Source organism: Sphaerodactylus townsendi, linkage group LG06, assembly GCF_021028975.2.
Source record: "Sphaerodactylus townsendi isolate TG3544 linkage group LG06, MPM_Stown_v2.3, whole genome shotgun sequence".
Classification (NCBI taxonomy): Eukaryota; Metazoa; Chordata; class Lepidosauria; order Squamata; family Sphaerodactylidae; genus Sphaerodactylus; species Sphaerodactylus townsendi.
The window spans coordinates 34,649,799-35,226,514 of NC_059430.1; the positions used below are offsets into that span (position 1 = coordinate 34,649,799).

At 42.1% G+C, this 576,716-nt stretch overlaps 2 protein-coding genes and 1 long non-coding RNA gene across 3 annotated transcripts; 2 read left to right on the forward strand and 1 right to left on the reverse strand.

Moving 5' to 3' along the window:
- Positions 1–9,633: 9,633 nt before the first annotated feature.
- LOC125435106 (general transcription factor II-I repeat domain-containing protein 2B-like) lies at positions 9,634–11,685 on the forward strand. The gene is made up of 2 exons (XM_048501153.1): positions 9,634–11,451; positions 11,540–11,685. The coding sequence occupies exon 1, from the start codon at positions 9,792–9,794 to the stop codon at positions 11,445–11,447; it is 1,656 nt and encodes a 551-aa protein (XP_048357110.1). The 5' UTR covers positions 9,634–9,791; the 3' UTR covers positions 11,448–11,451; positions 11,540–11,685.
- Positions 11,686–60,521: 48,836 nt separating this feature from the next.
- Positions 60,522–465,618, reverse strand: LARGE1 (LARGE xylosyl- and glucuronyltransferase 1). The gene is given in 16 exon segments (XM_048499683.1): positions 60,522–62,146; positions 70,106–70,301; positions 78,977–79,123; positions 89,814–90,092; positions 99,182–99,255; positions 99,257–99,349; positions 117,842–117,997; positions 129,466–129,591; positions 134,404–134,516; positions 158,314–158,418; positions 239,606–239,777; positions 259,381–259,504; positions 283,623–283,705; positions 292,879–293,180; positions 358,305–358,491; positions 465,600–465,618. Coding segments are annotated over 15 exon segments (2,274 nt in total). The 5' UTR covers positions 358,411–358,491; positions 465,600–465,618; the 3' UTR covers positions 60,522–61,948.
- A 29,666-nt stretch (positions 465,619–495,284) lies between these two features.
- On the forward strand, positions 495,285–524,278 carry LOC125434182. The gene is made up of 4 exons (XR_007244744.1): positions 495,285–495,377; positions 499,359–499,508; positions 500,655–500,705; positions 523,427–524,278. It is a non-coding gene; the product is annotated as an uncharacterized LOC125434182 (long non-coding RNA).
- Positions 524,279–576,716: the final 52,438 nt, after the last annotated feature.

Genomic DNA, 576,716 nt, shown 5'->3' on the forward strand with positions numbered 1-576,716 from the left:
GCAAGGAAAGTGTTGCCCTGAGCAGCGCGGTAACAGTTGGGGGCTCGTCCTTGGGATTCCCTGAACCTACGGGGGGAACCAGTATTGCTCTCGAGGAACCGACCCGACCGGCGGAGCGCAGTTCCGAAGGACGGCAGTGGCTGCAGTGGTTTGGAGATCGGGGATCTCACTTGCTTGGAGGTTGTGGATGCCCTCTGCAGGACAGGTGAGACGGATCTTCGAAGGGGAAAGGGACGGGAGATCCCAGAGAGAGAGAGAGAGAGAGAGAGAGAGGGAGGGAGGGAGGGAAAGAAATTCTTGGCAGCCACAAAGAAGGAACGGAGGGCCTCGGCGTTAAGGGGTTGGTCCAGGAAGGACAAGAAAGAACCCAGGCCAGGTTTAAACCCAACGTGTCCTTAGGCTCAGGAATCAGGAAATGGGTCCAGGGAGGATTGGAATGGAAGCCCAAGTCAGAGCGCAGTGCTTTGAGTAGAGTTGTGCTCAGTTTTGCAAGGCAGAAATGGGAGTCTGTGGATCTAAGAATGGAGGTTCCCAGTCTCTGCCTGAATCAACCCCACTGGCTTGTGTCTTGTATAATTGGGACAGGCTCGGACGCAAGCCCCCTGTGTCAAGGAAGAAGTTTGAGTCTTGGTGCAGGGGAGAATGGGTCAATTATAATTTGTCGGCTGGTTCTTGGGTGGCAACAGGTTCCTTTAGTTGGCCCATCCTCCAGAATCTTTATCAGGCTTTGAGGAGTACCAGATTGAAGAAGCAGGCCAAAACATTAGATAGAACTTTTATGGAAATATATAGAAATCCTAAAAATTATGCCTGCATTCAGGGAGCTAAGATTGTGTTAGTGGTGGAACCAGGAGTCCACGGAGAGTCCATAGTTTCAGGAGCCACCCCCTTGAATATTCTGCCCCCTCCCCCAGACAATTTGCTGGATTTTCCTGTCCTGCGAGCATGGCCTCAGCCCTCTCGGGCCGGCCATAGTAACAGGGATTCATTAGTTTCTGGTCAGCCACCCGCCTTCTCCCCCAGCATAGTCAGCAATGGAGGTTCCCAGGTGGTGCCGTCTGCCCCTCCTCCAGTGGAAGATGGACCCCCTTCCCCCGGTCCCACAGCCGATGTGCACCCTAGTACTTCCTCACCTTTCCCCAAAGGGGGGACTACACCTCCTCCCCCAGCTAGGGAAGGAACCCTCGAAAGCTCTCCTCCTTTGACCCCAGAGAAAGCACACTTAACTCAGATGCTAGAGGAGATGGTCTCACGGGTAAAGAACATGCAGTCTGCCCTTAGGAGTTCCCCAACGTTGCAAGCATTGCTCCCACAGTTGAGTGCTTCCCCCTCGATGGAATCAGTAGAGACCCCGTCTCTCCCGTCCACCCTGTCTACCAGCTCGGAGAATGGCGGCCGCTACCCGTCTAGGGTGCATGCCCCTCCCAACCGCCTTCAGGTCGGAATTGAGCCCAATGCCCAGGTAGTGCCAGCAGGCATGTATCCCATCCGCACTCAGGTGGGGATGGCCCCAAATGGCGAACCCCGCTCCCTGTATGTTCATGTCCCTTTTACTACCTCAGATTTGTATAACTGGAAAGAGAGGTCCCTTCCGTATACAACTGATCCCTTGGCTATGACCCAGCTGGTGGAGTCTATCTTCGCTACTCACTTGCCCACTTACGCTGATATCCAGCAATTGCTGAGACTTCTTCTGCCTGGGGAGGAAAGGGCCCTAGTTATGCAAGCAGCTAAGATGGAAGCCACCCAGTATGTAGATGATCACCAGGAAGGTGCAAACCCCGCCACGCTGGCCCAGGTGTTTCCCGCTGTAGACCCAGGGTGGAATGTAAACTTAGAGGCAGACCGAGACAAGTTAGGGAACTACCGGCGCTTTATATTATCAGGACTCCGAAATGGCGCCCCACGCCGCCATGATCTTTCAAAGCTCCACCAGTTAGTCCAGAATAAGGATGAGTCACCCGTAGCTTTTATGGAACGCATCCGTTCCGAGTGCCGCAAATGGACACGGGTAGATCCCACAGATCCGGTCTACCGCCCCCTGCTTAATAGTGTGTTTATTGGAGGAAGCTCCCCAGATATCAGGAAGAAGTTGAACAGGATCCCTGACAATACCCTTAAGGACCCAGCAGATCTCCTTAAGACTGCCAATAAGGTGTACTTTGAGAGGGAGGAAGTTGCGCAGGAAGCGAGGGAAAAGGCAAAAGAGAACCGCCACCGCCAATTAGTGGGAGCCTTGCAGGCAGCTGTGAGCACTAATCGGGACCCTGGGGTCGAGCCACATTATGGGAATGTACCCAAGACCGCCCCCTACATTCCGATGGCACCAGCCCTAGATCAGATTCAGAATTCTCTGCAGGAGGTTGTAGGAGCACTGAGAGCCACTGTGGGTGGGAATCGGGATTTTGGCAGGAGCCTGGGTTACCAGGGACTCTCCCGCAGTCCACCCCCGGCCCCGCGTAATGCCCCTTTAGATAGGGACCAATGTAGCTATTGCCACCAGCGCGACCATTGGCGCAGAAATTGTGCTGCTAGGTTGGCATCAGAGGGTCGCCAAGCCCCGCAGCGAGGAAACAGCTGCCAGCAGGCTTCTGCCCTGGTTCTCTGGCCTCAATCTCCCTACTTTAAATCCCAGCCGCAGTACTCCTCAAACCCCCGCTGGGACAGACCGGGTTTTCTCTTCAGGCGCGAGCCCCCCCATTTTGGGTTGGGCACCCGGACCTGGAGACCGGAGCAACAGGCAGGCTCTGGGATCTTTGGGCTCGAACGAACTGCCAGCTCTCCCCCTCCCCGGGTTGAGAGCGCTCCCGCACGCTTAGAGCGTTCCCCTACGAAGGCTCAACAACGGGCAGCTCAAGCGGAGTCTTGCCGCCTCACGCAGATCTTCACCCAGCCCGCTGCTGGCGGTGCTCCCCAGCCCGTTTCCGAAGCCCCTGTCCCGACTCCTGGCGCCCCCGCGGTGGTTGCTGGGGTCCTCCAGCCCACCCTGGTCCCAGAGGCTGCCCAGGCTTTTAGTGCGCCTCTCGTGCATCCGAGGTGCCCCCCGCCGGCTCTGGAACTCCCTCCCGTGGCTGATGCCCATCCACGGGATGCCCAGCCCTCCTCTGGTGCCTCAGAGCATGCACAAAGTTTGCCTCCTGCACCCGTCCTCCTCTCTGCTCCCTCGGATGGTTCATCCACCCCGGTAGACCTGGATGCGGACTCGATGCCTGTGTCAGAGTCGGTGGCGGAAGCCTCTGCTGCCCACTTGCTGGAGGGGGATTGCCCTGTGGTGGCTCTGGTCGCCTCGCTCTCCCTATCTCCCTCCGACCCGGTGATTCCTGTATTGGTGGGGGGCCTCTCTATCCCCATGTTGGTTGATACGGGGGCCTCCTATTCTGTTCTGAATTCTAACGTCCCGTTCCCACGCACGGGAGAGGAGGTGCACGTCGTAAGTGCGAGTGGCGAGATGCAGCTTGTTCCCCGCCTCGCTCCAACCCCCGTCTCCGTCGGCCCGGTGGCGGTCGAGCATTCCTTCCTCAACATGGAGGATTGCCCGGTCTCACTTTTGGGCCGCGACCTGCTCTCGAAATTGAATGCCTCCCTTTCATTTTCCCACTCTGGCTGCTCGTTGACTTTGAGACCTGAATTGGAGGGAATTTCGGCCCTCGTCGGCCCTGCCCTGGCTGCCCCTGTCACGGAATCAGTCCTCAGGACTGCAGACCCGGCTCCTACTCCCGAGGTGCCCCTCGCCGGCGTCTGCATGACTCCAAGTGCCCACTCAGCGCGGCACGGACTGCGTTCCTTGGCTCAAACGGTGTGTCGGAGTTTGCGACCTGCCCTCGCTCACCCTTTGAGTTTGGGAATTGTGTCATGTTCCCCCCCTCTTTACACCCCGCTCCGTAAAATGCACGGAGTGATGGTTGCCCACTGTATGCTTGCTACGTGTGGGACGGCGGCCTCTGAGCGTGTGTGGAATTCCCAGCCTGTTTTGACTTCAGCCCCGTCCCTCCCGTTGCCTTGGGCTGGCCCCGTCTCCCCTGCTACTGTCGGTTCACTCTCTGACTCCACACTTCAGGTCACCAAGCCCCCCTGCTCTGCCCTGTGTTCCCGAGCCCCATTTTCATATGCGCTGAGGACAGCCGGCGTGGCGATTCAGGCCCCCACTGCCCTCGTTCTGAAGGCACACTCGAGCCCTGTTTTCCTGCCAGCCCGACGACGGTTCTTCCTTTTCGACCTCATGGTTTGGGTCGGCTTGCCGCTCTCCCTGGCCTGGCGTGTGCCTGTGGGTGGTCTAGCTCCCCGCCTCCTTTTTGCCTCCTCTGTGCCCTTTCGCCTCCTTGCTTCTTTTGCGTCCCCTGGCTTTTTGGGATTTTTGCGTTTCGCGGTTGGGTGCTCCTGGGCCCTTGCGTTGTCTCTGAGATATTGCCTCCAGAGGGGGGGGTGAGAGAATCCAGACCACATTTAAAATGGATGCAATATCTCCGATCCAACCAGTCAGTTTTTTCTTTTTTCGGCCTTTCAGAGACGCTGCAGCCTCAGAGCATACGCAGAGTTTCAGTTTCGGAACCTCAGCTACTCCTTTAGACAAGGGACCAGTGGCAGTGAGTCCCCCGGTAGGAACAGATCCCAAGGCTGACACGTGTTTGGATTTGTCAAAATCTGGTACCTCAGCCTCCAGCCCAAAGATAGAGCCTCCCTTGTTAGACGCAGTTAGACTCAACAAATCTAAACAGAGCTCTGCGTATCCACAACGCGCTAGGAATATTGGCAAAGCTGCCACTGAAAACCGCCTAATGGGGACGAGAGGTCCATTTCAGGGCGCCACTGGGAACGAAGGGGGGACAGAGCCCACTTACATGTTACTTCTTATGTTTGGGTGTATGTTCTTGTTTGCGACATTTGGAAGGCTCACGCCAGCACTAGACCCATTTTGTCACCCGGGTGCTCAGGTTTTCTTGTTTTATTTTTGGCTATTATATTTTGGCCAGGTCTTACAGACCCTGTTTTCAAACCGGACCTTCCCTGCAGTGAAAGCATCGCTTGTGGAACGGAGGGTGGGTGCGCAAGTGGGTTGGTGTGATCTGTCATTATGGCCCTACTTATTGTGGCATAGGTCTCCTGTTGCGATTCCTAATGTCCCCCTTCTGTTAAAATCCATCCTCTGTGTAGGTGCTCCTCTGGGTTTTGATTCGGTCCTTTGCCAGCCCAGGTTGGTAGGCAAGTCCAGACACCATGGAGCCTACTCACGCTATGTACCTGAAGCTGCCTCACTATACGTTGGCTTGCCCTTTTGCCTTTAACTTCTGCCTTGATTGGATGCCTCCTCCCCTTCTCGGGTTCGCTTGCTGTTTTACCCTTGCCAGAGTGTAAATTGTATGTTTCTGCTTAAAGTTGATTTATAGAATGTCTAGTGTTTCCCCATGCAAAGATCGTTTCGCAAGTTACATGGGAGGTCTCCAGGCACTTTACACCCCTCACAAATTATGGACTTTGGGCGGCCCGGCGTAATGGGACCCGATTTGGAGTTTTGACAGCAATAGATCTGGACAAGCCTCATTTTTGCGTTCATGCTCCGGTGCGCTGGGATGTTTTCCGAGAAGGTCGCGACCTGGGATCGATGCTGCTCGCCTCTGGTGATGAGGAGCCTGGCGAAAGATGCCATTGACCTACTTCATTGCCAAGATGTGAAGAGCGGTGCCATGCTGGTTGTCAGCCACCCCGGCCTCAGAAGTACCAAAGGGGGGAGCTGCCCCCATTGACGCCTAGATTTTTCATCCATCATTCTGTGCACGGTGATCCCGTACCCCCGAGTCGGTCTCTACGGGGATGCCGAGGATTCTACAGAGCGCAAGCCAGATTCCCTGGACTGAAGCGTGTGTGTGTGTGTGCGTTTGGGCCTCGATGCCGAGCTACGACCACCAACTGTCTCTACTACTGATCCTCACATCAAGATTTCCATCCTGGGGCCTGACGCCCCTGCCTTCCGTGTCACCTCCACCCAGCTCTTTTGGTCTCTCCGGTTGCCAAGAATAATTCCAAACGCCTCCGCCTGCTAATTCGGAACGTTTCGAAGAGTGCCTGGACTACCCCCTTTGTTCCTTTGCCAATTGGGTTTCTGTGTATGGTTCCCCTGATTTACTGGTGTGTTTTTGATGCTCTGTTTTGTATGTGTATGATATGTTCTTAAAGGTCCCAATGCTCCCCGCTGTCTGCAAAGAGCCTCTCATGCTCCTCGCACCACTGGATTACCCAGGGCATCCAGGGCCCCCTCCCCCGTATTCCCAGGTTGTGCAATTGTCTGGGCATCCATGCCATGATGGCCATGGCATGAAAGCCCAGAAAGGGGGGAAATGATAGCGGAGCCAGAAGTGAAATTCCTCCACTTCTGGACTGTGTTCGCTTTGAGTTTGGGAATTGTGTCATGTTCTCTTACAGCCCCCTCGGGCCCGTGAAATGCATCGGAGTGATGGTTGCCCACTGTATGCTTGCATGGGCCTGCGGTGGGATCATGGGCGGCCTCTGGAGCTGCAGCGTGTGTGGAATTCCCAGCCTGTTTTGATCTTCAGCCCCGCCTCTCCTGCTGCTGTTGCCTTGGCTGGCCCCTGCCTCCCCCCCTGCTACCGTCGGTTCACTCTCTGACTCCACACTTGTGTCACCAAGCCCCCCCTGCTCTGCCCTTCTGTGTTCCCGGAGCCCCATTTTCATATGCGCCAGGACAGCCGCATGCATGCATTCAGGCCCCCACTGCCCTCGCTCTGAAGGCACACTCAGCCCTGTTTTCCTGCCAGCCACTCCATCGTTCTTCCTCGACCATGGTTTGGCCTGCTTGCCGCCTCCTGGCCTGGCGCAGCCTGTGGTGGCTCTAGGCTCCCTCCTTTTTTTGCCTCCTCTGTGCCCTTCGCCTTCCTGCTTCTTTAAGGCCCCTGGCTTTTGGGATTTTTTATGCTTCATGGGTTGGTACCCTGGGCCTCTTGCTGTCTCTGAGATATTGCCTCCAGAGGGGGTGAGAGAATCCAGACCACATTTAAAATGATGCAATATCTCCATCCAACCAGTCAGCTTTTTTCTTTTTTCGCCTTTCAGAGACGCTTTGCAGCCTCAGAGCATACGCAGAGTTTCAGTTTCGAACCTCAGCTACCTCTTTTAGACAAGGGACCAGTGGCAGTGAGTCCCCTCGTAGGGAACAGATCCCAAGGCTGACACGTGGTTTGATTTGTCAAAATCTGGTACCTCAGCCTCCAGCCCAAAGATAGAGCCTCCCTTTGTTAGGACGAAGTTAGACTCAACAAATCTTAAACAGAGCTCTCATGTGATCCACAACGCTTAGGAATATTGGCAAGTTGCCACTGAAAAAAAAACCCACCTAATGGGGACGAGAGGTCCATTTCCAGGTTTCACTGAACCCATGTATTGTGAGCCCACTTACATGTTACTTCTTATGTTTGGGTGTATGTTCTGTTTGCGACATTTGGAAGGCTCACGCCAGCACTAGACCCATTTTTGTCACCCGGGTGCTCAGGTTTTCTTGTTTCATTTTTTTGGCTATTATATTTTGCCAGGTCTTTACAGACCCTGTTTTCAAACCGACCTTCCCTGCAGTGAAAGCATCGCCAGGAACTTGAGGGTGGTGCTAGTACAGGATCTGTCATTATGGCCCTACTTATTGTGGCATAGGTCTCCTGTTGCATTCCTAATGTCCCCCCTTCTGTTAAAATCCATCCCTCTGTGTAGGTGCTCCTCTGTTCTTGATTCGGTCCTTTGCCAGCCCAGGCTGGTAAGGCAAGTCCAGACACCATGGAGCCTACCACGCCATGTACCTGAAGCGCCTCACTACACGCTATTTGCCCTTTGCCTTTAACTTCTGCCTTGATTGGATGCCTCCTCCCTTCCTCGGTTCTGCTGTTTTACCCTTGCCAGAGTGTAAATTGTATGTTTCTGCTTAAAGTTGATTTATCGAATGTCTAGTGTTTCCCCACGCAGAGATCGTCCAACAAGTTACATGGGAGGTCTCCAGGCACTTTACACCCCTCACAAATTATGGACTTTGGGCGTCTACGTATCGGGACCCGGGATTTGGAGTTTTGACAGCAATAGATCTGCACAAGCCTCATTTTATGCTCATGCCCGGGAAAGCGCTGGGATGTTTTCCCGAGAAGGTCACATGCTGAACACCTGGGATCGATGCTGCTCAGCTTCTGGTGATGAGGAGCCTACGAAGATGCCATTGACCTACTTCATTGCTAAGATGTGAAGAGCGGTGCCATGCTGGTTGTCAGCCACCCCGCCTCAGAAGTACTACAAAGGGGAGCTGCCCCCATTGGACGCTTCTAGATTTTCATCCATCGAGCCTGTGCACGGTGATCCGCACTCGAAGTCGGTCTCTACGGGATGCCGAGGGATTCTACAGAGCTAGCCAGATTCCTGGACTGAAGGCAGGTGTGTGTGCTGGGCCTCGATGCCGAGCTACGCACCACCAACTGTCTCTACTACTGATCCTCACATCAAGATTTCCATCCTTAGGGGCCTGACGCCTTGCCTTCCTCGTGGTCGCTTCCACCCAGCTCTTTGGTCTCTCCTCCGTTGCCAAGAATAATTCCAAACTCAAGCACTGAACGCTTCAAGAGTGCCTGGACTACCCCTTTGTTCCTTTGCCAATTGGGTTTCTGTGTATGGTTCCCCTGATTTACTGGTGTGTTTTTGATTATCTGTTTTGTATGTGTATGATATGTTCTAAAAGGTCCCAATGTTTCCCCGTCTGCAAAGAGCCTCTCATGCCCTCGCGACCACTCGGATTACCCAGGGCATCTCAGGGCCTCCCCGTATTCCCAGGGTTAGAATTGTCTGGCATCCATGCCATGATGGCTATGGCATGAAAGCCCAGAAAGGGGAATGATAGCGGAGCCAGAAGTGGTACCCTCCACTTCTGGACTGTGTTCGAATTAAAGGTTAAATCTGTTTTAGTTTTTTCTGTGTTAGCTAGGTAGAAATCAAATTGTATTAGCTAGAAAATAGGATTTGTAAGTTTTCTTTGTGTTTATGACATATGGAACCTCCTTGGCCCAAGGCAGAGAGCCATCTCCGCTCCACCTGGGCCCATCCTCTATTCATGTGTAAAGTTCCGATACACGCTGACAAAAGGAGATCTCAGCCTAAGTGCTCACTGCCTAATCCCCGGGCCAGCAGGCAGAGAAGGAAGCTCTCGGCCATCACTCTTCGCTTCCTGACCCTGGACACCTGGGGAAACCTTTTGTGTTTTCCCCGCCACTGACACGCTACCGCCTCTACTCTGGCTAAACTCAAGAAGGGGACGCTTTATCGGACTCCTGATTGGTTCCTGCATGTTGCAAATGAATGATTGGTTGTTTTGAATTCTGTTAATGAATGGGGGTGGGCTGTCTCTCACGCTCCCGGGCTCCCGGCGGGAGAAAGTGTACTTAAGGTGCTGTAGGGCTGCTAGGCAGCAGGAGTTGTTGCGTGGAGCGGAGGTGCTGACACTTAGGTCAGCATCTCAATAAATCACTTTTATTTTATCCAAGCCTTGTCGGGTCTTGCTTGGGTTCCTGGGCGCTGCTGAGAGCAGGATACTCTAGAGCAAGGAAAGTGTTGCCCTGAGCAGCGCGGTAACACTACCAGTATGCCTAATTTGTGGAGAGAGACTGGCTAACAATAAAAGGTCAAATGTCGCAAGACATTTCCAAAATAAACACACAGCCTTTGCTGAAAAATATCCGGAGGGAGAGCAGAGAAAAAAAGCTGTTTTGGAACTGATCCGGAAGGCTGATCTGAGGAAAAATCAATTCAAGAAGTGGATGAAGTCTGCACATTCAACAACATATGCAAGTTTTGTGGCCGCTCAGGAAATAGTCAGGCATGGGAAGCCATTCACAGACGGAGACTATATTAAAGAGTCATTCATTAAGATTTCAGAACACCTATTTGCGGACTTTAAAAACAAGAGAGAAATTGTGCAGAAAATCAGAGAGATGCCTCTCTCTGCGAGGACTGTCAAAGAAAGAACAATAAAAATGGCAGAGAATATCACAAAACATCAAGTTAAAGACATCAATGCAGCTGCAGCGTACTCTATTGCCTGCGATGAGTCCGAAGACAATACTGACATTGAACAAATAGCTTTGTTCTGCCGATATGTGAACTCTGCTGGGCCACAGGAAGAGATGGTTGATCTGGTACCACTAAAATGCCAGACACGGCGGGAGGACATCTGTGAGGCTGTGCTTGATTGTTTAAGAGCCAAAGGAATCAACACAACCCACCTAGTGTCAGTGGCTACTGATGGGGCACCGAGTATGACTGGAGCGCACAAGGGCTTTGTGGCCTTGCTGCAGAAGTCACTGGACAGAAAGCTGCTGACGTTTCACTGCATCCTGCACCAAGAGGCATTGTGCGCACAAACTTTTCCTCCAGAATGCACAGAGGTCATGAATCTTGTCATCCAGATCATCAATAAAATAATAGCAAAAGGTTTAAATCACCGTCAGTTCCGTTCGTTGCTGGATGAGGTGGACAGCACTTACTCTGATCTCCTGCTGCATAACAGAGTCCGGTGGCTGTCCAGAGGAGAGGTGTTGAAACGCTTTGTTGCCTGTCTGGAAGAGGTGAAAACTTTCCTGAGCAGCAAAGGACTTGCCTTTCCTGAGCTGGAACAGCCAGAGTGGCTGGAAAAGCTGCACTTCATGGTGGACATGACAGCGAACCTGAACACACTGAATACAACTCTTCAGGGGAGAGGAGGCACAGCGCTACACATGCTGGAGGAGGTGTTAGCGTTTGAGCGCAAACTGACAGTTTTTGCCAGAGATTTACAGAGAGGCACACTGTCTCACTTCCCCTCTTTAAAGGAATACCAACAAGCTCACGAGGTGATAAATTCAGAGTATTTGCAGTCTGCAGTCACCACAATGCAAGCATCGTTTGGGAAACGATTCAGTGAGTTCAGACAGGAAAGAGCCACATTGTCCTTCCCCATCACTCCTCTGACCATCGATCCATCCCTGTTAAATGTGACTGCATTTGCAGGTGTAAGTCACCCTGATCTGGAGCTGGAGCTGGCTGACATAGCTGACAAAGATATGTGGGTGACCAAATTCAAACGCTTGACAGAGGATCTTGAAAATGTTGCCCGTCAAAAGGCCACGCTTGTTCAGAATCACAAATGGAGTGATATTGAGAACCTTCCAAGACCGGACAAACTAGTTTTTGACACATGGAATGCCATCCCTGACACCTACATAAACATGAAAAAATATGCATTTGGAGTCTTGTCGATCTTCGGATCCACATACGCATGTGAGCAGCTATTCTCCACCATGAACTATGTTAAAAACAAGTACCGCTCACGTCTCAAAGATGACAGCTTACAGTCCTGCTTAAAGATGAAAGTGACATCGTACAGTCCCGATTTGCAGACGCTGTGCGCAGAGGTTCAGGAGCAGAAGTCCCATTAACCAGGTAAAATAAATATTTATACAGATATTTTGCAAATATTTCTTTTTCATTATTTATAGTGATTTTTTTCCAATTTGTTTTTTAAATTCAGGTCAAGGCTCTGTTACACGCTTTGAAGACCCAAAGGCGATATGAGGATTTGAAAGAGACCTTCAACTCAATGTGTTTTTTTTATTTTTTTAAGAGTTCAAAATGTTAAAAGTGTGTTCTTTACATAAATAAAATATATTTTTCTCAGTAACACTTCATGGATTTCATAAGCAACACACCATAATTGCTTTATACAAAGCGTAAAGGTAAAAAACCAAAATACACAGTGCTATCTTCATTTTAAATGTCAAAAAGTATCTGCGGCTCCATGAGTTTTCTTTTCCGGGGAAAATGGGTCCAAATGGCTCTTTGAGTGTAAAAGGTTCCTGACCCCTGATCTAGTGCTATCCTGAAAGCTGAAGGCAAAAACTCTGTGTGGCTTGTAAAGAGCATGGGATTTTGAAAAGTCATTGTAGGTCAACTTGCATGACCACTACTTGGTTGACAAAACTAAAAGTGCCTTTAAAGAGACCTTTTTGTTTTTCACATGTTCAATGTGCACCAAAAGTGGGTGAGAAGGGTTAAGAAACACTATAATTCTGTTGAAGACCTGAAAAGAACTATTGCAGCAATTTAGTGGCTATTGCTATGGAAGACTTCTAGCACCATCTAATGGTTAGAGTTTTGTAACTGCAATGCATTAACTGCAATTCTAGGCAGTTACACCCTTCCAAGTCAATTGAAGTCAAGAAACTTAGGCTCATTCCACACATGCAGAATAATGCACTTTCAAACTGCTTTCAATGCTCTTTGAAGCTGTGCGGAATGGCAAAATCCACTTGCAAACAGTTGTGAAAGTGGTTTGAAAATGCATTATTTTGCGTGTGCAGAAGAGGCCTTAGAATTGTGTAACTATGTGTAGGATTGCTGTGCACTGTGTAGAAATACAGTGAAGTCTTACAGCAGACGTGCTTATATAGTCCATCTCAGTTTTCGATTGCATGTGGTCCAGAACAGGTGAAAGGAAGAATACTATCTCCAGAAAACAAAAAAAAGGCAACAAAAACCTAGCTTCTAGAAAACGTTCACAAAATGGCAGATTATTACCAGTGGGCAGGGAAAGGGGAACGGTGGGAGATAGCATTAATCATTTCACTGCTGAAAACACATTGTGGCTAAGTGAAAACTTATGCTCACAGCAGATACTAAGAGTATGCAGATACTAAGAGGCTGCTACTGGTATCGTAAAAAAATGCTCATCACTATACTCTGGCCCCTTCTGCACACGCAAAATAATGCGTTTTCAAACCACTTTCACAACTGTTTGCAAGTGGATTTTGCCATTCCGCACAGCTTCAAAGAGCATTGAAAGCAGTTTGAAAGTGCATTATTCTGCATGTGTGGAAAGAGCCTCTGTTTCACATAAAGATGCTAGTAGATTATATATTCCTCTGCCACAGAGCAAAGCATGCTGGACCTTTGTTATAGAATGTTCTGCCTGGGCCCTAGTGCCTACCTAGCTCTGCTCTCCACCCCACATCCATTTGAAAGTTTGAAAGTAAAAAACACATTTTGGCATAAATGCTCTAATATCAAAGTACTGTTTTCAATAATGCACAAAACAATGGTTTTAACAAAGGCAGTGCATAAAAATGAATGATAATTCTCATATTGGTTCAGGATTATGTTCCAATGCAGAAGCATGTAATTTTCTCAACCACTGCATCTCAACTGACCAAACTAGTATCTTTATGTGAAACACATTATAACTTACTACCGTACAACACACACAGGGAAAAAAATCAATTTATGTCTGTAAAAAGCATAGCATAGCAATCACAAGAATGAAAAAAAAATGGATTCTGTTGGGGAGTATCACATTTTCTCCTTAGCACACAATATTATTTATGATTTCTGGCCTTTTTCCCCTTTTAGCTATATGGAAAATAGGAAGCCCCTGCTTGTTAATCACCCTACAAGCTTTTTCATTGCCCAAGACAGGAGGAAAATGTAAGGAGGGTTTAGTGCCAGACATTAAATGTACATTAGAGCCTCTATTCCTCCTCCCTGGATGGTTCCATAGAAGCACTTGGAGAGGGGGGGAACCCCAGATACACAGACTTTGTCCATGTATCTCTGGTACACCATGATATTGAGAAGAGGATTCTGCAAAGTCTTTGGAGACCGGAGGGATTTAAAAATGAGGTAAATATTTGCATAAATGTGGCTAGCAGTCAGAATGGACTGAATACATTCACTAATTGCTAAACTAACAGTATTTCCAAAATATATACAAGAAGCTTAAATCGTCAGCTAGTTTCCCCTTCAAGGAGTTACACAGTCTACATCAGACTTATCTTGTATTGTAACACTTAAGTCAATGTCAAAAGAGCAGGCTCATGTTTGCCTTGTAGCAACAGGACAGGACTATCAGGCCACAGTAGTTACCAATCATATTCTAATCTGCTTGAAATGATGAAATTTGTAACAAAGTGCCTTTATCAGTGCCTATATATGTAATTTAAGGGTCCTTGAGCCTTTTGTTCTTAAACTCATGCGTATTAAATAAATGTTGTCTTTTGTTTTAGGGAGTTTCTGGTTTGGGTGTGATTGTTTCCAGGTAAACCTTTGGGATAACCTGGTATACCTAAAAGAAATTCCAGGGCACAAGGCAATGGTTGTTTTCATATTGAAGTCAGCTATTTACTAATTCACTGCACAGTTCATTTCCCAAGACAATATCTGGGATGCTGGATAAAATAACCTAAAGCATAATTTTAAACCCAAATAGACACCAGGCAATTTATAATAAGCCAACAAAAGAAAACAATGACAGCAGAACTAATGGCTAAACGCATGAGGCCAAGTTATCAGGGCAAACTCCTTCTCTGGTGCACTAAAGAGATGCTGGCCATGGGACCTCTTCAAGGACTTTTCTGCAAGAGGGGAGCTAGATAAGAGCCCTGAAATGAGATACAGGCCAAGACTCAACTCAGAAACTCTAGGAAGTTCACGGCTCCCCCCCACACCTATGCCCCTTGGCCAAGCTATTGTCTAACTTTATTTGTGGTGATCCATATTCATGATGAATGAGCTGCAAACTTTTTAGATGTCTCATGTGTATTTGTGTATATATATATTTGTGTGTGTGTATATATTACAACCTGATGGCAACCCTCCCACTATAACTTTTTATGATAGCCTTAACAACATTGCAACAAAGGGTCCCAATGACTGTGGTTTTATGCAGCTTCCTGCAATGGTCTTACTACTCATTGGGGTTCTAGGCCTGGAAAGGTTGGAGAACACTGCTGTGTGCTTTGAGGCAGACTATCAAATCTGAAAAATAAAAATATACACGGACTGACTATTTTGATTTAACTTTGGAGCATGAAGAGAGGGGAAAATTAAAGATTTTTCCATTGGTTGTGAATTTAACTGTGGGGTAAGGTATCCTTTTTCTGTTGACAGATTTGTAGAAGCAGAAGGCCATTGCTTTCTCATCCTGCATGTGAGCTCTCAAAGGTGGGCCTCTGCTAGTAGCAGAGTGCTGGACTAGATGGACTCTGATCTGATCCAGCAGGCTCTTTCTTATGTTCTTATGTAGAGACTGAAAAATAACTTTCGTTTTAGCTGACATCTTCAACTCCATCTGTTTATTTAAACACAGTGCTAATTTTTTTTAGAGCTTTTGGCTTTTAACCATTTTTTGTGAATGAATCTTTTCCCCAAAAAATAAGATTAATATATTCCAAATATGACATACAGCATAGAAGTGTTGCTAACCAAACAACTGCAGGGTATTTTGAATAGAAAGCACCTTTCCAAGGGACTTTCAAAAAACTCTCTGCTCTGACATACAGTTCAGTGTTCTTTGAACTGATGCATTTTTCTCTTTAGTTGTATTTCAGGTGTTCTGTGAGCATCTGGCATAACAAACCTTCCACGAAAACCTGGATCAATGGGCACAAAGGGTGAAAGAGAAGAACCAGGTCTCAGTGGACTTCCTGGGGTACTAACCCTAACCCTAACCGTAACCACAACCAAAATCAACGGTTGCTAGAAAGCTGAGCAAGAATGATCCAGAACCTAATCAGTCCACTGTGTTGCACATCACCTACAATGAACAGCAATATTTTAGTGAGACTTCAGGGATCAAATCTTTGGATACAACATGAAAGCACATTAGAATACGAGTGTTATACTGGTCAAAAGGATGCAAAGATGCTGTAATCCTATCAGGCTCTCTCTTATACGTGGATTCTGCTTGGGCCAAAAACAGAGGTGTGAAAACAGTGGCTGTTTCCACACGGGTAGAATGCAGCGCCCCAGGGATGGCAAAAACACTGTCCCTGGGGAGGAGTTCACACAGCGAGGTTTTTCAAAAGAGGTGCCTTCCACCCGCTGCCGGGCAAACAGCAGCGGGTGGAAGGCGGCTTTTTCCTCCCACCTTCCCCACCCGGTTTACCTTCTCCTGCTGGCTGCCGTCGCGTTGTGGAGGCCAGGGGACATGCCCCTGGCCTCCACAACTTGAAGGCAGCCAGCAGGAGAAGGTAAGCCAGCTGGGGAAGGCGGAGCCTGTGCGAAGGCTGTGCCTTTGCCTTCGCCCCTACTGGGACCATCTGTGCGAACGGTCCTGGGTGTGTGTGTGTGTATGTGTGTGCATCGGCATAATTTATACTGATGCACCCCCACTCGCTGGCTGTGTGGAAACAGCCAGTGTAAAATGGTTTAAAGCAGTGTAAAAGGATTTAAACCATTTTCACACCATTTTCACACCGCTCTTTTTGGCCCATGCGGAATCCGCCATAGAGATGCTTATGTTGGAAAAGGGGTCTCAATTTGGTAAGGAAAAACAATTGCAATGGAGTTACAAAAGTTTCTTCTAGGGCTACGTCATATTTTAATTTTAGATTGTGCTGCACTCTAGGTCCAGGCTCAGTGGTCTGGAATCAATCTTGTGAGCAATTATGTAGCTCTGAATGTATTTGCATTGATTTCTTACTATACAACACTCAGAATGCTAGACTGACTTACTCATAATTAAGGAAGATCCTTTGACTTACTCCTTCATTAATATGTCTCAGATCACACTGCACACATCCAAACGTTTAGTGTTCATGACTGGTTCAGAGAAATCATTTTGTCATTTCCATAAAAGAGAAATGCATAAGGGCTTCCACAATTCTTTAAAAAGTAATGTGAATTTCTTCTCTTTTTACAACTGTACACATTTTACAGCATATGTTCACACATGCCATTATTTCTTTGAAATTAAAGGACTGCAAGATAAAGCAAGTGGCTTCGTGTTATGAGTTCAGAGATTTGTATGCTAATATCAGGAAATAACTTTGAAGATGTTCAGTATTTACACAGTGTGACAAACTAACATTTCTGAAAGATCAAATCTTTAACTCTTGTCTCTCTGGGCAAAGTGATCCACAGAGTAATAGCAGAACAGCTCCGTGTCTTCTTGGAAAACTCATCTACTCTGGACCTTTTCAAGTCTGGCTCCAGGCCATGCTATGACAAGAGATGGTACTCGTGGTTTTAGTTCATGGCCTCCATCTGAATGTAGACAAATGCCATATCTCTGTACTTCTATTGGATTTATTTGCAGTCTTTGATAGAGTGGGCCATGCCACTGTGCTGAGGATTTTGGAGGTTAAAGCAGGCAAGGGTGTGTGTGTGTGTGTGTGAGTTTGCTGTTGCAGACCAATTATAATTTGTCCAGTGGATTTCCCAGGGCATAGTCGTATCCCCTGTGCTGTTCAATCTCTATGTAAAGCCCTTAGGACAAATCATTCATAGTTTGAGAGCTCACAGTCATCAATATGCTAATGACACCCAATTTTGTATCTCCTTATCCAAATCTCCTACTGATATGGTAGAATGCCTGAACAACTGCCTGGCTGCTGCTATTAAATGACTAGGAATAAGCAAATTGAACTAAATCCTGAAAAAACAGCGGTAATTCTGACTGGGAAGGCAGAGGTTTTGAAGGACATTGGGCTTCATGTGGTTGTTCTTCTGTGCATTGCAACTGTGCATGCACAGGCTGGCTACGAAGAACTTCCTAGCTTTAAAGAATTGAAAGCTGTCCCCTCCCTCTCAGAGTGTGAGGCGATGTTTCCCTCCTCAAAAAACCTTTGCGCACTGAGGGGCAGGGTGCTCTTTCTCTCAGTTCTCCTGAGCAGCTGTGAGGAGATTTTTTTCCCAGTACAAATCATTTTTCTTTCTGCAGAGTTGGTTCTTTGGATTTTTCTCCCTTTATTATTGCCTTGATGGCATAAAAACTTTTTTCCAAGAAATGTGCTGAGCATAGCACTAAAGTGACTCAATTGGATGAACATTCTTCATGACCTCTGTGCCTGGGTGACTACCATAACGTGGAGTTCTGTCATTTCTGTCAACAATTCATTCCAAAGACCAGGCATGATAGAGCCTTGCGTCTCCAAGTAGCTCTTTGGAAATAGCACTAACTAGCTCCGATACCCCAGCAGCTAAAAAATCTGCTGTGTGGGATCTTTGTCTACAAGTGGATTCCGTACCCTTTTGTTGCTCCACTTTGACATCAGATTTACCTCGGCACTGATTGAAGTCCCCAGTTCCAGATTCATGCAGTTCCTTGGACTGCCACCCAAAAAAGGTAAGTCCAAGACTAAGAATTTGGACAAGCCTACTCACTGATCTAAAAAGAAGAATGTGTCTGCACCTTTGGTTCCAGAATGGATACCTTTGGAACCAATATTTGTTGAGGAGAATTTGCTGCCTTCTCTGATGCTTTCCCTTCATCTACATGAACTTGATGAAGTCTTTTCTGAAGATGAACTCCCTGAGGGACCACCTTCACCTCTGGTTCCAAAGAGATCTATATCTCTTCAGCCTTGTCAACCACCTTCTTGGCCAGTGTGCCCACTTCTGAATAGCAATTGAAGGGGAAAACACAAGGTGTGCATAGAGGGTTTGGCTTTATTCCTTAGGGTTTTATTGAGGCATCCAGTTGGCCAGTACAAAATAGAATCCTGGACGACATGACTCTTTGTTGTGATCTAGCAGGGTTTTCTTATATTCTAATTGATATAAAAAGTGGCAACATTTAAGATGTTTTGTTAGCATATGAAGGCAGTCTCCACTTTAGTTAGGGGGAATTAACTTGAGGCAGAGAGCAAGAGGGGGGTATCTGGGATTGATAATCTGTGTATACCGGGATGAGCAAAAACTCTCAAATGATCAACCAGTTGTACAATTAAAAGTGGTTTTTATTAAAGAATAAAAATAGTAAAACAAACATATTTTAAGCACTAAACATAAGCACATGAAGGATGTAAGAGCTGACTAAGAGAAAATGGAGGAAGTTGGATAGGGTTGCAGGGTTGGGTGATAGTTACCAGTCTTGAAAGGACATCAAGGGAAAGCAGCACTGAAGTGGAAATCAGCAATGTTTCCAGGAGCAAAAGGAAGAGCTCACAAGCAAGTTGGGGTACATGCACGGATCCAGAACACACACACACACACATACACACACACACACACACACACAATGAATGACAAAAGGACCAATATCTATGCCCCAAAATGGGTCCTGAGGCTGTATGAGGAAAGCTGGCAGGAAAGACAAAGAATTGATTGCCTTTTTGGAGTTTGAGCAAAAAAGATAGGAGAGACATGATGAGTCATCAGGATTCAAGAGAATGTCTGGGCTATTGTTGGGATGTGTGCAGATAGGGGAAGTAAGGGTCTACTCAGAGTACTGATTGGATCACCTTAGAGTGACACAATGGAAATTACCTAGTCCCATTGTCCAGCCAGGCACAGAGCTAGGGGAAAACCTTTGCATCCAACTGCCTTCCTGCCCAAGTTTGACACACAAGATGAATCCCAAAACCCTCTGAGAGGCATCAATTTTGTGAGTAGCTCTTGCTCTTATGCTAGTCTTTGACCCCAGTGCCTTTGTGACACCCTTTAGTGGGAGGAGGGGTTCAACTGCTTACATTTTGAGACCACTGAAATAACAATTTTATTGTATGTATTATTTATGATTCTCCTCTGCATTAAACAAATGTACCTTGGGCAATGCACAAACACATGCCTTCTAGCATTTGAGTTCAGAAACTTTATTTGTGTTCCATGTTTGTTACAGACTCATTAACTTCTCAGATACCTGTTATTGCTGGCTCTTTTTATGCCGCTTTCTGAAACCAATTTACCTCACAGGCTATTCTGTCTTGTTTCTCCTCCCTCCAGGGCAAAATAGACCTCTGGGGACAGATTGGGAACTACCTCAGGCTGCCAAACAGAACAATTCAGTCGGAAGATTGGGAGAACAGCAAGGGAAAACGGCTACTCTGCATGGTATCCCATAGGCTCATGTAGCACTAATACAAAAATTCCTCCCTTGCAACAGCATAGTGAGGGGCCAATTTCCAGGCAGTTGGAAAAGTAAGATAATTCTGACCCCTTACTACCATTTCCCCCTAAAGCTACCACATGTGCAAAATACCATAACTTTACTTCTGTACTTAGCTGCAGACCCTACCATTTCTTAAGTACAAATCACCCTTGAGCCCACTGCTTAGAACAGAATATTTCATCACACAAAGATATACTGTAACATATATTTAGGGTCTTGGGATATTTTGAGAAGCTGGGAAATCCTGGAGCCCCTGGCTCTCATTTAAACAACTTTAAAACAAAATGGTTTTGCCCTAGGAAAATTTGTGCGGTATTTTGAAACTACAGTAAATCATACGGTAATACTGGTTGGAAACATCTCTACCCAGAGAACTGCAAGTACCTTAAAAATGTATTGTTCTGAGGGACTTTGGCTTTGAGATATATATCAATATTCGTTTTCTTGTTTTCCTTCAGATATTCTTGTAGGACATGTGAGGCTCTCTGGAAGACCAGGATCACAAAGGCACAAAAAAGCTCTCTGGAGGGGGCCCCACCAACTGAAAATCTAATTTTGTTGCGATACTGGGCAAAAATCCACCAAAATCCAAATACTGCATTACATTTCACAATATCCTAGACAATAAACAGCACTATTTTGATAAGGCTCCAGGCATTTCTCCCTGCCAACCCTTTGGAGTCTATTTCATTGACTACAAAATGGAGGCACATCTTAGCTACCTCAGGTTCTATTCAGAATATATCAGGAAGAATAGCTTTTAAAACCGGAGAGAGACATCATGGTATATGTAAGAAACATAATAATGTGATAATAGATACATTACTTTAGGACTATCTGATATATCCATCTTAGACTATGGCACACTCCTGATCAATTTATGGCTTTGGAATCCATCTTTTAGGCAAATATCAAACTAGTTGTGAAACTAATTGTACTGACATCAGTGGTTCTGTGCAATGCAGCTTCTTACATGCAGAACTTACCCAATAAGTCTGCTGAGGATCCCACTGTATTTGAACAATCAGTTAAGGATCATGACTGGTCCAGAGAAATGATTTTATTTTATAGAAAAGAGAAAATTGGAGGTAAGATATGAAAAATTAGAAGGGGCTTCAAGATTTCTGGATTTAATAAAAGTAGCATTTTTTCACCATTTTCACAACTATGAATTGCATATGTGAACACTTGTAATCCATCATTTGCTTGAAACTATTGATCACACCATAGATTCAATTATTTTTGTGATATTGCTCATGTCACAGATTTGGGCTTTAATACTGAGGAAATGACAGTAACCAAAATTAGGCCGCTCGCAGACGGCGGAAGCTGGCCGGTCGGCGTTCTGACGCCGACCTGATTCAACGCTGGGACCGTCCTTGCGGATGGTCCTGGAAACAACCAGGCAGCCGGTACCGCTGACGCTAAGCCCGGCTGACTTCCTAGCATAATGGGCCTCCGGCGTCGCCGAAGGCCTGGGGACACGCCCCCCTGGCCCTGCGCGCCTGCTCCAGCGGCGCAGGGCAGGGGGGCGTGTCCCCAGGCCTCGGCGACGTGCCGGAGGCCTGGGGACAAGGTAAGTGCCGGGTGGGGGAGGCGTCGAGAAGCCGCTGCCGTTCGCTCAGCAGCGGCTTCGAGGCGGCGTTTCCCCAAAAAGAGCACTTCCAAGCTCCGCAACGGGCGGGCGGCGCGAGGGCGGCGTGGCTGCGATGCAGCTGCGCCCCCTGTGCGAATGGCGGCCTGGAGACGGCGTTTTTACCGTCTCCAGGCCGCCATTCATTGCCCGTGCGGAAACGGCCTTAAAGAACTGCGAATGAGGAGGAGAAATGTATACTTCTCTTTAGTAACCTCTCTTTATTTTACCCTTGTGAAATAAAGAGTATAATCAGACAATCTAGATTTCACTTGTGAGATGACAAACAAATAAGCCACCTAAGATATCTTCGTATTAACCAAAAGAGATTTGTGTGTGTATATGCTGTCAAGTTGCAGCTGACTCATGGTGACCCCATAGGGCTTTCAGGGCAAGAGATATTCAGAGGTGGTTTGTCATTGCCTGTTTTCACATAGGCCGAGAGAGTTCTGAGAAAACTATGATTGGGCAAAGGTCAACCATCAGGTTTCATGTGGAGGAGTGGGGAATCCGCCCCAGTTTTTGAGATTAGAGTCCTGCCGCTCTTAAATACTGCAGCACGCTTGCTCTCTAAAAGAGATTTGCCATACGTAAGAATCTTACCGTCTGATAAGGGTGTATGCTTCCTGGTGTTGGGGTGGGGACCAATGATAAGCTGACAAATCCTCAAACAGACTATAGTGCAGGACTCGTGAGCAGCCAATTGGCTTAATAATTTTGATCTTCTTGGCAACAAAATGAACATAAGCAGAAGTTGAAGGAGGCAGAATCCACTAGTTCCTTAGGATGCAGAAAAATGAACCTACATGCCTTCTAACTGAAGCAGGCCAGTCTGTGAAGTCTATTGGCTGTTTGGAATGGATTTTGGAGCTTGGTTAGGAAATGTAGGAGGCTAGACCAGACTGGCAGTCTTTAGCAATCCAGAAATCTGGGTCATTCATAAGGCACAAGGTTTCCCAAAGGTCAGAAAAGGGAAGAAGCAAAAATCAGGTGAAAGAGAAGCAAGGAAGTTGAGCATGGTAGTCACAGCCAACAAATCAGAAGCACTGTGCTCATTGCTTCCTTTCCCATTGTCAATGATATTATTTATATTAATTAATAGTACAGTAAATATGAATTAAAATGACACATGACTGTGTCATTATTAAAATTAAAATGACACATGACATAAATGACATTATTAAAATTAAAATGACTGAATTAAAATGACACATGACAGAAAGTCATTGCACAGGTAGCACGGCACAAGGTTTAGCTAAAGCCCCCAAGAACTAGAGGGAAAGACTGTATTTATCACCTGCCATTCCCATTTCAAAAAGTCAGTGCACATTTTGTAAATTTCACTGCACAAATCTGCCGCCTGAAACCTTATTTTAGGCCTTCTATTTTACCTGCTGCTTGGTGACAGATAGAACGCTTCATAAAAGCAGAAATCTCCCCATCAGGCATAACAGTTGAGAAAACAGACTACGCCCCCCCCCCCCATGTAATAAAGAGCTGTCAGAACTGAACCCCCCGCCCTCCCCGAACAAAAGTTAATGACAGTTCCTATGACCAATGGCCTTGGTTTCAGTTCTAGAACATAAAAAATGACATTAACCAACAAAATGGCACTGACACAACTGGAATGGGTATTATTCACTTGGTGTTAAATAGCAGCGGGAAAATGTGGGTTTTCTATTTCATGATGTGTCTTCCTTGCTTGACATTGACTTGATTTTTCCCCTCTGGTTCCCAAGGTGATTATTTTGATGAAGCATTTCAGGCAGGACTCTAATTGATATAGAGGAAGAGGAAAAAAGCTGGAAGAAACCTGTGCTGCGGCAAAAACTGAAAATATATGAGACCCACTTACAAGCACAGGTGAAAAATTGGAGAATAATGGCACCAGTTTTACAAGGGATTTGATGTATAGGTCCATAAGTCTTAAAATCTTGGCAAATGTGCCCTGAAATGACTTAGAAATATGAGAAATTTACTGCACACTGTCTTCTCACTACCACCAGAGCTTCCATCCCCCAAAGAAAGAAAGACCCCCTTTCTTCTTCCTTCTCTTGTTCTTGCCATTCGTCACTCAGAAGAGGAAATTTACAGAGTGCACTTAGAAAAAATATGCTCTCTTCTGTAAGTTTGACACCTTATTCTACTTCCTGCTTCAGCAAAGGTTGATTTACATTAGCAGCTGATCAGACAGCCTGATTCATGTGATAAGGGCAGCATTATGAGAGAAAGAGAAGAGGCTGTGAAAAACAAGATATCATATTGGGGAGAGGACAGAAGAAAATAGGAGCCTGATGCATCTGGTCCTTTCACATTTCTATCATGTCCCACATAGAGTTCCTTCTTCTTGTCAGGGCTGCCTGAGGGACAAAGTCCCAGGGGGTCACTCTGGGGGTCTGGGTGGGTTAGGTCTGGATAGTATTGGGGAGTTCTTTGGAAATGGGATTACTGAGTTGTGGTCGTATGTGAATGAAAGTGTATGAACATGAGTTATGAGAGGATACAAGTGGCAGGATATAAAAATGTTGTGAGTGTTTTGTGTTATGTGAGAATTCCACTACATAAAGCTCTAGCATGTATAAGAATTCAATATATGAGTGCAAGAGTTGTGCATACCTATATGAGGCAGGGAGCAAGATTTGTGCGCTGGTGTGTGTATGAAAGAGAACAGACTCCATAAGTTGAGAGTGAGCAGTTTTCATGAGAAACTGTGTGTAAACAAGATGCATAAATGAGATACTTTACAAACCTTGTGGCATTTCAGTGGAAATTGTTCCCAATAGTAGGATTTCTTTGTGAATATGAAAAGGAATTACCTGTAAGTTCCAATTCATTATATCCAAGTTGTTGGTTATCTCTCTGGGGAGAAATACCTTAGCATTACAAGCAGAGTGCGCGGTGGCAAAGCACAGTGGAGCATCCCCAGAAATCTGTGTGTTCATTGGCATAAAGAAAAGTCAGAGTCATTCTTAGTTTCTAAACCAGTGTTTCCCAACCTTTTCGACATCACGGTACCCTTGACCTCACTCTTCATATCTCACGGTACCCCTGCCATCATCCCAACTTCCCCTCCCAGTGCCCCTGCTTGCCACCCCCCCACCTTCCCCTCCCAGGGTGAAGGGAAGCACTGGGGGGTGCAGGAATTGGCTGCTGACTTTGCGGCAGGCCCTGCCTCCTGGGGCAGCTCCATGTCCTTGCTGGCGCTGATGGGAAACACCATAAAAGTGAGGGGGGCCGGTAGCGTTGCTGCGGTACTCCTGGGACATGCTCGTGGCACCACAGGGTACCATGGAACCCTGGTTAGGAATAGCTGTTCTAAACTAATGAGAAGAGTATTTATTAGTGAATTCCATTCAGGATAGAAAAGTGGAAGGATAGGTTCTCTATCCTAATTTATCTGGCTAGTTGGGGATGGATGCAGATGGTATCCCTGTGCACACATGGTGCAAGATGGAGAGGTAAGAGTGGTGTGGAGAGGAGGAGGAAGGAAGTTCCTTAAGAGTATCAATCTACACATCAAAGAGATAGTGTCAGCTTGATAGAGAAAAGGTGTCAGAAAAAGGACCCTCTCTAGCTATCTAACTTACTGGTAAAACCCCCTCTGTGTTTGAGGCAGGAAACAGCTTACAGTCCTTCACTTCCAACACAAGTTATGATGAAATAGTTCCCCTACCATTTAAATTACAGTTAGCACATTACCTGCAACTTCTTGGGGGGGTGGTATTTCCCATATTCCTAGCCCCACTAGTTCCTCTTTCCCTTTCCTGGCAGGTCCCATAGCTTTCCCCCTTTTCCTGCTTCCTTCTCTTCACCCACCAGCCAGCCAACCTTTATCTGTTCCCATGTTTTCAGTTTTTCCTCCTTCCTTCTGCCTATCAGCTCCTCACCAGGAAAAGTCTGTTTGAGTTGTATGTTGACTGTCATTATGTCCAGTTGTGCTGTGCCCGACACTGTGCCAGCCCAGACTGAATTGTGTGGATAGTGAGTCTCTGGTGGTTGCCACCAGGCTTGTTAATAGTGAGTCCTTCTCCATCAAGGACTCACCAATTTTATTCATAATCTGCCTTAGTTTACTGCTGTCTTCTTTCTTGTGCTGTACTACCAGGTACCACCCAGTGTTTCTTCCTCTTTGTATTTCCTGCATTCATATTCTCTATAACGTCCATCTCTCAATCTTCTTCTCAGCTAAGTTTCACCTCTTTACTCCTTGAATCTGTTGCCCTTTCAATTATTCCTACTTTTTCATGCTATTTTTTTCAACATTTTGAGAAATTATATAAGGATCCAAATAGGGCGATATAATATGCAGAGTAAAACAGTAAAATGAAATGAAACTGATCAATCAGTTGAACAACCCCAACAGTTCTTGAATTCAAATTTCATCACTTTTTTTTTTGCTGGAACTCTAAGAGTGGTATTGCCACAAATATTCATATTTGAAAGGAAGAATATGAAAAGCTCAGCTGTATAATGGCTCCATTAATATAAACTAAAGGAGTAAAACTTAAATGGTTTCTAAATTGGAGAATCTTCCTCACCCACAAGTGATTTAAAATGAAAACCAGATGACCATGAGAATTTCAGGCTTTAATCCAAAGTTACTGTTCCCGTTCTGCACTCACAACAGGTCCAACTCTTCAAAATTCAGGCTTTGTTCTCTTCCCCACCTCCTTTTAACATTTCCACCCATAATATACACCTCTCATTTTTTACAACTTTATTCTTTCTTCGTTGCAAATAAGAAGCTGTTTCCATGGCAACAGGCTAGCATCATATTCTGATTTTTCGGCATTGAGATAAGAACAAATAATGAGTTAGCCGTTAGGAATCTTTTTGGTGCAACTGAAAGTTGTCGGGAAATGGGCTGAGGAAGAAGTGTTGTCAAGCCCTGCAACAAAGCCCCAATGGCCAGTTCTAGCAAACAAAGCTACTTTGGGAAGAGGTGAGCTTGTATGGAGAACTGGTGAAGGGAAGGTAGGCTTAACAGGGCTGAGGTAAATGCTCAGTTACAAACATTTTCATTATGGAAAGGGTTGATGGATGTGTGAACTTTTAACAGAACCAGTCAGCTACCTCAGCCTGTCAGAGTAGTGGTGAGCAAGAACTTGGGAGTAGAAAGGTGGGAAAGATCAGGACTCTTTTCTGACAAGAGGCCCCAGGGCAAGGCAGTAATGCAGGGTTGCCAACTCCAGGTTGAGAAATTCCCAGAGATTTGGAAATGGAGCCTTTTACTGTTTAATAAAGCACACAGGTGTTTTGAAAAGCCAAATACACCTGGGGCTGGTGTATTTTCATCTTTTTAAACCTCCCTCCTACTTCCATTTCCCAAGCCCACATGGACTTGGGAGCCAGAAAGCAGGCGGGGGGGGGGGGTGTCTCCATGCTGAACAAACTCCTTCAGGGCTGGTAGGGGCAGTCCCCCCCACCTCTGCTGTTTCCCAAGTCCCTGAAGGCTTTGGAAATGGGTGGCGGGATATCTGAAAAATGTGGGGTTCAGTTTTTCTTTAACCTGAACATTTTAAGGAACAGAAAATTTCTGGGAAAACTCCTCCCAAAATCTATTGATAATTTTTATTGGTGCTTTTGCCTACTCATGACTAATTTTCTCCACTGGTTTAGATCTGTTAATGATGAAATTTAGCCTGATAGGGACCATTCCTTTGGAAGAGCAATACAGAGTTCATCAGGACATTGCAAGTAAATATGTTTGGATCTGAATTACCGAAATTAGAGTTATAAATCGATATTAGTTAATAAAAAGGAATTGTGATCAATTACAATTTATTTGGGGATGACTCATGCATGCTGCTCTGCAGTGGCGGCTTGGATGGAACTATAGATCATTTACCTGTTGGCAAGTATCTCTTGGAGAACAAATGGGAAGATCGGATTCTGTGGGAAAAGAACTGATTGTAATCAATAGGTTGAAAATTAAATAGCAATAGACAAACTTTAAATTACTAAAGTATAATGTAAGGATGAGAAAAGTTAGTAAGGAGAAGTTAATGTTTTCCCAGTTCTAAAGAGCAGGTTTCCATGGAAAAACCCATTAGCTATTTAAAATGTGTTGATTTGCATATTTCCCATTCTTCACAAGTTCCTCAACTGTTCACTTCAACTTAGATCTCAGAGAATGTCATACATACAGTTTTCATTCAGGGTCATGCTGCTTTGTGGCCTTAACAGTGCATAGGCATTCACTGGCCTTGCCACAGGAACATTTCGTGTATGGCCGCTTGGCATCTTGGGTTCAGTAAATGGCTCTTCCTTCTAACTCAGAAATGGGGAATAAATCCTAAGAAGCTGGCGAGGAATTGGGGTTACAACAAGACGTGGCTCAGAAAAAAGTTTTCAGAATATGATAAATAGGCCATCTTCATTTTGCCCAGGGGTCTGCAACTTGCGGCTCTCCAGATGTTCATGGACTACAAATCCCATCAGCCCCTGCCAGCATGGCCAACCACATCTGCAGTGTTTATAGAATGCTGGCTATGAGTATTCATCTCTACAAATATGGGACAGAAAGCAGTCAGCAAATAAGGCTGCGTGAAGTGGTCATAAGCTTTTATTATTTCTCTCAGTTTAGCCTTTCTAATCCATGCGTTTAGAGTCAGAGCTCTTATCTAGCTCTCCTCTTGCAGAAAAGCCCTTGCAGAATTCCCACAGCCAGCTTCTCTTTAGTGCACCAGAGAAGGCGTTTGCCCTGATAACTTGGCCTTGTGCGTTTAGCCATTAGTTCTGCTGTCATTGTTTTCTTTTGTTGGCCCATTATAAATTGCCTGGTGCCAATTTGGATTTAAAATTACACTTTAGGTTATTTTGTCCAGGATCCCAGATATTGTCTTGGGAGTGGAGAAGTGCAGTGAATTAGTAAACAATGGCTGGCTTCAGTATGAAAACAATGGTCTTGTTGGTTGCTAGATACAGCTGCATGTTACTTGTTACCATTGCAGCTACGTGCTGTTGTTACGAACTTTCTTGCTTGTGTCTTGCTTATTTGTTGCTCATTACGTGGTGTAATCCCCTCCCATGCTCAGTACCAACCTGGCTGCGGACCGACACAGTTTAGACCTGGTTTTATTAACTCTGGCCGGAGCCACGGCGTTCCTCCAAGTCCTCCGCTCTAGTAAGCACGACCAGAACAGCTTGGTTCTCGGCATCTTGCAGTGGAGCAACTTCAAGTCATCCCTCATGGAGTTCTGCAACGCTACCCCTTTGGAGGCAGAAATGTCATTTTCGCCCAGTTGGATCAGAACTGCATCAGGGAAGCCAAATTGAAGAACAGAGTTCCGCAACCGGAGGGGTAGAGCAGGCCACATCATGCCTCGCCTCGCCAGCCAGCGAATCTCCACGAAGGTGTCCAGACCCAGGTGTTCTCCCCAGCCAGACTTCTTTGCGTAACGCCCGGCCCAGTGTACAATACTGTGGCCTACCAGCCAAACTTGGTAACGACAGGCCACCGGAACTATAAAGAGAACAAAGTTACAACGAAAGGTGAGGCCGGACATACACACGATAGGCTAAAGACCTCCAGCGGCCTATAGCCTGGATCTCGGCTGCAGAGTGACCCTCCTGAGAGGCCGAGGTTGCCGCCCCAATTCGAAAGGAGTGGGAACCAAACTGTTCAGCAGGGAGGCCCAAAAATTGCAAGCAATGTCGCAGAACCGCTGTAAATTGGTATCTGGACACTGCTAATCCATCACTATGGATAAATAGCGGGCCCTGCCCATCAGGACGGACAGCCAAAAATGCAGCCATGCGAACCACTGGACAAGGGGCCACAGGTGGGGAGGGGGACAATGTTACCCTCGTTCCCCTACGACGCTGGTCAGTTTTGGACCCTGCCAGCCATATGAGCAAATTCCCATCGACCAGGGACACATCGACCCTTTGTAGAGCCATAGGAGCCGATGATGTGGTGGACGGGGCAACTAGCTCACTACACCGAAAGGCCCCATAAAAAGCCGAAGTAAATAAGGCTTGGAATAGCGTAGCCTCATAGGCAGAGTCACAAACTGAGTCTGTGGCATGAAGTAGAGTTCCCAGGAGCTCCCTCGTAATGGGCCTCCTGCTGTCTTGTGGTCTGGGGGAAACGCGCTGCCATCCGGCCACGGCTCTTCGAGCTTCAAAACAGCGGGAATGGTCAGTGATTCCCAGGGCCTGGCTAAAAAAGGAAATGGCCGCCAAATGGACCTTCATAGTCCGGGCAGCCATTCGACGGTCCCTTAAGTCAACCAGGTACCGGAGCACCAAGTCCTTAGCAATCTCCTGTCGGACAGGCTCATCGATGGATGCCGCAAAAGCAAAGAAGGTGCCCAGAGCCCCTTCATACGCGCGACGTGTAGCAGGAGCCAGTGACTGCAAGACACCTTCTGCTATTGACTGCCGCCAAGACGCCACAGATGGTCTGGACACTTCTCCGGAAACTGGCTGGCTTCGGGAGCTAGGGAGCGAAAGCGGCTGACCTGATGACGAGATAAAGCGTCAGCTATACTGTTAGTTATACCCGGCAGGAAAACAGCTTTAAAAGAGATGTTGTTAGACAGGCAAACCAGTACAAATTCCCTTACTAGCCGCATCACACGCTCAGACCGGCTGGACTGCCGGTTTACTACCCTGACCACCGCCTGGTTGTCACACCAGAACTTAACTGCATGGTCGCGAAACACATCCTTCCAGATGTGAACCGCAGCCACCAGAGGGAACAACTCCAGAAAAGTCATGTCCCTCAAAATTCCGGTCTGAGCCCATGCTGGTGGCCACTCCCCTGCACACCACTGGCCCCTGAAATAAATACCAAAACCTATAGAACCAGCTGCGTCGGTGTGAACCTGAAAACTCTCCTGAAGCTCCCAAGGAACTTGCCAAAAGGAAACCCCGTTGTAATGCTCCAGGAAACGTAACCATACCCCTAGGTCTTGACGAAGACCCGAAGTCACCCTAATGTGATGATGTGGGGCTGTGTAGCCTGCCATGGCCCTGGCAAGGCGGGAACAAAAGGCCCTTCCCGGGGAGACCACCCTACAGGCGAAATTAAGATGCCCAAGCAGGGACTGTATCTCCCGCAACCTGCACTTCTTTTTTGCAGAGATTGCACCAATCAGTGTGCGTAACGCTGTCAGCTTGTCAAGGGGCAGGGAAGATGTTCCTGCTATTGTGTCTAACTGAATTCCTAGGTAGGTTAAGCAAGACACGGGCCCTTCAGTCTTGTCAGCCGCCAAAGGAACCCCTAGCTCTGCCGCCAAATCTTGAAATGCTGACAACATCACTGCACAGTCATCAGTGCCGGCTGCACCTACGAATAAAAAGTCATCAAGATAATGAGTAACTTTTGCTGATGGCATGCGATGCTTGATCGCCCATTCCAAAAAGGTGCTAAATTTTTCAAAGGCTGCGCAAGCTATAGAGCATCCCATAGGCATGCATTTGTCGACATACCAATGTCCCCCAAATTGAAAACCTAAGAGTTCAAAATCCCTGGGGTGTATAGGCAGCAGCCGGAAAGCCGATTGTATGTCACACTTGGCTAACAGCGATGCCGTTCCCACCTCCCGGATGATATTCACTGCCTCATCCAATGTGGCATACCTGACTGAGCAAATGCCCGGATCGATGAAATCATTCACCGACCCCCCTGCGGGGTAGGACAAGTGTTGTATCATCCTATACTCACCAGGGGCCTTCTTGGGGACCACACCAATGGGGGAAACCCTTAGGTTGGGCAATGGAGGCTCTGCAAAGGGACCTGCGATTCTACCCGCCAAGCATTCCTTTGAAATTTTGGCAGCCACAACTGCAGGCATCTCCCTGGCAGACTTTAAGTTGGGAGCTGAAGTTGCCACCCTGCTCCCGACAAATGGGATTTGAAAACCAAATTGAAATCCGTCCCTTAAGTATAGTGCGTCTTCCCGACGCGGGTACCTGCCCAGCCAATAGCATAAAGGTTGCACACGCACCGGGGAAGGGGCGAGACTCTGCAGAACCTCCGGGACTTCAGGCCTTCTGCACGGGGAAGGCTCCTCCCTGGCCGCCACCGTCCTTCTTAGAGTTGCCGGAGCCAGGGTTCCGGCCACGTCGAAAGGGAGGCCGAGCCAGTTGTGGGCATTGAATCCTGGTGTGGGATCCAAAACACCGTGAACAGCTGTGCTCAAACCTACACTTCTCTTTTCTGCAGGAACCTTGGTTAAAGGCCCAGCAGGCTAGGCGGGGAGGATCTCGCTGACCTACCCCTTTTTTCTTCGGCCCATCCGTCCCACCAGTATTAACTTTAATTACATTTGTCATCCACGTCTGGTCGTGGATGAGATCCCACCTGCGCCCAGGACGATGTGATGCACTCTTACGAAATGCTTCATCGTACTTTATGGCTGCTGCATCCCCTGATAGGGAACGGGCCTTCAAAACATTGGCCCAGTGAGCGGCCAGGTGCCAAGCCCTTAAAGGGTAAGAGGCTCCTATTAGGGCCATATATTCTGCGAACCCCTTCAGCCAGTTGTCGAAGGAACGCTCAACTCTTTCTGGGCGTTCCCTCTTCTTTCTGGCCGAACGGGAACCAGACTCCTCTGGATCCTCTTCCGGCCGCAGAACCGTAAAGATATCCACGTAGTAGCCGTCTAAGGCTCTTTCACGTAACTTTCTTGGCAAATGGGAGCCTGGAGGGTCCCCAGGATCCCATGCCGAGCAGAAGTCAGCAGCCCCGACATTCCCGGCACTGTCCTCTACTGCAAGCTCCCCTTTCCTCCTTTTAGTGATCCACAGGGGAAGAGCTGGTACCTTCTCCCCTCTCTCCCAGTAATCCCCTGCTGCCTGGGCGGAATCCTCATCCGTAGACTCACCCGATGAGGACGAGCTAGGGGAACGATGAGAACGACGAGAGGCCTTCCTTCCTCTGCGTCTTGTTCCGGCTCTTGCCCTCCCAGCCTGGGTGGAAGGGCCTGCTGACTCAGAACCCTGGACTAAGGGGCCCGCAGCCACCGAGGGAGCCGAACTTCCTGAGGGTGCTTGGTAACCCAAGCTCTGTTGCACCTGAGTCCCCACGACAGGAGGGCCAGAGGAACCCAAGCCCTGTTGAACCTGATTCCCCGCAACAGGAGGGACAAAAGAGCCCACACTCTGTTGCACCTGGGTCCCCGCAAATAAAGGTAAGCAGGAACCCAAGCTCTGCTGTACCTGATTCCCTCCAAAAAGGGGTACTGGAGAATTGTGCCCTTGAGGAGGCCAAGTGCAGGTGGGCACCTGTTGGCTCCCTAAACCGCCACCAGACCATTGTCCAAAACCAGGTGATGGAGCAAATTGACCTGGCCAACCCATGCCTGGATTCATGTTCATGCCCATATATGGAGCATATGGATACGGACATGGCACGAAAAGAGGACTTGATGGCATGGGCATTCCACTTTGAGTAAGAGAAGTCATAAACCCTGTGGGATTGTTTACCCCACTCCTTGTGGACGGCGGCCGAGCCGGTCCCGGAGTACTAGGCGTTGCTTGCGCCCGCGACCCCAAGTTAAGCTCGCTTCCCGTCCCTGTTAGTTCAGGCAGGATTTCTGTGGGTGCATCGAGCCTCCTTGCACCGGAAGTGGTGGCAGGCGGTCCCATCTGCACCCCGGCGTCGGGCACCTCCCTGATAGGCTGGGGCGTGCCCAATTCAGTCCTTTGGATGACCACTGGGATGACCCCTGGGGTGGACGCTGCCTGCCTTCTTTCAAAAGCCTGTCCCTTATCCTGAGCCCTCTTCTTAGTGCCTTTTGGCTTCGGGGCCATATTCTAGAACTATCGTAAAAGCAACTAAAAACTTGTAAAAAAATTTTTTTTAAAATGCTAACAAATAAAAAGGCGGTGAGTGCACAAGGTGGTGACTTCAAAAACTGACCTCTCCGAGTCTCCCACCTGTGCCCTGTCTAAAAAGGGGAGGACTGAGACTGTGTCACAGTCCGTCAAGCGCACAGAGGAGGCGCTGGCAAAATGGCCGCTGGTCTCTTCCCCTTTGACTGGTTTTAAAATGGTCGCAGAAAATCCGCCCTGTAACCGCAGGACCCAACGAAAATTTTTTGGGCCGAGAGCCTCAGTCTGAGACCCCCAGGCTGCAGGAGTGAAAGCTCCGAGGCAGCTCCAACCTCCCTAGCCCGCGATTCTGTGCCGCCCAATCACGGGCAGAAGGAAGGGGTTTTGCGGCTGAATGCCGACAAAATGGCCGCCGCCTCGCAGAGACGCTAGGGCGGAGGCGCAGAAGAGCGAAGCCTTTCACTCCCGCTGACTCGGCAGCCGACGCGCCGCCGGCGCGCAAACGGGCAGAACAGGGCCTGCCTCCCGAGCCCAGAACCTCTTTGCCGAGACGCTGGGGAGGAGGCGCAGAAGAGCGGAGACCTACGCTCCCGCTGGCTCTGCAGCCGACGCGCCGATGTGCCTGCGCGCGACTTGGAAAAGCCCCAGCAACCGCAAGCCGAACGGCCACCAAGCGGCTGAGGAGCGCCCGTTCAAAGAAAAAACGGCCGTGTGGAGGCGCAGGAGATTGAAGCCTTTCTCTCCCGCCGGTCAGCATCCAGCGCGCCGAGGTGCTGGCGCGCTAACGGGCAGAAGCCCCCCCTTTCTCTCCCGTCCGCCCGGCTCTGAACAAGGCCGCGAGGAAGCGCTGTACGCTGCCTTCCTTTGAAACCTGCCGGCCTTGCAAAGAGGCCGGTCCCCGCCGACGCAGCCCTTTATAGGCTGCTTGGAGGCCCCCGTCACGTGCCGGTACCCGGCCACGTGACTGCCTCACCGGCCGGCGGGGAGAAGGTTTCCATTCTTCCTCCCCCCCTGCAACGTCGTCCCAGGCTGAAGCCCGGGACGCGATTTACCATTGCAGCTACGTGCTGTTGTTACGAACTTTCTTGCTTGTGTCTTGCTTATTTGTTGCTCATTACGTGGTGTAGTCCTGAAAAATTACTTACCTGTATGATACTGAAGCAATTGCAGAACCACATCTTCAGACTATACTTACCCGCATGGAATTTCCGCTAATGTAAACCTCTATATATTATGAACGGACTATCCCCATTGATGTATGCTTAATGCACTTTAGTTTGTGAATGAGCTATTCCATTGATGTATGTAGGATGCACTTTATTTCATGTTATTCACCTTAACAGTATAGGATTTCTCACCTTCCCTTGTTGTTGGACAAGTAATTGGATCTTGGCCGATCTTGTTGCTTTGTTTTGAATTTGCCTTTATCTCGCTTGTCATTTGCTTTTGGTGCTAGATATAACAACCTGCTTGCTCCCCTGCAAGTGAGCAGTTCGGTCTATAGGAACTGATGTCGATGGTGTTCATTTAGGCTAAGCTTTGAGAAAGTGGTATCAGAGGAAATAATTAACATTGTGTCATGCTCTTTCCCCTGTATCACTACGGAATATCCCACAAAGATGGGAAAAGGCAGAGCGGGTTCAGCCTGCACAATCAAGGCTGCAGTCTTCTTCTTTTTTTGCCGTCAAGTCACAGCTCACTTATGTGGCAGGGTTTTCAAGACAAGAGACATCCAGAGATGGTTTGCCTTTGCCTGCCTCCATGGCACTCCTCAGGTATTCCTTGGAGGCCTTCCCTCCAAATGCTTGCCAGGGTCGAGGCTGACAGTATGTAACTGGGCCAAGGTCACCCAGCAAGTTTCAGAGTGGGGATTCGAACCTGGGTTTCCCAGGTCCTAGTCCAACACTGTATCCACTGCATCACATGGACACTCCAAAATGCTTGGGACTGACTTCATGGACACCCCAAAATGCTTCTGTGTACGTTTGGGAGCATTCAGCTTCTGCACTCATGAGGAATAGCTTTCTCGATTAAACAGCTTCATTAGCAACTTGCATTAGAAGAAGAAGAGTTTGGATTTATATCCCCCCTTTCTCTCCTGTAGGAGACTCAAAGGGGCTTACAATCTCCTTGCCCTTCCCCCCTCACAACAAACACCCTGTGAGGTGGGTGGGGCTGAGAGAGCTCCGAGAAGCTGTGACTAGCCCAAGGTCACCCAGCTGGCATGTGTGGGAGTGCACAGGCCAACCTGAATTCCCCAGATAAGCCTCCACAAGCGGCAGAGCTGGGAATCAAACCCGGTTCCTCCAGATCAGAGTGCACCTGCTCTTAGCCACTGCTCTTAGCCACTATGCCACTGCTGCTCCAATTAGTTGTGTAGGATAAAGTAGAAGAAAATAACACTAAAGCTCTGTTTACAAAAGTAGATCACATGGTAAAGCAGACCTGGAGATTTTGGAGATCTGGGATTATTTCCTTGGTTTTCTTATGTGGCTCTGGCTTGGGGAGGTTCATGTCTGAAAAAGTGAGGTAGAGGTAGAAATATAATATGATTGTATTACCGATGCTTTTTTACTCATAGGGCTTTTGAGAATTTGTTGTGTAGTCTCAGGCAGTTTTCATATTTCATTTAACCTTACAGAAACAGAAACAGGATTGCAAGTTTATTACAGTCACACATTTTGCCTGGCTCCATTGGCTTGTAAATTCACAGACACACAAACATCTGACAAAAGGGAGCTTTGACTCTTAAAAGCTGACACTCTGAAAAGCTTGTTGGTCTCCAAGGTGCAACTGCAGATGTCTCTAGCTGTACTATTGTGGATCAACATGGCTGCCCTCTGAAACAGACACACAGAGGTCCAAAGTGACCTGAAATGAAAAGCACTTCATGAACTCTGTTCTTGAGCTATCTGCTAGTATCAGTCAGTGAGTGAAACAGTTCTTGAGAACAAAATCCACCACAATCAGTGACTCCACAATATCTCTTACCTTTTGAAAAAAGACTGATTCATAGACTCAAGGGCCATCAAGTCCAACCTCCTGCAACGCAGGAACACACATTCAAAGCACTCCAGTCAGATGGCCATCCAACCTCTCTTTAAAAACCAACGAAGGAGACTCCACCACACTCCGAGGTAGTGCATTCCACTATCGACCAGCTCTTACTGTCAGAAAGCTTTTCCTGATGTTTAGATGGAATCTCTTTTCCTTCATCTTGAACCCATTACTCCTGGTCCTAGTCTCTGGAGCTGCAGAAAACAAGCTTGCTCCCTCACCAACATGACATCCCTTCAACTAACTAAACAGGGCTAACATGTCACCTCTTAACCTTCTCTTTACCAAACTGAACAGACCCAGCTTCCTCCTCATAGAGCATGGATTCCAGACCTTTTACCATTTTGGTTGCCGTCTTCTGGACCCATCCCAGCTTGTCAATATCCTTCTTGAATTGTGGTGTCCAGAACTGTACACAATATTCCAGGTGAGGTCTAACCAATTCAGAATAGAGAGGTACAATCACATTCCTCGATCCTGACACTATACTCCTATTGATACCGCCCAAAATCGCATTGGCTTTCTTTATGACTGTTCTGAAAATTAGGACAGGTTCCATGGGAAAGGGAGAGGAAATGTTTAAAGCTTTTCTCCATATCCATAATTACAGCTGCAGTAATTTCTATGGAGGGGGGGAAACCCACATATGCACCTAGTTGATAGTTTTCAGAGTGAAATGCTGTGTCTAAGTGGCTATTTAAATTTCTGAAGAGGCAAGAGAGGAAAAGGTTAATCCCTCGCACAAGAAATTGTCCTTGATCTTCCCAGCCCAACGTTCCCATAATTGGAGCTTTCAGTTAGCTAGTGACTGATTAGGGAGGGAAAGGGGTATGGTATTGTCCAGTCTTATCCGATCTTGAAAGCTAAGCAGGATTTGCACGTGAATGAGGGACCACCAAGAAAGGCTCCGAAGAGGAGGGCAATGACAAGCTACCTCTGTGTCTTGCTTACCTTGAGAGTCCCTTGCTGTGGTTGCCATAAGTCAGTTGTGACTTGATGGTATGTACATGATGAGCCCTTTTGGGATAGGGCGGTATAAAAATCTAACTAATAAACAAACAAATAAATAAATAAATAAATAAATAACTGTATAGAGATTTGAAACAGGAGATAATGACGGTCATGAAGTCTTGACATTCTGATCAACATGAACCACGTACACAGTGCTAATAATTTAAATGCATAACAGTAGAGGGCAGTAAAACAGCATGTAGAACAGAGCGTAAAACAAGCTCCCTTGATATCTTTGCAGTGCAGGAAGTGTATAACAAGCTGCATACTTTGTACAGTTTGTTTTTAAAGCCTTAAAAACAACAGTTCCTTGAACTTGATCATTTAGTCACCTACACGAGTGTAAGAAGTAAACAACCAAATTATTTTAGACAGTGGAAAATTGTTCGAGAATGGAACCTTCCCCCCGATTCACACTGCTTAAGGCTTTTCAATATCTGATAATTTACTGAATGAGTATTTCTTGTTATAAATGACATTTAATACATCATTTGAACATTTATATTAGTGTGGAGAATCACACATTAATCTCTGTGTGCCCAAGGGTGCTTCAGAGCCACCTCTTCTTGACAGTTGCTGCCTGCACATTGAGGCACTTCCACAACCATTATCCAAGTCAATGCACACAGCTATAGACTGGAGGTGGGGAGGGAAATGAGAAACTCAACCAGAAGTAATGAACCTGTTGTTCACTTGGATGGATCCTGGTCAGTGTTTAAGGCATCGTGGAAGCATAGACTATAGTATGAACTTGGCAGGAGGTCTCCTGCTGGCAGCCCTCTGTTCCCAAGTGGCAGTGGGAGATTTTTTTCTGTCAAAAACCTAGAAGAGATGTAGGGTAGGTCTAGGAATCACCACGGAGCTTTACCATAAAGATTCTGGTAATTACAATAGCTACCCTACATCACTTCTAGGTTTCCCTAGAAGTAACATAACAACAATGCACAAAACCAAGCCCCTGCATCCCTACCCCCAATTTTCCCACCAGTTGTCAGGCTGTACATGGCAGCCCTATGAAACAGACATTCTGGACTAATATGCTAGATGTGATAAGGCTGAGCTGAAATTATGTGCATAACAGATGCCACATATTTCATAGTGAACATGTTTAGCAGGCAAACAAACCATGTTCGACAGCAAGCTCACTTGTGAGCTGAGCATCAGATGCCCTTATCTTGCCCCTAACTGCGTTGAACATCTGTTGAACCGCTTTGCAGCAACTGTGAATAGAAGAATTTAGTTTCTCTGTTTCTTCTGACTTTGGTCAACTGCTCAACCCATGCTGCTTGACATCCTGGAAAGGCTGAGGAAAGGGAGGCATCTGCCTTGCTGGACATGGCACAAGGGATCCAATCTCGCTTCTAGGGCAGAGAAGGGACTTTCACTGTCACAAACATGAACACTCTGGCCAATGAGATTAAATCTGCTGGGCCACAATCAGATGGTTGCAATTCTACACACAATGCGTCTTTCAGCACATGCGCCTTAGCACACCCTGCCCTCCTCCACACAGGCAATTACTACTTGATTATTGATACTGATATTCATAGTTTGGACAATGGAATCCAACCAAATTTTGGGGTATAGGGTGAGTCAACATTGTTTGTCCATTTAGAGTTTCTGCAGTTTAACTCTCAGGGCTGTGTTTCTCAGGAGATCGTGGTGTTTGAGGGGACAGTGAAGAAGGCAGAGAAATGGGACAAAGAAGAAGAGTTGGATTTATATCCCCCCCTTTCTCTCCTGTAGGAGACTCAAAGGGGCTTACACACTTTTCCCTTCCCCCCTCACAACAAATATCCTGTGAGGTAGGTGGGGCTGAGAGAGCTCTGTCTAGTCCAAGGTCACCCCGCTGGCGTGCGTTGGAGTGTACAGGCTAATCTGAATTCCCCAGATAAACCTCCACAGCTCAAACGGCAGAGCGGGGAATCAAACCCGGTTCCTCCAGATTAGAGTACACCTGCTCTTAACCACTACGTCATTGCTGCAATAATATAAAATGTAATGCATTGATGTTTTTAAACATGATGGAAATACACTAAGAGTATTTTTTTCAGTAAGATTAGCAGATATACTTAAACTTTAGCAGTCTTTAGACTCGCTTTCAAGTAACACCACAAAAATAGGAACAAGGACGTGGACAATCAAGAGTGTTGCAAAGGTAGTAAGACATTTACAATTAGGGACACTTGAGGAAAGATGACATCTGCAAAACTAACATTGGTGTTGATCTCTGAGTAACGCACCATTGAAAGTCCAGATAAAGCTTGCATGGCATGAAGTCTACCTGTGCCAACATCATCACAGATTGACACATCAGGTTGTTCGATATGGTTGCACATCAAAATAATGAACACGGTGTCATATGGATAAGCTCCAAACATCAATTTCTAATGTCAGCAAGCCACAGGATACGTACAGGAGTAGAGAAATATGCTTTCCTTGCTAGTGGTCATCAAAGCTCTTTTTAAAATCAGGGTGAACTCTTTACAGATAACAAGCCATGCCTAAATAAACAGTGATGAGAATGATATCCGTTTCCAGGGCATGCACTTCCTAGCACAGAAGAGAGGGGAGGGGGAGGGGCTACAGCATCTGCTTGGGATGCAGAAGATCACAGGATGAATCCTTGGCGTCCCCAGTTAAAAGGACATGCTGGTAGGAACAGGCTATGTGAGCAAGTGAGGGGCACTCTCTCTAGAGGTGTTTAGCAGGCACTGCAAGGTTACTTTCACTTATCAGGGCTTCAGGGGTGTATTCTGCAGACACTCCTTTAAACGTATGGGTTTTTTCATAGAGGGCAGTGAGGTGCCTCATGGTTCACCTGCAAGATTGTCAGTGGCAGTAAAACAAGGGTCTGCCTTCCATGGCTCAAGAAAGGAGCCTCACACACAAACCATCTGTCAGTCAGAGCCACTTTATTAATGCCATTCATGTTGTTGCAGAGTATCCAGGTTTTCCTCCACTGCCATCCCCCAGGCATGTCAAATCAGTGCTTTTAATGCCCTTCCTAATCACCAGCCCCGCCTCCAGAATCTCATTCCCTTTCCTCCCTCAGCCCAATCTGGCCCATGCATAACAATGCTCCTACTCTAAAAGGACAGCGGAAGCCATAATTCAGCCTTGACCAACAGTATACATATCTAGCCACACTGGCCCTCTGTCTCTGGCAAATACCTACCTGTGGTCCCAGTGCCCAGCCTTCTCCGGCACCACCAATTGGTCATGCTGTCCAGTAGTCTGAGGCCCCTGACCCATTCAAGCTGGCCCATCTTGCCTGGCTGTCTATTTTAAATTTGAGTTTCGGGGAAAAGCTTTGAGCTTTGGGGAAAAGCAGGATATAAACAAACAAACTACCTATTCAGCCCCTTGATAGCGAAGCCTGTGGTAACATGGTGCTGGGAAAGGTTGCACTCTGGAGAGCCATGTTGTTGAAAAGAAGCTTGTACAACAAAACAGATGTGTCGTATTATTCTTTTCCCTGTAAGGTTTCTTCACACTGAGGGGGGGGGGGGAAGGAAGAAGAGGGTTCACAGATAGTTCAGGCCGCTAGGTAGCTGCATAATTTTAAAATTTAAATTCTTTTGTGAGATATACCCAGCAAGGAAATGACAAACATAATTTCATGCACCATTCACCAAAAGGGTCATGAAACTGTGGGATCTTTCCCTGAAGAAGGTAAAGCCACATGTGTCATAACTAAATGGAGAAAGATTCAAATTGAGCCACGCTTAGAAGAGAACACAAAATGTACCTCCTCCTCCTTTCTTGCAATGCCTTTAACCCCCAAGTATATGGTGTATTATGTTGTATTACAGATGCTGCCTTTATCTTCTTCAGAGCCCATATGGCAAAGTCTTTTTTGAAGATTTCAGTAATGTCCTTCACAATAACCTTGTTTTGACTACTCTCTCTCCCGAAGTACATCCTCATGTGTTCCAGAAGATCTCAAATGTCTGACAGTGACATGCTAATGACTAATTATCTTTTATCAATCACATTTCATACATCTGTTGTTTTTGTTGTTAGCTTTGGCTAATTATTTGAAACATCCAAAGCCCTTTCTTAAACAGGAAAAGAAGCAGAAGGAAATTACTGCACTCTATTGCAAACATCACTCAGTTACGTGGGATTAACAGTAAGCTCAGATATTTTGTTGAAGCAAAAGGGCAACTAACTCATATATTTTCTTCCCAATTTTTCTATTTCCCCTATTTCACAGAGCTTCCTAATGGCCCTAGTGCTGCTTATACAACCAATACTGGATGCAATATTGCCTTCACGCTAGCTCAGCGGCAGCCCCATTCAAGAGCTGAGTCGTCATGGCGCCGCCATCACACCTGCCCAATGCTCCCAAAGAATCTTAGCAGTAGCATGGGAAGGCTTGAAAAGTGAAAAGGCCTTCCCACCGTCAAGAAATTGGGCTTAACAGACTTATGGCACCATTTTAGGTGCTGTAAGTCTAAAGTCCCAACCACCAGCGTAATGCCGCAAATGGCCAGGAGGGAGCTGACTAAAGTTGGCTCCTCCCTGGTCATCCCCCTGGCCCACCCCCACTACACCGGCGGCAGTGGCGGCAGAGGAGCTTGGACGCTGATACTGCATCTAGTGCCACATCCAATTGCTCAGGGGCAGCAGCTACATGCTGGTGGCTTCATCCCTCCACCAGGGTAAGTGCAGCTGTGTACCACTTCAACTGGTGGATTCCTTCCCCCTCTAGATGGGGCGCTCAGACTTCCAAAAATAGCAGTAAATTTTAAAAAATCTTTTAGCTTTAGATTTGCAAAATTTGTGACATTCATGTTTCCTGTTATTTGCATTGCTATATAATATACCTTTGAGATTCAGCATAGTGTGGTGGTTAAGGTGTCGGACTAGGATCTGGGAAGCCCAGGTTAAAATCCCCACGTGTCATGGAAGCCTGCTGGGTGACCTTGGGTTGGTCACACACTCTTAGTCCTGATCCTGGCTAATATTTGGATGGCAGATCTCCAAGGAATATCAGGTTATGACACAGAGGCTGACAATATACAGCTACCTCCAAAGGTTTTTTGCCTTGAAAGCCCTGCAGGGTCACCATAAGTCAACTGTGATTTGAAGGCAACCCCCCCCCCAACCCTTTGACCCCACAAATGTGCAAGAACCAACCTGCTGGATCAGACCAGTAGTCCATCTAGTCCTATATCTTGTTTCGCACAGTGGCCAACCAGTTGCCCTGAAGGGAGCACCAACAGAAGAGCTTGAAGAAGATGTCTGCATTTATACCCTGATTTCTGAACTGTAAGGAGTCTCACAGTGGCTTATAATCACCTTCCTTTTCTCTCTGCACAACAGATACCTTCTGAGGTAGGTAGGGCTGCGAGGGTTCTGAGAGAACGGTGACTACCCAAAGTCACCCAGCAGGTTTCATGTGGAGGAGTGGGGAAACAAATCTGGTTTCCCAGACTATACCACGCTGGACATAGAAGCCAAGGCTGATGCTGCCTGTTGACACTTTTGCTCATGTCTCTTTTTCATTTAATGCTTTAATCTGTTATTATTCTGGAATTTAGGATACCAACGTACCATGTTCTTTTTCACATGGTGATGTGTAGTGTAATCCTAAGCAAAGTTACACCATTCTAAGACCATTGACTTCAGTGGATTTTGAAGTGCAGAATTTTCCTTAGGAGCGTACTGGTACTTTCTATTCTATCCTTTGTAAAATGTATAAAAAGTACCTTTACTTCTTTCTTTTAGATCCTCTTTGTAACAAAAACGGTTTGTTTCCACGTAGAACTTGTACTGTTTTGTTTTTAACGTATGTGAAAACAGGCACTCTGAAGGGAACGCTGAGTCTGTTCGCAGCGATTGTAGTGTGGGTTGCCAAAGCATTGTCATTTCACACTGCAAGGCAAAGACTTGCTTCTATTTTGCCATTTATATTCAAGAGAAAGAGTGTTTCATGTTGCATAAGCTTATGAGCCGTTCTTGATAGTGGCAGAATTATTACATTCCCTGCATGTTTTAGAAAATGGCACTTAAAGCAAGAAGGAAGTGATCAAAATGAAATTATTTTATTAAATTTTTGTTTTAAAAAATACATAGTGAAGGCTTAACTACACCTTATAGTATGCCTGTATTCATCGTCAAATTAAGATGTGAACTGTCTACTTAGATCAGTGATGGCGAACCTTTTTGAGACTGAGTGCCCAAATTGCAACCCAAAACCCACTTATTTATTGCAAAGTGCCAACACAGCAATTTAACGTGAATACTTAGGTTTTAGTTTAGAAAAAATGGTTGGCTCCAAGGTGTATGTTACTTGGGAGTAAGCTTAGTGGTAGTTGGTGGCTTTGCTTTGAAGCAACCGCGAAACTCTTCCAACGGGTGAATCACGACCCTAGGAGGGTTTACTCAGAAGCAAGCCCTATTGCCAGCAACCACGCTTTCTCCCATGTAAAGGATCATGCTTTAGCAGGCTGACCACCTTTAGCAGGCTGACCACCTTCAAACAATTTGTGACAGGGCGGGAAACGGCAATGCCCCAGAAGGCCATGAGCTCCTGCGACTGCGTGTGCATGCGCGCGCATGCGCGCAGCCGCCTACCCCCGTCTTGGTTCACAAAGGTGACCATCTGGTCACCTTACGCTTTAGTTCTTCGCATGAAAATCAGTGGGCTTAACAGCGCTTAACAGGGTTACCTACACTGCTTTCCCAAAACTAGGTTTTAGGTTTAATGCTAATAATCGAGCCCAGTGGCCCAGGCCAGCCTAGATGTGTGTGTGTGTGTGGGGGGGGGGGGCACTCTGTTTGCACGTGCCCATAGGTTCGCCACCACTGACTTAGATGTTCATCCATGATTTCTTACGCAACTCATCTATTGCAATTTGGAAAGCTCTTCCTGGCAATGTTTATTTGCATCTTCCTCTCAACCAAAAGCATGCTGGGGGTTTTACCTGAATATTTGGACCATGACTAGGTGGAATGAGTGGGTTTGGATTGGAGTCACTTTGCATCGGATTACATTTTAACAAGGGTTCTTTCTTAACTGAAACTGGGAATAGGCTAGTTCATGCAGATGGAATAAGTATCTCTTCTGGAGGAATATTCTAGTCATGAAACACACACCGAATGTTTTTTCCTTCTTTGAGATGAGAATGGATGTTTTCTGCTGGTTACTTAATTGGCATATATCCTTGTTCTTGGTCTGGCTACCATTTTTCTATGCACTACAAATAATAAGGAGATGATGTCTGGAATTTTAATTCAGAGGGGGGGCGGGGGGGGGTTAGGACATGGTGTTAGCCAAATCGGCATACACGTGAAAGTCCTGTAACTTGTAAAGGCTCTTGTTGGCACTGTACAAACATATGTATTTCTGGGTTTTTAAAAATTATTTGCAATTTTTACCCTGTGAATACCAAGGTCAAGGTTCAGACCAACAGTTAAAAGAATGAGAGGGGGAATATGTTTTCAGGAACAAAAGGGTTTTTATTCATTTAACAGAAAAGAAACCTAATTAGGCTATTGCCAGAGCTGAATAAAGATTTAAAGAAAAGAAAAACACATTAAAAAAACAACCCTAAACCTTTCCCTAATAAACTACCTACCTATAGGTAAAAACTGAAAGGGAAAAACAAGAAAAGAACCTGGCTTCGGAGATGAGGAGGAGGGGTCCTGGGTGGTCTGTGGAGTGAGATGATCCAAATATGAGCAGGTTCAAAAATAAGGTATTTGTTTGCATTGTGAAGAGGAGTTTTCCATATTTACATTACACGTATAAAAATGCTCCCTTGGGGAGGTTTGGAAATTAGAAGTATGGCTGAGTACTTGACATGATTAAGGAAGGGCAGGAACCTTACTGGTTGATGGTTAAGATATGGAAGAACTAGCTGGAATCAGCCTGTTAGTGGATCATTCGTTCAGACCAAATTATCTGAAAGGAGGGTCCGAGGGAATGACCCTTGATTGAATCTATTTGGGGGGGTGGGGGCTTTTGCATGATTGATGTAGGAGCTGCCCTGAATTTCTGTACAGTGTACACTCTCAGTATGACTCACTGTCACCTGATGCTAGTTCAATACAGGCTCCAACTATCATTCCTAGGCCCACAGTGATGTGTACACCTGAATAAAATGTGGGTCCTCATGAAGAGATAGCTCCAGGGGCATCAGGAGTCACCTTTTTGAGCAGTTTCCTCACATAAGGAACTCTCGGGGTGTGTAAACTAGCATAGCATGAATGGGGTTCTGCTAAACTATTCCCCTCGAAGTTCTACTTTACTACTGGTAAACGCTGGGAGAATTCAAAAAGATGACCTGCCTGTACTCCAAATTGGCACAATCAAGAATTCTATCCCTTATTTTGTGCAGTTTGCAGTATGGCTCTAAATCAGCTGCCACACCGTTGTTGGATATTGTACTACTGGATTGTCCTTCCCGAACAGAAAATCATTGTGAATGTTTGCAAGAGCACAGAAATAAGGCAATAAATATCCAACAAAAGGTCCCCCTCCATTCTTCTAAAATTGTCCACACCCTGAATTTAATGCTGATCTTGCAGTTCAGAACCAGCAGAAAAAGGATTAGTAAATGGTTGGGGTGGGGGATTAAGGGAAAGGGATTGTACATACACAAAAAGGAGTTAGATTGCAAACAGCAGACCAAGCTGTGGACATTAGTACCTAAACTTTGTAGCAAATGAGAACTTGTCTAGACTCACTAGAAGCAGCCACTGCTTTCTCTTCCGGTCAGAACATGTAGGAATGTTCAGCCACTGGAGCTGGAGTTCACAATGGAGGCTTTGATGTGCAAATTCATCTCTGTGTAAATGGTAGCTCCTCCATTCACTTCAATGCCACTTAATGCTCAGCCATGCATTTACAACAGTTAAGCACCTCTCAATCCCATTGATTCTCAATGTCATAAGGATTCACACTGTGAAAGGTCTAAAAGGGCATTACTTATTTGAAGTAATGAGCTTGCAAGCTGGTCATTACAGAGGGGAGAACGCTCCTTTGCCGTGGGTGGATAATATTGTAGGTTTTAGGGAGTCTGTTTTCTTCTTTTTTCTAATTCTTCAAAAAGGTAGGTGCTGAAATATCACTCACTCTTACAGGAACTGACCGTATGTGTTGGAGGAGAGGAACACATTTGCTCCAACATTTTTATCAGTGAAAACAGTAATGCATCTGTAGCTTGTCTACTTTCAAATAAATGTCACTCTCAGAGCCCCCATTTTGTTTTGCTGTTATATGATACAATTTTATTTTTCCTGCTGTATTCTGTTAGGCTTTAGTAGTCACAGAATCATAGAATTAAAAAGATGGAAGGGGCCTAAAAACATACAGTCCAACCCCCTGCGCCAGGAAGGATGATCTAAAGCAGGGGGCCCTAACCACCACTCCTACTGGCCAATTATCCAACTCATTCCTTGTCCACCTAACCATTCTAATCTACAGCCCTCTAACTTGTGATGGGGTACATTATCAAATGCTTTACTAAAATCCAAATATCCAATATCAATAGCAGCCCTGTGATCTAACAAGCCTGCCACCTGATCAAAAAAGGAAAGAGATCAGTCTGACCAGACCTATTAAGGACCAATCCATGCTAACTACTTCTTATCGCCAAGTTACCTTATAAGTGCTTATAAATAAGACCTTTTACAACCTGCTCCAAGACTTCCTCCCTTTTTACACATTGGGAATCTCCCCCTTTTAAAAATCATATATGTTTGTTGCCTTTTTGATTAAAAGGATAATTGTCTTACTGCAGTTCCAAATTCTTACTTTCTCCTTGAGAGCTTGTGGTAGAACAACCACACTCTGATCAGTAGCTGTTCCATCCAGCCCTACAACACTTCTGGGTACTAGTGGCCATCTGAGGTCCCTGCCTGCTACATGCCACCCACCTGGCTCTGCCAACACTAAGGGTGGTGGTGGTGGTGGGGGTCCTTCTCCCTTTCCTGGTTAACCACTGCCACCACTTGGCCTTTGTAGGAACTGCCCTCTGAGAGGATGAGGACTCCCAGCTTTCCACAATTCCAAACCCAAACCATGTTTTGTTCCTGGGTTTCCCACCACCCAGCATTTAGTTACCACAGAAACACTTGTGCACCATAGTGGGGGGGGGGGAGTTGTCACTTGCCAACTCACTGCCCTTCCCCTTCTTCCTGACATTCCTCTTAAATTAGTGTACCCAGGATGGTGGAGGTATATGTGGTCCAGAGATCCATTACCAGCATTAAAAGTTATAAAACATTTATTAAAAAGAAAATACCTACATGCACAGATTAGCAACAGATTGAGCAAGGGAATAAGAGGAAAAGTAGATGTTGTGGGTTTTCCAGGTTGTACGGCCGTGTTCCAGTAGTATTTTCTCCTGACGTTTCACCTGCATCTGTGGCTGGCATCTTCAGAGGATCCTCTGAAGGTGCTAGCCTCTGAAGATGCCAGCCAGAGATGCAGACAAAACGTCAGGAGAACATACTACTGGAACGTGGCCATGCAACCTGGAAAACCCACACCATCCTAGTGATTCCAGCTGTGAAAGCCTTCAACAATACAAAAGAAAAGTGGTGTAAACAGGCAGTTCCTCCATCCATTCCTCTGGACATGCCCCAGTGGATGTTAACCTAAGCCAGGCTCTTTACCGTAAAAGTTTCAGTGAGCCTAAGGAATTTTCATTGCCTTGGAGCCCCTGTTCAGGCCTGAGTTGTTGCACATGGGAATGGCTGATTTCTATGTGAGAGCTGTCTGCTTCAATAAAATCATTACAAAAGAGCCCCTCCTTGTGCCAAGGACAGCTCACACCTCTCTTTTCCCACCCCTTCAGGAGGGGGAAGTCAAAGAAGCCCTTCCTGAAATCTAGCATTTTACACCTCCAAACTCTCTTCCCTGCTGGATGTCACCTTTCTCACTGGAGGATTTGTGTGTGAGTAATCAGCATCTCATTGTATCCAGCCGGACCTTCCATTTGCACCTCTAAAACTTTTGTTGGGTGAGACTGGAGAGCACTGAATTCCCATCCTTGCCTGTCCTCTGCCAAAAGACTGAAAAACTTTTAAAAACTCAAGGTGACGGTTTTTCTCAATCCAAACCTCCAAGGAAAAAAGCATTTCTCCACACAGCTCAAGATGCTGTGTATAACATTCTCAGGCAGTTCTCTGTCAATAACCAGGTGCTTAGTATCCAGACAATGACTGCTTCATAAGCAATACTCCAGACTCTATGTTCCACTACAGTGCGTTAAAACATCAAGCTGTGCACAGCATGGTGTGGTGTCGTGCTTGGAGCGTCAGAGTGGGATCTGTGTTTGAATTCCCACTCTGCTATGTAAGTTTGATGGATGACCAAGTGCCAGTCGCTATCTGTCAGCCTTGCCTATCTCATAGGGTTGTAAACAGCCTTGTGTCTATGTTAGGTAGAAAGGCATGGCATAAATATCTAGATAAATATTCATATTCTTGCATTTCAGTTCATTTTCTCAAGAGATAAGATGCTACAGCTACACCATTTACAGATTTAACTTTTAGAGACGCTGGAGAAGGTTAGTCATTAAGAATGAACATTCTAGCATTTCATGTCAACAATTTACTTTCTTTACAAATAATATTCTTCAAGTTTAAAGTAGAGAAATGTTTTCACTTAAAAAAGAGAAATGCCAAGAAATAGGGACCGCTGATGGTCAGTGGGGTGCAAAGGCATATATAGGGTGGGGCAGGCAGGACATAAGCACCAGGTGCTGCCCCTTGAAGAAGGCGCTGAACCACCCCTGCAGCCTCTGGAAAAGAGAGGCAGATAAAGGTAGCAGCTTAGGCATAAGAGGAAGACCCCCATTGAACTGTGCACCCTGCTTCCAAACTCTACCAGGGCACACAGTACAAGTGCACAGTACTCTCTAATTCCATGTGGAGTTTGGGGTGGAGCATGCTGTTTAAGACTGGACTTGGCTGGGTTCAGTTTTAAACTGCAGGCTCTACCTTGAAGCCCACAGGTTAAAGCTGAATTCAGTCAGCAGGAGGTCAGCCTTGAACTGCAGCCCACTGGGATGACATGGAGTGAAGGGAAAACATTTTGGGCTCAGTGATCTCCTTGATATTTTCTGTCTAACAGAATGAGATTGTTAGGAACAGCTGAAGAAATAACATGCATGTTATTTTTAAAAGGTGCAAACATTGATTTAGTTAACAGATTGAATCAGGCTGTTTACCCACACATTTTATGGTTACCATAATGAATATGTTAAATTAATCAAGAATTCATAAGGAATTTTGTCAAATGTATTTTATAAAACTTGAATGCCATTTACAAGCACTGACTTTCATTTCTTCAGGCCAGTTCAGATAATTGTGAACCGCAGAACCTGTACCTGCTGAGTAATGATCCCTTGAAGCCATGGAATTGTTTACAGAGTCCCATTACGCATCTAAAATAAAATGCATAATGCATAACATACACAAATGTTACTTTGTGTGGTCAGAATACAAACGTGAATGAGCCCATTTTCCAGTTTGTGACCTACTTCACAGAAAGATAGTATGATCATAAGGGAGAAACCTTTCTGTCACATCTCATTTCTAGAAGCTTCTGGCTTAGGTGTGCTCATTCTGGAAAATCACCAAATACCATCAGGATCATTTGACAACATGAAGAAGCTCCTCATACATGTTTGGAAGAAGGCATGGGACTTGCAGTAAGGTGAAATCAGAAATCATATGTGGGGAATAAATAATTCATTGAGGCAATCATGGCATTTATCAGATACCCAGCAAATACCAAATACTAGAATGTAAACATAAAATCTGAATATTCTCACACATTGTGCACTGAGTATTACTTGAGAAGACACAATCAAGAGGCTGAGAAGACCCAAAAGCTGAAGAACTATCAATCTTCCTGCCTGGGAGGCTCTAGGAAAATTGTTCTGCTTCAGAGTAGGAGGCTCCACAATGCTTTGTCAACCAAAATGTAGAGGTTAATCTTAAAAAGGAAGAACAGCAGTTCTAAGCATGGGAAAGTACCCCAATTCAGGGTACCTAGTGAAGCAGATCACGAGCAGAAGTTGCCTGGTCCCCAAAACAATGATCCAAGGAGATGTCAAAATGGAGATCCAGAGGAAATGTGAAGCAGGCCGACATAATAAAGTGATGATACCAGCAGCTATGCGCAGATATTTGGATTTGAGGAAAGACTCTGGTTCCAGTTATAGGGCTCGAAGTTCAAAAGGAAAACAACCCTTTGCCTAAGTTTGGGAAAAGGAGAGATAAACTAACAGGACTGCTCCTTGAGTGGCTGAGGCTGAGCAGCAGGATGCTCTCAGGACCTGGAAATATTTCCAAATAAGGGAAGGGATATCTTGTGGGGAGACAGTTGTGTGTGTTGTGGACAGTATTACTTCTCTTATTATCTAAAAATCTGAGATGAAATTCCAGCTGGCCCACACTGGGTTAGTATGAATGGAAAACATTCTTGCCAAGAATGCAAATGTGAGTCTAGATCTTTGAGGGCTGGAACTTAATACAATGTGTTCTTTTGTGTCTAAATGTACTGTTACTAATGAATTACCGGGACATCCGGTAATTGGGACATCCTGACTGAAGGTCAGAGGAGCTAGGCAAAAAGTGAGGCTAATATCCTTGAGCCTTCAGCCTACCATTGTCCCAAGACAGCATGATGTGATTTTTATAGAATTAGATCAAATCCTTGTAACATGACACCAAATTTGGGCCTCATGTGACTAGCAGACTGGCAGAGAAAAGCTGATTTTAGTACCCAAGAAGAAAGAGGAAGGCATTCAAAATGAAGGTTTGATAGCAACATACATACTCGCTTGCATACAATTTTTCTGGGTTGATTCTTGTAGACTAGGTATATGTGTGAAACTCTGCATCACATGTATTCATTGTATACAATGGAAGATGGACACCTGGACTGAATACCCCACCATACATACAGAATTTCTGACAATGATTGTGTGAACTGGCCATTTGAGATCTATTTCCCATTCTCTTTCCAAACACGAACACACTGGCCAGCCAGAAATGAAACTAAAAAATTCTTATTAAAGTTTTCATCCTAAATAGGACATCCCAGCCCCCAACCACTAGAATTGCCCTTTTATCCCCTTTAAAGTGCTATTTTTTGGGGGGCGGGGAAGGTAGTTCAGTGATTAGAACTGTAGACTATGAAAGATTTCTAGACTGGAGCCAGAAATCTTTCACAGTCTACAGTTCTAATCACTGAACTACCTTCCCCGCCCCCTAAAAAACAGCACTTTAAAAGGGATAAAAGGGAAATTCTAGCTGACGTTATGGATAACCAGGTCTGGGAAACAACTGGCAGCTCTGTTTGTCTGAAAAGATACATCACGATGCAAATAGTGATGTGCATCAGCAATCCTCATGGGACAGTGTTTACATGCATGCATTTCTCTTGCCTCGTTTGAATATGTTTATAAGTCAGTTTTAGATGCATCTTGCACAGTTTAGAAAGGTTTTAGCATGAAGCACTTTAGCATTGATTTTTTTCTTCAAGAAGAGTGCATATAATGCCTCTGCTGGTTTAATCTTTTCTCTTCATGAGCTCAAGAGGGGGCCTTAGGCAAGTCACACTTTCTTGGTCTCAACATGAGGATAATATTAATCTACCTTACATGAATGGTGTAACTACTGCTATAAGAAAACGTATGTGCAGCCTTGTAAATACTAATTTATATTACTTCATAGCTTTTACTACATTGAAATATTGTTCCTTTTTTCCTGCCTGAAACCCTTACTTTGCCAAGTTGTACGTCTTGCTTTACTTTTAGAATGTATGTTAATTGCTTTTGTACTGTTTTATTTCACTGTTAATTGATTTGTTGACAATTTATGTGCAATATTATCTTTTGTTTAAATAAAATCACACTATATTTTTCCTGCACATTTTGAAATATTCGTGTTTCACTACTATCTAATTCCTTTGTGACACGCGTTTTGAAAACCCCAACCTGGAGTCTTCCAGGTTATTATAGATATGAAATCTGTATGAAGCAACTAGAACTTCCCACAGCATTGTAAATGTGGATGTGGCACAGATTTTCAAAATAGAAACTGAATCATGCTCTTTTGAATCCCTTTCCTAACAATTGCTAGCTCTGCAGCTTGCTTCCTGAATGACAACATAGAACTATGACAGCTTCCAGTGAGAGGACATTCCCCAGATGTTGTGCCACCACTAAGACGTCCCTATTTCAGATTTATTTTTATCACACCTTTCCTCAAATAGAAAATCAAGGTGACTTACAAAACAGCAAGTATCAAACTTCAAACACTGAGGCTGCAATGGTATATAGAGGGATAGAGAGGAACCTCAGAGCATTCAGGCAGGTTTATATGGAGGCCCCAGATTGGTTAGGGCTTTGAAAGTCTAAAGAAGTATCTTGAATTATGCCAAGAAACCAGATGGATGACACTGTAGATATTTCATTAAAGCTGATGTAGCAGGTGAGAAGCTTGCCTCAAATAATGATGTGGAAGCCATATTATGGACCAGTCACAGATAATCATAGAATTATAGAGTTTGAAGAGACCACAAGGGCCATCCAGCCCAACCTTTTGCAATGCAGGATACACAATCATAGCATTCCCAACAGATGGTCATCCAGTCTCTGTTTAAAAACCTCCAAGTAATGAGACTCCACCAACCTCTCAGTCAGAATATACCACTGTTGCACAGCTCTTACCATCAGGAAGTTCTTCCTAATGTTTAGGTCAAATCTCTATTCCTGCACCTTGAATCCATTACTTGTTGTCCTAGTCTCTGGAGAAGCAGAAAACAAGCTTGCTCCCTCTTCAACATTACATCCATTTAAATATTTAAAAATGGTTATCATGGCACCCTTTAACCTTCTCTTCTCCAGACTAAATGTAGCAAGTTCCCTAAGCCTCTCCTCATAGGGCATATAATTCTGACCTTTTACCATTTTGGTTGCCCTCCTTTGGACCCGTTCCAGCTTGTCAATATACTTCTTGAATTCAGTTTGCAGGACTGGACACAGTATTCCAGGTGAGGTCTGATGAATGCAGAATAGAATGGTATTATTATGTTCCTCAATCTAGAAGACACTATACTCCGATTGATGCAGACCAGAATCATACTGGCTTTCTTAGCTGCTGCATCACATTGTTGACTCATGTTCAGTTTCTGGTCTACTAAGAGTCCCAGATCCTTTTCCCATGTACTGTTGTCAAGCTAGGTATGGCCCATCTTATATCTTTGCATTTCATTTTTTATGTCTAGTTGTAGTATCTTGCACTTATCTCTGTTGAAATTCATTTTGTTAGTTTTGGCCCAGGTCTATCTATCCAGGTCACTTTGAATTCTCTGGGGTATTAGCTACCCCTCCTAATTTGGAGTTATCTGCAAATTGGATAAGCATGTACTCTATTCCATTATCCAAGTCACTAATAGAAATACTGAACAGCAGAAGCCCCAGGACAGAATCCTGTGATAACTCATTAGTCACTTATCTCCAGGATGAAGAGGAGCCATTGGTGAGTATCATTTGGATTTGGTTGGTCAAGTAATTACAATTCAAAATAACGAAACTAATGTAATAAATATAGTCAGCCCTCAAATGTTAGCCTCCCCAAAACCCAGTAATAATATTATTAAGACTGGTAGAAAAATCTAAACAGCCAAATGTTTAGCAACAGCAATCTCCAGAACAGATCTATGCCTGCAAAAGAACATTATATCATTTCTCCACTGATGTGCCTATATGCTCTGAGGCTTCCTCAAATATTTCTAAAAAAATGCCTGAGTTAAAGGCAAGAACTATTAATTAACTACACTAACACTTTCTAATAGGAAACATTTTTTTCTCATCCATAGACATTTGAAGTTGGGGCTATTTCTTAGAGTGACACATGGCTGGGGGTGGGTAGGGTATAAATAAAATACTACAGATCTGACATGTCAGAGTTTTGCTTATAGACTGATACTTGTCATTTTCAGTCCAGTCCAGCAAAGCTGAAGGCTTACCTGTTTTCAGAGGCCTTTGCACACTGATCATCCCTCGACCAGAACTTGCAGTTTGAAATCAGCTGACTGAAAAGAACCCAAAGCAAACCAGTAGGGAGAACCAATTTAAGCACTTCATGATCCATTGCTCAGACTGACAAACCAAGTGAAGGTCAGCAGCCTTACAGATGGAAGAGGAACCCTACTGGTTCCTTCTCTCATTAGACTCTTCCTGAGTGCAACAGTACCATGCTCTGGTCATTCACAATAGTAAAACTGAAGCACAGCAGAGAGCAGATCAGCAGCTTCTTCCTCTAACCAGCTGCCATGGCAGTACTGAAAGTTTTCCTGTATCCTGCTTCCAGAGACCTTTTCTTCTTCTGCATTCCCCAATCTTTTTTTACCAGGCAGGACCTTATCTACATTACTGATCATCACTTGGCTCTTAGTTCTTTAAAAATATTACTGTCATCATTTCTAAGTCCCTTTGACTACATTTGAAGTGTTAACTAATTCTGGTTTTATATTGTTGCTGTACACCACCCAGAGCCCCTTGGGGATTGGGGAGTCTATCAGATAATAAGAATAACAATTTATGCAAGAATTGCAACATAAGAACAGCTAAGAACTGGTGGTAACATTGTCCAGAGAAAGTAATGGAAAATGAGAAGGTCAAGATCCTATGGGACTTTTGAATCCAAACGAACAAAGTGTTGAAACACAATACACCAGACATCACTGTGATCGAGGACAAGAAAGTGACCATCATTGAGACAGCAGTCCCTGGTGGCAGCAGGGTCACTGAAAAAGAACACGAGAAGGTCACTAGGTACCACGATTTAAAAATTGAGCTTCAAGGTCTATGGCAGAAACCAGCTAAGGTTGTCCCAGTGGTAATCGACACACTGGGTGCCATCCCGAAAACACTAGGGCAGCACTTGAAACATCTTTGAATTGACAAAATTAACATCAGTCCAATTCAGAAGGCAGCCCTGCTGGGATCCACATGAATACTACGCCAATACATTACAACTTCCTAGGCCTCTGGGTGAGGCTTGAATTGTAATGAAGGCCAACAACCAACTAAATATCTGGCAGCTGTGTAATCTGCAATAATGACAATAACAATAATAATATCTTTCTGTTGAAATCAGTGGTACTTAGAAACACTTAACTTCAGCTGTGTTGTGCCCTTTATTTACAGAAACTTTTCTTGTTGTACTTTGTATTTATATATTCTTAAACATTCTTATTCTTAATTGCTACCAATGGTAAATGGCTAACTTAATTTTTGTCCAGGAGAAGCAGATGCCATCCATCTGTAGTAAGAAAGTATTGCCTGCCGTGCAATGAATTGGACTAGCTTCTTTGCAAGAATGTATATGAAAACTAATTATTCAAAGAGTGGAAGAGTAAATTACTGTCATGGTTTATTAAACACCAGCTAAGAGTAGGCAGAATCAGTGTTCAACGTGGCCTGAAGCATGTTAGTTGGGGTCCGGTGCTGCTGAATACATTTATTATCAGGGAAAGCAGTAACACAAAGCTCTTCTGATGGAGAAGAATGAATTCTCCCATTAGTCAGTCAAGTAAGTGGCTGATGAAACTAAGTCATGTTAGAAGGTAAAACATAAGAGGCAATGTGGTATAGTAGTTAGAGGCCATTTCCACATGGGTTATTTGTCCTGGGTTCAATGCTACTGAGAAGTGGGTTTTGCTTTCTCACAGCACTGTGGCACCAGTTTCTCCCACTTTTGTCAAATCTGCTATGCTGCAGTTTTGGGGAAGACTCTCTTGAAGCTTCCCCTTATGGGCTAGCATGTGGGTGTGAATGCCTGGATTTTCTTGCCCACATGGCAGCCTATTTTCATGGCACTCTCTCTTGTGGTGGCCACTTTCTTCCCCAGCCACCATGAGGCTTTTAAAAAAGTCAGTGATTGGATATCTCTTCATCAACATGCAGTTAAAAGAATGAGTTAACAGATCCTCTGAATTCTCATTTTTCAGCAAGTTTCTAATTCCTTCTGTTGCTGAGACAAGTATAAGGGGAAATCTCTAAAATGGAAAAGGCTAAAGATTTACTTTTTTAAAAAAAAAGAAACCTGGGTACCCTGTTTCACTGAAAATAAGACAGTGTCTTATATTAATTTTTGCTCCCAAAGATGCGCTATGTCTTATTTTCAGGGGATGTCTTATTTTTCCGCTCCACAGCTGCATGCTCTGGTTGACGGGCATGCTTCCAAACAAAAACTTTGCTACATCTTACTTTCGGGGGATGCTTTATATTTAGCACTTCAGAAAAACCTCTACTACGTCTTATTTTCAGGGGATGTCTTATTTTCGGAGAAACAGGGTAGTCAGAGAACTTATTACACATATATTCATAATGGTAAATAGACATACAGTTGCTGCTTAAAAGCATTGAGAAAGTCCCTGTAGTCTAGGGTAGGGGTGGTGGTGGCCACAACTGGGGCAGGCAGGGAAACCTGCCGTATGGTCGAATCCCCACTACCGTCTTAGCCAGGTTTCAGTACACAAACTAACCAGGTTTGAGGGACAACCTACCCATTGCTTGCGTGGCAGATTCCGTTTCTGGCGCTCGTTCTCCCCATTAATCCGCGTTCCAGCAGGACCTGTTTGCAAGTGGCATAGACCCCATTAACACAGTTCAGAGCTGATCCGAGGGGAGGGATGAGGGTTGAAAACCTGACTCGTTTCCCGCCCTGGAGTGTGATGCGGAATTCGGGCAACCGATCAGCGCTGCGATGCGCGTGCAACCTTTCCTTGGTTTTGTTTCCACTTTTGTGATTGGCCAGCAGAAGGGGACACAAACGTTGAACAGTCAAACGTGTAACTTTGAATCGTTAATGGTTTACACAGGTAATGAGTAACTGTTTGCACAGTTAAACAGTTAAACGTTAAACTTTTACACGCTGGGTTTTTTTATCATGCCCCTACAATGTACGTTTCCACAGTGGGAAAAGGTCCCGCCCCATCAAGGCATGCCAGCCAATCAGGGGAGACTGGCAAAGCGAGCTCGCCTGGTAGTGGGGATTGCTAAGAGTTCTGCAACCGGATGTGTCTGTTGTGTGCTTGCTGCGGTGGGGAGGGAGAAACTCCGATGAAGAGGACACGGTTTCATAACGAACAGGTTTGGATCTGCGTGCAAATAAAAATGGGGATTCGACATATGATAGTTCCATTGCTGCTGTGCTGTATGAGCAGCGCGGATACCATACAAATCTGTCTGCATGTGGTGTCAGACTAAGAATGAGCTAGACTTGAGCTCCATTTCTCTTTCAGCCATGAAACATACTGAGAGAGTTATTCTCTTTCTCAGTTTAATCCAGCTTAAATTATTAGAGGATCTTGCTCTGTGTGGTAGAAAGAGGGGGAAAGAACAAAGTACTACACTGATGTTTGTTTAACCAGTTTATTAGCTGGTTGTATGTATTAATCTGACTATGGAAATGTCCCAGCCAAAGTGAAGCACTTTCAAATTCCATTGACTTCAATGGGAAAGCAAGGAATATGCTTAACTCTTTCCTATTAAACTGAACCACACTTGAAAGTGCTTCATGCCTTCAATTTACACTATTCAAGCCCTCAATAAAGGTTTTTAAAGGGTCCTGAATGGAGCAATCACTGAAGTTTGTGATTACCTAGGTCAGAATATGAATCTATCCCACTTGTACTGCTGGGTGTATTATAAATTGAGCGCTACTGTCCCTGAAGTCCTTTTTTAGGACATAAATCAAATTTTGCTCATACCTAATCAGTTACTCTGCTTGTGTAACCTTGTAGCTGTATACGCAGATGTTCTTTAATAGTAACCCTTTATCTCAATTAAATTCTTGATTGTGATGAATCATGTGACTGAGCCATCCAGCCAAAAAGCTTTTTCTTGGATCAGTTCTCTTGCAAATGTTTAATTGTGTTCTCCAGCTGGTCCCAGTATTGTTCCATGGTGTGTTTATTTTAGCACAGGTAGTGGTGGTTAAATTTTCAAGTCACTCTCCATGATGGTTGGTGCTAAAAATGAAAACACCCAGGGGCAATATGATAAGATGCATGCACTCAGTAGCAACAGAACATGCGTCAATTCTATAAGAAACGTTTTCTTCTGATCATCTGCAAATTCCAAATCAAATAGTCAAAAAGGGTTAATTAGACAAATCTCAAAATACACACAATTAAAAAAAACTGTAAATGAGTTATAATTATTCATAAATTACACACACACTAAAACAGAACAAAACCAAAAAATCTCTCTACTAAACATATGCAGGTGATCAAAGAATATGAAACAATAACAAAAAAAACCCCAAAGGCGTTTTGACTAACTGCCTTCCTCAGTGGTACAATAAAACAGCTTCAAATGAATACAATAATCATCAGGCAATCACTACATACAAATGTATCCAAATATCTCATATATTGGAAAGTTTCCTCATGTTTAGTATATATTATAGACTTGTAATCTAATTGAAGTGAGAATAATTTGTTACCTTCATAACAAGGCTTCGTTGAAGTCCTAACATAAACATAAAGACATAACCCAAACAAAAAATGTGTAGGATAGTGTTTGTAGTTGTCTTGAATGCTGCTGGACCGTTCAATGTTATTTTACCCCTTTTTTATTGCACCATTGAGGAAGGCAGCCCGAACAAATGTGGTGTTTTTGAGTTGTACCATATTCTTTGACCAACTTCATATATATAGTGCAGCATTTTTGTAATTCGTGGATAATTAAAACTCGTATTTTTTTTAAATAAAAATTATGTATGCTGAGATTTGCTTTATTATCCTTTTTTGGTTACTTAATTTAAGGATTGAATCCCCTTCCCTTTTTTTTAACCTGCAAATACCAAGCCAATTCAAAGCCAAGCCAAAAAGTTTTCCAATCACAACAAAGAATGTGAAAGTGTAAACTTTTGAGACAAAACTGCTCTTTACACAATTTACTATATAATTTATTTCATACTATTGCCTATGATAAAAAGCAGGTTTTTTAAAGCCTAGGAATCTGCCTTTCATCATCTGTGAAGAATACAACACTCTTGTACTCTTTTATGTGTGAATTTAATGAGCAATTCAACACTGCAGGAGTGGACTGTTGTCTGCTTCTGATCTCTCAGCCAGTCGATGATGACTTTTGGCAAATTAGCTTGCTACCAGTGATGAGCTCACCCTCAATGCCAGTCTTTAAGCAACAGCTGGACGGACACTTGTCACAAGTGCTTTAGACTGATCTTGCAGGTTGGACTAGAGAGCCTGTATGGCCCCTTCCTACTCTATGATTCTAACAACAGAGTAAAGAGATGGGTGGTGGCTTGTACCCCATGGTGGTGTGATGGTGCCCTTTTCACAGGATACTGATGTGGTTGGAGTTCAGGGTGGGCCTCTTCATTTGGATTTTGTGTTCTTTCATTTGAGAACAGCCATTTTTGAAGCAAAATCTTATTCCGCAATGCTAAAGATTTTCCCACCTGATCAGTTCTATAGTGTTAATTGCCCTGGGTAACTGAAACATGTTGTCATATAAGTGGTTATTAACTCAGGCCTTGCTTATTTAAAGATTCTAATCCTCACCCATATTTTGTGGCATACAGCTTTATGTACAAAGTAGTCAGAACGAAACAGATTTAGTTTTTGCTCAGTTTCTCACCAATGATTCACTTTTATACACAAATGATGTAAGGCTATGTTCCGAAGGGGGACATACATACCTCATCCCAAAACTGATTCTGTGATAGATGTGCAGATTATTTATCTGCCACCTACTAGTGAAGGGTGTATGACCTTCACTAGCAGTAAGGTTTGTGGACACCAAGAAGACCCTTTGGACTTCATGGATCTCTCTGCAGGGAAGAGATACAAATCGGTGAAATATAGCAGATGTACATTTTATCCGTAACAGAAAATTCACCCAGACTTTTGGACTTGTTTGGGAATGTAGCTTTGCTTTCCTAAATATAGTCTTCACAGATCAGCTTCTAATGTGTAACTCGAAGAATATCATCACAATCCACTGCTGCTAGACAAGAGGTACTGGTGAAGCAAAGGAGAAATGTGGGGTAGCCAGTGGCTGATAAAGAAACAAGGCCAGAAAATACAGTGAATCATGAAGACCACAAGCAGCAGCAAGACTCTTAGAGTTGTTAGGGGGAAGGAAGAGAGACATGTTTCTCATTTATTCAAATCCTGTTCTCTCAATAACATTTGCAACCAAATACAAGTAGCCCTAAATCAGGGTAGTGCATTAAACCTCATCTCCTCCATCCATGTAAACACAACATTAATACTGAAGAAATAACGAAAATAATAAAATGTCCAGTGTCCAGATTTGTGTATTTTTCTCTGTTCTTCTCCAGGTCTATGCTCCGCCTGTAAACCGAACCAGTTCACATTCAAGCAAACACGACAACAACTCCCCAAAACATTCTCTCTCCCCCCAACTGAAATGGGGAGTTAATTCCTTTTAGCTTTGTTCCTTTTTTAAATAAATGCCTTTATTGAAGGAGTTCTCAAGAGTCCGTAGCACCTTGTTGCTACTGAGGCCTAGTGGTTGTGTTTCAGTTCCTCGGTTACTGCAGATGTCCACATAACAGCCAAAGGCACAAAGGCCTTCACAGGTGGGTGTGTAGCAGAGCAGCCATTAGTCTGTTATTTTTCCTCAATAGAAAAAATGACTTCTGTATGCCAAATACTGAACATTGACTTAAAAAACCACAACTCCAATTTGGCCGTTGGTTGCACTGGAGACACCTGAACAAAACTCTCAGGCAAAAGCAGACCTTAAGTTGACAGGTGCTTTCAGTGCACAGTAAAAACAAAGATCTTCTTGGGTGAATTAAAAGAGCTGGGGATGAACATGAAGTGCAAAAGGATGTCAGGCTGACAAGGCGGGACATGGCCAGAGTAAATGGCAAAAGTGGGGAATCTGAGGAAAGGTGTGTCTTATTTTGGCGGTAGAGAGAAACAACCAAGTGATGCCACAGAAATGCCTGCACCAGTAACACTGTGTTATGTTCTTAATATACCAAGCCACAACATTCTGTATGTTAGATGTACCTTTCCTTTCATTTGACAGCAAAAACCTGGTTCATCCTGCTCTAGAATTGTCCCTCTGTAGGCGGACAACAAATATGTGGGGCCTTTTAAAAAAAATTCAGTCTGGAGATCTTCTTTCAGAGATTAAACAAGATGTGGAATTTTTAAGTAATGACATGAAAGCCTATACTTCAGAAGATCTGGTTTTGCTGTGCAATTTTAAGAATAAACATTTGCTTTCCCCTTCATGTCCACCACCCTGTGAGCCATCAATGGATGTGGGCACTACTCTTCCCCCACCATTTACTCACACTATGTAGGCAATAAAACCAAAGGCCTGGGAGTAAAGGATTGGTGGTGGCTTGGGGGCACAGTCTGGAGACAACTTGTTCCAAATTCTACCATTAGAACTGCTTGATGTGGCTTAGGAAAACAAAACCAAAGGCGTCTCTTAGTTCCAGAACTGAACTGCGCCACACGGATTAAATGGCTCCTCCTTGCAGTCTTAGTTTTTTTTGTTACAGTCCAAGTGGTGCTAGCTATTGTTCTCTGCCGTGAGATATTTCAGTGCTGCAAATCCATAGCGGCGTGACATATCCTGTTGAAACTCCTCCTTGAGGGTCTTGAGACAAATACGGTATTGCTTGTTGGAGCGGAATTTGGTAATGTCGAAGCTAGGAGCATGCGGCATGTGGATCATGTAGGCATTGGGCAGTACTGTGAATTCATACTCCTGAGGAAGGAAGATACATTGAAAATGAAATGCACTGCTTAAGGCTGTTGAAGTAACCCCCTGTCTCTTTTGTATACATACTTGGTCCTGCCATAGCTTTAGCGAAATAACTTTAAAGGCAGATGCACTTCCCTGCTGTAATGGCCCTGCCTTCCTCTTCACCAGTATAGGTAACTCTAGCAAATATCTGTGCATCGACAGACAACAAATTGGAAAACGTTGTCATGACTGTCCCCAATGAACACAGCAGCATTGCTGCTGTTCTCTCCCAATCCAAGTGTAGCTATGGCTTGCTGTGACTTAAGGACACCAAATATATGTTACAATGTGGTTGTGATCAAACCCTTAAAGAAGTTGTAAAAGAAGCTTGCCTTAAACAGAGAATCTTGTTCAACTGATAGATTAGGAATGAATACTGGTTAATTCATTCCATGTGTAGCCTTTATGAAGATTAATTTCTCCTTCTGCTTGTAGGGTTGTGGGCTTCAACTACCAAAACCCTCCTGTTTACTCAGCAGTGTTGCTGCTACACCTCATTAACTCCACCTTTTCCAGGAGCAGTTCTTTCTTTCCATTAGCTTATGCATCCTATGGAGAAAATTTCTCCTTTGGAGAAATATCCTCGGGGGTATTTAAAGACAGTCCACACACACACACACACACACACCCGCCCCCGGAACTATCTGATTTCTATAAGATTTCTGGAAGACACTGCAAATTAGGTCCTCATTCTAAAGCCAATAATACTCCTGGCAGATTTAGGAGGACTGTTTTTGTCTCATCTGTAAACCTCTCCTCCTGTGGCAAGATATGATCAGTCTCACATGCAAGGTTTTCACTTCTGTTTCCCTAGACTTCCTGAAATACTGTTTCTTCCATGTACACAAGTTCTGAAGGAGCTATATGATTCCTGTAAGAAACTCACAGACATATATCAACTGAAAACATGGCAAGAATTACCAGATGACCATCCAAAACAAATCCAGGACAAATTTTACATGACACATGACAACATGGAGAGGCTACATTCTGACATTCAAAAAATGGAAGATCTCCTTTCTTTGCAAAAGGACAGTTAGCATTTTATAAATAAACTAGCGGGGCCCGGCCACGCGTTGCTGTGGCAATTGTCCTTCTCATCACAGTCCACATCCCACACGGATAGCCTGGTCAAATGGAATCCTTCTTTCCCTTTTCAATTCACATTGTTATATGGTGGTGTCTTGTTTTTTTAGTATAAGGTAACCCTTCCCGTTCCACAACGGAACTGTCCAGAGTGCGAATCCTGCTGTCCATGGGTAAGGCAGAACTGGGGCAAGCAGGCTATCCCAGTCAGGCAGAAGAGGCAGGGTGGTGAGGTGCTCAGATCGAGGCCAGCTCCCTGGGTTCGTAAAGGGCCATGTGCAAAAGAAACGGAGCCAGTAGTGTTGGTTTGCCCCCACCCCACAGATTTTCTTAGAAGAAAAAGGCAAATTCCAGCTCGCTTTTAGTAAAAGAGAGCTGTGGCGAATATGGGTGAGGAAGTGGGTAAGTGGTGGTTGGATGTGAGGGAGGGCAGAGTGAGGTGTGTGAGGATGAGCTGGATGTGAATGAGAGTGTGTGTGTTGTGTGGTAGCAGTGGGTGAGGCACAGAGAGTGAAAGTTACCTGCGTGTGAGGGGGGGAACCGCATTTGACGTCTCACAAGGCAAAGTGTGTATGTGTTTCCCTTCCACTTGTATTACCTAACAGTATTACCTATTTACTGTTTTAACTGCTCATCTCTGGCCATCTGCACGAACATTCTAAGGGCATACCAACCCCTCAGGCCACAGACAGACAGGCTGCACGAACATTCTAAGGGTGACAGTTAAACACAGCCAGCTTCATGACCTGGTGCGCCAGGAAAAAGACGTTTTACCTGGCTCAGGTATGGACCTTCAGTGATTTGAAGGTCCGATTACCTGTCCTCAACCGGGGGAACGTCATGTGAAAATTTGGGGGCAATCCGTCTAGCTGTTTCGGCGTTAGGGCATGACTAACAAAGTCGCTGTTAGCTTTTAATATATATAGATAGATTGCAGGGGCTTCCAGGCATAAGGAGTGTGAAACAAGATGACACATTGACAGAGAAGATTAAAATTGTCCTTCTCTGATAACAATTCCCCAGGTTGGTTTGAGTTCTGAAACAGCTGGGAAATAGAAAGTAGGAAGGAAAACAAAATGAATCATAAAATCAGGTTTGGAGTTTATGGGTCAGATTGACTGCTAGGCTCAAAATTCAAGAGCAAAAAAAATCATCAGCAAAAGAAAAAACTTGTCATCTGATTGAGACTTGGCTTGTTTCTTCTGCCTGCTACATTCTTTAAGTTTCAATATGAAAAGTTCTGTATGAAATTTCTCTCTCACTAGATTCAATACAACACCTTAGCTGTATAACACAAGACTGATAGAACGAGCTACGTTTGACTGGATCAAGAGCCATTGTGAAATCTGAGTGCTTTCTTTTGGGGGCTTAATTATGCCCAGAACTCAGGACAAAATCACAGACCACTTGCTAAAGCCAAATGCTAAACATAATAATTTAGAACCCCAGAAATATGGTCAGTGTTATACTCCAAGCAGAGGAAATGGCAGGATGTGTAGAAAATGTTGATTTTTATTCCTTGAGAACACACCTAAATTAATTAAAACGCTTTCTGAACCAAAATCACTTCGGCACTTCAGTTTGGTAACTGCCATTTTGAACTGACATTGCAATTACTCAGAATGCCAACATGATTCAATCTTAAAAGAACAGTAGCATATAAACAATCAAACATAAAACTTACATCCATTGTTAGTCCTTGTCACATCAGCAACAATTCAGGCTGCACTTGAAGTTATGAAATAGTCCTATACTATGGGACCATTGGTCTCTTTCTAATCCAATTTAACCTATTCCAGCTGTTTCGTATCTAGCTTTGATCTGTTATGAGTACTACCCCTTAACTGCAGATGCCACAAATTAAACATGGGTTCTGCTGCATATATATTGTGTACTTTACCACTCGTCTGTGGCTTCTTTTAACCCACTGCAGACTAGCTCTATTAGTTTCAAAGTTATGTTGACTAACTCCTAATTTTGCCACAGGCCTAAGAAGGCCAAACTGGTTTTAACCTATCAGTTTCTAACCAGAGGCGTAGCCGGGGGGGAAATGGTGCCCACAGCAAAATGGCGCCCCCATGACCCATGGTAGCTACGCTCCCCCTGCACCCCATGGTAGCTACCCCTCATGCCACACTTACCTGAGCCGGTGGTGGTTCTGGGCAGCCTGGCAGGGTGAGGCCAAGGGGTGCTTGGCTGCGGCCCCTGCCGGGCGTGGCTGAGGGGCGACCTGTGGTGACCCCACTAGGCTGCTCCTTCAGCCTCCACCAGCTGAAGGAGAAGCCTGGCAGCACCAGGCCTGGCCGAGGGGTGGAGGGGGGTGATTTTGCACTGTGGGTGCCATCCCTTCTTCCCCTGCGCCAACTCAGATGAGCCAAGTCGGCGCAGGGGAGGAATGGGGAAGCACAAAATCAGCCCCACAACACACCCCTCCTCCCCCAGTCGGCACAGGGGAGGAGGGGTGTGGGGGTGACAGGATGGCATTCATCTGGGGACATGTGGGCCCACATGTCACCGTGGGCATTCCGCCCCTGTTTCTAACACATTTTTTGTCCTTGCAACTTGTTGCTTTGTAATAAACCTTGAGTGTAAAGAGACAAAGCAAGGCATATATATTTAAAATAATTAAATACCGTAAGACTGGAGTGCAGATTCTCTGCTACTCCATTACTATTCCACTACTGATTCAATCCTAACTATGTCAATCCCCCTGTCTTTTAAGTGCTTCAATTACCACAAGTAAGTAGGTAGGCACTTGAGAGGTTTACCATAATTTAGGTTACAGTCTAATTGGGCAATGTAGTTCACATTTCAGAAATCAGCAGGTCATTACCACAAGAATATTCTGAGGATATGTTTCATTTGGATATGGAAATGATTCAAAGAACTTTACGACTCTTTAGAAAGACTTTTATCTTTAAAAGTGCTGGGCCTTCCTTTTTTAGAAGAAACTTCTCTCTCTGCAAATGCAGTACTATTTTTTATTTTTAAGTTGCTCTGCTGTGCTACAGCAAACCTTCTGCCCCCAAACACCAGTCCCTTGACAAGCACTGACTTGTTCATGATTGCTGGCGCCTTTTCTGGCATAAAGAAATTTCTCAGTTGCTTTCTGTAGGAGCAGTGAACTAAAGCTACTTATCAATACCCTGAGGAATTCCAAGGCTTTGAGGGCAGGAGGTTATATTCCTACATTGACTGGGGGTCAAATTAAAGGATTTTGATGTCCAAGACTATGCCAGATTTGTGATCATCCTACCAGGCAGCCCTCATAACTTTTCTTCTTCATCAAAAGAACCTTTGAGATACATGGCTGGAAATTTTGATGGGATTTGGAGTAGATGATTAGAATTAGGTTTCTTTAAATGAAAAGTCTGCTAATGCAAAATGAAAACCTACTTGAATCCGCTGGTATGTTTTGTTTCATCCATGCTGGAAAAACTGAGATTCTAAGAGAAGGGTCCGTAGATCAGTGGTAGAGAACCGTTTGGGGTGCACAAGATCGAGGGCATTTCCAGTGAAAAGGATCAGATAGTAATTATGTGAAAAACTATGCTTGAGACCCTGGAGAGTAGAATATTGACTGTGACAGACTCACATTTTATTCAAGTATATGGAAACTTCATGTGTTCGTGTGAAGAGGGGACCTTTTCAAAGTACTTTATCCTTTATTATCATCCACTAGATTGCCCTGAACCTGCCACTGACTCCATTCTCCAGTGATAGTTCCAGCCTTGTAACCTATCACCATCATACATCATTTTCATCTTACACTCTAACAATGAAGTTGGCCAGATCTGTGGATACTTAAGTCTGATGACTGGAGCTTTCCAGTCTTTCCACAAACCTGAAAAGGCAGATCTTTCCATAAGCAGATCAAGGCAGATCTTTCCACAAATCTGAAAAGAGCCCAGAGTTGTAGAAAAATGTGAAATCGTTAACAAAAAATTAGGGGTTTAAAAATGATGCAATGAGTGCATATAATGTTATGCAATGGATTCCCTCAGTGGTTGTTGTTAGGCAACCACAGATTCCACGTTTGGTTCTATCAGCAAAAAGCAAGGGGAGGGGACATGGTCCTTTCCAGAAGCATTTTAGCTTTTGAAGGAAAATAATTGGGGCTGGGATGCCAGCTGCAGGTTGGTAAATTCCTGGACATTTTATGGATGAATTCAAAGAGGACAGAGCTGGAGGAGGGAAGAAGCTTCAGCAGTGGCGTAGTGGCGTAGTGGGAGCAGCAGTGGCGTAGTGGCTAAGAGCAGTGGCTAAGAGCAGGTGCACTCTGATCTGGAGGAACCGGGTTTGATTCCCAGCTCTGCCACTTGAGTTGTGGAGGCTTATCTGAGGAATTCAGATTAGCCTGTAAACTCCCACACATGCCAGCTGGGTGACCTTGGGCTAGTCACCGTTCTTCTGAGCTCTCTCAGCCCCACCCACCTCACAGGGTGTTTGTTGTGAGGGGGGAAGGGCAAGGAGATTGTAAGCCCCTTTGAGTCTCCTACAGGAGAGAAAGGGGGGATATAATCCAAACTCCCCCTCCCCCTCCCCCTCCCCCTCCCCCTCCCTCTCCTCCTCCTCCTCCTCCTCCTCCTCCTCCTCCTCCTCCTCCTCCTCCTCCTCCTCCTCCTCCTCCTTCTTCTTCTTCTTCTTCTTCTTCTGCTGCTGCTGCTGCTGCTGCTGCATATAATGCCCTAAAGTCCACCCTCCAAAGCAGATATCTGTCATCTGGAGTTTAGTTGTAATTCTGGGAGATTCCCAGGACCCACTTGGAGGCAGGAAAACATAGGCATGGCAGCAACCTCTGAGTGACTTGATACCATCCAACTTTCATGATTCACCTAGGCCTAGCTGCTTGCTTGTAGTATAGCAGTTAGGCCTTTTGAGTAGGGTCTGCGAACCTCAGGGTCAACTGACCAGTCTGCAAGGGAAGCTCACTAGCTGATGGTGGGCCAGTAACATACCTCATAGGATTGTTATGAGGGGGCGGAGAGGAGCATGATGGAAGCTGCTTTGATCGCCAGTGTGGAGAAAGGCAGGGTATAAGTGAAGTAAATAACTAATAAATATAGCTGAAGATGGGAGGCATATAAAACATAGGTTGGTGAACATCTGAGGAGAAAATAAGGCAGGATATAGTGAAAGGATATGAGAGTTGCCAAGAGAAGAGAAAGCAGAAATAATGTGGGGAGGGGTATATAGGAGAAGGTGATGTACTCCCCGCCCCACAAGTCCTTGTGGGTTCCGCATCATGCAAATGGGCCTGGCCCAGCAGCCAGCATTACACAACTGGGTCATAGCTTTCCTAGGTAGACAGTGACAAATTGGGGGGGGGGGGCTGAATTCAGAGAGGAAGATAAAAGTAGCTTGGCTAAAACAGGAAGAGAGGTTATGAGGGTCTAAAGGGAGGCAATGAAGGAAAGGGAAATTAGATGCCCCTGCATGTCCTTCAGGGTTCCTGTGAACTTTCAAGTTACATTTCCAATTAACTCACATTTATCAGCTTGTTCTCCATGTGCAACAACTTTTGACCAGATTGTTTATATTTAGGGCTGGAACTAAAAAAAAGGATCCTGTGGAAAAGGAACATGGATAATACCACACGGACAGCCGTGTCTTTGCTTCCTATCTACATGGTAAATAAATAGGAGATGAAGCTGACAATGGACTTGTGGCAATGTGCGATAGTTTGTATGAAGCATTTACATTAGTATCTCATATTAGGTTGGTGAGAGCTGTTTTTCTACTTGATCAGTGCTGTGGATCAAGGAAGTCCCAGCTACTAATAAAGGTTGTCCCTTATCAGTGATTCTTTTTTTCCTGATTAGTGAGGAGCGACTGAAGTGGGGATTAGGAATGTGCTGTCGGATATCGCTGACCTGATATAAAATCTGATATTTCCTGTAGCAGACTGTATTGGCAATTTCTATTATTGTGAAAGGCTTTCCCAATATTTTCCAATTCTGCTGTTTTTCTCCTGATAAACATGAAAATATTCACTTTCAGTTTGCTGGAGTGTACTGCTTCAGGCTTTGGGAGGGATCCTGAATGCTCCCCCCACATGTACAAAACTGTCTAGCAGATGGGTGTAAGCCTGAAAAGAACTGAGCAATCATCCAGTCAGTATTCTGAAAGTAACTGAAGTGAGAAGAGACTTGGCTATATCTTCACACAACATCTGTAAGCAGAGATGCGTTATAGCTGGAAGCCATCAGGAACAAGTGATGAGTAGAGATTGCAATGTACCCCTTGCTAACTATAGTGCCTTCCTAGATGTGACATTCATAGCTCTTCCTTTTATATCCAGAGAATTCTAAGCACCCGTGTTTCTCCTAAAAGTTTTCACAATTAAGGGTGATACAATATGGAAGGGGAAAAATCATTTAAACACTCTGTATAAGAACATAAGAAAGAGCCTGCTGGATCAGACCAGAGTCCATCTAGTCCGGCACTCTGCCACTCGCAGTGGCCCACCAGGTGCCTTTGGGAGCTCACATGCAGGATGTGAAAGCAATGGCCTTCTGCTGCTGCTGCTCCCAAGCACCTGGACTGCTAAGGTATTTGCAATCTTAGATCACAAGAAAGATTTATACCAGGGGTCTGCAACCTGCGGCTCTCCAGATGTTCATGGAACACTATTCCCATCAGCCCCTGCCACCATGGCCAATTGGCCATGGTGGCAGGGGCTGATGGGAATTGTGGTCCATGAACATCTGGAGAGCCGCAGGTTGTCGCAGGTTGCAGACCCCTGATTTATACGATCTGAAGAGAAACACACACACATTATGTTGGAATAGGGCAACTCTGAAACCAACTTCATGGCAACATTCTCCTTCTCACCTGTGCATCCAGTTCCATGATGTGAGCTACTTTGTTCCAGCCAAATCCAACAAACCTCCGATCATACTCTGGGCAGTCCTGCCTTACCACGACATATGGCTCAAAGTCGGCTTCCCACTCAACTCGATATGGGGTAGTGGCTGTTCTCCACTTGGCAAAGTTTGTTGGTGCATGCCCTTTTGTCCAGACGTGATACCTTGAACAGACAGCAAAAGTCATTGGCTGTAAGGAGGAGGGATAAAACTTGAAAGCCACTTGATATTTGGTTGCCAGGGGAATACATGATGTCCAAGCTGACGGTTCCATGGCTTCTATGGATTTTTGGAGGGCATATGATGGAGAAAGGAATGTTTTCTGCCATTACAGCTTGGTAATTCTATCAAAAAAGGTATTCTTGATTGATTAGGAAATGATGGCATGGCACTCTTACATTCTGACACTTCAGTTCAAGTTTGAAAAAGAGTGCCAATACTGCAATATAGCTGAGATGCTGCTTCTCCAAGAAAAGCTTTTGAAACTGAGCTCAGCACTGTTTCCATGGATGATAATGGCTTATTATTTTTTTAATTCTGAAGCCTGTTTTGAAGGCATGCAGAATTTTGAAGTGGTGTTTCTTTGTTATTATGGTGGAACTCGGATCAATAAATGCATTAAATAAAGGGCGAGATAAATTCTTTCAGTGCCACTGCAGCTATCATTTTGTTGCCATATGCCATTCTACACAATTCCATCTAAGACAATCAATTCCGTTTACAGGAAAGGACCTTTTTATATGTTATTAATCTTATTCATGTCACAGCAGAGCCCATCTAAGCACAGCTTGGGCTCACCCCATTAAGACAACGATCAATAATCGCCTCTTGCACTTAGGTTCCTCATGCCATCCAGAAATCACTGACAGGGGCTCTTGCCTCATACCAATTGGTTCAGTCAAGAAACAAATATATAACAAGCAATATGCATTACAGTGTGTTGAAATATTTATCACAACAACCAGTGTATCCAAGTGGACAATTTTGTACTGACAAACACTCAGGATACCTTGTATCCACTCTCAGCTCACTCATGAATTCCCTGGAATTGATGAACCTGAACACAGATTCAGTATATTAACCTTGACACTGTATAGCTCATTTGTACATTCATAAGAATATAAGAAGAGCCATGCTGAATGAGATCACTGAATGAGACCATTCTTTTTCAGCAAGTGGCCAACCAGATCTCCTGGAGAGCGAACAAACAGGGCACAGAGGCCGAGGTTTTCTTCTGATGTTGCCACCCAGCCCTGGAATTCTGATGTTCGCAGCCTCTGCATATGGGGAAATATCTTAACTCACCATGACTAGTGACCATTGATAGACCTACCCTCCATATATCTGTGTATATCTTTAAAGCCATCACTACATCCCCTGGCAGTGAATTATACAATGCAATTATTTAATGAATCCAGAAGTGTTTTCTTTGGTCTGTTCTAGCATATTGTCCATCAACGTCATTGGGTACCCACGATTTCTAGTATTATAGAAAAGAGAGAGAAAGCTCATTCTATCCACTTTCTCCACCTCATGCATACATTTATAAATCTATCATGTCCCCCTTAGTCATCTTTTTCTAGACTGAAAAGTCCCAGACTCTTCAGTCTTTCCTCATAGGAAAGGTGCTGTAATCCCTTATTCATCTTGGTTGGGATGTTAAGTGCATTTCCCAACTCTGCAATACTCTTTTAAAGATATGGCAACTACAGCTGCACACTGTGTTCCAAATGAGGCCACATCATAACTTTATATACGGGCACTACAACACTGGCCATTTTGTTTGTAGTCCCTTTTCTAATAATAGAGTTTTCACTGCTGCCACATACTGGGTGATTCTACAGATGTACTGAATACAAATTTTTCTCCTTGCACTTTTGGATAATACATGAGGGCTCAGGGTTGGAGCAGGGTTGGTGGTGGAATACTGTGTTCTTATAATATACATGCACCTGGAATCATGAAAAGCCGTGTGTGGAATGGGTGTAATGACCCACTGAATGGTTCCTCCCTCAGTCTTGGTTTTTCAGCTATAACCTAAGAATGACACTGACTTTTCTCAAAGGTTTACCAGAGTGATGAATTAGATAAGTAGCTACATCTGCTCTATGCCTCAAGGGACAAGGTAAGCTCCAACTTAATAAGTTACCATGTCCTGTCAAGGAGTGTTCAAAATTAGAGTTAAAATAGTTGGTTCATTCTCTGTGTTTATTTTAGTCTTGGGGGTCCCAGTCTAAACATTTAGTAAAACAACTGTTAGTCTATTGCAGAAAAACAAATAGAAGTTCAGTTTGCCATTGTATCTGAAGAAGTGAGCTCTGTCTCACAAAAGCTCCTACTGGAATATTGGTTTTTAGTCTTCAAGGTGCCACTAGATTTCTGTAGATTACACAATATATTATTAGCAGGGGATTTTTTTTTTGCCTGGCCATGTTTTGTTTGGAACAGAAGAGGTAGCACCTTTGAATATTTCTAAATGAAGATTTCTTTTCCAAACCATCATGATATTTTCAAGAAAATCGTAAGAATCACTGTAACAGAGGTCTTTGCACTGTGATGGTTTGAAAGAAAGCAGCATGAGTGGGAGTGAGAGGTGACAAATCTCTTCTTGGGTTCATAACCACAATTTTGGTCTGCATGATGATGATCACCCAAAGAAGCCCTGAACATGGAGAAACACCGGTTTATAATTACATGACAATCATGCCCTTAGGAAGCAAGGCAGAAACTATGTTTTACATATAAATATCCTAGGATTAGAAAATAAGTGTAGAAGCATACACTGTCTATAACCCCCGTAACCCTTTCAACAATGTAAATAAATAATATGGAATGACTCTGGACCAGTGAGGAGGCAGCACTCTAGCACCAAGGAGCAATCCCACAAGTTAATGAGCACACTGGTTGTGGCTCCAAGAGTGAAAGTGCCACTATTTGCATGGCTAGGCTTTACTGCACTAATGAGACCCCAGCACCCGAAGGGCCCCTTTAGCAAATCAGACCTTGGTAACCTTGCATGACACCGAACACACAATGCAGTCATATATTATTTTTTGTCAGGAAAGATCTCATGCTCAGAATATCCCAGCAACATTTGCTGGGGAGGGATATGGGGAGGAGAGAATTTCCAATTGAGAACTACACTGTATTTTTGAACTGCCCAAAGGCAGGAAAGGTCACAGTTTCAGGAAAGAGGTGACAAAAGCAATTTTACTGAGGGGAAAATTGCAATCTAGTTCTGGTGAGAAGGCCTGGGATGCTGTGGGTCTGATCAGCAATCACCATCACAGCAACCCTCGCCCAACAACCAGGCCTCTGTGGTTACTAAAGGCTTGTCAAACTGGTTTGCAAATGGAAGTGGAAATGATCAGCTGCTCGGGAGTGCTGGAAGGTATTACATGGAAAATGTATGAAATCGAACTGTGCAAAGATGAGAATCCCTACCTTCACACTCGGTTGTTAATCAGAGAAAGACAAGTCTCTAGTGGGAAACAAATGCTATGCATGTAAACAAGTTGATTGATGATGGATCATAAAAGAGAGGTCAACACAGGTTTTATTTCCCATTAGATTTCCCTTTAACTATGAAAGAAGTCGTTATTTTCCTAATTAAAAATGTCTAACAGCCCATTCCTAAGGAGAGTAGATGGGTGGTGGCCGGGCACATTGCAGCCCTGCTGCTCCAAAGAGGATTGTGGAGCTGCGGCAAGCAAGAAAAGAGGGAAACATCTCTCACCACACTGCAGGCTCCTATGCAGCCCAATAGGCTGCGATTGCCCTTTAACAGGAATAAGTGAAAACTGGCAAAAGAGCCAAAATGGCTCAGGAAGCCAACTAAAATTGACTTGGTCGCTGGGAATGCCCCCTTTGTTGCTGTCGCAAACTCCTGCACCAGAGGAGTATTGGTGTGTAGCCTAGGCATTGCATAGCCGTGCAGCTCCCTGGCACTGATATGTGCCCCCACACCTTTGTAGATGCTACTTACAATTATGTGAGGTGGCATCTATGCCGAAGCAGGGGTCACACCACTTCCAGAGCCCTTTCATCCCTCCTCAGGATTACGCTGTATCAAAAAACACCCTGAAGTGGTGGAATGTTATTGCCTCACATTCTTTTCTTTTGTAATGACACTGTAAGAGTCATGTGGTACAGTGGATAAGAGCAGCAGACTCTGATCTGAAGAACCAGATTTGACTCCCCACTCGTCCACATGAAGCCTGCTGGGTGACCTTGGACAAGTCACAGTTCTCTCAGAACTCTTTCAGCCCCACCTACCTCACAAGGTGTTTCTCGTGGGGGGTGGCAGCGGTGGCGAAGGAAGGGTAATGACAAGCTGCTTTTAGACTCCTTAAAGGTAGAGAAAAGTGGAGTATAAAAACCAACCCTTCTCCCCCCTTCTTGGCTATTCAGTTTTTGGGCCTGTTACTTCTGTGCAGCAAAAGCCATGTAGGAAGGGAACAAAAGCCCCCAAACACAGGAGCGAAAAGCACTTATTGAAGACTGCACAGCAGAGATGCTGATGGACTTCACAAAACATGTTTTTATGGTCAGTCTTCATAAATTAAAGTGACAATAAGAGTGGTTTTCTTCAGCTTTCTTGCTGTCGGAGAAACAATTTCCTCAGCACTTCAGGGGCACTTTCAAGAATGCTTCACTGCTTTTCATATTACTGGAAATATGAAAAGTGGCATCATTCATTGGGTGCTGTTCTCCCAGTGGTGGGTCTGAACGATTGCTCTGCAGACAGCTAGTTATTGCCTCTAAGGCATTAATTCTGGAGTCTGGTATGTACATACAATTGTTTGTACTGAAAATGGGGCAGGCTGTAACTCTCAAGATGCAATGCACAGCGTTTGCAAGGGAAAATTGGAATCCAACCAACAGGATTATTGTGAAAGGCCGTACACTTGCTGCATACCATCTCAGGGGGGCCTCAGCAAGCCTCAGGCCAGAATGGAGAAGGAGTTAAGTTCACTCAGCTCCTCCTCTTCTGCTCCCAGTGCTCTCTCCTGGCTTTGGCTGGTCAGCGAGAGCTGGAGCTGGTCCCAGGGCTCTTATGAGGCCAGTCTATTGGGATGCACCCACCCTGCCTACCTCTTGCAAGGGTTGCAATCCCTAAGAGCTGATCTCTGGGCCCAGCTGCAGCCCTGGCCAGCCGGGAGTGAAGATATTGGCTTCTCTTGTCTTCTTCAGATTTATTTACTACATCTTTATATATCACTTTTCTGTCATTATACTCAAGGCAGCCTGAAATTATGAACAACTGCTCTCAATATAATGCTAATAGCCCTAAAAGAAAAAGGGTACAGAAAGGTAGGAAGAAAACAAACTCAGATAGAAACTCTCAGATAATTTCTAGAGCTACTGCATCATGACCAGATGGACTATCTGCAGAAAGATTCTCTTAAAGAGTTATACTCCTACAGGTAGGGTCCTATCAGATCCGTAGGAGGCAGACTATATAACAAAATTGACTAGAGACTGCTTCTAGAAACATCACATTGTTCTCCAACACCTCCCAGAAGAATGGTTCCAAACCATTAACCATTAACTCATGAATATAAACAGCTTGGGGGGAAAATCACCCCAAATCGTTGTGGAAGACAGAACAACAGACATCTTACAGCCTCTGCTTCTGGCAAAAAATCTGCAGGGCACTTCTGAGCCTTCCGTATTAGGTGGGCTGACCTCATCACAGCCCTATTCCAGGGAGTATCAAAGAGTTTGTCTTGAGTACTGTTCCAATCAATGTTGAATCATTTGTTGCTCAGACATTGTTTCCAGTTATCTCATACTGGGTTTCTCCTTGTCCCTTTTGTTCAAAGTCCTTCTGGGAACAATCTGTAGGCTTGACTCTGAAGCTCAGACAGTGCCTCCTTTTAGCTCCTGTTTGCCTCTGGTTAAGAGTAGGGAGGAAGCAGAAGATCTGGTTTGCTAGTTCAGCTCTGCTTTCAGCAGTCAGCTGCTCCCAAGGAGGCTGGAGGGAATTCTTATATCTCCACTGGTCTTGATACAGTGGTGTCAGTATAGGATCCAGCTGATGACATCATATTCAGTTCCTGTGGCTCCAACATGTAGTATATTAGCAGCAATTAGATGTGATGTCACCAACTGGACCACTTCCAACTGGATCAACATACCAGCTGTAGTAAACTTCTCAGTCCCACTCTCACATCATGAATATCACCCCGAGCTCTGTGAGGATATGGCAGGATAAAAATGTGATAGATAAAAGATGGGGCGGTATCATACAAATATGGATAACAGAACCAATTGGTGTGTCCAACATTATGCTCCATATCTTATACCTTGCTGCCATATCTGATCATGAGTCTTTTGCCACAAAATGGTTTCAGTGTACAACCCCAAAGTTCAGGATCAGGCCCACAAGGTTTAGTCGTGGGAACAGCTATGCTGATTCTGGTCAAGATCTCTGTTTGTAAAGGAGAAAAGGTGGCCATTGTTTTGAAGGACTGAGGGATTGCATCTTAATGTACTCTTGGAGGAATCTTCTCTGTCCATCTCTCAGCTGCAAGCTTGATGCTGTCTTGAGCAAACAAGAACCCATCATTTTCTGTTTAGGCATATGATGTCAGGGGACTTGCAGGGAGGGAACTTAGAAGCAGTTTCTAATTCATTTATGATGTGCAATCTCCTACTGGCTTAAAAGGAATAAAACTCATCTTGCAGAGTGACATTCGAGACAATCAGGAGGAAGAATTACTTAACCACAGCTGCTGCAATTTTAAATGGTCCTCTGTGCTATCCCATGTAGGAAAGCACAATGCACTAGCTACACTGCTGAAAAAGTTATTGACTAGAATAAAAAGTAGTAATGTTTAAACAGAATTTACTCAGTTTGATTCCGGATATTGCTCCTTTGCTGCTACATTCTGTGGTGACAAGAAAGAAACTCAGTAGGAAGGAACAGAGCAGACGACAGGATGTTCTTTAGCTAAGGCATACTAAATTTCCTGTTGGAGTTCAAGATTGCTCTATACTGTAGTACTGAAAAATATAAATATCTTGAGGAAGCACCCCATAAATGTCTCTTTCAAGAGGGAGTAGCCATATTAAACATGAAGTGACTCAGCTGCTGACTGCCTATATCAGTGATGGTGAACCTTTTTGAGACCAAGTGCCCAAATTGCAACCCAAAACCCACTTATTTAGCGCAAAGTGCCAACACGGCAATGTAACCTGAATATTGAGGTTTCAGTTTAGAAAAAACGGTTGGCTCTGAGGCGTGCGTTATTCGGGAGTAAGCTTGGTGAAGCAACTGTGCAATGCTTCGAACGGGTGAATCACGACCCTACGAGAGTTTACTCAGAAGCAAGCCCCATTACCAGCAACCGAGCTTACTCCCATGCGTGCCGTAGGTTCGCCACCACTGGTCTATATGTTTACAGTAGGCCTAAGTTGTAAGACTTGTGTACATAAGAATGTCATAAGAGACCTACTGGATCAGACCAGTGGGCCATCTAGTCTAGCATCCTGTTCCACACAGTGGCCAATCAGGTGTCATGGAAGGCATATAGGGGCTGAGGCCTCCCTGTAATGCTGCTTCCTAACAATGGTATTCTGAGGTTTCCTGCCTATCTGTATAGGAGGTACTTCAGTGGAGAGGCAACATATAAATATTTAAAATAAATAAATAAAGGGATTTTTAAAGAAGAAAAACTTTCATCAGAAGCAGCAAAAACAAAAAAGCCTTCACAGACAGCCCTGTTTTATTAGTTGGCAAGAAGGAAATTGTCCATTCATAAGGGCAATGCTGATCCATGAAGGAATAAACTCACTTTCAGTTGCCTATGTGTTGTTGCCATATAGCCAGTTCTGACTGAACACACAGCATCATGGCATTACCATGTTCACTATGTGATCCCAGTTGGCTATAATCCGTATTCCCCAAAAGACCTTAAGTTTAAAAAGCAACAGCAGATCAAAGGAAGTACAAACAGAAAAGTTTCCAAGGTATTTTGTGTACATGCAAAAAAACCCTCAGCCCCCTAATAGCACATTTCCTACCTCTAACCAGTGGATAAACATTTGATGCAGACCAACATTAACAATCACTGATGATAAATTCAACACAATTTGTAAGGTTCTGAATAGCATGTGAACTCCATACTACAGTCTTGCTTCTTCCTTGTATTTTACTGCTATCTCCAAAATACAGCACCATCATCACAATATCATCAATGCACCAAGTAAACTGAGAAGACTGCATAACTATTCAAAGGGATCATTCATTCCACAGTCATTAAATCTCCCATCTCTTCGCCCCCACCCAAAAAAGATCTTCCAAAACAGAATCACCTGAAGGAAGATTAGATTACCTAATAAATGATGAATGAGAAAGAATTCACATAAATCTTAACACAAGGTTGCGTAAGCCTTTAATATATGTTTAATATGTTTTAAATCTGTGTTATTCAGCACAGCGTACTCCGAGGAAATAATCCTTAGGACGGGTTGCTGTGTGGTTTCCGGGCTGTATGGCTGTGTTCTAGCAGCATTCTCTCTTGACGTTTCGCCTGCATCTGTGGCTTCTCTGAAGATGCCAGCCACAGATGCAGGCGAAATGTCAGGAGAGAATGCTGCTAGAACACGGCCATACAGCCTGGAAACACCGCCCGGAGCCCCTCGGGGATAGGGCGGTATAAAAAATCTAATAAATAAATAAATAATAAATAATATAAATCACACAGCACCCCAGTGATTCCGGCCGTGAAAGCCGTCGACAATACAAATCCTTAGGATGGTTACCCATATATGCTTTCTTGAGAAAGAATGGGATAAAAATCATTCAAAAAAGAACAAAACTGCAGTTCAGTACCTGAATGTGAAGAGGGTTCCCATGTCCAACATGGACAACAGCTCTGCTTTTGACTTAGGAAAAGAGAGGCGATAGCGAAGGGTCTCAAAGGCAGGGACAATGAGAGCCTTTTTTGTATTGGCCAAGTCCAGCTGGACAACAGATTTCCTGGCAGGGGGGAAAAAAAGCAGAGAACAAAGCATGAATTTAAATTTCTCAAAGTAACCAACAGATATAGCCCCAAATGTCCAAATTCCAGGTGAGAATGTTTGTAGTTTGTCATCTTTTAAATCCATAATTCTTATTTTCTTAGAGCTTGTTTTGCACACGATAGCAAGTGGCCAGAACAGGAAGAAAGATAGATGGGTGATTCAAGTTTCTCATATTTCATTGTTATGTCTGAAGAAAAAACACATCTCTGCTTATAAGGGAAGATTTTTTTTAAAAAATGTATGTAATGTGTGTAATATTAGGGCAAAAGGAGGTAGGAGAATTGTTAAGGTGACAACTCCTAAAAATACATAAAATTGTTTTTTTCCTGCTGCCTTAAATAACAGTAACAAAATACCAGAGTGTTTAATATTTATAACACATACATACCAGTCAAACTCATTCTTAAACAAAGGTCTTAACACAAAAAATAATTTGCTATATAACCTTTTTAAACTGATATTTTGACTGTTGCAGAACACAGAACAAAGTAGTCCAGAATTCTTGCACACATTATACTGCACACAGCCACACAATGTCAGTAATTCCTCCAGTATGGGTCTGAGACATCTTGCTGGTATCAAATACCTGACCACCTCCTCCCAGCTGTTGTCCACAGGGTTCAGTATTGAACGATTAGGCGAGAGGAGTATAAGTGATTGTCTGAGGACTAGCAATACTGGTGAAATAAGTTCTCTGTCAGAATTTGAAGTAGGTGGGAGAAGGGATTTGGTCATTTTTTGTATATGTCCACATCAGAGTTTCTAGAGACCGTGCTCTGATGAGATGCATTTCCACATCTGAAATTTCTTCCTGTGAAGTGCTGTCAGTCTCAAAACTGTTGAAGAGGCTCTGTTCTCATTGCTACTGGTTTGGTTCAACCTAGCTTAACACATCACCACTGGTTAGAGTGTGCTGCATACTTCCAGCCCATGATGCTGCATACTTCCAGCCCAAGCTTGGTGAAAAGATAATATGAATGAAACATCATTTTTCTCCAGATCCAAAGTTCATATAAATATATACCACCACATCTGTATCATTGATAATATCACCACATATTCTGCACTGTGTTTGATTCCCTAGATTTCGTTGGGTACTATGCAATAAGTAGTCTCCTTAGCATTGCTACTGATTTCTTTATCTCCATCCTTTTCAGTGATATCTGTGTTATCAATGACCATCCCACTTGCAATAACAGCCATGTGTGCCTTTCTGGAGGGCAAGTAGCAAAATGGCGGCTCCAGATAAATGGCTGTCTATACCACTAATATAATAGTGTATTTGCCTTTATCAACCTCAAAAACATATTTTGACACCAGTATGAGTATCTTATGTGAATTTTAAATATCAGTTTTAAATATCTGCCATCTTGGAAAATGGTGGCTACAGGAAAAAGATCTCAAATTCAGAATGTCGACCCAAGTACATTTTAAAGCAATGGTGCCCTGAAGCATACACAACCAAGATAATGCATGCTCTCTCTCTGTTGTACACATGTACACATACACTCATATTGGCAAATGCACACACACAATCAAAAACATCTGTGTGTGTACATCTGTGTATATGTGTGTGTGTGTGTATGCGTGCGTGCATGCAAGTTTATGTATATATGTACAGTTTGTGGGGATTTATTGTGGATCCAGGACTACATGGTAGTTTTAAAAAATCGAGCATATTTCTTCAGTCTTTATTGTTTGCCAGGATCGGAGTTGTTTTTTGAAATTGTTATTTTGTATAGTTTCCTCTCTGATGATCTTTGTACAACAGTCACAGAGAGCATGGGGAATGAGGATGCATTACTGATCAAACTTCGTCTTGTACATTTCTAACATGTTCCCGTTTTAGCTCAGTGAGCTGCTACTTCATGGTCAAGCTCGTACAGAATACAGATTGCGAGACGGAAACTTTAAAAGGCAGACTGCTGACACCATCTGATCCAGGTTTCCTACGGCTGATCCCCCTACCCTGAATTTGGACTAGTTTTGCATCCCATAATATAAATCCACCCACAAGCCTTTGATCCTGGTTATCTGGCTCCTCTCCTCTGGAACCTGGAAGCCACTCCTGCATTAGACAGTAAAGATACCATAAGGGAGTAAGGTGCCGTAGGAGGGGGTGAAGTACAGCAATATTTTATTCTAATTTAATACAGCATAGACTAATATGGGAGGCTTTGTTCAACCTTCCCTCTAATATGTCCAGCCAAGAGGCTCTTGATCGCAGCCACCCCCTTCCAGTCCATTAAGTCATTTCTTCATTCCCATCTGCCGCCTCCTTGTCTTCAGTGGTGGGTTGCAGCAATTCCTTTGGGCTTTCCAGCTCCATTAGCCAACATTTGTTTTCTTTCTCTCACTCTGGCCCTCTCTCTTCCCCACTGCCTGTCTCACTCTCAGCATTCTCATCCTGGCTATGCTCTACCCAGTTTTGCACTCCCTTCCTCTCTTCTGGCACCTTATGAGCCCTTTTAAATAGCCTGCCCTCCTCTTGCCAGCCCATATGCTAAACACTCTGGTCTCCTCATTCATGCCTGTCTAACTCCCCAACCCAAGTGCCTCCTTCTCAGACCTCCCACCCTGTCTCTGCAGCTTTTTCATTCATTTGCAGCTCTGTTTTCATTTCAGCCAGGTTACTAAAGGCCTGATATCCTGACCAAAGGCTCACATAGAGGGTGTTTTACTGACATCTTTGCACCTGGAGGCCAGCATAGGGTAGCTCAGTCAGGTATTACAGAACCATATTTCTGCATATGCCAAGCCAGAATCCCTTGGGGAAGAATCGAGGCTCCCAGACCCTCGAGGCTGAACCTTACAGAGGGGATTATTACCAGAGAAAAACTCACAGATATTAAACTTTCAGCTACATTCTGAAATGCAGAATCAATGGATATGCAGCTGCTGAACTGCTTTGGAAACCTGGATTCCAATGGTTGATACAGATTTTGTTTCAGCCAACTGAATCTCACAAATAACTGTTCATCCAAGCTGTCCACTCACATGAGCAGTGTAAACAGTTGCTCATAGAAGAAATAGTTCACATGCATGCAACCCTCTGCTCCCCTAACAAATGATGTTCATGGAAGAGCCTGTACCAATGACCGTGAGCTTTTTTTGGATGTTATACAACTTCTACATAGCTGCTTGACAGAACATCTATATAGCCCTCAGTGCTGTTGTCAAAAGAAATATGTTTGCGCTTTTCTTCTTTTTAAGAAAGGCTTTTCTTCATGTCAGATCCTGCTCTCCTTATTGGGACCAACTGTGATGATGTAGTGGGCATCTCAGGACAATCTTAGCTAGAAGTAAATTGTCTTCATATTTTGTGCGCTCATTACCATCACAAGGATTTGCTTCCCAAACATCTCGCAGAAAAGGAGGAAGAGAGAATTGCTGCTAGACTGACCTATGGTGGACCAAGGGGACCTTGTTTAGAATACAGTGGCATCTCTACCACCTCAGCCAACGCTTGGGGTGCCTAGGAGTGAAGTGCCAAAATGGGTGCCCATTCCTTGCACTGGCTCAGGGCACCCCAAGACTATGCCTGGACTTGTCTCCCTTCCAAAGCAACTTGCACAATGCTTCTCTTACATCCTTCCTGACAGAATTAAGTCAACACAAAGACCTTACCATGGAGAGAGATTCCATTTCCAGCCCTTGACCATATATTGGGCAAAGACAATGGATATGCTAATGTGCTTACCTGCACAGTGTTGTACTAACGAATGTTTCTTCCTCTAATATCTTTATCGACCACCTCATTTATATTGTCGTTGTTTTACAGCTGTAACTTTATCACCTAACTTCCCCCTTGGAGATACTCCCAAGGCTGGAACCTAGGGCTGATGTCTCAACTCATTAGACCAATGATCCAACCACTAATGTTGATGTCTCTCTCTTGTACTTCCCAGGAAAGGCAGGAAATTTCTTTGTCTAGAGAGATTAAAGATCACTCTGCATAACCCTGAGGGTCCATTTTTCCTATAAGAGGCCCACACTCATAATAGTTGGTGTTCAATATCTCTGGATATCTCTCTGTTTGTGATACTGTTCCACAGTGCTGTTCTCCTAGCTAAGCACAGTTCTGTTCCTTGGACTATTCTGCTCCAAGATTAGGTGACTTTACCTTTTATTGCCCTATCCCCTCAAAATCATCTATATCCTGGAATTGTGCTTGTGTTCTGCTGTTTTTATTCTTTGCTTGTGTGTCCCCATTATCCCTTAAAAATTGTTAAACTTTATTCGCTCTCCTGCAAGCTTCTTGCGAAAGCTGACTCACGTATACATAGGCAATCAAGGTCTCATGTTGCCCAGCCTCCAGCTGAAGTCAAAAGTCTGCTCCTGCTAATTCCTCACTCTAAAAGGGAACAGAACTGAACACATTTTAAGATCTGGGCATTTTACACTGGTTTTCAATCAAAAATTTCCCCTCAAGCTTTTGTGTGGCTGTTTCCTAAAATGATATAATTCTTAGGAAACTTTCATGTTGTTTGAAGAGCTTGTGTTACATTTCCCTGAGAGTGCACAAAGGTTACTGAATTTGATCAGTCTCCCATTATAGGTTTGAGTACTGCTTCCCCCTTTTTTCTCATTCCATCAGTTCTAATTGACCAAGACATCTGCTTCTAAATAGCAAGTTCCTTTACATCCAGTCTTTGCCAGATGCCAGAATTATCCAGTTTTCATGACACTTAATGATTCCACCCACTGCTTTAACTTACACCTTCCCTGTGTGGTTGGCAGGGGATTTGGTGTGATCCACGAAGTACTGAAGCAGGAAGAAAAGTGCACTGAAGCCATTTGTGCCTCATTAAAAGCAGTGGGGCTAAGCCTTTCAGTTGGCTTAATCTGTAGATCATTTTCTCAAGTTTTTCTGCTGTCACAGCAGACTTCCTGGTCTGAATCCTTCTCACTGCAAACAGGAATCAGAACAGTTTCAGAAACAGAATCAGAACTGTTAGGAAAATTGTCCTATGAGTGGTGGTATAGAGATTAAGTAACTTCAAAGAAAGACATTTTGCAGGTCATTCAGCATACCTGAAACCCACCTGTTATGCGGGGCCTGTGCCCTGATTACTGTGTTGTGGCCACTGATACTCCATATCAGGATAAGTGCAGTGTGTGTGTTTTTTGGTATAGCTGGATCACCTGCAATACTGTCTGTCTTGAAGTGATAATATCAATACCAGGACACATGAGAGAATTCTCCTGATCATGGTGTGGCAAGATCAGAATGAGTGGAGCAATTAAAATAGCAACGACAACACTCCACTAGATGGAGCCTTCTCTTCACATCCTTCCACTTTATCCTAACAGCATTAATCAGTCACGGATAAAATAGCCCTCTGACCCTTTGGAAAGCAAAAAGCAACTTGTATTTGGATGACATTTGTCTTTTCTGTACAAATACGAGAAACTGAACCTCCTTGCCCTGTTTCTACGAGCTTAGTTTAACAATGTAAGGGGGGGGGGCATAAGAAAGAGTGGGAGTGGGACTACTGATGTGGCAGTTAAATTGCTACACAAGGCAGGTGCACAATGAAGATTATCTTATGATGAGACGATTAGTATAATAAAGACATGGATGTAAATTACTGCCACTGAATTATTTAATATTGGTAAAGCTTTTGTCTAATGCAGCAGTAATACTGAATCTTGGGATTTACTTTAAACAGCGGTGCCTTGTCTGTGAACTATGTGACTGCAGTAAAAGCAAACAAACAAACCACAAGAGCAACAAAAACTGACATTTTAAAGAAGTGCACGTAGAGCTTCAGTTCAGACAAAGTGGTTTATTATAACAACTAGTGGTACCCCTGGTCCTGCAATGATACGGCTGGCCTCAACCCGGGCCAGAGCCTTTACGGCTCTGGCCCCCGCCTGGTGGAATGCCTTACCTCCGGCTGTGCGGTTCCCAAGGGACCTTAACGAAGTTCCTCAGAGGGGCCTAAAAAAGACAGAGCTTTTCCAATCGGCTTTTGGGGAGGCCGTCGCGTGGATTTACTGCCCCCTACCGATACTCGAAATTGACATATCGTAAACTGAGACCGGGGAGCCGCTCCATCTTATTAAAGCTGGGCCTGCCCTTGCCTTTATAAATTCCATCGCAGGCCCCTGCCCACTTCCTCCCCTTTTTTCTTTCTTTCCTTGGCCTTCAGCGGGGCGCCGGTCTTAAATAATTTATAAATTGGGTTGTTTAACCTATAGTTTTGTTGTAAACTGCTGCTTAGATTTTAGGTTTTAATGATTTTAGTATTTTATGCTGTTGATTTGCTGTTGATGTAACAGCCATATTGGAAGCCGCCTTGAGCCCTCCGGGGATAAGGCGGCCTATAAGTTTAATAAAATAAATAAATAAATAAATACCTGGCCATGCGTTGCTGTGGGTTATTGTGGTGAAATGGGAAAGGAACAGTAGCAGCAAATCAATTGCAGAGGCCAGCAGTACGTGCTCATGGAAACACGCAGCTTGATACTGTGCGATGTCATTGATGTGTGTGCCCGCATTCCTGGGGGGGGGGGGAATGGAAAGGCACCCCTCCCACACATCTAGGCTGGCTGGTCACGATCCTTTACCTGGGAGTAAGTTTGGTTGGTGGCAATGGGTGTCGCTTCTGAGTGTTGTGCGACTCAGCCATTCAAAATATGTCATGGTTGCTTTACCAAGCTTACTCCTGAGTAACGCGTGCCTCGGAGGCAACCTGGTTTTCTAAACTGTAACCTCAGTATTCAGGGAATCTAGGCTGGCTGGCCCCTCCCTGCCCTCCCTTGCATGCCACCCCTCCCTCTCTCCCCTCCCTCACATCTCTTCCCTTGCATGCCACCCGTCCTTCCCTTCCCTCTCCCTTCGCTAGGGTGGGTGGGTCATATCCAGATGCTGGGCCCCCTCCCTGCCCTCCCTTGCATACCACCCCTCACTCTCTCCCCTCCCTCACATCTCTTCCCTTGCATGCCTCCCCCTCCGTCCCTTCCCTCTCCCTCTCTTCAGTTATCTTTTACACTCAATCTTGTTCAACATGGGTGTGGAATATGGGTGAGGACATAGTCAAGCAGGTTGGATGTGAGGGAGGGCAGAGTGAGGAGTCTGAGGATGAGCTGGATGTATATGAGAGTATGTGTGGTGTGTGGTAGTAGTGGGTGAGGTACGTGTTTCACTTCCACTCGAGTTATTACCTATTTACTGTTTTCACTGCTCATATCTGGCCATCTGCATGAACATTCTAAGGGCATAGCAACCCTTCAGTCCACAGACATGCTGCACGAACATTGTAAGGGTGACAGTTAAACACAATCAGCTTCATCGTCAGGAAAAAGATGTTTTACTTGGGCCAGGTGTGAAATTTCAGGTATGTGAACATCTAAAAACACTCTCACCTGGCTGACTACAGTGGCTGGGAATCTTCAAAGGAGCTGGCCCAGCAGTTCCTGTGCTAGACCATTGTGAACAAACTCACGGTTTGCTTTTTATATATACAGATTGTGACAAGAGGTTTGGGTTTGCAGCAATCATTCAAGATGCTTGTTTGCTATAACAGATGCTGCATTTATCATCCCCAACACTCCCCCCACAGAGCCCTGGCTGGTCTCCTGGACCCACTGGCCAAGGCAGTGACAGGGAACAAGCCAGGATGTAGTCAGAGTTGGTTAAATTGAACCATGGCTCTGTATAATATCTGAATGGAGCCAATGTGTGCTTGGGCCACCAACTCTGAGGGGAGTCTCAAGGAATCTACCAATAGGCAGTTGTCCCACCCACCTCCATGATGCCTACTTCATCTGCTCTCAGGCAACCGTCCCTCCCTAATTTCTGATAAACCACTTACAAGACATCTCAGGAAATTCAAAAAGATCTGCAAATTCCTGTAACCATGATGAATTGTACAAATGTGCATCTGGATTGCATGACAAGCTTGAATTTTATAGTCCTGCTTACAAAGTGATATATCTCCACTATGGGCTTATAACTGAGATTTCTTCCACAAAGGAAATTTTGGGAACTAGTTCTCTGAGCAACAGGGTAGGAATCAGGAAGTTAGAAGGCATTTCAGAAATGGTATGGAAATTTCCCGTCGGTTATGGGGACTTTGTGATGCCCAAGAGCTTTCTGGCGCCCATATAAGTCAGAACTGGTTCATTGCTTTTTATTTTTTTAAACTATCTTCAGGCTCACATAGGGATGTTCTATCCAAATCTGAGGTATTTGTACTGAAGAGATTTATGAACTTGTTCAGCTGATTTTCCTTTTCACCTTGTACAACATTTCCATTTGATACATTTTGCTTGATACCACTACATACACTGAATATATAGCCTTTTTGTAATTTCACATAGCTTTACTTTTAAGAGTATTTTTAATTTATGTTATTGCTGCAGTGACTGAATTAGAAAGATTTATGCAGCTGCTGCGAGAAAGAATGTGTAAGTAATATAGAGCAACTGATGAATCTGGATATATCCTAGAATGTTCCTTTTATACAATTCCTCAGAAAATGATTTCATGCTCTACACATAAATTTAAAGCTTCCAGTGGCCTCCTGCCCTCCTCAAACTCTGAAGGAAACCATCTGCAGAAGCAGTTTATGATTCCTTCAAAATGTTTTAAAGTATGCTTCAAATAAAGTTTCTACGCATGGGACAAAACTCCAGATGAGAAGGGAGACAGTAGAGGTATAAGAGGGGCAAAGGCCCATGTCTCAGTGGCATGCACAAGGTCTCGAGCACAATCCACAGATGCCTAAGGCCTTGGAGACCAATGCCAGTCAGAGAAGATAATGCTGGACCAATGGATTCAGACAAGACAGCTTCCAAAGTGCATATGTTCATTTAAATTTTAAAAGGTTGAATTATAACTTTTAAAAATCCCAGTCTTTCTTGAACTATGGCATGTTTTCACAATAGGGCAAAAGTGGCAGTCAATGTCATCACAGTGAAAATGCAGGGCATGTAATCACCACATCCCACTGTATGATAAAAGAGAGGTAGAAAACAATCTCCACCCTCTACAACCAAAAGAAGCTTCTGGGATTCTCAGTTGCATGAAACATGCTTAAATCTAAGACTGTCCCTCCTATTGTGCTGCAATTAGATAGCTCTGCCAGGAGGAAGGCAAATGTTCCATGGATGTATTAAGCAAAATCTGCCTAGAGAAATGCCGGTTCTGTTAAACTAAATCAGAGTATTGCACACTTTTCTATGGCAGGCTGGGATGGGGAAGTAATAATCTGGGATAGCAGGGATCCCAAGCTTCCTGATGCCTGATGTCAGAAAGCGAATAAGGGACGTTTAGTATACCTAACCAATATCATTGAGACAAAAACAATTCAGCTTTGTGATATTTCCCCCATAAAGATAGGAGATACAGAGCCTGTGACAAGCTATGTGGTAGTAAAAATAGGCAGAAAAAACCGGCTGGTAAGAGTGGAAAGAAGTTGGAAAGGAAAAAATGAGAAAAAACAATCCCATACAAAATAGACAGCAAACTATGAAAAATCAAGAAAGTTAGATCCTTTGGCTGACCACAGGGTGTCCTCATAGCTCCATGCAGTATGGGTAGGAAAAGGAAAAAAACTATCCATTTAGGGAGGCCATGTACATGGAGCAGAGGTCTGAAGACCATACAACCCAACTCGTTCACATCCCTTGCTAAACAATATCCACTGAAGCCATACCTCACCCAAGCCCAGTGCAGTAATTATTCTGTCTTGACAAGATCTTATCTTTCAATCACTTATCTAACCTGCTTGGATCACACCTCCACTTTCAAGCACTGAGTTAACAGTATGTCAGAGAGATAACACCTTCAATAACGTTTTCCACCCCCCATTTCCTCTGTTAAAGACATCCACAGATGGGAAGAGGATATGATAGAGATCTTCCTCCTCCCTACTAACACAGGAACATTCTAGCAATTTATTTTCGAGAAAGAGAATAGGAAAACAGAACACCAGCAACTCAGTTCCAGTCATCCATGCAGTGCTTCTGAGCAAGTGGATAGTACACCACACTCAAAAGTACTGCTCTGTTGTCCACTTAACAGGTTTTGCAGGGGTTGGGGAAGATGTTCTAGAAAGTTCCTAAGGAACACTGATGGATCAGGACAGGTTTGTGTCCCTGAGACTCAAAGTACCACCTTTGGTATAGATCCAGCTATCTCACACCTGACTTTATTTCCTGCTTCCTATACCACTTTGGAGATGAGAACACTTGCCTCTTCTTTCTGGCTAACTCCTCCTCCACAGTTCTGAACTCTAGAGAATGAAATTCCACCCTCAGGTGTAAAAAGAAGAAGAGTTTGGATTTATACCCTGCTTTTCTCTCCTGTAAGAAGTCTCAAAGCAGTTTACAAATTCATTCCTTTCCTCTCCCCACAACCAACACCCTGTGAGGTAGGTGAGGCTAAGGAAGTTCTGAGAGAACTGTGAGTAGCCCAAGGTCATCCAGAAGGCTTAATACATAGCAGTGGGGAAACAAACTTGGCTCTTCAGACTAGTGTCTACCACTACGCTTGGCAGATTGATGTTTACACACTATGCTTATACTATGAATCTGTATGTGTACACTTCCCATGTTACCTGAGGTACTCGTAGATTCCATACATAGGCAAGAAGTCATTATACTATGAATCTGTATGTGAACACTTCCCATGTTACCTGAGGTACTCGTAGAGTCCATACATAGGCAAGAAGTCAATGTCCGACAGGAACATGTAGGGTGTGCTGATATGTTTCATTGCCACATTCCGCAGGAGATTCACTGGGTAGAACTGGCCCTCTTTGTATACTATGTGGTACCCAACATTGTGCCGACTCATGAGGACTTCGGAGCCTTGGGCATAGCGCAGAAACTGCTGGGCCTCAGCATCGGAAAGATAGAGCGCCAAGCTGATTGGTCCTTCCCAGTGTTTGCAGATGGCTTCAAGCATCTGAAGTCTACAAGAAGAAAACGGGGTCAGAAAGGAAACCTTCTAATCTTGCTTCCTCCAACGTGAAGGTATGTGCAGCTACCCTGAAGACAACAGACTCAGAAATACAACACTAACTTTCTATGGATTTTGTTACAAGACTGGAACTCTGAAGGCCAAGCCTGAAAACCAAAAAAAGATAGAAGGCATTCTACATTTTCTGTCGTAAGAAACATATAGATTTCAAGATTCTGTACCTTAACAAGCAGAGAATAAGGGGAAGCAAAACAAAGCAAAAACCAGGAGCACACGATATCATGGAATGCTAGGAGAGGCAAAATTCCCCTTCAATACTTAGAGGCAATGAAAACATTTCAGCCACAGAATGGGACTGGATGAGTAGCCACTCCATTGTTTATTATGTCCACAAACTAAGCAAATGCAATCTTTGACCAGTGTTGTGAAAAACCCAGAGCAGGTAAAATCAGAAGGTGAAATAAGTCCTTTTCGCTTAGATAGCAAAAGTTCTTCTAACAGTCAGCATGAGCTTGTGAAATGAAAGATTAACAATCCAGAACTGTGAATCACAAATACCTCAAGCAGAAAAAAAAAACCATACACAATCAAAACGTGCTCTTTTAATGACATCTCCAAGAGAAGGGTCATGGATTTTGTTGTTGTTTCAAACGCGCTGCAGTTAATTAACACTCCCACCACTTAATCTGAGCACCTGCTTAGTTCCCCCAGAAACCATCTCCACTCTTATCAGACTCATTTAAAAGGTCTGCTTATGAAGATCTAATGCCTTTGAACATTCAGATTATTTTCAGTGCACTTGCATTATTCAGCTAAGCAATCAACCCTCCCCCCTTCCATTCTCTTCTCTTTTTTTGCTTGTTGACATCAAGTCTGAATCTGCTAAGGAGCCCACTGTTTGCTAGCTACCTTGTCATTTCAGAGTTACTGATATGTACTCCACCAGCTCCCTATGTTCAAGTTCACGATTCACTTTTGCAGAGATATGTGGCCCCTTCCGTACTCCAGCGGGATTAGACCAACTGCAGTGACTTGCCACCTGCTGCAAACTCCCACCTACTACGATGCATGCCCAAATATTTACCAGTATACTTGCAGGTGTGACTGAGGGATTTTTTTAAAAAATGTGTTGTTACTCCATAGATTCCTGAGGGGTTTTTTTTAAACAATGAAAGAATTCTTTCATTATCCACTTAAAGCGATTATTTCGTTATCCTCAGCTGCGAGTGAGCTGCAGTTCTTCAGGGAGCCCTAGTTAGGTTGTTAATATTTACTTAGGACATTTATTGGTTGTTATTAACTGGGAAAATTCACACGGAGACAAATTTATATTGAATATCTGTTTCAACATTCATACTGGCAGTTCATCACTGATTCACTATGAGAACTACAGTTAGATGTGTCCCTGGTGTTGTATAGTTCACACTTGACTGGTCACAGCAGGATGTTACAACAATGCTCTCCCTTGAGAGGCATGGGATTTCTCTTGAGATGCCTAAAAAGTTAGTGAGACTCCTTGGGCAGAGGGCAGGCCAGAAAATGTACTGGAGAACATTCTTTCCCAAGGCAGCATCCCCTATATTTCCTTTCTTCTAGGCAGATTCTAGGCATGTTTCCTTGGAAGCAAGTGACAACAGGTTACATGAGTTCATGTCCAATGAGTGCAGCATTGGTGCAAAGAGTATGAGATGATGATGATTTAACATTTAAGTAAGAAAATCTAATTAAGAAAATCCTAAGCATTCGGGGCAATGTAAAATATAGAATAATACATGTTTAAGATTGACATTAAAAACTATACCACAGAACTCTCAGGGGGCAGCCCAGAGAAGTGTTTGGAAACTTCAACTGGTGCAGGATATTGCAGCTGGGGTGTTGACTACAGTGGGTTGTGGGGATCATGTGACTCCAGTATTGACCCATCTAACCTGCTTCCTATTTGTTCCCGGGCAAAATTCAAGGTGACCGTTGAAGCCCTATATGGCTTGGGACAAACATAACTGAAGGACTGCCTACTACCTTATGAACATACCCAGTCCAGGAGGCCGCTTCAGGTGTCCCTGCTTTCTGAGATTAGGCCAGTGGCAAGCTGGGAAAGGGCATCTCAGGAGTGGAATCAGAACTTTGGAAACCTCTCCCCAGGAAGATTTGTCTGTCCCTTTTCAGCTGCCATCTTCTGACAGGGGGAAAAGACTTTTTTTTTTTAAAAAAAAATATGGTTTCCTCTGAGTGATTTCTTCTTTTCTGCCCAATTGTATTATTTTATACTGTATTTATTTTGGCTTTGGTTTTAATTGTTTTAAAGATTTGGGGGTGGTTTTAAAATGTGATCTTATTGCATATGTTTTAATTTGCTAGCCAGTTTGGGGGAAGAAATGTGTATGTGTGTGCGTGTGATTTTGCCACCAAGTCACAGCTGTCTTGTGGTAAAGGGCAAAAGATGTTCCAAGGTGGTTTGCCATTGCCTGCTGTTGCACTGGCTGAGAGAATTCTGAGAGAACTGTGACCAGCAAGCTTCATGTAGAGGAGTAGGGAATCAAACTCTGTTCTCCAAAGTAGAATCTGCTGCTTTTAACCACTACACTGCCCTGGATCCTGAGGGCAGAAGTGTGGGCAATGAATTTAGTAAAATAAACTAGGAAATATCCTCTTAAAAATCTGTACAGCAGCAATGACTAGAAGTAATTCTGACAGTGTAATCCTATGCAAAACCATTCCACTCTAACTACACTGATTTTGAGGATCTTAGGCTACTGGCGTTATTGTGCACAGGGCTGAATTATAATCCTGGCATAAACATGACTCCATAAATGTGAAAGAAATTCTTATCTGCAAATGAATGCTATAGGGCAAGGATGCAGTCAACCATTTGAACAAGGTCTTTCCACAATACAGGCACCACAAGAAAGAAAGCACTGCTCTACAAAGTAGTGATTACATGTCTTCTCATGAAGATGTAAAGGAACAAATAGGATAACGTTAATCTACGCAGATCTAGCTATTGAAAAGTAGTGAACTGTACAACAATTGATGTTATTGTGGGCTTAATCTCCTGTTGGTTAAAACCAATATGCATGTGGAGGCTCATGAATCAAACCTACCTTCACTCCCTTTTGTAGTGCGGAAAGCCCCTCAGTTTCCAACATGGAGGTTGTGGAGAAAGTGGCATTTGTACCAGAAGAATTTGCTGAAAGGCAGGGCCAATGGGGAGGGGATTAGGGGAACAAAGTTCCAGAGGCCCTGGTTATGTTTAGGGTCTGTGGAGATGAGCTAGTCATGAGATTTATTTCACAAGATATTTGGGCTGGGGCTGGGTAGAGACCTGTGATCTGGTGAGAATCTTTCTCTTGGGTCATTTGGCAGTTCTCAGCAACCCAGTTTGGCAAATCGATGTAGAGAGCAGCCGCTTCATTCCCTCTTTAGGAGCTAGTTGCTCAGTGAAACTAACAAGGCGAAAGGCAAAGAATCATTCCATGGGTGAAAAGAATGTACTGGGCTACCTACATTTGTCTGCAGTTAAGGGGGCTCTGTTGTACACACAGTTGAATGGTGTTTTTGAAGCAAAATGAAAAACAAACAAAAGGCAGAGAAGAACATTTGTTCATGTGCATTACTGACTCAGTTCCCAAATTCAGCAGAGACAATACCTAGAGGAACGAGAAAGATATGAACAAGGGCTTACTAAACTAAATCTCAACTTTCACTAATCTAAAGAGAAAGAAGAAAAACAGAACTCGCCAGATATTTTATTCTCAGATCAGCAAAGAATAGTCAGCAGTCAGATCGCCTTCCCTACCTCCCAAATTCCAGTTACTAGATCTTTCCCTCATTAATATTTATATGAAGTACCGGAAATTTTTTTTCATCATACAAATCAAAGAAAATCATAATTTTTCCTCTCCCACCGTCTCTCCTAAGCTGTGCAGTAGAAAGAGACAACATGTTCAAACCGGCAAATATAAATTCCTATTTCAACATTAATAGCTTTCCCGTGCAGTTCTCAGTGATCCTGATGACATCCCAGAAAGTATAAAGCTTTTCTTCCCTAGATACCAGAGATTACTTTTGCTAGTCTATACCTGCATCATTATTTTCTTTTTTATCTATTATTGAAACAAAGATTATTATCGGGTGTGACATACAGTTAAATTAGAAACAGGGATCAATAAAAAAAAAATCTAAAGGGCATGTGAAAAGCTTTGGGCAACTGATGACTGGAATCATAAATAAAACATATACTGCTGTTAAGCAATACAGAAAAGAAGAGCGGGTTTCTCTTTCCTCTTACGCAACAGAAATCAATCAATCAGCATAGGTGGGCGAAACTGAATTCAGATAAAGTTCACAGATGCCTCGTTGTGAACATGAGATAGTTCAGTAGAGTCCCTAGGTATTTTAGGGCATTTGAAATATTATAACAGATTGAAGGATATAAGGATGTCACTTGATAGGGCAGATTGCTGGTACAGATACTATAAAAGTCTGTATCAGTCCATCAGTCATCTCTGTTCCTCATGGAGCAGAGCAGTGAGATAAGTGGCAGTTGTCAGCACTGATGGTCTGGAGGGTCCAGAATCAGTTTTGGATCCCTCTTCCTATGTCTAATCAGCCCTATGATTGGGGAAGGAGTATGCTTTGCATTCATAATTTTTCAGGTTCAATGCTGGCTTCTCAGGTAGCAGGTGCTGGAAAAGATCTCTTCCTGCCTGAGATGCTGGAAAGTTGCTGATGATCAGAATAGACAATAAGCTAGGCGGGACCAAGGATCTGACTTGGCATAAGGCACCTTCATATTTCATTATGATGGCATTACTTCTGGGGGAAAATGTTTCACAGAATGGTCTCTGATAGGGCAGGAAGGGATGGTGGGACTCAGACCCAGTGTTCTTCCCCAAGCAAAAATATTTGTGCTATGGTATTCTTTCTGATTATTTATTTCTTTATAGTCACTGCTCTTCTCAGTTTTTTAGTCCAACCTTATACTTGATTAAAGGAATAGAAAACTTAACCTACTGGTTCATCCTTCAGACTGGAAACAGGTGCAATTTGAATAGATACTGTGACGTGCACCAGAAACCAAGTATGGCAATATTTCAGAGACAAGCAATCCCTCTCTAATCCTAGCCAAGATTGACGCCTGTTTCATAGGTGCAGAACTAATGATGCAATCAAGAAACATTCAAGGGAAGACACAAATAGCACCAAGAACAAACATAAACACCAATGTATGAATCTCATCCCCGGGAACATTCTCTTTCTAGAACTCTTAGCCCTGTTTTGCTGCCTTGGGCCCTCTTCCGCTACCACCCTCATAATGTTAATGTATCTGAAGAGAGTAGATATTGGGTTTTTTCTCTTTGAAAATTTTCTCTTTCCCTACTATAGCAATGGTGTCTCAGTCAGCCTACCATACTCACTATCTCACAAAAGATACATCCACTCCAAGATAATGTTGAATAATGCTCATTTAAAAACATTTCATACCCCACCCCTCCAACGAGTTGACCCTCTTCAAAAATTTGGGTCTTACAGCTCTTTTATCAAAGATTACATCTGCCTTAATTCTCCTAGGAAACCATCCCATAGGGTTTGGGTGGCTTTTTATTGATTAAGCAAGTAACAGAGTGGTGAATACTGCAGGGTTGAAGCAACTGCTGAATACCATTTGGGTCACCATCATTTGGACCCATTCCAGGTTGTGAATATCCTTTTTGAATTTCAGTGCCCAGAACTGGACACGATATTCCAGGTGAGGTCTGACCAATGCAGAATAGAGAGGTACTATTATGTCTCTAAACCTAGACATTATACTCTTATTGATGCAGCCCAGAATTGCATTGGCTTTCATGGCTGCTGCATCACACTGCTGACTCATGTTCACTTTGTGATCCACGAAGACCTCCAAATCCCTTTCACATGTAATGTTGTCAAGCCAGGTGTCACCCATCCTATATCTGTACATTTCATTTTTCTGCCTACGTGTAGTATCATGCATTTACTGCTGTGGAAATTCATTTTGTTAGTTTTGGCCCAGGTCTCCAATCTGTCCAGGTCATTTAGAATTTTGACCCTGTCCTCCAGGGTATTAGCTACCCTCCCTAATTTGGTGTCATCTGCAAATTTGATTAGCATGCCCTCTGTACCATATCCTCACCAAGTCACTGATAAAAAATATTGAATAACAGAGGGTCCAGGACAGAACCCTTTGGCAGCCCACCAGTCACTTCTCTCCAGGATAAAGATGAGTCATTGGTAAGTACTCTTGGGGTTTGGTCAGTCAACCAATTAATAATCCATCTAACAGTAGCATTGTCTAGCCCACATTTTACCAGCTTGCTTGCAAGAATGTCATAGGGGACCTTGTCAAAGGCCTTACTGAAGTCAGTGTATGCTACATTCAGAGCATTTTTTGAATCTATCCAACTTGTCACACTATCAAAAAAAGAGAGATAAGATTAGTCTGGTGAGACTTGTTTCTGAGAAACCCATGTTGACTTTCAGTGATTAGAGTATTCCCTTCTAAGTGCTTACAGACTATCTGTTTCTTGGCCTGCTCTAGAATCTTTCCTGGTATTGATGTCAGGCTCACTGGGCAGTATTGTTTGGGTTCTCTTTTCCCTCCTTTTTCAAAACGGGGACAACATTAGCTCTGCTCCAGTCTGATGGGACTCATTCTGTTCTCCAGGAGTTCTCAAAGATTAGAGCAAGTGGTTCTGAGATTACTTCTGCCAGTTTTTTTTAATACCCTGGGATGTAGTTTTTTAGGCTTTGGAGATTTGAATTCATTTAAAGTAGCCAGGTATTCCTGTACTACCTCTTTATTTATTCTGTGCTGAATTACCTTGAACTGTATCTTCTGTTCCATTTCCCCCTGGCTGAGCACTATTTTCCTTTTGGGAAAAGACCAAGATGTTGAGTAGTTCTGCCTTTTCTCTGTCCCCTGATAGCATTTTGCCATCTTCTCCACACAATGACCCTATCAAATCAAATCCTTTCCTTTTGCTATGGACATAACCAAAAAAGCCTTTTTATTGTTTTTAACTCCTCTGGCAAGTCTGAGCTCATTCTGAGTTTTAGCTTTTCTGACTTTTTTCCTATACATTCTTGCCATTTGTTTGAATTCCTCTTTGGTAATTTCCCTTTCCCTTTCTTCTACATGTCCCTTTTAAATCTCAGCTCAGTTGAAAGTTCTTTAGACATCCATCCTGGTTTCCTTAGACATCTCCCATTTTTCTTCCTCATTGGAACTGTTTGAAATTGTGCCTTCAAGATCTCACTTTTAAGAAACTCCTATCCATCATGCACTCCCTTCTCTTTTAGTATTCTTAACAATGGGATCACACCCTTTTGTTCTATAATCTACTTCAGTTCAATGGTGCATTTTTGGGAAAAAATCCTCATGAGAAGAAGATGATTGAAGTATTAATGGGATACAGTTTTGTGAATTTAATCACCTTTAGGGGTTCCCTTCTTAGCCTGGAGCATCTTGAATACAGTCACTCTAGGCAACTCTCATATGGCTTTTTCAGTGGGCCCTGTCCCTCTTTCTGTTTCTCTCAAGAACATTTTTTTAGGTCTAAAAAGCAACTTCTGTGATTTTCTAATTAAAAACTTGCAGCATAAAGTTCAGCAGCTTTTCTGATACAATCATATGGGGTCTCCAGAGAGAGTGGGGATTTTTCAAATGATGGCAAATGTTCTAATCCAGGCTTCTTTCACTGAAGCCTCTAATGAAAATAACATATACTGTAGCCTCATGTATTATTGCTATTTGCACCTGTCCTGACCAGTGACAATAATGCACAAAATAGATACAACAGCTATGGGAAGAAATTAATAAAGAAAATGGTTTTAAAGAATATTGCAAAAAACAACTGAACACCGCAGGAGGAAATAAAATAGCTAAACCCTTCTTTTGTGCTTTTACAAAAGAAGGTTAGGGTTATTATTTATTGATGTTTTTAGCTGAAAGAGAAAATCTTCAACCCAAATCAATAAACAGCAACAACGTGCCAATGGTGCATGGAAAGATTATTGTTCTCATCAGAGTTTGACCAGCTTCTGCTTTCTGAATAAAGATGGGCACCCCCAACTTCACAACATGTGCCCCTGCATGAATCCAAAAACTGAAACAGATGCTCACGTGCCGCATAGTTGCCAGCAAAACCGAACTGAGCTGCAGTTCATTCCTCTGAATTAAAATCCTGGAGGGAAAACATGCTCATTGGCTTTACTAATTTGTTGTGGCATTCACACTGAATCGGAGGCTCTTTTTATTTTCTAACTTGAAACGTTTATGTAATACATGTTCCCAAAATGAAAGATCAATAAAAGTTGTGCTGGTAAGCATGGTGAGTGAATGTTTGGGGTGGTAACCCTGGGCATCAGCTGCATACTATTGTGGGTTATGTTAGCTTACGCTTGTTTCTACACCAGTTGGCTAACATTTAGCCAGTTTGAATTGTAAGAGTCACCCTGTGGAGAAACACTGACCTCTCTATGTAGTCATCTGGAAAGACAATGGCACTGTACATGTCTCCTGCTTGACAGATAAAATTGCTAACTCAATACAACCTCAGCTCAAAGGAAGTTAAAGTGCCCCAGCAGAAAATAGGGGCAGAAATGGACCACCATGGACAGCAAGAAAAAAGAGCAAATTCAGTAAGATTTACTAAAATGAATCATCCAAAAGAATGGTGTCAAATAATGCAAAACAAGGAAGAAAGGAAAAACTCTCAACAAAAAAATCTCCTTGAGTCACCACAGTGTTATTGTGATCCTTCTCCTTTCTAACAGTATAGAAATTAACTGAATCACAATTGTAACAATGAGGTCATTTTTGAGGATGTAACTACATTGCAGTTTGGCACTGATGTCTCCTATTCTGAGATTGTTGTTTCAGTTCCAGCATGGACAACTGTTGATGCTCCAGAAGATATGGAGAACTCTTGCTTACTGTCAAAACATCTGAAATGATCTGTCCCCGGTGAGATATGAAACCAAGGAGTTCGCTTGAATTCCTTAGCAGAGACTAACTGTTCTTTCCTGAGTTCCCTGTGAAAATAAAACACCTTATCTTACCTGTCCATTGAGAGCTGAGCCACCAGTGTGACATCTGTGTTGTCTGGGGCAGATTCATATTCGTAGTGTCAGAGAGGAGTACAAGTGAGTCCGGTGAACAGTGAAACGCTCCCGTCGAAATTCGTAGCACAAGTCATCTTCATCTAGTTCAGATAGTTGCTTCTGGAGCTGCACAAAACCCCAAACCCAACAGGATACATTTTGAGGCTCTTTTCAATTAAAAAGCAGCATCGTCATAAGATCCAAATAATCATGCAATGTACTGTAACACTTCTAGACCCAAAGGTTACGATTTCATTCATTCATTCATTCATTCATTCATTCATTCATTCATTCATTCATTCATTCATTCTCACCCTCCCCAGACAAGCTGGGCTCAGAGGGGCTTACATCATAACCACAATTAAAACAGACTTCATAAATCAAATCAATACAATAATATGCTAAAATGCAGGGATATGTGTTGGTTTCAGTCTGTTTCCTTCTTTAGGGCCCTGAAATGAAACAAAATGAAGTACTACTTTGCATTATACCTGTGAAAGTACTTTGTCAAGAACAAAGTAATGGCAATGATAATGAAACTGGAATACCCTGATGATAGGTCCTTTGGTAATAGATATGACAGATAAAGGTGTTTAGTCAGAGAGATGCTGGGTCACCATTATGGCTCAGTTGTGACCTACATCGTGACATCTATCTGTCAACAGTTGGATCAAACGTTTAACTCAGTTCCTATACTCATATATAATTTATTGGCAACAGCTCTGCCTTTGTATATGCCTACTGGATCAAGGTTTCCTGAAGCTCTAAGCCTTAGATGTGGTCAATGACATTCCTGGGGTTCAAGGTACAGCCTAAAAGTAGCTGACCTCGTTTTTCTAGCATCAGGGACAGTGGGTGGCACTTGGGGAGAGGATGTCCCAGCAGTGCCCTTTGCTTTGTGGAGTACTGCAGGGGGCAATCCTCTCTCCAATGTTATTTAGCATCGATATGAAACCCCTGGCACAGCTGGGCTGGAGCTTTGGGCTGGGCTGGGCCAATGACACACAGCTTTTCTATACATGGAGGACCAGTTACACACCTCTTATATTTTGGCTAAGTGTCTGGAGGCCATGGTGGGGTGTTTGAGGAAGAGCAGAATGAAGCTTAATCCATCAAAGACAGAGGTCCTGTGGTTGAAATGAGGGGTGGACGGGGCGAGAGGGGTTCCAACTGCCCAAATTGGATGGAGTGCCTTTAACATCTGCCTCCTCCATCAAAAGCCTGGGTGTGATTCTGGAGTCCTCCCTTCTATGAAGACCCAGTCATACATATGGCCAAGGTGCCCTTTTCCCATCTCTGCTAGGCTAGACAGCTGTCCCATTCAGACCTGTCACAGTGATCCATGCAATGGTCACCTCCAGGCTGGATTACTGTAACTCATTCTATGCTGGTCTGTCCTTGAGATTGCTCTGAAAACACCAACTGGTCCAGAATGTGATGGCAAGGGTTCTTACTTGGACTCCAGTAAGAGCACACATTTGATCTGCATTCTGCCAACTGCACTGGTTACCAGTGGAATCCTGGATCATGTTAACCTTTAAGGCCTTGAGTGGTCTGGAACCTTCATATCTTTGGAACCTCATCTCCCCATATTGCCCCTGGAAAGCACTTCTCTCTACCATTAGAAATCTTCTGGTGGTCCTTGGTCCCAAGGATGTCTGACTAGCCTCAACCTGGGCCAGGTCTTTTGCAGCCTGGTGGAACTCCCTCTCATCTGACACCATAATCCTGCAGGATCTTAGTTAATTCCACAGGGCCTGAAAGACAGAAATGTTCCACCAGGCCTTTGGTGGAGGCAGCCATGGTTCCTTTCCCAACTTGCTGGCCTCCCAATACTGTCTCCCTTTCTCCTGCCCCAACTGCTGTAAGGCTGAACACACTCAGACAAAGCTAACTTTAGAAAAGGAACTTTATTGATTTATGTCACCCTAACTACAGGGTGCTGGAACTGAGGATTCGTGTCCTCAGTTCCAGTATTCACTTTATTCAGAACTCAACAACAACCAATCAGCTTTCTCTCCCTGCCCAGTCTCTGGCCTCTCATTGGCCGTGAAGCTCTGGTGGGATGTAGCTTCACAGCTTACTTTCCCGCTCTTTTTGGAAAAAGGCGGGAGCCGGTGCATGCTGGGAGTTGCAGTCCTGACAAATGCTATACATTACATTATAATGGGTGGGGGTTAGAAGAATTTTTAGTCTATATTGGGGCCCCTTTAAGAGTGCCCTAATAATAATCTAAATTTGTTAGTTGCCATAATTGATACAATTTGATGTTAGTGTTTTAATGTTATTATTATTATGACTGCTGATTGTTCAATCTAATTTTGATATTGATACACTTGATTATGTGTGTTAGCAGCCCTGAGGGCAGCCTTTGGCTGGAAAAGGGCGAGACAGTAATTTTTTTTTTTAAAAGAGTCATCTGCATGGCTGTCTTTGCAGTACATCAAATTCTCTGGTGTCTGTGGCGCAGAATCCACAAAACCACATCAGGAAGATTCTTACTACCAAATGCCAACCACAGACTAATTTTTTCTAAAGCTCCTTCAAGGAGGTTCTGCAAATGTGAGTGCTAAGCAGTTCAGTGGGCTTGAATGCACAAAACACTTTGAGTGTCACATGAGACATTTTGCATTAGAAGTCCCTGAATACCCAAGCACAACGCGGCTGACCACAACAGGGGAAAGAACAAAAAATGAAAGAGAAGTAGGTGTGTTTTCTTCCTACTTCTCATATGTTTTCAAATACAAGTTAAATATGAAGTATGTTGCTTTGGATTGATTATGGGGATTTTTGTGGCACACGCTACCATTGCTTGACAAAGTATGATGGGACACAGACCACCCTCTTTTGCTTGGTTTTGTGTTGGGGTAAAGATTAACGTCTCTAAATTCAGTAATTTACTTTCAAGCATATGAGTGACTGTGGGGAAAGACTACTCATTCCTGGCTTAGTTTTTATTTTGCATATACATATGGAGGTGGGGGTGGTTCTGACAAGCTTTCTCATTTATGCACTACCTAGCCAGACTGCTACCCAGATGGTTGTGTTTCAACAAGGGTGCTGAGTCAATGTGTACTCAGAGCATTTTGTGGGGCATTCTCAGAGATAAGAACATGGGTGGTCTCTCTCTGTTTGCCTCTAGTAATGACAACTGCAGATTATTAATCTATCTGCATAGCCTTATATTGAGAAGTAGGTTCCATTTTATTCAATAAAGCTTACCTCCAGACAACAAGAATTAGTGCTTTCAGTTACCAACTGATGGCATGCTTGATCTTTTAACTTTTAAAATATTTGGCCATATGCTGCAAAGCCAGTGATCAGACATTAAAGAAGATTCTTTTTCCCACTGTCTTTACACAGACTGCTCTTCCTTCCTTCCTTCCTTCCTTCCTTCCTTCCTTCCTTCCTTCCTTCCTTCCTTCCTTCCTTCCTTCCTTCCTTCCTTCCTTCCTTCCTTCCTTCCTTCCTTCCTTCCTTCCTTCCTTCCTTCCTTCCTTCCTTCCTTCCTTCCTTCCTTCCTTCCTTCCTTCCTTCTTCCCATCCATCCATCCATCCATCCATCCATCCATCCATCCATCCATCCATCCATCCATCCATCCATCCATCCATCCATCCATCCATCCATCCATCCATCCATCCATCCCTGGCAAAATATCCATATTCTTAAAACCCTTGCTCAGTTTGTTGTGTTTACCTATGCAGTGCATGCTTTTTATTTACTTGCTAAAATTATTTTCATTTTAACTATGTTTGATATGATTTTGTAATCTAAATTAAGCTCAGAGGAGAGAGCATCAGTCATCCCTTTAGCAATATGTAGGGGTGTGGGGTGGAGGAGAGAGAGAGAGAGAGAGTGTGTGTGTGTGTGTGTGTGAGAGAGAGAGAGAGACTCAACTTTGGGAACAAAGGTCTTTTAGGAGACCAAATGTGAGAGAAACCTGAGTGCAAATCCTGAAGCTGGAGACAACCTCTGTTAACTTGGCTGCTGGATGCCACAGTGTACCTTGAGAAAAGTGAAGGAAGGAGAATCTTGTGGTTTAGAGGCTGGGAAACCTCCTTGTTCCCCATGATGCAAGAATTGGTCCTGGCAGAATGGTCTCACCCCATTTACTAATCTTTACTGTATGATGGGGAAGTTGGGTACACTTGTTAAGGCTTCAATTTCTCTGATAATTATGGTTACAATGAGCACAGCTTTGTAAGATTGGTTTATCTTCTGAAAGTTCATACTGAAGATGATATTCTTCATCAAATTTAAGATAAACTGGTCTTAAAAGAAGCAAACATGATTACATTTCAGAGTGATCACCATTGAAAAGCAGTGCTGATCATGACCTCATTCATTTCATTTCCTCTAAAGTATGAATTATGTTCCATACATTACAGATACAAATACAGCCAGATATGGTTAGATGAAACACCTTAATTTGGTTTCTTGGGGAGACATTAAAATTTCCTTTGTCAGTCCTATTCATCAGCCTATGCATGGGTGGTTAGAGAAACTGTACCACACACCACTGGTTTGAGATACTACAGTCTCTCCTGTTTTTTATTTCATAAATAGCTAAACTATACATTTGTAATTGCAAAACAGCCACTATCAAGGTAGCCACTGAGTGATTATCAGATTACTTCAGGTGTCTAAACTAAAAGGATCTAACAGCTTAATTATGAGTTATGGAATAAAGCTATGGACTAAACGAGGTCTCCAATTACTATAGAGGATCAGGGCAAAGCTTATTTTATGCTCTGGTATTTTAATAGCAAAATTTTTTAAAATACCAGAAGGGCATAAGTGCAACTTTAATATTTTTGTGATATTTTTACAGGGAAAATGTTATGCTATAGACCAAAGATGGCCAGCTGCTCTGTTCCTGGGGTCACTATATTACCCAGAGAGTGGCTCAAAAGTATATTTTGTCACATAACTGTAAGGTTGTGGTCTGACCTCTTCATTACAGGTTAAATTTCATAGCACAATAGGTACCATCTTGCATTATGGAGCACATGTGGTTAGAAAATGTCAGGCCATTACAAATAATATCAGAGTTGATATCCTAGACCTAGATAAACAGTCATCAAACAGAGATAAAAAAATCTCTTCAGGATCACACTGAAAATATGATTGCCATATAGTCAGGCATAATCAGGTGTTTGTAAATAAACTTTTTTGTTCACTTGAAAACTTCTCCTCCACACAGGTGGTACACTGCAAGATGCTTTTGTCTTCATCTTCCACAGTTTCAAAGGTGGCTGGTTGTTAAACCTTGTGTGGGGAGAGGGGGATGCTGTGCTGAGTTCTTTGAGCCCTGCGTGGCTTTCTAGATTGCTTACAACTGACAATTAAGAAGACTACATTTGAGTTACAAATATTGTTATTTTCATGCAGATGCTTCACATGTTTGCAACACAAGTGCGTGATGAGCCAAAACTGACATAATCACACTTGACAGTCCTATTCTGAACTGTTAATTCTACACATGGCAACCAGCTTCCCATGTGTCGGTGGATAACCAAGAAATGATGATTTTTTGGGGAAACATAATAATACTCTTGAACGTTGCTTGATTTCCCTCTGGCATCTAAGGCTTCAGAACATTCTAAATATTATACTTTGAAATTTCCAAACAAGTAAGTCTAGACATTTTTTAAATCAAACCAAGAGTTTTTCAGGTGCATTTTTTGGCTGTGGTTTACTCTGCCAAACAAGTTCATTGGTTTTTCTTTAAATTATCCAAAAGAGCAAGTAATAATGCAACTCATATTTCCAATTATTACTGTCATCCATTTGAAAGATTCATGTAGTTAGTCTATATCTGCAACGTGTCTGCACCGTAATTAAATTGTAACGTATGACCAGCAAACTGGCCAGATCTGAATAAATCTGTAGAAATAGATGCAGGTTAGTTACATATCCATATTATTACTGAAATATAATCCATGCAACTTTCATGTATGTTGAAGTGTATTGGGGCAAAGTTGTTCATACCTGCTGCCCAGCATGGTAAGTTGAAGAATACTTGCACTTTAAAATAAAAAAGCCACATGAAAAGTAAACTTTATAGTGGTGAGATAGCAACTTTTTTCTTCTGTTTTTTTGGCATCAAGTGAAATCTGACTTATGGCAACCCCATAGGATTTTCAATATAACATTCAGAGGTGGTTTGCCATTGCCTGCCTCCATGTCACAGCTCTGATATTCCTTGGAGGTCTCCCACCCAAGTTGACCCTGTTCAGCTTCTGAGATCTGATGAGATCATGCTAGCCTGGAGCATCTAGGTCACACTAAAAGGTTCTTGTCTGTGTGCCATCTAGTCACAGCTGATTTATGGCGACCTTGTAGGGTTTTAAGGCAAGAGACAATCAGAGGTGGTTTGCCATTGCCTGCCTCCTTGTGGACAGTGAGAGTTCTGAGAGAACTGTGATTGGCCCAGCAGGCTTCATATGGAGAAGTGGGGAATTGAACACAGTTCTGCAGATTAGAATCCACTCTTAACCATTACACCATGCTGGCTCTTACTAACTGGAAATATTAGAACAAAAGTATTCTTTTACATGCCCCTCAACTTCCGTTTGCCACTGATAGATGGGAAGTAAAATATCCAGGGAAGGTCTCCTTCAAGTTTAATATCCACATTTCTTTTTTCTATGTGTTAACTGCTTCTCCTCCACAGACAGCGACCAGGGTGTGAGTACATTCTGCAAATACTGAAATTAGGTTTGGAACACTGTAGGTCTCCAGCAAAGGCAAGCGTGTAGAAGGCAGATAAAGAATCACCAGAGACAAATTTCTAAAACCTTTAAAAATCCTTGCTAAGTTTTGCCTGGAAGCAAAATGCAGCATGTATCCTGACTTCAGATCAAAAGAACTGGCCTTTGAGGCTGGTCTAGTCTGACAAGAACAAGCTAGCTCTGACAGTTGCTTCTAAACTATTCCTTGAAGTCTGTTATAAACCCTCTTAATTCACAAGATACAGATTCCCATAAAATATATATCCATTACTAAGAACTGGCTTCCTGTTCATGTAATATACTGCAAAGTGATCTGATCATTCATCATTGGCTGCCAGAGCCCCTCTGAATGTCCCTTTATCTTCCCTGAACAGTATTCTGTTGTTACTTTCTGCTATCTCTACTCCTTTTCTAACAAAGCACTTGGGGGAGGGGATTCACTCTCCAATTTGTTCTGTCAGCTTCCTAGAGTTTCTGCAGTTTCAGAGAAAAAAATAAGCTGACTCAGGTACTGCTTAGACCATTAGCCCTTGTGGTTTGGAGGCCAAAGCAGGGATGGAGTTTCACCTGTACATTCCATCTCATCAGTGCAAGGACTGATGGGTGGGAGAAGGTTGTTGCTTAGTTAGGCCCTGTACAGGTGCAGTGTACATGGCCTCATGATAACACTACACTTGATTGGTTTAGGTCATCTCATTAGCAACATACCTGATTGGTCAAGTTACATATTTCACTATTCATTTGATTGGTCAACTGGAATCATGCCATCATGGGTTCCTTGGCATAAAGAAATGTCTTTCATTCCAGTCTTTGCCCTTTGTCTGGATTTCATCTGTCTTTGAGATAGCTCATGTTGGCTGGAACACTTGTTTTGGACTTTGAAACTCTGCTGGTCTCAGTGTTGTCAGATAATCCTTGTTAATGTGCTTAAATTAAAAATTTAGATTTCATTATTTTACCATTGCTGTTCCCTGCTCTTATACAGATATATCCATACATTCCTTTAATAAACCTTAGTAATTATAACTTTGTCGTGTTCTTGGGTTTTGGGCTTCTACCAAAATCCAGTAATTTTGTTCTCTTAGTACAGCTGCCAGAATAATTTTTGGAACTTTTTTGTCTCTTCCCTTCCTTTGCTGACTGCTTGATCTTAGAAACAGTAGAGCTAGAGACTTAATCCCTCAGTCTCTGGCAGGAGGATGAGTTAAGCAGACTGCGGGGAGCACATTACACTGGGGTTGAGAGGATTCACACTTCAGCAGTTTGTGGTTTTGCATTTGACCAAACTGTCAGCTGCTTCGAGAGCAAAAAAAAACACATGCAGACTTGGGAATCTGCCTACATGGACCAACTTGGAAGGTAAAGGAAACTCTCCCTTCAGCACACTGCAAATCCAGATTTTTACTAAGAAGGAAAACTTTAATTAGGGAAAGGAAAGTTTGGGAGCTTCCTGCAGCATTTCACCAAAGTCACAAAACATTCTTCTCTGAAGCCAGTGATGTCTGTAAAGTGTTCGTCGTTATAGTTGTCATAACTGTTGTTATAGACTAATATGGCTCCTCCTTTTGATGTTATGTGGTTTATAATCTAAGGAATTGGGTCTGGGGTTGGGGAGGGAGAGGATTCTGCAAAATTTCACCCCCAAGATTCTTCACATGCTCTAGGATTTGCGCAGAGTGATTTTTTTTTGCTTCCTCTTTAACTGACACACAAATACTTTAACATTCTGATTCTCTTCTGGAGTCTTTTCACCTCCTCCTCAGGTTGCTTTTTGATTCTTTCTTTACTTAATTTGCAAAGCTCGTATCTTGAGCACCCCCAAGCTTATAGACACCTTGTCAGTGGGTCTCCCCATTATGTTGCTTTTGTGACCAGTTTAAGGGGAAGGAACAGCCAGCTTACTAGGACAGAGTATTTAATTCCATTGCTAAGTCGCTTATTTTAAGATGCCCAAGCAAAAAAGGGGACAGGGGCCCGCTAAGTCGCTTATTTTAAGATGTCCAAGCAAAAAAGGGGACAGGGGCCCGCTCCCCACTCACCATAAGCCGCGGGGTCACCTCTTTATAAGACATGGGGATCCTGGACGTTCCCCACTTCACCAGCAGCCACTGCGCAGCTGCCCAGAATATGCCGCTCTCCCACCTCCTTGGCGCGTGTCAAATTAGGTCCTCTTCAAAGAGCAACATTTTCCAAAAACGCGGGGTGGTGGGGAACCTCGGCTGTTTACATGTGGTTGATTAGCTGTGACGCACAGCTTCCCAGCCAATCAGGAAAAAGGATCCTCCATTTTGTTTAGGGAAGGTGTCCCCGTCAGAAAGTGGGCGACATGAAGCTACGTGATGATGTAGACTATCGGTGGGAGATCGTTAATTGCACAGCATAGCGTGCCAACATTGCTCCCTTTGCTCGAGCTTTACGGCTTTGCGAGTGAACCTATCAAAAACAACTTCTCATGTCAGCCAATCAAAATGGAGGCCCGCCTTTGGCTGGCCGCCACTTCCACGTGTCCATGATGCACACGCGTGCCAGCCAATCAGAACGCTCGATTGCCACGGAACTCCTCCTCTTGCTCCCCCGCGTTATTTCCTGAATAGCAAATGAGTGGGGAACAAATGTCTCCATGGTCAAAAGCCACGGAGGCTTTTCTACGCGGGGTCGCTGTGGCGTTGCACTTAGAAGAGGTAAGTGGGGAGTGGCCCCAGAGTTGCTTAAGTGTTAACAGTTGTGTACAAGAGGAATTTTTGGCAAAGCACCTTTTTAAATCCCTAAGACGTATGGCAAGATAAGCTACATCTTCTGACACTTTTTATTCCACACAATTATGGGCCAACTACACAGTATCCCTACTTCCCATTTAGTTAAGTCACAATGTTCCATATAGCGCTGAAACATCTTGCCTCTATGGAGTGCTGAATGCAACCATTAAAAGTCAAAGGAAAGCTCACAAATAAGAGAGCATGCGGTGTTTTGCTTTTAGGGCTTTCACTCAAAGCTTCAACTTTAGCACAGAGTTGCTGTGACTCCTCCAACTGCTTTGTAAATGAACAGTTCTCCAGTTAGGAAGGCAAGCTAAGGGGTTCATCACCCACAGAAGGGAGGGGTGGTTGTCTAGTCTGTTGATATTTACTTTCTTATTTTTCATTCTGTATTTTCACAATTCCTAAATCCAATCTTTGGCTTGCAGAAGAAAAATATGCGATTGGATCAGTTGCTGTCTTAGATGCATGCATGCGAAACTTTAGCAAATCTCCCTTTAGTGGATTTTTTCTTCATAGGATAGTCCAGGAAATACATTTCCATTAAAGAGGAGATGTGGCGGGGGAGATGCACAATCCTTTTTGAACTTAAAAGAGCTGTTGACTTCCTTTTGCTTTGCTTCGCTTTGTTTGCTTATTGTCCACCTTTATCATATGGACTCAAGGCAGATTACACACAGTAAATCAACACAATCAACAATACAGGGCATTCGGTAACCAATGCATTAGGATTGTAGAAAACTGTAGACTAACCAGACAAAACCACACTGCGTAGCATAGTATTAACCGGGCATATTAAGTGATACAACAATACATAATAGGATCCCACTTACAGAAAGCTATACAGGTCATGATAGACCACAATCCCTAATCATTTATGCAAGTAAGCTTGAGAACTAGTTGTTGTGGGTTTTCCGGGTTGTAGTTTGGTAATTTTAACTTCAAACATTTTGCGCGATCTATGGTTGGCGTCTTCAGAGGCATGTCACAGAACCATAACATGCCTCTGAAGATGCCAGCCATAGATGTGGCCAAAACTACCAGACCACGTCCACACAGCCCAGAAAACCCACAACAGGAAGCTGATTCTGGACATGAAAACCTTTGACAAGATTTCAAGTTTCAGAACCATTCTGTATAATGCAATCCTATTACCTGTGCAAAAAAGACTCTCTTGAATCACTCAGTTTTGCAAAGTTTGTGGAAAAGCAGGAGGGTGGGACTGAAATAGCAGTGCTGGACTCTCTGACACTACTCCTTCCACCTAAACCCCTTCTCCTCCAAAACAGCTACAGGTCCCATGGCACAGGGATTATAAGTACCAGTACTGGCCCCATATTTTCCCAGCATAGGGTATCAGCAGTTGGAAGACTTGCCATGGCATAGGGGGACATTAAACACCTATTCTATCAGCACATCTGCTCCAATCAAAATCACCTTTGCCTCTCACCAAGTGGGTAGAACTTTGCCAGCCTCCTCTTACTGTGTGTGTATGTGAAAAGCACCGCCAAGTTAAAAGGCAACTTATGCCAACTCAGTAGGGCTTTCTAGACAAGAGACTAGCAGAGATGGTTTTCACTGCCTTCCTCTGCACAACAACCTGGGTATTCTTCAGTGGTCCTCCAGCCAAGTACAAATCAAGGCCAACCCTGATAAAATCTGATGAGATCAACCTGGCTTGGGCCATTTAGGTCAGGGCCCTACCCTTACTAGAGAAAATTAAGAGCTACTCATTTCAGCAGGGCTGGCAGGGTGAAGCCTGGTTACACCAGGGCATGCAGCTAATAACATGCTAGTTCTGTCAACCATGACACTGTTCTCCCCAGGACCACACCTTTTATTACCCCTGCTCAGCACCTGGTCATATAAACACAAGAGTTACTAACCATACTCATAACTCCAACAAAGCTGTAGCTGCTGAGAAAAACACTATGATGAATATGAGGCCCTGACTACAGAACTGTCTTGCAGCTTTTGCAGTGAAATCGCAAGTGGGTATACTAAACATTCTGCTGAAAAATTCTGCACTTTCAAGTAGGTCCTTTGATAATGAAATAGTGGACATAAACATTAAAGGCTGTTAGAAGGCTGATAAATCAAATATGATGGTATGCTGTGCCTTTATAGCTTTCTGTGAAAATTTGCTCTCTCTGCTAAAATAAGAGGGAACAGCAAAGACAACAGAATTAGGACAGCAGGGAATGCAGGTTAAGAAAGAAGCTGGCTGAGATGACCCAATGCTTGAGCAAAAGGTCGCTACCAGCCCAATCCAGAGTGTGTGGCAGCCAGGGACGTTACTGCTGCTGCGCCACCATGCTGCCCTCAAAGAGCTTCCAGGTGGCACAGGAAGAGGGGGAAAAAAAGAAAAGAAAACCCCATGCCCCCTGAAAATCACCCATTAAAAAGAAGAGTTACTCTACACTTGCAGGTGGCATAAATATATAGCTGGGGAGGAGGTATTCCTGGACTGAAAGCCTGGTGGAAGCTGGCTACAGTCAGCTCCCAGCTGCACTGATGAGGCCTTGCACATCAGTGCAGCTGTGAGGCAGAGAAGTCCTCCAGGTTTGGGTGCTGTGGGGCTGCGTGGCACCCATTTGATGATGTGGGTGCCCTCTTTGCCAGAGTGTTTGCCCCTTACGCCAGTGGGGAAGGCACCCACATTTTTGTGAACTCACGGCACATCTGCAACTCCATTCCCCCCATGGATTGGGCTGAAATTTTTTTCCAATTACTTGGTTCTTCCTGCTGCATATTTGGTGGGGAGAGGATGTTTTTTGAAACTTACAAAAACCCTGGCTCAATCTGCTTATTTTTTAAAGCACCTGCTAACACATATGGCATTTGAAATACACTACCATTGGTCAGTTTTTCTCGCCTTATCGCCCCCCATTTTAACCAGGCGCCCGCTATCGCTTTGGCAAGAATTCTGCCGGCGTATAGAGGCGGAACATTCGCCTTGACGCAAGCATGCGGGCTGACCTCAGAAGGCAATGAGGCCGGACGACATGCGGTCCTCGCGATGGAGCAGCCTCTGCCAACCAGCACTTCACTCTCCTTGTCCGTTTCGTCGGCCTGCTGGCCTCCGAAGCCCGCCCGCTGCCCTCCGACCTCCAGGGTCGGAGGACAGTGAGGAGAGACTTCGAGGCAACTTTCTTGTAGGCCGTAATTCCACGGGCACAAGGTGCTGTGGGAAGTGGAAGGAAAAGCACAAATCTTCAGCGATTGCTGTCACGAAGCATCACGGAAACGCTGTTCTCTCAACCACAATGAGATAGAGGCTGACCTTCAACAATTAGGGCGGCCTGACGCTCTGAGGGAGGGGAAGGGCAGCCGAATTAGAAGTGGCTGCTGCGAATTTCAGCAAGCATGCATACGCTGTCTGGCAATGACGGGCGGCCTGGGGCGGCGTTTTAATTTGCCCAGGCCGCCGTTTTTGGCCCATGCAGAAACGGCCCTTGAAAATTTCTACACATTGGCTGTTGTGGGCTTTTCAGGCTATGTGGCTGTGGTCTGACATTTTTGCTCCTAATGTTTTACTCACATCTATGGCTGGCATCTTCATATGTCACAGCAAGATATGTGTGGCAAGGTATATATTTTGTTTACCTCACAGTGGGGTGAAGCACATTTGCCAGCCATAAATAAAGGAAAAAATGTTAAGAGCAAAACTATCAGATCACGGCCACACAACCTGGAAAATTCTGGCTGAGAAAGCCTTTGTCAATACAATTTCTACACAGCATAACCAATTCAGAGGACCTTGGTGGTTCTCATCAGGGCAGAAAGGTGGGGTATAAATCTTACTACTTCTACTAAAAATACTACACATTCATAGTTTACATTTTACAGGTTCCACTCTTAAACTGAAGGAACATCTTTCCACACTAGCAACTTTTCTGTACCAAGTACACATCCTACTCTTTTATGCCAGCAGTAATAGTAACTGAATCTCTTTTCCCACAGCTGTCCAGACTCATGCACCTCAAAGTTCAGTTGTATGAAGGGAAATAAAAGGTGAATTCCCTAATATACATCTGCCTTCGCTGTGATAAACAACTAAACAGAAGGATAGCTGTAAACAACTACAATAAAAACTGGAGTTTATAATAACAAGGATTATAAGCTGTCACCAATGAACTATTCCAGCATCTCATCTTCAAAGCCAAGTACACCAAGATCACAGGTTCTTCCTTTGAAAATCATGGCCATCTGTGCACTTGACATAACTATGCCCAGATGATCTGCATTTCTAGCCATTTTGGCATATTAACCCCCACTTCTCCATCTCTTTCCCTTGCATACACACAGATAACAAAATCCCCTAAATCATATTGTAACACCTTAAAAGCTTGACGCTCAAGTTTTCAGGGCTAGGAAAGTTAAATGTCAATAAATCTGTTAGCCTTGATGCTGCCAAAGGGGATTCCTTTGGGTCGCTACTGCAACAGACTAGCACAGCTTTGCCAATGGATCTGACAGCTTCAGAGGGAGATGTCATTCTTGAACTTCAGTAGCTGAATTCCTCCTCCTTGTAGCTGTCTCTCTGCATGTATTCAGCACCATGAAGGAGTTAGTCTTTAATGACCTGGCTTTAAATATTTGCATTTTTCTATATAAAAAGCACCTGACTGGGAAACTGATTCAGATCAGCACCGTGTGGCCGCGTTTATGTATGTGAACCTTTCTCCTTGTGCTTTCTTCCCATTATGAATCAGCCCAAGAAATCTATTTGAAATGTTGCAGCAAACATATGGACATTTTATGTATCACCTGTATCTTTGCACGTAGCACTTACTAAAATAGTACCGATTTAAGATCAGGAAAACCTGAAATATAGGTTCCATACCCTTGATCCAGATCTCCTGTTTACAAAGAAGGAATGTTTGGCAGGTTCAAATGTTGAATCCCCCACTTCTTATCTAATTTGCCCTCAGTTACTATGAAACACCAGCCCTGGTCGCATTCAATACCACAAACACCTCCAATATTATAATATCAAATGCAAAATATAGTAAAATAATTAACCTGCAAAGCACAACTTACACACGCGCGCGCACACACACACAGAGATGACAATGTATAACGCATTGGATAAATATGTTACTCTGTATACAGGCAAGAGAGAAAAAAACCCAGAGCATAAGGCAAAAGCTATCAATCTAATTTATGCTCACTGTAATGCCTCTTCTTAACACTAGCATCGTGTAATGAGGCCAAAGCATAACTGAGGGCAGTATAAACCTAGTGAACTCCATTAGATATTTAACAGATATTTGCATTCCAAACAAGCTCTCTTAATTACAAATTAAATTCTAAATGCAATACCTCTAATAACATGAAGTTGCTAGGTTGTAATAGCTTACATATTGAAACAACCCCTTGAGGGCACATTCTGACACAGCCAGATTGCAAGTGACAGGCAAAAGCCATTGATCTTTTAAACAATGAAAGCTACCACTCAGTGAGCTTTCAAACTATCAGAGGTAGGGCTGCTTAAATCCCATCCCACTCTCTTTCTTCTGTGCTGACGGCTGGCCCACTGGGCAAATACAACATCCCAAAACCAGACTGCTCAGCAGTTTGTCTGGAGAAAACTGACAACATCCAAGTCTGCTAATGCCACGTCTCCTAGCCACGTAACTGATTATCTCCTCTGCTCCAACTATGTGCACTGTATTTGGAAATAGGAAGTCTCCCTTCCCCCACCCTTGTTTTTAACAGATGATCATGGGAGTTCCGTGCTTGGAACTCCCATTTTAAAACTTAATTTTCAGCGACATAGTGATGGCCACGAGTTTTGAGGGCTTTAAAAGGGGATTAAGGAGGTCCTGTGATATAGAGTGGTAAGATGCAGCACTGCAGTCAAAGCTCTGCTCACAACCTGAGTTAGATCCCAACTGAAGTCGATTTCAGGTAGCCAGCTCAAGGTTGACTCGGTGTTCCTTCTTCTTGAGGGTGGTAAAATGAGAACCCAGCTTGCTGGGGGTAAAGTGTAGATGACTGGAAAAGGCAGTGGCAAACCACATGGGAAACAGTCTGCCTAGTAACTGTCATGATGTGACTTCATCCCATGGGGCAAGTAATGACCTGATGCTTGCACAGGGGGACTACCTCTACTTTCAAAAGAGGATTAGGTGCTTCGATTGCTATTAGTAATGATGGGTAAGCGTTCAACGTGGTGTAGTGGTTAAAAGCAGGTGCACTCTAATCTGGAGAATCGGGTGATTCCCTGCTCTGCCACTTGAGCTGTGGAGGTTTATCTGGTGAACTAGATTAGCTTGTGCACTCCAACACATGCCATCTGGGTGACTTTGTGCTAGTCACAGCTCTTCAGGGCTTTCTTAACCCCACCCACTTCACAGGGTTTTTGTTGGGGGAGGGAAGGGAAAGGAGATTGTCAGCCCTCTTGAATCTCCTTACAGGAGAGAAAGGGGGATATAAATCAGTATCCTATGAATACTGAACAGTAGTGACTGGGCCAGGCAGGGGGAGGGGGTGCTCTTTGGCTTCTCTAAGCCCTCCCACCCTAGCTGATGGCCCACCCACCCTAGCAGAGGGAGGGAAGGGGAGGGAGGGGTGGCATGCAAGGGAAAGGAAGGGAGGGAGGGGAGGGAGGGGTGGCATGCAAGGGAGGGGAGGGAGGGGGCCCGGCATCTGAACATGGCCTACCCATTCTAGCGGAGGGAGAGAGCGGGGAGGGAGGGGAGGGAGGGATGGCATGCAAGGGAAGTGGAGGGAGAGGAGGGTGTGAGGGGGGCATGCAAGGGAGAGGTGGCATGCAATATATTATTTATATTAATAAAATAAAATAATTTATTTTATTACATTAAAATATTTAATTATTATTAAATAAATAATAATAAGTGTTGGAGTTCCTCTGAGGCATCTGTTTTCCCATTGCGAAAAAAAGGATGATAGACTAGTTCAATCATGGATCTAATCAAAAGGAATGTTTTTCACTTCTTTAAGAGGGTGATGCAAATACACCAAAACATAATATCAGTGATAATAGTTGAGAGTGCTACTAAATGCAGTAGAGTCTAAGCAGCTGGAATTCCCTGCTTAAATAGCTCAGTGTCAAACCAGATGAGACACCTGGATGATTTGTTAACAGACCTCCAAACACTTGTTTGTTTCTAAGAAGTATTCAAAGAGAGCCCCCCACACAATCTAATCTCACTTTTACCATGATATGGAAAAAAAATGTGCCTGATCTATTATTATCCAAGAGGGTGCTACAGATGGCACATGAATCTCAGGGGGAGAAATGTTCTTTTGGCCACAAAGGTGCTTGCCATGGGGAGAATGAAAAGTGAAAGCGGGGCTTGAAGAAATACATCTTTCCAGAAATCTTGCTGCGATGGACATTCACCCTTACCATGCTGCAAACACATTGTGTGTAATTTGCCACTGGCTACATCCTCCCAGGTTACCAGTAGAATTTCTGTTTAGTATGGATTATTTCAGTTTATTCTCTGTTGCTTTTATACATCTGTTCAATATATCTCTTGGCATGGAACTAGGTTCAAGGGGGAGGGTGATTTTCACCAGCTCCCTATGCCTGGAAGACTTGATTCCTCCACAAACCATTCCTAAAGTTCTGCAGTTCACCTGGAGCAGAATTTGCAGGAGCTGGGGGGTGTTTGAGCTGTCACCAGAGGGAGAAATTGGTGAAATTCACTCTTCATCCTTGCACCTGCAAAATCTAGGTGCAATCCATATCATTATTCTCTTGAATCAGATGAAAAAGAAAAAAAAACTTTCCCTATGCTGTGACATTCTTAAATTGTGCTTTGTTTTCTTCTTTTGCTCCACATTTTTGGCTGCCACTGGTGGGGAAACACACAGTGTTACGACTACATCATAAATATATCTTGTGCTGCATGCTATGCTACATGTTGACACACAGATGCTGGGTTTGGCCACATGTTGTTCATTACATGAATGTCTACTTGCAGCCACATTTCCTCTAAGGGCTGTTAAGACCCTCAACAAGCAACCTTTGTAAACCACCATGTAGACGAGGATGCATTGTGGGCTGTCTGAACTCCTTTTGCCAAAAAGAGAATTTCAAAATATCTTCCTACACAGTTGCTGATACTCACAATGTTTCCAGAACTTCTCTTTTGTCTACCATGCAGAGGCACCCTTTAAATGTACCGTGAATGAAATCCACCTTCCAACATTTTAAAATGGATACTGCATACACAAATAACACACCTATGTATAAATAGCACTGCATTTAAATGAAAAGGACCACTTTATCCAACACATTTGAATTGCAAGTTTTGTTCTAGTTGCTCTGAACACTGCTATTGTGTTTTGTACGGACATGGAAGGAGGAAGAACTCTGCATATAGCTATTACTGATGGAAACTACCTGTAATTTCACACAATCTCACACAATAATTGCAGCTTCAAATGCTACCCCATTATATGCCCAGCAATATATATGCAGAAGTACTAAGACACGTTACTTGCAAAAATACGTCTAGCAACTTTCATTTCTTTTTCATTTCAAAATCACAGTCTATTGAAGTTGGAAAACACTTTACGAGTCTGATCCATTTCCTACTCGGCTCATTCCTTCTCTTACATAACACTGACGACTCTTAGTACAGATATAGTTATTTGTAATTTACTTAGTCAAAAAAAATACACACACACACACACACACACACACACACACACACACACACACACACACACACACACACACACACACATTACCTGTTCAAGGGAACTCCCAAAGTCAATAAAACATATTTTTTTAAAAACATAAATTACCTTTCAGTACAGGGGACAAGATCCCTGAATCCAGCTGAATTTTGGGCCGATTGAAATTTCTGAACAGTTTTCAAGGGCTGCCCCACATAACATATATTATAATAGTCTAACTTGGATCTAAACAGAACAAGGATCCCTGTGGTCAAATCACAGATTTCATGGAATGGTCATGGCTGATTAAAGGTGCTACGGGCCACAGAGAAACCCTTAACCTTCAGCTGTAGCCCAGGACTCCGCCCCCCCAAAAAAGACAAACCTGTTCATTTCGAAAGACTGCAAAGATGGAGAAGGATGCATCAAACCATAGTTCTAACTGTAAGCCATGTCCTTCCAAACTTACATTTTCACTGTTGACATCAGCCTCACTGGGGCAGCCGAAGAGTTCCCGCCTCAACAAGTTCCCATCATATTCTAGGAATGTCAGGTAGAGGTTGCGGAAAAATTCAACATGCTTGTTCTTCACTCTCAGCTTTTTGGGTGAGTTCCAATGGATCACCTAGCAGAGAAAACAAAAATGGAACATAAAATCCAGTCACCAAAAGCCAATCACGTGCCTGCCATCTTATCCTTCCTTCCCCCTGCTTTTACAATATTTCCTGTCTTCTTAGTACTGGAAAGCTAAGGCGGATTTAACTGGGAAGGGACCATTTAGGAACCTTCTCCTAAATGACATCTTTTTGTCAAAATGAGCTGGAAAAAATGGTTCAGAGTCAGATGTCCCTATCAAACAATTACACAAGAGAGGGTCTGCCTCCTCTCCCTGCTTTTCGTACCAAGGAGTTCTGTGTAATCTGAGACCCTGCACTAAATTGTGCTCGGCTTGTTGGCATCAACAGCTGTTGCAGGTTTTGATGGGGGGGAGAGTTCCCAGTGCCACTTTTCTCTGACCTCCTCTGCCCTTCTTCCTCATGACCCTCCACTTATCTGTGTGCCCTTTTCCTGTCCATTTGCAAGCTTTCCCACTGCAACTGCTCACAGCTACCTATACAGCTTTAATGGCACTGGCAATAGGAACATCTGGAAGAATGGGTGGTGTTAATTTTGGGTGGGGGGGGCTGATCACACAACAACTGTATCAATGGACTACCCTGCAATGAAGAAAAAAGCTGAGATAGCTTCAGCTGTCTCAGCTTTTTTCTTCATTGCAGGGTAGTCCATTGATAAAGCTGTTGTATGACCACCTTCCCTCCCTCCAAATTAACATGCTCTTCAGCTACATAAATAGGGGTGATAACAAGGTGAGAATTACAGCCCCTGAGAAAGACTGCAAGGAGGAGAGTGACAGACACGTTCATTTAAAGGAAATTGCATTCTAGGCATTGAAAGCGGGTTCTACATTGTAAGAATTCATTCCTGTGAATTCAAAAAAGATCTGCATGTCTGCACCCTGTAGAAAGATAAGAAAGAGGATTTCGATGGGAAGTCTTCCAAACGGTGGCTTCTGGAAGAGATGCACATCCATTAAAGAAATTATGAACAGAGGTGGGAGAACTCCGGGCAGCAAATAATTTCTCTCCCCCAAATTGCCAAGTGCTGAGTGAGCAGGGGCTACAGCGCTGTATCATATTATAATTTCTTCCTGGCACTTTTTAATATTAACAGGAAAATGTCTTCCTCTTTCTCAGGCAGAGATGGAAAACCAGTGCTGGTTGCTGCCTTCTGCTGTTAAAGTGAAGCGTCTAGTTTTAGCTCTGAAATACCAGGTCTCTGTGTTGTGAAAGGAGAGACTCATGCAATAAAAGAACATGGAAAGTACTTGTTGCCAATCTGAGCTACATTCAGATCATTCAATGAGATTCACCCCTGGAGAAATAGTGTCACTTTTTTTTTTTGGTTCACTGAACAAACCCTTAAAGACCAGAGTATGCTAAAGCGTCACTAAAATGAAGCTGCATTTTCCCTGTCCCTCAGTGGAAGCAGAAAAATAAGTTATTGTAAGCTATAAAGCAAAAAAAAAACCAAACACTTAAGTTACTTCTAAGCAACTTCAGAAGGACATAAGGAAATGATTTTGCCAAAATGTATCAGCATGGGAATTATTGATCACCTAAAAATAAAAATCACACTTTTTTCTGGAGATGAGGGAAAAAGAGAGAAAATTGCTACCATTTCAGGTTATAGACGTTTAAACTGAGCATCATTTTCTGTTGAAATGTCTTAAAAACATCCCGGATGATTGCAAAACTTCAATTCTGTATTATACCATTTGCTATTACTAACCTGTTGCTAAACCCAATCTTTAATAATAACAAAAATAATGAACAATTCACCGGTCCTCTGTACTGGGATTCAATCCTGCAAAAGGACTGCAGACAGTCTAACAGTCAGGGACTTTAATAGAGCAATCCAGATGCATGTGTGTGTGCTCCGTGGTGGGTGGAGACAGCACTGCCTCCAATGGAGCTCTGGGTGGCTTAGCAAGCAGCAGGGCAAAAACCCTGGAACGCTCCATAGCAAATAATGACAAAAGCCCTGGAACGCTCCATAGCAAACAGTGACAAATAATGACCTCCCTTTAGGGGGAGGGCAGTAATAAATAATAATAATAATACACATGCATTCTTGTGGTATAAGTCATTGTGCTTAGGGTGTTCCTGGGCCACATGTCTGTGGAAGGTGACTAAGGTCAGCTCCATCCTGGGGAATGCCCCTTGCCCACCCCCAGCTGTGCTGGAATCTATGTTTGGGCTGGCACTTATCTATAAAAAATGGAACCTGGGGCAAGCAGTGACATTGTGCTGCCAACTGCCCCCCCCCCCCCAGCAGCAGTGAAACTGCACCTCCTCCATTTCCCAAGCAGGGACAAAATGAGTGCAATAGGTGTGTGTGTGTGGGGGGGGGGATCACAAGGCAAGACCACTCTGGAGCAAATCAAGTTGCACAGGCTGTGTGCAAAGCTGAGGCAAAAGGAGTTGTTGCATAGTTGCCCAACAATGAAACTTTGGGATGGGTGTGGGTCCACCAGCCTGGTGGGCTGATTATGTGTGTCTCGGCTGCTTTCTTGCTTGCTCTTCCAGCCATAGGAGTTGCAACTGCAGAAGGGCCCCAGCCAAGTGGGAGCTCAACAGCCAACCAGATGGGCTTGCAGGAGGAGGCAGTGGTGGTAGGGGAGTACCTTTAAAAATGGGGGGGGGGCAGCCAAATGACATTAGCAAGTGGTACCTGGGGTATCAGCCCTTTCTGTCCCCCCCTAGATATGCCACTGCAGCTTTCGGGGCGGAAGTCTTGTGTGGCTTGGGTGCTGCAGAGCTCCACTTTCATGCCACTTATGCTGGTGGGGTGAGCAAATGCATTGGTGTAGGCTTACACCATTCCTACAGTCCATTCCACATACACCCCCCCCCCCCCGGTGGATTGGGCTACCCATGTGCTAGGTCTTGGTTGGCCAAAGTGTGTATAAAAGCCAGCTAGGTACAAAGAATGATGCTACCTAAATGACTGTTTGCATGATGCCAGAGTTAACTCTGTTCATCTTATATCCATCCTTGGAACCTCACAGTAGATTGAGGTCTGTTTTGTAAGAAGCTGCAAAAAATGACTGCCTTGGAATCTTTTAATTTTAAGTATGCAAGAGAGTGTATTCCTCTGCAGCTGTCAGAGAACCAATATAGTCTTTCAGATTTGGGTCTAAATTGTATAAAAATTAACAATTGAAATGATTCTGCCTTTCAAATTTGTAGGACTAACTGCATTATTCTTTGGATCCTGGTCTATATATTCTTGTGCATTCCAAGTAACCTTGGACTGTCAGCAGGAAAATGGTATCCTTCCTCAAACTGTGCCCACTGCACAAACGCATAAGTGCCCCATTGCACACATTCTTGAACTGAATCCAAGTTCTGAGAGCTGGGAATGATAACTGCAAAAAATCCCTAAAATATGTTTATTTAAAAATGAATGGGCTGCAGGACTGCAGCTTATAGGAAACCAATATACTTAACTGAATCCTAATTTTGTGGAAGTCAATATTACCACCCACTTGCTTCAGCTTCAAGATGAACAGTACTGGCTACAGAATTTCAATTCAACTTCCTAGAGAGAGCCTAGAAACTCATAATCTCCTTATTATACAAGAAGCCAAATAAATATTTGGAGTATATATCTTTTCAGACCTTGACAGTCTTTTACTCAGGTCTGGGCTGCCATGCAGCATGGTTCTAAAGCACCAGAATCATTCCTGCTATCACTGCATGCACAAAGACTGTTTTTTCACAGCAAAATTGCACCTGGGTGGACCTGGGATCTCACGTACCGGGTCAATTTTGCCCCAGTCTGTGATCCTTCACGTATCCCCGCTTCTGCTCCTAGGCTACTCCAGCTGTTTCTTCATGGGCACAGGGCTTTTTTCATTTGCCCCATTTCCTGCATTCTGATTGGCCCCTGGTTGTGTCACTCAAATGGTGTCAATCTACCCCATTCACTTTCACAGAGGGAAAAACTGTGGATTTAGAAAGGGGGGAGAGAAAATGAAGAGCAATCTGCCTTTCCCAAGCAGGACAGGAGGAAAGAGTGTGAGTGGGGGGCAGCCCTTCCGCAATAGCTGCAGTGAAAGACTCCATTTAGGAGAGGAGAAGGGAGACCTTTTACGCAGATGGCTGGGAAGTCGCGATTCCTTTCACACTCGCCTCGTCTCCTCTCCCTCCCCGCCCATAAATCTCCCCCCTCCTCCAGCAGATGGATTTTTACCACTGCAGCTCAGCAGAGGGTGCCCCCCTCCCTCCTCTTTGGGCTGCACACAAGCCTCTGCTTAATGTGATCAAAGCAAACAACCCCCCCCCCCCCATCTTTGCCATCTTCATTTCCGGCTCACACTTTCAGCGAGGAAAGTGTTGGGTGGGCCAGAATGGTGAGGCAGGAAAAATACAAAAGTTCTGCCCCAGATCTGGTCCTGTGGTTTTTTAACCGCACTGGAGTTGCACAGGGGTATTTAAAAAGTACCACCTTGCCAGCAATTTCTGAAATTCACGGCAATACCGCGGGGTGCCGCCGGGGCAAAAGAGGGACAGACATGCTACAGCTCTGGTAGCCATGAGGAATCCTCGAATGCACAGGTATATTCCCCGTGCTCACACTGGTGCAATTTCACTGTGAAAAACCGGCCTTGTTGTTCTTTCACTCTCTACCCCCACTGGTTTTGTAAAACAGACTAAAAGCATGACTAATTGGTATTTCTGGTTTTCATGTTAACTACTTTAAAGACCAGTTACTACCTAAAGGATCCACATGCTACTTAATTTGAGAAGGTGGCTTTCTAGATCTTGTTTTCAGATTTTTCTCAGAATATGCACTTTTGGTTTGCCAGCTTTTTTTTAAAGAGGTGTGTGTGAGTGGGTATTATTCCCACACAGGATGACTTTGGTGGGTTGAATCCCATGTTCTATTTGCAAGTTAAATCTTGCCCCTGTATCCTATCTTGCAGTTGTCGGAGGTGGTTGATAGGCAGCACAACTCTTACATCTATCACCTTCATTTGTTCTGAACTATAAAAAAATGCAATAACTTTGGCTTTACTTGGGCTATGAATTTGATAGAGTTGCTATAGCAACTAAGGCCTAGTTCCCTCTGAGGTGGCCAATCTGAAGCTGTGTTATTCTACTTCAGGCTGCAGCCACGAATTCATGGGATTGAATGTTCCTCCATAAAAAATCCCTCTACGCTGAAAATGAGATATCTATCATAAAGGTTCTAGCTAAACCTTCCTCAACAACAGTGCTTATGTAGAGGGAATTTCTTTCCATGCAAGTTCCAATCTGCAAGATTTGGTTATTTAAGCATTTATATTCTGCTTTTCTTTCTAACAGGACCCAAAATAGTTTACAATAGCAACAAATACAATACAAATCAAAAACAAATTAACAAAAACAACTATGAGGCTTGAGTGGGTTATAAATCATTCACAGGTACTGTCAGTGATTCATGAGCCAAAAAGTGGCCCTTGTAACTCAGAAGGAAGAGTTATTGTATCTTTCAGGACCTATTTACCCCAAACACATAACAGCTGCCCTCCCTATCTTGCTTTCCCATAGTCTTCCAGAAAAATATATATTAAAGCACCCCTCCAGTAGACTTTGGTAACTATTTTCCCAGAGAGACATGGAATTGCAAGGGGCGAAAGCAGCTCTCACAGTTTATTGGCATTGGGATCCTTTGTTTGTGTTGCAAGGCGGAATTTGACTGGTACATGCAGACTGCCTTGATAACACCTGCTACCGACTGGAAGTCGTTTATCTGTGGCACAATACTCTCACATAAATACCACACAACCATGTGGCTGGCTGTGGCCAACCTCAAAAAACATCCCCACCTGATGGTCATCCAACTGGGAGGGAGAATGATGATCATTTGGGAAAACCCATGTAACTGACCCTGCCATGCAAGTCTATTATTCATATACGAACTGCAGCCAATGGAAATTGTACTTGGGGGAAAGCTGCAGAGACGAGGGATGCTGCGTTTGCCAGACTCCCCATTGCCATCTGGAACTGGAAACTGTTCAAGGACAATCATTAGGCAATCGCTTTCAAAATCCCTGGCTCCAAATATGGCTATAAGCAGAATGACAGTCTCTTTTCTAGTGGCATGGGACCAACTATATTCCTCTTGACAGGCTCTCCAGAACTAGGAAAATGTAATTTTTTTATTAATTTAGGAATTTGAAGCACTTAAAAAAACATAAAGTTTCTTTTGGACACCTATCTATGATCAACCTGGGGCTTTTAAAATAGAAGCTGATGCTATTCTAGTTCTTCAGTAGTCATTACTATTCACAGAGGAGACTCAGCCTTTTTTTGTGGGGGGGGGGAAATTAAAATACAATTGTATGTTCTCATAGTGAAGCAGAGTGCACTGTGCTCATAATTTATATTTATGACAGGCTATGAAACGGAAGCCAAATTAGAATTATAAGCAAGACTGTGCATCAGTGTTTCAAAAAGAAGGAACATTATGGAGCTTTAGAATTATATCTCCAAGAGCCCTATGAAATTGAGATATTCTAAAACTAAGGACATCAGCTGTTTCCTATGGAGCTAGGAGTTCCATAAAGGTACATCTGGCAAGTACAATTGCAAAGGGGGAGATGATGTTATTTGTTAATGGAGTGGGAAAAGGACAGTGTCAAAAATGCAAACGTTTACTCACACACAGCAAACTTTCATATGTATCGCTTCCATTTTAAAGGTTTCTTAGAGCCTCATCCAAAGTGTGAGGAGAAAAAGCTCTAAGGAATTGCACAGCCTCATGCCTGCATGTTTGCCCTCCCCGGGGCACTGACCTGGCGGAGGGGGCAAATGTGCTGGTGGCTGCCCGTATCACAGCCCCAATGTCACAAAACCTGGAAATCCAGGCTGCGGCAGGGCTGGTCTGGCCTCCTGCTCAGATGCCAGCTTGCGGGTTGGGTGGGTTGAGGCACTCGCAATGTTAGTTGGCTCCCTCTTGGGGTTTAGGGCCGTGGTGGTGAACCTTTGGCACTCCAGATGTTATGGACTACAATTCCCATCAGCCCCTGCCAATTGGCCATGCTGGCAGGGGCTGATGGGAATTGTAGTCCATAACATCTGGAGTGCCAAAGGTTCGCCACCACGGGTTTAGGGCCAGGAATGCGGCGTACCAGCTATCGGGCTTATGCCACCCTTTTGGTGGCCTATGTCCTGTATGCCCTATGGGGCTTTCTGGCAGCAGGAGAGTTTCGGGGCTTACATGAGCTCCCAGCACTGCTGGAAAACCCTATTGGAGGCAGTGGCGCAATGCTGCACTGGAGCCATGTCCTGTCACCCCTGGGTTTGGATGGGGCTGCCCGTCTGCAGGACATACGGACTAATCTCAGCTAGTCATCATTAATTTCAACCAGCTTACTTGAAAGCTGACAGGATAGTAATTCCTCTTCTCTTGGAGTGCCCTTACATTTCCTGAGCTTTCTTTGGAATTATTCTTTTAGCTTAAATACTGTGAATTCCATCTCAAAAATTCCATATCTGTTCCTTCCGTTTTCTTTTCTTTTGCTGCAAACTTCTGAATACTTACCAACTCACTAAGCCCTGCAGGAATGAGGATCCATGAGATCAGCACAGTTTCACAGTTAAGAGAATAAACTCAGATCTTCCTGCTGCCATGAACTCACTTAGTGGACTTATGTGAGTCGCTAACTCATAGTGCATTCCTAAACAGCGTTACTTCCTTTTAGTCTATTGACCTCACTGGACTTTGAAGGATCTAACTCTTTTTAGATGGCACTGTGAGTCTCAATTTGCATCTGTAATAGGAAGATAATAAATTGTGTAACTCAAAGGGCTAATTAAAAGAACTACTGAAAGAGTGTATATGAAGTACTCTGAACACTTATTAAAAATACTACATAACTACAGTATTTACTCAAATGCATGACTAGTTTTTTCCCCTGGTATGCCATAAAAGGTGTGTATCATCCTATAAATTACAACTGTGTCAAGCAATAAATTTTTGTATGTATAATATTTTTATTTTCTTAATTCAGTGTCAGATTCCTTTTGAATAAATATGGTACTAAATTATTTTCTGTTCTCAGTTCCTTGATTCTAAATTGGAGTAAGGAAAGCATAATATATTCTCTACTGCAGGGGACCCACAAGGAGTTGCAGGAAGAATTTCATTTCCCCCTCATGAAAGTCCCAATTATTTCTCTCCATTCCCTGCTTCTTTTGCTTATTCCCACCAGTCAGGCAACCTACTTTTCCACCATTCCCAGTCCTAGCAGCCTCTACCTGGGAAAACTATGGCCCTGTTCTGCAGTGCTGGTTATCAATCCAGACCCAGTTGCATGGTTGGGAATCCACAAGGACTTGCAAGGGGAACTCTGGAGATCAATACCACCAGAATCAAACTTGATCATATGTGACTAGCAGCAAAGCCTGGGGTAGGGGAAATGCAATGAGCCCTAGCAAAGGGTGGAAGAGGAAGAATCTCCCCCTGCAATGGGCTTTACTGGGGCAGTAGTAGCCCTCCCCACTCCTGGAGCAACACTTGCCACCTACCTGGTTCTGGGTCTGTGACATGGGGGTGTGAGAGGTTGGACAGGTGTGGCTTGGGGTCGGTGGGAAGGTGAGAATAGGGAGAGGGTGAAGAGGAGTGGCGGGGTTGGGGAGGTCGGCAAGGTGAGACTTGAGGTGGACAAGGATGGAATGGAGTGGTGTGGGGTTTGGGGGGAAAGTTGGAAGTTGTGGCTTGAGATGTGGGGAAAATTGGATGGTGTGGTTTGGGGTGGGTGGAAAGTGGAAGGTGAGTATTGGGATGGGGAGGGTGAAAAGATGAGGCTTGGGGTGAGAGGAGGGTGAAATGGGGATGCTTGGGGAGTGGGGAGGGCTTCTGTGAGCAGCAGATCAACTGATCTGAAGGTCTGCCTGTTGGGGGTGGCGGGAGGTAGGAGGGTTTCTGTGGGTTGCAGATCAGCTGATCCATGGGCTAGGGCTGGCTGTTGGGAAAGGGGGGCAAGGTGGGAGGACTCCTGCAGCTGTGGCACAGAGGGGATAGAATGTCACCCCCATTGGTGGAGGGTTCGTCTTCATGACATTCTATCCCTTGGCCTTTTATTAAGGTTCAGATTGTTAACAGGGCAACATATGAATCAGTCCACTGATGTCTAGGATGGAATACATAAATTACTGGTAATATTTGGTAAAAGAATATGTAAATCTTCAGACAGGTTTTTTTTAGGGCAGGAAAGCATTTTAATTCAACTAATTTTACTTAGGCAGTTGATTGCTGATTATTAGCAATTATAATAATTTGTTTTTTCTCTACTAGTTGCAATCTAATAAATGGTCACCATATATATATATATATATATATATATAAAATCCTCTGTTCTAACAGAGCATTTTGAACCAGTGGCTCAGGGTAGCTTTGCTTGATTTTAAAACAACTTCACAAAACCAGACCCCAAAACCTTCAGAATGTAAATGCATCACTCCTTGTTAAACCAGTGGAATGAGATTAAGCAGTAAATTAGAGGTGACAATGGCACAAATGAATCACAATTATCCATTTACATGAACTGTGTGCATTCACCTTCATAGAACATGCTGGGCACCAAATGTTTGTGCACCCGAGTTATGTGCCAGCTACTGCAGATGGAAATCCTGCATGCGCATGAGGGCACTTTCCAGTTCACTAAAGACAAAGCAGAGCTCTGTTTGCACGCAGGGGCCATATCACAGCCTAACAAGCCACTGCTTCTATCACCGAGGTTATGAGCAGACCAGCAGAGCAATACCTACATAGTTGAAAAGCAGCCAACTATGAAGACTCCCTAAGTTTGAAACATAATGTTTCATGTAATGATGACAAATCCCCAAATCCCCGGGACTTTGAGACCAGATGGAATTAAATTGGTGCTGTTTCAGCTTGATGGGAATACTGTGCTTTCGTCGGATGTGAGGAATACCAAGGCCTGAGTCCAGCTTAGCTGTGAATTTAAAATCTTCCCGTGTTTCCTTCTTCCCACACCATCCTTCTTAATCCTGTAACACCAGCGTATACAATTCATCTTTTTCTCTTCCACCCCCTAGAGGCTTCTGCTACATTATTCTTCACTCCAGTCTCATTCAGTATGAAATACAGAATGTGTCAAATATGCTGCATCATGTGATTTATTTTAAATGTCATTGGGACTGCCCAATTTCCATGGGTTTTTCTTTAAAATCCAGTCTGTGCTAAATGTGTCAGCTACATAGTTTCCCCGCAAAGGGCCACACAGACACACGATGGAAGGTGTCAGTTGTATTGATGGGTTAAAGTTTTTACAAGTTACAAGTTCAGCAGATCAAAGAGAGATTACTCTAGAAGGCAATGATCAATCCAGTTTAAAATTGCAAAGACAACAGACAATGTGATTTAAGCATGAAAAAATTCAGCTTGTGGTGATCTTCCTCAGCAATAGTTTAAAAGCTAGTTTCTGTGACAAATCCATACCTTTCTGGTACAAACGCTGTAGTTGGAATTTATTCTGCTTGATGATTTGCTACATTTTGTGCTCTCTGTTTAGTTATGCCATCAGTTCATAATACAAACAGCAACATGTTTGTCCCTTCCCCACTGTGTACTAAAGGAACTCATGGAGGGAGGCCTATGACTCTCTCTAACAGGGGATACCCTCAGAGTCACTGGATGGAGTTGGTGGTTACCCAGTTTGCAACTGTCAACCTTGAGAAGAAAGGGATGAGTCACTAAATGGAGACTGGGGTGGCTGTGGGGTTCTTTCAACTCCTTGGGGTCCAATCACATGGAACCGGGAAGAGTCTCTTATGTGTCTCCTCTGTAACAAATATAAAGCCAAATGCATAATAATGAAACATAAAGGTAGCCGCTTTTATGTGACCCAGATGTCAAAAGAAAAGCTACTTCTGTAAATCATTTATATTTGGGGAAAAAAATCAGTGGTGCTTCTGCAGAAGTTTTTGTTCTGTTGTGCCGTGAACATGAAGAGGGTAGAGAGGACAATCTGAACATTGCAGCATCTGCTTTCATTATATTTGGCAATATGATGCATTCTCTATATATTCAGTAGTCCTAAATGGACAAGGACAGAAGATTATTTTTTCCTTCCTTTTTGTTTCCCTTATAGCAAAATAATACATGAATAACACATGCCATTTTTTAATATTGCTGAATGCTACATCCCTTAAACTGAATTATAAAAACTTCAATTATGTGGATGTTGTGGGTTTTTTGGGTTGTACGGCTGTGTTCCAGTAGTATTTTCTCCTGACATTTTGCCTGCATCTGTGGCTGGCAACTTCAGAGTATCTGCCAGCCACAGATGCAGGTAAAACGTCAGGACAAAATATTTCTGGAACACGACCATTCAACCCAGAAAACCCACAACACCCTAGTGATTCCGGCCGTGAAAGCCTTTGACAATACATTCAATGATGTGCTCTCTAACCGTAAGCAAGGCGAATACAATTAGTCTGCAACTTTATTCAACTTTACCTTAAGATCAGACACATCTCGGTAGCACTGTTCAGAACGGGTGTGGTCAGACAACTGCACATTCCAGAAACAAGGAAGCTGGTACACTAGAAAGGGATTCTGTTTGATGACTGCATTGAAGATATCCTGGCAGACAACAACAATAAAAAAAGAATTACCCAAAAAAAGGTTTAATGAGAATTGTCACTGTTTAGAAAGACATATCATGGACCATTTTCAGCCCATCAAAATCAGGGACAGAATCGTGAGATGCGGCCAGTGTTCATCTGAACTGTAAACCAGTAATAGAAGTTGACCTTCAATAAAAGTATTGCTTCTCCAGCAGCTAGCTGGTGGGTTTGAACTAAATGCTGTTGATTCAAAGAGCTCACCATTTGGCATTCAAGGAAAACTCTGAATATAAAACAATAAGCATACTTTTTTCCTTTGCCACTATTATGAAAACATGCCTGTCAGTATGGATGTGATTATCTAGGGAATGGATAGGAAACACTCTCTTGTGTTCTTTCTAGTGGTTTGCCTTTGTTCCAAATGAATAATAAAACAAACCTAAACTGCCATTTATTATTCTCATCAAGGTAACAAAAATGGAGAGTGATATCAATGACTGAGCACGTGCAGTTCCTTTCATTCAGATTTCTGGCCCATGGCTGTTTGGTTTAGAAAGGTCAGAGGGATGAAAGAGAATCAGGAAAGATCATGAAGCTGATACTGAAGTTTTCTGATCAGCACAGTCAGGCAGATCTTGAAACTGAACAATAATGTATTGAGAGGTATTTTCTTCCACAAGTTGGATCAGCAGTTTAGCGAATGCTTTCCTGGTTTTAAGCAGCAGTAGCCCCCATCAGGTTCTCTCTTTGCCTGAGCTAATTTTGTTTTCTCTTAGGCTAATATTTTCATTGCTCTATTTTCTGATATTATGCTGTTAGTTTCTGTGTTTTTCCTCCATTGGACAACCTCCATTGTCCAGTGGTTAATTAATTAAGCCTATCTATCTCTCTGACCTAGTGCACACAAATAATGAGCTTCCCTCTCTATGGAGTTCAGTCTCTTTGCCCTCCTGCTGTTCTCTTGGGAGTGCCAAATGCCAGTCTCTACAAGCTATACCTTTCTGCCTGTTTTCTTGTAGGCACAAACACAATGCCTACCTCTGTGTACCTTCTCTAATGCTACCTGTCCTCTTGCGTGGTGCAACCAAAAAAACCAACACCTCACTTGTACTACGGCTTGGCTTCCACAGATTTTAAACAAAACATCTGCATTCTGTGCCCAAGGGATGCCAATTGCTAGCCACTTCTGACTCTGTGACACTGCCTTCAGGCTTTCTTGAGCCTGTGCCCAGCGAGAAATGCTGCCTGGCCTCTGGAGGTCTAAACATCTGCCTCTGCTTGATGTAGCATCTAGGAATCTCCTTGGACTCAGGTATATCTCTCCTCAAATACTTAACCATTTTCAAGGTGATACAGCATACAATTTTGTTTGTGTTTCACAAGATTTTCATTTAATTGCCATCACTCTAAAGTTTGGCAGGGGTAATCATTTGGTTGACAGGTAGCATCCCTGAAAAGATTCATCCAAAGCTAGATGGAAAACAAAGACCCTACAGCTGGAATTGTATTTTGAGTTTAATTGCTTATAAAATGAACAAAGCTTTGAAACAAATACACAATGAAAAGGAAACGCAAATAAATGAAAGTTGACTCTCAGGTTGTAAAACTATGCTACTCAAGCTGTGCTTCCTCTGATCAGAGGGAGTCATACAGCAGCATGTGGGCAGACATGACAGAGGAAACCATTAATATAGGTGTGAAGGAAGTCTAGCGAACATTGGTGTGAATGTCAGCCAGTGCTGAGAAATGGATGGTGGACTAGAATGTCACAGAAATGAGGAGGGCACAGAGTCTGCACCTGATCAGATAAGCTATTTATGGATTCCTAGCACGGGATCACCCTGGAAATACACTATATGGTAATATATTTCCATGGCTATCAGAAGTCAGTCAAATATGTCTGTCACATCTGTCTGTCTCTGCCTATATCACTTCTTCTGTAAATTTCAGGATAAATAGGAGGAAAATGAGTTTCTTGAAACTGCACCTAAAGAAGTGAGCTCTGATTCACAATAGTTCATTCTGGAATAAATGTTATTAGTCTTCAAGGTGCCATTGGCCTTCTGTCTTTTTTTTTTGCTACAATAGATTAACATAGGCCGTTTCCACATGAAGGCGGAAACGGCTAGGTCGGCGCATTGCGCGCTGACTCGACGACGCTGGGACCATTCGCACGGACGGTCCTGGAAACAGCCGGGCAGCCGGCGCCACGGAGCGCCGGCGCCCGGCCAACCCGGCATGTCCCCGGGCCTCCGGCGCATCGCCGAGGCCTGGGGACATGCCCCCCTGGCCCTGCGCGCCTGCTCCAGCGGCGCAGGGCAGGGGGGCATGTCCCCAGGCCTCGGCGACACGCCAGAGGCCCGGGGACAAGGTAAGTGCCGGGTGGGGGAGGCGTCGTGAAGCCGCTGCCGTTCGCTCGGCAGCGGCTTCACGGCGGCGTTTCCCCAACAAGAGCGCTTCCAAGCGCTCTGGGGAAACGCCGGCTTCGCGGCGGCCGGGCGGTGCGAGGGCGGCGCAGCTGCAATGCAGCTGCGCCCCCTGTGCGAATGGCGGCCTGGAGACGGCGTTTTTGCTGTCTCTAGGCCGCCATTAATAGCTTCTGGAAGTACCCTCTAGAATTATTACTCCTGCCTGCAAGTCAGAATGACCTTCACTATCAGATGACCCTTTTCACACTTTATAGTTAAACTGAATCCATGAAGTAACACAAGCTTTGAAACAAGACTACATCATGCATGAGGATACAAAGGTAATATCGTGTCCACAGAAAAGCAACAAAATATGCTCAGTATAGGGTGTGAAGACTATCACTGAATCCATGCAGCTCAAAACTGTGACTGGCCACAACTGCTCAACGCTACACATGCTCAGCAAAGGACATGTGTAAATTCTTCTCAACAATGTTTTATTGCTTTTATTGAGATAATAACAGAGTTAAAAACAATCTAAAATGTGTGATGTAACCCTCAGGGCAAAGGACATGGCCTTTTCAAGGTCATAATTTTCTAATGTGTAACAGCGCATTTATTTTTGTGCTCATTAATGGAAACAGCGTGTTCATATGGAGACTGTATTCTCCTCCCCAGAGATTTGTGTGGGTTTTGGTTAAGTAGTGGACATTACTGATTTACTATCACATCCAATAAAAGAAAGCAGAGATATTTTCCTGCTAGTTACTAGCTTTATGAGAACAAGAAAAAGAACTAACCTCTTATTTTTGTAGTGGTTGAGAAAATCTACATGCATCATGGAAGCCAAATTTATTAATGCTTTAACCAGGATGGTTGATGCATCAAAAAGTGCCAGATAATAAATACAATTTTTATTCTAGTGTGTAATATTGAAGGGACAGAATAGAAAGCAGTTCACTGGGCATTTGGAACTTGTAGTTTTAATGTAATCTGTTCTGCCCATTATTACCTAAAGCCATTCTAAGTTTGTAATCCTGACAGCACACTCACTGTGGAGCAGTTTCAATGGTTTCCAACATACCATTCTAGAGGAAATGGCTTCAAAATTGCGGCCAAACTTGGCAGGAGTTTTAAAATGGACTGTGATAGGTTTTTGAATCAGGACATTAATCGCTCCACATCCCTGTATCCCCTTCTGCAAAATGGGGGTAATGAGTCTTCTCTAACTCCCAGCTGTGCTGTGAGGATAATATCCTTAGTGTCTGCAAGGTGCTCAGACTGGATGGTCAAGGATGGAGGAGAGGGAGCTGATAGCAATATCTGGAAACAGATGAAATCATAATGACTGTTTGTTGAACTGAGAATGACAAAACCAGTAGAGAAGGAAATGGGATTTCCACGTTTCTTAGAAGCCTAGAGCCTTTTGTTTCAAAGATAGTAGACTACCTGCATCTCTAAATAGGGAAAAAATCAGAAAAAGAAAAATGTGTGCAGTAGCAGCAACAATATAGGCTTGTTAAGAATGCACAGATAATTTGAATACATCAACATTCGCTCTCAGAATGACAATGCAGTCAACACAGGTTGTTCAAGACTCGGTACATAATCGTTCTTGCAAAGTTTAACTCTGGCTGTGAATGGGATGTGTTAAAAGTGAGTCTGAGCAGGTGTCCCCCAAGCATCTGCTCTGCCATCACTAGGCAAGAGACAGGCCTGGCTGATGCTTTATTTCCTACAGGTCTCATGTCCTGGAGGTGAGCCACATAATCATCAGCTATGCATGTTTGGAGAGATAACAGTGAACCACACACCATCAAACATAGGAACTTGGTGAGAAACAAGCCCTAGCCAAAATATTTCAATTCTCATATTGTTTTCAGAGAACTTTCAGAAATTCCATTTGTTTCATCATCACTTCCCAAATTCCCACATGCCTGGAGAAATGCCCTCTCGATTGCTTATACTTAACTTACAACTTTCAGTTCCCAATAAGCACTATTTGCAGACTACTGTCATTATCCCTCCACCCACCAACACCCCTGTTTGGTGCTGTGTGCAATTCTCAAAGGAATGATGCTGGTCCTTGTATCAACTACTACTAGTTGCAAAGGACTATCAGGATGAGGGCAATGAGCACAGCCATTCAATTGCAGTGCAAAAGGCAGAACATCAGCACCAGAATGGATTTAAAAAAAATGGGTGACAAAGAACAGAGACCAACCCCCAACACATATATAAGCAGGCATTTAATATTTATAGCAAATTTTTAAAATGTTATCCATTCACTTTCATGGAATGATTTTTTCACATGAACATTTTCATGGGAAATCTTTTAGCAAAACTTGTATTTGAATGAAAAGGAACTGTTGTGTCTCAGGAACAATCTTTATGCCATTACCTTGAAATTACACACTTACCTGGTCAGCCAATGAAGTGGAGAGCATGCTCATTAGCTCTCTTTCAGCTGTGAGTCTCCACATCTGCTCCCATTTCATCTTGCGTAATTTGTCCAGAAGTAGCAGAATGACCCCTGGAATCAACAAACGGTAGAAAGAACAGGCAAGCTGCACTGAAAATGTGTTACAAAAGAACCTTCACGCACCAGTGCTGCACGACAAGGGTTAAAACAAGCACTTTGTACAAAAGGGCATAGGAACGATAAGGCATTATCAGCCCATCATTTTGCTGAAAACAAAGAATCAAAAACTATTCTGTCCAAAAATATGAACAGTTTTCTAATGTAAAAACTCCACATATTGGATTGTTTTTCTTAGCAGCTGAACTTTTGAGGTTCAAGAATCTCAGAAGTAACAATGTCTATTCCCAAGTGCTTATGCATCATGTTGGAATATGTGTATATAGGTATAGTGTGATACTGTTCATGACTTTCTCATTAGGAGCTGATTTGGAAGAGTTTTTGAGGGACTTGTTTTTCCCAGAGCATAAAATTCTCATGGGGGCAAATGGAAAAGATTAGTTACATCTGTTAATGATGGGCACTGCAATGGGCACAGAGTCAACAGAAATCTGCACGTGAAACAGGATGCTTTATATTCATTATAGCTGATTCCCACCCCCTCTCACCCTTTAAGCTGTTCTGTATGTTTCTAAAAACAAAACTTAAGAAAAAAATCAGTGGATGAAGGTGACGAAGTACAAAAACTGAGTCTGTTTTTAAGGAAGCTTTTAATACTGTGTCTCAATGAGCTTGCTCAAAAAGTAATACCAGTGGACACAGATAAGAACCCCATTTGGAGGATGATAACCGGCTGTTGGCTGCTAAATAAAAGAGTCCTGATAAACCGAAGCATATAGTGTAGTTAGGAATTGTCTTGTGGGATCAGTGATAGGCCCTCTCTCACTTAACATCCTCATTAGTGCAACAGGGGAAAAACGTAGAGAATATTAATAAATTTTAACTTAGATGGAGGTAGCCTAAAATTAACATGTCAGGATAAACACTGTTAAGCATCCAGGAGCTGATGACATGCATTTACACAGGGTGAAAAACTGAGGAGGGAGAGAATCCAAAAGGACTAGAAGTGTAACTCTAGCTAGAGCTACACCTTTCTAAGTCCTTCAAAAGCAATGAGTTTAGAATGGTATAATTGCTTAGGACTGCACTATGAAGAAGGTAGCAAAAATCCTAAAAAAGATTTCATGAACTGAAGAATGGTTTCTAGTTAGAGAGTGAAAGCTTCTATGGAAGAATGTGGTGTTACATCCAAGCTTATCAAATTACACTTGGCAACAAAGCACCAAATGTCTAGGAAATATGAATTCTGCATTTGTGTATCGGTGGTGTGTGTGAGAAATAAATCTAACGAGGGCTGGGAGACAGGGGAAAGGTGATCAAGCTCTACCTGTTGATCCTATCAACTTACTTAGGGATTATTTTGGAGCTGCAGGCACCAGGGAAGAGACAGGGCACCATTAATTGCAGAATATGCCCTAGCAACAACCATGCACTACACTCAGGTAGTCACTGACACCCAAATGGCTGGTGACGCTAATTGATCAGGAGAGAGCTTCAAGGGAAGTGTCCCTAGATAAAATGGCTGGCCAGGTCTTGAGCACTGATTGGACAGAAGAAGGCTTCAGAGGAGGGTTGTTGCCTCACAGACCTCCACCCCACCTTAGACATATTTAAATGCTATAGTCCATTATTCTTTTTATATGCCTTTGTCTTCGCATCAGGGGAATCTTGTTAGGCATGTTTACCTTGGCACCCACTAATTAAGGTCATGTGGCTTGGTTGGATAATCCTGACTAACAGAAGTTATAAAGCTTTGTTGATATGCATCTTTATTCATTACCTCCCTTCTCTTTATCCCTGGTAGGGAGTTGACAATGGCCCCCTTCAATTACCAGGTAGAGGTCACCTGGGAATCTTGATCTGAGACTGCAAATGCCTTAGCAGACCAGGTGCTCAGGAGCAACAGCAGCAGAAGGCCATTGCTTTCACATCCTACACGTGAGCTCCTGGTGGGCCACTGCGAGTAGCAGAGTGCTGGACTAGATGGACTCTGGTCTGATCCAGCAGGCTTGTTCTTATGTTCTTAACTTTCCTTCTGGAAGTCTCTACTTCTGTTGACTCAAGTCTTCTCCTGAGCTGGGTCCTAAGCCCACACTTATCCATTCTCTCATTCACTCAGCCATTGTCCACACTTGGATAGGCCAGGTACCTAAACACAGGTTCCCCTTAAGCTGATTTTTCACTTCAATTTCAAAATTTTCTGTTCTTTTCCTTGAACAGGAAGGAAAAAACAAACAGCCTGTGCCATTAATTACACAAAACGTACATTTGCAAGCTCTGTGGTTTTCGGCCTGAAAGTCATTAAAAACTTAACTCTTATTCATTCATTCATTCATTCATTCATTCATTCATTCATTCATTCATTCATTCATTCATTCATTCATTCATTCATTCATTCCATTTGATAAACCGCCCTACCCCCTGAAGCCTGCTGTCTAGCATGGTTAAAACTTTCTGCCATGAGAGGAAAATATTTCAGTCATTTGAGAATGGTAATAATAACAGCAATAATTGGAATTGCTTGCTGAAGGAACTTCTGGAGAAGAAAGTATGGCAACATATTTGAGTGACATTTGTTTAAAATACCCATTTTGCCTTTAAAGCATCCTAGACTTTACTGCATCATCTTTCCTTTTCTGATGAAAGAAGGCATCAGGGAAAACATCCCCCTTGATGAAATTTTAGCTAAACTTTTTCTAAAGGACACAATGCATTTCTACACAAAACTCCACACAACATTTGAACAGAAAGAGAATAGTAATCCTGTCTGTGATTTCATGTGGGGGAATGTGGGAAACAAGCCATCTGTTTCAAAGAACATCACTGAGGAATGACGGAGAATTGAGGGAAGGTCAGTAGAATCTTCTCACTGTGGCAACAGATTAGGAAAAAAATAACCGTTTTGACTGTGGATTACCTACTGCAGATGGCAAGGAGTTTCAGTTTGGGTATAAAAAATGTAATGGAACATGCATGGTTGACACTCTCAAATGTGCAAAGCAGATTTTATGTTTATATATAATGTATATTTTAAAATCTGAAAAATGCCAAATAAATGCATTTTGAAAGTATTTTTTTCTAATTTTTTCACTCTATTTTCCAATTCTTCTCACAGGCAGGCGGATTATAGTGTCACAACTGAAGAGATTAAGGGGTTATCAACAAAGGCAGCTGAGAAGCAGAGACTGGAAGGGGGCAAAAAACAAAGGATGGGAAATGCAAAACTATAAATGACATGGCCCAAGACTGTTTAAAACAACTCCCCCCATTTTTTTTTAAGCACAGTGGCATGGAAATCCATTTATAAGAGTTTGAAAAGAATGCACAAGTGATTTCTGCTGTCAATTGAAGGAAAGATTTAAGACTATCAGACCACCCAGGGATTGCTTGCCCACAGATTGAAGCAAACAAGCCAATTTATAGCAGTTTGGAATACTTACTTCTAAAAAGGCCACATAATTTCCATCAGCATTAGTGAGAGCCAAGGGAGCAAATTAATTCTACACATTCCTCGCTGGTTAGTGTAATAACATCAGAAACAGGCATATTTTAAAACAAAAATAATTAAATCATTAAAAGTTTGAATGGATGACTGTCATTTTTTTTAAGTAGCCAGAGTCCACATGGTATCTGTGTAACTTCTTCCTCTGTTAACAGGATGGAAAAATTCATGTTTCCCAATATACTTCAAGTCCTGTATTAAGCTGTGGGAGAGACAGATTTGCCTCACAGGGACTTTCCTTTCCCCAGAGTTAGACTATAATTCAAGCTAGATTCATGTTGACAAACAGCAGAATGCAGGGGACAAAGGGATTTGTCCTCATCTGTTGCATACGGGTGGGGGTGGAAGGAATCAAAGGATTTTTTCCCTTAGACATCTGGCCTCTGCTGTGGATCGTTTCATCTTCGGATGACAGTACAACAGCACATTTCTCGCTTATTTTCCCACAAATAAGGAGAGGTGAAATTATGCCAGCAAGGACTCTCAAAGAACGTGAAGGAAGATGCAAGTGAGTCATGTAAATTAGCAAGGTCATGACTAGTTAAAGAAAACTTGCCAAACTAATACAAAGCAACATGATGGAGGCACGGATGTCTCATGTAAATACATCATCAGGCATGCTGCTTTAAGGTATCAACATGTAGCTCCAGGGGAAAATGGCCTAAATGCTTTTTTTGGATGTTTCTGTACCACAAATTAATATCACTTTAGGATTTAGGGGGTGATGGACCATCTATTATTTTTTTAAAAATATTTCATTATGCTGAAACCTGTTTTTATACGAAAGATTAAAGGGAAGGTACACCCACAATAATGATAAGAGAAAATTTGTACCCACCAGGCTGAAGACTAAAAAATCACAAGGTATTTTATAACATCATAACAATGTTGAAGAATTATTTCAAAACAATTTTGCACAATACCGGTACATAGGAACACAGTAAATATTTTTAATTGTTATTGTGTTAAAAAAGAAATTTTTTTTTACCGTGTTCCTATGTACCTGTATTGTACAAAATTGTTTTGAAATAATTCTTCAACATTGCTATGATGTTATAAGAAACCTGTTTCTAGGCACAGATAATGGATAAGATATAATGGCAAATTTTGGATCATCATTAAGTTAGTAAGCCTGATAGATTATACATTCCCCCCCTCCCTTTTACATTGTAATTACAGGCAAAACCACAGTTAGTTGTTACATGTGAACCACAAATAATCACATGCTTCCTTTCCTCCCCCCAAAAAAGGATTTCAAGGCAGGGAAGAAATAAAAAATCAAGAGCCATGTAATATTTTTTGTTAGGCCCAACCAAAATGGCATAAAACATTGGTTGAGATGTTACCATGAAAACATAGGATGTTTAAGGGGAAAGGAGAAGGGAACAAGTGACCCTGAGAATAGCCCACACGTAATCATGTAATAACAAACTATGGTTTGTTGTTATGCTTGAAGACTTGTTTGTAAATTTCAGTGTAATTTCCGCATAGTGGAACAGGTGTGAAAATGGCCACCAGTTTTCTGGAGGACCATTTCTTTTTGCTTCACAAAAAATTTAGCAACTGGGATTTGAGCAGATTCCAACTACCCTGATTTAAATGCAAAATCCAGATTTGGCAACCTCTAAGTGGATCCACCTAGAATTCTTCCAGAATCACAATGGATCTTCAGAATGTAAAGATCACTTACCCTAGAACAAATAGCAGTTTTGAAGGATTGGCTGTACTGCACCACAACCCCATTGAGTCCCGTCTCCACCCAAAACACCACTCTCAACAAGCACTGCCCCCAAATATCCAGTAATTTTCCCAGCTGGAGTTGGCAACCCAAGAAAGTATGCAACTGATGAAAAAGATTAAACCCTGAATGATGCCATCTTTTTTGAAGCAGCTTTTTTGAAAAAAAAGGGGGGGGGTATTGTTTTCTTTGGCCCTTCATATAATTTTCACATTAATGCTTCATGTGCCTCTTCTCCTCCCCCTAGGCAGGATCCCGTGCCAGCTTGAGGGCACTGCCTGCCAGTTTTACCATAACTTAAGGACCACACTGTGTACATGCCTTCATTTTCTTTCTAAACCTTGGCAGGTGCAAGATTGTTACTCCCTTAGTATCTTCTCTTGGGATAATTCTGATGAAGAAAGATAGGCAGGTATTGAAATCTGCACAAATACCATGGGAGGAAATTACAAAACAGCATGTCAGCCAAAGATGCTGTTATGCATGCCGCATAGGCAAATCTGTTGGCTTTTTCATATCCTTCCAATTTATTATGCTACTCATTTCATGACAGGTTATATTAAATACAAATAGGTTAAAGACTTAAACGCAAGTAAACCCCATGAAATTTCATAAAGAATTGCTTCAGTTTCCCTCTTACACCCTCCCACACACCTAGCAGGTCGTGTCTCCCTCGCTCCCAGTTTTCAGAAGAAACACCTGTGATTTTTTTTTGTCAGTACGAAGAGTAGAGCAAGGTTGGTGAAGTTTTCAGCAGGGGTGTACAGTGGGATTTTAATCTCTCTTCCAAATACTGGGTACATTTGTACTTGCATGGGAAGAAAGCTCTTCAAGGGTGTCTTTACTTGAAGCCTTTCCTTCACAGTCAGTCAGTTCCTGGTCTGCTGGGCCCTTCAATGGTACTTTAATTCCCCAACTCAAACCAGCCTCAGCTGTTCCCAAGGTGTTGGTTTCTAATTGTTCTCTTGTTCCTGTTTCCATTGATTTCTTCCATTTCCTACCATGTAGATCCAACAAAATAAGGTGGGCCTGTTTATAATCCATGCAGACTCCTTTGTTTTTCTTCTCCCACGAATTATACTGTACTAAAAACATTTCAAAATGCCTTTAAAAATGGGTTCATGCAGTCTTGATTGAGAGATTATACAAAGGCAAGATGACATTCTAAATAAACGTGTGTTTCCACAGCCAAAGATGTGTGTGCGTGCGCATGTGTGTCAAGTGCCATCAAGTCACAGCTAACTTATGACAACCCAGTAGGGTTTCAATGTAACAGATTAACAGCAGTAGTCTGCCATTGTCTATTTCTGCATAGTGACCCTTGTTTTCCTTGGTGGTCTCCCATACTAACCAGGGCCGATTTTGCTTAGCTTCTGAGATCAAAGAAGATCAAGCTAGCCTGGGCCTATCCAGGGCAGGACCAAGACTTGTAACACTTTCCCCATTGTCCTTTAGCTCCATTAGCTGCTATTTGTAAAAACCGAACAAAAATAAAAAGCACAATGACATCATATTATGCACCTTCTTTAATTAAACTGGCCAAATGCAGGAAAACTCATGGCATACTGGTCAAATGTTTATGACAACATCTCATTTGGTCCTCGGCCGTGTTTTGTGCCTTGAAGAATTTAGCAAAACCATCTTCAAAGCATGCAAAGGTTTTATACAGTGTGCAAAATAAGAATACTCAGTGCTCCTGAATTTTAACTTCTTTCTCTTTTAAAAAAAGGACAAAAATGTGGCAGGCTTTAAACTTTAAAGTGAGTTTTCCTTGATAGTAGAGAGATGAAGAATGGCATAATGTATCAACCGATCACTCTGGATGTATGCACTGAAAGTGGGCCTTTGATGCAGCGTTATCCATGCATTAAGCTTATTATATTGTGAATGTTTATGATGACAGCAAAACTGACCTTCCTAGTATTTAGTTTCGACAGATATTTTGAAATCATGCATTGAAAATATGAGGATTACGTCTTTGCCTCTGATGTGATGCTGGGAGAATCACAAGAAGTTGAAAGCTGCATTCATATGGACCCTAAGCAATGGGACTAAGATACTAAACTCAAATAAGCATAGATGTATTGGACTTATCCTATTTCTAATGACTCATTTATAGACTTAACTTACTTGAAACATGTGATGCCATTTTCCTAACAGCAGAAGAAAAGTATCTATTCTATTTTCTGCATGTCCATCTAAATGGGTACAGTACATAATTCACTGGTGATAGTTTACCATATTAGTCAAGCTAGTGTCTTTAAAACTCTTACAGTTCAATCCTAAAAAGTGATGCCCTTCTAACTACATTGATATCAGAACCTTTAGAAGGGCATAATTGTTTAAGATTTGCACAGATGCAATGCAATCCTAAACATGGATTATGAGAGTGCACTTAGGATAGCAGCCTTAGATTCCTGTTTAATAATCTGTATACCCATATTGTAAAAGGTTTACATTGGTTTAGATGGATGGCATGGAGGACAGATCTAGCATTGGTTAAACTCCAGGATTGCTATGTGGAACCTCCAAGTCTCAAGTCACTGTACAAGCTCCTGGATAACAGATGCTGGAGATAAAACCAGGATGACTCTTGGCAGCCACCCCACCTCCAGAGTGGGAGCTAGCACCCAGGAGTTGAGCCACCCGAGTGTCAGCGGGGGCCCTGCACCCTCCCCCCTTCACAACATCTAGGAAGGCACAAAAGGTTGCCTCAGCCATCTGCCACAGGCCAAAGATGATGGGGGCACCCATAAACAGCCCCATCCTTGCCTCAATTTTCAGTCTGCCGACAGGCCTTATCTTGTACTGCTGCTTAAGATGAAGTGGGCAAGAGTGGGCAGCAGTGGCCATGAAGGAGCATGACAGGGCCAAGAGCCGGTGGATGGGGTGGAGGACAGCTCTGGGTTGCACGCAACACAACAGCAGCCCGACAATGTGGCAAGGAGTTCCCCACCCCATGGGAAGCAAGGAGGGCAAGGCAGGCTAGAGGCTGGCCTGTTCCCGCTGACCAGACCTTGACATTCCCACTTGGGAAAGGGCAGGATAGGGATAGATGAGGGATGGGTTGGACAGAAGAAAGTGAGGGACAAGGGAAACAGCCATTACAACCAAGGAAGGGTGGGCTTGAGCTTGGCCCCAAGGCCGCGACTGGTGGATTGGGGGATAGCTATAAAAGGAAGGAGGAGACTCAAGCAGAGGATTATACCTGACCACCTGTTCCCAAAGATAGGGAGCTCTGTTGATTGTGAGGGAGAGGCAGCAAATGAACCCTTCTCCCGCACTTCTGAGGCAGAGCTGAAGACCCCGGTGCTGGTGAGTCCTGCAGAAGGGCTGGCACAGGAAGGATGATTGTGGAACACTTAATGGCTTGCTGGAAGCTGCCACTGCAAACAGAGTGTTAGGCTAGATAGACCATTGATCTTCTCCAGTGTAACTATTCTTATGGCCTTAAAGTACTGCTGTGTACAGCAATGATTCTGGCCAATACCACACTTCCTCTCCAGTCATGCATGATTAAATCATGGAGAAGTGGTTCCTACAGTGCTGGATATATACGTGAATGGAGAACTAGGCATTATGGCACAGGTTCAACGGATTCTACCAGACTGAACTGGCAATTTCTGGCAATTACTTCTTCTTTCTCCAGATTCCCTTCATGTCATTTCTCAGGGTCCCTATCCTCAGGACTAGCATTTCTGGGAGGTTAGCGGGTTGCACAGGGTGGGAGGAGGGGCAGGAAAAACAAAGGATTCTGCATGGATTATAAACAGGCCCATTTTATTTTGTTGGATCTACATGCAGGACACTAAAATACAACCCATCCCAGCCAAATCATTTGACTACTTTGAAGGTTTCAAGAGAAGGTAGCATCATAGCCACAAGCAAAAAACAATGGAGCAGCTTGCAATATCTGAAGTTATACCTTCGCTCAATTTTAGCAGCTTTAGTGAATCACTTGTAATATTGTTGGCTACTTTATGGGGGGGGGGGAGGGAAGAGAATCAGTGTGGTGTATTAGTCACACTGTTGGACTAGGATCCGGGAAATTCAAGTTCAAATACTCACTCTGCTGTGGAAACTTGCTGGGTGACCTTGGGCCAGTCACATACTCTCAGCCTCAACCCTAGCTAGTGTTTGGGTGTCAGACCTCCAAGGAAAACCAGAGGTGTGATGTGGAGGCAGGCAAGGGCAAAACACCTCTAAACACCTCTCGCCTTGAAGACCCTATGAGGTTGCAGTAAGTCAGTTGTGGCTTAATGGCAAAACACCAAAACATTTTGTGGAAGGGTGGTTCACCAAAGATCGTAGTCATTTTTTTTCTATCCTTAGCTTTTTCAAGGTGGCAACCCAACTAAACATAGGGATTTAAAGTGCTGTCAGTTAATTTTGATAAGCTTTACCCCTACATAAATGGCAAAATTTAAGCAGCAGTAGTTAGATCTTCAAAGGAATCCACTGAGTGGGATACATCAATTGATAGATATACCTTTTTCACACTGTTGTGAATAACCTGTATGTCAGAAGAGTGTAACGTGAGAATAACAACTCCAAAAGATATGCAGATGATGGGAAAAGGATAGTGATGAGGATCTGAAGCATGATAGCCTGGGGGATTACAGGGCTGGAACAAACAGTGTAGACAGAAAGAAGTTGTTTTGTTAGCTCAAAGGTATGGATGGATTTGCAGATTCTTCGACCCTTTCCGCACGGGCCAATTAAACTGGGATAACACCAGTAAAAAAATGAGGTGGGGGGGGGGGGCTTTGCACGGATCCTGATCCTAACATTCCCGCCCCCAACCGGGGTTTTTCGAGAATCACATTATGTGTGATTCTTTTGTTTTGATGCAGCTTGCGAGCCGTGTTAAAACAAGACAAATGCAAATAACATGATTCTCAAAAACCCCTTCCCCAGCTCTCATCTATGGAGCCACGCAGGAGAAATGGGCCATATACTCCATGGGTCAGCAGTCATGTGAAGGGGCTGGGGCGTGGCCGGATTCACGTAACCCACCTTTCCTCCACTTTTTTTAGCCTATGTGGAAAGGGCCTTCATTAACTTCCCTTTCTTTTTCGAGGCATAGAGCAGTGTTTTCCAACCTTTTCGATGTCACAGTACCCTTGGCCTCACTCTTCATATTTCATGGTACCCGCCATCCTCCCCCCACCTACCCCTCCCAGTTCCCCTGCTTGCCACCCCCCACCTTCCCCTCCCAGGGTGAAGGGAAGCACGGGGGTTGGTGGTGGGTGGGAAGTGGCTACTGACCTTGCAGCAGGCCTTGCCCCCGGGCCAGCTCCATATCCTTGCTGGTGCTGGAGGGAGACACCGCAAAAGTGAGGAGGGCCGGTAGCATTGCCGCGGTACCCCTGGGACATGCTCACGGCACCCCAGGGTACCACGGAACCCTGGTTGGGAATTGCTGGCATAGAGAATACATACAAGGAATAACTCTACTCCTCCCTCCCACCTTCACAGCCCTTTTCTATTCCATCTCTCTACCTATTGAGAACGACTCTTCTAGTACATCTGGAGGATAAACACAATGGACTCTCTTTTGAAACTATTCACTCGACATGCGACCTTGAGCAAGTCTGTTGCCTTCCCTCTCCCTCCTCTGCCCCCATCTTAAGTAGATATTATTATTTAATCATTGTTGAAACTCAACATGAATAAAGGGGATAAAAGTATTTGGTAAGTGAGAATCTTTATTATCACTGCTGCTGCTGCTGCTGCTGCTGCTACTACTACTACAACTATGCAGTTTTATGGAATACCCATTATCTGTTACATGGCTTTTGTTCAGCTTAGTCACCTGGACAGAACTGTTTGGCTTTGATGTGTGATTCTTTTGTCTGAGCTAAAATTACTGTTGAGAGGACTCCTATCACTAAAAAGAGAAGAACACTTCTTGAGTTCTGGACACCATAATTAGTTATCAAGCTCCTTGGTTCTTACTTCAAAATGTGCTCTGCCTCCCTCAATGTTCACAGCAGGACAGAGAGAAACAAAAATCCTTTTTGTATAGCATGTAATCTACAGTACAATACACAAAGCCCAATACACAGGGTCTGAAATAATATGACAGCCTGATTTCTTCTTCATTTGAATGGAAAAGCTGAGATGAGGATGTATCATACTCACTAATGGAATTACTTTGTACTCTACATCAGTATAAAAAGATGACGTGAAGAAATGCAGGGCAACAACATGCAACAACCAGCAAAAACTTTTTCCTGTGGCTTTTAATGAGCACATGCCTACTTTGTTATATGTTGTTTTCTATTTGGCTTTAAATGTCACCATTTTTTTTAAAAAAAATTAGACCCATGTTTGGTTCTTTCTGTTTTTTTAGGGTGGTGTTCAATATCTTGTTGTATGTGTGCCTTTTATCATGTTGCATACTCCTCTGAAATTCTGGAAAAGTTACTTATAAATTCTGTGAATCAAGAAGTCGCTCATTAAGACAGAAGGCTCAGGCATGGTACTCTAAATGAATAAGGCTTGGTGATGGTATAAAGCAGGGCACTCCAATGTGGCAATCACTGCACCTTTTATGATGCCAACCAAATGTTTTTAGGAAGTGGGTGGGGTCAGGTAGGGTTTTTGCCCAGTAAGGCTTCTGATTGACTAGATTGGCTGCGCAGGCTTTTGAAATGTTGCTTTGGTAGTAGCTGCCACCACAATACAAGAATCTACATTGTGTTGCTGAAATTAAGCCATGGCAATCATTTTGTGGCTGCTCTGAGTCCTAGAGCAGCCATTTTGTTACTGCACTCACCATGCTGTGTCAAAGTTCCAAATGTGCCCACAGGCTCAAAAAGGTTGGGGACCCCTTATCTAAAGCAAGACTGATCATCTCTTATATACTGTTCTATTCTCCAAACAGTGGCGAGTGAACCCTTGAAGCTACCTCACACTGAGACATACTCAAGTGTAGATGAATCAGTATTATCTTCTGCAACTCACAGCAGCATTTCAAGATCGCAGATTGAGGTCCTTTGCCTACTACCTGGCCTTTTAATTGTAGATGCTGGAGACTGAATTTTAGACCTTCTGACACACAGCCAGATGCTTGCCCATGAAGTCATGCCCCCATCCCATATCTGAGATCAAACACACCCTCAAAAGTGGTGAGGCACACAAAAAAAGATGGGGTGCCTTTTTCTTACAACCTAGGAACCTTTTGTCTTTCTAATTTGAGAGAAACTGCAGACATTCTTTTCATCTCACCTTGATTTGGTAGAGGTGACAGACCATCAGCTGGCTATCCATGCAGTTAACCTGAGGTGTGAAAGTTTAAATTGCTAAGGGACAGTGAACATTAGATAAGAGTGCCATTTTATTAATGTTAACTGTAATGCCATTATTCCCTGAGTAGGCAATGCAACTGCATGTTCCATGTCTAAAAAGATAATGTGATTTGCTTTTACTTCCATTTCTAAAATGTCAAACACTTTGTATACACTTGACCTAAGTTTAAAATGAAGTTTGGAAACTGAGAAAGAGGATAAAAATCCTGAAGTCAGGCTGATCTGCGGCTAATTTTTAGATATCTAGAAATTAACTGCTAGCAGTAGATGGTGTAAAATATTATGCAGGGAAGAAGCCATTAAAAGAATAAACTGCTATTTCAGGGTTGCATTGCTGGCATAGACACATGACGCAGATCTCCTAGCCCTATTGCCCTTCTATTAGGATACATACATTCACTTACGGTTTACAGCATTCCAGAATCAATCTATTTTTGTACAGATGTGTACAAAAAAGAAGTTGACCTACAAAAAAGTCAAATACTAGTCCTCATAGACTCTGCCACAAACATTTAAACAACCAACACACAATAAGCAACCGAGAAGGGGGGAGAAGTATTGCTGGATGTCCCTCTTGAACAGCAAGAAGTGAATAGTTCTGCCTTTTGTTTTACATGTTAATTTTAACAGTGAAACATTTATTTATCAGTAGGCTCGAGAAATACCGAAAATATTTGGTAAAATTCAGATTTGGCTTTATTCGGGAATAAAATTAACTGTATACCCGAATAAGAGGAATACCATATTCAGTGTACCCAAATATATTCGGATATCCCAAATAATTTGGGTCTGTCTTATTTTTGTTAGTATTTTTAAGGTTTTTTGGGTTTTGGCCTGTAGGGGGCGCTTTTTAAAGACTAGAAGCACCAAAATTGCATGGTGTCTTCAGGAGACAATCCTGAAGTTTGCAGAAGTTTGGTTCAGAAGGTCCAATTTTATGAACCCCCAAGGGGTTACCCCATCTCCTATTGTTTCCAATGGGATCTAATAAGAGCTGGGGGCTACCCCATTGAGGGTCCATAAAATTGGACCCCCTTAAAAAAGCTTTCCAAACTTGGGTGGTATCACCTGGAGAGTCTCCTGAAGATACCCTGCAAATTTGGTGCTTGGACTCTCTAAGCAGCTCAGCATTCAGTCAGCGTTGAGGGGAAGGGTGCAGGGTGGGAGGGGGACGGGACAGAAAGACTTGCTTTCTGTCCTATCCGCCCCCCCCCCAGACACCCTTCTCAATGTTGATGACTGAGTGCTGGGCTGCTTGGACTTTCTAAGGGTCCAGGGAGGGGGGGGATGGGACTGAGAGATTCTTGACTTTGAACACCATTCTTTATATATATACACCCCTGATGGAAATTAAGGTTGAGGTATCTCAGAGGAAAATGATTCATCCATTCCAAGGATACTCATTCCATCTAAGCCTAGTTGCTACAATATCACATCAAAACTAGACAGATGAAATTTAAATCTCCCTTGAACCTCTCATGCAGTTTTAAGTGAGCCAGACCATTGGTCCACTTTTCTCAGGGAAAGATGACAGGAAGATATGAATGAAACCACCACATCTTCCTGTCTCGGTCCCCCCTCCCCCCTGACATTCTCTTTTAGCTTAAAAGAATCTTGCTGACGGATCAGCTCCACCAAACCAGTACTGTTTGTGCTGTTAAACATAGCACTTTGATACAAGTGCTCCGGGCAGCTATTAGCAACACTCTCATTTTAAAATAGTCATGTTCGCCATTTTGTTTCCTGTGGTAGCATGGAGCCTCCAAAATGGAAGGTACAACCATGTACACTCCAGAGATCTGTACCTGTCCTCCCCCACCCAGGAGTTAACTTTTTTGGGAGGAAGGGATTGGAGAATCTGAGGGGGACCCTCTCTCCCAGCATCATTTCCTCCCTCTTGGAGGTGTCCAATCAGGGCTGCTAATTAGTAAAAAGACAATAAGAAGCAAATGATCCTATTTACAGACAAATCATTTTCATTTCTAGTTTTCAGGCATATTTCGCCACTCCTGAATACATCTTCCATTGTCAGCTAATTGCCTGATGCAATAAGAGATAATAACCTGGGATAGCTTTTGCATATATTGAAGAGATACCTGCAGTAATGATATAAAAAAAATATAATATGCCAGGTGAACTCAGTTAATCAGCAATTGTCTTTTAAAAAAAAAGAACCTGAGAGTCAGTGACAACATATACATCACTGGAATGTGTTCATTAAGAAGTGGAAGAGTTTATTTAATGAGCCAGTGATCTTTAACTATCGTTGCCACTTGGAGAGAGTTCTTGCTACCTGAGTGTCATGCATAGATTTCAAGTAGTCCACAGGTGGGACCCCCAGTGAAATGAATACGGTTTGTAGCCCAGGAGCCCTTTGAGGATCAAATTGCTCTTTGATGAAGCACCACACTGGGTTTCACTGGCTAAAGGACTGCAGGAATCTGACTGAAGTGGCTAAAATGACTTATTATGCTGAATGGTGGCTCAAACAGTAGACACGAACAGCAGCTGACAATGGAAATCTCTCAGGCATAAATGAAAGTGGTGTTGCAAAACATCCTTCACACTGAATAGTTGTGTTTTTTTTAAAGTTTGGTTTTCTTCAGGCAAAAGTATCAGAAACTAAGTGATGATGTGTTTCCACTTGTGAAACAGATAAGACAGGGTGACTCACAGGTACCTGGACCTACATTTGTTGAACTCAGGAAATTTAGAAAAAAATCTGGTAGGTCTTTAAACATGTCCAAATAGTATCCCATACTCTCTGCTGTTTGCTACTGAGTTATTTTAAAAATCTATACACAAACAACCCACACAGTTTCCTGATCAGACTAGATCTGGAAGATCCAGGTTTAAAACCCCACTCTGTAATGGATGCAATTGAACAAGGATAAATGCAGAGTTCTACATTTAGGTAAGAAAAATGAGAAGTATGCATACTGGTTGGGGGATCCAATTCTGGACAGCAGTGTCTGTGACCAAGATCTAGAGATACAGGGGGACTGTAAGTTACATATTGTCATGATATATAAAAAAGAGTGAAAAGTTCACATAAAGGGTCATTTCAAGTTAGCAGGTTTGCCCAACCCAAGGACGGAGACAGACAGTCTAGGGGCAAAAGTAGCAAAGATTAACCTTTAACATGATTGGTGAATTCAACTGTAATTCTAGACCAGGGGTAGGGAACCTGCGGCTCTCCAGATGTTCAGGAACTACAATTCCCATCAGCCCCTACCAGCATGGCCAATTGGCCATGCTGATGGAGGCTGATGGGAATTGTAGTTCCTGAACATCTGGAGAGCCGCAGGTTCCCTACCCCTGTTCTAGACCAATGACAGGCTTTTGAGTGGGCGGGGAAAAGTATCCCTGATGTATGCATTTGTATATGCTAAATTGAGATAGAGTCTGAGTTAAGTTCTATGTGTGTTGAACTTTGTTATTGCTGAAGAGTTATGTATAGTATGATAGTCTTGTATAGAATAGACTTGTGTAACCTTGCAACTGCTGAAGTAAAAGCCTTCCTACGGAAAGTACATCTTGCATGGAGAGTATTCTTTTTCAAGAGTGTTAGAAGGTTGCAGTGAGCGCAAGAAGACTATAGACTTCTCATCTTACCAGAATGACTCCGCTTTATACTCTGCTGATACATATGAGTAGCCAGTGTAATACAGCAGTAATAAAAGAAAAGGTCTCACTTCCAAAAGGATGTGGACAGAGTGGAGTGAGCGTAGAGGAAAGTGATGAGGATGATACGGGCCCAGGAGACCAAGCCCTATGAGGAAAGACTGAGGTACTTGGGAATGTTCAGACTAGAGAAGGGGATGTTGCAGGGGAATATGATTACTCTCTTTAAATATTTGAAAGGCTGTCACCTAGAGGAGGGTGGGGAGCTGTCCGTGTTGGCAGCAGAGGACTCGTAATAATAAGTTTAAATTGCAGGTGGAAAGATACTAGCTGGACAGTAGGACTTTTTATTAACAGAAAAATAGTTCAGCTGTGAATCTGGCTGCTTCCTTTCACTGGCAGTTTTCAAGCAATGGCTGAATGACCACTTGTTAGGGACCGTTTTGTCTGATCCTGCATTGAGCAGGTGGTTGGACTAGATAGCCTGTATGGTCTCTTCCAGCTCTTTGATTCTATGAAAACAACAAAGCCGCAGGGTCATAACCTTTATAGAAGTCACAAAGAACTGCTATAAGGTCATAATGTTTGCATCCAACTGTTTCCACCAAATAAAGCCATAAGTCCAACCAGGACAGCTGCATTTTCCCCAGAATGCTACCTGTGGTCTCAGTATGCAGAACTAAAGCACCTGCCATTTATAAACAGGTATAACTCTTTTGCTGACAGCCACATGCCTATCATGGGACATGGATGACTGCATGCTGACACAATGGTCTTTTCTCACAGATTAACAAAGGGGAATTGTTCTGAAAGCAAAACAATTGTATTTTTCACTTATGAACGAAGATGCATTTTCTGGCACAGAATTTGAATATTTAAGGACAGTTTCATAGACATTTAAGGACAGTTTCATATCTCATTTAGAAAATGTGTATGTCCCCTTTGCAGACCTACTCAAGGCAGCTCAAAATGAAAAATATATTAAAAACAAGATATTTTAAAAGATATTTAAAATATGAACATGGTGGGTCAATAAAACAAAACAAAAACAAGTCATTATCATCATCAACCTTTATTGGCATTGAGCAAAAAAGAGCCAATAAAACAAACCAGGGCATAAAAACAAATGAAGCAAAACAGATAAGGCTGAATATGCTATTGATAAATCTGGAATATCACTTAACTTTGTCATGGCAACTAGTTTTTTCATTGTTACTAATTACTACTTGCCCACCCCGCTCCTCAGACTATAAGTACTTAATAGAGAAGAAAGCTACAAAGTAATACAGTACTTCCCACGAGACCATGAGAAGAGGGAACCAATTTTTCCATCTTATGTAAGAGGTAAGAAGTATGTCATATGTCCTGACACAGACTATATAGTTTGCTAAGACCTTGAAGTAAAATACAAGGAGGAGGAAGTAGTATAGGGCATTTCTACTTTAGGAAGCTGAACTTCACACGGCTATTTATACTGACTTGGGTCTAAAGCAGTTGAATCTAAAGCAGTAGTTTAACTTTGATATAGATACAGTTGTGCTGATGCGAATGTGACTTTCATAATCCTTTACACAAGAAGCTAGAGTAACACCTTTCCTATTTCAATTGTAAACATTTGAGTTGCTGATTCTATTCAAAGCTCACTTTCCAACTCCGTGCTAAATATTTCATTATCTTGGTCCACTGACTCTTCTCTCCTCCACCATGATTGATTTTCTTGTGGCTTTTATTTCTCCTTTGGCACTTCCTGGAGCCTTCTGGATCCCTTCAGCCCCCAGAGCTGTGTTATTTGACAGCTGCTCTAATTTACTGAGCAGGTATCTGATAAAACTTGAATTTCCTTTAGTATTTCTTCACCCTCCTCATGAGATTTATGTCTTTGTTCTCCTGCAGGAGCACTGAGTCAAACAATACATCTCAATTTTTAGGGGTTTTCTTTATGGCAACATATGCTGACTCTGTCAATAATCCATCCTTTGCTGCCTCTGAGAGGTTGAACTGTCTCATTCAATGACCTCTTGTTCCATGTTCTTGAAAAATGCTATTCCATTTCCTGTAACCTCCTATCCAATCTTCCTTTCATTCACCAGCTTTTCTGGCTTGTTTCCCCACCCCCTTTTTTACTCCTTTTTATAACTGTATGTGAGCTGGAAAGGGGCAGGTTTTAATAGATCTGTCAGCAACAACTGAAAAATGGTATTATGGGCAGACTAAATATATATAATAACCCACGAATATATAAATACACAAGGACAGAAGTCCATGAAGAATCACTGTTCAGATTACATGCCAGCGATTTCACTTGAACTCTAGATAGTGATACCTGATGGTGTCAGATAATGCAAATTGAAAAACTGAAGGGAAACAAAACAAAACCTTGATTATTTGGTGCACACACCTACTTCAGTTGAGGAGAGTTTTGTGGCCTATAGTTACCCCTTAGAAGAAAAGATACCACTTAGAAGATTTACAATTTTAATTACATCTTTTGGGGGAACTATTGTTTATTATAGATGCATATACAAGCCTCCTGCTCCAAATAAGAAATTTTAATGTATGCATTAATGTAAAATAAAACCTGTATGTGTGTATTATGCTGACAATTTTGGGTCTAAATGAACCAGGTCTTTTTTGGTGTTGGATATTCCTGACTATTTAAGTTATTAACATGGGAAGTATTTAATTTGGGTGTTAATGTCACTTGTTTTTAATTTTAGTTATCTAATACTGTGTAATAAAATGTGTACTACTTTTTTTCTTTTTCCCAACCTTTTGGTTAATAGTCAGATAATGCAATTCAGCTTCCAGAAGACCTGCCCCCAGATAGCGCCTATACCTCTGCCCATATTTTCAATGCTGTTATGCTTCAGGTTAAACTAGATGAGACATTTGGAGATCACAGAATCACAGAGCTGAAAATTGACAGCGTAAGTCATCTAGTTGAACACCTTGCTCAGGACAGGGAATCCAAGCTAGAACATTCTCAACAAATGGCTGATCAACCTATGCTTGAAAACTTTCAGCAGGGGGAGCCTCCCACCCTAGACCTTCAACTCAAATGATACAAAAGTAATGCGTAGATTTTGAAACTTCCACTCTGCCCCCCAAAAACACTTTATCAGGTTAGACACAAACAAAACATGGAAGTGGGTAAAAAAAAGTTTCAGGGCACAAATGAAAAATAACAGGTTTGCAGCTTGGATAACTCTTAAATTGGAGTGCAGGTGGAGTTGGCGATCTAAATAATTAGGTGGTGCTTGATAAAAACATTTCAAGTTGCATCAAAGACTACTGGCACAATGAAGAAAACATAGTGACATCTCTTTGAAAATATAAAAGCCAAGTGTAATAGGGATCTGAGAGAGAGAGCTGAGTTAGAACCAGCTTGTTTATTATCAAAGTGGCCATTTTGTGCTTCTTTGTGCCAGCTGCATTTGGTGAAATTTGAAATGCTTTGCACCTAGGATCGCCTACTCTAATTAAGTTTGCAACACCTCCTGTGCACAACTTCAAGACTTCCACAAGCTGAAGGCAGATCTTTTCCATCATGACCGGAAGCATCCCCCCCCCCTTTTGTACTTACTGTGTTTCTCCGAAAATAAGACAGGGTCTTATATTAATTTTTACTCCAAAAGATGGGTTAGGGCTTATTTTCAGGGGATGTCTTATTTTTTTCCATGATTTTGACCCCCCTCGTAACCAGATCTGCTGCGCAGGGGAATCTGTAACTAGGGCTTATTTTTGGAGTAGGGCTTATATTTCAAGCATCCTCCAAAAATCCAGAAAAATCATGCTAGGGCTTATTTTCGGGGTAGGTCTTATTTTAGGGGAAACAGGGTAGTATCTTGTCTGATCAAGAGTTCTCAGTAAAAGAAAATATTGCTCATTATGTTTGGGTTAGTTCTCAAAAAAGGTATTCCACTGATATTGTTCTGGGATTTTAATTAACAAATGAACATGGTTATTTGTAGATATTACATTATGAGTGTAGCTGAGGAGAAGGCATGCCTGCTCTTCAGCCATGGGAAGAAGACTACTAGATGCATAAGACTGCAGTATGGAAATGAGAGAAGGTGAGTCCTTCACCCCATATTCAGTTGTGGAAGGGAAGGCAGCATGATATATACCGATCTCGTCAGATCTTTCAAGCTAAGCAAACTGGTACTTGGACGGAAGACCACCAAGGAAGACTCTGCAGAAGAAGGCACTGGCAAACCACCTTTGCTTTTCACCTGCCTTGAAAGCCTCTTGCTGAGCTCACCATAAGCCATCTGTGACTTGATGGCAGTTTCTACACATACAAATATTCAATTGTTGAACATTTTACAGGGGACATTTTTCCATTCTTTATGATACATTCAGTGGAAGTCTGATGCTCTGCTCCAATGCAGTTCAACCTCTTTCTTCCAACTACCTACACAATTCCTGCCCAAGTGGGTATGAAACAAGATAATTCTCAGCAATTTGCATCTTTTGCTGTATTCCTATTAAAATCTCCTTTTTGCTGGAATGTCTAGACATACAAGGTTCCTCTACTCGCCATTTCATGATAGGGGCAGAGGCTGAGGCTAAGTGATAGAGCTTCTGCTTTGCACACAGAAGTTCCCAAGTTCAATCTCCACCATTTCCAGGTAAGACAGGCAGAAAGTAGTGAAAATTTTTGTCTTAAAACCTTGGAGAGCCACTGCCAGTGAGAGTAGACAACACTGACCTGGACAGACTAAGGATCTGATGCAGTATGTGATAGCTTCATGTGTATGTGTTCATAATTATTGCTTAACATGGATATGAAGGAGGCTTGAATGATTTAATAGCATTCCAGGATGTAAGAAATTGATTCCAAATCCTGTTTCGGGAAGGAAATTTGACATCCATTCTTTAAAAACTTTTATGCGCAATTATGTTGTGCTACTGAAAGAATTATATCTTCCATATGTTGAGGTTGGCCCCTGGAGAGTGCATTACTTGCTGGAGATGACCTGGTGATAAAATGGGAAATGCAGCTGGTGATGGCAATGGTTCTGCTATTTCTCAGAAAGCCTACCTTGCTCCATTCAGATGAAAACTACATTTGAAAAACCGAACTGCAAAAGGCAAAATAAAACTAATATCTTCTAGACTGCTATTGCCCTGCCAGATTAGTCAAGGCTATCAGACCAAGCAAAATGGCCTCACAAAGATTCCAAAAGGCAGGAGAAATAATCAAGATGTGGCCTGTCTCCAGGAAAAGAATGGCTACAGAGCTGTTGAGTAGCTGCTGCAAACAGCTCTTCTGACATCTCTGAAGTAGGGAATGAGCAACAAGCTGGTATCAGAGACTTCCCTCTCCATTTTGTGGATGGAGAAGAAACTCAAAGAGAAACAGATTCAATTTAGGGCAGAAATAAAATATTTTCTAAGCCTCACACAATTTTCAGCAAAATATGGTCAACTATTTCAAACCCAAACACTGAAACATTTTCTTAGTAACTAAAAGCAGGGGGGGAAATTAAAACATCCAAAATGCAATGAAATTGATTAGCTAAGATATTTTGAATATGTTTTTATGTTATAAATAAAGAATCCAATAGATTTAAAATGCAACAGATTTCCCATGTCTTTCATATTACACATAAACATAATTTTCTGGATTGTCAGTATTTGTCCAACTTTGCATTACAATTGTAGTCAGCTTCCTGTCCTCTAGGGGCTGTATGCAAATTTGAACAGTCAACCTGAGCAAAAATGTACAAATATTTATTTCTTTCCTTTCAACAAGTAATATCAAGAGCTATTCTCTCAGCACTGCCTGATAGGCTTCTTGCTGACAGGTTCTAAGGGAGCTCCCAACTCTTTATATTAAAATGAAAGGTGTCTGCTATCACAAAGAAATTTGGAGTAATGGGCTGGATGGGAATGAACGAAGCAGAAACTTAATCCCGACAAGACAGAAGTTATCTGGGTTAGTAGACAGGCAAACCAGGGACTTCAGATCTTCAAGGTGATAAACCCCTTGAAAAGCCAGGTTTGGAAGTGCTAATCAACATAGCAGTCACCTCAGAAAATTCAGGTGGCTGTGATGGTCCAGAGTGCTTTTGCCCAGCTTCAACTTGGGTGCCAGCAGAATCCATTCCCAGATCAGTCATATGTAGCACCGTGATTTTTAGTTACATCTATCCTGAACGATTACAATATACTCTACTTGAGGTTATTCTTGGAGAGTGTCTGGAAGTTGCAGCTAGTGCTGAACGTAACAGATAGACTGCTAGTTGGGGCCAGCTATCAGAAGCATGCAATCCCAATATTGATGGCAATCACAGTGGCTACTGATTCACTCCCAAACCCAAGTCAAGATGCTGTGTGGTTTCTGGGCTGTATGGCCGTGTTCTAGCAACATTCTCTCCTGACGTTTCGCCTGCATCTGTGGCTGGCATCTTCAGAGGATCTGATGTTGGGAAAGCAAGTGGAGTATATATCTGTTGGAGTGTCTAGGGTGGGTGGGGAAACCTTGTCTGTGAGTAACAAAGGTGGCAACCAGGTCAATAGTTGAGGGCATCTGAATAGAAGTATGAGTAACAATGAAGACTATAGCCTGGGAGTAACCCTGTAGATAGCAAGGTCACTGGTGGGAGCATCTGAATAGAAGTATCCTGGCCTTTGTTTCTTTTGTCTATGGTCATCCTGTGTTTGTGTGGAGCTGGTTTGACACAGTCTTGACCCTAGTATTTTTCAACACTGGCAGCCAAGTTCTGTTAATGAAACCAACATCAGATCCTCTGAAGATGCCAGCCACAGATGCAGGCGAAACGTCAGGAGAGAATGTTGCTAGAACACGGCCATACAGCCCGGAAACCACACAGCACCCAAGTGATTCCGGCCGTGAAAGCCTTCGACAATACCAAGTCAAGGTGTTGGTTTTGATCTTTAAAGCCCCACATGGTTTGTTATCCTAAGGACTGCCTTTTTCCATTTGCCTCTGCCCTAGAATTAAGATCACTGGGAGAGGCCTCCAGAATTCCATCATTTAAGGAGGAGGAGGAGGAGGAGGAAGAAGAAGAGTTTGGATTTATATCCTCCCTTTCTCTCCTGTAGGAGACTCAAAGGGGATTACAATCTCCTTGCCCTTCCCGCCCTCACAACAAACACCCTGTGAGGTGGGTGGGGCTGAGAGAGCTCCGAAAAGCTGTGACTAGCCCAAGGTCACCCAGCTGGTGTGTGTGGATGTGCACAGACTAATCTGAATTCCCCAGATAAGCCTCCACAGCTCAGGCAGCAGAGCAGGGAATCAAACCCGGTTCCTCCAGATTAGAGTACACCTGCTCTTAACCACTGCGCCACTGCTGCTCCTTTTTTGGTGGGTACATGAGACAGTCTTTTCAGTGGCAGCTCCATCATTATGGAACAACCTCCCTAGAGAGCTTAACCTGGCCCTGTCACATTCAATCCTTAGAAGGCAGCTGAAGATAGTTTTATTTAGCACTACATTTAATTAAAGCAGTCCTAAACTATGATTTTAAATGTTGTTTTAATGTTTTATATGTAATCTATTTTATGTATTTTATTAATGTTGTAAACTGCCTTGAGTTCTGAAAGAAAGAAAGAATACAATTAGCTCCACATAACTATGTGGTTTACCTGTGTTGTAACCTCTTCCAAGAGCTGGCCAGGGGCGGTGATTCTTCCAAAGGTTTCCCAGATACCAGTCACTCTGATTTTCCACCAAACCAAGAACTTGTTGGCCTGGAAAACAGAAACCAAACACAGTGTAAGAGACTTTCCTCTGTGATACACCTCTGAAGATGGCAGCCACAGATGCAGGTGAAACGTTAGGAACAAGATCCACCAGACCATGGCCACACAACCCGGAAAACCCACCAGAACCAGAAACCAAACAGACTCTTTTACAAAAGGCAATCAGGACACACACACAAATGTCAGAGTGGCACAAGGAAAACAGAGAACGCTTATCGTGGAGAATAGTTGCCTCATTAAATTGAGAGTGATGTCAGATTAACCAGAACAACTGGGATGAACTTTTGCAGACACCAACGAAATCTAAAAAGGCACTAATACAATGCAATGTGGGCAGACCCACACATGGTGCATTGTACAAGTCTAATCTAGATGTTACCAGGGCGTGCACCACAATGGCCAGATCTTTTCTAGCTGACTAATCACTGAGCCCTCCGGGGGAGGGCGGTATATAAATATAATGAATAAAATAAATAAATAAATAAATTCTGGAAAATAGCATTCCTGGCCCTGGCAACCACCCATTTGTCCAGCAGTAGGCCCAGGTCCAGAAGCACCCCTAAGTTACAGACTTGTTCCTTCATATGGAGTATAGCACCATTTAAAGTCTAAATTCTCAGAAAATCCTTCTGCTCACAAATAGAACTTCTGTATTCCCAGGATTAAGCTTCAGATTATTAACCTGAATCCCCACCAAAATTGCCTGGAAGCAAATAATGCAGCTAGACATCATTCACTTACCACTACTTTCCATTTTACCTTTTCCCTAATTTCTTTGCTAGCCCTCATTTGCCTTTGAAAAGTAATCTAAGACTGATTATGCACAAGACGCCTGCTGGGAGAAGGAGGCAAATGTCCATCATGGAAAGATTTCTTATATGAATATATTTCTTTGAGCTTCACTTTCACTTTCCATTCCTTAGTGGTAAGCAAGACTACTTCTAGCACAACTTTTAATTTGCTTTGCCGCCAGAGTGGGCAGATTTGCCAGTGAGCACAGCTTTGTCCCAAACATGTTCCCTCCACCCATAGCCAAACTACTTAGCTCTACTCTTCTCCCTCCTTTGCACTGCCATCCATACCTTCCCTCTCAACCCCCCTTCCATGTTGAGGGTTCCTTCCTGCTTCTCTAAATGCTGATATTGATATCTCAGTATAATAACAACAGAGAGGGCTTAAGAAAAGGATAAGCAGGGTCTCTTCTTGGCTCCACCCACCTCCCTTACTCTACTTCTGCCCTCCCCAATGATCAGAAGGCCTTGTAAAAACTTTATTTCAAACATGCTTTTATTTTAAAGGAAATCTCTCACTTCTCCTGTGACAGTAGCAGCAGTAGGAAGTGCATATGTGTGGAGGGGAAGGGAAGGGAAGAGAATATCAGGTCTAGACATGGCCCTCTTCTTCAGCAGTGTGTAGTCCAGATAATTTAAAAGCATTTTAAAATCCAGCAAAATCTTGGCACTACAGAGTGTGATGAGATCTGTGCCTTTAAGGCTGAGTTGATGGGTGAAGAGAAACAAGAAAAGTAGAGCACCAGGAGAGTTCTCTGCAGAAAAACTGAGCAGCAGGAGTTAGTTCCTCCTCGTGCATAAACACAGAAATGCAAGGAGTCCCCACTACAAGCCCACTGTGCAGTGAAAAGGCCTGAGGTAAGTATTCCATGTATAATGGATCTAAGACTTTTAAGGACAGAAAGAGAGAAAATTGGGCCCAATGAAGGACTTTCTGGCAGTAGGAAGGCTTTGGGGGTTTTCCTTCCTCCCCACAGCTCGAGAAAGCCAGGGATCTGGATTACACTATTAAGACAATACTGACTTAGATTTTATAGGTATTTGCTGGTGATTGCTGATATAATCTCCTCTTTTGTTATTTAACAATTTAATACAAATAAAATATTTAATTTGTAAATATTGAAGTTAGGAAGGTTCTCTCTGCTTGCTCCATTATTTCAGAGAGCAGAATCATATGGTTTCTTATTATAATGTCACACAGACTTGCTAGGTTGTGTTGTTCCCCAAAAGAAGCCTCCCATTGATTTTGCTGTCTCAAACTCAGCATGGTAAATAATTGGCAACAGTGATGAAACGCCTGGGCTTAATTTATTTTTCTAAACATCCCAGACTCTTAATAAGTGTGGGATTAATATTTTATCTTTAATTGAACTATTGCTTTCTTTTCTTTTTCCCCCCAACAAGATACGTTAAATGGGAAGTTTATAAAAGATTGTTCTAAAATGTAGAGTACTTTTTGATCTTCAAGGTCAGTTCGATGTATTAAAAAGCACCAATTGGGCTGCATGATTGTGCTTTGAGAAAGGTCCTGAGGCAGGGTGATGCAGTTGGATTGCTATCGCCAAGCAAGTTTGGCCCTGGATGAGGAAGTGCTTAGGAGCCCTGTGTAAGCCATTCTGGATCATTTGGCAGAACACTGAGCAATACATGTAACAACAAGAAGAAAATTAACAGTTTATTGTATGGTTTGGTACAGTGAGTCCTCCTTTAATTGATTCTTAGCATTGTTTGTGTTTCCTAAGAATGCATAGTATGGCTGCTATCCATTTTTCCCCACGCAATATTCCTTTTGCCACAAACGAAAATATAATTGGTCCAGTTTTGCCTTTTCCTTTGGATTCAGCCTGCAAGCAGAGCTTTCCTTTTTTTTTTGTGCTTTCAAGTTGCTGCCAACTTATGGTGATCTGTAGGGTTTACAAAGAAAGAGACATGAAAAGATGGTTTGCCATTGCCTGCCTTTGTGAAGTGACCTTGGTGTTCCTTGGGGGTCTTCTACCCAAATACTAACCAGGGCTGACTATTCTGATCTGATGAGACTGGGCCACCCTGTGCTATCCAGGTAATGGCTGATATCTACCTAGACCAAGGGTGTCCAACTCTGGCACCCCAGTTGTACATGGACTATTATTCCCATCAGTCCCTGCCAACATGGCCAATTGACCATGCTAGCAGGGGCTGATGGGTGTCATAGTCCAGGGGCGCCAGAGTTGGACACCCCTGACCAGTGGTGGGATTTAAATAATTTAACAACTGGTTGTTTACAAGCACCATTTTAACAACCAGTTCTGCTGAAGTGGTGCGAACCTGCTGAATCCCACCACTGCCCCTGACCTAGACAGTTCTAAAAGAAAATAAGTCACATTCAAGGCCCCTTTGGTCTATCTAGCTGAGCATCTTGCATCCCACAATGCCAGTCAAATATACCTGGAACCCCACAAGCAGGGAATAAAAGTCCTTTCTGAAGTGAGGCCTCCAGAACGGCACACTGCACTCCAGGTGTGGCCTGATTAACACTGTGTACAGCTGGATTATGACACCTTGCAATTTAAACGTTATGCCACTGTTACATCCCAGAACCTTTTTTCCCACTGCTGCATCACACTGGCTGCTCATATGATCGATCTGTACCCCAAGACACACACTGTCGCCCAGAAGTGTAGCCCGCCTTCAGCATGTGTGTTTCTCCTTTTGCTACTGAAATGAAGAACTCTGCATTTAATCTTGTTGTATTGATCATGTTCATATTCACCTAGTTTACCAGTGTGTTCAGACCTCATTGGATTTTTTTATCTCTATCTTCAGGAATGTTCACTTCTCCTCCCAATTTGGTGTTGTCTGCAGATTTAATGAGTGGTCTCTCCACTCCCTCATCAAGATCATTTATGAAAATATTGAAAAATACAGGACCCAGAACTAAACTTTGTGGTACCCCACTGGGCACCTCCCTCCAATCAGATGAAATGCCATTGACAACTACTCTTTGAATGTGATTCTCCAACAGTTCCCTAATCATTTAACTATTCTAGAGTCCAATTTTCAGTCTTTCAGTTTGTCCATCAAACCAGCATGTGGAACCCTGTCAAATCCTTTACTGAAATCCAGTAAACAACATCAACATTGTTCCTATGATCCAGTAAGGTCATCACTTGATCAAATAAGGAAATAAGGTTGGTCTGGCAAGATCTGTATGGAACAAATCTGAGCCAACTTCCCTAGATCACCAAGTTGTCCTTCAGATGCTTGCAGATTGACCTGTTTAAAAACTGCTCTAGTATCTTCCCTGGAACAGAGGTCAGACTGACTGGCCAGTAGTTTCCTGAGTCATCCCTCCTCCCTTTTTGTAGAGTGGGATAACATTCGCCCTCCTTCAGTCTTGTGGCACATCTTCTATCCTCCAAGGGGCCTTGAAGATGATAGACCAGTGGTGGCGAACCTATGGCACGGGCAGTGGTGGCACTCAGAGCCCTCTCTGTGGGCACGCACAAAAAGAGTCGCTTCCCCCCCCCCACACACATCTAGGCTGGCCTGGGCCGCTGTTAAACCCCACTGATTTTCATGCGAAGAACTAAAGCATGATCCTTTACCTGGGAGTAAGCTCGGTTGCTGACAATGGGGCTTGCTTCTGAGTAAACCCTCCTAGTGTCGTGATTCACTCGTTGAAAGAGTTGCACAGTTGCTTCAAAGCAAAGCCACCAACTACCACCAAGCTTACTCCCGAGTAATGCACGCCTCAGAGCCAACCGTTTCCCCTAAACTAAAACCTCAGTATTCAGGTTAAATTGCCGTGTTGGCACTTTGTGATAAATAAGTGGGTTTGGGGTTGCAATTTGGGCACTCGGTCTCGAAAAGGTTCGCTGTCACTGTGATAGACAAAGGCTCTGCAAGCTCTCTAGAAAGTTCTTTGAGAACTCTCAAGTGTACACTATCTGGCTTGGAAGATTTGTACTTATCCAATGCATCTTGATACGTTTGGAAAATAAATACCTTATGGTAGTCATATACTAACTCACTTCACCAATACATTGTGATGCTTTCTTGCTGAGAAACTATATCTGCATCAGATGTTGCTGCACTGAGAAATAGGCTTGATCTACCACAGGAGGCCTACAATACCTAGTGCAGGGGTAGGGAACCTGCGGCTCTCCAGATGTTCAGGAACTACAATTCCCATCAGCCCCTACCAGCATGGCCAATTGGCCATGCTGACAGAGGCTGATGGGAATTGTAGTTCCTGAACATCTGGAGAGCTGCAGGTTCCCTACCCCTGACCTAGTGCATTGTACTGCTTGTTTGGGCCAGCCAGACCCAGGCTGAAAAAGATGTTTATCAAAACCTCTTAGCTAGTTCATCTGGCTCTGTTATAGACTTCTAGACACAGTCATTTACACACAGTTCTGACAAAGCAGAATATTCTCCTGGAGTTCTCCTGGGAAGAAATCACAGTGCCAAGCCCTCTGGGTGGGTTGTGTTCTATTATGATCAATTCTCCACTGGCCACTTCACCAAACTAATTTCACTTCTTACTGTGTGGGCATTTGGAAGCTAGATCTCCTGAGGTGAGGAATTAGCTTCTTTAATTTTCATAGCCCCTGGAAAAAAAGAAAGAAAGAAAGAATCCCTTTGGGAAGACAAAGGCAAACATCGCGATCATCTTCTAGATCAGAACACAACAGTGACCACGATGCATTCCAATGGTTGGCTCAGCATTCTGCTCTGCCCGTCTTTCCTTCTTAAGAGTTATTATAGTAAAACACCATGACTAACAGCAAAAGCTTTGTCACTGTTTTCTACTCTGGTCCTACAGTTATGATTAAGTGCTCTCCTTTCACTCTTTGCTACTCCATGCACAAGCTTCTCTTATGAAAATGAAGCTGTCTTCTTTACTTATTCATACATCATCATTAACAGTGAGACAACGGGGGGTGGGGGTGGCAGCAAGAAGAAAGGCTATGATACTAGCTATGACCACAGAATGTATCCAGTCTAGCAGAACTACAGTGCCTTATCTTAAAAAGGGCTACATTCTGTGTGACAACAGGGCTACTGCAATCCATGTCATGAGCCACTTTTTTCTGTGGGTAACCACTGATTTTGCCCTGTCCTGGATAGCCCAGGCTAGCTTGATTTCATCAGTGCTTGGAAACTAAGCAGCAGTGGGCCTGGTTAGTATTTGTACGGGAGACCACCAGAGAATACCAGGATTGCTGTAGAGGCAGGCAATTGCAGATCCCCTCTGAATGTCTCTTGCCTTGAAAACACTAGGGGGTTACCACAAGTCAACTGCAACTGGATGGCACATTCGCGCATGCACGCACGCACACACACACAGCTCTGCCTACATTCTGGATCCAATGGAAAAAGCAAAGTTAGACCAATTGCATTTTTGTTTGTGCCAAAAGAAAAAACACCCAGAATATTACACAGAATAGCCACTGGCTGAGGACTTGGGAAAAGGTCAATATGGTGCACTGGTTAAACTGCTGAACTCACATTCTAAGTGCAAAAAATATGAGAATCTTTGGTTCAAGTTTCAGCTCAGCTATGAAATTTGGACTTGGGCAGGTCACACTGTCTCTGGGTCTAACTATATTCCAGAATCTTGGCATGAGTGCAGAGTGAGAGCCACTTGAAGAATGAGAGGAGGCTGGAATACATTTCTCCAATCTCACAGCTCATTTAAAAGAAAAAGCAACAGGAACAGCTCTTGCACACTAACATAACTTTATAGTGGCTGCCTTTATACTTGTTTTTGCACCCATTTCTGCTCTATGTCTTCCCTTTTAAAACATCAACAAGGATACCCCAAGTTTCAAGTCCTCTCTCCTTTAAAGAAAACTTATTCTCTACAGGTTGTCCTATTGTTCAGGAAAGTTGGCTGAAAGAGAAAAGGCTGCTTTAATAAAATACGCAAGGAAAGGTCATAGCATGATGATGACAATGAAGTAGAGAGCGACCTCTGTGCCTTCTGGTGCCATGGCCCACCAAGGAATATTGAAAATATTAACTATTCTTTGCGCTCTGATTCAGGAAGTACAGCATCACATTGCTTGTGTGTTGCAAGACATCCTACTATAATGGCCGGAATTCTGAAAATTCAGTAGGCATAAGTGGCTGGAATTCTAGCTGAGATTTAATGTTTGTTTTGCCATCCAAACTTGTCTCATTTGGCAGGCCATCTCCTGTTTCCAGATGGCATTATCAATTGCATTTTTATTTTGCTGTTCCTCCCATGAACTCAGTGTTGGGTATGTGGTTCTCACTCTGTGAGAAAGATGCAACCTGTACATGCAACAAGGCACAGCTGGAAACGTTACCTTCACAAGATGGCTCACTTTGATAGTATGAGGAGAGGTCACAATGGCCCCCTCCCCCAACATTCATCCTTATTGAGTGACTCAACTTTAGATAGGCTGGTCCAAAGCATCCACTGTACATTTCTCATGGACAGCAACCAACGTACTCAGAGAGTGTTAAATGAAGATGCGCTGCCAGTCAAATGTGCTACAAGAAAGTGTGATTTCTCTCTTCTAAAATCCACTGGCCAACCAAGTGTGATGTCACTCAGAATTGTCAATGTTCCCAGTGTAGCAGACTGATCTTTGCTCTAGGAAATTTGAAAAACCTATTTTAACTTCAGCTCTGCTGGTATATGGATTAGAGAGATTCAGCTTTATTCAAATGCAGATCACCATGGCGAATGGTGATTGGAATGCACTTCCCACCCCACTCTGGAAACAGAATCTAGCTGTTCCATATTATGGAGATTTTTAAAAATGCTACATCTCCTATTTTGCCCTGCTATCTCCAGTAATTACCACCTAGAAATATAGAACATAACAGCAGAACTGACCAGACTACGCAAGCAACCCAAGTAGTGGTTTGGGACGGCACTATTTTAGGAGCACCAGTGAAATGATGTTCAATGTGCAAGATATTTCCCAGAACAACAACCTAAATTTTAGAATTTCATGTACATAATATTGCTGTAATCCTTATAAAAGTCCTTCAAGGTAGGTCAGTAATACAACCACATAATGCAGATGGGAGACTGAAGGAGTGGTTTGCTTAAGGCTACCTTAGCTCGTGGCAGAGGCAAGATCTGGGCAGGAACTTTTTGTATAAGAGCTTCTTCTTTTAGCTGCTATGTTCACCAGAACCCCTTACAAAAGGAATGCCTATAACTTAGTGATAGTACATATACTATATCCACATGAATACTTAAAGGACTTTGGGTCACAAGTGCTAAGGAATGTTATGACAAAGAGATGCAAAATTCCTTGACTAAATATCAGGGAGGTCCTGATGAATGAGGAAACAGGATTTATCTGGGAATGGAACCATGAACCTCTAAGATTTCAGTGTCCTCTTGAAAGACAAATAGGAAGGACGGAGATGAACTGGGTGTAAATGTTTTGGCACATGCACCTTAATTAGAGAAAAGGCACAGAGCTGTACACAAGGGACCCACTCCAGATTTCATGACAGGACAAAGTGAAACCCAGCTGGGATAGGAAGGGTTACAAAGAATAAGTGACAAAAGGGAGTGAATCTATCTTGACCAGCCTGTGTTCAAAAGTTCATAAGTACCTGCATCCTTTCCAGAGAAGGAAGTGCTAAGGTAGCATCACTGATTATACGGCTTTTGTAAGCTCTTGCTAGATTTCTTTTCTTAGTTCTGTAATACACTATATTGATTTATAAAGGTTTACTGTACTGTACTGTACACTATATTGGTTTGATATAGTTTTCCAGTTCCTTGTGCTCTAGTGAATTGAGATTGTGTTTGGTGAATAAACATCCTCTCCTTTCAAGGATCTTAGACTGTGGTCAGATAATTCATCTTGGATCCCTAATGGCTCATCCATACAATAGACCTGAAACTCCTGCCAGGGCTACAAACTATCAGTTGGCCAGAGAGAAGGTTGTAATGTAGATGGAATAGTGCACATTCACACAGATGCACCTACCCCTGGCTGACCTCAAGCTACAGCTGGAGAAATAAAGGGCAGAGCATTTGTCCTTGTGGCTACTGAAAAAAAGAGGGAGGCAGAGAGGTTTAGGGGAAGAGGAATCACTCTCTCATGCATGCAGATTTATTCTCCTAGGCAAAGACAGCAGGAAGGAAGTGGAAAATTGTTTTATGTTCCTTGACACTCTGAAGAGTGGCTGCTAATCAGAACAGACTATACTGAACTCACTGGACCAATACTTTGAGTCAGTATACTGCCATATCTTTGGCTTAGTGCTGTACAAGATTCTCGAGCAAAACACCTGGATCAAGCACAGCAAAACATTCAAGTGTAACTACCAGTCACCTGGGCCCCAGCATCCTCCCCAGCATCCTTGGGTCAGCTTTGGTTTCTAGGACTATATGGAATCATCAGATTCCCCATGTTTAAATCCCATCACAAAACATTCAAGGCATCTAACATCTTTCCGTCCAACTGACAACTTTCCGTCCAGCTCATGGTAGATGTTGTTTCTTTGCCAGGCCCTTAAGAAAATGAGTAATTCAAAGGAACTAAGCAGGGCGGGATTCAGCAGGTTCGCACTACTTCAGCAGAACCAATTGTTAAAATGGTGCTTGTATGAAACCACTTGTTAAATTACTTGAATCCTACCACCAGAACCGGTTGTTAAATTATTTGAATCCCACCACTGGAACTAAGGTGTTAGTGGAACAACAACAAAAACCAGACAGGCAATGAGCCAACTTTGGGTCATTGCAATATCACATCCACAGGTTTACTTATGGCCCTACAGGATCTTACTTGCTTCAAGTCAGATTAATGTCAGTCTTTCATATGCATAAGATTAACTACTAGGTGTATGTGTGTAAGCCCTTTGTGTATATATATATTGTAGAAAAGTGATCCCGCCATACCTTTACATTTTCACTATTTACATTTTCTCTGTTTCTTTGAACAGTTCCTGTTGCAGCTTATTTTTATTTATTGATTGATTGATTTGATTTGGTATACTGCTCTGTCCCCAAAGGGCTCTGGGCGGTGTACAACATCATACATAAAATCATCATAAAACACCACTATCACAAGAGGAGCGAATAATAATTAGTCAATAAATAAATCTACAGTTAATACTCAAGCCTCGTGAACTATAACTATTAATCCCACTAAAACAGCGATTATTTCATTATTTTATTTTTGATCATTAAAAAAAGATTTTAAGCCTCTTGGCAGAGAAAATATTCCTGTGTTTTATACAGTACTCAGCATACTTTGAGTGCTAAACACGTATTTAAACTATCGTAAGAAAGAAATGCTGCATAAAAAAATATGCATTGACTTTAAAGCAGAGGTGCATGAAAAAATACAAAGGACCACCCACTAGGCATAACCACTGCCTGGTCATTACTTCCTTTCACATAATTTCAGCTGGGCTATTGCAGTGGATGAAGGATGGACAGCAGCCATGCCCAGTAGACTGTGCACAGAGCGTGCATCTGTAACATGCAGAAATATGATTATGGGATAAAGGTCTTTTTCCTCCCTCTCTTGCCTTTAAGTGATAATGCAGTGAAATGATCTTGAAGGAATGTGCTGAAGGCATGAAAGTAATTGCTCATGCACCATGACTGTGTCTTTCACAGATGCATTATTTTATTATTCAAGGGGATAAGAACTCTGTGATAAGCCAGGTAGTTAGCACAAGTCCTGTCAGTCGGATGTATCCAAGTAATGGAGAACACAGCAGTTTCCTTGCGATATGCAGTCAGTGTTATTATCCAAAAGATCTCCTCAGAAGCTAGTAAAGAAATTCCAAGTATTATCTAAAGTGACCTTTTTTTTAATGTGATGCCAAATGTCTCTTCTTGTCAGTTTACTGAGGAATTAAGCTGAATAAGATACAAGCACAGGAATTCAAACGCTGGAGCTGCATATCCTCCACAGATTAACCAACACAACAGCTGTTGTGAGACTGGCTTCTCTTTTTTAAAAAACAAAATGGGTATTTTTAAAAAATAATGAAGGGCTGATTAGTCTATGACCAATGTTTTCTTATCACGATGGAAGAAAACAAGATGTAATTGGTGAAAAAAGTTGTGCTTTTTAAATAACGTTCCTATTGAAGGAAGCAATCTGCTTCAGCATTGCTCCTTTGAACTCAAGTCACATTCAAGAAGCCTATGTAAGTCCTACACACTGCCGCTACTCTCTCAATAAGAAACTCTTTCCCTTAATTTGGTGTGTTTACAGGCTACTCACACTGACTGGTGAGGGAAACACTCTCTGTTCTTATCCAAAGAATCTCCACTCCTTGTACAGGCCTCCACATCTGATGCTGGAAGTTCTGTCTTTTAAGAAGGTACTTCTGGCCTCCAACAGATCCACTGCCTTTTTAGTGGTAGTATCCATGGTCTGAAATAACTTGATAGAGGATGGTAGGCACTATATCCAGTTCAGTTCAACAAATTATGTAAGGCAATTTTATTTCAGGAGGCATTTGGGAGATAGATGTACTGACTGAACTACTCAGACAATGATGTGCACATCTAGGATTATGTAAGTTTTATTGGGTTAATGTTTGTATAGATACTGGTCTTTGATTTTGGATGTGTGATGGCAATTATGTATTGGGCTACAAATTATCATTATCACAATGCTTTTATTTATAGATTATTTTTATATCTTCATACGTTTCTTTGCAAAATAAGCACCAATTACATAGCTTAAGAAATTAGGCTTACATCCTACTTAACTGGGGAGAAAGTCCCACATGAGACTTCTGAGTAGATCTGCTTAGAATTGTGCTCTCTTTCTTGTATTTAAAACAAGTTCTGGTACTGAGTTTGGAGGGAGGTGTTTCCATCTGAGCTACTTGCCTGTAATATGAAGGCTGTGCTAGTTTAGTTGATTCTTATTCTTTGATGCTTACCTGTATGACTTTAGTCTCTGCCTCTGCCTTCAAGTGCCTTGTGGATGTCTAGCTTGATCCTATGTACTGCCACAGCCTGTGGTCATCCCTTAATTTTGACATGCTGGCTACCTTGGCTTAAATGTGAACTCTTTCATCCTGACTGACCTACTGCCCAAAATATGTGCATCTTTCCAGTCTGTAATATCAAACCTATAATGTGCCTTGCTGTACATGCCTTGCTGTACATGCAGAGACAAAGATTTTCTAAGATAGTCCCATGACAGTAGCCATGCAATTGAGCCAGTTAAATGGCTGCCTAGTTAAAATGGCTTCAGTTTAGATATAAAAATATCCAGGACTAAAAGTTTGGAATTCCTCAATGCCAAAGTTGAAACTATCTCCATAAGCTCAGATAGATAGATGAGGATGGGTGGCCCATCAACAGAATTCAGAACCTAATCTGTCCACTTGTAACAAACTAAAAACATTCAAAAATTGGGCTGTGCTGAACAGGATCTCTGGAAAGAGAAATGGCATTTCTAAAGATCATGATGATTCTACTTTATCAGGTATCTTGATGCTACATGGAAAATTCAGCTGGACACAGGTGACATAGACTAAACTCACCCATCTCTTTCAGTCAACTCTGGGTAATGTAAATGAGGTCACTTCATTCATCCAGTTCATTCATCCAGTAAACAACATCACTTCATTCATCTAGTTATTCTTGCCTGGACTATCCTAGTATTCTGCAGGTACAGTTCAAAGGTCCATGGCATTCTGACATGACAAACTTGAGATCTCTTGGCCAGCATGTACATAGCTCCACCCACTTTCCCTCCACCATCACTAACTGGTAAATACCGTGTTTCCCCGAATATAAGGCAGTGTCTTATATTAATTTTTGCTCCCAAAGATGCGCTATGTCTTATTTTCAGGAGATGTCTTATTTTTCTGTGTTCTGTTTGTCGGGCATGCTTCCAAACAAAAATTTTGCTATGTCTTACTTTCGGGGGATGCCTTATATTTCGCACTTCAGCAAAACCTCTACTATGTCTTATTTTTTGGGGATGTCTTATATTAGGGGAAACAGGGTAGGTATTGTAGTACATTTTGCAAAAAAAAAACCCCCACCTTTCGACATAATGCTCATGCCAGAAAAATCTTAGCAAAATTTGGGATGGGGATTAGATTGGACAGAGACTGCACACCAACAGCAGTGTTTACTAACAAAAAGCATGTGACAACTGGTCGCTTTCAAACATCGTCAACTCACATATACTTTCTTCTTTGGAATGCGACATGAAACATGAAGTATGCATTTCTCTAGGCATGCTAATACTTGGAGCGATAAAAACACAAAATCTCCTGTTTCCAGCACACAAAGACTGTTATTGGTAAGTAACATATACACCTATTACTTCTTACAGTGGAAGAAGTAAGTAACATATACATCTATTACTTCTTACAGTGGAAATTGATTTGTTTTTGTGCAGAAGCCAATTCAAATTGTAACTGTTAGACTTTCAGATGAGCTATGGATGCACACCACTGTTACAGAGAAAGGTTTAAGCACTAAGAGAAGAAGGTTTTAGCAATTCTGAAGGTGGAAACAACTGCCTGTTAATAAGCTTTGAACCAGAACTAATCATGTGCCAAACAGAAGCAGAAATTTCTCATATTTTCAGATTTTGAACAGAATCCAGCCACATCTCTCTTCATTATCTTGAATCCCCAAAGGGCTATCTATCCCTTGTCTATGACCTCTGCATATAGGGTTGCCAACTTCATGTTGGAAAATTCCTGGAGATTTGGAAGTGGAGCTTAGGAAGGGAAGGTTTGGCAAAAAGAAACACATCCACAGGATATAATGCCAGAGTTTACCCTTCAAAGCAGCCAGGGGAACTGATCTCTGTAGTCTGAAGATCTGTTGTTACTTCAAGAGATCTGCCAACCACACCTGGAGGTGGGCAGTCCTATCTACATATGGCAGGGAGCTAGATTTTATTGCCAGGAATTACTTATGACATAGAACAATGTTAAAAATAGACAAATTTCTATCATAAAACTCCAATGTCCATGCTTGTATGCTCTCTCAGAAAAATGCAACCCATAGAAGGAAAATAATCAATTTCAATGCTAATAGTTGACTAGAACAGGTTAAAAACAATTAAAATTCCTTTGAACATGTTCAAAGTGCTTATCGGGCAGCAACTACAAAAAGCCCACATTTATCTACAAGCAGGACGAATGACTACTACTGGGACAAGGGAGGGCAGGGGGGATCCAGTGTGTTGCAGATGACAAGTATCAGCTTTGAAACAAATCAAAGTCCACCTCTGCCCAATGCATGAGATTATTACTCAGACCCAGATTGTCTTCAGAACTACCTCCTAGTCAATGGGAAAGCAAGTAAAACAAAAGACTGCAAAGAACTTTGTACATTAAAACAACAGTGGTAATTTGGTTTGCCTTGGCAGGGTTATTTTTGATGACCTCCTCGTCTCTGCCATTTTTTCATTTTCATGATTATTTATAAAACACCACCCAAGAGACATTCTTAAACACAATAAACTGCAAACTTGGAAATATTCCCCAGAGACAACTGAACCTATTTTCAGATAAAAATAATAATATCGGCAACCTTTGCTGATAGCAAGAAAGATCTGGCAGGAGGTTAACCAAAGCCCATCCTAGTGTGAGCATTTTTCGTTCTTCATTGTTTGTTTTCTTAGGGCTGTTCATTTTCTCCTCATCTGGAAGAATAATATCCCAGAAAAAGGGAGGAAATGAAAGTCAGGAGTTAGCAGACTGTAGAAGAAGGAACGGGCTAGCCAAGTGCTCTGATCATTTTTTCTACCTCTCTTTTTGATGATCCTGTTAACACTCTAGTTGCCTTAATTGAGACAAACATATGACAGATTCTTTGACAGGGACAGTGTGATTCCAAATCATTGCTCTGAGCCACAGATGTTTTGAAGTGTTACAAAAGGGTTAAAGCTTAAATTGAAATAGGTAAGAGATTAGGAGGAAATTGCAGGTTTCATTAAGCAGATTTAAATGGATGGAAAGGAGAAGAAAAGAGAAAGGATACAAGATTCTTCTGGAACACAATTGGGCATCCATTATGAATTCTGTGCACCATCTCTTTCAGTTCTATAATATTTCATTCATTGATTTTATTGTCAAATGAAAAGGTGCTGGTTCCAAGTGGCATTTAGTGAGACAGATGGGGAGAGACTCAGACTTCATTACCTGGAGTTTGCACACTGGATAATGTTGCTATTATATGGGCAGAAGACAACAGGGGGCAAAAAAATTGCATGTGTTGCTTCTGAGGTTCAATACTCTCTTTTTCTAGATGTTCCTGGTTCAACTACACAAAACATAGTTTTTGTATAGCCTGGGCAATATAAAGGTTACAAATCTGAAGGAATGTGTTCTGCCATGTAACATGCACCTACTCCTCATATGTGATATAATACATTCTGAATTGCGGGCACACAGCAGATAGCAGTTGCTTCCGTATGGTGGAATGTATAACAATTATTTAATTCCATTGTGATGTTTAATGGCCAAGTACTGAAAGTTTAGGGTTTGAGGATTAATATTTGAGGTTTCTATGAAATAATGTGGTCAACTTTTGTCTTTGCTTGTTTATGAACTTGTGGGCTGCCCTGAAGTGAGCGTACATTCTCTTAGGATCAGTTTCTTGGTTATACAGACATTTCCGCCCTCCCAAACTTATTGTGTCACAGATCAGCAAAGTCTTGAGGGCTTTTGAAACCTGGCAAAATGCAGGTCCTCCCCCCAGCCCCTAACACTTTGCATGTATTTTGCTTTCTTCAGGTTTCCTTGCTCCTCCTGACTTTCTTCGCCCACCCAATAACAATTTCTTTCCATGCAGATAGAACAAGGAAATGTAGACAACAGGGCAGATTGGCTCAGCTGTGTTTGAGTTGCAGCAGCAGAAACCTGTTGAAACAGAAAACTTTGGGGAAAATGTACTGCGAAGGCACACAACTGTGAGGTAAACATAAATGCCTTTTGTGTATGTTTTGGATTCTAAAGTACAAATGAACCCTCCCCCACATCATCATCATCATCATCATCATCATCATCATCATCATCATCATCATCATCATCATCATCATCATCAAGAGGTGGAGGTGATTATGTGATCTTTTTGAAACATGGCCAGAATCTTACTGGAGGAAGGGTGAAAATCAGGTGAGAGAGACCGACTGTATGGCAGGAATATTTTGTAACCTACTCCATCAGGACCCGATTGCACCAGAGAAGGGGCATGTGTGACTACAAACATGTATGCATTAAGGGAATCCAAGATTCTGGGGTGGGGAAAAGCTTGAGGACTGGCTAACTGAATTGGTTTAAATACCTTCTAAACAGGAAGACTGATCCTGCCAAGGCTAGCTTCTTTTAATCCCCATCAATTTGAATGAAAGAGTTCAAACTGTGTACTTTTAAAATGTATTTATTTATTTAGAATTTATTTATTAAGGAATTTATATCCTGCCCTATTCCCGCAGGGCTCAGGATGGGAGCACAAAGCACTAGGCTTTAGCATGCCATGCCTTCATGCATTTGAGTGTCTTATGCATATCATAATTTATAGTCATCTCTCCTGCTTGCACCATCACACTGCAAGATGGCTATTTCCTAGGAATGAAGAGATACTTTAAATAATACAGGCATTGTCAGCGTGGCCCTGCCAAGAGTCAGGATGTACAATCTAGACTCAAGTTTGCCAGTTTACTTAGTATGAGAGCATAACAAAGGCCAAAACAGTTTACGGTAAAAGCTCAAGTCACATAACTTGCAAGTAGATACATGAAGCAGCAAGGTAAGTGAAGCCGCATCTCCAAAACAAAACAGCCACTGACATCCATGGGGCTATTATATAGTTGATGTTTTTGCAGCTTAAGAAGATTAAAACTGCTTTTGTCGTAATGCCAAATTGACTTGAAGCACAAATACAAAGCAGTGAGTGGAAATTACAGTTATCTCAAAATGAAAATCTTAGCAGAATACCAAGCATTTACTATGATTATATCCTTTCTCCAAGAAACTCAGGCCAGCACACATGGAGGTATTCCTTTGTATTCTCTCCTATAAAAGCAGCTGTCTGTTCTGAAGCCACGTGGCAAGGCCTTCCTTCTACCTGCAAAAGTCCAGCCATACTGATTACATCACATTACTGTGCTTATCAGTAGCTACCAGTGAATGTGATATAGCAGGGGAGGTTCACAATGGGATAACTTTGAATGCCACTTAGTGTTAATAAAAGTTACAGCAAGAGAGTGGCTATGTCAGCATATATCAGCATATGATCGGCATATGTCGGGAGTCCTTTGATTGTGTGTTCCTGCATTGCAGGGGGTTGGACTTGATGGCCCTTGTGGTCTCTTCCAATCTATGATTAGATTCTATGTCTTTGAGGAACATAATATATAATCCAGTTCTAAGTGGACAGAAAAACCACAAACTGGGGTTTTCACTATAGTAAAATTAGAAACATGAGACACTCTATGGCTGTTTCCGCATGGGCAGAATACAGCGTCCCTGGAAAGGGCCTCACAACCCCCGAGCGGCACGAGGCCGCTGTTTCCGAACCTCGCTCCCTGAGCGAGGTATTTTGGAAAAAGCGGCTTCCAACCGCTGCCGTGCAAACGGCAGCGGCTGGAAGGCGCCATTCCCCCCCTTTCCCGAATGCCTACCTTATCTCCTGGCTTCCGGCTCATCGCAGAGGCCAGGGGACACAGCCCCCTGGCCTGCAACTCCAGAGCCATCGCTCCAGGCTGCGGGGGCGTGTCCCCTGGCTTCTGTGATGAGCTGGAAGCCTGGAGACAAGGTAGGAGTTCGGCGATGGCGCAGCCTGTGCGAAGGTTGTGCTGCCGCCTGCTGCCCTCCCAGGACTGTCCATGCGAACGGTACCGAGGGGTGCGTTGGCATTGTTTATGCCAACACACCCCTGCACCGTTGCGGTGTGGAAAGGGCCTAAGATAGGGTGGAAGAATGCCAAAATGCAGTCACTGTTGATAATAAAGACACTGAGACCAACTTTGCAGCTTTCGGAGAAAGTAGGGTGACCTTGTATATTCCCTCTGTAGAATGTTTATATCATGAAAGGCCTTCAGTTTGTGTGGGCGCCTTCATTGGCAACTCCAGTATAACTCTGATGCTATATGTAACATTTAAGAATGCACTCTTAGGCGGCTTTGACATAAGCTTTTTAGGGGGGCACACAAATACAGAGGATTATTTCTAAGTTTCAACACATCAATGTTGACCACCCACTGTTTTTCCATGGTTTCCCCACGCTTTCTCAAACTTACCTTGATCCTACATTTCCTGCTGGATTGCAGCTACAAAAGACTATGAAGTGTAAGGATATGTTGCTGGTGATCAAAACCAAGCACTCATCCCATAGTCCCCATTACGATGAAGGGGTGAGAAACTTGGACAGTGAAAAAAGCTGACAGGAAAAAAGTTTCATTTGAAATGTGGTGTTGGAGGAGAGTTTTATGGATACTATGGACAGCCAAAAAGACCTTTGACTCTGGAGGAAAACACACCCCTTGCCCCCTCTGAAAATGAAGGTGGAACAGTGGGAGTCACTAACAATGCTGTCTCAAGCTTGAGCTTACCCACGAGGAGCCCCATTAACTTAGACTCAGAGGAGCTGGCTACGACATCACAACCCACCTCCAGGGAAGGAGATATAACATGCAAGGCATGTCTGAGAAGTGTGTCTGACACTGCCTCTCTTTGCAATCTTGTTGCTAGAACTCTTAGCAACATTTACAGTGAAATTAAAAAGATCCAAATGAACTTAGACTCATTGTGTAAACAATCTTCTGAGCAACATGCTATGGATTCAGCTCACAGAACAGAGAACAAGGGTGAACTAAAGTTGACAGAACCATCTGCACCATTCAATCTTTAAATGCAAAACAACTGGCTCAATTTTCTTCAGAGTAATCTTTTAATACCCAGCATGTTAACTATCAACAACTGGATACTTGAGAACAATAAAATCTGTCTCAATATTTTCTAACAATTATAATGGCTGCTTGCCTGTCTGAACTCTTTGAGTCTAGCTAAACGCCATCTAAGTGTGTTACTTCTAAAAATCAGAGCAAAGGAGATAGATCTGATCTCAGTAGAATCAATCAATGCTTCAAATTACCTGAATGACCATCAGAGAGTACTACTAACATTTGTTTCCCACCAGTTATTACAAAAAAGAACTGTGGAAACGAGGATTACTCTAAGAGCAAGTTGCATTCTCTCACGGGTTTTTTCATAATATTATCGGTTCCATTAGTTCCAAACCTCTCAAAAGGAGACTTAATCCTGATTTGAATTGCCCGAATACATCTGCAAACAGGAAACTGATGGGCGGTTCAGTTTGAGGTCAACCCCTAGGGATCCCTCTCTTCATTCTATATGGCACAGATCTTAAACTATAGCCCAGGGAAATGGGACCACACCAGGAATCGCTTGTTGGAACAAACTAATTTAGGAACAGACAACACCTCTGGAGCCTTATGGAACAAAATCTCTCAAGAACTATACATTTGCCCTCTCCTAAGACTTCGCCTGCCTCCACTGTTATGGAAGACCCCAGATTCCCTTCTCTCAGTTGGCTCTCAACATTCCTTAGAGTTACCTCAGATGGGATTATGAGTTGGACTTTCATCTCTTTAAAGCACTTGCAATTGGGATCTCAACAACAGGATACAAAGGGAAAAAACCTGGGCCCAAGAGCTGAGCTTAACTGATGGAGAAACTCACCCCTCAGCTTCTTTCTGGAAATTAGATTCACCAGATGGAGATATAGAAGGAACGGAGATCATTGAAGTACACAATGGAGACCTAGATCCAGTGCTACAAATAACTGGTTATGCTTTTTTTTAGATGCCAACAAATCCCTGGAGAAACTTATAGAACTGACTGGACGCTAGCCCCTCATGCCACTTCTTCCTAAATTGCTTAGTATCCTGGAACATTAAGTGGGTTGGAACAACAAAGTTGCAAGACCTGAGTTTAGGGAACAAGTTATGGCTATGATGTTATCTTGCTGCAGGAGACTTATTCATCTCAGATCTTTTCTCCGGTTTTTTTTATCATCATATTGTGTCTCCAGCCTTTAAAGCAAATTTAAAAGGAAGGGCCCAAGCAGGTTTATCAATACTAATTAACTCTAACTTTGATGTCCATGTGAAGGTTCTCCCAGCAGCTTCCTAAATTTTGCACACAATCTGTTCTGTTAACTAATGAACATTTTAACACAATTTTAACAAATGTATATTTACCTCCACTTCTACAGATAGACTGGTTATCCAACCAATGGCATGATTTTGGTAACTATTTTGAAGGGTTACTGGTGAAATTCCCCCAGCTGACTCTCATAGTAGCTGGAGATTTTAATGCCAGACTGGGGAAATGAACAGGCCCTATATGATGCTGTTGGGTTGACCCAGAGTTCTTACCAGGGCTGCTGTCTATCTAGAATATCTAAAGACAAGACAATTAATGTAGCTGGAGTTTATTTGTTTAAATTTTTGTATCAGTTTTAATCTGACTATTTTAAAATGGTTTGACCAATTTTAACGGATCAGGTGAATTTACATATCTCTCAAAAAAGAGGGTGCAGTACCGACAAGGTCCTAGTATCCCTAAGATCAGGGAAACATGTTAAAGAATTTCAGATTGGTTTTAATCATATGAGCTTATCATCTACCACTAACTATCACCATATCAATAAACCACTTCTGAGGCTAAACCAGCTGTCTACAAATTGTTAGAATGAGTTACCTAAAAATAATACTGGGGAAGTTGGGCACCATACTCTTTATTCCCATGTTCATGGCCCTAAGATCACTCACTCTTCAAACTATTAATCCTGTTTGTGTTTCACGCACATTTGAAGAGCTAACGAGGAGATTATTGCCACTACTACCACCACCAGTCATGTGGAAAGAACCAAATCAAGAAGTCGCATTACGACCTAGTAATTAAATGATGAATACCATCAAGACAAAAGAGACTCTACGGAGACATGCAATCTTTAGAGATACCTCCCAGTAACACCTTGGGTACATACTTCTCCCTAAAGAACCAACTTCATAGTATTCTCAAAGAACGTGAATTGATACTCACTAAATGATCACTGGGAGCAACTTTGTACAGGCAATAAACTGTAACCCACTCACAAAAGTTTTGGTCCCTTTGTATCCAATGACTCAGGTTCACTTATTTCCACGCAGCTTGTATACACCCAGTCATATCTGGTAGAAATACTTTGACGCTTTTAATGAGACCCTTCATTTTCTCCTAATTTGCATTGTTTCTGCCTACATAAACCATACAGTCCAGAGTGGTTCCCGTCTGTGCAGAAGAAGTGCGGAAATTGTGCTTAAATTAAAGGACCATTAAGGTCTAGGACCAATGGTTCCCCAGAGTTATTTAAGAACCTGTTGACTGGTGGTCCCCGGTACTAGCAGCTCTTTACATCCTGCTAATCAAACAGCTCTTGTACCATCAGATTGGACCCATGCATTATAATTCCTGTCTTCAAAAAAGGGTGATTTTGCTCCCTTCCAATTACCGTCCGGATCAGTTTATTGTCCATCACTGGCAAGGTATATGCAAAATATATGCACAATAAACTCTCTTCATGGATTACAGAAAAACAAAATCATTGGCTCCAGAACAAATAGGATTTCAACATGGGAAATCTACTTAGATCATTGTTTGATCCTTAGGGACTCTCACACAAAATACACCAGCGGAAGCAAATCATCCCTGTTTGTGGCCTTTGGACTTGGGCATTTGACTCTGTCTCCAGAGATCTACTGTGGAGAAAAACTTGTTAATCTAGGAATTGACAGAAGGCTACTTACACTAGTAATGGCCTTACATCATGACACTACCTGTCAAGTCAAAATGCCTCCTGATGGTATAATTTCTAGTCCTTATATATAAACAATTAACAGGTGTCAAACAGGGGTGTGTTTTGGCCCCAACCCTATTTAATCTTTTTAAGTGATCTGGCTTCCTTTTTTTTTGATGGAGGATTCCTCAGACTGCCCTGCTTTGAATCATATATGACCATACCTTTTACTTTTGTATGCTGATGACGCTTATATTACTCTCCCTGCATAAAAAAAGCTGGCTTGAACGCTTTACTGGCATCATTGTGTTGAATATTATTGTAGTCATAATAACCTGACGCTTTTAATTTTGCAAAGTCAAAAAATAATGGTTTTGCTTGTTCTTGAGACCATTTAGTTGGCCAATAAATAATGAACAGCTTGAACAGGTCAAACATTTTAAATACCTGGTCTCCACTTCTAATTATAACTCCTTGTTACCTAAAGGAAATTGGCCATTGAATCAAGCAAACTTAGTTGCAAGGCCATTAGTCAGCTATTTTCGCACTCAAAGGTCATGAATTTGTACCTGCAGCCATTAAGGCATTTAATGCTAAAATCACCATGCACTACTATACGAATCCCACTGTGGATACAAGCATGGAGCTATGAGTGAAAGAGTTCAGCTCATGCTTCTATAGTATACCGGGCTTACCTCACTCAGTCCCATATGCCGCGGTCTGTTTGAGGTGGCCAACATCTACCCATACAAGAGCATGGTGCATGACCTCCAATTTGGATACGATTGTGCTTTGAACAACTGTCAGCAAAGCTTTACTTACCAGTAGGCTCTTTCATAGCCAAAACCGAGTGGTGGTCCTTTGTTGGAGGCGAAAATCCATGAAATGGCTCCATGGATGCATATTTTAATGAATGCTAGCCGAGCTAAAGTTGACTATCAAAAAAAAGAGATTGTATGATCTCAGTATAGTCACCTGGTGCAGCAGGCTAATAAACGCTGCTCTCCCTTGCACTTGGGTATACCATTAAAACCCTATACCATGGCCAAGTATTTCCATTTGGTCTTAGAACCCAAATTGCGACGAGCCCTGACCCTTGCCAGGTGCAATATTCTCCTTCAGCTACCACTCAGGGCAGAATACAGAAAGTGCCTTTTAATGAAAGATTTTGTCCCTGCAGTTCAGCTTACGAAGAATCAATCCAACACGTGATATTACACTGCCCGTTACACAGTTTAGCCAGGAATAAATATCTAAACCCGTGGTTAAAACCCCCCATTGATAATATTAATCTATCAATTGTGGTAACGATGTTGGATTGTGGTTCTGCAAGTGTATTGGAAGCGCTGGCTAACTTTTTGTGCTCTGTCATCAGCAAACGGTTATAACTGTACAAAAAGACCAATAAGTGGGTTCTGGACCAAATCAAATCGGAACTCTCCGTAAAAGCTAAAATGACTAAATGGAGGCTGCTATACTGTGGTCACATTATCAAAGACAAGAGCCAGTGGAAAAGATAATAATGCTAGGAAAAGTTGAAGGCAGAAGGAAAAGAAGAAACCCCAAAATGAGATGGACTGACTGAATAAATGAAACTACAGTCCAGAACCTGAGCAAGGTTGTTAATGGCAGGATGTTTTGGAGGATATTAGCTTAGAGGCCCATAATACATGGAACACTTACCTCAGGGCTCTTAGCTGCATTTCTCTGTTTACACACAATGAGGCAACCCAGTGCCTGCCCCTCAACAGTTGCTGAGACCTCTGCTTTTCCTGTTTCTCTTAACTCCACCCTCCACTCTTAAAGACACAGATCTCATCGCACCTGGTAGCTGCAAGAAGAAGGGCTTTGTTGATGCCCTTTAGGTTGCAGATATAGTGATTATAATCTTTCAAAAATACCCCCCCCCACACACACCCCAAGAAAGAGGCAAAGCAATTCCCGGGACTACACACTGCCAAAGAAGGAGACAATGTCGTAGAACTAGTATTCTCTCCCCCTCCCCTCCTTCCACACACACACACATTCTTCCTGCTGCTGCTGAGAAGAAGAAGAGAGAGGCTTGTTTTAAAATGGAAACTTGTTTGAAATAAGTTTTAGGAAGTCCTCTCTATCATGGGGAGGGCAGAAGTAGATTTAGGTAGGTAGGGTAGAGTCAGACTCTTCTTGTACTGTTCCTTAGAAAAGCCCTTTCTGTTATTATTATATCGATATTTTGATGCATCCATTTGAGCATGCAGAAAAACAGGAAGGAGCCAGCAACACTGATGCAGGGGCAAGGGGGGCAAGGTGTGGTGGGCAGTGTGAGGGAATGGGAAGGGTGGAGCTAGGTAGGTGGGCTGTGGGTAGAGGGAAGATGTCTGGAGCAAAGTTGTGCTCATTGACTTTGGCAGTGAAGCAAATTAAAAGCCATTCTAGAAGTAGTCTCACTTGCCCTGGAAAAAATGGAAAGTGAAATATGTCCGCACAAGAAATCTTGCTGCGACAGACATCCCCCCCCCATTGTGCACCAGACACCTTGTGCATAATTGACCAAAGGGTCACCATAAGTCAGAAGCAACTTGATGGCACTTATTCCACATATAGCTCTTTTGTTACCAAGATAACCTTTTCTGCACAACAAAAAAGGTGGAGACTTGTGTGTTTTTAATAACCCTCATAGACATATTGTTATAATATAACTTGTGGGCCATTTTATTTCCCCATCCCCCACTATTTCACTTTTCCCATAACTTCTCCCCTTTTCCTAATTCCTTCTCCACACCTAAAAGCCAACCTACTTTCACCTGCCTCTTTGTCTTCAGCTTTCCCTTCTGTCCTGCTCGCAATCTCTGCCTAGGACAACTATGCCACAGTTATGTGGTGTTAGCTGCTGTGCCAGGCTCTCCTGCGTGGTAGGGATCCCTTCAAAATTTGTGAGGAACACATCAGTTCTCTCTGTATATTCCTTCCCACATTATTTCCCCATTCCCTCCTCATAACAACACCCAAATCTTTCCCTTTTTCATGCCTTATTTTCTCCACAGCCGTTCACCAACCTACCATTTATTTGCCTCCCTTCTTCAACTATACTGATTATTTAATTCATGTTTTTCTTCAGAGTGGGGACCAGATCAGCTTACATCACTTTCCTTTCTTACTTTTTCTTCTCACAACATTAGTAAGATAGGTTAGGCTGAAACCTATATGACTATCCCCAAGTCACTCAGTTAATTTCCACAATAAGATTACCTTGGTCTCTCAGACCCTACTCTGAAACGACAACTGCTACACTACCCTAGTTTTCATAGGGTGGCTGCTATGGAACAGTAGCAAGCATCCAGAACTATCTGAGTCATGGAAGATGGGTGGCATCAAGTCATTCTGAGATTGCTGCCAGGCCTGGCCCTGATACAACCTCTCTCAATGGCCAAAATAGCCCTGGAAACCCACCCTTCCTTCACTAACAGAAACTAAGCCTAGAACGTGGTGGCAGCCCAGTAACAGCCAATGAGGGTTTTCATTTCTTAAAGTTGAAGGTACTCCTTTTATCATTTTGGGGTTTTTAATACCCCATGCATTATTTTAGATTTAAAGGTTTTTGGACAACAGTAGGATTTCCCCCACCCCATGCTTGCTGCTGTGCCCGGAGTTCCATTGAGAACCATCACAGAGTACCCCCCTCCATCTGGATTGAACTTTTACTCCAAGTGGGAACACATTCATAGTGATATCCTAAGATTATTCCTGGATCTATTTAGTCAGTTACTTTTTGGGAGACACCTAGGAGAGAAGTAGGGAATGTTCTTTTTTAAAAAAGGAACTCCCCCACAAAAAATGAGTGCATTCCTGCTCTTTTTTTAAAAAGAAAAGTAACTTTTTTTGCCTCATACTCAAGAGTGGGCAGCCCTATCCATAGCCTGAGGTGGCCAGGGATGAGGCTGCTACAGCACTGCCTGCCACCTTCAGAGGGCTTTCTGGCAGGTTAGGGAGGCAAAAAAGTATCCCCCATCACTGGAAAACCCCTCAAAGGGATAATGGATTTATGCCACTGGGTTTGCTGCTGTGGAGCTGAGGGACAGTTGGTCACCTGCCTCGTACCAGCGGGGAGGGCAAACACATCAGCACTGTCCTGGGTCAGCTCCACAACTCTACTCAGCCCCCCAATAAGATTGCACTGTAAGAGTTTAATCATGTTCATTAAAAGAAACAGACTGTGGTGTGAACATAGCATGTGATACTGACAGAGTTCTAAATGCACTCTACAGAGTGGCAGAGATTCATCTGCACCTCACAATAAGCAATTCACTGGATGAACAGGAGTGATAGAAATAACAGAAAAAATAAGCTTTCAATTCTGCAAATTTTCTTTTAGAAACAATGAAAGGGTAAGAGCCTGTAATTTTTTTTGCATGTACACCATATATTTCTGTAGTTTTTGTATGCTGTGGGCCTTGTTTCTTTTTACCTGTAGATGCCAATAAGGGGTTGTTGCTGTTGTAAGCTTTCAATTCAATCAGGAGTATAAATGGACATGCATCTCTTAAAAATAAAATGTCACTTATGCGTCTTCTTAATTTTTACAAAATCTTAAGTATCAGAGAGTTATTGTATCACTCAGTTAATTCTCTTGTTCTCTACTAACATGTGAAATGGAAAGAGCATCCTTCTTTCTAGAGAAGTAAAACAACTTCCATAGGTTTCCTATTCATCTCATGACTTGATGCATTTATTAATTAAGAACAAAGAGTCAAATTCAGCATAAATCTCTCTTGGCTTGTTAGGATGGAAAAATGATTTTGAGATATATTTTGAAACTCCAGCTGGCTAGAAAATAAAACTGATCCAAATTTTTTTAGAAGAGCTGGCTGATGAGTCATCTTCCAAGAAACAGCCAATGCGCCTTAGTGTGCTGTCTCACACCCGTTCTGTCTTCATACACAGTACACATCCTACCCATTCGATAATTATCACGATTTAATAAGGCTCTTAAAGAACATCACTGCCATGACAAGTAGTTATTCCCCTTCCTGGCCCATGTGCCTTTCAGTAATCAAGCACTGTCTGGGATAGCCTACTGCCCCCACTGGAAGGTCTGAAATTACGCAGACCCAGAAGGTCTGGGAATAAACTCTCCCAGTGTGGTTAAGAGCAGTGGTTAATAGCGGAGTTAAGAGCAGCAAACTCTAATCTGGAGAAGTGGATTTGTTTCCCTGTTCCTACGCATGAAGTCTGCTGGTTGACCTTGGGCTAGTCACAGTTCTTTGGAACTCTGTCAGCCCCTCCTACCTCATAAGGTGTCTATTGTGGGGAGAGGAAGGGAAGAAGTTTGTAAGCCACTTTGAGACACCTTATGGTTGAGAAAATCAGCGTATAAATCCAAACTCTTCTTCTTCCCTATGCATGGAGCAGGGAAGAGGCAACACAAACACAACCAGGATAACAGGAGTAATGTGTGTAACTTAGGTAGAGCAAATATTTCTGCCATGAGCAGACCCTTGCATTTCCTTTGAAATAGATAGGACTACAAAGTGTATCCTCTCTTTGCTAAACTAATACTGGCTTGGGAGCATGTCTAGGACAGTGCAAAGCAAATCCCCTCCACCATACAAATGCATTTATACTGCCAATGCAGTACCAGCACTGTTGTTGGCTTTGGACCAGAAACAACAGTGTATTCTAGAAATGAAGTTAAACGTGACAAAAATAATTGTAATAAATATTTGTCAATTCTAAACAAAGAACACTGCAAGCAGCACAAGAATATATGGTTCAGTATGAACCATGCACTGGGGGTAAGACTGGGGGTTGTGCTACAGCATGAATGAGTGCCAACTTCCAGGTGGCACCTGGAGATCTCCCATTGTAATCGATCTGCAGATGACCAAGATCAGTTCCCCTGGAGCAGCCTGCGGCTCTCCAGATGTTCATGGACAATTGGCCATGCTGGCAGGGGCTGATGGGAATTGTAGTCCATGAACATCTGGAGAGCTGCAGGTTGCTGACCCCTGCTCTGGAGACAATGGCTGCTTTGGAGTGAGGATTCTATGGCATTATCTCCTGCTCAGAATATCACAGATCACTGGAGATTTTTGAAATGCATTTTGAGAGGCAGCACTGTAGGTGAGGTATATATTTAAGACAACCATGAAGCAGCACATGGCAGCTACCACCCAGACTGAGAATAAAAATTTTATCCTACTTTCCATTTGATGTCTCTATACACCATGGAGCTTTCCCTACACAATCTATGAAAAAAATAGTTTTGTCTTAGCAAAATGATTATGGGACAAAATTACAGTGAGCAAGCATACAAAAATATAGGACTTATTAAACTTGCAACTTAAGTCGGATAAGGTATTTTCTAAAACGGTCATTTGATTTTAGTATAGAAAGCAGCTTTTCTGCGTATCATTCTGTGAGTTACATCATTCTTTAGAATGGAAAAATGCTACACAGCATTTTATTTCCCAACAGATGGGGAAGTAACCCTCCAGAATAACGAAAGTCTATGCTGACTAAACAGCCAATTATAAATTATTAACCAATTTGAAGGATGGTTTCAGTTCCTCTATTCTCCTCCCATGTCTTCCAAATGAATTAGGTTGATAATGCTAAGATTATATCTGAGGAGGTAATTAGGAAGCAGGTAAGATAGAATAAAGTATATTTCTAAGGCAAGGCAAAATCTGGAAAATCTCTAAACAAATTATTTAAAGTCAGTAATAAATAATTTAATTCTGTTACGTAGATAACAGACAATTATTTTGAACTTTGAACAATACAGCCAAAGAGAATACTACTTGTTTTAATTCTTAGGTTTTTTTTATTAGCTACAATAATTGAAAAGGGGGGAAACATTTAAGAGTTTTAGTCTAAACGGGTACTTCATAAGACTATTTGCTTTGCTGTTGTTCTTGCTCATTAAGGCTTTTATTTGGAGACTGTAATATGCAAGTGGTGAAGTGCCCTGACAACACCTAGCAAAGATATTTTCCAGCGTCACTGACTAAAGACCTGAAGGGGAAAAGGAAATGATGAAAGTCAAACTAAACATATGAACTAAACGTGTGTAGCGTTAAGGATAATCTAGGTTTCCTTTTAAAAAAACCCAACCAGGTTTTTAATAACAGAGGCATAGAAAGGAACAGATGATCACAGACTGCACATGAACCACTGTTCAAGACAGAATACATCCATCACATTTCTATCCCATCCTTCTTTCAGAAGCCCAGAAAAATATACAGTTATCCTGTCATTCACAGAAGTACTTCAAATATCTTGGGCAATATTTCAAATGTATTCCTTTCAAATGTTTTGTGGAAAAGGCCTAATTCCTGCTCAATTTTATTTTGTGGAAAAAGTCAAAATGATGCAACACTCACTGGGGCAAAGGAGAAGATTTTCTCATGAACAACTGCTCCTTCGTTTCCATTCCTTGTTATGGGGTTTCACATGCACCAATGCAAATCATAGTTAGCACAAAAATATTGTAATAGTCTGAAACTCCACGTCAAACAATGAGCTCTTCAAAGGCTAGTAACAATGCAGCAGAGCTGCTTCTGAATAGTGAAACTTAGGTCTTTTCTGCATGTACAACTTACCACAGATTTTTCAGTGGTCAAACCTTTTGTCTTGGAAATGCTTTGGGTTTCTTTCCCTGCCTTGTCTCTTCAGTTACATTTATACGCAAGCTACTGCTGAAAACCTATTCCTGGGATATCATCCATGAAGCAGAAGAACAACCCTCCTCCCTTTCCTTCTTTTGTGCAGGTGCTCTAGTCTTACTGTGCAGTAACATTTTGAAGCTTAACAAGAAATCCAACAAAATAGCACCACATCTAATGAAACACAAACAAATTTGCCAGTGTTAGCAATGTGATATATTGCACTAGAAAAACTGAAGTAAAAGCCAATATTGCCTGTGTATCTAAATAGAGACCCAATGAAGATTCTATATGCAACCTAGAAAAGTATCTTAAAAGTTCGTATGAATGACTCTCAGTCAATAATCAGAACAGAAAACTAAGAAGTTGAAGCTCAATATATCAAAGTTTCTGTGGTCCTCCAGAAGATAATATGCAGGGCTGCTGCACAAAGAAGAGATGCCTTGAAAAGCTGTGGATAATCAAACTCAACAGAATGATCAAACTCAATAGAGAGAAAGGTGGATCACCTCAGTTCCTGAAGCTGGTTCAGTTATATATTTACTTAAGTGATGTATGGGATGGGACAACTGAACCCTACATATAACCAGAAGGTTAAAACTGGCCAAGATGACAATTACATACATGACATTATTTCTTGGATGGACTGAAATGACTACTAATCACTGATAAATTTGGAATTCTATTAAAAACATGAAAAACAATAATGTTCTGAAGTGTTGGGGGAGGGGCTGCTGTCAAGTCACATCTGTCATGACAATACGTGGTGGGATTTTCAAGGCAGGAGATCTTCACAGTTCATTAGCTACTGTTTGCCTCCATATATGATCTAGGAATTCCTTGGAAGTCTTCAATCCTGCTTAGCTTCTGAGATCTGATGGCATCAGACTATCCTGGGATATCCTGATCAGTTACAACATTGGAAATCTGGGTAGAACTCCAGGACTTAGAATAAACTACAATTCCCAGGCTCCCAATAATTTGCACACATATAATTTAATTTTTTATATTGTTGGGGTATACATACAGTCAAGCAGCAGGCACAAAACTGAAAGACATAGAAAACAAAAGAACAGGATCTGTGGCAGCCTGGACAGTCATCTTGATGAAGGTAGTTAAGAAGATTAATGTATACTCTAAACTCAACTCTCCCATCTGGCTGGCACTCAATAATTTTAGAAGACAACATCAGAGCCTTCACTTCAAGGTGATAGAAAATTCTGATGATGAAAGAGGCGGCTGAAAGCTTATTTTTAATTAAAGAGCAAGTAGGCTGGAACTCCCATGTGCCTTGTAGGATGCAAAACCATTTAGTGGTGGGACATGATTATTTATTTAGTTGGTTTTATTAACTAAGGGAATAAAAAAGATCCAATCAATACTGTTCTTCCACAAGATCCCTAATAATACAAGGCTATTACTCATCAATCTAATGAGAAAATAAAAGAAGGAAAATTAGGGACAAGGGATAGCAATTAGGTAGACAGATGCGCAGCTAGCAGGCATGGGTACAAAGACCCACCGACTGAATATGGATAATGACAAGGACCACAATATCTTATGAAGTAATATAAACAGCTAAATGGGTAGCAAAAGTATACAGTAGATAAACAAATTAGTAGACACTTAAGAGACATAGGCAATGAGCAGTGACAAACACACATATTACAGAATGAGGGAGAAGTACACACAGCACAGCAAAAGAAAAACCGAAAGAAAGAAAAAAGAAAGAGATTATTGAATCAGAGAACCATGGAGTATTGAAGTTGCTTGTATCACATTTTAAGCCTTATGTGAAATAACACATGCAACTCAATACATTTGATCCAATGACATAAAAAGTGCAGCAGTATTAAGGAATTACAAGCAGGAAGGAAAGAATATTTCTCCACTGGGCTCACTGAGGTTTTGTGGTCCTGAGAAAGCTTTCCTTGACAAAATATCTACCAGTGAGCAGTGGCAATTCATCAGAGTCACATGCACTCATGACATCCTGCTGACTAGATATGATCTTCCCCAACCATTAAGGTTTATCAGCATTAGAAATATTAAACACATACACAGGACTTCTTTTAGCTTCTCACTGAAGACTCCTGAATACATCATACAGACAAGCGGACAGTAATAATACATGTGTTTTATGACAAGATATAGACTTTGCATAACTGCCCCTGATTTTGTCCATATTAGAGGGAGGAGCGGGTGGAACAGTTGTGTTTCCTTTTCAGATGCGATTATTACTTAGTATAATAATTCTATTTTCTGCTCACTGACAAGAGTAAGGTTTTTTTTATCACTCTTTGTTGAAATTTATTTTATTTGGGATATTTTTATCTTGCAAGTAGGACCCAAAGTGACTTACAATTAAAAAAAATTAAACAAAATCTAACATGCAATTAAAAAAGCATCAAAAATCTCACATGTCACAGATCAAGAAAGTCAGAGTCCTTTTCTCCAGACAAACAATCTTTCAGGGCCCCAAGCAAAAGGGAGGGTGGTGCTAAGCAGCTGTTGCCCCCAGCCCTTGATGGTGCTCTCTATGTGCCCTGCTAATATGAAACAGGGCCCACCTCAAACTTCTGTGGGCTCATACAGACATGCGGTACGATGAGAAGGCAGAATTATGAGGTAGTAGAATGAAATGTTTTATTGCCGACTGTAATTTGGGGTGAAATCACTTTTTAACACCCATGTAAAAACTCACAGAAAAAAAATGAAACATGAAGGAAAAAGAGTCTAGGGTAACACTTCACATGCTGTGTTAAATTCTCACTTACAGGGTATTATTAATTCAGGAAAATTTTTAAAAAACCACCATAGCCCCAACTTTATAATGACATAGTGTCCATATTATTAACTCAGCTCCCTGCTACTTCATCACCACCTCATTCTACTGCCTGTGCACCAAGTCTACATCATCTCCAGGTATGATTGTAAGTAATGAAGAAGCTTCCATTTAGAGCTTAATACCCCTTCTTGGCTTCTGGAGAAAAAATGGTGATGCAATTGCACTCTTCACTGATTTCCCACTAGCTCCTGGGTGTAAACCAAATAATTTGAAAAGTTCCATATAACTTAAATCGACTTAACACTATCATGAACAATTATGGAAATTAAAAAATTTAGGCATAATATCTCAACTTTGAAATTTCTTGGAAATGCTGGGCTATTAGTGGCATGAAAATAATCTAGTCCATGCTCTGTCCTAGGGCAAGATAATGGATATTAGTTACTAGAAACCCTAACCCTTCCAGGAAGGAAACCCTAACCCTTCCAGGAGGAGAAGTTTAATTCCTGTGTACAGAACTGTGGCCGTTTCCGCACGGCCCATTAACGACGGCCTGGGGGCGGTAAAAACGCCGCCCCCAGGCCGCCGTTCGCACAGGCGCCGCTGCTGCAACGCAGCAGCGGCGACCTGACTCCGCTTCCCTCCCCCCAGGGCGGCGTCAGGCCGCCCTAAACAACAACCCTTTAAAGGGTTGTTGTTGGGGAGGAAGCGTCTTCCCGGCAGGCGACGACAAGGACACCGTGAGTGGGGCGGGGAAGGGGGAAGAGGCGGCTCCATGCGGAGCCGCCTGCCGTCTGCCGGCCTCCGCTTCGCCTGCTCGCACGCTTGCGTGCGAACGGGCTTGCGCCCCCACGCCGCCAGAACTCTTGGCAGCGTGGGGGCGACTGGAGGCCGTGCGGAAACGGCCTGTGTTATCTGTTGCAGTATGCATTATATTCTTTTGAGTGCATTATATTTCTATTTAGGTAATATAATTTACTGTTTTGATTAAGATGTCATGCTTAATTCTTATGCTTTGTTCAGATATCTGCAACCCCAGTGACATTAAATTGTTTATTAGACATCTCACCCTATTGATTATATGGACTTACATTGTATAATCCATCCTGAGTCTCAGTGAGAAAGGAGGACTGTAAATAATGGAAACAAATATTTTCCAAGCATTTCAGCTTAGCCATTACAATAACTGCCCTGAGGCATGGGTCATCACACTTTAGATTCTGAAGGTGCTTCAGTTCTCCCTGGCTTTATTTTTCAGCTAAACAATGGAAAGGTCTGAGAAAACCAGCAGCCAGTCTAAACATAACTGAGGTGTGATGGTCTTTGTTATAACTCAAAGGGCAACAATGAAGGCTTCCACAGCATCCCGCAAGGATAGGGCAGGATTTAAATCCAATAATGAATGAATGAATGAATGAATGAATGAATGTATGTATGTATGTATGTATGTATGTATGTATGTATGTATGTATGTATTCCTGAGGCCACAAATGCAATTGTCAAGATTTGTCAAACTACACAATAACCAGACTCTTGGGTTCAGAAATTGATTTATTTTCAGGATACCATGAACAACATAAAGCATCCTTTGCTGGGACTGAATTCCAGTACAACATTATTTAGTTAATAACTTTTCCCCATACCCCCCTCCAGTTCCAACTGTCAGGATCCCAGCAAGGTATAATCACTAACAGTGTTCAGAGGCAGAGCAGAGTCTCCAAGCCCCTTTCCGCACATGTGCGGAAACAAGCCTCCACCGGCATAATTTGGGGACCATTCGCACACTAGCATGCGAGCAGCCCCCACTTCCACCCAGTTGGAGAGCCGCCTCCCGGTCAGCCCCCTCTACTGACCTTCATGTCCAGCATTGCTCTGGAGGGCTGCAGGGACCCGCCCATGCTGCCCTCCAACCTCCAGGGGTTGGAGGGCAGTGTGGGCAGGTCTCTGCAGCCCTCCAGAGCAACGCTGGACATGATAGTCAGTGGAGGCGACGGGGAAAGCACACCACACTGATGGGAAGACAATACTTTGCAAAAACCTCGCTTAATAAGCAAGGTTAAAAGCAGCGGCTTCAAGCCACTTTCGGGCGGCCAGGATGGCACTGCTGTGATACAGCAGCGCCTCCTGTGTGAGCAGCAACCCAGGGACGGCATTTTGGGCCGCTGTATATCGCCCGTGTGGAAAGGGCCCAAGATTACCTCAGAAATAAGGCAGGTGCTGGCCAAAGGATGAGAAAGTTATTGTGTGCCTAAAGGTAAACAAGCCAAAGGTTCCCATGTTGCCGTTTGCTCTAGCTCTGCTCTCCTGAGTTTCATGGCAGAAACATTAACAGTTCTTAACAGGTCTTGACAAATTTTGCCTTGACTTCCTTAATCATTTCTACATAGACACTCTTCTCTGAGTAGTTTTTTACTAAAAGGTATGCCTTGGTCTGGCACTATATATTCTCTTCTGTACCCTGCATGTTGTCCCTCAACAGTACAGATATGAACTAATCTAATATGAATGCCAGGACACAAAAGAACTGTGGATAACATGTTCTGTAGGGACCTTCCAACCCTATGGTTCAATGATTTTAGAAAATACCCAATATGTATTTGATTGTTTCTGGAAAGGAAGAACTTTAATATAGCACACAGAATTCATGGAAATTGGCCAGGAAGCAAAATGAACAAGAATGAGAAAGGAGCAGACATAGCAGTTATCAGATAACTTGCTGAGTCATCTTTCCTTAATGTTGTATTGCAATAAATTAGCAGAGAAAATAATAGAACAGAGATGCGAGAGAGTTGCTTTGTAGAACTTCACTAGATAACACATGAATTGACACTAAATATAGCAACAGCAAATGCAATCTATGCAAGTACTCAGTCTGTGTGTCTGTGCAGTCTATCAGTGCCTGTGTGTCTGCCTCTCCACTTCTGCTGGAAGAAGAAAGTAGAGAGATCTTTCCAGAAGTCATGTCATTCTAGGCATGTGACTTTAGCAGTTAACTCTTGACTGAATGAAGCAGGCGCTTGTAAAATCCTAATACTTATACTTCCCACAGCTGTGGAAACCAAGAACAGTCCTACTGTGCTTTATTTCCAAACCCTGAAATGGGCCATCAATCATACAGCAATGGAACAACGTGGAAAACAATCTATTAAAAACTCAGAGGAGGATACTAAATTCATCCCATTAATCATGCCACAATTGAGATTCTGAACCCATACCTTCTAATCTTAACAGAAGCAGAATAACAGTATTACACTTATAGCTGGTGCCTATCACTGCATGAGGAATCCTTGGGTAGCTCAGTATGGTTATCTTCCCTTATCTACTCTAGCACAGAGGATAAGCCTCTGAACACTTGCTTTTGACATTCCATCTTAGTAAAGATTCATGCAAATTTTACTAGGGTCAAGGTTGTAATATATGAAACAGCAAGTTTTAAAGATCAGTCATTGATTTCAAGAGGAGTTTTGGGTAATCGGTCTTGTCAAAAACCACAACCACATACTTCATTTTTGAGTAAGATACAGCATTTAAAGCTAACTGATGTACAATTAAGGCCAAATTAATGTTTCCTTGATCTCTGGGGAAGTGATCCTTCAAAGTCCACCCCTAGGGTACACTTAAACTCCATCCGCTTTCAGTTCAGATTTCACATTCTGTGTTTAAATTCCCCTATCTCTTTGACTGCATGCTGGGAAGGACCTTGAAGTGAAATGGAAAAGGACAGCATTAGTGCTAAATTGAGACTAAGGAAAACATATCTGTATTAGGATAGATGGAGGCAAAAGAGCAGGAAATAGTTTTGAAATAGCAGGAAAAAGTTTAGAAATTTCCCTCAACCACAGAGATTATAGTATTTCCATTATATTATTTCCATTTTTTTGTACTAAAACATAGATTGTGGGACCTAAAACTCTCTCTGTGTGGTTGGGGGAGGACCCAAGTTGTTATCTCAATGAACTTCTTCATTAATCTGATTGTGTGTATTTTCCTGTAGGAATATGGAATCTGTTCTCATTGCTGCCCCCCCCCCCCCCCCCAGTGTTGGCAAAGAAAATCAGAGGTCCTTCAGGGCAGGGTCTTGCTGATGCAAATTAAATGCTTAAGGAAAAGGAAACAAATGATCCATAAACAGTCCTCACAATGGATTGTTAAACGTTGATGTTTTACCAATGGTTTGCTTGAACATATCCAAGGAGACCCAGCAGGTTCTCTCTTTCATGCTGTGTAACTGGCAGGTTAAGATGGTTACCTGCCAAGCATTTCTGCTTAACCCCTGCTGACCCAGCGTGACTCTCTGCAGTTGAACCACAGATGGCATCTTTTCCTTCTAGGAAACAGCACACTTTCTATCCAACGCAACTCTGTTCTCAAATAAAATTAGATATATATCCAGACTGCCAAAGGGTTAGCAACTGCCAGAACTGCCATGATTTAAAACCATTCAAAAATAAACAGCTCAGCATATAGCATTTTCATGCATTACAGGCAGCCTATTCCTAAGAAGAATTACATTAAACAAAATACAATAAAAAAGCAATGGGAATAAGTAAGTATAAGTAATAATCACAACATAAATACAAAGGGAGGATTATCTCTGAATGCAACAGCACTGATGAAAAGGACCTTGAGATTACAGTAGAACACAAAGTAAACTTGGAGTACAGCATTCTTTTCTGCCACAGAAAAGGCAAATATGCTTGCGGTCTGCATTATCCTTTTACTCTGAATTGTTTCATTTTTAGCAAGACTGATGTGATTTCCAGGGAGAGGGTAACAATTTTAGAAGCGGAACAGCCTTATGTCAGTACAAATCTAACACACAATTGGAGAGTGGCATCTGCCTTAGAACTAATATGTAGAGTAGGGGGAATCCACCAAGTGGCTACAAAATTGGGAAACAAGTCACAATTGGGAAATCTACAAAATTGGGAAAACTACAAAATCAGCAAATCTATATATGCATTTTAACATAAAAGCATCATTTTCAAAACGAAGTGAACTAAAGAACTGCCAAACTATTTCAATCTAATTCTGATCACAGCCGCGTAAAGGCAAAGTGAATCTGGAGAACTCCCATCTCTGCATCTAGTTCATTGAATTTTGCAGCATGCAGCTTTGCTGACATACCAGGCTAGAGGTCAGAGAAACCATCTCCTGGCTTAGTGTTCCCCAGGTCCCTGTAACTTTGGGGGAAATAGAAATAACACATCCAACTCTATGCCCTTTCTTATTGAATGCACGCCTTGGGAAATTTTTTAAAACTGCCAACACCTCCAACTCTTTCTCAGGCTCGGCTAAAAAAGAAGATCATTTCATAGAAACAAACAAACAAAAAATCCTGCTACATTTGCCCAATAATGTGCGGAGAACTATGACCTTTCGATACAATTTCATGAGCATGCTGTGTCGTGTGGCAAAGGTTAAAAGTGTGTTTTAGAATTAGAAAGATAAAACTGTTTGAAGATGAATTCAGAATGTTTTATCTGTGGTGATTTTATAAACACTTTGAAATAATACATTTAGAGGGGTTCTAGAAAGAGAATATGAATGAATGAATGGTGTGGGAGAAATAAATACATTCCATTTATATGTTATCTGTACTAGAAATATTTTTGATGATGCAATTATACTAAGCTGAAAGGACATCCAGTTAGTTGTTGGATGTGAATGGATGCAAAAGTCCAAAGCTGTTTAATACACATAACAGGAATGCAGAATGTGAGAAACATGAATTAAGGCAAGATTGAAATCTTGCGAGAAATGAAATGTTTAAACATTGTAATCCTGGGAGTGAGTGAACTAATGTGGACTGGATTAGGACATTTTCAGTAAGAAAATTGCAAAGCGTTTTACTCAAGGAAATGGCAAACAGAAGACACAAAGTTACTCTAACAGGGAGGTGAGACATATCAGAAATAGTCAGGGGCTATAAGACACTGACTGAATAATATCCATCAGACTTAATGGAAAATCTGTCAACATAACCATCATTCAAGTTTACACCCAAACTGTAGGTACAGATAAGGAAGAAAATGAAAGCTTTTCTGCAAGCCTCCAGGAAGAAATTAATCATATACCTAAAACAAGATGTGCTTATAATCATAAGTGACCAAAATGCAAAGAAAGGAAATAAAGCAGAATCAAATATATTGTCGAAGGCTTTCATGGCCAGAATCACTGGGGTGTTGTGTGATTTCCGTGCTGTATGGCCGTGTTCTAGTAGCATTTTCTCCTGACATTTCACCTGCATCTGTGGCTGGCATCTTCGGAGGATCTCATGGAAAAAGCAAGTGGAATCTATATACCTGTGGAATGTCCAGGGTGGGAGAAAGAACCATTTGCCTGTTAACAAGTGTAAAGGGTGCAATTAGGAAGCTTGATTTATGTGAGTTGGGTGGGATCCACCCCTTTAGAATGTGAGTAACTATGAAGATATCCTAATCAATTAGTGAAGGCATCTGCATTGTAGTAGCCGGGGCTTTTGATCCCTTTGATTGCTTACTGCCTAGAGTGGTGGGTGGTGTTCTGGATGGTGTTCACTAGCCCTTTGACTGCTTACTGCCTGGAGACATCCTTTGTTTGGATGGTGTTCATTAGTCACTGTTCTGATTCTAGTATTTTTCAGTACTGGTAGCCAAATTTTGTTCATTTTCATGGTTTCTTCCTTTCTGACGCATAATGTGTAGCTGTGGACAAGTCTACGTAGGGACCACCAAACATAGCGTCCAGACACAAATCAAAGAACATGAAAGGCACTGCAGACTAATTCAGCCAGAAAAATCAGCAATAGCAGAACGCGTGCTAAACCAAGCTGGGCACAGAATATTATTTGGAAACAGAAATTCTGGACCACTCTGACAAAGACTATGTCAGACTACACAGAGAAGCCATTGAAATCCACAAGCACATGGCCAATGTCAACAGAAAGGAAACAGAAACCCTAACCCTGAACCAAACTTCACCAAACTTGGGTGACATCATCAGGACAGTCTCTGTATGAGACTCTGAAAATTTGGTGCCACTAGCTTTAAAAATGCCCCCCTGCAAGCCAAAATGCAACCCCCCAAATACCCCCAAAGCCAGATTTGTTTGTATTCAGGCAGAACATATTCAGGCCAATTTTGGCCCAAATATACCTGAATGCGCCCAGATTTGGGCCAAAACTGGGATTCGGTGCACCCGAATCTCCAAGCCCATTTGTTCCATATGATCCAAGAAATTAAAGGAAAATTTAAATCACTGTTAGGCTTGCTGAAAGAACAAGATGGAAAAACATGAACTAAACAGGACAAAATAAGGAGGGAATGGCATACTGAAGAACTATAGAGAAGAGGTGAAAGGATGACAAATTCTTTCCATGAAAAAAAAACTTGTGAAGAAGAACCTACAGTTTCAGAAAGTGAAGTGAAAGATGCACTGAGAACATTTGGGAGAAACAAATCACCCTGAATAAATGGAGTATCAATAGAGTTATTCCAAGACACAGAAACTGAGTCCAACAAAACCTTAACAGGAATAGGCCAACAAGTATGGAGAAAAACACAATGACCCACAGACTGAAAATGCTTTGCACGAAACATTTAAGGGTCCCAGCATCACACTACAAAATATTTTGCTGCTTTTCTTAAAACATTTGTAGAGGCTGAAATGGTGTTCTGCACTGAAACTCTTAAGGGCGCCATGAGAACTAATTCCTTATTTCATTCCAATACCTCCATGTCCCAAGAAGATGTCACAATACAAGCATGAACACAAACAGACTGCCAAGCAGATCTAATTTCATTTGGCCAATTAACCAAAGGGTGGTGGAAAGAAGGGTATTTTCTGCTCACAACCATGTAATTATGTTGTACTCTGATATCTGTTGACTGCAAAATGACAGCTAAAGGAGATTAAAGCTTTTATGGCCAATGGAAAATCATATGGTGGTGTCTGGCAATCTTCCTTGCTTCCTTAGGAACCAAAAGTCTGGTCATAAATTGACAGTATTCACAAAGCTTTTGACTAAGTGGCTCATGGAAAGCTATAGTTGATTTTAAAACAAATGGATGTGCCACAACGTCTGATTGTTTTGATGCACAACCTGTACACTGGAGAAGAGGCTACTGCTGGGACAGAAAATGGAGAAACACAATTGTTTCCATTTGGCAAAGGCAGCAGCCAAGGGTGTATTTTATCCTTCTGTCTTTTCAATGCAGAAAAACTGAATTAAATTTAGATTAAGAGGGAGTAAAACCTGATGGAAGGAATATTGATCCAATCAAGCCCAAATCCTCCCTAAAAGCTAACATGATGAAATTGAGGTCATTGTTATCAAAATGTTGTTAGCTGCCCTGAGCCTGGCTTGAGTTGGGAAAGGATGGGATGGTAAGTTGAATAAATAATAATAAATAATTGTACTTTAATTACATTATGAGAAGAGTGACTGGAAAAGATAATAATGCTAGAATAAGTTGAAGGCAGTAGGAAAAGAGGCAGACCCAACAGGAGATGGGTTGACTCTACAAAGGAAGCCATGGCCCTCAGTTTGCAAGACTTGAGCAAGGCTGTTAATAATAGAACATTTTGGAGGTAATTAATTCACAGGGTCACCATAAAATGGAAGCAACCTGATAGAATTTAGCACACTCTAGCACACCAATCTCAAAAAACTTCAACATGGCCAAGAGTGGCTTACATTGATGCAACTACAGCAGCAGCCGGTGAGAAACCAGCCGGTTGCATTTCTGGTAACAGAACTATGCTCTGGTTTATCATAAAACAAAAATGCTTTGAAGTCCATAAAATAGCTAGCTCCATTGCTGTCTAGAGATGTAAGTCTTTTTTTCTTTCTTTCACCTCTGCCCCATTCTAGCCTGCATAAAAGCTATTGTTTGCTTCTTCTAAGGCAGCATCTGGAAAAAGATGCTGCTGAAATGGTAGCATGAACTCATCCTTCTGCACCATTCAAATGTTCCAGGTTGACTCAATGCCACAAATTTAGCTGTTACACTGTAGCTGTGGGACTTTATTCCCAATCCCATTCCAACTGACAATCCACTATGCCAAAAGCAGTCCAGTCTGGCAGAGCCTAGATAATCCAATTGTTTTTACTGTCTGCCTGTGACTTAGAAAATCAAGGAGATTGTCCAGGGCCTGGCAATCCAATAGAGGGTTGTAAGTTGTGCAAGCCTGGACTATGGAAAGACAATGCAATGTAATTTGAAAGCCCAATTATGTGCATCACATGGCCAATGAAAGCTATTGTTGATATCTCAAACTGCAAATAATTTTCTTATTCAGAGTGTCCCGCTGTCTGCTCTAAGCTGTGCATGGTAGCTGACACTCTTATGTAAGAGCCATAGCTGCTAATTGGCTAAATTGTTCATTCACTTCATAAGGACGCCACATTTTTTGAAAACAGACTAGCAAGCTTGAGGCAAAGTAAGGCTCAGTTGCTGTTGAGTTAGGAGCTGTGCTTTGATTAAACAGAAGGAACAGCTCTGTTAATATGAGCTGATGCTAGTTTGAAGGTAGAACAGAGAATCAGCAGCAGAGTGCTGGCTGGACTAGAACTGAAAATGACTGGAATCTAGGATTCCACTTACAGGTACAAGAGTCAGAGAAAGAAAGATCTGGCTCAGACTCTCCCAGCACAAGCATCAGTTCTAAGTTCTCCACAGAGAATAGGTATCTCTGAAACAGAATTAACTAAAGTAAAAATTCAGCAGTTGAGGAATCAATTGGAGAGGATTTTAAGCAGCGGTTTCTAATTTTCACTTGGAGCACTCCTCTATTAAGGAATACAATCATTCTGGTCACATTTATTGAGGAACTTGTTATTCACTACCAAGGAAATTAACCACTGAAGAAGAATGAGAGTCCAAATGTATGTCGCTGTAAAGCAGAAGGGAGCACTGACATATTTAGAAGATGGTTCATTAATGACCCATTTGTGGCAACTAGAACAAGTATATTTTTGTATTATGTAATACTTCAATGATGGTTTATTTTACTGATATATTTGGACAAGACTAATCAATCTTGTTTAAGATAACATTTTATTCTTATTTTATACCTAACCTTGTTATCTATATAATTCTCTTTTGTAGGGTATTCAGCATCTTCTCCTCTTTGCACTGAGGATCATGTGATGAGCGCCAGTCAGGTGATGCCTGAAGCTGGAGAGAAGACCACAATCCAGGTCATGCTACTGGGTTGCAAGATACTTAACTGATTTTTATTTCATCAGCTGGTCCCATGATGCAAGCTGTACAGACTGAAGGGCAGGTTTGAATTCGACCCTACTGCAACCACCTTGTTGTGCTACACAATTTGCCAGTGATTCTCTCTCAAGTCTTCCTGAATGATCTTTTGATATTCTTCCAGAGTGGTTCTGAGCTAAAACAGACACTCACAATTTACAAATATTTTAACTCCTTAAGAGTACTTTCCCCAGCTCTTTTATGTTATTTACATACCCACTTACAAAAGTTAATGAAGAAAAGACAAAAGAACATAAGAACAAGCCAGCTGGATCAGACCATCTAGTCCAGCTCTCTGCTATGCGCAGTAGCCCACAAGGTGCCTCTGAGATCTCACATGCAGGATGTGAAAGCAATGGCCTTCTGCGGCTGTTGCTCCTGAGCACCTGGTCTGTTAAGGCATTTGTAAACTCAAATCAAGGAGGATCAAGATTGGGAGCCATAGATTGACTTCTCCTCCATAAATCTGTCCAAGCCCTTTTTAAAGCTATCCAGGTTAGTGGCCCTCACCACCTCCTGTGGCAGCATATTCCAAACACTAATCACACGTTGTGTGAAAAAAATGTTTCCTTTTATTAGTCCTAATTCTTCCCCCCAGCATTTTCAATGTATGCCCCCTGATTCTAGTATAGTGAGAAAGAGAGAAAAATTTATCTGTCAACATTTTCTACCCCATGTATAATTTTACAGACTTCAATCATATCCCCCCCCCCAGATGTCTCCTCTCCAAACTAAAGAGTCCTAAACGCTGCAGCCTCTCTTCATAAGGAAGGTGCTCCAATCCCTCAATCATCCTCGTTGCCCTTCTCTGCACTTTTTCTATCTCTTCGATATCCTTTTTGAGATGTGGCGATCAGAACTGAACACAGTACTCCAAGTACGGTCGCACCACTGCTTTATATAAGGGCATGACAATCTTTGCAGTTTTATTATCAATTCCTTTCCTAATTATCCCCAGCATAGAGATTGCCTTTTTCACAGCTGCCATGCACTGAGTTGACATTTCCATGGAACTATCAACTAAGACACCCAAATCCCTTTCCTGGTCTATGACTGATAGCGCTGACCCCTGTAGCATACATGTGAAATTTGGATTTTGTGCCCCTATGTGCATCACTTTACATTTTGCTACATTGACAAGATCATTGTCAAAAGACAAGATCATTGAGAAGTTGGGTTGGAGGCCAAAGGCAATGTATCTCATTTCTACTGCTAATACTTTCTCCTTAATCCAGATGTGCTTATATAATTATCTTGGTCTGAGTGCAGTTGTGAAATCCACTGAATGTGCAACCCACTGAAATTAATGTATTGCAGATGGCCATCTGGACAGAAATTTAAATGCTGTTGTCATCTATTGGTATTGCATTATTTTCAAAGAGATGAACAATTGGATTCCAATTCTGCCCCAAATATTCATAAGAAATTAAATTCAGTGAGAACCATAGCAAAAATTTAGCCATGCATTGCTGATAGTCAGTGAAATTGTCAGCACAGAATGGCAAGGAAGGGAGCACTGAACTAGTTGACTGATCTATGAGCAGTGATGGGATTCAGTAGGTTCACACCACTTCGGCAGAACCGGTTGTTAAAATGGTAAACAACCAGTTGTTAAATTATTTGAATCCCCCCACCGGAACCACTTGTTAAATTATTTGAATCCCACCACTGTCTATGAGGATGTACTTTCCCTTTCCCACACATAAAGCAACAGAGGACTGAGAGAACAGTGACCATGGTCTAAACTATCCAAAAATGAACTTTCACCAAAAAAACCCTTTTGATGTTGGACTTACATAGCAAAAACCAAATCTTATGAAAATTCAGCACCACCATACTATCAGCATAAAACTAACATTCAAGACAAGCCTTGAGCATATTGCATGTGTATTCTTGATGAAGAATTTAAGTGGAATCAAACCAGTAGTGGAGCAGAGGTGGGATTCAGGGAGTTCCGAAGGTTCTGTAGAACCTGTTGTTAAAATTTAAAATATCACTTAAAAATATTTTTATTAAGTATTAATATTTTTAATACTTAAAATAAAAGGGATATTAAAATATTTTAAAATACTTTTAAACAGTCATTATTTGAATCCCACCACCATCGGAATCTGTTGTTAAAATGTTTGAATCCCACCACTGTAGTGGAGTCCTGATCCTACTTAAACCTTGAGCATCAGGGTAGGAATTCCACAAATTATAGTTGCATTAGCTCTTCCTCATTACTCCTCTCCCTCCACCCCTTTCATATTCTCTGGACTTAGGTTTCTGATTAACTCCTGTTACTCCTGAGCCCTCTGACATTCCCTTGCTGTATCCTCAGCCTTTTCTTGCTTCCAATCTTTGTGTGTGTATGATGATTGTTCCTAATCTGCAAAACATGTCTATTGAAGAAGAACAAGAGGTAGAGTTGGTTTTTATATTCCACTTTTCTCTACCGTAAGGACTCTCAAAGTAGCTTACAATCACCTTTCCTTTCCATCCCCACAACAGGCACCTTGAGAGGTAGGTGAAGCACAGAGAGTTCTGAAGAACTGTGACCAGCCCAAGGTCACTGAACAGGCTTCATATGGAGGTGTGGTTAAACAAACACAGTTCACCAGTTTAGAGTCTGCTGCTCATGTGGAGGTCTGGGGAATCAAATCCAGTTCTCCAGATTACAGTCCACTGCTCTTAACCACTACACCACACTGAAGCAGTTTTGTGAAGGGAAAGTCCATTCCATCTTCTATCTCCCCAAAGTGCTGACTGGAGCAAGCACATAAAACAGAGTAATGGCAAGATGGGTTCCAGCTGCTTCTTTTGTGACCAACAAAGCCAGAACATAGAATGTATGAGAAAATCCTCTCACTCAGACTGTATTGGAATGATGGACAGCTGGTAACACCATCATAATGCTGATATGTGAACTATCATTTTATAGTGGATACACATGTCATCATGATCAGCAAGACCTAGGTTCAAATCCGAACCCCATGTGGTAACTTTAGATCAAACATAGCCTCTGAGTCTAACCTATTTCATAGAGATGCTGTGGGCACAACAGGAAGCAGGGGACCATATGTGCTACCTTGTGCTCCTTGGAGGAAGGGCAACACACATGCAAAAATCTAAGAAATACCTCTGCCTTTGTACCACCCAACAGAAACATGATTTCTAAGTAACATAGCATAACTACAAAGCAAAGCTTCGATGGGTTCTAACTGAATGGTTGAGTGTCTTTGCTTGTAAGAAGTCCCTATGATGACACTGAATAAGGGAGATTAGTCCAGTGGTACCACAAATATTTAGCAAATGGGAGGCTGGGATTATTTGGGGGTGACTAAACTCTTTTGTATTGATGATTATCTAAGTTCAAAAGTGTTTAAAGCTGAAATGCCATGGCTGTCTTATGTGGTCTTCTGGATACCAATTTTTTTCCTCAAAAAAGAATGATTTTGAAGTAATCTTGGTCTTGCTGGAATAGATGAATGCCAAAATCATCCACAGTAAAAAGAATAAAGTAAACCCAGGCAATATTACGTCCCTTTAACTATCAACCGAAACTAATATGGCTTTTAAAATAAACATTCTCAGCTCATTTTTAATCATTATTTTGGTTTCATGGCCAGTTTAGCGGAGTCAGAAAGGATATCATTTGCTCTTATCAGCAAACCAAAGACCTTAACAAAAGGAAAATAAAATAAAAAGCTTCAGCAAAAAAGGAACTATAAAGGGAGTTTAGTATGATGATTCACCCAAGTATGACGATTCTTAATTCCATAATGGTAACATGATATTCTATAATGGTAAACACACATAACTCCTATATAAAAGTACTTGCCACATATCTTGTTACTGAGCAACTGCTGTTCAAGGTGGTGATTACTAAAGTAAATGTTCAGAATGCAAATGGATCTAAATGAAGAAGAGTTGCAACATGGTCATTCATAAACCATTATCTGAGATAAAAGAACACAGAATCCACTTTTTTGTTTTAAAAAAGGGATTTAGCAATTTTATGGCAATCTGAAAGGCAACTTAAATGTAGCAATTGATATAAACCTGTCAGGCTCACTGCATCCAGGGTAGCTCTTTTGCATATTCTTCAAGAATAAAACTGGGAATTACTTTCAAACACACTTCTAGGTTGACTATATTCAAGAACTTTAATTGTTCTCCTAGCAAGTGATATTTTGCAGGCTAGTGCTGTTCATATGAAGTGAGGTCTCCTGCAATCAGATTTCTTGTCTTTTTTTCCTAAATACTCTTCTCCCTGCCCCATGTGCAATGCTTTAAAAAAAAAAGTCAGTGCTTGTTATGGACTGTGCATGGCCCACCAATTAGGGTGATTGGACAGAGATGCTTCCATAGGGGCTCCTGATGAATATTCCATCAGCATTTTCTCAAGGCCAAAATAAAGACAGCAATCCTTTATTTAATCCCATTGGACCAGTCCTAACTTTTATTTTAAAAAGAAAGAAAAGGAGCTGAATTTTTAATAGGAGCAAACACACAGAGTCAGGTGTAATTCTGCATATTTATAAATATCAGAATCTGATCCATTGTGAGCCAAAGTCCCCAAGCAAATCATCTTGTCTTTGCTTTCATTTCATTTCAGCAAGTACATGGGGTGGGTGGGATTAGGAGACTCTAGTAAATTGCAGAGGTGCTGTTGAAGATTAGGTAAGGCCTATAAAGCATTGCAAAGATAAGTGTTAAGTACAGTATTATTTGATAGTGGATGGCAAATTAGGCATGAATTTGTAATGGGATATGGAAACAACAAAAAGGCTACAACATCCTCTTATGTGGATAAGCATGGCACTAGCCCTCTAAAAGGAGACAAGAGGACTTTAATCATCTCTGGGGTAGAAATTGTTTATGTAACCAGATAGGCTTTTAAGTGTTGCACTGGGACTAAGGATTGTTACACACACAGCTCTATCTTGCAGTGCTGTGGAGTTTTTGCATGACCCTGAACAACTTCTTCTACCTCTCATGCTGCCAGCAACATTCGAGCTATAATACAGCCTCTTATGCCCAGACTTTGTGCTAATTAATTCATTAATACCCCTGAAGTGCCTCTGGCTCCTTAGAGAAAAAGCTCTTATATAACTATACAACTATTATTAATTTGCAAAACATTGTATTGAGATGCACCAGAGAACAGAGCATGTCCTATCCTTAGTGCAAGACCAACATACTGGTATAGACAAAAATAAGTTGTTCACTGTTAGGTAAGCTGAAAAAGAGGGAGCTTCCTTTCACTTTTGGTTCTGTCATGTTTCCTACAGCTCTGAGGCAAGTCTTACTTCCAGAATGCGAATCTCACCCCCAGTTCAATTTTTTTTTAAATGAGAAGGTGAATTCTAAGAAGCAAATGAAGGGGTCAAATCAACAGGCCTGAAGCTCTGCAACATCCTACTGGAGAAAGCATCCTGATGGGATACAAAGAGTGCTTAGAAGCTATGTCCAGTTAAGAAAAATGTTTTTAGGAAGTTAGAACAGAACCTCTATAATCCCTCCCCCAGCTCTAGATGCAACCAATATGAATTCATTAATGCATTAAAATCTATGTCAAGGCGTGTTGTTTCCCATCAGTGGTTTCAAAACCTTCTGGAAGCAACTGCAAAAACCTGGACTTGCAGTAAAAGAATTTCTTACTCTAACAATTGACATCATCAATCAGGGCAGAACACTTGGACAGTGGCGTAGTGCCAACGGGGCGGGGGCAGGATGCACATGCCTGTGGCACGGGCGTTCCGGGGTCTGGCAGAGGCAAAGGGTGCACGCGTGCCCCGGGCGCTGTCCCCCCTTGCTCTGCCCTTGCCCTTGGCAGCATCCAACACAGAGTTTCCCCATGTTCTTCTCTATTCCTCTCGCTTTTGCTGATCTCTGGAATGACCATTACAAGATTTACAGAGGAGAACAGCCAAGAGGGTCAATGTACTGCAAATGAGGAAGGACAAAGGGATGAAACTAACCCATTTCCTTAGCAGAGCTTCACTTGTGGAAGAGGATCAACTCCAACCTAACCCAACTCAACCTAACCTATGTAGCTATTCCTTCATGTGTTCCTGAGCCCCATCTTTCCAGGGGTTGGAAGGAGATGCAAAAACAGTGAGGAATGTACAAAAACAAGAAAGCAAAATGTTCTTTGAACTGAGTGTTGGGATTCTGCCCACTATGTAGGCCAATGGTTTTTTCATGAAGCCCTTTCCCCCAATCATATGTCTGTCATGTCAACATAGCATATTGTAAATGATTCCAGGCCCATTCCACAGTGCACAGAAAACTCAGGGCACATAAAAGAATGAAAAGAATGCATTTACACAATTCACGTTTAATTCATGGGAAGGGGGACTGATACACTACAGCCAGGGTTGGCAGAGAAACAACACAGAAACACTGCCTCCACAGCAAGCCAACAAGGACTTTCCCCCAAACCCCTATGGAACTATGCAGTCTATGCAGTTCCATTTGATATATCTACCTTTTTATCAGAGTAAGTCTACACTGGCAAATGGGGGCATTCCTAGGCAGAAAGGGCTCAGGAAGTTGACTAAAGTTGGTCCCTTTGGAGCCAGCATGGGCTTCTGTGTTGGTGGAGCACTGGCATCACAGCAGTGTTGATGCCCAATGGTCATGCTGCTGTGTGGCTCCCAGTGGCAAGCATAAACATCCATTATGCTGATGCAGGTGGTATTTATACCAGTGCCAGGGTCAAGCCACTGCCTAAAGGATTTCGCTATCGGATGGAACTCTCTGTCTAAGGAGGCTCGAGCCCTCTCAGTTCCTCAGGGCCTGTAAGACAGAGAGTTCCACCAGGCTTATTGGTGAGGAAACTGACGGTTCGATGTCTTAACTGCTGGGCTGGATCCTGAGCCTCTCTCTTGCTCTCTTTCCTCCGCTCCTTTCTCCACCCCCATTCTTTCTGGCTTCAACCAGGCTGTGCATGTCTCCCCACACTTTTTAGAACAGGGGTCCCCAATGTTATCCCTGTGGGTACCGTAGCACTCGCTGATACCTTTTATGGTATCCACCAAGTGTTTTTAGGAAGCGGTGGGACCAAATAGGGCTTCAGCCTGGCAATGCTTCTGATTGGCTGTGCATTTCTTTACTTTTTTTTTTCAGCCGCTGCCACCACAGCACAAGAATGTGCCCTGTGTTACTGAAGTTTATCTGTGGCAATAGTTTTGTGGCTGGATCTGCCTTCTGCAACAACCATTTTGTTGCTGCATGTACCATGCTGTCTCAGAATTCTAAAGGTGCCCACAGGCTCAAAAAGGTTGGGCCCCCTGGTTTAGGATGTTTAATTTAGATTATTTTTTTTTAGTACTGGGGAACTGTTGATGATTCAGGTGCTATTATTTTAGACTTACTGCGTGTTTCTATGTAAATTATATTTTATTTATATCCATATTTGTACATTTTGATGTAGCTGTTAATATCTTCATGTTGTACATCACACTGAGGCCCACCTTGGTGGGAGGAGGAAGGGATGTAAATATAATAAATAAATAAAATATTTACATCTCTACTTTCTTCTAAGTAGGAACATAAGTGGTTTACACCATTCTTCTCCTACATTATCATCATCAGAACAACAACCCTGTCAGGTAAGTTAGGCTGAGAGCAAATGACTGGCCTAGGGTCATTCAGCAAGTTCCCACGGACAGTGGGGGTTTGATTCTGGATCTCAAATGTCTCATAAAGTCACCAAAATCACAGTGGTGGCTGCATTAGATTTATGTGGCAAGTTACCACAGATCCTTCAGTAATCCTTCATTTTGATAGTCAATAACATTCACGAAGATCTTTTTTCAAGAAAAGTGAAAAACACATTGTGAGTAAACAGGAAAGAGGTCTCTCTCCCCCTCAAGTAGCCTCTACACTGAATACTGATATGTTTTTGAAAAAAACAATTACATTTTTACAGGTATCACAATAGAGAATGATACAGGTTTGAGATGCTTTTGCTGTCTTCTTTTTAAGATCACAGAAGCTTGATGTCAGGTGGTATGTATTTTGCCTTTGAGAAAAAGAGCAGCAACTCCATGCTTCATCCACAGCTATTTTCCTTCATAAAGTCATCATTAGTACTAATTATATCTTCATTAAGAGACTGAACAGTAACTGATAGTTATTGAACTACTAATTGCCTTTAATTGAGACTCCCTGCTTGTGCCAAAGCATGCAGGACCTTGCTCCATTTTAAGAAGGCTACCCTGAGAAAAGGATTCAGATTCTGAATCTTCTGTTCTAAAACCGTTATTCTCTTACAAAAGTGTCCAATATCAACAAAGCTTCCTTTGATATCTCCACAAATCACTTCCCTAAATGTTTTTGAAGAAAAGCATTCAGCAATTATTTACAGTTCCTAAGATCACTGTGGTTCTGATTGTCAGTGTGGGAGACCCAAATTAAAACCTCTTTCTGCTCTCAGTATTAATATAATTGATATAATGACTATCATGTCACCCCCCTGATCAGTGTATTCTACTTGCTGGTACAGACACTTTTGATCAACTGCATTTTTTTTACTGTTTTCAATTGGATGCTGCTATTTTTTCTACTTTTTCCCCAGAAGGTTAAAGGTGTAACTTGCTACCAGCTTAACCCAAGTCTGCCTGGAACTACACGCAGGATGAGACAAAAGGCTTTAGGATCAGATCCTGAAATCTCTCTCCATGCGTCTGAGGCTACTTTTAAAAATCTTCAGTCTGATGAAGAATTATGTTTGGGCAATTGTTACCACAGCACACTAGTGTGGATTCAGTCAAAGAGTCTTAGGGTGTTTGGGGGCAAGAGTAGAGGAAAAGACTTCCTGAGGCTGACAGGTCTGGACAATACCTATACAATTTAAGAAAAAGGAATGTTATTGAATGAGACCGTAGCACTGCCATGGTTACCTCTAGAGAAGGTAACACCATAGACTTAGTGCTGAGCTCCCTAGAGAAAAGGCAGGAGAAAACACACTAGAAAGGATGGACAGATGGCTACTGGGAAAGCAAAAGCTATATTGCCTTGAATAGGAATATCACTAGGGCAGTTTTAAGCATTTTTGAAGCATGAAAGCCCAGCTTGTGAGCCAGAATAATTTGTGTTAGGAGAAATTCACACAGTACTCTGCCATAACAAATGGGACATCTAATCTAGTGGGGCTCTGCAGAAGGTCTGTGCTAAATCGAACATCAGCTCAGAATAAAGTGATGTCCAGAGTTTCCAAGTGCTCAGCTTCTGTGTTGCTCTCACCTTGGTTTTTGATCACTGCTGAAAATGCCATTTCAATAGTCCTCTACAGATGCAAACATCCCACAGCCTAAAAGACTATTCCTAGGTGATTACATGGATGGAATGATTGGAAAATAACTAACAGAAATCATGCCTAACTGTCCACTAAATAAAGATGTATTGGTGCCAGCAAAAAAACACCATTCACTTATAACTAATTAAAGTAGAAGAAAAGAGATTGTTAATAGAGTGCAAGAATGGGCTGACACAGGCAATTCTAAATTATAGGTGGGAAGACAACTCTAGAAAAGGATTAAGATTAATGAGGGTAGAAATCACATTGCACGGTGGTCAATCTTTAATAATTTAAGGGTAATAGAAACTAATTTCAAGGTGATTTTTTTTTAAAAAAACCCATCTTCCTCTGCCTGAAATTGGAATGAGTACTTTATGCTGCTGAAGCCAAACTGTGTAAAATCAGGATGCCACCAAGTATGGGAATTGAGAAGGACTGCATCAAAAATAATTAGCACAGGCATCTATTCTACAAAGCCTAATTGATAACTAGTGTGGTATTGGTTAGAACAGGAATCTCCAACGTGCTGCCCATGGGGTCCATGGCACCCACCAACCCTTTTCTTAGCATGTGACAAGTGTTTTTAGAAAGAGGGCAGATATAATTAGAAGGAAAAAGTGCTAAAAAAGTAAAAGATATGGGAAACAATGGTAGAAAATGAGATACTTTTTTAAAAGTGAGCAATAAATGGTTCTCTGAGGGTATATTTCTTCCCTACTTAAAATGGGAGAATATTTGGTGAAGAGTCTTCTGCCAATTACAACAGAAGAGCTCTTTTTAATGGCTATACCAATAACACTGTTTTCACCCTATTTTGTTACATAAAGCTGCATTCATGTTATGAAATCTCCACAGTTATGCGGTACATTTGCAAAAATGTCATTATATAAAAACAAGTAATGTACCATCATGAAGCCAAAATGGGGGTGGGAGAAGACACCCAACAATAGCAGCTTGTTTCTATGGTAATATAAAGGAACGCTTCCTGTTGTTATGGAAACTAGTCCTTTTTAAAGCAATCTCACAAGCCAAACCCAAGAGAATAGGATAAACTGGACATTACTTCAAAAGAACCAAGGATGCTTTCCAACCATTCAAAAGTGAATTTCATTTATTCCTTCCTCCTAGCCCTAAACATTCATCTGATGAGAGTGTGACACATGGTGCCATTATTTGCATGTGGTGGTTTGACCATTATATGTGATCATCAACATAATATTTAACTGTGTAATCTTATCGCAATAGGAGGTACCTACAGGGCATGTGGGTAGGATCACTTCTGGTCACTTCTAATCCCTCCCCATATAGTAAATTGCCAGGGTAAAGGTTTAGCAACACCTATGCAGCTCCTGAAGATACCAACTGCCATTAGAACAGTGGTTCTCAACCTGGGGGTCGGGACCCCTTTGGGGGGTCGAACGACCTTTTCACAGGGGTCGCCTAAGACTCTCTGCATCAGTGTTGTCCATCTGTAAAATGTATAAATGGGGGTTGGGGGGTCTCCACAACATGAGGAACTGTATTAAAGGGTTGCAGCATTAGGAAGGTTGAGAACCGCTGCGTTAGAAGGAGCCAAGGAAAAAGAGGCAGTAGCCAGGTATCCAAATGCCAACACCAAGGTCAGAAAGTTAAGGAGCAGCAGCCAGGCATGAAAACCCGACTAATATTATATTTTAACTGAAGGCTGTGCTCATTTGAAGCAGTTGCAAGGTATTCTTGGCAACTATATTTTAAATGAAAAACAGTACAATAGGCAAAGAGTGAGCAAAGGGGGGAAGGGCAAGGAGATTGTAAGCCCCTTTGAGTCTCCTGCAGGAGAGAAGTGGGGGATATAAATCCAAACTCTTCTCTTCTTCAAAGCAGCTTCCTGGATGGAGAGGAGCAGAGACAAGGGGTAGTGCTATGCTATTAATGGAATATTCCTGCTCCTTCCAAAGCTTAACATCATGTCTTTGAAACAGATGATAAAAACAATCCTACTGAAGTTAGTCAACCATCTCACATGTCCGCCATCCACCTCCTCCATTCCCAACTACTCAGTCATGGCACAGAATCCGATTCTGAATTCTAGCCAACTGACTTACAAAAATGGCACAGCACTGACATATAACCTTTGTGAGGTTTTCCCTGCCCTGTGGCAGAGCTCCCACTTTCCACCATCTTTCTCTCCTTGGCTCCTAATGGCCTCAGAATGGAGAAGGGAAAGGGATTAAGTCAACCAGTTCCCCTTCCTTCCCTCAGCTGGTCTCTGGGCCCCTTAATAAACTGCAGGTTCTGTTCCTTATTATTTGTGTTTATGTGGGATACCTTTGCGTATGCCTTTTTTTTCTCTCCCAAGTTTCAAAGATTCTGCTTTTAGACCCACTCACTGAAGAGTAAGGCCTGATTTAAGTTTTTTGTGCAACTTTGTGTGGTCTCAGTGAATTATTTCAAGTTCGCTGCAACTCCTGTACATGCTTAGCTTGCACGCCAAAGATCCCACGACTCTAACAGATATTTCTTTCTCTGGCACACACATCTAAGGAAATGAACACTCATGGAAGCTCATGCTAAAATAAATAATGTTAGTCTTCAAGGTGCCACTGAACTTCTGTTTCATTTTGCTACAACAGACTGCCCCAGTTACCCCTCTGGAATAAAATATGAGCACACGTAGGACCTTTGCAGCCCCAGTTGAAACAAGATGCTGTGGACTGTAAAGTCCTACCGAAAACTTTCCATTGTCCAATTCCAGTAACCCATCTGCTTTCCAGTATCCCATTCGAACCAAGCCAAAGAGACCCTTTTGGGGGGGGGGGGCGAATCCACTTCTAGAAGTAACATGCTGGTTGCACTGGCAAATTTCCCCTCCTTGGGGTACTTGGGATCCTGTTGGCCAGTGTCCCAGTGCCTCAACTGCCATAGGGCCAGGGGAGGAGCTGATGTTATGTCCCTTTCAGTCTTTGTTGGAGTTATGCTGGCAGTCTGCAGTCTGGACTTAAACAGTCTTTTGTGGGCCATTGAGGCTTATTGGTGCCACTGTGGGCCATTGAGGCTTATTGGTGGTGGGGAGGCTGTTGTACTTTGCAAGCCTCCCCACACTGCCCACATTGATAGTTTTGGGCAGTGCCACAATGACGCCATGGCCTCCGCCTCCAGTGTGGATGGGACTGCCCTTCTCAGAAAAATAAGAATTGACTTTTTCTTTTATAACAAAAGGCTTTAAATGTAAAGAATATGCTCCCTTGACACCCTGGTAGGAAAAAATGACCAACATTAGTTGCTGTTCTTTGCCAATGTGTATTTTTATTCATAAGTTTTCATACATTTTATATCTTGCTTCGTATATCTGGATTATCAAATAGCCTTGAAAGCAGGAGGAAGAAATGAGAGATTGTTATCTCTGAATAAGCAAATGCCTTAATCAAAAATGTTACCATCATATCACAATCTCACTTGGGCTTCCTTTTAACAAATGCAATCTTGACCAGTGTATTTCTTGAGCTGATAAAATGTACCAAACTGTGAAGGATGCCTATGACTTAGCTAAAATCTCCAAATTGTTTTTAGCTAAGTCAATTACTTAGAAACAACAGGAGAGCCAATGCTGAAAGGTTTCTTTCCTAGTCTCACAGCTTAATCTTTAAACATGATATACCACCTTCTTTCAAGAGGCCCGAAATTGAAGTTGTACTGTAATTATTCACACCGTTAATTTATACTTGTTGTTGGCCTTAAATTGTTAATCTCCTATTGGCTTTAATGGTATCTGTTGCCAGTCTTATTTTATCTCTTTTTAAACTCTGGTTTTTAGTTCTAAGTTTTTTATAAATTTTCTAAGCTGATTTTAATTTTAAATGTATTTTATCTAGTTTGTATTAGATTTTAACTACTATAGTTGTTTTAATTGTTAATTGGCTTATTCAACCAAATTTTTATACGTTGTATTTATTGTTGTAAGCCGTTCTGAGTCTTGTGGGGAGGGCGGCATAGAAGTCGAAATAAATAAATAAATGTGCCCATTGTGTCTGTTACACAATGGACTTCTCAAGGTTCTCTTACCAATAAGGATTGTCACAGCTTCAATAAGGCTGGATTAAATGCAAGATAAAAGTCAGGAAGGCAAAAATTCTCAAATTAGCTGGGAAGATGTTGCGGTTTGACCCTCAAGGGGCAGTAGCAGATGGTAGAAAATGTAAGTGAGTTTTCTTCTTTATTCTGTGATCATCTACTGGTGAGGTTAGCTTTTTTAGCACATTAATATTGCATTACTCGACATATATTATTATATTATTAATGACGTAATAGTATTGTAATTTTCCTTTTTCATTCCACTGTGGTATATCTTTCCTCTAAACCAACCCACTACAATCTGAAGGTCAGCTTTTAAAAAAAAAACCCAAAAAAATTTCTCAGGTTGTGATTAACTGAATAAAGAGGGGATATCAGGACAGCAACATGAGATTACTCAGTGATGGAAATCATTTCTCCTCAGCTCTAACCCCAGGTTTGTTCCTCATTATACTACACCTCCTACTGTTCACCTTATGTTTTGTGATTTGATCTTGTGATAGATGATAACATAGACTTATGTGGAGGATGCTTAGCTACGTAGGCTATTGATTTGTTCCTCCTAGTAAGAAAAAAGGTATCTGGCAGAAAACAGGCTGCTGAAGTCAGATATCTTCACTGACTCATCTTACTGGCTACATCACTCCTGGAAGTTACCTCCCTTTATGTAGGTCCTCATCCTAATGCTGCTAGTAAAACAGATCACTGAAACCCCTGTCTTTGTTTGTATACACATGGAGGGGAACAACAGGACAGTAATGTGAGATTACTCAGTGAGGGAGATTGTCCCTCCACTGGCTCTCTTGGTCTGTTGATCAAAGACCTAGTCTTGACACCAGTGAGGTCATAGAAACTCAGATGCCATGCACTCACCTAGTTCAGTGAATTCCATGGTTTAAAGGTGAGTACCAGATATAGACTACTACTCTAAATGTTTATGTCACACTGACCTGAACCCAACTGTTACACAGAACTGCCAGACAACTCGGAACTGATCTAAATCCCAAGACTCAGCAATTAAAAGGGTGGCCTATGGATACCCTCCTAACTTGCATCAATCAATTTCTCATGAAACTAAAGCTACCTGTACTTGCTGGCTGCTACAAATTAAAAATTAAGTGCATTGACAAGATCCATGGAAAGGACTCTTGTTGATGGCCTTGCTGTTATCAGGCCAGCTCATGGTGGGTGGCTCTGTTTCAGGAACACTGTTTCTACCCATTCTGCCAACCCATGCGATGCCTATCAGTGCTGTGCCAAAATGGAGAGCCAGATCTTTGCATTGGCTAGTGTACCCAGAAACACACAGTAACAACTTGTCTGAACTTGTCCTTGCCCTTGCCCATATCTGCCTTGCAAAATACCTATCACATAACATTTCTAAAGGAATTAAGAGAACACAATGCCTCTGCCTTGGAAACTGTTGCTTCCTATCGTCAGTCTTGGTCTATCTAACCCATGAAGACAAAGGACTTGTTAATGTATTTGCCCCAAGTATTCCTGCCAGTGTTGTATTAACCCAATACTTATTCCTCTGACGAATCTCTCTCCAACAACCACCTCCTTTACATTGTCATTGTTATAGAAACTGTAATTTCATCAGTTTCTTCCCACCTCTCAGCACTCCTAAGCTTGGCCCATCAAGTTAATGTTTCAACTATTAGCTTAACTACTCAACACTTATTAAAGTTAATGTCTCTCTCTTTCCCTGGGAAACGCAGGATTCCTCTTTGTCCTGGGAGATGATGGGCCACTCTAAATTACCCTGAGGGTCCCCTTTTCCCTTTAAGAAGCCCCCCTTCCAGTAGCCAGTGTTCAATATCTCTGAGCACCTCTTTGTTGATACTGTCCCACAATGTGTTCTTTCTTCTTTTTCCAGAGCTAAGTGCATGTTGCTCAGCTCTGGTCGTTGGACCATTTTACTAAGATCATGCGACTATAACCCATATCCCCCCAGTCCTTTCATCTATTCCATACCTTTCCACTCAACACTGCTTATATCCTAGGACTGATTGTGTGTTTTGCTGCTTTGGATATTGAAAGCTTATATACCCCTATCATCCCTTAATAAAATTATTAAACTTTATTTGTTCTCTTGTGGGTTTTCTTGCAAAAGCTGACTTCTGTATACATATGCAACAAAGTTCTTGAGCTTGCCCTACCTTTTGCTATGTTAAGAGTCTGTTCTCACTAATTCCCCACTCTAAAAGGGACAGCCTCCCACCATTTCAGGTAACATTGCGTACAAATTGTGTTTCCAAAGCCAAGCCACAAGGGTCTCATGAGTCCTATGAACTAACTTTTCCTGTGTATTGGAATAGCCAGCAATAAAGACCTTTTCAGCAAAAGAAGATGTGCTGGTATAGAAAAACTATTTAATTCAAAAGGGAAAAAACCCATGGAGACATAGAAGATTCTCCACCTAATTAAGCAATCAAAAAGAGCACTAGGAAAATATGAGCCTTCTGTAAATTACAAAGCAAGACAAGGAGGGAACATGGAATGGTGGCAATGGTCCTTCATACATCTATTCTTCTGTGGAGGACAAGGATGTGGAGTTCACAGAAGGTTGTTTCCTGAACAATACAATCTTGATTGGAAGGCAGTCAAAGTGTCCTCTTTAAATTGCATACAAGAATAAGCTCAGTGCAAACTTTACTTAAACTGTGCAACTCCCTTCCCTGCGTTTTCATGTTATATATTTCATGTGATTTAGAAAACAGTGATTGCCATGCTGATCCCAAAATTAACACAATAAACCAATTGGATGCAATCATGCCTTTTATTACCAGCCAAAATCTAAGAGTTCACATTTGGAAATAAGACCTATTGTGTTGGTAGGATTTATTCCAAGGTAAACAGGATTGCGACTCAAGTCAGGTTAATGTAAAAGCTTTCAAGTTTCATTGACCTCTTTAACAAAGTCAAAATATAACTTGTTCAATAGGTCATTTTGACCAGGAAATGCCACTTTGGTTGAAGCAATTAAGAGAGGGTTTGGAAGAAGACACTTGGCCGTTCCCTGGTTATGACTGTCCTGATCCAAGTTTCCATACATTTTATACCTGGCTTCATATGTCTGAATTATCAGATAGCCTAAATAGATGTTTTCTCAGAAAAAAATCCCCAATATGAACGTTGAATGCAAATTTTCAAACTAGAAAGGTTTATTAAATTCCTTCCATTCAAATTCTCATCAGAATTAGGGATACCAAATTACCTGACACAGGTCTTTACAATCAGTAGTCTGGTATCTTCCACTTTTGATTTGTTTAGATCTCTGTGTCTGGCAGTCTGCCTTTTCTGAGTTTGTTCCCTGTCCCTTATAGATTAGCATTGTATATAAGCACACATGTAAACTGAAGATACTGCAGTGCAAAAAATTATCAAGAAATTTAATCAAAAATCCTTTTTGTATTGTGCTTCAATTGATGCACAGGGCTGTCCATGTACACCAGTTAACATGCAATGAAGACAATGCAAACTGAAGACTACAGGAAGTTGTGCATACAGTCATTCTGAACAAAACTACTGCTGGGGTACTTTGACATGTATTTGTTTCAAATGTCAATTTGGCCCTTGGGCATCCTGCTTCTCATTTTCTTTAAAATGAATTTCTTCTTGATCAGGAGTTCTGTGAAACTTGGAATCTTGCCTATCTAAGTTGGTCCAGTAAAAGAAATCCTTCTGTTGACTTTGCCTGTCTTTCATGAAAGAGCATGCAAAATACAACAGCACTTTCTTTTTTCCAGGATGTACAGCATCACATTCTCTGCCTGCTGACAGTGTAACGAGACAGGTATGTGCATATTGTGCTAGTGCAATTAACACAAACATATGTGGCTTCTCAGCACTGGTGCCCGTGACCCATCTACCTCAGTAGTATGCACTTTGACTGGCAGCATTTCTTCAAGGTCAAATACCAGAAGAGACATATTTTATTGGAGTCGCCACAGATTCAACTTTAAACTTGTGGATTTAGAATTTATTCTCTACCAGTAACCCACAGCCCACCCTTCATCTTCCAATTCTTGTCTGCAAAGCAGGTAAGATCTTATGCCACATTATTTTTATATATTTATTTTATTCTATTTGTAGCTCACCGTTCCCCTGGTGGCTTCCAACATAAGATAAATATAATAAAATTATGCAAAGCATCCATTAGTCTAGTCTTCTATCTATAAAATATATATCCAGATGGTGGTAGAAATCTCATAAATTAAAATGTAATAAATTCCTAACAGCCTAAACAGAGGACTAGGGATGGGGAGCAGGTGGGGAAGATGGAGGCCACCGGATGGTAAAACCATTGCTGCCTCAACCACAGGCATTTAATATCATATCCAAAAATTTTGGTTGCCTCAGATGGCTTTATAAACATGATTTGCAACATATGACCCCCGAGGTGGGATTCCAGAGAGCTTTGTGAATGGAAATAAGCCTTAGGTCTTTAGAAATATGGATTGTTACTATTGTAGCAAAGGTGCATTGGCATAAAACATGCCTGGCTCTGAAAAATAGGATATCAAGTGATTATCATGCCTGTCACAGAAAGCTGTGAAAAAACAATGTCTTTGATAGATTGCTTGTGATTAGTACAAGGCCCTGAGGCATTAAAATCTGTCTATAAAATATCCTTCTTCCTTTGTTCCCTGTAAAACAACTATCAAACCTCAAAGTAAATGCCATTAGTGACATGACTGACCCTAGCGTCTCATCCTTGGGGCCTTTTCCATACACTGAGCCAAAATACCATTACCGATACGTAGCAAAATGTTGCTGAGATGATGGGCAGGTATCTCTTCCTTCTACATTCACTCTCCATTCATTTACTGTCCTTGTGTGCATGCATAGTGCTGTCAAGCTGCAATTGACTTATGGAAATCCGAGCAGAACTTTCAAGGCAAGTGAGATGCGGCGGCCATTGTCTTCCTTTGCAGAGTCTTTTCTGGTGGACTCCCTTACAAGTGCTGACCTTGCTTAGCTTCTGAGAACTGAGGAGGTCAAGTTATTAGAGCTTTTCCCCCCAGTTTGGGTTTGAAAAACATGAAAAAGCTGAACTCCTGTTCTGGTATGCGGGTTGCCCCCAGATTTTTTTGAAATATTCTGGGTCTACTAAACGTAATCCTGAAAAATACCAAGCCTTCAAAGTCCACATTAAGTTCTGCGCTGCCTGCTGCCTCTGAGACCCACATGGATTTTGGAGGTGGCAGGGCAGAGCTGAACACTCAGCTCAGCCAAGCCGAGCATTTAGCTCTGCCCCACTTGGAGACCCATGAGGCAAGGCATAGTTTCCCTTTCCACAGAGGAAAATAATGTAGATTATTGGCACCTGCATAGAATACTTGAGTAAGAAAGAGGAAATTCTTGAACATAAAAAGAGTTGTGGGTCTGACAATTTAATAAACACAGCCAGTGTTTATGGCAGGTTCTAATAAACAACTATGTATACATCTCAAACCTTAAACATACTTTCAACTAACTACTAGTTAATTCAACTAACTACTTGAATAGTCTTTTTGACTCTGAAGAACACTGTGAGGTGGCCATGGGATATAAGGGGAAAAGTTCATCCACATGGAAGGTGAGATAATACATCTCCATTCTCTGTGCAGCAATCCTACTCTTGATAGTGCTTCACAGCCAATCTAATAGACTGAGATTATCTTGCTCAGTATATGATCCCTGACTGGCTAGGATCACACAAGGTTGGATAATAAATTGGCACATAAGGAGATGAAGAAAAGACAACACCATTGCTGCAGATATTTACAAAGAAATTAAAAACACTTTTGGGATTTCCTCTCCCCACCCAAGACCTTTTTTATCGTGTTATAAGTTTGAGGGGCAAACTAATAAAGACATCAGAGCTGAGAACAGATCCCTCAAACGTCCATTGCTTGTAAATCTCAACTATCAGCTCCATTTCATTTGTAACAGCTCCTGCACTAACCCTTTAACCAGCCTTTACTCCAACCCCCCACAAACAGTCTCATAAAACAGTTCTGAAAAGAACTTGCGTTGCTTGAATGTAGCCAGCAGACTTCAGCACAGTGCAACGGCAGCCACAGAAATTCATTCAATCAGTTTGCAATGACCTCATTCCTCTTTTCATCACAGAACTATTAAAATCAAAGACAGGACAAATGAAGCTGAAATTTGTGTGTATGCACAGAGACGCAGATTATGAGCCTGACATGATAACTGTTCAGAAAATACAACTTTCTGCCTTGTGATTTGAATATGTATATGTATTATTTACAAGGTTTTGAAAGTCACTTGAATTACAATTCTTTTGTGGTTAAACCATACAACCAACCCACTTCTTACTTAAACTTATCTCATTGTTCCCATGATATCAACAACAACAATTCCAATTATAAGGGAAATATTTTGAGTGGAAATGTATGTATTTTCTTCATTTATACCCTGCCTTCCTACCGATTTGGGACTCAAAGTGGCTTACATTGTTCCCCACTCCTCCATTTTAACTTCAGAACAACCTTGTAAAGTAGGTTAAGATGAGTGTGTGGCCCTAGGTCACCAGATAAGCTTCCAGGGCAGAGTGGGGATTCAAACCTGATTTTCACAAATCATAGTCCATCACTTTAACCACTGAACCATGCTGGAACTATGCACAGATTTGCTTGCTGAGTGTACCTCCTCACTCTGATGAGCATGATGCTTAGAACAATAACAATGACAAGCTCACTGGCTCTTTTGCACTTGGCTTTCCCACTAGACTGGTCTATAATTCCACCCTTCCTACTCCCCTCGAGCTGCTTTCAAACCTGTCTTTAGAGATGGTCTTTCTTCTTAGATTCTCTGCACAGGATTGGTTTTCCACTTTCCCAACCATCAGACCCCAGTCTATATGTCTAATAGCAATGTGTGATTCCCATCTGCAGATACCTAAATCTGCAGCTTGGGACTACACATATGCAAAACAATGTTTTTGGAAAACTTGGGGGACTCCCCAAGTTTGCAGAAAAATCTGAAATGTTTACATTTCCCCCAAATTAAAGTTTTAAAAGCATGGTCTGTGTATGTGCAGATAATGCCCTTACTTTGCTTCTGTGGTGGCAACTAGGAGCTGAAATGGAGCCCAGCAGCAAGTGCAACTGGGAGCTGACTGAAGTAGCATATGCAGGGAGCCCCTCTGGACTCAGACATACTCGTGGCACATGCCAGCAGCTACTCTGAGCCCAGCCATGGCAGTGGACATCAGGAGATGCTATGGGCTCAGAGCAGCACCCAGACACCTCCAAGGTGAGTGGCTGAGGTGGAGTCATACTGGCTCAACAATATAGGGAGAGAGATGGGATTCCCACTATGAGTTTTGTGGGTCTTGTCTTGTATCATATAAAGACATACTGGACATCAACCCACTTGTGGAGCAGAGGAAACAAACTGTATGGCCCCTTCTGCACACGCAAAATAATGCATTTTCAAACCATTTTCACAACAGTTTGCAAATGGATTTTGCCATTCCGCACAGCTTCAAAGAGCACTGAAAGCAGTTTGAAAGTTCATTATTCTGCATGTGTGGAACGAGCCTTAGAAAAACAAATGAGGAAAAGCAAAATGAAAGTCATTGCTGGTGTCTTCTAATAAGGGCATCAAGCAGACCTTCTGTCTCATAAAGGAATGACTGACTCACTTTTCCTTCAGGCATGGCCTCCTTCTGAAATCAGATAGAAGAAAAACGTCTCGAGAGAAGAGCCTACATTCTTCCACATTATTCAGAAAAGTCTGGCACCATCATCAAGCATAAGGAGTCTAACGCAAGTGGCTTTCCATGACAGAAAGGGTTAAGGTTGGAAGAAATCTCCTTTATCTAGAGGAAGAATTCAAGCTTTTCTGATCAGGGGGGTAGGATTTGGGGCTGCCCTGTGTAGTTTGGACCATATGCATCATTTACATATGCACAACCAAAGAGCTCTTCAGTACAGAAACAGACTTGAACTTCCATGGCATTTTGTCACGTCTGATAAGACATGTAAAACAACTGCAGCCAACCTTCCTGGTATACAAAGGAGGTTGGAGGGAAGGAGTCTGTGACTTGCACAAATTATAAGGCTGGTTAGAATATAAAATAAAAAAACACATGACTCTCAAATAAGCAATCACAGATTCACCAGCCCTGATCTCCTTGGTATACTGCTCTCAAGTGAAGAATTGAGAAAGATCCTGCTAGGAAGCTGACTAGTAGCAGCTGAATTTGTTCTCTGTTGCTCATGGGTATTAAGGATTTGGGTATGCCTAGACTTTCCTTCAGTTCTTATCTGGACAGTTGTAGCCTAGAGCTGGATGCGGTGGTGTAGCTGCCATAGAGACATCCGGGGACAAAAGCACCAGGAGCCAGGAGGGAAGGAGGAGGGGCGTGGCTGGGCCTCACTTCTGGGAAGGAGGAGGGGCATGGCTGGGCAGTGTTCGCATGTTGACTGAGGCCCAGCCACGCCCCTCCTCCTTCCCTCCTCCTTCCCTTGCAAGCCTTGCAAGGTCTCCTGGGAAGTGTAGTTCCCATCAAGCGATTTTTTCAGCTGACTGCTTTTTGCAGCCATCTGAACTCAGATAAGTGTGTGTGTGGGGTGGTGGTGGTGGTGGCAGGGCCCAGGCACCATTTTGCCCCGGGCGCCATCCCCCCCCCCACATTACTGGTTGTATGAAGATCAGTTAGCAAAAAATGGATAAAAATGGGATATAAATAAACCTTTTTTTGTCAAAATGACAAGCATCAGGTATTAGAATAGTTATGGCAAACTATCCTTTATATTATGTTTATGCTCCATTTGTCCATCTCAATACATATCCTCTTGGAAGGAGACCCAACCATGCCTGGATATAAACTTTGATGTTCCAATAACCATTCAGTGACATTTAAAAGCTTTAGAGCCACAGCTAGGTAAAAGCTATGTTAGTAAGTGTTATCATTGAAAGCTATCAAATACAATCATTCATAGAAGAAACAGTGTAAGGGAAAGATATTGCAGTGCAATTACCAGGCATAGGAAATCTTAAACGCAGCCTCCAAAGGATCTGCTCTGTCAAAACAAAACTTCATGTTCTACATGAACTATCTGTATCACAACAGTGAGGCATTGATACAGGTCCAGCAAAAAAAGGGAACAGGCATTCTTTTTATACAGTGAAGACAAGGGCTATTCAGCCTTCTTGCATACCTGTTAAAACCTCAGACATTTTAATCAGTTTTAATAGCCACCTGACAATGTTATTAATGCAGTCTGTCATCCCATTTTCTTCTTAAACTGGCCAGCCCATCCAGCAGATTTTCACATATAACAAAAAATGAGAGTCACTAATCTTTGTCTTAATTAGCAAGAACACGAAAACTTATTATATTGACTTCAAAATTAATGAGAATGATCACTGCAGGATTTTTAAAAGAGATGCTTCCATTTCTGTTTCTAAAGCCATGTTTTAGAATGCTGTAAGTATGCTCCAATAAATCAAGTACACAATACATGAGCAAAAATAGTATGGATCACGTCACAGACCTTGTGCTTAAAAATCACTCCAGAAATATATAATTCAGAGATGGTTCCAAACTTTTGATTTGAAAACCCAGACATGGATTCCCCTCACTCAAGAGAAAACTGCACTTATCTTCTCCCTCCCTGACCACATTAATGAAATTTGATAGAATTAAGCACCATTAAAATTGATATCTGTTTCAGTGCCACTTGACTATAAATGAATAGATATGGCACAAATGGCATAAAAATTGAAAACAAACTCCATATAACAAAGAAACAGATCAAGAATGCCAGCACTGAAAATGAGCAAAACACTTCAAAAACATATGGGGGGAAGGGTGTGGAAAAAGATGAATTATTATATTCTTAATATATACACAGAGCAGTCAACCATCTATTGTTTTTGTTGCAGTAGGATTGCTACCTTAAAATGCAGTAACATGGGCAGTTTGATTTTTCAAAGCACCCATGGGGTAAAATAAATAAGATGCCAAAGAGTTTAATCACTGGTATCCAGTTTCATCATTTTTATTACTGAATGTACAGTTAGCAAACTGATCTTGTGTTTTGAGAAGTGCAATCCAGATGGTGGATGGAGCGTTGAGGTGGTCGGGAATGGCACGACAAAGATGGTGCTATGCCACCTCCAAAGGGACTTTGGGCAGTGCAGAGAAGAGGGAAATTTAGAAAACCTTTCTGTCACCCAAATCACCCCACAGCCTAAACAGGCTCTTTATTTTCCTACAAAGTAATTTCATTATTCGAAGTGGGGTTTCAAAAGGTATTCTAAATTGATGTATTTTAGGAAACATATTTGTCATTGCTCTGTGTTGCCTTTTAAAATTAAATACACATTTTTAAAATGGAGGCAGGAAAACTTTGGATTCACAATTCTGCCCTCACAAACACAGGGATAAGCTCTGTCCTTCTAGAAGTGTACTATGTTGGCTGAGTGGGGCCGGTGTGTTGCCACAGCAACAAGCAGTACTGAGGAGGCTCAGAGCTGGGGCAGTGCTGCTGGCAGTTCAGCATGGAATAAATTCCAAGGTTACCAGTCTGTGGGAGAGTCCAAAGAGAAGTCAATCAGGCCAGGAGTCAAATGCCAGGAATAGATACAGCAACCAAGAGAATCCAGGAATCAAGGTCAGAAGCTGGTCTGTTGTCAGTCAAGTCTGGGGACAGCAGTGGTTTGCAGACAATCACAACTGCAATTCTTACCGAAGGCCTTTTATTCCCCAGAGCTACTTCCCTGGGACTGCTCCTGCAAAGACTCTGGGTAATGCCTAGTCTGTAGTCTTGCTGAGTGGTGCCTCTCCTTTAAGGCCACTCAATCTCTGTCTGCACCACTGATTTACATCTGTAGACCCGGAGCTGCTAGAATCTTTCTTAGCCCTGCTAAATAGCTCTGAGCCAGAAGCCTGTGCTGGTTCAGGCTCTGCTGATTCAGCTGGCATCTCTCTATGAGGCTCAGTTAACTCTTCCTCGGATAAGCTGTCAGCTACAGCAGGAGAGGCCATGACATGTACATTGACAGGGTGGTCCCATTATTTTTCATCTTAAAATTCCTATGAGGTAGCCAGACAAACAGTGAATAGCCCATGGGGTACACAATGAGCTGCTGAACAAGGGGGAGCTGAATCCAGATCTCCCCATCCAACTTTGACCACTATGCCACACTGGCTCTAATTTTAAGGATTAAGTTCCTGGAATACGAAAACCCGTAAAATTGCAGTTGGCAAATTATAGAAAGCTACTTTGGTTACACAGTATGAGAATCATTAAGCACATGTCTTCACATCTTTTGCCAAGCCTGTACTTGTTCACTGAAGGCTTTTCGTCTGTGGAATTCTAGCAGTTTTCTTCAGAGGCGGGTTTTTAAAGCAGAAGAGCAGTAGCCCAGGATATATTACATTCTTGCCCATCTGGGATTGGCTGGCCATGCTGATTTAATTACAGTTTGTTTGGTCTTGCTTGGAGGAGATGGCATGAGTTTCAAATTTCAAAATCATTAAATGCCAATTAAAATGCAACAATGTTTGAGTAGGACTCATCTTTATCTGTATGTCCCTTTGGATTTCAAAGGATCATTGTAAAGCACATAATAATTAAATTGAAACAAACAAAAAAAGAAAACACAGCATAAGGAGAACTCAGTTGGAGCAGGCCACTGGTTTATCTAAACAAGTATTCTGTTCCACAAAGAGCCCGGTCGGATGCCCTGGAGGGTTGACAAACAGGGCATAGAGTTCAAGGTCTTCCCCATATTCTGCATCCCAGCACTGGTGTTCAGAGATTTGCTGCCCCTGTACATGGAGTTTGTCTTTACTCATCATAGTCAGTAGCCAGATTTTCTGTAAATCTGTCTAGGTACTTATAAGAACATAATGCAATAATTATACTGGATTAATAATACTGAGATTAGATTGGAACCCACAAAAGTCAGAGACAGTTCAATTTGGTCCTGGTACCTAATGGTGATGGTACTGAGTGTCTCTCCAAGTGAGCCTAACAAACCTGCTTCCAAATTACCATGGCATCCAGCTGTATAAATACTGTTTCAAAATACAAGTAAAATCCACCCTGGAAGCTCCTATCTGGAGCCTATTTTCCAACATATGGCCATACTTAGTAGAACTACTTCAAGGAAACAAGTAAGGTATTATCAAAACTAAGTGGGGTTAAGAACATAAGAACATAAGAACATAAGAACATAAGAACAAGCCAGCTGGATCAGACCAAAGTCCATCTAGTCCAGCTCTCTGCTACTCGCAGTGGCCCACCAGGTGCCTTTGGGAGCTCACATGTAGGATGTGAACGCAATGGCCTTCTGCGGCTGTTGCTCCGGATCACCTGGTCTGTTAAGGCATTTACAATCTCAGATCAAGGAGGATCAAGATTGGTAGCCATAAATCGACTTCTCCTCCATAAATCTGTCCAAGCCCCTTTTAAAGCTATCCAGGTTAGTGGCCATCACCACCTCCTGTGGCAGCATATTCCAAACACCAATCACACGTTGCATGAAGAAGTGTTTCCTTTTATTAGTTCTAATTCTTCCCCCCAGGGTTGTTCTTGAATTACTGCTTTTAACTGATTTCAATAACTAATTAAAATTCTTGATGTAACAATCTATGCTATTAGCAATTTTTGCAAAGAAAGATTGAATTCATAGTAAACGTTAGAATCCTAAAACATGCATATTATGGTTATTTACAACAAAACGTAGCCTATTTCTTGCATTACAGGAGGCTGGGTGGGCTATTATTGTGTGCATTTTTGTAATAATAGACCCCAACATACCAACTGATTGCTTTCGTTAAAAAGTATATTTATATACTCAATAACTAAATTTTAGTCAATTTATTTCTATGTGCTGTTAGACGGATACGTTTGATGCCCATTGATGGATGTTACATTATAAGATTGTTGAAAAATAATTTGTATGAGGTTATATTAAATAGACTAAAATTACTTAAAAGGAAGGAGAACCACCAATGTTTAAGTGAATGACACATTCTGAATGGAAACTAGATGGCCAGTCCGTGACATGAGCAATGGGAACTCAAGAAGTACATTAGGCCATGATCCATCGTGAAGAGCTCCCAGAACCCCCTGCAGGTTCCAGGGGAGAGCATTCAGGAGCAGCTATGGCTGCCCAGGACCAGGCAACCACCCAGGGGACAGATGATGTGAGATGATGTGGGATGCAGCAATGAGTGGGATGAGCACCTCAACAAGACATGTCATGACTGGTGCCCCAGGATTCTACATGTCCTGCACCTCCTGCTGAGGGACCAGCCATGCTGCCACCACTGGGCTGCCTTGCTGGGGCATGCAAACTGGAAGTCATCTTTGATGGGACCTTGGAGACCATGAATTTCCTAGTGCAACTATCGGAGTTCATGCAAGAGTGGGGTTGGCCTTCCCTGTTGGATCACAGCCAAGTGCATTACGTAGGCATGCTGCTAGAGGAAAGGTTACTGTGTGGCTGGAAAAACCTTTTTGAACTAAGAGAGGAAGAGTTAGAGGCATTTGATGACTTCATGATGGGACTATGGGAGTGGACCTACTCCAGGAGGAGAGGGCATGATCCAAGCTACAATGAATCAAGCAGGACTGTGACTGGTGAGTGCCTATGCCAGAGAGAGTTTTTTGACTCCTTGTACGAAAGGTGCATGACTGGGCTGATGGGCTGGGTGAGACTGGCAGGAGAAATCAAAAGTCACACCCAGGTGGTGAATCTAGTGAAGCAGTGATGGGTCATTTGGCCAGCCCAAGGGGATCCCACCTCAAAATCTGATCCCAGAGGGGAGGGAGTGATGTCATGGAGTTGGAGACCTGAAGTAATCTGGCTAAGAGGAAATACATGGCTGGAGTGTGACGGTTCTGGAGTGTGACGGTTCTAGTGGCTGGGTGAAAAAGGCAACACAAAGCAGACAACCCCTCCCAGGAGGATTACCTGGACAAGGAACAAGACACCCCACAGCTGGCGGGAAATGATCAAGACTTGCTCTAAACTTTGCTGGTGGGTCATATGGAGAGGCCCCCTACAATCAGTGAGTGGCTTGGCAGGGTTTTTCTTCACACACTTAAAGAAGTCGGAAAAGGGGTCCTGAAACGGATGGTTGGTTCAGGTTGCAGGCAGAGGTTAATAAACCCAGCAGTGGCTAAAGGGTTAGGACTGGCCATAAAGGAGCTGAACAGGCTGATCCCATTAGAGCAAATGATTGGCCTCCAAATGGACGGTCCCCCAGTGAAACAAATCATGAGTCTGGTGGCAATGGCAGTTCCTCCGGTTCATGATTGTACCAATAGCAAGATACCTTGTGGTACTGAACTGGTTATCAGGACATGACTCTGATATTGGGTTGTACTACATGGGACCCAAAGAGATGAGAGCACTTAGAGAATTTGTGGATAAGAACTTGGAGTGGGGGTTTATATGGCCGGTGTATTCTACTGTGGTTGCCCTGTGTTGTTTAAGAACATTGAGACTGTGCACTGATTATCAGAGTCTCAATGCTATTTCCATGACAAAAACTGGAAACTGAGTTTAGCTGAACAACTAGAAATAATTCAGAAATAATTCTGAATAATAATTCAGAATAATTCTGGGCTACACATGCAGCACTGTTACGGTTGGGGGTGGGTCTTCCCACCATTTCTACAAGGATCCACCTCAGACTGCTACTCTTTTACAGAAAACTATAAAGTATATCTGAGGACCATTTAGTTAACTTTTACTATTGACACCTGGCGAAGAACAACAAATGGTCAAAGGTATTAGCTCCCATTTTACACTTACATTCGCTTCCATCAATTGAGACAAGTCATGGGTTACTAATAAAATTTGAGAATAGCTGTTCAAATACCTTTTGAGATATTGACAGAGCATTTAGTAAAAATGTTCAACTTGGTATCCTAAAGTTAAGAAAACCAAAATCTCTTCCTATTACCTAACTGATCTCTCCAATTCCTCCTCAAGAAAGGCATTTACCAGCCTTAATTTTCAATCCTTTCCTGTTGAATATCTCCTTGGTAGATACTGAACGCTCCCAAGGGACCGGCGTGTCTGTTCATGTGACCTTGGCCAGCAAGAAGACTCAGCTCACTATATCTTATGTTGCTCCTTCCATGATTACATTCGAGGTAAACACCTCAACCAAATTCCATCTGAAATTAATGTCTCTAATGATGACAGGTTGTGTTTTCTTTTGGATAACGTTTTCCCCAAGGCCACTCTTAAGGCAGCTATTTGAACCTTTCTAGCAATTATTATAAGGAGGAAATTGGTTACAGATCAAAATTTTAAAGCTAAACTGTCATTTTGGAATTTTATTATTTTGTACTGCTACGTTGTTACAAATATTATCTTAGTGTATTCATGGGACTCAATGATTTATGCTATCTTTGTAATTGTGATGACCTATGGCTGACAATAAACTACTACTACTACTACTACTACTACTGCTGCTGCTGCTGCTGCTGCTGCTGGAGCAGCAGTGGCGTAGGAGGTTAAGAGCTTGTGTATCTAATCTGGAAGAACCGGGTTTGATTCTTCACTCTGCCGCCTGAGCGGTGGAGGCTTATCTGGGGAATTCAGATTAGCCTGTACACTCCCACACATGCCAGCTGGGTGACCATGGGCTAGTCGCAGCTTCTCGGACCTACCTCACAGGGTGTTTGTTGTGGGGGGGGAGGGCAAGGAGATTGTAAGCCCCTTTGAGTCTCCTACAGGAGAGAAAGGGGGGTATAAATCCAAACTACTCCTCCTCCTCCTCCTCTTCCTCTTCTTCTTCTTCCTCTTCTCTTCCTCCTCCTGCTCCTCCTACTACTACTACTAGAAACCAGTAGAGACTCCGTGTTACAAGTTCTTAAGGAATATCACAAGCTTAAGTTAGGGTTTGCAAGGAATTTTTTAACCTTTTCATAAGTTGAACTTCATTGATGCCAAGTTGTACACTATCACAGACAAACCTTTGTTACAAATAGAGGTATCAAAAATGAGAAAAGCATCTCAGCTTCCTGCAGTCTGGAAACTGCATGAGGAGTTTCTGTATTCACATCTGAGTAAAGGAATGAGTGTGCATTTATCATGCCAGCAAAGGCTTCCTTCCTTATTCTGGAAAAGGTAGAAGAAATAGTATAACATTGGTATGCATGGGTAGAAAGACAAGAAAGGCAAACCACTGTAGTCCAATGTATTGTTTGTCTCATGGTGTACTGAAGTGCATTTCTTCTGAGTCAAGAAAACTTAAATCAATGGATTAAGAATTGGAAATGGGCTGGTGACTACAGTTCCCTTGGTTCATCTGTAGCACACATGTATCAGGGGCACAAATTTGGAACAACAGATTACAATGGGAATGTTGCACAAAATGATCTTGTACCTCTTGTACAAATTGGACCAAGTAAAAATCAGTATTCTGTTAGTTCAACAGGAGCTCTTAGTCTGGGCATACAGAACAAAAAAGTAGGACATGCCACAAGTTTCTTTTTCTTGCATAGTAAATAATCATCTGCTTTCTCTGATTCTCCCTTATTTTGTACTTCCATCCCAGGTTAAATGTTTGAATCTGTGTGAGTCAAACCTACCAAGCTCATATCGCTGCTTTCTGTTTCGGTTCCCTAGATCTGAAAATTGCTTGCCTGGACCCTAACGTCACACAGTACTGATAGTTGCTTGTTTTTTTGGTAGATCTGATGCTTCTGCACCTTTCCTCTATGCAGCTTCAATTCTACATTGTGGTCATTAAACCAACCGGTGTCAAATTCCCAGAGGGGCTGTGTGTCTTTTTCTGCAGAAACTGATTTATCCTGCAGAATTGCCAAGATTGTTTCCTGGCCCCTTTCCTTAAGGTAATGCTTCATGAAGGAGTATCAGCAAGCCTAGCTTTCTTCTATCTCATGGGAGTAGGGGGGTATCTCCAGGTTTCTTTTACATTCTTTTAAAATTGCTCCCAAAGAAGTTGCAGAACTGCATACTGAGATTATTATTACAAGCACTCTGAAGAAAAATATGCCAGTGGAGATACATGCTGGGAGCTTAAGGATTTAAAAGTTCTGGATTGACTATGTGTCAATCCTTCATCAGATGTGGGCACTTGCGTCTGCGCCCAAATCGCTAGTGACCTTTTCTGGTATTTATGATGTCAGTACAGATTTTTATTACTGTTTGAGCTTTGACACAAAGCAAACAGGTTTGGTAGCCTGTGTTTATCCAGGCAAGATAGAAGCATTGGGATGTCAGTCCTTTTTTTAATCAACCTACCTTGCCTTTTGTCCAGCTGCCTGGATAGAACTTAAGTAGAACTTTTTGAAGGGAAAAGGGGGTTCAAACAAGCAGCAACAAATAAAGTTCCAGCAATTCTCCACAAATGATATTAGATACACTCACAAGATAGTTTCACCTGTACACTAGAAAATGTACAGTGTGAATATGACAAACAGATGTTTTAACACAGGGAAGATGCACTGTCAGCTCAAACCAGAGGGAGAGGTGAATTCCCCTCTGGAGCTGGGGCACCCCTGCACTGGCGTGGGTGCCCATCCCACTGGTGCAAGGGGCATATGTGCTGCCAGAGGGCAACTTACCTGAGAATACAGGCACCGTGCAGCTCCACAGCATCCGAATCAGAAGCAGCCTCTCATCCCCAGTCCAGTTAGAGCAAAATACTGGAAATGGCATGGCTGAGGGTGTTCTGGGGGGCGAATGGGTGGGGGAATCAACAGTCAGCTTCCACTGCCTGTCCAGCCTCTGTGTACTGGTGGAGCCAGCGAATAAGATAACCATGTTTTTGATAGCGTATCTCCGCTATCCCCTATGGTGGATTCTCAAAATGCTTTTCTTTTTTCTACTTTCTTGAGCTTCCTGTGCTGCAGAAAAACTCTTTGAAGAGGGCAGGGCTGCACTGGAGCAGCACTGTCCCCACCGCCAGCCCTCTCTGGATCGGGCTGTGTGTGTTTTTGGGAGCTACTTAATTAAAAAATAATTTAATTGCCAAGGTGGAGCTACTTAATTTTGGGGAGTTGCCCGTCAAGAAATGGCAGCTCAGTGGGTGAAGCCAGCCACAAAATGGCAGCTTGAACAAAAATCGCAGCATTTCAGAACAAAGAGCTATTCTTGGCTTTCTTCGAGCTCACTGGAGCAGGTGATATCTCACTGGGGATGTATCACTTTGCATCTGCAGGAGGCAAACGTGCAGAAACAGTTGCCTCCACTATAGAGAGATTTTGCCTCTCAGCATTTTATGACTGATAAAATGGCAACCATTTTGGAATTGGCCCTGCCTCTGTACGGCAGTCATTTGTGGAGGTACCCTTTCCCCACGCTCAAGCCCACAAGCTCAACAACACTGGAAACCTCTGTTCTATAAACATTTTTCTGTTTGGTATTGGTCAGGGAAAAACTGCAAAGTGGGCATGTGTTTTGAAAGGGAACTACTTGGGATTTATTTCTATTCTTCTAAAAATTTGGTAGGGTTATTTGGTAGGGTTATTCCAATGAATATCAACAGGAGGAGTAAAAGACTTACACCCTCCTTCCCCACAGCAGTAGAATTGTGACAGACTGCTGGGTTTTCACCAGGCCTTGAACCTCAGGAGACTGGTGCTGTAGCACAATTGCCTATATTACCTAGTCCAGCACTAATGAAGCAATTTCTGAACTTGAGTAATACAGCACTGGAGAGGGAATATTTTCCACCATCCTACTTAGTGACATATCTCTCCCAACCTTAATTTCATTTACTATTTCAGGACATAATAAACCCTTGGATGCCTGGCCTCCTTAGCAGCTGCAATTTTCGTTCAGAGTATACATGATGATTAATTAGGAGGGGAGGAAGCACTTTTCCTCCAGTCCCAATATTCTCCAGTACCAGCTGTTGTAGACTGAAAAGGATGACAATACTTAAAGCAACACGGAGGAGAGGGGAGCAGGGGAGTTATTCATTTACCTTACTATTGGTTGCTAGGAATTCAATCAGGCCAATCCCCCTTGAATTTTTCCTTCATCACCCCCACCCCCCGCTGATATTTAACTGCTTTGAAAAATGCGGTGTTAGGCTGTTTTTGCAGCGAGGTTTCCTTTCTTTAAAATTTTGTAGATCAATATTTTTCAGCAGGCCTGGTGAGACCTTTGATTAGGAAGAAACCCTTTTATATAGGTGGCTTTGATTTGATGACAGACACAGGGTCATTATGTTTGCAATTAGAGGAAGTGCTATGCTGTAGTGGGTCACCTATCTTAAAGATAAGCAGCTTCAGAACATGTATTCTCTCACTCCTGGTTTAAACAAACAGGAGACTCAGATGGAGAATTCTGAGGTGATAGAATGGGCTGCACCACTTCAGACTGGAGGAAGGGTAATTTTTGCTGCTAGTAAAAACTCCATGCAAATTTTTAAAAATCAGCAAATAAGAGCGAAAGACTGTAGCCTTGCTTTTTGCATGCTGTACTGGTTTTACATTTACAGGGAGCAATTAATAGAAGGATGCAATGCCACCCCTGCAGTCTCAAGTAGTACAATCTGCTAATTACCACCTCATACTGCTGAGTGTACAGAGCAGACCTAAATAAAACAATCAGGCACCAGGTCTGAGTCTGAAAGCTTCCAATGTGGCATTGTTCCCCTCTAGATTTAAAATCACAGCATGAGAACTGAAACCTCGCTTTTCTTCACTTGTGAATTATAATTATACCTCTTGTCTACTTGGCTCTAGGATGCTGCTCACACATGAAAATGGCTGTAAGCCCGTCTGTCTCTGTCAGCTGGCAAAATGGTGTAAGGCTAGCATATGTCAGCTGCTAGTAGACAACTGGGAGTGATTAACCAGACATCTATGAAGGCCCAGAGGAGCAGAAATATGGATTGTCCATGCAAATCACCCAGCATGAAGAAATGTCACAGATCCATTAGTTTGTCGTGCAAAACCTGAATGCCTCTGCTGGAGGATTTTCTCCAGGTATGAGTGCATCTCCTATAAAGCACATGCTGGATTTTAATGTGCAATGACCTTTCCAAGGACAGTAAAAATACCACCTGCTTAAGATCTACTGTATAATATTTAATTAAAACTCCATTGGACTTGAACAATGGTTGTAACTTGACTATGAACTTGTGTCCAGAAAGCCTTTACCTTAAAAAAAAACACCTCTATTGGACTTTGTTCCCTTGCATGTACCACAGAAATGAATGAGTCTGTACATCAACACTGATGTCTTTTTTATTTTAAGTACATGCCAATGATTCTGTGACATCATCAGTAAACTACTCCAGTCCTGATGCTCAGTCCTATTTGCATGCTTAGCAACCACTACATTTCATACTTGTAAAAGAAAGAAGCAATTGTGAAGGTGCCCTACAGAAAATTAGTACCAAGGAGAGGTCCAACAATGACTATGTTCACTGCCCTGCAGGGAACACAGAAAGTTTTAGGCTGGACCTTTTCTCTGATGCCTTTCCACTATATGGTGGACATTTTACTTGATGAATCTAACAGACTTGGACTAACAATTTGATAAAATTCAGAACAAATGAATTGTTAAAGATAGTAAGATATGATGATCTTATTGCTTATTATTGAGTTAACTAAACTTGAATAAGCTAGCGTGGTGTAGTGGTTAAGACCAGCAGACTCTAATCTAAAGAACTGGACTCAATTCTCCACTCCTCCACATGAAACCTGTTGGGTGTCCTTGGGCCAATCACTCTCAGAACTCTCTCAGCAACGACAAACCCTCTCCAAATATATCTTGCCTTGAAAACCCGACAGGTTCATCAACAGTCAGCTGTGACTTGATAGAACGCACACGCATGTGCACGCACGCACGCACGCACGCACACACACACACACACACCCCTGAATAACAACATACAAAAAGGAAAAGATAGGGTTGGCTCCAGAAGGAAAGGTCACAGTTGAAATTGGCAGAGCAGGTCTTTTCCCCTCCCCACCTTTCTCTTCTGCAAAGAGCCTGCCACCTGCACTGAAGATCAGGAGAGGCTTGAGAGCAAAATGTAATACTGCAGTGATGAGGGGAAAATCAAATAAAATCTCTTGTTTTCCTTCTCATACCTTACATTAACAGAGGAAAGATATTATCTGATCTCCCTCCACCCAAAATCATTGCAGCGTTCTGTCATTTTGAACCTTTTGCTTCCTGGGGCTCTCCTGATCCTCAGAGAGAATACTCAAAACAAATGCAAATTGATGAGGGTGGGATCTGCTCTGTCAAATCCTTTCATGAGCTCTTCTGCTGGATCCAGCTCTCTAGGAAAATTATTATTTTATGATCTTCCTTTCCTAACATGCTCTGCTCAAATTCACAAAAAGGTGAGTGTCAAGATCCCCACCAAAAGCAGTCTCGACAGTGAGCCACTGTCATCTTATTTTGTTTGGGGGAGGAGGGATAATTGTTTTCAAGAAAACAGACAGTAAGATTAGGACAATGAACCTCTTAGGACATTTCAGATGTTAAAATGGCTTATCAGAGGTAAGTCAAATCTATAGGAATAAGTGGGAAATGAGTGTCTTAGCAACTGTTGACTACCCATGGTAAGCCAGGCAGAGGCGTAGCTGGGCCAAACTGCACCTGGTGTGCAGTGTGTTTTTCTGCCCTCATGCCCCCCCCCGCGGCACCCCCCCACCCCCCTTCCCACACTTACCTACGTTGCTTTTCTATTTCTAGTACTTTTTGAGGCTGAAAAAAGCGGCCTCTTCACAGTTCAGGGAAAAAACTGCCTGACGAGCTACACTTTCCAGGAGACCTTGTGAGCCCCAAGGTCTCCTGGGAACTGTAGTTCCTCAGGCAGTTTTTAGCCTGAACTGCAAATAGGCCACTTTTTTCAGCCTCAAAAGGAAAGTAGGTAAGTGTGGGAAGGGGGGCAGGGTGTGTATGTGCCGCTGGCAGGGTGCCGTGGGGGGACTGTGGGGGGCATGGGGAAAAGGGGGAGGGGCCAGGGGATTTTCTGCCCCCAGGCGTGCACCCGGTGCACGATGCATCCCCGCTTCCTTGGAGCTCCGCCACTGAAGCCAGGTGGCTGGACCTGATTCTTGGGATACATTCTATGTATTCTTGAGATACATTCTCTATAAAACTACTATCAGGTCCACAACATAACCCTATGCATTTTATTGTGAAGTAAGTCCTACTATGTTCAACAGAAGTTTCTCCCAAGTTTGCAGAGCATTCCAACCACAATTTTGGAATAATTCAGGAATCGGATGGCAAAAGACCATCCTTTTGGATGTGCTTGATTATTTATTTAAAGGCCTTTCAAGCTCCCTTTCTACCCAACTTAGAGTCCCCAAGGTGGTGAATAGTCAGAATCATTAAAACAAGTTAAATCATGCATACATAAAATAATTAAAAACAGCAACCAGAAGATAATGATTGAGGGGGACAGATGGATGTCAATGGGGAGGGAATTCCATACTTTTGGTACCACAATTAAGAAGGCTCTTTCATCTAGCCTCAGATGGCAGAAACACATAAAGAAGAAGAAGAGTTTGGATTTATATTCCCCCTTTCTCTCCTGTAGGAGACTCAAAGGGGCTTACAATCTCCTTGCCCTTCCCCTCTCACAACAAACACCCTGTGAGGTGGGTGGGGCTGAGAGAGCTCCGAGAAGCTGTGACTAGCCCAAGGTCACCCAGCTGGTGTGTGTGGGAGTGCACAGGCTAATCTGAATCCCCAGATAAGCCTCCACAACTCAAGCGGCAGAGGTGGAATCAAACCTGGTTCCTCCAGATAAGAGTGCACCTGCTCTTAGTCACTATGCCACTGCTGCTCCAAAGATGATCTTAGTGATCTTGGAAGATGGCCTTGGAAGATGGCCTTAGTGATCACTTAGGTTCATGCCATATACAGCTTTAAAGTTCAAAAACAGCACTTTAAATTGGGAGCCAATGTGTGTAATAAGACTGGAATGATACTGTCCCTAAAACCCACTCCAGCAAACATTTTCTCAGCTGAGGTCTAGACGTGGCGTCACTTTCTGTAGAATGGAAATATTTATAACTGCAGTATTTGTTGGTATCTAAATATGGCCCAATGGCACTAAGAGTCTCAGCGCACCCTTTGCTCCTGGAAACCCTAACTGAATCAAGGCAGAAAGTGAAACTATAATATTTGTTCATAAATATTTGATGGTGATTAATAAATATGATATTCAGAGTTTCATAAATGAATAAAATAAGAAGTTAGAGTGTCTATTTTGCCAAAGCAGTAGGATATGATCTTCAGGTTTATACCTGCTCTATCCGTGAATCTTAAACAGAGACCTATTCAGCAAAAAATTATATTTAGGATACACTGGACACTACAGTGACTCTTTAGCAAAGGACTGAGTAACATATCCAATTGTTAGTGTTGCACTCACATAATGTGTTCCTTAGACATATGTTTTGGGTGTGTTCAGTCATCTTTTGGATGCTAATCAGTGGTTAATGAAATGGACCCCTGTGCCCTTACTACAGCTAAAAGACACTGGAAAGATAAAAGGTCACCTCTGGTGAATTAATGGATTGAAGACCTTAGAACTGTACCAATAATTGAATGCATGGCATATAGACGGCAATTGTATATGGACTTATTTTTAGATATTTGGAAACTGTTTATAGAAACTTGTGTGTAGATCTGTCACCATCTCTGTTGTATGTTTGTCTTAACTTTATATCTTTTTAAACATCTTATTTAGTTGCTGAATTTTCCAGTTTTTTCCTTGTTCTTTTTTCTGTTTTTTGAAAGGAAAGAAATACTACTGCTACTAATAATAATAATGGAAAAGCATATAGCAGAGTCATTCTGATATGATGCCACTTTAGAACACAGTGGGAATATTGAATTTTAAAATGTTTTTTTCATACAACAATTTCCCTGCCCATTGAAGGGTAATCTCTCACAGAAAAGTTTCTAAGCCTAGCAATGACACTAAGTATTTCAATTTTCTATATTTATTTGATGTGTATGCTGTTACTACTACCTGCTTTCTGAGGTAGTTTAACAATAAGAAAATCTGACTCTGTGAAGAACGTACCTAATTTTACTTTTTATTACCAGTTCCACGACTGAAACTCAGGAATACAATATAATTTTTTTTCAACTAAATCATAATTAACAGTTAGTTTATTTAGGATGATTGGTAAGAACCTCATGAGAGCCAGAGCTGACACAGGGTCTTTCTGACAAATTTGAACAGGGTGAGCTAAATCTTCGCATCTCAAAGACAACTTAATCACTTACTGCAATACCTGATGAGGATTCTTTTTATTTGCTCAAACAATCTCAGACATGACAAAATTTGTACCAGACAGTTCTGACCAATACTTGTATAGTCCTAGGAAGAAAATAAATGGTTTCAAAACCGTGCTCAAGAATGGATTAAAATATGGATCTAGGCCCTTGCAGAGGAGGAAATGTTTTATGGTGACATTATTACTAACCTATTGTTTCAGGCACCACAGTACATAGTACATTGTCCCAGGGAGGTGCTTTCAAAGTTGCTTTACAATCTCTTATTGGGGACACAGAGAAGAAATATAAAATAATCACTATAGATCAATTCTTTCAGGTGATGCTCTAGTGGATATAGAAAATTCATGACTCTATTACAAAATCAGGTGTATTAAGAGTTCAAATAATTTGCAAGAAAAAACTTAATAAATCAAAAGAAACAAGATATGAATGCTGGAGTGGGGAAGATGGAAAATAAAATGAGTTAGAGGGATCAGTCTGGTTCCTACAAAAAAAAAGAAACAATGAGATACCAGATTCACAGTCTTAATACAGTTTTGGGTAACTCCACATTACCCAGCTGTTTGAAAAGGCATTGCTGCCTAGGTTAAAATTTACAAATACTTAAAAGGCAATGAACTTGGAGAAAGGCTGGGAAGCTCTTTGGAAAATTCACAGATCTTCACCTGTTTATTAACAAAAGTAGACATTGATTATATCTATTTCTAGCTTACATTAGTACAAGACATTTCCTAATTTATTCTACTCAATAGAAGGTTGAATTGGTTTTCCATGTCAAAAGTCAAGCTGAAATCCAAAGCATTGCACATACAACATTCTTACTTCATTGTAACAAACTCAGCTCCTATTTGTGTCTACTATACAAGCATAAATACACACAAACCCACTTCAACAAGGCCAGTCTTTGGGTTTAGCCCTGACAGACCACTTTATGTTCCAATTCCTCTTGCTGAACTCCTGATGTGTAGCTAGATCAGAGACAGATTCTGATAAAGCTCCTTTACTCAGCAATCATTTTGTGACCCTAATGAGACACTAGCCAAAGTCTCAGAGCAAAAGCCGCCCCATAGGGAACATCCACACTTATCACAGATCCTTTTCCTTACCACTTCACAACATAATAATATATATACACAAAAGACCCCTCCCTCAGTGGTCCCCTAATTTACTGCTGGCAGTAACTGAGTAGGCAGTTCTGGAAAAGAAAGCAGCTGCCAGCAGAGAGAGTCATCCCAAACCATAAAAGAACTCTAAATGTTCTGAACAGTTAACAAAAAGAACAGGAGGGGAAAAAAGAAAGGCATTACAATACCTTTGAACTTGTGAAAGACAGCCCATAGCTCAGCAATGTCTGTAGCAAAGGTAATGTCTGTGTCAAGTACAATGACTCGTTCAAGGTTGGCAGGAAGAGTCTTTGTCAGAACCAGCTTCATCAGCCCATAAATCCCAGAATAATGTTTGTTGGGTATCCAGGATACTTCAGACTAATAAAAGGGACAGGGAAAAGGGAAGAGAGAAGGAAGGAAGAGACAAGTTTTATTAGATGAAAAACAGCTTTCCCGACATTCTTCCTGATGTTGACCCTTGAAATCAAAAGAGGTGCTGCTCAGCAGGAGAATTTATGAACTTACAGAAGCCTTCCGGGAACACTGTGGACCAACTGGAAAAAAAGCTAGGAGGCAAGCTTTCTATTTCAAAAGGTAATCCAACACATGGAACTCCCCTGAGACTTTGAAACACCACCCAGTGCCAACCAGTGCAGACAAAAGAACAGCAGAGACAATTCAAATGAAAGTTAGTGTGGTGTAGGGGGTAAAAAGTTGGGCTGGGATCTGAGGGACCCCGGCTCAAATTCCCATCCTTCCATTGAAGCTTGCTGGGTAGTCTAAAGCCACTCACTCTCAGCCTAACCTATCTGTTAAGTTGTGATTGTGTAATTGAAAAGGTGAAGTATGACATTGCAAGCCATATTGGGACCCACTGGGGGGAAAAGAAGGATGTTTGTGTATATATGTGCATGCATACGTGTATCTACGTATGTATCTGCCTATGTGTCCATCCTTACCTAAATAATCCCTGCTAGCCTGATCTCATCAGATCTTGGAAGATAAGCAAGTTTGGCCTGGGTTAGTATTTGAATGGGAGACTATACATACATATTGTGTGGCAATGTGTGTGTTTATGTGTGTGTACGCACGCACGCACGCACAACCAAGAACCGAGACAAGAAAGATTCCAAAGGAATGATCCTTCTGACTCTTGAATGCCAAATCACCACTGAAGTGCTCTCACTACTAAGATCACTTCTGAATGATTAGTGCTGTATTTGCCTCTGGATGATATGTATCACATAGCAAAGCCCCATGTTAGCACCTGTGTCACATTTTTCAGTAGCAATTAAGCTGAAATTTAGGTGAATTTGAGGTGAAAGACCTGCTTACTTGAGGGTTATGTGAAGTTGCAAGATGGTATTGGAAGATTCTCAAGACCTAAGGAATCAGCTACAAGTATTTCCGATCTGTTGGGTTAAGTCACAGTACTAGAAAGCTGACAGGTAAGAACTACAGCAGGGTTTTTTCTTCTCCTTCACTGTAGTTACAGGGTGAATCCAAGAAGGCCATATACTGGGGATATAAGGACACAGAAAGAGGAAGCAGGGAGAGAACTCGAGGCTTAATTGAAGTTTCTTCTGCCCTCTACACCTTGAACATACTAACAATGAAATCCTAAGCAAGGCAACATCCTTATAAGCCTAAGTATATTGAAGTCAATTCTCATTTTGGTGTCCCACGCTATTTCTTCTTTCAATTCCATGAAAGCCTCTATAGGCTCTCCCCTTTTCCTACTACTTTTTCACCACCAGCTAACCTACCTTTATCATTCTCAAGTTTTCAGTTTTTTCTCCTTCCCTCCCTCTAGCAGCCTCTCCCCAGCCTCTATACCAATTGCATGGTGCAGAGACTGGGCACAGTTGTGGGATGCAAGCACTTGAGGGGGAATCTTTTCCTTGTATCCCCTTTCTGCACAATTTCCTCTTTCCCTTACCCGAGCTGCCCTCATATCCTCACATTTCCATGCTTCCTTCCTAATCAACCTACACTTTATTTACTTCATTATACCCCATCTTTGTCTCCATTAAAGATCCAAAGCAACTTACATGATTTCCCCCATCATCTATTTTATCCTCACAACAACCATGTGAGGTTGGCCAGACTGCGACTGAGAATGTGTAACTGGTGGCCCAGTGAACTTTAACAGCAGACGGGGATTTGAACTTAGATCTCCCAGATCATAGTTTGAAACATTAACTACTACACCACGCTGGCTTTTTGTATGGTAGATACTGTTGACAAGTAGCAAGCAGCCAGTCCTGGGTGAGTCATGCAAGTTGTCTGGTAGCACACAACTCTGTGGTTGTTGCTAGGACTGGCCACATTTGAGTCCTCCCTCAAAAGGTAAAACAGCCCTGGAAAGGTTCCTGTCTCCATTCCCTGTCTGTTACTGACAGAAACCAAGGCTGGCAATACTGACAGAAACCAAGGCTAGCAACTCCCGCTCCCAATGGCCTCTAGCATTTATTTCTTAACGTTACAGTTGCTACTTCTATAATTCTGGGTTTGCTTTTTGAAAAAAAATCAAATTGTTCCGCAAACCTGGGACTCTTTTAGATTTGTAGACAGTTCTGAATTGTATTGCTCATGGCTCCAGTCTCTGGATTTAAGTATACACAGATTTGGCAATGTTGAAAATTAGATAAAGACAGATAACTACATGAAAAAGAAGTTGAGCAACTCTTTAGAAGTTGAATTTTTTAAAAAAGACAAAATGGAGCAATATTTCAAGACCAGATTTACAGTCACTGACACTATGAATTTTATTACAATTAAAGGTACAATTAAAGGATACCGCAGCACATTATAGAGTATACATTTCAATTTTAAAGTGCTCACTCAAATCAAAACACACAATACCAGCCTGTCTAAATTGCAGCATTTGATAAGGAGATGTTCACAGCAATCAGATTTGTTTCATGTACTTATTTCCAACTGGAATATTTGTGAACAGTTGAGCCCATTTTCCCCTTACCCTTCCCTTCATTAAAAGTTACCCCTGGTGTCCAAAGTTTATTTAGACAGGAAAAGTCCTCACTGGGAATTTTACACTAAAAAGATCCTTCATCTCTTTTTTTCAATTGTACTTCTGCAGACAGAATACTATGGCACAATAACTACACCACCCATTACCAGTAGGGATGTACCAGCTGACCTCTACATTACAGCTTCAGGGGAAAAGACACCATCATAAAAGTTCAAAAGTTTCCAAAATGAGAAAAATGTGAACTTTTCAACATGAAAGTAAAAAATGACCCAGGGTTCACATTATCTGAAGCGATCTCTTTTCAGTTTCCATCAGTGTTCAACATACTTTGTACACAGTTGTACTTGCATACAGCAACAATAGGGTCCACATATATGACAAAACTGGCATAAAGGAAGGAGCATGTATTTAATGGCTGCTAAGTCTATTAGCTACGATAGATAAATGGCACCTCTCATAAAGTTTTGATTAAAGCTTTACAGAACTGGAGGATAACTTCTGCCACAATTTCATATATAGAAATGAAAATACAATTTGATTTAGTGGAGTTGTACCTAAGCAGCAATCCAGAAAACAGATATTTGGCAAAACAGAAAGAATGAAAGAAAAGAACTCTAGTTTCAGAACTTCCAGTTTTTTAGTACCTTGGACAGCAATCCTAAGTGGGTCTAATTAAAAACCTGCTCATATTTTTAAACTGGGTTTACTTCCAGAAGAGCACAAAGTTATGGACCCTCAAAATGTAGCCCCATCTACTATCAGCTCCCATTGGAAACAATGGGGGATGGGGGCACCCCCTTTGGGGGTCCATAACATTGGATTTACCAAACCTGGCTGGTACCATCAGCAATGTCACTTGATGATACCCTGAAATTTTGGTGTAGCTAGCTCAGGGGTAGGGAACCTGCGGCTCTCCAGATGTTCAGGAACTACAATTCCCATCAGCCCCTACCAATTGGCCATGCTGACAGAGGCTGATGGGAATTGTAGTTCCTGAACATCTGGAGAGCCGCAGGTTCCCTACCCCTGAGCTAGCTTAAAAACTGCGCTCCCTAGCGGCCAACAAAATAAAAACCCTAAAATATTTTTTCAAATACACCTGACTCGAGTATAAGTTGAGGGGGGCTTTTTCAGCACAAAAAATGTGCTGAAAAACTCGACGTATACACGAGTATATACGGTAGCTACCCCTCCTAATTTGGTGTCACCTGCAAATTTGATTAGCATACCCTGTATTCCATCATCCAAGTCATTGATAAAAATACTGAATAGCACTTCACCCAGGACAGAACCCTGTGGCACCCCACTAGTCACTTCTCTCCATGATGAAGATGGGCCATTAGTGAGCACCCTTTGGGTTTGGTCAGTCAACCAATTACAAATCCATCTAACAGCAGCAACAGAGTTAAAGCTCAATTACTGGTACAGATTATCTCAGTGGGCTTGAGGCACAAGATGGGAAGTACCACTTCGACTCTTTCCTTATTGGTACTCTTTACTGTCTTCATTCCATGCCTGCCTCTGGAATATGGTATCTATCCAAAATCTGAGAAAAAAATAATTCTTGACTGAGAGGTCGAATTTCATCTCAGTGAAATAAGAGATGGTGAGCCCCATTTGCAGAGTGGCAAGCTGCAGCACTGCAGTCAAAGCTCTGCTCACAATCTGAATTCAGTCCTGATAGAAATCAGTTTCAGATACCCCATTCAAGGTTGACTCTTTCTGATTGCACTCTTTTCCATTAAAATCTTTTTGAACATTGTTTATGTTTGTAACTTAGTACTTTCTGGACATTCCATGTACAAATATTTTTTTCTACTGGGGAAGGGGGCTCTTTTGCTCATTAATTTTGGATCTCACATTCTCAGTCTATTTCTTTGAAAGACAACATTGCATTATAATGCCACCTGCTGTGGAGGATTCATATACAAGCAGAGCTATTTGGGGAAAGGATGTCTTTCCTAAATGAGAACAGTCACCTTCAAACAATTACTAATTCCTTTCCTCTCAGGCTATTACCCATGGCAATGTGTCAATGCATGGCTGAGAGTCTTTCCTGACGATTCTTTTAGGGACGTTAATCTTTGTCTTGCAACAAGATTCATCTCCAGAGAATCACCTTGAACTTATTATCAGAAATCTCTAGGCCAACTGCCACCCTTGAAGCGTGTTCCCATTGATGAATTTATCTGTGCTAACTAAGCCAGGCAGCCGTGAACGACAATGCTTTGCCAATTTCAACTCCTTTTTAATAGCATAAATAGGAATGAAATGATTCACTACATTCCCCCCCCCCCCATCTCCCCCAGTTTTCTCTCACAGGATCACTGATCTACTTGGCAAGGCAAGTAAAGCATTCCCTGACTTTACAAGTATTGGTTATCATAATAATTACAATGAATTAGGTTTGGAAGTATTAGAATAATATATCCTTTGCCTCTTGAAAGCAATAGATGTTGCTAAGCATGCTCAAGAATATCCAGTTCCTAAGAATGATTTCTACAAGTCTTGCCAGTCAACAAACTCTGCTGATTGTTTGCCATTTTAGGAGGATAAGCCTGCTTGGGGAAACTGAGACAAGCAGGAAGTGCTGTCTAGTGGCAAGCTCATTATGAGCTGGAGCCAAATATCACTAAAGTCATGTGGGCTTGGCTTATACTTTGCTTAGAGGTTAGATGATCTGTTATGTTTGGTATTATAAGTTCCCAATTCTGCCTTCAGGTGTCTCTGCTAACAGGTACTTTCTCAGTATCTTCTATGAACAGTCACATGCCATTGGGTCCAACTGTCCCATCTCATTTGGTCATTATTGTGCAATTGTTTTTCTTGTAGAAGACTGTCTTCTGCATTTTGAGAAACCAAGTTACAGAACATTCGGGATACCTGTGCTTTTATGCAAGAGGCACCTGCTCCATAGTAATCAGAACCTTCAGAGGATACAGCATTAGTAGGAACTAAAGGAGAACGGAAAATAATTAAACATGATAACTTAGACTCTTTCTGTGAGCAACTAAATAACCTAACTAAAATGATACTGGGATGATATGAGGATGACACTGTACTTTAAAAATGTCTACATCGCCTTCCAGAGCTTAAGAAATACACAAAACCCACTGCTAAATGTTATGCACCCACCTTGCAGGTTTGTGCTGGTGCCCAGATGGAAGACCATCTGAGACCTCCATGTTATCTTTCTTTAGTTCCAGTTAGAAATGTAGTAAATAAAGAAGGAACACAGTGAAAACAAAGTAAAAAAAGGGGAGAGTCAAATGTTAACAGTGCTACCAGCATTCACGGGGGACAAGATCACCAGTTCTTACTGTGCCTTAAGATCAGTGGTTCTCAACCTTCCTAATGCCATGATCCCCAACCCTAACATTTATCCATTTTACAGATGAAGAACACTGATGCAGATAGTCTTAGGTGACCCCTGTGAAAGGGTCGTTCGATCCTCAAAGGGGTCATGACCCACAGGTTGAGAACCGCTGCTTAAGATGGTATAAAGATGGTCAATCCCTTGTCCATGAAAAGCTAACTTAACACCCATGTTGATACAACTGTTGCTCATCCTATTTATGGACGAATATTTGGAGAATTAATACTTTGACCCCCAGAATGATGCCTGTGCTTGGTGTGTGCATGACACAACTGAGGAGGCAACACTAGTAAATAATAAATGAAAATGAGTTAAAGATGAAAGAAAAGTAAGGCTATGCTTTGGTATGCATCAGTACACAGGAGCATAATTTTTCCCCCTTTTTGGGTCCTATCCTACTATTTTCAAGAGCCAAGAAGCTGAGAATGATGGAAAGATTCAAACCCAACCCTAGCCGCCACCATTAATCATGTCCTGATACATACAATCAGCTGCATATTTTAAATTGTATCTGATGCTGCTTCCTCCCCCATATCACTGCATTTGCAGGAAAATAGGCTGTACATAAAACAAACCAAAAATAAAAGAAACTCAAACTAGGTGTGAAAGAACAGGCAGTAACACAATTACGGAGAGAAGTGCTAGTGACAAACTCAGAGGAATGCTGGAGTTAACTGTATATGCTAATCATGTTCCTGTCAGATTTCTCCTGCTACAATGCCTGTCTTGGGAATAGGAGATGCAGATTCAGCAAGCAAAGCCTCTGGATTGCCCTGCAGTTCAATTTCAGGCAGTGAAAGACTACCCAAGCAAGACTTTAAACATGACATTTAAAGTCTTCAAACTGTTACACAGAAGAGGGCAGGAACTAGAATTGTGTTCCTCCACCAAGGTAACTTTGACTGATTTCAATTCCTTTCTTCCTTTCCAAGAATTCCATAGAACCAATCTTTAGCATTTACAGCCCAATTAAGAGGGTGAGGGGGATAAAGGTACTTGTGGAGGCGGTGTGAGCTTATCACATCAGATTTTCCCTCCCCAGGACATTTATTCCAGGAGCAAATCAGCCACAGAGATACTCAGATATGGAACAGAGTACAGTATCAGCACGCTCACACCATTGCTGGTACAGTGGGAGGTGTTCTGAAAGCATGGCCAGGGGATGGAGCCGAAGCTAGTCAGCTTCCACCCCAGTTTTGCCTCAGGATACCCAGCTACCCAGGGATTGAATTTACACCATTCTTTTGGATGGTATAAGTCCAGCGAGCCCAATGGGCGGCTTTTGGAAGGAGGGACATTTTGCTTTGCATTTTGCCTTTCTGCACTGCCCAAAAAGCCCTCTGGAAGTGGTGGGGCAATGCTGTAGAAGCACCGGCCCCAGCCACCAAGGACTCTGCCTGAATCACAAAACTGTTACTCTAGAAGAGATTTGCGCATTTATCCATGATTGTCAGTGATTTTTTATGGTAGCACACCTGCTGTTCCTTTAACCAGCTGTAGGCAGGCTATGATGCAGATGTCTAATGCAAATCATTTTTTTTCAAATCCTAATGCCAAAAGTGTTCCATTAGAACAATATTTCATAATACCACTTGATATAAATCATATAAAGATTTCAGACAAGTGGAACAGAGTGCTGAAGGAGAACAAAACAAGAGATGCACAAGGCACTGTATAAAGGAGATTTTTTTTGTTCTTTGCAGTATGTTGTACATTTCAGAAAATGTTGGTATAATCAAACCTCTGGCACAACCCTCTTTCCTTGCTGAAGTCTACATACATGAATGAACACATATTCTTTACCTATTTATTCCTACCCCTCTTTTTTGTTCTCTCATTTATTTAGTATCTTAAAACTGCTAGCTCCTCAGGTCAGAGAACTGTCTGCTTGTACTTTGTAAAATGTCAGATGTACTGACTCCCCCATATTAATAAACTGACAAGAGACGACAGAAATTCAAATTAAGGTGTACTTTGAAGAGCCCACGTAACTAAGGCTCATTCCGCACGTGCAGAATAACGCACTTTCAAACTGCTTTCAGTGCTCTTTGAAGCTGTGTGGAATAGCAAAATCCACTTGCAAACAGTTGTGAAAGTGGGTTGAAAATGTATTATTTTGCGTGTGCGGAAGGGGCCTAATTTTCAGTGTCTTGGCACTAGCTGGAGAAGGGTATAAAAGGGACTCCCTTAGCACCAGCACTCTGAGTTTAGGTTGACCCTTGAAATTTATTCCACTATTATGAACTCAATGCTTACTCACAAGGACAGGCAACATACACATTAGTTTCCTCAGCTGGATTTACCCCTCCCTTCCAAAAAATACAACCATTTTTCCTTTCTAAATCCTTGAATAATGATGGCAAAATTTGGGGGTTCAGCACATCAGAAATTCAGAAAATGCCCAACTTGACTTTGCTGACATGTTACACCTCCCACCCCCCTTTAACGAAAATAACACAATCCTTTACATATTCATTTATTATTTAAAAATACAGCCTTATCCTGTGTGGTGCTATGTATAATATAAAGAAATGTCAAATAATTACAAAAATGACTCAAACTCAAACAGGGAGAATAGTTGTTGTATCACCCAAAACATCATGATGTATCATCTTTGCCACATTTAGGTTTGCCATCACTGCCTAGAACCTTCGTCTGAAGCTCCTGTTTCTGCAAGTCCTGCTGATCTTTCTTTTAACAGCAGACCACCAAGGAATACCAGAGTCACTATGAAGAGGCAGGCAATGAAAAACAACCGCTGAATGTCTCTTGCCTTGAAAAACCTACGGCTGTGACTTGATGGCGGAAAAGGAAAAGTTACATTAAGAAAACTCAGCAGCTAGCAGTTGTCAGGAGGGATGAGCACTGATAATTTGTTATCAGTAAATTTGGGGTTTGGGGCTTTTTAACCTGGACATTTTCAGTATAGCCTGTTACTGAAAAATTTTGGGTTAAAAAGATCAAAATGTGACCCCCCCAGTTCTCCTTACCACCACCATTTCCCAAGCCCTCAGGAGCTTGGGAAATGTGGTGGGGGGACTGATCTTGCTGGCGTGTCCCAAGTGTCAGTGGGGACAGATCTCCATGCTTAGAATTCCATGCAAGCTCAGCACATCATGGAATTCTCTATCTACCCCCTTCCCTCCACTGGCTCCTAAGTTCACATGGATAATTATCCCCCAGAGTATTGTTTTGTACACAATTGATCCATGTTTGGCTATCTCAGCTAGGGTTGGTGATTCAATATTCAATATACCTGAATCACAGAAGAACCTGAAAAAAGCCATATTGTTTTTTGAGTTTTTCATTTACCAGTTTTAAAAAACCTCAGGTTTATTAGTACAGCTAGGCCATTGGGGGGGGGGGGGATTTAAAATTCCAAAATGGAAAAAAACTTGAAAAAACTAATATTTTTTCAGGTTTTTCTGTGATTCAGGTTTACCAAATCACCAACTCAGCTGAGATTGCCAAACAAGAATAGATTGTGTACAAAACAATACTCTGAGGGGGGGGGGGGAAATAATTAATAAAACTTTGAAAATTATGTGAAAGATTCAGAAAGATGGCTACACATTGGAGTTTTGTTCTGTATAAAGGTGCTGCCTGTTCTGGACCAGAAATCCTGAAAAGACATGGCTAGAAAACATGGAAAAGGAAAACATGGAAGCTTCCTCACAATCCTACAAGAGGCCTGATGGATGAGATCAATTATCCACCTAGTCCAACATTCTGTTTCTAGTTGGGCAGTAGCCATTGCTGGGCATATGCTTCATGAGTTTGTTTAATGCCCAATTCAACAAATCTTATCTAGCAGCCACCACTACATCCTGTGATAGTGAGTTCCAGAAATGGATAGTGTGTTGTGCAAAGAAATGCTTTTTAAATGTATCCTGAATATCCTTATTATCATCTTCAGTGAATGTCCCAGAGTTGCAGCATTCTAAGAGAGGTGAAAAAAATCATAAGGATAAAATTAAGGATATTCTATAATTTGGCACATAACTGAGAAATGCAAATTCTTTTGCTATAGAAATCTAGACTTCACCATCAACGATACTGATTTCTAGACCCAATGGCAGCAGTTTTACTTACATGATATTAAAAAAAATTAAAACTATAACTAAGTGGTACATGCCTTTAACATGAATTTAATAAAAAAGGCTGTAGTTATCACACTACTGCTAAATTGGAAAAAAGAACTGTTTAGGATGCATGGACTATCAATTTATTCTGCAAAGATAAATTGTCTAAGAACCGAAGCATGCTTCCTGAAATAGAAAAAAGATGGCAGTAAAATTATAAATGCTCACATTGACAGAGAATGTTGAGCTTTTCCTTATGCAATTAACAGATAAGGGGAACACAGACTTTCCTTACCATAGCACTTTTAAAATATTTATATGGGAAGTTTAACCTCTGGCCCCATTTCAGCTGTTAAAAATAACCCTCTTCAGTTTCACATATAGCCACTACCTAATTCAGAGTTAACTTGTATAGCGGTATTCTTCCAATTTTTAAATCTACCCTTGGGTCGACCACGTAACAGCATCAGAAAACAAAGCATGTTTTGGAACATCAAGCAATTCTTAGCCCTAAACTAGCATGTTTACTTCTTTTACTCAGCAGGAATGTGTAGTATCGGGTCTACATTTTTTATTTTTATAACATCACATACATGACATTTTTTTCTATCATGGACTTGGAGGTCTCATAATCAGAACCTAGTTAAAAGGTATTAAATGTGTGCATTTTTACAAGCTCCAAGGACACCAACTGAAGAGAACCTCCAACAAGAAACAGGGGGAGGGAGGGTCTGCTGCTGGAAAGGCCACTTCTTGTGAGTAGAGTCAATTAGGGGGAAGAGGGTTATTGGCACAATTGTGTTTTTCTAAGATAAAAGCCATTCTGATTTTTGAGTGTCACATCTGACAATGAAGGGCCTTCATTTATTCCCTTTAAATTGCCTTGCAAAGGTTAGTAAAAGTGCTTCTGTTAATTTTAAGCCCCATAACTACAACCTTGAATCATATTCCTCCCCTCAATCCCTTCTTGGATGTTTCAGAGGCTGTGATTATTTTGATATTACCCCATAACAAGTCTTGACTATTTATATGAATAGTTGTCAAGGAAACCGGGTACCAAGGATAACTGTTGAACTTGTCTAGAATTTCTTGTATATAAGAAGATGCTATGTGAGAAAACATAAGTCACCCTGAGAAACAAGCTCATGAGCTTATGGGTTTTACAAGAGCTTATTTTTATAACCCATATAAATACATACTTAAGAGAAAAATATTGTTTTACAGAAAGCCTCCATGACCTTTTTGCACTGACAATGGTTTCAAGAAAAACGCCAAGCAACAGTTAAACATACCACTTACTGAATATATTTGCCAAAACCTGTTCAATAGATTCAGATGTTTTTCAGTATACTTTTACCATACAAAGTGTGTTTCATCTCATGCAGTATCTCTGCTAAGGAATACTTTCCACTGGATCAAGCCCATTAATCTGTTCTTCCGTCTGCATGGATTCATTACTAACTAACAGAGGATCAGAATTCTACCCAATCTACCAACATGACGCAATATCACAATAATAGTTTGGCAAACATGGGCTCTGAGATTGGGCTGTGAGACAAAAGGGTAGGCCAATTATTGAGCACCTTAACAGCTGCTGTTTCCCAGAAAACTCCATTCAGACAGGTAATTGAAAAATGTTGGAACTAAATGTGAAATGGATCATAAGAGTGCTGCTAAACATAGCAGTCCTGTATCCAGCTCTTATTTTCTCCTTTGCAAAATTCATCAAAGACCATTGCCACAACATACATTGCCGTAACCACCAAACAGTGCTAACAATATTGAGTCGAGAATGGAATGACATTGCACTCCATGTGCTACTCTTATTTAATGTTACAGAACAGGAGAGGAAACTGGACAGAAGATGGTCATTTGCAGCGGTAAACTTGTGACCGCCATCACTTCTAGCTCTTATCTGAAGATCACAGTGGCAAAGGGACTAACAAGCAGTCTAGTCTTTGGTCATTTCATGCTATCATCCATTTTGATCTAACTTAAAGACCTATGCCATTGTGAAGAAAAGCATCAGAGTGCACAGTGTCCAAATGTAGCCAAAGCCATTAGCTGAAATGAGCTGTATGAAACTGTCAAACTTTAACTATGAGGAGAAGGTGTGGAGCATATCTGGCACCTCTCTGGGGACTCTGACCCCAGGACACAAGGGCTGAGGAGGGGTTGGACTTGATGGCCCTTGTGGTCTCTTCCAACTCTATGGTCCTTTCAGCACTGCGGAAAGGGCGCCCCTGCACCGGCAGGAATCCTGCCGGTGGAGGAGTGGGGGCCGTTCGCACGGGAGCGTGCAAGCAGCCCCCGCAGAGGCTGGCGCGGGAGATGGCCATCCCTCCCACACTCACCTCGTCGCCCTGCTGGACTACTAAGACCTGCCCACTCTGCCCTCCGATCTCCAGGGGTCGGAGGACAGTGAGGGAGGGTCTCAGTAGTCTGGCAGAGCGATGCAGGATGATGAGGTGAGGTGGGGACGATGTGGAAAACAGCGTGTTCCCAGCGGTGCCGTTCGCACCGCGCCGGTGGGAACACGCTGTTTTTCAAAAACCTCCCTCCAGGAGGGAGGTTTTTGGGGTGGCCTGACGCCGCCCTGGGGGAGGTGGAGGGAAGCCAGGTCAGCACTGCTGCATTTCAGCAGCGCCGCCTGTGCGAATGGCGCCTTAGGGATGGCATTTTTGCCGTCCCTAAGGCATCATATTTGGGCCATGCGGAAATGGCCTATGATTCTATGAGTAGGGATGCAGCTCTAAGGAAGACAACAACACATTTACAGAGCAGAGAGAAGAACAGTGTGGGTTTGCAGGAGTACCTGAAGAACAGGAGGAAAGATACCCAGTCCTAGCTCTCTAGGGAATAAAGGTCTCTTTGGGGGAAGAAACAGAGCATTCTCAGGAATAAGCACAGGAACTGGGAATGGAAAGGGGAACCAGATGGAGGAGGTGAGAGAGGAAGCAGCTGGAAGAAGAGCAGCCAGTCAGACTAGGGGTCTCTAGACAAAGTCTCCCTAGGATCTAGAAGGCAGCAATCCATTCCAGAATGAAACAAATAGCACTTCCTCCAGACTTCAGTAGTCTGGCTGGGACACAGCTTAACTGTGGACACAGGGTGCAGTGGCCAGAGGCAGGAGGCAGGAGCTAAACAGCCTAGTAAAGAAGTCCAGCTAGAAAGCAGTCTGGAAGCCTGAGCTGAAAAAGGTGGGATAATGAAGTGTCCAGGCTGCTGGCTGAAGAGGTGATATCCCAGTGTGGATGTGGCCCCTGACACCAGGAGCACGACAGAGCCCTTGGGAGTTGCAAGATGGGGCACTGATTAACAGGTTCCTTCACCATACTAAAGTACTATGATGTGGACATCAGTTGAACTGTGCCTTAAGCTGACCAATAATAACTGTAGACAATACTAGTCTGTTGAAAAGTTATACTCAGGTTCTTCCCATCAGCTCTTTTTCGCTCAAGGTGATAGAAAGGACATGAAGATGTGCCACAGAGAATTGGAACTCACACTTTGCTGGTGTCATGTTGCTTCCTTCGGCCTTTGAAAGAAAGTCACATTGCAAGAGGTCCGAGGGAAGGACTTTCCTTGCACTTCAAAGAATAATCAAACAACAGCAACAGGAAAAAGCTGCATAAATGGTGTTATGACCCTCTGGGTTGCGTAACTGCTGGTTGGATGTCTCCCCCTCCCCCTCCCCATCCATCATTTTTTTATTTCAAACTACTGGTCAAAATGAAGCAATGGCTAGAAGTTATGTCTCCTCCTCCTCATCTGAATGGAGAGAGAGAAGTTAGCATTAAGCCTAACCACAAGTTTCAATATTACCATTAAGCTCAACTGAAGGTCCTAAAAGAGTGTAACCATTCAAAAACCAGACCAACAAAAATAATTAAAGGTAGAAAAGGCAAATAAGGTATAGTTTCTCCAGAGTACAGATGACACTAGGGCCCTTTCCACACATGCAGAATAATGCACTTTCAATCCACTTTCACAATTGTTTGCAAGAGATTTTGCTATTCCGCACAGTAAAATCCAGATGCAGAGTGCATTCAAAGTGGATTGAAAGTACATTATTCTGCATGTGCAGAAGGGGCCTACATGTCAAAGTAGCCAAGGAAATGCACATTTATTCCAAAGATTCCCCTTCCTTTCCCCTCTTCTTTAACACTGTTATAATGTTGAGTCTGAGATTGGATTCTAAGATCCTCCTAAGAATATGAAATGGAAACCTTGGAGCTGGGATCTTTTCTTTCCCTTTTCTATTTTCCGCAAGCTTAGGCAATGCAGCATAAAGATCCCACAACAAAGGAAGAATCAAGGTTTTCTGGCCACAGGGGCTTGCCACCATGTTATGCTTTTCAGTCTTCCAACCAACCACAAAACTAATGCAGCATCAAAGCCTTTGCTTACCAATGGGCAGGAGAACTGTAGATATGTGAACTGCAACTCTATAAAAGAAGGCCATTTCAAGAAAGTACTCTGTGGTACAATATGCTCCCACTAGCCCCTCACTCCCTGACCCCCATGTCTGTAGTTGCAGTCTTTGTTACTGAATCTATTTAAAGCACATGCCAGCTGGATACCTGAAGGCTGTTGACAGGACTTTAGTTTGTCTTCTTGTAACTCTGCTCATCTCATGCCTAGTTGTTCTGAGCCACTTATTCAGTAAACTGCCTGGGAATTTCACCATTTGACCTGTGAGTGTTTGGACAGAGTACAGCCTGGCCTTAAAGTATACTTCAGGAAGCAGAGAAAAATCGGCTGAGAATGATAAGAATCATTCAGTGCAAAAAGAACAGGGTTGGATATTTTCTTTAAAGTACCCAGCTTCTAATACTAGAATGAAACTAGGTTGTAAATTGGTTCTCCATCACAATACACAAGAAAAATAAAGATCTGGGAATATCAAATCCCCAATATGACAAAGATAAAATAAACTGATTTTTAAACAAAAAAGTACAATGCATGTAAGTTCAATTACTGTTTCTCATCTTGAACTTAATTACTAAAATAGAATCTGTCTGTCTGTCCGTCCATCTGACATTCAGAATACTATTTCCCAATGTACGCAAGCTTCATTTTCACTAACATTTCAATGAACTGCACATGAAGCAGATAACAATACTATATGAATTCTCAAGAATTCAAACATCTAATGGCAATGCTTCTGAAGCTGACTGAAGTGTAAATATGTAGAAATAAATCCAGTGTGCTTTTAATTCATTCTCAAAAACATAGGCCGTTTCCGCACGGAGGCGGAAGCGGCTGGGTCGGCGCATTTCGCGCCGACCCGACAACGCTGGGACTGTCCGCATGGACGGTCCCAGAAAGAGCCGGGACGACGGCGCCGCAGAGCACCGTCGCCCGGCTGACCTGGCATGTCCCCGGGCCTCCGGCACGTCGCCGAGGCCTAAGGACACGCCCCCCCGCCCTGCGCGCCTGCTCTACGTAAGTGCAGGGAGGTAAGTGCAGGGAGGGAGCGGGGGGGAGGCGCCTTGAAGCTGCTGCCGTTCGCATGGTAGCGGCTTCAAGCCGGCATTCCCGGGAAAGTGCGCTTCCCAGCGCACTCCGGAAACGCTGGCTTGGCGCCGGTCGGGCGGCGTGAGGGCGGCACGGCTGCGATGCAGATGCCCCCTGTGCGAATGGCGGCCTGGGGACGGCGTTTTTGCCGTCCCCAGGCCGCCATATTCCGCCCGTGCGGAAACGGCCATAATTACTGGAGTGCCAAACACACATCTTCAGTTTACAAGCTTGAACAATAGTGCCAGAGATTCCTGAATTTCTCTTTTAAATTCGGTCCTGTGGATGATGCATGACCATTTTAGTGGAACTGCTTACTGGAGAAGCTACCCTCCAAGGGCACAGTGATTCTAATACTGCTAGAGGTATGAAGTGCTTTACTAATATGTATTCCAGTAGGAACTTGGATTGTTTGTCCCCTCTGAAGGCTCTGAACAACTTGAAATCTACTATAATAGGGTGCTCTGTTTTGTACTGTAATTTAGGACTAGTTCAGACATTGAAAAATGTTCCAGTGGAGGATGCAGCTATCACTGAGGTTACATTTGCATGGAGAAGCTAGTCTCTCGAAGCCTTCTGTTAACACACTTGCAGCATTTCTGTATTTCTTCAACTGTCTCTGTATTTCTTCAATCAAGCTGCATGTTTTGTAATCACTGTTATCAAAGCTACCTTCAGGGTAGCTGAACGTCTTCCCTTGGACTGCCTGGACCACACATGATGTTCTCTATACGGAGGCATGGTGTGGGGATAATTAAGGTTCTAAATGGAGAAGATCATTTTGAATGTATCAAGAGGTTATTAAATGGTTGCCCTAACTGGGTTCCTCTGCCTTAGGGAGACCAATGGCTAGTAAAAATCTTGCCTTGACTCAGAAACTGCATTCTTCATTCCTCCCTTCTTTTGTCACTCATATTTCTACTTTAAAAAACTCTATGGTAACTGAACATTTTCACCGAGCATTTTTAACACTACTCAAAATAACACTGTTCAAAATAACAAGCACTGTCTCAATTGTGCTGTGTGCCATTCACTGTCTTCTAGTAATGGTCTGGACAGCATTTTAAAATATTTTAAAATACATATCTCCCTTTGGTTTATCGCAAGCCAAATAGATCTTCTTAGAGGAAGAAGAATCATGATAGGCCAAGGTGATTGGGACTTGCTTAAATCAACAAAACATCTTTTTTTTAAGCTGAGAGCAAATGATGCCATCAGAAAAAGGCAGTTTTAATTAAAACATCCTCTGTGTATGTACTCTATGTTTTACATAACACTACACAAGCTGACACATGAATTCTCAATTTTCTTCAAAATGCAGTCTTGGCAATGCACCTAGGCTAATATTTGTCTTCTTTTTAACATGCAAACGATACCAAAGTCATTTCCATTAAGTGACATTATTTTTCTGACAGGTAATCTTTCCTCTTTGCCATTTCTTCTAATTATATTCTGTTTTCTCTTCCTCTTAGAGTGTGTAGAGGTTTGGAATTTCCTTAATTAGTACAGCAATTTGCTAAATTTTGTTTCTACCTTTTTACAGGATTCTAATCAAGTTTAGCATGGCACTGATTTGATATGCCATACAAATTACTACCCCAACAACCAGATGCCAGGTTTTTACATATTTTTATCAGTTTCTTTGGATGACATTCACTTTACTTTAACCCACTGGAAAGAGGGATAGAGTATGTGCCGCCTCTCCCTGAGAGTGACCAATGAAAGCTGCCGGAATGCTGGGGAGATTCAGTGGGAAAACAACAGATAAGAGGGCAGTTGAGAGTTGGCAGCTAGGGAGTTGAGTGGGAAGACAGTATGTGTGACTAAGTAAAGCTGAGGCGCAGATAAGCTTAAAAGCTAAATGGAAAGGGAAGTCAGTTTGTAACAAAAGATCCCAAATGCTGAAACAGACAAACAGTTCAAAAGTTATCTATCTATCTATATAAAGCTAACCATGAGTTTGTTACTCATGCCCTAATGTGGAAATGGCTGGACGGATCACCCCCAAATTTTTACATGACGTTCCTCCCTGTTCTGGGCAGGTAATCAGACCTTCAAATCGCTGAAAGTCCATACCCGAGCCAGGTAAAACGTCTTTTTCCTGGCGCACCAGGCCATGAAGCTGGTTGTGTTTAACTGTCACCCTTAGAATGTTCATGCAGCATGTCTGTGGCCCAAGGGGTTGGTATGCCCTTAGAATGTTTGCGCAGATGGCCAGAGATGAGCAGTGAAAACAGTAAATAGGTAATACTGGTAGGTAATACGAGTGGAAGTGAAACACATACACACTTTGCCGTGTGAGACGTCAGGTGGGGTTCCCCCCCTCACACGCAGGTAACTTTCACCCTCTGTGCCTCATCCACTGCTACACACACATCCCACACACTCTGCTCTCCCTCACATTCAACCACCACCTACTCACTTCCTCACCCATATTCGCCACAGCTCTCTTTTACTAAAAGCAAGTTGGAGTTTGTCTTTTTCTTGTAAGAAAATCCGCGGGGTGGGGGCAAACCAACACTACTGGCTCCAGTTCTTTTGCACATGGCCCTTTAAGAACCCAGGGAGCTGGCCTCGATCTGAGCGCCTCACCACCCTGCCTCTGCTGCCTGACTGGGATAGCCTGCTTGCCCTAGCTCTGCCTTACCCAAGCCAGGACTGTGCATGTCAACCAGCCTCATGGACAGCAGGATTCGCACTCTGGACAGTTCTGTTGTGGAATGGAAAGGGTTACCTTATACTAAAAAAGACACTACCATATAACAATGTGAATTGAAAAGGGAGATTCCATTTGACCACCCCAAAAGGCTATGCTGCGGATCATTGGACCTGCATGGACATCTGTGTGGTTTGCAGACTGTGATGAGAAGGACAATTGCCACAGCAATGCGTGGCTGGGCCCCACTAGTACAGAAATAAATATTGTAACCCCTACCTTACTTTCTTCAGTGCTGTATTCATACCACAATTAAAAGCAAACTCCTGGTTTATTTAACCCACACAGAGACCAGTGAAGATTTCAATCTATGTATGTTTTAGGATATGTATAAATAGGGAAAGTGAATGGAACACTGTACAAGCTTCAACCTCAATAATTCAGTGAAATGTTTGAGTGAAGGCATGTTATTAAAGGAGGCTGGATCCATTGTCTGCAGATGTCTCTGTGATAGAGAGGGTGAGAAGTGAAATGGTCATAACTCTCTAGAGATTTTTTAAAAAGATTAGAAAGTTAATGACATGTGATGGTCTGACCCACTTGAAACCCTGAACCCGAGACAGACGTGGGCACTCTGTGTGAACAGAGAAGAGATATCACAGTAAGCTGCCACAATATAATTTAAGGCTTAAATCCAAAGCAAACATATTTGAAATGTTTATGCCAAACATATTTGAAATAAATGCAACTTATTTCTAAGTAAAATCAGTGTGAAAGGCTTGAAGTTCTGATTTTTATATACTATTTGTTTATTCTTCGATTTTCAGCTCAACCTTTCTCAACCAAGTTGGGCACAGGGCAGCTTACAACCATTAGATAGCAATTAAAATTACCCAGTAATAATTAAAATCCCCCAGTATTAAATTCTCTAAAAACTTTGATGGCTCCGTAAGCATATACAATAATGGGGATGTCAGAGGGGGAACCCAGAGGGAAAGGAATCACTAAAACTTTAAGTGAAGGAAGGGAAAATACAAACAATAAATTCAGCAACAAATAAAGGGGAGGAAAGGGAGGGCAGCTAGATGGAAACTGTCACTGCCCTCAACCATAGTCCTGACAGAACATCTCAGGCTTATAGGCCCTGAGGAACTGCAACAGGTCCATCCATAAGTGCTAAATTAAGTTTGTTAACTTGTTGCAAACAGTGCTACTGGGGTTCACCAACAGCTGATGGGAAAAAATTACATGGAAATAACTATTTCAATATAACCACAGTTTGATCACCATACCTCCAGACATTCACAGAGTTCAAAGTAATAATAAAGAGGTTTAGAATTTCATGTTTTCTTTACCTTCAGCTCATCTGCATCATAGAAATCTATCTGAACCGCAGGGACCATCCATGTCTGGAAGAGGGTCGCCAGGATCTGTTTTGCAATTGCATCTGCAATGAGGTGGAAGTGTAGTGGGTTCCGTCTGTCAGAAAGCAAAGGTGAGGGAAAGAACACCTGTAAATGCTTCAAGCTTGAATGGAAAGAAACTTTCCAACTTTACAAACTTTACATCCTACACCATTTCATAATAGATGGATACAACTGTGAAATCTAATGGGATACATTTTTAAAGTTCCATTGTAGTGCACTTATGCCTTGAAAACCCAGCTTGTAACATCTAATTTGCTCCTTCACTCCTACTTTGGATATTTAAAGAACTGGTATGATTTGTACCAAAATCTCTGAATCATCTTAGCACATTTACAGCCCAATCCAGAGCCTCTGGTGATGGGATGTAGCTTCAGAACCACTTCAGAACCATTCCATCATCTCCAAGAAGGCTTCTTGGCATGTGCGGAGGCAAAAGAAACCAGTAAAAGCCTCCCCACTGCTGAGAAGTCATCCATTGGGCTCTATGGGCCTAGGCCACCCCAAAAAGTGACATGAGCCCTAGCCCCCAGCACCAGCAATCCGGTAGGTGGAACCTGACTAATATTGGCTCCACCCCTGCCCACCCTTCTGAAATGCCCCTCCATGAAAATAACTATTTCAATATATAGCAGCTATTCAGTCAGAGAAATTAAGATATAAAAACCAATGAAGCTATGAATAGCCATCTTAGTCTTCAGCATTATCAAAGCCTGGTTTTAGTCCTCTGAATGGCATAAGGCATACTCTGCTATGAATTTATGAAGTTAAATAGGTGCACTTGTCAAATGTTATTTCTCATTTATGGTGGGATGCTTTATGCACAAAAGAAAAAAGAGGTGTTAACTCCATCATTTTGGGGAAAATGGAGAAAGGGAAAAGCCATGACCAATGCTTTTCCTGGGTTACCCACATCATAAATACTCATAAAATACTGATGTAAGGAACTAATTTTTAATATCCAAGAATCATATCAGGACTCACAAGAATCAGGACTCACAGCATCACCTACCTGCAGCGCTCATATAAAAACTGAAGTTTCCCCATTGATTTAGGTATTTGTGTGAAATGAATGAGTGTAATGAATGAGGCTGAAATGAATGTGTGTACTTACTGTCACAGAAATCTCAGCAATGTTTCCATATTCTTTCCTGATATGAATTTTGCCCAAAATATGCCATTCTGATCTGAGTTTCTTGTTGCAATACAGAACTGCGTGGCATTTCTTTTTACCCGCAATCAGTTAGTGTGTCTTGTACTTTTTAAAAAGGAGCAGGCATTCGGATGTACTCTGGATTGCAATTTACAAATATGTACAAAATGTGCATGCTAGTATGTCCTGCATGTGCCAATCACATAAATGTAGTTCATAATTAGAAGGAGGCACCACTGGAAGAATGTAGTAAAACTACAGAAAAACTAAAGAATAGAATAAGATGCCTGTTTGTAAGATGAACCCAATGCAACATATCCGAAAGGGTTTGTTTTTACCATCATTCCAGGTCTTGGGGTGCTGTGTGGTTTCCAGGCTGTATGGCTGTGTTCTAGCAGCATTCTCTCCTGACGTTTCTCCTGCATCTGTGGCTGGCATCTTCAGAGGATCTTCTGAAGATGCCAGATGATCTTCTGAAGATCCTTTGAAGATGCCAGTCACAGATGCAGGCGAAACGTCAGGAGAGAATGCTGCTAGAACACGGCCATACAGCCCGGAAACCACACAGCACCCCAGTGATCCCGGCCTTCGACAATACGTTCCAGGTCTTGTTTTGCAATAGCTGATATCTACTACCTGCGAAATTTCATTAGAATAGCTAGATCAGATATTATATGCATTGGACAAAGATGCAAAAAAAAAACCTATAAGAACAATAATTCAAAACAGAAAGCTCACAAACTTGAAGCTACTTGACTTTAATCCAAAAGATCAAGGAAGTTAAATTAAAACCACTTTGACACACTTTCACATATCCAACTAAAACATTTGAGGAAGTTATAGCGAATAGGTCAGGAACAAAGCACATAAGCTATGGTTTGCCTGCTGCTGAATGTTACTCTGTGCTAACTCAAGGGAAAGGCGTGAACTGGCCAACAGGTAAGAACTGAGCACGGTGTCATTAAGGGGAAACCAGGCATTTCACCAAGATTGAAGGAAGGAGAATGCCATTAAGTTGGAAATGTTACATACCCTCATAGGAGAGATTAGAAACAAGCATTTCACTTGAAGGGAAAAGGTCAGGAGAAACAAAGCACAAAAATCAGTGAATCAGAAAACACACGCATTAGAGAGCAAGGCTATCAATTCCTTCTTTCAAAGAGGGAAAACAGCTAAGGATTATGTGTAATGTCTTGGGAATCTGCTTGCACAATGGATACTGTCAGAAATAGAAGGAAAGGGGGAAACAGTTCCTTTACTGGTATCAGTCAGTGATGCTGTTCTGATCTGTTACAACTGAGGATTTGATATGATGGAGTTCTAAAAGTGGAGCACACAACATAGTCCCACACCTGGATCTTAATAGTGTCACATGCGTGCACTGCTCTCTCAGAATATGACCTTGTGTCTGAACACCTTGAAAATTGAGTGTTGCTTTCTGCTCTTCAAAACCAATTAACAACTTGCAAAGAAAGACCCAATTAAAGGAGGCTGCGAAGTTACAACTGAACCCCTTTTTGTATCTGTTCCTATTGCCCTGATAGCCAAGGACACGAAACTTCTCGCCCTCTGAGGAGACAGACAGCACAGGCTATGTCAAATTTAAATAGGTAAAATTATGTGTTTATGGGTGTATGCTTATCAATCAAGTTAGGATACACTCAACTTACATCAAGGAAGGGATCCATCTAAAAGGGAGTATTTTGAAATGTGAAGAGAGCAAGCTTAGTCAGTAATGCAATAATCAATCCTGGATAACAAAAATTGATCATCATTTGTGCATCCAAAAGCTTAATGGAGTACTTAGGTTTGTAAATATCGTCTAAATCCACAAATCCACAAAATTAAATGTACATTGTATATGCTGGGAAGCATCTATCATGTACTTCAACTTTCAAAAGATACCCAGCTGATACCAAGGAAGGTTTCTGTCTAAAAATCCAGCAAAGGCAGGTCTAAGGGAGGAGCTCTCTTTGTGAAAACCCAGTGTATAATTTGCCTTAATGGCCAATTTTATATTAATATATGTGCTGATAATGTATGTTGGGGGGTGTTGGGTTACAGATCTAAAACAAACCCTTACATCACAGTAGAGTTGTCATATTACCTGGGAAGATGCTAAAAAGGGAGCACAAACTCACTGGCATGAACCCTGAAACTTGGTTCAGATTAATAGGTGATGATTTATGAACACATTATTTTACAGAGTATATGATGGCACTATAGGGGTGAGAAAAATCCTTTTAGATTCTGTTGGAATCCTTTTTGGATTCTGTTGCTATCATATTATCTAAAAACAAAAGGGCACACTGACTGCCACTACATTGCATATCTCAAGTGGTTACACTCTAGTAAAACTAATGTGGCTGTTAAAAGTGCAATATATTTTCTGCTCTGTGTCCAAGTTAGCAACTTCCAGGTTCTAGCAAGTTGAGAAAATGCTTGAGCAGATATTCTAGACCCCTGAGATCCACTCTGTAAGGAGTGGGATACAAGGCATGCTTAAATACAGGGCCCAACGAAAGGACAGTGAGGAGCTGATTTTATGACATGAAATGAGATGTGAATTGGAGTGAAATGACAGCCACTTCCAAATCACCCTTTAAGAGACAAAGTAGATTTGTTGACCTGCCTTAGTCCAGCTGCAAATGGAGCATGTCTGTAATGGCAACCAGCGCAGTCACCATCCCATGGCCAGGATGGAAGCTGGACTGTAAGGGATCTGAAGCCAATGAGTCATCTAATAATACCTGCAGCTATAGTGCCACTGCTCTCTCTACTACCTTACCTTGAAACTGGGCAGTAGTTGGCTGGATTATATATAATCCATATACATGCAAATTTTTACTGGGTATACAGGCCTACAAGCCTACTGATAGTCCGCTAATCTAGGAATGTGTTTATATACCCATACTGATACTGTGATAATATGTATATACAAGTAAACTGGCTGTTCCTGGTGATTGCTACGATATCAATGTGCATGCTTATAGCTAGTAACTTTAGTTGCCAGAATTCACATTCCCTAGGCGGCGACACTAAGATGGGATAAAGATATGGTGATCTTTATGCATTTTAATTAAGGCTGTTGGCTGTGTTTTTATCTATAAAATATACCTGTATGTGACAGAGGCCTTTATTGTCAGACCTGAAAGTCAACTATTTTTGTGGTGGTGGTGCCTCTTTTTCACTTTTTGTGGCACCCCTTTCCCTTTCATGCCCTAAACATGTGTTTGTTATGCTTAATGGTTAATCCAGGGTTTTCTAAAGCAGCCTGGCGTTTGGCCAGCCTGGTTAAAAATATATCTACCATGTCATCTGGCCTCCCGTGGGCACAAAAGGGGGGAGGGGGGTAGCCGGACGCCATCCACATTTTAAATGGGTTCGGTTTTTATGTAACTGATATTTAAATTATGTTTTAAGGTATGTTTTAACCTTGTTGTGAACCGCCCTGAGCCCTCAGGGGGAGGACGGTATATTAAATAAATAAATAAATAAATAAATAAATAAATAAAAGAGGGGCTGAAACAATGGGGCACAACTGACCAGATTATGAGGCATACATGGAACAGGAAGTGGTACAGGATTGCTAAAATGTTTTATAGCAACATGAACCCTACTATAGAACACAGGCTTTCCGGTGTTCCGCTATGTTCTTGAATAATGATTTTTCTGGGTGTCAGAAAGGGCTGCAGGAAAGGATGTGCAAAAACTACATGTGTCTTTCTATACATACTAATGTCTTTTAAAAACAATCTTCCAGATTACTACATAATCTCACTGGTGAAATAAAGTTTAGCAATGACAAAAATACTCCTTGTCTTTGAAATAAAATTAATTCTTATTTGGATACTGCGTCAGAAGCAGTATATTTCAAGGTGACTTCGCACAAGAATGAAAATCCTAAAGGTACTAGACAAAAACAGAAAATCTACAGATAAAATGTTGTGCGAGATCACAGAGTTACTCCTGCTTTCTAAGCCTTGCAAGATAATTAATTCATATTATTCTTATCTGGAAGGGAAAGAAATGTTAAGATAAAGAATGACAAAAGGCTCCCATCACTTTTAAACCATAGGAGAGTTTAAATATGAAGTATGTTAAATATTAGCTAATGAAATTAGCCATTGAAAAGGTGAAAAGCTAATTGAGAAATTAAGATGTTATTGGCATTTGGGGCTAATATAAATGTCCTAGAGCATATGAAATGGAATCTTGTGAGCTATAGTTTTGTGTTACGAACAACCTACAAGGAAATAAAGAAGTAGCTGTATTCCAGCACAAAAATCTCTTTCAGAGCTTTTTGTTCATGATGCAAATTTGGCTGGAAAAAGAATTAAAAATCAGAGCAAGGCAGGGCCACATTTATTAACGATTATGAATGCAATCCACACAACCCAAAGAGAAGTACAACTGAAAGCCTAACAGACATGGTGGGTCTTGTTTAATGATATGACTATTTAATTGTCAGTCAGGGAGAGCAAACCTAAAGTGCTATGTGCTAAGCTATCATACATCATACATATGGGAATTGTAATGGTTAATTATGATTTACATTGACTAAGTCACCATGCAGTTTAATACATAAATGAATTTCAGGTTCATGTACTAGCTTTCTGAATCTTTAGCATCTAGAAATGTTTTAAATAAAAAGGAATCATAGCCCAGTAGTTATAAGGTGCCAGGGTGGGACTGAAACAGGTATGCCTACAAGTCTTTACCCAGAACTTTGCCACCTGTGCCGCAGTTTAGCAGCTGCAGCGTATACATAACAGTGTATCACGAGAACCAGTTTACCTCTTGTTTTGGGACCACCTGACTAGGTTCTGAAACATGACCTAAGAAACCAAACACCCTGGGCTTGAAAGATGTATACAGTTTAGACTATTAATCATTTGTGAGAACCCAACCTAGACTGACCTATGCTCTTCTGCACCATGCCTTTCCTAAAATTTAACCTTGCAGGCGTTCTGCTATTCAATCCCTGGAACCTCTGTTTAAATAATTAGGGTGGAAATGTCTTCTGAGACTTTGGAGAGCAACTACCCACCTTTGTGTAGGTTTGTCAAGGAAACCGGGTACCAAGGATAACTGTTGAACTTGTCTAGAATTTCTTGTGTATAAGAAGATGCTACATGAGAAAACGTAAGTCACCCTGAGAAACAAGCTCATGAGCTTATGGATTTTACAAGAGCTTATTTTTATAACCGATATAAATACATACTTAAGAGAAAAATATTGTTTTACAGAAAACCTCTATGACCTTTTTTACACTGACAATGGTTTCAAGAAAGACGCCAAGCAACAATTAAACATACTGGGTGGAATGGAGGGAAACTGAGAGGATGTCACCAGTGTCCTGACACATAGATATCATTCCACGTTTGCCCAGAAGTGATGTCAGAGTCCCCTTACAAGGCACTGAAGTCACTTCCAGGCACACAGGGAGCGACATCAGCACATTGTCAGTAACACTGTTACCTTCATTAGGGGAAAGGCATAGTTCAGTGACACATACGTTTGCGTGCAGAAGAACCCAGTTACAGCCCCACAATTGCAGCCATGTAGGCTGACAGACATCTTCCTAAGACCCTGAAAAGCTTCTGGGTGTCAGAACAGACAATATTGTGTTAGATGGACCAATAAAAACCAAGTCAGCTGCTTCATATGTAAAACTTTTCTAGCTTTTATGAGCGCATGAATATGAAGTCCTTTATAAAAGAAGAACCAAAGGGGGAGGGGGAAAAATAAGCTTCATGAACCACATACCACTTTTCCATCTCTGCATTAACTGACAGGCAAACCAGAAATATTCATCTGCTTGCAACAAAGATTAAAACTCCCCTTTTGAATCCGTAGCATTAATTTTAAATGATGTAATAACATTTAAGAGGTTGCAATAGTCGTAACTCGTCATGGATGCAAAGGTCATGAATGTGCCAGAAACACTTGCAAAGTGGCTTTAGAGATCCTATGATAAACACCTGCCTGTGGGCAGTATTAATGTTTGAAATTCTTTTGGAAGCTACTTCTTTTAGGCCGTTTCTGCACGGCCCATTCATGACGGCCTGGGGGCCAAAAGGCGCCCCAGGTCAGCCGTTCTGAAGCGCGCCGCCGCTGCAACGCAGCAGCGGCGACCCTGACTCTTCTTCCCTCCCCAGGGCGGCGTCAAGCCGCCCTAAACAACAACCCTTTAAAGGGTTGTTGTTGGGGAGGGAGCGTCTTCATGCGTGGTCGCGAACCGCGCCTCCGGGAAGACGCTGTCTACCATCTCCGCCCTACTCCGCGGTGTCCTCCTTGCCGCCTGCGTGGCGTCGCAGCCCGCCCACACTGTCCTCCGACCTCCAGGGGTCGGAGGGCAGCGATGGCCGAGGCTGCACGCCCCGCAGGCTTAATGAGAGGACACCGTGAGTGGGGCGGGGGAGGGCGCAGAGGCGGCTCCGTGCGGAGCCGCCTGCCGTCTGCCGGCCTCCGCTTCTCCCGTTCGCATGCTTGCATGCGAACGGGCTTGCGCCCCCACGCCGCCCGCACTCTTGGCGGCGTGGGGGTGCAAGGAGGCCGTGCGGAAATGGCCTTAATGAACTCAAAAGTGTGACTGAATCAACAACATTTGACACATTGAATTTATGCTAAAGTCAAGTCTATCTAGCACAGTATTTTCTACTCTGAAACTCTCCAAGATTTCAGACAAAAATCTCCCAAAACCATTTAGCTGGCTCTTTTAAATGGAGGTGCAGGACAATGAACCTGACTTTTATGCCTGCAACCCATGTGCTCATCTGCTGAGCTATGACTTCTTACCATGAAATCCTGTAACAATAAGAATCACAGAAGCAGCCAAAATGATCTACAGAAAGGCTACATTTTTTCACAGCCAGAAATTGTTTAACTATATCTTTTGAAGGAAGTCTGATTCATTAGTCTGTGCCTAGTATAAATAATTTCCATAATAATTATCATGTATAAAGTGCTTTTCACATGCTGGCAACAGACATCATTACAAATCCTGTTTTTAAGAGAGTATTTAGGTAAAAGTTTTGAGGACACTTCAATCAGATTCACCAGTACTAAATATAAAGTCGATTTTGAATTCATACATAACCAGGGTTAAGATGTCAGAAACAGGCAATGGAATTATGTGTGCTATACTGTTACCTATTACCTCTTCCACATGACTTTCCCTCAAGCTTTTTTTAAAATCTCAGTTCAGCATATGTTCAATACAATTCTGGTTAAAATTAACTCAGGTATGCTTTTAAATTTAGAACATGCAATCTTGAAGTCCTACACCAAACCCTTGACCCTAGATCAAGCATTACTTTCATAGTAAGGGAAGTTACGCCCCTTTATATCCATTAAAGTCAACAGGCTTAGAATAGTGTAACTCTGTTTATGACTGCACTGGAACACCTCTGGCTCTCTCCAATATAAAGCAATTATTGACTATCGAGGACACAAATATAAGGGGGAGGACAAAGGAAGCATTAAGGTTCAAATTCCAATTAATTGCAAGAGGTGGTCAACGTGAAGCACAGGTGCTTTAATGAAAAATGCAAGGAAGCTTTTGCGGCATAACTTAAGACAGACAAGGAGGGAATATGGGTTGGAGGTGTCTTTTTGACAGGATGTGAGAAATCATGGTTTAGCTGCTGAGCATGTGGAATGCATGCATAATATTCAGGCAAGTTGCATTTCATTTCACATGAAATAGAAACAGAAAGTTCCACATCAGTCAAATCAAACCCTTGCTTCCATCTGTTCCTTCACTTTAGTACATTAAATGGGAAACTCACATAAAGTAACAGAACTACCCTGTTTCCCCGAATATAAGACATCCCCTGAAAATAAGACGTAGTAGAGGTTTTGCTGAAGTGCGAAATATAAGGCATCCCCCGAAAGTAAGATGCAGCAAAGTTTTTGTTTGGAAGTATGCCCGACGAACAGAACACAGAAAAATAAGACATCCCCTGAAAATAAGACATAGCACATCTTTGGGAGCAAAAATTACATACATACATACATACATAAAACTTTTATTAGGCATAAAACGAATATAACAACCAGCATTATCCAGACAGATGTTCCATATATAAAACCACCACAGGTATTATTCCAAGGTTCCTAAAAGGAACCTAGCTACAGAATTTAAAATCACAGAAGAAGAGTTGTTTAGTAGGAATGCCACCTTCCCAGCAACAGAGTATTCCTTAAACTTAGCAGGAAGGAAGGTCAAAAGCCTGGTCCTAGCTTCCTCGTATTTGGGGCAGTTGAGCATTATATGTTCCATGGATTGCACCACTATAGTACAGTGGGGGCATTTCCGCTCTTGCGAGTCAATTTTAAGAAACCTCCCTTGGAGTATAGAACAAGGGAAGGAATTACAACGAGCCCTTGTGTATATCCATCTCAGCTTGGGCTCTTGGAGTATACTCAGATAGTCTGCCATCACATTGGTTTTGAATTTGATGTTGAAAAAGAAGGGGGAACAGTTACTTCGCGCTTGGTCTTGTAGAACTTGTAGGGGAGCAAAAATTAATATAAGACACTGTCTTATTTTTGGGGAAACACGGTACATACAATCAGTTTGTCACGTGTCCAAAAAGATGGGCCTAAAAGCTTTTGCTCTACAATGGGAATAGAAAATTTATAAGAATTCATTGTAAGAGAGCCAGCGTGATTAGAATACCAAACTAGGATCTGGGAGACCCAGATTCAAATCCCACATTGTGCCATGGAAACCTGCTGGGTACCCTTGAGCTAGTTACAACCTAAGCTACCTCACACGGTTGTTCTAAGGCTATGCTGAAGAAGGGAAGAATGCTGTTAGCCACTCTGGGTCCCCATTCGGGGAAAAATGTAGAATAAATGAAGTAAAAATAATATGCATGTTCCCACAAGGTGGTGTCTTCTCCTTTAATGAAAAGCAGAAAAAATGAAGTTCAAGACTATCACCATGAATCTAGGAAACATTTGTGTTTTTTTAAAAAATGAGATTGATGTGAAGGCATCCTAAAATACGATTTGAGTTACCCGTATATACCCGCATATAAGTTGAGGCACCTAATTTTACCACAAAAAACTGGGAAAACTTATTGACTCACATATAAGTCGAGGGTGGGAAATGCAGCAGCTACTGGTAAGCCCTGATTCTCCCTTTAAATCTACCTAGAAAGGGGGGGGGGTGATTTAAAGGGAGAATCTGGGGAAAATTTGAGGGTGCCTGTCAGGGGAGGAATGTTTATGTTAGCAGTACCAACATTTCAAAGTATCTTTAGGAGACCCCCCTAGTGATACCACCCAGGTTTGGTGAAGTTTGGTTCAGGGGGTCCAAAGTTATGGACTCCCTAAGGGGATGCCCCCATCCCCCATTGTTTCCAATGGGAGCTAATAGTAGATGGGGCTACATTTTGAGGGTTCATAACTTTGGATCCCCTGAACCAAACATCACCAAACCTGTTTGGTATCAGCAAGAGATTATCTTGATAATACCACCCAGGTTTAGTGAAGTTTGGTTCAAGGAGTCCAAAGTTAAGGACCCTCAAAATGTAGCCCCATCTACTTTTAGATCCCATTGGAAACAATGGGGGCATCCCCTTAGGGGGTCCATAACTTTGGACCCCCTGAACCAAACTTTACCAAACCTGGCTGGTATCATTAGGAGTGTCACCTGGTGATACCCTGAAATTTCGGTGCTGCTAGCCTAAAAACTGTGCCCCCTGGAGGCCAACAAAGTAAAAACCCTAAAATATTTTTTAAAATACACCTCACTCGCATATAAGTCGAGGGGGGCTTTTTCAGCACAAAAATGTGCTGAAAAAGTCGACTTATATGCAAGTATATACAGGTACTTAGGTTTCTACTTCCATACTTCAACCAAATAACTGTTATTTTTAAACAAGCTGAGTGAGTATAAAGGAATAATTTTGGAAAACATTTTGTTCAAGGAGACTTTTTTGGCCTGTTCAAAGCTTACCAGCCTATTAAATATCCTTCAGCACAAGCCTTTTCTTTTGAGCTAAACATGATGATCTCTCAGTGGAAACAGGCACACTCAGTAGTGATGCCCTCATTATGGAACTCCCTCAATAAAAAGGTTTCACAGTATTGCTCCATTCTTGTTTTCATGAAGTTGGTGATGGAAGCACTTGGGAAAACATAAACAGTTTTACCCCAGACTGACTTGTTTTGTTAGTAACTGCTGCGATATAATTGGTTTTTAAGCTATTTAATTTTAACTAATGGTATTGTAGTGATGAGGCTTTATTATAATGGTTAATTGTTGCTAGCTGCCTCAAGGTTTGTTTTTCCTTCTTCTTTTGTAAAATGACAAATGGGAAAATAAACCAAAAATTAGTATAGAAGCCTTATCTATATAGCTTGCTAGTGTATACAAAATGCCTTCTAAATTGTGTGGCCCTCGGCACCATTTTGGAACTTCCGCAATTACAATACCTTTCTAAGCCCTGCATGCTATTAAGAAAAATATCTGTTTAAAAATGGACAGAGGAATAAGGGGAATTAGGGAGTAACCTATTGCAATGCTACACAACAGCAATTGTTGCCAACTCCAGGTTGGGAAATACCTGGAGGTTTTAGGGGAGGAACCGGAGGAGGGCAGGGTTTGAGGAAAGGAGGAACTTCAACTCGGTATAGTGCCAGATTCAGCCTTCCAGTGGCCATTTTCTCCAGGTAAACTGATATCTGAAAAGAGCAAGAGTTCAGTACTATTTAAAGATTTCTTGCAGGGTATGAGCTGCCATGAGTCATAGCTCACTTCTTCAGATAACTAGAGATAAGTTGTAAAAGCTGGATATCTCCAGCCACAAACTGGAGGTTGGCAACATTGCATGTATATAACCTCATGCTACATAATTAAAAACTAATCCTTAGTTCATGATGAATAATCTTTGGACTATAATGTATCTTAAATAGAAAACTCTCTTTGGATAGATTTTTCATCAAAAAGCATTTTATTTTTTAAAAATCCAATTTAATTTTTTTAATCTAATTTTTAATTTTTTGCAAAAATATTTGATTTGCATCCACCCTGTTCTAATGTGAAATGTTAAATTTGAGCTTCTCCTGAGGATCACTGAAAGAAAACAACAATAAAATAATTTATGAAAATGCTAGGCGCCACATTTAAATTTCTAGGCACTATGGGAATCTGAAGGTTGGGATTTTCTAAGTCCTTCCTCTCTAAAACCTTCCTCTAAAAACTGATTTTTTACTGAGAAGGGATTCATTTTCTCTTGCTGCTGATATAAAGGAACTGTGAAAATCAGCATTTTGCAAAGTAGAACAGCCATGGAAAGCCTGAATTGAAAGGCAATTCTATGTAAAAAGTATATAGACAGGCACAGTGCTGATTCCCAGCAACAGCAATTGGGCCACTATGGCAGATTCCACATGGGCCTGGGGAGTGCAGAAGCCAGCATGTAGGGAGACCAGAGGGCAGGGCTCAGCAGTGGGCAGCCCAGGCTGGTGGTTTGGGCAGGCACCACTGAGCCCCGCCCCTGCCTTCCTGCAGGCTGGCTCTTGCCCTCCCCAGGCATTGGGGAGGGCAGGAGACAGCATGCAGGAGGCGGGGGACAGGGCTCAGCAGTAGGCGGCCCAGGCAGGCGCCTGTTAGTCCAAGCCTCCACGAGCCCTGGCCTCCCTACTGGCTTCTATAAGCTGGCTCCTGAGGGAGGGGGGAGCCAGCCTGTGGGAGCATGGCACCCCCATATGATGAAATGGCATGCGCCCAGGGACATGAGATACCCCATGTCCCCATTAGCAGTTTGCCACTGATAATAAGACATCTAGAGAGACTGAGAAAACTGTCAGACCTAATGAGCCCCAGGCTTACTGCAGTTCCTGTGAAACATTTCTGTTTTCATCTGCATACTCTTTACATAGAATAGCCTTTCTGTGTACTTTTCAGTTTTGCATGTGTATGTGGTCTTTCAACCCATTCATAATGGGTCACAATATTTATTCCTCCCCTTCAGTGTTTCACTCTTCTCATCCATCTCTTTCTACTGGAATGGAGTATACAATTTCTTTAAAAAGTAAACATAAAGTGGAAATGCCTTTTGAAATAAATTACCATATATACTTGTGTATAAGTCGAGTTTTTCAGCACATTTTTGTGCTGAAAAACCCCCCTCGACTTATACATGAGTCAGGTGTATTTTAAAAAATATCTTAAGGTTTTTATTTGTTGGCCTCTAGGGGGTGCAGTTTTTAGGCTAGTGGCACCAAAATTTCAGGGTATCATCAGGTGACACTCCTGATGATACCTGCCAAGTTTGGTAAAATTTGGGTCAGGGGGTCCAAAGTTATGGACCCCCTAAGGGGATGCCCCATCCCCCATTGTTTCCAATGGGAGCTAATAGTAGATGGGGCTACATTTTGAGGGTCCATAACTTTGGACTCCTTGAACCAAACTTCACTAACCCTGGGATGTACTATCAGGAGAGTCTCTTATGATGCCACCCAGGTTTTGTGAAGTTTGGTTCAGGGAGTCCAAAGCTATGGACTCCCAAAGGGGGTGGCCCCATCCCCCATTGTTTCCAATGGGAGCTAATAGGACATTGTTTCCAATGGGAGCTAATAGGACATGGGAGCTAATAGGACATAGCGATGCTCCGGAGGCCCGGGGACATACCGGGTCGGCCGGGCGCCGGCGCTCTGTGGCGCCGGCTGCCCGGCTTTTCCCAGGACCGTCCATGCGGACGGTCCCAGCGTCATCAGGTCAACGTCGGAAATGCCGACCCGGCCGTTTCCGCCTTTGTGCGGAAACGGCCTCAGGTTTTTGTACTTTTAAAGTTATTGTTGATGCCATATTGTTCTTGTTGACCCTCTTTTCCACTTACGGAGCTAGTTTACTGTTTTTCCCACCTTCGACTTATACACGAGTCAATAAGTTTTCCCAATTTTTTGTGGTAAAATTAGGTGCCCTGACTTATATGCGGGTCGACTTATACATGAGTATATACAGTATATGTAATCAGAAATATTATGGATATAACCTCTAACGATAACAAAACACCTATTGTCATTCTCAATATATATATCAGTAAGTGCTTCATAAGTGTGTCTCTCCTAAATATTAAAATAGTAACATAGATAAAAATAAATAACTGTACTTATTTTGTTTTACAATATAAGGGACCTGTATTCCTGCTAGATCTTTCAGTTGCAGTGTGTACTAGTCCTCAACCTTCAATCTAGTGTCAAGTATAGCCAATATCACTCTTAGGCACTCAGAGCATACAGCAAGCCCCAAGAATTAGATTTTATCACCCAAGACTCACAATAACTGTTGCATTTTAGACAGAGCACAAACACCACTTTCAACCTTTTTTGTTTGTTTTCATGTTTATCCTACCCCTTCTTTGGCAATCAGGGCTTGGGACCAACTTAATTACAAAACATAAACACAAATATTTAAAAAAATAATACACTGTCAGTCTGGCATGACAATCACAGAAGCTGATAGTAGGCCCAGTGGAATGCCTGGAGGAAACATTCCACCTCATAGGCCCTGAGAAACCTTAGGCAGGTCCTGCAGGGAACAAATTTCTCACAATCAGGGCATGACAGCATTTCATCAGGTTGAGGCCACAATTGAAAAAGCCCTCACCCAGATGGAAATTAAACAAGCAACCTGAGGGGCAGGCACCACCAGAAACCCATGTAAAGTTGCACACAGGCACTATAGGGGGGTCATAATAAGATAGGGGGTTCTTAAGGCTTTAAAGGTTAAAACCAGTACCTTGAATTTCATCTGGAAACTAACTGGAAGCCAGTGTCATTGCTTCAAAAAGGCTGAATATGTGAAGACCATCATGTATTAGTCAATACCCTTGCAGCTGCTTTCTGGACAACCTGAAATTTCTGAAGCATCTTCAGGGGCAGCCCTGCATAGCATGAATTGTAATAGTTCAGTATGGAGGTGCCTGTTGCATGAATCACCGAGGTCAGGTCTGGTTGGGACAAATACAGGGACAGCTGACAAGCATGGCAGAGACAGGAAAATGCCAATTTTGTCACCAAGGACACTTGTTTGTTCCAGGTAAGCAAAGTGTCCAGTCAGACTCTTAAGCTCCTTATGGAGTCCACCAATGTAAGCTGGGCCCCAAGCAAAGAGATGTAACCCCCCCCCCACACACACACACACATACACCAGTGGCCCAGCCTTTCCCAGCCACAGGACTGTTGGATTTAACTTCACTCACCTCTGCCACAACCACAGCATTCTTCAGCCAGCTCTGCCTTCACCACTACATAAAATATCATTCATTAGCCCTTGTTAAAACATTACCAATCTCACTCTAGATCAGGGGTCTGCAACCTGCGGCTCTCCAGATGTTCATGGACTACAATTGGCCATGCTGGCAGGGGCTGATGGGATTTGTAGTCCATAAACATCTGGAGAGTCGCAGGTTGCAGAACCCTGCTCTAGATACTGACCATATAGTATGACAATGATTCTAACAGCCATCATCAAACACCACATAATCTTTACATTAGCTCACACTCAACATTTGCAATGGAAGCAGTTCAGACATTCAGCTAAGACTCATCCATCAACCCTTTGGAGTAATCAGATATTAGAGTGATGCATGTGACCACAGTCAGTGCTTACAGGGGTTATAATAACAACCTATTGTCCAAGCACAGGCAGAAAGCAACAGGAAAACCCATATCAGTTATAAAGGCAACCATATCAGGAAAGCTGGAAGAAAGCCTGTGCATAAATCCGCAGAGGTGGAACTGGAAAGGTTCCAATTCCAACCAATACAGTAAATTATGTAACACAGCATGAGACAGTATTTTCCGCAGTGGCAAGAGACGGGTAGTAGGGAACTTTTCATAGCATACAGTGACAAATTTGCATGGACTCACAGAAGAAATATTCAGGGTGTTTGTGCAAATAATACCATGTGATACAATGAGTACATTTGTAAGTACACTGCATAATGACAGAACAAAGAACAAGGTTGACAGACCCTTAAATTCATGCATGTACACACACAAACACACATGCAACATCCACTCCACCTTTCCAAGCTCAAGAAAGCAACCTCTTCTACTTCTTCAACAAACTGAAGTTTGTGACCATATCCAAAGCACAGACTGTTCTCAATTACCAAACTATTATTAAACCAGAGCTTGGAATCACGATTTGTATGCAAGAATACAAACCAGTTTGTGATTCAGAAATAACAAGTCTGTCATGAAGGAGAAAATGTACTAATTGATTAGCTTAGCTTCAGGCAAGGAAGAATGCAACAGACAAAATGAAGGTGCACCTGAGCCCAAATATTCCACAGGATCTTTCCTCCAGTGACAAACCATGGTGTGAACTGTGCCATAGGATACTCCTACTGTCAGTTCACTTGAAAGGTAAGGAAGACAAGTTGATGCTATGCTAATCAGAACCTATCTTGAGCAATGCAGCCAATGTTCCTAGTCTAGCATGAACTGGGAAAGTATCTGCACTGGAAATGTAAAGTGTAGGCTTGGCATAACACAGCAATTCAGAAGCAGAAGATTGATGAATGACTGTTCAGTCTTCCATCTATGCAGCATTGCCCATTATTGGTGCTTGCAACTACCTGAGTGCAATCATATTTCACCTGATCAATTGTGTCAAACTGACTTCAAAGTTGTCAGGCTTTCTACAGAATTGGCACATATGTTTGCACGTCTGGAGACTAAGCTCTTTTTCATCTGAAATTTCAACTGCAGTTTCAAAGCATTTAAGGCAGAACCTATCAGGTTCTTCTATCTCCCTGCCTGGTGGAACACTCTTCCTCCAGCTGTCCGGGCCCTGCGGGATCTTGGCGAGTTCCGCAGGGCCTGAAAGACGGAGTTGTTCCACCGGGCCTTTGGAGCATCCAGCCGCTGATATAAGTGCCCCCGCCTCCTCCTACATTTTGGGCCCATTACCATCTATGGGCCCACTCTTTTTCTCCCCTTCTGGGAGAGTTTAACAAGGATTGTTGCGGGCATTGCTGTTATTAGTCGTTCTTAATTGCTGCATTTTAACTTAAATTATTTACAGTCTATTATGTAACTGTTATTTTATGTTGTTCACCGCCCAGAGCCCTTCGGGGGTTGGGCGGTCTATAAGACTGAGAAATAAATAAATAAATAAATAAAATTACAATGTATTGTTGAAGGCTTTCACGGCTGGATTCAATTGGCTGTTGTAGGTTTTCCGGGGTGTGTGACCATGGTCTGGTAGATCTTGTTCCTAACGTTTCACCTGCATCTGTGGCCAGCATCTTCAGAGTTTATCATGTTCTCCAAGTTCTGAAGAGTAAAGATAGAACTTCTGTATACATTTGAGTGTATACAAATAGATTCAGATTACTATTTTCCTTGCACCATGCAGTTTATTTCTGGTTCAGGTGTAATGGCAAGAGTAGTTGTTAGTAGTTGAAGAGGCTTGGAGGATTGATGGTGCATTTCTGCATGTGGACACACACACACACACACACACACACACACACACACACACACACACACACACACACACACACACACACACACACACTTTGCTTCCCTTCTTTTACCACACTTCGTAGCTCCTATTACAGCCAAAATGACAAACTAGGGTTTTTATTTTCCTTACGAACCAGAATTGCAAACCGCCATTAAATTAGGGATGCTCTAGCACCCACCAGTTCAGCTCACTGTTTGTTCTGCAGTGGTGAACAGGAAGCCTAATTAATTGATGGACTGCTTGGAACCTGTTCATAAATCAAAAGCTGAGTTGAAGCTGATGAGAGATCAATGGGAAATCAGCTTCTCATCTTTTGCTAGGAAAATGTTGCTCTGTTCTCACAAAGTTTTTTTTTTTTAAGAACAGGGGAATTCAGGATCCAGCTTTCAGTTGACCTGGAAGTTGGGTTCTTTTTTCTAATCTTCCATTATGGAATATGTGCTGCCTCCCAGACTTGCTGTTATGCAGAAAATGGGGGGGGGGGCAGTTTGTAAGAATTCTAACCGACTGGCCATCTCTTTATCCAAAGCTGTAGGCCAAAGATGCAAAGGAGAGAAACCAGCTCCTTCTCCTCTACCTTTTGCAATGCACAGATGAAAAGCTGACCCTGCCCAGCTTGAAAAGGAAGAAAGAGAAACATGTTCTTTATCACCCTTTTGTAATACAGAGATCAAAAGAATTGCTTCTGTCTCATCCCAGCTTTGGGGAAATAACTCCTTTTGCAATTTTACCATGCAAAATTTCATTTATTTATCTATTATTTTGCTGATGGAGCAGGATGGATTAGAACTGGACTCCAGTTGATTTTCCCCAATCAGCTGAGACTTGGATTCTGACCAGCAAAGAGCTGCAAACTTGTTCAGCAGCTGTTTGGGCTGCTCAATGCAATTCAAATATATCCGTGTTCAGTTTACAGTCTGATCATTAGTACTGAACAGGTAAATTAATCTACTGAACAGGTTCACTTAAGAAATTTGTGGCATCCCTATATTAAATCACTGGCTGCAATCCCAGATTTTTGGTAAAGTGCAAACCATTAGATGTGAGGACAAACTACTGGATCGTCACAAAAGCAGCAACTCTAATTAGCTGACTGCATGTAAGAGCAAAAAGAAGTAGGAATGCATGAAACTGAGGATCTGTCTTAAGCTGGTAACTTGACACTAGTATTGATTTCAGTATTGTTTTTATTCTTCCAGTACTTCACTAAAGTTGACGCCATTTTGTGACCCCATTTTATTAAGGTGACCAGACGTTCCGCTTTTGGTGGGACAGTCCTGCCTTAAACCAATTTGTCCTGCGTCCCGCGGGGTTTTTTTTTCTGTCCCGATTTTTGGAAGGCTGCCGCACTGCCTTCTGGGGCGCTCCCCTTTTCCCACCCTGTCACAGGGCGGGAAACAGGAAAGTGCCCCAGAAGGCAGTGCGGCAGCCTCCCCCGCACACGACCGCAGGAGGCGACTGCCTTGTCTCTCTGGTTTCCCCGCCTGTCACAGGGTGGAAATGGATGCCCCAGGCAGTGCGTAGCTGGGGTGCTCCCGGTTTCCTGCCCTGCGCGACATTGTCTTTCTGGAAGCTCGTTTTCCCACCCTGTCACAGGGCGGGAAACAGGGGAGTGCCCCAGAAGGCAGTGCGGCAGCCTCCCGCGCACACGACCGCAGAAGCGCACTGCCTTTTGGGGCGCTCTCTGGTTTCCCGCCCTGTCACAGGGCGGGAAATGGGAACGCCCCAGAAGGCAGTGCGGCAGCCTTTGGGGTGCTCCCCGGTTTCCTGCCCTGCCGCATTGTCTTTCTGGGGCGCTCCCGTTTCCCACCCTGTGAAAGGGCGGGAAACCGGGGAGCGCCCCAAAAGGCAGTGTGCTCCTGCAGCCGCGTGCGTGTGCGCACGCCCACCCTGGTCCTGGATTTAAAAGGTGACAATCTGGTCATTTTACATTTTATGGACCCCATCTTCCTCCAGTCATATTGGGAGGAGCCTTACAAGTGGAATAACCTAGGGCCTCTCTTCATCTAAATCCAGCCCTGCCCATCTGACTTCCCTGCAGGCAACCCACATCTCTACCTGCAGGAGAGAAATGTGGCATGAGGGACTGACTCTAGTCATTAGCCCAGCAGTTCAGCACAGAAAAGATGTGAGAACTTACACTGTGCTGTACTAAACGGTCCAACAAGTTGTTACCTCCCAGCATGTGAATGGTGGGTGGTGAGTAACCCAAGCCAATAGTGGTTTAAAGCAGGATTCTCGCCTGCATTGCAATAAGGGCATCACCAGACAAGAAGACAGATATTACTAAAATATCAATTTCATATCATGTTTTCAGATCGCTTCTTGAGGCACACTAACCATAGATGAGTGGCCCACGTCAGCACAAACTGCCACTAACTATAGTTAGTTTAATTAAATCATGGTTTTGGTGTGTCTCCTGAATCAAGTCAATGCATACCCAAGCTAAAAAGCTTCTGTCTTTTTTTGCAACCCGTATTTTGTTTATACTGTGTATTCTTTTCATTTTTCTTCACTGGTAGCATTCTGCCAGAAAAAAATGTCAACTGTAGCTGTAAATTAATTATCAGGAGACCCATCTTGTCAAAGAAATCTAAGCAGTACATTTGCAAATACACACATTTCTCTATTCAAAATATTTAGTATATATGGAAATAAATTTGGTGATTATGAAAGCCAAGAACAGTTCAGAATTAAGAGCACAGCAGAGAGCTGGCAAACTTATCTGATCCTTCCATTGATTTGCATGACTGCATAGGCAATTCCAGCTACCTTGATACACCAGTGACTCAGTTCTTCTGAATTACCTGACTTACTTAACCATATTGATAGTGCTATCCTAAGGAGAGTTACTCCAGTCTGAGTCCACTGAAATCAAAGCTACATTAACTGTTCTTAATGTATAATGTGAATTATACAGAATATCAGTGAGATGCCTCAGTCAAGGAGAAAATGAGACCCCTCCAAAACAATTTCCACTTAAAAGTCACAGTTAAAATTATAATGTAAGTCAGCGACATGAGCCAATCATTTTCAAGAGCAGCCATTCCACTTAATTGCTCAAGATTGTGTAAGGAAGATCTACATCAGTTTTTGGTTTTGCAGCATTTGGTTCCTGGTAATCGAAATGTCCTTTCTTTCTTTGTCACCTTAATTACTGTTTCCCAGACAAGCATTGTGCTGTGTTCAGAGGAGGTGCTTGGTTAAGCGATTGTGTTTGTGGATAACGCTGACCTTTAATGCTATATCCACTTCAGAACACCAAAGCACTGAGTTTTTACTGAGAACAGTTGCTTTTGACATTTTCTGAAGTATGAACATACCAATTATATCAAAAAAGGAAACAGAAATGAATCTCATTGTAAGCATAAGAAATTATTTGTAAAAAACAATTAACTAGCTTTTATGATGGGTAGAAAAAATGGCCCAATTGTCACATTTAGCATTTCTCTTGCCTAGTACACAGTAAGCCCGGACCTGGATGGCTCTGGCTAGCCTAATTTCATCAGAGCTCAAAAGCTGATTAGTACTTTGATTGGAGACCACCCAAGAATACCAGGGTTGCTATGCAGAGGAAGGCAATGGTAAAGCACCTCTGTTAGTCATAAAATCATACAGTTGGAAGAGACCACAAGGGCCATCAAGTCCAACCCCCTGCCATGCAGGAATATAGGATTAAAGCACTCCTGACAGATGACCATCCAGCCTCCGTTTAAAAACCTCCAAAGAAAGAGACTTTGGAGGTAGTGTATTCCATTGTCAAACAGCCCTTCCTTTCAGGAAGTTCTTCCAAATGCTTAGGTGGAATCTCTTTTCCTGCATGTTGAATCCATTACCCCTTGTCTCTGGAGCAGCAGAAAATAAACTTGCTCTATCCTCAAATATTTAAATATGGCTATGATGTCACTTCTTAACCTTCTCTTTCCAGACTAAACATACCTAGCTCCTAAGCCACTCCTACTTGAAAATCCTACTGAGTTGCCACAAATTGGCTGCAACATGACAGCACTTTCCGCACAATCAGTTCACAGTAGGAACATTTTAAGTTTACCTTTGGATGGCTAGGAGCTTAGCTTATACAGGTAAACTAATACCAAGCTCAGCATAGTTTCCTGCATTTAAATCAGTAAAGAGAAGACTTCAAATTATGTCAACGAATCCAGACACCACCACCACCCCAAAACCAGAGTACTTTTTAAGTCAAGACCTGTCTAATCACTCTTATATTATTTAAAAAAAAATTCAAGTAAGATGAAAAGTTTGCCTACAATAATGTCAGTTTGCTCATTGTGAGGAAATGGATGCAACATATTTTGCTCTGAAAAAGCTACAAAAATTTGGGAATGCATATTTAAAATTAACAGTGATGCTTCCACACTCATCAACATTAAGTTGCGGTCTTTTTAACAACACAAAAAAGACAATTCAATTTTATGCAAGACATAAAAGAAATAACAAAACTTTGTAAAGGATATAATAATTCACATATGTTTATAGCAACACTGAATTCAATATAATATTTCAGTTGTCTTGCCAGCTTCAGATTTAGTGGCCATCATTTCACACCATTTCAGCTTTTACACCAGACTTCTGAAATTCACCATATGTATGGCTGTCTCTAGGAATGTTTAGAAGGTTCAGCATGTTAGGATTTGATTTCCTGACAGTGCATTACAACATGCCTCCATAATCAATACCCATCCCTACTGTCACTTGTGCACAATTCAAAGAGCTGATGTTGATCTGTAAAACCCTTAATGGCTTAGGTTCAAGATATCCTTCTGCCACTATCTTCAACACATTCAAATATTGCAGATAATATGTCAATAAACCTCACAGTGAAAAGCTGGCCTGTCAATAATGCCAAAGAGCATCCGTTTAGAACAGCCACATGAAGGAGGAATGCTCAAACATTTTGGGACTGTTTCTATGCAAAGGATCATCTGAGAAAGCTGTATCCAACTGGTCTCAAAATAGACAACTGGCCAGTGGGCAAGACTCTCAAAGGAGAAATACGGCTTGTGTAGCCACTTCCCTTTGTACTGAAGCCACTCATGGGCTGTGCTGCTTTCCCCACACCCCAGGACTTAAACTGAATATTATAGGGTAGGATAACAGCACAATGTACACATGAAATCTCTAATTTCTATTTTCATTTTTATATAAAAAGCCAAATCAAAGCAAATGGTGAATTAAGGGACTGGTTTTCCATTGTTTATACAGCTCCCAGGTAGTAGAGCAGCATGGGACTCATGTTATACCTGAAGACCATCAAGAAGTCACATGATACCAAAATAACAGGACAGGAAGAAGCAGCTTTATGGCCTCAGCAAGGTCAAGTCTAAGACTCAGGAAGCTGACCAAGAGAGCTAGAGATATGAAGCATAAGCCAAGCACCAGGAGTATACTGTTATGAGAAACAAGCCAGCAGAGGAAGGCATCTTCTCTACAAAAGACTGGCTTCTCTGTCCCCATGCCAAGCTTGCCCATCTACACCCACCAGTTACATACTGCTCTTCACCCATACTTGGGGGTGGGGCAGGAGGGCCTCTATCTGGGAAAGATCAGCTTTTGGGGGGAAGAGAGTACTTTGTGCTGTAAAAATAAATGTGGACATTTGAGACCCAACAGGCAGACATGAGTGTGGCTGGGTTGGTGAAAAGGTCAAACAAGAGGTTACTTGGGGAGAAGAAGTTTCATGCTATTTGAAGAACTGGAAGACTGACTTGGATAGCAAAACTAAGCTATGTAATTGGGGGGGGGGCAACAGACAGAGAAGGCAACATACAGCTTTAGTGAGAAAGGTATATGTGTATCTGAACCTTCCTGTGCTTACAAGTAGCTCTCCGTGCCACTGAGTAAAAGTGGCGTAGCCGGGGCGAGGTGGGGGGGGGCGACGCCCCAGGTGCCACCGCAGCAGGGTCGTGGCCGGGTCGTGGCCGGGGCATTCTATGGCAGGGCGGCACCATGGCAGGGGCACAGGGCACGCGCGTGCCCCGTGTGCAGTTCCCCCTCGCTCCGCCCCTGCTGAGTGACTATACATTTTCATCTTGTGGCTCCTTTCAGCATGCATGCAAAGTTAAGGAGCAGATATGGCCCTCTTGCCCTCTGTGCACACAGATTAGCAGAAGATTTTTTTCCCAAAAAACTAGCACAAAATGCCTGCTCTATGGGTCTCATGACTTGTTGTCCCGATGAACTTTATGAGGGCCTGACAAGCTCCCTGCTGCTTTCAAAACAAAAGTCACCAATCATATCTGCTAGGCATTACTGCAACAGCTTCATATCCCCATTGGGCCCAGTGTGATTTCCACCATTACAACCAATGGCCAAGCCCATGGAGCTCCAGAGGCTCATGAAGTTCTTTTATGTGCATAAAGAAATTTCAGACAGATATGGAAGAATGTTGTTTAGTATTAGATCGAGACAGGATATCATCCACATAACTGCATGCAGAAGGAGCAGGCACTTATCTCATTATTTTTACAAGAAACAAGCAACAACAAAAAGTGAAATTACCTATGAAACAGGACTGATTTGACGAGTGTGACAACATCCCGACTGGCATTGTACCCAGCACAGACAATGGCGACATGGATTGTCTAGAGAAAATAAAGAAACAAAGAATGAAAGCAAGGAAAGAAAGATCAATACAATTTGGAAGTATTATTATTTGTTATACAGAAGAAAAATGACAATTCTACTCTTTATTATTGAGAGGAGACTTTATGTAACTATTTAAAGCTCACCTAAGCCAGGTTTATTAAAAATATTTTAATACTTGTCATGCTATGCCCCACTTGAAATCATTGCTGTACGATACATGGACTGTTCTTAAATTAATTATGTAGAAATAGTAGATCTTACTCTTTGTGATAGCAAGCCTCCCCAAGACCAGAAGCAAACACCCTGAGCCTATAAGTTTACTTAAAGTGAACCAAATAAAGCTTATCTATGGGAGGTCACTCCTCTATAAAGTCCCAGAGATATCAATAAGAAGACTATTTCAAGGTCTACCAAGAAGAAGAAAACTCCTGGGAAGAAAAAAAAAGTTCTGGAAAAACAGACTGCTTATATTGACTCCAAATGTGATCTGTTAGACCAGGGGTAGGGAACCTGCGGCTCTCCAGATGTTCAGGAACTACAATTCCCATCAGCCCCTACCAGCATGGCCAATTGGCCATGCTGACAGAAACTGATGGAATTGGTCCTATCTGGGCGTTCTAGGCTAATATCATGCCAGTGTACTTTATATCTATCTATAGTGTTCACTGACACTCAAGGCAACAAATAATCATATCCACTAAGGGATCTGCAAACTTCTGAGTTCAGTAATAGCTCTTCATATGCATACCAAAGTATATACAGGTACATCCATACCTCTGTTTCTGTCCCCCAAGTAGGTGTGTAATGATATGCTGATAATGTTGCTTAGTAAGAAAAAAGACTTTTGAGGGGTTGTGGCTTTCAACAGTGAAATGCTAGATGGGAGAGAGAGTTCTCTCTTTCCATATTCTCTATTTTGCTTCTCAAATAGCCCTCCTCCCTGCTTCTCCCCCTGTTCCTGGTTTGGATTTGTACAACCCTATATATGCAGAGGCGTAGCTCCAAGGGGAAGCGGGAGGGGGTGCATGACGCACCAGGCATACGCCCCTATGGGGGCGCAGTGAGTGCGTTCTAGGGGTGTTCAAGGGCATGGCAGGGGCATTATGGGGCAGGACGGGGGTGAAGGACGCACTGGTACACTGGGCGCTTTTCCCACTTGCTACGCCTCTGTATATATGTGAATAACATTTCAAAAGTACAGAAAAGGAGGGCTGTTCAACATTACTACATGAATTATAGTCACGGAATCTCTCAAATATTTGATATTATTACTTTTACTTAGCTATGGGAGCAATAAAAAGGGGATGATCAAGGAGGTCAATTGCTACATTCAGATATCATTAACAGCAGTCAATTGCTACATTCAGATATCATTAACAAGTCACCACAATTTGTAACAGTTAGGAAGCTTTATTATATGGTTCTGATTTTTAGGCAAGAGAACAAGCTTCAGTTTGTTGTTTCTTACCATTCAACAAAAAAGAAACTGCATTCAGAACAAGCTACATTGATTGATTAATTTTTTTTCATGTCCTATCCCAGTAGCTTTAGCTTTGAACCCAAAGCCTCCAATTTCTCAACCACATGAGTCAAGATTTCCTCACTTGTTCACAACACAAATGTTGTTCATGATATTTAGATGCAGCCAGTGATCTTTCTGGGATTAGCTGTAGTCAATTTATGATGTTTACCCTCCTCCTATTGTTCAATTTAGTTTCCTAAGTAATGTATTACAATGTTCACTGATTCTCAAGTTGACAAATAACAAATAATCCTATCCAGATATATCTTCCAATGGCTGGAAGGATCAATATAGAAAATACATACATCTCTGTCTACTTTTAATTTTTTTCGGATGTTCCTTTATTTTAAATTGAGATCCATGTAACTTCAATCAAATCTCACTGGATGACTGTAATAACACAAGCAGATTCCAGTTGGATCACAGCAGAAATTCATTTAGTGCAATACTCTGTTCCTATCAGTGGCTACCCCAAAAAGTCTTCAAGAAGCAAACAAACATGGGATGAAGATGAAAGTCCTTTCCCCATATGTCCACAGAATCTGGTATTCAGAGGTACACAGCCTCTGTAACATGAGAGATTACATTAAACCTTCATAGTGAAAAGAAGTCTTTATAGCTATTCTCCACAAGAACATAGCAACATAAGTAGACCCTGCTTGATCAGCCCAGTGAGCCATCTACTCCAGCATACTGTTTGAACCAGCAACCAACCAGTTGCCGTGACATCAATAATGCACAGAGTTTGAGATCCTCCCCTGCTGCTGATTCCCTGAACTAATATTCCGAGGTTTGCTGCCTCAGGATATGGAGTTATTCCTGGACCTTTCCCTTTAAAGCTGTCTATGTCTGTGGACATCACTGCATCACCAACAGTGAAAAGGTATTTCCTTTTGACTCTCCTGAAACATCTGACCCTCCTGAACATATTTCTCAATAATTTCCTTGGGTGCCCCCAAGTTCTAGTTTTATAAGACAAAGAAAAAAAAGATTGCTGTGTCCACTTTCTTTACACTATGCATGATGTTGTAAACAGAGGTGGGATCCAACCAGTTCTCACCACTTCTCTAGAAGTGGTTATTAATTTTTTCTGAGTGCTGAGAAGGGGTTACTAAAGCAACCCCCCTGCCCAATAGGGACTGGAGGTGCGTGTGTGCGGCGGCGCCACTGTTTCAATCCCACAACCATCAGAACCTGTTATTAAAATTTTTGGATCCCACCACTGGTTGTAAACCTCTGGAATGTTTGCCCTTTGCCTTCTTTTGACTAGAATGAAAACTGTTCAACCCTAACTAATAGGAAAGGTGTTATTAGTTGCCCTCTTTTGTGCTATTTCAAGCTTCACAACATACTTTTTTTGGAATTTGATGTATTGTCAATTAAAAGCCCTATCTGGTTTCAGCATGTCCCGCTTCACTTGTACTAGGCTGTACCAGAATCATTTCCAAAAATCCTAACTGAATATATAAAGCTCCTCTTCACTGAGTCAACCGCTAGCCTGCATAGAGAAGTTCAGTCAAATTAGCAGATAGTCTATAGCAGTGGTGGAGAACCTTTGGCACTCCAGATGTTATGGACTACAATTCCCATCAGCCCCTGCCAGCATGGCCAATTGACCATGCTGGCAGGGGCTGACAGAGTATAGTCCATAGCATCTGGAAATTAAGAATGCTCCTACCAGTCTATAGGGTCTCAGCAGTTGTGTATTTACCTAGGGGACATGGTATTTACCTATGCATCCAGGTGCCCCCTAGTGGGGGGCGCAAACATTTCAGGTTCATTTGTGCGTGTTTGGTATTTTGGGTTTTTTCCCCAGTTTTTGGCCTGCAGGGGGGTAGCGTTTTTTAGACTAGCACCACAAAGGAAGTTTTCAGGAGCCTCCTATTGATGATACCAACACGATTAGGTGAGGTTTGGTTCAGTGGATCCAAAGTTATGGAGTCCCAAAAGGGGTGTCCCATCCCCCACTGTTTCCAATGGGAGCTAATAGGAAATGGGGTCTATACTTTTGAGGGTCCATAACTTTGGACCCCGAACAAACTTCCTGTTCTAGTGCTATCATAAGGAGGGTCTCCTAAAGAAATACCCCTGAAATTTTGGTGTGCTGTTAGTTAGCTTAACTATTGCACCCTGACAAAGCTGCAGGCACCCCCCAGAATCTCCCAAGGGTTCTCCTCTTTCTTTTAAATCCACCTCCTTTGGCATGGACTCTTAAAAAGGAGAATGTGTGAGGTCCCCAGTTTAAAGGTTGAAAATGGTGCTGTTTGGGAGTGGATTCCACTGGAGGTGTTTTGTGAGCGATGATGCTGACATTTGTTTGGTAAATGTTTTGCTGGGGGTGATTTGTGAGAGATTTATATGCTTAATACCCACTTGCACTTAATTGGAGCTGTTTCTCAGGCTAATAACCTACCTCATACGGTTGTGAGGACAAAATTAGTAAAGAGGACAAAATTAGTAAAGAGAATTGGTGGGGAGAGAGCCATGTACGTTTTGCTGGGGGTGGGAGGTGTTTTGTGAGCTGGTGCAAAAAATCATTGTTTGGTTGTGTTGGGGGAGGGTGGCCGCCCATGGGGGGGCACCAAATTCAGGTTTTGTCCCCAGGCTCCAGTTTTCCTAGATACACCTCTGGGTCTCAGGCATACAAACACCCTTTCCAACACTGGCTACCAATTATTTTTTTTACTGAGGGATTGAATTAGGAAGGTTCTGAATGTTGTTTGCTCTACCACTGATCTACAATTACCATTTTGAATTACGGTGATTCTCAAAAGGGATACTTCAAAACCTTTACAGATTTTAATCAACTGCAACCAACGAATCAGTATTAGTACAGTAGTGTTGATTTCTCTACCTGTCTGGTTAAAGTTGCTCCCCAGTGGCTGGAACCTGACAGGAACTGGGGAGAACGGACATGGAGGGTACCACTGTCACCTTGCTCGAAACTCTGTGACTTCCCCTCAGAAATAACATCAATCATCATAAGGGATTACTAAAACCACTCTAGAATCCATTGAATTCTAGAGCAGTGGTTCTCAACCTGGGGGTCGGGACCCTTTTGGGGGTCGAACGACCCTTTCACAGGGGTCGCCTAAGACTCTCTGCATCAGTGTTCTCCATCTGTAAAATGGATAAATGTTAGGGTTGGGGGTCACCACAACATGAGGAACTGTATTAAAGGGTCACAGCATTAGGAAGGTTGAGAACCACTGTTCTAGAGTAATGTGATGGAACTTCTGGGCTTCCTCTGGAAGTGATATCACATTGCACCATGACCATGATATTTGTTATTTTTCTCCTGCCTGCTAAAGCAATGGTGGAAGAAAATACAGGTTGCTAGTGAGAGATCTTCCACCACAGCAGGCAAAACTATGCCTATTTTAGAACCCTTTCTTAAACCTTCCTTATTAAAAGTAAATCTCTCCTGTCCCTCCTCTTGCTGCAAACAGCCCTGTATGTCAATAACAACCACAACAGCTCAGATAATCACTGACGAAGGAAAACAAACCATGGGATGGGATGAGGAAATACAAGGATCTCAAGTAAACACATAACTGGCATTTCCAGTAATAGGATAAACAATGAGAACCCTGAAGGCAAATCAGATAATAAGGATGTTTAAATTAAGCTAACATTCTGTCACAGAATCACTAGGTGAATCCTTAAAATGAGAAAATGTAAGCTATCATCACAGTCATGTTTAAGATGGATGTAATGAAAGGGCAGCAAGGTGTTATGTTTTATATAACCATTGCCTGAGGCACAGTGCTAATCCACACTGAGTAAATAAAATTATAGGTGGAAACCATTAGGATCCTCAAGGCCATCTAATCTAGTCCCCTTTTAGAAGCTACCCCTTATCGTAAACTGGTTGTAGAACTACATGCTTTAGCTAGCCAAACCTCAGCATTAGCATAAGACAAGTTGGCCAGAGCTTATTTGCTTACAGAGTTTCCTTCCAGTTAGCAAAGAAAATAGCATTTTTTCATAAAGAGGCGAGGCAGAACAAAAGGGAAAGTTTATTACAATCTTAAAAATCAGTTCTATATCATCTGCTGTAAAGTTTTGAAAGCACTCAAGGTTAATTATTATGAGTTACAGTGGAAGCAGAGGTGAAAGATATGGAACTGTTGATTTGAGCAGAACCAGGAGTATTTAATAAAGATTACTTCTTTTTGGCATAGATATTCTGAGACCATATGTGGATATAAATGTTTCCTTGTCTGGGGAATGACCACTCCCTCCTTGATGTATGAATAAATATGTGTAACATACTGTTTATTTCTTCTTTTCTTTCCAAGGTTTATATCATTTCCACCAAGAATTTAATTCCAACACCCTTTTTAATCTAACTAAAGTATTGTGTGAAAGCTCTAAGGCAGTTCAGAAGGGCTACAAGGTCCTGATGAAGAAACCCTCTGAAGTTACAAGTGTAGAATTCCAGGTTAATTTGAGCAAATTAAAATTTTATTGATATGTTTTCTTTAGCTTAATTGTTAAAAAATAATTTATCTTATCTCTATAATGAGTAAAACAATCTGAGGCAGTAACTTCTGGGTGAAGTGAGTTTCTCTTCTCACAAATCTACTCTCTTACTCTCTCTAAATCTCTGTGACCATGTTAGGATTTGACTTTCCAATTTCTCCTATGTATATTCTACCTAGTTCTTGCTCTAGGATACCTAGGATAATGTTGGCAAGGGTACTAGTTATTTCTAGTACCCTTTTGTATGACCCAGCCCACACACCTGTCATAGGATACCAATCTTTCCAATCAGATTTCTGATCAAATTCTTAAAATCACGGAAACAAGTGGGAAGATCATCAGTGCTTCAAAGATCTACAATAATCTTTTTTAATCTTTAAGTAATATAGAAATAGAAATGCAGCATTTGCTTTGTGGAACATAGCTACTCTCTTGATAAATGACTCCTGTCTTGATATGAAGAGAGGAGGGCTACTCAGACCATAGCTCAAGTCTATTCAGTGGAGTTTACTCACTGTTAATGATACGAGATCCTTTGATTATCTCTTTTTCTATTAAAAATACAAAATAACTAGGAACATACCCAGTCAGATCCAAAACTGTCAAGATTTTCTTTTTTCAAATTATGAAGGTTTGTAGATGAGTTGCAGTTATTTTATCTTGGAAGAAAACACCCTCTATGTTGACCAGATGTTTCAGCCCCTGCTGTGAAATTAGGAAATGAGTTTCCCAATGGCTGCCTGCAGCTATTTTCAGAGCTTGCTGATTCCATTGTTTATTGTTTATTGGTTTATCCTTGACTTATTCTATTAAGTGTCACCAGAGAACACAGTTTTCTTCTAAAGCGAGGAATCACCTTCTTCAGTTCTATTTTTGTTTTGTTTTTTAAACTGAAGGACTGTGACCTACCAATGAGAATGGGTGACAATGACATGCACATCTGGAAAGAGCACAAAGGCATCAGGAACACTTTATAACTACTATAGGAAATCAGTGCTACATTTAGAACTGCACATCTTCACAAAATTGGCTACATTTTGTGACTGTTGGTATGGCCATGGAATTCAAGTTGCCAGCTACCATCAGTGAAGTCTGATAAATTGGGAGTATTTGGTGGTCTATGGAGAAGAGGAAAGGTTATGGCTGTTTTCAGGAGATCGCAAAAGAAGAAATGAGACATGAGAATTACAGACAAATATAGTACATAACACATTACTGTCAGTAGTATAATTGCCACTTGCACACTTTATTTATGTATTTATTTCAGGGCATTTTTATTCTGCCTCAGAACCTCGCTGAGAGGAGCTTGCAAAATATTAAATCAAACCACTGACAGCTTAAAAGAACAGTTCCCAAACTGACATCCACATCCAAACCATGGGTACGAGGGTGGGGGCAGGGGGGCGGGGGCTCTAAGGAGTGGCACAATCTTGCACTGGTGTGCTTAACCTACCGGGGAGGAGACAAACAGACTGGTGGCTGCCTGTCTCACAGCACCACTGCAAAACCCAGAACCTTGGGCTGTGGTGGGGCTGTGCTGGCGTCCCACTCGCACGCCAGCATGGGGATGGGGGCATGAAGTTCCCAGGGGCAGAGCCAACATTACTTGGCTCCCTCCCAGGATTGAGACCCAGGAGAATGCACCCCGTCCCTTAGACACACGCCTTCCTTTTGGTGGTGTGTCCTTTTAGCCTTATAGGACATTATGGGGGTGGTGTGGTTTCAGGCCTTTTCCAAGCCCCTGAAAAGCCCGCTTGGAGGTGGTGCGGCACTTCCACACTGGTACCACATCCCGCAGCCTCTAGGTTTTGATGAGGCTGCCTAGCAGTGTTCAATGAGCAACTTCTTAGGTAAAAGCCTCAGTGAACAGAAACAATTTGGCCTGGTGCCTAAAAGAAAGATATGAAGGTAGCTAGGCAAATCTCAAGAGGAATGTCCTTCTATAACTGAGGTGCCACAACTGAAAATATTCTCCCTAAGGTTGCCACCCCCCTCACCTCTGAAGGTGAAGACATAGAAAGCAGGGCTTGTGAGACAGATCTTAATTGGAAGGCTGGACAATGTGGGAGGAGGGGGTCCTTTTAAATACCCTGGCACAATTTAGGCAAGAACCAGAACTTTGAATTGTGCCAACTAGTTTACATATTTCATTGACTTCTACAACAGCCCTATAAAAAATAGATGAGTCTCATTTTGCAGGTGAAGCCTTGAGGATGCGGGCAGAATCAGGTGCCCTAGCCAAAGTTTTTTTTTTTTAATATTTAAGTAATCAGCAGTTCAGCTTACAGAAGATAACTGAAGACCTTCTGATTGGACCTCACAGTGTTGTAGGAAATGTAAAGGATATTGTCAGATGTGAACATTGTCCATGAACACTGCCACTTTCCAACACTACCAGCTTCATTTGACCCACTTTGTAAAGTGTCATATTTTCCTTAATAACACATCTGTTTCTTGCCTGTACTTAAAGGCCTTCTCATTTTTTAAAACAACTATCATGGATTCTGAATAGATTCCAAGTTGCCCAATACAAACTCTGTATACCATCTAACACAATGATTCTCAACTTTCTTAATGCTGTGACCCTTTAATACAGTTCCTCATGATGTGGTGACCCCCAACCCTAACATTTATCCATTTTACAGATGGAGAACACTGATGCAAAGAGTCTTAGGCGACCCCTGTGAATGGGTTGTTTGACCCACAAAGGGGTCACAACCCACAGGTTGAGAACTGCTGATTTAACACATTGCCTTATCTAATAACCATGATCTATTTTGCAAGCTGAAAGTGCATGATGCTTCTTCCATCCATAAAAGATCTTATGTACCAGGAATTGCAATTAAAAAAAAACAGCCACAGATCCAAAGCTGAGGATTACTAAAAGGCAACTTGTGAAAGATCCCAGTAACATCTCCAGTCCTTAACACACTGGGGCTGTCTTTACCTACTGATCTTTCTGTATCCGACTTCCATTGACAAACATGGTCTTGCTCTCTCTTGTTCACACGCTCTTTTGCTGTGGCTATTATCAGTGCCCTCAAAGTATCTGACACTATCCCAAACAACAGGTTGCTTACTTCTGGCAAATGGTGGGTATAGGAAATGCAGACCACCAAGAACCAAAGGCACTTCCAGAAGAGAGGGAAATAATCTACCTACCTCACACTTCTCCACTGCCGGCTGCTGTCCGCACTCAGAGCTGTTTCCTGCCACAATGCCAGCCCGCAAGCTCTCACTATCGCCAGTCCCTTCCTCCATAGAATAAGTTTTTGAGTGATTGCCACGACGATGGGACAAGCTCCGGCTCTGCACCAAACTGAGCTGCTTGCGAAGTGCCCGGTTTTCCTCTTCCACTTCCCGCATGCGTACTTCCAGACTCTCTCTTTCTCGTTGACTTGTGGCTGTGTAGCGAGGACTGTGGGGCTGAGATTCAACTGGCGACAATGACACTGGCTTCCCATCTGTGCAGGGGGACAACAACAGATATTTATTAGTTTAAAATTTATGCTCCAGGGAAGCAACGGAGAAACTTTTCATCCAACAGCTTCCAAAACATGCACATGATGTTTTTGTCCCCTTTTATACCAAAGATTATGCATATATAATGCAAACTACGGTTTCTCAGGGGTGTGGTCACCTGCTATAGTGCTGACTCCATGTTCCAGTCCTCTGGCAAAATAAAGATATAGAAACCAGGTGGAAGAACTATCTAGGAAGAATCACACCAACATCTGAGAATGTATGAAGAAGAGATGAATGATCTTTTCACCTGTCTGCTCTTTCCACATAGTTTCTCACTGGAGTGGGATTGCATGAAGTAGCAAAGAACAGTAATCACACAATTCCTGTGACATGACTCTGTCAACATGGGTATTTTCCATCAGGCCCTCTTTCTTACAGCTGCCTATTCTATTTCACAAACACATTGAATGATATATAATGGCAGGGACAGATGCTTATGCTCAAACACAGGCATTTTACCTGCATTCCACCTCAGGTGGTAGTGGGGGGGGGGAGGAATATGAGAAATTGATTAGAGAAATTTTGCTTTTAAACTCCACTGAACTTGCAGAAAGCGGAATAATATGTACTGTTGATCTGTGATTAGTATATCCGATACCAATTAAATGAGAAGCTGCCTTTTAAGTTTCAGAACAGAGACAACTAAGGTAGGGAAAGCTGCCCCAGGTATGCACTTTCTGATACATAAAACCTCATTTGAGGATACGAGCTCAGAGTCCGATGCATGAACATGAGGAGGTGCAAAATTTGCAAAATGGTGGTATGTGGCCTAACTATTTAGTTTCAGGCCAGGTGTTTTACTTTTCGAAGTCTATGAGATAAGAGGTTATTACTTGCAGAGTGTCTTCAGAGACACTCAATCATAATTCAATACAAGTAGGTACTTATTCAAACACTCTTCCTGCTATCAAAGCATTATCAAGGAAGGAGGGGATCTGTTACAAAACTGCATGAAAGAGATAAATATAAGCGTATTGGCCCTTTCTGCACAAACCAAATAAAAAAAATTTGAGGCAGGAAATAAAATATTTCTACCATGGATCTGTGCATGGCTATAGCCCAAAACATTCTATTTCCTACCTGAAAACATTTTGCATACAGTTCCCAAGCGATTCTTTTTTGAAAATGGTTTTCTGGAAGCAATTCTTTTGTGGAAGAGTTTTCACTAGCTGTGCGGATCTCTTTAAAATGTTTTCCATGCTACTCTGAAGTTTCTGGATTTGCTCATCAGCACCATTTTCTGAGCTCGTGTTGGCCATCTTGTGCTATAATTACTTCAGGGGGTTTTTTTGTGCTGTATTTACATCAGGGTTTGGGGGGGGGGGTGTAGTGAAACCTATGTAGTGAAACCATCAAAAACAAACAGATACTGTGTGTACCACTCAGACCAAAACAAGGACCACTGTATCTATGCTGCTGCTAAATATTTATAACACATCTATCAAGTTTCAAGTGCATTAATAAATGTGAAAGTCAAATAAATGAACAAAATGCAGAGAGTAATAAACAATAAATGATAGTGCAGGAAAGACCTGTTACAAATCACACAGAAAAGTTCTGTATATAAGTCCTGCTAGTAGCCAGTCCATAATATTAAGTCCAATGAGTTAATTGGGTATTCAAATCCCCTGGATTGTATAGCTTCTTGTAACACATTAACTATCCAGTGTCAAGTGTTTTAATAAATGCTAAATAAGTGCAATAAGAGAAGGAAGTGTGGAACACAATAAACAATAAATGATAGTGCAGTCTCTTGAGGAAACAATCTCCCAGAAAGTTGGTAAGATAAAATGAGATCCACTGTCAACCTGTGTTTTTGACAATCTTTTTCAGTTCTTAATTCTTGCCTCTTTGCTGAGGGAGATTCTCTAGTTGACTCTAATGCTTATACCCATAAAGAGACTGATAGCTTATAAAGAGAGCCAGAGAGTCGCTATGAATGCTCCTGCTGACAATAAGCTATATCATTGTGTAGTAAACAGGCTTGGACTATTTCTATGAAGAGTTTGTCTCACGAACTTTAAGGCACAAGGCAAAACACAGTGGTTTGGGTCCTTTTCTTTGACAGGTCATTTTGGCGATAAGCAATGAAAAGAAATAAAAAGATCCAGTGTGACATATTTGGTTTTTCTTTTATTCCACTCAAAGAAAAATGATATAAACAACCCACCCTCTTTTTTATTTAAAAAAATCTAATTTAATTGCAACCCCCAACAGAAATAAATAAATATATAATAACAATGGCAAGTCTACATAAAAGCATCTATAAAAGATTACAAATATCTAATATCACCCATTGTGATCACTCTTATCAGAAATATAAATTCATGAGGTCTCAAGATTTATTTTAAAATGGTCAAATATCAGATAAGAATTAGTTTTCCATTTAATTTTGATAGATTCCATTGCCTTTAATCTTGGGAAGGTTCACTACGGGGACATTTGAACACTCAAATTCAGTTATAGTTGAATGTTTCTGAGAAGTTTTATATGCTGAAGTACAACCCACACACCCATATTTACAATTCTTTATTTGACATATATAACAATTCAGAGTCCATTTCTCTTGATGGCAGAAGGGGGGGTGGTGGTAAATAAATACCAAAACGAAAAAAGAATGAGACCGTTCAATGGGATTAGAAGGGTGTAACTGTCTAGAATTGTACTGCTAATAAGCCAGACAGAGTTTAAAGGTAGAGCTGTCTGTCAGCCAGTCAGCCTGGACTCAGTACAATCATGACCTAGAGAGCACACCACAAGAAGAAGCAGGAAGCCCTCATAGATAGACTTATCTATGGTAAAAATGGGATTGGCTGGATGAAACAAGTGAAGGAGTATACTTAGAAGAATGTCACATTGTAAAGAGAGTCACTGAAAATCTTAATCCAAGAGTAACAGGAGAAGGAAACTGGGAACATCTGGGCCAGATAAATAAGATTTTCCCTTTACATTTTTGGAGTTATTTGAATCCTGCACTTGGTCAGAGGCATGAACCTTTGGTGCAAGTTGAATGGCAAGAACCAAACAGCCCTTAAACTATGATTTTAATAACGTGGCTCTATATGGGGTATATCAGCTTGGAATATCCTTGTGATTGCTTTAAGGTAGTATTGAGGTATGGGGCAATTGGAATATGTCTTTTGTATAAACTGTATTTTTATCCTATTTTGTAAGCTGCACTGAATCCCCAGTGTGAGAGAAAAGCAGAGTAAATATCTAAACAAACAAACAAACAAACATCATGGAGATTCAGTAAAGAGGTCAGGAATTACTAAATCTATTTATGTCAATGCTTACTTTCAACTGAAGTTTCAGGTTCTGTCTCTTTCTCTCTCAAAGGCATAAGACCCCTTCCCTCCAAATTAAAAAGATAATCCTGAGGCCTCATTCATTTGGAGCTTTGCACTTTGTAAGACTACAACTACGTTCCTTAATAGAGCTTATATGGACTTAGAAAGATATTACTCTGTTTAGGATTGCATTGTACATCTGCCCCAGATACATTTCAAGGTACTAAGAGAAACATAGGAACATAAAAACATAGAAAAACTCCAAGGTCTTCTGATCCAATCCCCTGCAGAATGCAGGAAAATCAGAACTACATACTCCCACATTTCCCCAGTGATCCCTGCGCTATACCTAGAGGAATGCAAAAACATCCAGGATCCTTGGCTATGAGAAAGGGCCATGAGAGCCAAGAATTGACCCAGCCCTTCCTGCCGTCCCTCTCGTGAGCTGCTCATGTTTACAAACTCAGCATTTTCCTGGTTCAGCCAGCGGGGATACTCATCGTGATCAAATTTGCATAAGGGACACTGTGTGTGTCAAAAACTATATGCATGTGTACATTTATAAGATCTGTCCCACACATCTTCCACAGAGCACAGTGTGGCTGTGTTTTATCCTCCATGAGTTAGGTTGGGTTTAGAAAGACTGGTTCAGGGTTATTCGCTGAGTTTTGTGAAGAAGTGGGAATTAGAATTTGGGTCCTAGTCCAGCACTCTGAATGCTACACCATCCCGAATCTCGGACTGTAATTTTCCCTTCAATATATTTAAAGTACAACTTATAAAGTACAGAATGACAACAGATCAAAAGAGTATATACAGGAATTACAGTAGAAGAATGGGTTGAGTTGAAGGAACATGCTCAGTTTGGGAGGACAGATGTAATTCGTTTCAGATTTTGTTGCCTGCCAATCCCATCAGCTATGGATTCCTGGCTCCAGAGCTGCTCATATGGATGTCGGTAACGCAAAGGAGGCTGCTTTCTGCTAACCATTTGATCCTTTAATGTCCTTGTCTCCATGCATTGATCACAGGGCTTGCTAAGACTCTCATTTCTATGGCTACTGAATTTTTTTTATATCCCCAAGTCTGACTTTAAGTGTATAAATTGCTCTAAAGCAAAACAGCTGGAATTAGAGAATGCAGCCTGATGAGCTGTTTTGACAGCAGTCTATAGGACTGTTGAATAAAGCTGAGCAATTTTCCCCAGATGTCTGTACTGTAAACAAGGCAAGCCTCCCTCTCTGATAAATGGAAACCTCTAGAAATGGTTGCAAAATGTAAGGGAAGAAAGAAGAGCGAGAACCCAGTTTAATTCCTTTGCTCTAAAAACTGGTACCGTATATACCCGAGTTTTTCAGCCCTGTTTTAAGGCTGAAAATGCCCCCTCGGCTTATACACAAGTCACTGCTTACCAGCTGGCTCTGCCGAGGCTGGGGGCGTGGCCGGGACGACCTCCCTGCGGCTGCACAAGCCGCTTGTTGCTGCCCTTCTTGGAGGGTGAAGAGGAACCCTGGCTGGCTGGGCTTCATCAAACCCTGGGAGGCAGAGGAAGCTCCTTATTTGGGCAGTGACTCCCCCTGATGTCATTGCCCAAATAAGGAGCTTCCTCCACCTTCTGGTTGCCTGGGCTTCCTCAAACCCAGGGGGAGGTGGAGGGAGCTCCTTATTTGGGCAATGACATCAGGAGGAGTCACTGCCCAAATAAGGGGCTCCCTCTGCCTCCCAGCTTCCCACCTTCGGCTTATACGCGAGTCAATACGTTTTCCCAGGTTTTGGTAGTAAAATTAGGTGCCTCGGCTTATACAACCAGTTGGCTTATACACGAGTTTATATGGTACCTTAACTTTACATCTACAAATGCAAGGTCTTCTGAAGTTTTCTCAATCAAAACTTAAAGGACTGGCAGCAGCAATGATATGCCAGATAGTATGAAAGCCTTTGCTGCCTCTACAAATTGGGTTAAAACCCGCACATTCTTTCAGCATGCATCTCACCAGCTAACCAATGAGTATGTCTGGCTGCTCCTATGTCAAGCCCCACTTCAACAAAGCAATTAAGGAAGGCTTCTCATTTAAGAAACAACAATAAAGAAATGCACACAAGATCCATGGAAGACTATTATATACATTGCCATTTATAGGTGCAGTGCTTTATGAAATATAGGGGAAATGATCCCTGCTCTATGAAATGTGAGACAAGGAAGACAAAGAAAGGGAACAATGTGATCGTATGGATGACATTTAAAGCATTACTTGTTGGACTGGTACTTTTGATATAAACTCATCAAGTTCCCACTTCACCAGGCTTCCCAACTAACACATTGCTCCCTCCTATGATTTGATATTTGATGGTAAATGCCATAGAAACATTTATTGTCAGAACTCTGAGAAACCATTACACACACACACACATTCAAGCAATGCTATGGGATTATAAAATACTGATCTATTGACAGCAATAACCGAACTGACTTTGACTATAAAGGGACTAGGATTTCAAGTATTATATTCAGAAACCAATTAACAAGTTTGAACACAGTGTTCTCTCGCATTAAAACTGGCTTTTAAGTAATCCACGTTTAATTAGTTTATGGATCATCTCAGGTGTCCCATATTCATAACCCTCAAACTCTGTACTCCAAAATCCCACACATCCCAAAACACGCACACACACATGAACAGACTGCCATTTCTCATGTTAGGCATTACATTTAGATAACTGATCTATGTGGCAGGCAGACCCCCCCCCCCCCCGCATTTTGCATAGCAAAGAACAATGAGGATATTAATGCTGAATTAAAGGTGAGCCAAGACATCTTCTTCGTATACAGAGGCAGCATCAGAAGGCCTTCACCTGTAAGACTTGTTTGTGGATCCTCCATAGGAACTAGTTGCCTGCTGTAGTAAACAAGAGGTTAGACTAGATGGGCCACTGGTCTGACCTAGCAGGGGTTGTCTGAGATTCTTAACTCATAAAGACCTGGGTGGATTGCATAGCCACTAACGGATGACCCTAATGCTGCCTTTTGGATCTGTGGAATAACTGCTCCTTCAGTGACAATATCCCTCCACTCATTATTCCGATCTGGCCTCAATAAAAACTACAGCTTTCTTCTAATTATGTTTCACAGTGTTTGTTTTTGGGTTTCTTCAGATGAATATCCCCAGCCACAAGACCTTGAACACACATGCCTGTAAATGCATACGAAGATGCCCAAATGCACCGTTGACTAAGCAATCTAACTCTTTGTTCTTTCTAGTCCTAAAACATTTTTGAGATAAGAGAGAACTCTACGTTACTCTAAAGGGAACTTGGAAGTGGACCAGGAAAATCACATAGGTCAGAAGAGGCTGGTAGGCATATAAACACATTGTAAACTTGTATCAGATTGCCCAAAGGGATTCCCTTGTGTCATTATATTGTTGTTTTGCTGTCTGCACAGATAATAAAATACAACATGGCTTTCCATTTCCTTTGTGTGATTAGTTGGGGTGAATTTAACACCAGGCAAAATGGACACACACACACCCTGGCCTGGTGGGGCCATCAATGGGGACAGATAGTAGGATATGGAAGGCAGTGTGAGTCATCTAAGAAACACAGTGGTTACGCAAAGAGACACAGAATGCTACGCATGATGCATCTTCTGTTATTAGGCTTGTTACTTTTTGTCCTCTGACACTCCAAATAGTCTTTTTGTGGTTTACTGAGATAGCTGTAGCTGATACTGATAGGCTGTGCTGGAAAAACTATCTCTCCCTCCCTGAAGTATGGTTTCTGAGGGAGAGGTTTAGGTAATGACACTGAGAGCCCATGACTCCTTTTGGCCAGAAATTTGGTACCATGCCCAACTAGACATCCAGAACAAAATAAATAGAAAGTCATAAGGTTCTTATGAAAATCCCTCCTATTTTAAAGTTAGGTTCCAATCTTGTGTAAGCTAAGGTGTTTAAGGTGTGATCCTGCACAAAAAATTAGTTAATACTGCAATTTAGGATGATCATTAATCTCTCATTCAAAATCCCAGCTGCATTTCAACTTTTCTTTTGTTGAGTAGCCATGACTCTTATTTTCAGGCCATTTGTTGGTTCATTACATAATTTTTAAGTGAAAAAATGAACACATTTTCAGTTTTGTGAGTTGATAAAACAATGTTTATATATAGACACTAATAATACAAATTATGCATAATGCCTGTGTGGCTCATTTAGTCTGGCATCCTGTTTCACATAGTAGCCCAACAAGTCATAGGTTTCAAAGCTTTCTCCTGATGTTGCTTCCTAGCATTGCTACTCAGACGTTTACTGCCTCTGGATGTAGACGTTCTCATTACAGCTAGTAGCCATTGATGGACCTATTGAATTTGAATCTGTCTGATACCCTTTTGCAACCATTTCTGCTTGTAGCTATTACTATGTTCACAGCCAGTCAACTCCACAATTTAATTTCTCATTGCATGAAGAAGTGCTTCCTTTTGTCTGTCCTGAATTCACAAGAAGATTGGTGAAGGGAACTATGGCTTGTTCAAACAGTGCATAGCTGAACTATTCCAGAAACTTTCTGCCAAAAGTTCCATAACTTTAAGTGAAACTTGAAACCAAAGATGGAATCAACAGGAACAATACCAAAGGGAAGGGGAAACACAGTGAACAATTATAATCCCCATTATTTGCAGTCTGCTGCTAAAAACAGGTGTATGATACCTTAGGTACTCAATAGAAAAGAGGATACCAACATGAACACCAGATTAAATGTAGAGGACATACTTATCTAAAGCAACATATTTGCATTGGGCACTCTGATGGGGAAAACAGGCAAATGGTAGAACTTTAACCATGACACAATTATTTGGAATCTTAAATATAGTTCCAGTGAATGACTGATTGGATTGGCTAGAGAGACTTGCATTCCCCTCCAAATATGATTTCTTTTTGAAACAGTATGATTAATTTCAAGACTGAGTAGTTTTTGGAACTCCCCAGTTGCTTAACACAGGTTAGATCCATCTGCTGAAAACCTAGGAAAAGTAGCTACAAGCCCTATTATTTTCTTCCAAGCAGCCTCTACCTTTTCCTGTTCTGACTCCACTTTCTTTTGCAACCCACTTTTCAAGACCTGGGGAAATGTACAACTCCAACTGGAAAAAAAATCTGAAAAAAACCATTCATTCATTCCTCTCTTTTTTTGCTAAGAGGGGAGCCAAATGGAAATAACATTTTATCAAAGTAAGCACTGAGTGAAAAATAAGATTTTATCACAGGCTTGGTTTGACAAAGATAACGTGTTATCAAGAGGGAAGGCTTGGCAAAGATAACACATTATCAATATCAGGAGCGAAGCTTGGGGAAAATAGTGTGTTAATACCTATTAGGTTCTAAATCAACCATCTGTGCTCTTGATGAATTGTTATTTTCTCAAAGTCCCTCTACTGCAAAAAAAAAAAGCTGGGTATTTTTTTTAGCACACTAGACCTCCGATAACACTTGGTGGGATGGGAATTGGGGAAGTGAGAAGTAAATACCTTTTCCAGGTAAAATTAGAATTAACCACGTATGTGACAGAGAATAAGTTAAACTGGCTGGCAGAAATACAGCCTTGCAGTGTAAGCCTCCCTTATAATTATTAATACCTTTTACAGCAGGGCTGCTACCTGTGTCTCTAGAACCAAATGTGGCTCAGAACATAACTAAAGGGAATACTATATTGTCAGATCTCAGAAGCTTAGCAGGGTCAGTATTTGGATGTGAGACTCCCAAGCAGGGCTTTGCTGAGGAAGGCAAACCACATCTGCTTAATCAGTCACCTTGAAAGCACTATGGGATTGTCACAGGATGACTGTGACTCGACAACCCTTTACACACCCACAGTACCAAATGTGACTCTATAGAAAAGATAATCAAATTTTATGGTATATTGGATGCTTTGGTAGGAAAACCACTAAATGACAGGAATGGCATGCAAAGGTTTTCATTAACCTAAAATTTCTTTAGACTAGACTAGACTAGTCTAGAAATTTTATTTATACCTCACCCTCTTCCGGTAAACCAGGCTCAGAGCAGCTTACACCATGTACATAAATACTTATAAATACAAATTTAAAACCAAATTTATACACCTAAAATAATCATTAATAAATATAATCTTCTACAGTGGTTGCCAAACAGTTATGATGTCATCTTGGGAAATGAGCTAATCAGATAACTATGCAGAAGTATAACAGGATGGGATCAACCATCAGAAGAAGAGAAGGGAAGGAGGCCAAGATAAAATTACTGCCATTGCTGCCTTTAATCATGCAACTGGTGGAACAGCTCTGTCTTGCAGACCCTGAAGAACTGAGCTAAGTTCCCCCAGGTCCTGGTTCTCACTAGATGGGAGTTCCACCAGGTTGGGACCAGGGCTAGGAAAGCCCAGATTCTGTTTGAAGATGGCTGGATGGTTTTAGGGCCAGAGCTAAGAGGGTGATACCAGTAGATCTCAATGTTCTCTGAGAAGTATACACGGAAAGGCAGTCTCAAAGTGACAATGGTCCCAGACTGTTTAGGGCTTTAAAGATTAATACAAAAACTGTGAACATGATCTGGAATTCAATCTGCAGCCAGCACAACTAGAGGAGTATTGGAGTTATGTGAGGTGTCCATGGGGTCCCACCCATGCCACCACATTCTGGACCAATTGCAGTTTCAGGTGCAGTCTCAACGGCAGCCCTGCACACAGCAAGTTACAGTAGTCCACCGCATAAATGTGGCTAGATCAGTATGAGCCAGGTAAGGGGTCAGCTCCCAGGCCTGGCAAAGATGAAAAATGATTATCTTTCATGTGTGACCTGGGCCACCAGGGAAAGAGAGGAATCCAGGATCACTCCGAGATTCTTGAAGGTGGAAGCTGGTTTTCACCTGAACCCTGTCCAGAGTGGTAATTTACCATAGCTTGGGCGGCTTTTGTTTTTAAACCAGGCCGAAAGCCTTAGAAGGGGTTTGTGCCTGAGATCAATGGGAAGATGATCTTATAAAAATGCCGACAAGACTTCAAGGATTATACTGAACTAGCGGGCCTGGCCATGCGTTTCTGTGGCAACTGTCCTTCTCATCACAGTCCGCAAACCACACAGATGTCCATGCAGGTCCAATGATCCACAGAATAGCCTCTTGGGGTGGTCAAATGGAATCCCTCTTTCCCTTTTCAATGCACGTCGTTATATGGTGCTGTCTTTTTTTTTTAATATAAGGTAACCCTTCCCATTCCACAACGGAACTGTTCAGAGTGTGAATCCTGCTGCGAATGAGGCTGGTTGACACGCACAGTCCTGGCTTGGGTAAGGCAGAACTGGGGCAAGCAGGCTATCCCAGTCAGGCAGCAGAGGCAGGGTGGTGAGGCGCTCAGATCGAGGCCAGCTCCCTGGGTTCTTAAAGGGCCACGTGCAAAAGAAACAGAGCTGGTAGTGTTGGTTCGCCCCCACCCCATGGATTTTCTTAGAAGAAAAAGGAAAACTCCAGCTCGCTTTTAGTAAAAGAGAACTGTGGCGAATGTGGGTGAGGAAGTTGGTAAGTGGTGTTTGGATGTGAGGGAGGGCAGAGTGAGGTGTGTGAGGATGAGCTGGATGTGTGTTGTGTGGTAGCAGTGGGTGAGGCACAGAGAGTGAAAGTTACCTGCGTGTGGGGGGGGGGGAACCCCACCTGACGTCTCGCACAGCAAAGTGTGTATGTGTTTCACTTCCACCTCCGGTGATTACCTAACAGTATTACCTATTTACTGTTTTCACTGCTCTCATCTCTGCCCACATCTGCACAAACACATTCTAAGCCCCTCAGGCCACACAGACAAGACAGGCTGCACGAACATTCTAAGGGTGACAGTTAAACACAGCCAGCTTCATGGCCTGGTGCGCCAGGAAAAAGACGTTTTACCTGGCTCAGGTATGGACTTTCGGTGATTTGAAGGTCTGATTACCTGCCCGCAACAGGGAGGGACGTCCTGTGAAAATTTGGGGGCAATCCGTCCAGCAGCTTCTGAGGGAGACCATCAGGGACAAACCCATGTTTAGATTTTTATATATATAGATAAGTGGACAAAAAGATATTCCAGGAAATGAGCAGTTCATCTGAACTGTTTCGAGAATTATTTTTCCATCACATATTGTCTACTTGCATGATGTCAATTGCTTATGCTTATGGTTATGTGCTTATGTAGAGATTAAATTTACAAGACACTTGCTATACTACTTGTATGTTGCTTAGTCAAAGTATAGTGTATCTTTAGTTTTCAGTTGCTTTGGCTAACCTACACCTACTTTTCATTTTGTGTGTTCACCTTAAGGATTTATAAATCAGCAAGAATTGGAACCCATGTTTATCATCCAAAAAACAACATTTGCCTCTCTTCACATACTTTAGCAATCCTTAAATTGGGGTGAAGTAATGTCTAGCAGCCAGGGACACATAAGCCATAATCCCTTGGATCCCTTCACTTAATGACTTCAAAGGCAATATTAGAATTGTTAATAACAACCAGAAATTTGGTACAGATTTAGCCCAAGGCACCCTAATAACTGAAAAAGTCCAGAAACATGACATTTTTACATCTGTCGATTGCAGCGCAGCATATGAAACCAACAATATATGTATGTTGTAGGGATGCCATGAATTTCATGGTGGATGTATTCAGCTGCTGAACATCCCATCTGTTCAGCTTCCAATGAATTAATGGCAGCTGAACAGAAACTGCCCCTTAAATGTCCTGCAGAGAGAATCCTTGTCTTAGAGGAACTTGGCAAGAAATTTGGAGGAAGAAATCAAAAGCCAATTCTCTGCTGATATCAGCTGAGATTCTCAGTCTGACCATCCAAACTTCTTTTTGCTTTCCAAGCCCTTAGAAAAAAACAGGAATCTTAAGCAATCAGTATCTTTTCCCATCCACCTCCACAGTCAATTTAGGAACTCCTACTCCCCGCAGACTATTCAGCCAGTTTCAGGTGGAGATGAAATAAGCTTTTGCAATTTTTTTCTCTCTACCCACAATCTCCAAAATGGGCAGACAGCTGGGGATGCAAGAGGACAGGAGCAATCTGCTTCTATTCTCTGCAGCCCAGGCTGACAGCAATTTGCTGAGGAACTGAGGAAAAATGTTTCTTCCCTTCATCCCAAATTTGGGAACTTGGGGGCAGAGACATATTGCTTCCTGCCTTGGGATTATCAATCAGGTGGGCATTGGGGAAGCCCTTTCCCTTAACTTCCCCCCAGCAGACTTCCATTCCCCCAGCTTCCCTGCTGAGAAGCCCCTTTCTGAAATTCTCCTCCCTGCCCAGCCTCTGATGGCCCAGGTCAGCTTCAAGGACCTCTTGAATGAAGATGGAAGGTGACCTGGGCCATCAGAGGCTGGGGGTGGGGTGCCGTTGAGAAGCCCCTTTCTGAAATTCCCCACACTCCCACTGGGCTTTTGATGGCTCAGGTCACCCTCCACTGGCCTTCTTCATTCAAGGATTCCTGAGTATGATACTATCAAAATGTCTCAGTTCCCTACCAGGATTGCCTGCTCCCCATAAGAGGTTCACTTTCACTTTCAAGACTGAAAGCTCACTTTGTCAGATACCAAGCTGCTGTTTCTGCTCTGAGGCAGCTCAGGCTGAACCTACAACATCTGCACTGAAGAACAATACAGATTCTTATTGTCAGTAGAAAGCTACAACAAAATATTCCACAAATATTTATTTTCCAAAAAACGCTAAGGACAATACTGCACTGAAATATGTTAAATTTACAAAAGCATGCCACAGATACACTAAAACGACGACACACTGCCATACTAGAGACATCAATGGATAAAAAGGCTAACTCAGCACCCAGATGTGGCTAATTCACATTCTCCTGCTGATGAATAGACTCAGCTGCTCATGAACAGAAGACTCCAGCTGCTAATTATTGAGTTAAACTTTTGAGCAGAATTCGCCAATGTAAGGAACTCTTTTTCCTGTGGCCACAATTCTGGAGGCTGGAATTTATGTTCTGATTGTGCAGCATATTTGGGGACAAGGTTGACAGGGTGTACTGTTGCATTTTCCTGCCAGCGCTCCCCCTCCCCTGCCTTAAGTCAGTCATTCAGTAAACACAAAGTACTGTGTGTATTCACATGCATACAAACATGTGTAAGCAGACAAAGAAATCTCCTTCCACTTAAAGGTAAGGATTGTATTATATAATTTGTTAGCATATATTCCTGCAAAATTATAGGTATGAAGTGTGTGTTTTTCTCCCTAAATGCTTAATGAATAAAACTGTTTTGGTGCATCAAGGCCAGGCTGGATTGATAAAAAGGCACTACTGGACTTTAAAATCAGGTTCAGTCAGTGAAGTAATACCCTTGGGATAACTGTCCCTGAAAAGCTAGACACCTGCTTTCAGACTTTAGTGCAACTATCAGATATAAATCCTACTCTGCCATTCTCAATATAAAAGGGGCTGTGCTCTTTTTGTGCAGCACTTTCCTCAGTGTTGAGGCATCTGAATACACAACTGTATTTTTTTGGCTGTCAAGCAGCAGCAGCTTCAGTTTATGAGGTAACATCTGAAATCCAACATATGGATTAAAAGACACGGTAAAAGGAAGAGGTAACCAACATGGAAGAAGAAACATCCTTGATGCATTCAACTCAAGTCTCTAGAACAGTGTGATTTGATCTGATCCCTGCAAAAGTATCCTGATTTAACTGGAGCTGAGATGTGTATTATACTCCAACCGTAACTGAAAGCAAGAGAAGATGAACAGGACAAATGGGGAACCTTGAATTTCACTTTGTTTAGTACAGCATAGAACTGTACTAGATGGTCCAGGAGGGCATGATTATAATAGAATACTGCAGTGAGTACGCATTGTCTTATAACCTTTGACCCACTTTCTGTATTGCTAATTGTATGCCTTTGCTTTAGATAGTTTATTGTTTACATTGTTCCCTAATTTTGTAATCCTAGTCATATTGCATTGTTCACTGGGTGTCCTATGCTGTCTAACTGCACTGCTTTTTCCTGCAATCCGACTTGAGTCTCAGATTATAAAGTAAATAGAATATGTTCAGCCACTTTTCTAGCACTTTTAGTCCATGTAGGAGAGAACCAACTACACAAGCTGTCACCATTTCAGATCTCCACACATGGATTTGAAAGTCAATTTAATTACATCTACATGCAAGCAGGGGACTCACAAGGGAAGAATGCTGATTTCACGAACAGACCCTAATTTGCACACAATTGCATGCATGTAGACTGTATCTGGATTTTCAGATCACTACATGGAGATCAGGAGTGGGCAAAGGGCGCAGAAATATGCTCCCCATGTGAGCCTGTGAGGACCCCAAAGAGTTTCTGAGATTCCATACCTTTGCAGTCATGAGCACTAGACACTTGCTTTAAAATATGCACATGAACTAAAGCTAAAATTCTAAAGGCAGTTGAATTCTGCAGTCAGTGCCACACATGGTGGCTTTCTGAGCTCACAAAACCACTGTTATTTGGTCTTCATCAGCAACTATATGCATGCTCTGAAGAGAACTCTGAGGCATAGTGATCTGACTATAGGCAAGATCTGGGTGCCAGTGTTTTGAATATACATTATCAGCAAGCAGGCAGCAAGAATTATTTACTCATTAGTTACTTTCTACTAAGGCAGCAACCAAACCGGGTCATAAAAATACTGCTGGGATTTCTCATGTAACAGATCCTCTCACATTTTATATATTGGACAAGCTTAATGCAAACAGTCACATTTGGATAGTTAACATCCACTTGGATTATTCCAGTGACAGCGTAATCTTCAATGGGCTAATAATAGATTTCTAATGTTTAGAGTTTTATATTCTGTCCTTACCTTCCCAGGATTTTTCATTCACTGCACCTGCTATTAAAGCCACTTCAGACCTACAGAACAGAGGAAAATGCAAAATAACTGCATATTCAGAATGCATGATGGCTGATCTTCGTTATGACATTCATCTTCACTTTTGAGGGAGACAAGCAGCTCACAAATGAGTTGCCTTTCTCCCTATCAAGAAGACAAAAAAAATGCCATGACAGATCTTCGTCTAGCAGATGCAGCAAATGGTCTCAGAACAAACAAGTGAAAATCATTTTGCTGCTGCGGTGCCACACCGTGCTTCTTTGCTGTGTGCTAAAAATCAGATATAAAAGGCTGTTAAGGTTTTTTTTGAGAGAGGAAAAGTCAATGTCAGAATGTATGCTGTTCCAATGAAATTCAGATTGATTGCATGAATGTCACAAAGTTCATCAGTAGGCAATTTCTCACCAACGTCTCGGCCAAGGCAAAAGTAAATATTGCTTTTAATAAGGGAAAAAAGGTTGCATCTGATCTTTTCCCTCCATGATTGGTTCTCTTGTGCTTCTGAACGGTGGACTGAAATAATAGCATTATTCTAGATGTATACTGGAACAAAAAAGTGAATATTTACGCAAATAAAATAGAATTTCATAATAAGGGGTTAGATCCAGTGAGCATTCTTCTGATAGAAGAGGGCAATCCTGTCTGATTTCCTACCTCACTGAAACCCTAGTGACCTTCATGGGTCTTTCTGTGAGAGTCCCCAACTCTTAGGAATGGCTTTTGAGGAGAAGGGAAAGGCAAGACAGCTAGCGTGCTGTAGTGATTAAGAGTGGAAAATGGGTTCAATTCCCCAACCTTCACAAGAAATTTACTAGATGACCTTGGGCTAGTCACAGTTCTTCAGCCCTACCTATCTTACAAAGTGCCTGTTGTGGGGAGAGTAAGGGAATGTGATTGGAACTCCCTGAAGTAGAGAACTCCCTGAGGTAGAGAAAAGTTGGTTTAAAACCTACTCTTCTTCTTCAAGGACAGATCTGTCTCCACCAGTGAAAAATCCACAGCATCCAACCCAAGGAAAGAACACACATAAAAGGTTTAGCATTGTAGAGTAGTTTATTCTTTAAGTTTCTAACAAACAGGATTCATCTTTCAACAAAAAGGATTCATCTTTCAACAAAAAAAAACATTTACCTTCATAGCATAAATAGAGTTCAATCCTTCCATTAAAAATGCAGCTGCCCTATACATTTAAAACACCCACAAAAAAGTAAAGTGACAAATCCAAAGTGGCATACATGCTAAGGAATTTGCTGATCTTTATCTAAAATTATCATATTCCTCTGAAAAGAAGTTCAGAAAGGAATTTTATAAGAAAGCAGGGACTTAAAATAAAGGAATAAATATACAGCCTGTATTATATATATGCAGCCCAGAGACAACTAAATTGTTTGATTTTCATTGAATACCACTTATTTATCCACCTGGCTGCATCTCCAAACACTGAACTGTAAGTGTAGGGACAAATGCATCCATTCTTAATGTTAGTGATGAATTAATGTAGTCAAAATACATGCAAACTGTTGACTTCAATCCTACTACACAAGGAAAATTCGCACATTTTGTGCCAAAGTTTATTCCTATTGAAGCAAGTGGCAAAACTCATCAAGTTCCATGGAATCAGCTACAATGCTTAAGTCTCTGAAATGCGTAGAATGTGGTATTCTAAGTCATTATTAAGTAGCACCATAAATGTAACACAGCACTGTGCAGTGGGAGGTCAATATATCATCAGCTCCCCAGTGCTGAATCCGACACCAATTTGTTTCTTGTGTGGCAAACAAAAGGAAAACCATCTTATTCACACAGTTCTCACTGGCCATTTATGCACTTCTGCTCTCCTTTGCATTGAGTGTACATTCCTCCCAGATTGGATTCTCCATAATGCATGTGTTTTACCCTCTCCCAAACTCACCTGCCTCAGCTCAGAGAATTTCTGTGGTTTATGAAACCTGTGAAAGTACAGCTTTTCCTCTCCCTTTTCTGGGGAAATGAATCAGCATGCATTTGGCTCTCTTTGTGTTTTCTAACTCCTCCCTGCCTTCCCACACCCAGCCAACAGCAGTTCCTCCCACTCCTCGGGCCAGCAATTCAGAGAGTTCAGAAGCACCTTTTTTTCTTTTAACATTCTTTTAATATGAAATTTTAATTGTCTAGCAAAATAATGCAAGATCTACGGCACCAAAATTAATTACAAGAAGCGACAGGCAACCTCCCTTGCTGGAAGTTACAGAGATAGGTTTGAGACAAGCACACATAGCTGTGATATTTGAACAAGCACAAAGCTGTGATCCAACTGGATTTCTTGGGAGTAAATTCCACCGAAGGCAGGAGGACATCCTTCTGACTAAACATCTACTAGAGCCAGCGACCAGAGAGCCCCCTCTCAGCAGCCAGAGGACCGTCTTGTGTCTGGTAAAGCGAAGGTGGATATGCTGAGAAAGCAAGAGGTGCACTCAAATGGCTGCTTGTCAGGTGACTCTCTAAACTTCAGGGGACAGGGGTGGGCAAGAAGCCGCCCCTGAAAACTTTTTTCAATGAGCGAGGTTTTCGAAAAACAGCCTGTTCCCCGCGGCGCGAACTGCACCGCCAGGAAGCCACTGTTTTCCCCGTTGGCTCCACTCACCATCTTGTGCAGCGTCCTTCTGGAGGGCTGCAGAGGCCCGCCCATGCTGCCCTGCAACTGGGTCTCTGCAGCCCTCCAGAGGGACACTGCACAAGACGGTGAGTGGAGGGGGACCATCAAGAGGCGGCTCCGCATGGAGCTACCTCTCCGGCTGCAGGAGAAGTCAGGGCTGCGTGCATGCTAGCGTGCAAACAGTCCCTGAGCCTCCACCGGCATACTTCATGCTGGCAGAAGTGCGTTTCTGCACATGTGCGGAAAGGGCCTTAGCTAAAGCCCTGCCAAAAATATTGGCTTTTACCCAAACGGACTCTATATGTACAAGAACATTCAGTACAATTAACATTTCTCCCCATTTCTAAAATTCTTTTTAAAAAGCAGGGAAAATAGTACATGAATATTTTAACTGGGAGAATGCACCACAAACTTTTTAATCAAAATAAGATGCTCATATTAAAAATGAATTTCCCCCCAGAAATAGACTTAGACAGATTTGTCACATTTTCAGAATGGGGAGATACAAAAACATGTCTCATTCTCTCACCCCCATTCTAAACAAAGAACAAAATAGTTCCCGCATTTCAAATCCAATCCTATGTTGCAACCCTTGGAAACAAATTCCACCAAGTTCAATAGGGACTTTCCCTCTCATTTTAATCCCATTCAGTACAGAAATGTCAAGCATCTTGCGAATTAAAGGGGCTTTGCCATCATAAAAATACTTTCCATTCATTCATTACATTTTCCATTGGCCTTCTTTTTACAATGTGCTTCTAGATTAAACTCACTCTTATTAATTTTATAACACTACAGACAGGATTGAAGCAAAAGGTTTATACAGACCCTAAATAAAACTTCAGGTTCAGTCACTTTCTAAACATTAATTCGAGGAAGGCAATCATGATAATCTGCTGAAGCCGAAACAAATTGTCTTATAGCAGTATAAAGAATAACCAATTTCTTGCAACACAAGACTTTATGAGCTAGAGTCGACTTCATCAGATGCAGAAAGCATTACACTAAATTGTCAAAGACATTATACACATATAGCTAAAAGTGTCAGAAAAAGAGGGAAAGCGCAATAAATAGATACAAGAAGGTCCAGTTTTCCAGGACACAACTGTATACATTGCACTGCAGAGAGCAGACAAAAACTTCCTTTTTAATTCCAATCATAGTAATCATTTTAAAAGATTAACCTATACAAAGCACTGTCATTTTCTGTTCTCTTTTTTTTGTGTTTTGGATTTCTACATTTGGATAACTCAATAGAAGTTTCTCAGTCATTCTGACACAGGAAAAAGAAAGAGGATCCTTTAAATTTGGCTATAATTTCTGTGCTAACAATTTCCGCAGTAAAACATGACAAACAAAGACAAACAAAGTTCATGGTGTTCCAACTTTCTGCTCAGTATTGTTAAAACTATTTTTCTAAAAAACAGGAAAAAGGTTATTTTACCATCAACAAGAACTTTCAAAGCATCCAGACCGAAGTTTATGAGAAACAATAATTCTTTAAAGGAATATGAGCTCTTTAGACCTGGACACCTGATCTGTTCTGAGAGTTATTATTTTTTACTAATAAATCCTTCTGCTTGCTTGACTCTTTCTTTCATCTGCTCCAAAGTTGGACAATCTACAGCCTGAGCCCCCCTCCCCACACCCTATCAGAAGAATGTCTGCTGATGTGAACACTTAGCTTCCAGTTGGCATTACCCAGGGTGTTTTTTAAAAAATTCACTTCTCATGCCAGGGCCAGAGGAAATGATAAACTTCCTGTCACCTGACCACACAAAAACTTCTCTGGTAACACACAACTATGCAACTTTTCCTTTTCTAAGTCAGCCCATGTTTGATACAGAGCTCTTAAAGCAACAAGATGTTAACTTATAGAGCTATTAATGTCCTACATGATTCAGAATTCCCAAAGCATGGCTGTGAAATTCACAAGAAAGCGTAGGAGAAAGCTAATTGAGATAAATGTACCTTGCTTAAATTGGCTATTTAAATACCCAGCTTTTTATTATTGTTAAGAAGGGTGCTTTATTTGTATCTGTTCTCAACTGTACAAGAACAACCATCTCTATGGACAATGCAGCATTCTGTACATTACTTTAGTGACATGTGCTACATCAGAAACATTCTAGCTAATGATATCCACATATCTAGCTAGACAACCAATTTCGTTGATATTTAATCAGTGATTGGCTCCCATAAGAAGTTTTCAATAACCTCTAAAATCAAGAGACGTGATATAATTGTTAGAAGATTTCAATGAAGCCTGATTTGAATAATAGAATGTCTACAGTTTCTGGAGGGAGGAGGGTTGTTTAACCTGCACTGTTCTATTCAGAATCAGCTCCTCTTTTTTGTGCCTCTTTAAGTGTTGTTTCTTGAAGATGTTAACTGTCTGCTTACTGTCTGCTGTTGTTATTTTCTGCTGTAATGTTACACTGAGGCAAAGTTGTTCTTTCTTCAAAAGTAAAATTATTTATCCCTCTCTAACAAAGGGCTCATGGTCCAGAAATATTGGAGTGATTTTTTAAAATAACACTACTGGGCACATATACAAAAGCTTTGAAAATGTTAGAGCAACTCATTCATTCAGATATATGTCATTCAATTCAACCAAAGTCTTGTAAACATAAGTATATATTGCATTTATTGATGACATTTCCAGCTTCTGCATACCTTATATTTGAAAGGACAAAGCAGAAACTGCAGAGAAATTTAAAAGTGCACAAGGTTGTTACAAGTGTTGAAAATCAATTTTGTTGCAAGTGTTGAAAATCAATTTGGGGGGATGCTTAGAGCAATACTTACAGATATCGTTAGTGAGTATATGTCATTCCACATTAAAATTTACATGGAGCCAAATGGAATAAAGCACTTGCACACTATACCATGAAGCCCAGAATAAAATGGAGTAGCAGAAAGAAAAATAGTTCTTTAATGGAGATGATTAGATGTATGTTGACAGAGTCTAAATTACTAAATCACTAAATGACTGACCAATAATGGGGTGAGGGAGGTAATGATAGCAACAAATTTGCAGAACAGATTGCTGACAAAAACTACAAGCAAAATTCTGGTTTGGAAGAATACCAAATATCAGTCTCATGACGGGATTTAGATTAAAGGTTTTTGTATATGTACCAGCACAGAAACATTCCAAGTTTAACAACCTTATGAGTTAGGCATAATTATTTGATATGGAAAGGGATGCAAAGGTTACAGAATCAATCGAAAGACAGGAGAAGTGAAAGTGAGAAGTGTTGTGTACATTAAAGAAGGAGAGGAATCTTGTGGGTATGTCCCTAACAAGAAGATCATAAAGAGGAACAGACTAATGAAAAAGGATATGATACTTGGGTAACTGAAGCTGGTCAAGTGAAAATTACTTCAGAAATTGGAAAAAAAATTAGTCCAAATACAGAGAATTTGTCAGTAGAAAGGGAAACAGAGTTGGAAGAAGGAATTGTGTGTAAGAACATGGATGAACCCTTTATTAGATGCTCATTTCAAATTAACAAGGACTGCCAGCAGAGTGACTATCATAAATTGCAAGGTCAGAGTCTACTTATGAACCTTCCACATGGAAGGAAATTGACAAGACTTCCTGCCCAGTAGATAGAAGCAGCCAAGGAAGAAATTGAAGCATTGAAGAAAAATAATACTTGAATTCTAACTAAATTGCCAAAGGGTAAAAAGACTATAGGTGTTTAAGCAAAATAGGTGTTTAAGCAAAAACTAGATGAGGATTAAAATATACAACAATATAAAGCAAGGTTATTGACAAAAGAGTATACACAAAAGTATGGTGAAGATTATGATGAGACATTCACACCTCTAGTCAAATATAGTACAATCAAAACAAACAGACTGGTCAATCCAAGGGGAGCAAATCCTGCTCCGGAAATGGCACAGCCCAATGCCAGCATGGATGCCCACCCTGCTGGCACAAGAGGTAAATGCGCCTGTGCAATGTGCAACCTGGAAGCCACTGCTAACACCCAGGCCCACCAGTGCAAAAAGCTGTGCTAGAGTAGCTGGGAATGTTCCAAGGGTTGGCCAGGGGGTAGGGTCGACTTTAGTCAGTCTCTGCTACCTCACCTGGCCCTGTGCGCCAGTGGAGCTGCTGGCAAAGATATGCCATGTTTTTCATGGTGTATCTCTAGTCTCTCTATGGGGGATTCTTGGGGCTTTAAAAAAACTTTTTTGGGCATCCGGCACCATAAGAAAGCCCTTTGGAGGGGGCGGGGCTAAAGCAGTGCCATCCCTACTTGCTGGGCCCCTCTTGATGGGACTGTTAGTGTTGCAGCATTCAAGCAGCTTCATGTTGAACAACTGGATGTAAAATCTGCATTTCTGAATGGAGAAATCGAGAAGGAACTGTACATAGTTCATCCATAAAGGTTTGAAATGGGTGAAGGGCTAGCATAAGCTGCAGAAGGGGATATATGGATTGAAACAGGCTGCTAGAGCTTGGAATGAGAAATTACATATGATGTTTTTATAACAAAGTTTAATACCCAAGTAGAGCAGATCCATGTCTTTACAAGACAACAAGATGGGGAAAGGACTCATGTACTTATAGATGGAGATGACATAATATTGTGCAGTGAAAGCAAACAGGATTGTGCAGGTATTGTTGATTGTTTAAATAAGGAAATACTGTCCAACAATGGAGATGATCACAGACATTTTGACAAAGCTCCTACCAAAAGTCTACAAATGAAGCTAAATTTGGTTAATTCAATTTAGGCTCATTGAGAAGGGGATTGCTGGAAAATCAATGAAGACTCATTTGAATAACAGAATGTCCACAGTTTCTGGAGGGAGGGGGCTGTTTACTCAGTACTGTTTCCTCTGGAATCAGCCCTTCCCCTCCTGTGCCTCTTCAACTGTTGTTTCTTCAAGATGTTAACTGCTTCTTTCTGCTTACTGTCTGCTGTTGCTTTTTCTGTTCTAATGTTATGCTGAAGTACAGTTGTTTTTTCTTCAGAAGTAAAGGTATTTATCCCTCTCTAACAGCTAATTTTCAAACCGCCAAAAGCAGCAAAATGTTGAACTCAGCAAGAGGATAGGGGGCTTGGTTCATTTGTATGATTGCCTTTCACATTTCTTAAGATAGCCAAAACATTTCAGATAAATAAAAAACACAGGATACATATATAAACATAGGCTGTTATCTTGGGCTCAGTGAGCAAAAATTTTATTAGCGCAAAGATATTTCAGAAAGTACTGCCAACATTTCAAGTAGTGTTTCAAGTATAGCAGAGGCAGTCCTTTTGTTGCTTCCAAAACACCCTTGTAAAAAGAATCTTGCAACACATATTACAGGTTTGGGGCAATCAAAAGACAGTTGTATTGTCTGGTAAAACAATTAGCCTGTGCACTCCCACACACGCCAGCTGGGTGACCTTGGGCTAGTCACAGCTTTTCCCAACTCTCTCCGCCCCGCCCACCTCACAGGGTGTTTGTTGTGAGGGGGGAAGGGCAAGGAGATTGTAAGCCCCTTTGAGTCTCCTACAGGAGAGAAAGAGGGGATATAAATCCAAACTCAACTCAGGAAATCATGGATCTAATAACTGAATTGAAACCCCGTAAAGCCTCTGGCCCAGATATAATTTCCCCAGAGATACTGAAGTCACATATAGAGTGGTGGGCACCCCTTTTGGCCAATCTATTCACCCAAATCAATGACTCAGGCCTCATTCCTAAGCCTTGGCTATCTGCAGTCATTGTACCTATTTATAAAAAAGGTGACCCATCGGATCCTGCCAACTTCCACCCAATTAGTTTGACATCAGTCATTGGGAAAATATATGCTAAGACACTTCTATCCAAACTACAGGCCTGGACGATTCATCAGAACATCATTGGCCCAGAGCAAATAGGCTTCAGGCGCAGGAAATCCCGCGTTAGACCATGCTATGCGCTTCTTACGCATTGAAGGTTAATAAATACTCCAAAGAGTCCAAAGAGAGCAAAACTTTATGCTGCCTTCATTGATTTGAAGGCGGCTTTTGACCACAGTCTCTAAGAGAGCGTCTTTGGAATAAATTGGCTATACAAAGGAATAGACAATGAAACTTCTTTTCTAATCAGGCAACTTTATACCAACTACAAACTGCAGAGTTAAAGTGCTCAGTGAAGGTCTCATGACTGATTCTATTTCTACAACTTTAAAGGAAGGTGTGAGAGCAAAGGAGGCTGTGTGTTAGCACCAACCCTTTTCAATTTATTTTTGAGGTGACCTTCCATCCAGCCTTATTGGGGGAAATTAATAACCATGCCCCTAAGTGGGCTCAAGGCATATTCCAATACTACTATATACTGATGATACCATCCTTCTATCTAGCTCAAAGAGTTGGACTTAGTGGAACTGCTGAATAGATGTGGGCGGTACTGTACGGATGTAGGACTAGTCATCAATTTATCAAAAGACTAAGATTTTTTGATCTTTGCCAAACAATACAAAAAAAAAAAAAAAACATAACTGGTGATTAATAAAGTGCCAGTGGAGCAGGTTAACCAATACAAATATCTTGGAATTACATTTTCTTATAACCTCTCCTGGTTTACCCCACAAAAAAGCTGCTATTGCAGGTGCTACCATCAGTTATTCTGCCATTTGCAACTTCTTTTATGGAAAGGGCCACTCCCTTGTCCCAGCAGCATTAAAAATCTTTAACTCCTAAGATAGAAGCATAGTTACTTTATAGATTACCTATCTGGCTCCAAGCAGTTGACAGACTCCCTTGGAATACTGTCCAATCCAAATTTTTTCCTCGTAAAATTATGGGCCTGCCAAATTGTGTGTAACCGTGATCTGACCCCTCTGTTTAGAACTGGGCCCAAAATTCATTTAGTTTATAGGGCTTGGTTGAGAGCTTTTACTTAAATTTTGGCTTCGCCATACCATTTTCTCGCATGATGAGCACTTTCGCTGATTCACCTACTTTTTTGTCTGATATACTCAGGCTAATCCATGGTTCTCTCTGATCGTAGGAAAGAGTGAATCACTTGGTCTATCTCTCGACTCGCTTTTCCGCCTATCTAGTTCAGAATCCACCACAACTTGTTTAGAAACAAAAAATTGTTGGAAAGCGAATGGATTAATTTATTTAGGGCTGCTATGAAAACTTGTATTTCACCCTTACATCTTTCAATACCCCTATATCAAAAAAACAGGATGGCTCCCTTATTTGTATTTTTTGGACTAATCCAATGCAGAGAAGAGCCCCTCACACTTGCTTTCGCTTCAATGTTTTCCCCTCTGCTTCTTTATTAAGTGGTAGATTTTAACAACTTGGAAATGAGCTTTAAAGGGTATGCTCCTTGTGGTGAACAACAAATTGAAACATTGGCACATCAACTGCTTTGCTGCCCTAAATCTGCTAATATCAGATCAAAATATTCCAACATTCTTTCTAGGATACCTAGTGAAATGGAAGAATCAAGTAGACTTCCTTTTCTTCTGGACAATTCTGACAATGAAACTTGTGAATTGGTTGCACAATTTTTACTGGAGGTGATGCACAATCAATAATTTATATTTTATCTTAAACCTTTGTATTTGTATACCTTTTATCTTAAACCTTTGTATTTGTATACCTTTTATCTCAGGTTTTTTATTGTGTTATGATTATTGTTATGCCAAATAAAGGCTTATTATTATAGTTTATAAATCCAAACTCTTCTTCTTCTTCTAAAGAAAATGCTAGCTTTGAACATCAGAGACCATGCATTAAAACCCAAAAATTATCCAGCATCAGTCTATATCAAAAACCATAATAACCTTTACAGCCATGGACAATTCATGTGACACAGGAAACTATCAAGCAAAATCTGCTCAGAGGCCTACACAGACCTGATTCATCATGGGCCAGTGATGCAATCCTTCAGCACATGACATTACATTGACTTCTACAATGCTACAGAATGGTAGTACCTGCGTCGGACAGACAATCCTCAGCCACTTGCCAAGTCATGGTTTAAAGGTGGACATGCACTGCCAACCAGTCTTGGAATCCAGAGATTGCAACAGGCACAATAATGCAGGACACTACTGGCTCAGAGCCTCTCAGCTCCTTTTTTTCATGGTATAAAATTAAAATTGTAATTATTTTGGCTTTAAGAAAGCAAGATCTAAAATGAGGCTAGCACACTAGGTATCAGGTCATGGGTGGACAGGAGAATTAATCATTTTAGTGAGCGCAGCACTGAATTGGGTTTATGAGTTCTTGGGGAGGAGACAAGATTTCTGCTAAGCATCATCAACAGAATGTTTGCTGAGATCTCCTTAATACAATGTAGATTGCTGCACCAGATGGATGTTTGAATTATGTCACTCTAAAATTAATCATGGATGAATGAAAGTAAATTAAGCATGTGAACGAGGAGGCAGGGATACTGATGGCATTAACCATCTCCTCCAAAAAGAGGTGTGAGCTTATACTGCAGAAACAATTATGTGAAAATCCAGCACACTTTCAGACTCAGTGTAAGTGAATGCGTCTCGGGGGAAAAAACCAACAGCACCTTTGAACACAAGCTGGAAATGTTAATTCTTAGGCAGCAAGGATGAGAACATATCAGTTGCATTCTCTGTGATAGCTACACCTGAAGCTATGCCCAGAAGTAGTAAATGATGAACTGCAATAACATTCATAAAACATCATAAGTAATATTGATCACATACCTAAGCAGTAATTGAGAATAAGATTCTTCATGTCCAAGGACGATCAATTAAAACAGCAAAGATTAAAAAACAAAATCACTGACTCAGCAAGCAGATGGATAAAAATACAACGCAAATGACTCAATAGTTTGGAAATAACTTTCTGAACAAAAAAGTTTTTACTTGGCGATGTAAAAAACATTGAGGTAACCAAGTGATTCTGCCTAGGGAGACAGTTCTGGGACACAAGTGCCAGCATGTTCTGCCAATCCAATAACAGGACACTGGAAAATGCTGATAATAACAAAAACATAAATATGGATGGAGACATTTCCTCAGAAAAGCATGACTTGTCCTTAGATCATCCAAGGCTAGCTTGATCTCATCATATCTTAAAAGTTAAGCAGGGCTGACCTGTGGTAGTACTCAGATGGCAGACCACTGAGGAAGTCCCGGTTTGCTATACATAGGCAATGGCAAATTATCTCAGTTCATCTCTTTCTTTCAAAATCCTATGGCTTTGCCACAACTCAGCTGCAACTTGATGGCACTTTCTACTGTCACCAAGTGGGACTACGGCCAACAAATATGTGGAGTAGGATAAGGCTGTGCTGTTAACTAATCAGAGCTCATTTTTTGACCCTTTTCCATTTTCCATTTTTCATGAAAAAATAAGAATTTAAAAGACACTAGCACTTTATACAATGTACTACACAGCTTGAATTGATGTCTCAAAATATTTAAAAATTATACAATGGAGGCCACTTTGAAGACAAAAGGTCTATGTTGACAGTGAAGTTATATATATAACTTTATTAATGCTGACCTTGCTGCAAAGCTGTTCTTGGCAAGATCTATACTTCTATGGATAAAAGCAGATTATGATAATTTATTAACTCTGTACATTGATAATTTATTAACTCTCTACATGCTGTCCATTCACTTTCTAAGCTAAAAAATTGCAGTTTAGAACTGTTACATATTCATAATTCGATAGAATGGATATTAACTTTTTTCTGTAATGCACATGGCTCCTATTATCTAATTAAACAAGGTGGGAAATTAGAGTGCTGACTCTAGGTTGCAACGGGTTAGGATCCTACTAAATCTATGCTACACCAGGTAACATCCTTCAAAACACAGAATAAAACCTGTGTTGTTCTTTAATGATGCACAATTCAAAGAAACAAAAGGACAGTGAAGATAGCCATTTAGAAACTGGGAGAGCGACCTTTTCCTTTAGCCACTAATTTTCTGACACCACTCTGCCTCAATCTTAACATCAACTTTAACTATGGTTAGTACAATCTAGGGTAATCTTTTCAGTAGGATTTTGTTTTGTGGCCATTCCCTAGTTTGGGAATTCTTGTTAATTTTGACCATAGTTAAACTGACAGGAATTCACATAAAAAGAAGACGCAAGTTCATCTGGTTGTGGTGGGTTTTCCAGGCTGTGTGGCCGTGGTCTGGTGGATCTTGTTCCTATACACAACAAGATACCCCAGACCACGGCCAAACAGCCCGGAAAACCCACCACAACCAGTTGAATCCGGCCGTGAAACCTTTCGGCAATTTCATCGGTTTTCAGTTGGTCTTAATCATGGTAGAGATATTAGGAACGCTATTTCTGAACAGACACTTATAAGTATTTCTCTACTTTCTGCACCTCAGAATATGGCTACCATATTTAGCTACTTTTATGCTGATGAACTACTAGAATCCTTCTTGACACATTTTAGAAACTAGACTTTGTTACTTTTGCTTCATACTTCTATGCCACTTTTACATCAGGATGCCATCCTAACATTTGACTCTTTGCTTAAATGTACTCATGCTGTCAGGGCTGTGTGCAACCCTATTTGTGGGGACTCACGTGGCCTGATCAATGACAGACATTATAACGGAAGTTCTCACTGAATCTTTTTTGTCCCCCCTCTCCAAATTTGTACAGTTGATCAGATGCAGGAAAAATATTGAAATTCTAAGAAAATTTGTGATTGTACACTTTCAGATAGAAACAAATAACTCATTTAGGGGGGGGAAATCTCATTATAACCCAAAATATTTAATCAACTTTTAATTGGTTGCTGTGGGTTTTCCAGGTTGTCTGGCCGTGGTCTGGTAGATCTTATTCCTAACATTTCACCTGTAACTGTGGCTGGCATCTTCAGAGGTGTATCACAGTTGGTTTGATGAGTGATGGTTTGGCGAGTGATTTTCTTGGTTGGGTCTTGTTTCAGTTTTTTGTATGTTATGGGATTCAGTTTTCATGATTACTGTGGCATTACTATGGATCACATTGATTAAGAACTCCTCCATTCAACCAGACACATGCCAACAACTCTGCAAGTCAGAAGCTCTTTCACTCCAGTTATATGGACTCCCAAAAATCCACAAGGGCTCCATCCCATTCAGACCTATTGTTAGTGCAATTGGTTCCCCCACATATGAACTGGCAAAATTCTTAACTTCACAGTTACAAAACCACATTGGACACAAAACACATTATGTTAAAGACTCAGCCCATCGAAAAAATTAGCAATCTCCATCTCAACCCTAGTCTTAAAGGCCAAGAGCATGCTAAGTTAATGGACAATAGACTCCACCCAGACACAGGATTTGCATTCACCAATACTGCTGCTGCTGCAGGGAATGCAAATGCAAATGTGACTACAAACATAAATGGACTGATCACCCGCAATACAATGCACTCAACCACACCTTTGCATAGCAAGTTCCACCCAAACACTTACTTACTGATTGGTTCCCCATCCGGGGACACGGACAATATATACCCCACTACACATTCTCTTCTCACTAGACACAATGTGTAACAGACTTCTCTCTGTGATACACCCAGCGGTGGGATCCAAAAATTTTAATAACAGGTTCTGATGGTGGTGGGATTCAAACAGTGGTGCCACTGCACACACGCACCTCCAGTCCCTATTGGTCAGGGAGGTTGCTTTAGTAACCCCTTCTCGGCACTCAGAAAAATTAGTAACCACTTCTAGAGAAGTGGTGAGAACTGGTTAGATCCCACCTCTGGATACAACTCTGAAGATGCCAGTCACAAATGCAGATGAAACGTTAGGAACAAGATCTACCAGACCACGGCCACTCAGCCCAGAAAACCCACAACAACCTGTTGAATCCAGCCGAGAAAGGCTTTGACAAAACTTTAATAGGCATCCCAATAAACAGATGTCAAAACAGAAGCAAAATTAGGACAAATTCCCAGAATCAGAAATGAATATATTTAATAACCAAATTTGCTCTTTAAAAAAGGAAAAAATTGGCAGCTTCATTAATAAAAACTCAAAGACCAGTCCCTCTCAGGGTGAGGTCAGTGATCATTACTTCAACCTAATGCCAGGATATCGGTCCAGAAATATGCCACACATCTGGCTCCCCTCCCCTCCCCCCAATATCATTCAGTTAAACAGTATTTACTGCAGCCTGACAGGGCTTAACACAGGGAGAGGAAATTATAAAATATAAGAGATAGAAACTAGAAGGCAAAAACCTGGTGTGTGTCTCATATAGCTCTACCAGGCAACAATTTGCTTGTGTCAAATGGCAGCTCCTGTGCAAAATACTGGAACAATCTGATTCTGGACAGGATTTTCACTTGTTTTGTTTGCTCCCGATAAGACATTTAATTTGTTTCCACAAAACTTCTCCAAGGGAATGCTAGGTTCCTATCCCATCACCTGAAAACCTGAAACACAGAGGAAGTTTGTGTTTTTTTCCCACAGGGTACCACATACCAGCCAGAATTCTAAAGAAAATGCAGTCTTCAGAGGTGCACAGAATATCACATGCTGCTGCTGTGAAGTCATCAACAAGGATGTTCAGACTCACTTCAACAGAATACCCCAACCATATGCAAAGATTCAAAAAGAGTGGGAAGGAATTTCCTGCTTGGTTGGACCCTAGCTCAGTTCATGACTGCCGAAGAGATCTGATTCCATTTCACACATCATTGATATCTTGGTCACTGCTAAGCAAATTCCAAATTCTTGTGAGGTTAAGTCTGCAGAAAAATCAACTGATGGGCTACTTTCTGGATGAACACATACTCTGTTTCTCCAAAAATAAGTCATCCCCTGAGAATAAGATGTAGTAGAGGTTTTGCTGAACTGCTAAATATAAAACATCCGCTGAAAGTAAGATGTAGCAAAGTTTTTGTTTGGAAGCATGCTTGTCGAACAGAACACCAAAACATGCAGCTGTGGAGTGGAAAAATAAGACATCCCCTGAAAATAAGACATAGCGCATCTTTGGGAGCAAAAATTAATATAAGACACTGTCTTATTTTCGGGGAAACATGATAGCATGTGAAAGGTCATTGCCATGGGGTATACAATTTCTCTGCAGGTGGGCATGGCTGTTGGTACAGTGACCACAGTGTCTGCACTTTGTCATTAGCATTATGTTGTTCTACATGACACAACTCCTCTTCAAAACAAATATTCTCTGTATGTAAAAGCTGTATGGCTTTTCATCCTATGGCACAGCAGGCATCTCATCACAATTATGCATGAGCGAATAATAGGATGCAGGGACATAAGGGTTACCTATCTCAAGCTTTACAATTTCATGTCCTCTCTGATACCACCATGCAGGTTAATCCCTGACTCACAGTAGCAATCAGATAACTTGGAACAGGAGCCCCAGTAGGTTTCAGAGCAGCACATAAATTAAGCATTTTACCTAATGCAGAATTCTATTAATGGGAATCTTGTGCAAATAGTTCATTTACCTCCTATTGCGTAGAATCTCGTTAATTAAAATGAAAGCTTTTCCCTATTTGCTCCAACATCTCTGAACATAATGGTTATTACTTCACTCTAGAAATCAAGTGCGGGTGAAAGAAGGAGAAAGCTTTAGAGGAGTTTTCTATGAAGAATATTTTTTAAAAAACCTGTTTCTATCAAGATGTAAATAATCCCTGTTTGTGAGGAAATAGGTTTTCCAAGCAGAACCCCAAAACTTCTAGACAAATGATGTCTTTGATTTTGCACGAGTATGATTATGTAAGAGGATGCAAGGGCACAAAGTTTACCTATCAGCCCAGTACTTGGGGATGATACCTTAGATTTAAATACTAATCTAGGCTCTGTGACTTTCTGGGCCCATTAATTTCATTTCCCAATGATCTTAAGAAGTACAAAGTCAAAAAGAGAACCATCTCCAAAGCTCAGGCCTAAAGAGGCTGTTTTGAGTCACTGACTCCTGCTAGATCATTATCACTCCAATTCATGAAAGAATATTTTGTAAGAAGACTCAAGCTAAAAAGAAAAAACTGCATTTTAAAATTTTAAACCAGCCTTAACATCCTCTTTCTTTATCAAATGCAAGAATGGAAAAAAACATGATATTTGCTCCATCACTAATTCAGTAGTCTTCAACCTTTCCCAGGTTGGAAATCCCCTTTAACCACAGGCATTCTTCCTTCTCTTTCCAATATACCTTCTCGTTCCCATACATTTCATTCACCATTTTCTTCTGTCTTTTTCTCTTTAAAAAGTATAAACAAGATACAAAGGAGATACAGATTATGCTTATTGTACAGAAGGCAGCTAAAATGCTTAAATGAGTACATTACTTTGATGTTGCAGGACCTGACCCACAAGCTGAGCAGCAATGATATAAAACCATAACTAATAAAATTGCTATATATGACAATCCCCAAGGAAGACCCTTCCAGATTACCTCTATTTGCTTCTCTGCTTTGTAGATTGTATTTTAATTCAAAAGATGTTCTATGGTCTTTGGAACACCTGAATTATTAGCAATACAATGTATTACACTTTTAACTATTTACATGGAAAAAGTTTAAGATCTCTCATAGTATAGTATTCCCATTACTATATATGGATGTGAAGGCTGGACAATGAAGCAGGCAGCCAGGAAAAAAGTGGATCCATTTGAAATGTGGTGTTGGAAAGAGTTTTACAGATAGCATAGATTGATAGAAAGAAAAATAAATGGGTCCTTGATCAGATCAAGCCTGAATTCTCTCTAGAAACTAAAATGACTAAACTGAGGCTAGCATATTTTGGTCCCATTATGCCAGGAGGCAAAAGACACTGGAAAAAGCAATAATGCTAGGAGAAGTTGAAGGAAAAAAGAAAAAGAGGAAGACTACAGGAGGTACATTGACTTAATTAAGGTAGCCATGGTCACAGCAAGTAACAGACTTCCCTCTGTGATACACCTCTGAAGATGCCAGCCACAGATGCAGGCGAAACGTTAGGAACAAGATCTACCAGACCACGGCCACACAGCCCGGAAAACCCACAACAACCAGTTGAATCCAGCCATGAAAGCCTTCAACAATACCATGGTCCTTAGTCTGCAAGACCTGAACAAGGATGTTAATGATAGGATATTCTGGAGGGCATGAAGTCACAGAATTGCCATAACTTGGAAACACCTTGGTGGCATTTAACACACATACACAGAAGCAACCATATTTATACATATTCCACAATGTCAATGGAAAAAATTGTTATTTCACTACCACCCAGTGGGTTCATGTGCCCTTCTGAAAAACCTTGAGAGCCACTGCCAATCAGAGTAGATATTTCTGACCTTGACAGTGGTCTGATTCAGTATAAGGCAACTTCCTGTGAGTTCAGTGGGACAGCACATATGCAGGTTTAGCTTGCATTTACCACGAGCGTGTGTGTACATGTTTGTGCACACACCATCAAGTAACAGCTGACTTATGATGACCCCAAAGGTCACCACCCCAGCAGGCTTCAAGTGGATGAGTGGGGAATTGAATCTGATTCTCCACATTAGAACTCATGGCTCTTAACCACTACACTATTCTGGCTCTCCAGTACTGATTAGGACTGACTATTTGACCCATCAAAGAAGACCTAATGGGTGCTGTGTGGTTTCCGGGCTGTAAGACCTAATGCTTTGACAGCCACTGACTAACTCTATTTGAACAATAAAAATATTTTATACATCAGTAGGTTTGAGATAACGCTCCTTACAAAACAGATTAACTTTTATGGTGCAAAAATCCAATTAACTTTTTAAAAATTGCAATGAATCACAGCATCTTTGAAAAAAAAATGTTATACAGTAATATATGTGAATGTTTAACCAGACAGCTCTCTTGTGTCTTACACAGGAACATGGGTGTCAGCCTAAAATTTCATTCTTCTGAAAAATGGAAATACCAGTAATGCAAAAGATAGTCAAGCTAGGAGAATAGCTGGGTAATTCTTTCTGTTTGGAGATGCTTGTAGCTACAATCAAATTAAAGTCAATTGACCACTCAGTGGACTACATCTGACTAGTTAACTGACAGGTATGCCAATCCCACATGCAGTGCGGAACAGGATAAATATGGGAGCTACTTTAGGAACATCATCTTTATTCATCTTGGAGTGACAGAAAATACAAACTGGATATGTAGTTTAAGAGGTACTAGAACAGGAAGATGGAGATAGATTGCATTGAGACAGTACCCAATAGTAATGCATAAACAAAAGCTGGATATATGTAATTCAGATTCAGATTTACTGCACTCTTAGACCAATAGAAAACACATTAAGTCTTACAAAGTAAAAATATTTTGGTTAAAATAACAGAAATAGCTTTAAAATTACAATAACTACCTAAAATTAGTTAGATTAACATACCATTGGGCTTATTTTACATTTAATGCCAACATTACCCATATATTGGTTCTTTTAGCCTACTACCCACTCTAAACAACACAGCACAAAATTTAGCCACTTGTTTGGAAAATACATATATCAGTCTCATCAAGAATAAAAAAACAATTCCACCAGCTTTCCTTGTTGCTTATTTGCTTTTCAAAAGCAACCAAAAATTACCAACAAAGGGTGATGCTTAGCAGCAAAGCAGGTTAGCTCAAACAATATTTGATAGGCAGCTAGATCTGTAAGAATCATATCAACTCTGAAAAGCTGTTTTAGCCTTGAATTCAGTCTCTCGCAGCTCAGCAAAGAGAGTCCTTTAAATCCTAAATTGCTACAAAAGACAAAAAAGAAAGACGGGATCTAGCTCTTTCTCCCTCCAGTTTCTGAAAAACAGCAATAGGAAAATTCAACAGCCCCCCCCCCCCCCCAAATGCTTCATTGTTTGCAAATTATGAGGAAATGTGAAGGTGCAAAGAAACTGCAGTCTTCTTTATGAATGGATGAAACTCTAATTAAAGAAGTAGAATTGTAAAGATTTTACTCATATTTAGGGTTTTTAGCTATCCAGACTGTGAACCAGACCGTGACAACTAGCTTTGGCTTACATGTGTGCAGCTGGGTAGGAGGCAAAGGTAACTTGCAAAATCCACTATTCAAGCAACCCAGAATTCATAATATGTTTAAACAAACACTTCAGTGAGCCTCGGAAATATACCCTAATCAAAATTTCATGTCAGCTAAGAGGGTCCATAAAGTGTTCCAGTCAGACTGCAGGAACATGCTTCACTCACCACTCAGATCACATTACTCCAATACTTAAAATATCTCTATGGGATTCCAGTCTTCTTCCTGGCACAACTCAAAGTGCTAATGCATTCCTAAATATCTTGAAATCAAGATATAAAGAACCATCTCTCACAACTACTTGCCAGAAAGCTGCGCTCATCAACAAAGGCTTGTCCTAGGAGCCTGGATTATAACAAGGTATGCTGGTGGCAACTAGAAACAGAACCTTCAGTTGTTCTTGACCCTTGGTGACCCGATATGCAAACTCTTTCCACATTTTTCGATCAAGTACTGCTTTTTTCAGCTGGTTGATGTTCATGCCTGTGTCAGCTTTTATGGTATCTAGCCATCGTATTCTTTGGCGTCCAGGTCTTCTCCTGCCACTGACAAGTCTGAGCATCATAGATTTTTCTAGCGAACTTGATCGCATCACATGACCAAAGTATGTAAGTCTGAGCCTGGTTATTTTCCCTTCTAGTGATGTGTCTGGTTTTATGCAGCTCAAGACTTCTGCGTTTTGTCACCCTAGCTGTCCATGGTATGCATAGAGCCTTCGCCAACACCACAACTCGAACCCGTCTATTCTTCTTCTGTCGGCCTTCTTTGTAGTCCAGCTTTCACACCCATACATGGCTATGGGGAAGGTGATGGCTTGGACTAGCCTGTGCTTGGGACGGTGCAGCCTGTGTGAAGATTGTGCTGCCGCCTGCCGCCCTCCCTGGACCGTCCATGTGAACAGTCCCGGGGGGTGGGTCGGCATCTTTTACGCCGACGCACTCCCGCACCGGTGCGATGCGGAAAGGGCCTTAGTGATTTGCCACCAGTTAAAGAACTCAAATTCTCAGTCCTCCATAATTTGAAATGAGAAAGTTTCATTTCTTTCCAAGTTTTCAAAGTGTGGAAACTATACAGAAAACAGCATAGCAATCACATACGTGTAAGTAGCACTGTTCTGTTTATGGAGCACCATTGTTTTAATTGCTGCTTTCTATTACATAAACATCGGGAGCTTACAATACAAATGTTTATAACAGATGAGACAGAGGGAAGGGAGAATAGATAAAGGCAAAAAGTTAATGAATATCCTCAAATAACTGTTCCTCTGGCTTCTTGTTTTGCTTACTCTTGTCCCTCAAAAACAACTGAAAAGCTGAAGCACCTTTTCTGTAAGGAAAGGTTAAAATCTGGGACTTCTTGGTTTAGAGAAAACATGAGCAAGGGGATATTTCAGAGAGGTTTATAAAATCATACCTGGGGTAGAGAAAGCAGATAGAGTTTGTTCCTCTTTCTCCTATACTGTTAAAATTCAGGGGTATCCAAATAACTTGATGGGCTGTAGGTTCAACACTGTCAAAAGGAAGCTCTTCTTTACTCCATTGCCAGTGCATCTAGTGATGGCCATGGTACAAATGGCTTTAAAAGGGGAATTAGATGGATTCACACAGGACAGGTTTCAACCATGATGCCTTATGTGAGCTCCCTGTGAACACTGGTAGTAAGAGACAATATCAGGGGGAAGTCTCTGCGCCTTTGCTTGTTGACTCTCCATGCCACTGGTTAGCCATTGTGTGAACAGGATACTTGTCGATGGTCCAGCAAAACCCTTCTTATGATTTTATATTCTTAACCTTCCCTTGCACAAAAAACAAGATAGACATTTGCCTGGTTCTGGAAGTCTCCATATTAGGTTTGGCTGTTTCCCAAACCAAGATTCTAAACCTCATTTGAGGAGAAGAAAACTACAATTAGCTCAATTCCCATGTTCGCTGGAAAACGATGTTCACAGAAATCAGAAAAATTCATCACAAGTGGATGGGACAAGAAAGGGTATGGAACCCAGCAATGTCAGGTCCAAGCCCATGACAAACAGATCTCCATTTAAGGCACCAGAACAGAATCAGTGGCCCCTTCCACACATGCAAAATAATGCGTTTTCAAACCACTTTCACAACTGTTTGCAAGTGGATTTTGCTATTCCGCGCAGCTTCAAAGAGCACTGAAAGCAGTTTGAAAGTGCATTATTCTGCATGTGCGGAATGAGCCATAGTTACATTTCATTATATGCACATACACTTTGTTTAATTGTGAACTGACAAACAGGAATAAGCCAAAGATTTTATCAGAGAGGTAAGATTCAGTGAAGGACCTGGAAGGTGAACATAGATGTTTTAGGAGGGAGTTCCTAGAGACAGAAGAAGGCAGTTAAGAAGAACGATTAATGGAACACAAAATGTTGGGACAGCAAAAAATACTAGAAGTTTTGAGAAGCAAATTATGCAGACAGAAATGTTGAAAAGGAAGGTCATAAAGGGTGAAGCAAAGTCACATAGAACTCAGAAAGGAAAATGAGGTTGCTGGATAAGAGATGGAATAGCAGCTATTGTAAAGACTGGAGGAAAAGCATGACATGGTTTAGTTACCAAAATTTCAATGTATTGTTTTGGATAAAGCTGAGGATCACAGAGAGGGAAGAAGTTGCAGCAATTGAAGCAAAATAAAAATAAAAACTAAATCATGAATGAGGATAAATACAATGGAAACAAGGGGAAAGATTCTTGCCATGTTGGAAGAGATGAGTGACATTTTTACTCACTTAATGAACACATGGAGTAAAGGAGAGGAGGATATGGAGGTAAATTTTCATGCCTGGTCAATTGGCTGGGCATTAACTATAGAAGTGAATACCAAGAATAAGGTAGCAAAGTTGAAAAGAGAAATGTCCCCTGCATAACTCATAAATAGGGGGAAAATGCAACAATAAGGTTTGGACTGAGAGTCAGAAAATGCAAAGCAAACTTTTTTTAAAAGTCGCATATTTTTTCCTCTTCATTGCACATAGCATATTTTTGTTGCTGTTTATGTAAACCTGTGTCCTAAAGCATAGAAATGTTAAATTTCCCACTGCAGCTGCAAATGGGAAGTACTTAGCTTTTTGAGTAAAGATTTGTGAAAGTGTTTTCCCACTGAACCTTAAAGTGTTTGAATGAAATATGCATAAAAGTCTCAAAATATCATACAGCAACACCTCTGAGTTTTAGCAGGTGCTAAAAATGAATAGAAAGTCACAAGTTTCTCTACATATTAATTATTCACATGCTAGGCATACAAAACTGTCACAGGCCGTTTCCGCACGGCCAAAAGCAGCGACGCGATGACGTCGCAAATTGCGACGCATCCCAAAAAAAGCGTTCACACAGACAGGCGGAGCTGCGGGCGTCCGCAGCCCCGCAGAAATGTGACGGTTCGCACGGAAGCGCCAAGCGGAAGCCGGGCGCGATAAGTTGCTCCTGCGCAAGACTTGGCGAAGCCGTGCAGGCCCGGACGCCATTTGTGATCTATTGCTCCGCATGCTGTTCGCACAAGTGCGGCGTCGATGCGTCACATGGGGAACAAGAGTGGTTTTAAGCGTTTTCTGAATACACAATCGCCTTCACGCGGGTTTAGCATCGACGGCGCCATCAAGACTCCTCCAGCCGCTGCGCGTGCTATTAACCGCTCTGACGCTTCTTCCGCTGGCGACGACGCTTACATTTTGCCCGCAAGTGAAACGGCCACAGTTTTGTGTGCTTAGTGCTACAGCAACATGTCATTTGGAGCATTGCACTTAATACAATCAATTATATTTCCAGAGTCGCTTCTGCTAGACACACACAGGTAAATATTTGTTGCAAACTGCAGTTACTTCAGTACCTAAAACACTTGGTTCAAAAAGATGCTGCCAAAATTGACGGTGCTGGCTTTCATCTGGTTCAGCTTCTGACAACATAATATGGTTGCCAACAATATTTATTCACAGTAAAATTTAAAGCAAATGTTAGGATTCCAGATACAACATCAAAATATTCTGAAGGAAGCCAAATAACTAGTACATTGGAAAAAACTTAACAGCTCAGAACTGCATATCATAAAACATTTCTTAATGCCTGTTGAGATCTGAAAGGGAGACTCTACTCTGAATAAAGAGCATAAGTCAGACCAGACTGATTAAACATGGGACACATCTATTAATTACTCCCCCCAGTGAGGTCATTTTTAAAAAATCATGTGAGAAAATCATAGCCCTGATCTAGACAGTCCAGGCTAGTCTAATCTCATCAGCTCTCAAGCTAAGCAGGGCTGGTTCTGCTTAGTACTTGGATGGGAGATCACCAAGGAAGTCGAGGGTCGCAACGCAGAGGTAGGTAATGGCAAATTACCTCTGAATGTATCTTGCCAGAAGTCACCTGCAACGTGATGGCACTCTCCACCACAAGAAGCATCTGCCTTAACTATTCTGTCAGTTATCTTAGTAATTCAAAAGACGCTGAATGCCTTTATATTTTTATGATGATTTATTAACAACTCTTTGAATATTTTTGTTTCTCAAGTTACTTTGCCAGTGACTTATTTCCTGGGAGTAAGGCCAATTGCGTAGGCTCGAGGAGGATTGTGGCCCCCCACAGAAAAACCTATGAACTAACTTTAACAATATGAACACTCTTAAAAGTGCATACCTCAAGAAGGAGGTTGAAGGACATAACTGGTGGAGGGCAGCATACTGAAAGATGCAGTTTGATGAGGGTGCTTTAAAGGTAATAACCAGAACTCTGAATTTGGCTTGAAGGCAAACAGGTAGCCAGTGCAAGCTGGCTGGGAGAAGCAGTGGTATAGGAGGTTAAGAGCTCGTATATCTAATCTGGAGGAACCGGGTTTGATTCTCCGCTTGCCGCCTGAGCTGTGGAGGCTTATCTGGGGAATTCAGATTAGCCTGTACACTCCCACACACACCAGCTGGGTGACCTTGGGCTAGTCACAGCTTCTCGGAGCTCTCTCAGCCCCACCCACCTCACAGGGTGTTTATTATGAGGGGGGAAGGGCAAGGAGATTGTAAGCCCCTTTGAGTCTCCTACAGGAGAGAAAGGTGGGATGTAAATCCAAACTCTTCTCTTATTCTTCTCCTGATGCAGCACATAAATTAGGTGTTCCTTGCCGCTGCATTTTGTAACAACTGGAAATTCCAAGACTTCTTCCAAATCATCCCTACATAGAATACATTACAGTGGTCAGATCTGGATGTAGCATGGATTCATTACAAATTCTACTCTGTTCCACAGAAAGATGATAATAGGGTTCTATATTCCTCCACCACAGAACAAAGCATGCTGGAACTTCTTAGTTATAGATGCTCTACCTGGGTCCTACCTAGTCCTGCTCTCCCATCCGTTTGAAAGTAAAAATACATTTTGGCATAAATGTTCTTGCATCAACATACTATGTTCAATAATGCACAAAATAATGGTTTTGACAAAGGCAGTGTGTAAAAATGACTGATAATTCTCACATTCATTCAGAACTATATTCTAATGTGAAAGCATACAACTTTCTCAACCTCAATTGTACCTCAACTGACCAAACTATCATCTTTCTGTGGAACAGAGTATAGATGTAACTGTAAAATGGTATACCTTATGCTCCCTAAGGAAATGGTAGGAAAAAATATAAAATTTAAATGAGAAAGCAAATTCTGCGCTAAACTAACTATGCAATCTTGTAGGGAGGGTCAAATATTTTATACTTTAATGTGCAATAAAATATAATCAAGAGGGGGAGGGCAGGAAGGGTTGAGTCAGAAGTCATCTCGCATGGCTCTTTCTTAAACAACCAGGATAATACCGACCATCACTTTGGGGTCATGAAGAAATTTTCTTCCAGGCTAAATTGGCTCAGGGATCCTGCCTCTGGGCATATAGTCACTGGAGGAGCAGGGGGAGATAGTTGTGGTTTTTCTGTGTTGTGCAGAAGCTTCAACTGGATGGTCCTTGGGGTTGCTTCTGGCTCTGTTTCTGTGTTTCTAACTAAAATAGTTTTGGAGTTTGTCCCTTTTATCTTGGTTTTGTGTTTGGTCTTCCCTTTGATTGCTAACGGGTCAACTTTTCTTTCCCTGCCAATATTGTTCCTTGTCCCTTATTCCACATCATTTCTTCTAGACAAACCCCATCTGGATGTCTTTATGTTGTTTTTGATGATAGTCTAATATTTTTGTTTGTTAGGATTATGGGATTAGTCTGACTTTTAAATAAGTGAAATAGACAGTTTCTCATTAACATTTATATTGCTTTTCTATCCTCTTTGTTTAGTTTTGGCCAATAATATTAAAGTACTGGATATCCATAGTTTAGGGAATTTCTCCAATGAACAATAACTTCTTTAGAGCTGTGATGTGCCAAATCAGGCTAAATGCAGAGCTCAGCTCTTACACTGGTTACAGAAGCAAATAAATTTAGTTGAACATTATTAAAGGGAAAGACTTCAGCTCAGGCAGCAAAATGTTTTGCTTTTTAAAGACTGAGGCCGTTTATGCACGGCCCAAATACGACGGCCTGGGGGCGGTAAAAACGCCGCCCCCAGGCCGCCGTTCGCACAGGCGCCGCTGCTGCAACGCAGCAGCGGGCGTATCTGAATGCGCTTCTTCGCAGGGCGCTAGGTCAGCTTTAAACAACAACCCTTAGCGGTTGTTGTTAGAGGAGCGCTTCGGCGCTGCGCTAACCGCTGGCCAAGAGGGAAGACGCAGCTCTTCATTTTCATTGCACTTTCGTGCTGCGGTGCTGCAGCCTCGCTTCGTCACTGTCCTCCCAATTCCAGGGGTCGGAGGGCAGCGCGGGCGGGCTGCATTACCCCGCAGGCGACGAAGCGACACGTAAGTGGGAGGGGATAGGGGAACAGGCTGCCCGCAAGGAGGCCGCTCGCCTTCGTCAAGCCTGCTCGCGACGCCCGCGAATAGTTCCCGCCTACCGGGCGTAAAACTCTCACGGCGTAGCTTAATTGGAGGCCGTGCATAAACGGCCTGAGCAAATGTTTCATGTTGAAGGACGACATCTGAATGCCTGGGGGGAAAACTAAACAAAAATGAAGGATTTTTTTTTTTCATTTTTAAGGACTACTTCCAGAAAGAAATTGGGAATTTGGTGGATGGGCGAAACTTGAAAAAAAACCTGCTATAAAATAGTTTCTCATCACTGTATGGTTTTAAATATGGTCATCTCTAAATACACCAAGAGAGGTAAAGTTAACCTCTATACTGCCTTTATCGATCTAAAAGGGGCTTTTGATTCAGTTGTAATAGAGCTCCTCTGGCAAAAACTGGAGGCACTGGAAATCGATCCCAAACTTTTAGCGCTTATAAAAGCCCTGCATACCAACAACACTTGTCAAGTGAAATGCCTGCCTCTTGGCCTATTGACCCCAAAAATTAGAGTAACCAAAGGAGTCAAACAAAGGTTGGCAAGTTATGGCCTTTCTCCCTTCCTGTTCAATCTGTTTTTAAATGACCTTGCCCCTACTTTGAGAACAATTGACTCACACTGTCCCTTGTTAGGGAACATGCCACTGCCAATTCTGCTTTATGCTGATGATGCGCTCTTACTATCTCGCTCCAAGGTTGGCCTATCTCGCCTCCTACATAAATGCAGTGAATATTGCAATAACAACCTGCTGTCAATTAACCCTCTCAAATCTAAGATCATGGTCTTTTCAAGTACCTTCAAGATTTCTAACTGGCACTTAGATAATGACTCTATTGAACAGGTTAAGTTCTTCAAATATTTGGGAATCAATTTCCATCACAAATCTAGTTGGGTCAAACATAGGGAATAGTTTCTCTTTTGGAATGCTTGAAATTTTATTTAAGATTATATTTAAAGTGCGGTCCTTTGGAGAGTTACTCCAGGCTACTTCCACTGGACTGCTCTGTTAGTCACTCAGAGTGTTTACCATGAAAAATGTTTTGTATAGCAGTATATAACATCAGATTATGAAGATTTCTGTGTATGCTGTCAACATATGCCATGCACTGTCCAGAATGTTTGTTTTCAATGCTTTCTGAATCTTTGTCAGAATATTTATCAGTAGCAGATCTCTTAACCCCCATCCCCAAACCCCAAACCACTCTTCCGCCACTTCAAAAAATGGCATTTGTTAAGGAATAGCTGGAATCACTGTGTCAGATACACGAAATGTCATCCTCATTTGGCAGACATCGGTAACTTTTCTTCATATCTGATAATAGAGGCCCTCAGCAGCATATGTTGCAGTGGTTTTGGTAGTTTTGGTAGTTTTTATGGTGTATCAATATTTTGTTGCTTTGACTGCAAAATAAAACAGTTACTCCTTCCAAGATGTCTAAAGTGAAAATTAAGGTATACAAGAAAGAAAATCACCCAACACTTCATGGATTAGTGTCAAACCAGTGAATTGGGACAAAATGTCTGTGCTCTGGCTTTTGGTTGAAGTCCACTGGCAAGTCTGCTCACAAGTGAGATGCCAATTGATTTTATTGTCCCTGGAAATCACTCTATCCATGTCAATCAATTCAGTTTCTAGCCTGTTGTAGTTTTTAATGGTTTCCCATCCTCAGTTCCCCTGTACATTTTCCTGACCAGCATGAACTAATCAGTTCAAGACCACTGCAAAGTAAAGGAAACTACTCAGCTCATGATAGACACATCTTTATGGAGGATTTTCCCCTAACCCTACTCAAGAGAAGTCAGCTATGAAGCTTTCATAGCCTACTGGCAGAGACAGAAACTTGCAAACGCAAAGTAATACTTTGTCGGAATCACCAAGGTCACCTCAACCCCCTTCTGCATTTCCAAAAGTCTTAACTTAGCTATTAAATAGCTTGGCTTTGAGATCAAAGCATAATTCCTCGGATTTGTGTTTACATTACTCAACTATTATTGTATGTATGTTGTGACAGCATGATGGAGAAAAGGAAGACAAAACAGGAACGGCTTTGCTGATCTCTCAACATCTTCAGATTTATAAGGATCATATGGCAAATAACTTAAATTACTGGAACTAAACTGAACACTCTTTCTATGGCACATATATGACGGCACATTTATAAACATGTCCATCAAGACTGTCACATCACAGTCATGCAAGGCTGCATTTCCCCCATCTACCTCTCTGACCCAAACTGCTCAAAGAGAAATGCATGTTGAATATTTAATTGCAGGAAAGCATGAGCTAACTGACCTTGCTGAACTAGAGGAAAAAAGAAAGGTCTTCAAAAGGTAAATAACCCCTCTCCCACATTCCATCTATTCCCAGGTGTAGAAGAAAAGTTCAAAATTGCTAGCTATACGTCTTCTAATTCCCATCACTCTGATAAATAGACCAGTTTGTCACTTTAGGAAGCAACAAAAAAAATACCATTCCATTTTCAGTCACCTTCATAGATTGCTTTCACCCTTGAAAGCTAATTTTTCCATGAAGAAATTCAAAGTAGCCTGGCACCATCCTTATTTTTAAACTCTCTTTACAACAGTCCCTTTCTCTGTACCCCTTCCAAGTAATTCCTATACACGTATGCTGACACATCTATCTTCTAACATACTGCACTTCCACAGGGGGAAAAGATCTTTTCTGTGACAAATTCTTAGTCAATATTTGATGTTTTCCAATAACACCAATTATACTGAAGTATTCATTATAGGCATTTCATCACCTTGTGGAAGCAATCACAAGCCCCAAAGTATCATCACCTCTTCTGGAAGACATGAACCTATAGTAATAAATTTTAAATATTAGTCAGAAAGAGGAGAAGAAAAGATGTGTAAAGTAATTGAACAAGAGTAAAGGCTTTTCCCTATTAATCCTAGCCACTAAACAAAAAATAAACAAATAACAGTGTTTTGTTTGTTTGTTTTGCTACTGAAAGCCCTGCAAACAATTCTTGCTGGACAAGGGCAGTGAGGAATATCTTGTTGAGTTGGTGCTAGAATATCAGCAGCAGCTAAGTTCCCCCCGGGCTAATTCTACCAACTTCTTCTGCAGCCAGCACACCTGAGAACCACATACTACTACTAGGGCTGCCAACTTTGCATGTAAGACCTTGTCTTCTGCTTCTACTGAGATACCGCAAATCTGATCTCTAATCTACTCAAAGGCCATTTCTGCACAGTCAATTACAGTGTTGTGCCGTCGGTGTTTTTGGCAACACTGCAGCAATGGAGTGTTCGCATGGGTGGGCCCTCCGTAGACAAGTAGCACATCGGCTGAACCCCAGCGCTTTGCACACCTGCGTTTTGCAAATAGAGTTCTTTTTTTCCCCAAGTAGATGTCACAGGCATTTGGTGCCAGGATTCACCAGTGTGGCCTGCCATTGTGGGGGGCAGGCTCTGCAGCACCGATTCCTGGTGGGCACTTTGCATGACACTGACTACAGAGTGCTGTTGTTGAAAAGACACGCTCAGTGAGCGATTTTCAAATAAACCGTTGTGGGCCCGCTGGAGCGTTGCCGCATCACTGCAGCGTTGTTTCTGCAGTGACGGCCATGCAAACTCCCCGCCTATAACACTGTTTCTATCATCTTTCTACCATCTTTTTTGGCCCGTGTGGAAACGGCCTTAGTTGTTTTGAAGGTCACACCCTTGAAAGTCTCAGAAATCCCAAGAATGAGTCTCAAAATCACACCTGGTCTGCCATAAATAAGGTACATGCTATCATGAAGGCAGAGTGTCCATGCAATCCATAAACCATTTACACCTCAAGCGCATGCATAATACAATCATACCCCTTGCTCTGCGGGGCATTTCATGAAAGCAATATGAATCATTTCTAGCTATAGACACTTGGGCAACCCTTCAGTATCGCTAACCCAATTCAGCCACTGATAATGATAGTCTAACATCTGATCCAGTCAGGATGAGCCATCAAACTGATTGTTTATGCCATGTCCTTTATTGATATGCTAAAGCAGGGGTCCCCAAACTTTTTAAACAGGGGGCCAGTTCACTGTCCCTCAGACTGTTGGAGGGCCGGACTAAAAAAAACGATGAACGAATTCCTATGCACAAATGATTGTAAAATGTTTGATTTCACCTTTCAGCCTTTCTGTCATGGTCTATTTTTAGAACAGTGGCCAAAGTATGTCAAGTACAGGGTGGGCTCCAAATATTGTGGGGGAGGCTGTGGAATACCTTCCCCTGTAAAAAAAAAGCAGAACTTTCCCAATGAAGCATTCCATCTAACCCAGGATCAGGTATCTTCCTGGGTTCTTCCTCCCTAGCAGCCAGTGAGCGATTCACCAACCTGGCTGATGCCAATGGGAGTGAGGCGGAACAGAAAGCCTGAGAGCAACACATGGAGTAGCCGAGAGGGAAGGGCAGAGCAGGAGTTGCCACGTGTAAGGTTTTCAACTCTGGGTCAGAAAATTCATGGACATTTGGGGGTGCCATCATGTAATTGCAATCAACAGCCGTTTGGGCTGGTTCCTCCTCTCCCTCGAGCCCCCACTGCACATGAATGGAGCCATCGCCGCCATGCCTGGCGGGCCGGATAAATGTCTTCAGGGGGCCACATTTGGCCCCCGGGCCATAGTTTGGGGACCCCTGTGCTAAAGCAACCCACCTTGGAATGTTAGGTATTTCTTCCTAATCTTGCCACAGGATTTTGACAGCAGTTACTTTCAAACTGCCCAGTCAAATTCAAATTTCATATCTTGGACCAATCCTGACCCTGAGAAAGAAAGATCTCATGTCTGGCTGTGGGACCCTTCCCCATAAAAAGACAATTCAGTCAGTGGAAAATGTGTCATGTCTTCCCAATACCTGGATAGCCCCCAACTACTTTTCAGGCCCTTTTTCTCTCCTTGATGTTCCACTGAGTTGGAATTTTGCTGCATGAACTCCCACAATCCTCTGCTTCTTATCCTCCTTGGATTAGGTAGTATGACCCTTTACAGCTAATTCCATCACTACCCTTGCCTCTGGGTTCAGTTCAAGTAACACGAGATGGGACGTGGAAATCTCCCAGAAGTACAACTAGTCTCTAGCCCACAGAGATTAGTTCTCCTGGAGAAAACGGATGCTTTGCGGAGTGGACTCCATCCTCTAATGAGATCTTTCCCAAACCTCACCATCCCCTGGCTCTATCCCCCAAATCTTCAGATATTTCCCAGCCTGGAGCTTGGCAACCCTACTGATCATTTTGGTCAACTTCAGAGATTTCTCTATAGGTCCGTGGTGGCGAACCTATGGCACTCCAGATGTTCAAGAACTACAATTCTCATCAGCCCCTGCCAGCATGGTCAATTGGCCATGCTGGCAGGGGCTGATGGGAATTGTAGTCCATAAACATCTGGAGTGCCATAGGTTGCCATCACTGCTATAGGTGATCCCCCACCATCTGACGCTAAATGGGTAACAACCCAAGAAAGGACCTCCTCAATCACAGCATCAGAACTTTGAAACTCAGGGAGATTTGTCTGTAACTCTCTATTGTTGTCTTCTGCCAGTGGGTGAAGACTTGTTTTGTTTTACATGGTATTCCTTTGCTCACTGTAACAAGCCCTCGTCCCTGTTGTGTTTTATGTGCGTATATATTAAATTTGTTTTGAATACTCATATTTTAAATGCTTTTTAATGTCTAAAATAAATGTTTTAAAGAACAGCCCCTCAGGGACCCTGAACTGGGTAGAACAGAAACTACAAAATGTTTTAACAAAATAAATAAAAATAATAAACATCAATACGGACTAAATGCAACGAGCTAGCTCAGTAAGTGGGTGTTATGAATGTATTCATTCAAAGGATAATTAATAAACATATGAAAAGACATCTCAACAAAACAAAAGAACCCAAAGCAATTCAGGTGCTAGCTCAATAACAAGCCAGAAAACAAAAGCAAGTTAAACAATAAACAATTGATTTCATGTTTTTGCTTCAAGGTTTTTACTTCAGTTACATACCTTGGAACTGTTATGAGTGCCGTTTTTTAACAAAGTGCTTCAGGAATAAACTGGAATTGCTTTGCTAGTAAAAGCTAATTAATGACTGTAGCTAATGACAACTGCAAAAGAGAATGTGTGCACATATGAAGCAATGCCAGCAAGCAACTGGTGATTTATTATTATATTATACTGTTAGCTGGAATTAACTAGGTGTTGTGGAGTGTGGATCTGAATTCATATCCTTTTGCAATGCGCTTATTTTACAGTAGATCTAAAAGACCTGTGTTCTCCATGAATGGCTTGTGTCTGACCTAAAAGCCAGCATACATTTGTCAGAAAACGCTTACAAGATGCTGAATTTGGAATCTGCCAAGTACGCAAGGTCTATTATCTGTATAATCCAAGACTGCTTGACCTTGCAGATACCTTTCCTAAGGAAAGATGTTTCTAGCTGTTCTCACAGATGTCACTGTCATAGTAATCCAGGACATTTTTCATAGGTCTTGCACTGTTCAAAGGTATATTTGGGGAGACACAGAGTGCAGTCTGGGGCAGAGGGGCGTGGATCTCACAGCAGCCAGGGACATTGTTACTGCAGCACAGTCATACTGCCTCCAAAGAATTTTCTAGTGGCAAGGAAAGCAAGAAATCCCTGGCTACCCTGCAAACCCTGCCATACTTTTCTCATCCCATTCCCATGACTCTTTTGCCCCCTAACCCTTTGGACAGCAGGCAGTGTGAAGGTCATTTCTACCATTTAAAATATATATTTTTTCCCATAACAGCTACGTGTGTATGCATATTAAATCAGATTAAACTATTTCACATTACCCAGAGAATCTGCAAACGGCTTTCATACCCTCTGTCACGCATTGAATGCTTGGCACCCAGTGCTTGGTAGAGGTCATTAAACACTACAGTTGTTTCCCTAAATGTAAAAAGAAGTGTTCCTAATTGTGAGGTGTCATCTTACGTCTCTCAAGATTCCATCTTTCAGGAAGCTCTGCTATCTTTTGCAGCTCCTTTTCTGTTGGGGTGGGTTAACCTCCCTTTTTTGTTTTTGTTGTTTTGAATTTTTTGCAAGCCACTTCCTCTAACATATGGTGGATTTTATTTTTTATTTTTTTACCCATATGAGATTGCATGGGCATTAGATACAGAAATGCCAGTTTTGTTTTAGGAACAGTGTCACTGCCCTAGTGTTGTATTTGGCTATAATTTACCTCCCCAAGTGTGACAATAATGAAAACCATTAAAGTGATTTGCAAATGAACATGCTTAGATCAGGCTGTGTTCCTCAGCTTGGGCAAAAATGGGAATTCCCTTGGATTTAACCTTTTGGGAAGGTTGCTTCTCTGAACTTAGAACCCTTGGTCCCTCTGGTCCCCTCCTTTTGCTTCTTAGTCCTCTAATCCTAGAATGGCTGTTATATACTTTTCTATACCTTTAAGTGTACATAAGTGTACATAATGTTAACCAATTTAATTTTAAGATTTTTTAAATAAATAAAAAAATGGGCTGGTTAACAACAGAGTATAACAATAAGATCTGAGGACTTATTTGCAAGGCTGGATTTGACCACCCATAGAAAAACTAATGAAAGACCAGTGTCAGGGTCAATAGCAGTTTGTATTTCATACACTTTAAAAAGGAATGAAACACACAAAGAGTTACAAAAATACTTATAAAAAATAAGTAAAGCATTAAGTGATTTAGAAAATAGATGTACCATGGAGATTTAACTTCATCCTATATGTTTTAAGTTTGGTACTGAATGAATGAGTCCCATAACATAAGCAAATGAAATTGTCTTAAACTGAGCTAGATTGTTAGCGTATGTATTTTGGCAATTCTGTTCTGATTAGTAGCAGCTATCTAAAACTCTCAGGAATGGGTATTTTGTCAATTCTAACCAAGGATGACTGAATCTGGAATATTCTGCAAGAGGAGGATGATAATGATTATGATGATTAACAACAAGGTGGCTAACAAATTAAAACATACAAATATTATCTATACAGACACACACGCATGTTTTTCCAGCTGAAGGATAGTGGCAATGTCAACAGTTGACTCAGCATAAAGTTAGAAACTCGTTTGGGAAGCAGGGGTAGTTTTCCATCTCTTTCTTCTAATATCAAGTCATTTAAATGAGGAAAAAACCCACATGGTACCGTAGAAACCAGTCTTCCATGTTTGCTAAGCAAATTTATAAAGTCCAATATGATTCAAAAGTAAGTCTGTCATCCTCTCTGCTTCCTTGTTTGTTTGTTTTTTCAGTCATCCTTGAAAAGCATCTTTTGCGATGTTCAGGAATAATACTCTATTGTCTCTTTCTGACACAAAATCAATAGTATTAAGTAGGAATGAATTTCCTCCTCACACACCCTACATAGTTTCTTGGGCACACTATCCAGCCATTACTCAAACCCACTCAGACAATTGTCTTATGCTAGTATCAACATTGAAACTTTCAAATCATTCCTGTATTTCTCATTAATCCCCTGCAATTTCTTCTTCTGCAGTGTCTAATGGTGTGTTTTAATTTTAAAGTTCTGTGAATAAATTCCAGAATTAAATATTCCTAGCTCTTTATTCTAAAACGAGCTTTTTTGGTATGGCATAAAAAAGGCTGTAGTGCATAAAAGAGGTTATAGCTTCTTTTTATTATTATTATTTTGGCTTTCGTTGTTTTGTAAGACAAAAGTCACCTACAGATTGTTGCTATTTGAAAATGGGGTCAAGGATGGTAGCAATGCACAAAGACAGCTCTTAAGGGAAGCTGATAACCAGAAGGTATAAAACAAAAGTGCTAAATCATTCCTCTCTGTGACAGCGATGGTACCCAAAACATCACACTTTTTACCATCAGCATTCTGCTCTTCCACTTGAGTGCCACATTGTGCCTAGAAACATCTGAAGCAGCACATTTGTGATCTACTTGAGACAAGCACAAATCTTTCTTTTTTTGCTGTCCTGTGAGCTTTGATTAAGTTTGGAGTACCTTATTTGTTTTAGTCCAGTCAAAATCACAGAATGAAGTAGCTATGCTTGTTCCAGCTCATGTTATATATATATAGACAATATATATATATTATGTTATAGATAGATAGATAGATAGATAGATAGATAGATAGATAGATAGATAGATAGATAGATAGATAGAGAGAGAGAGAGAGAGAGAGAGAGAGAGAGAGAGAGAAGTAGCAGAAAAGCCTTATTAACATTAAACTGCATCATCAGGGTATTGTCTCACTTGCTTTGTATTTCTTGTTTTAAGGGACTGTGAAGAAATGGCTCCTTTCCCCCTCCCTTTTCTTTTTCTTTCCTCCTCCTCTACTCCCATCAGGTATCACAGATTTGAAGGATTTAGAAATTTCAGAGAAACTTCAGGAAGTGCTACCTGACCTAAGGAGAAAAGATAACTTGACCCAGCCTGACCAGGTCAAAGGAGGGTGTGGTCTTGGATCTGATAAATTGCTGTGAGTGAAGGGGTGCTCTCTTTCCTTCTGCTGGGGAGCAGACCTTTTGCCTGGGCTGTCAAGGGAGCAGCCATTTTTGGACCATGTGCTCAGTCAGGTAATGTGAACTCTTTGAGAATTGCAACCTTCTAAGTTTTACATGCCTACCCTATGTTCAACAACTCCTAGCTAGGGTATGTTAAGAGATAGTGGAAGGGGATTTGCGTTTATATTGCCTTTGCTTTGGAAACCCTTGCTCAATCTGGAGTGGTGCTAAAAGATACTTGTGATTTTTATTTTTAACAAATACATTTTAAACCTTAGATGTGGAGAACGGTTCTCTGTACCATGAATGCCCCACTGTCTTGATTGCGCTATCTAAACAGGAGAGAGAGGAAGGCTGAGCAGCTTTTCCTCCAGGATCTCCAATCTACCCTATAGTGGAACCCAGGAGAGGCCTCACAGTTGGAAAGGAAGCTGGGGAATCCTGATCTTCCCTAGTGGGCAGTCCTCAAATGATCAGGTGGTGGCAGCGGTTTACCCAGAGAGAAAAGTTGGCAGCCCTTGGGAGAGTGCAGAGTGTGGAATAGGGCCTGCCAGGCAAAGCAAGCCCGTTCCGTCACAGGGACCAACAAAGGGTCTTTTCTACCAATCAACTATACCTCACTGTACGTTTTCATTCTGTTCTAGAGCAATAGAAGCAAACCATTTTGAGTCATGGCTGCTTTTTCCTCACTGGATAAGAGTGGGATTTTATCCCTAGCATTCTACTTGCACTTAACATGATACAAGGTCAACAACATGATATTCTGTGACATGGTCATACAGACAGCCAGAACTGTAGAGAATATACTTCAGAACAAAACTACAGGCTTGCAACTTTACATTTTGCATTAGGTTTGAAAGTAGCAAAGGCTTTATAAAATGAAACAATAAACAGCTAAGAGTTAGGGGGGCTGAGTGCAGGGAAAGAGCACTGCTGCTTCTTTTCAGATCTTTAAAAAAATACTGTGAGCAGCCAAGCTGTACTATGTGGCACCAGAGACAACACAACCTGGGGACCCCAACAGCATTTTATTTATTTAATTTATATCTTATTAGGAAATTTCTATGCCACTTTTATTCCCCAAAGGTACCCAAAGAAATTAATGAAGTTTCTAAAACAACCACTTTGAACACTATAATTTAAATAAACAAGACAATGAAGAAGAGTTTGGATTTATATCCCCCTTTCTCTCCTGTAAGGAAACTCAAATGGGCTTACAATCTCCTTTCCCTTCCAGCCTCACAACAAACACCCTGTGAAAAAGGTGGGCCTGAGAGAGCTCCAAAGAACTGTGACTAGCTGGTGTGTGTTGGAGTGTACAAGCTAATCTAGTTCACCAGATAAGCCTCCCCAGCTCAAGTGGCAGAGTGGGGAATCAAACCTGGTTCCCCAGATTAAAGTGCACCTACTCTTAACCACTACACCACGCTGGCTCCCGGAACAAAGCAAAACATATTCTGGATGGGTCCTCATTCTGGCCTGCAGACTGTAGGGTGCAGGCTGCAAGTCATGGACAAAGATCTAAAGACCTTGCCGTTTAGCACACACCATTCAAAATCAAGTTGAGAAATTTTCCAATTTAAATTGGAAGACTGGTGTAACAAAACACAGAATAACGCAAACTTATGGAATGGAGGTCAGTGCCTCAATTCCTCCATGTAGACAATAGACCAGAAAGAAAGAACATCCAAGCTCACCTTCACTTGCAGTTCTGTCTAATGCTGATCTAGCTCAAACCAACATTCATATTGGCTTCGGGATGAAAACATGATATATCTCTGTGTGTGTGCACGCGCGCACACATGTGCATGCAGGCACAATATGTTGCAGTCTTCCCACTGCTGGCAGAATTCATCTCAGCTCTGCAGTCATCAATGCTATCTTTTAAACAATGAATTATCATACTTGGTGTTAGGTTCCCCCCCCCTCCCCAATAATTTGAAAATCGGGTAATTGAGGTACCAAAGCTCAAATATGATTTTTCAACCTATCTAAGAAAGTCACTGCAATTTCAGATCATATGGTGTTTAAGCCATATTGCTGAGTCACTTTTCCTTCTGGAAACCTGCCACTCAATCAGTATGAGAGATGGCACTATCATAGATGACTAGTTCCTCTGAGCAGCTTTTGAAATTTGTATGACTTTAAGCAATTTCTTATTCCCGTGGTCTATAAAAATGCAATTTGCAGCAATCCCAATGGAAGGCTTTGCTTTCTGCAATTAGCAATTGCATACCTGATGTGAAAATTAACATGAATGTTAAGAATGCATGTCAAGTTTCTCAAGCTTTGATCCCCAAACCACTTTATTCTGAAACAGTTTTGATGAATTTCATGAGACTCTGTGAAGGCAAATATCTTTATGCTGTTGGCTATATTGACAGGTATTCAATACCAGTCCAATTCAACACTCAGTTTTTTAAAAAAAATAATCACTCTTGTTAATCAAAGAGGACAGATATGTCTCTTTGCATCTCCCAATCACAGAAAAAAATGGTTTTTCTTACTTTCAGAGAATTTATACTGGAGTAGCTTAAATGGTCATCATGCAAAGTAAGATTTCCTAATTCTCTTGAAAACCAAAGATGAGGAAGAGAAGAATCAACAGCAGATTGGTTGGATCCCTTTCCTGATGTTCTGATTCTGTGCCATTTGGGCCTATAGATGATGATTTCCTGATTACCCAAAAACTGCTTTGAGGTACTAAGGAGCGATGGTCCTTTGGTGGTTGTGGGTTTTCTGGGCTATGTAGCCATGATCTGGTAGATTTGCTCCTAATATTTCGCTCACATCTATAACTGGCATCTTCAGAGGCATGTCACAATAAGATATATTTGTCTCCATGTCACATCTTACCTTGGCGTGTCTCTGAGGATGCCAGTCACAGATTGAAGTGAAACATTAGGAGCAAAGCTACCGAACGATAGCCACACAGCCCAGAAAATGCACAACACCCAGTTGATTCCAGCTGTGAAAGATTTCAACAATACTCTGATGGTCCTTCACTGCCTTCTGTTCACTTATTACTGTTTGAAGAGAATTTCTCTTCCTTTGTGTCATCAAACCAGCCTTCAAGGACACCCAAAGGAAGGGTTCTACCCTCAGATGCAACATCCACATACCACTGAATAGCCACCATGGCCCTAGAATTGAGTTAGATGTTGATTTAAATTTTTTTGCCATGAGAACAGGCAACAACCAGCCTTGCTTATAAGTCATCTTTACACATCTTGCAGAGAATTGAGTCTAACAAGCATGCAGGCATAGGGGAGAGGGAGACTAGCAAAGTGAGTTCCGACGTTGGAAGGGCTAAGTTCTCTGCTAGATGCCAGATTCTTTTCCTAATCCTTAAAGGATCTGTCCCCATTAATAACAGGTCAGGAGGGAGTCAATCCACTTATAACCCTAAATAAAATTCAAGAAAATTCAAGAAAATTCAAGCCAATGCTTAAAAAACAATATGTTCACCCTCAACTGGTACCCTTTTTCTCAGCTGAAGGCAGAGACTGGAGAGTTGTGGGACTCACTCATCCCCTGAAGGAGCCAATCCTCAACTATACCCGGTTCAGGATAAAGATGAGAACTTGATTGTAGATCAATATGCCACTTCTTCCTGGAAGTTCTTCTTAGCTGAATGCTTGCTGTGGTCATAGTCCAGTTTCTGGAGCTCCATAATGTGTTTTATAGTGCCTGCCATTTTCTGCAAGCTTCAGGAGGCTTCGTGCTGCCACCACCACCATTTTCCTTATGTTAGCAAGAGTTTCCTTTTCTTTCAGCTCTCCCGATGGCCATTGTAATGTAAAACACAGATGCATAAAGTCTGCTGATTCTTGCAATCCTGTGCACATGTCTCTTTCTTGTCTTTCTTTTTTGTTTTAAAGGAGACATCTGTGGATCGTTGTAGAGTCAATACAAAAGAATCACAGGTGCTTGGAGGGTTGGTCTACTTCTTATTAAGAAGCATTGCGTAGACCTGTCCTCAGAGGACAGGTCTACCCAGTGCTTCTTAGCAGGAGGCGAATCAATTCTCCGAGCATCTGTGATTCTTACATGTTGTTGTTTGAAGAAGGTAAATATAGAAGGGCTTGCGTGAATGCCCTGGAACATATGCTTGCAAATATTTAGGCTTGGGCCACTTTTATTCTCTCACTGTAGCCTAGTTTGCAGATTGTTGTGAGGCTACATTGGAGGACAGAAGACAAGAGGTGACATTCCCTCTCACAGAAACACACTGCAGGGAAACCTCATACAGTAGTTTCAATGGGAACAGTGCATTCATTAGCAATGTTATACTCTCTCACCCTAGGCTAACTCACAGGATTGTTGTGAGGCTACACTGGCAGAGAGGAGAATAATGTGAGCCACTTTGGTTCCTCACTGGGGAGAAGGTCACGTGTAAGTAAATTTTAGAAATAACCACATGTTCCTATTCAAAACAGTAACAGGTTTGCTGCTCTGTCAGCCATTTTCTATATGAAGGGAAGCGTCTGCGAGTGAAAAGAGGCAAGTTTTCGCCAGTGATTGTTTATGATGATAAAAATGCTCTTATAAAAAAATTCCAAGTTAGATAGTGACAAAGAGTATTTTAAGGAAAGTTGCACATAGAACTGACTCTTTAATGCTTATTTAGATTTGGCACTATTTTCTTTGGCGAAAGCAGCTTCCTCTCATTTCCTGTGCCCAATGCAGGACCACACTCTCATCTTTATCCTGAACAGGGTACAGATGGGACTGGACATCCTGGAAGATAATGAACGCTTTCCCTGCCTTCATGTCAGAAAAGCTAATCTTAAAACAAATGCTTAAAATAGAATGCAAAATGCTTATAAGATATCATTCTGAATGCTGTTCCCAGATGTGACCATGTCCTGATTTAATTCATCCAACTCCAGCAAAAACTATCCGCTGTAGAGACAGCTTTGCACAAAGGCAGACATCCTTTCCTCCATGTCTTGACATTGGTCTTCAATTATAACCTACAGTGATGAAATGCAGCAAGAGTGAAGGAAGAAATAAAAAGGAGTGAAACTACTGAAATGAATCTGCAGACTCAGATTATTAAATATCCCACAGACATTGGTGCAAGTGACAGCTGCCAGAATGTTGGTGGAAGAGGGAAACATTGTGTGTGTTAGGAGAAGTGGAGAATTCAACTTCTCATTGTGCTTGATAAAGATTAATATCTTCTGTCTTTTGAGCAGATATTTTTAAGTCTCTGCTATTATACTGAACAGCACATACAAAAACCAGTGAGATAAAGGGCAACAGTAGCGACGAAGTTAAAATAGAAACAGAAGATATATTCTGCAATGGGATCTAAAATCGTACCTCTAACCGTGTGCTCTAAAATGTAACTAGAATGTCCCATCACATTAATTTCTCAATCATTCGTTCCTCATTTATATCTCACTCTTCCTCCAGAAACAAGCCCTGTGGTGCTTAGTGGCAAACTGCAGTATTGCAGTCAGAAGGTCTTTACTGTCAAAAGCTCTGCTCACAACCTGAGCACAGCCTCAATGGAAGTCAGCTTCAGGGAGAAATCTCAAGGCTGACTCAGCCTTCCATCCTTCTGAGGTCAGTGAGGGTAAATAGTAGATGACTGGGGAAGGCAATGGCAAACCACCCCGTAAACATAGGCTTCCTTGTAAACATTGTGATGTGGCATCACCCCATGGGTAAGTGATGAGCTGGGGCTTACACAGGAGACTACCTTTATCATTACCTTACTTTCATTTTTTCCTACTTATTCCATTTTCTTCTTATTACCACCTTTGCAAAATAGGTTAGCCTGAGAGGCCAACTGAACCAAGGTCACTCAGTGAACAACCCAGGGAGCAGGGATTTCAACCAGGTCTCCTTGGCCCAAAGTCTAAGATTCAAGTCACATCAAAACACTGTCCCATATCAATAAGACAGGCAGGAGTTAGAATGCTAGAAGATTCATGACTAACAGAGCCATCATATAAGCTGGTCTGCTCATTGACTTCAGATGATTTAAACTGAAGTAACTCTGCATAAAGTTGCACTGAATATTAGTTACAGACACTTCTCATGGTATTATCTGATGTATGGGAGAAGTTGGAATTGCCTTCATGGGGTAACCCTTCTATACAGTTTCCTTGTACCAACAACATATGCAACATAATTCTTAGAGGAATTAACTCCACAATGCCAGAAGTCACCACCTGTTACATCAGGCAGTGGTGTGAAGACAAGTTCCAACTGCAAAGAACAGTACATGGTATAACAATTCAGGGCGAGGGGGAGGAAGGTCACATGGAGCACACAAAACAGTTTCATGATGGTTTAAAATCCCTGCTTCACTAGAATTCAAGAACTACAAGTCATTTGTACATTCATGGTGAAGAACACTCCTGTCTCCATGTAAAACGTACATGAAATGACCTTATCCGCATAGTAAATTCAAGTTAACTTGCAGATTTACTCACCTCTCCGCATATTGGCAAAAGTTCAAAGAACATTTGTTAGAGCTGCTGGAAACTAATAATTATGTGTGTAGAGACAGAAATTTGTACTCCAGTTCATATAAAATATTCTATGATCTATAATCTTTCCTTTGAGACTGCTACCTTAAATGCCAGCTTTGAAGCAGATTGCTGGAAAGCGGTAATGAAATACTAGGAAGTTATTACAATTAATACTTAGGGGAAAGAATGTTGCCTGGTGTTCAGCTCTCGAATTAACAGGTCAAACAGATGCAATGGTTCAGATGATTCAAGAATCAATGATTGTTTTTAATCAGACACGAACAGAACCAAGTTTTAACCTGATAAACATAAACTAGTGGATTGCTGAAGTCTTTCATGGCCAGGATCAATTGGATGTTGTGGCTGTAGTCTAGTAGATTTAGCTGGTAGTTTACATATCATACCATGACATGCCTTTGAAGATGCCAGCCATAGATGTTGGCAAAATGTTAGCAGCTAAAATTACTAGATCACAGCCACACAGCCTGGAAAACCCACAACAGGCAATAAACCAGTGTGTTTGTACAAAGGTGCAGTTATCTCTTTGCTCACTATCTGAGATGAGTAGCATTTTCTCCCTGTCTTGGCCACTACAATGCCTTTTCCAAAGTTAGAAGAAGAAGAGTTTGGATTTATATCCCCCCTTTCTCTCCTGTAGGAGACTCAAAGGGGCTTACAATCTCCTTGCCCTTCCCCCCTCACAACAAACACCCTGTGAGGTGGGTGGGGCTGAGAGAGCTCCGAAAAGCTGTGACTAGCCCAAGGTCACCCAGCTGGCGTGTGTGGGAGTACACAGGCTAATCTGAATTCCCCAGATAAGCCTCCACAGCTCAAGCAGCAGAGCGGGGAATCAAACCCGGTTCCTCCAGATTAGAATTAACCTGCTCTAAATCACTATGCCACTGCTGCTCCTATTTAGAAAGCCTTTTGGTGCTACATTGGCAGTCCTACCTTATTTCTCTTTTTAACTTAGAAAAAAGTATTATTGTAGATAAGGAAGTATGGTGGGGAACAAACAAAATGGGAGAGTTCCAGAATGAGAAAACAGGGGATGATCAGGTAAACAGGTCAATCACTGGAAAGAATCCACGTTGCATGAATATTAGTTGCTCAGGGGGCACCACTGACTAATTCATATTCTTCTGACCTCTTCCAATCACTTTATGTATTTATTTTCTCTGTAATGAAAAGGGTAGAGACCTCCCATTTTTAGTACATAAAGGATAACTAGTAAACATCATTTCATTATACATTAATTGCATTTTTCATTTGAAAGCCTCGTATACAAATGTCATTAAAGGAATGAAATTAAATCCTAATTTGCATGAATAGTTAGTCAACTGACACAACAAACAGCTGCCTAAAATTGTTCCATGTTACTCTCCCTGAAGAGCTGTTTTGAAATGGAAGGTGGTTGATCGATAGCTCTGATTTTTAAAAAAAGAAGTGATAAATTAGTTATCTTAGCCAGGTGGCAAATGATAAATGTATGATTCGCAACTTTTCTAGGGAAACTAATTAAAGAAGAATTTTAGCATATTGTCCCTCATCCAAATTTCCTCCTGGAAATAGGGCTTCCAAATCATCTGTTCTTGTTTGCAGGGAAGTACCACTCTATTAGTAATCTACCATATTTCTGCTTTTCTTTCCCCACTGTATTTGGTTTGCTGCATTCACATGCTGTAGTTTCAATTCACAATTGCTTTTTCCTTAAAATATATACATACGCGAACACACTGATTAAAATAGCATGCAATAAGGAACTGTGATATCACACACCAACATTATTTGGTTGAGTCTTTAGAAACAACTGGACAATCCTAGTTCTTTTTGAAGAGTGGCCACAGTGAACACCACAGCAATCACCCGTGACTTTTTAATACTGCTATTCTTCCACTGCAGTTCTAGTCAAAAATAATAAGTCTTGAGGCACATAAAAAGTTAAAGATGTTTATTATGGTATAGACTTCATGAGTCAGAGCCTTCACCGACACATGTCTGAAATGTTATTCTGTGGGTTCTTCATTTCAGATTCTGTTTTACCAAGCAGTCATCCAACTCCCAAGCTGATGGGTATCTCCTTCTACTTTACCAACTATACTAAGGTAACATAATAGCTTAATGGGAAAAATAACTTAATGGAATTTCCATGGTCAGAACCTTCTAAATACAAGTCAGTGTTGGCAACTCCAGGTTGGAAAATTCCTGGTCATCTGGGCCTAGGACGGACAATGGTTGGGGAGCAGAGAAAATTCAGCAGGGTATAATGTCTAAAGTTCACCCTCCTAAGGAGTCATTTTATACAGGGGAATGGATCATTGACATTTGGAGGTAAACTCCAATTCCGAGAAATTAGAGTTGGAAGCCCTAATACAAGTGCTTGGACAACAAAATTGAACTTATGCTGCATAGGTTTTAAAGGATTAATGTTTTTATGTTGTTGATTTGCTGTTCGGTAGAACAGCCGTACTGTGAGCCGCCTCGAGCCCTTCGGGGATGAGGCGGCCTATAAGTTCAATCAATCAATCAATAAATAAAAGGGGAAGAGCCTTGGTCTCAATGCCTTGCTTATAGGTTTCCAGGAACATGTGGTTGGTTGGCTGCTGTGTGTAGCAGGAAACAAGACTTGTGCACCACTAGAATGATCTGACACAGATATTTTACCTGAAGTCAGAAGCCAGAGTTACTTTTAAATCATTACTCATCCAGAGAGTGTTTATTTACTCATTAAGAAACAAACTTCATTATCTTTTTCATGATTCAGTATTAGCTTAGTCTTTCAAGACATTAGCTAAATAGATGAGGGTGCTTAGTTAACTTTGGGATATGAGATGCTGAATAGTGAGTTAAGCAACGTAAATCCGCCAAGCCCAACAAACAACTACCTCTGTAAAAAGAGAGAGAGAATGTGTGTGAGAGAAAGGCAGCATGAGCTCAAGTTGCCAAATCACAGCCTGACAGACTTTAAATTGAGGTAGACAGAGTTGGTTATTTAAACTCCACTTTTCTCTACCTTTAAGGAGTCTCAAAGCAGCTTACTATCACCTTCTCCTCCCCACAACAGACACCTTGTAAGATAGATGGGAGTGGGAGAGTTTGGAGAGAACAGTGATTAACTTAAGGTCACCCAGCAGGCGTCATGTGTAGGAGTGGAGAATCAACCACTAAATCTAAGGTTTAGTTGAATTTGCACATTAGGATTCTTCAACTGGACGATCTCAACAGGAAGGCACATCCAAGCTCAAATGGTATCTGCCAACTTTGTTGTAAAAGAGGTATAAAACCAGAACATGGTAGAAGGCCATTGTGTCCCACCAAAATTCATTCTGTTCTCAAAGAGACCCACCAGGCAAACTAGCTGATAAGGTCAATATAATTTGAGTAATGTACTGGTATGAACAGACACAAATGGGTACCAGTAGAAGTAGATCTGCTTAACTCAGATCTGCTGTGGTCTTTATACTGTAGTGTGACAGGAAGGAAGACATTCCATCATTTCCTCTATGGCTTCTCTGTGCACTTTTCTCAAACTAAAATAAGGATATCTGTCCATGTACATCAGGATGGACCCAGAGTCACAGTCCAAAAGTTTGGGCACATATGAAAATACAAGTGAGAACACATGATACTTGAGGTGTAGGAGGAATCTCTCCCTGACCTCTGAGGCTCCCCACCACCACTGTTGCCAGTGATGAGTCCCTTGTAGCTCCCATTCACTGCCAGGATCATCAAGGCTTCCTCCCACCACACATCATTGTGTGGCTCTCCTTGTTTGATGCTGGGGTTAGAGGAGACCTTCAAAGGTTTTTATTCCAGAGGGCATATGAAAAGTATTACAGTTTCTCTCATATGGTTGACGGCTGTTTATTATTTTTTTTTTGTAGTTGCTATTTGTTCTTACCTATTTCTATCTTACTTTACCTTTAACTGCTTTATTGAATATTTTGGAAAACTCTGCAAGCTTTTTCGAGAGTTGCAACCGAATGGATTGATGGGAATGAATTCATTGATCTTTTTTTTTTACAACTCACAATCCATCTCCCTCTCACACTCCAACTCATATATTCACAAAGTGCAACCCTCAGTCCTTTGAATATTTAATACAGGCAAACCTGGGCAAGGTACTTTGCTGCCTGTGCACTCTTGATTGCTGTCTCAATACAGTCTGATAGTGTGTTGCTCTACCAGTCACTCCCAGGAAAGAAATTTGGCCTGCTGTTGAATGATGCTTATGTTTCGGATTGGTAAATACAATACTTCCACAAAATGAGAGGTGGGATTATCCATAGGTAGACTTCAAGATATTTGGAACAAAAGTTAAGAAAAAATTAGACAAAGTGCTTCTACTTTTTTTCCCCATTAAGAGAGTGGTTTCAAATTAGAGTGAAGGAGGCAGAGATCAAACTTCATCATCATGTAAATGCCATCTTCATTTCAAGTAACCAGTTCCTATCACTTCCCTTGTGTACTTCTATAAACATTTCTTTCGGGGACATACTTGTGCAGTGACTGCATGAAATAGCAAAGTTGTAATTAATTGTACACTCATCTGCATAAGTGCTTGCCTCCATTGGTGAGGACTACATCACAAGAGAACGCAACATGAAAGCAACACAGAACATTTGTAGAAAACACCACCAATACTAATGCAAGGATTTGCAGGTGGCATCTTATTGCCCTCTTCCTCAATATACCCTTTCCTGAAAGCCCTATAACCCTCCAGCCAACACAATTTTACCTGCCCCTCCCCTTTCAGCTTTTCTTCCTTCCCTCCCCCAGCAGCCTTTGTCCAGGAAATGGCCCAACTGCACAGTGCCAGATGAGATGGGTTCGTTTGTACTGGGGAGGAACCTGCATCCTCTCTCCACATTCTTTCTTCTTTTCCTTCACTCTAGCAACTTCCATATATTCACCTTGCCCTGCTTCCTTCTCTCCTTCACGCCTGCCCACCAGCCTTTCTATACACCCCCTTTCTTATTTAATTCATTTATGTCTAACCCTTCTCCACAATGAAGGATCTAATGCAGTTTACATAATTCAACTCTGTGAAGTAGGTTAGGCTGAGAATGGCCCAAGGCAACCCAGTGAGTTACCACAGTAGGATGAGGATCTGAAGTCCTAGTCTGAAACTCTAACCACTATATCACACTGGCTTTCATGGAGCGGCACCAGCTGAACAGTAACAAGCCGCCAGGCCTGGGTGAGTCATGCAATTTGAATGGTATTAGGTTGTACGGTGGTTGCGGCCAGCCCTGGTCCCAAAGCATCCTCATCTCAAAGGCCAAAAGAGCCCTTAAAAAGGCCTTGACTTTGCCCTTCTTTATTACTGGAACTTTTTTTTTGAGGCAGATTTAAACCGTCCAGTGTATTTTTTTTAAAAAAAATCAGGTTTTATGTATTGTCGAAGGCTTTCACAGACAGAATAAACTGACTGTTCTGGGTTTTCTAGGCCACAAAAGAGAAACACATCTCATTGTGACATAGCTCTGAAGATATCAGTCGTAGATGCGGGTGAAATGTAAGGAGCAAAAACTACCAGACCAGAGCCACACAGCCCAGAAAACCCACAATTTTCAGGTTTTTCTGAAGCTCCCAAGTTTGCAGAAGTACCTGTTTTATGTCTGTGGGCCCCCAGCATGTGGATTTAATTACCTGGAGATTAGGCCATACCTGCCTGTTTGAATATTAAATGATATAATGATGACAAGATATGACAGGGGCTGACTCTTTCTGTGTTTGTAAGGCCACTGGTCTCTAGAAGCCAGAAACATGTATTGTAGCCTCGCTTGACTAGGCAAGAGAATCCATAATGAATTTCTCCTTCTTAAAGCTTACACATAGTACTAGATACAGACATGCGCACTTGTATACTACATATGTTTGCTTATGTTGAACCAGACAGTGGGGTTGCCACAGCTGAAAATTATTCTCTATGCATCAGTCTATTGAGGAGCATAATAAAGCAACTGTGCTCAATATTTTTTTTCATTTTTGTATCCACAACTGTCTCACCCCAAAACCATTTTTATTAACCTAAAGAAGGGCTGCATGGTTCAAGATTTCCCTTCAGAGAATATGACACAGTTACTGTTACAAAGCAGATCTGGGGCATGTTACTATAAAATTCATGCACCCTGATTCTTTCATATGTCAAGGGCAGTAGGGCCATGACTGCCTAGCTGGCATTTAAAATACTTGTTCAAAATAATGTGTAGTAAAGCCACCACTTTCACTTAACTCTGTGCCAAAAACAAACTAAAACCAGACGCAAACACTCTTAATGACTGCCTAAAAAATAAGTGGGGAAAGTCTGCTACAATATATCCGTTCTAAACTTCCTTGCACAAGGAACTGCGCTACTAAACTATTTTTGAGAACATTTCTTCCTGTCTTCCTTTTCAGCTGTGAACGTCACCCCTCTCTGCCATCCTTGCAGGGTAGACTCAGACCCCCATGGCCAGTCAGCAAACAACAGAAGATGGAGATCATGGGATTCTTTGATTGAAATGCCTTCATTCAACTTCAAGCAGTTACAGGCTTTTCCTCTCCTTTCCACATTTCCCATTCCAACCCGCTATGTTCCTCCTCTTCCCTCTTTTTATCTCCCTCCAGAAGGATCTCCCTGCTCTTGACTATTAGTGGTGGGGGGCTGTCGGTCAAGCCCTGCCAGCTCAGGATTGCCCCCCAGTACTCTTGGCCCTCCCCTCTGATTGCAGTCTGGTTTGGGATATGAGGGCCCCACCTTACTCTGGGAAATTCTGAGACCTGATAACTGCAGTGGTCTGGGCTCTGTTGGCCCCACCCTACTCTGGAACAATGCTGATGCCTACTGCAGCTGCCCAAGCATTTCTGCCAGCTCCTTGCAGTTTCTCCTGGTTTCTAACTTTCAAGAGGTCCTTGTGTTCTCTGGTAAATTCAGGGGGTGAAGTTGCCAGTGGCAGGGTGTCCTGTAATCCCTGGGCAGGAGTCTGTTAAAGGGAGAGATGTGGGGAGGGCTACTGGGTACTAGGAGGCAGCCCTGTCCCCAGACATTTGCCATGATACTTTGTTAGAAACAAAAAAATCAGGGCTGGCTGCATAAAATGTGACTCAAAATTCACAGTTTCCATTTGTGATAATCAGTCTGTGATGCTCATAAATCAATTTGTGCTTTCAGCCCTCAAAACAAGTACACCCACAGAAATTAACTACCTTGGAGATAAGAAATATAAATATTGAAAATGTCACCGTGGAAAGGCAGAATAGGAGCATTTTTTTCCTCTTACTGAGGGAGACAACAGATGACAAATTTATCCCATCTGTCCAAAGACTGCTAAATCTTAAGGAGCACTGACACAACTGCAAAAAACTCTGCAGTTCCCAAACTACATCAAGCACAGACATTCTTTTCTTTTTACCTTCAAAGCTCCCAGCAAACAGGTAAATCCAGGTAATAGCAGGAACAAAAAGAAGAGTCAGAGAGGCAGCCAGGAATTTCCGTCGCCCTCTGCAGATTCCCAGCATTCTCTCAGAAGTGGAGATTCCCAGCCTGGTTCTGTTCCTATGTTGGAAACATGAAGTCCAGTGTCTTCCACATATTATTCCCTAAGAAAAAAAAGAGAGAGAAAGAGAATATGACCTATACAGCTTACTACCTTGCCACTCTCACCAATGAAATGAAATGAAAGACTTTGAAAAAGACTTTGCAAAAAGTAAAAACAGGCCATATGCACAGGGGAAAGGGTGTGGGGGAGGAAAAAGAACCCATTTCAGCATTCTGCAAAATGTCAAAAACAATAAATGTGTGCCTTAGAAGAGCCATGAAACAGCATAAATCAATAAAATATCTTATATCAGCTACACATGACATACATTGTATAATAAGAAACCATTTTATGCTGCCCTTTGAAACGAAAAAACCCCAGCCCTCCTTCATTTCCTTGATGTTTCTGCACAGGTGGTATTCCTGGGTAGATAAAACAGAGCCACCTGGTCTACTGCCTCTACTTCCAACAAACAGCAGGCATTCTAGTGGAAGTCTGAAAATGGCAGCATCAGCAGCTGGTTCCAACTGTAGTGGAGAGCTGCAATACAGACTTTCTTATATTTCCTAGCATACTTTAAGGCCACACTGAAATACTGGCATTTAAATGTGACAAACAGACGTTAACAGACACATGGATCATGCATGTACATGCATACAGGGGCCTGAAGCTCTCTGTGAAGTACCTATCCAGTGGTAAATCCACATGTGTTGTTGGAGGGAAGAGAGATGGAAAACCTAGCAGCACAGAAAGATCCAGTATGCTGCTGTTGCTTTGAAAAAACCCTAGTTGGGACTGGAGTGATGAAATTGACAGAGGAAAGAAAACGGCTTCCATTTTAGTCAATTTCACTCTCAAGGGAAAGGTTGGGGGAATTTGTTTTGTTTTGAAATTAAGAACTTGTTCCTGAATTCATCAGAAAAGAAAACACAACCTATTTAAAGAAAATTTGATTCTTTTTTTTTAAAAAAATAAGGAAATATTCACAAAATATTCACCTTTTTAGGAGAATTAAGTTAAGTTTAAGTTAAATAAGGTCTCCGTGGGATGCCTATCCTAGAAAGTAATTGTTGGTTTTAACTGTATTTATGGAAGCTACATTATGATGGTTTTATGTTGTACACCGCCCAGAGTCCTTTGGGGATGGGGCGGTATATTAAATTAATAACGATAACGATAACGATAACGATAATGATAATAATAATAATAATAATAATAATAATAATAATAATAATAATAATAATAATAATAATAATAATAATAATAATAATAATAATAATAATAATGGAGGAACACTAGAGGAACTCCTGGCAGAACACTGGGTCTACTGTGGGTTGAAGCTGGTGAAGGAACAGATGTAACTGGTTGACAATATTTAGAAACAGGGCAAAGGAGAAAACTTCAAGACCAAAATAGTTCTATTTAGGCAGAGGGTTCCCAAGTTCCATTGCCCACCCTCACTATGCAGTAGCAGTAGAAAAAATAAGTTGCGGGCCGGGGGAAGAAGGGCAGCTTTATGCACTTACCAGAGGTTGATACAGAAATTGACACAGGGTAGTCTTAAGAATTACCAGAAACTCTATGGTTATACCTAGAGCTAGCCTTTTCACATCCTGTTTCAATTTCTGGAAGTCGATGTCACTGTACTTTAAAAGAAAAAAATTCCCCTGGCGACACTGCCTCCCCAACCCTCCCACAAGTTGCCAGGCAACCTTATTAAAAATCTGGCAGCTTATTCTATAATCACTTCCTCTAATTAGAGTTTATAAATGGGGCACAGACTGAATCTGTGGCCAAAATACCTGAAGTAACAGATTCAACATTGTAACCTTGGCAGTACAAAGTCTTGAAAATTCACTTTGAAGAGGAACAAACAACTGCGCATGCTCCTCTTAGACCACTGGATCTTTTGCAATCAAAACTTATAACACTGAGGGCCATGTTAACCAAATGTAAACCAGCTATTTGTTTGACCAACACAGGTAATCTGCCACTTTACTTCAATGGTTCTAGGATAGACATGATGTTTCTACAATTTTTTATTTAGCTGCAATGTGCTAGTGACTTTTAAATCTTAATTACGCTCGCAGATTTAATTTGAGAACACATGCTTGGACAAAACAGAACAGTTCTTCTCTAAACAAGATTGCAGATTGGATGCTAAGTTAAATACTATGATTTATTCAGTGCGATGACCAAACATTAATATAACTAACCTTCAAATCATGTAATGACAATTTTTGATTTCAGTGTTCAACAAGAGTATTAAAGCAAAGAACACACAGGGTGTGCCAGTGAAAAATGTCTGGCTTAAGCAATAGGTGTTCCAGAGACTAAAGGACAGCCAATATAATTCACCAGGTGACTAGAAAAAACCTACTTAGGGAACAATCTTATATATATTAGACCAGTCTAAACCCACTGAAATCAATGGGCTTAGACTCTAGTAACTGTGTACAGAACTGCATCATTAGGGAACAATACTAACCAGGTCGACTAGAAAGAAGACCCATTTTACCGAATGTCGCTTACTCCCAGTAAAGTATTATTAGGAATGCAGTCTTAGCCTCACTCTCTCATCTTCAAGAACTGGCACAGTAGTCAGGGGTATTTTCTATATGAACCTCTTCTCACCATTAACAGACAGAGATAATTTCATCATCCCATTAATAACCCCTTAAAAAACCATTATCGATTAATTGTTCCAAGTAATTTTATATTCAGAAATACTACAGAAATTACGTTTTTAACAATAAGTGCAACAGAAAAACTGTTCCTGAGCAGTATACATTTTCAGTTGGCTTTCTTATACTTCTATTTTGCTATGAACTGAAATCCAGATATACCTATTAAGAAAATAAGAAAACATCTTCCCTATACTATAAAAGCCTATCCATTTCCCATGGTTAGAATGGTATAAATTGTGCCATCTGTAAATAACATGTGTAAGTAAGAGTCATAGTGATTTTAAAGTCAGTTGACAAAAGAAAGATAATTCTATACATAAAATACATACAATTGTATTTTGCAGGATTGGTAGGCAAGAATAAAGATATTGGTTTTAAACACCAAGATGTTAAGCAGCATTCAGAGAAGACTGAGAGCCAGCATGGCATAGTAATTAAGATGTCCCACTAGAGCCTGGGAAACCCCGGTTCAAATCCCCACTAGCGCCAAGGAAGCTTGCTGTGTGACCCTGAGTCAGTCATACCCTCTCAGCCCTGACCCTGGTAGTATTTGGGATGGGAGACCTCCAAGGAATACCAGTGTTATGATGCGGAGGCAGGCAATGGCAAACCACCTCCAAAAGTCTCTTGCCTTGAGCACCCTACAGGGTCATCACAAGTCAGTTGTGACTTGGTGGAGGAAAAAAAATACAAAGACTTGGATTCAACCGCACTTTGTAGAGTTTTCAGAATGCCAATAAGATATTTTTTATATTTTTATAGAACCAGGGGGCATACATTGAAAATGCTGGGGAGAAGAATTAGGACTAATAAAATGAAACACTTCTTCACACAATGTGTGATTGGTGTTTGGAATATGCTGCCACAGGAGGTGGTGATGGCCACTAACCTGGATAGCTTTAAAAGGGGCTTGGACTGATTTATGGAGGAGAAGTCGATCTATGGCTACCAATCTTGATCCTCCTTGATCTCAGATTGCAAATGCCTCAGCAGACCAGGTGCTCAGGAACAGCAGCAGCAGAAGGCCATTGATTTCACATCCTGCATGTGAGCTCCCAAAGGCACCTGGTGGGCCACTGCGAGTAGCAGAGTGCTGGACTAGATGGACTCTGTTCTGATCCAGCAGGCTCGTTCTTATGTTCTTATAGACATTTCAAAAATGTATTTTCCAGACTCCAGATCCAGTAAAATGTCTAATTTGGGTAACATCCCATTTTCTTTTCACTTTTCGCAGAAGTGGGGGGAATCCTTCATTAGGCAAGGCAAACATCATTAACATATTACTCAACACATCAAACAGCAGCAAGAGTACAGCTGTTAATCAGGAAAACTAGGCTTGTAATATTAATGGAAGATCTCTGGTTCAATGATCAAGAATTTGTTTTGCAGGAAAGAAGTCAATACTCCACATCTCTGGTTAAAGGATATCTGGTAGCAAGTATTGGGAAACATGTATCTTTTCCTGAGAACAAGGAATTGTGATATCAATCAAAGCAGTCATCTTGATAGACAAATGGTCTGACAAGACAGCTTCATACAATGGCTGTCTTATTGACAATTTTTTGTATAGTACTATCCATTGGAACTGCTCCGATACAGCATTTAATACTCTTTCTGGAATTTTGAGAAACATCTCAGCTATGAATGGGTGGGGATTCCCCATGGTGAGGCCAAAGTCTTTAGAGCTGATTGGATATGGAAGTCACACAAGTAGCCTACCTACAAAAACCATAATCAGCACCCATGCCTCCAGAGAAAAAAGAGGAAAGTGGCAAGCCAGCTGGGATGTTGCAGAACATTTTTCTCTCTGCCAAACCAGGAAGAACTGAATGGCTTACAAGATCATGATGGGTATACTTAACAGTATACTTAAAGGTATACTTAACATTAGCCTTAAGGTGGGCAATGAAGAATATCTGTCAACTTAGGTGACTTGATGCTGAGAAGAGAACCCAGATGAACAATATCCTCATTTTCTTTCAGTCTGCACCCATGACAAGGCACCTGTGCTAGCCAGCCTAGCAAGGAAAAGGTAAGAGCAGCAGACCTACAGGAAAAAAAAATCCCTTCCTTTCACCAGGAATGTCTTTCTTACCAGAGGCAAGACATGGACCAGAATTTCAGACTGCTTTCCTTAGGGCTAGAGAGGTAACATTTCTAGAAATTTTGAGATCATAGAAAAAATGGAGTTCATGGGGAAAATTGAAATATATGCAGTACTTGCTTTCATCTCAACCTAAGCTTTTTCTATTGCTTTAGAAACACAAAATACAGAGTTTATAATGTAGCTAGCATATAAAATTGCAGTAGAATTTAGCATATAGTGAAATTCAAAAGCATATGTGCCTTGCAGGTCAACTCAAAGTAGAATTACACCCTGGAAGACCCACTTACTTCAATGGATTCTTTCAACTCTGATTAGGACTACATTGTTAGTTTTCACAAATACTATTTAAGAAAGCTGCAAATCCTATGCTACCTTACCACACATATCTTAGATGGAAAAAACTGGATAGGAAAAGATTAACATTGACATTACAAAAATACGAAATAAAGTAAAGTCTTTGGACAAAAACAATCCCATTAGCCAGCTTATTTAACAAATTATAGTATATTGATTACTGAAAAATTATTCACATTCAAACAATAAAAAATATCCTTGAAAAATGTGCTGTAAATTCTATAGTGTGGAAGACCAGGTGTAGCAATTAAGGTGTTGGACCTCAGAAACTCAGGTTCAAATCCCCACTCACACCATGGAAGCTTGGTGGGTGATTTTGGGTCAGTCACACACAGCCCTGCCTCAAGCAGTATTTAGATGGGAGACCTCCAAGGAATACCAGGGTTACGATGCAGAAGTAGATAATGGCAAACCATCAACCAACATCTCTTGCTTTGGAAACCCCACAGAGTCACCATAAGTCAGCTGTGAGTTCCAGTCCCATCCCAAGCAGGGAGAGGCAAAAGGGCTTGTAGGAACTGTATTGCCTTGCACCAGTGTGTTTGCTCTACCTGGGGTACTTAGCCTGGTGGAGGAGGCAGATGCACCAGTGGTCCCTCAGCCCCACCATTGTAAGATGCTTAGCACAGGTCGCAATGGGCCTTGTGCTGGCATCCCAATTGTACACCAGAATGCGGAAGGGTTTGGGGCATTTATGGGTGAAGAGCGAACATTAGTCAGCTCCCACCCAGAGATTAGGGCTGGGAGTATGGCATCCTTAAGCCCTATGGAGCGCTGTCTTGCAGTCAGGGTTTGGGGGGCATTTTTTTGCTCCGTGCTCCGCCAGAATGCCAAGGGTTTTGGATGAAACTGTTAATAGTTTTTTAAAAAATCAACAGTAGGAAGAATGATCTGGGTGACTTATCTGGGTGACTGGGTGACTCTGGGTCAGTCACACTGTAGGAAGACAGTAGGAAGAATTATCTAATGCTTCAGATGGTATTGCATTAAAATCTTTGTATTACACATTGTGAGCAAGTAAAACCTTGTTTACAAAGGATTTCATTCTTTCCAAAAGAAAGATAAATATCTACAGGTATAATTTTCAGTGCTGCCCCAAGATTCCCAACTGTTCACTGAAAAAATGAAAATGCCCCTCTCCCCCCAAGACGCTTTGTCTCCAGTCTCTCCTCAGTCTTCCCATCTCTGCTTGGGAAAAACTCACAGACTTCAGGATTAATCTCCTCTTGCCAGACAGGGATTTGTGCTTTCAAGTGGAAGGGGGGGGGGGCAAAAGGGAGGCAGATCTGTGCTGTCACATCATCTCTGCTGTGAGGTGGGCAAAAAAGGAACATCAGCTGCAGCAGCACAAAGAATTAAAACAAAACACACACAAATGAAATCCAAATCTCACACTGCTGCTTTCAGGCCTACTGAATACACTGCTTGCAGGTCCTGTCAAGAAAACCAGCAGCTGTGATAATATGCAAAGCTCTTCTCGCATCAGAAAGTTCAGCTTCCATTTTTATCACAGCGTTTATCCCCTCTTACATGGGGTTTCAGCAGTTTGCTGTACAAATGCAGCTCATCTGGGGCAATTCCAAACTCAGCTGTATGCAGCAGGCAAGAAAGACAAGGTAAATTACCAGCATAACCTTGTAATTTTTGTTTTTCCCATGCTTTTTATTCTCTAAAAAAGTAAGGATGGAGGAAATTATATACTGCTCCTCATAGCTTTCAATGCTTTCCAGAAACCTGTGATGCCTTAACTGAAGTACAGTTCAGTCTTCAAGCCTCACACTTGCATATTATTCAGTACATAACTTTAAAAGTACACGTGAGGCAAAACTGCAGTAGTACTAAAACCCAGCAGCAGATGTCTTAGTATTGTTTAGCAGAACAGACTATAGTTAAGAGGGGAATACTGATCTTAAATACCATTAGGAAGAAAGGAAATTACGTATCCTCCAGCCTCATCTATTTATTATTATGAAACACCCCCTCCCCCCACCATTTCTGCATCTAAGGCTTGGGTCCAGCAATCTGTCAGCAGTAAGCGCTGATTATTTAGATATTTCCTGCCTTCCCACCCTACAGGAGTCCTGTCTGATTGCAGGAAACTTCATTTCCAGAGTCATGAGACCCAAGTGGAATAATAACAGGGCTGCACTGACAGAAGAGGGTGAAGAGTTATTTCACCTGCTCACCATCTCAGCCTGTCAACCCACGCGGTCAACCCATGCGGGCATTGCAACCCTGGAAATCAACTTTCTTGAGGTCAGAAGGGACTGCTGGAGAAAGGGGGAAACAGAAAAGATTTGTGATACTTTGTATGAGTGAATGCCTAGATCCAGCCCAATTGATACAAGTTTCCAGAAATGTACCAAAGTGGCCTTTAAAACTGTATGAGCTGCTGCTGTGTAAAATAAAGAGTGTATTGTATCATATGGTCTTGTTTTGTGACTCTTATAACCCTCCAGAAGTAAAAAAGATCCCTGAGCAAAGAAAAGACCACTAGACTTCACCAAACATTTTTGCAAGTGATGGTGCACTTAAGAAAAAACCCGAAAGCTAATTATCTTCAAATAAAATACATTTTGTGATTATTCAATTTGAAAAGTATGTTTCCTTCATTATGAGTGCAACAGATCGGAATACTAACAGCTTGGGTAGTTGAGGGTTTTCTGAACTGCAACGTCATTATCTGGTAGTTTTTGCTCCTAACATTTTGCCTGTATCTATGGCTGGCATCTTCAGAGATATGTCATAGTAAGATTTGATGCTCTCTGTGGCATATCTTACTGTCACATACCTCTGAAGATGCCAACCATAGATGCAGGCAAAATATTAGCAGCAAAAACTACCAGACCACAACGGGCCAGGAAACCCAGAAAGTCTTCAACAAAACAAACAGCTTCTTTTAAATCTTCATTAAATCTAATCATCGCCAATTCTTCAAATGCCTTAACAAGCTCAATACACTTTGTTACCAAAACCAACATTGCAATAAAGTCATGCATGCTTAAGGTAGAAGTATTAATGGTATGTCTTTGTATGGCACTGTTAAGAGCATAAAGTCCTTTTATAATTCCTGGTGCAATGGTGCAGGCTAGCAGATCATTTCTACAGCCACTTTGTAGCTGTAGGACAAAAATAACAAGATTTGGCCAAGACATTTGTTTGACTGCCAAGGAATTTAAGCTTTCATTTCTCAGAACCAAGCCCAAAGTGTCCACCTTAAGATAGGTAAAGGCAAAAGTAGTCTCTTGTGCACGCACCAGGTAACTACTGATCCATAGAGTTATGTCACATCAAGATGTTTACTAGGAAGAATATGTCTACGGGCACTGGTTGGATTCCAATAATTTAACAACCAGTTCCAGTGGTGGGATTCAAATAATTTAACAACTGGTTGTTTACAAGCACCATTTTAATAACTGGTTCTGCCGAAGTGGTAGAAACCTGCTGAATCCCACCACTGTTTACGGGCTGATTTGCCATTGCCTTTCCCAGTAGTCTCCACTTTACCCCCAGCAAGCTGGGTACAAATTTTATCAGTCTTGCAAGGATGATAGGCTGAGTCAATCTTGAGCAGGCTACCTGAAACAAAACTCAGGTCATGCACAGTTTTGACTAAAGTACTGTGCTCACCACACTGTGCCGCGGGCTCTTCCACTTTAGGATACTAGACCTCTGCATGATTTCAATACATTGTACTTAACAGGCTGTGCAAAATCACCATCCTGACACTGCCTCAGGCCTACTAGTTGGCCATCAGAAGATTAAAGAGACAGGCTGTTTCTACGAGACATCACATTTTGAATTATAAACACTTTAGAACAAACAATAGTAAGAAAAGAGAAAGAAACACATCACTGAAGCTGTTCTTTGAAATCATGCATAACACTGAGTGATATAATATCTGCCCTCCTATTTTGCCTTCTTGGATGTCATCAGAAAACATTTTATTCTTGCACCTAAGAAGGGATTTTAAATTAGTGACAGATACAATTTCTCTACAAAAAGGAGTGACTGCCCAAACTTTTGACAGAGAAAGATTTAATTCAGTGTTCCCTTAATCCAAGTATAATTTTTTAAATAAACTATTTAACATCAAATTACAGCAAACCTTTTCCACATACCATAAAAATTGGTATATTAGATTGTAGCCTGAAAAACAAATAACTCAGTAATAGCCACAGTTCTCCAGCTTCAAGCAGTCTAAGCAAACACTTGCCATGGATGCTGTAGGTTGATCCTGCATAGAACAAGGAGTTGAATAAGATGACATGTATGGCCCCATCCAGTGGTGGGATTCAAATCATTTAACATTTGGTTCCAGTAGCAGGATTCAAATAATTTAACAACTGGTTGTTTACAAGCACCATTTTAACAACCGGTTCTACTGAAGTGGTGCGAACCTGCTGAATCCCACCACTGGTTCCATCAAACACTATGATTTTTTCAGAACCCTCTCAGCCCCACCCACCTCACAAAGCCTGTTGTGGGGGGGGGGTCAGGGAAGGAGATAGTAAGTCACTTCGAGTCTCCTTACGGGTCAGGGGAAGTGTGATATTAAAAACCCATTCTTTTTCCACTCAGTAATAAAGAATCTATGTTCCATAGATTTTGAAAGTGATCCAGATTTAACTGTATCTTATAGAAATTTACTCACATGAAACTGCCTCACACCAAGTCAAGCCATTCACTTATCAAGGTGACTGCTGCTTACTTGGATCATTGGCAGCTATCCAGGATCTTAGGCATGGAGATGTTAGCAGATTAATAACTTCTGCATGTAGAGCAGAGGCTTTTCCCACTAAGCCACAGCTCTGTTCACGCAGAAGAGATTCCCTTTAATAATTCTGAAAGGGGTTTGCAATGATTGCACAATCCAGAGTCTCATAAACAGCAGTGAATAAATGAGTTACAGATATTAACTGATAAGTGATCATCAGCAAAAGAGTTCTGAACCGAGATTAACTGATGAGGGATAATTTATAAAAACATTTTCATTTTGTGTCCAGAAATAATCAGTGAATCACATAATCATAGAGTTGGAAGAGACCCCGAGGGCCATCAAGTCCAACCGCCCTGCAATGCAGGAACACACAATCAGAAGCACTCCTGACAGATGGCCATTTACAGATTTTTTTGTAATTAAACTTTTTTCCTGGATTTGTATGTTCCCTGGATTTATAGGTTGCAGACCCCTGGTATAGTGTCTTTTTGCTCTTGTACATTAACATATCATGTTATTTGCAACCCAAGAACAACATTATGAAGGCACAATTAAGTACTGAAAGGTAGGCAACCTTGGGCAAATCAATTTTCCCACTTCAATTCCTATTTGTACAATATATATATATATATATATATATATATATATATATATATATATATATATATATATATATATATATATATACACACACACACACACACACACACACACACACACACACACACACACACACACACACACACACACACACACACACATACATACATACATACATATATATATTGTACAAATAGGAATTGAAGTGGGAAAATTGATTTGCCCAAGGTTGCCTACCTTTCAGTACTTAATGAATGAACTGCAAATTGAAGTTGGAACCCTCAGGATCCTTTTCAAAAGTCTACCCAACGAGCCACACCAGTTCTCAGAATTTTATGAAATGAACCACTAGTGACCATGCAAATGAGAATAAAGTTAAGCTAATTGGTGGCACAGATTTAGAAGACTGTTAAATGCTAAAATACGGTGATGCAGCAGCCAAGAAAGCCAATGCGATTTTGGGCTGTATCAATAGGAGTATAGTGTCAAGATTGAGGGATATAATTGTACCTCTCTATTCTGCATTGGTTAGACCTCAGCTGGAATACTGTGTACGGTTCTGGGCACTCCAATTCAAGAAGGATATTGACAAGCTGGAACGAGTCCAGGGGAGGGCAACAACAATGGTAAAAGGTCTGGAGTCCATGCCCTATGAAGAGAGGTTTACGGAGCTGGGGATGTTTAGTCTGGAGTAGTGAAGATTAAGGGGGTACATAGCTATGTTTAAATATTTGAAGCGAGGCCACGTCAAAGAAGGAGCATTCTTGTTTTTTGCTGCTGTAGAGAATTGGACCAGGAATAATGGATTCAAGGTGCAGGAAAAGAGATTCCACCTAAACATTAGAAAGAACTTCCTGACCGTCAGAGCTGTTCAACAGTGGAATTCATTGCCTCGGAGAGTTGTGGAGTCTCCTTCTTTAGAGGGTTTTAAACAGAGGCTGGATGAACATATGTCGGGAGTGTTTTGATTGTATGTTCCTGGATTGCAGGGGGTTGGATGGCCTTTGAGGTCTCTTCCAACTCTATGATTCTATGAAAAACATTCCCATGTGTCCAACATTTCTTTAGATCTCATTTAGTCATTGTATTTGGGTTCACCACCAGGCCATCTTCCTGTCTGGAAGGGATTTGGGAAACATTACAAAAATTTATTGTCGAAGGCTTTCACGGCTGGAATCACTTGGGTGCTGTGTGGTTTCCGGGCTATATGGCCGTGTTCTAGCAGCATTCTCTCCTGACGTTTCGCCTGCATCTGTGGCTGGCATCTTCAGAGGATCTCTGAAGATGCCAGCCACAGATGCAGGCGAAACGTCAGGAGAGAATGCTGCTAGAACACGGCCATACAGCCCGGAAACCACACAGCACCCAAATTACAAAAATTGTTACCAGACAGAAATCCAGATATAATGAAGTGCATACAATTCAATGTCCAGGAACAAGATTCCAAACTCTGAGGGGGGGGGGGACATTTAAGAATACAGAATGAACTAAAACCATGGGAATACTCTAATTCCCAAGAACAATCAGCTCTCCAGTAGCAAAAGATAAATTTTGTTCGATCAGCTAATAAACAGCAACCCACTATCATTAACAGAAACAGAAGTAACCAGTGAGCAGCATGTGAAGATCATGGGATAGGGGTGTCCTGTTTCTCCTTATTTCTTCCTCTTGCAGCCCTCCCCTCACTTGCTACTGTTTCCCCCTCTTTGCCCTGCCTGCAACTTCTGAGGCCCCACATTGAATCACAAAATGGTCACTTAGGCAACAATTGTGGTTACCATGACACAATCCAAAATGGCACCCTAACTCCAGGCAGTCTGCTCCCCCCCACCGCCCCCCAATATCTACACATCGATGCATGTAAACAATGCTACTATTTTGTGGTGGCGGTTATTCAATATTTTCAAATGTTAAATTAAATTCGCTGGGATCTTCAAAACCTTCATTCATAATTGTGGGAAGCTCTGCTTTGCAGAGGTTTTGCAATTTGATATAATAAAGTTCTGAAATGTTAACAAATTTAAGGAAGAGTTCGGAGCTTTCGCTGAGTGTTTTTAAGGAAGAGTTCGGAGCTCTTGCTGAGTGTTACGAATGGATTACCTTGAAAATTCTCAAAAAGGTTCTAAAAAATAATTATAAAAGCATTTATTCTAAGTGCAAGAAATCTCCTAAATTGTTGCCATTTTTCTAACTAAAGACTAGAGATCTACAAAGAAAAATTTGAATCTGATAAATGCACAAGATGTGTAAATGGAAAATTAATCTACCACCACTTTCCTAAAATGGCCTACAACAAACCCTCAGTAAAAAAAACTATCATTACTTTAAATGACCGTCCTCATTTTTTAATCATAACAGCAATTAAATTTATTTTAAACTTCCATTTTCACAACATTTCCTAGGGAAAAAAGGCCGAATAGCCAACTCCATCTGAAGCAAAGAACAGAAGGGGAGAAAGAACAAAAACCAAATTGTAACACAGGAAACTAGCTGAAGCTGTGGCTCTCAGGAGAACAGACATTATTCAGAAGGGAGATTGCTAACATCTCTTCTAGAATTCTGTACACTTCTCTTGGAAAAAGAAATAAGGCCATTCAATGGAGTTCTTTCCAGTTTCACATGTATTTTATGCTTGGTCCTTTCTATTTAAAAAACATTCTAACGTCCTTATCTATACCAACAAATCTGGACTCAGGATCAAAGACATAAAAAGTTGCCTCAGATGCATGGCTTCATTACACCAGGAACAGTTGACAAAACTGGATGCTGGATAATAGTAATATGCTCTAGTACACCAGCAAGTAGGGTAGGGAACATGGAGGACCACAACATCCATATATTTTAATAGGCTTTTGACCACTGGTAAGCTACCTTCACTACTTAAATTGTATAAACATGATACTTTAGAGAGAATTATTGCAAAATGGGAATTGGGAGCAACACTATGGAATAGATTTCTCAGGAAGCTGCTGTAGTAATATCAGTGTCTTCCATAACTACACTTGTAAATTATTTGAGATAAATCTTATCACAACAGTATCAGAAGTATGTGTGCCCTTGTGACAGATTGCAAAAAAGTGTGATTTTTAAAAGTGCAGGTTTGTCAGTGCCTGATTGTTTACATTCAGAGTGAGGCATAAAACCCTAGTAACAGAAAAGCCACCTGATTGGTTGTGGCACCCTACACTTTGATTGGCCTGATGGCTAAATGATACAGAGGGGGAAGAGGTTAACTCCCTGACAGAACACTTTGTGAGGTTTTTGGCCTTTAGAGCTCCTGGTGTTAAGAGCTGTCACATTTAAACTGTGCTTTAAAACATAACATCTCTGAGGGGAGTGGTTCAGTCAAAGTGTATGACTGATTCTACTAATCAGCATGTGAGCTGTGGTGAAAACAATAACATACACAGACTGAGAGAACTGATGGAGGTGTTTATAAAGGGGTCAAGTTGAAGAGCCAAATAGATATAAACCAGTGAGGAATATCTTCCAACAAGGGAAGAATTCCTGGGTACCAGTTAGTCTAGGGGTATTGGGTTTTGCTTTGTACTTCCTCAGAAGGGTGTTTTATGTTTTAGTTGAGGGTTTTCTAACTGTGAGGGCTGTTTGAGGGTACTGAGTATGTATCAAGTCTGTTAAAACCCTATGTGTGTGAACAAGCCATTAGCCAGAGCATCTTAAGTTTAAGGAACTGTACCATCTAAGAAACAACTATATAACATCTAAGCTGAACTGTTGCTGAAACAGAACAATCTTATTAAGTTTGTGCTAGAAAAAACAAATACTGAAATTCTGTGCCCACCTCTAGTGTCTATATATTTCTCCAGTCTTATTTGCTTCATCCATTCCTTATCTCTGAGTTATTCATCTTCCATTCCCATCTCCTCTCTGTTAATAAACCTTTTATTCTGTTTAAGTTTAAAATCTACTTCAGTACTTATTTTGTGTGCCCTAGCAAGGAGTTTGCTTAGAAGGGTTTTAAGTCAACAGGCATTCTTCACCTTCAGGGAAAGTCACAGGCCTGAGGGAAAGTTCTTTTATTACCGTACACCAAATGCTACCATTTCTCAAGAATCTCAGTCCCTGAAGAGGAAAAGGTAGGAAAATCTGAGAAGCTAGGTAAGTGAGTAGTTTGCCTGAATGAAGAAGTAAAGAAGGTGTGTGTAGAGGGGTCCATCGTAGTCCCCACATCATATAGCAGAAGAAACATCTGTCCTAGGCTGTTTGTTTCCCAGATGCCACAGATGGACATATACTCCATTACTTCTTGGGATGAGTCAGAAGAGAATCAGTCACTGTATTCACACAGCTATGCTACAGGTTCAATCAAATGTTCCTTTCTCCTTTTGTTGAATGGGTCAAAAAAGGCTGCATAGCAGCCAATTTGTTCAAAGAGATTTTTTTCTAGTAAGTAATGTTAAAACAGCTACACTCTCCTCTTTCTAAAAGATAAGAATATTAATAATACTGGAATGGCTAATTCATCACAAGTAAATATAAAACACATATGTTCTCTTCGGTTTCCACTAACTCTTTATGGCTGTATGCCCTACATTAAGGAATAAGATTCTTTCAAGCTCTTATCTCAGCAGACAAATGGAAGGCTGGAAATGGGTAATAAAACTAGCCCAATCTTAATGAGGCTATCACAATGACAGTGTGTCAACCAAAATGTATTTACTTGCCTAGTACATTTCTAGCCTGCATTTTGTCAATAAAGGACTCTAGACACTTAACAATGCTATCTTACAAACAGCCCACAAAAACGTATACTGAAAATAAAATTTTGTTGGTCTCAAAGGTGCCATTGACTCAAACTTTTTTCTGCTGCTTCAGACCAACCCAGCTATCCATTTGAATCTAAAAACAGTCCAATTAGCATTAATTTCTCATAACAATTCAATGTACATCAATGTAAACTAGAACACCAATGACAAACACCAGGCAATACCTCATCAACTACAAATGAAACTCATCTGTAAACACTTATGACTTGCAGACTTGTCTAAAAATTAGAAGTGATTGCCTTCTCCATCCTCTCACATTTAGGAAAGTCATTCTACAAAGTGGATATCACAGCTAAGAAAGTTTCAGATCACATAGATTCAACCATTTTGCAAGAAATGACAGAAAGGCAAAACTTATGTTGTTATCCACATAAGATTTATACTAGAAGAGACAATCCTTTAAGTAAATCCAAACTTCTTAACATGAGAAACATTTTTAATTGAACTTGGAAACCAACAGTCAGTAATCATATTCATGGAATATGTGTCTAACAATTTTCTCCATATGACAACTGTGCAGCCACACACTGCACCAAATAAAGTTTATTTACTGTCTTCAAGGGCTGTCCCATGTACAGAATCTCACTATTACCTATGTTTGGGATTTCTGTACTGTGGAACAGCACAGAAACTTATCAGAGCCTGAATATGAGGATACCCTCCATTCGAGATAGGGCTGTCAGTTCCAGGTTGGAAAATTCCTGGAGTTTTGGGGGTAAACCCTGAAGACGGTGGAGTTTGTGGAGGGAAGGGACTTTAGTGCGGTATAACGTCATAAAGTCTACCTTTCAAGGTAGCCATTTTCTCCAGAGGAATTGATCTCTGCCATTTGGGTATCAGTTGCAATAGTGGGAGATCTCCAGCCACTACCTGGAGGTTGGCAACCCTAGTTCTAGATTATAACTCCCACTTCTTAGTGCCATGCCCACTCGTTTTAAAACAAAAGAGCTAGATCCGACAAGATATTTAAAATCTTGTCTGACTAGGATAAATTAAACCTCATCAAGAGGTTTAACATCCTTAGCAATCAGCATCACTTCTATCTTGCCCAGACCACAGGCCCAGAACATAAATGGCTGCTTCTGGGGTTTAAAGAGACTTGTAATTAGGTATCATCAGTGTATTGATGACACTTTATTCCAGAGCTTCAAACTGGCTCAAGGTCTTACACAGATAATTAAAAACATGACTGACAGCACCCAAAATCTGTGGAATGCTACAGGTTAAATCCTACACTACAGTAGACACCAACCACCTAAGGATTTACAATTTCACTTATTTGTGGTCGGCAGCCTGACCATATGATGCAGCTAGTCCTCTACATGCTGGGAGAGGAAGAACTGATATAAGCACACTGATTCCAAATCTTGCCTCCTATATGATCACCACCTTGTTAGAATTGTGTCTGCACAAGAAAGGAGTGTGTATGCTTACCCATCAAAGTGCCTTGCATGGCAGCCACCGGATACAGCACTGCCATTTGATTTGCCCAGGCTAGGCAAGTGAGGTGGTCACTGCTGCAGAACATACTGATCTTCAGCCAAGTCGAATGCTCCGTGCAACTCACAGTCCTGGGCCTCCTTACACGAAGAGCTGCCCTTTCCAAATCTTTTTCAGCCTCCCTGTCTCCTCCAGGTGGCAGCTGCCCCCCGCCACTCGCCTGCCAGTAATTGCAGATTTCTCCATTCACAGAGATCTAGAATTGCCAACTCCAGGTTGAGAAATCTCTAAAAGGAGTGGAGCATAACGTCATCCAGTCCTCCCTACAAACCAGCTGTTTTCTCCAGGGTGAAAAAGATCTCTGTAGTTTGTAAAGCAGTTGTAACTCCTGAAGATCTCCAGGCCCCAGCTGCAGATGGCAACTCTACACAGATCCTAGTAACAGACCTTTCACAAATGGGGAGGGTGTAATGGACTGATTCAATCATCAATCATATCTTTCTGAATATGAACTTTGAGAAAAGATTTACCATCCATGATTTACTCCTAATCTCCATACCATATTTTAAGCAACACAAGAGGATTAACTGATTAACTGATAATAATAATCAGGCATTCCTGCTAACAACCTGCAACTGAGATTGTCCATCAGAGCAATGAAAGATGCTGTTACATAGGCATGAAGCCAGGATGAAAAGAAACAAGAGCTTATATAGGAAAGGTAAGTTAACCTTGGCCTTTAATTGGCCACAGTGTTTTTCTTTTTTTTTTAATTGAGGGAGTATTTCTTAAAAAGAGGAAAAAATGGACCATCTCATTTAATTATTTTGGAAAGTTTCCTTCAATAAGAGAAGCACTAATAATTCTCATTAGCAGCTTCCTCATTACTCCTACAAGATAATGAGGATGGGTAAGGGTCTTACTCACAAGAGTCTTAGTCACAGCCCCCACAGGATCCTGCCAGCATTTGATCAAGTATACCAAAATGAAATTATTCATAAATGGAGATCACACAGTGTATTAGATATGACTAATCTATTCCCAACCTTACATCTAGGACAGAACAGATTAAAGAACTGTTTATCAACAAGAGCATGCAAAATAACTGCAGGTAAGTAGCCTATTCATTGTCTTTAAGGGACTTCATACTAGGAGTCAAAATATTACCTTAAATATTTGAGCTAGTTGCAGTCTGTATAACACAGTAGTAGTGGAACTGTACTGACTATTGTTGCCTAATGTTTTCTAATCAATGCTCCATCATTACTCACATATAGGGTCCATAACACTCTGGAATGAACCAAAGATAGCTATGAAATGCTGAGTATGATTCAACAAAATGCCCTGAGGTTACCATGAACAATCCATTTGAGGGCACTAAGCACGAAACCAAAGAACCAGCTCAGTTGGCACATCCAGTGAGGAGAATCAATGGACAATATACCATCCTACTCCTGTAACCCATTTCAAGGAACATATAGTCACACAGAACCCATACATGGAAGGAGAAAGACATGCACTGGTTTGGAGCTCATAAAGAACTTCAAACTCCATTCGGGTCACTTAAAAAGGTAATAGCATCCTCCTCTTCCTCCTGCCAAGTCTCAGTCACAAATCAGATCTCTCTCACCAAAAAGGTTGTACAATATAGAAACCTTCCCTTGTTCATCCAGCATTACACATAATCAAAGTCAAGTACAAAGTTTATTGAGAGACCTCCCACCTACATCTCCAAGGTCTAGTGTCTAGTGCCCCTTCGCCTGTCTCTTTGCATACGACTAGTGCCTCAAACATACTTCATGTATCATCCTCTCTATGCTGCAGAGAGTAGGATAAGAATATATTTCTAAAACTGCATTATAAACTGATAAAGCAACTGATACATTAATTCCAAAAACTTTCAAACCACATTCTCTTGAGTACTTCTATGAGATTATAACTGTTATACAGAAATTGATTTTTTTGCAATGTATAACCACCATGTAATATCCTTCAAAACAATCTGGGAATAAGCAACAATCTATTAGTAAACAGTAATAAATTGTTATTTTGTTAATACTGTAATTGAATTATCTGTAGTTATTGAAAGAAACCAAAAATGATATCTTGCAGAATCTTGCACTGAATACTTCAGACAAAGCTAACACCTGTATTTGGCGCTGATGCGCTACACCCCCTTTCACCTCCCTCTGCATTCTGAAAACCCATCTTCTCTCATTTCCTTCTCACCACACATTCATTTTCTATTTCTAAGGTATTTCTGGTACCCACAGCTGCTCCTGACCCAGTTCCATATAGAGACAAGTCAGAAAAAGCCTATGGGGAAACCATCCTTACCTTTATTTTAGCTCTAATTTTTTTATTAAAGGGCATCTTTAAAAAAAAAGAATTCTTATTGTGCTAAGTATAAAAGGACTGTTAACTTTTTTAAAAAGTCACACAATCACCATGTTCTAAACAAAAACCATCCTTCACCATCCAGACAAGGAAATGTCTTGAATCATAGAGCAAAAAAAAAAAATATGCAACCATAGCAAGGTGTTTAGCAATGTGTTATATAACAAAACAAATTGATATGTTATTAGTGTTATAACATCCCATCTATTGTTCTTATATCCTTAAAGATGGATAACACATTCATCTACACATACATACACCACATACTTAGAAATCAAGTTTTGCAACTGTTCTGGAATAGCCTCCTCAAGGCATTACTAAACTATTAACCAGTTGACTCTGCAGCTCATCAGGGCTCTGTGCCTCTTTCCCCATTATTCCAATCCTTTTTCCACTCTAGCTTCCTTGACAGCTTCGATCTATTAGTCCATAACAAAAAGAGGTGAAGAAAGTATCCAAAGACTGACAGTCTATTCTCTCTGAGGTTCTCCTCACTTATACTTGACAGATTTATTATGCCCTTCAAGGGCTTTGAGAGCGCATTCTCTAAACACGGTACTTATTTATTTGATGCAAAATGGAATGGGCTCATAGCTTTATGTTAGATTCTACTTGCCCACAAATGCTGTGGAATTCTATATAGGCTTCTTTTGGCACATAGCAACAATCAAGAAATAGACAAAGAGTTGCTGTAGAGTTAATCCTCATTAATAGGACCCAAGAAAACATTTATGCAGTTTTATACCATCTGTAGACTCCTACAACCAAAGGGATGCATGTTATTTCACCTAGGAGAAAAGCAGTAGTAAACAAGAGAGACACAGGCAAATCTATTGTATATTAACTAAGTCTCATGGCAACTTAAAGACCAACTTATTTATTGTGCCCTAAGCTACAATCTTGTATATTGTTATATAAATGCAATTGCACAGCTAATTTTGTTTAAAATTTCCCTAAGTTAACTCTTGAAATAATTTCCTACTAAAAGGGCAGTCCTATATAATGCTATATCAGTCTAAGCCCCATTGACTTACTTACTTACTTACTTATTTATTTATTATTCGATTTATAAGCCGCCTCATCCCCGGAGGGCTCAAGGCGGCTCACAACATGGCTGTTATTCAAACAGCAGTTACATAAAGCTTAACCTATTAACAGATTAAAATTTAAGCAGCAGTTCCATACCATAAGTAAAAATGAACAACAAAAGTTGTTGAGCCATTAAGCAAATCATTAATTAAAATCGGCGCCCGATCTAAAGGCCAAAAACAAAAGGGAGGGAGCGGGAGGGCCTGTGATGGTCATATATGTGTCTACATACGATTGCAATGTTACACTGAATAACCCTGCATAGGACTGCAATGTAAATGACTGACATTTTTAAAAAATCATTAAAAGATGTAATGATAAAACAATTATAATTGGATTTTATATGCTTGACAAAAAAAAACACCTTTGGATGGGACAGTTAGGCTCCTGGTTTCATTCCATCACTGTTCCTCCAATTATCTACACACAGGCATCATCCCACTCATCTGGCCTTCCACATCTCTTTAGTATTTCTACCCCTGCCCCAGTCCAGCATTTCGCCTGAAGGTACTATTTAAATATGTATTTTATTTTGTCACTTTATATGCATCTGGTTGAATAAATACTGCAGTCACACACTGTTCCCTGAGATTATATGTGCGTAAGAGCTTGTTTGGGGAGGCGGGAGATGGGAGATGCATAACATGAAACACTTTAAGATCAGCTGCTATTTCCTTTGCTGTACAAACTACTGGCTTTCTGCAGTTTGCCATCACACTCAGTGAGAAAGCCTTTGACTGTTATATAAATGCTTATTAAACAACCATTTTATAGATGGGAGCAAAATCAAGCACAGTTAGGTCTATTACAATGTGCCTTGTTAGTGAGTTAATATTATTTACCATTGAATTATCCATTGTGAGCATCCCAATGTGCCGCAGCAGATTAGGACTTGGACAACTGGGTTCCAACCCTTGCTTTACCATTGAAGTGATTTACCAAGTGATTTTGGGCCCACCACCATGCCTCAGCCTAACCTACCTGGCAGGCGTGTTGTGAGGGTGAAATAGAGAAGATGAGAATGACAGGATAAACTGCAGCGTTTTCCGATTGGAAAGAAAAGCGGGATACAAATGAAAGATTTATAAAAACGACACCCTTCCATTAGTGGGCCCTCAAGGGAGTAAGCAAAATCCAGCAGGTTCTAGTGCTCTAAACTTTCTCATCACTATTACAGACAAGGGAAACTTGACAGCACTGGAACAGGGGAAAAGACCACGTTCTAGCAGTGGCAGCACTGAGGTTTCCTTCTTTTTTTATGTGATGTGATGTGGAACGCCAGTGTTCCTCTGTAAAGGTAAATGACATGTAAACCTTGCAGTTTATTTCAGGATCTTGCAAAATTAGAACCCAGCCTAAAATCCAGGGATAAAAGCAGGAGGACAGCTCAGTGTGCTTTGGAACTTGGAACACGACAAAATTTTCTATCCCACCTACCTGGAAAAGAGTGGCGTACTGCCACAAAACAGCTCTTGTGCCCTCAGCCGATCTCCCCCCCCCCCCCTTCCTGCCAAACTCCCCCCACTGCACCCGTGCTTCTCCAGACAGATGAAATACCCGATGGGAACCCTGACACGTGCATACGTGGATTGTGTGCCCACATTGTGGATCAATGCAGGGGTGGAAAGTGGCATCAGAAAGCAAACTCTTCCTTGAGAAGGCACGGCCAGCTAGCTTAGTTCTGCCCCCCTCTAGATGTGCTGACCACATATATTTGTCTGTATACAGAGCCATTTTAAGCATTAGCTGGAAAATAAGTCTTGAACTGCAATGTGTTGCATAACCTGCCTTTCTCTCCAATTAGGAGCCAAAGCAATTTACCTTTTTTTTTTGTTTCTTCCATTTTATCCTCACAACTACCCTGTGAAGTAGGTTAGGCTGACAGTGTATGAATGGTCAAGGTTACCCAGCAAGCTCTGACAGTTTGAACTGTTTGAGTGCAGGTTTGAACCTGGGTCTCCTAGATCCTAGTCCCACACTCCAGCAATCATACCATGCTGGGTATCCAACAGAAAAACACCTGGACTACTTTAATAAATATATTAAATATATAGATCAATATTGTATCTAATATTTGTCTTTCCAAGAGATCTTAATTCCCAAGAATCTACTAAATTTGTGAGATATATCATGGCAGTAACATTCTAGTTTCTAAATGATCCCTGTTTCATTATAGATGGATCAGCCACCAATCTCATTCTCTCCATCATTAATAAATGATTAGGTTCTTCTTCTTCAGCCATCTGGTCCAGGCAATCAAGTAAAACCACTAGATAGTTATTTGATCATAATACAAATTAATGAAACAAAATGTATACATTGGTCAGCTTGGTGATTGATGTACCTCCTACAACGGCCACCGAATGTATAAATAAAACTCACTGATCTTGCATCATAAAAGAATATTCTCTGAGACTGATACAAGTGCATGATATATTCCCCAACCCCACTTCCATTTATCCTCTAAAATGTTTGTGACTAAGTCCGCCTTTGAAACAAAATTACTTTTTAAGTTCAGAAGTAATGGAATTCAGAAGATACCTTTAGAAGTCATTTATAAAACATTGAAGATTTCTCCCCCCATTCCCATGAGGATCTGTCCCCCAGTATGATGCATTTCCTTAACAATGTGCTCAAAAGATATCAAATATGGAAACAAAAAACAGACACCGGTTTGTGATAGTCTGTTTGCATTGTAACGTCTTACTAAGTTATTGCTGATAGTGGAAAGTGCCATCAAGACACAGATGACTTACAGCAACGCCATAGGGCTTTCGAGGCAAAAAACATTCAGAGGTGGTTTGCCATTGCCTGCCTCTGCATTGCGACCCTAGACTTCCACAGTGGTCTCTCATCCAAATACTAACCAGGACTGACCTGCTTAGCTTTCAAGGTCCAACAAAGAATGTGCTAGCCTGAACCATCTAGGTCACAACACCAAGTTATTGCCATATCATAACATGTATTATTATTTAACTCTGTTTATTTTCATGAGTTCTATACCTTTTAGCTGATCCAGAGTCCTTCATGCATCACTTTGGGTTCACTTCCAAGATTTACCTATTTTAGCATGTTCCTTGTTAAGTACTTTTCTGCTACTGAGCAACCACACTTTTCATTTATGTAACAAAAACCCTGAAAACATTGGTCACTGCAGAAATTTTGTAGTAAAGGTTGTTGATTCCCAAGAGAACTGCTAATTCATTCTTGACTTGTGCAAACTTCATTCAGCAGAAAGTGCAAAGGAGAGGTGGTTTCAAAAATATGTTGGAGACACAAGCCAAAGAAATAGTTAAAAGTTCACTGACAAAAAAAGAAGCAAGCAGAAATGCATGGCACGGAACATACCCCGCACCACCACTGCAGCTTTGAAGGGAAAGAGCCAAACACCGCCCCCTCCCCACACCAGCTGCATGTGACCCATCAGTCAGGCTGTTAAATGTCAGTCATCTGGCCCTGAGGGAAAGGGTTCCAGATAGGGTGGAATGGGGGCAGCTCGGCTGGCAAAGAAGAGGCTCACTCTCATTGGGTGGCAGGTGGCCTCATGGGTAACATGGGGGTGAGGCATGCCTTTTAAGGGTGTGGTCTATAGGTGGGGAGTGGTGCCAAAGCCCTGATGAATTAAGGGAACTCGGGGGGTAGTTGGGTTTATACTTGCACCAACAGTCAGATGGCGGGGGGGGGGGGCACCTCAACAGAGAAAGGCCTCTTGGCCTTCGACCTTGCTACAGCTATTGTAGCGCATTGGGCTGATGGGGATGCACAGCCTGAACTGAGGGCCATAGCTGGCAGCCCTCACCACCAGCCCTGGGAGATTGGATTTCTCATCTGAGAATGACACCAATCATGACTTGTTGAAGCAGTGTTGACCCACACAAAACAAGGGAGATGGTGTTAGATGGCTACTATGTGGACATCTTTTCACTCAAGCCTGAGCCGGAGGTGGGGCCACGGGCACAAAATCTGCCAGGAAAGGCATGGAAAGCACCTTTAACAATTGGTTGAAAGGATATGCGATATAACTGACCCTGGTGTCATCCAGATAGGAGTTGGCTTCTGGCTTCCCATATGTGCAACATCTTATGAGCATGCACCATTGTCAGAAATGTAGAAATGTGGCTGCCATAAGGACACATGCTGGGGCCTGATCCATGATAGGGGACATCCTCGGGGACCTTAAATTCTTATAGTTCTTGCAAATCCTGGTGGCAGTTCACATCTGGCACAACCTCCCTAAGGATAAACAGGTCCTCTTTTGGTGTGACAACTAGGTGATGGTCAGAGTCATCAATTCAAACCTCACTTACTCTCTTTAATGTATGGTCTTCCTTAAGAATATTTTCTATAGTGCATACAGGAAGTCAACAAAATGCTCATAATGAAAATTCTCTCTGACAGCATCATATTGCAATGGTGTCTCTTTTCAAAATGCCTGTTGAAGGCTTGATATGCTAAAACAGAGTGTGTGTATACATATGGATGCATCTGCCTGCCCTCATTTAGCCAGATACAAGGGTCAGAAGTTGAAATATGCCCTACCAAAGCATCAAGAACTAGTCTGGTTTTATGAAAAGAAAAAGTACACAAGTCTCTATATCACAAGCTGCCTATGAACTTTAGATAGAACAAGCTGTGGTAGATCAACTTTCTCAAAGTGCATACTGTAGGACTTCAGTCAATGTGGTATAATCAATGCAGGATAGATCTTGGCATGGGAACCAAAGTAGACCCTAACAAATAAGCAAAAATGGCTGGAAAATGTGAGTTTCCCTTGACAATTATGTTTATACAAACATTTGACATAGAGTAAATAAAATCTAATCCATTTAAAAACCAGTATTTATGAGGGACAGTTATTCCACCTGTAAGAGACAGCTTATGTAGAAGAACCTGTAAGAGACAGCTTATGTAGAAGAAAAAGAAGAAGAGTTTGGATTTATATCCCCCCACCTTTCTCTCCTGTAGGAGACTCAAAGGGGCTTACAATCTCCTTGCCCTTCCCCCCCTCACAACAAACACCCTGTGAGGTGGGTGGGGCTGAGAGAGCTCCGAAGAACTGTGACTAGTCCAAGGTCACCCAGCTGGTGTGTGTGGGAGTGCACAGCCTAATCTGAATTCCCCAGACAAGCCTCCACAGCTCAAGCGGCAGAGCAGGGAATCAAACCTCCAGATTAGAATGTACCTGCTCTTACCCACTACGCCACTGCTGTAGTAGGCAGAGTATCATATTAGAACCAATCAGAACTAGATTCAAACTCACACTTGGCCTTAAAACTCTGTATGCCTTGTACTCATCACTGTCTGTCAGCTACACCTACCTCTTATGGGAGTTGTGAGAATACAGAGGAAGAGGAGGAGAAATATTCTTTGGCCACTTCCGCACATGCACTTTCAATCTACTTTCACAATTGTTTGCAAGTGGATTTCGCTATTTCACACAGTAAAATCCATATGCAAAGTGCACTGAAATTGGATTGAAAGTGCATTATTCTGCATTTGCGGAAGGGGCTTCTGAACTTCTTAAAGAAAGGACAACCCCTCTCCTTAATGGAATATATTTCACTTTACATACAATAAGGACATATGATAATGTAAAAAACATGGGTAACTATTCTCATTTTTCCTTCTCATCTCTCATCCTATTGCTATATTAAAATGCTATTAATTACATTTTAGTTTGCAATACAGACTAACATGATCTCTAATTTTTCATGAAGTTTAGTGGGTTGCCACAAGCATGTTGCTATCTCCAGATGAGGAAAGATATCGTAAACCGTGCAGAGGAAAAAAAGTTTGACAAGGAATACATGCAACTGAAGACAATCACTTCCATTTATTCTTTGATTATGACACAATAGGATCTAGCAGAAATTGTGCTTATAAAGGATGATGGATGGCTATCCTTTGTGAGGCTGAACACTTGCTGATAGTTCAGTCTGATCGCTTAATCAATGGGAGATAATGACAGTATCACCCTCTCCAGCTTTTGGAATGCTATATCCATCACAGCTTGGAGAAGTCAACAGTCCTCAAGCTAAGGAGAAAGAGCACAGAAACAGTTTGGGACCAATTAGCAATTTGAATTCAAAGGGATTCCCACAGAGAAGAGAGTGAGCTATGGGGATGAAGCTTCTCTTTGGTGACACAGTTAGCAGTGGTGCAATAGGAAATCTATTTGCATCCACTAATTTTATTTTATTTAAAAAAAACATTAGTAAGAAGACACCAGAAGTTTCCAGTGTTCTGTCATTCAAAAGAAACCACATGCCAAGAAGATGCTGTACCACTGAGCACAACCCTTCCCCTTAACTAAATATATTTTACTTTATACACAATATATTATATACAACAATATATTTTATATATAATAATGTAAAAAACACCAGTACCCTACAGAATCAGACCAGTGGTCTATCTAGTCCAGCATCAAAGGCAAGGCCTCCCCCAAAGTCAGTTCCTAGTACTGGTATTCCATAGGTTTCCTGCTCCAGAATGTGGACATGTACTTCACTCTTAGCCTTAGATGGATGTATCCTCCATGAATCTAGCTCAGGGGTCGGCAACCTTTACCACCCAAAGAGCCATTTGGACCTGTTTTCCATGGCCCCGAAGATCTACCGAGCCGGAGAGGTGGCTCCGCATAGAGTCGCCTCCGGTTCAGCCCCTCCACTCTATAGGGCCTGCCTAGTGCCGCCGCCTCTCGCACTGCAGGAGGCAGCGGTGCCAGGCAGGGGAACCCTCTCTGCCTGTGGGGCAGAGGGGGGATGACAGCTGCGGGGATGGCCCATGCTCCCCTCTGACCTCCAGGTATCAGAGGGCAGTGTGGGTGTGTCCCTCCAGCTCTCCAGAGCAGCGCTGGAAGAAGAAGTGAGTGGAGGGGATGTGAAAAGCGGTGCCCTCATGCATGGAACCGCCTCCAGTTCAGCCCCCTCCACTCACCTTTCCTTCCAGAGCTGCTCTGGAGGGCTGGAGGGACATGCCCACGCTACCCTCCGACCTCCAGGCCACGTGGAGCTGCAGTATAAAGCTGAAAGAGCCGCATGCAGCTCTGGAGCCACGGGTTGCAGACCCCTGATCTAGCTAAACCCCCTTTAAAGCCATTTATGCTATTGGCTATCATTACATCTTCCAGAAGTGAATCCCACAGTTGAATGACTCTCCTGATGAAGTACATCTTCTGTAGTCTATCATGCATCAACTTCATGGGTGCTCCACAGTGTTCTAGTATTACAGGAAAAGGGGGAAATGTTCATTGTGTCCATTTTCTTCATTCCATTCATATTTTTAAAGCCCTTCCATGCCCTAATATAGATTTCTTTTACTTAGAATGAAAACAGCTTTCCTCATAGGAATGGTGCTCCATTCCCTTAATCACCTTGGCATTTGATGAAGAGAACTCTCTTGAAAGCTTATACCCTGAAAATCTTGTTGGTTTCTGAAGAGCTACTGAACTCTAATCTAACTATTAATCATCTTGGTTGCACTTTTCCAGCTTTGCAATATATATTTTTTGAGATCTAGCAACAGATTACTCAAATGAGACCATGCTGGAGATCTATACAAGGACATTACAATATTGGGAATAAGAGGGGAATAAGAAGGAATAAGAGGGGAAGTCCTCCTATGGGTTAAAAACTGGTTGAGAAACAGGAAACAAAGAGTGGGTGTAAATGGGAAGTTCTCACAATGGAGAGATGTCGGGAGTGGTGTCCCCCAAGGATCCGTTTTGGGACCAGTGCTCTTTAACCTATTCATAAATGACCTGGAAGTAGGGGTGGGTAGCGTGGTGGCCAAATTTGCAGATGATACCAAATTATGTAGGGTGGTGAGAACCACAAAGGATTGCGAAGAGCTCCAAGCGGACATTTACAAATTAGGTGAGTGGGCTAAGAAATGGCAAATGCAGTTCAATGTAGCAAAATGTAAAGTGATGCACATAGGGGCAAAAAAATCCAAACTTCACATACACGCTACAGGGGTCAGTGCTATCAGTCACAGACCAGGAAAGGGATTTGGGCGTCTTAGTTGATAGTTCCATGGGAATGTCAACTCCATGCATGGCAGCTGTGAAAAAGGCAAAGCTTCTATGCTGGGGATCATTAGGAAAAGGAATTGATAAATAAAACTGCACAAGATTGTCATGCCCCTTTATATAAAGCAGTGGTGCGATCGCGACTTGGAGTACTGTGTCCAGTTCTGAGTCGGCCGCATCTCAAAAAAGGATATTGAGGGAGATAGAAAAAAAGTGCAGAGAGAGAAGGGCAACAAGGATGATTGAGGGACGGGGAGACACCTTCCTATGAGGGAGAGGCTGCAGCGCTTTGGGACTCTTTAGTTTTGGAAAGGAGGCGGCTGTGGACGGGATATGGATTGAAGTCTACAAAATTATGCATGGGGTAGAAAATGTTGACAGAGAGAAATTTTTCTCTCTTTCTCACAATACTAGAACCAGGGGGGCATTCATTGAAAATGCTGGGGGGAAGAATTAGGACTAATAAAAGGAAACACTTCTTCACGCAACGTGTGATTGGTGTTTGGAATATGCTGCCACAGGAGGTGGTGATGGCCACTAACCTGGATAGCTTTAAAAGGGGCTTGGACAGTTTTATGGAGGAGAAGTCGATTTATGGCTACCAATCTTGATCCTCTTTGATCTGAGATTGCAAATGCCTTAACAGACCAGGAGATCGGGAGCAACAGCCGCAGAAGGCCATTGCGTTCACATCCTACATGTGAGCTCCCAAAGGCACCTGGTGGGCCACTGCGAGTAGCAGAGAGCTGGACTAGATGGACTTTGGTCTGATCCAGCTGGCTTGTTCTTATGTTCTTATGTTCTTATGTTCTTATGGCTGTTTTATTTTAAATTTCAATCCTGATAATCCAGAGTATAACTAATTATCACTGCCGCGCTGCGAGTCAACGTTTTCCTTGAGCTATCCACTTTAACCACAAGATACTCACCCCTCTCAGTCTTAGCTCAGACCCCATCAGCATACATTTAAAGTTAAAGTTTCTCTCGTTTCAATACGCATCATTTTGCACTTACATTAATCCTTCATACAGTATCATGCTCCCAATATTCATATGACGGGACATTGGAGTTACTGTACTAAAACTTCACTGATAGTATTATCTCCTCAAAAATCTAGTGAGAGGAAACCACGGTTGGATTTCACAGGTAGTGTTTGATATGGAAGAAGCATAGCTGTTAAATGACAGTAAAAACTGTATCATGATGGAAACCTTAAATACCATACATTATATATTGGCAGGCGTGTTGTGTGGATGGAGTAGGTTGATGATACCCCTTAGATCAGGGGTCTGCAACCTGCGGCTCTCCAGATGTTCATGGACTACAGTTCCCATCAGCCCCTGCCAGCATGGCCAATTGAGATTTGTAGTCCATGAACATCTGGAGAGCCACACGTTGCAGACCCCTGCCTTCTATGATACCCCATACAGCCCTTAGAAACTACTCTGCGTCTAATAAAAGATGGGATATAAGCTATGATATAGAAATAAACCCAAACTGGAGATGCAATCAAAACTTGAATTCCTGAGACTCAGAATATAACCTTCATTACCTGACTCATTTAATAGCATTTTTTCCCACCCCACCTCTCTTTTCTAACAACTGCTGCAGGAACCCAAATCCCTGGTGTAGGGGTGAGCCCGCAAACCCAGCAGAACTGCAGATAGAGCGCATGGAATGCCTGTGCCAGCTGTGGCCTTCTGGGCGCACACACTCCCCCACTCCCCAGTTCCCCATGAGTCACAGGTCATGAGATGCCTGACTCATGGTCACCAGGTGTCCCAGACAAAGGGACAAAGGGGCTCTTGCCCCCAGGTGTGGATTAGACCCAGACACGGACGCTTCCTCCCGCACGTAGGCAACCCCATGATGTCATGTATCATATGATACCCTCCTGCTCTCCCGCTCTCCCGCCTCCCGGTACACCCCCATTGCCGCCCCTATTGTAAACCCTAATAAAAGGTGCCAGGGCCGAGCACACAGCAGAGTTGCCAGATCCAAGGATCCCGCGCTTCCTGCTGCTGGCTCTCTCCACCGGATGATATCACCGCGTCTCGCCTCTTCCTTGCGACCCCTGCGGGCATGACTTCACCTGGTCAGGAGACTCCTGGGAAAACACAGCCCCCTTCTCTCCCTCCTCCCTTCCCCCCCCCCGCCCCCACCAGTGCCTCAGATGCAGTTTGTGCAGCATCCACCTTGAAAACACAGTTCCCAGGGCACCCTGACATGTCATTCATAATTTGCTGGACTCTTTCTGATTTGAGCTTGGAGGTGTTCGTCCATCTCCGTCCCAAATAAGTGAGCATATGATATTGCTATCTCCAGGCATTTATAGCTCTCTACAATACAGATGTAGCTGGAAAGAAATCCTAAATAGAAAATGGCTCTTGCAAAATGTGAGATGTTGCTGTCACCAGAGTTTAGGGTATTATCATTTTTATATACAGCCTAGTTCCACAGGGCTTTTGGCTTGCCTGCGGCTTTAGGATTCAGCCATGAATGCAGCCTAAGTTTTGTGGTGAAAAACAAAAAGCTGCAGGAACAGACCTTTTGTCTTTAAAGTCAATATTTAAATAAATGGATGGCCTGACTGCAACACCACGGGGCACTAAGCAACTACTTTGCCACAAGATAAATACATTCTCAGAAAACAGACCTAAAGAAAGAAAATGCAAAAAAAATGGTTTCAGTTCAAAGAATCCAGAACTCTGGAAACTGAAGGAGAAGGAACAGGGCATAGGAATAATGAAGGAGAAGTTCAGAAAACAATTTCATTTCTGTATTGTCAAAGGCTTTCATGGCCGGAATCACTGGGGTATTGTGGGTTTTCTGAGCTGTATGGCCATGTTCCAGCAGTATTTTCTCCTGACGTTTCACCTGCATCTGTGGCTGGCATCTTCAGAAAATCCTCTGAAGATGCCAGCCACAGATGCAGGGGAAATGTCAAAAGAAAATGCTACTGGAACACGGCCATACAGCTCAGAAAACCCACAACACCCCAATTTCATTTCTCTTGAGGAGTCTAGAATCCAGAATTCTTCTCAATTAAAAAAAAAGTTTAAAAGGAAATAGCATATTGTATACCAGGTTGGTAAGCTTTACTGAAATCATGAGGTATCACAATAGTCATGGGATGTCTCATAGAAACTCTGACTGTATACTTCTACCATCACCCAGATTATACAGCGCATTGTGGAGAAGTTCAATACAATTTGGAGGAATGCTATAGCAAATGTATCCATAGGCTCTCCTATCATTCTTTGGTGGCTGAGATAGGAATACTTGAACACCTGGAGGTTCAGTTCTTCTGATCTCCCATTTTGGGAAAACCGAACATGAACCATTTGGGTAGGTGTTCACAGCTGAATGGCACAAATGGAGCAGACCAAGTAAATGATGCGCAAAAACATGATAGTCAGCTTTGAACATGGTAAGTTTGATAGGTGATTATATTTGGAGCAAAACCTGCAGCATTTGTGACTGGGTACAGTGTTGGACTAGGGACATGATAAAATCCCAAACTTGTCACAAACCCTTGGCTACCCTTGAAAGTCACTCTTTCCAGTCCAGCTAAATAGACAGGATTGTCAAGAGAATTAAAAAAGAGGAGAATCACACTGCCCTAAGGTGAACCTAAGGTGAGACTTAAGAAAGCAGTCAGCAGCTTGTGGAGTGTGTGAACACAGGACAGAGTCATTAACAGAGGCAGTTAATTGTGGAACTGCTGCAAGGAACAGGGAGGGAGGGAGGGAGGGAGGGAGGGAGGGAGGGAGAGAGGGGAGGGGTGGGTGGAGTGGAGTGGGCAGTTCTGAAACTGTCTTGAGTTTTGATACAAGCACATGGTCCTAGTGGGAGAAGTTCTTGCTGACTGAGGTTAAAACTCAATGTAAGTTGCTTTCAGATAGCTTGTTCAAGGTTGACTTAGCCTTCCATCCTTCTGAGATCAGTAAAATTAGTACCCAGCTTGCTGGGGGAAAAGTGTACACAACTGTGGAAGGCTATGGCAAACTACCCCTTAAACACCTGTAATCAGAGTCTGACTAGTAAACATCCTGATGTGACATCACCCCTTGGGTCAGTAATGACCTAGTGCTTAAAGGTAAAAGGCATAGCTTATATCCCATCTTTAAGACTCTAGAAAGCAGACAGCACCTCATGGAGTGTGCAAACACAGCACATAAACTGAGTCATGAACAGAGGACATTAATCATGACAGTTTTGGTGGGGAGTAAAGGAGAGGGGGAGCAAAAGGCAACTACAGAGGTTAATAGTCTTTAAACAAGAATGTAGGAGCCATGTGAGTCCAGTGTTAGGTGAAGAAGTTTCACTATGCTATATTGACTTTCCAAGTACAGAATTCTATGAAGTGTCAAGTCAGTACCCTTCATGCCCTTAAACAATCAAACACCTATGAAGTTAGGATACCAGCAAGGGAAAGAAGGATTAGCCATCCATTGGACAGAAACTGGATATGTTCCTAGTGGATAGGATAGTCAGCTCTTTCCTCCCTGGGAACAGGTCAGTTCCCTTGAGGTTAGGTTTGCTCACCTGCAGAAGCTGAGAGAGACAGAGAAGAACATAGATAAGGCAAACCCATTAGGAACTGCTAAAACTGTTTCACCTCTGTGCTGATAGCTCATCTGCTGTTATGCAGAGTAAAAATCTTGAGGTTGGAAAGCTAAGGAGGGCAGAAATACACATATAAAGGTACAGTGAAGCCCCATTTGCACTTCTGTGTGCAGTTCTGGATGGTGTATCTAATGCAAAATTGGAAAAAGTACAAAAGAGGACAACCAAGATAATGAGGAGGTTGGAGCACCTTGCCCATCAGGAAAGGTGACTCTGAGACTTTCCAGCCTAGAAAAAATGATAGCTAAGGATAGACATGACATGGGATGGATAAAGAAAAATAGAGGGAGCTTTTTCTCCCACTGTCATAATATTAGAACTTGGAGGCATCTAATAAAATTGTCAAGAAATAGGTTCAGATAGACAAAAGGAAATTAAACTATAGAATCCACTACCAGAGATGGTAGTTATGAGGGCCACAAACACTGATAGTTTTAAAAGAGGATCATCAAACACTGATAGCTTTAAAAGAGGTACATCAACAGCTACTAGCCACCTGGTGAAGGGGGCCTCTACATCCAGAGGCAGCAATCCTCAGAAAACCAATGTTGAAATGCGGAACCGTGGAAGGGGCTCAGACTCCATGTGCTGTTTTCCCTTCAGAGTAACAGGCTGGGCTGCTATGTGAAACAGAATGCTGGACTAAATGGAACATCATAGACTCTTTGTAGGTTATTAAATTTGCTTGAGAAAGAGCAGGGTAATATTACAATAAAGAAGAGGACCTGCCACAGATGCCAGAACTAGCACAGGAAATGAAAAATTTGATTAAAACAAAAGTAGGTGTACACAGATCTATAGTAGCTAATCTCAAGATTTAGATTTAAGATGAAGTTCTAAACAAGAGTAAATGAAAAATTGATTTTGTAAAAATATTAACCTGAAAGCAGAAGCCTCAAGTGGCCAAATTCCAAAAGATGTCACCATCTTACACAACGACATCTAACCTGGAAGCAGCAGCAAGAACGCTAAGAAGCTCTATGTACTAGGCACCAAAGGAGTCCAAATTCTGCAATTTAAACAGGTTTTTCAGATTACAACATTTGTCCAGTTAGAGTAATTTATTTGGGTTTGAAAGGGGACAGAATTTGGGCCAATACAGCTGATTACAACTTTTTTTTTACATTATCTATATTTTTAATTGCTGCAGACAAGTGGAAAAAAATTGGCTCCGTTTACTGGATAAGCCCATTATTTTCTTTCTTCCTTTACTACTGCTGAATAGGTTTTATTGTATTAATGTTCCTTAACTGCTAAATAGTTTTTACTTGAACATTTTTAACTACGGCTGTTCATTATGATTTTACAGTTGCTTTTTGCTTTACAAGGCTTTCATGATTTGGAACTGTTTTAACAGTAGTTACTTCAAAGTTTTTCACCAGCTTGGAAAGTTCATGATTATAAAGCAGTATATAAGACACTTAAATAAATGAGAGTTGTCTTTTTTCCATTTCCATTACACTTCTGCAGTAGACAACAGCTGATGTTTTTGGCAAAAGCCCTGATCCGAGGTTAGGAAGTGCCTCTTCTTTCTTCCACAAAGAATGGGACAGAAAGGAAATACAGGTTCCCTCAAGCATGTAGAACATTTGCCAGAAGTATAAGGACTCTCTTCAGAAGGAAGAAATGTACTAGCTAACATTGAGAAGACAAGGAAGTCTTTGGAACCAATCCTCAGTAATTAGTATGGCAAGTGATGATCCAGGCCTTTTCTGTACGTCATTTACAACATTTCCCAAATATTAATAAAACATTTCCCCTGTAGACTTCCACAATTTTTTCCCGTTTGGTTCCAGAAACGTTTCCAAGCAACTTTTTGTCCATTCTTTATTTACTTTTACCACGTTGTTTTTCAATGAAATGTTTCCAAACTAGCTTTCCTCACAATGTGATCATACTTAACATCAGTTTTCTTTCCTGCCATAACAGAGGACCATTATCCACGCGCCTTGGGTGCTTGGGTAATTTTTTTTGTCCCACACCTCACTGTATGGCCCCTCTCCCATTAATTTCTTGTTTCGTGCCTTTTTCCTTCCCCTCCCCCTTCTGAGGACCATTGAATCAGCATTGCACATCCATAATAAAGGAAAATGGCCACCAAGAAACAACTTCTGGAGGAGGGGAACACGGATCGACTTCACTGTAAACAATGATATTGAAAACACCTTCCAAATGAGGTAAGTGCAGTGTTTCAGAAAAGGCCACACTCATTTGATCTTTAACAAAGTATGTACAATGAAAGCCCTTCTTATGTTAAGCTGCAAGTCATACATTTTGGTAATATATGATCAAATGAGGAGAATATGCATATCACTTAATCCCCAAATATATGTGCTGCTTAGTTGTACTCTGCCAACTGAGATTTTAATGGATAGTGCCCACTCATTTCAAGTTTCCTATTACAAACCCCAACTCCCTAGAAATGTTCTATTAGAAAACTTGCAACAATACAAAAGAATGCCAAAACAGTACTTGCATAGATAGGTCTAGACAGGCACAGAAAGCCCATGGTTCTTCTTCCAGGTATGTCAGGAGTTTATGATGCAAGAGGAAGACATGTTTATACAGTTTGCCTCTCTGAGGACATTCAATCTTTGATGCCAACTGGCAAGGGGCCATAACATTAGGGCTTCCTTCAAGAAGAACAATGGTTGGGTGTCTACATCTGTCTCCGGGGAGAGCAATACATAATTTGCATCTACCCTTTTCATGTTGAATTACAGTTCACTGGTTTGGATGTAAGACCAAAAATTTAGTGGGTAAGGAAGAAAAGTTCTACTGTTAGTTTGGAGGAATAAAATCAAAATTTCCCTAAACTCTGAATCTTGCAAAGAACTCCGGCAGCTTGTATAGACTATTTCAGAACTTAAATTTATTTTTAAAAATATTTATTTATTATTCAAACACTACAATATAGAAACCAAAAAAGGATAGGAAAGGAGAACGAAACATTGCTTAATCACAGTTCTAAATATCTGATGAGAGAGCCAACAGAATCATACCAATGATATTCTATAAAGACCCAGATTGATGATCTAATATTCAAATACAATCATTATTATATTCTAATTTTCCCCCAAATTTATAAATTTGGTCAAATTATACATTTTATTTTATGCTCCAGCACAAGCGTCACAATAGTAGCACTTACTGGTGATTCTTTAAATTAATACTACATTTCCTTATTTGAATTTCTTTTCTTTTTCTTACATTTATGAATAATATGAGAAGTAAATATTCCATTTCTCTTGGAATTCTTGATTAGGTCTTTTATTGACCAAGCTCAATTTAAAAACAGAAAAGCAAGAAAAGGACAAGCCAGCTAATATTTCTATAATCATCATTCTCATTGTATCCAGTGGTTTATACAAGGTGATCCTGGCTAGAAAGGTTAGCAGCATAACCTTAAATTTCATAACATGTCACGCTCCAGCCCACGTACACACATCTTTTTACAAAACAGCTAACTTTTTTTGTAAGCTGCACTGTTCAGCATTTCAATGAACCAGGAGTACAATGCATATCTTTGAAGGTAAATTTTCAGACAAAGACAAGCACTTTTCAGAGATCAGAAGAACAAAGTTGTTTAATGGGAGACGGAGAATTGTAATGAGAGCACACAGGTCAGTAATGAAACAGTATGTAAAAGAATTTTTAAAAATTGTAGAAGAAAGTTAACAAAACGAAGCCTGTTAAGCATTAAAAAGGCAATAGGCTCACAAATACTAATTAATGAAGGATTGTTCAACCCATTCAATGATGTCCATTCTTTTTATCACAGAAATATACCAATAAGTCCAGTGTTATTCCAGTATCAATCTTGTCACCCTGTCCATCCCATGCCAGCACCACCCACTCAGGCAGCTTTGCATGCAAGACAGAAGATAATACAGTGCAGTGGTTGAAGTGTCAGACTACAGCTTTAGACAGGCATCCAATTTTGTATACCGTATATACTCGTGTATAAGTCGACCCGCATATAAGTTGGGGCACCTAATTTTATCACAAAAAACTGGGAAAACTTATTGACTCATGTATAAGTCGAGGGTGGAAAATGCAGCAGCTACTGGTAAATTTCAAAAATAAAAATAGATACCAATAAAATTACATTAATTGAGGAATTAGTAGGTTAAATGTTTTTGAATATTTATTTCAAAGAAAAACAATAAACTAGCTCTGTAAGTGGAAAAGAGGGTCTGTATACCAAGGAAATACATATGGTATCAACAATGGAACTTCCTTTAAAAGCACAATGAAACCTTAGGCTTTTTTTTGTAAGGTGAAGGGTTTTAAACAATGGATCTTGAAGCAATAAAAACTGGAATTGAATAACATGCACTGTGGCTTCCAAAGAACCACCCTACTTTTTTAAAAGAGAATAGTTCATTTATTTTAGTGTGCACATTTTCCTTTAAAATTGCACAGAGCAGGTGTCATTTCTGGAAGGTACATTCACACAACCTGTCAGGAGGAGTGGAATTGTTTTATGTGTAGGGCACTACCTTCAACATTTCCAGAGTATCCTTTAGGAGACTCCCTCTCCTGATGAAACCACCCAGGTTTGCAGTGAAGTTTGAGTTCCAGAGGGTCCAGCCAAGTTATGGACCCTCAAAAGGGTGCAGTCCCATCTTACAATTAGCTTCCCATTGGAAATACAATGGGGGATTGAGAGCCACCCACTTTGGGGATCCATGCAACTTTGAAACCATTCTGGAGAACTACAAACATCCCACTTCAAACTCCTGGCTATTGGTATCAGCAAGTGAGATTATCCTTGGGAGTGATACCACCCAGGTTTAAGTGGAATGGGGTTTGGTTCAAGGGGTCTCAAAGTTATGGAACTCCTCAAAATGTAGCCCCCCATTGGATAGGCTCCCATTGGAAACAATTTTGGGAGATGAGGAAAAACATCCCACTTTGAGGGTAGATCCAGCTGTAACTTCCTTAGCAGACCCCCTGAGACTGTAAATGCCTGATTCACCAAAACCCAGTTGCCTGGTATCAGCAAGAGATTACCCTGATGATACCACCCAGGTTTAGTGATGATTGGTTCAAGGGGTCCAAAGTTATGGAGCCTCAAAATGTAGCCCCATCTACTATTAGCTCCCATTGGAAACAATGGGGGATGGGGAACTGCCTTTGGGGGTCCATAACTTTAGACCCCCCTGAACCAAACTTTACCAAACTTGGCTGGAATCATCAAGAGTGTCCCCTGATGATACCCTGAAATTCTGGTGCCACTAGCCTAAAAACTGCATCTCCTGGCGGCCGACAAAGTAAAAACCCTAAGATATTTTTTAAAATACAGCTGACTCATGTATAAGTCGAGGGGGGCTTTTTCAGCACAAAAAATGTGCTGAAAAACTCGACTTATACACGAGTATATATGGCACTTCTAATATCTTGAGCAAAGAGAAAAAATTTGGGCTCCTCCACTATGGAGAGGCAAGGAAGCTTTTCATGAAACTTAATAGGTACAACTTTCCTGAATTGAAAAGACACCAGTCACTCATCTGAGCAAAGCTTTTTGAAGGTGCCATGCTGGATATTGGTAACATCAACAGTGAGTTGCCTGTATTGAAGCATTCTCCACTGTGGGTACCACCTAGTAGAACAGTCTATCTGACATGGTCAGGAAGGTTTCCACACTTTCTGGCATTATGTGCAAAACGGAATTGGTCTTTATTCAATAAGGAACAAAGTTGGGGATGGGATGGGATTGGAGGGTAAGGACTATACTGACACTTCTATTCTCAGTTCCGTTCTTAATCAGCTCTAGCATTACATTTTTTTCTTTTTTCTTTCCCTGTCACTACTGCACACTCATGTCAACATCTTCAGCAAACTCTCCACCACAACCCCAGGAATGTTTTCTTGGTCTCTCACTCACCAGGGTGCACCCCATCATTGTATCTATAAAATCACATGCGGGCGGGGGCGCATCACTTTGCACTTACACTGAATTTCATCTGCCATCTTGTTGCCTGTGCTCCTAGTTGGGAGAGATCTTCTTGGAACTCCTCACAATCATCCTGAGCAACTTGGCATACTCTGCAAGATTCATTTTGTCACTGCTTACTCCCAGCTCCCAGTGCCAAGTGACTCATGAATCAATTAAATATCATGAAACCCAACAGAGATCCCTGAGGGACACAAATGCTCAGATTCTTCCACTGTGAAAATATTCTTACTTATTACCACCCTCTGCTTCCTGCAAAGATTTAGTCTTTTATCTTCTCACTGATAAACATTCTAAGGTGTCTTTGGTTTGGCACACTGTCAAACTTGTTTTGGAAGCCACTAATTAGTTATGACAAAATTATTTTTGCTTCAGACAATCAGCTAAGTTCTGTCTCCATATTAAATATCAAGAAGAACCAACCTTGCAGTTGAAAGGCAAAACTGACTCAGAAATATCTCAAGAGCCACCACAGAGCTCCTGTTTGTCGTCTAGCAAATCAAGTCCTTCTGCTCGCTTCTCATCTTCAGATAATTTGATATTTTCTTAAATCATACGTATATCACCATGCTTGTAGGGAATGATTCTAGAGGAATTATCACCATATTTACACAAATACATTAATGTATTATAAAAATTGTTAATTTTGGGCTATCACTGTAGATTTGAGCGAAGACCTTTGCAGTACAAACAACATTCAACATACCTTCAGCTTTGAATAAGCAACAGGGAGTTTTATAAGAAGATGTCTCTCTGTTCCTGAATAGTCAGTGTCTTAGAATTTTACATGTGGAAACTGATATTTGGTGGTTAAGGGGATGCACTGTGAGGATCCAAAATAACATACATGTGAAGGCATACCAGATTGGTCTTGGCTATGTTCTACCCATAGGTGGATTACTGTAAAGTCACACATAAGGAGCAAGAACTGCTGCTAAGAAAATAATAGGATTTCAGTTAGTATTTTCAGTAGAAGCCCATACTCATATGGCACAATACTATTTTCTAATACAACATTTCATATAAACTATACCTCCTACCTGTGAATGGCAAATCTGTTGTACGTCTTAATTTGAGATTTCATCAAATTCAATACATAAATTTATATTCTATATTTCATTTATTATATAGTTTAATGTATTAAAGCAATACCGTACACTGCTTGTAATGTACTAAATACATGGTCATTTTTAAACCAGTATTGCATAAATGACAGCATCATTTAATAAAGAACATCTGATTTTTAAAAGCTTATTCAGTTCTTGTCTTGTAACTTTTGGGTTGTTTGTCATAAAAGGCATATTATCACATTCTATTAAACCATTTCTTAACAGGTAGTATTTCATTTCATATAGCATCTACAGCTCTTGGAGGCATAAAGGTAAAGAAAACTATTTTTTGTGTTATAAGAAGACATTTATTTAAGTCAGCAATTGGCATTTGAGGTGCTTGAAGACATTGAACAGGTGCAGGTGAGCTGATCTGAAGTAGATTCAGCACAACTGGAAGTCACTGACCACTTGCCAAAGATTATATTAAGATTGCCCAAAAGGCAGAGAGGGAAATAAGAAGGCAAACACTCTTACATCAATGGCAAATCTATGAAGGAAAAGGTTAAAGAGCATCACCACTCCCCCAAGCACCCTGTCCCAGAAGGGACAAACCAGAGAGAGAACTCCAGTAGGAAGGGAATATCCAGTAGCTCTTTTTTTTATCACCAGCTCCATCCAGAGACTAAGAGTGAAATCCAGAAAGGGAGGGGTGCACTGAGGCAGCTGGAGTCAGCGGAACCATGCCACCTCCATGGGGGCTTCAGACAGCATGGAAAGGAGAGAAAGTTTAAATCCATACAGCTGCATAGAACAAACAGACTTGCCAGGGCTCAGCGTTCCTGGACTGGAATGCTGGTGGAAGCCAACTACAGTTGGTTCCACCCCTGGAAATGTCTTGGCCTGCCCTCCTTTATGCTAGTGTCTGCTTGGATGCCAGGGTAGCTTCACAGTGGTCCAGCATATTTGCTCCCTCCACCAGTATGGGTGTTCCTTATAACAGCAGAGGAGGCAAACGCATTGGTGCAGCCCTCCATTGCTCAACCCTCCTCTGCATCTGGATTAGGATGTAACTGGATGGAGGAAAGATGGATCTGAAGCATGGGGAGCATTTTAAAAGGCCCATGATGAAATTAGGCCTTTTTCTGCCTACATAGAGAAAAAGTGGTTTAGGATATTTGGCAGGAGCCATCCCAGGGCTGGGGAAGTAGCATTCAAGACCACAAGAGATACAGGAAAGTGGCAAAATATTTATTAACTTACAATCACTCTCTTTCTGATAGACAAAGTTTGTAAGTAAACAAATCTATTGTCCCTTTCCTGGCAAACACACAAAATTTCTAACCTATGGGGAAATCTGCCATCTGGGATAACCTTTGAAAAATAAAGTGAGAATATCTGTAGCGAACTGCAAATTCAAGTATGCATTAGGTGCACATCCATCCCTTCTAAAAACTACTTTACATATGAATCTTTAAAGTATTCCTCTACTTTGAACAGCCTTCTAATCTCTGTCCATCAAGCCAATTCCCACTTCTCCTTCAAACACCTCCAAAGGAACACAGTTCTTCAAAGAATTACAACAGTCTCACTTTTTCCTTCAGTGCTGGCTAACTACACTTATGTTTAGAGCTCTCGTTTCAGTTCTTATTTCCACCTGCCCTTCACCTTTCATCTATTTTTTAAACTGAAAACTACAGTTTCTCCATGCAGTGATAATACCACTTGCCGCTTAACACAGTACTTTAGAACATACTCAGTGATTCGTGGTTGTTGAAGTAACAGGGAGATGTATGATGTTGGAACTGATTCACTGAAAGGATAAAAGGTTGGAATCAAGCACCCAGTGTTTCATGTATGTACACTCCTTTCCTACACCAAATAACATATTCTGTGCATATTATTTCACTATGAATAGCAGCTATTCCACCACTGCTCAGTCTCAGAATAAAATCTTTTCTTTATAATGAACACAAAAATTAATCAAATATGCTTCACTAGCTTGCCCTTCCTAAATGCCTATCTGATTTACTTTTCTCTGCCTCTTATCCAACTCACAGCCAGCCATGCAGAGGGAAAATGGGAGGGAAATTCATTAAATTATTTTCCTTTTGTATTTAAATATCCTGCTTCCTGCATGACCTTATTTCACCCAAAGACAAGCAGATCCATCTATATCTCTATTCAGTACATCAAAGAGCCAAGGGTCAGGCTTTTGGAAGGCTTCTGTTTTTGCTGGTGGACTGTAAATCGGCTTGATTGCAACAATTAGGGCCAAATTTCTCAGGTTCTAAAAAGCAGTCATGGAAAGCTGACTACTGGGCCATGATGATAGGAAAGGTGACTGAGAATTTTTGATCAACCAGTATAAGGGCAGGCATGGCTTAAAGAAGCAGAGGAAAGGAGGGTTTTATTGGGAAAATGGTATGGGGAAAAAGTGGGGTTTTTTAAAAAAACTACACTTTTCTCAGCAACCTGGGGAACTTTCACACATGCAGAATAATGCACTTTCAATGCACATTCACAATTGTTTGCAAGTGTTTTGCTATTTTGCACTGTAAAATCCAGCTGCAAAGTGCATTGGAAGTGGATTGAAAGTGCATTATTCTGCATGTGCCTCTAGTTGCAATCTGTATTGGCTACTCTGAAACATATCTTCAGTTTCAATCACAGAAATGTCACACACAGTTTTAGGAAACCCTGAAAACATAATCCAAGGTGTCAGTTCTCAGTGGTGTTAGTACTGTGATGATGCAACTAGAGTGAAATATCTCTCCCCAGACTGGAAAACACAAAAACAAATTGTGAACATTCACAATGAAGCTACTCTTAATGGTTATTTTTAATCCCTAGTCCAACAGCCAACAGAAACTGAGTGGGGCAGAAAAGTTAAACATTCGTTGATCTGTTTTAATGACCAAACACAACCATACCAGAATACTGTAAGTTTCCTCTTCTTGTTTGTTGTTGTTATTGTTGTTGTTGTTGTTATTAATTAAATAATTATTAATAATTTTTGTATACTGCCCAAACCCTGAAGGGCTCTGAGCAGTGTACCATAAGGCCAAAGGGCAAACAAGAACATACAGCAATACATAAATATGAATAATACATTAAAAGTATTTAAAACAGCAGCAGTATCCCATATATGTGTTGGCGACGCCCAATCTCACGCTCAGGAGGTGACCGACAGAATGCCGAAGATGGTACAACAGATGGAATATGGAACATCAAATGGGGGCAGGCAATCCGCAGCCAGTCTTCTCAAAGGCCCAATGGAACAACTCAGTTTTACAGGCCCTGCGGAACTCACCAAGGTCACGCAGGGCCTGAACAGTTGGAGGAAGAGTGTTTTACCAGGCAGTTAGGGAAACTATTTGTTAGGGAAACTATTTGTTAGGGAATAAGCAGAAATCCCTTGGTAACACCTTCTGGGGCCTGTCCTATAAAACAGACTGTAGTCAGCAGGATAGTACCAAACAATCTCCCAGGAATGAAATCATGACTGGTGGTATTAAATGTTGCTGAGAAGAATCAGCAGAGGCACATTGCCCTTGTCAGCAGACCGGCACCAATCAAAGAAGCAAAGCAGGGCTGTTTCTAGACTATGTCAGAATACAGATTAAAAATAACAGCTTCATTCAAGAAAACCTGGATAAGTTTGACAACTACTTTTTACAAAAATAAACTTATGCTCAAAAGTGACCATATCAGCAGAAAAGGACTTCAGAGCTCCATTATTAATGATTTTAAGAAGCTTCACAACCCTGCAGATTATAAGGCTGTGATTCAGATATATGTACATGTGTACAGAGCCGTCAAGTTGCAGCCAATTTAAGATGACCTCAGCAAGGGGCTTTCAATGCAAGTGAGAAGCAGAAGTGCTTTCCTCTGCTGAGTCTTCCTTGGCAGTCCCCCAACCAAGTACCATCCAAGATCTAATGAGATCACACTACACCATGCTGCCTTCACTCCCACACTCAGATATACCCAAGCTAAAATAAAACTCAAAATTATCTGTTTCAGGTTGACTCGGGGATATGACATGACCCAAACCTCTTCTGAGATATATTTTCATTAATCTCCTGAAATTTCAGGAGTGCTTAGGGAAGGCACAGGTATGAAGAGCGACACAGATGCAGCTTATCTGCCAAACAGGTGTTAGTTGGCATCTCTGTCCCTTTATGTTTTAAACAGACTAGAAGTCCTGCCTACAGCTGATGCTCATGAACAGTTGGATAAATCAGAGGTCAGGCATGTTGCCAGTGGAAATAATGGTGCCATACTTCCTTTGGGTGCCAGAGAGGTCAGGTCAGGTCAGGTCCGGTCCGTACAGGAAATAATGGAATCATTGTTTCCTGTGTGTAGACTTGGCCCATGGACAAGCAGACTATGCCTCTGTCAGGGAGAAGAGCTAGCACTAGGAAATAGCAGATGGTTAGCTAGGTGGCTGCTGCAAGGCTTTGTTGTCCAGTCTGATTGGCTGTTGGGTTTTTGTACTCCCGTAAGGCCTGGCTGATCTCTAAAGCCACCCAAAATGCAGGACCCTGGTGGGGCTGTTATAAAATTAGATGGGTGTCAATCTGAGAGAGGGCCTCTCAGTTATGGTGGCAAAATTATGGAATTCTCTGCCCATGGAAATTAATCTGTCCCTCTCTATTACTATCCATTACCAGCAGATGAAGACTTTTTTTGGTTTAGTTTTGTCTGACATTTCCTCAATGACTTCACCTTCCTACCTTATGTTTTAACTGCTGTCCTTGTAGTTTAATATTTAGCTCAAATGCTTTTATGAAGTACTCTTAATACGTTTTGTTTTTAATTGTTGCCCTGAAAAGATCAGAAAGGTGTGGTATAAATTTTGTAAATAAATAGAGCAAGCTTCCACAAGAGTCGAATTCACCAGATAACAAATTGTTGATATTCTACCAGAAATTAGAATGAATTCTGTAACAAGTTAGATTGCCCCCATTTTGAAGGAAACACCAAATCAAGAGTATGATCAAGTATGATTGTGGGATGAAGCCAGGAAGCCTTGAGCTACTTCAGACACCAAGGACCCAAGACATGCATGCTTTATTTAGTTGATGGAACTTTTTTGTTAACAGCAATCCATTAGTATGCATACTTTTTCATAAAATGTATAAAATTTCAAAATGGGATATTTATGCATTTTAAATCAGTGAGGGAGTAAAAAAGACAAGATTTAAATGACTTTGATTTAAATCAATCCAGCCTGCAACCCAGGGTTTCCATGCTTCATTTTAATCTCTGTTTCTACTACAGTAGAGGGTGCATAAATTTCAGAAGCAAGAAACCCACTGCCAACGCTATTAAAGATTCTATATATCATAAGCACTTTTTATGTGAATTTGAACTGCTTATCTATTTGGGGAAAAGAAGAAAAAGAGTGAGAAAGCCTCCTGAGCCCAATTATCTGAAACTCTGTCCTCTTTTGTCCAATTTTCTCATTAAGCTAACACACAAAATTATGAAGTGGTTGTCTTACAGTTCTTAGTTCAGACGGCCTGATTCCAGCCTCAATCAATGCAAACAGATCTAGAGCAAATCACATTAAGTCTACAGAAATTTTCCCAGTGAGCTGAGTGCATCAGAACAGAATCTGCCTGATGTAACGGATAAGGCGTTCCACATTTCATTTGCTTGGAATTCTAGTTTATGCCCCACTGTACACAGTTCCACCTCTGGTTGCTAATTGCTGTCACAACTTGATTCACTATTTAACACAACTTTAGATTTAAAAGTGGCTGAGTTCTCTATCATGCTATTTCAGCCATGCAGACTTCTGAAGGCACTTTACAGACAATTACAATTGCAATGAAAATATAGAGTCAAGAGGCAAAGACTAGAGTCAAGACAGTGACTAATCAGCTCCACACAGACACAGGATGACTATAAACAATCAAAGGGAACAAAGGCCAGACTACTTCTATTCAGATGCCTCACCTATTGACCTTGCCATCTCCATTGTTACTCACATGCTACACTTCATTGTTACTTACTTGCCAGGCCACTCCTATTCAGATGCCCTCACCTATTGACCTTTACTCATAGGTATATATACTCCACTTGCTTTCCTTTCCAACTATCAGATCCTCTGAAGATGCCAGCCATAGATGCAGGCAAAACGTCAGGAGAGAATGCTGCTAGAACACGGCCATACAGCCCGGAAACTACACAGCACCCCAATGAAAATATAGCTACAAAACAGATGAACAAAACCAGATTTACACAAACCAAATCAAAAACATACAATTACATAAATAATATGCCAGCATCAGCACAGTGATGCCCTGGAATCTGTTGGGAAATCCTTAAATATCTTATCCTTGCACTCTGAGGGGTCACTTAGTAAACTAGATTGGATAGTGGTATAGGTGCTTCAGCTTAACTATTGGGACTAAATCCACCCGAAAATCAGTATCTGCCACCATCTGTTGTGTTAAACAGCAATAGGGCTCATACATTAAAAGGGGAGAAATTCAACTGAGGTATTGGAGTGAAACTCGGCCAGCTTCTAATCTCTAACCAACTCTCCTAAAGGATTAGTATACAATTCTTCAGTAACTTGTTCAAAAGGATGAAGGCATTAATGTGTAGCAAGATAAGATTTGATTGAATCCCTCCAGATTAGAACCCATGGATTTATTTAACCAAGAAGACAGATTTATTAACAAAAACACAAAGCACACATATTTGCAGTCAAGGAAACAAAGAGAGGTAGTTCTAACTTCCTATATTTGCTACATGGCTGATACAGTAGACAGGGGGCTGTAAGAAATCCATCATAAAAAGCAGTAGTTTTGAGTCAGAAATTGAATCTGCAGTTCCTCAGTCAGAATGTGAAGTTCTTCTCTGCTCTCTGACCAGAGATGTATCATGGAATCTAAGCAGACTGGATTTTGCTAACTCCATACTAAAGCCATGAAGAAGTAGCCTGTGCTGTTTATTTCAGCTGTGAGATTTTGGTATGGGCAACATTCTCTCTTTAGAATGGTTTCATTCTCACACAGGACATATGACAGGCTAAATTGGCTTGTGGTAGTGTAAATTCAGTCTAGGAAATGAAAGCAGGGCAGACCATTCAGATACAGAACACATGGTATTCTTACTATTTAATCTTCTACTAGCGGGGCCCGGCCACACGTTGCTGTGGCAATTGTCCTTCTCATCATAGTCCGCAACCCACACAGATGTCCATGCAGGTCCAATGATCTGCAGCATAGCCTTTTGGGGTGGTCAATTGAGACTGTGATGAGAAGGACAATTGCCACAGCAACGCGTGGCCGGGCCTTGCTAGTATGCTATATTCCTACAGGTCCATAACAAGTATATCTCAGCTCCAGGGTCGGAGCAAGGGGGAACTGTGCCAGGGGCATTTGTGTGCCCTGTGCCCATCAGGCCCCCGCCTGCCCCGGAACGCCCCCGCCACAGTACACGGCTGATGAATCATGCACTCCCCGCCCCTTGGCACTACACCACTGTTCAGCTCACTTCAAACTTAAGCCCCCAGACCAAGCACATTGCATCAGCTTCCAGAATGGCTCCAGAGTTTTCTGTTCAAACATGATAATATTCAGGGAGGGGTTGCCCTCTTGTGGCCACTAACCAAAGGCAGACATTAAGGTCACTGGGGAAAGTCCCAGTGGACTGATGGTTGAGAGGGATACCTCCCTGCTAGGAAAGACTCATCTTATTCAAAGTGGGGGCCCATGAGATGGACAGGAGTCATCATGAGCCACCCTGGTCTGCTGTCACAAGCTAGGAGCCCACACCCTACACAAGGCAGTCAACCTGGTCTTCCTCCACCTTCCAAAAGGAGAGGAGGGTAAAGCCACCCTCCAGGCCCATTTTTGCCCCCCCCCCCATCTGTGCACCACTAACCTCAGCTTCCTTTAGTTTACCGAACATCTCATTAGAGTACCTCAATCAGGGGGCACTTGTGTAGGAACATCAGCTGTGGCAGTGTTCCTAGAAAGGTCAGGAAAACATTTCCATACGAAAGTTCTGGGCCAATCTTCATTTACATTCAAGATCAGCAAAACACTACATGTTTTTTTTAATTTAAATACTTTTATTAGTAGTAGTATTATTAGTATTATTGTTATTGTTATACAAAATACACAGCAGTCCCAGGTATCACTGTTGGTGTTGGTCTACGTCACCATCGAGCCCCAGCCAGGGGCCTAGGATGTTGTCATGTATTGGCGAAGGATGTTTGTGGAGCCCAGCAGCGTAGCTTTTTAAAGTCTGGAGTGCTTTGAATGTGTGTTCCTGCATTGCAGGGGTTGGACTTGATGCCCTTGGGGTCTCTTCCAACTCTATGATTCTATGATTTTAAGTGTTGATGACTGTAGAAGACAATGGCAAGCCACACTTGTAAACATAGTAAGTGTTGTGATGTGATGCAGAGGTGTATCTAGGGTAAAATTATAGATCAATACTGAACAAGCAACATTCATTCAATGCTAAAAACTACTTAAATACTTAAAGCTCATCATGTGGCATCTCAAATACTCAAGTGACGTTGCTTTGTGATGATAGCATTGATTTGCTATAGTAAAAAAGAACACAGTGGACAGCTGTAATTTGACATTGGCTGAAGCGTTTATAGAAAATACAGCAGTTTTTAGAAAAAGCTCTCCCTGGCTTACTTAGTTTTCAGCTCTTCACCACAATGAAACAATAATCTGAAATGCTGCAGCTTAACAAGTGCCATAGGCTCTGATGTATGGAAACTAATTCTACATTTCCCTGAATTTCTGATTGGCTTGAAGACTGCTTTACCACAGGCTCCAAGATACAGGCAACGGTATGTCTGAACGGAGAGGATTGTTGTTTTTTATGTTAGTTTTCAGGCTGTTGCTTTCATGTTTGTTTAGCATAAGTTAATTTCTAACAGTTGAAGTCAGGTAGCAATTCAGAGCATAAGAATTTGTAACTGGGAAAAGGGAAAAATATTCAAGAGTTTGGAATCTCTGGCTCATTCCGCACATGCACAATAATGAACTTTCAAACTGCTTTCAGTGCTCTTTGAAGCTGTGTGGAATGGCAAAATCCACTTGCAAACAGTTGTGAAAGTGGTTTGAAAACGCATTATTTTGCATGTGTGGAAGGGGCCTCTGTCAAATTTCCCCATATGCTTCCCTCCTAGAGCAGGGGCCCTAACATGGTAGTTGTTGACACTTTCCTTGGAGTCCACATGTTTTCAAAATGTGGGCAGGTTCAGGTCTTGGCTACTTCCAAGACTACTGATTTATTTGCTTAATTAATGCTACTCTTTTCTCCCCAATGGAGACCCAAAATGGTCCACATTGTTCTCCTTTCCTCTGTTTTATCCACAACCCCATGAAGTTAGGTTAGAGTAGGGATTCAAACCTGGATCTTCCAAATCATAGTCCAATACTCTAATCACCAAACCATTTTAGCTCTGAATACAGAATGACACAATACAATCATAGAGCTGGAAGGGACCATACAGGCATCCTACTCCATGCAGGATTAGCCTAAAGCAACACAAACCCTTATGCTGTTTCAGGGTCTCACATTTAAGTTCTCAAGATTTTCCCACTTATTGCTTTCATGCTGATTGAGACAAAAAACAATATATCAGTCTCTCTTATTTTTGGAACATTCAGCCTTTAAGCTCCCACCTATTGTCAACAGCTCTCTCAAAGTATCAGCATTCATCTATTATCAGGCTGTCTAGCAACCAATCTCAGCTATCCCAATTTGGTTTAGGCTTCCCTTTATCTCTTAAGTGATAAGTTGTAATTTAGTTTGCTGTTGGAGAAAAGGAAACAAATATCTGTCAGAATGTAATTCCAGATTGTCACTGGCATAGAAACAGTGCACTTCTTGCTTCTGTTAAAGTAAAAAGTAGCGCCACGTGAAGTGAAGTGGAATTTCTGGATTCAGAGTTCCTCTTCCTTCTTTAGAAATCCAAATATCCCACTGTACCAATATTAAGGATTTAAACTATCAATGCATATATGAAAGTACAAAATTTTGTACGAAAGTTACAGTTAACAGAAGTTAACTGTAAGAGAGAATCCACAATGTTTGACCAAGCACATCATATGTGAATCATTAACCTGAGGTAAATTACATAGGAGAAAAACACTATTAAATCACACAATCTTTTGTTGAAGGAGATGTGTGGGACCATCCCACTGTAGCCAATAGGGATAACTAAGCAAAAGTTTTTCATCTAAGGACAAAGAATTTGCCTGTTTCCAAACACTTCACCTTATTTACCTCTTTTCATCTGCAGATCTGTCACCCACACTAACCAAAGACAAATAATTACTGATGATATTTACTTGTTCCCTACAGAAGCAGCTAAGTAATGTATTGTCAAAGGCTTTCACAGCCGGATTCAACTGGTTGTTGTGGGTTTTCCAGGCTGTGTAGCCGTGATCTGGTAGATTTTGTTCCTAACATTTCACCGGCATCTGTGGCTGGCATCTACAGAGGTGTATTACAGAGAGAAGTCTGGACACAGCGTATAACAGAATTTTCTCTGTGATACACTTCTGAAGATGCCAGCCACAGATGCAGGTGAAACCACGGCCACACAGTCCAGAAAACCCACAACAACCAGCAGCTAACTAACTTTATGATGTGAGAATAGCCAACAAAACTGCAAGAAAAATTCCCAGCAACAGCATACATTTTTCTGTCTGCTTTGCTAATGAAAATACAACATCCTGGTCCTGTGTATAGTTAATGCAGGAACTTCTTCAAAATCTTTTAAACAGTGCTCCATTAAAGGATATGATTAAAGTTGAGCAATGCAGGGTTCTCTCTTTTTTATATACACACCATGGCCAATTCTGAGTAAATATGGTCTTTAAAACACGTTTCACATCCTCCCACACATCACTTGCTTATAATTTGTAAATTTTATGCTAAATTTATAACAGATTGGGTTTGTTTTTTGTTTGGAGATGGGTGGAAGGCAGTTTGGCAGTGATAAATAGGGCAGGACTACTCTGTTCTTCAGAGTTATCTATTCCAGTAGGAACACATGCAAAAATATTCCTGAAACACCAGTCAATGCTTGCTCTAAAAATACTACCACAGCCAATAAAAATTATTATTGCAGATTCAGCGTTATGTTTATGAAAATGAAGGAGCTCCGGTGGTAAGCATAGCTCAAGTAAGTATTAAACAAGCTTCCCACACAGATTTGCCGATAGACTTCAGCCTCAATCTGCAATTTCACCTCACAGAATCATAGCCGGCTTTTGCAGATAGGCTGTCAAGCATGTCAAACCATATAGCACTCCGACATTGCAGCCAGATGTCCAAATAAAAAGAGCCAACTAAACTTACCTAATTGCTAACAGTCATCAGCTATGAACACTGTTCCATGGATATCATTTCAAATATTTTAAAGATTAAGTGTACAGGTTTCATTCTGAGCAGGGCCATCAACCGATCATACACTTTTTATTTGTTGTTAAATTTTAAATGAAAACACTGATTACATTTAGATACATGTATATACAGCCCTGATCTAAGTAGCCCAGGCTAGCCTGATCTCATCAGAAGCTAAGCAAGGTCAGCCCTGGCAAGTAACTGGGATGGGAGACCTCCCAGGAATATCAGGACGCAGAGGCAGGCAATGGCAAACCACCTACGGAAGCCTTCTGCCTTGAAAACCCCTCCAGAGGTCACTATAAGTGAGATGCAACTTGATGGTAAAACAAAATGTACATATTACCAGTACCTCAACCTGAGTGCCTTTGTGGGAATGCCAAGACAAAGTAATAATACTTCATGTAGGATAACAGACAGTTTGAAAACAAACAATATGCTTTCATTGTGAAAGAACAGACCCATGCCATCTACCTTTTCTTATGCATCAAAAACAACATTCTAGATGAAGGAACTCTTGGACAATGTATCCAGGCTGACTGCAACTGTTTGTTTGTGACACTGGTTCATAGACTATTGAGCTTCATGGTAAATCTAGCCTAAGCTACTTTATTCAAATCAGTCATTATATCTTTTGCAAAGCAACAAATAGGTTTCCACTAATGACAGTTTTCGAATTCTTCAGCTTTTACTGATAACTCTAACGGGTCATGAAAATGAACCTAAGCACAGCTTCATAGGTGGTCAGGATGACTAATTATACTGAGTAATTGGGATCTATTGCTGAAAGACTCTGGAAACGTTGACTATTAGTATGCCAAAACCCAATCTACTCTTCACATTTCACAATGGCGGCAGGAGTGTTACAAAGATACTAATTTTAAAAAAGGAATACAACATTTTCTATTCATGACTCAAAGATCAATTAAATGGAACTTCCACCAAAACAAATAATGTACAAACAAGCAATCTTTCTTCTCTTTGAAATATATTTATTACTTTAAAGAACCAGGGACATGGTTGAAAACACTATCCTGAATTTAACACAGAAGTTAGTACCATGAATGTGTTGTATTTTTCATAAGTAGAAAAATTATAAAAGATAAGCAAGTTTACAGGCTGGCACTACAAGAAAGTTCTTGGTCAACATGCATCATGAAATGATAGCTTTAAAAAAAGTAGATTTTCTCACTGTAAACAGGGAAAACTAATAACTCCCCCCCCCCCCAGAAGCTGTTTTAATGATGCAGTAACCATGGAGAGCAAGCATTATAATTTCTCTTTAAGACAAAGATAAAATAAAAAGGAAAAGGCTTACTCAGTAAGAAATTTCAGGAAAGAACTAAATTAGATTTTGACTTACTCTATTATCTGGTTTAATTCTTTCCTTTTGGATGAGAGAGGATTTCTGCGGAAACCAGTTGTCATTAGTATGGGACGGTCCTGTGAGGTTCCCACATCCTGGTCATACATAAAATCTTTGAAAGAGATTGTTTGTAGGTTTGTAATTGGGTGTTAGCAGCACCTAACTCTATTTTTCTTTGTCCAGACCACGTAGAGCTGCTGTAGCCCTGAATCATTTCCCTGCTGCTGAGGTTAAATGAATGGGGTGAACAAGATGCCAATGATGCCCAACTAGACATGTGATACTGGTTGGGAAGTCTAAGGCCTTTAAGTGAACACTGCTTCCTACATTTCAAAGAATACAATTGGCCCTTGGTTAAAAGTCTGGAAGTTACACTGGAGTAGGCATTGTTACTGGAAAAACAATTGCAATTCAATTGCAAAAAAATGTTTTCTTAATTTAGCCTGGTAAATGGTTCCCAGACAATGTCACTACATGGATCGGCATGAATGTATAGCCAATGATATGGAAGCACACAGAGCCTTGTGTTGAAGATTATCAGAGAAAGACAAACCAAAGGGATCTTTTATGCTTATCTCATGAAGGACTCTCTAAATGCTGAAATCTCTAGATGCATCTTGGGGTCAAGTGTTATATGTCTACAACATAGATGGAATTATCATTTTCTAATGCTAAGCCCTGACCTGGATAGCCCAGACTAGCCCGATCTCATCTTCTCTCAGAAGCTAAGCAGGGTCATGCTTGGTTTGTATTCAGTTGTGAGACCACCATGTAAGTCTAGAGTCAAGTAAGTCTAGGGTCATCACCCAGAGAAAGGCAAAGGCAAACCACCTTCAAACATCTCTTGCACTGAAAGTCTTACAGGATTATCATAAATCATACAACTTGACAGAACTTTCTATTACCAATGTATTGTGTTTTATAAAACTATTTTGAATAAAACCATTTTGAATAAAACCCTGTTTTAAAATGCATTACTCATGTTCCAAAACAGAGATTTCTACTCCCCTACCCTAGGTTTGCAGCAGGCCATTTTAAGGGGCTTGTGTTTTCTCCTCTCACTTTCCCTTCTGAAAATAACCTAGAAGAATAACCTAGAAAATAACCTAGAAGAACTTGCTAATGGCTAGGGTAAAGGTAAGAAAATGTTCCCAATTTTTTTATATTATTTATACTTTGGTAAAAAAAAGTTTCAGTTCTTCACTTTCTTTGTATTTTGCACACAAGTTGCATAGTTTTAATACACAAATTTATATACCTTTTATATGTACTGTGTACATTATATATACATGTTTATATATAATGCTGATTTACTGATGTATCAAATTGGGTAATTGATTCACAGGTTTAATATACACTAAAAACAATCAAACTACAAAAGACTTTTCCATAGTGGGTCCAGTCTTATGGCTTATTACAGTGGCTATGAAAGGTACCTTCAGTTTCTGCATTCAGAAAGATTTACGGGACTTTTATTTCAGGAGACATTCAGTGAGAAATGTTTTTAAAGACTTGCTTGCATTTTTATCTTGCTGTAAAAAAAATCTTGGACTATTATATTGTTTTTATTTGCTTTATTAGCCCGCTTGAGTCTAAAAAGATTAAAGTGGGATACAAATATTTTAAATATCTAAAATAAAATAAAGGGATGAGAAATTAAATTAAACTATCCCTATATATCTCCCCACCACCACATGAAGGAACGGAAAAGATCAAATCAGTTTTCTCAATTTCCCATGACAATAATCACTGATTAAAAACTTGACAATACCCTGTTTTAAGACCATAAGAGTAACATTCCTCTAGGGAACCAAGCCACTCACAGCAGGTAATTGCTGTATGTATAGTAGTAAGCAGGGAGCACAACTGGAGGGACCAACTCCGGGTCTAGTCTCTGGCAGGCTTGTCTCAAGCCAGGTGTTCCTTGAATAAAAAAAGTTCAAAAATTCTAAGCTAATTCCTCTCCCAATTTTAGTCACAACTGGCAAGCCCTAGTTGGACAGACTTTAGAAGTAAAAAATGGCTGATGACAGCAGAAAGCGGAAGTTTTAAAAAAGCCACAACACACAATTTACTGTGGCATTGGCATCCACTGTGAATGCAGTTAATAATAATAGCAGCAGAATGAACACAGGATGTTTATTGCAACATTCTTGTCAAAATCTATCACAGCTTCTATGAATCACTTTCTCTAGAGGTCCTAGGAAAACTGCAGTAGTCACATTTCCTTTCTTTCAAGCAATGGAAAGACAGGAAAATGGTGAGATGGAAAATCCATGGAGACTGAATAAGAGTCCCAGTGAGGTGGATGAAGCAGAGGTAAGATCAGCAGAGACCTCTAAAATATTTTGGGCTCTCTCTTTTCCTTTTCCCCTCTGCTATCATGATGAGCATCTCCACTGGGATTTGATACTGCCATCTGTTTTGAAATTTTTTAATTAACTGTTTTAAAGTTTTTATTTATATAGTTTATATTTATTATTGTTGAAATTGTTAATTGTTTATTATATTTACTAATGGCAGCTGCCCTGAACCCGAAAGGGGAAAAGCAACACAAAAATCTAATAAAATAAAGAAACAATTATAGCCACTAGAGAATTCAATCTGGATCTAGAACAGTGGTATTGCCCAAAAGCTACCTCACTGAATAGTTATGAAGGTTAGGTGGAACCCTGTATGTTATCTAAACTACTTAGGGAAAGGTCAAGGAGAAAACAGGGTTTTTTTCCCCTGGCTGACTTATATTTGTAGTGGGAAACCATGTTTAAAAAGCCCATTAGAAATAAAATACCATCATTTCAGAGTGTATGTCAGCAAATAGGATTCCTGGGCAAAGTGAGTTTTTACAAATATCTTTTCCCTTTACGATAAAAAAAATGAAACTGATTATGACTAGAAGAAATCAGACTGCCATCTGGCTAGTCAGGGACCCTTTAGAGAGCAGACGGCATTGTCATGCAGATAAATGAAGATTAAAATAAGATTCATTTCTCAGGACAAGCTCACAGGAGATCTACCTACAGCTGCTGTTTTAACTCCTTCAAAGGAAGGGACAGGAAGAACATGGAGACAAGGAAGAAAAGGTAGCACTTCTGAAGAACTGAGCACACCAAACCACAGTCAGCTGGCCAGAAAGCCTAACTCAGATTAAGGGTAAGGATGAGAAAGGCATGAAGGCTTCATGAGGTGAGAGTGACCTGGTGATGAATGGAGCAAGACAGAAATGGCACAAAAGACAGTAAATGGAAGACAGAAAGTACAATGGATTTTGCCTCACAATGCAAGGAACACCTGGGGTTAACAGATGTAGGAGGACTGGCAATAATGCATTCCTTGTACAGCAACCTTAAAAGGGGCCCTAGAGTTAGGGGGGAGTTAATAATATTTCCCCAAGATTGGCAGTCTCACCCACCCCCCAAAAAGTGCAAGGAAATGAAGAGAAACTTCCATTATATTTTCTCAACCTGCTGCAACCAAGATATTTAAAAAAAACTCAAAATATGACAACTGGGTTGTGAGTTTAGTTTTTTTGTTTTTAAAAATATATTTCAAACGCATTCTATGCTATCTAAAAAGAGGAACACATAGGCTTCTGCCAATATAAACTCAACGAAAAATGCCTCAAAAAGAAATGATTTTACCTTTCTCTGCTGTAGTCCAGAAAGAACTGAAAAGAAAGGTAATTGCCCCTCTGCGAAAGCAGACAGAAATTTTTAAAAAGAACACCACTTCATAAAACGCAGGTTAGCTTGCTCTTCCCTGGGTGGATTCTATCCATTAGATAAATATTTAAGCTTCACAACCATCATTTTTCATAGTCATTAACTGAGACACATACTGTAAACGTGACATAAGGTGTTGCCTAAAAAGAACCTTTCGATACTTTCCCCCTCTCATCTTTTTTAAAAATACTGTCTTTTTCTCAGTTGCTGGTTCTCCTCTTATGCCTCCCAATTTTTCTAGTCTTGGCACAGTGAAATCTACAGGGAAGGTTGGACAGCTGGGTGTAGCAGGGGATCTGTGCCAGCAACAAGACAAATAGACTGAAGCTACTTTGTTACCTCACAAGAGCAAAAACTGTCAAAATCGGGGAGTTCAGCACCACAGACAGATCACAGGGAGGCATGAACCTGTTCTAAGGATCCCAATGGAACATTTTTATCTCCCTATCCTGGTTACCTCCTGAGCCTTCGATAAAGCGGCAAATTTTATGGGTCTAGCTAGCCTAACTCACAGACTGGTATACCACCACCTTTCCACTGCTCCTGATACATGCTCCTGACATCATTTCTGACAACAAAGACTGCCAGAAAATTGCAAGTCCTCAGTCTGGACTAGGAGTCCTCAACCTCTTTGAGTCTGTGGACACGTTTGGAATTCTCACATGTCATGGTGCGCAAAGATGCGAAATGGCTGCCATAAGAGGCAGAGTCACCACAAAATGATTGCCTCAACTTAACTTCAGTAACCCAGTGCAGATCCTTGTGCTGTAGTGGCAGCTGCTGCCAAAGCTACATTTTAGAAAATCCACAACACCAGCCAAAGCTCCAAAAAGCAACCAGAAGCTCTATTGGGCAAAAGCCCTACCTGGCCCCACCTTCCTAAAAACATTTGATGGGAACCAGAAAAAAAATATCTGTGGGCACAGTACCATAGTCACCACACTGGGAACCCCAGGTCCCTTCTGTGATCTGAGCTCAGTGATGAGTTCAAACTTGATGGAAGGGTAAGAGTTTCATGCCATTTATAGCTTGGGTCTATCAACCTCTTGTCTTCCAAACCTGTGGTGTTTGGGCTGAAGATCATGGGCATGGCTGGAGTGGTAGAAACATCTTTTCAGAGACTACTGAGCAAGATATATAAGAACAATACTTGAGGAAACAAAGGCCTGGGATGACATTCTATGTCCTTTTCTAGTTGTCTCTATTTTCTCTGGCTCAAAGAAAGTTGAAAAGATAAGGGATTATGTTTTAGTTTTACAGATTGCTTATTCAAAATACTAAAGCACAGTCTGAATTCAAATATGGTTCCAGCTGAAGGATGACATATGAGCAGGTCAACAAATCAAGTGATATAGACATCTAGAGGTGGCAGTTTTTGAAGACTATAGTCTAATCAACTCTTAAAACCCATTCAATGGAATATATAGCACAAAACTGATGATGGGTGGCAGAGTGTCTATTCTGCTTCACTGAACTCTCTCACAAAGGCACAGAATATGACACTATGAGAGCTCTGCTTTAAAGAATATACATTCCAATTTTCTCCACCTTGTGATTCTGAAGAAAAACTGGGAAATGTGTGAAACTCTGAGTAGTACACTAGACAACTCCCTCTTCTACTATGCCTCAGAATTTTCTATCTAGTCCTCCTAACCAAAAATAGTGGAAAGGAACCACATGACCCAGGTTTAGATCCCCATACTGCCATGAAAGCTTGATAGTGACCACAGGCCACTCACTCACAATAACTTACCTTGGTTGTTGTTAAGAGAATAAGATGCAAGAAAGGAGAATTATGTAAGCGTCTTTAGGCCCCTATTAGGGTGAAAGGCAAAGTATAAATGAAGTAAATAAATACATTCAAATCACTTGAAACCCTAGCTCATTCCGCACATGCAGAATAATGCACTTTCAAACTGTTTTCAGTGCTCTTTGAAGCTGTGCGGAATAGCAAAATCCACTTGCAAACAGTTGTGAAAGCGGTTTGAAAACGCATTATTTTGTGTGTGCGGAAGGGGCCTCAGTCTTCGTACCTGGAAAAGAAGTCAGTCTGTACAACATACATTTGTATTTGAATTTCTTTGGCCAAGAAAATGATTAGAAGGTATATGATAAAGTGTTCAACTACTGAAAATAAAAAAGGTCAAAACCACAAGCAATGCCTCGATGGAGAACATACTGAGGCCCTGTTGAACTCACTCTGAGTTTCTTCAGTGCACAGCAAAATAAAATAAAGTAGGTTTCTGACAGCCCAATCCAGAGAAGGGAGCCAAACTGCCTCTCAGATGAGATGCAGGGCTGTGCTGCCACGTTCGCCCTTCTCTTCCAGCGTAAGAGGCACCCCCACCAGCAGAGAGGGTACGAATGCTGGCATTTGGGTGCCCCACAGCTCAGCAACAATGAAACCCAGAAGTGGGTGTTACTGCAGAGCGATGCTGACATTCGAGTGAATGCCAGCGGGGGTAGGCCAGGGCGTTTCAAGAGTGAGGCCAACTGCAATTGGTTTCCACCCAGACTTTCAAGCCAGGAATGCTGTGGCCAGGGCCTCGGATTTCATTTAGCCCTATGGAGGTCTTTCTATGGAGTTTGTCTCTGTTGTCTCCCCATGCCACCTGAAAGCCCTCTGGAGGCAGTGCACAGGGAACTTGTAGATCGGCTGTAAAATACATTTTGTATGCTGCAGTTTTGCTTCCACAGTGCCACAACGAATTCTGTCAAAGGCCAGAACAATAAATTTATCCCCCTGAAACGTCTATGAGTGATACAGTTCTTGGCTTTACATTTGATTGCTCATTAAGCCTGAAGAAAGAGAATACATTTTATCCAGTTCAGAAATCTTTGTTTCTGGGAATTATTAAATTACATTTTCCCAGTACCAGACAAGGGGCATTTAAAAATGATTTTAGAATGCAAAAGACTATTTCCCATACTGCTATTAATTTGCATTAACTTTGATTTTACACGTGGGAGTAATTTTTTTACCATTTTAGCAAGGAATGAATATGCAAAATCTGTATCAATTCAAACAAAATTATTCCAACGTTGAGGTGATCAAGTGCAACTTGACAGGTTATTCCTGTGCACAGAATTACGCTAAACAGGTTTGTGTCAGCACTACTGTTTATAACTCCAGCCGTTTCTCGGCAATACATGGCATCAGTCACAGCATCTTCCTCCACCATGCAGCAATGTAATCCCTGCCCTTCAGCAAATCTGTACACTCTGATATACTTACACTAATCACATCAGATGAGAGGCCAACAAAGAAATATTTAGAGTGGAATTGAAACCTGGAGACACCATCATTATTATTCCAGTTCTTCAGCCCGCTCTTGTCATTCTGCCAATTCCTTTTAATTCAGATACACGAGGCAATGCAGTCCAAACATCGAGTCCAGATGCATCAAGTCCACAGAGATCAGTGAATGTTGAAGGAAGGGTATGGTGGGGACTAAGGCGGCTCATTCTCTAGATTTTGGCACGAATACTACAACTGAGCAAAAAAGCTTAAAGTCATATCAAAAACTCATGATTTGTAGTGACACGGTCTTAGTTCCCTTTATTTTCAAACAATGGATTTTACCTTTTCCCTGCCATGCAAGAAACTCTCTTAGCACTGACAAAATTGAATCCAGTAGTGGGAACCCATGGCCATGAGAGCCAGTATGTGTAGTAGTTAGAGAGTTACGCTAGGATCTGAGAGATCCCGGGTTCCAATTTTCACAGGCTGGTTCAAATTAGTACATTATTTCTACTGATTGCTCACAGTCACTTGCAGATTGAGCTCCTTCCTCACGGAGGCTTGCTGGATGATACACAGTTAGCCTTAACCTACCTCAAGGGGTGGTTATGAGGATAAAATGGCGGAAAGGAGAACAAAGGAAACCACTCTGAGTCCACATTAGGGAGAAAGATGAACTGTAAGTGAATAAATAAATGTGCACACTAATCACTTCTAGCTGCTCACTTCACTCCTCTGTTTAAAAAATATTAAAATAATAATTAAAACTGCTTTTAAAAGTCTATAGAACGTGTGGTTACAGCACTAAATATGCAAGTATTACAATGGCTACAAATCACATAGTAAGCAAAAGGCAATAACAACCTCACATTTATGACGCTTGTTAGCCAAAACTGAAACAACTCAATCCTCCACCAACATTAATGGATTATAGCCATTAATGGAGGAAGAGATTAGACAGAGCTTTTATTTTATTTTGTATGTTTTACATTTGGATGTGTAAGTCTCCTTGTGCCACAAAGGAAAGAAGAAGTATAAATAATATCCAGTTTTCATTACAGACCCAAAGCAGGAGGGCAGGATACAAATTAATTAAATAAATACATACATATTTGTATTTGAAGATTCCCCCCTTCCTAGAAATGCCTTTCAGGGATCACGGGAGGTTGCTTCTGGTGAAAGGAGAGATCCACTGCCACCTGTTGAACAGTGTTTTTGAGTTTAATTCAGTGAGATTTAAGCATATTTACATTTATTAGTTTCAGCCATTTCCTCAGTGCTACTCAGATAGATTGACTCTACAAAGGAAGTCATGGTCCTCAGTTTGCAAGACCTGAGCAAGGCTGTTAATTATAGGATGTTTTGGAGGGCAGTGACTCACAGGGTTACCATGAGTCAGAAGCAACTTGGTGGCATCTCACACAGATATACACATGAGAGCAGTTGTTGAATAATGACTAAGAATGTGAGCCAGAAAGGCCCCAGTCCAAAAGAGAAATTCCTAAGCAGGTCAACTCAGAAGTAAATTCCATTTTATGTAATGGGGCTTACTCCCACAAAAATGTTTTTTAAGTTGATAGCCCAAGTCTTACTTTGTGCAGACATTCACTAGGTGGCATTACACTAGCGATTCTCTCTGAACCTCAGACTTTCATTTGCAATATAGAAATAATCATACTACTATCCTACTTCATTGAACTGTTTCGCGGATTACTGAGATAATGCATGAACACCTGAAATGCCTTATGTGGATGCTAAGCATTATTACCATTAATTTATTTAGGGTGAATAAATATTTTAAAAGAAGACAGAATAGCTGAACTGGCATTGAAGGAAGCCCGACCCTCAGTTTGCAACAAACAAAAACAAGTCAAAAAATGGACGGCTACTTAGTTCACTGTCATTCTCCCATTTATCTATACCAAGTACAACTAAACTAAAAGGATAAGTCCATCCATTATACATTAACACATTAAACACACATATTCTTTTTTCACAAGCACTAAGAAAAACCAGAAATGAGCTCAGACAATGTCAATGTAGTGAATGATCCACACAGCTGACACACATATTCATAAAAGAAACTTTCCATATTAGCAGTCACTGCTGGAATGACCAGATGGGGTGTCCACTTCTACATACTCCAGTAAACATTAAGTAGCTAAAAGGAATTAAGAGCAAAAGAGTTTTAAAGTGCATTAGAATGAGCAAGCACAATACGGAAATAATTGTGGCCTTCCTTTAAGTAAAAAATCAGTTCTCAATATACTGATTGCTTCATTGTTCGTTAAGTATTACTACATTATAGGGACCAAAAGACTCATAATCTACAAAGGCAGCATGAATTCTCACAGTCTGAGACCTAAGGCAGTTTCATCTAAATTATCATCCATTAACCCAATGATGACACAATCGATGACAGACCTGGTCCATCTTGCAAAGTGCTCGAGGAGGAAAAAGAGAGTAGGCAACTACATCCCAAGTCTTGAATTTGATATTGCTCTAGCACAGGGGTAGGGAACCTGCGGCTCTCCAGATGTTCAGGAACTACAATTCCCATCAGCCTCGGTCAGCATGGCCAATTGGCCATGCTGGTAGGGGCTGATGGGAATTGTAGTTCCTGAACATCTGGAGAGCCGCAGGTTCCCTACCCCTGCTCTAGCAGATAGCTCATAACAGGAGAACAGTCTTCATTTCACACACTATTATTTCTGGTGATGCTGCCTAGCCAGAAAAGTGTAACAGTCCCTAATTAAGCCCCCATGCTGAGAGTCTCTTGGCATTCATCTGTCTATAGATGACAAAGGTTCATGTGTGCACCAGCCTTTAGCCTGCTGCAGCAAAGACAGCAAAGAGTCCTGGGGCACCTCAGAGACTAATTTACTACAGCATGAGATTTCATAACAAGGAGCTTACTTCATTGGATGAATCAGAAATTTAAATTCCCTGGTGTTTTTGTCAAATAACATTTCGGAACAAACCTGCACACATCAGTACATTTAAATATTAGAAAATACTCATTATGTAAAAACAATGTCAATATAAGTTACATTGCTAAAACAAGTCCCCAGTGCGTAACTGCAGCAGACATCTGAGCTTGGGGGGGAGGGGCATGTCAGAGTGATATATTCATACAGGAAGATACTGCAGGACCAAACCACCCCCTCAACACAACTCCAATTGCCAAAACGACTCTAGACAAAGGTCAGCTGATGTACGTTCCCCTCTCCTTATCTCTGGCAATACAAGGCAGCCCTGAGCAAGGATGTGAGGAGTCATATTTATTAAAACAGCCACCTTTCACTTGTGGCTCAAACTTCAAATAATTTAGAGTGTAAAAGTTAAATACAGTAAAACCCAATTTACCCCCCTCCGTAAGAAATTGTCCCTGAAAGTTAAACTCCATTGAAAGACAAACAAAAATAGCCTTACAGAAACTCCTAAAAACTTCTAAAGACAGTGTCCTGCTCACCTCCTCAGGAAGGCCACTCCACAAGATGGCAGCCACAAGCAGAGGAACAAGCTCAGGGAGATGCCAAGCAGTGGGAAAGCAGGAAGGCTGCAATTGGTGTAAAAGGCCTATGGAAAGCGATGGTTGGCTGAGGAGACTACAGACTTCTCCTATCAATACCTACTCTGAAGCAATGGGAGGTTGAATCTACTCTTCCCACTCCAAAGTAAGAAGGAGAAGGTTGATCGGGCTATGACACAGCATACCTTTTGGCTCGCTGTCTGTGAGCCTTGATTCCTTGCTCCAATGATTGCTCAAGGAGAAAGGGAAGCTGAACCTTATCTTATTTCTGGGAAACGAAACATTAGAAGAAAGGTATTTACCAAACATTGTGGGATTTCATAACTTATAATTTTCTTTTACAATAACCTTATAAAATAAGAGATAAAAATCTGCTGAATAAAGGTAGGTTTTTAAAAAAAACACCCTCCAACTTCAGTTCTCTGAGGTGGTAGTTGTGAAACCCGGGTAAATGATGTAGTAGTTAGAGTTTTAATGTTAAATTTATGACTATCAGATTATTGGTATAATTGAAATAACGAATAAGGGGTCTTTTTTTTTGGTGTATCAGCACTTGTAAATGTATATGTTTACAGAGAGATTTTTAAAACGAAAAGCTTAGCCCATGCTGAAAACAACGTTAAGAACCTGTAACATACAGGAATGGTTTCTGAGTTAATTCATTCAGCCCTTTTCCAATTTGTTCTGTGATGTCTGGGCAGCAATTCTGGCCTGATCAGGAGAAAAGAAGACAGCTTCATCCTTCTCTATTTTGTTTGTACTAGAACTACCAGGCCTCAATCTGCTGCCATTTCATGTGGGGAAGCTGCTTGTTACTAGGTAACCAAGCAGGGCTGGATTTCCATTCCCTTGGAATCCTAATAATCCGACCCTGTTCTGTAGCCAAGGAGAGGTGGTTTCCCAGATGGTACAACCCCAACCCCCACTTCAACACCTTTGGAGAAGCATATTGTGACTCACTCACTTAATTTCCTCTTGTTATTTTTAGAAGCTGCTCTCTCATTATCACGTACCTATTTTGGAGAGAAGATATTTGAATGGAAAGACTCCAATAGACACTGTGGCAGAAGGAGATGGATGAAATGGATCTTTCCACATTTTCATTTATTTCGGAGTGCAGGGATGATCCCTTTGTCTTAAAGTGTTAACACCGATAGCTCAAAGAGTAAAATCATACAGGACCCAAGAGTCTTTTCATGCATATATTCAAACAAGAACCACACAAAAGTTGAATCATTCACATCAATCTACCCTCAACACATGTTCAAGACTTTTATGCAAAGAGGATCAACTCCAGCACATCCAAGTTAAGCATGTATAATGATGCTTGCTGAATTACTACCTGGGAAGAATACTCTATCTGAGATGAGCATTCTCCACACTGATCACATAATACAACATGGATTTCCCTAAAGCATTTGAATTAAGTCAGTAATCCTAAACATACTTATTATAAAGCTCATCCCATTGAATTCAATTGCGAGATATCCTAGTGAGTTTACTTTTAATCTCTGTATGCGTCTGTGAGGGTTGCTTCCTATTAATTTTTGTATTTTTAACCATACTTATATAGCAACAGACACAATGTGAGCGAAGAATATTTAGGATTACAAGTCAGTACTTTGGCTGCTGAGCTTTCAGCAAGGTTTAAAAGGAAAGGCAAAGACAGCTACTTCAATGGTGTTTTACTCAGCTGACAAAACAAGAGTCTTGTGCTGCCCTCCACATGAGAATGGAGATCTTCAAGAAGGACAACTGATCTCTAAACTACAGAGATTATTTCCCCTAGAAATGGCAGCTGTGGATGATGGACTTGATAGTATTATGCCTCACTGAAGTCCTTCCCCTCTTCAACTGCCACCCACCCCAGACTCAACCCCAAATCTCTAGGTATTTCTCAATACCTAGTTGACAACTATTTTAATGCTGGACCTTTAGACTACAAATCTAAGCTATTGTTGGCTTCTTACTTGGTCAGATGTAAATTGATTGTTTTACAGTGTATTTGTTTCTCTTTAAGATGCAACAGAACTTTCATCATTTGCTACAGACAGCTACCATAGCGGGAATCAGTAAAAACTACTTCCCAATGCAAGGAATGAGTTGTGCTCTGAAGCATGGAAGCTTTACTCAACAGTCCTCTTGCCCAAAAGTTCTGAAAACAAACCATCTCAGGGGAAACTTTTTGAGATGCTGAGAGATCGCTGACCATATTGGCCCACAAAGTTGCATGTGTTGGGTTTAAAGCAGCCTCCGACCTAGGGGTGGATTGACTGGGCCACCGTACTGAAGAGTGTTTTTCACCCTCATCATCATGTCTTGTCTTAATGTTCTAGGATTAAAGCCAAAGAATTATTGTCCAGCAGCTCACACACATTTACAAAAATTTTACCAAACATTATTAAGCTACAAGATATTCACTATAGTCATTTTCAATTTCTTCTCATTGTTGCAACAACAATCAATTTGGCTCTAGAATTAGCATAAATATTGATTGACATGCATTTCTGTTGTCGTTAAAGTTAATGTTTTAAAACTAATTAACAAATATTTAACCAGTCAACTGGCCAACTATTTTCGCTAGCCAGATGCCCAAAGAAATGTTATTGAACTACATATAACCTGATTGCAACTGCTCCATTAAAAGGAAGAGGGGAAGTACTGTGAACATGTGGTCAAAAAATCCCTTTACAGATTCCAAACAGGTGCCAATTGACAAAGATATCCTTTATAAGGTTATCTGAACAGCATACTGAACGGATAAGGCAGATCTAAATCAATATACAACCCACATTCTGGAGACTGTTCACTGAATTTTGCTAGCTAGAAATCACAAACACAGTCTCCCAGAGATTAACACTGCTTTGTCTTTCCTTCTGTCTTTTCTATTTTTAGTCAAGCTGGTCTAAAAATAAGAGAATGATCAGGACAAAGTGTATCTTTGCCTAAACAGGATTGTTTTTTAAGGGGAGAAAGTGGGGAGAAGTAAATAAAACAATTTCTCTGTCTAGGAAGAAGCTTCAGTGAAGTATACCTTTTTATAGACCTCAACACTTCTGAGTCTCTACCTAATACCACTGATTATTCAACAACTTAATTAAAAAATAAAACATAGAAAGACAATTGCATATTGTAATCTTTTAGCAGCTTACTAACCTCTGAAAGGACACTTTAACTCATCATGTATAATGACATCATTTACAGTGCATTATAATTATACCTAATTACAGGGAAAATCAAAATCGCTACCTCCCCACCCCCAACCCATAGTTTGCATAATAGAGCAAACAGCCATCCAGACAATCATAGTTTAGAGATTATTCAATAGTGAAATTTGTTTTAAACACTATGTTGGGGACATTTGCAGCAGCCTGGCTCAAAAATCAAATTTAGAGTTTTGCTTTTCTTAAATAAATGAATATCCCACAGGACCTGAAACCTATTCCACTAAGACTCACAATATAAAAAATACCTATCCCAGTCACAGATGCAGACAGAACATTCACAGCAAAAATGACCAGACTACGGCCACACAGCCCAGAAATCCTACAACACCAAGTTATCACTTTGTTTGGTTTTTAACAGCATCAGACACTTAGTCAAGAACAATCAAGGCATGTAGCAAAGAAATTTTTACCCCTTTCCAAAAGGTTGATGATAAGAGTATTCAAAAAAATCAGTATTGATGTCCAAGCACGTCCCACCCCCTTCCATCTGAGTTCCATTATACTGGGGTATCCACTACGAAAATCCCATCAAGTCCAGTCACCATTCCCAAAATTTTACCAAGGCCTTTCCAGCTGATATTATCTAGCACTCAAAGAGAAACTATTCTATATATTCTATATCTCCATATATTCTATTACATGCACACATATAATACACAAACAAATTTGCACATAGGTACACCTAATATGGAGGGCGGTATATAAAACTAATAATAAATAAATAAATAAATAAATAATATGCAAAAAAAAACACCCCACCATTTCCTCTGAATTTGAAGAATAAGGACTGTGCATTACCAAATGGTCACCTGTAGAAATCTATACACACAAAGTCATGTTAACATCATAGCAAAATTTGAAGAGAGCTCAACTATATCAATATGGTATATCAATTTAAACATTAGACTTCGACTTGTGATGCCAGGGTTTGACTTCTCACAAAGGGAACAAAGTCATGTAAGGTGAGGGGTGGGACTGATGGCAACCTTGTAGGGTTTTCAAGGCCAGAGGTGTTTAGAGGTGGCTTGCCACTGCCTACCTCTGTGTCATGCCCCTGGCGTTCCTTGGAAGTTGCCCATCCAAATACTTGCCAGAGTTGGGACTGAGTGTGTGACTTCCCCTAAGTCGCCCAGCAAGTTTCCATGGCAGAGTGGGGTTTCAAACCTAGGTTTCCCAGATCCTAGTAAAACATTTTAACCACTACACCATGCTGGCTCCTGGGATAGAAATGCAAGAAAATAATTAATCAAAATGGGGTAGCTGAGAATTCTACCTCACAGGCGCTCGTTGATTTTAATAGGCTACTAGGCACAGGTTTATGAAGAGAAGATGAACATAAACTTTGGAAGAATTCAGATGAAAGTCAATGACAGTAGAATTAAATCTTCAAACTGAGCCTACATTGATACACAGCAATACAAAATGCTTCAGTATGTATTTTAATACAGATTTAGAAATGTTACCTAACTATGTCTGTAATCAGATATCCTAATCCTTTTGCCTAGATTAGATCATGGTGCCAAGTATGGCATTTCAGTGGTGAGCCAGATCAGCATCTGTCCCTGGAGTTTTAAACATAGATGAGTATCCTTTGAATCATAAGGTCAACAAGCATATAAAGAAATAATGGATGGATTAAAAATGCTGAAAGTATATACATTTTTTCCACAATGCCTCCATAATGCCTGTCTAACAAGTTAATATAACGTCTTCTTTACATACACTTAAGTCTTACAAAACTGGTCTTGAGTAGATCTAAAACATTTTTAGTCTGATTCTATTATTAAGCACAAGAGATCTATGCGATGCATAGCAGAGTAGGTAGGTCAGTGATGTATGCATAGCCCAAAGCTTACTAAATCAACACTATGCAGAAAATATGCCTCCAGCATTATGTATATTACCCAGGTAGGACAGACTCAAGATATTTTAGCATGCATCTCGCAAACTGCTCACAGAAGCAATGCTGCTCCCAAGTAGCACCATTATGAATTTAGAATGCATCTGTAAGACCACATTTATTGAATTCTGAAACCTGTTTTAGTAAACGAAACACTGTTCTTTCCAGATGCCGAGAAATTACATACTTTCAAAAACCAAGTTAACACTGAACCGATACAAAAAAAGAGAAAAGTTGCTTTTGCTTTCTTTGTAGCTGGAGCTAACAAGGTAGACCTAGATTTTTGATGAGACCAACCAGTGATTAATACACAGAAATAAAGGAAGCTGAAACATCATATGTTGCGTTAAACTTTATCTAACAGAAACTTTGAAAATGCATGGGGGTGGAGGATCAGTAAAATGGAATAAGAGACTTTCTGGAAGAAAATAAAATCTAAGGATGGAGTTAAAAAACTACAAACAAGAAGAGTCAACTGCATAACAATACCACTGTCTGTGGTGTGTCTGTCAAGTCTATACCATTAAGGTATGAAGTTGGAGGTCTCAATGATAGAGTTTTATGGAAAATACACAACCCTGCTGTACCATCTGAAGAGCCTGTTAGGCCTTCACACATATTTTCATTCTCCCACAAACACCATTTTCTCCCTTATGAAAATACACACTAAACTTGCATAAAGCAACACAGTGTGTCACAAGCAGTGAGCAGAAGCTAGTAAAGTGCACTCTGTACAGCTCAAGAAAGTGATCCACTCCACATCAACAATTTAACACATTGGAGAACTCCAAGATGTCCTCCTATTGCTCAGAGAAAAAAGACCCTTCACAGGTAAGTACCAATTATCGTTTTCCCCTGAGACAGAGCAGTGGGTGGGCCACAGTTTGGAATAGATAGTACTTGTTGGAGCACTTTGCGTCCAAAGGCTGCATCAGCAGAGCTGTAGATGTTAATTTTATAGTGTCTAATGAAGGTTGAAATAGTTGACCAAGTATCATCCTTGCACATTTCTTAAATGGAGGCATTTTTGGATAAAGCTGCGTCGGCTGGGGCTCTCCCGATGAAGTGAGCTGTTATTCCTGGAGGTGATTCCGACTTCTGTGCTTGGCAGACCTCGGTGATGCATGATTTAAGGCATCTACTAATAGTGCTGCTGGAGACTACTTGGCCGATATTTGGAGGAGTCCCCAAGATGAACATGGAGTCCGTTTTGCGGCTCATTTGCATCCTAATGATGTACACTTTAAGGGCCCTTCTCATATCTACAGAATGCCAGAGGACTGCCTTGGGATACTTAGGTTCTAGACAGAAGGAGGGAGCAACCATCTCTCCTGCGTGCAATGGAACCAGGTGTCTACCTTTGGTATGAATGTCGGATCTGTCTGCAGAACCACTTTGTCCTTGTGAAAGGTGCAAAGATCTGGGTGCACCAACAGAGCCAATATCACTGGAACACAAAACCAAGGAAAGGATTTTTGAGGCTTCGTGGTAGAGAGCTGAAGACTGGGAGCCCCCCTTGTGATTGATGTAAGCCTTGGTAGCAATGCTGTACATTCTGATGAGAATATGCTGGTGCTTGAGGGTATGATTGAAAGTTGAAAGGGATAGGACCACTACTCTAATTTCTAATCTGTTGACGGGCAGTGTTGCCTCTCTGGGAGACCAAAGGTCCTTAACTGGAAGGCCAGTGATTGTAGCTCCCCACCAGTGGTGAGATTCAAATAATTTAACAACTGGTTCTGGTGGTGGGATTCAAATAATTCAACAACTGGTTGTTTACAAGCACCATTTTAACAACCAGTTCTGCTGAAGTGGTATAAACCTGCTGAATCCCCCCACTGCTCCCCACCCTCAGAGACTGGCATCCATAAAGGCTTGAACTTGTGGTGTGACCCTTGAGGAGGCCTCATCTACCACGTTAGGCTGGGCTTCACCCAGTGTGGAACTTGGACCTGGATGGCTCATTTCTGAATGATGTCTTCTCAGTAAGGGGCCAGCAACTGTTGTAGGGTCCAAGTTTTAAATCTCCCCCTCTGAACAGCATCCATTGTGGAGGTTAGGAACCCTAGTCAGGCAGATAGTTGGATGATCTGCTGCATCAGGTTGGATGATCTGCTGCAAATTGTAGCACTGGTCATCTCTCTGATCTTTCAAACCTTTGGAGTGGAATGAAAAATTTGTTGACCGTTGTGTCTATGATCAAGTGTTCCAGCTGCTGAGAAGTAGTGAAGGAGCTCTTGGCAAGGTTCACCAGGAATTCGTGGTTCTGTAGGCAGCTTAGGACCTTCCTGGAACTGATCTCCAATTGCACATATGACAGGAAATGGATCAACAGATCATCCAGGTACAGGTGGAGGTATACGTTGCCCTGTCATAGCTGGACCACAAGGTTGACTACGATCTTCAAGAATACCCTTGGAGCTGATGATAGGACAAAAGGAAGCCCTTTGAACTGGAAGTGATCTTGAAAGAAGTGCAGAAGCTTCCTGTGCCCTAGAAAGGTGAGCTGAGTGAAGGATGCTAGCCTACCCTGGTCTGGTCTATCATTCAACTTGTGGTTGAACTGGTTCTTTTGGAATTGCTGCCTAGGTTGTATCAAGTTGGTCCTTTTGGAGCCACTGTTGAAACTTAGGCAGGATATGGTGGGGAATAAAAGGACTGTTGGCTGCAGGAATGCCTTTCTGATCACTTAAAGCTTTTGAGCATGGTCTTGGGCCTCAATTAAGCTTTTATCCAGGGCCTTGCCAAACAACTTCTCCCCTGGGAAGGGGTACACTGAAACTATGTGCTTCAAATAGTGATCAGCTTGCCAGTCTCTGAGCCACAGCATGTGGCGAGTGGTGGCTGTGGATGCCATTGCTCTGCCTGAAAAGATAAGCATTGCATCTGTGGAAAAGATGCCCACCTTTAGTAAGTGAATAGCGCCCTCACATAGCCTGTCTTCATTCTCCGGTAGCAGTAGAAAAACCTTGCATGGCCACACGATTGTGACTCTGAACACGATGAACACTGCAGAAGATGCCTTGATCACCATAGCCAACAATTTGTGAGTCTTCCTGGTGGCTTGGCCCACCCAGTGGTTGAGGATGTCCCTAATGGGGCACCTACCAGTGGAACCTGAAAAAACTCCTCGGCATATTTAAGAGCGGCATACACCTTTTTGACTGATGAGGAAAATTGCCTATTTGCCAAGGGTTTGAACCAATCAGCCCTGAGCTGGTTCTTGAAGGAGGATGGAAAAAGGAAAAACCTTATTTTTAGAAGCCCCATGGGGAAAGAGTGAAGATGGAATGTAAAGGAACAAGAAAAAAGGCACAATAGCTCAGGTAACTTAGTTAGCTGCTGCTTCCCTTGAGGCAGGGAAAGAACTGAGGGTGATCCCACTCCGAACAGGAAGAAGAAAAAAGATTCATTTCCGGCCTCCCTGACAGGATGGTGGGAATCACCCACAAGATGTCCTCCAGCTCAAGGGAAAAGCCACATGATACACTAGGAATATACTAATATATTAGTTATGTCTTATTTGGTATTTTATTCATTCATTCATTCATTCATTCATTCATTCATTCATTTATTCTTTCGATTTATAAACTGCCCCATCCCCTAGGTGCTCTGGGCGGTGTACAACATCCACACATACACAATTAATTAAAAATTCAATAACAATCAATATAATACTAAAATCCGTTAAAATCTACTTAAAACAGCAGTTAATAGAACAGTGACAGGCGTCCTATAGTCCAATTCATTAAGATAACCCCAACAAAAAGAAGAGGGAGAGGCCAGGCTCCTCTCTAGGAGGGTGGTAAAGGGGGTAAAGTGCATAAAGATGGTAAATGCAGACAGCAAGAGGGGGAGGGGGAAGGGGGAAGGGGGCGCCACTCAGTGACTGAACACTCCAAAGGCCCGGCGGAACAACTCGGTCTTACAGGCCCTGCGGAACTCACCAAGGTCCCGCAGGGCCCGGACAGCTGGAGGAAGAGTGTTCCACCAGGCCAGGGCCAGGGCCGTAAAGGTCCTGGCCCGTGTGGAGGCCAACCACATCATTGAGGGGCCAGGAACCAATTAGTACTGGCCTCTGCTGAGCGCAGAGGCCTAGTAGGGGCATATGGGGTACGCGGTCTCTCAGATAATGAAAGGTCCCAGGCCGCGTAAGGCCTTAAAGGTCAAAACCCACACCTTGAAGATGATTCGGAATTCCACTGGGAGCCAATGCAGCTGGCGCAACACAGGTTGAATGTGATCGCAGAAGGTGCCCCCTGTGAGCAGACGTGCCGCTGCATGTTGGACCAGTTTCAGTTTTCGAATCAGACGCAAGGGAAGGTCTCGCACAGCGAAGTTACCAGTCAAGTCTGGAGGTGACCATTGCATGTATCACAGTGGCCAGGTCTGCCTGAGAGAGGAAGGGGGCCAGCCGCCGGGCCTGCTGAAGATGGAAAAGCGCAGTCCGGGTTACAAGGGCCACCTGGGTCTCCATTGAGAGAGACGAATCCACATGGACCCCCAGACTGTGGACAGAGGGGACCGGCGCCAAAATGGCCCCCTCCCACTCCGGCGGCTGGAAATCCCCCGCCTCCCCCCTGCGGCCAAGCCAAAGGATCTCCGTCTTCGATGGATTCAGTTTCAGCCGGCTCTGCTGCAACCAACCAGTGACCGCCTTCAAACAGAGCTGTAGAGCTGCAGGGGCCGTGACAGCTCCCACCTCCATCAACAGAATGAGCATACTGGTGACAAATCAGCCCAAAGCTCCGTACCAGCTGAGCAAGTGGTCGCATATAGGTGTTAAATAATAGCGGGGACAGCAGCGCTCCCTGAGGTACACCACATTGAAGTGGGCACTTCCGGGAGGCTTGATCCCCGCACCACACTTGCTGGCAACGGTCCCGGAGAAACGAGGCAATCCACTGAAGGACAGTGCCCTGTATCCCGGAAATGGCCAGGCGGTGGGTCAAAAGGTTATGATCGACCATATCAAATGCTGTGGTAAGATCTAACAGAACCAGCAGCGTCGATCCACCTTGGTCAAGCTGCATACGGAGCGTATCTGTGACGGCGATGAGAACTGTCTCCATCCCATGCCCAGAATGGAAGCCGGACTGGAAGGGGTCGAAGGCCGATGTGTTATCCAGGAAGCCCTGAAGCTGCTCCAACACCACTCTCTCAATTACCTTCCCCAGAAACGAAAGATTCGAGACGGGGCGGTAATTGGCCAGATCCCCCGGATCTAACGATGGTCTTTTCAAGAGTGGGTGGACCACTGCCTCCTTCAACCCATCCAGAAAAACTCCTTGCTCAAGGGAGCTATTGATGATGTTCAACAGTATGCAAAATTCAGTATTGCCAGCACTGCAGCAAGAGGCCCAGACATCAGCAGTAACTCAGGGCTCTCAATCAGAGCATTCACCAGTGGTAAGCCTCCCTAATACATACTTTTCTCCTTTGTTTTTAATATTGCTGGAATTGACACCCTAGTGAGATGAATGCTTTGCCACCACACACAGTGACTGAAAATAGAACTCTTGCGGTACTCTAACATTTCTCTTTGTACACTGGAACAAGACAACTTCAAACCATATCCTAAACACATTACGCTCGTCTCTATTTTTCTCAGTGCTTCAAATATTCTGTCTTGATGTACATGGGATTTATTTTTCAACTATGTGCCTGCTTTAACTCAGGCAACATGAAGGCATTTGCTTTCACTTTCCTGCATCTATATGGTTTTCTCATACCATCTTTTTATCCCATAAGCCGATAGAGAAAGGTCAGTGAATGCAAAGGCAACACTTGGTAATCTCATCAGAGTATCATGTCAGAGAGAGAAAAAATCAACAGCTGCAAGGAGTTAAAAGTATCTTGTTTTTATTAGGTTAACGTCTTGTGGGCAGGAGCAGGCAAAGCAAGCGGTATAAACTTAAGAGGCTCCTCTGAAGGACAGGCATTGCACCAGCATAACAATGCTCGGTAAGAATTTCAATTGCTATAAAATGTGGCCCATGACAGGTACCTTCAGACTGATGCTGCTAATTCTGAACAAACCAGTCACTGGAAGCAGCGACTACAGTCCCTGGTTTATACCTTGCCATGTTGGTGAAACAATACTGAAGTGGGGTAGGACCACTACAGGGCCAGTTGTTTCACTGCTATTTTTCCAACCACAATTGAGAAGTGAACTTAAAAAGTTGACAGACTGTATTCTTCAGGGTGTTTCATACTAGGGTCATATATTGATATGGACCTTAGAGAAATAATAAAGTCCAGATGCAACCTGAGGTGTACTCATCTCCTTTTTATACTAGATAAAATGCATACCTGCAATATGCTTTTCCTTGCTAAATGAGGTGCACAACCAGAAAAAGGTTCTGCTAACTCCATTCTACTTGCGCAAGTGAATTTTTTAAAAATCCTGCTCTAGAATTTGGGGTGTGTTGGCTAGCCCTCCCTCTAGCCCCATCCCTCAACTTAAAACTTTTATTAGCTCTGCCATCTCACAAACCAACCCTGTGTATCACAGAATTTATGGGAAAACACTAGGGCAATCAGTATGGAAAAACATATTTTGTTGGGCAGCATTCAAAAAGGAGTATCCTGGTCCCCAAAACCCTGTTGCCTTCACTTCATGATGCTCATCTGATTCAAGATAACCTAGTTTGCTTTCTGGACAATGGGCAGCCCTCCAGTAACCAAGTTTTGTTTTTCTTCTGCCGCTCAAGATGCAGCAAAAAATAATAATAATAAAGCAGAATGACATAGTGCAGTCACTAATCTGAGGCCTGATTATCGTTTATTCAATAGAAATGGCTTGAAATACTGTTTTATGGAATAACTCTTCAAGACACTCTAGATTAAGATGAGACAAAATGGGACATGAGGAATCTCTAGCTATTAAAATGGAGGATGAAAATACAGAATCGTGGTTTTTAAAACTGAGCTAAAACAGTTTGCCAGGTTAGAACCTGGGCTAAATTGTAGTTCAGAAAATGAGTACTCCCTCAAAAAATCCTATGTTTATTCTCTCTTCCTTTCAAGTCTTTTAATTGCAGTACAATGACTGTAGTACACTAATCAAACTCACCTCACCAGTTTGCTTTTTTTGCCTTAAAAGAAGGATCTTTAATTAACTGATGTGGGTGTACTTTTTATCTTTTGGTGTCTGAATCATGTTTTGGACTACGTATTATCTGCCTATTGTAAGATTCAAACTGAATCTCTATCAGAGTTGGTTAAATGTACAATTATTTAACCTCTGATCAATCTATCGATGGATCGATCCATGTCCCTAAGTGTACACTGAATGGTGTACTTAGACAAGAGGCGAGCCTTCATAAATAGAAACAAAGGGTTGGTTGATTAACTACTATCAACTACTGCTGAAAAGTCCACCTTAAGCTGATCGGACTTTTATCACAATATTTCTCCATCAAGCCACACCAACATCAGTCTGTTAGGATAACCAAAAAGCTACTCTCAATAGGCCTTAACCCAGCAACACTGATGAAAGTGTGGCTAGGTAGGGCTAAATCCTTGGTTCACCAACACTGTTGTGATACCGAATTGCAGACCGTCTTAGCCCCACTTCCTAAGATGTATAGGGATTTAATATTTTGGGCTGTGAAGGACCCAGCTCTTTATCTAATATTTTGTCATCTCAATTAGGATGGGCCCAACTTGATGATCTACCTTCTGCAGTTCTCTCTGGTAGATTTCAATAGCAACCAAGAGAGATGCACAAATGTCTATGCACAGAAGTGGTGGAGTCTCTGTCATACATTCTCCTGGACTGTGAGCTTTATTCTGAGATTAGAAGATTTACTATTGATCCTTGGATATGACATTTTGGCTACTTAAATCACTCTGTTGCCAATGAAAACTTAATTATCGCATTACTGTTGGAAGACAAAAGGCCTACCATTTCTTATGCTGCAGCAAAATTCCGCTTTATAGCCTCAAAGAAAAGGAACCTGTTATTGAATAAGGGGTTCATTCCACACAGCACAAATAAGATGTCTGGGGGACATTTTAAAAGGAGGTAACGTCTTTTTTTTTCTATTTGTCCAGACAGCACAAATAAGATGTCCTGGGTATGTCTTCCAAAAAACCGCCTCTCATTTTTTGTCAGAAGAGAACAGGTGTCAAAGGAAAAAAGAGGCTTTCCCCCACCCAACTGTTGAGTTCTCTGGTCAGTTTCCTCCTCTGTTTGAGTCCAGTATTTTGTGTGCTGGTGAAGGGATCCTCCCTGCCTCCATTTGCTGAAGGCTTCCCCAGGATGTCTGTTCTGTGGCCTCTGATCCTGGGTGCCTTTTCAGTTCAAGGATAACATAGTTATACTCAGCTTGTCCTGCCCATTCGGGTAATATATAGTTTTCCTTTTCCATTGAAAAGCATTGAATGACGAAGGACAGATGTACCCAATGCTTCTCAATGGGTGGTAGACCAATCCTTTGAGGTCCCAATGCGTTTAATGGGTGGTAGACCAGTCCTCCAAGTGGCTAAGATTCTCATAGCGTGCCTGCATGTCTTCACGGATATCTCATTGAATTTTTTAAAACAGGAAAACTATATATTGCTGGAATCGGCAGGATGAGCTGAGTACAACTATGTACTTTTCAGGCTGAAAATGTGCCCAAGATCATAGCCTGTAGAGCAAGTGTCTTGGGGCAACCTTGAGCAAATGGAGGCAGGGAGAATCCCTTCAACAACGCACAAAATGTTGGCTACAAGCTGAGGGAGAAATTGACCAGACAGTTAACAGTCAGGCGGGAAACATAAGATGCCTCCTGAGCTCCGCACAGCCAGGCAGGAGATGTCTTGCAGATGACTTGAGGGGAAAACATACACCTTTTAGTATCTTCAAAACAAGATGGCTTGGGCGGAACTAAAAAGCTGTGCAAAACTCCTCCCCAAGATGGTTGGGGGTTTTTTTGCATCCTCACGATGTCTTACTTGTGAGGTTGGCCAAGGTCATGTTAATAGCTATGTATTTGATGATGTATGATGTTACAGAACATTGCATTTGGTATTTTTCCTATGCTGCATGTTGGGGTGATATTATACAAATATTCCTTTGTATACTGTATACAGTTATATTTGCATAGTTTTTTTTTCCTTTTTTTAATGCTGGCCAAAAGCCATAACAATAGAAGTAAGTACACACCTTATGCAAAAGCTTCCTATGACTTTTCTAAGAGCAGGAGCTGTGCTGTGGACTGGCATGTAAACAATCTGAAACAAAATGAAGCACCAGATATAGGTATATGCAGATGGTAATCAGGCAGCTGTAACACAATACGATTATTTAAAATTAATTTAAACTGCAGTCATTTGGTATATGAAGTTCATTTTCCCCCCACAGAGGTCAGGCAGGCTTAAGCAGACTTTGGACTGTGACCTTTAGACATTTTGTACCTTCAGTGGCTTCACTAATAATTCTCAGCTGCCTTCTGTAAAATGTAAAAGGAGGCCTGTGTCATCTATTAAAAGGTCATTTTGACAAATACACTTGATTCCAGTGGCCCTTCCTTGGCCTGTGAGATGTCCAATATTTCAACTTAATATGCAACCAAATGAGGCTGAGGATGGTCACTCAACTAGTTTAATATCCTTAAATGAGAAAAGTCAGATTCTCTTGTTTAGCTAAAATATCCCAGTCAGGCCTGTCTGGTTCAACCAGACAGAGAAGTTCATAATGCAGCACTTTTAAACATGTAGGAACCCATGGATCTCCATTTTGATTTTAAAATTTTCATAGACCTCCCCCCAGCCCTTCCTAATGCCCTTTGAAAAGACATATGTGCTCGATGGAGGTTTCTGTCCACTTATGTTCTCAAAACAATACAGTGGGAAATGTATCAGCTACAATTTTAAAAGCATATTTAAGTAGAATGTGTGTATGTGGCCTATAGATCCAGGTTCAAAAGGTAACTGATCCTATAGGACCAAAACTCAGAAGGTTAACCTAAGTTCTATTGATTTCACCTCTTTACTGGAAAAGCTTTTGTATCAGAGACAGTAAGACACTTGTTTACTGGTGACGAGCTTTTAGCTGGAGGCCAGCTGAACAAGGATAGGGAAAGAAAAACTTTCAAAGTTGCTCATAAATATAGAAGAAAAAAATCAGCATTACACAAAACCCAGAATGTCTGGTACTCCAGTGAAATGCACAACAGGCTATTATTGTCTGTGGATTTGGACTAGCATCTCTATGTCCTCTGCCATCAACCAGGCAGCTACCCAGAGAGCAACTGTTCAGAACTGACTTGTAATCAACAGAAACCAATTCATCTTCCAGCATTCAAGAACAAAACAGTTAAGAGTGTTCTAGCTTATGACCTATCACCTTTATTTCTGAAGTTCTGGCCTCAAAACTCAGTATCAAGACCTTAAAGAAATTTTATTACTCCTATCCTGTTTGTCACTGGACTTTCTCTATTCCATATACAACTTTGCTCACCTTTTGAAATTGGAGAATTTCAAAAATTAATTTCAGAACATGAGCAATTCCATCTTTGTCAGTAGTTGGTGAGCATGAATGAATTTTGAACACCAAAAATGTACCAAAAAAAGGAAACGTTGGTACAATTATACTACCAAGATCTCTCATTTTTCGAATGTTTTTATCGATGTACTTACATAATTCAATTCCCTGGTAACTATTAGAGGGGAAGACTGAAGATGAAAATCATGGCAAAGTGTGCACATACCACACTGAACATGCAGAAATCAAGAACAGAATAAGACCAAATTGCTGCATCATGAATCAGCAAAACAAGAAAAATAAAACCTGGCAATTTAGAACTTGAAGTTCAAGGAAAACTGTGATGAATTTTGTAATCCCTAGCCTGCTATTGTTAATACACTTGTGGAGACTGAAGGCATAACGAAGGATCTCTTGGGCTTTTCTTTTACTTTCACAATGGTGAAAGTCTGCACAGTGCAAATATCATGGGTGTAGGATGCTATATAAACCTTTTGAGGGGGACTTCATGCAGGTCCCATCCCCAAAACGAGTCTGCCCCATTTTATTTCCCTCAACCCAGGATTTTTGAAAATCGCTAAACCAGGGTTGGAGCTGCTTCTGTGAAAATGGTCAGGCAGGAGGTGCTTTATTTCCCTCCCTTCCACTGTGCCGTCCACAGTCAGGAGAATCTGCCTGACACAGCATTATTGCCCTGCCATTGCAGGGACTCCCCTTTTTCTTTTGTGTGTTGCAGGTGCTGCCAATTGTATTGTGTGACTATCGGCATGGCTATACGGGTTCATTTGTGCATGCCTGTGTAGCTACACCTGTGTTGTAGGAATTTTTTTTTTAAAGAAGCGTCTCCATGCAAACGCATGAAAACAACCTGGATTTTTTCCATGGGCTCCAATTGCTGCCTTCACGGCACACATGTGAATGGGGAAAAGGAAAACAGTTTCCTTTATAATGACTGCAACCCATTATACATATGCTGTGCAGAATCGACCAATGTCACTTATTCTCCCATATCCTATGAGACATGGTTAAGATCTGATTTGAAAGGCCTGTATAAGATGTAAACATAACTCTATATGGTTAAGATCTGGTTTGAGAGGCCAGTATACGATGTAAATATAACTCTATGGGGAATGATAGTGGTAATTTTCATGTTTTAGAAGCTGACTGTACCTTCCAATAGTGTCTTAGAAAATGAATTTGGAATTATTCACTCTCTTTAAAAGCCTGGAAACCCTACCAAAAATATTCACATAATTTTCTGTTGGGTTTAACTCCACTACTTAGGAATTGTGTGTTTGGACCTGCCAGAATAACTCAGTGGCACATGGAGTGGCATTAACAATGCTGATATAAGACACACACCCCAATCTGCTTTTTCACACAGGGACCTGGATCCATTAGGTATTTTACAGTGCAATCCTAAAGAAAATTGCTCTACTCTAAGCTCATTCATTTCAGTGGGCTTTGACTGGAGTAACTCTTCTTAGCTGTTATTCCATTACAATAAGTCATTTGTCTCACATTAAATCCACCACATGTTACTTAAAATGGTCCTCATCCTATGATAAAGTTTGCCAGGATCCATCTACCCAAATAACTCTTTTAGCGCCATCTGCCTAGCCAAGACTGAAGAAACTTAATTGTCATAAAGTTTGTGAAGACTATTTCATCAGAGATATTGTAAAATACTAATAAGGTAAGAAAAGGGGGAAGGAAAAGTTCCCAACTTTTCTTCTTCTAATTCTGCACATCCGGACACATCATAATCTTTAAAATAAACTTTTGGAATTCTCTCTGTCTAGCAAAGGAAATACTAAATCACTTTGTTCCATGTCTTATGGGGGAAAATATAGACAGATTTTAATATCTACTTTAAAAATAAAGAATGGATGGATAACAGTCTTTCCAGAGCGATGGAAGATCCACCTATGGTTCTTCAACATGCTACCTGTGGCTTTTTTAGCACCATTCCGCAATATAGCACCTACTCCATACTTCAGGAAACTTGGCAAGACCATTTCTCAACAGGTTTTGGGGTTGGCAAGTGGTTCCCACCTTGGAACAGAGGCTCAACATAAGGGAAACTTCTCATTTTTGTATCATATACAGTATCAAGCACTTGCATTTAACATACTTCCTGAGGACCTCAAACTAGAAAGGGACCCGTTTTTGGTCATACAGTCATACCTCGGTTTTCGTCAGTGATTTATTCGGAAACACCCAGCGAAAACCGAAATCGGCGAAAACTGAGGTACGTTGTTTGCACAAGTGCAACGCAAACGGCACACCGAAATTATGCAAAAGTCACCTCAGATTTCCGAGACGGCTGATGATAACTGAGGCAATAAACGGCCGGCGAAGATCGATGATACCCAAAACCAACGAATTCCAAAGTTGTTGAAAATAGAGGTATGACTGTACTGGGAATACTAATATACACAGTGTATATTAAACACTACACAACTGAGAAGTAAATTTCTTTTACACACCCTGGAGGCAAAGGCACTTGAAGTGATTAAAATGCATCAAGGGATAATGTCAATACTTTTCTTGGGCGTTTGCCATCCACAGTTTTTACTCTCTGGTTAAGGACACTACTAATGTAATAGTCTGCTGCTACAAATATCTAGGAAATAGGAAAAATGGGTAAACATGGATTTTTAAAAAAGAAATTAATTAAAAAACTTTTCTACTCAATGCCCCCATCCACACTTTCCTCTTACTATGGAGTAGGGAACAATTGAAGTTTTAATACAATCTTGCTTTAAGAATTACAGGTTGATATTCGTTGGAAGAAGGGAAGCTCCAAACACAGGAAACCATAGAAAGGGGATTATTCTCCACTGTATTGGTTTGGAGCCAGTCTGTGGCTCAGAACTGCCATCTTTCCTTACTCACTTTTGGGGCTTTCACACATGTAAAATAAGGTTCTTTCAATCTGCTATAGTGATCATTTGCAAGTGGATTTTGTCATTTTAAAACATAAAATCCAGTTGCAAAGTGCATTGAAAGAGGATTGCAAGTACATTATTCAGATCGTGTGAAAGTGCGAGGCCTTCATACAAACAACCTCAATCCCTTGCTCCCCACTCTATACCCAAAGTCTGGAAAAAAAATCCTAACTACTTTACAACCAATGCAACATGTATGTCAATAGCCATCCACAATGGCAGAAACTGGAACTAATTTGTAGAGATCTTTACAAAATACTTCAGTGCTGGATTTTCCCCTGGATTTGGAAGAATCCTTTTATTAGAAATATTTACCAGAGCAGAATGTGTAGTGTCAAAATCCAGGACTTGTCTGTAACACATAAAAAGGAATACCTTCAAGTAACTACTAGTGTGCCTGAACTACTAAAAATAGCTTTTCAGCACAGGGGAGTTGGCTTTGAAAGGATGTCTAATTTTTGTTTTATTTTTATATTGTATTAGAGCACAGGTGTTCTATTATGCCACTGTAGAAAGACATTTGCAAAAACTGTTCTTGTGGTGAATCTATTTAGACAGACAGACAGACAGACAGACAGACAGACAGACAGACAGACAGACAGACAGACAGACAGACAGACAGACAGACAGACAGACAGACAGACCACAAAAAGGAATGGGGGGAGGGATGTCTTGCACAAAATCTACAATCAAATTCCTGAAGTTCTCCTTTCTTGCCAAAGGACAACTCAGTCAACTAAGGGAAAGTCCACATCAGCCTCTGCTCTTGGGCCAAGCGATGACCACCTTTCTAGCTACATGGGGGAAGGGTAAAGAGTAGGAAAGACAAGACACTAGCAGAAGACTGTTGGGAAGATCAGAGGATTCTTTAATACAGGCAGATTCAATAACTCTCACCTCTCCTCTTCCTATCACATGATTATCAGTTACCAGTGTGTAATGTCATGTGACTTCTATCATATGCTTGCAATTTGATGGGACTCAAGTGGGCACCAGGAAGTTAAAGGTAGGGCATGAGTCAGGATTGATCAAAGACCACTGGTCCTAAGATCCAGATGCTATCCATCCACTTCCCTTGATTCTTTGTTCCATAAATATTGACAGAACAGATAGTTGCTTTGAAGTCTAAAGACGCAAGGCAGGCAGGTTCTGTCATCAACTGAATCTTCCAAGATGGCAACTACAAAGTTACTGCTGTCAAATGCTATGGAAATGGAAAGGACAGACCAGCAGCAAAAACCATGTGAGCAGAAGGGAAGCCAAACTTTATCTCAGCCAGAAGCAGGGCTGGGAAGGAAGATTAAAGTAATACCCCTGCTAAGTCCACATCAGTTTCTGCTCTTAGGTCAAGCGATGAGCACCTTTCTAGCTACATGGCCGAAGGGTAAAGAGTAGGAAAGACAAGAATGACATTTCTAAATCAGATATCAAAATGAGACCTACCCCATTCTGACTAAAAATAGGAAAGGGGGGGGCAGAGTACATGAGCATTATTTTACAATGTACCCGAAGTGTTCTTCAAGGAGGAAGTTACAAAGTTTATCTGAACTTTTCTTTCAGTTAGCCTGACAAGGCTGGTTGGGAGCCAAGAGGCAGTTCTTCCTCTAACACTGTTTGCAAGAACTCCCTGCGTGGCTGCCAAGAAGACACTTTAGCCCAAAGCTAACCCTTGTTATACTTCAGCATTATTGGAGTAACATCAAATAGTTAATGCTTGCCAGTTTTTCATTTTTTGATTCATTTTACACAGTTCACTTTGAACTGCCACCCTCCCCAACCAAAGCTTCATTTCAAAACATGGCCAGATCTAATGAACAGTAGGACTACTTGCTCAATGTTACTTTGGCTGTTTCTCAAAATGCAGAATCCCCATGATCAGTTGGCACCTCTTCCCCCACACCCGCAAGCTTCAATTGAGAGGAATTTCAGAATCTGTTTCCAATATGGCAAAGTGCTACTCTGTAAAAAGGTTCACATGGCTCACATAATTCTTTGAGCACATTTCAGGTTGGACTTGGGATCCAGATTCACTACACTATGTTTCAGACTGCTGGTGCACTGCAGTTTTGCAGCAAAATTAAGAATCAGTTTATTAGCACAGAATATTATGTCTCCAGTCTTGGTCCTGAAGATGGGTTTGGAAAAAATATACAGACAATGCCCCCAAACCTCAGAAGTTGATAGTGGGGGTTGAATACTGAGCAGGACTCCAGTAGCTGGAGCAACTAACATCCCTCCAAGAGCAGCTGAGATTTACCTTGGCCGCTATTGCTGCCCGGGGTGGGGCAGGGAGAGGGCCAGGCTCAGTACCGGCATCCAGACCAGCATGAGGTTGGGCTGCCCAGCTGCCGGCACGAGCGAGCGACATGCCTGGAGGAGGCATCCAGCCTTATATGGGAAGGTCAGGCCATCTAGCGCCTCTTCTCGCCTGAGCACCGCCCTCCCTCCCTCATGGGTACTGAGTTTTTGTTGTTGTCAGCATTCTGTTTATGGTGACTGTTGTTGTTATTTGCATTTCACGTGTCACAGCCTGGCAAGTTGCACATGGGGACCGATCTGTTCAGGGGAGGAGGAACATGTGTGCCAGCTCTCCCCATTTGGTGGGGGCCTCCATAAGAGGCCTAGGGGGTGGAGTGAGCCTGTAAACCACAGGCCCAGGTGGGGCTGCTGGTGGCTCGCACCCCCTGGCAGAAGGAGTTCATCCAAAGGCCAGCACCCAGATGGCTCCCACTATTTTGATGCTCTGGGCGATGATGTTTTCCCCCATGCATCGGGCTGGGGGAAAGTTATTACTGGGGGACAGCAAACGTGCTGCCCAGTGCTGGATCCATTTCCTATGCTGTGCCTCTGCTTTCTTTTGCCAGCACACCAATAAAATCCCTGCAGCCAAATTTTACCCACGCAATGGGGGTTTCTGTGTCTCCTTCTGTACCCTTGGACCACTTCCTACCCTCCTCAGGCAGCAAAACCATTTGCTTCTCACTGTAATCAAAAGTGGTAATGCCAATTTATTTTATTTTTTTATTTTTTTTATTTTTTAGGCTTATATACTGCCCAACCCCCAAAGGGCTCTGGGCAGTGAACAACATAAAATTCAGTACAAAAAACATAAAATCAAATATCGTTTAACCACTAAATACGTAAGTTAGTAAATGTATGTGCATTTGTTTAATTTTTGAAGACTACAAAATTCACACAGAATCATATTACGCTAAATCCATTGCTCTTGCATCCATATAAGCATGTTTAGTACAGGGTCTGTAAACTGGATTAAATCTTGGTGCATGAGGTAAATTTATTTGCAAATTGGGTATTGATGGTTTAAAACTTGAACTCTACCTCCTTCCTCTACAGTTCCCCATAACTGGTGTCATCCAAGTCTTGTAGCAGTAGAACATTCACAGTAATGATGGTGTTTTGTGTGAATAAGGAACCATACGTTCCACATCAATACATTCAGAATTACAGCTCAATTGTCATCAATGGAACTACCAGGAATTCTTCTTATGGGGAAGATACATCCATACATTCTATTGCGATGGGGGTATCAAACTTCTGTTTGAAAAGCAAACTCTTTATTTCCTGGTTTATGAACTTAGCTGCTATTAGCTATGATGGAGGAAATCACATTTCAAGCCTCCAGCAGAAACTGGCATTTCACATGCAGCAGACAACAAGCAGCCAAAGAATCACACCAAACACTTCTACAACCAAAATACATATACCAAGACTCACTTCTACTATGGTAAAATCCTCAGCATCCCTTACAGTTTTAAAAGAACACATAATAATTGTAAGGCATTCTTCTCACTTTGACACACATGAACTACCCAACCCTTCTAAATCAAACACAGTATGAAGCTCCTGTTCTCTCGAGATGGCATGTGTTCTCATTTGGGTTTATTATTTCCACTCTACCCCTGAAAAAGCCTTTGGCTTAGTTACAAGTTATTTTTTTTAGCTTACTGGCATTAATCACATACAGTACCATGCAGCTTCAACTATATTAGATCACCAGCTCTTCTCTGAGCTAATTATGTACATTGTATTCTGCTACAGTTCATTTGCATTGGGCAATGTAATTGGTAGAATGAAAAATCCCACTGAGATATATCTACATATATAGATATAGATATATATGCACACACACAAGTACCAGAATAATTATGGAGAGGAAACAGACAGAGATGCAGTTCAAACTACTGCTGACCATTTCAAACCTATTACAATTCCAGCTAAATCCATGTTTCACAAACTTCTCTTAATAAAACATGTTTTTTTCTGAATTAAAATTGGAAGCAAGCACCCCTACAAAAGACTACTTATTGAACAACTGCAACTTAAGAATAACCCATCCTCAGAGGAATGGTCCTCTTGTATTTCCGCATGAACGGCTGCATATCTGGAAAAGCTTGTAATGTTTTAGATGTTTGGTGATTTTAACAATAGTTGGCCATGTGTAAGTCACCTTGTAATTTTCATCTGAGCGATAACATGTACACAACTGCACACACATATAGGACCCTAAAGAAGGGAAGCATGGCTTCTTCTTTGGGGCTCATGGAAGCCTTTAATAATTTAATAATGCAACGAACATTTCTAGAATTACTATTATAAACCCCAAAAATGCAGTAGAAAATGGGGGGAAAGGTAAAGTATCACTTTGCAGATTTTTGCTGGCTTGTGAACAAATGCCTTAACAATAACTGGAAATAAATTAATCTAGTTCTTTATTAAAATTAAACAGCAATTGTCTACTGGTAGATTCAAGAAACTAAGCCTAGCCTTGAACTGTAATCAAAACATCTTAATGAACTTTTCCATTTCTTTTTGCCCCCACATGTTACCTGAAAACAAGTAGACCATCTAGGACCAGAATCACTTATTTATTGTGACACTTTGCAGGAAAGTCATCCTTACAGGTTGAACAGAGACCTCCTGCATGCTCTCTGAACAAAGGATTTCATGGGTCTGTGTCTTAGAGACCAAAAACTGACTTCCCAGGCTGATGAATCATTTAAGCTTGCTGAGCATCCGACTATGTCATTGTAAACGTCTGAGAAGCCTACAAGTCTTACAAACAGATATAGTTGAAGCTGCTGAGGCAAAAAATCATTTAAACATCCTTGACAGCAGAAGCATCTAACTTGGCTTCGGTTTATTTAATGAAGTGTCCTGTCATGTCTAGAAATAATTTACACACTTTGGGATCAGTTTAAAAGAAATGGGTATAAAGCAAAAGTTATTGCAAAGGTTTTGGGGGGATGACTGTAGAGATTCCAACAAGAACCAGACATCACAAAGAAAGAGTTCACAGGCCAGAGAGATGGGATGCCCTGTCAATGTAACTTCACATGTAAGCAGTAGAAACAGAGCACAGCTAGGGTTTCTGGCTGAGTTCCAAGTATTCCACTTCAATCAGTGCTACTGCTGGCCAAATGTTCATGACCACTTCCACTTTGCAGGACATTAGAAGAGAAGAGAAGAGTTTGGATTTATATCCCCCCTTTCTCTCCTGCAGGAGAATCAAAGGGGCTTACAATCTCCTTGCCCTTCCCCCCTCACATCAAACACCCTGTGAGGTGGGTGGGGCTGAGAGAGCTCCGAGAAGCTGTGACTAGCCCAAGGTCACCCAGCTGACATGTGTGGGAGTGTACAGGCTAATCTGAATTCCCCAGATAAGCCTCCACAGCTCAGGCGGCAGAGCTGGGAATCAAACCCAGTTCCTCCAGATTAGATACACGAGCTCTTAACCTCCTATGCCACATTAGACGACATTCCAATACAATTCCCTAAAGCGATGCAAAAACAATCAACCCAAACAACAGTCGCTGTTTCAACGGGCTCTGGTAGGTTAGTGTCTATCGACACCCCTTGCTTATTACCAATTTTGGCTGTCTTCAACACAGAATTCACACAATGAGGAAGGCAGAGAGGATCCTGCATTGTCTATACTTTTGTGTTCTAGAAAGGCTCATCACTCCTTCTGATCACTGCTAGAGGGATACAACCAAGAATGTCGCATGATGAGAAAGGGAGATGAGAACAAGCATTGTTTAGCTGATAAGCAGCAAGCAGCAGTAATTAGCCTCATGAAAGTAGTGGAGGGATTGTTTATTTTAGAAGGTGCTGGGCAAAATAAATAACCAGTCAGTATGAGTGGCTTACCTCCAGGGACTGGTCTGATAGTGCTAAATAGAGATTTATGGGCCTGGGAGCCCATCAAAAGTTCTCTAGTAGCTATCAAAATGCAGGTCTTCAACATGGGATCTTGTGTTTGCTAAGTCTGTGCTGTTACAGAGAACGATGCCTGTCTCTGCAGCTTTTTTGGGGGGCCTTCCATACACACACTGATTTGTTTAAAAAAAGTGACAGGAATGCTTCCTGGAAAAGTTCTGTTGCACCATCTGTTGCCTGTTCTAGTGCCTGTCCTAGAAAAGTTCTGTTGCCTGTCCTAGTGTCTATGGCCTGGCCTTGCAAAAGGCCTTTCCTTGAGGAGGGAGAGGATGTATCCCCACACAAATGATCTTCATAGGTTGTTAGGTTGTTGAGTTTTACCCCTTCCCATCTGCAGTTATCTCAACAATCTGGCAAGCATAGGGACAAAAATTAAAACCAGGAATAAAAATTCTCATTAAAAGGTCTTTCAAAATTAAAGAATGCTTGCACTGCTGGGGGCAAATGTAATGCCCAGGGGAGTTAAATTTGGTCCCAACTTGGAGGCAGCCATTGAGAAGGACCACATTTGTTTTAGGTGTTGCAAGGCCCACATGAAATTACTTCTCTCCCCACATTTTTGCCTGATATTGTTTTTTAAACCCTACTCCACAACACTGTAAGATGCCCTAGGCCGTTTCTGCATGGCACAATTATACCGGGTGACAATTGCTATCTTACAATCCGGGTCTATTTTATCCCGGTTTCTCCCTTCGCATGCATGCCTGTTTCTGTGAAGGAAATCAAGTGAGAACTGGGAGGAAATACTCCCAATTTGTTTTGCACGAGCCCGGGTCTTTTGTATTTACATCGCAAGCATACCCATGTATGTGCAAACATCCCCAGTGTCCCATGTTCTGATTGGCTATTATTTTGGGGCAGCAGCAGGGGAAAACGAAGCCCTGGCCTCAACAAAGCGGCAGCAAAAAACATTTGGACACAGTATCACATCCCACTCACATTCTCATATTTTTGTGGAAAACAAGAGACTCCTGCCCATGATATGCTCACTAACATTCAGCGCAAAGTGCACATCTCCCTAGCTATGCGCTCTGAGCAACCAGTACATGAACAGACAACAGGGACATTTTGGGACTTCACTCCTGATTAACCCAGGTGAAATGGCACCCAGTTGATACCATGAGCAGAAAACATGCTTGGGGGAATGTTTTGGGAAGGGGTGTGCTGCAATGGTCAGCAGCTCAGAAGGGTTGCAAGCTGACATGATGTCATGTGGGGAGATCATGGGGGTGGGCGGTGGGGCGGGGAGATCAGGAAGCTGGGTATGAAAAATAAACTGTTTCTGCTCCCACGGTGTTTGCACAGTAGCAGGTTCACCACAGGATTTTTGAAAAGAATCGCCAAAATGGCAATTTTTGAAAATCCTGGGATGAGGGAAATATCGTGGGACAAACCAGCTTTAGGACTGGGAACTGTGCAAACCTCTTGGCCAAACCGGGATATTTCCCTTGCTCAACCCGGGATATTTGGACCATGACCCCAGAAAACACTGGAGTTGTAGCAAGCCCAGAGTCTCAGGACAGACAGTCACTGAACTGTATTTGATGTATAGGCCAGGCCAAATATCAACTTTTCACCTCATGGGGAACATTCAGAAAAAAGCTTTAAGTCACTTAAATGGCAAGAAGCATACGTCTGGCTAAGACTTTACTGTCTTAGATGAATGCAGGACCACAGTCTGCAATTCTTAAGATGAAACGGAAGCAGAGTGTGAGAAGTATAGCCACTGCTTTATGAACTAACCTTTTGTAACCCACCAGGGGATGAAGCTTTCAAACCTGTGACTAATTACTGATCTCTATGCTGCTTCTGCATGCAAAACAAATGTTATTACTTCAGCATTCACACTGACAGCTCCAATTAGCAGTGCAACAGAAAAACCTTGGCAGAGAGTTTTCTAGCTGAAGACAATAATGCAGAAGTCTATTGGTCAGAAACACTCCTGGGTTCGAAACCTTGTCCAAATCAGTATTTTTTAAACCTGAGTTTTTATTACTATGTACAAATATGATCAGTTAGCAATAGGCACAATTCTCTTGGGTCAATTCAGAACAAGCCTACTATTTAAGCGTTTTTCTCAGAAAACACTTGGAAAAAGCTCATCTGTTTTATGAGACTGAGTTGAAAGGGTTTTCCAGGAAGGCAGAGCCACTTAGATCGGTTCTGAATATTTCAGCTTCAGAGCTCAGGGCTGATCTTCAGAGGTGTATCACAGAGAGAAGTCTGTTATACACTGTGTCCAGTGACTTATCTCTGTGATACACCTCTGAAGATGCCAGCCCCAGATGCAGGAAAATGTTAGGAACAAGATCTACCAGACCACGACCACACAGCCTGGAAAACCAGCCATGAAAGCCTTCAACAATACATTGTTTTATGAGAGTTTGCTCCCACTCCATAATATTAACATGTATGATGCACTGACAGTATATATGTACACAGATAACATCATACTCCTTAGGAACCACACCTTGGTTTCCTATGTCCAGTACCCATCCCGAAGGGCAGAGAGGCATTTGGAAGTTCAAGTCTCACTCCACAGAAACACCTGCAATCAAAGGGTGGTTTTAAATCTAAATGAGAAGCAACAACCACGTAAAACTTTTGTAAGAATCAAATGAATACTAAGGGCTTTTGTGTACTTACTGCTTGCCTTGAGGCTGTTTGCTTCACAGTGGGGTTTTCCCCGTGGTTTTTTGTTTATACAAGAGATTGAGCCAGAGTACTCGCTCAGTTCTCAGGTTCATTCAAAAGAAACAAGTTGGTCCAAAACAACAGTTTTTATTTGCAAGAAAGGCACCTCTTACATCCATCAGCATTAGCGAACATACAAGAACTAGCAACTGAAACCAAGAGCTTCACCCAGAGGAACCAAATTAAATCACACAGATAATAGGAGAGGAGCAGAGTGTGATTTTATTATATATGTATATATGCACAATAAATATACTTCACTAGCACAGCCCTTTTGCCTACACTATTTTGATTTCAAAAGTGTCCTTTTCTTCTTATCTAAAGTACTGCTGCCAGTCCAGCAAACCCCTTCCCATATTTTTTTCCTGCCATCCAATAGCTCAATAGACCAGACCATTGCTCCAGTGTTACACCTGCAGTGTTGTTGTTTTTACAAAACACATACACACAAAAACCCTTTTGATCATTCGGAAATAGCAGTTGGAAGAGCACAAAAAACTGTTCGATGAGCTGGAGAAGGCAGGAAGAAGCAACAAAACCTGCATAAATAATTATGCTTCCCATTTAGCTGTTTTGTTTGCACAGAAAAGGGAAGCAACAGCAAAGGTCGAGTTTTGCCAGGATTTGGAAACTGTGCAGCTTCTCTGCTCTGCTCCCAGTGACTTTGGAAAGGGCAAAAAACAATGCATAAAAGAAAGGCTATAGTTAAGGAAAAGGTAAGTATATACATGGCCTAAGATAAAATATTTAAGCAAAGAAAAAACTGCTCAGACCAATCACAAAGTTCACAACAATCTAGGGCCCCTTCCGCACACGCAAAATAATGTGTTTTCAAACCACTTTCACAACTGTTTGCAAGTGGATTTTGCTATTCTGCACAGCTTCAAAGAGCACTGAAAGCAGTTTGAAAGTGCATTATTCTGCATGTGCGGAATGAGCCAAAAAGAATTTCACTAAGATTAACAGGTTAACAATGAAGAACTTCTATACATAACAACTATAGCGCAGCTGGCTTTGATATCTGCCAAATATTGATTATGGAAGTGCTAAATAGTAGTGTCCTTTTTTTGCAGTATAACCAATTATGAGCTAAACAAATTTATTTACAGAATCACATATTGAACTATAAACTTCTGCACCAAATACTTTCATACCTTCAAGTTACTAACACTGCAGTCCTATGCAGATTTACTTCAGTCTAAGCCCACTGAAATGAATGGGCTCATATTGGAGTAACTCTCTTAAGATTTTTACAGTAAACCATAACCAGCAATATTATCTAAAAATATGAAACAGTATCTTAGACGAAAGCACTAATCTAAGGTTAGTGCTAAAAGAGAGGAGCTGGAGTTTCATGTGATGTACCTCATTTCCGTTTTCAGGCTGTGGATCAACTGCTTCCTATGCTGAAAAAAACCTAACAAACACTAGTATAGCTAGAATCTTCCCTTTGAAATGTGAGTTTTGTGTATGTTGGGAGCACCTGATGCAGAGGAGAAATAAGACATTTTTTTCCCTATCTGCATCAAAAATGATGCAAACCTGCAACAGACAGATTGGTTAGGACTCCTGCTCTTATGTTTCATATCTTATGACCTCGTGGCAAACATATATTTGGAGCTAAGTCACACCAGCCATAAAATGAATAAAAAGGAACATGCTGATCCTCACTCTTTTCTCACAGCCTCAGTTTTTTAAAATATGTATCGCGATCTGAATTCACAGCAGCATTGCTGAAGGCAGATGATATAATAATAATATCATCTGCCTTTTTATAATAAAAGTATTTTGTACAGGAATAATTACTAAATTTGATTTTAAGGGCATCAGTTTGCCTTAATAGAACTGAAAGGGGGCAAAACAAAGGACCCCTTTACTTTCAATACCAATGTAGTCATACAATTCAAAGTAGGGAAAGCACTGCAGATGCCTGTTAATGCAAATAGCAAGAAAGTTACATGGACTGGATTCTGTTTATCCATTCTGGCAAGATTTCAATCCAATTACTGATTTTCATTCTGTTTTAAGAAATATCAGGTTTCCCCAGAGGTTTAAGGAAGAAATGGGATAGCCTTGCAGGGAAATGGCATCTGCATATTTCCCGATATAGGACTTGCTGGTTGAGCACAAAGACGTAAATTCTCACTTCAAGGAAGATTTTGAATGTAGGTGCTGAACTGACAAGGTCTCTAACAACAAATCATCCTGAAGGACAAACATACTTTTGCCTCCAAGAGCAAGAGGTTGGCTGCCTTGATATTCAAATATGGAATCAAAGAAACCACAGAAAGTACTATAAAGTCCAAATGGAGAACCTTACAGCAAACTACATTTCACTTCTCTTAAGCAAGTCATCTTGCAACAACATACATTTTGTTACCAAACTTTAACAAGCTAATTGGCAATTTCTCTGAGTTACTGCTGAAAATTACAATTGTTTTACACAGTGGTTTTGATCTGAGGGAAAAGAGTGATTTTGACAACATGCTAGAATAACCTAATCATCTGCAGAAGTAATAACAGACACTTTTTCTAGAAACACAAAGCCAGTGTGGTGGAAGGGTGGCATGTTCATGAGGACCAGAAAAGGCACAGTTCTAATTCCCATTCTGCCATGAAGCTTATTGGATAATCTTCAAATAGCTACTTCCCCAGCTCAACACAGCTCCAGTTAGGGAGACCACTTTTGCCAACCTGGTCTCCTTTTAGGGAAGGGAAGTTTGAAAAACCAGAGACCGAAGCAGGAAGACATATCACACATGCCTCATCTATTCAAGGCATGGCTCTATACCTACAACATACAACATCTTCTGCATTAAATCTAATAAGGTATATTGCAGCTTAGGCCTTTCCACACAAATGTGTCTTAAAACCTGTACTATTTAAAATATGCAAACTGTGTTACTTGTATAATATACGCCTTTCAGTCTAGGATGGCACTGAATCTATTTGCAATGAAATCTGCTGTAGATAATGATTAAGAGGATGAGAGCCACAGATTATGACTAAGAACATAACCAGCATGACCTTCAATTGCTTATTGGTTTTGAAAACATTGCCAATTGCACAAAACTGAAATGATATATTGCATCAGTCGGTAGAAATAATTATTTGTTTCAGACTTTTCCCCCTGCCTCAAAATCCACTCTACAAAATGCTACACTCAATGACAGATTTATTCAATGGACAGGTTTTATTATTTATTTATTTTTTATTTCGTTTTCTATACTGCCCTATCCCCAAGGGGCTCTAGGCGGTGTACAACATAAAATTCCATCATAATTACATGCAAACAAAAGAAGCAAAAACTAGATGCCAATAAATAGTTTACACATCATATAGGCTTTGTGTTTTTTTCTTAACATACTCTAATTTGAGTACAGTTTGTTAGACTTGTTGTGGGTATAATTCAACAATTCTAAAACAAGTAGCTGTTGAAAAGCATTCTGAACAAATTTGTAGATTATTAACGAAGATTAATACAGATTAATCAACATTAAGATTAATACAGATTAATCGACATTAAATATTTACTAGTATTTTCCGTAGACAGCCAGCGTAGTATAGTGGTCAAGGTGTTGGACTGGGACCAAGTTGAATCCCCACTCATACCATGGAAGCTGGCTGGCTAACCTTGGGCCAGGCATACACTCTCAGCCCTGACCCATGCTGGTATTTGGATGGGAAACCTCCAAGGAATACCAGGGTCATGACTTGGAGACAGGCAATGGCAAACCACATCCAAATTGTCTTGCCTACAAGGTCACTTAAGTCAGCTGTCACAGCAAAACAAATTTTTTCAGTTGCCTCCAAATCATTAATTTTCTGCATGTTTCCTTCCATTCTCCCCTCACCCACTATCATCTTTAAAAGAAACTGGTCATCTGGCTAATACTCTGATACTGATGCAATCGCCTCTAGAAGAAAAACACTGGGGGGATTTTCAACTGCACTTTATACTTAATAAGCAAATACCCCAAAATGCAGATGCTCTGTAAATGCCATCCTACAATTGCAATGAATGGAATTTTTTTTTAAAAAAACTTCAATATTTATGTGAAAGTGATTACACATGTCTAACACACAAAAGCATTCATTTGCCATTATGCTGGAAGAGCTGTGTGCACTCTGACTGACAACATGCATTTAACAGCATGCAACAACAACTAGATTAGACAGTATTCCACCAACAGAAGTGCAAACATTTCTGCACAAATTAGGAGCCAGAAAAAAGCAAAGCCATGCTATCTGTGTAACAACTCAACACCCTGCTCAGTTTTTTATGTCTAGGTTTTTGACCTCATCTAAAGGTCATTGGGCCAATGTGTGGAGTTTTCATGTCACCTTTACATGCATTGATGACAGCAATGGTTTAGGCACATTAAGTATATTTGCTCAACTCCGCTCCATGATCATGGGGCTCAGCTCCAGAGTGGGTTGTTCTTAAGCTTCGCACACTCCATATAGTTTATCACTCCAGTGTGGTTCTACTTAAGACTTCAAACACCCCATGCAGTTTATCACAGGTATCCAACATAGCCTATAATTATTTGTGTGCAAGCTGTATCTTCTAGAGACTCTTCCTCTCTTTGCCTCTGAGAACCAAAGTCCAGAGATTATTTTGCTTACATAATTATAAGAAAACAGTAATTTTAAAAAAATCTGTTATAGTGAACCTCTCAAAAAACCAAGTATGTTTACCACAGTGTGCTCTGCAAGAAACTTGATGTTGTCTATAACATAATGGTTTTCATTGTTAAAAGTGTTTTTAACTATTTCAAAGTTATTGAATTTCTAGAACAGTTCTTGCTAATATCAAGATATTTTACAGGAAGGAGAAATGAATCATATCTCACAGACATTCAATACTGAGTATCTTAGAAGTACTAATTCCAGCCACAAATAGTAACACACTTCCTAAAATAATAACTCAAACTTTTCCAGTACTTAAATCATACCCCAAGTATTTTGAATCTAGGCTCAAAACAGAGTTGTCAGGTTGGGTTTTTTCTTTTTCTTTTTTTTGGGGGGAGGGCAGTGAACTGGACACAAAGAGAGCATGATTCTGCATGCCTATATCCAAACAGTAACATGCAAGGCCAGAAAGGGCAAATAACCTACATACTTTGGTCACATCATGAGAAGACATGCCTCACTGTAAAAAAACTTAATAGCTTTGTGGTCACTGTTCCTAATTGGTGCAACAACTTCTACATCTTCCATCAGCTCTTGAACCCCACTCAGAAACAAGTCCAAGTTCACTACCCCTCTCACTGGCTCTGTGACCAATTGTTTCAGTGTAAAGTAAAATCTGACTTCTAGGGCCCTTTCCGCACGGGCGGATTATGGCGCCCTGGGGATGGCAAAAACGCTGTCCCCAGGGAGCCATTCGGACAGGGGGCGCAGCTGCTTCGAAGCCACCGTTTCCCAACCTCGCTTGGGAAGCGAGGTTTATGGGAAATGGCGGCTTGGAGCTGCTGCCGTGTAAACGGCAGCGGCTCCAAGGCGCCCTCCCCCCCTTCCACCCTCTGTTACCCTGCTGTAGCGGTATCATCCGGTATCGCCAAAGTCGCTGGGGACACGCTTCCCCTGCCCTGCAATGCCCAGGAAGCACTCGCAGCAGGGACGAAGGGGCGCGTGTCCCCAGGCCAGCAACGTGCATTATCGGGATGGCCACAGCCATCGGGATGGAGTCGGCCGGGCGACGGCGCTCCACGGCGCCGTCTTCCCGGCTGTTTCTGGGACAGTTCGTGCGAATGGTCCCAGGGGGTTGGGTCGGCGTGGAATACGCCAACCCAACCCCCATCATTGCCGTGCAGAAACGGCCCAGGAATCTCATTTCAACAGCATGACTCACAAATGTGTTTCAGTGTGAGGCTAGTTGAAGTCTCCTGGTATTATAACATTATCGGCTTTAGTCACCTTCCTTATTTCCTTTTCTATATCAAGATCAACCTCAAGGATTTGTTCAGATGAGCAAGAGTCACCCTTGGGCCTAGTATTTCCACCCATACCTTTTCTGTTGGAGAGTTCATTTGCCTGACATTTTCTCACTTATTTGACTCTTTTCCCTCCTTGACATCCAACCCAGCCCCTCCACCAAACTATCCCTCCCTGTTCTGCCACAGATGACTGTATCCTACATATTGTCCCCATTCCATCATGTTTTTGAGATACCTACTATATCAAATAGTCATTGAGCACCAAATACTCCAGCTTCCCCATCTTAGCTTGGAGACATCTAAAATTGGCATGCAGACACCTATAATATGTTTATGTCTCCAGCAACCCTGACGTTACCTGGCCTTTTTGTCACCACCTTACCCTCCTTCTCAAAATTCTATTGTGCTCCTAACAATATTATCTTGAATGTTTACACAGTCATTCCTTTGGACTGCCTTGTCCCAAACCAGAGGCTTCCCAGCTTCTGTTGACTTTCTCCCTGGGATTAGTTTAACATCTGCTCTGCCACCTTCTTGATATTAATCACTAACTATCTGGTTTCCTGTTTGTTCAAGTGAAGCCCATCTCTTATACAGGAAGACTTTATTGCTACAAATTAATCTACAGCACAACACAGGGAAAATACCATCCGGCCTACTGTGTTAGAGATCTAATGAAAAGACCAGGAAAACATAACTAAGCTAAACTTGACAATATAGAAGCTTTACCTCTGACATTTCTGTTTAGGTGTCGGTGAAACAAATGCACATCCTAACCCGCACTTGCTCCATGCAGAGGAATCTGACCTCCAGCATTTTAAACAAAGACTAACAGATGCTTTAGCCTTTTAACCCTTCCTGCCTTTACTATGGAATGCCCCCCCCCCCAATCCATTATCAAAGATTGGGAATGTGAACCCCAATTTCTCAGTCAACCTGAGTGCACATCCCACACTTCTCAATACCCAGATAATGTTTAACAACTGCCATCCATTTTGCCCTCTCCGGCAGGTAAGGTAAGTGGTTATCTCTCTGCAGAAACTGTTGTTAGGAGAAGATAGCAGGTGTTTGCAGCCAACCTATTAGGCATTTTTCTTATCATCTAACTGCAACTCAGAAAAATCACCAGAAACATAGTAAATCCTTTGAAATTATGAAATAATGCATTATTGAAGTCACAGCAGGGGAGCTAACTCTGTCTAGAAGGTATAAAAAGTCCAGCACTAGAACAACATGTGTCTTTCTCTATTACAATGTAATGCCTAAAAAGGACACGTTTTAATTTACCAAGAAGATGCACAGTCACAAAGGGATGAGGCAAATAATGCTTTCTTCAATGTTTCCTTTCAGGACTTTGAGGAGAATCAATGACTCCAAACCAAAACCCTCCTTTCAAATTCATCAACATTTAACAATAACAGCAGCAGCAACAAAAATACCAACCCAGATCTCACGGCATGAGACACCTCCACAGTCACATATTCCTCACCCCACTTTTGGGTCTATTAATCTATTAATAAAAGTTATTAATTTGAACATAATTTTGTTCTTTCCTACAAAGTGTTACATATAAAGAAGCATACTTAAAATAAAGGCAAGCAACACTAAAACACTCTAGTATATCATCTACTAAGGCCACCAAATGCAAGGTCTTCACTATTTAAACTAAACACCATCTATAGTGCAAGCGCTGTGTATTTTATTTTGAATCCATTTCATCTTTAAAACTTACAGAGTTCTTTGTTACACTGTCCAAACTATTCTTGATTCCTGAACCATATCTTGAAAACATGCTTAACCTTTCTCTGCCTTCTTATTGGACTCTATTAAAGCTCTCCTGTCAGAAAAGTCAGGGTGTGCAACATTTGTAGGCTGCAAAGTAAAATGTGTTTGGCAAAGTACTATTGATGCCAAAGTCACTTCAAATGTTTTCAGTTCAAACTACAGCGTACAACACACAAGCTTGAGCTTTATGCAAGAACAGGAAACAGTAGTTTGGATCTAGCCAGCTTTTTCACTCAATTTCATCCAATTCTCCTTCCTATTACAGCTTTTATCCTATATGGCTTTTGTCCATGCAGGTTTCATGGTTTTTATATTTGGGGAGGGGATTGTGCTTAAAGTTAATCCCTTTTTTCCAGTAACAGAAAATCTGGTTAGATCCAATACAATAAATGTAAAACACTTGCTTGCCTTCCTATCAAGAGCACACTCTGAAGCAATACACAAGATAGACGACTAGTAATCCAAACAGGACAAGGTTTTGTCTGAATACTTTAAGCTATGACTGCCAAGATGTATGTCCTGGGAAGATGTGTCCTCCTGCCAGCTAAACATCTACAACGTAGGCAGCAGAAAAAGAGGAGGAAGACCTAAGGTGTTAACCCCTTCCCTTCTCTAGTCTGAGCCCTGTTGAGATTCCAAAAATCAGGAGAGTATGTTGCCCATGCCTAATGTGGACATATTGTTACAGAAAAGCAACAATAAACATCACCATGGAGGAACTTCTGCCTGCATTGCAACATCGAATGAAAGCTACACTAGCAAAATGGTTGGTGTGTAAATAAAACACATTTGCTGCTTCTCCTCTTTGGATGCCTACACTCATTCTTGACCTTTTTGCTTTCAAGGCACTTCATTCCTTTTCTCTCAGAGGCCCTTTCCGCACAGGGCGCCTCTGCACTGGCAGGAATTCTGCCGGTGGAGGGGTGGGGGCCGTTCGCACACCAGCATGCGAGCGGCCCCTGGTGAGGCCGGCGCGGGAGAGGCATGGAGCCGCCTCTTTCCCGTCCCTCTCCCACTCACCTCGTCGCCTTCGTCGCCCTGCCGGACTCCGAAGACCCACCCACGCTGCCCTCTGACCTCCAGGGGTCGGAGGTCAGAGGTTCCCGATGTGTTCCCGGTGGTGTTCCCAGTGGTGCCGTTCGCACCACGCCGCCAGGAATGCACTGTTTTCAAAAAACCTCCCTCCAGGAGGGAGTTTTTTGGAGGTGGTCTGACGCCGCCCTGGGGGTGGTGGAGGGGAGCCAGGTCGGCGCTGCTGCATTTTGGCAGCGCCGCCTGTGCGAACGGCTCCCTGGGGACGGCTTTTTTGCCATCCCCAGGGCACCATAAATGGCCCGTGCGGAAAGGGCCAGAGTGAGAGATGTAAGTCACAAAGCATGTAGATGGGTCTGAGACATTTAGCATAATGACTGCTAAAGTCATAAAAGTACCACTAGTTTCCTAATCAGGATTTCCATAAAGGAATATCAAGGAAGAATTTGACTTCTATCTGCACACTCCCCAAGAATCTCCCCCTCAGCGTTTCAACAGCACATGTCCCACTCATACCAACAAAGCAGTTCAGGAGAAGAAAGTGAACACCTAGACAAATATATTCTCAGAAGAGAACTTCTTTAAGATTTTTTTCCATACCCTAAAAAAAATTGGCCCATTATGCTTGGAACACTTACCTCAGGGCTCTTCTCTGCACAGTGGCCTTGCAGTGGGTTCTTCTTGCATTTCTCTGGTGTGGATGGTTGTGCGAGGGAGTGGGAATGGATGGAGGGAAGATGTCCAGGCAAAGCTGTGCTCACTTGCAAATCTGTCTTGCTCTAGCAGCAAAACAAATTAAAATCATGCTAGAAGTGCTCTCGCTTGCCATGGAGAGAATAGAAAATGAACATGGGGCTTGAGGAAATATGTCTGTATAAGAAATCTTGTTGTGACAGATATTTGACCCCTATCACACAGCAGGCACTTTGTGCATAATCAGCCATTTAGAAATCAGAGACTGCAATACTGCTACTCCAAAAATTCATGTTAGGCTATGTAAGACAGCAGACAAAGTAAAACTCTTTGAATCATCACATCCCAAATGTTCACATGTCTTTCAAACCATTAAATAGTTATTTTAGAATAAAAATAATTTTAACGAAAACATTTTATCTAGCACTTTTCATCTTCAAAGCACTTCAGAAACATTAATCAAAATGTGAAAGATTTTTTTTAAAAAAGACTGCTACCTTAGGAGAGATGAGGAACAGAAAACAAGGATGTGTATTGACAACAAAATACCTCAGTGCAAAGATGACCTTTTTGTTTTTGGAAGCTGCTAGCTTTGGGCAATTGAACACATTACAAGAAAAAACGAAAACAAGACCTGAACATACAAACAGAACACATGTACCTGCAGTGTCCTCTTGTGATAACCAAGACCTAGACTCTTTGGGATTTTAAAAATGTGTACACTGCATATACAAGCTGCAAGATCAATCTCACAGTACCCAGTCTATAAGCACTAAGCACACACTAAATACCCTATACGTTTTAGATGCACTGTACCCACTAATTTCTGTATGAAGAATATTCACTACAGGAGGGGGGCATCTCATTTTCTACCTGTATCTCTTCCCCCACCACTTCTTCTTTCCATTCTAGCAGCAAATCTCATATCCTACCATTTCCCTGCTTCCTTATCCCTTTCTCACCCACCAGACACTCCTACCACTACAACATACTGGCTTTCATGTGATAGCTGCTGTTGAATAGCAGTAAGCAGCTGGCAGTGGTTGTATTTGGACCTGGCCATGATGAGTCCTCTCTCAAAGGCAAGAACAGAAAAAAATCCAGAGCAGTCTCTGCTCTTCCCCCTGCCTTTTGTTGATAGAACAATTTTTAAAATGTATTTTTTTTATTTGAGATTTTTCTGAAAGCTTAGGACTTTTCTCGGATTTATAAAAATATCTGTCTGGTCTGTCATGATTGCAGTCTCAGATTTAAGTATCCAAAGACAAGGCCACATTGAGAATTAGATATACTGATTGTTGTTTGTATAATTCATACCTACAGTATGATTAAGAGATAATTCAGATAACAGCCAAATTATGTTTGAGTTTCCTTAGGTATGCTTTGCTTAGATCAGGGGTCTGCAACCTGCGGCTCTCCAGATGTTCATGGACTACAATTCCCAATTGACCATGCTGGTAGGGGCTGATGGGATTTGTAGTCCATGAACATCTGAAGAGCTGCAAGTTGCAGACTCCTGGCTTAGATAAACCAGATAAACTTTCTCCATCCACTATATGCATGGACTGAGTAAGGAGACAGTTTCTCCAAATATACACATAAACCCCATGGCCTCTATGAATCATGAACATTTTGATCACTTTACAGGACTGAAGGGATACCAAATGATGGCAGGGATGAAGACCAGCAGTCTGTGCTGTCTATTCTGACTGGCAGTAGTGACCAAGGATTCTGACTGGCCGTGGTGACCAAGGTCTTTCTCAACAGCTGCTGTTAAAATTATTTTTAACTGGAGATGCCAGGGATCAGGTTTTGATACTGAGCTATAATCCATTTTTTTTACCATTCTTCTAATTCGAATTCTTGACATCAACACATAGCCATACAAACTCATAGTCTTGCTGGAGGTCATCTGGTTTTGGAACCTGTTTCCACTGACAGAAAGATCATAAGCAGGGCAAGGAAGCAACCGTCCACACCTGATCTATATCTATAGAATCCAGTATTCAGGGAATGGCTGTCTCTGGAGATTCCCCTCTAGTTATCAGAGATAACCACAAGATAGGGAAGGGGATGGTCATCACCCCATCTGTTGCCACTAATGCCAAACATTTAATTACATCTGAAGAATTTTGTCCATTCTGAACCTACTCTCCAGTTCCACTGGGTGAACCAGAATTCAGATATTATGGGAGGAGGGATTTATACACCTTCTTCATACTATATCATAAATCACCACCAAATTATTTAACCTGTCCTTGTAGAGAAAATGTTTTGTCTGAATATGTTTCCTAATGACACTATATAATCAAAGCGTAGGCAACACTTGTTGCCCTTAATTAGATTTAATTCCATAGCATCATCATAAGGTCAAATCTGACTGCCTGCATGACATCCATTATACTGTATATTATACTGCGATTAAACAAAATGGTACATCTGAAAATGAGTGATTAAAGGTGTACCAAAAAAGGCAGGGTTCACAAAACTAACCCCAACCTCTTCCCTTGTCTGGAGTCCACATTACTGGTTCCTACAGTGTTGCCAGTGGCAGACATCAAGCCCTATGTGCCAAGCAAAATGGTATGTCGTGTTACTCTCTGCATATATGCACTGGATGACTACTCCAGTATGGTAGAATTAGAATGGAGCAAGTCTTCTACTGCCAGGAGCTTGAGGTATAGCCAGCTTTATATGTATTTGTCCCCCTGTTTTACATTGAGAAGTTGTATTAGGTCAACTTTGGTTGTTTGGAAAGGGTAATTTGTCATATTCTGCAGAGTTCTTCTTCAGAAAGAGTTACTTTCTGGAATGTAAAATTTAGTAGAAGCGAGAGGGAAAAGTTGCAGACCAATTTATAGTAAATATAAGCAGGAGACTACTTGTATCGTTAAAAAATGCAAAGGAACAGAGATGAAGGATCAGCCTACTTCCACAAATTTCAGTCTGTTCCTAACTTTTTAAAACCAAATACAAGAAAAAAAAAACATGCCATTCTCCATTCATGAACAAGGTGTCATGATCAGCCCATGTCTGGTTTGATCCTGCTATGGTTTGATGGTTTCAACTATCATCTACAGAAATTCACCACACTGTTAAGGTTTAGAGTTCAAAGGTTTTGTGGTTACATGATGAATTTCCTACTTTAAGGATCTACTTTTGAAACACCAAACTATAAAAAATATTTTAACGCTGAAGCCAATTTGTACCAAGATCTGGAATATGAGAGAGAACCTCATTACGAGGGTTGGGATTTTGAACAGCAACATGCAATTACTTCAATCTAAACCAACAGGGATATTATTGTAACAAGAAATGCTCAGATAAAGTTAGGCTTTGCAACAATGTGCCTCAGAACCGAATATATAAAAACATTTTATTTTCACAAGAGGCACACAAAACATCCCAAGAAAACATCTCAAGAAAACACGCAAGAGAGATGTTCAGTTCACCAACACAATTTATTTGTCAACTGTGTGACCTTAGCAGTGAATTTTTTTAAATAATTCATTATCTGCCAGAAAAAGGCACTAATATTTTACTGCAAACTCCCAGGCTATGTTTGTTATTTCATGTTATTTTTTCTGCAGTTTAGTTAGCAAAAACTCAGAATACTAGGGAAGCTCAATGGTTTACAAACGGTACCCTGTATTTTAATATTCAGTGCTATCCCTAGCTCCTTTGATGCATACTCCTCCAATGTATGAAAGGATTATTACTATGCTAGATCAAGCAACTCCAAATCCAACATATGCAAGATTTATACCTCTTACTTTTAGCTCTCTACTATAATATATTTGCAAATATGTTTCTTGTGCATTTTCAAAAAAATACTTGTAAGAAGAATATTTGCTATACCAGTACAGAAGTTAAACAACGCACATATCCTGCATAGGATGCACAGAAGAGAAGAAGAGGAAGAAGAGTTTGAATTTATACTCTGCCTTTCTCTCTTGTAAGGAGACTCAAGGCTTGACAAGCTCCTTCCTTTCCTCTCGCCACAACACACATCTTGTGAGGGAGGTGGGGCTGAGAGAGTTGCAAAGAACTGTGACTAGCCCAGGGTCACCCAGGTGGAATGTAGGAATGCAGAAGCAAATCTGGTTCACCAGATAAAAGTCCACTGTTCCTGTGGAGGAGTAGCAAATCAAACCCAGTTCTCCAGATTAACGTTTACTTGCTCTTAACAACTACACCACACTGGCTCTCAATGCAGAAAAAAAACAGTACATGCCTAAACTGTTTGCCTGAGTGGTTGTCCCTTAAAGAGTTTAAGCCCAACTGTGCATCAATAAGTCTGAAGCAACTGTAGCTCCCACCTGATCAGGGAACCTAAGATGCCAACACAGAGTTATCAAAGCAACCTAAATTCTAGAAAGTCCTGCCAAATTTGAGACTCAGATTTATGTATTCATGTTGTTCCACAAAACGCACCTGTTCCTAACCTAGTTCTGAGTCATTTTCAAACATCTTGGGAAACTGCAATAGAATGCTTTGAAAGCTAGCCTTTCATTATACATATTCATCTATAGTACAAGCCAGCTTTCCTCAGCTAGGGTTGAGCTGACATATTTCCTTTTGCTGGGAGGGTGCTGCTTACAGGTAACATTCTGTCTTCTGAGTACAGGACCATTTGGAATTACTTAGAACAGCTTTTTAAAATATTTGTCTATTATCTTCAAGTTTCCAATATGGCTAGGGGGGAGACAGCAGCAACATCCTCAGTCCCTCCCCCTCCCCACCCCAAGTATACTGCTGAAGCAGGAGGATAAAGAATACAAATAGCAATCTACTCAGCACTATTCCTATATGAAGTTAAAATATTGCCAGTTCCGGCACAGCAGTCACAAGCGCTTCTTGAAATGGCAAGTAAAGTGTAAGCAACCTTCCAGTTCATTTACCAGTTCATTTATTTAACTCTTTAGATTTAAAAAGTGATAATAAATAGTCATTTATATGACATTTTGAGTACAAAGTAATTTACTAGCCCTATCTCATTTAAGCATTCAAGTCCCCCTTGGTGTAGGGTCATTATTATGTTTAATGGCTGGGGAACAAATATTCAAATAGCACAGTACATGCGTAAGGTCACATACAACTGGAGTGTTACCCAGGTTCTATACTCACAGCCCCTAACACTCAGTATTACATTTGTATGCATACAGTGAAAGTGATGAGGAAAAATCCTTCATTTTACCACTAAGCCATCCCCAGAGCACACCAATTTCTATTTTGTGACTTGCCAAAACATCTATGCCAGAATTAAGGTTGGAACCCAAATTGCTGAAATCCAAGGACGACCCACAATCCCTCAATAATTCCAGTCATCTCACTCTGTCATTGTAGATGAACAATAGTTGTGTCCCAGGGATTCTATTAAATGGGAGATACTAACTAGTGATTTCCAAGTTTTATTGTGTTTAAAATATGTGTTCGTTCCATTTTTCTCCAATTCTACGTTCAACAATTTGTGAAGGAAGGAGTACTGAACAATGGCTTTCCAATCCAAAGCATCTGCATTGGCACATTTGCCTGCAACACTGGCATAACATCATGATTTGCATTCTTGCTCTGGCACACTGGTTGGCATTCTCTGTCCTCAGCATCTATTAGTTAATGCAGTAATGTTTATCTAGAAGTAGATCCCGTTGTTTCCTAGTGAACATGTTTAGAATCGGACACAAACTTCCTAGGCAGTTTTATCCAAAGGTCAAGGGTTTTTTAATTGATGAAGCGTTTAATACAGTGCACATTAGCTATATTCAAAGGTTTATAAAGCACTTTTCCAGCTTGTTGAATACTTCACAGGCATTCACATTAATTTTACACATAGTAACATATATCCCTTTACCAAGACTGTGCAGATAGCATACTCACCAAATTCTACACTTCAAAAAATTATAAAACGTGTACAAATATTCCATGTCTACTACTCCACGTTTTGCTGCAGTTTATGAATCCGTTTTCACATATGCCTCTAACTTCAGGCAACCACTAAGAAAGCTTTTATTTGATATCACACAATAGCACACCATTCAATAGTTTTTTTTAAAAAAAATAAAGACTACAAAGTTAGAAAGGTTCCCCCACCCACCCCATAACGCCATCCTTGGAAAAGGAGTATATCAAATGGGTTTCAGCATGTGTAACACAAATTGGAATTCTCTCCAACAGTTCTTGCTGCCAAACTTCATGTTACCTCCACAGGGATAGTAAGTTGTTTATTTGTTCCTCAGGGAGACCAGCTGAATGAACTAAATGACACAATACACAGATATTGATAACAGCAGAAACCTGTCCAAGGAAGACACTTAGGTAATGTGCAGACAGAATCCACTTCAATTAAACAGTCATCTAGCACTGTATTTAATGAGCATGAAGCAGTCTGTTCCCTGAAAGAGTCCCATTTAAACAGATTGTCTATTAAGAGAAGACTGACTGTTTAATAAATTCAAGAAGACTTCCTGGAGAAGAAAGGCTGATAATGGGATAACTCTTTACTGAGCCAGACCATAAAGGCAAACCAGCTAGAAAGCTTCCTTCTTGAAATGCTGAAGTGACCTTTCTAACATGCTCATAAATATGCACACTTGGATGCTGCCAAACAGCACTTTTTCCCCTTGATACAGCTTTTTTTTTAAAAAAAGGATGCATTTTGCTACCTGTTAAGCAAAAGATGCAAAATGGATAAAGTGAGATCTTTGATGCTCAAGTTCCACAGAATGTCCACTGGGGATATCATCACATTCTTCATCCCTATTTCCTGCCCTAGAGAGGCCTCAATATTTTTTAATTTTTTTTGTTTTCCACAGTAAAAAACAAAGGACAGGGCTTTTCATGAGCAATCCCACGCACACAAATTCCTTACTAGTATCAACTGAACAACATGGGATTTATTTCCAGAAAGTGAACATTGCTTCCACTCTTCTTCCTCCACCTCCCACACCACACAAAATCTGCCCTTTTTATTCACGCATCCTTATGTCACTCAACAGAGGAGACTATTTAAAACAAAATGCACAACTGCACTGTTCATTATAGCCAAACGCTCCTTCAGCTGGTCTCACTTTAGGACACCTCTACTTCAGACTTAAGATGAACTCCTCTGTATCACACCCACCTGGAAGGCATTTTCTCTCCCCACCTAAGCCTTTTCACAAGCTGCATGCAGCCTGCAACCCAACAATTCAGCGACAAGGATTCTTTCTTCCCAAGAGCATGGTCACTCCTGCAGTGCAAACTGTTTGAGTTCAAAAGGGAGGGGGCGGTCTTTACAGGCTTATTGAGAAGATGGGCTGCTCTGCGGTTCCAACACTGCAAATGAAACTCTTCCTGAACTGCAGGTGTAACTAGAAGGGGGAGGGGGGAATCCTGTGCTTGAATCAGCGTCTCCACTGCCTGAACCTCCTGTGCGAAACAACTGTTTTCTACATCAGTGGACAGAAGCGTAACAAATGCAAGTGGCAAGCTGGTAACTGACATCATCTTGATTCTTCAATGTCTTGGGTGGGCCTTATTTTTTTAACAGAAACAACAATAATAAAATAAATAAGTTTGTATGGGGGGGCGGGTTGGGGGGAGGAGGACAATCCAGACTTACACAAGTTGCACAAACTTGAAATCAAAACTGGTCCCGTTTTTCTCAGCCCCGGTGACCCATCACCAGCCTGAGGGTATGGTTTCGTACAGTTAGGTGGAACTCTGTAGGACTTACTTCGGAGGAACTGTGCTCAGGCTTAAGCTGCACATATGGCATGCAGCTCCCAAACATGGCTTCACTTTATCTCTCAACTCCTCGGTATTCGGGGGGGGGGGGTGTTGAAGGGTCGACAACACGAAGGCTGCGACACTGTGGCCGTTTATTTGGGAATAAGCAGCGCTGATGACTTGTTTCGGAGTAGGCAGGCGTTGGATCTGGGGGAGCATTGGGGAGAGGAAGGAGGAGAGAGAAAGGCTCCCCCTTGCTTCTCACTGGCAAAGCAGCGGGAGCCTGAGCAGCAGCAGCAGCACCCCGGAGGAAAGCAGCAGCATCTTACCTTCTCTGTGGCCGCCGCCGCCGCCGAGGACAAGTCGCGAGTCTTTGCCAAGGGGGCTTCCCCAACGCGGCTGGCCGCTCCGAGCCCGGGGAGCTGTTTTGCAGCTCAGCCCCGACCCTCTCCGAGCAGAAGCGGACGGGGAGGGGAAGGAGCCCCCGAGCGGGGCGGGGCGCAGCGAGAGGCAGCAGCAGCAGCAGCAGCAGGGCATCCAGATCCAGCCACAGTCCAGCGCGTCGGGGAGAAGCTCCTCATCGGGGGAAGCTCCTCTGGCTCGTCCGAGGCGGGATCCGAGCCGAGAGGGGCGCGGGGGAGCTGGCGGAGCGCGGGGCCGCCTCCCCGGCCGCCTCTTCAGGGCCTGCCTGCCCTCTCGCCTCCCATGCCGTCTTGGGGGACGCGGCCCCGCCGGGCCGGTTGCGCGCCCCTTGCTACACGCAGGCCCTGCCGGCGGCGGGCAGGGCAGAGGCAGGTCCCGCTCGAGCCGCCGCGGCCTCCCCGGGGCCTGCAGGCACGCTCTGGGGGCGAAGGAAGGCCCGGCCCCGGCTTACGGAGGGCGGCGGGGAGTCCCGAGGCAGCTCCTCCGGCACCGGAGCGGCAGCGAGGGCGCGACCGGGCAGCCCGGCCTGGGTGGCCGCTGGGTGCCGCGCTGCGCCCGGGCTGCCTCGGCTTCACTCTCTCGCTCACTCGTCCGCCCAGCTTCGCCTCGCCGCCGCCGCCTCTCCAAGTGCCACCGACCGCTCCGGCAGCCGGCTTCAGAGCTCCCCGGAGCCAGGCTGCCCCCCACCTCGCGGGGAGGCAGGGAAAGAGGGCGGGCTGCGGGCGGCGCTAAGCCGAGCTGCTTCCCCGGGCGGCGGTCCCCCCTCGCCCGCCCGCCCGCCCGCCCGCTCTCTGACGCCACACGGCCGGGCGGCGGCGGCGCTCCGGAGCTCCCTCCTCGGCCAGCCGGCTGCGCGCCTGCCCCAGCTGCAAAGGGGCTCCTCCAGCCGCAAAGGGGTTCCGGCGAGGCCAACTGCCTGTCTGTGCGGCGAGAGGACGGGTTGGAGGCACCGAGGCGAGGCCACACACGCCGCCCAGCGACAGGCGCCCAGCCAGGGCCCAACCAGGAGCGGCCCCCTGCTGCAGAGGCCCTCCCCGTGCCTCGCGGAACGGCTTGCAGACACTGGGCACGCCAGGGGGGCACCCAAAGGCGAGCGGGGAGAGTGGGGAGGAGGGCAACCGGGGGGGGGGGTTGCTGCCGCGGGGCCCCAACGGGCCAACGAACGGCCCAAGGGTTTCCACCAATGCGACTGGAGGGGGTCCAGCCCAGCGTCCCCGAAAGGCGTCGGGGCCACGGGGGCTCCTGCTTCGGGGATCTTCACTGCGCTAGATCTAAGGTAGTGGGGGGAGGGGCTCAAAGCAAGTCGCTTCGGATGTCTGGGGAGGTGGAGTTGCTGTGCAGAGGTTGGAGGGGTCTCCGTCCCGCGGGGGGTTCGGGGCCGGGCGACGGCCACGCCTTCGAGTGCCTTTTTCCCAGCTGTGCTGCAGATGGGCCGGGCATGGGCTCGTCCCTTGGGGCTTTTTCACGTGCTCCGAAGCGGAGCTCTGGCCTTGGGAACGAGAGAGCGCCGGGGCGGAGCCTCAGTTCCGACCAAACCGCATCGAGAGAGCATGTAAAATCGCGAACCGGTCACTTGCTCCGAAGTGGTTCTCTGGCCCTTGTCGCCTTCCCCGGTTTCCATGGGGACTGCTCTGAAGTGAAAGCGTTGTGGGCTGCCCAGTCCTCAAAGCGCTTTAAACCGGCTTAAATGCACTTTCACTTGAAAGTATGAAGGCGTTCCGCTTACTTCTCAGGTAAGTGTGTCAGATTGCAACCTACAACCCTGTGCACCCCTGTCTGCGAGCAAAGCCCCTTGAAGTGAACGCAGTCTGTCTGACGAGTGGCAGGGAGCCCTGATGCCCCTTTATTTCGAAGTAAGTTCCAGTGGACTTTTTCCATATATAGGTTAATGGTCAAGGACAGGTGTTTAGTAGCCGGCCACTAAACCTACACTTAAACCAGGTTTGTGCTGATTTAAGAGAGGAACTGTTTTCTCTAGTCCGCCTATTATAGAGGATAAAGTTAAAAGGCTCTCCTTTCCTTTCTGCTCACCTTTTTTTTTGGGGGGGGGGGGTTTGTCATCCATTAAAGATGGGATTACTCCTGTACCACACAGGTATATATGGTCTTTCATCTTGGAATGTTACAGGGCAACAAAAATAACATCTAATGTCTCCAATGCTATTAAAATGTCAACATCCCACATGCTGAAATAATATCTAATTTCCTGGCCCCGGTAACATGTCAGATTTTAATACCTCTTCCCTTAGCTCATTTCTTTTTAAGTGCAGAAGAACTGGACCCTGTGTGATGGCTTTGCTGTATTCTGGAACCAGCTAAAAGCAAGACATAAACATCAAATGGTAGGGGCGGGGAGGCTGCAATCCAATGCCATATTTACTCAGGAATAAATCCCATGAAACTCCATGTGCACAGGATTGCTTTGTTTCTCTGGACCTTGGACATGTGCTTATGAACAGTGACTCGTGGCTGTTACTCCATTAAGATGGGAAGTGGTATATTGCCATACATTAACCTATTAAGAAAGAAAACCTCTGCTAAAAATAAGCCACGGAATAGTCCAAAGGAAGCAGAGCCACGAGAGCAAAACATTTTAGGCCGCTGTGAGAAGCACTTAACAAATAAATAACATTTAAAAAAAATAATCTTCAGAATTCTCCTAATTTAGCTCACCCACCTTTTTCACCCTGCGGGTGGAAGTAGAAGCATATATGTGCTAGGAATAATGATGGAAATAATCACATGTGTGACTGATACCAACCGAAGATTCATTGCTTTTTTTTTTGTTTCCAGAGCAATAACTGAAAATTATGGGGAGAAACGACATCTTTGGAAAGCGTTGCACTGCAACAGATTCTTTAGATATTAATTTGTTCCCTCACAACAGCCACTTAAATAGGGTGACTTCCTTGGGGGGGGGGGGATGTGCTTTATTGCAGGTTTGAAGAAGTCTGGGGGCTTTAAAAATAATGTTTTGCAGCTGGTCTACCAAAATATCTTGAACTTCAGAACTGTTTACTTAACAGAAGATAGTATTTGCCATGCCGCATCAAAGCATTCGTCCATCAAGTCTAATATTCTGCCTCCAGCGGTGCCCAGTGCTGAATGCTTTACAGTTAGAGTTATATCAGATGAACTGAAGTATATCATAAAGCTCAACATGGCAGTGATATCATTTAACTGCTGTGGAATGGGACGGTTGACATGTCATGACACCCCAGAAAACCATAAGAAAAATATCTTGGCAGATTTACAAAAACGACTGAAGTTCTAACAAGGAAGGGTGATTTAGAAAAAATTCTATGTGTGGCTGATTTGTGTGCATGTGTGAGAGGATAATTTGCAAATCCCAGGGAATTACTCTAAAATGACATATTTTTTTTGCTTTTCTGCAGGAGTCAGGCTCTTAGTCTTTCAGTACTGTCTGCTATGACTGGCAGCAGCTCTCCAGGATCTCATATAGAGGGGCTTTCATATTATCTGCTTCCTGATCCCTTTAACTAGACATGCCAGAAATTGAACCTGGAGCCTTCTGAATGCCAATGAGCTCTTCTTGTACTGAGTCACAGCCCCTCCCCATTCTAAAGGACTAGAATGCAGCTAACTTTGATTGCAGGTCTAAGGACAAAACACTAGAAATCATAGAATCATTGAGTTGGAGGAGACCCCAAGGGCCATCAAGTTCAGCCCCCTGCCATGCAGGAACACATAATCAAAGCACTCCTGACAGAGAGCCATCCAGCCTCTCTTTAAAAACCTCCAAAGAAGGACACTCCACCATACTCCAAGGTAGTGCATTCCACTGTCGAACAGCCCTTACTGTCAGGAAGTTTTTCCTGATGTTCAGGTGGAATCTCTTTTCCTTCACCTTGAACCCATTACTCCTGGTTATAGTCTCTGGAGCAGCAGAAAACAAGCTTGCTCCCTCACCAAGATGACATCCCTTCAAATATCTTGTGGATGGATCTTGAGAGAATTGTCGATAACTTGTAAAATATGAAGAGGAAGGATACTTCCTGGCTTGGTAATCTCTGCCAATGAAAACCTCTCTTTGCATAATATCTGTGGTAGTTTACTTATGGTGTGGCCTAGGAAAATAAAAGTGTGGCCTAGGAAAATAAAAGCGCTGGCATTTAACCACAAATAAATTGGACTTAAAATATAAAGTTCTTCCGTTTTCCTAGATAACGTGAACCATAAAGAAGCTTTCTCAAATAAAAGCAAATCAATCATCAGTGGAAGGCACAAAATAATGCTGTTTATTGAATTGTGAGTCGCTATAAAAGCAACCAAATGTGTGCAGTAAAAACAAAAGAGGAAAAATTACTTCTTGTTTAATTGGCATTTACTTGGATGCTAAAGCAAACAATCTTACATTGTAATATACACAGGAAACCAAAGAAGGAAATACTCTAGTCAATTTCATGGGCACTTGAGATTGATATCAGATCAGTAAGTCTGTATAATTTTAAGGCAGAAATTTGCAGTGGATGATGAACAACCTGTTTGCATCTGAGGGATCCAGTTATTTATTTAGATATTTATACTGCACTTGTCTACCCAGTCGTTCATCTTTTTCACTGGAACTCAAGGTGGTTTACGCAGTGTAAAATGATGCATCGGACAGCAAAGCTATCGCAGTGGAGCATTGCAGGAGAGACAGTCTGACGGATACACAGGTTTAGTTACTTGAATTGAACCTAGTAACGGATAGATTGCCAAAAGCAGCTGCAGAACTGCATGGTTGCTGACTCTGAGAAGGCACAAAGCTGGCAAACGCATGAGGGAGAGGAAGAAAAGAGTCGGGAGGGGGCAAAATAAGGATCTGGGCTGAGGAAAAATAGGGGCAAATCCAAGAGAAAATGCTCTATTCATATAAGGTGCACAACTATTTCCTGCATTTACATTCCTGCCACACAGTACACTCCTGTATCACAACAGGCCAGTGAAATCCAAATTCCTATTCTGTTCCAAGTAAGCAAAAACAACAAGAACAAAACAAAAACGTTTATCTCCAGAGATAAAAGCAATGCAGTTTTCACATCTGGTTAAACACACATATATGCTGCATTAAGTGCCTAGCATTTAGTGCAGTTTGCAGGAAAACCATTCATTTTACAAATGGGAAACACTGAGCCTTTGTTGATAAATGATCTGGACTCCAGGCTGAGAAGCAAAGTAGCAAGTTTCCAGATTACACCAAATTATTCAGCATGAAAAGTGAAACCGAGCCCAAAAAGGATCTCTTCAAACTGGGTGAGCAGGTGACAGTGTTCAAAGTTCAGTGTTGACAGTACTGGAAAAGGACAGAAATTATATTCAAAACCATCAGGGTTTGCATAAGGCTACGGAAGAGTTTAGTTTACTATTTGGCCATATTTTGCAGTTATTGTTGACCTTTGTTAGTTAGTTGTTCAATCTTTGGCAAGGTAAATAATTGTTAGTGTGAGAGTTCTTTTCACCACATTGCATTGTGTTTCTATTTTAGAGATAAGACAACTAAAGAAGGTTTGTAGGAGTTTATAAAGTCAGGCATGGAGTACACAAAGTGGATTGAGGGAACTTTTTTACCCTATCATATAATGCTAAGCCTGTAAGCACCAATGAAGCTGATGGGCAAAAGATTGAAGACAGACAAGAAGAAGCAATTATGTTGGTGGAATTTTCCACAGAGCATAGTGATGCACTTCAGCTAAACCGGTTTTAAAGGGGATTAGACAAATTAATGATGGATAAAGCCACTGATGCTAAATTGAACTTCCGTGTTCAGAGACAGTAGCCTTCTGATTGCCATTGCTGGGTAGCACAGCAAGGGAAAGTTTTGACCTCTTTGCCCTTAGCAGGCCTCCAGGGGGGCATCTGGCTAGCCACTACAATAGGATGTTGAACTGCATGGAACATTGGTTGTGGTGGGCCACAGGTGGTTGGCTGGTCTGGTGGATTTTCCTGACATGCTTTAGATCTATGGTTGAGACTAGGTCGGTATCACATTCCAGGAAAGTCTGTTCGCCACAGACTTCCCTCTGTGATAATTCCTCTGAAGATGCCAGCCACAGATGCAGGCGAAACATTAGGAACAAGATCCACCAGACCATGGCCACACAACCCAGAAAAGCCACCACAACCAGTTGAATCCAGCCGTGAGAGCTTTCGACAATACATGGATCATTAGTTTGATCCAAAACAGCTGTTCTTATGCTTTTATGTCTAATGGCCCCTGGGCAGACCTAGCATGGTCTAACATGGTAAGCAACCTGTCAGATACTAGTAATATAATAGGTCAGGGATCCCCAGCTTGGTGCCCAATAGGTACCATGATGCCTGCCAACATCTTTCCTGTTGCACACCAAGTGTATTAAAAAGTGGGTGGGGCTAAGTGGAACTCCTGCCCAGCAGGGCTTCTAATTGGCCATTAAAGATCTGATTGGCTATGCAAATTAAAATAATTTGTGTTGGTGATTTTCTTCTCTCTCACTGCTCTTTCCCAGTGTTTTTTTTTAAATTACTGCTACTGTCCCCTGCATTTGGGCTTTCTTTGTATGTGCCTCTTCATCTCATGGCAGCCATTTCGTGGTTGGTTCCTGCTCCTATAATAGCCATTTTCTCTTTGCACCCTCTGCCTGGTGTCAGAATTCCAATGGGTGGGGACTCCTGGAGGAGATTGTAGTATGAGAAACAGGAATGTATTTGAAGGATACAAGGAGAATGAACTGAGAAAAAGAATGATTAAGATAAAAGATGTGAGAGAAGAGGGAGAATGGGGAGAGAAATGAGGAAAACCATCATAGTTGATCTAGGGACAGGAGAGTCTGTGTGATGGCAGGAATGCATAAAACAGTAGGACAGCTAGACACATATAAAGGCATTAGCTGGGAAGCTGAGTGGGATGATGGTTAAGAGTCAGGGTGGCTCAAGGAAATGGGGCAGAGTTGGCAATGCGTTTAAACATGGGCAGTGGGAAATGAGGCTTCTGGGAAAGCTGCACCGTGCTGGCATGAAGTTGAGACAACAAGGAGCCAGTCTGAGAAAAGGAGACCAGAGAAATGTTTCACACATCACCTGCATTCTGTACATGGCTGTATGATATTGGAAGTGCAGAAATAGTGAGGCTGGGGAGTCCAAGATAGATTTGGAGAAACCAGAGATGGTATATCATTTTTCTAACAGGAATGTTAGAAAAGCTAGCATTCCTGATTTTGGAGGTGAAGTATACACTTTGTAGGTGCATAGACACATGTTTGTAATTTGGTGATTACACTTATTCCTGCTTCTCTTCTACATGAGTACTTTCTAAAGAAGGCTGGAGCCTCCTCAATGTATGAAAGTTGTCCATATGCAGTTGTGTTATGATTTTGCTCCTTGGTGAAAGAAGCAACATGATCTGGGCTGCTGTGTGGGCTAGAAGCTTTTATCCATTACAGAGCTAATGAGGGAGCAAACCATCAGAACTGTGGATCACCGTGATGTCACAATAAAATATGAATTGATCAACTGATTTGAAATACCCAATCTTTTTTCCCTGCATGATTCCAAAACAGCACCGATGGGCTTTCTATCCAAGTGGAGCCGTAAGATCACTTTTAATTTTGAAATTTGAAGGGGTGGGGAAGAACAATGAGCAAATGAGTGGCAGGGTGGATCAAAGAAAATGTGCTAAATGCAGAACATGTAGTTCCCATTTTGCCACTGGACTGAACGCAATTACATTTTCAGCAGGTGTGGGTCTTACCTAGCCTGGATCAGCAGGACAACTTTCCTTTAGACTACCACTGAAAAGCTTTGCAACAGAAAATAGACCAAATCCTCCAGGAAGTAAAGCCAAGCTCTACATCATGAAGTCAGTGGAAGGTTTTTTGCACTGCAGCAATGGAGACTGAAGAGATTATAAATATTGTTTTAAAACAAAGACTGCAGGGCAGTGTCTGGGAATGGGAGTGATTCACTGACCTAGGCTGGCACACTCCTATTAACCACTAGCAATGGTGAGCATATTTTACAGTACCCTGAGACTATAACACATCTAAGTTTTTTAATATTTATTTCTACAGTGCCAGCTTCAAGACGTAGCTTCTTTGCACTTCCCACGCTTCACCAAGAGTGCGACAAGGCGCTTTGATGCAAGCCCGCTCGCGATGAACGGGCTGTAAGCGCGAGACCGGCAGGGTGGCATGCGGCTCCGCGATGGAGCCGCATTTACTTGCCGTCGCTTGCTGGTGTACGCAGCCCCGCCCATCGCTGCCCTCCCACCCCTGGAGGTCGGAGGGATAGTGTGGGCGAAGGCCGCTACGCCCAGCAGGCTTACCACGCACTTCCAGGACACCGTGGAGTGGGGCGGAGACGGGAGACAGCTGCTCTTCCCAGCGCACAGTTCGCGACCGTTTAGGGGCTGCCTGGGGAGGGAAGTGCATCTAGGTCGCCTAAGCTGCCATGCTGCAAGCAGCGGCAGCTTGTGTGAACGTAAGCGGCCTGGGGGCGGCGTTTTTACCGCCCCCAGGCCGTCGTTAATTGGCCGTTTGGAAACGGCCACACATTTAAAATTCACAATCCATTTTCTACATTATTTTCAATGTCACTTTACATTTACTTTTAACTTGTTTCTTTAAATATATTATATAATGTAGAGATCAATTACCGTACAAATCCAATATCCCAATTACTAGGGTAGAATTAAAGATAAAAGGGGAAAGGAGAGAGTACAAAGGGCTCAAAAAGTAAATAGCTGATTAACTGTTAAAACTGGATATAGAAGCATAGAAGTAAAGAGGAATTTAAAAAGTTTGTGAGAGAAAAAAAGAAGAAAAAACAGAGACAAAAGACAAGAAGAAAAGGCCAAGGAAGAACCTCCACTTAGCATACACATTATAATTGTTGGACTAGAACACATCTAAGAATCCTTGAAGGGGATAGAATGGCACCTTTCACTCCTTTTGTTCAATGCCTCTGAAGAAATGGAGAACAGGACAGTAGAAAGAAAGACATGTTGCAAAAGGTTAGTTGTATTTTGTAAGAAGCAATTCAACGCCCATCTTTCATTTCCTGACTCTCGCCGTTGATGAAAGATGTAATTGTTTGGGGTTAATGTAAAATAACACTTGGCATAACAGGCAGTCCATTTAGCAAACTGTGTGGGTTTCTATGCAGTAGCTTACTAGACCTGGAATCTGAGTTATTAAATTACGGAAGGCTGTTGGGAAGAGATGCAAAAGGAACCTCTGCACAAAATGTGGGGCATCAGCAATGGAGGAAACTGACAAGAGGTTTTAACAAAATAAGATCTCTCGCCAGCTCCTGAGCTCTGCACAGGTAGCAGAAGATGACTTGCAGATGACTTCAGTAAAAAAGTTCACATTGTAGCAACTTCAAAACAGAGGGCTTGAGCTGAAATAAGATGTCCTGAGGACGTCTCAGGGAAAAAGCTGTGCAGAGTTCCTCCACAAGATGCCTTCCCCCCACCCCTTCCTCAGGATGTCTTATTTGTGCTGTGCAGAATGGACCAAAGTGTTGTTTTAGAACTCTTTTAGATATAAGTAATTCAGGAAGGCTACAAAAATAGCTATCAGTAACTGTAGTACAATAGCCATTTAGACTCTGAGAAATGTATCTTTTCCTCCCTTGTTAGTGTTTGAAATGCAACGAAGACTCCTTTTCAGTTTTTAGATTTCAAAATGAAACTAGTTTCCAGTTGTAGATTACAGGAGGATACAACTCAAAACATCACAAGGTTGACAGAACATCAATGGAGACTGAATGGTGGATGTAGCCTTACTCTTGGGCCATAGTTTTGGCAGAAGAATAATGTTACTAAGGCCCCTTCTGCACACGCAAATAATGCGTTTTCAAACCACTTTCACCACTGTTTGCAAGTGGATTTTGCTATTCCACACAGCTTCAAAAGCACTAAAAGCAGTTTGAAAGTGCATTATTCTGCATGTGCGGAATGAGCCTAAGTGTGAAGTTAATGGTTTTGTGGTTTACAATTAGGTAAACCAGATGAAGATAATAAATTAAGGGTGCAAGGACTACCCCAGAGTTACCCCAAAGCCAAATTTTAATACGTACTAAAATGCCTTTTAAATACTAAAGTGCATTCCCTGATTAAGTCCCCATCCTCAGGTGTTCAGGGATCATATGTAATTATATGAAGGTGGTTCACGTGTTTATCATGTTCTGGGATGATCCAAAATCAATGAGATATTAGTGATGCGACTTTTTACAACTTGAAAATTTGTATAAATGTTTATCTCTCGCTTCTGTAAAATTGCTTTCTGACTCTTGCTGAAATTCAGCTTATCCCAGCTTTGGAGCAATAAAGCCTTTTCCTTTGTTTATACTATATCCCTTACTTCTGAAGTCTTATTGGTTATTCTGACTTTGGGGTTCATTGTTACCCAAAAGTGGTCATAACAAAGGCATCTTACAAATTCCTTTCCCTTCCTCTCCCCACAACAGACACCTTGTGAGGTACATGGGAGAGAATTCTGAACAAACTGACTAGTCCAAGGTCACCCAGCAGAAATGTAGGGGTGGGGAAACAAATCTGATTCACCACATAAGAGTCCACCGCTCATGTAGGGGTGTGGGTAATCAAACCTGGTACTCCAGATTGGAGTCCACTGCTCTTAACCATTACATCAACCTGGCTCTCAGACTAAAGGCCAGGAGAGTTAAAATCCAAGTTCAGTTACAGTACAGAATAGTTAAACATGGGTTGCAGTATTCGGCTGGAGTCGAAGAATAAACAAAAATCCACTGGCACCTAATTTATTTATTTATAGATTTCTACCCCATGCTTTCCCGGCACAGGCTGGACTCAGGGGAGCTAACAACAATGACAATAGATTAATGAACAGTTTTTAAAAACAGACTACAAGACATACGTATAAGGCTTATCTGTAGAAGACATAACTATATAAGGCATATCTATATATCTTACCAAACTTAAATTAATTTAAACCACACCCCAATGGTGATTCCCTCATTATACCAGATTAAGAATGGGGAGAAATCATCCTTTAACAGGGTGAAAGAAAAGGGAGAGAAGGAGGAAAGGGACACCAGAAAGGAAGAGAAGCTAGCTGCTGTAAAACCACTGCTGCCCTCAACCATAGACCTTGCGAAACTGAGCCAGGTCCTGCAAGGCCTGGGTCTCATTTAACAGAGAATTGACGAGGCTAACAAAATTTATTATGGCATTAGCTTTAGTGAGTCATTAATGAAACTAATAATGTCTGTTATTCTTCAAGATGCCACTGGACTCCTGGTTTGTTAAATTTAGCGTGTTCCTTACCAACCAACTTCCGCCTTACCCCATACTTTTATGTATTATATGCTGTAAAGTTGCTTCAGACTTATGGCAACCCTATGAATTAATGACCTCCAAAATGTCCTATCACTGATAGCCTTGTTCTAGTCATGCAAACTGAAAGCTATGACTTTACTCACTGTGAAATCTTTCTAATGAGCCTCCCCAGAGGCTCTATCATAAAACAGTATTGAGTCATGTGACAATACTTTTGTTGTTTGAAGCTACTAATATAAAATTATTGGAATGTCCAATTTTTGCTGTGCAATGTGAACAAGTAATAACTCAGAGGCAAACGTAAATTAGCTTGCATATCTACATAATTAACATGCACTTCTCCTCATATATATCCTAGAAAGAAGAGAATGTATCTATATTTAACTGTTAGCTTAATGTCATATCTTAAAACCAGATTTGAAGACACATTCTATAGCTGAGGCAGGGATGAAGACTTTATTCCGCCTCAAAATGGAATACTTCATTTCCATTAAAATTGCGTGTCTTTATAATGGAAGGTTTAATTGTTCCCAGAATTGCCTCATTAACTTCAGAAAGGTTTACTATTACAGACCCCAGAACCATGATGCTAATTAGAAAGGAACTGGCTCTAGTCTGAAGGAAGAATTGTGTCTTCTTTGAGAGAAGGCTTATTCAGTCATTGACTGAAAGTGTCTGCCAGACAGTAGAAATTACTGCCAGGTATATAAATTCAGAGAATACCTATAACAAATGAATCAGTCCCAGAGCCAAGCATACTAAACCAAGATACTATAAAATAAGCTACTCTGGCATTTAAATAACAAATATTGTTAAGCTATCTATCAAGTCCAATGTCACCCATGAAATTAATCATGATCAGGCTCCCACTGGCCTTAAGCTTCTTCTGCAACCAACCTAGTACATTTTTGGTTTCCAAAATGAGGATGCAGAGTCAACATTTAATAGGTACATCAAAGCCCATAGGGGAATGAATTGGGAAAAAACAATTTAATTCTAGCGCTAGTCCATTTGTTGACTGGTATGAGAACACACAAAAGTGAAATAAAGCTGATTTTATGTTTGGCTAAGGAAGCTTTGTGACATATTCACAGTCTTGTCTGAAGTGTTTGGAATAGTTGGCTTCTTAGAACAGAGAAAGAAACCTATCCATTTTCAAGTTATATAGTTCTTCAGATATTAATGGGCCTTTCCCCACTTCCCTTAAGCCCCGCGCTACTCGAGGAGAGTAGCGCGGGGTCCCTCGGCACTCCCCACTGAGAGGGGCGACGACAGCGCAGCCGCCCCAAAGCTGCTGCTGTCGCACCCCTCAGCGCGCAGCATCCCAGGCGCTCTTCTCAACGGCGCCTTTTGATGGCCCCGCATCGTGGGGACGCAAGGCCGGGCTAAGGCTACATTAGATGCTGCTGCTGAGAGCAGCGCGCGGCATAGAGGGGAAGGACGAAAGTGGGGAAAGGCCTAATAATAGTATGTATGGTGATGAAAAGTGTTGTCAAGTCACACCTGATGAATAACAACCCCATTAGGGTTGCTATCCCCCGACTGGGGACCAGGGATCTCCATCCTTGGACCCCACTCCCCATGGCTGATCAGCTGACTAGCAGGCTGACTTACTGGCAAAGAAAGCAGGCCTAGGCTACTTTTGCTGGCATTGTGGAGATGTTCACTTCTGGCATGTACCAGCAGTGATATCATTGCATTGCTGCTGTTGCAGTTATGGTCCGGTATTTGGGGAAAAAAACTTTATGATAAAAGCCATTTTTACCAAAGAGGTTTTACCCCAATACCAGAACATTGCCAGCGATTTGATGATGGCACTTCTGATGCACACCAGAAATGACATCACTAAGTTGACCAGTGATGAGAACTAGGCCTCCCTCCTGCTCCAGTTGTGTCCTCCTTGTGTCCCTGTGTCATTTCCCAGGAGGGACCAGACTACCCAAGACCTCACAGGATATTCAAGGCAAGAGACATTCTGAAATAGTTTGCCATTACCTCTGTGTAACGACCCTGCACTTGCTTGGTGGTCCGCCATTCAAATACTAACCAGAGCTGACCCTGCTTATCTTGTGAGATCTGATGAGATTGGGCAAGCCTGGTCAGAATGATAATATGTGTAGCATATTAATAGGTATACAATAATAAATCATCCTATTCATTTGAAGGCACGTTCCTTTCCTAGTCCTTTCCCTACCTATCATTCTTTGTCTCATGATCTGATCATTAGAACATGTGGAAGAGAGGTATAGGTGATAGCACCAGACCAGGAAATGATAGAATTGGAAGCTATTGCATCTCCCAGTGCATTTAAAGCTGGAAAGCAATTGGCAGTCCCAATATCAGGCTGATTCTGCATGGGCCAAAAACAACAGTGTGAAAATGGTGTAAAAGGGTTTAAAATGGTGTAAAAGGGTTTATGCTGTTTTCACACCATTTTCACACCGCTGTTTTTGGGCCATGCGGAATCAGCCTCAGTTAATATTAATGAACAGGTGCTGTAGAAATTGTCCATCAGGGAATCCTTATGTCCCCAATACAGCTCTCTATACTTTAATGGATCAAAATACAATCCTAAAGAAACCCAACTAAATAGTGATTTAGAGCAAGATGTCCATTTGGACACATGACCATGAAAAGCAATTACCAATTTTAAAGTGCTTCTGAAAAACATTTTAAAATTGGTATCATGGGCCACAGCAGTTTGTTAAAACAATCAGTCGCATGATTTTTAAAAAATGCCTTGAAAATCACATTTTTATAAAAGGGGAAAAAGCTTCATATACAACTCTTCCTGAATTTTTCTGTGGGAAATGAAAACCACCATTATTTCTTGAGAATATAGGGCAAATGAATAATTTTGTGAACTTGCTTTCCAACACAACAATATCCACAAACATATTTCTATCTCTCTGTCTAAATATATCTATCAATATCTACACACACACAGAGAACTTGGTAATTTCTGCATGCCAAGGAGATGTTCTACCCCTGATGCTTTCACACAATTTCAATCCATTTTAATGCATTTCCACAATAGTTTGCAACAAGATTTTGCCATTTCACACAGCTAAATCCAGTTGCAAAGTGCATTGAAAATGGATTGAAAGTGCATTATTGAAAGTCTGTGAAAGTGCCATAATTTCTTTGCTAGATGAGGGATGTTGGAAGTTTGTTTAAAAAAAAGTTGGTGTGGCTCTTTCTGAACAATAGTTACTGGCTTATAGTTAGCTTGGGGCCAAAAGAACAAACTTGTCTGGATTCTCACTAATATTTAGAGGTGAAGGGGCAGATATGAATGGAATCTTATTAATTCGAATGGTTATGAACCCAGAAGAGACAGCAATAAAAGAAAACAACCCTTCTGTTTCCTTTTTGGCTTGAAGGTGAGCCCCAATAATTTCCCTAGAGGAGAAAAGAAAGAAGGACTTTAAAAAATCCCAAGACTGTTTGCAACAACTAAAATTTATATATTTTGGGGGGGTGGGGGGAGGGGTTGAAAAGGAAAGATACAGACCTGGGATATTCCGGACAGCCCAAGAAAAGTAAAGGTCTTTTATTCTCAGCAGCAAAACTGTCAGAGCCAAGAATAATCTTCTTCATCCTCAATATTGTCGAAGGCTTTCACAGCTGAAATCAACTGGCTATTGTGGGTTTTCCAGGCTGTGTGGGCATGGTCTGGTAGTTTTTGCTGCTAACATTTCACCTGCATGTGTAGAAAGAAACACATCTCACTGTGACAGGCCTTTAAAGATGCCAGCCATACATGCAGACAAAACTTTGGGAGAAAAAACTACCACATGGCCACACAGCCCAGAAAACATGCAACCACCAGTTCTTCATCTTCATTGGCATTTGATGGGAATGGCTGGGACTGAAGCGGAGTAAAATAATAGCAACCATGTTGATGGAAACAAGCCTGTTGGTATTGAGCTGTTTTTCCTTGTAGTGACACTAACAATTCATCATAATTTGTGATTCCAGGTAATACTAGACCTATGGCTTTTAAAAATACTTCTTATATGCCTTGTATCTTCAAAGGATGACAGAAATTACTTGAGTTTAGGCTGATGAACTAGGCCAAGCAATCTGATGACCCTTCAGAGGCAAGAGAAGAAAATCCTTCTTGCTGAATCCAAAAAAGCACCAATTAGATAGTATGAGGTATGTGGCATATGGAGTCAGTGTGGTGTGGCAGTTAGAATGTTGGATCAGGACTGGAGAGACTCAGACTCAAATCCACCATCAGTCATGAAGCAATCCTTGGGCCAGTTGCTTTCTCTCAAAGGTCTCTCTCTCTCTGTGTCTCTGATGTATCTTACTAGGTCTTTGTCAGGTGGAACCTTATATGCCATTCAGAGCTTCTTGGAAGAGGGGCATGTGAAAAATGTGATCTTCTGAAGATGCCAGCCACAGATGCAGGCGAAACATCAGGAGAGAATGCTGCTAGAATACAGCCCGAAAACCACACAGCACCCCCAAAATGTGAACACTTCAGAAAAAATATGTGTATTAGGCTTAGGAGCCTGTCCCTGTGGCCCATAGTTCTTTTCTGCATCTTAGTACTAAAAGCAAGAGCTTGAAATACTGAGACTGGAGTGATGTAGAACAGCCTCATGCTGTCTCTCATTATATCTGTGCTACCAGATATAATGGTAGCCAGAGCAATGATACCAGAGCAGACTACAGACAGATTATGTGTGAGCAATGGAGCCAGTGTGTCAAATGCAGGCAGCATGTTGTTTTTAGAGTAGAGTTCAGATCCTCCCTCACTCCCCAGGGGTCCCCAACCTTGATGAGCCTGTGGGCACTTTGGGAATTTCAAGAAAGTAGTGGGTATCACCACATAATAACTGCCACAGGATGTAATCACAAGATGCTAGGAGGTTCCATGCCAAGCATTGTCCTATGATGGGGCAGCCATTGCTGAATGGACACTCCCTGTATACCCAAAGTAATGCCTTCTTGAGTCTCCTCCAACGAGGTACAAGAAAGCCAAGACTGAATCTTTGTTTTGGGGAAGAATAAAGTGAGCACCAGGAAACACATTGGCGATGGCAGGTAATATGCTGGGGACTACTTCTCTAGGCCAGTCACTCTCTCTAAACCTGCCCTATCTCTCAGGATTCTTATGAGGATGAAGGGCGAATCTAGGGATGTTCAGACACCTGCTAGCTCAGCTTTCACCCAGTTTGTCAGTCACAAACAAAGCCAGATGTTGAGTGATAGGTTTGACTGTTCAACCAGCTGTTCAGCAGGTTGCTTCACAGTATTCCGTTCTAACCATATTCCGCATTCCGTACAACTGGCTTTTGCAGAGGAGCATTCTGATGCAGTTCAAATGAGTTATACTCCCACCTCATCCTTTCTGCAATTCTGCTCCTTCATTTAAGACAAAAGTCCAGTGGCACTTTAAATACTAACAACATTTATTTCTGTATGAACTTTTGTGAGTCACAGTTAATCTATTGTGAACTGTGAAGGGAATATGTGAAGGGAAGATCATACTGGGAATTCTTACGGGAAGATTGCAAGGGGGGAAGGAGTCAAGGTGGAGAGGTTTGGTATGAACTCTGTAATGAATTTCCGATGTGTAAATTCTGAGCATCAGGGGGAAAGGGAGGAATTGAGATACAAAGGTCAGATATGAACCCCATCATAAATCAACAGAATTAGCAGTTTATGCATAACTGGATGATAAAAGAGGTCAGAGGTTTGAACAGATAAGCCAAGTTATGAAGTAGGACAATTAAACCAGCCACAAATATAAATTAGTCATAACAATTGCTTTGTTTTAATAACATCCTATCCTTTGGGGCTCATCTAAGTAGTCCCTGGCAATGTTAATGGCTGCTTATTGGTCTGAATCAGCACTGTCTTTGAGCATGTGCAGTGCAAACAATGCAAACGCGTACCGATGTGACCAGGTCATGTCTGATCAACACCTTTGAACATGTTATGTTTTACTGTTTAACATGTTCACCCAAATATTCAGAGCACCCGTAGATGAATCATGTATGCCATCTGGAATGTCTTGGAAGAAAGACTGGATGAAAATGTAATAAAATTGGGTGAAGCCTACAGAAAAACAATCCTAAAGTGCAGAGACTTTTCTAAGGGGAATATGTTTGACACAACTATGAACAATTTGGCTGTGCAGTACCAGAGACAGGATAGTTGTGTGGAGCTGGCCATGGGTGAATCACTTTTATTTTTGAAGCCGTTTTAGCTTCCAGTGCAAATCCTGACATTTACTGCATGATTAGAGCCACTTCTGGCCTCCAAGCGATCAGTCCTGTCCATTAGGAGGAAGCAGCTGTTTTTCAGATGGATTCTTTTTCATTCAGTTTGTAAAACCAAGGAATCAGTGTATTGCATTCTGGGTGAATGAATGGTGTGGTCCTATTTTAGACTCATGAAAGAAGCTAGGAAACAAACTGATCAGAGTCGTCTTGACAACAAAGTGATAATGTGCTTGTCTTGGCAGAATTAGCCCATAGGAAACTTACTCTGGCTGACATTTCTCTGAGGGGATGAAGCCAAGTGTTTCCCATGTTCAAAACATGTAACTGGCACCTATCTAGAGCCTTAGTAGAAAATGCAAAAATGTTTTAGAACACACACATTTCAACTGTGAAACTAAAGTATGCAGATGAGACTTTGTCTCGCCTGTTCAATTTACAGAATGGTATGGCTGCATTCACTTTGACCTGGGTGGCCCAGGTTAGCATGATGTCATTAGACATCAGTAGCAAAGCAGGGTCAGCCTTGGTTACTACTTGGATAGGAGACCACCAAGAAAGTCCAGAGTCACTATGTGGATGCAGGCAATGCCAGACCACCTCTGTTTGACTCCTGCCTTGAAAATCCTATGGAGTCACCTTCATTTGGCTGAGACTTGCATCACTGAGGCTACATTCAGACATCCAATTCCAAAATTAAATAAAAATGTGCAGGTTTATGTCTGGCTCATGCACCTGCCCAGTTCCTCATCTTCTTGGCTCCTTTTTCACATGGATGAATTAAGGAAGAGACTGTATTTTAATCCTAACTCTGTTTATTCATGATGCATGAATGTAATGGAGTTAGTTTCTTTCTACTAATTTGAATTCTAAATCAAAATTAAGCCCTAGCTAAAACTCCTGTGGGAGCAAAACTAACTCCCATTTAAAGTCACATCATTGCTTTTTTATCCTGTTGTTTCTATTTCTTCCTTGGAGCACTTTATAAATATATTTGCCAGCTAAGGACATACTTCATGGATCTGCACAATCAGCCTGCTTGTCTTTAAGGTGCCTTTTTGAAGTACCCATGAAATATGAAAATTGGTATGCAAAAGAATGTGGATGGAATTAAAATGTGCACTCCATTCCCACTATTCCTTTTAATGGTGTACTTTTGTACTATCCCCTGATTTATGGATCCACTGTCATGTTTCCTTCTGTATTCAAAACAGCAAAAGAAGTGAGCCAGGAGGGAGGTGCCAGACATACTTTCTGGTAAACTAAATTTCTAGGAGTGAAATCTCCAAGACATAATGATGAGCAAAGTTGTCATAGTCAATGCAATATGGAACAGCGTATGAATACCTATGAGAAAAGTGAAATACAACACATACACGAATTAAACACTCCATAGAACTGCACAATTTAGAATGCAATCCTAAGTCACCTTCGGGGAGTAAGATCCACTGAATAAAATGGGGCCTACTTCTTCATTGACCTGTTTAGTATTGCTTTCCTTCAGAAAAGCCCATTTCAGTTCATGAATCAGTGATGTTTGTTCAAATCAGCGATGAATTAGTGATGCTTGTTCTTGGTGTGTATGTGTATCTGTGTATTAATAACCACTGAAGATGGCCCATTTGGTTTTGTTTATTATGACTGTGGCCTTATTTGTATGACAACCAGCATAGTTAAGAGTGGCAGACTCTAATCTGGAGAAAGCGGTTTGATTTCTCACTCATTCACATGAGCAGCTGACTCTAATCTGGTGAACTGCATTTGCTTCCCCACTCTTACATCTAAAGCCTGCTGGGTGACCTTGGGCTAGTCACAGTCTTCCCCAAACTCTCTCAACCCCACCTACCACACAAGGTGTCTGTTGTGGGGAGAGGAAAGGAAAGGAGTTTGGTATAAATCCAAATTCTTCTTCTTCTTAGATATTCATCTGTATTATATAATGTACACTGAGGACTACTTAGTCCAGTGGTTTCACCTTAGCGGCTAAATTCAAGGCCTATGTTTTCAGTTTGTATTTCAAGCACACTGTACAATAAATTGATCTATTTTGTTTAATTCTTTTTAAACATTGTTTCTGCACAACCTTTGTAGTACCAAATTCCATTCACAAAAGTCAATTGATATTTAGACTCATGAATCAGTGATGTTTGTTCAGCTCAAGGAAGTGTTCATATAGTTTTCATAGTGGTATTGTGTGGTGTAGTGTTCAAAGTATTGATTGGGAAAATGTAGGTTCATAGTATACATGCACAAGCACCCAGTGATTTGGTGCACGTTAGAATTGTGTGTGACTAGCCAGGAGCTGCCTATTTATGCTGCTCATAAGAAGCTCAAGATTGTTTTCCAGGTTGGCTGCCACAGTGGTGTACTTTCCACATTTTTTTTAAATCGCCATCCATTGCTATACAGTTCCTGTTCTAATATTTATTCTGGTTTTACTGTTTTAATCATGAAAAGGTTTTAACAAATTATATATATTTATATTTAAATTATTGTATTTTATGTTGTACACTGCCCTGAGCCCTTCGGGGGAGGGTGGTCTAAAAATTGAAATTAAATAAATACGTAAAGAAAAGCATGCCACCCCAATCTCCTGCCACCACTCACTGATTAAAGAAAGAATTGCTACCGCATAGAAATAAATACTAGCATGAAACATTTATTTTTGTGTCATATCCTTTGGTGTTTGTTATTAAAGAGAGCCTTATTAAGCACATCAAGGAACAAAGTCTGCTGAGAAAAAAATCAGCATGGCTTCTACAAAGGGAAACCCTTCCTCACCAACCTTTTGGAGTTCTTTGAGTAGGTTAACAAGCATGTGGTTGAGAGCGATGCAGTAGATATCATATGCTTGGACTTCAAAAAGAAGAGGTCCCTTACCAAAGGCTCATTCCGCACATGCGGAATAATGCACTTTCAAACTGCTTTCAGTGCTCTTTGAAGCTGTGCGGAATGGCAAAATCCACTTGCAAACAGTTGTGAAAGTGGTTTGAAAACGCATTATTTTGCATGTGCGGAAGGGGCCAAAGACTCCCATTTAAGCTTAGCAAACATGGGGTAGAAGGGCAGGTCCTCTCATGGATTAAAGGACAGGTAAACGGAAGGAGGTGGACAGTAATAATAAATGGACAGTTGTTGCCATGGAGGGAAGCGGGGTTTCACAAGATTGGTATAGGGACAAGTACTGTTTAATTTATTCATAAAAGACATGGAATTGGAAGCAAGCAGTATGGTAGCCAGATTTACAGATTATGCTCCAAGTATCCACCTGATATACAGGAGGATGAAAACCAAGAAGAATTGTTAGAAGCTACAGGAGGATTTCTCGAAACTAGATGAGTGGGCAAAAATATGGCAAATGAAGTTAAACATGGGTAAGTGTAAGGTGATGCACACTGTTACAAAAATTACTCATTTAAAATATATACTGATGGGATTTGAATGGACTTGTGGAGATACCCCAGTCCAAAGGCTGGGGTACCCCACTTTTATGGGGGCAGAACAGAACAATTATGAAACCTTGAGGTATGAATCCACATACCTCCACTTTGGTTGCTGTCACCAACCCCTTTATCAACCCAAATAGCTAGAAGCCAAGGGGCAATCTTCCAACCTTCCTGTGTTTACAACAGGTAAGCAAGTCACCCCTGCAAGACAGGCTACCTGCAGTATGAGTTTCACAAAACAATTAACGTGGTAGGTGTAGCCATGAATGTCTAAGACTGGAATTAGGAATTAGGCCACCTAAAGACACTACAAAATATGATTAAAGGAATTTGTCAAGATTGTGCCTGAATGTTACTAAGAGCCGCCTCGAGACCTTTGGGGGGGTGAGGCGGCCTATAAATCTAATAAATAAATAAAGCAATGATGATTTAAAATAATGAAACCTGAACTCAAAAAGTTTAGGAAAAGTACACAGGAAAATAGCATTGGTTCAAAGGCAAGTTACAAGATTCAGATTCAAGAAGCAAGAGGTTTCCATTCCAGCTGTAGTCCTTCAGCTCCAAAAGGCCACTCTATCCAGAGCATCAGTAAGGCCCTTGTAAAAAAAATAGATGACAAGGAGCCAAGTTGGAAGGCACTAAGAGCACGTTTCTCAAGGTCCAGATGGTGGATCAAGGAATTGTAGTGAAAGTACTAAGAAGCCCACTTGTTAGGTTGAAAATCCTAAACTTGAGGGGTGGAGAATTTGAGATGGTCAGGTCCATTGATCAATCAAATCCATGCCTAGTGTTCTAAGACAATCTCACAATTCAACTGCTAACTAGGTGACATAAAGGGTCAGAGTGAGATACTAAGGTAGGATTAATCTGCAGTCATAAACCCTCCCCTTACTCACAGTGACACACCAATAATTTTACCATCTTAATTAATTGGAATGTGGTGCCTCTGTTCTGTGACCTGGAAGACCTAGGGAGTTAAGCTTCAAACCACGTTTCACTCCCAGCACCTGGTCTTCATCTCAGTTTCAAAAGGCTAGTGCTTTGCTATATTGCAAACATAGTGAAGTTAATTTCCCATTTTTAATATTTTATTGACGGCCTTAAACCCTGAACCAATGTTTGAAAGAATGAGAAACTGCATAGTGGAACTATGATATTGAAAGAGAGCATGATGCTGCAGTGGAGAGCTCAATTAAAATGTTGTGTGCAGCAGCAGTGAAAAAAAGGCAAACTTCATACTAGGAATTAATAGAGACTGAAAATAAAATTGCCAATAGTGTAATGCCCTTGAATGGAGCTATGGCTGGCCTCATGAGGAATGCTATGGGCAGTTTTGGTTGTTGTATCTCAAAAAGGATATTGCAGAGCTGGGGGAAGGTCAAAGGAAGGCAACCAAGATGATGAGAATGTTGGAGCACGTTTCCTACGACAGAAACTTAGGCTCATTCTGCACATGCAGAATAATGCACTTTCAAACTGCTTTCAATGCTCTTTGAAGCTGTGCGGAATGGCAAAATCCACTTGCAAACAGTTGTGAAAGTGGTTTGAAAATGCATTATTTTGCGAGTGCGGAAGGGGCCTTAGGGAGCCTTGGACTCTTTGGTCTAGAAAAAAGACAGCTAAGGGGAGAAATGATAGAGATTTATAAAATCATGCGTGGGGTGGAGAAAGTAGGCAGAAGGTTTGGGGTTTTTTGTTCCTCTTCCATAATGCTATAACTCTAGGGCACCCAATGAAGATGTTGGGAAATAAGTTCAAGACAAAATGAAATATTTACCAGATAATTCAACTGTGAAATTCAGTGCCAGTGGAGATAGTGATAGTCACAAGCATAGATATCTTTAAAAGACAGATTCAAGGAGGACAGATCCATCAATGGCTACTAGCCATGGTGACTGAAGGAAGCCACCACATATAGTGGTAGCAAATGTCTGAATATCAGGTAGCATGAGAGAAGGGCTTCACCATCTATGCCCTGTTGATTTGGGCCTCCAGAGCAATTGGTTTGGCCACTGTATCAAATAGTGCATTACATGGACACTGTGCTGTATTACATGGACCATTGGTCTGATACAACAGATTCTACTTACCGGTAGTTTCTTATGTGGGAGTCTAGCTGGCAGCCATATTAATGCTTGTCTGAAGTAAGGCAATTCACAAATGTACGTTCCCACACAAACATATGGGAATCATAGTTTATTTCTACTTTCATCACTGAAAAAAATGCTTCTCATTTTTTAAACTTTAGAAATACAGAAATAATAAACAACCTGCCTCAATGAGGGATAAATTCCATTGTGGAATCGCTGTGATTCAGGTTAGATGCTAGCAACTATGCAGGTGCCAAATGTAACCCAAATTAGTCCCCGGGATGGGTCTGTCACATCAGACTATCTGTGGGGAGAAGATTTTTTATTAAGTTTCACTCAGAGATTCCCTACATGTTTTGCATGCTCCTTCTTCAGGGGATCTAAGACAACCATAGCTTAGAATGCTCAGAATGTTCCCGCCATAATAAGATCCCCTGATAAAACAATGTGTGAAATGTGTTGGGATCGCTGAGTGAAACATCATTAAAATATTTTGCCCACTGCACCATCATTGTTTCTTTTTTTCTTTCACTGGATATTGTTGCAGTCCTCTTTTTTGCACAGCAGAACCCCCTATGTTGTACGGACTAGGTACAAGTAAGAGGATACAAACAGAACTGTTCCTGTTCAGTATATACTGGAATCCCATAATTGACCCAGTGATCCAAAGTACAGAAAGAAATGCATAGGAGACAGGCAGTTCTGTCCAGTTGAGGGGGGCTGGAATGGCCATAAGTTGCACTTATGCTAGCCAGTAGGGCAAATAGCGAGTCAGGTGGGTGCAGTGGAGTTCCACTGCACTCGACTTGCCTCCAGCTGCTGTTTCCAGACTTGTGATGGCCTGACTTGTAGCCTGGCACAGGTTGCAGGCCGCACTCACCAAGCTTGGTCTAAGAAGTAGAGTCAGGTGCAAGGCATGGTCACACAGACTGGTTAAGCCAAGGAAGTAGAGAGTCACCAAGTTGAAGGTTTACAAGAGTGTATTCAAAGCAGTCAGGCAGGTCAAGGAAACAGGGAGACAGAGGGAGTTCAAACCAGAGAATTGTCCAAGAAAGAGTATTTTCCAGCAGTATGAGGTCACAGCTGGTTCAGGATCAGGCAAGCAGGTAGGTTAAGATTGGAGGGAGTGGGAGCAAGAGCCAAATGGATGTGTTGCTTCCACAAAGGCAGTGCACTCTCTGCTTCTGTTTTATGCCTGAGAGCCGGCTGCTTCAGGTGTAATCAAGGTCATCAGCTGAGTTCAATGCTGGCAGCTGTCATCTAGCTATCCTCTGCCAGCGTGGTGTAGTGGTTAAGAGCAGGTGCACTCTAGTCTGGGGAACTGGGTTTGATTCCCCACTCTGCCACTTGAGCTGTGGACGCTTATCTGGTGAACCAGATTAGCTTGTGTAGTCCAACACATGCCAGCTGGGTGACCTTGGGCTAGTCACAGTTCTTTGGAACTCTCTCAGCTTGCCTGTTCTGCTCTGTTAGTTCCAGTTTTGGCTCTGTCAACAGCTGCAGGGGCAGCAGGGTCATTGATGACTCATTAGAGGCTTTCTCCTCATCTCCATCTGAGTCATCAGCCTCAGGACATCACAACTAGGGGTATCCCAGGGGCATTCTTGGAGGCATTAGTTGGCTCCCACCAGACTTTTGCCCCAGGAACATTGGCAGGGGGGCAGGGACAGAGTTATGCCACCCCAAAGGTTTATCCCATGGAGAACTTTTGGGCAACCAATGAGATTTTTAGTTTCTTCTGCCTTCTTGAAAGCCCTCTAGAGGCAGTGGGGCAGCACAGGAGCAGCGCTGTCCCTGACCACCTCTGGGATCTGAATTGCTCTGAAAGTTACTTTATGGCTCTAACAAAATACAGATTCAGATTATAAGAACTGAAAAGAAAGTAAAGCGAACGCAGAATAAATCATACCCTGCTTATCTTAGAGACAGCAAGTTCTCAACATGCTTAGCATAAAAAGCCCCTTTGTCTGGAGATCAGAGGGTGACCTTGGATCAGTCTACCTCACAGGTTGGCTGAGAAGGCACATGTAACCTCAGCTTGTGGGTTCTGTGGGGCAGTACTTGGAAGGAGTTGCAAAGAACCAAATTTAAACAAAACAGTTTACTTCTCTTTACAAATAACATTAAACATCAACATTTAACATTTACAATTCAAGGTCCTGTTCAGGTTTGCATTTCAAGTCCTTATATTTACAGTCTACTGATATTGCCAAGTCCAATTCTTCTTTGCTGGTGGTTGGTTTTGAAGACTTCAAAGGCTTGGTGAACGGGATTCAAGATGATGAAGGTTCCCAGAAAACTCTCACCATTTACATACACAAAAACCCTGAAACAATAAATTCTAACATTTAAAATATAGCAAAAAAAAATAAACTCCCTTCCCACTAGTTCCCCACAACATTGCAGTTACCTTAAACAAGGTGTTAAGGGCTTAATAAAATCAATCAAGGTCCCAGCCTGGTAGCCTTGCTTCCTCCAACCTCATGAGTTCTGCAGCATTCTGCTTCTTTTCAGACTCCACCCCTTTCTGGGTCATCCCATTCTGACACAGGGGTTACACACACACCCTATCTTGAACTACTTAGAAGAAGGGCAGGCAGGATAAAAACATTTTCAATAAATATCTTAAATTATAGGCCCTGCTCTGGATCCAAGTTTGTACAGTATTCAGGGCTTCACACACACAGTCTCAAAAGGACACAGCAGCACTACTCAGTTGTTTAAAGGGATGCACACAATGGGGGTCTAAATTCAGCCACCTGCTCTTTTTTGTGTCCGTGAATAGAGCTATCAGTTATGCATATGCAGTGCTGGTTGATGAACTGGGCTAGGGTTAGGAAATACAGAAGGTTTCTAGGTAATGAATCTCAATGGGCCCTATCTGAATTGGGATGATACTGTGTACTGGAACAAATAACATGAATGTGCAGACTTACACACTTTGGTCCACTGATGGCTCACAACCGAGCAATGCCAAGTGTAAACTTGCAATGTCTCAGAAGCAATACAAACAGTATTGTTGAAGGCAATACTGTAGTTGAGGAGATTTTTAAAGGCATAAACACAAATGATAAATTCAGTCCTGCCATTTCCAGTGGTACCTGGCAGACTGTCTCTGAAGTCATAAAGATTTCTTAAAAGGCAACTGTGCCACACAGTATGAATATTGTAGTTTTATGTTTAAAGTGTGAAAATTCAGCGCTGAAAATGAATTGCAGTTGGCAGAAATCAGGCAGTATTTGTACATCCAGGAACATTTCCAAAAATGTGCACAATGAAGTTTTCATACTGGGGAATCTTCAAATAAATTATTCCCCAAGTGAACTTAGATTGGAGAGTCCTTGCAGGATGCAAACCTTGCCATATAAATTAGGCATATCTGAATCAGCCCTATAATTAGAGTTCCATTAAGATATCAGAAATAAGCTGGAATTAGTGAAGAGCAAAAACCTGGTCAGTGTGGTGTAGAGTTTAAGAGCGGTGAACTGTAATCTGGAGAACCAGGTTTGATTCCCCCTCCTCCACATCAGCAATGGACTCTAATCTGGAGAACCGGGTTTGTTTCCCTACTCCTCCACATCATGAAGCCTGCTGGAAGACTTTGGGTCAGTCATAGTTCTCTCAGAACTCCCTCAGCACCACCTGCCTCACAAGGTGTCTGTGCACCACCTGCCTCACAAGGTGTCTGTTGTGGGGAGAGGAAGAGGAGTTTGTAAGCTGCTTTAAGACTTCTTTTGGTAGATAAAAGCTGGGTATAAAAACCAACTGTTCTCCTGTTGTTAAGCTCATATACCACTGTATCTGCCCATTTCCTCTTCCCCTTGTGCATCATATTAAGCCCCAAAACTTCATGGTTTAGGAATTCTTCAATCTAGTTGAATTTTTGTGTGTGTGATATCTGTTTTGTTGCCACAAGCTGAGATGATAAACCATGGTTTATTTATTTACTTAGGGAATGTATATTTTTTCAAAGACATTCAAGGCAATTTTATTCTGGTTTATGCTATGATTTATTCACCCAGATATTTGGATGTATTTAACTGTGGGTTCTGGTAAGAGAAGAAAGAATTATGGTGGAAGAAAAAAGCATGCAAGCCCTAAAATAAAACAAGTTCATATTTGGTGATGATCTCCTGATTAGACATAGCAGGAAGTACAGCTCCCACAATTTCATTGGGTGGGAGCTATTTTACCACATCTTTGCTCCAAAAAATAAAGACTCCGAGTCTTGTCCAGGGTCATGGTCAGGAGGTCCTGATGACAGACTAATCAGGTTGATAGCTGAGTGTGTATGGATTGATGTCCTCCAGGTAAAGCCTGCAGATCTCCTGGAATTACCACTTGATCTCTGGATGACACAGACCAGTTCCACTGCAGAAAATGGCTGTTGTGGCGGGTAGAAGTTATGGCGTTATACCATGCTGTGGTCCCTCCCTTCCCCAAACCCCTCAATTCCCAGGCCCTACCCTCCAGCTCCAGGAGTTTCCCTGCCTGGACTTGACAACCCTAGTATAGTGCACCTCCAGTTATGGATAGCTGATATTTGAGTACCTCTCCCCTATTTTTAGTAAAACAGCATGGGATTAGCTGGTTCTTCAGACCTGCAGAGCTGCTGTCTAAAAATCTGACACCTTTAGGCTGAGAATTTGATTGGTTTCTTCTAGTTATTACACTTGGGCAAAAACTCTGCGTATGGATTCTCATGTGTTTTTTGTTGCTTCTGGGATTAATTACATCTGACCCTGCTCCTTTACATTTTCATGCTCTGAGGTCATCATTTCTCATTTACGCTGGTTCCATCTTGCCCAGACCTCATTTGAGGAATGACTGTCTCATTTTCTCTTGTGCTTAGTACTGGGGAAAAATCTTTAATGCTAACTTTTTGCAGGGAATAGTCTGGATCTTTGCTGGCTCTATCCGAGATAACCAAATCAAATTTAATGCCAAATGTCATTACGCAGCAGTAGTTAGAGAACATGTTTTCAGTAGCAGTTCCAGAAGTAAACAAAATTATTATGACAAATTTGTGCTGAGAAGGTCGGGCTGCACTCTTAGGTTGCTTACTTATCTCTCTGTTTCTTTTTCAGTACAATTGTTTGATATATTTAAATGTTCTTGTAATTATGCTATAGTAAACATAATTTCTTTTAAAAGAAATCTCCAGCAGTTATCAGTGCAAATGTTTTTTTTAAAAAACCCAACAAAAGACAAACTCTGTATCGTGTGCCTTGAATTTAAACCAGCGTAGTAGCACCTGTAGTTCTGGAAAATATGTGAATGACCTTGTTTGACTCCTCAGGCAGCTAACTTTGAATTCCATGTCAGTTTAAATGTCAATATTGTTACATATTTTGTACTAATCATTTGAACAGAAACATCAAACTATGGGAAGAAGTGGCAGATGCAGGGGGCAGAGGGCAGTTGGTTGACATCAATCTTCTCTGGTTGTGAAATCCAAAACCATTAAATCTCTGTGTATCATCGTTTAAGCTTCTCACTACCTTCACCGAAAGGCTCAGGGTAGGCTGCAGTATAAATAACTCAATAAATCTTGCTTCCACTCTCATTTTTTTTCTAGGGGTTTCTAGAGTTGATACCAGTCCCTGATTCATGAGAATTCTAGGCAGCTGCAGCTCAATTGTCCATTTGCGCTCTTGAGCAGCCTCCCCAGTTCTACTTTCCACTGCATCTAAGGTGTGGCTTACAGTTTGTGGCAACAGGTGACACTGAAGAATGTGTCCAGGGCCAGGAAACAATTGAGTGGCCATGATCTCAATATCTCCATCTGGGAAAAACCTCGCAATCCTAATTGTTCGTGAATTGTTTATTGCATAATCCACCTTCCTCTCTTTAAATTCCTTTACTCTAATTTATTACTTTCAGCTCAGAAATGTTGTTCTTTCATTGATATGGTCACATTATTCTTTTTTTCTGTTCTGACTCCCTTTTCATCCTTGCATTCTGTTAAAATTTCTGGAGGTTTTCCATTTCTTTGTTCATTTGGTTCCATTTCTCTACTTCACTGCTTCCCTTCCTATGCTTCTTCTTGTAGGCAAATATTTTCGGTGACTTCTGCAGAAAGAGCCATAGTCTTAACTCCTGCGATATGCTTGTTCTGCATAACCTTAAAATTATATCTACTATTCCATATATGCACCCTTTCTGCTACTAAGAACATTTTACCCTTTCCAGTTTTCCAAGGTATTCACAATATTCCTGTGAGGTGGGTTAGGCTGAGAAAGGGTGAATAGCCTCATGTGGGGATTTGAACTGGATACTCTATCCACTACATAGCCGGATGCTCAATCCACTACACTGTCACACTGGCTCTCCATATGACTGAAATGTTTTACTTCCTGGGATGCTACTAAACCTACAGAAGAAAGGGCCACTTAAAAGGGCCACCTCTCATGCAGCTGTTAATTGTTCTGTCTATTAGAAAAAATAGCTTAAAAATTAGCAAACTTAATTGCAGGTTGGGCCATATTCTAGAATGTGAGCTTCCACGTCTTTAAATGACAGCACAGGGCACCTGAAGTATGAACTATTTCTTGGTGAAAACCAAATGCATATCCAGCTTCTCTCTCTCTTTCATACACTGACTCCCAATGTATCTCACTCATCAGTCAAAGTCTGTGGTTTTCCACTGATAGCTTCAGTAAGCCAGTGTCTACAATCAACTTAGAATATTTTAGATCTGACAGGACATGAAAAAGAGAGGAAGCTGATTTGATTGTGAAGATACATAGAAAACAAGAACAAAATGGGCTGAGAAACAGTAGTGATGATGAAGGAACTTGAGTGGTTGTGCCTTGTAATTGTATCAAATGGATCACATCATCTTGACCCTACTGCATTATGCAGAACTAATGGGATGTAGTTGATGGAAATGTGAATACCAGTCTTCCTCTAAATCAGTGGTGGTGAACCTATGGCACTCCAGATGTTCATGGACTACAATTCCCATCAGCCCCTGCCAACATGGCCAATTGGCCATGCTGGTAGGGGCTGATGGGGAATAGTCCATAGTCTGGAGGCTACATGACTGCCACCATGGAGGAACCCTGCATAATAAATGATTATGGGTGTTAATGAGAAAACACACATTTGGTCCTTCATTGCTCACAATAATACAAATAAAGTGTCTTTGGAGATGAAATCTACAAAGAAATTGTGTAATGCAGTCTGATTCAGCGTGGCTGAACAGAAGTTAGAAAGAAAAGTATTACTAACACTGCAGTGACCTCAAATAGCTTTTTCACTACATAATAATATTATGATAGCTCTGGAAAATCTAGAGCTACAGGCAAGTGCTATGACCCTTTGGAAAGTTAAGAATTTCTCCTTTCAAAAGCTATGAACATCACATTTTTCTAGTCTTCGTGAGTCAGAAGGAGTACAGAACCCTCCAGGCCTAGACAGTGCATAGGCATACATGTATAGCAGTCCTTAAATACTGGATGCATCATGACATTAAAGACATACTTGGACTCAGTCTGGTTCTTTCACCTGGGGACACCAACCTACCAGTCCATTTGTTCCTATCTAATGAAAGGAGCTAAGTCTCCTGACATTTCATAGCCCTGAAATCTAGTGGGTCTCTAAGGTGTTACTGAACTTCAATATATATGCTCTATTGCAGACCAACAAGACTGCCATCTGGACCTAACTCATTTGTTGTGAGCAGAGGTGTAGCAAGGGGGAAAAGCACCAGTGCAACAGTGCATCCTCCACCCCCGTCCTGCCCTGGAACGCCCCCGCTCCACCCCAGAATGCCCTGCCATGCCCCTAGAATGCCCCCACAATGCCCCCTGAATGCCCTCATCACACCCCCACAGGGCACGCACCCAATGTGTCACACCTCCACACCCCCTTGGAGCTATGCCTCTGGTTGTGAGGACAAAGCAAACAAATGATGGTTGCAACATGAACTTCTGTGGAGAAATGTATTGTACTTTGGGCTACCTCACACTACTAAAATTTTGGGGGCTTGAAAACCTCCACATTCATTTAAAAAACTTCTCTGTTGGCTCAAGGCTCTCAAGGACTCTCATCCCATTGATTGCTCCCCCCCCCCCCCACACCCAGTATCTAAGGTTTGCAGTGGTGGGATCCAAAATTTTTAGTAACAGGTTCCCATGGTGGTGGGATTCAAACTGTGGCGTAGCGCCAATGGGGCTGGGTGGGGCACAACGGGGGCATGGGCATTTTGGGGGCGGGGCATTCCTGGGCGGGGCTGTGGCAAGGACGCAGCCGCTGCACCAGTCCTTGGGTGGGAAATGAATGCACGCAGGTGCAGGCTGCCACGCACGCAGGTGCTAGACCTTCTGCTAGACTGCTTCAAGTTCTGTGCACTATTGCTGAGAGGAGGGGCATAACTAAGGCAAAAATCACGTGGCAAAATCACCAATTAGTACCCCCCTCTCGGCACACACAAATAATTAGTAACCTACTCTCGGGAATCTGTGAGAACCTGCTGGATCCCACCTCTGAAGGTTTGGTTTTGTGAACATTTCTAGTGAGCCATTAACTTCTAGAATACCACCTCACTTCCTGTCTAGAATGTGACATCTAGAAGGTGACAGAGATTTGGGAATGACAAATGCTAGATGGTATGCCTTCCTGGGATGGACAGGAAGAAAAGAAATGGCTCACAGGAGTGGTTGGGCAAAGAGAATTTATAAATTGCCTGGACAAGAAGGGAATGAGGCTCATTTTTTGGTTTCCATTTTGACTGATTTCATCTGAAGGAATGAATACACTCACCTAGGCTGCTGTCATTGTTACATGAAGCTAACAAAGGGCAGGCAGTCTGGATAAAGATTCTAAGGTAACAATAAGCTTTTAGCTGTAACTTTTAAGTTTAAAGAGCCTGCCTTAGAACAACTTAGAACAACAAGGGCATGTGTAGAGGCGAGAGACAGAGAACTGCATGTATGCCGGTCCAGGCTGCAAGCCAAGGGTGTTGTGTTACAGTGTGAGATTTGCCTGGTGTGGGAAACATATAGAGTGCTGAAAAGCAAGAACAGGGAGACTAGAAGCTGAGTTGACATTTTACTAAAGCACAAGGCCAATAGTCTGTGATGTGAAGACCAAGTCCAGTGGGTCCAAACTGAAGGTCAAAAGCCACATAAGGAAACAAGGTGCGTGTTGGCGAGGCAGCAGTCAAGTTGCACGGTTGCACCCACATTTGTCTGCCTTTCATTTGCCTCTCTTACAATTCCTCAGAGGAGGTTAATCTGACGAGTACTCACCCCACTCCTGTTCAACAAATGCTGATGGTTTGCTAGCAACCAGGTACTATGTCTTTCAGCCTGCATCTTCCTCTGGTGGTGCTGTCTGTGGAGATGAGCAGGCTCAGGAGACCCTGGTGGACTAATCCTCCATTACTACTCACCTAGAGTTATAAGCAGGAGGGGCTTCTACAGACACTTCAGGCTCTGAGCCCTGGCTAGGCTGCTGTCCAATTCCACCTTGCTCTGCCTGGCCTGCTCTCTCAAGCTCTAATTGGCAGATTTCATTCAGGCAAACATTCCGTTTAGAAACTTTGTAACATATTTCCCCACTCAGGCAGAACTCATATAAATGTAACCAAAAACAGAAGAGAAGATATCAATACAGTGTGTTCTTCACTAACTCTGCTATCCTAAAACCCCTGATTTTTTTCCCTGCCAGATTCTCCTCAGTCAGAGCAACTCCCTCAGCTAGAGCAACTGTCAGCAACTGCCAGTGGTCTCAACTAACTGGTGCTAGCCTCCCTGGATTGGTGGAGAGTTTTCAAAGGAACTGGAAGAATTCCGAGTGGGTGCTGTAAATCCATCCCATGTACTAACTAAATCAGGGGGCAGGGGAAGGGAGGTGATTGGTTGTTTTATTGCCATTTCCCTGGGATTGTGCAAGTGTGATAAGCCATTCCCATGATAACTACTCATTGGGTAGCAGGATATGTGGGCACTAGGCAGAGTCTTTAAACAGCAACGCTGAAGGGAAGCTAGGGCTGCTGGCTGTCTTGGTGAGAATTTCTGAAATTGACTGGCTGGTGGCAGTGTATTGAAAGAAAAGCACCAGAAAACCCTTCTGAGAATCAGGCAAACTCAGGAGAGCATCACACTGCCAGGCAAAGATTCAGGATTTTTTTTAAAATGCAGCTATATGAGGCTGTTAAACTGATGCAAGGTCCAGGGGTGAGAGATGTTAATCCTTTCCTACTAAATTTCCCACCAAAATTGCTATTTGGTTCATGAGCAGGAGATACATTTAACATATGGACACCTGTATCCTCTCCCCAGGCGAATTGTTTTGAGAGGAGATGTATCTCTTTTTCATGTGGCAGCTTTGTAACGAAGAAAGTAAGCCTGATCACAGATATCTCATATTATGTTGTGGAAGCCCACCCCCATGGGGACCCTTCCCCCCCTTCCAACAGACTCATCCAAAGGACGTGGCCAAAGGAGACACAGAAGAGAGAGACAGAAGAGGTGACAAGAGCAGGTTGGAAGTGTGAGAAAGGGAGATGTACAGAGAAGGATTCAGTAACATGCTGCAAAGAAGGGAAGGAGATGAAGAAGAGTTAGTAGGATGAATGGAGGAAGAAAGAAGGGAGGACTATCTGGAGAGAGCCAAAGGAAAGGGAAGAAGATGAAGGGTAGAAGATGGTGAAAGTTAGAATGGGGACAGGTTTAAGAGTCCAACTGACAGGTTGAGACTACTCTTCCTGGGGCACAAGAACAATGTGGAGCGGGGGTGGGGGGTGGGCGGTGGGGGGGGTGGGGGAGGAGAAAGCACCTGGAAGCTGTTTTGGGATGGGTGTGGGCTAATGAATTGAAGCTCAATCCTGGCAAGATGAAAGTGCTACTACTGCCTCCTTCCACACCATATTTTCATTGCTGTTTTTGTGTTTTTACATATATCCTTCAGTTTTGGTCTTAATTTGTTTTATGATCTGTTTTTGTAAAGCTTTTTTATTGTTAGCTGCCTTGGTCATTCTGGTTGGGCAGAAAAGCAAGATTTATACATTTTAAGGTAAATCAATCAATCAAATAATATACATTTAAATGGAAAGAGGATAAATTACAGGAGTCAAGGATTTAGAAGCATTTACCAGTCCTTAGGAATAAGAATAAAATAGTTCACCAGGAGCACTTTCTCCCTTGCAATTGTTTATTCCCATTTGTTTACCTTAGTGTTTTAATTCAATTCTGACATCTCTGGAAGGCTACAGGTTGCTTCTCTGCTGACTTTCTCATATTAAACCCTGTTCATCTGCAATATTCAGTGGTGTATCAATCCTGTAGGAAAAAACTGAGGCATTGAAACTGAGTTGAGCTTTCAAAATGTCACAGGAGAAATGCAGTAGTCAGGCATTAGCATGAAGAACAGAAATACAAAAGAAGGAAGTGAGGAAGAATATTAAAAATAGAACAAATGGACTGTTTTAGGGAGTGACACTTTTTTGAATATACTTGCAGAAACTGGGGAAAGTCTACCAGGGCATATCAATATTCCAGCTCCCCCTCCGCACCTCAGTGAAGTTATTAGAAGCAAGACCCTTCTGTAGAAGTAAGACCCTTCCATAGAAGTATTACCTCTTTGCCTTAGGCCAGTTACCTTCCAGTCTTCCTTGTGTAACCCAAATTAGTCCTCTTCTCCACCTGAAACAAAATGTAACAGGGCTAACTCTGTTGGATATCCTTCCCTTCTTTGCCATGGCCTCCTTTTGTATCTCCCAGCCATAGCTATGCTGTTTCCTGCAGCTCTGTAACTTGCCACTGTAAAATCCTTAGGATGGGATTTTGTTTTTTTTTTTCAGTTGTCATAAACTGGGTGTCATGAGCCAGCCCTGGGTACTTACCAGGACACAGAGGGCTCTGATGCAGAACCTGACAACACGGTACAGCCAGAGTTGGCTGCTCCTGAGAAAGACCAGACAGCAGAATCAACTCCCAGCCCTTCCCTGCCTGATGCCATGCAGGTGGAAGAGCCTGCAGATCCGCCCTAGGGAACCCGGTAATGAGGCAGCTGTGCACAGGAAGCAGAAGCAGAGGCAACTGCTGCAGGAGCAAAGAAGGGCTCGTATTGCAGCAAGATATGGGAAGATAGAAATGTCTGCATCTGATGAGCATTATCTCCTTGCAAAGTCCTAGCCCCTGTATATAAGCCTGTCTTGAGCTTGGTTCTGACTGGGTGCAACAAGTGTGTTACCTGTCACCTCCACGTGCCTAGTTTATCACTGCTTCCCAGCCTGCTTATCAGTTCTCCTATACCATGACCTGTGAACTGACTCTTGACTATGTTTTTGCCTGCCGCCTGCCTTGACCCATTGGACTGCTTTATGACTACGCTTTCGCCTGCTGCCTGCCTTGGCCCACTGAACTGTCTTCCTACTATGCTATTGCCTGCCGCCTGTTTGGCCCTGTGAGGCTGGACCTGACCACACCCTGCCTGCCAGCAGCACACTGGGCTGAGTTTAGATATCAGGGCAGCAGATACAGGAGGGAAATTCACCCCAGTATCCTGTCTTCGTCTCTTTCCTCTGATTTCCTTTCAGGAGGAGCTCCCCTTCTTTACATGCCTCATAAGTTTATTTGCAGTCATGTATTTCACTAGATAGAAGAAGAGTTGGTTAAAGGTCGCAGCTTTTCTCAACCTTTAAGGAGTCTCAAAAAGCCTGCTGGGTGACCTTGGCCCAGTCACAGTTCTCTCAGAATTCTCTCAGCCCCACCTACCTCACAAGATGCTTGTTGTGGGAGTGACGGAGAGAAGGGAAGGTGATTGTAAGCCACTTTGAGACTCCTTAAAGGTTGAGAAAAGCTGCGACCTTTAACCAATGCTTCTCTCTGTCACTCCCACAACAAGCATCTTGTGAGGTAGGTGGGGCTGAGAGAATTCTGAGAGAACTGTGACTGGGCCAAGGTCACCCAGCAAGCTTTGTGTGGAGGACTGAGGAACAAACAGTTCACCAGATTAGAGTCCACCATTCATATGGAAGAGCAGGGAATCAAACCCTGTTCTCCATGTTTAGAGTCCACTGCTTTTTAATCTCGACAATATAACAATTATTTATGCCAGCAAGATCCTTGTACTCCTCCCAATGAAATAATTAGTTATATGCCATTAAAGGTTTTGTATTTGTTGTATTTGTTGTTGAAATAATTAGACAAATGCACCTTTGCTACATATATTCACTGGTTTCACAAGAGCTAAAAACCATATGTTAAGACTGACAATGATCTCCTTATCAGCACCACGGTGCATGAGTTTTGTGCATGCACAGAACAGCATGGCTGTCCTTTCCTAAGCCTCTAACTGATACAGATGGATTCTTTCTAAAGCTTCTTGCTGGAAGTGAATAAAAGGAGTACCCACATAATGTAAACACTGAGCGACATGACTGGATGAAAAATGCTCACAATATTGATCAAAATGTTCTATCATAAACTTATCTTAATTATATACCAGAAAGGATAGAGCAATAACTGCCATACTGATAAGTGGCACAGAAATTTGTAAACCAAGTCTAAAACAGTAATATAAATAGATCAAAAGATATATAGTTCAGCAGAGGAGGTATACATATGTTATAAATAATCCTGGGTCAAGTCCCAACAGAATATTATCATGAAAGTGTAGCTGTTGCCAAGTCATATCTCCCTCTTACCTCTCGTAATAATATTCTGCCAAAAAAAGAATGCATGACTTTATTGCAAATGCAGTAACTAAGCTGTTCCTACCTCTAGGAGCCGATTTGTCCATGTAAGCACCAATTCAAATAAACCTGTATGCAGAACCCATATTAAACTTGTTAACCACAAAAGGCCCTTTCAGGGAAAAGAAATTATTAAACAAATAACCTGCATATTGTCTAATATGATCGATATTGCACAAGTGGAGGTGAAGCCATTGATTGGCTGAGCTGGGCGGAGCTGGGCGTGATAGCCTGGAATATTTATGTTCAGCTATCAAAGCTGTCAAAATGTTTACAGTTCCAGTCCACTGAGGAAAGTGAAAGTTGTCAGTTTAGCTGGGGATGACAGCCTCACACAGACCCCAGGGACAAGAATAGTTTCATGGGGCAGGCTGAGGACTGAAAGAAGCTAATGGACAGAGAACCCAGAAACAAGATGGTTGAAGGAAGGGTGTAAATATGCAATGGACTGAGAAACAAGTACTTGGGGACAGCACAGCTGAAGAAGAAGGCTTGAGGAAAACAGCAAAGAAGGAAAGGAACTGAGGCAATTTTACTTATTGACTTGAACTCACTTTGGCTGGTGACCCCTGGTTTGTTTTAATTAACAATCTAGGTATTAATTCGATCAAAATTGCCAAGTAATATTACGTTAAGATCAACACAGACAAACCTTAAATGACTTGTCCCAATCTATTTAGGGGATAGCTTCTTCCTGTGTCTCCCATCAAGCCAAAAGTCTCTCCAGAGTGTACCTGTCACGGGCCAAGACATCAAGTGTTCAATGAAGTGTTCTCAGTGGTCAGCCTCTCATCTGCAGAATTTCCTCCCCCTGGATAATTGCCAAAATGGGAGTCTGAGCATTTTGCAAAAGGACTGGGGTTTTTCCTCCGTCTTGGCTGGCTTTCAGATATTGGTGTTAAACCAACAATTATTTATTGTTAGCTGTACATTTTATAAATGCTTTTAATGTCCCTGGCCCGAGTCCTAAGAATGGAGTGGGGCACAAATTTTAATTAAACAAGCAAACAAAGGCTAGCCCAATGTCCCTTTAAATGAATGCAACTACTGCAATTAACCTCCCACAGGCTTACTTGGAGTTCACATAGAACTGCAGTCTTATTTGCTTCCTTGCTTTCAGCATCTAGACTGGAAACAGCCATGCACAGGCAAGATAACATATTATATTCTATAGCTGCCTGGCACACAAAGATACCGGATGTATGAGCAATGGAAAAGCTGACTAGCAAAGAAAATAGCAAAGTGTTGCCAGTTGGTTTCCATTCTTGGCAAAGACAGAGGGAGCAAATGTGAAGGTCAAAGTGCTAGATGAATATAAATTTTTAATGAAAAAGTTGGTTCTTACAAATTCACTTGTGCACAGAACAGCATGCAAATGGCAAATTAGCAGTGAGTGCAGTCCTAAGCAGAGTTACACAGTTCTAGGCCCATTGACCCTGACAGATTTAGAAAGGTGTAACTCTCTTTAGGATTACACTTCATGACTCAAACATTCATTTACATACCTATTAAGAACTTGCATAATTCCACATATTGGATGCGGGTGCCATGTACTCATGTTTTGCCTTGGTCTTTTAACTCCAATCTTGTTCCTGCAAGCTGGGGACTATTCTGAAGCTGAGCTCCAGGGAGGGGTAATGACCTCTTGGCTGTGCACATAAGCATATAAACCACAATAAAGGGCAATCTGCTCAGACTGTTAGCTGCTCTCCACTGTCTCTTCACATCACTTATTTCTTTCACATCACTTATTTCTTGATCCTTTCAACTGGAGATGCCACGGATTGAACCTAGGACCCTCTGCATGCAAAGTAGATCTTCTTCTGTTGAGCCTCAGTCCCTCCCCTTCTCAGGGACCCCCATGCTGATTTCTTAATATACTTTCATTTAAACTGAGGAGAACGATCCATAGAGTTGATGGAGGATATGGAGAGGAAGACAAATCAAACACTGGGACAAGTGTCTCTATTGTCTTGGAACATTATTTGCATGGTTAACTTGTGGAACTCACTGCCAAGGGATGAGGCGATGGCCCTGACTCAGATTTTAAAAGGATATCAGACAAAACCATAGAGAAAAGTTTCATAAATAGCTAGTATTAACCATGATGGCTGAATTTGACTTTAGTGTTAAAACGATGTCAACTAGATGCCCTGGAAGTCCCACTACTGATTGCTAGTTACCACTACTGATTGCTACTACTTGTGGTGGGGCAGCAGCAGGAGGAGGTTTGGGTGCTTGTGCTACTCTGATTGGCATTCCAGAGCATCTAGTTGGCCACTGTGGTAAACAGGACGCAGATGATACCCTGTTCCAAATAAAGACTTAAGTAAAATTGCAACTTCATTCACCATTTCCTCCTGCCCCCCGCCACGTGCTTCATGCCCCCCCTCATTACAGCCCAGTCTAGACTAGACAATGAATGGCTGGTGGGGAGCCCATGGAGGGGGGTCAGGAGGAAATGTGTTTTACTTAGGTCTTTATGTGGAACAAGGTATATCAGGGGTAGGGAACCTGCGGCTCTCCAGATGTTCAGGAACTACAATTCCCATCAGCCTCTGTCAGCATGGCCAATTGGCCATGCTGGTGAGAAACTGATGAGGGAGTAACAGATTCCTAATTCCCTGAGCTATCTGGAGAGCTTCTGGGATTCTGTGCTACTCATGAATCAGACCATTAATCTGATCCAGCAGGGCACTTTTTAAACTACTGTAGCATCACAAAACTTTCATTGCTATTGCTAGGATAATAAGCTGTCAGTTTCCAAATTGAATTGATGATATCAGAAAACAACCAAGCAATCTTTTGACTTCAGGCTACAAATTAGGGTGGCAAAACAGCCTCCAAAAGTATACACTTAACGGAGGAAATAAATATTGACTTTAAATTTCCCATTTAAGTGTTTGGTCCTAAAAAGCAAAAGTTGCCCAGTTTCTGGCTTCCTGAAAAATTTCTATAAATTTAGTGTTTAAGTGGAAACTAGTAGATAAAGTTCATAAATATCATTCAGAGACTAATTTATTACTTTTAAGTATTGATTTGCATCTAGCATGTACGATTCCTTGATTTTACTGCATGATATGGGAATCACTGTGCATTCTCTTTATGAACCATAAACTTCTCTCTTAAATGTCAGCATCTCCAATAACTATATTAAATCCTTATCCAAACAGATTGTTCTAGGAGAATTTAAAATGCTTTTGCACATTTTATATGCAATAAAATATCCTTAGAGATGCCTGTTTATCTTCACTCTCCACTAATTTGGCAAGAAATGAAGCTCAGGCTTCCATCACAGGCCAAGATCATACCAAAAGAGAGAAACTTTTGATGAACACCCACCACTAGAATTAATAATGACTAATTAAAGCATGAGCTTCCCCAATCTTCAGTCTACGCACATTTAAACTCTAAGTTTCATTAGTTGCATCTGCATAGGCTTATTGCTCCTCTGTGCAGGTACCTCAGACGTTTAACGTGCCGGATGTGCAAAGGAGGAAAAAGTTCTTTATTCATACTACTGATTCCCTACCCTTGCACCCCTTTCTCCAAACATTAAAAGGTTGAAGGCAAGTTACCTTCATGTTGCTGCAGAATATTCTGTGTGTGCTCAAGCTGCTGTAAGAAGACATACATGAAAGAATCTCATTAGCAGAGCATATGGTAGCCTCTTTATACATGCAAGTGCCATTTCCTTCCTATTTTGGTGACGTCTGTGTGGGAAGAAACCATGCAATTGCTCATATCACTGTGATTTTTTTTTACATATACTCTTGGAAGTGCAACAAATGTCACCACAGGGAAGCAGCTCTGAAAACACTAATCTCAGGCTAACGCATCTGCTCCCTAAGAGCCAAGAGCTCAATGCTTTGAGTATACACACATGATTTCCATTCAGTGGCTAGGTAATCATACATGTGGCACTCCTTGCAAAACACGGTATGGTCCCTGTTCCCTTGTTGGCTTTTTACTTTCATAATTGGTTAATTGTTCAAAAGTACTTTTGAATGAAATAGGATGCTTACCTTATCTAAGATCTTACATATTTTCGTGATGACCCTGGCTGTTGCTCAAGGATGGCGGGGGGGGGGGGGGATGGAATCATCTTAAGAAAATGCTACCAGGGGTCTGCAGCCTGCAGCCATGGTGGCAGGGGCTGATGGGAATTGTAGTCCATGAACATCTGGAGAGCCGCAGGCTGCAGACCCCTGCGTGAGCTAGGCACAATATTTTGTCTGGCAGAACATTATCACCCATCTCCCCATGATGCAAATCTTCTTACCTTATTTGTGCAGCTGGTCAGAGCCCACCATTTGCTGGGCACAGCACCGTAGTCTTGTTGGAAGCTTCAGTAAAGTAAAACAGATTCACAGGTAGTTGCAAATTTGCATGCAAGTAATGCATTCATATAGACACGAGTTCATTCTTTGTGCCACTTGTATTGTATGTGACACCTTCTACTATCATGAGAAGGTTACACATATTCAGCCAATCAAGGAAGTTGACAGTCTGTGTCTCCTTAATCGCGTTATAATTGGATTCTTCAGTAACCTGTACTGTGTGCATTTATCAGCAAAGCCCCTCTCAAAAGAGGTCAGTGAAAGCATTCCCCAGAACTCCACTGCCCTTTTCATAATGAAGATTGCTCATTTACACTTTTGTAGGCCAAGATGGCCTTTGTGATTGAGCTAAATATTTATTTCAGAAGATGTATAATCTCGTAAAATTGACAAGGTGTCCCAATCCATACTGCCAGACTATTGGGTAAACCAGCAGAAATCCAATTTTAAAAAAAACATACATGCACACGGATATTTTGGTGTTTTTTTAATGACAAAATCAAGTGCTTATTGCTTTTCTCCTTTTTCTTCCATCAATAATGAAATGCAATCTTGGAGAAAGAAGGCATTGTTGATTTATTGCCCTCTGGAGTATCCGTATCTGGCCCTTGAACTATGGCAAGATTGGCTGAACAAAAACCAACTTTGACAGAGAAAGCTCATTCAAAAGAGGTAGTGCTTTTTGTAGATGTTTTCGGACGTGTCAAAGAGCATCCTCCTTTGGTGATGTTGGGGGTTTCCATCAAAAAGAAAGAATGAGGACAACCTGTGATCCAGTTTAAGATCATCTGTGCGGCTGATGCAGAAAACACCTTACGGATCTCAGTTACATCATTTTATAGCCAAATCAAATGGGCTATATGGAGTCATGATGACAACATATGCACAACATAATTCTAGATTGACTGGGTTCACTCAAGGAAATTCCCTGACCAGCAAAAATGGTATCAAGTAGAAACTACTTATTGATTTTTTATTTACTGTACAGTGTTTTTAATAAAATGAATTAAAAATGCTACCAAAGAGCAGCATAATGGAGAACAGTGACAATGGAGAAGCTTCAAAACATTCTTTTAAAGACAAATATTTCGGCTACAAAGTAAAAATGTTGTGCACCGCCCATTGCCCCTTGGGGATTGGGCGGTCTATAAATTTAAACAAACAAACAAACAAACAAACAAACAAACAAATAAATAAAAAAATAAAAAAATCTGTATACTTTTGGTATAGCACTCATTTATACATAATTTCATTCCTTTCAAATTCCTAGAAAAGATAATCTCACAGGGGTGCAGTGTGGATTCCAGGCTGTATGGCTGTGTTCTAGCAGCATTGACGTTTCTGATCCTCTGAAGATGCCAGCCACAGATGCAGGCGAAACATCAATGCTGCTAGAACACGGCCATACAGTCCGGAAACCCCACAGCACGCCAGTGATTCTGGTCATGAAAGCCTTTGACAATACGATAATCTCACAGTTTCCCTCAAACCTGCTATATTGCCAAGTTATTCTTGAAATTTCTAGAGAAAATCAAACTTCTATGTAGTGAAGAACCCCATCCAGAGGAGGAGGCTGAAAGGGCTTGGGAGAGCAATGTGACCTTGTGCCAGCACATTTGCTTTCCCCAGGGCACTAACCTGGTGGAGGAAGCAGATGCACTGGTGGGCGGATGTTCCTCAGCTCCGTGGTGATGAAACCCGGAAGTCCAGGTCACCACAGGGCTGTTCCAGCATCTCAATCAGATGCCAGCATGAAGGGAGTGCAGGCCAGGACATTCTTGGGGGTGGAGCTAATGTTAATCGGCTTCCTTCCAGGGTTTAGAACCAGTAGCACAGTGCCTTGGCCCTCAAGTGGTGTAAGTCATTTAAGCCCCATGGAAAGCTTTTTGGGGGCTTGATTTGTTTTTCATTGTTTGCTTCCTGTGCCACTGGAAAATCTTCTTGGTGGTGGTGTGGTGATGCCTCAGTGATGCCACATTCCACCACTGAGGACTGTAGATGGAGCTGACAGTCACACAACTCCAACTATTCAGTTCTAGAATGGGACTCAGTAAGACTCATGAAAGGGAGGCAAAATCCCATTTACTGGCTCTTGATTTTTTTTCTCTTACTCTATCTCCACCCTTCCCCATTTGGTCTTCCTTCCCTCTGTCCATCAGGTTTTTACTTTTACCTGCCCACCCACTATTCTTCCCCAGAGTTCTTTCCTTCCTTGCCTGTCCACCTTCCTGCCTGCCCATTCACATGCCTGCTTGCTTTCCTTCTCATTCCATCTGCATGTCTAGCCTTCTTTCCCTCCTTCTGCTTTCCCCTCTTACTAGCTGTTTTCTTTATCTGCCTGTTTCTTTATCTCCTGCTGCCTGGTTCCAGTCCTTTTTGGCACTATTGTTGCCAACCTCCAGGTGGGACCTGGGGATCTCCTGGAATTACAACTGATCTCTGGATTGTAGATATGAATTCCTCTGAAGAAAATATTGCTTTGGAAGGTGGACTCTATGCCATTATATCCCATTGAGGTCCATGCCCATATCCAGCCCGTAGGCTCCACTCCCAAGTCTCTAGGTACTTCACAACCCAGAGTGGGCCTACTTGGCACACAGTGGATTAGAGGTGGAGAAACAGGATTTTGGGTGAGGAAAGTCATGGTTCGCTCTGGTCTTTTGTTGACTGCTTGTGGTGGCCACACACAGAAGGGAAAAGTATGGACAGTATTGTGGGAACAGGCCAGAATGTGTATAAATTTGTTTAATCAAGAATTATGGGAAATCCAAATGAACCAAAGATTTGCAAAGAATCAAAATGGGAGCTTCTGTGTAAGTGACCAGGGCCTGCAGTTTTGCAATAGGTCAAAAAGGCATATTACCAGCTTGCTAGTGAATATGCAAACAACTACAGATAACATCTTTGACATCTTGGCACTGAGGGCCTACGTGACAGAAGACAAATGAATTTTATAACTTGGGTTTTTGGGTTAGAAATGAATGTGATTAAAGGCAAAAGTGTTTTTCTATATAGTTAAATGAACATATAAATGATAAGTGATTCACATGTATTTGTATTTTACTATAATCCTATAATTGTTAGAATCATTGTATAAGTCTTAGAACCATGTTTTAACATTTCAAACTGGGGAATTGTAAGAAACATTTCATGTTGGGAGAGAAGGAAAGTTTTATGAGCCAAAGGGGGGGGAATGCGCTGCATTGCGCAAAGGGATAGCTCTCTCTGAGAGAAACCTACAACCAAAAACGGGTTTTCTTGAAGACAGTGAGCTAGCTTTTATAGCTAGTTCTTTGTATATGCACAGAAATGCCTTTCCAAACAGCATGTAGCGTTTGACGTAGAATAAGAGGTTGTCTTATTGTGACCAAAGACAGATCTGACCAATGGAGTTTGAACACATATGAATCATAATACGTGGAACAAAAGGGGAGGACTGTGTGATGTCTTTGCATCTACAAAAACTCAGGTTTTCCTATGCACTGAGGTAGAGTGCCTCCGTCGAGGAAGCCACCACCCAGGAAGACGTCTCCTGTAACATTCTAAACATTGTATTGGGGCGTGCCTCCTTAGGGAGAGGTCACCTTCTTCAACTTATCTGTATTCTGTAACGTTCTAAATTCTGTGTCTATCACTCGAGGGCACTAAGGGTGTGTCTCTTCCTTGGGAGAGTTCACATTCTGTAACTGATCTAAATTCTGCTAAGTAAAACTGTCTGTTATCTAATGTCAGATGTCTTTTGCTTTATTTCAAATTTTAAGTTTTTCTTAAAACTAACTCAGCTGTGTAGGACCAGAGAGCGGCCCTGGCCCCACAGTATCACCCCACTCTCATGTTTGACCAGAAATATAACCTCTGGGTTGACTTAAATACTAAGACCCTGGCCTCTTGCCTGGAGAAGAATGGCTTATTTCTGCTGTACTGTAGATGCAAACAAATGAGTCTGAGGACAAGGACATGCCCTCCAACATGATGTCTAGGCCTGGATTCTAGTACAGCTACCTATGGATTTGGGTGGACCCTAAAACCAAAGCAGGCTGAGGTGCTTGGTGTGAATTTGCAGTACCAGAAATAAGCAGGGGAGAGGATGCTATGGAAGGGAGAACACTTGCCTCCCAATGATAAGCCTTAATTAATACATTAAGTTTCCCTTCTATTCCCTTGTCAGTTTAGAATACATAATATAGATAGAAAATAAAGGTAAAAAATTCACTTGATCTTGAAGCTCTGTGTGACTACAGAGCATGAAAGCAAGGCCTCTGAGCCTCCTGACATCTTGGGTATTAAAGAGGAGATGTCAGAAAAGTTATGCACCTCTATGGACTTCAGAGTAGATCCCTAGATGAGAGAGAATGTTACAGAAAGCTGATCCTCTAAAGACCTTCAGTTGAATTCACAGTCAAAATGTATGCAATCTTATTCAGGAATTGGAAAAATGGGAAAGTCAGTGGGAGTAATAACCCACTAATGGGGGTAAAAAGCTTTCATTTTTGCACTTTTGCACTTTTGCATTTTTGCAGCCTCTACTGGTGTGAGTGAACAAGTGCAATAATAAGGTACATGCGTATTTTCGAATGCTTACTTATATTTTTGAACCTGAACTCGAGTATTGCTGGTGAATAAAATGGTGGTTTTCAAAAAATGAATAGATTCAGCATATGACCATGGTTAAGTAGTCAATGAACTGCAAAGGGGAAAAAATGTGCAGGTCAAATATTAGTTCAGGTGTGAACTCACTCGGTAGAACTCTATATATACTAAGTGGTTGCAAAAAATGGGAAATTTTAGTGCGCCTCCCATATACACATAAAGCCCATCTTGTCCACTCTATCAAGGTGCATAAGTTGAGAGACGTTAGAGATCATAAAGTCTTGATAGACAGAATGCCTGGACCCACACAATGAGGGTGCAGGATTCTATTATGCCTGAGGCTAGGGTTGCCAGACTCCGGATGGGGCCTGGCATTCTCTTGTAATTATAACTGATCTTTATAATATAGAGATTTGTTCCCCTGGAGTCCCCTGGAGAAATGGCAGCCTTGGACTCTGTGATATACCATTGAGTGTAGAAGCAATGGAAGACCTAAAATGACAAAACATCCTCAGTGACCTCCCTTCCACTTCCATATTCAACACCACCCCAAAATCTCCTGGATTTTCCCAAGCCTGGGTCTGCAACTCTCCCTATGGCATCACTCTGCATGCAGATGCTGAGTTTACACATCCCATTCAGTTGTATAACAGTATTCACGTAGATTATAATGGCTCAGGCTGGATTATGTTCTACTGCTAAATTCATCTGGTTTCCTAAAACCATTGTCATGTACAGTTCCTGTGAAATATGACATAGATAAGATGTAAAAGTTTATAGAACTATTTCACTATTATGTTTTCATTCATTTGTTCTTTTAAAAGCATATTTATAAGCCACTTTGAGCCTGTCTTGGTAGGAAACAGTAGTCCATACATTTAATTAATTAAAATTCTCTTTTATTCAAAAGAATATTGAAATTAGGGTATGCACTTTAAAACTGTAATTTTAATCAGGGGTTGGGTTTTTCAAGATTTAGTTTTCAGTGTGCCAAACTTCTGGGAGGTTCAATACAATGTTTGTAATTTTTTTCAAGGCACAATTTTTGGGTTTATAAATTTTAGCACCTGAAAATCATGTTTTTAAAAATAACAACTACTATAAAAAACTGCAACTCTCCCAAAATTATGGGATGTAATTTTGTGTTACTCCTGGAATTCTGGGAGTGTTTGGGTCATTTCGGATATCCCTGAGCCAAGCAGAAACAGGGTTTAATTTCAGCTTTGGGATATCTAAATCCCAAACCTCTAATCAAGATTCAATTAACATAAAAAGAAGGAGTCCAAAAGAAGTTGTTGAAACAAACAGAAATCTGATTCCAACAGTTTTTATGTCCACTCTAAAGGACTATGGTATTTTGGAGGCTGAGTAGAATTTTCGAGATAAATATTTAAAGAAGGGATATAAATTGCATAGAAGTTTTATGGTTTGGCTAATCCTTGGTTAATCTGATTTGGTGTCTTTGATTTTTGATCAGAGTAATATGCCAAATTTTCTTGTGCCAGATTGGCTATCAAAATTGTTTTTATATTTCCAGTACTGGGAAATGATTGATCCAGCTGCTGACATGAAGAAATAGATTTGTTTCTTACAAGAAAAAATGCTTAGGATGATGTAAAAAAAATCACAATAAAGACAATGGACTGAATCTTGACTATGACAATTTCTACAGATTTCCTCTTCTAACTGCAGAGTCCTCTTCCTCCATGGCATTCCTTGAAGCCCATTATACCCAGGAGTGGCATTTTGTGTAGATCAATATACTAAAGTGGGAGGGAAAGACAAGTAAGTTAGTTCCACTGATGTCTCAATTTTACTATGGAAAGGGAAACCAGTCTGTAACAGCTGCTCTAAAAAATTTTCAGGCAAAAGATTTTGCCTAAAATTCTCTATGGGGTTCCAATATGGATTTGAGATTTCCACCCAGATGTCAAGCAAAATCAATCACACTTCCTGAGAAGAATACCAGGAACTCCAAACAGCATCACATAACCAACATCGTGTTTCGAAGCTGGATTCTCATTAATTGTGACTGAAGCCTGGATTGCCACTATAAAAGTGGTGTAACTAGGCAAACTGGAGCCCTGGGCAAAACCTGAGTTTGATGCCCCCCAGGCACGTGCCCAGTGCAACGCGCACCCCCCTGGCCCCCTTGTAGCTATGCCCAGTGGCGTATCTAGGCAAACTGGAGTTTGGTGCCCTCCATGGGCAGCTGCCCTCCCCCACCATGACCAAATAATGATTTTTTACACCAGGTCATTTCAAAGTCACCATCACATTATAGAACATGCCCCAACTCACAAATCTGAACACAGCAATAGGCCATGCCACACAGCAGAAATAATTTTTTTGAAAACATTTTCAAAATGCTTTCAAAATGTTTTATTACTGCTATGAAAACATTTTATGGTGTTGTATCCAGTCCCCCCAATTGAGGGAAACAGCATCACTTTCAATGTTATTTAAACTGGGAACCCCAGATTCTCCCTTTAAGGTGGATTTAAAAGGAGAATCTGGGCTCCCTAGTTTAAACGAGTGATGCTGGAATCCACCCCCAAACAGCATCATTTTCAATGGTGTTTAAACTAGAGAGCCCAGATTCTCCTTTTAAATCCACCTTAAAGGGAGAATCTGGGGTCCCTAGTTTAAACAACATTGAAAGTGATGCTATTTTGGGGTGGATTCTCCCCCACCCTGAAACAGCATCACTGTCAATGTTTAAACTGGGGACCTCAGATTCTCCCTTTAAATCCATGCCAAGAGAGGGATTTAAAAGTAAAATCTTGGAAAATTTGGGGGGTGCCTGCTGTCAGCGGGACAATTGTTAAGCTAGCAGCACCAACCTTTCAGGGTATTTTTAGGAGACTCTCCTAATGATGCCACCCAGGTTTGGTGAAGTTTGGTTCAGGGGGTCCAAAGTTATGGACCCTAAAAAGTGTAGCCCCCAATCTTCTATTAGCTCCCATTGGAAACAATGGGTGATGGGGCACCCCCTTTGGGAGTCCATAGCTTTGGACCCCCTGGACCAAACTTCACAAAGCCTGGATGATAGAATCAGGAGAGTCTCCCGAAACATCCCTGAATTTTTCGTGCTGCTAGCCTAAAAACTGCGCCCCCTGCAGACCAAAAACAGAAAACCCACTAAAATACCAAACCCCCCCTCCCAAACGAACCCTGCATTTTTGGCGCTCACCACAAGGGGGCACCCTTGGCAACTGCCCACTTTGCCCAATGGGCATTACGTCCCTGCACTATAAAATACTGGCTCAAGCTGCATTTTAGAACTCTCGCCAGTGACCTCCATATAAATTTTTTAAAAGACCAGTTCCAATTTTGTTGGTCCAAAGTTATTGTGGACAAAATCAGAACCATATGGATCGATCTGGACAACATAGGTATTAACAATGAACTATACATCTTGAAAAAAATACATGAAAGTCTGAGAGATCATGAACATAATTTCCTTATCTGTTAAAGGCAGCCATATGTTCTCCTCACTTTCTTGGAATACAGCCAAACTATAGATCTAGAGCAGGGGTAGGGAACCTGCGGCTTGAGAGCCGCATGCGGCTCTTCTGCCCTTGCACTGCGGCTCCACGAGCCGAGCCGCTGCCCCCATCCTTGCCCGCCCTGCAGGCAGCAGGGCAGGCGCACCAACTGCCCGTGGCCGGCTGGGCCGCGCCGCAGTCTTTCCCTCTCGCCTGCCCCTTTGGAGTGGGGCGGGAGCTTTCCCAGTGGCTGGCAAGGCTGAGCCACTGGCCCCATCCTTGCCTGCCCTGCAGGCAACAGGGCGGATGCATCCATGCGCTTCTCAGAATGAGCGGAGTAAAAGGTAAAAAACCCAATATATGCAGTGTTATCTTTATTTTAAATGTCAAAAATTATTTGTGGCTCCAAGTGTTTTCTTTTCCCATGGAAAATGGGTCCAAATGGCTCTTTGAGTGTTAAAGGTTCCCTACCCCTGATCTAGAGTAAAATATTTCTCTACTCTTTGATCTATTAAACAACGTTGAGCTTTTATGCTAGCACATTTTAATAGCTTTCCATCAGCTGTCACCTCTGGAAGATATCTTCATATACTCAAACAACAAAGATTATGCCCCTGCTGATGCAAATCTCCAGATGCTATATCTCACATATTCTTGGAATGCAGCCTTTAATATGACCTACGCGTATCCCCAATTCAACCTTTGCTAACAGCAAGTACCATCCAATCAAATTTCCAGGTTACCCGCTTTTTAATAAGTGACTGTAATTCACAAATTACCTCAGCGGTAGCCATATATCTAGAAAAAAACCCTACATTCTTAAACACTGTATTTGGACCATTTACTTTTTCCTTTAATGTTTTTCACATGTTTACAGTCTTCTGACAATCTTTTAATATGCCAATAAAGGTATAATGAATGAATTAATTAACATCTCCATTACAAGATTAAAATACAAATCATGACTTCATGTACAGATACAAGGAGATCTATGTGGGACAAAGTGGTTTTTTACATATGTAGTTGCAAAAAATTGCATATACCAAAGAAATTGATGCACCTTTAAACTGTGACTTATGCTTTTGAAACAGAATGCTGAGGCGAAAGTTTAAAAAAATAAATGAAGGTCCACAGGAGTTAGGGTGAGTCTAATTTAACTTCATATAGTATTCAATGTTCCACATGTAGAAAAAAGTCTTCCTTTGCAGAATCTCCTGAGGGAAAACTATCACTATTCATTTGTCTTATGATGCAGAACCACAGGACCAATATTATTATGTTGGACTTATTGTGGAGTGATGCAACTTTGCAGTATGCTAAGGATGCTGAGCATGATGCCTTAATATGAAATATTAGGGTATTGCATCCTTGAGGGGCAGCTTTCCCTGAAATTAGCATGACACTACTTTAAAAGGCAAGGTAGATATTAGGTGCATATGCTGAAAGAAAATCTGCCTTTGAATATCAGGACTGATATTAACCATATCTCATGCCCTTGATAGTATCTGATCCCATTTTAATAAGCAATTTAATTTTTTTTGCTTCTGTGAAAGTTGAAGGTAAAATATGAAGCTTCTGCATCCAGTGTCAGCACAGAGAGTCTCACAGACTGTACCTACGCTGCAGTTTAGATCAAAGACTGTAGGTAGGGAAGGAAAGAGACGCACAGTTCTAACATCAGAGATGACGACTGCTCCAGCTGTCTCATCCTAGTTTGCACCCATTATTTCCATGTTGTACCCACAACTACCTGTATGAATCAAACTGTTGGAGGACCTCTTTGAACTGAGATAAATCACGATGGGTAGCCATGTTAATCTGTAGCTGTAGAAAAGAGCAAGAGTTCAGTAGCACCTTAAAGACTAACAACGTTTCTGGCAGGGTATGAGCTTTCATGAATCACAGCTCACTTTTTCAGATATTCTTTAAACTGAGTTAAAGGACAACAGCCGTATGTGGTACAAGTCCAGAACTGTGGACTATCATAAACTGTGCATCAAATCATACAAAGCATAGGCTGCAAACACAACACTCAGGCTCCAAGCTAAGGAGCCTCCAGCTATTTTTAAAAAAATGCACTTTGAAGGATTCAGACAAAGAGCTGCAAGCTGTGTAAACATGGAAAATGGTGCCCAAGAGGTTATTATCCTTAGATATAACCATGGCAATGCTTGACTAGTATTGCATGGAAAATGGCTGTCTCTGGTCCATCAACTGTAAATAGGTATTAACTTATGCTAATGTGTGTAGCTGAAAAGTGGCCCTCACTATAAGGACCACCACATGATAAAATGTGCATGTAAACTGGAGTAATTTTTTTGGGGGGGAGTATATTGCAGTTAAAAAGAATATATGGATGGGAAATACAGAGTGGGATATATGGCTTTGGAGGAATGAACCATTTGGATAGAAGATCAATTTAGTATGTGTTCATCTGCTGAAATGTGTTGATTTCAGTGCCTTGAAAATGATTGTATCATTGAATGGCAGCTCCATCAAATACAGCCATGCGTTACAATTTGCAGGGCACGATCACAGAACAGGAAGCATCTAGAGAAATCATTGTCAGTGCTCAACGTATCATTCCCTTGGGTACTTTTGTAAGCATTATTACTGATACTGAAGTCCTACGCTTGATTCAAAGCTGATCCCAAATAGAAGTTTATGTCCACTTCAGCAACTTGAGATGCAAGTGCATATATACTAAAGATGGCACCCTGGGCAAGCACTGTCAAGTATTGTTTGCCCCTCACCTCCATGTTCAGGGCTGGGCTTAGCTGGCCCCAGCTTTAAACTGCAGGCACCACCTCTGAAACCTGCAGTTCAAAGCTGGACCCAACCAGGCAGAACCCAACCTTGAACTGCAGGCTCTGCCCTGGCTGGGTCTACCATTATACTGCTGGCTCCACCTCTGAAGCTCCACCTCTAAAATCACATAGACTTTGGAGGGGGTGCCAACAATAAAAAGCTGAACTCAGCCAGGGAGAGGCTGCAGTTCAAGGCTGACCTCTGTCTGCCTGGGTAACACTTTAAACTGCAGGCTTTAAACACTTTAAACTGCAGGTGGAGCCTGCAGTTTAAAACTAGACCCAGCTGAGCCCAGCCTTGAACTGTGTGTCCCCCATCAGAGTGGAGTTTGAGGATAGGACACACAGTTGAACACTGAACCTGGGCGTAGCCTTGAACTGCACTCCTGCAGCTGAACTCCACATAGAGTTCAAGGCTGCGGTGCACTGGGAAAGCTGGACTGCGGTGCACTGGAAAGCTGGACTGAGGCCCAACCTTAAACTGTACCACCTACCCTTGAACTTCATGTGGGGATTAGGTGTAGGGGCATAGGTTGATGGTAGGGGGCTGGGCTTCTGGGGTGAAGGGCTATGGGCTGCCTTGTGCCCCCCCTCAAGCCACACCTGGGACATGAGTCCTGGCTTGCCCCACCCTAGGTACACCTCTGTTTAGATGGAAGTCTTGTTTTTGGTTCCCCCACAACGTTGTAAATTGTTCTTGTTTGAATTGTGAATTGCTACTTTTGCCCACTAGAAACTCTGGTTCTTTTCCCCAACTGATGGACAATCCCTGTCAGCAGTGGGAATGCCTGTCTCTTGCTGGGGGTGATAAAATATCGGGAACTGACCCTGATCTTTAGTTTAATCCAGTAAAATAATTATATCCTAACATCCTATATTATAATCAGTGTCTCAATGTACCTGCTTGCTGATGTGTTTAGTTTCCCCAGAAAGTACAGGATGCTGCTTGAGTGATAATGCAATTCCCAGCAACAATTTTTTTTGTTAGAAGGAAAGCATTTGTATTGTTGAAGGCTTTCATGCCTGGAATCAACTGTGTGTTGTGGGTTTTCTGTGCTGTGTGGCAAAAGCTACCAGACCACAGCCACACAGCCTGGAAAACCCACAATACCCAGCTCCTGTATTGCCTGGTACAACTTATTACCAATTGTAAGGATATACCCTCTTCTCTACGAGAAAGTCCTGATGAGAATATTCAACTGTTTTATTATTATTATTATTATTATTATTATTATTATTATTATTATTATTATTATTATTATTATTATTATTATTATTATTATTATTATTATTATTATGGCAGTGAATAAAACAAATAGATAGAGCACAGATAAAATCAGTAAATAATCATTAAATATGGCTCTATATGTTAAAATCAACCCCATTAAAATGCAGCATCCTAATCAAATATACTGATGGCGTCCTACTAGAAATCCCCTAACAAAAAGGGGGGAGGGGAAGGGGAGAGGAACAGCAGGGTCCACACATGTTATGAAAAGGAGGAGGGGGGCATCAGTGGCCGGACTCCCCAAAAGCCAGGTGGAACAGCTCCGTCTTGCAGGCCCTGCGAAATTCATTAAGATCTCGCAAGGCCCGTGTAGCTGGAGGTAGAGTGTTCCACCAGGCAGGGGCCAGAGCTGTAAAAGCTCTGGCCCGGGTGGAAAACCAGCAGCATCATTGTGAGGAGCCAGGGATCACCCAGCAAATTTGCCCTCTGCTGAGCACAGAGGAGCCGATTTGGGACATGTGGAGCAAGGCGAGGTCCCGTAGAGTCTGGAGGAGTACCAGGCCCGCCATAAGGGCCTTAAAGGTCAAAACTAGCACCTTGAAAACGATTCGGAATTCAATTGGTAACCAGTGCAGACGGCATAACACAGGTGAAATATGGTCTCTAGCGGCACCTCCTGTGAGCAGACGTGCCACCGCATTCTGGACCAATTTTAATTTCCGAATCAGACGCAAGGGAAGGCCTGCATAGAGCAAGTTGTAATAATCCAGCCTGGAGGTGACCGTTGCATGAATCACAGTGGCCAGGTCCGTTTGAGAGAGGAAGGGGGCCAGCCGCCGGGCTTGGCGAAGATGGAAAAACGCAACCCGGGTTACATGGGCCACCTGGGTCTCCATTGAAAGAGACGAATCCAGGTCGACCCCCAGGCTATGAACAGAGGAGGCCGGTGCCAATGTAGCCCCCTCCCAAACTGGCGGCTGGAAATCCCCCACCCCTCCTTCCCGCCCCAGCCAGAGGATCTCCGTCTTTGAGGGATTCAGTTTCAACCTGCTCTGCTTCAACCAACCAGCAACCGCCTCCAAACAATGCTGGAGAGCCACAGGGGCGATGACCATTCCCCTCTCCATCAACAGAATGAGCTGAGTGTCATCAGCATACTAATGACAGATCAGCCCAAAGCTCCGTACCAACTGAGCAAGGGGTCGCATATAGATGTTAAATAATAGCGGGGACAACAGCGCTCCCTGAGGCACACCGCACTGAAGTGGGCACCTCTGGGAGGCTTGGTCCCCGCACCACCTGCTGGGTCCAGTCCCGGAGGAACGAAGCAATCCACTGAAGGACAGTGCCCGGCACCCCTTTTGGAAGCAACCAGGCAGTGGGTCAAAAGATCATAGTCATCGAGGCCACATCAAAGCGGCTCGCGGTAGATCTAACAACACACCAGCGAGGTGCCCGATCCGCTACTCAGTCAAGTTGCATGCCGAGGAGCATGTCTGTGATAGGCTTGACAAAGAACAGTCTCCGTCCCATGCCCAGCACTTGGAAGCAGGACTGGAAGGGATCGAAGGCGATGTGTCCTCCGCAGGAAGCCCTGAAGCTGCTCCAACACCACTCTCTCAATTACCTTCCCCAGAAGCGAAAGATTGGAAGCGAGGCAGGTAATTGGCCAGATCTCAAGAGATCTAATGATGGTGCTTTTTAAGAGTGGAAGCGGACCACTGCCTCCTTCAACCCGCCAGAAAAACTCCTTTGCTCAAAGGGGCTATTGATGATATTCAACAGGTGGGGTCGTAGCTCCGCCCGGCATGCTTTAATAAGCCAGGAGGGGCACGGATCCAGAGGACAGGTAGTAGGTCTAACAGCAGCCAGGACACTGTCGACAGCATATTCAGAGAGCAGGGAAAACTGGGTCAAACAAATGCCAGAAGACGGCAAGGGAGCCTCCAGTTCATTTATTGTCTCTAAGGTGGAAGGAAGGTCCTGGCAGAGCGACATGACTTTATCCGCAAAAAAGCTCATAAATGCCTCACAGCTAATAGCCAATTGGTGATTTGTAGAGCCCTCAGACAGTGAGGTAAGTGACCGAATGATACGAAATAGTTGTGCTGGGCGGGAGCTAGCAGATGCAAGAGAGGAAGAGAAGAATGCCCTCTTCGGTCTCAGACCCGTGGCATGCATCTCATAGGCAGTTTCATAAAGCGATCCTATAACGGAATGTTCGTGGCCTTGGGCCTCGTCACGAGATTTCCTCCACACTCGGTCTAGCTGTCTGAGCTCCCGTTTCATATGGCGTAGCTCCTCAGTATACCAAGGAGCCAGCCGTGACCGGGAGCGCAGAGGGCGCCGGGGAGCAATAACCTCGATGGCGTCAGAAAGGTGGAAATCCTAGTCTTCCACTTGCCCATCGAGGGTGCCGGTAGGTTCAGGGTCCCGCAGAGCATTCAGGAATCCAATAGGATCCATAAGTCTCCGTGGGCGGGCATAAATCCTCCCGTCGCCTAGACAGGGATGTCGTGGCACATCCATCCGGACCTTCAGGGCATAATGGTCAGACCATGGCACTCTATCAATAGAGGATATGACCATATCAATTCCCGACCCAAAGACCAGGTCCAGTGTACGCCCGGCCTCATGAGTGGGGCCAGAACTTACCAAGGAGAGGCCCAGCATCGCCATGGATGACACTAGGTCCGCTGCTACCGCACATGAGGCGGTGTCGACATGGACGTTGAAGTCACCCAAGACAATAAGTCTGGGGAACCGCAACGGCCAGTTGGCCACAACCTCCAGCAACCGCACCAGGCAGTCCCCCGGTGCGCTAGGCGACCGGTACACCAGGAGGACAGCCAACCTCTCCAAGGCCAACCACTCCAGGCCAACACATTCCAGACCCATGATCTCCGGGACAGGGATAGCCCTGAAGGGGATAGTCTCACGGATGAACAATGCCACCCCACCACCCCGGCTCTGTGTTCGTGACCGGTGGAGGCACGCAAAACCCGGTGGGGAGACCTCGCCTAAGGCAACGGTCTCCCCTTCTCACACCCAGGTTTCGGTAATGCAAGCCAGGTCCATCTGTTGATCTCCGAGATATTCTCGGAGAACAGCAGTCTTATTATTTATGGACCTGGCATTTATCAACACCAGTGACGAAGCAGAGTGGCCCTGATCCCTACCACCCACGTTCCTCGGGATAGATCGGAGGTCAGAAGGCGGGCGAGCATATCTGCATCTCACCCGTCTTCTCTCATATGGCCACCGTCTACCATCATATTTGCCCCGTCCCATCAACACTGGGATCCCTAGACCCATAGGTGGCACCCCCATCCCTGCCGTCCCTTATCTCATCTAACATCCCGGCGAGGGCTCCCCACTATAGTGGGCTCGGGCTCGCCACTAGTAGACCTATCTAACTAACCGCCTACAATAGTCTTAATTACATATTAACAAAAAATACAATCAGCATCTGCTAATTACTAACGAACCAACTCCCAAGGTCTAAAGCTAGCTATCTACTTATAATTACATTGGCTACATAATAAGATCAGAGCCAGAGATGTCAATATACCAGCACTTTTGCAGGATTTGGAAATGACAACCTACAACAGACACGATTACCAGATGGAGGAGATTGAAGGCAGAAGGAAATATGAGCTGTTGAGTCAGGGAGATGTGCAAAATTTAGTAGGTTTGCAGTGGGAATCAAGGGACAGTGAGAGATGTAGAGGAGCTGTTATATTCTGCAAGAGTGGATGCACAGCTTTGAATACCAGCATGTTCCTGGTTCCTCAGCATCGGAGAGTGCCTTCCATCCACAGAGGAGCTGGCCAGCTGCTTGCATCAGAAATGGTCCCACTTCACCTCTAATGAACTAACACTTTAATGAACACAATTCCCCTTTGCAGAACTTGCATTTTGTATCTTGAACTGAACTCGTGGAAAGAGAAAAAACTCCTCAAAAGTCAGGATTTCTCACTGTACCTATTTGGCTTTTCTTGATCAGGCAGCATTAATGTAGCTGTTTTGTGACTTTATCTGTCTGCAATTATAGGTGTATCATTTTTCTGTTTCATGAAGCCATCTTTTAATCTGCTTGAAATATCAGATTATGATGATGTGCATAAGAGGTTTTAAAACTTCTTTTCTTTTGTACAATGCTTCATGTATTGAAAGCACACAGGGCATGAACACACGTTATGGTTTATTTACCCAGAGGGATATGCCTGCTCTCCCCAGATTATGCTGGATGTAAGCCATGGCTCTCTCTTAATAGAGTCATGGTTGCCTCCAGTGAATACTCACGGAGATAGCTTGTAGTTATCTGGAAGAAATGTAGCATAGCATATTTCCCTTCATACTTGAGTTAAAACAACTTAAATATAACCTGTGTAATGTAATGGAAGGCAGGGAGAAAACTCACATGGGATCTGCTGTACATATTTTCTGCATGTTTTCTGCATACTTTCAGCATGTTATTTTACTATGTGACTAGATCAGGGGTAGGGAACCTGCGGCTCTCCAGATGTTCAGGAACTACAATTCCCATCAGCCCCTACCAGCATGGCCAATTGGCCATGCTGACAGAGACTGATGGGAATTGTAGTTCCTGAACATCTGGAGAGCCGCAGGTTCCCTACCCCTGGACTAGATTGTGACAGTCAGTCTGGGGTCTTCCACTTATCTGAAACTAAAAAAGAACTGGGTGAATTCATCATCTTTGAGTGTCAATCAAAATCCCCCTTCAGTATCCCTGGCAGCTGAATGAAGCAATAGGCCACACGGCCTGGAGGAAGCAACACAGTACAAAAGAGATCCAGTTTTAAAATGTTCATTTCTGATTATACACAATTAAAGCAAACTTGGAGAAATGCATGCTCGCACAGACAGCTTCTGGCTCACTCAGATTTATATACCCCAACGTAAACATGTGCATGGCAAACATCATGGAGGAGAAAACATCTGGTTGACATCTTGGGTTGCCTAACAGCATATAAAAGAAACAGACAAACAAAAGGTAAGTGACAAGTGGAAGAGGAGGAAGATGAGCGATAGGGGAAGAACCCCAGGAGACCGGGTGATTGCCAAACTAGAAAGGTGGGGTAGGGTAGAACAATTGGTTTGTGCTAGTAGCCCTTCTCTAACCCATGGGGGTGGTTGCGAAGAATCTTGCTTTTACACCTATCTTGAGACCAATGGAGCAGCTACTGGGACAGTTCAGGCCACTAATCAAAATTCATATAATTTTGTTGCAGGGTCCCACATGTATTTTGTGAATATTTTTTAATGACTGGCTGACCAGAAGACATACATCCCTAAAGCTGCTTAGTAATTTATGTCAGAAGCAACTAAGAAATTGTCCTGTGTGGGAAGCTATATGTATATTTATATCAAGGCTGGTGCAGTCACCAGGATTTTGGGCAGTTAGGTCACAGTGCCCACAGTCCAGAGGCAAAGCTACAAGGGGACCAGGGGGCGCGTGTTGCACCAGGTGCGCGCCTAGGGGTGCGCAAAAATTCAGGTTTGTGTTTTTTGTATTTTTAGTGTTTTTTCAGTTTTTGGCCTGCAGAGTGTGCAGATTTTAGGCTAGCAGCACCAAAATTACAGAGTATCTCTATGAGACTCTCCTGATGATACCACCCAGGTTTGGTGAGGTTTGGTTCAGGGGTCTAAAGTTATGGATTCCCAAAAGGGGTGCCCCCATCCCCCATTGTTTCCAATGGGAGCTAATAGGAGATGGGGCTACACTTTTGAGGGTCCATAACTTTGGACCCCCTGAACCAAATTTCACCAAACCTGGGTGGTATCATCACCAGAGTCTCCTAAAGATACCCTGAAATTTTGGTGCTGCTAGCTTCAGCTTCACCCCTGCAGACCAAAATAGCTAAAAAAACTACTAAAAAACATAAAACATAAACTGAAGCTGAGGGCAGGGCACTTGGGGCGGGGGGGGGGGGGGGGGGATGGGGCACAAAACTCAGATTTTGCACTGGGCTCCATTTTTCCTAGCTATGCCTCTGACAGTGCCCCTAAAGTGGGGTGTACAAAGTGAGAGTCCCCCTACATTTCTCCTGACCTTTTTGAGTGCCTTGTATAAAGTGAGAAAGATGGGATTTGGGGCAATGGGTCTACATAGAATTAGGGATCTGGGCAAATTAGGGTTGGTCAATACTAAAAAAATTCGTTAAAATTCGGATTTGGGTATTTTGGGGCATAAAATGATTTGTATACCCGAATCCGAATCATAGCCGATTCGGATATGCCCGAAAATTCGGGTAAATCCGAAAAATTCGGGTCCGTTTTATTATTTTTTTGAATTTTTGGTGTTTTTACACGTTTTGGCCTGCAGGGGACGCAATTTTAAAGCTAGCGACACTAAACTTTCAGGATATCATCTGGAGACTGTCCTGATGATTCTCCCCAAGTTTGGTGCGTTTTGGTTCAGGGGGGGCAAAGTTATTGACCCTCAAAAGGGGTGCCCCATCCCCCATTGTTTCTAATGGAAGCTAACAGGAGATGGGGGCTACACTTTTGAAGGTCCATAACTTTGGACCTCCTGACCCAAACGTCACCAAACTTGGGGAGTATCATAGGGACAGTACTTGTATGATACCCTGAGATTTTGGTGACAGTAGCTTTAAAAGTACACCCCTCACAATCACCCAAAGAAATTTCCCCAGATTCTGTGCTCTGTAGTGGCTGGCTGGCTGGCTCCATTGCAGCCAATGGGAAATTTCTGTGGGAGGGCTGTGGAGTGCACATTTCTCATGGTAAACTCACAAAACTTTCAGGGTGTCTTCAGGAGAGTCTCTTCATGACACCATCCAGGTTTGGTGACCGTTGCTTCAAGGGGTTCAATGTTATGGGTAGGGTCCATCTCGCACTGCTCCCATAGGCAAAGTTCCTCAAACCTGGATGGTGTCATCCAGAGACTCTCCTGAAGATACCCTGAAATGTTTTGTGACTGTACCTACTGATAAATGTGCACCCCACAGCCCTCCACCAGAAATTCCCCATTGACAGCAATGCAGAAGTCACTGCAGAAAAAAGAATCTTGGGCAAATTTTTTGGGGGTGCCTGCAGGGGCGCATTTTTAGACATATCAGCACCAAAATATCAGGGTATCATCAGGAGACTGTCCTGATGACACCCCCAGCTTAGTGCAGTTTGGTTTAGGGGCCAAAGTTATGGACCCTCAAAATGGTAGCCACCATCTCCTTGAAAGCTCCCATTGGAAACAATGGGGGATAGGGCATCCCCCTTTGAGGTCCATAACTTTGGCCCCTGAACCAAACTGCACCAAACTTGGGGAGTGTCATCAGGACAGTCTCCTGATGATACCCTGAAATTCGGTGCCACTAGCTTTAAACATTCTGGTTTTCATGTTTCACCGCTCCTGCACATGAAGCCTGCTGGAGTGAGTGAGCGGTGAAACACGCAAACCAGCATTTTAAAGCTAGTGACACCAAGCTTTCAGGGTATCATCAGGAGACTGTCCTGATGATACCCCCAAAGTTTGGTGCAGTTTGGTTCAGGGGAGCCAAAGTTATGGACTCTCAAAGGTGTAGCCCCCTCCCCTATCAGCTCCCATTGGAAACAATGGGGATAGTTGCACCCCTTTTGAGGGTCCATACCTGAACCAAACTGCACCAAACTTGGTGGGCAACATCAGGACAGTCACCTGATGATACCCTGATAATTTGGTGCTGATACATCTCAAAAATGCACCCCCTGCAGGCACCCCCAGAAATTTGCACAAGATTCTTTGTTCTGCAGTGACTTAGCTGCATTGCTGTCAATGGGGAATTTCTGCTAGAGGGCCGTGAGGTGCACATTTCTGAAGGTATGGTCACAAAACTTTCAGGGTATCTTCAGGAGAGTCTCTGGATGACACCATCCAGGTTTGGGGAATTTTGCTTCAGGGGGTTTAATTCTATGGGACCCCAAAAGGGTAGGGCCCCCTAAAGTAAAGTTCCCCAAACCTAGATGGTGTCATCCAGAGACTCTCCTGAAAATACCCTGAAAGTTTTGTGGGTTTACCATGAAAAATGTGCACTCCACAGCCCTCTATCAGAAATTCCCTATTGACAGCAATGCAGCTGAGGCACTGCAGAACAAAGAAGCTTGTGCAAGTTTCTGAAGTGCTTGCAGAGGAATGCATTTGTAGATGTATTGGTACCAATATTTCAGTGTATCATCAGGAGACTGTCCTGATGATGCCCTCCAAGTTTGGTGCAGTTTGGTTCAGGGGGGCCAAAGTTATGGACCCTCAAAAGGGTAGCCTCATCTCCTTAGTTCCCATTGGAAAGAATGGGGGATAGGGACACCCCTTTTGGGGGTCCATAACTTTGGCCCCCCTAAACCAAACTGCACCAAACTTGGAGGGCATCATCAGGACAGTCTCCTGATGATACACTGAAATATTGGTACCGATATGTTTAAAAATGCGCCCCCTGCAGGCTGAAACGTGAAAAAAACAGCAAAAAATAAAAACGCAATTCGGCTGGTGATCCGAATCCCATGGATTCGGCTCTGTTAGGATTCGGACAGCTCAGATTCGGCCCCTGCTCGTCCGAATCCGTCCGAATCAGTGCAGATTCGGTAAAAATCCAGATTCGGACTGTCCGAATCTCCAACCCTAGGGCAAATGCTGAATTTACCATGTTCTGAGGTCAGGCCTTAACTGGATACTTTGCTTGGGCTGCAATGATTCCAGAAGGAGACTTGTGTTTGTTGTAGCAAAATAAAAGTCCAGTGGCATCTTAAAGACTAGCAACATATATTTCAATATGAACTTTCATGAGTCATAGCTCGCTTCTTCGGATAGATATGTGGAGGGAAAATTGTATCAGGAAATCCTATGGGGAAGGTTTCAAGAAGGGACAAGCCTTCTACATTTCACCACAAGTTTGTCCAGTGCAACTTCCCAATGTAAGTGGAAAAGGGAGGAGTTCATGTAGAAAGGTTAAGTGTGGGTCTCATCATAAATAAATGGATTATAGGAGGGAAGTCAAAGGTTTCAAGAGATATGCTATAAGTTAAAGTGAAAATTAACTGGTATTTTTATAAGGTGAATAAAACAAAAGTCCAATGGCACTTTAAAAATGTGACATGTTTTATTTATTATATAAGGAACAGCCTTATAAAAACAGTCAAAAAGAGCACATGTAAAGTTCTCATTAGAAGTGTTAAGATTAGAGATGAATTGATATTACCATGTGCAGTTCTTTTTTTACTGCCTCTATTGCTATCACTGAGTTTTTTGGGCCTCATTATCATTACTATTGTTGACACGTATTTCTTCAACTCCGTTTTTGTGCCACGGTCTGGATACATGCAGAACAGACTCAAATATTTTCTAACCGAAAATTCTCTTTCAGTTTAGGTGGAAAAAAATTCAGCATGAGGAAAGAGAAGTAGATGGAAAAATAAAGATTTGCATGTTTATTTTCTTCCCACACAAGAGATAAACAAAATCAAAATGGGATACTCTGATCGAACAGACTGTTTTTGAAATTTGATCTTATCCCTGGTTAAGAGAGTCCAGGGACAATTCATCACAGAAATATAAATGTGTTTATACATTCATCCAAATGTGTTAAGCCATAAAAGAGGCAACTTTGGGAGATTCTCACAGAAATAACTCATCTATTATTCTGGAGTAAATAATTCTTAATCATGCATGCTTAACCCTTCACCCCTCAATATTCTTCATTTGCTCTTTAAATAATCCTGCCCTTTTCGCTATATCATTGACCAGGTTTGTACCTCTATGTGAATACAGATAATTTGCTTCAGCTACACTACCTTATTATGCTTTGTTCATTATTTTAATGTTATATAGCCTTGAACCTTTGAGAATGCAACATCACTTTTAACTGTTTTCTTCTGATTGCAAGTAGAATGAAAGAGAGCAAAGGGATGAGACAGGGAAGACAGAAGAGTAATTAATAATGTGCTCATTTCAGTTTTCTAATGAGAGAAAGAAAAATGGAAGGAAGCTGTTTATTCTTTAAATTGCCCCTATTTCAGTTACTGCTTGCCATGTTGCAATATGTGAATATTTCATTGTGACTGCATAATAAACAGCAATAAAAATAAAACTGAAAAAGGGTCCAGACAAGCAACAAGAGGGACATATTTCATGCAGTTGTGCACAACTAAAGGAGACAAGAAGGAAACAGATGACAGATGAATGGGCTTGTGATGGACTGTATATTTTTTGGGAAATGGAGCCAACTGCCTAACCATCATTCAGACAGATGGAAAGGCACCAGACAGCTTGATTCAAATCAGCTGATCCTTGAGAAAGAGGTAGTTCTGCAAGAGAGAAATATTCAGCTAGAATCTGTTACATTTCAGCCTTTGAACACTTTCAACAGCAACACTGAGCTACATTCCAGAAATCCCATAATACCAAGACTTGCCTCCAAACAGCTTCTGGGGAACAATCATACAAATACCTCTAATAGGAGGAAGACAAAATGTCAAGCTGGGGCTTGGGGGTAAAGGTCACAGTTTCAGACCAGGATGTAAGAGAGTTCAGTTCATAGAATCATAGAGTTGGAAGAGACCCCAAGGGCCATTAAGTCCAACCCCCTGCCATGCAGGAGCACACAATCAAAGCACTCCCGACACATGTTCACCCAGCCTCAGTTTAAAAACCTCCAAAGAAAAAGACTCCACCACACCCTGAGGTAGTGCTTTCCACTGCCTGAAAGCCAGAAAGTTCTTCCTTCTGTTTAGGTGGAATCTCTTTTCCTGCACCTTGAATCCATTATAGTCTGTGTCCTAGTCTCTGAGGCAGCAGAAAACAAGCTTGCTCCCTCTTTGACATGGCATCCCTTCAAATATTCAAACATGGTTTAATGAAGCTATGCATGATGATAGGCCAGTCAATCTCTCATAGCCTACCTACCACACAATGATGCTATGATGATAACGTTGAGCTGAAGAAAATGATGAACACTGAGCTCTTCAGAGGAAGGGTAGGATAAAAACACAACAGACAGTAATGTGCTGCTGCTGAGTTCCGTCTGCTGGGGCGGGGGTGAGTTTGGGGGGGGAGTTCAGTTGGGAGCAAAACGATGCAGCAGGCTGGTGGAAGTGGTGAGGCAGAAGCCTGGTGAGCTGAGGCTGGGCGAATTCAGTGGGAGGTGGGGCATGGCAGGGGGAATGGGGGAAGTTCAGTCAGGGGCTGACCATTGCAGCCAAATAGGGAGGGGGCAGGCTGGGCATGCCAAGTATGGGAGGGGTGGTGAACCAGGCAAGGCTGCCAGGTAGTGAGCCAGGCAAGTTCAGTGGGGGGCAGGGACATTGTGGTAGCAGCAAGGGGAGTTTGTCCAGGGGAGAGGAAGAGGTGGGCCATGTGAGTTGGGGCCCTATGAGGCTGTGGTTGGGGGCACGGGGATCTTAAGTGATTCCACATTATCTGCAATGTGGTAGGGTTTCTGGGCTCTGCTCCTGAAAGGTCTATCAATATGTCTGAAGTGGCCTATCTTGTGTGTGGATAGGCCACTTCAGACTTATTGGTAGTCCTTTTGCGGCAGAGCCCAGAAACCCTGCCACATTGTAGACAATTTGGAATCACCTAAGATCCTCAATTAAGAAAGCAATAGGTTCAGCCTGAGTCTTTCTATTATGCCACAGCTCCAAGCCAAAGGTTATGGGATAAATGTTTCCAGAGTGTACTTGTAGAGCTTTCACTGTTCTTAGTTCTGAAGGCAGTGAAGTTAAGGGTTAGGCACAAGTATATTACACAAGTAAACTGTACTTCAGCTAGCAGGACAAATTTCATGACAAATCAAAGTTGTGATTAGTCAAAAGGAAGGATAAGGCTTGGGGGAAGGGGGGAGACAAACAAGAAAGAGATAAATAAAAGCACAGAAATGCATGAATGAATTCTTCAAAGGAACTGTCCATGTGTCTTCTTCTATGGGACTCCATTAAGTCCGATTCTGAACGCAGCAGAAGTTTGTGACCAGGCAATCCAGGTCAAGGAAGCTCTTCCTGAAATATCCAGGATTTTTTTTCTTGATATCTTTCTAGCCTCTGTAGTCTATCAGTTCTCTGTTCCCTGATAGATATCAGTTGTCTAGCTGGAGGTGAACATGTGTCTGACTTGACTGTCTCATTGTGTCTGCCAAGTCTACAATTTGTAGATCTAAAGGTTTGGGGTGAAACTTATGAGCAATCGACTCCACCCTGCCACTTGTATTCTGCCAAGAGAGAGAAACATATTTTGCTCAGTTCAAGCCTCTAAAGAAAAAGGCATTTCTCCACTGCCATAAAAAATGGATAGAAAATGAAAACTTGCTATAAAACAAAACAAAAAAACAACAGTCAGGTGAGGTGAAAGCACAATATGCACAAAAATAAAATAGGTGAAAACTGACATATAGACTCCTTAGTCTCTCTGTGTGGTTGTAAAGTGCCATCAAGTCACAGAAAACTTGTAGCAACCTGCAAGGCAAGTGATCAAACAGAGGTGGTTTGCCATTGTTCTCTATAATGGTACAACACCCTCTCCCTGAAGAGAAACAGAGGCCCAGCACCAAGGGTGGATGATTTGATAGCTGTTTTGGCCCAGAAACACACACACACACAGGCCTTAACTGTCAAAAATCTTGTCAGGGAAATTTATAAATGCTGCCACCAGAAACTGAGGTGCAAAATATAACTTATAAAGAGGCTTTTGAAAGTTTAAACACAAAATTAGATTTTATTGTACAAACTTCTCAGGTTATTGCTATAGAGAGGCACTTAAGCGTTAGTGGTTTCTTTAGAATTCTTAGAGATTACAGAGTAAATGCAGGTTCACTTAAATAGCTGTTTCAGTTACAAGATTTTGCTTCACTTAAAGATGGCTGTTTTTTGTTTCACAGATCACTTCACATTTAGTTTCACACACACACTGGTGTCTCAGTTTAGGGTAAACCTTTTTCCCACGGTTCTGAACACTTTCCTAAAACTCCCACCCTTAAACTCCAAAGGGTCTCACACTGGTTTGGGACAGATTAAGCTCTGGGGTTTCACTCTTAACTCTGCCAGCTAAGCTAAACACTCCTCATGGGCTCAAAGGCATCAGTATCTAGGTGTGGTCTCCTCATGAGACACTAGCCAAGCACTCTGTGTGGGCTTAGGAGTGTTCCTGTGAGAACAGTTTATCTCTTGTTTCCCACCAACCAGGCCTCTAGCCTCTTGTGGAAACAAGGCTCTTTCCTCTCAGTCTGAGATCTCTTTGAGAATACAGGCCCCCTTAGTTGTTTCTCCCTTTGTCTCTGGCTCTCTCTGTCCTTAGATACAATCTTCCTTGACTGACTCTGAGGACTGACACGATTTGTGTGTCACACAAGCTCTCAAGCTGCTTTCAAGATCTTTGCAAACTCCCCACTGTTTTTCTGACAGGCTTTTCCAGCTTTTTATATCAGCCAGCACACCCTATCTGTAACTCCTGGCTTCTGCATTTCAGCCAGCCAATCAAGTTGCGCTCTGGTTAATACTTGGTGCTCTGGCTCTGGCTAAACTGCACCTTTTAAAATTAACCCTGTTTAAGGCCTAATCCATCACACCCTCCTCTGCAGAGTCTTCCTTAGAGGTCTCCCTTCCAAGTATTGACACAGTTTAACTTCCAAGATCAGGCTATCATTCCACATTCCCTAGTCTGTATAGAAGAAGACAGTCTTTAAGACATCGTGGCCCTCGATTCAGGCAAATGTTACTAGGCTTATTCATATATTTGCTAGAAAATTCAATGGATGCTTCTTTTGGATGGAAATATTCAAATATCATGAAGTTCATTGGATGTTAGGGAATGTGACAAAATACATTCAGTGCTGGTAATTTGAACCACAGGCTATGGCTTCCAACAGACAGCTGGTGATGCTTGAGATGTTCTCCAATTCAATTGTATAAAGTTGTTTATATCAAGTCAGGGTACTGTCCATTTTTATTGGCACCAGCTTTTTAGGATCTCAGGTGGAGAAGGGTCTTTCTCAACATTGGCTGCCTAAGATCTTTTAACTGAAGGTGTCATGGACTGAACCTGGTATCTTTTGCATGCAAAGCAGGTGCCCTACCCGTTAGCTATGCCTCTCACTTGACAGTCGATGGTTTTGACTTCCTCAAAATCAGAAGGAACTGAGCTACACTGAGCAATGTCAAACAAGAAAGGAGAGTTAAGGGATAATTTTATTTTGGTAATAGAGTTTGAGTGTCAGTTCATCACTAAGCAACAGGGAAAGGATTTCATTCTATAACCTACATTTACTCTTCCCCTTCCATATCCATGATGAGTTGAGAAAGAGGATCTTGTCTTCCTTCAATGGTCGTGACTTACACTGCATTATCCAGGCCTTCCAGATGGAATATGCAATTTCACTAAGTTCACAACCAATGATTTCTATTTATTTGCCAGTTGTTTTCATACCATGTGGTTCCAAAATGGGAAGAGGGTGACAAAGATGTCAGCAGCCGAGGAAATAAAATACACAGATAAAATGACTTATTAGGTTGCAGTAGAAGAAACTGTCTAGATTCTGAGCTTACAAAACCTAGTCATGATAAATTACATCCCTAAATTTTTAGCCACTCTCCCTTCTCTAATAATAATAAACAACTTCTCCATATGAATCTGTTTGGCACAAGATATGGTTCTCTTTATTGAAGGTCCAGGGTAGGTCCATTTGAAGAATGATGACCCACCACGGCTACTTCAAATCTAATTTATCCCACACTGGGAGATAAATATTTTTATTCATGTTTGAACATTAACTCCTCAGACAGCTAGCCACAGCACTATTGCAAGCTTCTAGTCAAATATATGCTTAAGGCCTCACTGTGTCTTTAGAGCTCTAGTTGTCAAAAAAGAAAGATTAAAATTGTTTCTCAAGGTGAAGAAACTAAAATAATTAACCCCTATTGAGGGAAATAAGAATTCTGTTACACATGCTTTGTAGAATGGGAGTCAGAAGGAATTAGGCTCTCGGGATCTGCATTTAGACATTACTGGTCTGAATATCTAATTCTGATTTTTTTATATATATGCAGGTGGCTGAATAGCATTTAGGAGTTTTCAGGATACTGGTAAAAGGGTCCTGAAAAATTCTGGAAATATTCAGGAATAGAATCACAGAATCATAAGAGACCACAAGGGCCATCAAGTCCAACTCCCTGAAATGCAGGAACACACAATCAAAGCACTCCTGACATATACTCATCCAGCCTCTGTTTAAAAACCTCCAAAGAAGGAGACTCCACCACTCTCTGAGGCAGTGAATTCCACTGTGGTACAGCCCTGATGGTCAGGAAGTTCTTCCTAATGTTTAGGTGGAATCTCTTTTCCTTCACCTTGAATCCATTACTCCGTGTGACTGGACGGTAATTATTAGGGTCCTCCTTTTTCCCCTTTTTGAAGATGGGGATAACATTAGTCCTCCTCCAATCCTTCTCCTGTTCTCAAGGAGTTCTCAAAGATTATAGCAAGTGGTTCTGAGATTACTTCTGCCAATTCTTTTAATACCCTGGGATGCAGTTCATCAGGCCCTGAAGATTTGAATTCGTTTAAAGTAGCTAGGTATTCCTGCACCAACTCTTTATTTATTTTGTGCTGCATTTCTCCTACTGTATCTTCTGTTTCTTTTTCTCCTGGATGTGCTTCGCTGCTTGCACTGGTTACCAATCGAATACCGAATCATTTTCAAGGTGTTGGTGTTGACCTTTAAGGCCTTACACGGCCTGGGACCTCCGTACCTGCGGGACCGTCTTACCCCATATGTCCCAAATCGGTCTCTGCGCTCGGCAGAGGCCAATCTACTGGTGATCCCTGGCCCCTCAATGATACGGCTGGCCTCCACCCGGGCCAGAGCCTTTACAGCTCTGGCCCCCGCCTGGTGGAACGCTCTTCCACCAACTGTCCGGGCCCTGCGGGATCTTGCTGAGTTCCGCAGGGCCTGCAAGACTGAGCTGTTCCACCGGGCCTTTGGAGAGACTAGCCGTTGATAGGGGACCCCTCTCCTGCTTCCTTTCTCCTTTATAACATCATGGAGATCCTGCCACTCCTTCCCCTCTGGGGTTTAGTGGGAATTGATAGCAGGCGCCATCCTGAGTTAATTTATGCTGCATTTTAAATGGGGTAGGGTTTATTTTTACTAGAGCCGTTTTAATCTATATTTATTGTATTTAATCTGATATTGTGCTCTACTTACGTTGTCCACCGCCCTGAGCCCTTCGGGGGAGGGCGGTTTATAAACCCAATTAATAATAATAATAATAATAATAATAATAATAATAATAATAATAATAATAATAATAATAATAATAATGTGCAGTGTTTTCTTTTTGAGAAAAGACTGAGGCAAAGGTGTAGAGTAGTTCTGTTTTTTCTCCTTCCCTTGTTAGTATTTTACCATCATCTCCATGCAGTGATTCTATCCTATCATTTTTCTTCCTTTTGCCATGGACATAACCAAAAAAGCCTTTTTTGTTGTTTTTAACCTCTCTGGCAAGCCTCAGCTCATTGTGCGCTTTAGCTTTTCTGACTTTCTCTCTATGCATCCTGCTTATATGTTTGAATTCCTCTTTGATGATTCCCCCCCTTTCCATTTCTTGTACATGTCCTTTTAAAATCTCAGCTCAGTTGAAAGTTCTTTAGACAGCCATCCTGTTTTCCTTAGACACCTCCCATTTTTCCTCCTCATTGGAACTGTTTGAAATTGTGCCCTCAAGATCTCACATTTAAGAAACTCCCAGCCATGCACTCCTTTCTCTTTTAGTATTTTTGATTACAGGATCGTACCCAGTAGATTCCTAAGCTTACTGAAATCTGTTTTCTTAAAATCTAGAATGCGTGTATGACTATGCTTAGCATCCCCTTTCCACTGTATAACAAACTCCAGGAGAACATGATCACTCCCACCTAAGGATCCTACCACTTTCACTACACTAAGCAGGTCATCATTATTGGTTAGGAGCAGATCTAAAATAGCAGTTCCCCTTGTTGCTTCTTCACCTTCTGGATCATGACATTGTTTGCAAGGCAAGTGAGAAATTTGTTGGACCTGATTGTCATGGAAGAGTTTGACTCCTAGCAAATATCCGGATAATTGAAATCTCCCATTACTACTGTTTCTCTTCTTTGTGCAAGTTTGGTCATCTGTTCCAAGAATGCCTCATCCATCTCTTCAGACTGACATGGGGGTCTATAATAGACCCCCACAATTAGATCAGTGTTGTTTCTCTCCCCTTTTATTTTTACCCAGATGCTCTCAGTCTGGCTTGGAAGATTTAAGTCATGGACCTGCTCACAGGTGTAACAATCTTGTACATATAATGCTCCTCCTCCTCCTTTCCTATTTGATCTGTTTCTCTGAAATAGGTTATACCCTTCCATTCTTATGTTCCCATCATGAGACTCATCCCGCCAGGTTTCAGTGATGCCTATAATATCATATTTGTTTTGCTGTATTAAGAGTTCAAGTTCATCTTGTTTATTTCCCATACTCTGTGCATTGGTGTAGAGACATTGAAGGCCATGGTGAATTTCCTCTGGCTGCTTCTTTAAGGTTTTTCCCCTCTCGCTGCTGCCTTCTTGACCTATTCGCTTAGTTCTCTTTTTAACCTTTGGACTACCATCACTATCATTTTTTGAACTCCTATCTGTTTGAATACTGGCATTCAAAGGCTCCCAGAATCCTTCAGTTTTACAGTGTGTCTGTAGCAATGTCTTCTTGCCAGGTTGGTTTAGCTTGAATTCTCTGGTTTAAAATTGGTACTGTTGGTCTTGCCATGTTGAACTGTGGTTCTACAAGGATTCTCTGGTCTGATGTTGCTGTGGTTGGGCTTGTTGGTAATTTTTGCATTGGTAGGCTTTTGGCTGGTGTTTCATTATTAGCTTTGTTTTTGCCTTGGAGAAAGTGTAGAATCTGTCTGTCTGTCCGTCCCCACCCCCCCCCCCCAGGATACCATGCAGAAAAGTAGAATGGCTGAGAGTACCTTGTTTAGGGACCCATAGAATTGAACCCCTTAGCCTAATGTTCTTGAAACTTGGGAGGTCTCTAGAGAGCAATGCACGCTAGGTTCCTGTGATTTTTGTGTAATTTTCTTGAAAAAGAACTTCACCCACCCAAGAATTCCCTACTGGACCTCCAAAATTTTGGGAAACCCCCACCCCACCTGACATGGTTTTGGGGAGCTGAATAACCCTTCAGATGAGTATTTATGTCCTTTCTTGTATTCTAATCTGAACAATACAATTTTTCTCCAATGTACTTCCCTAGTTAAATCTGGAATTTAAGGACATAAATTTGGGACCTCATACTAGTATGCAGTTTAGGCTAAAATTTTTGGTATGGTTTCCAATTGCACAACACTTCAAAGCTACTGTATAAAGCTATTGGTAGAGTCACAGCAGGAACCTTCTGCTCCGTACACCTGAGACAAGCTTTTCAAGGTAATGGTATAGAGGAAAAAGGGTTAGTATTGCCCTCACAGATCCTTGTATGGTTCCAATGCCCCATAGCTGAACGGTCCTCAATTCTGGCTTTCCTATCCATTTCTAGACTTCTCTGAAGTGCCACTGCCTGCCAGCCTGCCTGGGTGTCTCTTCCCCTACAAGACAACCAGCTTTCCCATCTGCTTCCCTGTACAGCTGCCAGAGCTTAAGCCAGGAGGTCCTGATTTGCATCTTGGCTGATTGATCCTGGCAATGGGCAGACATTTCCTACAGAGAGCTATAATGTATTGAAGACGTAGCTGTTGCATGATCTCTCAATGGTGCCATCTCAAAACCTTGTCATTTTGCTGGATATTTATCAAAGCAGGAGATAGTACTTGAAATGGGTGGATCTTCAGGCACACGCAGAATTATTTCCAAAGCAACATCAGTTTATATGTACCCCCTGAGTCACATTACAGTAAACATTTTGAAACTCTCCACATTATTTGGAGACGAAAAATGATGACCAGTTTCAGTCTTCAAAGTGCAGGACTGCCACAACGACATCTGAGCAGGGAATGGAAGCAATCTAAAATGCCAAAGTGGCAATTAAAAAAGTGTCAAATCCTTCCCTCCCCATGCTTTGTCTTATTATCAGAGTCTGTCCACTGAACTGTTTTGCCCTTAGCTGGGTTCCAGTATAATCTGGGTCAGAGAAAAGCACCCGGGAAAAGGCCTGCAAAGGAAAACACAATGGGCAGAAAGGATTTCTAAAGACTTGTATTTCTGTATCTAATGTTCTACTTATTGTTGGTTATCCTCTCCAATTGACATATTTTAACAGATCCAAGAGAAGAGATTAGGAATCTGCATGACGCATAATCCCAGCAGTTAACTCCATTTGAATTTTGTTACATTTATATCCCACCATTTTCCCACCACGAAACGGAAGGCAATGTACGTATAATTCCCCCCATCCAACCACTGACCAGATTCAGACCAATAAAGTTCTCTAACTTTATCTTGGGACTAATAGAGCTTATCACTATAAAAATTTTGACAGGAGAAAAGACTTCATGTACTGTTTCTTTACTGAAATTTGTGGAGTAGGGAGGCACAATCTCCTTCTATCCTTGGGGGATGTGTCCTTGTGAAGGACTGCAGAAGAAATTAACAGGCCAAAGGCTAAAATGTATGTAGAAAACATTTTTTAAAAATCTCACCCTTTCAACACTCATCTATTTCCCAGTCAGACATTGACATCAATTATTTCTAGAGCTTTGATTAATATGCTAATAAGATCTCAGTTGGTCACTTCACTTTCTGCCTCTTCCACGTGTTTAATCTGAATATCAATTAAATCACTGGCCATACTATACAGATTTTTGGTGATAGGTTTTGTCACATATGGGATTGTGGAATCGCTGAAAAGCAAAGAACTGTTTGGTGATTTAAAAAGAGAAAGCATGACTATTTCTGGTCTGTGGATTCATTGTTGAATAAAGATGGGCTGCTTAGGTGATTCGTTCCAACTGTCAATCAGAGAAGAGATATTCCATTTAAACACCATGGCTTGGTATTCTAATGTACTTCTTGTATCTCTAAGCATTTTGTTCTGTCGTATGTTATTTAATATACTAAGCAGACCTCAGCCAGAACTGGGTGTGAAGTGAGCAGCGAAGGTAACATTTCACAAAAGCTTCGGCAAGCTGTGAGAATTGACTCTACTTTTCAGCTACTGGAATGACAGCAAATATAAATGTATTCACTCATGCAAAATGAAGGCAGAAAACCAAAGTGAGGACAAATCTAATTAATAATGTAGCATGCTCCCTTCATCATACCATATGATCCCTGGTTAATTGACAATGCATAAGGAAAAAGACATTTTAAAAACTGGAAGTCAACAATGGATGAGGACTCCAAACATGTTGTGAACATCCCCCCATCCAGTGGTGGGATTCAGCAGGTTCGCACCACTTCGGCAGAACTGGTTGTTAAAATGGTGCTTGCAAACAACTACTTATTAAATTATTTGAATCCCATCATTGGAACCGGTTGTTAAATGATTTGAATCCTACCACTGCCCCCATCACTACTGTCACCGTGAAAATGGTCACTTGAAAACATTTGGCACTGTGCCAAACAGGAGCAGGGTTACCGTTAGAGTGCCTGGGAATGCTAACAGTCATCTTGAATTGGGGCCTCTCTGCGGTTTGCTGTTTGCTCCTGCTTTTCCTTTTTGCTTGCTTGAGACATAGATAACAGTAGCAACTCTTGCCCTCTTCCTTCTGGCCAGATGGCTCCCTATCTTTCGCCTGACCTCGGAGGGAGAGGCATCAGCTTTCACACACTTTTCCCGCTTTGTGCATATGTGGTTGTGGGGTGGTGTCAGTGGAATTATATGGGAGGGAATTGGGGATTGCTTTAGAACTGGCTCTTGCAAAGCCAGGCTTCAGGTGTACAGTGGTCTTGTGGATTTTGTTCCTAATGTTTCGCCTGCATCTGTGGCTGGCATCTTCAGAGGTGTATCACAGAGAAAAGTCTGTTTCACACTGTGTCTAAGTGAGAAGGGAAAGTTTAGTGTGGTATATTGTCCATGTCCCAGGGTGGGGAACCAATCATTAAGTGTTTGGGTGAAACTTGCTATGCAAAGGTGTGGTTGAGTGCATTGAATTGCGGGTGGGGTTATCAGTCCATTTTTTAAGTACTGGGCAAAGCCTGGCTCCCACAATATACCCCACTAAACTTTCCCTTCTCACTTAGACACAGTGTGAAACAGACTTTTCTCTGTGATACACCTCTGAAGATGCCAGCCACAGATGCAGGCGAAACGTTAGGAACAAAATCCACAAGACCTTGGCCACACAACCTGGAAAACCCACCAGAACCAGTTGAATCCGGCCGTGAAAGCTTTTAACAATACATTCAGGTGTACAGTTCAATAAACACATCTGATCGATGAAATCCAGAGTGGTTTTTGCATGGAACCCTCGACCTGACAGTTACCAACCTCCAGGCAGAGCATGGAATTCTTCCAACATTTCCACTGTTCCCCAGGCTACAGAGATCAGTTCACCTGGAGACAATGGAAACTTTGGAGGACAGGTTTGTATGGGATCACATCTCTGCTGAGCTGCCTCCATTCCTGAATTTTTTTTCCTCTCTAGGTATCCAGGAATATCCCAAGATGGAGTTGGCAAGCCAAAGTTCTGGTTACAACATTTATTCTTGCTTTTGTTTAATCGTTCTTTTTGTTTTGCTGTGGCTTATTCAGAAACTCCTGCCAAGATTCTTACCCTTGGCTATTACTTTTTGATATAGCCACTGAACTGTAATTTAGAAAGGCACTGGAATGTTAAACAGAAAAGCTCACATGTAATTATGTCATGTTTGTCCATGACTAATGGATCTCCAAGAACCTGTGTCTACCTAGGTACAAAGAAAGAAAATGGGAAGTGGCTACTATAATGAATTTAGGACCAGCATAAAATCTAGTTACTCTGCTCCCAGTGATAAATTTTGCAGATCATCCAGATTAGAATAGAATAGAATCTTAATTGGCCAAGTGTGACTGGACACACAAGGAATTTGTCTCCGGTGCATATGCTCTCAGTGTACATAAAAGAAAAATACATTTGTCAAGAATCATAATTATCAAGAGAATGTGATAGTATCAAGCATTTGGGTTACTCGGAGAAGCCTCTGGCTCTGTGACAAAGCAATTATATGCTGTCGTTTCCACTATGGATTATCCTCTCCACTGGAAAAATCAGGTCCTTTACAATATTTGAGTGGGAGCATATTCTTCAAGTGAATACACACTTGGAATATTCTTTAGCCCCCTATTTTTATGCATGATACTCAGCAGGTAGAAAATACTGATGCTGTCTTAATGTCACCAAATGTGTGGCATTGGGATTCTGTATGTTTTGCACACTGTACTTAAGAGACAAGGGTCAAGTACTTCCAGCAGCAGAAAATGGTATGCTGTGAATCAAGATCATTAGCTGGACAAACAAGTAATCGACTGTATGTCTACTCAGTATAAATGGAATTGGCATGTGCCGATGAGTGGCATTATCCTTGTGCAGACTGTCTGGAATGAGTCTTCAGATATACATTTGACTTTTACCATTCGAGTTTATAAACAAAGTTAGTAATAATTTGGCATAGGTGTCAATCATCATCATCTATCCAGCTTTTCCCCTGTCAAGAAGAAGGACTCATTTTGACTACCAAAAAGGCTGCACTGGGTATGGTGGGACTTATGCTGGTAAATGCAGGATGGATGTGGCAGGGAGGAGGGGGATCAGGCAAGAATGAGCAGAAAAGCTGGCAAGATCCAACCCCATGATGCTATGAATTACCGCGTTTGACTATGACAATAAGAGGTAAGCTGATGACTGGGTGTTTGGTTCACCACTGAACAACTCAAATACCTGCAAAATAGTTTTTTTTTTAAATGTTGGGTTGGACTTCCGATGTGGAATTGAAGTGACTACCGCTTTCACAGAGAGACCCAGCTGGGGGTTTATCAAGATTGAGAGGCTTCTCAAGCCTGATTGTTAAAGGGACAGACTTGAGATCAACCACGTATCTCCTAAAGGTTTCCCTGGGAGAAGGGAGTGTTGGAGGACACTTCTTTCTGCCCTAGAGTGAAACCTGGGAGTGGGACCACCATCTTGGCTAAGCCCAGCTGTGGAACGGAAAGGAATCAATCGGCTTCCAACCAGATTTCTTCTACCAAGATTCATCATATGTGGATTGATAAATAAGAAGTTACCTCACCACTGGAGAAATCAAAAAAGTGCACAATGGCAAAAAGATATCAGCAATTTTGTTTGGCAAGGCAAGAATAAAATATAAAAATTTACAAGAGCAAAAGAGAGAGGAGGTTTAGCATTGCCAAATCTAAATTTGTATTTTGAAGCAACTGTGTTGGTGTGGTTCAGAGAATGGGTGATGCTGAAGAATGCTAGACTGTTGGATCTGGAGGGGTTTGATAGAAGATTTGGGTGGCACGGTTACTTGTGGCAAGATAGATCAAAGATTCATAAAGATTTTTCAAATCTCTATGTTAGAAGGAGTCTGTTCTGGGTATGGGTGAGATATAAAAGATTTATTGCAAGTGTAACTCCCTTATGGTTGTCTCCAATTGAAGCATTTTCAAGAAAATAAGTGAATATGCAGGAGAAATGGCTTGCTTACTTACAGAGAATTGTTGTTGTACCAGAATGAGAAATGGGAGCTTAAACCAGTGGATTAATTAAAAGATACAGTAAAAAATTGGTTTCATTATTATCAATTACTAGAAACATTCAAAGCAGACAACAAAATTACAGGCTTTTCCAAAGAAAAGGTTATAATTTCTACATATAAAGAGAACTTCCTAGTTATCCAACAAAAATTATGACTGTAAATTTACCAAAACAATAAAGAAAACCCCTGACACCATAGCATGATGAAGACTAAGCATGTTCCAGAATGATGAGAGCATGATATCACTTAAAAGAAAAATAGTTTTTGTCTTAGCACCCATGCTGCTGCTGACCTCTTTGGAGGCAGTACAGCAGCACCAACAGCAGCACCATCCCCAGCTGCTGCTCTTCTGCTCCCCTTTGGATTGGGCTGCCTGTGTTTCTGTGGATTACTTCCTTTGAAAGTTTTCAGCCACATGCTCATTTTGGAAGTAATTGTCTAATCTTTCTGACGATGGACCTTTAACCATTTCCTTGCTGCATTCAACGACAGATTTAAAACAAAAAAATCTAAGATGCAAAGATAAAGTTAGAAGCAGTTAGCAACCATTCAGTAATAGAGTCACCCCTCTACGAAGAACAGAATGACAGTCACAGAACCATATGGACCTGTGCATATTTGTCTTCATTATCTGATAGAATCATTGCTGTATCCTCAAAGGCTGAAGATCAGAAAGCTGTGGTTGTTCTGTGAACTAGCAACATAAAGCAGGAAGCTTATGCACAACGGGGTGTCCTGCTACATGTTCATTTATGTGTGATGGTATCTACATAGTGTGATGGTGATTACATAGGGCAAAGAAAGTAATCACATAAATGAACATGCTTCTGAATCAAGACAATACTGTTTTCCCCCCACTCAAACAGTTCCTCATTTGTGAAGGTCAACAAATCTAGGTCCTGGTGGATAATATATAAAAAAGAGATGCCAGATCAAGGTGGCTCAAAAGCCCTGCTAGTTGATTTACAGTACAACTTTAACCAAATCTACTTTGAATCCATCTCAGGTCTAATCAGTGGGGCTACTAACAGGAAACTCTCCTTAGAGTTGCACTGTTAGAAGCCATACTCCTTAATTCTGTGTGAGCATGGTGCTCTGAAGCAGTTATCTTCACCTATTTCAAGATTCCAGCTTGGTGCTGAAATCAGATTCTAGGGTTATAGTGGTGACTCCTGGGAAAAAGTAGGCCCTGATCAGAGCAAATAAAATGTTTCAGAAATGGAAATGGTCAGCTCTCAGTAAGTTCTATTACATGGGGTGTGTCTCAATTTCCCTCTAGCTCCTCTAATGACCCCATTTTAAACTGTAGCTTAATTGTGAAATTTGTGTAGAAAAATGTATCTCAGAACCTTTAACTAGAGTCTCGCATCGGAAAAGCAGTCTTTGGAGCAGCCTGGCCCTTGAGTGGCAAAAGACTCAGCTAAATTTGGCATTTTTAATTGCACCCAGGCATAAACTGAAAATCAATGCAAAATTTGTTCTATACTCGATGTTTTGCATCTTGAAAGACAGTTAGGGAACAGTTAGGGACCCCCAGAGTCTTCAAGAATAGCCCTATTAAGGGCGACAGCATGGCCAGCTGGCAGCGTTTACATCCAAGAAGGCAAGCTTTGCCTTTCTGTGATAGATTTCCCATTACCTTCTGATGGGATTATCAGCATAATTTCTTAACCATAACCCACCTGCCTGCAAATACCTTTGGGAGGTTTCTTACCCATTCTCACAGGCCAGTAAGCCCTGAAGAGTTGAAGATTTTGATATCCCGTGTAATTCAATTTTAGCTGGTGCCCCTGTAGATGAAATTCTCATTACCACACATTTATGGAACCTAAAATGCCATCTGTCTCCATATTATGCATGAGCAATGAATATCATACTTAAACGTACATTGAGTAAACAATTTCCCTTTTAATCCATTTTAAAATGTTTTGCTTTCTAATTGTGGTGAAAAAAAATCATTGCCTTAATAGGAAGGAAAGTGGAAAGGAACCCTTCCTGCAGAGGGGCATGTAACTGCATTTGCTGCGCAGTGCACAAGATTTCCTTCCACATGAGTTAAAAATTGGTATAAAGGATAGTAGTGCGTTTCCTTTCTCTTCCCATAATCCCTGCTTTATAAAGGTAGACAAAATAAAAATAAAGCATGCTGAAGAACTGGGCTGGCTCAGTCTTGGTTAAATGCGTCACAGGATTTGCCCTTCAGTTGTGGGACAACCACTGATTATGCTTTTTTTAGGTGCTTCCTGATTTAGTCTAAGGTTGGCGTTGTTGAAAGGACAGTCTCAAAATACAGATTTCAAAAGGACACTACGATGGTTGGCCTCCATGCTTGAACAATCAAAATTATTGGCATTATTGAAGTTTGTGACCACCCGATTCAGAATATGAATGTAGCCATCAGTTAATGCTGGGATGTACTATGAATTGAATGTTATTTCCTCCAGAAGATTTTGTGAAATGAGATTCCTACTTGTGCAATCAGCATCAGGAAGCTTGACAGGCGTAGGTGCAAAAATATATTCCCTGAGGGAGAGATTTTCATTGAACTACTAAGCAAATGGACTTCTTGAGGTGATTCTCTACTTTTATTTTATTTTGGGGTCCAAATCCTGGATGTTAATCACAGGTCAGAAAGTAGCATGAAGGTCCCCAAATGCTCATAGTTCCCAGGAACTGTACTATCTTGGAACTTTTCATCAGCACGATATAACTTATGGAAGATATGGAGGCCTGGAAGGTTGTGAGTCGTGCAATTTTTGAGCTTGTGTGGAACGGCTCAGGGAAACAGCTGAATCTAAATCAGCTGAAGATTAGACAGAGTCTTATCACAAAAACTTTGAAAGCCTTTCACTAGCATAGGCATCAGTTCCAATTGCCATAAGGTGTAACCAACATTTAAAAAGACAAGCTTTTTTTTTCTGAGAGTCTTCCATGAAAGTTTATAAATATCAATTTCAAGTTGAGCACAGAGGATTTTGCCTTGGTTAGAAACTAATGCTTGAACTGTGCCTAGAGCAGCGGTTCTCTACCTGGGGGTCGGGACCCCTTTGGGGGTCGAATGACCCTTTCACAGGGGTCGCCTAAGACTCTCTGCATCAATGTTCTCCATCTGTAAAATGGATAAATGTTAGGGTTGGGGGTCAACACAACATGAGGAACTGTACTAAAGGGTCGCGGCATTAGGAAGGATGAGAACCACTGGCCTAGAGGATAAGAAGAAGCTGTTCAGATGTGAACACTCACATAATATGCTCCTAGCAACTCATCCAGCAGCTGAAACTTTCAAGCACGTCATCAAGGGAGAGCCCACTACAGTAGCCTAGATTCAAACGAAGCAGCAACGACCCATAACAGTCAGATGGTTCTCTGATTGGAACAAGATAGTGCTGAATGATGCATAAAGTTCCCAAAATCAGGTGACCAGCAAAGAGAACATTCCCAAAATGAGATAGTATCTAGGGGGAGAAAAGCAAGAACCACCTAATAAACAGCTGTGATTGCTCAGCAAATGCAACTGTGCAGCACAGCAGCATTTTTCTGATTTTTTTTTCTAACTGGAAGTTAAATTGTCGAGGATTGCTGGAGCTGGCAATCCTAGGCAACCCATTTGCATGTGATTATGTCATATGGGAAGTGTGTCATATATAAATTTTCCATGAGGGTACAGAATACTGATTTTCCAGGATTCCGGTTTGTATGAATGGAAGATGTACCTGCATAGAAAATCCACCCATTACCCAATTCATATTAAATGATCTCATACCCAGAACTCACACATCTGGTACACTCCCCCTCCACATAAACAGAAAGCCAACATCTACAGAAGGCTCAAGCCACACCAGATTTTGCTCTAGACTAGCCATGGACATATTGTTTGGACTGGGGGCATTAGGAATATGAACATCCCCATCTAAAAACCACCACTGTACTGCAAGATGAGCCCAGACTACTTCTAATCAGATCTGGTTCACCAAGTGGTTTGCTCCCACAATAGCCAGCAGCTAGACCTCCTCATTATGCCAGGTCCTTTCTTCACTAGCTAAAAAACCCTGAGATCTCAAGCTTTACTTTTGAGAAAGTGAAAGGGTTAGTGGATCCAGGAAGGACTTACCAAGGACAAAGAAGTTTTTCTAGGCCGGTAAGTAGTATTGTTGCATCTATGGCAATTAGCTCTATTGTTACTTAAAAAAAACACTCATAGTTCTCTATCTCAGGCTTGTTTTCTTGGTCTCTTATGTTTCACGTGCCCACTTTGTACATATTTTGTATACCTTGGTGACCAGCCATCTGACAAACATACCTGGAAACATACCTGGAGATTTGGGGGGTGGAGCTTGAAGAGGACAGGGTTTAGAGAGGGGAGGAACTTCAATCGTGTATAATGTCATAGAGTCCACCCTCCAAAATGTCCATTTTCTCCGGGTGAACTGATCTCTGTTGCCTGGAGAGCAGCTGTAGTCCAAGAACATCTCCAGCACTGCCACTTGGGGGGTTGTTGCCCCTAGCATAGATGGAAGGCCAACAGAGGGTTACTATCTGGTTCCTGCTGCTTGGTTGGGTGGGATCTTGGACTTCCCCAAAGTGACTGGCAGCTCTATGTCCATCTAACCAGCCCTCCCAAATTCTAGTGAGCTAAGCAGGCTGACTGAGGAGACTCCACCCTGGGTTGGATTCATGGGGAGTGACACTTGTGGTCTCCAACTTGTTGCCATGGGCATCAGCAGACAGAGCCCTGCCAGTCATCTAAACCCCCTCTGGAATCCCCCCCTCCCAGGCTGCCTTACCTGGGAAGTGGCTTCAGATGACTTCTGCTGAGGGCTTCCTGAGGGGATTAAAAGGCACCCATCTCTTCCCCATTGGCAATAGTGGTGCCTGCAGACCTGAGCTGTGGCACGTCCAAGCCCCAATTGAATGACAGGCTGCTGACCTTGGGTCCCAGCCCACATGAGAATGTATGGATGGCGGAAGGGCAGGACAAAGGGCTGCAGGCTCTGCCTGCCAAGTCTTCCCGAAAGAAGCCAGGGAGCCAGCTTATCCATGGCTGGGAGAGGAAGAGGGAAAAGAGGAAAAACCAGATTGTAATGCACAAAGCAGCTGCAGCAGCCTCAAGGGCAGAGCTAGGACATGAGCCAGGGAAATGAGGAGTAGGTGTGGAGAGTAGAGGGAGAAGGATGGGGTGCTAACTGGATAAGTCATTAGGCAAAAGGGATAAAAGGGTGGGCTCAGTAGCCTGCCAAGGAAGAGAAGGTTCCCAGAGGGAGGGGGAAGGCCAAGACAGAATCCTAGGGCTGCAGACCTGGAAGGAGTACTGATTCCAGTCATCAAGCCCTTATTGAGTTGGATTCAAGACTTGTGAGCCCAGATGGAGTGAAAGGACACAGGAAGGCAGGACGGAGGCTGGAGAAACTGACAGCTATCATGAAATGAAGTTCTCCCTCTCCCTCTCTGGTTTATAGCACAATTTTGTTTATTGATCCAGTGCTAAAATTTGCTGACTTTTCAAACCCCAAGGTTGGTTTTTTACTAGAAGGTTGTTTTACCGATCTGACCTGTGATACATCCTTCTTGCAAATGCACAGAAAGAGACCCAGGTGCATTATGAAAAATGATGTTTCCTGAAGAACCAAGGCCTGCAGGGGGTGGGGTGGGGGGGGAGATGAGCTAGGAACAATCTGAAATGGTAGCCGTTCTGAGACCCTGGATGACCCATTAAGAAATCCAGCAAAATCTCATTTATCTAAATGGCCTGAGGAGAGACAGCCAAAGAATTTTAGATAAATTGAAGTGCTAAATGGTATACTCAGAATGAATTCAGATTAGAAGGACTGCTGGAGATTTTGACATTAATTAGGGCAAATGTGCATTAAGGCTCCTTTGGTCTGAATGACCTACATAAATGTGAGTGTGTCTTCCTGCAAAATGCAACTCTTAGGAGGTTTCTGACTTACAGAGGACAGATAGGAATGTGTTTTGATAGTGGACTCAACCTAAGCACGCTTTATCCCACTGAGGCTACTGAAAGGCATCTGTGGTCTTTAAGCAGCAGGACCCACAAATCTTTCTTTCACATCACCGAGCCAGAGGAAGGAGCCGGTGTTTACCCTCTGCTATATTTCAGCATCACTACATAATGGCCAGAAGATGGCACTGATTGTATCACTTTAGCAGCAGTCAGATGACGGAAGGGGTGTAACAAGGTTTTTCATGTCCAATAGAGCTCCCAACTCTTGCTTGGTCCCTCAGTCTAAGCAGCCTATTATTCAGTACATGTCTGCTTGCCTCCCATCTGCCTCCATTCAACAGAGTGGCTTTATGAACTGCACCCTCCACCATAAGTCTGGGTACAGAATCAAAGAATCATATTGGAAGAAACCCCAAGGGCCATCAAGTCCAACCCCCTGCAATGCAGGAACACACAATCAAAGCACTCCTGTCAGATGGCCATCCAGCCATTCTTTAAAAACCTCCAAAGAAGGAGACTCCACCATACTGAAACAGTGCATTCCACTGTTGAACAGCCCTTCATCACTGGAGGCCCAGGACATACACATGGCTGGAATAGCATTTCTCCACCTTCGCCAGCCCAGGCAGTTGCCCCCCTACATCTCCTGAGCTGATCGAGCCACAGTAATCCATGTGACGGTCACCTCTAGGCTGTAACTCACTTTAAGCGGGCCTACCCTTGAGTTTGATCTGGAAGTTAAAGCTGGTTCAACATGCAGCAGTCTTTCAGTGAGGGAAAATATTACCCCCATCTTACATCAGCTGCACTGGTTGCCAGACGAATTCTGGGTCACGTTCAAGAAGTTAGTTTTAACTTTTAAGGCCTTGTGTGGTCTGGGACCCACATATCTTAAAGACCACTTATCTCCATATTGTCCATGAAGGTCACACTGCTCCTCATATAGCCCTAGGGACATCAGGCTGACCTTGACCAGTGCCAGGGCTTTTTTTGGCCCTGACTCCAGCCTGGTGGGACTCTTTGTTCACTGATAGCAGGGCACTGTGGGACCATGTTCGATTTTGCAGGGTCTGTAAGACAGATGTTCTCCAGGCCTTTTGTTGAGGCCATCCCCCTCCCTCCCATTGGTATAACATCAGTTGCTGACCTCCCGACCACTTGCCATTAATGGCCAAATGGACCATTGTTATAAACACCTGCGTGCACGTACTAAGCCACTTATTTATAGCATACCCCCTTCTTGATTACTTTTGTTTCCCTGGTCACCTTTAAGATCTGGGAGTGTGGTCCATAGACTGAAGCATAATTATCACCATTATGGGTAGGTAGACGAACTGGGTTGTTTCGACCTATTTTAATGCTGATTTTATGCATTGCTTTAAATTGAATGTAAGCTCCCCCCACCGCCCCCGCCGGAAGTTGTATGACAATAAACCTATACCATACAGGCTTTGCATATAGTTTTGGTCCATATTCTTGAACTGACCTACATTGCCACACTTTGCCCAAGAAGACTCAGTGCTGGTCTAGACATGCAGCAGAAGGAGTGTTGGCATCCTAAGTTGGTAGAAAGGACTGTACTACTTGAGACTGCATGGGGAGAAGCATACTTTTGGAAATGCCCCTACAGTTTTCTACAAATTGAAAATCAAAGGAGATAGTTTTCTCCCTGAAATACTAGGGTTTTTTTTCCTTCAGAGAGAGATTTTTTCCAGTTTTTTAAAAAAGTAATATTCTCTATCTGCAGACTGAAACAGTTCACTTCACCCCCTCAGGATTCCATCATCTCATTGTGTGGGATGTCTCCAAATCAAGCTACTCCTGAGGGATCCCAAGTCCAGTGTTCATTCAATTCTCAGAAAAACCAGACCCATCCTCTTAACTGAGAGAAGCAATCTGATCTTCAATTTGAATTGGAAGGCAGGATGAAAAAAGAGGAGGCTTGGAAAAGGAACACATGAAGATGTCATAGTGTATATCCAGCCATTGTTGGTCTGATATCTTCATGGTCTCATGTAAATAGATTTCCCAGTTGCTACCTTGTACCTAGAGATCTTCTGTGTTCAAAGTTTGTTCTCTACCCGTGAAATGTGGCCACTCCATGAGGAGTCATTGAAATCTGACTGTAGTGAAATCATAAACAGATCTACTTAAATGTCACTCAGATCTAACGAACAGGGCTTACTCCAGAAGTAACAGCACTAGAGTCAACTAGGCTGTAATTGCAACAGGGGGCAGGGTACATAGTGAGCTCCGGAGCAGTGAACATGTTTGCTCTGGGCTGGCTGTGCGGCCGAGCCGCACCTGGTCTGATCACGTGGCGCACGAGCGCAAGGGGTGGAGCACGCTCCCTAAATATTAGGCAGCACACGGTTGCTCTGGCCTTCTTCGACGCCTGGAGCAAACTGACCCAACCTCCCTCTTTATTTGGGCAGGGTTTTTTGCTGCTCATTCTGTCACAGCCTTGGCAGTTTGGGCAGAGGAGTGCATCCTTATGGGGAAGCTGCGCTTGAGTGCCGGACTTCCCCGAGTTTGGGGGCCTCCATAAGAGGCTTGGGGTGGGATGGGCTCATGCCGCATGCCGCAGAGGCCTTTGCAATCGAGCCCGACACCCCAGCAGGAAGGCGGCCACAATGGGCAGGTGCCCAGGTGGCCCAGTACCTTCTCTGTCCTCCCCAATATGGATTGGGGTTGGTGCTGGGGTTCAGCCAAGGGTGCTGACCGGCGGCTCAGATGTGCTCCCCTTGCATGCCCAGCTTCTGCCTCAATAAAAAGGGCTGTGGCCCATTTTAATTCCAAGATGTGTCCTGTGGTTATTCACCAGATGAAACCTCTGCACATCTGGGCGCAAAACTATTCTGTCACTGATGTATTCTATGATTATGGAGAAAGAAAAGGATTTTCAAAGAATTTTTTTTTACTATACCAAATGTGAGCAAATTAGAAAATGTTACCGTGCCACTCTGACTTGAGTTATGCCATTCAGGCAAATGTGCTTAGAAGGGTATAACTCCGCTTCAAATTGCATGTTAGTTTGAAATCTTTCCCTGTATGGATTATATAAGTAAGTATCCTCTACCTCCGAAGGCAATAATTTATGCTGTGAAACATGAAATATGATTACCCAGGTAATTATCTTAGGCTTCCTAGGTACAAAAGGTTGGTAATGATTTATTAAGGGTTTACTTGTTCATATACATTCTGTTTGTCTGGATGACCTCTTGCAGTAGTGAATTTCAGTGCCTGACATTGACGCGCAGAATGAATAAGCACTATTTCCCCCTGTCTCTCTTTTATAAGTACACAGCCTTATAAAATTCTCCCCAGTCAACAGTCTCTCTGTGGGTTTCAAACAATACAAAATACATAAACAATAGGGAGAATTAATTATGGTTACCCAGTCATTTTTGTCTAACATTTCTATAGAAATGGGAATATTATTTATAACTGACATAGCAATATGATTCACTGAATACATTTGCAAGCGACACAGACTAATTCATTAGCATTTTGAGCATCCTCTTGTTCTCCTGTTATGCTATAAACCATAAAGGAGGGATTGATTAGTTTTTATTCTTTTTATTATGCATACCTCAATCAAGTCTCCTTTCATTCTGTGTACAATACAAAACAACACTGTAAAAGTTGGCAATAAATGGATTCTAGATTAATCTTGAACTGCACTTTCCTGTTCTTTGTAAGTATTACTTGGAACATCTTCATCATATGCCGTTTAAACAGCGAAATTGTTACCTACAGCCTGTGGCAAGTTCTAACATGCTAATATCAGAAAGTAAGAAACTGATTCTCCATGGTTACGTGGCTGTTTTGGAATGATTAATAGTCAATGGTACTGAGCCAGAATGAGAATAACTGTACCAGATCAACATTATAGGTCTCTTTGGGAGCAATCCTAAGCAGGTCAATTCAGAAGTAAGTTCCATTTTATTCAATGGGGCTAAGTTCCAGGAAAGTGTTCTAGGATTGCACCCTTAATCAAAGTCTCCAGCCATTGCCAGAAAGAAATGCTTCACTTGTATTGAAATATAGAATGGTTGTAGAAAACGCTTTTAAGTCACCGCCAACTTATGGAGAACCTGGAGAGTTTTCAAGGTAGGAGATAAACTGAGGTGGTTTGCCATTGCCTACCTTCGTGTAGTGATCCAGGAGTTTCTTAGTAGTCTCCCATCCAAGTACTAACCAGGTGTAATGTATTGTATTGATTGTGAGGTACTGTATTGTTTTAAGAGTCTGCAGCTGTTGCACTGGAATTGGTAATCAGTAGGTGTGTTATATTGAGCACAGCTGCAGAGTGATTTTAGGCTATGTGTGAGTAGCAGCTTTGAAATAAAGCACCATGTTTTGTTCCTCCGACTCCTGATTCTTTGAGACATAACATATTGGCGACGAGGATAAACTTATGACGAGTCTAGCAAGTTTTTGTGAAGCAAGGACTGTGAGTAAATTATGGCTTTTCAAGGGCAGCTGGAACAGTTTAATTTGGAGTTTCCTTTGAAGTGGCAGAGTTATGAGGCCCGATTGGAATTTTATCTTCTGGCAAATGGCATAACAGACCCAGAAAGGAAAAGAGCCGTGTTTTTGAGCCTCTGTGTAATGAGTGAAGGGTGTTTTGACCTGCATGCCTCAGCATTGATAAGCGCCAAAGAGACTTATCCAACAACTTTTACGCTTGTAGAGATACTGACTGCATTAAGGAACCATTTCATTCCCCAACCGTCAGAAATAGCTAGACGGAGTGTTTTATAAGCGTGATCAGGAGGGACTGAAAGCATTGCAGAATTATGATATTTTGCGATCTCACGGCGGTTGGCACAACAATGTAATTTCTCCAATTTGGAAGAAATGTTAAGGAGGATCGTCTGGTCTGTGGCCTGAGAGAGGCACCATTGCAAAAGTTGCTGCTGGCAAAGACAGACTTGACTTTTCAAACGGCATACCAAGAAGCCTTGAATTTTTTTGAACTTGCTGCAGCCTCTGCACTCGGGAGGTGCGACAAGCCAGGAGCCACAGAGATTGCAAACAGCTGGCAGTGGGACTGTAGACCCGGGTAATGGTGAAATTCAGAGACTGCAGCATGGTGCAATGAAAGATGGGAGAGACCACCACTGCACAACAGAGGGGGAGGATGTTAACAGAGATAATGTATGAGTTGTGGTGGGCCCCATGAGAGAGAAAGGTGTATAGAATTTAAAGAGGCTAGCACAATGTTTCTGTTGTAAACGTTGGGGGGCATATTGGGGAGAGTGTGCAGAGAAAAAAAAAGGCATCAGGGTCCAAGAAGACATGTTCCGGCTCATCTGCTACACACACTCTGTGGATGCACCTTGCTGTCCCCATGTAGCTGGCTTGACTGGCCAGCCCCCACATGGTAAGCAGTGTGATATGGGTGTTTACGCCCAGCTGATGTAATTAACCACATGCAACCCGAGATCAGCGTAAGTTGTATGCGGGTGACTGTGAAGATCCAGGATGTCCCTTGTGTGATGGAAGTGGATTCTGGGTCAGCATTCTCCATCGTTTCAATGGGACACTTATAAAACATTTTGCCCACAGGATGATTTGGACATTCAATCTTGTGACTTACCGCTTACGGATTATCAAGGACATAGAGTACCTGTGGTTGGCATAGTGTAATGTCCATGTGAAATATCATATGTTTGATGGATGTTTTGGAAATTGTTAATAGTGGAAGGAAGGCGGACGAGCCTATTGGGGGGGTTGGACTGGTTTGGGAGGTTGGGAATTGTAATTACTGGAATTCATGAGGTTAGCAAGTTGACATGGGAGGTGCTAGTGGGAGGAATTTAAGAGTGTGTTTGCTGAGGGACTGGGGGGCAGTATGAGGGTCCACCTATATCATTGCATCTTGATCGCTTTAGTACCCCAATACGTCTAAAATCACGGCAGTATTCCATTTTGCTTTAAGCTCTAAAAGTGGATGCAAGAACTAGATGGAGTTATTGGAACAGGGAATAATAATTGTTAAGAGCCAGTGGTAAAATGCAAAATGGGAAACTCCAATTGTGACCCCCCCTGAAGGCCAGCAATGGGGATGTGCGCATTTGTGCTGATTATAAGTGCACAATTAACAAGGCATTGCAGAAACATCCGTACCCAGTGCCAGTTGTCCAGTCAGTTGTTAGCAACATTGGCAGGGGGAAAGGTTTTTGCAAAATTAGATCTAGTGCAGGCATACCAACAGCTGGAAGTGAATGATGCCACTGCAGAAGCCCAGGCGATAGTGACTCACAGGGGGGGCATTCAAGAGTAAAAGCGGCTGCAATTTGGAGTGTGGCGTAGCTCCTGGGATATTCAGAGCTTGATGGAAGAAATATTAAGAAAACTTGCGGGGAGTCATACCATATTTTGATGATGTCTTGATAGTGGGTGCAACTGAGGAGGAACTGATGACAGATGCGGAAAGTACTGCAGTGCTTCTCAGATGTAGGGTTCGCAGCGTTAAGCACGAGAAAAATGCGTGTTTGGGTAAGCGCCAAGTAGAGTTTAAGGGATACATGGTAGATGCAAGGGGAATCCACCCGACATCAGCAAAGGTGAGGAGCCCATACAGGATGCCCCAGCACCACAGTCAAAGCAAGAGTTACAGGCATTTTACTTGGGATTGCTAAATTTTTTACCATTCATTCTTAAAGCATAAGGCCACAATGGGGCGGAGCCACTGCACCGTTATTAGATAAGCGGGCAGTGTGGCCAGTGGACAAGAATCAGCATGAGAAGGCATTCGAGATGTCAAGCGATTGTTGTCATCAGAAAGCGTATTGGTTCATTTTGATGAGAGGAAGCCATTAATTTTGGCGTCGCGATGCCTCCCGTTATGGAGTTGGAGCAGTGTTGAGCCATCAATTGGAAGAGATATGCGGGAAGCTCCAATTGCGCGTATTATTCTAGGACGTTGTCTACAACGGAGGCGAAATGCAATACGCATGGAAATTGATAAGGAGGCATTAGCAATAGTATGGCTGGGGTTAAAGAAGTTTCATGATTAACGTGTATGAAGCTGACCATTTATGATTGTTTACAGACCATAAGCCGCTGTTGGGGATTATTTATTTTCCTCAGCGCGCCAGACACCACAGATATTGTCCCCTAGAATGCTGCGGTGGGCAATGTTCCTACGAATGCATATGATTATGTCTTGCAGCACCAGTCGGGGAAAAGAAAATTGGTCATGTAGATGCGTTGAGTACAGCTTGCCAGTACAAAGGGAGGAGGAAGATCATTTACTTTTGGGAGGTTTTGATGTTGGAGATCGTTATCAGAGCCTCCAGTGCAAAGCGGCAGAAATCAGCAGAAAGGTCAGCTAAGGACCAGTGCTTGCCCGAGGTTTTTGAATTGGGCATGGAAGGTTGGCCATTGGGTGGGTAAGTTAGAGAAAAATTCAGACCATTTTGGAATGAGGCAGCTTGAGATATCTGTCCCACAAGGGGGTGCTTACTGTGGGGAAATAGAAGTAGTGATCCCAGCAGCTTTAAGGATTAGGATTGCTGGAGGCCCCTTACATGTAGGAGCACCCCAAAGGAATATAGTGAAGAATGAAAGGAGCATTGGCCCGTCAGTTATGTGTGGTGGCCAAAGATGGATAGTGAAATAGAAGAATGGGTGGCCAGGTGCAGGGGAGTGTCAGATAACGCGACCTGCCCCACCTCGAGGCCCCTACTGCTATCAATGGGGAGTCCACAAAAGACCGTGGTCAAGGGTACATATTGATTTTTGCAGGGACCTTTCCAAGGCCAGGTGTTTTCTCATCTCGTGAGTGGACTCATATTCCCAAATGGCTAGAAGTAGTGCCAATAATGTCAATGACATCTACTGAAGCGAGAGGTTATTAGGAGGCGCACTCTGCGTAAGTTATTTTGCAACCCATGGCCTCCCGGATACGGTGGTATCAGGATAATGGGACCATGCGTTTGTATAATCAAGGAGGAGGATTTAGAGTATTCCTGTGCAATGGTGTTGTCGCCAGGTTACCTGCGGCCCCTTTTCATCCGGACTCACTGAATGGGCGAGGCAGAAAAGGATGGACGCATTACAACGAAGGATGCATTGCAGCGAATAGTAGAGAGGATTGGCACCGTCGGTTGGCCGAGAATTTTTTGTTAACGTGCAGCACATAACACCGTGCACAGCCACGGGGAGGAGTCCCTGCCGCGAGTTGCTAATGAATCCCGAGAAGCTTACAGATTTGCTGGACGGCGAATGTATCCCGATTCAGTTGATGATGCGATCCACGGAAAGAAGATCAGGTGTTGAAAGCACCTCGGACATTTGATAGGGATGATCACGGTGTATGTCCCGAGAATTATGGAGCAGGAGTCCGCATGTTGGGTCCCAAGCAAGATTCGTGAGGCTAGCCGTGAGCAGGGCCCTGCTGTCTTATCCAGAGGTTGAAGAAACCTACTGAAGAGAAGGGCGAGGAGTGATCCGCCAGAACATGTTGACCAAGTAAGGGAAAAGAAGGGGTTGCCAGGAGTCCACGACGGTAGATCAAGGAACCCCAGGTCCTCGAATCTAGAGGCGATTAAGGGGGCAGATGGAGCTGCAGGATGAGGAAGCAGTAAATGATCCCAATTGTCCCAGAGGAACCTGGGGCGTTAAAGAACACAGATGGAGATGCAGGATAAGGGAAATAGCAAAGGGTCCAGTTGTTTTGCAGAACCAGCGGAACAAACACTGAAGACTCAGGAGCCAGAAGCGGGGAGCTGAAGGGCGAATCTCATGCCGAAGAATCCCTGAGATTATTACAGGAGTTAGGGGGAAGGGGTGTAATGTATTGTATTGATTGTGAGGTACTGTATTGTTTTAAGAGTCTGCAGCTGTTGCACTGGAATTGGTAATCAGTAGGTGTGTTATATTGAGCACAGCTGCAGAGTGATTTTAGGCTATGTGTGAGTAGCAGCTTTGAAATAAAGCACCATGTTTTGTTCCTCCGACTCCTGATTCTTTGAGACATAACACCAGGGCTGACCCTGCTTAGCATTCAGGATCTGATGGGATGGGACCAGAGTGAAATATAAGGTTCTCATAAGGCAGTGATGGCGAACCTTTTCGAGGATGAGTGCCCAAACTGCAACCCAAAACCCACTTATTTATTGCAAAGTGCCAACACAGCAATTTAACCTGAATACTGAGGTTTCAGTTTAGAAAAAACGGTTGGCTCCGAGGTGCTCGTTACTCAGGAGTAAGCTTGGTGAAGCAATCGTGCAATGCTTCGAATGGGTGAATCACGACCCTAGGAGGGTTTACTCAGAAGCAAGCCCCATTGCCAGCAACCGAGCTTACTCCCAGGTAAAGGATTATGCCCAGGCCAGCCTAGATGTGTGTGTGGGGGGGTGATTTTCCGCCCCCCCATGACAAACTCTGCACACGTGCCCACAGAAAAGGCTCTGAGTGCCACCTCTGGCACCCGTGCCATAGGTTCGCCACCACTGTCATAAGGTGTTACACTTCTGTTGTCAATTCCCAGCTTTGATCATTCCAAACGCTAGATATTTGGAGGATAGTGTCTAGATTGAGGGAAGTAATTGTACCTCTCTATTCTGCATTGGTTAGACCTCACCTGGAATATTGTGTACAGTTCTGGGCACCACAATTCAAGGATTTGGCCAACTGGAATGGGTCCAGAGGAGGGCAACCAAGATGGTAAAAGGTCTGGAATCCCTACAAGGAGAGACTTAGGGAGCTGGGTATGTTTCGTTTGGTGAAGAGAAGGTTAAGAGGTGACATGATAGCCATGTTTAGATATTTGAAGGGATGTCATGTTGGTGAGGGAGCAAGTTTGTTTTCTGCTGCTCCGGAGACTAGGACTGGGAGTAATGGGTTCAAGGTGAAGGAAAAGAGATTTCACCTAAACATCAGGAAAAACTTCCTGACAGTCAGGGCTGTTCGCAGAGGTATACCAGCTGAAAATGGCGCCTGGGGCAAGATCTTATATTTTTTATTTATTTAATCAGTCTTATACCCTGCCCTTCCCCACCAGGCAGAACTCAGGGCAGCTAACATCATAAAATGGAACAGTAATTCAAGGGTTACAGCACAATCTAAAAATTCCCGTAAGGTCCCAATATCAAAGGTTGCAGGTTCTGATCCCCCCTGCAAAGAAGTTGGAAATAAAAAGTGATTGGTTTCTGATCTTCTCATTGCAAAAAGGGAGAGGATAAAAGACCCCTTCTCTCTTTTTCTCTGCAGCCCAAGTTCAGTCCCATGTGGACCCTCATCCACATACTCTTGTGTGAACTGCAACTATTTTTTAATGAAGATCCTTTCTGATGGGAAGCTGAGAGGGGAAATGATTGCGGAATGGATGGCCCCCAGCGCCACATTTGGAATTCCTTGCTCAAAGTTGGCTGGTGGGTCTCCTTTGGTAACCATCAGAAACCATGCTAGAAATTTGAGTATTCCAGCAGGCCTCTGACATGGGTAAAACAGTTAATAATCTTAGGATGTTGGTGACATATTTTTATACACCATTGTGGTGCTCTGTTTGTCTCAGTTATTATTTAGGTTTTTGAGGAGATGTTGATTGTTAGCTGCCTTGAGGACCCAATTTAGAGCAGAAGGCAGATGAAAAAAGTGGGAGCCATTTCTTCAATCCTCCTTCAGAAGGGCACCCTCTTCACCCTTTCTCATTTTCATTAATCCTCTCAAAGCAAAATGTGTAGGTAACTTGAGTTAGGCAGCTTAAGCTGGACTCATCTTTGCTGCTTGCTGACATAACTGTTCTACATTGGGAAGATGCTGTCCTGGCAGAAGCTGCCATCCTTCTGGTGAGACATCATCTGTCAGAGAGAACATTAAGTCATTTGCAATGGAGGCCAAACCTATTAAAATTGGATCCACTTTGGGGCTATAGCACATACGCACACAAAATTGACCGGTCTTTAACATTAAGAGCAGCCGGAGACTTCCTGTACTCAGCATTTCCATTTGAAAACAAGCCTAGCTAAATGACTCCTCTGCTAACTCTCTCATTTGCATCCCCAAGAGAAGGTCTGCCTTCCACGCCAGTGCATTTACTGTATCCGTTGACTGCAGCCTCATCAATTTTTCTTCTTGTCAGGGAGGGGGAAAAAAGTTAACCAAACACATTAATAATTCTGATTAACTGCAAATGGCTAAAGCCCAGAGGTTTCCCCATGGTGCAATTACCAGCTTCCCCTTTCATTGTAATGGAACAACATCACTTTATGTTCATGTTGGACTGTGATTTTGCAGTGGCTCAGCTCTCAGCATCCAACTGCCATGATCCTCTGATAGTGGAGAAACCCACCTTCAAGGAGCATTCTATGATCTTTTACACAATTTTAATGTTGTGCGCTTGAACTTTTACCTTTTGTACATATAGAGATAAAAGTGTAAACCTAAGCAGCATTACAGCCTTCTGAATCCATTGAAGTCCATGAGCTTAGTAGGTTATAACTCTGTTAAGGATTGCACTGTAAGTCTGTATGTTCTTTCCAGGTGTTGCCAGGATCATTCCATTGAAACCTAAGTGATCACCAAGATGTTTTGATGCTCACCACATCTTAAGTAGTACCAGGGGTACACAAGTAGATATCTTCCTCATTACTTACAGGACAAAAGGCATGCAATTGTGAAATCTGAACCCCAAACCTTCTATTTCACAATGATCTGAACAGCAAGCTTAAACACAGGGAACTTTGCAATCTAATCGACATCTCCATTTTGTACTGAACAAACAAAAAGTGACAGTGAATGATGGGGGCGATCATTCCATGGAATTATTTTGGCGACGTCTTAAATCATGGATGTCAACCCTGAGTGATTGGTGCAGTTACAGGAGCACTAATGTAGGACATGAAGTGGTACAGCTATTATTCAAATCCACTCCTTTTTTTCACTAATGTGTGACCAGATACTATACATTCACATATCCGAACTATAACAGTTCTCAGCAGAATATAAGGAACCCTAACACACTGAAGTTTCAAAATACCAGTGTTCCATCATATGAAGAAAATGTTTTTCATTAGCATTCATTAGATAAAATTATCCTGATTTCCCCTTCAGTCTGATAACCCAGGGAAACTAAGAAATATGTTTTACAGTACCAGTGAACTTGAATAATCATCATGTTTGCGTTTGCCACATCCCAAGCAGGAGTTCCAAGAAAGAAATATAATCTCACATTACATACAGAATAAATGGCATAGCTAAAGCAGCCACTGGTGCAATCTTAGGCCCAACTACACCTTTCTAAGTCCATTGATTTCAATGTGCTTATAAGAATATATTCTTGTTTGGGATTGCACTGTTAAAATATTCAGAATACATAAAACTGACACAAGCGATATAAAAACCATTCAACAAACAAAAGTCTCTTTGTAGTAAGAACCCTATAGATCCACCTACAGAAATAAGCTATGAAAAATGTTAAGAGGTATAGTTGTTAAGACTGGTGGATTTGTAACCCCTATGTAAGAATGGGATGACCCAGAAAGGGGTGGAGTCTGAAAAGAAGCAGAAGGCTGCAGAACTCATGAGAAGTTAGGAGAAAACAAGAGCCCTACCGGAAGGCCTGCAGGACCTATGATTGATTTACTATTAGCCCTTAGCACCTTGCCAATTTAAGGTAATCCCGGCTTCAGGGGAAATGTTGTTGGGAACTAGTGGGAAGGGAGTTGTTTATTTTTGCTATATTGTACATGTTAGAATTTATTGTTTCAGGGTTTTTGTATATGTAATTGGTGATAGTTCTTTTGGGACCTTCATCATCATGAATCCAGTTCACCAAGCCTCAAGAGTCTCCACGAGCCAACCAGCAGCAGGAAGAATGGACTTGGCATTATCAGACTGTAATTAGGGGCCTTTCCCCACTCCCATCATTCCCTTCTATGCCGCGCACTGCTCTCAGCGCGCAGCATCCCAGGCGCGCGCCTGGCCGTCCCCACGACCCCGCGCTCTGCGCGGGGCCATCAAAAGGCACCGTTAAGAAGAGCGCCTGGGATACTGCGCGCTGAGGGGCGCGACAGCAGCAGCTTCGGGGCGGCTGCGCTGTCGCCGCCCCTCTCAGTGGGGAGTGCCGAGGGACCCCGCGCTACTCTCCTCGAGTAGCGTGGGGCTTAAGGTAAGTGGGGAAAGGCCCAGCAAGGACTTGGAATGAAGAGCATTCCAATCCCAATACAATTTTACTGGATTTGGTGAGAGCCTGTTCTAATATTTTACATTTTACTATTATCAGCTCTTCCTAATGAAAAACTTTGTCAATCATATGACATTTAAGTGTATTTCAGCTCTTTTCCCTACTGAATTGTACATTTTAGGTGGAAGAATGTTCAGTTCAATTAACTTCATGAGGCAGCAGAAAGAATGGCAGCTTAAGGGCTTTGCTATTGAACTGAAGCTGTCAAGGTGGGTGTTTCTCTTCTGACTTTTTCTTCCCTTCCTGCTTTTCTCATCAGGGCAAGTTCATTAGAAATAGAATAGAAAGTCAAGAAAGATTGTTTTAAAAGATTTATAAGGCTCATCAACCAGTTAAAGCAAAAAGTAAATTTAAAATCTCAATAAAGAATCCTAATCAAGCACTGGTAATAGCGAGTTTGCTCCAGATATTACAAAGAATTAATAGGAGTCATTCAGCACCGTCATTTAGATCTGCTGTTGATTTTAAATATTAACAATAGATTTACCTTAACAACGGTCAAATGAAGACTTAGAACTCCTGTTACAGAATATTGACTATTAAATAATTGATATATAAATAGCAAATAATGCTTTGTATCTAATGCAACTGGATGTAAAACATAAGGTTCAAATTCTAATAGTCAAATATTAGCTATCATTGGCTGTCAAATTTCAGAAGTCAAATACCAGACTATGTACATTTTAGAAGGCTGAATATTATACATCAAATATTGGCAGATGGACCAGGACAAACATTTGCCAGCCCAATCCTAAAAACACTTTCCTGGGAGTAAGTCCCCTAAAATAGACCTGAATAGGATTCTGAGAATACCTGCTAAGGATAGCAATGTTTGTGTCTGAGGTAGAAAATTCAGCTGGGATTCTCTCAGTTGAATAAAACAAACAACCCATCAGACAATTTGCTGTTATTTAATGGTACTCCAAAGCTTGCTGCTTTCAGCAGTAGTTTCCAGCAGCTAAACCCAGCCCTTTCTACATCAACAGCTACTCAGTCAGAGGAACAACCAAATCCTGAGCATTTCTGTGGTGACAGCAGTTAGCCCATTGACATAATAACATCAGTGCTGATTGGATCCCTGTAGGCCTTCTGCAGATTGAAGAAGAATAAAAACAACATGTGGCCCTCCACAAGGGGCAGACCACATAGTGAGCACACCAAGTTAATAGCAACCCCAGCAACACTCACCAATTAGGCAGTAGCATCCAATGACCTCCCTCTGAGTGGCACATAACAGGCACGACCAATCACTGCCTTTCAGTACGGCCACTGCCCTTCAACATCACTCCCCCTTCATGAAACACAAGATGACAGGCAAGCAAAACGTAGTAACAGCACAACCCCAACTGAGGCACATGGCCTGAATGCCCCTCCCCCGCCCAGTAACCCACAGGAGAAAGGAGCCCATCCTGCAGACAGGACTACCCTGCTGTAAGGGTTGGACTATCAACAGAAGTGCTGCCTACATACAACCATCCTTACGTCAAGTTGCACACAGCCTTCCCGCAGTAAAAGAAAGACACAGAAGGGGGAAAAGACAGAAGGGGAGTTCAAACCCTCAGACCCTCTCCCCAAGACAAGCAACCTAACCACAAGGCCAGGAGACCAATGCAAAAGTGGCATGCTGCCAGGCATTATTCACACCACAGCATCATGCCACAGCCTGACGTCACTCCCTGATTAGTCACGCCACAGCCTGATGTCACCACCAACCCCATGAGACTGAGCAGACAACATTACACTGACAGGCTCGGCTCAGTGGACAAGCTCTGGGATAGTCAGGCCCGAACTCCCACTTCAATTCCTACATGTGGTGAGGACAGAGGCAGGCAAAAGATTTGGAGCTGACATTTCACCCCCTACAAACATTAGGAACAAGATCTACCAAACCACGGCCACATAGCCTGGAAAACCCACAACAACTGGATGATCTGCAACTGTTTATCATCCGTTTCAAGGCAAGCATTGATTGTACAATGGCTGCAAGGTGACCAGACTGAGACATCTGTCCAGGATAAGCAATGGTAGGGTGCTAACTACCAGCAGCTGAACTCTTATGGAGCTCTATGACTAGAGTTACCAACTGCTTGGAGAAAAGAAGTACTGTCCGTTTAATAAAGGCTTAATGAGATATTATTTACCAGGTGAAGTTGGTCACCTGGACGCCATGAAAACTTTCAGCCTCCTGCTCCCTCCCATTAAGCCTCTGTGAAAGGGACATTTTCCCCTAGGCCTTTTGTCAACCCTGTGTAGGAAAGCAGTCTACCACAGCATATTACATTAACACCACAGCAACAGCTCTTACTGCCTGGTTGGGTTCCCGATGCAGCGTACAAGCCCAGCCAAAGATAACCTTTAACACCAAACGCAATATGCCGACCCACGGTTTTAAGGAAGAATCAGAGTGGAAACCAAACACAGCCTGTAGGAACTCGCTTTTTAATTACAGATGTCTTTGTTCCCAAGACAGAATGCTATAATGCTCTAAAAATGTCATGGAACTTCCATAGACAAAAAAAGGTGGGGGCAGGTGGGAAGATGCCAGGTGACCAGTGACAGCTTTATTGTCTTGTAAAGCCCCTACGAGTTTTGCTATATAAGCTTCATCAGAGGGATCAGAGTCCCTTTGTGTTGACCCTCTCCGCAGCAATTGAGTTGTATTGCAAGACAATAAACCTGTCACCTGTTACCAGGCATCTTTTTTTCCCTTTCTTGGTTTGTTAGCATGTTGCTAAGGTAGCTCTGTTCTTCCACTGCCATTCCTAAACCACTGCAACAGCACCTCTTTTTTCTCTGTTCTGCTCCCGTTGCTCTGCTGAACAGCAGCAGGTCACTGCAGCAGGAGGAGACTGGTGGCAAGAGGTCTTCCACTCCAGCAGAAGACCTGGTCGCTCCATGCTGACATGATTCAGGAAAAAAACAGGAGTATATGCCCATTCCATGAAGCCCAAAAGACATGGGGGTAGGGCAGTATACAATCCATTCTGGGAGGGGACTTTGCACAAGTCCCACCTCTAAAATGAGTCAGGGCCGTATTTAACCTCCCAAGCCTGATTTTTTAAAAATAACTGAACTGGAGATCCTTTTGAAAAATCATGGGTTGGAGCCGCTCCCACGTGAACAGCCAGGCAGGAGGTGCTTTATTTCCCTCCCTTCCACTGCAATGTCCACAGTCAGGGAAAATCTGCCTCCCATTGCTCGACCATTGTAGGGAGGCCCCCTTTCCTTTTTGCTGCCTGAGGGAAGTAGATAATAACCCTCCTAGTCTTTCCTAGAATAAATGTCAAATAAAACGGCACTCTCTGTGTGGTAAAAAATTATTTATTAACAAAATTGGTTCAAGGTAAAACAAAGCGTAAGGCGCATCATGGGGGTCTGATCTTATGACCTGTGTGCTGGGCAGCACGAGTGCTGTCCCCTAGACACCTAAATTTTTCTCAGCACGCCTGCTGATGAAAAATTTACACATGCTGGAGCAGCTGTGAGTTTCCAGATGGGTGGCTGCCACTTCCTGAAGACTCTTTGCTGCCAGGGGTGCAAGCCATATAAGCCCACGTCTGGGCAGGTTACCCCTTGGCTTGCTCCACCCCTAACCTCATAAGGAGGTTTCTATAAAGCGGGCATTTTGCCCGCTGCCCCCCAAGCTAAAGATCAGTCCCCCATGCGCAAACCGCCAACCCTCTAACAAATAAACATGCATTAACAAAATGAAAGAAAAAACAGGGAGAGGTGGGTGGGAACTTGTTTTCTCCGGCAAAATGGGGGAGGGATTAGGCCAGGCCTGTATGGCACCTGCAGGCCTGAAACCTCGCAAGCTCTAGCCAGCTCGCAAGGCGACGGGGAAAGCGGCAGCTGCCTAGGAGGCTGTCCCTTCCCCACCAGCAATGGCGGCTGCGGTAAGTCTTGGCCACTATTTTTTTTAAAAAAAATTGTGGGTTGCATCTGAATAGCTACGTGGGTGCAGCCAGTCATAACACAAGATAATCAGGACGGCTGTTGGAGTTCATTTCTGCGTGCCTGCATAGCTACACATGTATTGCCGAAATTGTTTTTTTTTAAAGAAGCATCTCTGAGCGAAGGCGTGAAAGCAACCCAGATTGTTTCTGTGGCCTCCAGTCGCTGCCTGCACAGAACCCATGAGAATGGGAAAACAGGCAAACGGGTTCCTTTACCATGACTGCAACCAGTTATACATTTGCTGTGTGGAACTGACCATAGAGATCCAAAATATAATTCATATATGTTCAGAACAGATGTCTAATGGGGGATGGGGGTGGTCCCTGATCCCACACTTCATACGGACCATTTGATGAACCATAAAGAAGAAGAGTTTGGATTTGTACCCCACTTTTTCTCCTGTACGGGGACTCAAGACAGCTTACAAACTCATTTCTCCTCCTCTTCCCACAACTGACATCTTGTCAGGTAGGTGGGGCTGAGAGAGTTCTTAGAGAACTGTGACTAAGCTCAAGGTCATCCAGCACCAGCAGGCTTCTCATGTAGGAGCCCAGGAATCAAACCCAGTTCTTGAACTTAGAGTCTACCTTCTCTTAACTACTATACTGGCTCTCTAGCACTTTTTATTTCTGAAATGTCACAACTGGATGATATATGTCCATGCTGAGCAGCCTCTGGAGGCAACAACGCTACAGGTTTGCATGGCAGGGGCCACTCAGCTCAGACTCCACAATGGATGTTGGCTCACCCACTGCCAACTCCCACCCTGCTGCCAACTGGTGTCAATGCAGGAAAAGAAAACAGATGAACTGATATTTATCATTGTTGCTGATGAAGGGTCCGGGCCAAGTGGCTCCTGCAACACTGGCAGAGCTACTTGGGCTTGGCTCTGCTTGGTCCTGGCCACCAGCGGTCCAGGACTGTTAGATTCAATGATGATTCAGCTGCTGGGCAAACTATTACAGGGGGAGGCACTTACCCTCTACTTCTGTCTCATCCCAGATGACACAACATGCCAGCAATCTATAACGGGGACAGGGAGGGTCAAGCCATAGACCCTGCTTCTATTCCCCCAGCTTGCCTTGCCTTGCCAAACCAGAGCCATTCTGCAGCAAGCCGAGCACATAATGGGGAAGCTCTCAAAAACCAAGATTTAAGGCTTATGTAGAATCAGAATCAGAAAAAGGCCCCTTCTGCACACACAAAATAATGTGTTTTCAAACCACTTTCACAACTGTTTGCAAGTGGATTTTGCCATTCCACACAGCTTCAAAGAGCACTGAAAGCAGTTTGAAAGGGCATCATTCCGCATGTGCGGAATGAGCCTAGGTCAGTGAAATGGTGCCGTGATTAGCGAGCCATGAAAATGCTGAGAACTGAAATACCTTTCAGGAAAATCCCAACCAGCGAGAATTCTTGGATGGCATCTTTATCATGCACACATCTGCTGATGCTTTCTGATCACTTGGGCCATTCCTGTAGTCTGAGATAATGATGAAGCCGCATAACGAGGCACTAAATTAAGAGATCAGAAACCTCCTGACCACTCCTGAGTATTGGAAATGTATGCAACAAATGTTTCTAATGTATTAGAAACATTTATTGTTTTTAATGAATGGGTTATAGGTTAGGTCAGAATGCAAGTGAGTTCTGACTGCACATCTATATTGGAAATACTGTTGGAGTCACTAGCATTAGAGCTTATTATACTTTCTACATTATGCGGTAGCAAACCCGGATTTGCTACAGTGTCCATCAGCCCTGGCTTTCTGATCAATGCCTCTTTGGGAATGCATGCATTTGCAAGCATGTGGTTCCCCTGTCCATATGTTACATTCACAAATACAGTGTGTCAAAATGGCATTAGGAAGAGGCTCTAAATGCTTTGGAGTCTGCTTCAAGCATAGCATTTCTCCTGGATTTGGCATAACCCCTGCAGTTCTTTCCAATTCCGTTACTATTATATTAGGATTTAGCCTGCTCTGGAGATCAAACAGTTTCATCATAGTAACTGAGCTCTACAGTAATGGAAACATAAACCATAAGGAACAGATCTGGAGGAAGTGCCACTTGACGAGTAATCCTGTAGTAGCAAACACCTTTGATCTTGATCCTAATATTAAAGAAGACTTAACATTACATAGTGTTCTTTTATTTCAGTTGACTGGATTGTGGATTGCAAGACATGTCCTTTCGTCTCATGTTATAAAATTGTTTTCAATTATAAAACTGTTTTCTAATGCTTGTCCCTCCATCTTTTCATTTCCAGCACCTTCTGTATCTATAAATTCAATGAAGCCTACTCTTACCTACTATCACACCAAAATAGATTTGGCATCTTTAAAATGCTATTGGATCTCCTTGTCCTACTTGCTGCCAGCACAGCTAGTCTTCTGGAAACTGTCACCATGCTATATATAATCTATGAATCAAAGCACAACCACTTGCCCTTGTCTCTGACCTGGAGACCAAACGAAGCAGGCACAAGCCAGCATAATGGGGAGAAGGGTGACTGACAGCAGGTATGCTGACATAACTCCACAGAACGCTGATGGCTTCCCAACATAATGAATGGCTAGATTTGAGTCTGGTAGCACCCCAGAGACAAACAGGATTTTCTGGATCTGAGTTTTCAAGAGTCAAAGCTCCAGCTTTGATTTGGACCTAAAAAATGGACTTGAATGTAGCTGTTCTTCTGCAAACAGACATGGCTACCCGCTGCAACGATCACTGTAATCAGTCAATATATATACAAACCAGATTAATATGCTGAAGTCAAACATGAATTGGTGTTTCAAGTGGATTTTAAAGTCTTTTTTTGTGCTTTAACTCTTACCTAGGTTTGGGCTAGATTAAATCCCAGTTTTAATACTCTCATTTTTGACAGTTTTCAACACTCTGCCTGCTGAATACATGGTAGAAGATGCACAAGATAGATGCAACTTTATACACACACACACACACACACACACACACACACACACACACACACACACACACACACACACATTCACATATGTACACACATAAAGACTCCCTTGCAGACCTCTGCAGTACTTCCAGGGGAAGTAAGCTTTAAAACACATCAATCGTACCTGCCCTCATTTGAAGGTTCCTTTATGCAGCCTGGGCATTGTGAAGGAAGCCTCATGTGAACATATATGAGTATATTCCATATAGCATAGGAAACTGCAGTCTGGAGCAGAGGGGAGGGGTGAAAGCAGCTCAGGGAGCTGACCAGCCACCATGCTTGTGCATCTTGGCATAGTGCCCTGCTACTGTGCTGTGGCTGGCCATCTGCATGATAGCCCCCTTCAGAACTTCACAGGCACAGCTTTCTGTGCCGATGGGAGAAGGGGTGGGCCAAGGGATGCGGCAGAAGTTAGCCAGCCCCCAAAGTCAACCCAGCCTGGGAGTGCCCCTAAGAACTGATGTAAAGTTACACCATCAGAAATTTAGAGACATCTAAATAGGTGTCTATTCAATGGGAAAAGAAAAATGTGTTCACATGCACAGTCCTGCCCACGTGCCCCAGTATAGCAAGAGATGCACACTGTGGCTGCAGTGAATCACACTGCTTCCCAGTAGTGGCAGACCCATCATTACAATAGTGGCTAACCCCAGTAATACATGTTCTGCCCCCCAAGTGAATCTATTTTCGGTGCTCTGTACTTGGCTAGGACAGAGTGGGGGAGACACAAGCCAGGTTCAACAGTTCAACAATAGGTTTATTACTGGAGAGAATCAAGACCCTAACTCCTCCCTTGGGTCTATCTAAATCAGAGTACTTGCTTGTCTTGAGCAGGTTTGAGGCTGCAGACTGTGTCTTCTCTTGGCTGCTTTCAGGAAAGTCCACTGTGTCTTGCTTCCTTTCAGTTCTTTCAGTCTTTGTCTAGTTCTAACTGCTGTTAAACTTAACTTGTGCTCTATGGACCACCATCTACTAATATGTACGTCATGAATATTCCACTCTCCAACTACCCTTAGCACCTCACTCTGACTGGCTAGAACTAAAACAGGGGATTGCTGGGTAAAGAAATGAAAGTGCCTTTTGGGAAATGTCTTAAAGGGACAGGGGCTAACTAAAATACCCTCCCTTAGAAGACTTGAGAATGAACCAAAACCATGTAGAGAAAATGAAGTTTAATGGGGAAATAACAAAAGCCTCTGTGGAGGCATGACAATACATAAACCTGAGTTAGGATTCCCCATAGCTTAGAGGAAAGGGTGGGTAGCATGGGTTTCTAAGGTGTCCAGTATGCAACTTTGAGCATGCAGCATTTCACCCTGGTGATGGGAAATGCAGAAATGGCACAAAGCATCACAGAAGGCATCTACTGCCGGCTGACTGGTGCCCTATACAGCACAAAGTAGAATAGATACCAATATTCTTGTGTAATTGTATCCTGCTTTTCATCAGACTCAAAGTGGCTTTTCACAACTTTCCTCCCTCTTCCACTTAATCTTCACAAAAACAACCAAGTTTGGGTAGGGTAGGCTGAGAGACTGATGGGTCCAAGGTCACTTGGTGGGCATTCACAGTTGCCCACTTGGTGGGCATTCACAGTTGAGCAAGGGAATCAAACCCAATCATCCCAGATCCCAGCCCAGCACTCTAACCCCTGTACCACAAGAGCCCTCTAGTTGAGGAGCAGCCCATGCAGTAGATGAGTAAGTGCCCTTTGGATGGCTATGACTTGTGTCTCAGGGGAGATATCCCAGCAAATAAAGTTCCCCACCATGGTGGAGGGAACCACAGACCGTATGGGACCCCACCAGCATGACTGCAGTGGTCAGAGTCACTGTGCTGTTCATTGTCACTGCATCTGTGCAGAAGTGAGTCAACAGAGAGAAGACCAGGGAGGATGACATTCCTGGTGCAGAACAGGTTGGCTGCAGTGACCACCAGTGTGGATCCTGTGTCTCTGCCATGGGGCTTCCATTCCACTGGTTCCAACCCAGTTCCTGCAGAACACCAACTCAGGTAGCTGTCCGTCCTTCAAGTCCAGCCCGCTCATGGGCATGCTGTGATGGGAAGGGCTTCTCTCATCTCCCCATGGCTTACCACAGCAGCTTGCAGAAGAACAAGGCCAGACTGGACACCTTGTTATTGTTTCCCTGTTGATGTTCAGTAAAGCAATGTACAGCTCTGTCCCTGTCAGTTAATTGTTGAGCAGAAAATATTTCCTCCCCACCCGTTCTCAGCATTCTCTGCTTCTTCTGTGAGCTCCCCCTAGTGCCACCTGGCGCTTTCTCCCTTTCACAGATCTGAAGAAGTGGTCTCTGACTCAAGGAAGCTCATGCTGGGATTGATGTTATTAGTCATTAGTCAATGGGCCTCTGTTTTAGCTGCATGATATAGCATAGTTTGGTTGCCCCTGGAAGACTGATGATAAGTCTTTGCAGCTCACCTCATTATCATAGTCATCCCTTTCCAGTCTATATTCCCTTCCTACTCACACACTCTTCTGGCTGATTGCATATGACAGAGGGCCATATGCTGTCCAGCAGATGTTGAAAAGCATCTTGTGTTTGCCACAAAATGGCCACAGCCTGGTCTAATCAAGGCCACTATGAACAAGAAATGATATTTGATTGAAGGGAATCACTGGAGTATCTGCCACTGTCATGGACCACAGAATAAACACTTATAATGTTTGATTGTTGAAAAATTGAATGCAAATAGATTGGGGGATATTTTTCTTGCTCCATATATGATAGCTATTTCTTGACTAGATAAAAATAATGCCAAAAGACTAGCTTTTGTGTTTATAATCCTCTCAGACTTCAGAATATCTTTGCTCTATTTCAGATATATTTTCAATCTTCAGCAATTTCTATGTTTATTACTGATGGTGCTACCAGTTCAAATAGCAAAACTTGGAGTAGGAGGCCTGTTAGAGGAAGTGAACTAACTTTTCACTTAGGAACATTTCTAAAAGGATTTGGGGTGCCCTCGCCACTGCTACCTCCCTGAAGATTGTTTCCTAGCCATTCAGACTCACTTATCTGTTTTCTCTCAGGCTCAGGAGATATCTGTGAGGCAAGTACAGTAAATTACACTGTCAAGCAGGATGTTATGGAGGGAAGTCTCTGGGAGATGAGTGCCAGAGCCTCTTGAGATAGCACTGAGATGAAAATGGGTTATAAATTAGAAGACTGGAGGGGGAGGGGATAGTACATTTAAAATTCTGCCCTTGACATTTACGTAGAGGCACCACAGCCTTGGCATCTAGTAGATATCGTCTCCTGTTGATTTGTTTTTCCAAACATCTAAGCATGTTATTGCTGCCTAGAACAGAACTTGTGACTCACCAAGCCAAACAAAAGTCCATTAACCTTGTATTGTGTATTCCAGGTGTTTAACAGCTCCTCTGTTTTTGTAGCCATTGGAGCTGAGTTCCAAGTAGATTCATGGCATGCATTTGCCTTTTTGGATCTCCTTAATACAATGTGGGGGGCAGTGGCAAGACATAACTTTTCAAATAAACAAGGGGTAGGAGAGGACTATATTTGGTACAATTTTGGGGTTGTGTCCTTGAACATGAAGGGTTGTTTTATTAATAGCGTTTGTTCCTATAAAATTGTGAAGCATCTTGAATCCTGTAAGGGAGAAAGTTTGGTATGCAAATTCTGAAATGAATAAGTCCCAGGTACCATGACCCTTTAGATGATCTTAATACAGTCTTTTTGCAAAGTATGGTCCAATCTGTCTCCCTAATGAATCTGCTGTGTGCTGCTTTGTTTATGCATATTTGCAAGGAAACGAACTCTGACATCCATATCTAGGCATTGATGTTGAGAGCCACATGAACCAGATGGACTAATATTGTTTGCCGATTATTGGTATATACAGGAAGTTTCATTAACAATGATGTGAATGGACATTTCAAAATTTAAAGGGAAAGGTGTTTTTTTAATTATTAAATTGGTTTCCTTCTGTGGCATAAGCTGGGTACTTTCTACCTTTCTTCTTTATCATGCAGTTTTTCTCCGGTGTTAAATTTCAGAAACTGTACAACTAAGCTGCTCCCCATTAATCTACTGTCTGTCTCCTTAATTGTTTTTCCTACACATCTCTATAAATAGATTCTGGCAACACTCACTCACTGCATTCTTTAGGTTGTGGATTCCTGTTACCTTGCAGAATTCTCTCCAATTAACTGTAGAAGGCTACACTTATATTAGGCCCCTTCCGCACACGCAAAATAATGCGTTTTCAAACCACTTTCACAACTGTTTGCAAGTGGATTTTGCCATTCCGCACAGCTTCAAAGAGCACTGAAAGGAGTTTGAAAGTGCATTATTCTGTATGTGCGGAATGAGCCCTAGACTGAATGCTCTTTGGGGCAAAGACTTCTGTTGTTTTTGAAAAACATAGAGCTCCATTCAGTGGAGGGCAAATCCGCCCTTGGGAGCAGTGGGAAGCTGTGCCAGTAGATTTTCCCTCCCTGCGGCTCTTACCAAGGTGGAAGGGTGATTTTGCCAGTGAGTGGCCAACGCAGCCCTCCCTGGTGCTGAGATGGCCCCAATGTGGCTCCTGTGTCCCAGCACTTCTGCCGCTGCCACCATTCAGCACATTATTCTGGTGGCCACGAATGCACACTTACACCATCCTTTTGGGTGGCGTAAGTCTGTTAAACCCAGTGGGAGCTTCTTGGCAGTAGGCACTATAGCATCCATACCACATTGAAGTTCACTGGAATAAGCAATGACTTAATGTGCTAGCCATGCAAAGACTGTTTTCCAAAATGAATTATTTCCTGGAGGACAGTAAAAATTACTCTACTCCATTCTTTGAACTTTCACTGCTGTTTTCCTTGGGATGATTACAGTTATTGTCTGGAGCTGCCAGCAGTAATTTCACATCCATATGGTAGTGGTCAAAGTGAATCCTACAGTAGCAGGAGCATGTTTTGCAAAGTTCCACATAGAAAACTACTAATGTGATTGCACGTTTTTAACAGCCCAAACTTATAACAGCAACCCAAAGAAACATTTTTATTCCTTATAAAGAAGCATGTCTTCCTCCTCCTGCAAGCTGTAGGATATGAGGCAATGGATGTAAATTACAGCAGTGTATATTTCATTACATGAATGGAAAGTTTCATAATAGCCAGAGGACTGTGCATGTTTGTAGAATTGGTTTTCAAGGTACCGGGCTTGAGTCAACCCTCCTGCATTCCGGTTGTGGTTTCAGTTTGGAGGAAAGGAGCTGAGAAGCTGTGCTTTGAACTGAAAGTCCCAGCTGAAGTCTCACTCCTTCTAAATCCATTGAAACCAATCCTAAAAGCAATTTCCTGGTATTAAGCCTTATTGAGAGAGCCAGCATGTTGTAGTGGTTCAGAGTAAAGACTAATCTGGAGAATCGGTTTTGATTCCTCACTCCTCCATAGGAGTGGTGGACTCTTATCTGGTGAACTGGATTTGTTTTCCACATGAAGCTTGCTGGGTAACGTTGGGCTAGTCACAGTTCCTTCAGAACTCTCTCAGCCCCACCTACCTCACAAAGTGTGTGTTGAGGGGAGAGGAAGGGAAAGGAGTTTGTAAGCTGATTTGATACTCTTTTCATGAGAGAAAGATAGGGGTATCAATCCAAACTTTTCTTCTTACTCCTCTTCTTCTTATTGAATAGACCTTAGTGGGACTCTTAAGGACTTAGGGTTGTCAGCTCCGCCTTGGTAGATTCTTACAGATTTGGGAGTGGTGCCTGGAGAAGGTGAAACTTGAGGAGGGTACCAAGTTCAGTGGCAGTGTGATGCCATACAGCCTATCCTCCAAGGGTGCCCTTTCCTCCAGGAGAACTGATCCCTGTAGTCTGGAGATCAACTAAAATTCCAGAAGAAGACCAGGCACCATCTGGAGGTTGGTAACCTGAGTCGCGATGACACTGTAGGTGACTATGGACAAATCATTCTCTGTTCTCAGCATCAGATACAGAATGACAATACTTTGCATGAGTGCTGTGTGGCTTACTGGGATAACATACAGTTATGTGAATATTTTAAACACTATATAAATATGGACCAACATTTACCCTAAGATAGTTAATTCACTTTTGGGATGAAAGGCAAGCAAACTGCCTAAAAATTATCTAAGGCAAATCCTCTTTCAATTCAACAATTAATAACAACGCTTGATGATATAAAAGAAGGTTGTTTTGAATTATTTTATTTGCTTTGGGATTTTGTTGCTAACTAAATCTAAAATATATTTCTTTGCTGATTGTAGCACCAGATGAATATGAGTGACCTGGGGATTTAGACAGAACTCTCCAGTACTCTGAAAAACCAATGCTGTAATCGGCTTGGTGTATGGCAGATCTCACGGGAGCTGGGAAATGACTGTATTATGAAGTCTAAATTGAACACTGACTTCAATTACGAAGTGTTAATAAACTCTCCACCAAGTGGTGGAGGAATCTTGATCAAGCTGGAGTACCTACTCAACCTTCTGGAACAGAGAAAGATCAAGATGCTATTTATTCCCTTCAGTGTTCAAAAGTCAGATTTTTCTGTGGGTGTAAAGATGAAAATCATCCTGGCCTGAAGAAAGCAAAAAATCCACAAGCCAGTCTTGTTAACCCTATATGAGTTTGGGCTGTTCTCGTCCTAAGACTCAAAAATTCCCTTGAAGGAAGAAACAACAGTTAATTCCTAGTGGAATTATACCCTCCATTAAAGTCAATGTGCTCAGAAGGGTACATACATGAAGCTGCCTTCCACTGAATCAAAGTCACTATTGTCTACTCAAACTGACAGAAGCCCCTCCAGGGTTTCAGGGTGAGGTCATTCCTATCATCTATGACCTAGTCCTTTTAACTGGAGATGCGGGGTATTGAACCCAAGACCTTCTGCATACCAAGCAAATGCACTACCACTGAGCTGTGGTCCCTTCTCCAGCCTCTCTCCCAATAAGTCTGCTGAGGATTGCACTGTAAGCTGCATACAGTTCTAAGACTGATAACCTTAACTATGTTGTTGTAAGAAGTTATGATATGAGTAACTCTTGATAACTCAAGCTAGATGAATGGAAAAATACATGTCCTATTTTGCCTTTT

Coding starts and splice junctions, on each gene's coding strand:
- LOC125435106 (XM_048501153.1), top strand. CDS start 9,792: ATGAAGTCTGCACATTCAACAACATATGCAAGTTTTGTGGCCGCTCAG.